The 576,716-nt window shown below is 43.9% G+C and overlaps 3 protein-coding genes and 1 long non-coding RNA gene across 6 annotated transcripts; 2 read left to right on the forward strand and 2 right to left on the reverse strand.

Annotated features, from left to right (window-relative positions):
- Nucleotides 1-47,089: 47,089 nt before the first annotated feature.
- Nucleotides 47,090-50,527, reverse strand: SP9 (Sp9 transcription factor). Its single transcript, XM_073646922.1, has 2 exons — nt 50,365-50,527; nt 47,090-49,132 (listed from the first exon to the last, which is right to left on the reverse strand). Exons 1-2 carry the CDS (start codon nt 50,383-50,385, stop codon nt 47,849-47,851), a joined length of 1,305 nt encoding a protein of 434 aa, XP_073503023.1. The 5' UTR covers nt 50,386-50,527; the 3' UTR covers nt 47,090-47,848.
- A 645-nt stretch (nt 50,528-51,172) lies between these two features.
- OLA1 (Obg like ATPase 1) lies at nt 51,173-338,742 on the forward strand. Of its 2 annotated transcripts, none has more exons than XM_073645663.1 (11): nt 51,173-51,311; nt 141,596-141,696; nt 148,968-149,111; nt 150,734-150,861; nt 245,365-245,540; nt 258,602-258,682; nt 265,604-265,701; nt 321,641-321,781; nt 322,298-322,394; nt 325,118-325,240; nt 338,211-338,742. In XM_073645663.1, exons 2-11 carry the CDS (start codon nt 141,596-141,598, stop codon nt 338,310-338,312), a joined length of 1,191 nt encoding a protein of 396 aa, XP_073501764.1. In that variant the 5' UTR covers nt 51,173-51,311; the 3' UTR covers nt 338,313-338,742. The 2 variants fall into 2 exon arrangements, with proteins under 2 accessions (XP_073501764.1, XP_073501763.1); XM_073645662.1 differs by lacking the exon at nt 51,173-51,311 and adding an exon at nt 137,280-137,434.
- Nucleotides 338,743-388,734: 49,992 nt separating this feature from the next.
- Nucleotides 388,735-433,207, reverse strand: LOC141161706 (uncharacterized). The gene is made up of 3 exons (XR_012250676.1): nt 433,043-433,207; nt 408,606-408,717; nt 388,735-388,852 (listed from the first exon to the last, which is right to left on the reverse strand). It is a non-coding gene; the product is annotated as an uncharacterized lncRNA (long non-coding RNA).
- On the forward strand, nt 432,316-494,487 carry SP3 (Sp3 transcription factor). 2 transcript variants are annotated; one of them, XM_073646924.1, is made up of 6 exons: nt 432,316-432,572; nt 432,782-432,906; nt 469,027-470,356; nt 490,672-490,864; nt 491,011-491,207; nt 492,572-494,487. In XM_073646924.1, the coding sequence occupies exons 1-6, from the start codon at nt 432,566-432,568 to the stop codon at nt 492,883-492,885; spliced, it is 2,166 nt and encodes a 721-aa protein (XP_073503025.1). In that variant the 5' UTR covers nt 432,316-432,565; the 3' UTR covers nt 492,886-494,487. The 2 variants fall into 2 exon arrangements, with proteins under 2 accessions (XP_073503025.1, XP_073503026.1); XM_073646925.1 differs by having other exon boundaries at nt 469,027-470,239.
- Nucleotides 494,488-576,716: the final 82,229 nt, after the last annotated feature.

The following is a 576,716-nucleotide window of genomic DNA, read 5'->3' on the forward strand; positions in this document are numbered from 1 at the left end:
GCTATGAGAGACAAAATGAGAAAACAATTCCTGAAAATCACATTGTCTGATTTGGAAAGAATTTTTTTTTCAAATTTTGGTGGAAAATAAGTATTTGGTCAATTACAAAAGTTCATCTCAATACTTTGTTATATATCCTTTGCTGGCAATGACAGAGGTCAAACGTTTTCTGTAAGTCTTCACAAGGTTGGCACCCACTGTTGCTGGTATGTTGGCCCATTCCTCCATGCAGATCTCCTCTAGAGCAGTGATGTTTTGGGGCTGTCGCTGGGTAACACGGACTTTCAACTCCCTCTGAAGGTTTTCTATAGGGTTTAGATCTGGAGACTGGCTAGGCCACTCCAGGACCTTGAAATGCTTCTTACGAAGCCACTCCTTCGTTGCCCTGGCGGTGTGCTTGGGATCATTGTCTTGCTAAAAGACCCAGCCAAGTTTCATCTTCAATGCCCTTGCTGATGGAAGGAGGTTTGCACTCAAAATCTACGATACATGGCCCCATTCATTCTTTCATGTACACGAATCAGTTGTCATGGTCCCTTGGCAGAGAAGCAACCCCAAAGCATGATGCTGCCACCCCCATGCTTCACAGTAGGTATGGTGTTCTTTGGATGCAACTCTGCATTCTTTCTCCTCCAAGCACGCCGAGTTGTGTTTCTACCAAACAGTTCTACTTTGGTTTCATTTGACCACATGACATTCTCCCAATACTCTTCTGGATCATTCAAATGCTCTCTAGCAAACTTCAGACTGGCCAGGACATGTAATGGCTTAAGCAGGGAGACATGTCTGGCATTGCAGGATCTGAGTCCCTGGCTGCGTAGTGTGTTACTGATGGTAGCCTGTGTAACATTGGTCCCAGTTCTCTGCAGGTCATTCACTAGCCACCCCCGCCCTCTTGTGGTTCTGGGATTTTTGCTCACCGTTCTTGAGATCATTTTGACCCCATGGGGTGAGATCTTGTGTGGAGCCCCAGATCGAGGGAGATTATCAGTGGTCTTGTATGTCTACCATTTTCTAATTATTGCTTCCACAGTTGATTTCTTCACACCAAGCTGCTTGCCTATTGCAGATTCAGTCTTCCCAGCCTGGTGCAGGGCTACAATTTTGTTTCTGGTGTCCTTAGACAGGTCTTTGGTCTTCACCATAGTGGAGTTTGGAGTTTGACTGTTTGAGGTTGCGGACAGGTGTCTTTTATACTGATAACAAGTTCAAACAGGTGCCAGTACTACAGGTAATGAGTGGAGGACAGAGGAGCCTCTTGAAGAAGTAGTTACAGGTCTGTGAGAGCCAGAAATCTTGCTTGTTTGTAACTGACCAAATACTTTTTCTTTCAAATTTTGGTGGAAAATATTTATTTCCAAATCAGACAATGTGATTTTCAGGATTTGTTTTCTCATTTTGTCTCTCATAGTTGAGGTCTACCTATGATGTCAATTACAGGCCCTCTCTCATCTTTTTAAGTGGGAGAACTTGCACAATTGGTGGCTGACTAAATACTTTCCCCACTGTATAGCCTGATTTCTCTGCCCTTCCTGAGACAGTACATGCTTTCTTCTCTGTCCAGTCTTGAGATCTGTGTACAACCCCCTTCCTGCTGCTATCTTTAGGCTGTGTGCCCACTATGCGTTTTTCAAGCGTTTTTGCTGCGGAATTTCCGCAGCGTAAACGCTTGCAAAACGCTTGGTAATCCGTGCCCCATGATCCCCAATGAAAATCTGCATGTTCCGTGCCCATGCTGCAGAATTTTCCTTGTGGAAAAATTTGCAGCATGTCCATTATTTGTGCGTTTCTGCATGCGGATTTGAGGTCCCAATGCATTTGAAAAACGCAAGTCAAATTCGCATGCAAAAACGCGTGCAAAATCCGCAAGCGTTTTTCACTGCCAAAACATGTAGAAACGCTGCAGAAATTTTCTGCTTCATTTCTGCATCGTGGGCACATACCCTTAGGCTACAGCCCCACTATCAGTATTTGGTCAGTATTTTTTCTCAGGAGTGGGAGCCAAAACCAGGAGTGGGTGATAAATGCCGAATTGGTGACTTGTTTCTATTATACCTTTTCTCTGATTGTGCCTCACCTGGTTTTGGCTTACAAATATTAATGGAAAAATAGCGACCAAATCCTGATAGTGTGGCCATAGCTGTACGGCCTCATTCAGACCACCATCATACCAGTTTTTTATAACCTTTTTTCGGATCAAATACACCCACTCAAATGAATAGATCCGTTAAAAAAAAAAAAACTGAATGCGGTCTGTTTTTTTATGGTTTAGAGATGCTTGGGGGATTTTTTTTTTTGCAAATAAAAACTACACCCCACAAACGTTTATATGAGGCCTAAGAGCTCATTCCCACGACAGTAATGTTTCTCGTATGCAAAAAAAAAAGGGCCGATTTCTCATCATTGTTTTGGATAAGATTTTCATCGTGTTTGTTGTTGTATGTGTCAGTTTCAGCAGTTTTTCTTGTATGAAAAAAAAAATTATGGAGGTTTGTCAGCGTCTATCAAATAGTCTGTAAAAAAAAAAAAAAAAAACGGACAGAACAAAGATGGTATCAGATTTCTTATTTTTATCACGAACCCATAGACTTAAATAGGCAAGATTGATAAATCATACATACCTCTGATTTTGTGCGGACTACTTAGTCATACACGGACATGTGAACAGCCCCTTCAGACTATATAAGGTACAAGTTCACAGATTAAACGCGTATGTGAAAAACTAACATCTGAGTGATTCCTTACATTGCGAGAAGGGATAGAAGAGCAGCGATCCGTCAGATCTAAAAGCAACAGCTCTGTTGGATTTGTGAAATTTTTGCAGATCACACAGCGACATAAATGGCTCATAAGGGCTCATTCACATGACTATTTTCACTCTGTATGCTGTCCGTGGAAAAAAAAACGGATTGCACTCGGACCAGTGTTACTCAATGGGGCAGTGCAGATGAGTGATTTTTTTTTTCCCCACCGGATCTGCATGTAAAAAAAAATATATATATTCTCTGCATGCTCTATTTTTTTTCCATAAATCGGATGAGACTCGCCCATTCATATCTCTAGGTGCACAAAAAAAAAAAAGTCGGATGCCGTACAGAGCCACAGTATAGGATCCAATTTGTACCGATACAATGAAATTCTGTAAATGATTAATAAGCTCCTGCTGGAAAAAAATGTACAAGGATGACAAGTAAGAAAAAAATCGACTGAGTTTTCTGGGCGAAACTCTTAATTTTTTTTAATACACTTGTGTGAACCTATCCTTACAAATACTCCGCAGCAGCAAACTGGTAGGAAACTTTTAATGAAGATTATTTAGAAAGTTGCTTAACTTTGCATTGACCAATATGCATTAAGCAAATGAGAGAAAAAATATATAATATATTTTTCTTCCTTAAAGCCTACTTATTTTTATTTTGGTGCTCCTTTACCATTTAATGCACGACACTATTAACCCCTTCTTGATATATGACATATATGTACGTCATATGTTGTGTCCCTGCCTTTGGGGCGAGCCCGCATCTTTCACAGCCTCTAACAGCCGCTGGTGGAGCGTTGCTCTGCCCATGGCTGATAAGTCTCGCTGTTAATCTCTGAGAGCGGCATTTAACATGCGCTGGCAGGTGGTCGCGTCGTTCCACGCTCCCATGATGTGATTGTGGAGCACCGCTGATTTGTCATGACAGCCGCTGCTGAAGACCCCCATTTCTGTCATTACAATCCTCCTGTGAAAGCCAGCGTTTAGCTGGCATTCACACGTGATCATGATTTTCACTATAGCTAGCACAAGTGATCAGACAATGGCAGGTTCAAGTCCCCTAAGGGGACTATTAAATACTACAGTAAAAAGTTTTTGAAAATATGAAACGAAAACACTAGTTCAAATCACCCCCCTCTCCCTTTTTTACCTCATTAAAAATAAAACAAGAAGTCACAAATATTTGGTATGGCTGTGTTCATAAAAGTCCAAAATATAAAATAAATTAATCTGATCAGTAAATGGTGAAACAAGAAAAAAATCAAAACATCAGAATCACGTTTTTTGGTCACTGCAACATTGCAATAATAAGCAATCAAAACATATCTGCCCCAAAATGGTATCAGTAAAAACATCAGCTCAGGGAGCAAAAGAAAATAAACCCTCACATAGCCCCATATTCCGAAAAATGTAAAAGTTACGGGTCTCGGAAAAAGATGACAAAAGCAAACTTTTTTTTTAATTATTATTTACAAATTTCAGATTTTTTTTTTTTCATTACTTGCCAAACATGTATAGTTTTTTGTTATCTGCGTACTCATACTGACTTGGGGAATATGGTAAATAAAAACCCCAAAAAATCAACTGTGGAATTGAACTTTCTTGAAATTCCAACACACATGGAATTTTTTCTCCTGTTTTCCTGTACACTAAGGCCTCTTTCACACGTCCGTGTTTCTAGTCTGTGTGGTGACAGTTTCCACACATCAGTACGTGACACTAACACACACAGACCCATTTATTTCTGCGCACATGTCAGTGTGTTTTCATGGACCTTGTGTCCGTGGGCAAAACACCCTGACATTTCCGTTTTTTTACACGCTGCAAGGGCCGCAAATGGTCCCACACTGAAGACCCCTACATCCGTGTGACATAAACCGGTGCCTGGGAATCAGCGGTACAGTTCGTACTGTTCCCAAGCGCCGGGTGCTGAACGTTGCCCTTATCATTGTTCCCTGCTGGCGCAACTAGCACCAGCAGGGACATTGATGAGAATAGTAGTGTCTGCTCCCGCAGTGTCCAACTGTAGGAATAAAGTAAAAAAAAAAAAACCTTAGGACAGGTAAGCATAAGTTTTTTTTGTGTTTTGTTTTTGTTTGTTTTTTTTATTCTTATTTTTACAGTTGGACACTGCGGGAGCAGGCACTACTACTCTCATCATTGTCCCTGCTGGTGCTGATCGCAGCACCGGCAGGGAATCATGATGAGGGCAGCGTTGAGCACCCGGCGCTTGGGAATAGCATGAACTGTACCACGGATACCCAGACTTCGGTACGTGTGATCATGATGCGGCACATGTGTACCACACACCAGTACCAGAGATGTCCGTGTGCCACATAGACACAGATATCTCCGGTACTGGTTTCTCCAGTACCGGAAATATCAGGACGTGTGAAAGAGCCCCAATTGGTAGTTTGAATTGTGTCATTCAAAAGTACAACTCGCCCTGCAAAAAAAAAAAAGCCCTGGTATGGCTATATTGACTGAACAATAAAAAAAAAAAGGTTATGGCTCTTGGAAGAAAGGGAGGAAAAAACAAAAACGAAAAATCACCTGGTGGTGAAGGGGTTAAAGTCAACGGGATTCAACAAGTAACAGACCGGGCACTACTTTTATTTTAGTTTTTTTCTTCCTCTAATTGAACAGAGGATGGAAATAACGACGCCGCTGCACAGTGGCAGCGAATATAAAACTTCCTACAGTAATGGTCTATAAATACCTATTTTAAATCCCTTTATTACAGCAGTCATCTTTTTTTCCCATACTTTCTCCTAAGCCAGTTTTCTTCTTTTTTTTTTTTTTTGATACGTTACTGTACATTTTTATGCTTTTTCTTGTTGATTTTTTTTTTTTTCCCCACAAAGCTGCGGCTTAGCATTGACATCTAGCACTGAAGTATCTGGACCTTGTAGAAGAACTTCACATTATAATCCGCGCGGCTGAAATCCACATTCTCCTAATATTCACCAGTGGCTTTACTGATCGGAGGAAAGCTGCGAACCTGTTCATTATGCTGTCATAGAGCCAATTAACACCAAGCAGAAATAGCAACATGTTTTAAAGCCTCAACCTTCTTTTTCTCAGTCTGGGAAACATATATAATTTTACAAATTGCCTTTTACTTTTTATCCTGATCACAAGCTTTGTTCAAAGCCCCTGGTTGTCACTTCTATTCTGCAGGAAAAAAAAAAACTAATATAAAATATTTTCAGGACTCATTAACAATGTAACTATTTGGTTTCCAACATCTATACAAAGGAGGGGGGTATTAAGTGAGAAGCGTTGGGATCTTTTCATTAAAAGCCACAGCAATATACCATTAACAATTGTTAACAATACAGTCATAATTTGCTCTGGTCTGAATAAACCACCTAATGTGCTGATTTTAATGTCAGATTCCTTAGTTTTAATGCGCGTGACATTCGGCGGACAGCATAGTCTCACATAATTTTTTTATTGTACGTATTGAGTCTTGCATTATAATTACAGACCATATGCACAGCCATTCTGGAAAAATACGGGTGTAACTACATTTATCCTACAGGCGCCATTGAAATAAAGTGAAATAAGCACAGTCCTGTTGCTTCTGCATTAAAAACTTTCATATATAGATGTATAAATGAGGCTTTGTTGTCATCATTCACAAAGATTATGCTGTTGGTGTAAGTATGGGGACAGGTTCGCTTGCCGGTGACCCGAAATGGCAGAAAAGATTATTGTGCCATTTTGCTAAATAAGAGCCGTCAGAAAAAATATGGGTGTAACTACATTTATCCTACAGACACCATTGAAATGAGCACAGCTCGGTGACTTCTGCATTAAAAGCTTTCATATATAGATGTATAAATTAAGCTTTGTTCTCAGCATTTACAAGGATTATGCTGCTGATGTAAGTATGGGGACAGGTCCGCTTGCCGGTGACCCAAAATGGCAGAAAAAATATTGTGCCATTTTGCTAAATAAGAGCCGTCAGAAAATACACCTATTCCATAGATGTGAGCCTGGAGAGGTGGGTAGACTGCTCCCCTTATGAATACTCGGGACTTATGTCTCTGGGGTCGGTGAATTCTCTGATCACTCTTGTTAACCAAATCCGACATCGAGCAGCATCGTACTAAAGTTTCTGAAAATAAAGTTTATTATTTGTGTGATGAAATATTATACAAGCTACCATTAATGGCTGTATAAAATTCTAATCGATTTCAAAATATCTCCTTCCCCTTAGGTCACATTCACACATTCAGTATCTGGTCAGTATTTTACATCAGTATTTGTAAGCCAAAACCAGGAGTGGAACAATCAGAGGAAAAGTATAATAGAAACACGTCACCACTTCTGTATTTATCACCCACTCCTGATTTTGGCTTCCAAATACTGATGTAAAATACTGACCAAATACTGAACATGTGAATGTGGCCTAAATCTCACAACTGGTTTTGGCATAGAAACACTGATGCAAAATACTGACGTGTGAATAAGGCCTAAGACTAAGGTCTCATTCACATGTCAGTTTTTTTTTATGGATCCTATGTGTTTTTCACGGATAGCACTTGTACCTATGGTAGTCATGGGGCTGTTCACATGTCCGTGATTTTTTTGTGAACTGACTGGTCCATGCAAAATCAGGGACATTTCTGATATGGATCTGAGTGTCAGATCAAAATCAGCCATGAAAGTCTATGGGAAGATGGAGAAACAATTTTTTTCTTATTAGAGAAAAACTGATGAAACACTGATCAAAATCACTGATGAAAAAACTCGGACCGATTTCCATTTGTGAGAATATCACTGAAGTGTGCATGCGCCCTAAGGGGGGAATTTAAAAAGAAAGTCTGATTCCAGAATGTTACTGAAAACAAAATCCAATGGCCTTGGTTCATGATTGCTGTTTCTCTAGTTTTTCTGGAGTAATTTGCCCCTTTTTAGTGGTTTTAGTATTTGTGTGTCTTATTTTCTATAAGTTTTGTGTCATTTTTTAAGTTGTCTTTTGATTTTAATTCTTTTCTTTTTACTTTTCTCTACTACTTTGCTTTATCCAGATGTTTTAGACACATTCATGAAATGTGACTTTTAGCAAATGGCACATTTTTTTGCACACATCTCCCTCCAGTCTCTCCCCCCCCCCCCCCCCCCCATCTACCTCTGGAGTAAAGTTTTGCAGGTCTTTTATTACTTTGATGTAGTTTGAGACCTAATAAGGATTATGCAATTTTTTTGCACAAATTTTTTTTTTTTTTTTTAAAAAGCGCATTGATTGCTTTTGGGTGATCGGGTCATCTTTTGTGAACCTTGTGCACTATTTTGATGAATTTAGCACAAAAACGTCAGCGAATACCGCACGTAAAAAAAAAAGGAAAAGTGATTTTTTAAAAAAAGCCTAAATTATGAATCAGGGCCCATTGTCTACCGTGGCATGTAAAAGTTTGGGCACCCCTGGTCAAAATGACTGTTATTGTGAACAGCTAAGGAAGCTGAAGATTAAATTATTTCTAAGAGGCCTAAAGTTAAAGAGGACATATTTCCTTTGTATTTTAAGCAAAAATATATATATATATTATTTTTTTTTAATCTTTTTTACATTTTCAAAGAAGACAAAAAGGAAAATAGCCCGATGCAAAAGTTTGGGCACCCTGCATGGTTAGTACCTAGTAGCACCCCCTTTTGTAAGTATCACAGCTTGTAAACGCTTTTTGTAGCCAGACAAGAGTCTTTCAATTCTTGTTTGAGGGGTTTTCATCCATTCTTCCTTGAAAATTCTTCCATTTCTGTGAGATTCCTGGGTTGTCTTGCATGCACTGCTATTTTGAGGTCTAGCCACAGATTTCCAATGATGATCAGATCAGGGGACTGTGAGGGCCATTGTAAAACCTTCAGCTTGCACCTTTTGAGGTAGTCTTTTGTGGACTTTGACGTGTGTTTAGGATCATCATCCATTTGTAGAAGCCATCCTCTTGTGTTATGTTTACATCAAGAATTTGTTGAAATTTCATTAAATCCATTCTTCCCTGTACCCATGAAATGTTCACTGTGCCATTGGCTGCAGCACAACCCCAAAGCATGATTGATCCACCCCCATGCTTAATAGTTGGCGAGATGTTCTTTTCGTGAAATTCTGTGCCCTTTTTTTCTCCACACATACCTTTGATCATTGTGGCCAAAAAGTTCTATTTTAACCTCATCGGTCCACAGGACTTTTTTTCCAAAATGCATCAGGCTTGTTTAGATGTTCTTTCGCATACTTCTGATGCTGAATATTCTGGAGAGGACGCAGGAGAGGTTTTCTTCTGATGACTCTTCCCTGAAGGCCATATTTGTGCTGCTGTCTCTGAACAGTAGAACAATGTACCACAACTCCAGAGTCTGCTAAATCCTTCTGAAGGTCTTTTGCACTCAAGCGGGGGTTCTGATTTGCCTCTCTAGCAATCCTATGAACAGCTCTCACTGACATTTTGCTTGGACTTCCTGATCTTATCTTGACCTTTACTGTTCCTGGAAACTGCCATTATCATAATTACATTTTGAACTGAGGAAAGGGCAACCTGAAAACACTTTGCCATCTTCTTATAGCCTTCTCCTGCTTTGTGGGCCTCCATCATTTTCATTTTCCGAGTGCTAGGCAGCTGCTTAGAAGAACCCATGGCTGATGTTTTTTGGCACAAGGTTAGAGGAGGCTGGGTTTTATGAAGCTGGGAAATTTGCATCACCTGGACTTTCCTAATGATGATAGTGAACAAGCCATAACCCTAACAGGGTAATCAAGGTCTGAAACCTTGGTCAAAGTTATCTGAGCCCACAAATCTCCAACTTTTGCATTGGCCCATGTTCCTTTTTGTAATTTTTAAAATGTAAAAGATGAAAATATATATATATATATTTTTGCCTAAAATACAATGGAAATGTGTCATCTTTAACTATAGCCCTTTTAGAGATCATTTCATCTTCAACTTGCTTAACTGCTCACAATAACAGTAATTTTGACCAGGGGTGCCCAAACTTTTACATGCCACTGTATAAGAGTGTAGCCGTTGTCGGATACTGCAGCTCAGCTCATTCACGTGAACAGTTTTGAGACTGGTCAAACCGCAGTACCAGGTTTAGCCGCACTGCTGTGACATTGCTGTGCTGCAGTGAAGAAGCTGCGTCGAATTAGCGAGCACAGTTGTTCCCTCCATTTGGTGAGACCCTTTGGTTTTTCCTAAGAAAAAAATAATGTCAGTTTAGAAATAAGTGCATTAAAATGTCACATTGCTGTTTTGGAGGGGAGGGGGGGGGATCAGCATGCAAAATCCCTAAGGAACCGCTGCACGCAGGGCAGATTTTTTCCTCTGGAAATTTGCAGCAAAATCCATATGCATAACTGCTGCAGATTCAGCAGGGATTTCACACATTCCATGTAGAAAGAGGTAAAACCCACAGAAGAAATTGACATGTTGTACATTTAAAAATCCGCACAGTTGGTCAGTTTCTAGGTGGAAAATGTAATATCCCATCTGAAAATCCATCTTGTTGTACCCACATTCATAATGTCGCAAATAAAAATCACGTAGATAGTTACTTCCACTACTACATTCTGCATCATTCACCTGCGGTGACTATGGACAATCACTTTATAATTAATGTGCAAGCTCCGAGCAGCATCATCCTTACGTAATCATCATGGCGACCTCTACTAACCCTAGTTATTGGGCAGCACGGACCCCACTGGGGGCGTTTTTTTTTTCAGCTTGTCTCAATGTCAGTAATAGCTAAAAGTGAAGACGTTTAGAAACAATTCCTCCTATGTTCCAGAAGGGGGTGCTGTTGCGTTACCAATACCCACGTATGATGCCACGGCTCTGCCATAAGTGACACATAATCAATAGTCAGTGGAGAAATCCTTTAACGGCATAACATAAATTCAATAAATCTCTTTTATGAAGGAATTCCTCCAGAAACGACATTATCGAGGCTGCGTAACATCATATTGGAGCCTATTACACATAGTTTATGATTCGAGCAGGTAACATGAAATAATAAGTCCCTTTTCTCCATATATATTGTTTTTACATTTGTTCTGTATAGAGTAAGTCCCTATAAGCCAATGTTATTCTGTAGCGTCATTTGCACCTTTATTTCTATATAGTCGTGTTTCTGGCTGCATTATATACTTTCCAATATGTCGCCTGCTCCATCAGATTCTGACCGGTGGACGTCTTCCTTCTACAAGTCACCAGATCTGCACTCTTATGTGTTATGTATACGGTATTTCTACATAGGACTTTCGGGCACCTTGTATAATATTGGAGGTGTGCAGCACAGGCCCGTACTAGGCTGTGGCTGCTGTTATGCCGCACTCATTTTTAAATTTTCACTATGGAAGTTGACATGTGAATTTCTAAATCAGATTGTAGTCACTCAAAGGTGGACACTTGTGTTTGCTATCCCATCTGAGAGCAGCATGATGTAGGATTAGATACCCTGATTCCAGTGATGTGTCACTCACTGGGCTGCTTGCTGCAGTTTTGTAAAAATCCCTGTTTTCTTTGCTGCAGATCTAGCAGTTCTCTGAATGCTGAGCTGTGTATAACCCCGCCCACACCACTGATTGGGTGCTTTCTGTGTACACTGTGCATAGGCGGAAAGCTGCCAATCAGTGGTGGGGCGGGGTCATACAGAGCTCATGAGTATGGAGGACTACATGGCAGCAAGTTTACTAGTCCACTAGTGATAATCTTCTGCTGATTAAACAGGGACATTATAAAAAAATATATAGCAAGCAGCCCAGTATGTGACACATCGCTGGAATCAGTGTCTGTGTCTCTACATGATGCTGCTTTCAGATTAGATGTCAAAAACCTGATGAGAGATTCCATTCAAAGTTAACCTGTCACATGAAAAAATGCTATTAACCTGCAGATATGGAGTTAAACTGCAGGTTGATAGTTTTCTGAACCTGCCTGGCACCGGTACTTAGACCCGCCGGGAGGAAATTAACATTATTCCCCCTGGCACCATTTGGGTTTCACTCACGAGGGCAGCACCAGTGTGGGTTCATTATCTACTCTGTGTATAGAGAGCGACAGCTGTAACCGCGCCCCCGGCACTGACTGACAGCAGCTCAGCATTATGGCCGGCTGTCAGTCTGTGCCAGGGGCTGTCAGTCAGTACTGACGCTGCTCTCTATACACAGAGCGGTAACTGAACCCGAGCCGGTGCCATCCCCGTGACTGAACGCTGCCGAGGGAATAAAGTTAGTTTCCTCCCGACAGTGGGGCTCTAAGTGCAGGCGCCGGGCAGGTTCAAAAGGGTTATGTGACAGGTTCCCTTTAAAGGGTTATTGACATGATCAGTCGTCAGAAGAAGACCACCGCTCCTCTGCTCCTGGCTTCCTCCTTGTTGGAGGGCAGTGCGCTCCTGATGATTGACAGTTTGGACCAGAGTCAATGTTGAACCTCTGGCCCAAACTGTGCGCTCTCCCACGCTGCAAGAAGACAGTGCTACCTCTGCAACATTGGAGGAGTGGAGGGACAACAAAGCTAGCCAGATACAGTGATTCAGACAGCTTCAGAGCAGTGCTTGCAAACTCTATAGCAAAGAACTTGCAAGCGCTGCATTCCTTGCTTAGGAAACCAACTACCTGTGATACATTTTGGTCGATAACCGAGGCAATGAGCAGAATTTAAAAAAAAAGTTGCTTATTTTTACCCATTTTATGCTGATGAGAAACCCCTTTATGTTCCTCCTCCTAATAGGGAAACCTCCTCCTCCCCCCCTCCCCTTCTTCATGGAGCCCCGTTGCAGCTTTAATAGACAATATAGTGCCAGATTACAAAGCAATAAAAATGAAAACCCGCACATTAATGTTTTACCTTTTACTATGCATTTAACATTTCTTCATAGAAACAAATCACATCCGCCATAGTTATGTTAGGATGAGGACGTCCACCTGATTACGAGCAAACACACACAGAATTGATGTCTTGATGATTTCTTAAATCTGATGCTACTTGGGATTGCAACAGGCACATTTTCCAGGAGAGTGGCTGCAGTAATTTAGGAATCAGCAATCTCATTATTTCTCCAGCCTGTAAGAACCAGACCTGAATACAACACAACCTGCAGGTGAGATCCTGGTGTGTGATGTGTATCCAGGGAACAGGAATCCAAAATTACCACAGACACTGATCCAAGGGCGTAACAGCAGGGGGTGCACTGGGCGAGACTGCAGCCCGGGGTGTCTTGAATCTGAAACTATTATTAAAGGGGTTTTCAAGGGCTAATTTTTGTCTACTATGGGCCTAAAAACTAACAGGCAGGTAGGTGCTAACAGGGGCAACTACTTGCTGCCGGTAATTCAGCTGCTCTACGTCAACAGAGCAGCTCTTCTTCTTCCGGGCTGCTCTGTCGAGAGGACGTCATGCTGATTGACAGCCGGCTCCCCGCAATTAGGCAGCAGGGAGCCAGCGGTCAATCAGTATGACATCAGCAGTCACGCCCCGTCAACAGAGCAGAGCAGAAGAGAAGCTGCTGCTCTTTCGATGTGGAAGCAGCTGAATTCCCGATAGGCTCTGTGCTGTCTGAGATCGGCCCAGGACAAGCAGGTTAGGTATAAACTAGTTAGTTCCTAGGTACTTGTGGTAATAAATAAGAAGTTATATTATGTCGTTCATGGAGCCTGTCCCTATTCTGCAATATACTGTCCTCTAGAACCCAACTTTTTAAGTCTTTTTAGGGGAATATACCGAAGTGCCACTTTCTATAATTTCATATAGAATCAGAGAGATGCACAAAAATTGCATCAACTGCATTGTGCAAACCGAGCCAAAGTGATTCTACATTCAGGAGGGAGATTTTTTGTTTGTTTGTTTGGTTTTGGTTTTTTTTCTTAAATGCCTCCGTAGGTTTTTATGTAGTTTTTCAAGCTAAAAGCAGAAATGAATTCATCAGGAATGACAATAGAAGAGCTTCCTTTATATTTCTCCTTTATATTTCTCATGCCTCTTTAATCCACTTCTGATTTTGGCTCCAAAAACTGCATTAAAAAATAAAATTTTTCTAAAATAAATTAAACTTCTAAAGTGACCATAGTGGTAGGTTTGGGTTGCACTCAGTATTTGCATGCGATGGATGGTGAAGATTTTCCAATATATAGAAATAAGAAATCCGAGCACTCATTAAATGTCTCTTTTTTCTTTATTCAGAAAACTCAATACACAAGTTCATGACATGTTGCAGCCCATCTACAAATTAACAAAGACTTGAGAATTAGTTCACCTGTGCACAGAGACAAGGGGGTCAATAATCCTCAAAAATCTGTTTCAGGGGAGACATAACTATTGTGGCCAGCAGGTGGCAGCATCAGAATTTGTATCTTGGGGTCATAGTAAGCTCCAGTGGTTGCAAGTCAGTGGAGGAGGAGTATGGAGAGGAGGAGGAGGAAGAGGAGAAGGAAGAGAAAGAGGTGCAGGCTCTGGATTTCCTTCCTATCAGGAGAAGCCTGCTGCGCTCAGTGACTCCTCCGCGGTGCGATGGCTGCTGATGCATCTATTCTGAAAGCTCCTGTCTCTATGGGTTTGCTCTATGTCACTGCAGTATGATCCCTTTTGGTGATATTGGCCTCTGTGAATTAAGAGGTATCCGCATAGGTCTAAAACTAGTAAAATAATTGTACAAAGGGTTATCCACTGTCTAGATAAGAATGTTATATGCTCTAACATGAAATCTTACATAACGTGCCCATGGGATGTTGTGCCTTGATGTAAAACATCAAGAAATTCCTTGTAAGTAGGGGGCGCTATGGAGGCATAGTCACATTATGTGGCCTCTACGTGCATTTAAACAGGTTTTCCACTACTATGGTATTGATGATCTATACTTGGGATAATCCAAGAACAAATGGTAGAGCCGCACTTGGGGAATAACATTTCTTAACTTTTTTTAAATCTTCACAAAATGTCATATTGGCAATTATAACAATATGAGCATAAACCACCAATGCGTTTGGGATACGTCATCAATACCAGATGGGTGGGAATGCGACTATAGGGATCTGCTCCAATCAGCTGTCGCCAGCTCCCGCAGCGGCTGGATGCAAAGCAGGTGATGAGAAGAACAGCACAGCGCTGCTTAGTGGCCACTCACGGGTACTGCAGATCAGTTTCTATTCAAATGAATAGTTCCAAATAGTTCACTTTACAAACCTTCTTATGGAAAGTGACCAAGTTTCACGTTGGATTGATGAATTGATGAGATGCACATCCATGCACATGTGCTATCTGTTTTTTTTATGGGTGCCACAAGTACCCATTATAATCTATGGTGCAGCACACATGTCCGTTTTTTACCAACAGCGCGGATGACAAGGGCCAATACAAGTCTGTGGGTGTGAGTAAAACACATACAGCACACGGATGGCATCCACATGCTGCTGAACACGTCTAACATTTCAAAGTATAGGAGAAGCTTTGGAATTGATTTTTCTTAAGCCATACTGAAAAAACACTGATGGCATACTGATTGTACACTGATTGTACACTGATTGCACAATGATGGCACACTGGTGACACATTGATGGCACACTGATGGCACACTGATAGCAGCACATTGCACACTGATAGCACACTGATGGCACATTGCACACTGATGACACATTGATTGCACACTGATGACACATTGCACACTGATGGCACATTGCACACTGATGGCACACTGATGACACATTGATTGCACACTGATGACACATTGATTGCACACTGATGACACATTGATTGCACACTGATGGCACATTGATTGCACACTGATGACACACTGATAGCACATTGATTGCACACTGATGGCACAGTAATTGCACACTGACGGCACACTGATGGAACAGTGATAGCACACTGACGGCACACTGATGACACACTGATGGCACAGTGATGACACACTGATGGCACACTAATGACACACTGATGGCACAATAATTGCACACTGATGGCACAGTGATGACACACTGATGGCATATTGATTGCACATTGCTGACACATTGCACACTGATGGCACAGTAATTGCACACTGACGGCACACTGATGACACACTCATGGCACAGTGATGACACACTGATGGTACACTGATGACACACTGATGGCACAATAATTGCACACTGATGACACACTGATGGCACAGTCATGGCACACTGATGGTACACTGATGACACACTGATAGCACACTAACCCAATACACTGATGACACCGATACCATTTTTTCCGGTACCGGTATTAAACGGACTTGTGAAAGGGACCTAGGTACAGCAGAGTATGAGAGATAGTAAGCATCTGACACAGCTTATTTCTAAGGAGAAAAAAAAGAGATTAAACAGGGAAAACCTCAACCTATCTAATTCCTAGGAGAGAGTTTCCACGTGTACTGGAGACACTGACATACATAGACCCATTCAAATCTATGGGTCTGCGTACGTCAGTGTGTTTCCACAGACCGTTTGTCCGTGGGCAAAACTCTCTGACATGTTCGTTTTTACCCGCTGCACGAGCTGCAAAACGTCCCACACTGATGACACATGGATGACATGATCTGTATGCCAACCGTGTGACACGTACCAGTGCCTGGAAATCAATGTACAGTTAGCGCTGTTCCCAAGCGCTGGGTGCTGAACGCTGCTCTCATCATTGTTCCCTGCTTGTACTGCGATCAGCATGTTGAGTGTTGTAGTCTGCTTCCGCTGTGTCCAACTGTAAGAATAAAATAAAAAAATCCATATATTCACCTGTCCTAAGTGTCCCACTTACACATGGTCCCTGGAAACACACTGACATGTGCACAGACCCATAGTTTTGAATGGATCTGCGTGTGTATGTGTCTCTGGTACAAAACTGTGTGTTGTTGCCACACGTGTGACACACTCAGACACACGGGACACGGATATCTCCGGTACTGGTTTTTACAGTACCGGAGATATGCGGACTTGTGAAACCGGCCTTATTAACATTGCATTGGGTAGTCTAAGCCAGTGCTGGCGAACCTATGGCACACGTGCCAGAGGGGGCACACAGAGCCCTCCCGGTGGGCATGCACGCCATCGCCGCAGCACTAGCGTTACAGGATCGGGCCCAGCGGGTGCAAACTCTGAGCCCGCCGAGTGTCGATGCCAGACCCGCTACTTCAGCTAGATGTGCGTTCTCGGATGCACATCTAGCTGAAGTGTATTGCAGCGCACAAAATTGCCAGGCCTGTGCGCTGCAATACACGCTGCTGGCCAATCAGAGGCCAGCAGCTGACGTCAGCGTACAAGTGACTGGGCGCATGGCAGTGGAGCATATATACATGGACTGGGGGAGGGAGAATATATACATGGACTGGGGGGAGGGAGCTTATATACATAGAGTGGGGGAGGGAGAATATATACATGGACTGGGGGGAGGGAGCATGTATTTATGGACTGGGGGAGGGAGAATATATACATGGACTGGGGGAGGGAGCTTATATACATAGAGTGGGGGAGGGAGAATATATACATGGACTGGGGGGAGGGAGCATGTATACATGGACTGGGGGAGGGAGAATATATACATGGACTGGGGGGAGGGAGCATATATACATGGACTAGGGGGGAACATATATACATGGACTGGGGGCAGCATATATACAAGGATGGGGGGCAGCATATATACAAGGATGGGGGGCAGCATATATACAAGGATGGGGCAGCATATATACAAGGATGAGGGGAGGGCAGCATATATACAAGGATGGGGGGAGGGCAGCATATATACGAGGATGGGGGAGAGCAGCATATATACGAGGATGGGGGGAGGGCAGCATATATACAAGGATGGGGGGAGGCCAGCATATATACAAGGATGGGGGGAGGCCAGCATATATACAAGGATGGGGGGAGGGCAACATATATACAAGGATGGGGGGAGTGCAGCATATATACAAGGATGGGGGGAGTGCAGCATATATACAAGGATGGGGGGAGGCCAGCATATTTTCAAGGATGGGGGGAGTGCAGCATATATACAAGGATGGGGGGAGTGCAGCATATATACAAGGATGGGGGGAGTGCAGCATATATACAAGGATGGGGGGAGGGCAGCATATATACAAGGATGGGGGGAGGCAGCATATATACAAGGATGGGGGGAGAGCAGCATATATACAAGGATGGGGGGAGGGCAGCATATATACAAGGATGGGGGAGAGCAGCATATATACGAGGATAGGGGGGAGGGCAACATATATACAAGGATGGGGGGAGGCCAGCATATATACAAGGATGGGGGGAGGCCAGCATATATACAAGGATGGGGGGAGGCCAGCATATATACAAGGATGGGGGGAGGGTAGCATATTTTCAAGGATGGGGGGAGGGCAGCATATATACAAGGATGGGGGGAGGGCAGCATATATACAAGGATGGGGGGGAGGCAGCATATATACAAGGATGGGGGGAGGCCAGCATATATACGAGGATGGGGGGGGAGGCAGCATATACACAAGGATGGGGGGAGGCCAGCATATATACAAGGATGGGGGGAGGCAGCATATATACAAGGATGGGGGGGAGGCAGCATATATACAAGGATGGGGGGAGGCCAGCATATATACGAGGATGGGGGGGAGGCAGCATATACACAAGGATGGGGGAGGCCAGCATATATACAAGGATGGGGGGAGGCCAGCATATATACAAGGATGGGGGGAGGCCAGCATATATACAAGGATGGGGGGAGGGTAGCATATTTTCAAGGATGGGGGGAGGGCAGCATATATACAAGGATGGGGGGAGGGCAGCATATATACAAGGATGGGGGGGGCAACATATATACAAGGATGGGGGGCAGCATATATACAAGGATGGGGGGGAGGCAGCATATACACAAGGATGGGGGGAGGCCAGCATACATACAAGGATGGGGGGAGGGCAGCATATATACAAGGATGGGGGGGGGAGGTAGCATATATACAAGGATGGGGGGGGGAGGTAGCATATATACAAGGATGGGGGGGGGAGGTAGCATATATACAAGGATGGGGGCATATAACAAGATTGGGGTGAGCACATTCTTTATTTCAGCGGTCTCATTCCCCTGCTCCTTCCTGTGGCTGCTCTATACTGCTCTCGCCTGCTCTTTGTATCAGTTGTTTTTTCTAAACTAAAACCTCAATATTTAGGTTAAATTGCCGTGTTGGCACTTGGCGATAAATAAGTGGGTTTTGGATTGCAGTTTGGGCACTCGGTCTCTATAAGGTTCGCCATCACTGATCTAAGCTGTGTGAGAAATTTGGTGCTTCTTCCTTTGGATCTCTCGTACCACCTATTGGAAGTAGCAATCCTAAAAGTCAATATCGACCCTTTAATGAGCCTTGCCACATGACTTAAAATAAAAACCAAACCAGAATCTCAATTTGCAGACACTGTATTTCGGGGCACTGTCCCTCATCAGTGCAAAGTGTGAGATCTGGTTTGTCTGGGTGAGAGGCGTCTGACCTGGATCCAAGGGGTAACGTTTCTTCTTGCGGAGAGTGACAAGCCAAGCCTGGCTTGCCAAGGTGAGGAGACTTTTAAGCTTTGCAATGCTCCTCTAGGAAATTAAATATGCAAATAGTCTCTTCAGATGGGAACATGACTAGAACTCTAGTGCCACCTATAGGAAGTAGAAATCCTAAAAGTCAATGTCGACCCTTTAACGAGCCTTGTCACATGAATTAGGATGCCTCTTGCTCAAAATGTTAGACACTTTGGGCCCTGATTCAATATTTGCATTTGCGCCATTTTTGGTCTTTTTCGACTGTTTTTCATTTGCACTTTATTCTTCTTTTAATTTTCATTTTTTTAGTCTGTTCTATATGTGTTCACTTGTTTTTTTTATGTTTGCCATTGTGGGGTTTGGGGTTTCCAGGGTTTTTTGCCTAATTCATCAATTATAATTTCTTATAAAGTTGTTAACTATGTCGCAGATGTACTTCCGTTTCCGCCTGGAGTAATTTGTTGTACACCAGATATTTTATGAAACGTGCAACTTTTGCGCAAAACCGTGTATATACCTTATATTACTTTGTGGCTAAACTTTAATGCAATTTTGATGTACAGAGGGCCTGATTTATTATTTCATTTGCGCCTATTTTTTGTCTAGTTTTACCTTTTTAAGGCTGTTTTTTTGCACTAAATTCTTCCTTTGAGACACACCAATTTTAAAGCCTTTTTTCTGTTTGCCATTGTGAACGTGGCTTTTGTTCAACAGATATTTTCAGCCAATACATTATTTGTGATTTTTTTTTAAAACAAGTTGCAAGATTTTTGCGCAAATGTGCTCTCATAGAGTGATTTTTTTTGTACGCAATAAACTTTTGCCCAAATTTTAGAGATGCGTACCACATTTTAAAAGATGGTGCAACTTTTTGTTGTAAAAAGGAGAAAAAAAGGTAAAAGATAAAAAGCATTTTTGATTTTGCACAAAATTCATAAAACGTGTGAGCCATTTTGAAGACTTTGCAGACCTCCCCACACGGCGGATGGCCTGAAAGGGTGGGCACACTGTTCTAACAGCCTATTTGCACCCCTGTGACGCCATTGTGGGGTGTTGACGGGCTGTCATGACAGCCGAGGGTTTGCTGAAACCCCGGTTTTTGTCATGACGATACTTCTGTGATTTTTGCTGTGCACAGCAGTACTGTCAGATTGTTGTATATAGCACAAGCGATCAGACAATCACAGGTTCTATTCTTCTAAAAAGACTACAAAGTACAGTAAAAAAATGTTTTTTAAAATATTAAAAAAATGGAAAAATATTAATATTTTCATCACCCCACTTTTACCCCATTAAAAATAAAGAAATAAAAAAAGTAAAAAAAATACCCAAATGTGGTATTGCTACATCCGTAAAGACAGATCTGTTAAAATCTAAAATTAATTGACCTAATCGGTAAACGGCGTAATGAGAAAAAAAATCAAAAAATTTGACTACAGCAAAACCTGAATAAAAATACAATAAAAAGCAATTAAAACATTGTATCTACCCCAAAATGGTATTAATAAAAACATCAGCTCAGGGCGCAGAAAAATGAGCCCTCACACAACCCCATGAATCAAAAATTGAAAATGTTATGGGTCTCAGATATTGGTGACACAATGCGACCTTTTCTTATAAATTTCCAATTTTTTTTTTCTCCACTTAAATTAAAAAGTTTGGTTTCACCATAATTGTACTGACCTGAAGAATCATATTGCCAGGTCACTTTTGCAGTATAATGACTGGTATAAATACAAACCCCAAAAAAACAATTACAGAATTGCTCTTTTTTCTTTTTGTCCCACTTTCCAATACATCTCATAATAAAATGGATTGTGTCATTCAAAAGTTCAACTCATCCTGCAAAAAAAACACAAGACCTCATACGTATAAGTGGCTGGAAAAAGAAAAAACTTTAAGGCTCTTGAATGAAAAGGAGGAAAAATCAAAGTGAAAAACAAAAATTGCCATGTCGAGAAGTGGGTTAAAGGGGGTTTTCCCATGAACGAAAGTACATTTTAATCAATAGATCTTGGAATAATAATAAGTTCCACAATTGGATGTGTTTAAATAAAATGTTCCTGTGCTGAGATAATCTTATAAATGTGCCCCTGCTGTGTACTGTGTAATGGCTGTGTCTGACCATACAGGAACATGGTCTGATCATACCACAGCTCCTGGAAGGAAAAGAGTATACGGACATTACAGCACGGGATCACAGGTGATTCTTTTTGTGAGATAAAGCATTTCTCTGCCTGTTTTTAAACAATGTTTTACCTCAAAGAAAGAATCAGCTGTGATCCCCTGCTGTAATGTCTGTATAGTCTTTTGTTTCCTCCCCTGCCCAGGAGATGTGGTATGATCAGACCATGTTCCTGCACGGTCACACACAGCCATTACACAGTACACAGCAGGGGCACATTTATAAGATTATCTCAGCACAGGAAGATTTTATTTAAACACATCCAATTGTGGAACTTATTATTATTCCAAGATCTATTGATTAAAATGAACTTTTGTTCATGGGAAAACCCCTTTAAGTCCTGTCAAACGTATAAGGAAGATGTATTCCAGCTAAAATTGTGGCACTTTTTGCTCAGTAAATCTCTCCCCAAAGTGTGCGCAGACCATGCCTCAGTGATTTGTATTCTTTACACCAACAATTATACAATATTCTGAAGTAGAAAAAAACTGCCCCAATACGTGAACTCAGATAGGCATGTGTCTGCTGGGCAGCTTGCTGACTGTTTCCAGCAGCTGCCTATAGGATAGGATCAGTACAATATAACTAATACAATATAATAACAAAATGAGCCGGCTAATTGGACAGACCGTGCTTAGTGGGTAATTTATGTTTTACAAACCTTACACAAATATTAGCTTTTATTAAAGTATATTAATATGATATATTGTCCTATTATATATCATATATGATATCCTTAAAGGGAACGTGTCATCGGGTTTTTGCCACCTAATCTGAAAGCAGCATGATGTAGAGAGAGAGAGACCCTGATTCCAGCGATGTGTCACTTATTGGGCGGCTTGCTGTAGTTTTTTATAAAATCATTGTTTTATCAGCAGGAGATTATTACTAGAGGACTAATAAACCTGCTGCCAGGTAGTCCAACTCCGCCCCCACCACTGATTGGCAGCTTTCTGCCTATGCACAGTGTACACAGAAAGCAGCCAATCAGTGGTGTGGGCGGGGTTATACAGAGCTCAGCATTCTGAGAACTGGTAGATCTGCAGCAGATAAAACAATTTTAAATCAAAACCACAGCAAGCAGCCCATTAAGTGACACATTGCTGGAATCATACGAGACCTTTATGCTAGGACAGAATCAGGCACTGTACACGGAGACTACAAATCCCAATTTTAAAAAAAAATGTCTGTTTTCTTGAATTTCCGTGACACCCCGTTTATGAAGTTAACCGCACTCATCATTCTGCTTCGTCTCCTCCATTGTGCACAGATGTGGATCACTTTGATTCATTAGGAACAATAATGGTTATAGATTTATATGCAGAACTGTTTTTGTTTAGTCTTTGATTGGCAACATTTACAGAATCCGAACCTTTCATTACATCCCAAAACCGTTAACTTCTACGTTTCTAGATAATGGGAAAAAATATAATTTCCAGAAATCTGCATCTTGTGTTTCAAATGACATTTTCGAAAAAAAAAATGAGTATTACACCCAAATGAAGTGGATGTTAATTGCCTTTAAATAATGTGCAGATCATCGTTCAATCCTTTTCCCTAATGAAGAAATATTGTAGATGTTCTTAATGTGATGCAGAATTTCTGACTTTTGTGAGGCAAAATCACTGAAAGCTATAACTGTACAGGCCAAGTGGAAGCGAGTTTGTCAGAATTTGCAGAGATAAGTGTCTATGCAATGTTATTTGTGGTTTTACATAGGACTGCAAAAAAACTGCTGCTTCACCTGTACTCTATACTTTTCCATAAGGTCTATTAAAGGGAACCTCGGAAAACACGATTTACCTGCAGACATAGAATTTATCTGCAGGTAAATAGCGTTAGCATGCTGAACGTGCCTTACTGAAAGTGCGGTTACCTGGAGAAAATGAACTTCTATCCTCCCAGAAGCCGCCGGCTTTCAGTCATAGAGGTGTGCATGGAGAGGCTAGATTCATCGGTAACAGTACTGTGAGCGGCGGCTATAAGCATGCCCCGGCTATGATAGACAGCTCACTGTGTACAAATGTGCTGCAGAGCCGACTGTCAATCAAAGTGGCTGGGAGTGCTTACAGCTACCACTTACAATATAGTTACCGGTGAATGTAGCTGCTCCATGCACACCTCTATGACTGAAAGCCAGCGGCTCCCGGGAGAATATAATATTTTTTCCCGGTGGCGGTGTCATGCAAGGTGTGTGAAAGACTTAGTGCAAGACAAAGGGAAGGGTGAAAGGGAGCCCAGACTCTAGGGAAAGGGGGGAGTGGAGACCTCCTAGGCTGAGCTGCTATCACCCTGTTTCCACTAACGTCCCTGTATTGGTTCCTCACCAATCGCCGCACGTGAACCTAAACCCTGTATTTCCCTAGTACTTGGCCCTGGGTAGGGAAGGGGGGAGCACTAGTCGATCCCCACTAAAAACTAAAAACAACAAGGGAGACAAACACGGGGAAAGTAGCTTAGCTTTAGCCTACTTCAAAGAGATAACTCCAAGCATCCTCCTAGCACCACAGAGGAAGATAGCAGTCTGAGAGCTCCAAGCATTCACAAGGAAACATGTGAGTATCACCGGCACCTTCCTGCTGCAAAGTGAAACTCTTTAAACACCCAGGCCAGAGTGTCAATTAGCAGGAAGGAGGTAGCCGCTGGGTCCTAGAGTGAAACAGCTAAGAAGGTGTCTGTAATGCCAAACGGAGAGATCTTCTGCAACCAACTGCAGAGCGACAGTCTGTCACATCTGACACACCCATGACAGGCGGACGGACAGCATTGTAACGCCATTAACCTGCAGATTAACCTTATATTTGTAGGTAAAGGGCATTTACCAAGGTGACAGGGTCTCTTTAAATGGGTTGTCCAGCATTGGTTCTTCAAGTCTGCAGTCACTCTATGTTACTGCAGACTTGTGAATCCTCACATCATGCACACTGTACACTGTCAGGTGCCCGGAGAGGACAGTCATGTGACTTCAATTATGCGATTGGCATACTCCCGGCCACATTCCAGCCTCGCTCAATAGACTTGTTATGAGTGAGACCGGACATATCTAGTCGGCACGTCACCACATGTATGCAAATCCCATACTTGGAGTGGCACGCCTGCCCACTCAAGGCGCTGGCACCGGAGAATTCTGACAGCACGCGTACTGCACACTGTGAGGATTTACAAGTCTGCAGTCACATAGAGAGACTACAGACTTGTACCCAAAGGCCGGATACCCCATTAAGGCATCTGGATATCATTTTGATCCTTCTATAAGCCAGTACAGATGCCTGCTAATAAAGGGACTGTAAGGCATGGACGGCCATTTATCTGCAATGCTACAAGTGTATCAGGTGCAACATCTTGCCCTTGCGAAATGAGCTGTTTGCTGGGGGACCTCAGGAACCAGAGGCTTTGTAAGAGGGTTCTCTGTAAAGCAACACTCCTCCGAGCGCGAGCGTTCCCGTGTATGGGGACAGCTATCCAATAAGTATGAGTGGCGTCAGGGCTTCAGTCTTAGACTTATATTTCTATGACACGCTGACAATACTGCACCAAAGAGGAGATATCTACCTTTTGGGACAATTTTTTTTTTTACTGACATGCATATATTAGGGGCTAAAACTATTTTTTGCAGTTGGATCCCAGTATAAATTTTGCAGCGTTTGGCTTTTACAGGCTCTTTGTGTCCCTGCACATTTAACTTTGATGTGGTCTGTGGTCATAAATCAGCCGAGAGGAGCTCAGAAAAACAAAACAGAAAAAAGGGTGACAAACTCTCCCATCATTCATACTGAGTGAGCTAGCTGATGGATGCTCAGTTGACTCATTCTGCAGCCAGCCATACACAGTCCAACACAAGGATTATAGAAAGCAAAAGGTGCAAATTTTTGAATGAAATCCAATTTCAAAAATAATTTTTAGCCCTAAATTCATACATTTCTGTAAAAAAAAAAAATGTTTCCAAAGGTGGACAAACCCTTTAAGATGTTGATAACATGTGGAGTTTGCATAAGTGGTTTCTTTTATTTACAAACTTCTGCAGATTTCATGGGGTAGTTCTTTCTGTCAATCTTACTATTATTTTTGCAAATATTATGGAGTTGCTGCTTGTGATTACCTGGTAGATAAACCTCCTATTGAAATGTATCCAGCATCCTCCGCCTCTCTTTAATGTGAGACTTTCAGAAGTTTGAAAAGCAACAATAAATGCAATTAAAATATGACAGGAGGCGACAAAGAACTAACAAAGAAGTAAAGTATGTAAGTCTGTGAGACCGAGCGATACTGGGAGAAAATACCTGGCATGCACAATATTCCCTGGTGGGAGTTTGACAAATGTATCTTTACTCACAAGTCAGAGTAACAGAGGAGGGTCCCTCATCAATAACTTCCATCAAGTTATCGATCATCAATGACTTCCATCAATAACCCGAGCTGACACTGCCTAGTAAGACAGTTTGTGTCTCTGGAGGACCTCGCTCATCCACTTATCACATAGCCACCGTGTAATGCTTTATTTCTCCAGCGGAGGCACTGTAGGGAAAGTGAACATTTGTTGCTGGTTTTCCCCACAGATCACAGTTGATTGTTGGGGCTCTCATCGGCGGACAACCCATGCTTAAAAGCTTGCAGCCTCATTACCTACCTGTGGCCTTATTTTGACCAGGGGTCTCACTTCCCCTTCATTTGCTGTACACTGTGCTCTAGTGGCAGAGCTATGAGGGTCGGTCTCCAATTGTCCGTTCACCACTAACAGGCATAACAGATGGGTGGGCATTCAGAGTGGGGTAATTGTATACGGCTGGTTGGTAGTAAGTACAGTTAGTGCTGGCAGAATTCCCAGCCTAGATACATGTCCGCTGCATTGGAGAAAACGGCAAGTAGCAGCGTTGCAGAAACGGAGCTCAAAGCAGAAAAGAAGAAAATGTAGCAACGCTAAAAACAATTTCTACCAACCGAATACCTTTACCCAAAGAAGTCTATACCTTTCTTTCCTTTTTGGCCAAAAACTGCTTTAAGTAATGTCATAGTTGTTAGGCGTTAAAGGGGTTTCCCATTTTTAAAAAAGGGATCCCCAAAATATCAGATACTGCAAAAAAACAAATTCACACAATACTCACTCTCCTCAGGTCCAGCACCAGCACCCATCTGTGTTTTATCTGTAGCAGTGATGTCACTTCAGCAGCTCACATCACCGCTGCAGCCAATCACTGAGCTTTGGCGGTTTGTGCCGTCTACATCAGCAGAGCTGCTGAGCTCAGTGACCGGCTGCAGCAGTGTTGTGCACTTTCCACGGAAGCAGTGAAATGTAGTTGGCACTGAACCTGGAGAGGGTGAGCACTATCTGTATTTGTTTTTTCACTTGGGGACCACTTTTCTAAAAGTGGAAAACCCCTTTAAATGTAGGAGGTGTGGACCAATTCCTTTGCGTTTTGCACTGGTCTATGTGCACGAGCCAACTAGTACATGTGCTCCGGATCGGGGACACTGGATGACGCCATTGTATGTAGTTGATGAATACGCATTAATGCCAGTAAAAAATCACTCCGCATTCATTTACAAATAAAAATAATAAAATTTGGCTTTTGTCACAAGAACAGTGAAGAAATTGGGAACGTGGTCAATTAGAAACACATTTATGTGGATGTCTTAAAAGCAATTTCACTATTTTACGTGAGACTTACTGGCCCAATTTCAGATTTTCCGTAAACACTTGAATCACATATTGTCCCTGAGCGTCAGAAACAGCAAGTAACCAGCAAGTTATACGTGGCTCTAATGGGAATTAGCAGAATTTCACCATAATCCAGACAGAACTCCAGACAGAAGTTATACAGTAACTGTCACTTTATAAAACTTTTTCGAGTCCTGAGACCCCACCAGTCGGTCAATACACTGCTCTGAAGTGCACAGCTCCTGCCTGTGCTGCGCGCACAGAGCGGTGTACGGGGTCAGCAGTAGGTCTGTGGTCTGTACATTCACTCTTAGGCTATGTTCACGCGCTGTGTTTTTGCTATGTTTTTTATGCAAATTAAAAGCTGTTTTTTACAGTACCAGCAAAGCCTATGAGATTTCAGAAATCTCATGCACACATTTGCATTTTTTTCCTGACTGAATTGGGAAACTGCTGCTTTTTTTTAAATCTGCAGCATGTCACTTCTTTCAGCATTTTTGCAGCGTTTTTTCACCATAGAAAGCAATGAGTAAGTGCAAAAAAAAACTGGAAAAATGCGACCATGCGTTTTTGCTGTGTTTTGTTGCATTTTTGGTGAATAAAACTACATTTGTTAAACATGTACTGTAGACAAATAATGCGTAATCTGCCCCAGAAAAAGTCAGCAAAAACAGCAGCAAAATGCACCATAATAACCTGTATTTTATAAGAAGCTTCTTTACTGCTAAGAGAGAAGTTTTTTTTTCTGCTGAAAAAAATGCAGCAAAAATACAACATGTGAACATGACATAACAGTACAGAGCAATATACGGACCCCTATACTTACTAGTGAGCCTGTACACTGCTCTGTGTATGCAGAACAGGCAGGAGCTGTGCACTTCAGAGCAGTGTTTAGACTGATCGTTGGGGGTCTCAGGAAACAGACCCCCACTAATCAGTACTATGTACTACATATATGTACGTATATGTACTACATATGTATATATTATATAATATATATACTGTATACTACATATTTATGTACTATATATGTATTATCACTCTGTACTATATAAAAAGTTTTATAAAGTGATAGTTATACTTTAAATTATTTTCTTTCTTCGTCCTCCAAGATGACTCTGATAATAAGAATTAACTAATGGAGCATAGTCCTGATATAACTTCTTTAGCTGCTGTCTTTAAAAACACCCGTCTGCTCTCCTGACCTGTCTATTTTAGCAAAAAAAAACAGTATTCTCCATAAAATAACTGTTCTAAATCTCTCCTTAGAGCTCTGTAATATGTTGTTCCTCTGTTAGTCCTCTTGGAAATTTACTAATACAGTTACATCTAGCTATTCTACCAGTTGGGGGCGTGACACTGTCCAATCACTACTGGGAATGTCAGGCTGTGCAGGGACACACCCGTTTGGACAATGGGAATGGTAACACCCAGTTATAAAATTATTCAGTAACTTTCAAAAGGTATTACAGAGGAACACAAAACACAGAACAGGGATTGCTATTTCATGCTTAATGCAAGTGACGCGCCCCCTGGGCCATATTCTTTAGGGGGAATATCCAGAGCCGGATCAGATGGGAGTTGTAGTCTTCCGAGTGGCTGTGACCCGGTCCGTGCCCAGGGTGTCAAACTCAGTTGTATGTGGCAGTCCTACAGATGTTATTAAGTTCTTTATTGTCGACTACGCCACCCGTTGTATTGCGGTCACTATGGCCGCCGCTGCAGCAGGGTCCGCTGAGGCTGATGGTGTAGGTGCAGCTTTTGGTGGTATAACCCCCAACGGGTGGGGTATAGCCTCAGGGGGTCAGGTGCAGAGGATGGGGGTTGTGGTGGTGCAGCATAGATGTTAAAGGAAGACAGAGTCGGGTTGTGCAGTTTAGGGTATTTACTCACTGCTGATGTTCCGGTCACTCCAGCTTCAAGTGACCTCCCGAGCCGTGCTGCATCCACCAGGTCCTGGATCCAGCCAACCCCCAAGCGAGTCCGGAGCGTGACTCTGAGCTCTCCTTCTGTCCTTTCTCTGGCCGTCCCCACTATTGATCCACCCAGGTCCAGCTCCCTCGGGCCTTCTGTTGGGAGACCCTTGGCCTTGGGTTCCCTGACCCTCCACGTGGTATGCCTTCGGGGTGGATGTGGTGGGTGGCCGTGGCAGACGCTGCCCACGGCCTCCGGTCTCTGGCTAGGGTGTGTTTTTGCCCCCACCAGCTTGGGTTCCGGTACCCTAATGCCAACTCTTCACCCGCTGATGGACTTTGGGTTCTCAGAGTTCCTTTCTTTGTCTCCTCTGGGTCTTTCTTCTCTGCTCCACTCTCTCTCTGCAGGCTCATCTGGACCTCTGCTTCTTACTCTGACAGACTGACCCTGTTCTTTGATGGTGCCCACCTTATATACACCCTCTATGTGTGAGCTCAGGTGACCAGCACCCAATGAGCTCCTATCTTTACCCAGGCTGCTCCCCCTATCTGCCCCTACACTACTTGGGATGTACCACCCCCCTCCCACTCCAGCCAGGAACAGACTCGGTCGTACCTGCACATTTCTAAGTGGGAGTACCGTCGGTCTGCTCCTCGGAAATGGGATGTGTGTAGTGCATGCAGCCTACCGAGCTCAGTTCCACACTCCATCCTTACCCGGGAGTGGAATATCACACCTCTGGTTTGAGGTGCAATACCCCTGTAGCAGCCGAATCCTCAGGGTGCTACATTCTCCCCTGGTAAATCACAGCACGTCCTCGGGCTGTAAGACATAACACCAAAAACATACAAATTTTTGCATAAACATATAAAACATATTAAACAACATATATTAGCAGCATAACTCTTCATATAAAACATTCTCGTCGCCTCTGGCTCCTCCTCCGGTCACTGTGCAACGTGTGACCGGGTAAAGTGCGACAGTCTCTCTAGAAAACTGGTTTTCCTATAAAACCGGTAGGGGGCGCTTTAGGACGCGCAACTATTTACAGGGGAAGTGGCCGCTCTCAGTCCTCGGCCAGGTATTAGGGAGGAATGACCGCTCTCAGTCCTCGGTCAGTGGGATTTAGGGAATTACGGATAACAGTTCACACATGCTGGTCCCAACGGGGACTACATTAGCAACAGTAACAGTTTCAGTTTCAGTCTCAGTTTACTGTGCCCCGATGGGCAACTATATACAGCTTCTGCTTCGCTGTACTTAGCGACGGCGTCCTCCTGCTCTTTCTTTATGGTTACCTCTAACTCTAGTTTCAGACTCGTTCGGGCACGTATGCTGGGCAAATAGATCTTCTCCCAGATGCGGCACTCTTGGTCTTATGGGCGCGGTGGTGTTAGCGCCCGGGTTGCCCGGGCCTTGCGGCCAGGCCTGGGGTATCTGGAAGGTAAAGGGCACCGTAAGGACGGCGGCGCCCTGGGCTACTTGGCCCTGCGCCCAGGCCGGGGGCTCCGCGGAGGTAGGGGGCGCTGTTGGTATTGCGGCGCCCGGGGGTACTAGGCCTTGCGACCAGGCTGGTGGTACTTCCTGCTTGGTCACGCTCGGGGTCGAGGCGTGTGACGTCACAGGGGTCGCGGCTCCCGTTTGAGGCCTAGTCTGCGGCGGTGACGTTGCAGCGACGGGCACGGCAGGATAGACTTCGGGCTCTGCGACGGGGAGCTGGGGCAGGTACGCGGTTTCCCGGTTTGGGGTATAGACGTCCCCTTTACCTGCCTCCACTCGTTCGGCTCCCTTCTCGGCGCCGTCTCCGGCCTTCAATCCTCCCGCGCCATCCTCAGAGGCGGTCTGTTTCCTCGTCTCGGGCGGCGTGCTCCGCTGACAGGTCTCGGTCTGCTGGGCCATCTCACGGCTCCACTCCGCCAACGTCTCTCGCTGCACCCGGGCCATCCTCCTTGCGAGGCCCTCCAGAGCGGTCTGTGCACACTCCCGGTCTCGGGGGAGCTGTGCTAGGACCTCCACTAGGCCTAGTGGGGTCGTTGTTTCCAGCAGGCTCCTGACCAACGGGTCGGTGCTGCTCTGCTCTCCTTCAGTTGTCTCCAGCAGGCTCCTGGCCAGCGGGCCGGTGCTGCTCTGCTCTCCCTCCTCTGTTTCTAGCAGGCTCCTGGCCAACGGGCCGGTGCTGCTCTGCTTTCTCGCCATCTCCGCGTAAGCTCCTCCGATATTCTTCTCCAGGCTTCTTGCCTCCGGGTGCGCTCGCTCCAGACTGCTCCAAGCGACACCCATCTTTGCTCTCTCCTTTCGTCTCCTCCTACCTCGAGGGCGGTCCCGGGGCCACTTGGTGATTGTCAGCTCCAGGGGCAGTTCTTTCACGCTGACAGACACCTCTAGCATCACAGTCTCTGTTGGTGGGGGCGGTTTCCACTTTTGGCGCCATTTTCGGTCCTGGCCCACGATGGGAGGCGGCCTCTTGCCATCCTCTGGCACGCCCATAATGGCGTCCGCTCTGACAAGGCGGGAAACCTTTGGAAATGGCGGGAATCGTCTCCCAGTGGCGGGAAACTCTGCAGATGGCGGGAAAAAGCTGTTAATGGCGGACAACCGGCGGGAATCGACCTGTGATGGAGTCCGATGGCGGGGACCCTCCGGAACCGGCAGGAGACTTCTTTTTGAGGTAAACTCGCACTTTTCTTCAGGCACGCAGTACCCGGTTGTTGTGGGCACGTAATCCTGCCGACTACGCCAAAGTTGACGCGCCCCCTGGGCCATATTCTTTAGGGGGAATATCCGGAGCTGGATCAGATGGGAGTTGTAGTCTTCCAAGTGGCTGTGACCCGGTCCGTGCCCAGGGTGTCAAACTCAGTTGTATGTGGCAGTCCTACAGATGTTATTAAGTTCTTTATTGTCGACTACGCCACCCGTTGTATTGCGGTCACTATGGCCGCCGCTGCAGCAGGGTCCGCTGAGGCTGATGGTGTAGGTGCAGCTTTTGGTGGTATAACCCCCAACGGGTGGGGTATAGCCTCAGGGGGTCAGGTGCAGAGGATGGGGGTTGTGGTGGTGCAGCATAGATGTTAAAGGAAGACAGAGTCGGGTTGTGCAGTTTAGGGTATTTACTCACTGCTGATGTTCCGGTCACTCCAGCTTCAAGTGACCTCCCGAGCCGTGCTGCATCCACCAGGTCCTGGATCCAGCCAACCCCCAAGCGAGTCCGGAGCGTGACCCTGAGCTCTCCTTCTGTCCTTTCTCTGGCCGTCCCCACTATTGATCCACCCAGGTCCAGCTCCCTCGGGCCTTCTGTTGGGAGACCCTTGGCCTTGGGTTCCCTGACCCTCCACGTGGTATGCCTTCGGGGTGGATGTGGTGGGTGGCCGTGGCAGACGCTGCCCACGGCCTCCGGTCTCTGGCTAGGGTGTGTTTTTGCCCCCACCAGCTTGGGTTCCGGTACCCTAATGCCAACTCTTCACCCGCTGATGGACTTTGGGTTCTCAGAGTTCCTTTCTTTGTCTCCTCTGGGTCTTTCTTCTCTGCTCCACTCTCTCTCTGCAGGCTCATCTGGACCTCTGCTTCTTACTCTGACAGACTGACCCTGTTCTTTGATGGTGCCCACCTTATATACACCCTCTATGTGTGAGCTCAGGTGACCAGCACCCAATGAGCTCCTATCTTTACCCAGGCTGCTCCCCCTATCTGCCCCTACACTACTTGGGATGTACCACCCCCCTCCCACTCCAGCCAGGAACAGACTCGGTCGTACCTGCACATTTCTAAGTGGGAGTACCGTCGGTCTGCTCCTCGGAAATGGGATGTGTGTAGTGCATGCAGCCTACCGAGCTCAGTTCCACACTCCATCCTTACCCGGGAGTGGAATATCACACCTCTGGTTTGAGGTGCAATACCCCTGTAGCAGCCGAATCCTCAGGGTGCTACACAAGTATTCACTAAAACAGATATGCTATGAGGGGTGACAGGTTCTCTTTAATTAAAGGGGTATTCCCATCTCCAGGATCCTATCCCAATATGTAGTAGGTGTAATAATAATAATATTAGCAAATACCTACAATTAGAAATGTAGTATAGTTTTTCTGAGTCGCTATGTCTCTTTCCTCAAGTGCAGGACCTTAGGTATCCATGGTTACGACCACTAGCAACTAGCTAACTAACTGTCACTATATCAGTGGTCGTAGACTTGTAACCATGGGCGCCTAAGGTCCTGCAATGCCTGCACAAGAGGAAAGAGACATAGCGAATCAGGAGAACTATACTACATTTCTAATTGGAGGTATTTGCTAATATTATTATTATTACACCTACTATATATTGGGATAGGAGCTTGGAGATGGGAATACCGCTTTAAGGCTTCCCGACAAGACATGATTAAAGGTATGATTCCCCAGTTTTCTCCATGGTTTGAATGCTTAATATTACTGATTTACGGGGCTCACTGTACCTAAAAAAAATCAAAAATACCCCCTTCACAATCGCAATACTTAAGCTATTTAGTACAGCTAAGAGGGGTCGCCTTATTTCCCACTCTGACTAATCGGGGAGCAGGGATCACTTTTCTGGCCACATGATCGGCAGATTGAATGATCGTTCATTGGGTTTCCTTAATTATAACAATGTTTAGATGTGACCTCTTATCTAACATCATTGAAAAATTAGCTAATAAATCATTGTCATAAATCCTTTGTCGTTTTATCTCAGGTGCTGGACCTACTTTACCTTTCTTTGATGCCATGTAGGACACTTAGCCAGAAGTCAGGACCTTGCAGGAGAGATCCTAATGTGGAGTTGTGGTAAGCCAGAAATAGTTCTCTTTTTATGTCTTTTATAACTATAAAACACCCACAAAAAGCTGACATTACCTACTACCATGCAGCTCACTCTTCAGCTTTGTTGTGTAGACTGGAACAGAGCAACAGAGTCGTTTTATTTTCATTTATTGACAAGTCTTGTGTACTGCTGGAGGCCTACGTGTGGCCGTATACATGCAAATAAGGTTATGTTTGGCTGTCTTACTTCTCTCTAGTCTCTGGCAGAGGACGACATCTCTTCTTGGAGATTGTAGTAGTCTATAATACTTTTCTGATCATTAAAGGGGTTGTCCATTGAATTTAATTAGTTAAAAAAAAACACATACACACCCACAAGGCCCCTGTCTCTACTCCATACTGCTGCTGGTGTACCCCACCAGTCTTCTGGCTCCCTCTTAGAGTGGGGGGCGTCCGACGACTACTGTGGCTAATCAGTGGCCACTGATTGGCTATAATTGTTCCGTCTACTGTTTCTTCCGACTAGGAACACAGTGGGCCTAAAGTAATAATGAAAAGAAAAATACTCACCTGTCAGAACCCTGCCGCTCTACTGGACCGCTACCGGTATTTCCTACCGGTCTCCTGGCTTACTCTTCTAATTTATATTGGGAAGGGGAGTATCAAGTGACCGCTGCCAACAGTCAGCATTGGTCGTAGCAGTTATGTTCCATCTGAGTTGAAAGAAACAATCTCTTAACTCTTTCTTCCTATGCAGGTGCAACATAACCACTGCAGCTAATCACCTGACCAGAAGAGCAACCCAGGAGACTGGCAGGGGAAATCAGCAGCAGTACGGAAGATCAGCGAGAATCCAGTAGGTTTTTTTAATTTGATATTTTGCTTTCATTTAAATTTTTTCCACATTTTTTACTTTTAAACAAATTAAATGTAATGGATAACCCCTTCATTACAGCAGCCATAAAAGACACACACCCTACAGCAGTCTCTATACAGATAATACATGGAAGACTGCACCTCCAGAAACTAATATTAAATATAATAGGTACGGAAAGTATTCAGACCCCTTTAAATTTTTCACTCTTTGTTTCATTGCAGCCATTTGGTAAATTCTAAAAATGTAATTTTTTCCTCATTAAAGTACACTCTGCACCCCATCTTGACTGAAAAAAACAGAAATGTAGAAATTTTTGCAAATTTATTAAAAAAGAAAAACAGAAGTATCACATGGTCATAAGTATTCAGACCCTTTGCTCAGACAATCATATTTAAGTCACATGCTGTCCATTTCCTTGTGATCCTCCTTGAGATGGTTCTACTCCTTCATTGGAGTTCAGCTGTGTTTAATTAAACTGATAGGACTTGTTTTGGAAAGGCACACATCTGTCTATATAAGACCTCACACCTCACAGTGCATGTCAGACCAAATGAGAATCATGAGCTTAAAGGAACTGCCCAAGGAGCTCAGAGACAGAATTGTGGCAAGGCACAGATCTGGCCAAGGTTACAAAAGAATTTCTGCATTACTCAAGGTTCTGAAGAGCACAGTGGCCTCCATAATCCTTAAATGGAAGAAGTTTGGGACCACCAGAAGTCTTCCTAGACCTGGCCGTCCAGCCAAACTGAGCAATCGTGGGAGAAAAGTCTTGGTGAGAGAGGTAAAGAAGAACCCCAAGAACACTGTGACTTAGCTCCAGAGATGCAGTAGGGAGATGAGAGAAAGTTCCACAAAGTCAACTATCACTGCAGCCCTCCACCAGTTGGGCCTTTATGGCAGAGTGGCCCGACGGAAACCTCTCCTAAGTGCAAAACATATGAAAGCCCGCATAGAGTTTACTCAAAAACACATGAAGGACTCCCAGACTATGAGAAATACGATTCTCTGGTCTGATGAGACGAAGATAGAACTTTTTGGTGATAATTCTAAGCAGTATGTGTGGCGAAAACCAGGCTCTGCTCATCACATGCCCAATACAATACCAACAGTGAAACATAGTGGTGGCAGCATCATGCTATGGGGGTGTTTTTCAGCTGCAGGGACAGGACGACTGGTTGCAATTGAAGGAAACATGAATGCGGCCAAGTACAGAGATATCCTGGATGAAAACCTCTTCCAGAGTGCTCTGGACCTCAGTCTTGGCTGAAGGTTCACCTTCCAACAGAACAATAACCCTAAGCACACAGCTAAAATAACAAAGGATTGGCTTCAGAACAACTCTGTGACCATTCTTGACTGGCCCAGCCAGAGCCCTGACCTAAACCCAAATGAGCATCTCTGGAGAGACCTGAAAATGGCTGTCCACGAACGTTCACCATCCAACCTGACGGAACTGGAGAGGATCTGCAAGGAAGAATGGCAGAGGATCCCCAAATCGGGGGTGTGAAAAATGTGTTGCATCATTCCCAAGAAGACTCATGGCTGTACTAGCTCAAAGGGGTGCTTCTACTCAATACTGAGCAAAGGGTCTGAATACTTATGACCATGTGATATTTCAGTTTTTCTTTTTTAATAAATTTGCAAAAATTTCTACATTTCTGTTTTTTTTCAGTCAAGATGGGGTGCAGAGTGTAATGTAATGAGAAAAAAATGAACTTTTTAGAATTTACCAAATGGCTGCAATGAAACAAAGAGTGAAAAATTTAAAGGGGTCTGAATACTTTCCGTACCCACTGTATATGATAGATGCACATTAAAGAGAATCTGTCAGCAGGTTTCTGCTATGTAATCAGAGGGCAGCATGAGGTAGGGGCTGAGACACTGATTTCAGTGATGTGTCATTTGTTAGGCTTTGTGCTGTTGTTTCAATACAATGACTGTTTAATCAGCAGGAGATTATCACTACAGGACTACAGCTCACATATATCCTGGTCTAGCCACACCCCCAGCACTGATTAGCAGCTCACTGTCAATAGACAATGTACACAGAAAGCCTGGTGTGGGCGGGGTTAGCTGTGGTGTGGGTGGGGTTAGCTTTCTCAACACTGCTGCATGCTGCATCTAAGAACTCTGACTGTGTGAGAATGGCTGTACACAGTAAACTAAGTGATACATCGTTGGATTCAGAGTCTCTTTGCCTACATTATGCTGCTCTCAGATGAGATAGCAAAAACCTGGTGACAGCTTCTCTTTAAAGATACTGTGCAGTAAGATATGAGAACATCACATATAGGAAGACGGGTGTGACTTCGGCTCTACAATGTGGGACACTTCTGACTCTTCATAGTAGAGATCATGGTGCAGCACCACTACTAGCAACTGTGCGGCTTACAGAAATGAATGATTGGGGGTCTGAATGATTATATATAAAATATTACTAGAAAATCCTTTGTTCCAACTATATTCTTGTTTTATAACAGTGTTCGTCTTCAGTTAGCAGCCTACAATCTACCGACAGATTCATAGGGTAAGCGCGGATAAGGATTATGGTCCTGCTGGCTTGTAATGTAATCACATTTATTAGTAGAATAACCAATTTCAATATTAGGGATATTTTAGGAATTGCTGTTTATGCAATTTTCCACCATCTTAGTGTAGCTGCACCTAACACAATGTAGTATTAATACAGAACAATGATTTGCACCCTGCTGGGAGTTGTAGTTCTGCAGCAGCTTTGGAGCCACATGTTGCCGACCGCTGATGTAGTAGATATCTGCTCTCTGATACCAGAAATTAATGAAAGCCGTAATGAAAATGTATTTGTGCTGCAGTCGGATGCACAGAATTTATAATAGGGATATGATTGCTGGAAACACATAGAAGATACTGTATGTTCTGATGAATACTCGGTATATGATGCTGAAGATTAGCCCCATGTTCAGGGGTGGGCAGTATGTACAGAGTTGCCATTTGCCCTAATAAGCTTCAATTTCTGCTCCATCCAAATATGTGTAGTCATGTAATGGAATCCCCAGCACCCGCTGCGACAAAGCCTAAACCCATCTAATAGTCTTCTATATCACCAGATCCCTGTATGATATTGTGTCTAAACCCAGATAATTGCCTTATCGCCACTACTTTGCCGCGTATCACCCCTTTACACCAGGCACTTAGCACACATCACACCGGCCGCCAACTATTCAGCTCCTTTTATTTTATCGGAATTTTTAAGATGATTATTTTGATTGATTTCTTCCCAAAATGTTTACTCCACTGGTGAATGTTCAGACCTTATCTTATTTGTAAGTCGGACCTGATAATTCTTTCATGGCTCAAGCCATTCTCACGTGGTTCAAGCCAAACTTCAAAGGAACGCTGAGACAGATATTTCTTAAAAAAATGCAAGAAAAAAAAAGACTGATATAAATACACAAGGTCAGAAGAGAAAGGTAGATATGAGTAGGATGAAGAGATAAGGAAAGAAAGAAAGAGAATAAGATAGAGAGAAGAAAGAATGAAAGAATTAAAGGTGAAGGAAAGAGAGAAAGATAGAGAAAGATAGAAAAAGAAGAAAGAAAGAGGAAGAAAGAATTAATTAAAGAAAGGAGGGAGACAGAGAGAAGAAAGAAAGATAGGGATAGAAAAGAAAGAAAAAGCTAAAGAAAGATAGGAGATTGAGAGGGTAGAGAGAAAGACAGATATTTGAGACAGAGAAAAAATAAAGTGATAGATAGATAGATAGATAGATAGATAGATAGACAGATAATAGATGACACCGAGATGGAGACATGAGAGAATGAGAAATATAATGGGAAGATGAAGAGAAAACGAAAGAAATAGAAAAAGAAAGATAAGAGAGAGATGGAGAAAAAAAAGACAATGAGAGAGAGATAGATACATCATGAAGAAAGAAATATAGAGAAAGATAGATAGGAGAGAGATTATTAAGTTTAGAGTCTCCCCAGAGAATGGTCCCCCTCTATGGTAGCTGGTGGACACACACAAATTGGCCAATTTGCGTCCTCAGCACCTTCATTTTATAAGTAGATTCTATATAGCAGTAATGCCCCCGGAAGAAGCGAGGCGAAACAGCATTGGGGTAGTGAAACATGGAGCCTGAGACCTCTTTGGTGGCACATTCATTATAGGTAATATACCCTTTATTTAATGTATTCACATATAAAGCTGCCTCATGGTAGCGTACATCTGAGATCACTATATGAGTAGCATGTGAGGTAGGGATAAGTTTACCCTTCTATATATCAAAAAGCACTGGCACTTTTGATATTAATACCCTTGGCTCTATCTTGTAAGTGGATCTCTATACTGTATTTCTTTAGCGCTGAAAGTATTTCTGTGTCCTTATTTTTGGAGGTTTATTTCCTGTCATTTTATTTAGTGCCCTATTTTATGTACTTGCTTAAAAATATATATTGTTAATCATTACTGCTGGAATCTCTATATCCTGGAATAAGTTTATATTATTCTCAGGTGTTTTGGTTGAATAATTATAAAGCATTATATTTTCTCTGAGACTATTGTGATTGACTTCATTTTATAAGTAGATTCTATATAGCAGTAATGCAGTTTAAATTCTGCATTTTCAATTTTTACACATGGTTTGTATATAGTGCAGTCGTAGCAGCTTACACCTTTTCACATTTGTTTCATTCTGTTAGGAGGATAGATAGATAGATAGATATTAGATAGATAGATAGATCGATATTAGATAGATAGATAGATAGATAGATAGATATTAGATAGATAGATAGATCGATATTAGATAGATAGATATTAGATAGATAGATAGATCGATATTAGATAGATAGATAGATATTAGACAGATAGATAGATAGATAGATATTAGATAGATCGATATTAGATAGATAGATAGATCGATATTAGATAGATAGATAGATAGATAGATATTAGATAGATAGATAGATAGATAGATAGATATGACATGAACCAATAAATAATACATTGATATATAAATAATAGATAGATAGATAGCTATGGATGGATAGATAGATAGATAGATATGGGATTAATAGATAGATAGATAGATAGATAGATAGATAACAGATAGATAGATGATAGATAGATATTAGATAGATAATAGATAGATAATAGAGTTTAGATAGATAGATATTAGATAGATAATAGATAGATATTAGATAGATAATAGATAGATATTAGATAGAGATTAGATAGATATTAGTTAGATATTAGATAGATAGATAGATAAGGATGGAGAGAAGAGAAGATATATAGATAGATAGATACAAGAGAGCGGGAGAATTTAGATTGCTATAGATCGACATACAATATCTTGTAGTCGAATTGACCAAATTTACCAATAAACCTGATCACGTGTAGGTTATAGCATGATAGGCTATAGGTAGATACACGATATCAGGAATAGATATCATGAAGATATGATACATTCTCTTGTATTAAATACAAGTCACATGCAGTCAAAAATTTCCAGCTAGACATCGCTTGCCTGACCCTCACATTACACAACCGCCTCCATCTAATATTTTATGCTTTGACATCTAATTACATAAGTTGCAATTTTCTATCTGGATTCCCTCCTATCTGACTTGTTCCGCGCCTTGATGAGTGCACATTACCAGGAAAGCTGTGATCATTTAATATTTGTTTATAGGAAATGAACGGGGGACTTTAAAAAACTTCCCATTCGTCTTGAGATGGCAGAAAATAAATATCTATTAAGGTCTTTATTTATGTTGTCATTGATTAATTCCTCACTAGCTCATTTGGTTCCGATTTAGAGCGATTTGATTCTAATTGAATTAGCATATAATTTGAATGTGCATAATTACTGTAATTATGACATTCAGGTAAGGCAGCTTTAGGCAGTAAGGCAATTTTACAGTTTCTAGTTAGCTTCTTCTTAGGAAAATGGACAAGGACTTTTTGCCCCTGATTTTCTGGCAATAATTATACCTCTGTCAGCCACACAGAAACTTCAGGGTTATGTTATTTTAAGGAAGAAGAAAAAAAAATCCAAATTTAATGCAAGACGTTAAGATGAATTGTGACTTCTCTACCTACATTTTTCCGCTTCTTTCTAATCTGAATTATTCTTTCTGTTATCCTTATATTAATATATTTCTTAGCAGTTTACAGTCCAGAAACTAATAAGCGACCACTCAATGGGTGACACAGTCAGGAATCAATCTGATCAATTTGCAGGAACCATAATAAAGGAATAATGAGAAATTCCACAGATACAGATGGAACGGAGCTGAAGGTGCCATCGAAATGCTCCAAGGTGAAAAATAAATGAGTTCAGATCAAATTTACCTTACAGCTCCATGTAAAATCTCAGATAAATGAATGATATTGGAGCAGGGTCTGAACGTCTCTCTCCCTATCTGTCTGTATCCATCTACACATACACACAGGAATGTAACAGATGGGAATGATGAATTTGTCGTTTGGCGCAGCTCACTAGGACGTCAATTAGATGTATTCCCTTTAGGAGGACTACAGAATCTCAACGCTGCCATGTCTGCAGATTGAGTGTTTATATATACAATCACAGATATATGGATAATATTGTAGTTCAGTATCTATCTATTATCTAATATCTATCTATTTATCTATCTATCCATTATCTATCTATTATCTATCTAATATCTATCTATCCCATATCTATCAAAAAATCATGGAGACAGCACACTTTTCAAGTGAAAAAATGGCAAGTTTAATGGCCCATGAGGCGACATTTCAATCCAACAATGGGGACCTTTCTCAAGCCAATATCTATCTATCTATCTATCTATCTATCTATCTATCTATCTATCTATCTATCTATCCTTTTCTTACTCTCTTTCTGCTCTGTCTTCCCTTTCATCTTTCTTTCCTTCCTTCGTTCTTTCTTCTATCTATCCATGTATCTATCTGTCCATCTATCCATCCAACTATCTAACTAGATCTAGACACACATTTGGCACAGCTCACTAAGACATCAATTGTGCTTTTATATATAAAATCTCAGATGTATGTATGATATTGCAGTTGGGTCTATATCTATCTAACCTCCTAACCAGAATGAAACAAATGTGAACATTTTTCGTTATCCTGTTTCTTTCTTTCTGCTGTCTCCCCTTTCATTTTTCCTTCCTTCCCTTCTCCATCTTTCTTCCTTCCTTTCTGTCTTCCTCTCTCTTTTCTATCTATCTATCTATCTATCTATCTATCTATCTATCTATCTATCTATCTATCCAATATCTATCTATCTATCTATCCTATATCTATCTATCTATCTATCTATCTATCTATCTATCTATCTATCTATCCAGCCACACATTTAGCACAACACATTAGGACATGTGACATTCATCTCTGCTATGTCAGCAGATTGTGTGTTTGTAATATTTATCTAATAAAGGTAGATGCTGTTTATAAATCATGTGTAATAAACGTCCTCCTGTATCGATTATACAGTCGCTGTCCATGGTTCTGAAAACGCACCTAGCACCAATACTGCATCTTATCAGCAAGTATTATAGTGAATGCATTTGGGTTGACCTATGTAAATTACAAGAGCTTCCCCTGTGCTAACAATGCTGCAATGTAAATGATATATATAAAAAAAAATGACTTATATCATACAAAGAATAAAAAATAGACTCATTTGTAAAGTAGCTGCATACTTTTATGGCATCATGAAGTGCTACATTGAAAATACAGCAAAATAACAAGATAGCTTGAGAGAAACGTAAGCAGTTCTCAAAATCGCCAAAAGGTGGCGCTAAAGGGTTAAAGTTCCCGCCGCTTCCCGTCAGGAGTAACATCTTCTGCTGTTGGACATTTTTTTTCCCCTCTTTAATTTATTTCTGCCATAAAAACATTTAGGATAAGTAACGACTTCCAAAGTTATTTACTAATGTGTGTATTAATGTGGGGGGTATACTTAGACCAGTGTTTCCCAATTAGAGTTCCCACAAAAACCCCGGGTTTCCTTGAGTCATAATCAGGTTTTCCCCATGTTAATCTTACCATACGGGCGAAAAACGGATTTTAGCCGACTCGGGTGCTTTGTAAAGCAGTAAACAAATCGGAGCCATATTATGGCGCTGGGCAAAAAATATAGAGAGCGTTACCCGCCCTGCGCAGCCCCGACCACCTCTACTGATAAGGCTGGGAATTACCTAAGATTGCAGCAAGGCTTTACTGTAAAGGTCTGTAATAAATCAGTTGTAGGTTTACTAAAAAGGATGAAGAAATTCAATCGAGAGACAGAAAGAAAGCGGTGATTTCAATATTTAGTCATTTAGGATTCAATTTATAGGATCCATGTGAACGACGTGCATCATTGCTAATCATACTAAATACAGATTGAATTGTATGTATATATATATATATATATATATGTGTGTATTGTATGTATATATATATATATATATATATATATATATATATATACACATGTATTTTATACAAACAATGTAGTATGTATATCTACATATATATTGGACATTTATTATTACCTAATCGAAAAGTAAAGGAAATTTTCTTCTTACTTTAGTTTTTCGATTAGACAAAGTTGTGCGATAATTTTATATTAATTGCACAATAATAATAAACTTTTTCCTATCACAAATAAACCGTCTGTAAGGTATTAGTGTTTCTGAACAATGCTTTATAGAGATAGTTACTGGTGATGATTGAAACCATTGATTGCTTGGCACGCCCAGGTCCCTTCCCTAATTCTGGGGGGGCCGCAGTTGATGGACATATGTTTGACCTAAGAGGGCACCAGCAATAGCCCCCACTGGTCCTTGATCATTGAGCTGAACACTGAACCCTAAGCCTGTAGTCACATACGGCGTCCCGGATTCATTTCCTCAGCATTTTTTCTGTGTAAGACATTGAAAAGCAAATGAGGATCCCGGCAAAAAGAGCGAGAGACATTCCTCACAAGTCAATGTGTCCATTGCTGGGACAATCACTGGTGTCATCCTGCAGAATATGCCTCCTGTTCCCCACACGTGTTCCTCCGATTACGGTCACATTGTCGCATGTGTATTTTTAATTTCTATATGACGGAGTTACATTATCGTCACCTACGCAAAAATGACAATGACGTGAGACGAAGTGACAACATTGTGTCCTGTTCTCATATTCAATTATTCTGAAACAAAGCTTAACTTATTGCAAGATGTCTAATCCTAAAAATATCACACCTAAGATCATAAATAATAGATTATGAAAATCCTAAAAATATATCATACATTGGATCATAAAAAAATAGAGTATAATAATCCCAAAAATATATCATTCATAGGATCATAAATAATATATTAAAAAAATCCTAAAAAGATATCATACATAGGATCATAAATAATATATTCTAAAAAGATATTATACATAGGATCATAAATAATATATTCTAAAAATATATCATAAATAGGGTCATAAATAATATATTATAAAAATATATCATACATAGGATGATAAATAATATAATATAAAAAATATATATAATATATTAAAATACAAAAAAATGCAAATAAAATAATAGCAAAAAATGTTACAATAATACATTTTCTAAACCATCATTTTAAATAAAATTCAGAAAAAAAAAGTTCACTTTAATAAGAAATTATTTTCATTCACTATTCTGTATCTCGCCACTTTTTTTTTTTTCCGCAAGACAAAGAGCAGTTAAAATAATTTTCATTTCAATAATTGCCTTCTGGTCAATTTAACTGGGCCTTATTTTGAAAGAAGCTGTCTAAATGAGATTCCTCTTGCAAGCGTGTTCCCAGGCCTGATCCTCTCCCCCCCCCCCTATACACCCCCAAGACTTTAATTATTCCTGACTTTTTTTCAGCGCATAAGACGCAGCACTGAGTAATCACAAAGAAAAGCAACACAGTATCCTTGAACCTTTTCAATAGCAAAGCCGGAGATATTCAAATACCCAGCAAGGCCCATTGCACTGCACGGACACATAAGCAGCGTTTGCAAAAAAAAAAAAATCCTCTATTTGCATTTATCAAAGAGGAGAAAGAAGCGGTTGGCACTGCTAACATTAAACAGAGCAGTTATCAAATCAAGTGCTGGTTGTGTGAGCGATCAAATCGTTTTCCATTTCATGTGCCCCTAACCCTTATACCGTTTGACATGCAAATTCTGTGCAGTTAATTTAGACAATTAAAAGGGATCTTCAAGGGAGCTTTTGTCCCACTGAATATTCTCACTTTTCCCCCTGGACTATCTGAGATAAAGTTGGCCAGAACAAATGATGTCTAGCAGATTAATTAGATATTTGATAAGACATGAATCCCTAATGAGGGAGTACAAGACACAGGGGGCTCCTGCCTGTTCTCAGTCAAAATTAATAACATTGAACACGATTTTCATTTAGGCACGAAATGTAGGATGTAGAGTATTTATTGTAGACGTTTAGTCACTGGGGACGATCTGTAAACCGAGATTGGAGGTAATTGATTTATATATATATATATGGATGGATGGATGGATCTATGGATGTATATGGAGTAATAGAAAGAGATATTAAGACATATATAAGGAGATAGATGAATAATGAAAAGAGAAATAGATGTGATAAATAGGAAATTATTAAAGATATATATGAGAAACATATGAAAGATAATAGAGATAGATAATATATAGATAATGTATAGATAGAAGATAGATAAAATATAGATAGATAATGCATAGATAGATCTTTAAGGATAGATAGCTAGATATTAGATAGATTAGATAGATATAGGATAGATAGATAGATAGATAGATAGATAGATAGATAGATAGATTAGATAGATGATAGATAAATGATAGATAGATAGATATTAGATAGATAATGTATAGATAGATAATATATGGATAGATAGTTATTAGATAGATAATGTATAGATAGATAGAATATATAGAATCATAGATAATAGATAATGTAGATAGATAGGTGATAGATAGATGATAGAGAGAGAAATAGATAGATACAGATGGAAGAATGGATGGATAGATAGATAGATACCTGATAAACATATAGATATTAATGACAGAGAGATTGTTATTCTTCAGCAAATAAATATTTTAAAATAACCTAAAAATAAATTATAGAAAATATTAATAAATACCTTTTTTTTGGGGGAAGGAGAAATTAGGACTCACATTTCTTTTAAGTCCTGTTATACATACGAACTGATAGATGTGAGATGAATAGATGAGATATTCACAGTCTACAGATAGATGGATGGATGAGTGCATAAAATAATATATAGAAGAATAGATAAATGAATAATAGCTGGATGATAGATGATAGATAGACAGATAGACAGATAGATAGATAGATAGATAGATAGATAGATACTGGATAAGATCACAAATATATAGATACGTAGATGACAACTGAATAACTGATAAAAATAGATAGATAGATAAATGATAGATAATACATATATGATAAACTGAAAAATAGATATGAGATCCATAGGTAGATCAGGTAAATAGGCGATTGATATACAATTATTATATTAAACTAAATAAAATAATTAACAAATAAAATAGCGCATAATTAGATAAGTTGTATGCATATAAATATATTTATTAATTAGAAATATCTGTATATGTATGAATTATCAATTTATCTTGTTTGAGAACAGATATTTATCTAATAAATATATTATAGATACACTATACATATATAAATAAATATATGTATATATAGACAGATATTTCGCTCTGTCCTCTCTCTCCATATTTCTATGTACATATATAGATGGAAAGACAGATATGTGAGAGAGATGACAGGTAAATGAGATAAACAGGTAATTATTAGACATCTGTATGAGAAATAGATAATTGATAGATATACAGATATTTATGACAGCTATTCTTAAATACTGTAAATGTCATAAAAATAAATGATCGAAAATGCTAGAAAAAAAAAAATTAAGTAAAAGAAACACATGAATTTATTCTCATGTTTGTTTTTATCGTGTTCTTGACATCTATTCCTCTGAGGAGCAGGACAGACAGAGAATACCAGGAATATGTTTGATCATAATTCTTTTAATAATAGGAAAAATCAAAATATGATCAAGGTAATTTTCTATATAATACAGATAAACGCATTTCATTTGTTTCATTGAATTTAATTTACGTGTCTGAGTGAAATGTTAAATCAACATATTAAATATCTTTTACATATATATATTGACTTTCACAAAGTGCATCAGAAATTAAAAGAAAAAAAAAAGAAAAAGAAAAAAAAACTCCTGAATTTCAGGAATTCACCAAATATAAACTATTAGGAGAACATTTACAGGGGTGATGGGAATGAACACAATCTTTATACAGCTTAAACAAGGACTGTCCCACGCGTTCCTGCCACTTCTCACCTTTGAGGATGGTTAATATTTTTCTTTTATAATAATAATAATAATAATTAAAAAAAAAAAAAAAACAACTCTGATTCGGATTAGATGTGATTGAGGGGACAGGATATAATCCAGCCAGGAATTCATGGTCTATGTTGTCTCCAGCAAAATCAGGACACAAAAATAAATGCCGATCTCAGTTTGTTTCACACTATCTTGTTATATTGCTCTGGTTGCTGAAAGTTTGCAGTAATTGGATGTGTTTGTGCGGCCTGGAGGGGTTTTATCTGCCGTCCCGAATGGGCGACTCTGCTGCACCCCACACTAGGAGTCACTGAGCCCTCATCACTCTCATTTATAATCAGTCATTCCATTGAGGTTGCACTTACTGGAAGGAGTCCTGCTGCACCCCAGATGTGACAGCTACTTCCAAGGAGAAGTCATTGCTGCACCCTAAAAGTATTTGCTTTTTTTTTCAAGGGAAAGTCACTACATCAGGAGTGTCTGAATAATGAAGAGTTTCTGCATTTCCAAATTGCTGCTACTGCTTTCAAGGTTGGGTCATTGCTTCAACCCAAGGAACCTCCTGCTTCTCAAGAGGAGTCCTCAGAGGCATCTCCTGCTTCCTAGAAGTGGTTGCACTAACAAATATTCAATGCTTCACCCTAGAAACGCCTGCTGTTCAAGAAGCCCCCTACACCCTAAAAGCTTCCAAGGAGTCCTGCACCCTAGAAGTATCTGCAGTTTTTAAGAAGAGGTCCCTTCTGCACCCCAAAAGTCTTTTGCTGCTCCCTAAGAGTCATTAGCAGATTCCTTCCCCGGTCTTACAGCTTCCAGGATAAGCTCTGGGGACTCTGACCTAGGTGTCTCCAGGTTGCTGGCATCTGTGTCGCTGTCGCTGCCCTTCTTCCCCCCTCCTACTCCTCCTCCATTGTGCGTCTTGATGTGTTTGCTGAGGTGGTCGCTGCGCATGAAGCGCTTGTTGCATACAGGGCAAGCAAATCTCTTCTCCCCGGTGTGAGTGCGGAGATGTCGCTGCAGTTCGTCACTGCGTGTGAACCTCTTGCCGCAGAAAAGCCAGTTGCAGACAAATGGTCGTTCACCGGTGTGCCAACGCAGGTGAGCTTTAAGGTGGGATGTTTTACCATAGACCTTACCACAGCCAGGGATATGGCAGCTGTGTAGCCCCTTTCTTCTAAGGCTGGCACCTGCAGGCCCCAGGCGCTCTGCTTCCTGACAATTGGGACAATCGCAGGTGGCTCTCCCAGAGTATCTGCGTGCCGAGCGTCCTGATGCGCCCGTTGCTCCTCCAGAAGCCCCAGAGAGCATGGAGGTGCCAGAGTCTGGGTAGGAAGGTAGGACTGGCTTGAAGCCTTCCTGGGTGAGCAGGTGTTGCCCAGTTGAGAGTAGATGGGAGGCAGCACTGGAGCCCAGCCCTGTGGAGCTGAAAGCTGAGTGCGTCAAAGAGCTAAAGTCTGGGCCATACCCGCTAAGCTGAGTATGGGGCCCCCCTGTGTGTAGGGCCCCCTGTAGAGCAGCCGCCGCAGCTGGAGGGTTTTGCACCTCTAACCAGGTGCTGGGGCTGGCAGCGTGTACGTCCCACCAGGCTGATGCCCCATTTGCCACCTCTGAGTGGAAGCCGGACTTATACCAGGACTCATAGGGATGAGCCATGCCTACCCGCGGGTACAACCCGTCTGCTGCGCCATGCACTTTGGATATAAAGGCAGATTGTCCTGCAGCATCCTGGGGGGACACTCCGGAGGAGTTGGTGAAGAGGCCGCTGTAGTCACTGCTGAAGGCTGATGATGTCGGGGATGTGGAGGCCAGACAGAAGGCGCTGTTGGCAGTTGCACTGCCCCCTGTCAGGGCGCTGGATGCCCGACTGGTGGCCACTGTGAAGCCCCCAAGGCTGGATCCCAGGCTGCAGCTGGAGGAGGATCTTTTCCAAGGGTGAAAACCTCCTTTTGCAAAAGCGCTGGACTCCGGGAGACTGCTCAGGGGGCTGGTGTTCCCAATCTTGTTGCAAGTGGCAGCCAACATGGCCAAGGGAGTAGTGCCAAATCTGGGTTCTTCCTAGAGGGGAGATATAAAACACCACAAAGTGAATACCTTTCTCTTCTGATTTCATGTATAGTAGCCTGGTCATAAGTCTGGGAGCCCAGGAGCCAAAAGACCAGTAATTAGAGCCACATTCTCAACATTGGTCAATCCCCTTTAAACCAATAATAAATTAATCCTTTACTGTGTAAATTCACTCATTTCATGTCGATATTTTTGCAGCTTTACTTTTTGCTCCGACCTTAATTTATTATGGAATCATAGGTGGTAAATAAATAATAATAATTATCACAAATAAAGTTATTGATTTTAGTTAACTATTACTACAATAAATATACATGACATAAAACATGGATATAAAGTATTATTTCACTATTTTTTCATGCTGCATCACTGTACAAAATTTTTGAAGAATATTTCAACGGAAATAACAGAATCTACAAATTTATTATTAACCGATAATTTAGTCGTTTCCGGAATAATAATGTCAATAATTAATCAATAAATAAGCCAATAAATTAGGCCAAAATATTTCTTGACATACATAGGTCTTTAATAGGTTTTATGGTTATTTATTATTCCTATTTTAGTTTATAAATATAAAAAAAGAAAATAATTAAATAATTATTTCGTAAAACACTTTTTCATCATTAATCATATTACTATGGAAAATTGCGTTGAGAAAAATTAACGGCGTTCATCAAGATCATACAAATGTAGCAACGCTGAATTGTTTCAGATGTGCCAAATAACAAGCTCAGCTCTGCTACATCTCTAGTTCTAGCACAAGGAATCAGCAGGAATATACACATTACTGACGAGAAACGTGAGATAATACAAAGCAGACAGGGTGCCGTGTCTTCTGATCAAGGAAAGGGAGGGTCCTGTATTTATTGCTGGGTCCTTAAGGATTGTAATGCCAGTGACTTTAAGAAGCCCAAGACAACTGTGGAGAGGAATAATACTTAAGTGCTGCCGCTGCTTGTGTTCATGGGGGTAATGGTTTGGGGATTAGGACAAATGAGATCGTTCAGGCTGCATTGATAGGAACGAACAAATGGATAAAAGAAACTTTCTTTCCGCCTGGCACCGAGGGGATGAGGGGCATATAAGCAGGTGGCACAATAAGGCGAGGGGCATAGGCGGTCAATAAATCGTGAGTTTATTCTACGATAATATTAACTTTAACCGTAACTTTGCAACAATAATGATACAAATAAGAAGAGAATGGAGAATCTTTTACTTACCCCAAGTATAGACGTAGCCATAGCCCGTCCCTGTCCCTGCTGTAGAGAAGCGATGAGTGCCCGGGGGTAGATGCTGCCAGCTCTGTGCCACCTTCTCCCTATACAAGTTGCACTGAGTGAGGCAGACTAGACTCAGGGTAAGTGCTGGCAGCCGCCTGCTTTGAAGTATCACTAGCAGCAGCCGTAGCCCAATCAGATCGCATGGGACGTCGACTCGTAGCCAATGAGAGAAGGAGGTTTGCAAAAAATCTGAGTTCTTACAAGCCCTGCCATTCAAAGCAGAGGGGAGGAATTGGAGGCTCCGTTGCTCTGGACCCCGTCTACAAAAAAAAATAATATATATATATTTATTTAACCCCTTCACATTCTATTCGGTTGCAACTGCTACGTAAGGGGTTAACAAATCCCTTTTTTTTTTCCCCAAAAGAATGTTGTTCCTAAAACTGCAAATTCCACTGTATTAGATTGTACGACTGATGCAAATAGCACCGTCTGCTTAATTACACCCCAAGAGTCGGTTCATTTAATGGCATTTATTTTCTGCCACCTTTAGGACATTTTCGGAATTTAGGAAAAAAAGGGAGGGGGGGGATTAAAATTGTACTGATATAACACATGTAGCAGGACACTTGGACTATATTATCTTTTACCCATAAGTGATTTGTACAGAAATGACGCCTATACCCCATTCTCTCCCTCGCTGTAGTATACGTTCTATCACTTGATACAATCATTGATTTATGATCAGCGCGGACCCCCCCGCACATACACCACCACCCTCTTAGGCTGATACAGGTTATTATTATATGATACTATTGACTTGATTGTCACACATGCAGGATGCACAAGGGGAGAGAGAGCTGGATCCTGGGGGCTTTGATGCAGAATTTGTCATCTGTGATCATCTGCGGAGGAGGAATATGCTGCAGCCCAGAAACATATGAGAGGTGAGTGATCTAACAGGTGAATGTGTACATATTAATGCCAAGTGCTAATAGAGGTGTCAGTGAGGCGTTCCTGGACATCCCATGGGGCAGCTCGAGCCTTCATTACCCCCCCCCTTTAACTGAATTGCAATGGTTTAATATGTTGCATTAAATCCAAGTGCATCCAAATTGCATCACTTATAAATAATGTCATTATGCTTGATATCAGCCCTTGCTGACGTAGATTTCATATAGATGGATAGATATTAGATAGATAATAGATATTAGATAGATAGATAGATAATAGATATTAGATAGATAATGGATGGATAGATATTAGATAGATAGATATTAGATAGAAAATAGATAGATAAATATAGATAGATATGAGATATATACAGTAGATAGATCATAGATAGATATTAGATAGATAGATATTAGTAAATATATATTAGATAGACAATAGATAGATATTAGATAGATAATAGATATTAGATAGATAGAGAGATAAATATAGATAGATATGAGATATATACAGTAGATAGATCATAGATAGATATTAGTAGATAGATATTAGATGAATAGATAGATATTAGATAGATAATAGATATTAGAGATAGATAGATAATAGATAGATATTAGAGATAGATAGAGTGTAGATAGATAGATGGATGGGATACATTCTATCTATCTAGTTAAGAATTAATTAAATAGATCCCAGATGTATTGCCTCCTGGATTTATTGTATTACAATACATACAGAATATATCCCCCCTTCCCAACCTCCAAATAACAAAGGACTGGAATTTAAAGAATCATCTTTTCCTAACAAAAAAAAAAAAAAGTTAAAAGCAATTTCCCAGAGAACAGCTTTCCATATTATTCAAACCGGCCAAATAATACTCCTATTATAGAGGCTGAATGCTAGCAGTCAGCCCAGTGTAATTGGTGCAGACTCTGAGCCTTAAACCACCACTTCTTTATCAAGAGGTGAATATAGAACAATTTCTTACCAGCGCAGACACAGAGCGCGCAAATTGCCTCCTTCTTCTGCAATCAGGCCAATTTAACTGCGCTGCAATTAGCACTATTAAACGACCGTTCTGCATAAACAAATTTTTAACTGAAGATGGAGGAAAGAAAAAAAAAAAAAAAAAAACCTGCTGAAGCCAGAATATTTATTTTCCCAATTTTTATTATTACTAATATTACTATTTAAATACATTTGACCATTATTATTATTGTGTTAAATAAAATTAATATTGTAATTGTTTGTCTAATTATTATGTTATTATTAGTGAAATTAGAAATATTATTACCGCTACCTATGCTTTAATAATAATAGTAATATTAATAATATTATCATAAATATTTATTATTGTACATGTATTATTAGGGTTATTATAATTATTTGTAATAGTATTAGTACCACTGAAAATATTGCCATTATTAGTTAATGATATTATAAGTGTTACTGCTGCTCATTAATCAATGAATATTCAGATTTATTCTAAGTATGAATTATTTTAATTATTATTATTTAAAGAAGTAATAGCAGTAGGATTGCAATTATTATTATTATTATTATTATTACTACTATTATTATTACCGGGACTAATAATAATCATATTTATAATTAACAACTCACACTCGAAATTTGACTACAAATATAACATTGACTATTAATATTATGAGATAAAATAATTAATAGCTCCATTTTTACTATTACTACAACTACAAATAATTTTATTTCCATTTTATAATAATTTATATGTTTTTTTTATGGATAGTATATGTATTTACTATTACGACCATTGATGACTTTATTCTCAATATTTAGTATAATTATTAATATTTTGGTATTACCACTCATTATACCTCTTATACTACCGCACTTATTATTAGTTGCGGTGGTAATAGTAGTGGTATTTCTATTATTATGAACACTTAATATAATCAGATTCATAATTAATAAGTCACAAATTGTATTTTACCATAGGTGTTACAGATACTGACATGTAAAGTGCCATGAATATGGATATATCAGTTATACTGTACAGCAGAAGACCCTAAAGCCCTCCATAATACTTGGCTATGGCTGTGTATAGGGCATATACATATATATTGGGGCGGCTTCCCCGGCTTTGCGTCTTCTGGTAATATCCTAGGTGCCTGATGTGTTTAATCAATAAACAGGTCCGGTAGGAAGATATGTAAAATATCTCCAATTACAGACAACCTGGTGAATAGAGAGAGAGAGGAACAAGTGTGCGAAAAATAATAGCATCCTGCCATTTGTCAGCAGCAGGGCATCTCCCACCAGTATATGGTATAATTATACTTTCATTTACATTTTATATAATCGACTTGTTATTATCAAATCAAGTGATGCTGATAAAATAACACCTTAGTGTTGGAGGAGCCTCAGCCCATGTGATGCACTTGCCTTCTCTCATTTGGGGAATGTCTGTGTTTTTAGCAGATGCAGGAAAGTTTGAGATGTAAAAGGAAGTAGTGGATACATCGTATCTGTCATACAGGACATTAATCACTGGCAATGAGGAAGAACCTGCCCAACATGTGATAAGTTACTATCATTAATATTCAATATCCAGCAACCTTACAATATTAATGGACTGAAAGCTGTTTTTATATATATATATATATATATATATATATATATATATAGGATCATTAGATTGAAATAAAGTTATACATTAGGTAATTTAGGTATCTAGAATCTGGTTACACATGTAGGCGAATACAACTATCTGTAGTAAGTACTGAACGTGCATATATGTGGGTGTATCCATGAGTAAATGTAGCATAGAAAGCTAGATATAAATGCACATAAGATAATTAGATACATAAGGAAAGATAGATAGATAGATAGAGTAGATAGATAGATAGATAGATAGATATTGGATGGATAGATGCTAGATAGAAAGATAGATGCTGTAGATAAATAGATAGATAGAGATAGATAGATATTGGATGGATAGATAGATAGATAGATAGATAGATAGATAGATAGATATTGGATGGATAGATAGATAGATATTGGATAGATAGATAGATAGATAGATAGATAGATAGATAGATAGATATGGGATAAAGATAGATAATAAATAGATAAAATAGATAGATATGAGATAGATAGATAGATAGATAGATAGATAGATAGATAGATAGATAGATAGATAGATATGGGATAAAGATAGATAATAAATAGATAAAATAGATAGATATGAGATAGATAGATAGATAGATAGATAGATAGATAGATAGATAATGTAGATAGATAATGTAGAAAAAATGGAGACAGCACTCCTTTTTAATATTTAATAGCCCATAGGGGCTTCAGCAACGTCCCACCCTTGAGAAAGGCTCACACTTGGAGCCCATATAGGCTATTATATCACAATTTATATTTTTTTCAAAAAGGAGTGCGGTCTTCATTTTTTCTACATTATATTGAGGATTGGTCTTTGCCTGGAAGGCTTGGCACCCGACTTTTATATACTGCTTGCTAGTGCTGCTTTTCATATTTCTTTTTTAGATAGATAGACAGACAGATATAGACATACACTACTTTTCCTATAGTGATTAAAACAGGTTAGACACAATATGTAACAGGTATTAGTGTTTCTGAACAATGCTTTATAGAGATAGTTACTGGCTTATGATTGAAACCATTGATTGCTTGGCACGCCCAGGTCCCTTCCCTAATTCTGGGGGGGCCGCAGTTGATGGACATGTGTTTGACCTAAGAGGGCACCAGCAATAGCCCCCACTGGTCCTTGATCATTGAGCTGAACACTGAACCCTAAGCCTGTAGTCACATACGGCGTCCCGGATTCATTTCCTCAGCATTTTTTCTGTGTAAGACATTGAAAAGCAAATGAGGATCCCGGCAAAAAGAGCGAGAGACATTCCTCACAAGTCAATGTGTCCATTGCTGGGACAATCACTGGTGTCATCCTGCAGAATATGCCTCCTGTTCCCCACACGTGTTCCTCCGATTACAGTCACATTGTCACATGTGTCTTTTTAAGCTGTATATGACGACATTACATTGTCACCCAGGCAAAATGACAATCACGTGAAACAAAGTGACAACATTGTGTTTCTATAAAATAAAGCTGAAATAATAAATGTACAAATATTACAATCCTAAAGCAAAAATAAATTTTCTCTTCCATCCCTCGATTGAACTTGATGGAGATGTGTCTTTTTTCCACAGCACTATGTAACAATGAAATATAGTAATTTGTAATAATAAAGAGTTAATCATGTTAGTATAAACCACAATTCTAGATAAAGTACAGAACAATTGGCTTATACTCAATCTAAACCCAGCATTCACTTTGTTTCACCGTTCTCTGCAACTTTTTTTTCTCTTGCAAGATGAAGAGCAGTTATAGGGGTTATCTGACAAAAAAAACAACAACAAAGGAATACCTGAAGTCCGTAGGTGTTGTCAGTATTCGGCTTTTGGTCCCTTTTTTTTTCTTAAAAGTTTGATATCCTGTGGTGTCTCACTTCTTGCATGCTGAGATTTTGCACTTCCTGATCTGGTGCTGGCAAACTAATTCTCATAAAACTACAATTCCCAACATCCCTTGCTGACAGAACTTCTCTTACAGCCTTGAGCCATCCTCAAACTTCATGCAAACCATCCTCCATGCCTCAAACCTCATGTCTCATACTATCCTCAATTAATGTCCTAGGAGCAACTGTGACCCAGGCAAGCCCATATCTGACGTGCAATGTGAGATATCAACTCTGAAAGGAGAACTAGTAGTACTTAGGCCATGTGCCCATGTAGTGTTTTTGCGGCGTTTTTACGCCTGCAAAAAACCTTGTAAAACCGTCTGCCATGCAAAGCAATGTGAATTCGGATGTGCTGTGCACATGATGCGCTAATTAGCGCACCGAATTTGCATTACGTTGCAAACTGCAGCATGACCATTTCTACCGCGATTACGCTGCAAATTCGCGTCCATTAAGGAACATTGAAACGCAGCAAACCCGCAGGTATATGTGGATTTGCTGCATTTCAATTAAATTCAATGGCTACGAATTTGCAACGTAATCGCGGTGCATGTGGTACTCGGGATGAAGAGGAGACTAAAACTCCTCTTCATCCCGGCTACCACGCGGTGAAAAAAAGAAATAAAAAAGTTAAAAATAAAAAAAACCTGTATACTCACCTCTCCAGTCTTCTCCCAGCCACTTCCTCTCTCTTCGGCGTCCCGCGGTGTACTGGCAGGACCTGCGTTGGCGTAATTTAGTCAGCTGATGGTCACGCGACCGCTGACGTCAGCGATCAGATGATGGTCGCGCGACCATCAGCTGACTAAATGACGTCACCGCAGTTCCTGCCAGTACACCGCGGGACGCCGAGGAGAGAGGACGCCGCCAGGAGGAGACTGGAGAAGTGAGTATATAGGGTTTTTTTATTTTTAACTTTTTAATTCTTTTTTTTTTTTTACTATAGATGCAGCATTTAAAGCATCTAAGTTGGTCACACAATATAAATCCATGCCGGTTGCATGGATTTATATTGTGTGACCAACTTGTCAAGAACTTTTCCAAGTGATGCTCAAAATCGCTTGGAAAAGGGCTTGAAAAAACGCATGCTAAAAACGCTGAAAAAATGCTTCTCTCTGGCAGAAAAAACGCTTGTAAATCTGCATGCGTTTTCTTCTGCCAGAGAGAGGCAAAAACGCTCTGCATCAAATCTGCTACGTGGACACAGCCTTATACTGCACAGAGGCTTCGTAAAAAGATCAACTACAAGACTTGAGTTATTTACTGTAGATATTTGATAAGACATGAATCCCTAACGAGGGAGTTCAAGACACAGGGGGCTCCTGCCTGTTCAAAGTCCAAATTAATAACATTGAACACGATTTTCAGTTCAGCAAGAAATGTACAATATTGAGTAATTTAGGCACTGGGGACTATCTATTACATAAGAATGGAGATAAATGTATATACAGGGGTGTGAAAAAGTGTTTGCCCCTTCCTGATTTCTTATTCTTTTGCATCTTTGTCACACTTAAATGTTTCAGATCCCAAAACAAATGTAAATATTAAACAAAGATAACACAAGTGAACACAAGATGCAGTTTTTAAATGAAGGTCTTTATTATTAAGGGAAAAAGAAATCCAAACTTACAAGGCCCTGTGTGGAAAATGATTGCCCCTAAACCTAATAACTGGTTGGGCTACTCTTAGCAGCAACAACTTCAAGCAGGCGTTTGCAATAACTGGCAATGACTCTTTACAAAGCTCTGGAGGAATTTTGGTCGCTCATCTTTGCAAAATTGTTGTAATTCAGCCACATTGGAGGGTTTCTGCGCATGAACCGCCTTTTTAAGGTCATGTCACAGCACCTCAATCGGATTAAGGTCAGGACTTTCACTAGGCCACTTCAAAGTCTTAATATTGTTTTTCTTAAGACATTTAGAGGTGAACTTGCTGGTGTGTTTTGGATCATTGTCCTGCTGCATAACCCAAGTGTACTTCATCTTGAGGTCACTAACAGATGGCTGGACATTCTCCTTCAGGATTGCTTGGTTGACAGCAGAATTCGTGGTTCCATTTACCACAGCAAGTCTTCCAGGTCCTGAAGCAGCAAAACATCCCCAGACCATCACACTACCACCACCATATTTTACTGTTGGTATGATGTTCCTTTTCTGAAATGCAGCACTACTTCTACGCTAGATTTAATGGGACATACAGTACACCTTCCAAAAAGTTCAACTTTAGTCTCGTCAGTCCACAGATTTTTCTCCCAAAAGTCTTGGTGATCATCAAGATGTTTTCTGGCAAGACTGAGACAAGCCTTTATGTTCTTTTTTCTCAGCAGTCGTTTTCATCTTTGAACTCTGCCATGCATGCCATTTTTGCCCAGTCTCTTTCTTATGGTGGAGTCATGAACACTGACCTTAACTAAGGTAAGTGAGGCCTGTAGTTCTTTGGATGTTGTGGAGTCTTTTGTGACCTCTTGGATGAGTTGTCGCTGCACTCTTGGGGTAATTTTGGTCGGCCGGCCACTCCTGGGAAGGTTTACCACTGTTCCATGTTTTCGCCATTTGCGGATAATGGCTCTCACTGTGGTTCTCGGGAGTCCCAAAGCTTTAGAAATGGTTTTATAACCTTTTCCAGACTGATATATCTCAATTATTTTTCTCATTTGTTCCTGAATGTTCCTGAATTTCTTTGGATGACAGCATGACGTCTAGCTTTGGAGGATTTTTTGGTCTACTTCACTTTGTCAGGCAGGTCCTATTTACAGTAAGTGATTTCTTGATTGATAAACGGTGTGGCAGTAATCAGTCCTGTGTGTGGCTAGAGAAATTGAACTCAGCTTCCCAAAGAATTTATGTTTTAAGGGAGGGGGCAATCACTTTTTCACACAGGGCCCTGTAGGTTTGGATTTGTTTTTCCCTTAATAATAAAGACCTTCATTTAAAAACTGCATTTTGTGTTTATTTGTGTTATTTTTGTCAAATTTTTAAATTTGTCTTGTGATCTGAAACATTTAAGTGTGACAAACATGCAAAAGAATAAGAAATCAGGAAGAGGGCAAACACTTTTTCACCTCACTTGTATGTACTATAAGATATATAATTACAATGGTAATAGATGTTAAGATCAAATAACTGTATTCTATCCATATTGTTAGAGCATTCTATATGTTTTGTATCCATTTTATTCATATTTTATACACAGACGATCGTCATAAGTAAATAAATGAGTTTTTCCAAAGACATCCTGATAGGAAATGTAGATTGTGAGCCGCAATGGGGACAGTATAAATAAAAAGATTATTATATTATAAAAGATTAATATTTTCACCACTTTGATATTGAGGATGTTTGTCTAGGATAGGTTTTCAATATCAGATTGGTTTTGGGTTGACACCCGATACCCAAATCAGTCAGCTGTTGGCAGCGCCAACATTGTCCAGGTTTAAACAGTATACAGTTATATGAAAAAGTTTGGGCACCCCTATTAATCTTAAACTTAATGTTTTATAAAAATTGGTGTTTTTGCAACAGCTATTTCAATTTGATATATGTAATAACTGTTGGACACAGTAATGTTTCTGCCTTGAAATGAGGTTTATTGTACTAACAGAAAATGTGCAATCTGCATTCAAACAAAATTTGACAGGTGCATAAGTATGGGCACCTCACCAGAAAAGTGACATTAATATTTAGTAGATCCTCCTTTTGCAAAAATAACAGCCTCTAGTCCCACAGATGTTCAATGATATTCAGGTCTGGGGACTGGGATGGCCATTCCAGAACATTGTAATTGTTCCTCTGCATGAATGCCTGAGTAGATTTGGAGTGGTGTTTTGGATCATTGTCTTGCTGAAAGATCCATCCCTTGCGTAACTTCAACTTTGTCACTGATTCTTGAACATTATTGTCAAGAATCTGCTGATACTGAGTGGAATCCATGTGTCCCTCAACTTTAACAAGATTCCCGGTGCCGGCATTGGCCACACAGCCCCAAAGCATGATGGAACCTCCACCAAATTTTACTGTGGGTAGCAAGTGTTTTTCTTGGAATTGCCGCCATGCATAACGCCTTTTTGTATGACCAAACAACTCAATCTTGGTTTCATCAGTCCACAGGACATTCTTCCAAAAAGAAATTGGCTTCTCCAAATGTGCTTTTGCATACCTCAGCCGACTCTGTTTGTGGCGTGCTTGCAGAAACGGCTTCTTTCGCATCACTCTCCCATACAGCTTCTCCTTGTGCAAAGTGCGTTGTATAGTTGACCGATGCACAGTGACACCATCTGCAGCAAGTTGATGCTGCAGCCCTCTGGAGGTGGTCTGAGGATTGTCCTTGACTGATCTCACCATTCTTCTTCTCTGCCTTTCTGATGTTTTTCTTGGCCTGCCACTTCTGGCCTTAACAAGAACTGTCCCTGTGTTCTTCCATTTCCTTACTATGTTCCTCACAGTGGAAACTGACAGGTTAAATCGCTAAGACAGCTTTTTGTATCCTTCTCCTGAACAACTATGTTGAATAATCTTTGTTTTCAGATCATTTGACAGTTGTTTTGAGGAGCCCATGATGCCACTCTTCAGAGGAGATTCAAACAGGAGAACAACTTGCAAGTGGCCACTTTAAGTAGCTTTTCTCATGATTGCATACACCTGGCTATGAAGTTCAAAGCTCAATGAGGTTACAAAACCAAAAAAAGTGCTTTAGTAAGTCAGTAAAAAGTAGGTAGGAGTATTTAAAACAAGAAAATGATAAGGGTGCCCATACTTATGCACCTGTCAAATTTTGTTTGAATGCAGATTGCACATTTTTTGTTAATACAATAAACCTCATTTCAAGGCAGAAACATTACTGTGTCCAACAGTTATTACATATATCACACTGTAATAGCTGTTGCAAAAACACCAATTTTTATAAAACATTAAGCTTAAGATTAATAGGGGTGCCCAAACTTTTTCATATAACTGTACATTGTCAAACAGCACTGCTCGGTCACACTGCTTAATGGCTTCCCCCGGGTACTGCAGATCAGCTCCTATCATAATTGGATCCCACCTACGGGGGGCGAATGAGATCGAAAGTTTGCTGGTAATATCTCAGTGGTTCCTCAAATTTTTGTATTCGCCTTGATCTTCGGTTGTATGTAGCTGACAGACTGTGGGACCCTACCTTCAGAGTAATAGACTGATAATTGATAGGTATAAAGAAATTTAGGAGAGATAGATATGATTGTCAAACTAATGAATGACATAAAAGATATATTATAGAAAGTAAAAAATAGAAATATTGTGAAAAATATATTTTTTATTATGTATTGTAGCTTTACAATATTTCCCAGGCACAAAACAGACTGAGAATACCTGGAATACATCGTATCAAACTCTTATAATAATTTTCTTTTATTAATACACAGTGGTCTAGGAAACACACAAAATTAATTACTATCAAGCTGGGAGTCAAGCCCGGCTCTCACAAGTCTTCTTGAAATATCAGGTGCGTCTGTGGATTGAAATAGAAGCCACGACTTGTCCCACTTCTTGATGGACCTTCTTATTTAGTCATCTCTTAGAAAAAGACCAGCAACTCTATGTCCTGCCCTCGCTAACGCTTTCAGTGGAATAAATTAAGAACCTTCTCGATTCAGTCCACGACTTTGTACCTGGTCTGACTCCTTCTTACTTTGCATGATAGATCAATAAAGGTTTTTTGAGGATAAGGAACTTTAATGATAAACTCAAAGGCAACTCATTACAGTTTTTTGGCAAAATAGCAAATTATGAACATTTCTACCATCAACAGATTTGTTTAAAAGTTGTAAAACTTATAACATTCACATTACAACTAGATTTTCATCCCAGTCTCAATGTGTCAGATTTGAAGTAAGACAATGAAGTTATATTTTTTTCTAAAATGATCTTTCTCTGTCTCTTGGCAAGTAAGCATATATGTGCAAATGGGAGACATATATATATACGTATGTGCAAATGGTCTGTCATGGGTTCACCTTGGAGGTGGATTCTCTAAGCTGGAGGCCTGGGTGAGGAGCACGGACCGGAGCCGATGGTGCAGCGGTGAGTGTCTTAATGGACGATGTGTGGATCACCAAGAATTAGCAAATAGGGTATGCATGATGGCAGACATGCAAGCGGAGTAGGTAGCGCAGATGAAGTAGAGCCAGGTGTTTGTATACACACGAGAACAGCAACTGTATTAGAAAGTTAGTATTACAACAACAGCCCACATAGTCAAGTATCACAGGGTAAAACACCTGATAGTATCAGGGTCCACCCAAGGAAGCCCACTCGTGTCAAAATGGCAAACAAAGGGATACATGGATGGAAATGGCTTAAAAAATACAAGTTTATTAGATCAAAATCGTAAAAATTTGCACATACATAAATAAATCAACACTACAATAATATTTGGGACAAAAAGTGTGAGGTACCAGGGTTTACGCCACAACACGACAGCGGGTCACATATGTAGGGATAACACAGGCCTTATAAAGTAACGAGTCCCCTGCACTCAGCAGGTAAGACCACAGTATATGCATGGCATTGCATAGGTAAAAAATATTTTAGGGGCAAAACGACTCCCGTGATAGCACAGCACATATCTAATGCAAAGAAGGGCAGAAGTGTGTAAAGCGCTTACTAAAGTGAAACCCACATGTTGGGAGGCTCCACACAGAGGATGGTGGGGGCGCGTTTCACTTATAAAGAAGCTTTATCAAGAGAAATGTGAGGGGATGAATAGATAGGACCTTTAAGTACGCCCTACATAAATCATGTGACACATCACGTGGTCCGCGTACGCGATGCGTCATGAGGATGGACCTACCACGGCGCATGTGCAGCAGATCCGAGGCCGCCCCTCCGCATGGGTCATGGCAGTCACTCCTCCGCACGCGTCAGCGGCCAAGTGTGAACAGAAGAACTGTTGTGAGGAGATGGAAACTTGCGTGCTGAAAGGTTGGTATGGACAACACCTAGTAAGTTTTGAGTCAGCTTGGAAATATCTCTGGTTGTAGTATGAAAGTCAGCAGTAGCAGGGGAGACATTAGACACCTTCCTGGAGCTCAACCAAGAGAAGTAAATAAAATCTCCTAACCAACTTGAGGCAACTGTGGACAATACTTAATAGCCGAGCACCTGACCTCTGCCAGAATCGGACTTAAAAGGCCTAAGGTGTTGATGTCAAAGGAGTTTGCTGCGTCTCTTGAGAAACCCCAGCTTGAACTACTGCAAAGAGAGTTGGCCATAGGAAAAGTGTACCAGGTCCAGCGATATTCCCGGGATAGGTAACATGTTCAAATATGTATGGAAAGTTTTACTGAAGTTGCACTTGGTTCATAATAGATTGTACCACATTTAAAGTGAAGCTTCTCAAATATGTTTCAGAAATGCAGAAATCATAGAGGTTCAATGTTTCATGTTTGATAGGAATTCCCTAATATACAAAGATTTTGGATTTGCATTTAACATATTGTGCTTTCTATGACTGGATCAGCCTTGCTACTTTCTAAAAGTTTCTGCTACTTCTTTTAAGAATTCACTCCACCACCTCTCTTGCACCCCAAAGACATCTCTTCCTTTCATGCAGTATCTGCTGAACCCTTGAGGTGGCTGCCAAATCTTCAGTCATTTGCTCCAGGATGTCCTGCTATTCAATAGCCCCTGAATCTCCAAGACAATCTGTGTGTGGAACTCCCTGATGCATAAGTTGTTCCGCCAAAGGCCCGAGATATCATGAAGATGCCGAAGTCTGGGTAGGACTGATTTGAAGATCTTCAGGTCAAACATGTGTTAGCCAATGGAGAGAATGTGAAAGGCGGTAACAGAATCTGCATCAAATAGCTGCCGGAACCCCCTAAATGTAGGGTTCACATTAGAGCAGCTGCCATAATCAGAGTGTTCAGTATCTCTAACCCTGTGTTGGGTCTGGGAGGATTGACAACTCACAACCAAATTTTATATACTTCCTAACAAGCCACTTTTTGTGGCTTGTTGATTTTTGAATATTCCTAAAATCAATTTTAGAAGTGGGCTTGTGATATGCTTATTAGTGGGTGACTAGTCTTTGAGGCGCTGATTTCCCCAGGCAAATCATCCTACTAATCATGTTATTACGGCCCTATGGGCATGAGTGATATGAAGTGCAAGAGCGGGTTACTGCCACCTTCTCCAAATCTTTGCCTCTCTGGCAATGCGCAGTGAAGCTGGGTTTACACTGCCTGCTGTGCATGACCAGGGAGGCACCAAAGACATAGGATGCAACCAGCTGCTAGATTTGCAAAGACTCAGCAGTAACAGCTGTCTGAGTCCTGCATCATTACCATCTCCCTGGTCATGCGCAGCGCACAGATGTAGCCAGGGAGCATACACATGACTTCACTGCACATTGTTAGGGAAGCAGAGATATGCAAAAAGCGGCGGTAACCTGCTCTTGTATATCATGTCACTCATGCCTACAGGGGAGTGATAACATGATTAGTGGGACGACTGGTCCGTAGAAAACAACAGCTCCATGACTAGTCACCAACTAATTAGCATATCACAAGCCCAGTTATAAAATTGATTTAGGAATATTCAAATATCAAAAAGCCAGAAAAAGAGACTTGTTAGGTCCATTTACACAGACTGACTGACGATACGATACGACCGCCGATCATTAATCATTTACCGATCGGCGATCCTTTGAACGCCTGTGTCACGGTTTACCGTGACAGAAAGGGGCCAGAAAACCATGGTCTCTGATTCATCCCACCCTTCACTGAGTAGAAGCACTTCACTTTCATATTAAACAGTGCAGGTTTCTTCTAACAGTGCAGGGGTTAATCTGTTCAGTTGAGAGCTCCTGGAAGCTTTCCTTGGTAATGCTCCCAGCAGTTCAGTGTTGGCCACTCATATATATCCTCACCTACTGTATCCTCACCCATCCCTTGTAGATTGTGAGCCCTCGCGGGCGGGGTCCTCGTTCCTCCTGTACCAGTCGCTGTCACATTGTGTTCAAGATTATTGTAATTGTTTTTGTATATATACCCCTTTTTCACATGTAAAGCGCCATGGAATAAATGGCACTATAATAATAAATAATAATAATAATATACTCGCCTCTGGCAAGCAGGCGTTCCCAGAGTTAGCTTCATGCTGCATGGTTCACGAGTTGGTGGAGAGTTTTTGTATGAGGAGGGTTTGGTGGATTTATTTAATGACTGTTGCTTGGTTTTGGTTGTGTACAAATCCTTTCCTTCTTCTACTTTGATTTCTTCCCATCCTTCACTCCACGGTTTTTCCCTCTGTTGTTTGCGAGAGCATATTTGTATGATTGGTATTTTCCTTTGTCCCTGTACATATTACCTTTTTAGTCTGGTGGGTGTATTGCCATACACTACTGCTCCCTTCTTCCATGGGTGGGGGGAGAGAAAAGACTGAGGGTGGATTCAGGAGCTCAGCAAGATACATGGCCCCGGCGTCTTCACCATTAGAAGTAATCCAGGGACCAGTGATAGCTAGGGTGCCCCTAGCGTTATGGACAGGGAAGGAGCCCCTGGTCCCAGGATAACCAACAACAGAGTCATGACAGCCTGTTTACAGAAGCAGAACAAAGTACACAATGTGCACTGAGTAAGGTATGCTTGATCACTAAGTGCTCATAGGCTGCCATAGTTCTTGGCAGTGCGAGCCCTGTATACACAAAACGATGTACCGCCAAAAACGATTTTCTTTTATGCTGCATAAAAGATAATTTCACCCAATGAACAAGCATTTTTTCATTCATCAAGTGATCGGCATTTTTAAAAATGTTTGTTCACAATTATCTTAAAGTTTAAAAGCCCCTTTAGGAAGTATATAAAGGGATCAGTAAATACATGGTGGCTGTGGGGGCCAGGTTCGATTTAACATGTCTATCGATCCTGTGATCTGCATAATTCCATGACCTTTCCTTGTTGGTGTTGCTATTCCAATATCGATACACACACATATATACACACACATACAGTCATGGCCAAAATTGTTGGCACACTTGAAATTGTTCCAGAAAATTAAGTATTTCTCCCAGAAAATTATCGCAATTACACATGGTTTGTTATATGCATGTTTATTTCCTTTGTGTGTATTTGAACACAAAAAAAACAGAGAAAAAAAAGGCAAATTTGACATAATATCACACAAAAGCCCAAAAATGGTCCAGACAAAATTGTTGGCACCTTTCCAAAATTGTGGGTAAACAACTTTGTTTCAAGCAAGTGATGCTCATTCAAACTCACCTGTGTCAAGTAATAACGTTGGCAATATAAGAATCACACAAGTATCCAGATCAATCTTTGCATTGTGTGTCTGTGAGTGCCACACTAAGCATGGAGAAAAGAAAGAAGAAAACTGTCTGAGGACTTGAGAACCAAAACTGTTGACAATCTCAAGGTTTCAAGTCCATCTGCAGAGATCTTGATGTTCCATTGTCCATGGTGCGTAACATAATCAAGAAGTTTACAACTCATGGCTCTGTAGCTAATCTCCCTGGATGTAGATGGCAGAGAAAAATTGATGAAAGATTGCAACACAGGATAGTACGGATGATGGATAAACAGCCCCAATCAACTTCCAAAGAAATTCAAGATGTTGACTCAGGGTGCATCAGTGTCACCGCGAACTATCCGTCGACATTTGAAATAAATGAAACTGTGTGGCAGGAGGACTCCAATGCTGACACAGAGACGTAAAAAAGCTAGAATGCAGTTTGCCAAAATGTACGTGAGTAAGCCAAAATCCTTCTGGGAAAGCTTCTTGTGGACAGATGAGACCAAGATAGAGCTTTTTGGTAAAAAAAACATCATCCTACTGTTTACCAAAAATGGAATGAGGACTACAAAGAAGAGAACACAGCACCTACAGTCAAATATGGTGGAGGTTCAAAGATGTTTTGGGGTTGTTTTGCTGCCTCTGGCACTGGGTGCCTTGACTGTGTGCAAAGCATCATGAAATCTGAAGACTACCAAAAGATTTGGGTTGCAATTTAGCGCCCAATGTCAGAAAGCTGGGTTTGTGTCCTAGGTCATGGGTCTTACAGCAGGACAATGACCCCAAACACACTTCAAGTAGAACCCAGAAATGGATGGAAAAAAAGCGCTGGAGAGTTCTGAAGGTAAGGGGGATGCGACCTTGGACGTACTCATATGTTCAAGGTCATTAAGGGGTTAAAATTGCTGTTGGGAGAAGGCATCCTTCGAATATTAGAGACCTGGAGCAGTTTGCAAAAGAAGAGTGATCAAAAATCCCAGTTGAGAAGTGTAAGAAGCTTGTTGATGGTTATAGGAAGAGATTGATTGCAATTATTGCAATTATTTATGCCAAAGCATGTGCTACCAAATATTAAGTTGAGGGTGCCATCAATTTTGTCCAGCCCATTTTTGGGCCTTTGTGTGAAATTATGTCCAATTTGCCTTTTTTTCATGCTTTTTTTTTGTGTTGTTCCAATAGACACAAAGGAAATAAACATGTGTATAACAAAACATATGTAATTGCAGTAATTTTCTGGTTGAAATACTTTATTTTCTGGAACAATTTCAATATATACAGTATATAAATAAGAGAATGAAGCAGCACAAAAAAGTGCCATAGATTACAACCCACCAACATATGGTACATAAAAAAAGCTAAGGAAATGGGCAGCACTCAGAGGAAAAATATTTTTTACAATGAGGGACACGTATAGTGGAATATATACTACCGCGCTGACATGCGCAAGGAACAATATGTGACTGGGAGTAGCCAGAACACCTATATAGTGATAGTCAATAAAGGTGAACATAGCTACCATCAACAGAGTGAACCAGCTAGCCTCGGGGGTACCCAGTCTACTGTAATGTCATAAGTAAATGAAAAAGGGCAACAAAGAATAGTTCAGACTCTATAGAAACGTCCTGCAACGACTACTGCAGAAGTCAACATGCATGAACATAAACACTGCAAGGGCCACAATGGAGAAGGTGGTCAAAAGGCTGAAATACCTGAGTAGTTCGTTATGACCTCCTATGATGTGCTTGAGTCCTGGAATCCACGTGCAATGCTTCTGCTCTGGAAGAGCCTAATGACGGGCCGCAAAGTCCAATGCGTATCGAAGGATTCACTGTCCTTCTTCTTCTACCCCCTGAAGAAGAAGGACAGTGAATCTGAGGCTAGTTGGTTCACTCTGTTGATGGTAGCTGGTTCACCTTTATTGACTATCACTATATAGGTGTTCTGGCTACTCCCAGTCACATATTGTTCTTTGTGCATGTCTATATATTCCACTATACGTGTCCCTCTTAGCAGGCAGATCACATGTCGCAGCGGCTAATCTTTCGCACTAGTAGAGCGCGAGTGGGTAGAGGTCTTTTACTCAGCATTTTTTTACAATGAATTTTCTATTGAGTGCTGCCCATTTTCTTTGTATATATACATGTATATATAGATATGTATATGTGCGTATAAATATATTCTGTATAGTATACAAAGAGGTAGATCATATACAGTACATCAAACACCCCTCTGCATAATATGTACCCAGTAGTTACAGTATATGTGATTTTTAATTCCACCCTGGTGTAATCTCCTGCCTCTATGCTCTGTCATTTAAAAGGTATATGATGCTCCTCCTGTCTCTGATGAATTTAATGACTGCAATTATTGGAAAGATTTTTTAACAACCTTGCTGCATAATTTACAAAAAGTTTGTTTGACATGTTTCCTTCACTTCTAGTTCTGTATTAACACCTTGAGAAATCCAACACTTCTACTACTAGGTGCAATTAAGAATGCGCTCAAATACACTGTGATTGACTCAATACCAGGGAGGTGCTGGAAGTAAATGTATTTTCCTTATTGATGTAAACATGTTTGCCACAAGCTTCTGTGATATTCTGCTTTTATCATGATTCAAAAGATCTATATAGATTGTAATTAAAATCTATCTATAAATGTATGCATGTAGTATACATAGAAATATGTCATCTAATCTATCTATCTACTCATCCATTTGTTCAGCATATCTATTGACATATCTTTATGATAACAATTTATATTTTAATATTATTATTTTTATTATTTTATTTACTTATTTCTATAGCACCATAATTTTCCTCTATTCTATAACTTATTACACTTTGGAGCACATTTCGCTCTACAATCCTCTGATAATCTGCTGATTTCATTTTTCCTGTAACATGTTCAAGGCCTCCAGTCCCAGAGGCATCAAAACGGCTCCACAACATTATGGATCCTCCACCATGTGTCTCTGTAGGTAGGCTGCACTTTTCTTAATAGGCTTTGTTTTGTCACCTCTAACCATAACACTGTTATGCATCACCAGAGAGCTCTAGTTTGGTTTTGTTTGTCCACAAATCATTTTCTTAGGATTTTGTTTTTTCTATGTAACTTTTGCCAAAGTTTGTAAAGCAGTGGTTTCCTCCTTGGCTATAACCCATCGAGCCCTGTTTTGCTCAGTGTTTGGTGAATGGTATGGGTTGAAAATATCCCTCTCAAAGCCTTTAGCTCAACCTAAAGTTCTTAGGATGTTGTATGTGGTTTCTTTGCCAAATTTTTAACGCAACTTTCTTGGGGGTTCTCTCATCAATCTTCCATTTTCTATCATGTTCTGGGAGGTTTTTGACTATTCCATTATTCCATCACTGAGAAGTGAAATAAAACTGGTCTTTTTGAAGCATCCAAACTTTAGTTCATAAGCTAATTAAAGACAGGTTGGTGTAATTTCTAATTAGTAACAGGTTAGTCTGATGATATCCTTTTGTTTCAAACTGAACAGTGGATGCCATTAATCGTGTCCTGGCATTGCTTTCAATCTGTATCCTTTTTATTTTATTTTGTTATGTTGACCACAATTGAAATGATAACATTATATGATGTTGTCCAGGGGGGCTAAATTGACATAATTCTACATTTTATCGAACTGAACTACATTAATTTAAAACACTGCATAAGATATAAATGTTCAGCGTACATCATATGATAGGGGTAACTCATTCAGTAAATCATAATCACATAATTTAGATAAAACACAGAAAACCGAATCCTGCACTTCTGACCAGAGCTGTTACTTTGTTTTATTGTCTGATTCAAATAAATAAAATAAATTTTGGTTACAGGACAATTTATGTGTCATTTTCTTAATACATATGTTTCTTTCTTTCTACATTTCCTTTTGTTTCCCATGTTTTGCAGGGAATATAAAGAAATTAAAATCAAAAGCTAACAATGCATTAGTGATGGTCACTGGAACTATATTTTTTTGGAGCCTCTCATTTAACACTTGACTTTTATCCGAGGGCCTCATATTACACTTTATGTAATATCTGCCATCTGGCAAGAGATTTTTATCAAAATGAAGAACAATTTATATGTCTCTTTTGTTTGTGGTGTCCAATTAATCAAAATCTGTACTGAAAGGACATCTGCCAGTAAGATCTACCCTCCTAAGCCTTCTTTATGGGAATGTAGGTCATAGAACCTTGAATAAAATGATACCTTGATATCTGAGATCTGATGTCTTATTCCAGAGAAATCCACGTTTTTTTTTAAATATGTAAATGAACTGTTAAGATCTCTGGGCTGGACATTGATCTCCCTGAGAATCTGTCTCCAGAGCTTATAATAAATGAAAGGGAGTTACTTGTGTGAGACATGTAATGACAGACAGTCTGCTCTCCTGATCTACACTGAGAATGATCCCTTTCATTAAAAATAATCTCTGAAGAAAGAGTCTCAGGGAGATCTATGTCCGGCCCATAGATATTAACAGCTCATTTAAATATTAAGAAAAATGTGAATTCTTACAAAGTTAGATTCTACTGACAGATTCCCTTTAAAGAGTAAGTGTCATTTTAATTTTTATTCCATTAGAACATGTTAAATAAGAAACTTTGTGTAACGGGCAGGTTGGTGGAACCACTGTGCCGTGGCCCGAGGAGAGCCAGGAGGGGCGTGACTAGGGATCTCACCAAGTTCGACCTCGGATGTACGGCGGCTTGACGACTCCACCATCCGAGGAGAAAAGAGGGAGGCGGGACCAGGTGCTATTCTGAAACTGACCATGGGTGGATGGCAGCTGTCCCCCAAGGGACAGGAGGCAGGCACGGCAAGGAACGGTAGATAAGCTGACATAGCTGATATAGTGTCACGCACAGTGAGGGAAAGACTAAGTGCAACACGAAGGAATGAGGGGAAGGAAGCCCACACACTAGGGAAAGGGGGTGTGGAGACCCTTAGGCTGATCTAATAACACCCTGCCTACCCTACCGTCCCTATATAGGTTCCACACCAATCGCCGAGCTGGAAACCTAAGCCCTGTATATCCCTAGAGGTAGGCCCTAGATAGGGAGGGGGGGTGGGCACTGGTCAGTCCCCACTAAACTAAGGACAACAAGGGAGACAAACAAAGGAGGAAAACTTAGCTTGAGCAGACACCAGAGAGATAACACCAAACATCCTCCAAAGGCACCAGAGAGGAAGTTAGCTGACTACAAAAGCCCCAAGCCTTCACAAGGGAAAATGTGAATATCACCAGGGACTCCCTGTAGCAGACTGAGAGTAACACCCAGACCAAGGTGTGTCAGTCAGAACAGGAGGGAGGTTGCCGATGGGTCCAAAAGTGAGGATTTAAGAAGACGTCTACAATGCCAAACGCAGTGACCTTCTGCAGCCAGATGCAGAGCGACTGTCTGTCACATCTGACGCCCCCATTGACATATAGTGACAGGTATCCCAGACACACGGGCAGACAAGTACAGGTGGGCATGACTAAAGTATAGGCAGGCTGGTGCAGGTGAACTGGCAGACTGGGACGGCAGAGACAGGCAGGCACGACTGATAGGCAGGCACGGCTGATAGGCAGGCATGGCTGATAGGCAGGCATACAAGCACTGGGACCTGAGAACTAACAAGAGTGTAATGAACAAACTTACAACGTTGCACAGGCACCTCCATTTTGGAGGAGGCACCTTAAATACTAAGTGATCTCTAGCAAATGGCTGGGGACACCTTAGAGCGTCGCGCGCGGCCCCTTTAAGAGACGGGGATCTGCGCGCCGTGTGCATACCCTGGGCAGCATGAGTAGAAGGAGGAGAAGCTGGACACTCCAGCCGGGGGCCGCGGGGGTGGGAGAGTCGGCGTCTCTGCCAGAGAGAGAGGCAGAAGGCAGAGACGCCAGCGTTACACTATGTAATATATTTTATTAGAAAAATTACAGTTACTCTTTAAAGCACATTCTACTTGCAGTTAGCCTTAAATGTAACAGAATTGAGATCTAGCACAATGTAGTTGCTGATAGATTTATTATTTTTAAGGAGATTTGACAACATAGTGATGTTAGATTTTAAGGCTTTTTAAACCTACACATAGTTTATTTATTTTTTTGGTGGAGAGGGAAGAAAGTATCTACAGTCTTAAAGAGGGCAGAGGAAACAGTTCATAGAGAAGGATGAAATCGGACTGCAGTCAGATGTCATCCGAGTGCAGTCCAATGATTTAAACAGACTCATTGACTTGCATGGCCTTGTTCGATCCGATCTGAATGTCAGATCAAACCCAGGCATGCAGCGGTTTTTTTCCCCGGACAAGCGATCCAATGCTTTGTTAGAGCACACTCGGACTGATAATATGGTGGTCTGCAGGAGCCCTTACAGTCAGGCTTTTGGCTGACTGCAAATTAAAAAAAAAAACTTACAATACAAAGCCTTTAGTAAGATATAAAGAAAACACCATTTGACACATATATATATATATATATATATATATATACATACACATATACATACACTGCCTTTCTTTCAATAATGGGATTGCACTAGTAAAAATGTTCTACAATGAAAACTGTTACCATCATGTGACCACATGACACTATTCATGTCTCTTACAAATGACATAGATGGGGCGTGATCACAATTCCACGGAATTAGGCTTAACGTAAGCACAAATTGGTGATTAGTCATCCACGTATCTTACAAAAAGAGTCAAGTGCGTCATGAAATCAAGACAATGTAACCCGAACTTCTAATTAGTTTAAACTTTCATTAAAATGTCTCAATAAAGTCCAGGGATTTCTGTAGAGAAAAAGCTATAGGGTACGTGCACATGTTGAGTATTTGCAGCAGAAGATTTTTCTTCACCAAAAACCAGAGTGTAGCAGGAAAAAATGCTGCATAAGAAAAAAAAATTGTTGTGGACGCTTTTTTTTTACTTGCAGTTTTTTTTTGCATTTTTTTGCCCATTCATTTGAAAAACGATAAAGGAATTGATATGCTACAGGTCTGATGGTTGAAAAAATAAACAAAAACATGGCAATAAAGCAGCGAGTGCCCTGAGCAAACGGGGGTGGGGGGGGTTCTCCTTCGCTCACGGGTCCCATAGCACGTCGGGGTGCCGGGTTCTGACGTCGGGCCTATAAAGCAGCCATCATCCTGAAGAATGAAGACAAAATTAACCCTTTGATTGGAGATGGTAGCTTGCAATAATTGCATCTAATTAACAAAATGTACAAACTGTTTTGTATTAAAGGTGTTGACCAGTCTTAAGCTACAAGTCTGCAGTCACTCTACAGGTGCATCTCACAAAATTAGAATATCATCAAAAAGTTAATTTATTTCAGTTCTTCAATACAAAAAGTGAAACTCATATATTATATAGAATCATTACAAACAGAGTGATCTATTTCAAGTGTTTATTTCTGTTAATGTTGATGATTATGGATTACAGCCAATAAAATGACTCTAATGACTCTATATAATAAATGAGTTTCGCTTTTTGGATTGAAGAACTGAAATAAATTAACTTTTTGCTGATATTCTAATTTTGTGAGATGCACCTGTATGTGACTGCAGACTTGTGAATCCTCACAATGTGTGCACTGTGAGGATTCTCTGGTGCTGAGAGCGGCAGGCACATGACCGCAAGTGTGCAATTTGCATTCATGCAGTCATGTGCCTACTAGACGTGTCCAGCCTCTTTCAATGGAAGTGTATTGAACGAGGCTGGACATGTCTAGTTGGAATGTGGCTGGGAGTTTGCAAATCACATACTTGCGTTCACAGCACTGGAGAATCCTCACAGTGCATAGCTTAAGACTGGACAACCCCTTTAAATTTGTTGCATTCAACTTTGTTTTACACCCAATTTTTTCATTTTGATAAATGAGGGTAAACATAGCTTTACAAATTGGCCATGACTACTTATTTTCTTGCCTGTTTTATTTTTTTTCTTTTGGTATGAGAAGTACAAACAAAGATTTTCCATGGAAAAGCACAGCAGTTTCCTTTTTCGGATTTAAGAGTAAAAAGAAATTATATGTAATAAAAGTCTAAAAGGAAGCAGAATGCAAAAAAAAAAATCAACATTGTACTCATGGATTTAGTATTTACTATATCTCCTATGTCACGGCAATAGGTAGCAAGTAAAATTCCATGTATTTGATTAAATTGGGTTCTCTGCACATGATGTGACTGGTAAAGAAATAAGTAATCATCTACCACTCCGCTTAGCAGGTCCAAGGGGTTGTCCTGACCTGCACCCTTAAACATCTGTACAGGGCTCTGGGCTTAAACAGGGGCTTCTGGACTCGGGCCATGGAATTGGTCAAGTAGCCGGGTCAGAACCAAGAGGGCAGGAAAAGTACAAAATCAGAATACGCAAGAATAGTCAGAAACATAAGCCGAGGTCAAAACAAAGAGCAGTGACACAAGGAGCAAAACAGACAGAACTGAACCAGAGAAGCAGAAGCCTATATCTGGCAGCTTCCAGCAGTAAGCTGGAAGGTTCAATAGGGTGTGGTGCTCTCCAATTGGCTGGAGCAGGGAGCTGATAACTCCAGCTGGACAGCGCACACACCCATACTGCCAGACTGGACAGTACTGCTGGTCCCAGCCACGCAAATCTAAATGGATGGACAGAGCCTGCGCCGTCCAGATCTTCTGGTTCCAATGTCTCTTCCATCACCACAGAATAAATACAGCGACACCTAGCGACAGAAGATGTCATTGCAGGAACAGTTTCTGGGGGAGATGTGAAAGTATATCTTATTAGGAAAAAAATGTCTCTTTTCCTCACTTAAAGGGGTTATCCGGTCAGAAACCGATAAGTCTGCAGTCACTCTGTGTGATTACAGACTTATGAATCCCCCTAGCACCTGCACTGTGCTCTGCGGGGATTCACCGGTTTCAGACCCGAGAACAAAGGGTATGTATGTGTTATACATACTCCCGGCCAGTGGCGCGGCCTCGCTCCATACACTTGTATTAAGCCAAAGATGCACCCCGACCAGTGACGCGGATGGTCAGTGGGCGTGGCCAACTAGAGGGTGTGGCCTCGCTCAATACAAGTGTATGGAGAGCAAGGCTGCGCCCACTGGCCTGGAGTATGTATAGCTCATACATACCCTTCAGTCCCAGATCTGAAACCGGCGAATGCCCGCAGCGCACAGTGCGTGCCTGGGGGGGATTCATAAGTCTGCAGTCACACAGAATGACTGCAGACTTATCGATTTTGACCGAACAAGTTCTTTAAGGCTATGTGCCCACGATGCAGAAATGAAGCAGAAAATTTCTGCAGCATTTCTGCATCTCCTTGGCAGAAAAAACGCATGCGGATTGTGCATGCGTTTTTCCTGCAGAATACATGCGGATCCACATACGGATTCACATGCGTTTCCGCATGCAGATTGACAAGCACTTTCCAGGCGATAGCATCACTTGGAAAGTGCTTGACAACTAGGTCACACTGTATAAATCCATGCAAACAGCAAACAGCATGGATTTATACAGTGTGAACCGTAAAAATGAAAACAAATAAAGCTATACTCACCCCCGATGCCCCGGCGTGGCTGCAGCACTCGTTCCTGTCTGGTTCCCGGCTGCCGGCATATCGCGAGACAGAGCGGTGAAGGGCCTGCGGTCACATGACTGTGACGTCACCGAAGGTCCTTCAGCGCTGCTGGCATTCAGAGAGAAGACGCAGGACAGGTGAATATAAACTTTATTTGTTATTTTATTCTTTTTTTACAGGTAGAATGGTACCTAGGTCTGGATGAGAGTCTTCTCTCCTCCAGAACTGGGTACCATCCGCACATAGAGACGCATAGAAGCCGCTTGTAAAAATGTACAGTCGCGGTTTCTATGCGTCTCAATGGAAGTCAATGGCGGGACTTCCGCTGCGCTTCCGCAAAATTAAATGACATGCTGCGGATTTTTGTACGCAGCATAAACGCTGCGGAAAAATCAGCAGCATGTGCATAGAACATGCGGAATCCCCTTGGGGACCATGGGGTGCGGATTACCTAGCGTTTCACAAGCGTTTCCGCTGCGGAAATTCCACAGCATAAACGCTTGAAAAACGCTACGTGGGCACCCAGCCTAATAGTCACTTTTTTGTTTACAGCAATGATCCTTCACTCTCAAAATAAAACTGCTTAATCTGTCTACAAATCAGTCTTCAGTGAAGATCTAGTTACACCTGATGCAAATGTAACTTTATGGAAAGAGGAGTTGGAAGAAGCTGTAGGGAAACAAAAGCATTAGGAGAAACCTAATTTACCCCTGCCACTGAAAGGACTTGCAATTAGGGCTCAGCTGACTAATAACTCTCAGACCAATCATGATTATTAATTGTTGATGGTCTTTTTAGTCCCATCACATTTACTTACATTTACTTTTTACATTTCAGATTCTTGGTTCTTATACTTATGTCCCAGCCATGCTATGAGTCTATAGTCTGCACTATACCGGCCCGGGTGTGCTGATCTTGATTGGTTATACATTGTGTGGTTGGTTTATGCAATCTTTTGCTTTTGAGCAGGTTTGTCAGAGTATTGTAGATGTAGAGCACTTGCAACCAACTAGTTTGCCTACCTGAGTTATAAAGTATATATCTAGTGAAGGAAATTCACATGTATAGTATCAGCAATGGACAGAAACTGACCTTATTTTTGTATTGAAGCATCTAATGAGCCTGTGAAAAGGTCATTGTGTAGGGAGGGGGAGGAGGTGAGCTGTGACATCACCTATTATGATTGATGGATCCTTTGCTATCAGCTGTGTCCAGAGCTGTTACCCATCATTGTAATCCCACCTCTGATGATAACGAGCCTGCTGAAAACTCTTCCTGAAAGGACAGAAAGTTAGATTCTAAAAAAGCCCCAGTGGCCACTGTAAAAATTGCAAGATTGCTAATTTTTTTTATTTTTTTTTAATAAAGATCATAATGTGAAATTTAAAAAAAAAAAAATTCCAGATTTTAAAAAAAAAAAATACATGTAACACAAAAACTTTTTTAAACAATAGTTTATTTTTTGAATGACACATTCCCTTTAAATCCACCATACTGTTCATGACAAACATATGTGAAGTTTCATACAGGTCTCGTTGCTGTGTAATGCCGTTCACTTCCAAGTACGTTTAAGTGCCACACATAATTTCACCATCTCCCCCCACCCTCAAGTGAATTTTACTAATCACAACACTTTATTGTGAAGGTAAATAGATGCTGCGTTTAATCAATACCGCCATCCATTCTGATCCACACTTAAGGTAACTCAAGTCAACTGTAAATAGTTCAGTATGTGGATAATTACAGAGAAGGCTGCAATTTACTCACAGCTAATTCCCTGACTTCTTTTTCTGCAGGAAAAAAAACTTAGAGGATCCGAGCTCAACTTCCTAAAAGCTTTCATGATTTAGGAAATAAAACATAATAATAATAAAAACACAGTCCCTTGAGGTTTGTCTTTTTTTTTCGCCCTACATCCGTACAGGTGCTGGGATCGCGAAAACGTAGAAATGGTTTACAAATGTTAGAATTAGACCTTATATACACGGAGGAGCCATGTGCACAGAGCACCAGGCATCAACTCGTAGAAGCATACAGAATTGTAGGCACTTGCAGGCTCGGACTGGCCCACGGGAGAACAAGAGAATCCGCCGGTGGGCCACTGTGAAGGAGTGCTAATGATTCACAATCTAATAATTTATTAAACAGACAAGGCCAAGTTAATATTATATAGAAGCAAAAGTAAATTTATGTACTAGGGTCAGGTTATGCATGTGGCTTAACAGTGGGCCCCAAGAATCCATGTTACTGGTGGGCCTTTGCCAACCCAGTCCAACACTGGGCACTTGGATTATTTATTTTCCCCTAAAAGTAACACTTCAAGGAAAAACAGCTCCATAATGCAGTGCCCAATAAAAATTGGCAACGTAAAAAAACCTGCATATCAGGGCACAGTCAGACGGCCATATAGCACGGGCGACAACCGGAAAGCAGTGCACGGACTGGCCGGTGGCTCTCGTGGCCCAAGTGCGACAGCTGCATAGAAATACATGCTGTCACGCTCGAGTCAGGAGAGCCGCTGGCCAGTCTGAGCATTGCGACGCGATTGTTGTCCATTTTATACAGCCGTCTGACTGTGCCCTAAAAAAATAACTGAGCCCCATAGAGGACTGTGTGCTGCATTTTAAGGTTTCATTCAACTCAGGGGTTGAACAAAGTCATAATATATCTGTGTATACAGATATACAAGATATGATGAAAGTGAGTTTAAAGAGCTGCAGATTATATATGTATCTGCATATGGGCAGAGTCAAATGGCCATATGAATCAGCCCGAGATCTGAACACAGAACACAAACTGGCCGGCGTCTCTTCCGAACCAAGAGTGACAACTGTATAGAAATCCATGAAGCTATGATGCTCAGCCGGCCAGTCCGTGCACTACGTTCTTAACTCAGTCCAATTTATATGGCCGCCTGACAGCGCTCGTATGTAGATAGTTGTACTAACAACTTTGCAAGATTCACAATACAAGTACATTAGGATTTTATAAGGCTGTCAAAAATACCTTCAAAAACTAAAAAAAAAGTTGACTCTTGAGAACTTTTTGTTTTTTATCGCATCTGCGAGAATCAGGTTGATTAAGCAAATCACACTCTGATCAAACTATGATCAGTGTGTGATCCGATTATCTCAGATGTGGAGAAAAACAAAAACTCGGATCGAATCGGTTCAAAGAAAAAAATTGGACCCATAAAAAAACATGGAGACGAATGCTATCGGTCAAAATGAGGGATAGCCCTTGTCCGATTATTACGGTTGTGTGCACGAGCCCTTAGGTTGATCACCCATCATGTAAATGCATGCCTTTGGAAAGTAGGGGGTTCCTAATATTGATTGTGGGGTCTTTACAGAGCATAAACAGATTAGGAAGACTAGGAAATTCTACAAACAAAAACATCCCCAAACTTTTTTTTTTTGCTTATTCATAATACTTTTGCAAGTCTTGTTACATAGGATTTATTTCTATAGATCTGTTCAGGATAATGTGCATTACACAAACAAAAGGACAATTGAGGGACATGTGAACAGCCCCAAGGATTATAAGGCTATGTGCGCACGCTGAGTATTTGCAGCAAAAAACAAAGTGTTGGCAGGAAAAACGCACTTTAAAATATGTGCAATTTTTATGTGTTTTTACTTGTATTTTTTTTTCCCATTAGTTTGAAAGCGTGAAAAACGCTGAAAAACTGCTGAAAATATTGACATGCTGCAGATTTTAAAATACGCTTTTGCTATGTGCACACATTGAGTATTTGCTGCAGATTTTTCTGGTGCAAAAATTGTTAGCAGGAAAAACGCAGCATAAAATATGTGTGTTTTGTATGCGCTTTTTCTCCATTCATTTGAAAAAAACAGATATATGCAGATATGAAAAAACTTTTGATGGTTCAACCCTACAGGGAAAAAAGTAAGCAGCGTGTGCATGGGATTTCACAAATCTCATTCATTTTGCTGATACTGAAAAAAACATGCATCTTATGGACAAGCCCTAATGGAGACTTGTTCTATGAAAAACAAGAAGAGAACACTGCGGGAAACACGGACAAGTGAATGGGCCCTAACAAATAGGAAAATAATCAATGCAAACTTGGAGCAATTCACTTTCTCCTTTTTTAGATTATAAAAAAAAAAAAAACATACCTGTATATTAGTGATCATTATCAAGGTCCCTTCACAACTTTTGGGAAGAAATAGATGTAAAACTAATAAAAATCTTATTAAAAAAATTTTAAAAATTGGGGTAAATTTTTGAACATATGAAAAAATGTCTGGGGGCCATATGGGTCTGAGAGGTAAGCTCCTCGCTCTATTTCTTTTTCACTATTTTAGATTTGTAAGACTTGTTCTTGTTTGTGTTATTTCCCGAATATAAGATTAGAACAATTTACATATATTTTAAAACATTCTGTAAAGCTGCTGAGCTCAGTCACTCGTGGCCATGTTGTAGAAGTTACAGCTGCAGACGGGCAACAGAGACTGGGGCAGTGGCGGAGAGCCGGTGCTGCATCGGGGGAGCGTAAGTAATATCCTGTTTGTTTTTTTAACAACTCAACATGTGGCATAAAATTTTCTAAAAGGAAACAACACAACCCCTTTAAGTAGTTTTAGCCACAATATTTTTACTTGGATAAAAATGTATCCATTTTTTTTATTATTTGCTTCAGCATTCACCTTATGGGATAATTTTTTTTACATGTCGCTTGCAGCAATATGAAATATGTTAATTTTGGGCTTTTTTTTTTTATTTTTGAGAAAAGTGGGCAATTTAAACTTAAGCATCGTATTGCGAGCGTGGTGCTGTTGCCCGTCAGAACTGATGGCCGCAATTATAAATCCCACTGTTCCTATTGACAGCAGCATTTAAGAGGTTAAACTGTTGTGATCAGATCAAGCGCCGAGCTAGCTGTCATCGGTTGCTCTCAGGTGCTCGTTGTGTAACACAGCCGGTACCTGCACTGTATGGAGCGGGCTTAGCTCCTGACTTTATATTCTGATCCACACGAAAGTGGTTGAAGGACAAAGACTATTTTTTTTTAACTATGTAGCAAACCTTAGGATAAACCATAATTATCAGATTTACGGGTGTTTGACCTCTAGGACCAACACTAATCAGTCGATTGAAGGGACCGTGGTAGGGACCCCTTCATTATTTACCATGCACAGGATGCAGAAACAGTTGAAAATAATGCTGAAGGAAGGAGCTGTCGGCTGTATTTAGGGGCTGAGGGGCCAACATACTGTGTGGGGTGGGCTGTGGGGGCATCATAATGTGTGAGAGGATTCTTTAGGGGCATCATACTGTGTTGGGAGCAGTATACTGTTCTTGGTACTGTGAGGAGCATTATACTGTGTTGGAGATCACTGTGGGGTCATCTTGCTGTGTTGGGTGCACTGTGGGGTCATCCTACTGTGTTGGGAGCTGTGGGGGATAATATACTGTTCTGAGTACTGTGAGTGGCATTATACTGTGTTGGAGGTCACTATGGGGTCATCTTACTGTGTTGGGTGCACTGTATGGTCATCCTACTGTGTTCGGAGCTGTGGGTGGTAATATATTGTTCTGGGTGCTGCATGATACTGTGTTGGAGGTCACTATGGGGTATACTTACTGTGTTGGAGGCATTGTGGGATCATCCTACTGTGTTGGGGGCCCTGTGGGATCATCATACCTTGTTGGGGTCACTGTGGAGTCCTCATACTGTGCATCAGGGATTTTGCAGGGGCAAATTGTGTGGGGGATTTTACTGTGGGGTATCATACTGTTTGTGGAGGGCATTTTTGGAGGCATCATACTCTATAGTGTTACATGTTACGGGTCTGGGTGGTGGAACCTCTGTGCTTTGATGCAAGGAGGGACCAGAGGGGCATAACTAAGTGCCTACTTGGACCGACCCAGGTCACACGGCGGCTTAGTCGACTCCATGAACCAAGGAGGGACCGGGCAGGTGAACCAGGTGCCACTCTGGGACTGACCTTGTGTGAGAGCAGGTGACTCCCACAGGTCAGATGACAGGAGCTGACCGGTACAGCAAATGAGCACGGAAGGTAGGCTGGCGGGTGATCCGGGTAGACAAGCAGGCGGGTACGGCAGATAGCCAGACAGGTACTCCGGGTAAAAGAGCAGGCGGGTATGGCAGGTAACTGGCAGGTGCTCCAGGTTGGCAGGCAGGCGAGCATGGAAGGTAACTAGCAGGTGCTCCGGGTAGGCAGACAGGCGGGCACGGCAGGTGACCTGGCAGGTGCTTCGGGTAGGCAGGATGGCGGGCACAGCGGGTAATCGGGCAGGTGCTCCGGGTAGGCAGACTGGCGGGCACAGCAGGTAACTTGGCAGGTGCTCCGGGTAGGCAGGCTAGCAGGCACAGCTGATAGACAGACTGGCAGGCAAGGAACCTGAGGGCTGAGGAGAGTGTTAGCACACAAACAACAACCTTGCATAGGCACCTCCATTTTGGAGGAGGTGCTTAATATAGGGGCAGTCCTCCGGCCATTGGCCAGGGACTCTTTAGGACGGCATGCAGCCCCTATAAGAGGGAGGGAGCGCACGCACACGCCCTAAGCATGGTGCCCGGGAAGCTGCACGCAGTGCACGCATTAGCAGCAGGAGAACAGGAAGACGCCGGATCGGGACCGCGGCGGTGAGGAGAACGGCGTCTCTGCCTCCTGCCCTCCTACAGTATGCCCCCCTTTACATCCCCGCTTCTTTAAGCCTGCGAGAAATTTTTCTAGAAGATGAGGGGCATGAATGTTCTCTCTGGGCTCCCAAGACCTCTCCTCAGGGCCAAACCCCTTTCAATCCACAAGAAAGAAAGTCTTTCCTCTTACCCTCTTGGTGGCCAAAATGTTTTCTACCTCAAAAACGTCCTCAGCGGAGACTGTATCTGGGGTGGTACCTGGGTCGTCAGAGAAAGAATTAAGGACAACCGGTTTGAGGAGAGACACATGAAAGGAGTTGGGAATCCGTAAGGAGGCCGGGAGTTTCAGCTTGTAAGCCACCGGATTAATTTGGTTCAGAACCTCGAACGGATCGATGATCCGCGGACCCAACTTGTAAGATGGTATCTTAAGACAAACATATTTGGAAGAAAGCCAGACCTTGTCTCCCGGATGGAATTGAGGCGGATCCAGACGTCTCTTATCAGCATGCTTCTTCATCCGCTCCTAGGACTGAAGAAGTGCAGATCTATTGTCTTCCCAAATTGCATAAAATTCGCTGACGAGAGACTTCGCGGCAGGATTATCCACTGAAGAGGAGGAGACGGGAAACGGAATCCGGGGGTGTTGACTGTAGCCCTCAAAAAACTGAGTTTTAGCAGAAGACTCGCTCTCATGGTTGTTATAGGAAAACTCGGCCCTGGGCAGGAGCTAAACCCAATCGCTATGGTGAGCGTTGACAAAGTGTCGAAGAAAACTGGTGAGGATTTGATTGATGCGTTCCACTTGGCCATTGGACTGAGGATGATAGGCCGAAGAAAAATCCAAGGAGACATCCAGCAGCTTGCACGTGGCTCTCCAGAAGCGTGAAGTGAATTGAACTCCGCGATCCGAGACAATGTGGAGAGGTAAGCTGTGAAGACGGAAGATGTGATGGATGAAGTCCTTAGCCAGCACCGGTGCAGACGGAAGACCAGGCTGGGGAATGAAGTGGGCCACCTTAGAAAAGCGGTCAGCGACCACCCAAATGACAGTACAACCGGCAGAAACAGGAAGATCCGTGATGAAGTCCATTGCGATATGTTTCCACGGAGCGGAAAGCACGGGAAGAGGAAGAAGACGACCAGCTGGAAGGTGCCTAGGTATCTTGTTACGGGCACAGAGGAACAAGCCGCGACAAATTCCGCAACATCCTTGCGCAGGGTGGGCCACCAATAATGTCGGACAATGAGAAGAAATGTTTTTTTCTGGCCTGCGTGACCAGCAAGTTTGGTCCTGAGCTGCTACAAAGGTCTTACCGGGAGCTAGATGAGACAGGTCAAATGAAGCAACAGTCATTATTTTGGAGGGATCAATGTTATGTAGAGGCTCCTCCTCCTGGTCGGTAGACAAAAATGAACGGGATAGTGCGTCGGCTTTAATGTTCTTGTCTGCCGGGCAGTAGTGAAGAGTAAAGCAGAATCGAGCGAAAAATAGTGACCATCTGGCCTGACGCAGGTTCAGTCTTTGGGCATTCTGCAAATAAGTGAGTTTTTTATGGTCAGTGTAGAAGACCACCGGGTGCAGAGCCCCTTCCAGCAAGTAGCGCCACTCCTCCAGCGCTAATTTGATGGCCAGCAGCTCCCGATCTCCTATAGAGTAGTTGCGTTCGGACGAGGAGAAGAGCTTGGAGAAGAAGCCGCAGGTTACCATACTCCCGGACAAGGATTTCTGGGTGAGCACTGCTCCAGCCCCGGAGGAGGAGGCATCAACCTCCAGGTAGAACTGCTTGTTGCAATCCGGACGGTGTAGCACTGGAGCAGAAGAGAAGGCTTGTTTTAGGGAGACAAAGGCTTTCTCTGCCTCGGAAGACCACTCCCTGGGATTTGCTCCTTTATGGGTGAGAGCAGAGATGTGAGCAGTCTGGGAGGAAAAATGAGGAATGAAGAGGCGGTAATAGTTTGCGAAACCCAGAAACCGTTGAATAGCCTTCAATCCCTCTGGTTGGGGCCACTTTAAGATGGCAGACACCTTCTCGGGATCCATGCGCAGACCGGTCTCATAAATTATGTAACCGAGAAATCGCAAAGAGGTCTGCTCAAAGAGGCATTTCTCGTGTCATACAGGCGATTCTTAAGGAGCCTCAGCAGAACCTGACGAACATCCCTCCGGTGTGAAGGTAGATCCGGGGAGAACACCAAGATGTCGTCCAGGTACACCAACACACAGGAATACAGGAGATCTCGGAAGATGTTGTTAACTAGCTCCTGGAAGACGGCTAGAACATTACAGAGACCAAAGGGCATCACGCGGTATTCGAAGTAACCGTCCCGGGTGTTGAATGCCATCTTCCACTCGTCTCCCTGGCGAATCCGGACCAGATTGTATGCCCCCTGAAGATCGAGCTTGGTGAAGATATTCGCGCCTTTTAGGCGGTCAATAAACTCTGAGATGAGAGGCAGGGGGTACTTATTCTTGACGGTAATCTGGTTTAGACCCCTATACTCAATACAAGGACAAAGCGAGCTGTCTTTCTTCTTGACGAAGAAGAATCCTGCTTCAGCCGGAGAGGTGGATTTCCGGATAAATCCCCTAGCAAGATTCTCCTCAATGTACTCAGACATAGCGCGGGTCTCGACCAACGATAAGGGATAGATTCCACCCATGAGGAGGTGAGGCACCAGGTATTAGGTCGATGGGGCAGTCATACGGCCTATGAGATGGTAGTGTCTCAGCCTACTTTTTGTCAAAGACGTCCACATTGGGCCAGTAGGGTGCCAGCAGGCCAGGTAGGTTAGCCGGCATGGACGGGGGTCCAGCAGGACGAACAGGAACCAGACAGGATTCATGGCATTCCTGACCCCAACGGAGCACTTCACCAGATCTCCATTTCAGGATGGGCTCATGTCTCTGTAACCAGGGCAGACCAAGCAAGAGGGGATGAGAGAGATCGGACAGCACATGAAAGGAGATCTTCTCCGAGTGCAGCATTCCCACCTGAAGAGTTACAGGCTCAGTGACCAGCAAGATGGTCTCCGGAAGAAGCTTCCCATCCACTGAGGAAACCGCCAAAGGTTCAGCCAGACGTATGGTAGGAATCTGATAACGCTCCACAACGGCCTGCTGAATGAGATTCCCAGCGGCTCCGGAATCCAGAAAGGCAATCTCGAAGAAGCGGGTCTCACCACTGGTGACGGAAATGGACAGAGTCAAGGACGGAGAGGAAGAACTTTTGCCTAGGACGACCTCCTAGACACTGGAGTTTCCCGGTCTCTCCGGGCAGGAACGGATCAGATGCTCTATACTGCCGCAGTAGAAGCAACTCCCCTCGGCTCGGCGTGTCTCCTGGTGAGACTTGACCATCTTGGCTTGGTCAATTTGAATTGGCTCTGGAGAAGACACCCGGGGGATTGCTGGTTGTGAGACAGGCCTTTGAAAGGTTGGAGCGAGACGCGGAGGTCTTCTCTCCCGGGTCGACTCCTTAGCACGTTCCAGAAAGCGGATGTTGATCCGGGTAGCTAAAGACACCAGGTCGTCCAGGGTGGGAGGTATGTCTCGGCCGGCTAGCTCATCCTTGATGCGTCCAGAAAGGCCCTCCCAAAAGGTGGACACCAGTGCCTCATTTTTCCAGGCCAGTTCAGATGCGAGGGTACGGAAACGCTCGGCATACCGTCCCACAGAAAGACTCCGTTGACAGAGTCGGAGAAGTGAGGAGGCAGTAAAAGATCTTCGACCAGGTTCATCAAACACCTTTCAGAAAGCCGCGAGGAAGGCCTGGAGATCGGACACCAGAGGATCCCCTCTCTCCCACAGAGGGTTAAGCCATGCCATCGCCTCTCCGGTGAGATGAGACATGATGAATGCCACCTTGGCCCGGTCGGAGATGAACAGGTGTGCCAGAAGTTCAAAGTGCAGCGTGCACTGATTTATGAAGCCCCGACATAGGACAGGGTCACCATCGAAACATGGAGGCGCAGAAAGCCGGGGTCCAAAGCCAGGTGTCACAGCGCCACAGGGTTGAGGTGCCGCTGGAGTGGGTACTGCCGGAGTGGGTGCCGCTTGATTAGAGATGGACACCATCAGAGTAGACAGCGTGTCCATGCGGGAGTTGACTGTCCGCAGATAGGACAGGATAGTCTCCTGTTGGGATCTCTGACGAGAGACCTTCTGGTACAAGTCAGAGAGCGAAGGAGCCTGGGAGCCATCGGATTCCATGGCCTGTGCAAACTGTTATGGGTCCGGGTGGTGGAACAGCTGTGCTTTGATTCAAGGAGGGACCAGAGGGGCTTAGTCGACTCCGTGAACCAAGGAGGGCCTGGGCAGGTGAACCAGGTGCCACTCTGGGACTGACCTTGTGTGAGAGCAGGTGACTTCCACGGGTCAGATGACAGGAGCTGACCGGTACAGCAGATGAGCACGGCAGGTAGGCTGGCGGGTGATCCGGGTAGACAATCATGCAGATACGGCGGATAGCCAGACAGGTACTCCGGGTAAACGAGCAGGCGGGTACGGCAGGTAACTGGCAGGTGCTCCGGGTAGGCAGACGGGCACGGCAGGTGACCTGGCAGGTGCTCTGGGCAGGCAGGCTGGCTGGCACAGTGAGTAATCTGGCAGGTGCTCCGGGTAGGCAGGCTGGTGGGCACAGCGGGTAACTGGCAGGTGATCTGGGTAGGCAGGCTGGCGGGCACGGCTGATAGACAGACTGGTGGGCAGGACTGTTAGACAGACTGGCGGACAAGGAACCTGAGGGCTGAGGAGAGTGTTAGCACACAAACAACAACCTTGCACAGGCACCTCCATTTTGGAGGAGGTGCTTAATATAGGGGCAGTCCTCCGGCCATTCGCCGGGGACTCTTTAGGACGGCATGCGGCCCCTTTAAGAGGGAGGGAGCGCGCACCCTAAGCACAGTGCCCGGGAAGCTGCGTGCAGTGTGCGCCTTAGCAGCAGGGGAACAGGAAGATGCTGGACCGGGACTGCGGCGGTGAGGGGAACGGCGTCTCTGCCCAGCAGGAGGCAGAGACGCCGATGCTACATATGGGGGCCATAAAAGGAGGATTTTTTTAGGGGGATGCAATTAAGACTTTTACTATGGGCCCCATGATTTCTATGTACACCTCTGGCTTTCAACTAAAAATATTTTTGGTATTTTACCTAAAAAAAAATTCCTTTAGGATAAAAATGGTCATAAATGTTATTTTTCCTAAGTATTGAGTTACACTATAAGATAAAAATTTACATTTAAAAGTACTAAAATGCTTTATTTTTGGAGAACATATTGTAACTATTCTTAGGGATCGTTAAAATGTGTATTTCAGTTCTTTAAACCTATCCACCTTGACAAAATAATAAACAACTTCGACTCACTGCATACCGACGGAAGAAAAACATTCCCAATGCACAATAGAATAATTTGAGCTACTTAATGATATGGCTTTTTTTGGTAGCTTAAATGAGTGCTCTGTATCTCCGCTCACCGCTGATCACAGGTAAAACTTATGAAAGAAAATTGAAATTACAGAGAGCATACGGAATGCAATCACAAGGATAACAAGGAACCAGTTATAAGCCGGCAGCTACTTAAGCACTTTAAAGAGAAATCTTCTTAGTATCCTCTGGCCCTGATTGACGCAACTTTCTTGAACCGTTTCTTCAATATACAAGAATCTGTTGAGAAAATACAAGATTTACATTTAATTATTTAACGTTGCAAAGAAGTTGGCAGATATAATTTGGTGGCAATTGCGGGGGAACCTATTTACAATGCAAATATTTAGGATCAGAAATGTACACTATCTGGCCAAAAGTATGTGACTATCATGCCGATATACCAACACTCTACAATGAATAGATACATAAATTACAATATTGCTATACATATAAAAAAAGAGATACTTTGTAAAAAAAACTTTTTACTTACATTTTATCTAGACCAGGGGTCTCAAACTCAGCTGGGCATATGGGCCGCACACGGAAAAACATATAATTTGGGTGGCCGCAATATTTGCATGACAAAGTGACATTTTTAGTGATACCATTTTATTTTCTATACTCCTTTTGAACTGATCCTCATCTTGCAGACATGGTCTCCCATTCAGATTCGCCATATTGCAGACATGGTCTCCCATCCAGGTCCCCCATATTGCAGACATGGTCTCCCATCCAGGTCCCCCATACTGCAGACACGGTCTCCCATTCAGGTCCCACATACTGTAGACATGGTCTCCCATCCAGGTCCCCCATATTGCAGACATGGTCTCCCATCCAGGTCCCCCATATTGCAGACATGGTCTCCCATCCAGGTCCCCCATATTGCAGACATGGTCTCCCATCCAGGTCCCCCATATTGCAGACATGGTCTCCCATCCAGGTCTCCCATATTGCAGACATGGTCTCCCATCCAGGTCTCCCATATTGCAGACATGGTCTCCCATCCAGGTCCCCCATATTGCAGACACGGTCTCCAATCCAGGTCCCCCATATTGCAGACACGGTCTCCCATCCAGGTCCCCCATATTGCAGACACGGTCTCCTATCCAGGTCCCCCATATTGCAGACACGGTCTCCCATCCAGGTCCCCCATATTGCAGACATGGTCTCCCATCCAGGTCCCCCATATTGCAGACATGGTCTCCCATCCAGGTCTCCCATATTGCAGACATGGTCTCCCATCCAGGTCCCCCATATTGCAGACATGGTCTTCCATCCAGGTCCCCCATATTGCAGACAGGGTCTCCCATTCAGGTCCCCCATATTGCAGACACGGTCTCCCATCCAGGTCCCCCATATTGCAGACACGGTATCCCATCCAGGTTCCCCATATTGCAGACACGGTCTCCCATTCAGGTCCCACATACTGTAGACATGGTCTCCCATCCAGGTCCCCCATATTGCAGACATGGTCTCCCATCCAGGTCCCCCATATTGCAGACATGGTCTCCCATCCAGGTCCCCCATATTGCAGACATGGTCTCCCATCCAGGTCCCCCATATTGCAGACATGGTCTCCCATCCAGGTCCCCCATATTGCAGACATGGTCTCCCATCCAGGTCTCCCATATTGCAGACATGGTCTCCCATCCAGGTCTCCCATATTGCAGACATGGTCTCCCATCCAGGTCCCCCATATTGCAGACACGGTCTCCAATCCAGGTCCCCCATATTGCAGACACGGTCTCCCATCCAGGTCCCCCATATTGCAGACACGGTCTCCTATCCAGGTCCCCCATATTGCAGACACGGTCTCCCATCCAGGTCCCCCATATTGCAGACATGGTCTCCCATCCAGGTCCCCCATATTGCAGACATGGTCTCCCATCCAGGTCTCCCATATTGCAGACATGGTCTCCCATCCAGGTCCCCCATATTGCAGACATGGTCTTCCATCCAGGTCCCCCATATTGCAGACAGGGTCTCCCATTCAGGTCCCCCATATTGCAGACACGGTCTCCCATCCAGGTCCCCCATATTGCAGACACGGTATCCCATCCAGGTCCCCCATATTGCAGACATGGTCTCCCATCCAGGTCCCCCATATTGCAGACACGGTCTCCCATCCAGGTCCCCCATATTGCAGACACGGTCTCCCATCCAGGTCCCCCATATTGCAGACACAGTCTCCCATCCAGGTCCCTCATATTGCAGACACGGTCCCCATATTGCAGACATGGTCCCCCATATTGCAGACATGGTCTCCATATTGCAGACATGGTCTCCCATCCAGGTCCCCCATATTGCAGACATGGTCCCCATATTGCAGACACGGTCCCCATATTGCAGACATGGTCCCCATATTGCAGACATGGTCTCCCATCCAGGTCCCCCATATTGCAGACACTGTCCCCATATTGCAGACATGGACCCCATATTGCAGACACGGTCTCCCATCCAGGTCCCCCATATTGCAGACACGGTCTCCCATCCAGGTCCCCCATATTGCAGACATGGTCTCCCATCCAGGTCCCCCATATTGCAGACACGGTCTCCCATCCAGGTCCCCCATATTGCAGACATGGTCTCCCATCCAGGTCCCCCATATTGCAGACACGGTCTCCCATCCAGGTCCCCCATATTGCAGACATGGTCTCCCATCCAGGTCCCCCATATTGCAGACACGGTCTCCCATCCAGGTCCCCCATATTGCAGACACGGTCCCCATATTGCAGACATGGTTCCCCATATTGCAGACATGGTCCCCATATTGCAGACATGGTCTCCCATCCAGGTCCCCCATATTGCAGACATGGTCCCCCTTATTGCAGACATGGTCCCCATATTGCAGACATGTCCCCCATCCAGGTCCCCTGTAGCAGACATGTCCCCCATCCAGGTCCCCCCCATACTGCACACAGGGTCCCCCCTCATACTGCACACAGGGTCCATCCCCCCCATACTGCACACAGGGTCCGCCCCCCCCCCATACCGCGCACAGGGTCCCCGTCCCCCCATACTGCGCACAGGGTCCCCGTCCCCCCATACTGCGCACAGGGTCCCCGTCCCCCCATACTGCGCACAGGGTCCCTGTCACCCCATACTGCGCACAGGGTCCCCGTCCCCCCATACTGCGCTCAGGGTCCCCGTCCCCCCATACTGCGCTCAGGGTCTCCATCCCCCATACTGCGCTCAGGGTCCCCGTCCCCCCATACTGCGCTTAGGATCCCCGTCCCCCCATACTGCACATAGTGCCCCCCCCCCCATACTGAGCGCTGTATTTCACATGACAAAAAATTCTCACCTGTCCTCCGTTCCCTCGGCATCCTTTCTGCACCTGTGGCCCGCAGGCACATAGACCCCATTACGATCGCGGCTCTCTCCAGCAGCCGCCGACATCAGCGCTCTAGTGCAGTGTATTGACGCGCAGAGACCGGCTCTCTGCACAGCAATACCAATGCCAGCCGCCGGCCTATCAGAAGCACTACAGCACTAATGTCAGCGGCTGCTGGAGAGAGCCGCGATCGTTGCGGGGTCTAAGTGCCTGCGGGCCGCAAGAAGCAGCCTGAGGGGCCTAGACTCCTATAAGCCTTCCACCAGTGACATGGTGACCTTGTTGGATGGACCCAAACTCTAGTGATTCACCTTTCAACCTAACCAGACCTCAGCTGAATTGGGAAGATAGAAGATCAGGCTTATTTCTAATTAAAACCTGTCTGGGAAAGATGGATGGAAAGGGGTGCATGGTCCAGGTGCCAACCCAATGCACAAAAATATAGGACACACTATCATGTATATGAGCATCTTGGATATACCATTTCAAAACCATGTTTGTCAAAGGGGATTTCTCAACTTTTATCATCAAAAGTGCACCACTCCTCTGCCTCCTGATTTCTTGCTTGCCAGCAAACAGTGCGCTCTTGATGAGTGACGGTGCGCTCGCCCAGGCAGAAGCAGCTTTGCCTGTGCAGCATTGGAGGAAAGCAGTTGCGATCCAGCTTGCTCCAGAAAAAGTTGTATAACAAAGAGCTTGTAAGAGCTGCGCTCATTGCATAGGAAACCGGACACTACTAAGGTGGCTGTTAAAACTAGGCGACAAAGAGTAAACTATAAAATTCTACCATTTTTGAGAACAAAGGGGACTTTTAATAAGAAGTCAATTGCAAAGTTGTTTGCTTTTACCTTTTGTTATAACAGCCTCCATCCTTGTCAGACGTCTTGGCACAAGATTTTGGAGAATGTCTGTAAGAACTTTGGTCCACTCAGTCAAAAGAACCTTTTTAAGGTCAGTAACTGATGCTGGACATGAAGGTCTGGCACAAAAATTTACATTCCAATTCATACCAAAGGTGTTGGATGGGATTGAGGTCAGGACTCTGTGCAGCTACTCAAGCTCCTCCACACCAAACTAATCAAACTATGTCTGTCTATATGGACCTCAGGAAAGGGCCTTCCCCAAACTTTAGTCACAAAGTTACAAGATTTGATTATGCCATAGTCCACAGAGATGCTCTTCACTTTTAGTTGGGAATATCTCTGACATATGGCATCACATCTTTCTTGTTGACTGTTCAGAAAGGCAGAATTGTGAATGCAAATTTTGTGCCACAGCAAGGGTATGTGCATGCTGAGTTTTTGGAGTGGAAACTGAGCAAAAACTCCTGGTTTTTGAACATTTTTGAAAATTTTTGAGGAGGATGTCGAGAGTTTCTACATCAAAAACTCCTAAAAAAAACTCATTGTGTGTAAAGTGGCCACGAGCTGTAGTCATGACTGAGTTGCTGCCCCGTTACGCTCTGGTGTCCCAGTCCCAGTGTATTGTCAGGTGTGGGGTGCATCACATTCACTTGTAGGCCGCAGGCCTCCGCTGTCTCCAGGCCTCCATCGTCAGGAGCCGCCGCACACAATTCAGGGGACACCGATGTCATTGCAACAAGCAAATGTACAGTGTCCATTTTAGGACATGATCAGATATCAAAATCAAACATCAGAATGATGTCAGTTTGAGGCTAAATACCCTGTCTGAGAACTGATTCTGACAAGTGATTTTGACGAGTGATTCTGACGAGTGATTCTGACGAGTGATTTTGACGAGTGATTCTGACGAGTGATTTTGACGAGTGATTCTGGCGAGTGATTTTGACGAGTGATTCTTATGAGTGATTCTGACGAATGATTTTGACGAGTGATTCTGACGAGTGATTTTGACAAGTGATTCTGACAAATGTGTAACATACCTGGCGGCGTCCTTGCATGGTGGTCCATCTCCCACTGTGCAAGAGCGCGCACTTGATCTCCAGTCCAGAATGTCTCTCTGGCTTCCCTCCATGCTGTCTGTTTGTGTCTGTTTCTGCTGCTTAAGGGCGGCGCCCGATCACTTCCTGCTTTTTGTACCTGCTGTGGGTCACACCCCTTGTGCGTCCTCAGCCTATTGCTGTCTGTCACCTGGTATATAACCCAGCTGCTCCCATCTATTCCTGCCTGAGCATAGTGTTTCATTCAGTGTGTGCTTGCACTCTGAAGGTGCCAGGTTCCGTTCTGTGTTCTCTTTTCTGCCTATCCTGGAGGCTGTATTTCCAGGCCTGTCTGAACACGCTCCTAGCCTGTTCCTCCTGCCTTCTAGGGGCCGATTACCTAGACCCGTTCCTGTATCTCGTCTGACCTGTCTGAACACGCTCCTAGCCTGTTCCTCCCGCCTTCTAGGGGCCGATTACCTAGACCCGCTCCTGTATCTTGTCTGTCCTGTCTGAACACGCTCCTTGCCTGTTCGTCCTGCCTCTCTGGGGGCCGTATTCCCAGACCCGCTCCTGTATTCCGCTGCAGTGTCGGTCTCCTCCGTACACTCAGTTCCAGTCTGAACTCTCTCCTATCCTTTACCTGTTTTGCCTCTATGTCCGTTCCCTTCCTTTTTCTGCAGAGTCTGAACTCGTACCTAACTCCTGCTTGTTGTCTCTGTACTCCCGTTTGTGAGTTTGTGGTCCACTCGCTACTTCTCTGCAAGTACCCTGTGGGTGTCTGGCTCTGCCTTTCCCTTCCTGTCTGTTCCGTGTGAACAGAGCCCTGTCCCCCCTACTCAGCCTTGCCTGCTCTGACTCCTTTGCTCACTGCTCCGGCGGTTCTAGCCTGCTCTGACTCCTTTGCTCACCGCTCCGGCGGTTCTAGCCTGCTCTGACTCCTTTGCTCACCGCTCCGGCGGTTCTAGTCTGCTCTGACTCCTTTGCTTACCGCTCCGGCGGTTCTAGCCTGCTCTGACTCCTTTGCTCACCGCTCCGGCGGTTCTAGCCTGCTCTGACTCCTTTGCTCACCGCTCCGGCGGTTCTAGTCTGCTCTGACTCCTTTGCTTACCGCTCCGGCGGTTCTAGCCTGCTCTGACTCCTTGCTCACTGCTCCGCAGCCTTGCTCCGCTCTGACCCTTTTGCTCACTGCTCCGGCAGTCCTGTCCTGCCCTGCTTCTGCCCGCTGCTCCGGCAGTCCTGTCCTGCCCTGCTTCTGCCCGCTGCTCCGGCAGTCCTGTCCTGCCCTGCTTCTGCCCGCTGCTCCGGCAGTCCTGTCCTGCCCTGCTTCTGCCCGCTGCTCCGGCAGTCCTGTCCTGCCCTGCTTGTGCTCGCTGCTCCTGCAGCCCCGTCCTGCTCTGTTCTTGCCCACCGCTTCGGGCGTTCCCTCTCTGCTGTGGTTGTCTACCGCATCTGCGGTTCTGTGGCCCAGTCTGTACTGGGTCTTAACCTTTCTGTGCTCCAGCCCGTCCTTTCGGCCAGTACCTCCCTGCCTGCATACTCGCCTGTATCCACCCATCTGCATACCTGCCGTGTTTGCTTACATCCACCAGTCTGTGCCAGCCTAACCTGCCTGTTCCAGTAATCCCAGTGTGGGTCAACCCCCGTGTCCGGAGTTTGACCTGGAGTAGCACCTGGTCCCTCTGCCCGGTTTCTCCCTGGTGCACTGGCGTCGTATGCCGTCGTGCCACCTTGGTCGGATCGGCCAGATACTTAGTCACGCCCCTCCAGGCACTCTCCGGTCCATGGTCCAGTGGAACCACAACACCCGCACACGCCAGTCAGTCCGGGCGTGTGCATAACAAAATGATTCTGACGAGTGATTCTGACGAGTGATTCTGACGAGTGATTCTGACGAGTGATTCTGACGAGTGATTCTGACGAATGATTTTGACGAATGATTTTGACAAATGATTCTGACGAATGATTTTGACAAATGCTTCTGACGAGTGATTCTGATGAGTGATTTTGACGAGTGAAATGTTTACTAGTCAGTCCAAGTTCATCAAGTGGTAACACCTGTTATAGGGCACAGGAATTCATATTCCTTACTTTCTTAGCACAACACATCTTCAGTGTAGCATCGGCGTCCCTGTATGCTTCCCATCCTCCTCTCCCCCAGCAGGGATGCCGACTCACCGTTGCTGCCCCCGTCCCGCACTTCCTCCTCCTGCATCTGACGTATCTACCCTCTGTCCCAGGCTGAGACCCGAGCCATGTCTGAATATATCAAAGACAACCTAGCCAGAAGATTTATCCGGAAATCTTCCTCCCCGGCTGGAGCAGGATTCTACTTTGTAAAGTAAAAGGACGACTCACTTTGTCTCAGTATTGACTATCGGGGTCTCAACCAAATAACGATCTAAAATAAATATCCTTTGCCCCTCATATCAGAGCTGTTTGATCGTCTCAAAGATTCCAGAGTCTTTACAAAACTTGACCTGCAGGAGGCGTATAACCTGATCTGAATACGCCAGGGGGACCAGTGGATGACTGCCTTTAACACCTGGGATGGTCATTATGAGTATCGCATAATGCCGTTTGGGCCCTTTAATGCCCCAGCAGTCTTCCAAGAACTGGTGAACGATATCTTCTGGGACCTTCTCTACTCGTGTGTGGTGGTTTACCTGGACGACATATTGGTGTTCTCTCCCGATCTGCACACACAGGAGGGATGTCTGCCAGGTTCTGCAGAGACTGAGGAAGAACCTTTTGTATGCCAAGTTTGAAAAGTGCGTCTTCGAGCAAACCTCTTTTCCATTCCTAGGGTACACCATCTCGGAGACTGGACTGAGCATGGATCCCGAGAAGGTGTTCGCCATCATGAAGTGGCCTCGTCCCAATGGTCTGAAAGCTATCCAGCGGTTTCTCGGATTCGCTAATTACTACAGCCAGTACATTCTGCATTTCTCCTCTCGGACCACCCCAATCACTGTCCTGACCCGCAAGGGAGCTAAGCCCTAGGGCGTGGACTCCGAAGGCTGAAAACGCCTTTGTCTCCTTTAAACAGGCCTTCTCCTCCTCTCCAGTGTTGCACCAACCCGAAAAAAAAATAAACAATTCTTTTTGGAGGTAGATGCTTCTTCCTCTGGGGCAGGAGCTGTCCTCACCCAGAAGTCTCCTTCCGGCAGTATGGTGACCTACGTTTTCTTTTCCAAAATTTTTTCGGCTCCAGAACACAACTACTCGATACGCAATCGAGAGCTGTTGGGAATTAAGCTAGCTCTAGAGGAGTAGCGCTTTCTGCTTGAAGGAGTGATTCATCCTATTTACACTGATCACAATGACTCAGCCTATCGACAGTCCTCACAGTGGCTGAATCCGCATCAAGCCAGGTGGTCTCTATTCTTCGCCCGTTTTGATTTTATTCTTCATTTACGGCCGGCGGACAAGAACATCAAGGTGGATGCACTTTCTAGGTCCTTTCTGTCTTCTGACCAGGAGGAAGAGCCTCAACACATCATTGAGTCCTCCAAAATGGTTACTGTTGCTCTGGTGGATCTGTTCCGGGTTCCATCGGAAAGACCTTTGTCACTGAACAAGACAGGAAGCGGGTCCTTCAGTGTAGTCACTCATCTAAATTGGCTGGTCATGCCGGACAGAAGAAGACGGCTTTTCTCATTTCACGGCATTATTGGTGGCCTTCCCTGCGCAAAGATATTGCGGATTTTGTTTCGGTCTGCCCAGAATAAGACTCTGAAACAGCTTCCGATTGGTCTGTTACTTCTTCCTGTACCATCAGCTCCCTGGCAGCACATCGCAACCTCTCAATATCAGCCGGATGTACCATCATTTGGGTAGTTGTGGATCGAGTCTCTAAGGCTATGTGCCCACGATGCAGAAATGCTCCAGATTTTTCCTGAGCGTTTCTGCATCTCCCTGGCAGAAAAAACGCATGCGGATTTTACATACGTTTTTCCTGCCAGGGACAAGCGTAAGTGAAGCTTTTTGATCATGCGATTTCGCATGCGGGTTGTCAAGCGCTTTCCAAGCGATTTTAGCATCACTTGGAACGTGCTTGAAAACTTGGTCACACTACACTGTGTTCCAAATTATTATGCAAATAATATTTTCTCAGATTTTTCCAAATTACCTATATGAATTGCAGTCATTGTAATTTTCCAGTCAAATAACTATTAGGCTATGTGCCCACGTTGCGGACCTGAAGCATATTTTTTACGCTTCTCCCTGGCGGGAAAATCGCATGCGGATATTACATGCGGTTTTCCCGCCAGGTAGAAGCGTTTGCGTCTTTGCATGCATTTCCGCATGCGGGTTATCAAGCACTTCTCCAAGCATCACTTGGAAAAGTGCTTGACAACTTGTTCAGAATGGTAAAAAATAAAAAAATAAACTTTATACTCACCTTCTGATGCATTCTCTGCCCCGTCCGGAGGCTTGAGCGGCTCACGCTGTTGTGTGCAGGACCTGCGGTGACGTCATTGAGTCATGTGGTGGGTCACATGACTCAATGACGTGGCAGGTCCTTCAGACAACAGCGCGACGGAGGGAAAACATCAGAAGATAAGTATAAACTTTATTTTATTCTTTTTTTTTACAGGTTCTTTGGTACCCAGGTCTGGATGAGAGTCTCCTCTCATCCAGACTTGGGTACCATCCGCACATTGATTCCGCTGCGCTTCCGCAAAATTAATGAACATGCTGCGGATTTTTGACTGCAGCATTTACGCTGCGGAAAAATCCGCAGCATGGGCATTGACATTGCGGAATGCCATTGGGGACCATGGGGTGCGGATCTACATGCGTTTTTCAAGCGTTTACGCTGCGGAAATTCCGCAGCATATACGCTTGAAAAACGCTACGTGGGCACACAGCCTTAGAGTACAATTGAAATGTTTTTGTACAAACTGCCTATGATAACAGTATATTTTTTTAAAAATAAAACACTCAAACTGCACTCAAAATGCATGTTCCAAATTATTATGCACAGCAGAGTTTTCAACCTTTTCATTTTAATAAAGAACAAAAAAATGGTCATTTTTGAAATTATAAGCATTAGCAGGTTATTACAAACTGAAATCAAACAGTTTTCAACTCAAAACTTTATTCTAGGTGATGTAACATTTGCACATAGGACCCCTTGTTCGAAAGGAGCTTCTGAACTCTCTCATTCATTGAATTTGTCAGGTTTTGGATGGTTTCTGCTTCAATTGTTTTGCATGAGGACAGAATACCCTCCCAGAGCTGTTGCTTAGATGTGAACTGCCTCCCGCCATCACAGACACTCCTTTTGATGATGCCCCAGAGGTTCTCAATGGGGTTGAGGTCAGGGGAGCATGGGGGCCACACCATAAGTTTGTCCCCTTTTATGCCCACAGCAGCCAGAGATGCAGATGTGTTATGTGCAGCATGAGACGGGGCATTCTGTTATCTGCTCACTGTATTCCCTAACCCAATTATTCATGTATTCTACACATTCAGAATAATGATTGGCTGCCATACCCGTCAATCTTGACGGAGTGTATAAATAGTTTGAAGAGGCGGCCGACTCCGCCCTTAGAAAAAGCCGGTACCCCCGGCGAAACGCGCGTCAGCGACGAACTGTACTGTGAACATATATGTGACAGCACAACTAGGCGCTCTGTGTCCTTCCCTCTGTGCCGCCAATGTCTCTGGCACGCCAGCTGACATGAATAGCGGAATGCGGTAGCGTCTCCCCGGAGCCTTGCTGTCTCCTGCCACACAGACCGCGTGCACACCACGTGCACGCGATCAGTCTGGGAGACCGCACTGCTCCTTGTTAGATGGCACTGTGTGGACGGATGACAATCCACCCAAGTGATCAGGCTAAATAACCTGACTTGTGCGACTATGGTGGCGAATTAGATCATCTCTCCGCACTATTGATATATATGATCGCACGCAATACTGGGGTGATCTTTATTTATGAAATGTCAACCTCTAACATATCGGCACAATAAATAGTGACTCCACATGTTAGCGATCCACGGGAAATCTGACCTGTCTAATAGGATTGCAGCGGGTGCTAAAGATATAGTTTCCTGCGATAAATAGGGTATATGTCACTAATTAGAGTATATATATACACTTGGGATAGGCACAATTTAAAATCCTAGTTTGATATACTACCCAACCATTTAATTCAAGGGACCCTGGTTGTGGAACTACATAACTCTAGTGCTGTCCTATACATTCCAGGACTTACTGGGTCACAGCTATTCAACCTATTACAATTAGCAGTGACCCTATATACATCCTCACAGGATGTATGGTTTTTGTCACATTTTAAGATAAATGAATAAAAGTTAATTTTTATTCACACATTCTTCTTTTTCCCCCTTTCCTTTTCCCAATTTTTGATTATGCAAAATAATTGGTAGTGCTGCGGATTTTTCCGCAATAATCTGCAGCGGAAATTTCCGCAGCATGTGCAAAGCACATGCAGATTATCATTGGGGAACATTGCAGACCTTCTCTTCAGCCTATCATCCGCAATCCAATAGCCAAGTATAGCGGGTCAATCAGATCCTAACCAACTTCCTATGTCATTTTGTCAGTGCTCACCACAGTAAATCGATCAGTCTCCTGCCTTGGGCCGAATTCTCATATAACAAGCATGTGAGTGAATCCTCAGCTAAATCTCCATTTTTCATTGTGTATAGCCAACACCCCAATATTCTGTTCCCTGTGTCTACTACCACCAACGTTCCTGCTGCTGAAACTCTCATCAAGGGTTTCTCTAAAATCTGGGAGGACACCAAGACCACATTAATGAAATCTTCAGAACGGATGAAGAGACACGCGGACAAGAGACGTCTTTGTGGCGCCCCTGAGGGTTCAGTCGCCACAGAGGTACTGCACCTCACCCAGAGGTGTGGTGTCTCCTTCTCTCAGGTAAGGAGGGAGTGCTGCCCAGAACCCCAACACCTGCATCCAACACTACACTGCTCCAGGCCCTGCTGGAAGGGCAAGATGCAATGTAGTTTTTGCAGCCCTGTCCCTGGCTGGAGTGTGGGGAACCAAAGAGAGGGGGAACCAGTAGTGGGTGAGGGTGGAGGATGTAGAGTAGGGACGCACCATAATAGGAGGTATATAAAGGGAAGCCATCTTAGGGTGGCAGGACAGAGAGTGAGAGCGGATTCAGTGAAAGGAGAGGAGGGGAGCAGAGTCTCTTCAGGAGCTCTGCTCCAGAAAGGGGCCTAGTAATAGAGGCCCAGGAGGGGAGCAGAGGAAAAAGGCTCCGTTACAGAAGGGATCCCAGGGGGTACGGTGAGTGTGGGATGGAACCCATACGCCCGAGTCTGCCAAGTGTCAGAGGGATCAGGCCGCAAGAAGGGAACCGATCCCTGGACCAGCCGTGTTATTCCAGGTCTCGGCTGGAAAACCGGAGGCTTCTGCACTTCCATGGTGCAGTTGCCACAGTCTCACCCTAGTCACCGTGAAGGGCATCAAGTAGGTCCGGGAACTCCAGGTTGCCCAGAGGGACTTCAGAGCACCCGATCGGGACTGTGTGTGGGAAAGCGCAGGGCAGGAGGGAGAAGACCCAGCGCAAGAAGTCGGTCTAGAAAGGAACATAAAGAAGGCGGGGTTCTGTCAAGCGCTCCTGATATACTTGAGAAAGTGCTGGACCCCTTATCTGGTAGACGCAGTGCGACGCGGGAGGCTGACACCCGTACAGTGTACCTGAGGAACTTGAACAGAACTGTGAGTTATCTCGGATGACTGCACTCCACTGCCTCTGTCAGTTATTTCCACTGCGCCATCTCTCCTGCACCACAAGCCCCAGAATCGCCATCATCTATACTACACTGCCCTGGGGCCCTCTCCACCTGTGGGGAGCCGTTCCAGCCCAGCTGCCCTACCAACCGCCCCAGAGGTCTGAAGCAGCGCTGGTACCTATTACCAGAAACCACAGGTGGCGTCACAAACACTTCCTAAGAACAACAAATCCCATATAAATATATTCTAACCCCCTTTTTGTTGACCGCCCTGGGCCACGGACCGGGCCGCCACCACTGTGACATATCCTTTCCCTAGCATCTATAGGCCCGGCACCGAGTACCCCACGGCCCTCGGGGTGCGTCATCTCTACCTGCCACTGTTTCTTCCTAGGGATAAGGTTTGTCTTTCTACAAAGTTTGTCCGTCTCAAGCTACCTTTGTATAAGTTGGGTCCTCACTTCATCGGTCCATTTGAGGTTCTCAAACAGATTAATGCTGTAGCCTACAAGCTCAAACTTCCGGCCTCTTCAAGGATCCCCAATTCATTCCACATGACTCGCCTCAAGCCCGTCGTCTTCAGCTCCTTCTTCAATGATCCGGGTACCACTCCTGCTCAGAGTCAGTTATGAAGATGTTTTCAAGGTAGAGGATATTCTGTCCACAAAAAGGGTAAGTGGAAAAACTGTTTTTCTTGTGGATTGGAGGGTTTCAGTCCTGAGTAGAGGCAGTGGAAGCCCAAGGAAAACATCCATGCCCCTCTCCTCCTGGAGATATTTCTTATGGGCTTGAAGAGAGGGCGTAGAGGGAAGGGGACCACTGTAGCGTCGGCATCCCCGCATGCTTCCCATCCTACACTTTCCGGCAGGGACACTGACTCACCGCTGCGGCCCCCGTCCCGCACTTCCTCCTCCTGCTGCTGCTCGGGGTCTGCGCACTGCTCAAAGATCCCCAGGCACTGTGCTTATGGTGTGCGCGCTCCCGATCTCTTAACAGGACAGTGAGCACCATCCTTAATTGTCCCCAGCCAATGGGAGACACTTATTATTTAAGGCACCTTCACCTGTTGAGAGATGCCTGAGCAATGTGTATAATCAGTTAGTCTGCACGCTTGCTAGTTCTTCGTTCCTCTGTCTGTTGGTACCTGCCAGTACCTACCAGTACACGCTTTTTCTTGCTCATATCTGCCTTTCCCTGCTTGTGCCTTTTAGTCGTACCTGCCTGCACCTGCCATGCCAGTCTGTATACCAACCGTACCTGCCGTGCCATTCTGTACACCAGCCGTACCTGTCCGCACTTGCCGTGCCAGTCTGTATACCAGCCGTACCTTCCTGCACCTGCCATGTCTGTCTGTCACCCATTCCTGGCCAACTACCTGCCCCTTTGGGGATCAGCTACCGTGTGTCCGAGGTCTGTCCTAGAGTAGCACCTGGCATCCATTTGGAGCCAAGTCTAACCCCACCATCAGGGGTTCTAGCGAAGAGTCAGGTGTTCACCTAGTTAAGCCCCTACAGGCTCTCCTCAGTCCACGGCACAGTGGTTCCACCACTATTCCCGTTACACTCAGCCCTGCCGTTCGTTCTTCCTTGAGCATCCCTTTGCCCACTGGCTCTATTAGCCCCAGGGATCTCCTTTCCCATTCGGCAGTGCATCCAGGATCCATTATCTTCCCTGTCCATCTTTCCCTGTAGGTCAAAAGACACAATGTGCCTGGCAGCACCTATGCCAATCCCTGGGCTCCAGGCGCGACAGGAGAGTCTGCTCGGGATTCTAATATGGCGTCCCACTTCCTCGAATGGCAGACACATGCTGACCCTAGCAGCCCACTGGACTTGTGCTTGGACTTGTTACTAATAATAACAATAATAATCTTTATTTTTATATAGCGCCAACATATTTCACAGCGCTTTACAGACATTATCATCACTGTCCCCAATGGGGCTCACAATCTAAATTCCCTATCAGTATGTCTTTGGCGTGTGGGAGGAAACCGGAGAACTCGGATGAAACCCACACAACACGAGGAGAACATACAAACTCCTCGCAGATGTTGTCCTTGGTGGGATTTGAACCCAGGACCCCAGCACTGCAAGGCTGCAGTGATAACCACTGAGCCACCATGCTGCCCTACTACACTTCTCTATCTCCTGTCACTACCAGGAAGTACCCACCTTTTATTAATACTAGTCCCCACCCACTGGGCTAGTTGTATCCAGTAACTATATCCTATCCGATAGACTAAACCTATTGTCCTTATCTTATGTCCTATGCCATTGCTAAACCACTTACTATATGAACAGTACTTATCTTATCCCTAGTCTAATCCTGTGCTTACCCTGAACTAAGAACTACTCATATTGTGCTTATACGCTGTATATTACCATCACACAATATAGAAGACGCACATCACTAAGTTTGCGAGCAGGGCCCTCACTCCTTTTGATTTGAGAAATGTTTATTCTGTATTGTTTTAATAAGTCCCCCCTAAAATTGTAAAGTGCTGCGGAATATGTTGGCGCTATAAAAATAAAAATTATTATTATTATTATCACTATTCACATTACACAGGGAAAACGCATAGCACTTGTACACATAACGCGAGTGTCTTCATTGGTAGGAATGAAGCAGAACAGTCCATCATTATTAAATGCGCACATACCCTATCAGAGCAATACAACTAATACACTGTGTTTAGAAAATTACTCAACGTAAAATATACAAATCATATTATGTATATATATATATATATATATATATATATATATATATATACACACACATATGTACACATACATACAGTGCCTTGAAAAAGTATTCATGCCCCGTGAACTTTTCTACATTTTTTCACGTTACACCCAAAAACAAATGTATTATATTGGGATTTCATGTGACATACCAACACAAAGTAGAAAGTATTTGTGAAGTGTAAAAGAAATGATACATGGTTTTATAATTATTTAAAAAATATAAATCTGAAAATTGTGATGTGCATTTGTATTCAGCCCCCTGAGTCTGATACTGCTAAATAAAATCTTGAGTGACCAATTGCCTCAAGATGTCACATAATTAGTAAATTTAGTCCACCTGTGTGTAAATTATTCTCAGTATAACTACAGCTGTTCTGCGAAGGCCTCAAAAGTTTTCTTGAGAACATTAGGGATCAAACAGCATCATGAAAACCAAGGAACACACAAGTCAGGGATAAAGTTGTGGAAAAGACTAAAGCAGGGTTAGGTTATAAAAAAAATAGAACAAGCTCTGAACTTTCAATGGAGCACTGTTCAATCTATCATCCAAAAATGGAAGCAGCCAAGAGGCTCATGGTCACTCTGGAGTAGCTGCAGAGATCCATAGCTCAGGTGAGAGAATCTGTCCACAGGACAACTATTAATTGTGTACTCTGCAAAACTGTCCTTTATGGAACTATGGCACGAAGAAAGCAATTTTTGAAAAGAAAGCCATAAAAAGTCCCGTTTGCAGTTTGCAAAAAGCCATGTAGGGGACACACCTAGCATGTGGAAAAAGTGCTGTGGTCAGATAAAACCAAAGTAGAACTTTTGGGGCTAAATGCAAAATGCTATGTGTGGATGGAAACTAATACTGCATATAAACGTGAAAACACCATCCCCACCGTCAAACATGGTGGTGTCAGCATCATGCTGTGGGGAGACTTTTCTTCAGCAAGGACAGGGAAGATGGTCAGAGTTTATGGGAAGATGGATAGAGCCAAATACAGGGCAATCCTGGAGTAAAACCTGTTAGAGGCTGCAAAGGACCTAAGACTGGGCATAGATTCACCTTCCAGCAGGACAACAACCCTAAACACACTGCCAAAGCCAGAATAGAATGATTTAGATCAATGCTTACTCATGTGTGTGAATTGCCTAGTCACACTGTGCATGCCAGTGACCACTGGACAAAAACAGAGCCATCTAGTTTAGTTGTCAGAGCCAGTTAGTTAAAAAATTGTAATCCAGAGCACTGCAAAGCAGAAGAAATCAGGTTGCCAGAGAGAAAACCAGAAACAGACAGGTGAGCCTTCCACAAAGGGATAAGATACAGAGAATGGTAAGGAATAGTTTGGTCCATATAGTGTATTTATTTAGAAGGTTAATGATAAAATCTGATTTCAGATGATAATCACTGGTGACAATAATAAGATGAATTACTGTTTTACTGAAACAGTGCCACGCTTGTCAAAGGCTATGTCTGGTATTGCACTTCATCCCCATTCAAGTGAAGACACTAAGCTGCAATACCTGACTTTTTCCAAGGAAAGGAGTGGCGCTATTTCTGGAAAATAAAGCCGACCCTTTTTTCTGACCTTTTCGTTAGCTGGTTCTGCCCTTCTGTCCTCTTGCACACGTGTTTCAAATTTTTTTTGTAGGCTGTTGTGTTTAGTGCATAAAGAATATCTCAGTTAACATATTTAACTTAGTAAATAAAAGCAGCTATTCCTTTTACAAACATTTATCGACACAGGAGCCATGAAGAGGTCATTCTTTCCTGTAAAGTCTGTGTCTAATATAAAGCTGAAAAGAATAACTATTGACCTCACTTTTAATATATACAAAGGGAACGACAAACATGAAAACATTTAACAGTAAATATGTCGTAAATGGCAGGATGATTAAATTAGGTGTTTTATGCAATAAGTGGCTTTATTAAAAGGCCAAATACAGCACTTGCATGTTCAAAGGTATATTCTTAAACTTTATAATTGCAAGCGGGATCCATTTATTTTTAGAAATCTATTAGGTGATAACGCCTTTAAAGTGAATTTATTATAAAGGATGCACAAAATTACAGCAGAGAGAGAGATTATTAAAGCCAGGACGTTATATGATACAGATGGACTGGTGTAATTGGAAGGATTACGTCTTTGACGCGCCCCTGGGCCTTCTGTGTCGTGCGGCATCGCGTGCACGGGGGCTTACCCGGAGCCGGATCAGATGGGGGTAGTAGTCTCGTGGCGGTGACCCGGTCCGTGCCCAGGGAGTCAAACTAAGTGGCAGTCTATGGCAGAAGATGTTAACTTGGATGTCGACTACGCCACCCGTTGAGTGCGGCTTTGCAGCCGCCGCTGCAGAACAGTCCGCTGAGGCCGGTGGTATGGGTGCAGCGATGATGTTATAACCCCCAACGGGAGGGGTATGGCCTCAGGGCAGCAGGTGAAGATGATGGGGGTTGTGACGGTGCAGTAAGAAGAGTCAGAGTCAGGAGATGCAGTTTCAGGGTTTTTACTCACGGGTGTTCTCTCAGTCACTCTGGCCTTGAGTGACCACCCGAGCCGTACTGCGTCCACCAGGTCCTGGACTCGGCTAACCCCCAGGCAGTTCCGGAGCGTGGTCCTGAGCTCCCTTCTCTCTCTCTGTCTCTGGCCGTTCCCACCAGGGATCCACCTTTGGCCGGCTCCCTCGGGTCTCTTGGTGGTCAAACCTCCTCTGGGCTCCCTGACCCTATGCTTGGTGTGCCTTTCTGGTGGATTTGGTGAGGGTCGTGGCAAATCTTGACCACGACCTCCGGTTCCTGGCTGAGGATAAGTGGCCTCCACCAGTTCGGGTTCCGGTACCCGTGTTCGCCAACCCTTCACCCTTTCTGGTCTGTTTCTGGGTTCTTGGGGTTCCCTCTGTCTTTCTCTCTGGGTCCTTCTTACGCCTCTCTCTGCAGGCCTTGCTCTGGAGCTGGGCCCAGCTGGAGCCACAGCTCCCTGTCAGCCCTCCTGGCTGAGCTCCTCTGCTCTGCTTCTCCTCAGGCTCTCTGACCAAAGACCCTGTCCTAAGATGGTGCCCACCTTATATACTCCCTCTATGTGTGAACCCAGGTGACCAGCACCCAATGGGCTCCTAGCTTTACCCAGACTACTCCCCCTATCTGCCCCTACACTACTGGGATGTTCCACCCCCCTCCCACTCCAGCCAGGGACAGACGCTGTCGTACCTGCACATATACTGGTGGGAGTACCGTTGTTCTGTCCCCCGGAAATGGGATGTGTGTAGTGCATGCAGCCTACTAAGCTCAGTTCCACACTCCATCCTTACCCGGGAGTGGAATACCACACCTCTGGCTTGAGGTGTAATACCCCTGTAGCAGCCGAATCCTCAGGGTGCTACATCTTTATAATGAGGAATGTTAGGGAATCACAAACTTCTATGCATTATCCAAACGTAATAAATGGACTTGTTCTGCAGATCGCATTGCTTGGAGAAATTGCGGACGTGGCTGGCTCCGTGAACAGCCTCGTGATTGCGGATGGGTGCTGGAGTTGGCTTTACATTGCATGCATTATTTTGCTTTGTGAAACAGATCAGAATAGTACAAGCTGTGACTTTTTTAAATGCTGACCAAAATTGGCCATGTACACTTGTAAATTAGCTATAAAGGGTCCATGTGCTCTCTGTATATAGACTGTGGCACACAGACCGAGCCCTTAAAGGGGTTGACCCCTTCTTGAACTAAATGTTTGGCCCTGATAAAATAAAAAAGCCTATACTCACCTCCCGTGCTGGTGCCGTTGCAGCAGTGTCGGCACTCGTGGTCCCGGAGCTCCCGTGCTGTTGTGACGCCGGCATCCAATCAGCGCTGGCGTCACTGTCTCTGCCTTCGGACAAATCGAACATGAAGAGGAAGTCCAGGCTGCAGCTGATCTCTGACTTCTTCTTCAAGTTCAATTCGACAGGAGGCGGGGACAGTGACGCTGATTGGGTGCCAGGGTCACAACAACAGCACGGGAGCCCCTGGGAGAGCGAGTGCCGACACCGCGGGAACGGCACCTGCACGGAAGGTGAGTATAAGCTTTTTTTATTTTAGCGAGGGGTATGAGAAGGAGTTGTCCAAGTAGTGGACAACTTCTTTAAGGTATGTTGCCAACTTTTTTTTTTTTCTGGACAACTTATCAAAAAAAAATCAAGGATAGACAATATATTTAAGGCCACATTGGAAAACCATGAAGATTTTAAGCGATACATGTCTACAGCCTTTTATTCTGATATGAAGATATCAGCTGTATTCACTGTAAAATGATAAAATAATGAGAATTACAGTCAAAATAATCTATATAAGTCTCTTCCGCTTAAAAAAAAAAATCAAGAACCCCTTCAATTTTTTTTACGCACAGAGCAAAAAAGTGCCTTATTTTTACAATTTCTGGATATTTGGCAACCCTGGAGCACACACAAGTTTTTTTAGGAGTTTTTGGAACAGAAACTGAGAAGCTCCATTTTTTTAGGGAGCATTTGGAGAGTTTCCGCTCTATTTTTGCTTAGAAAACTCTTGGAAAATCTCAGTGTCACATAGCCTACAGCTGCTAATAAAACTTGCATAGCTGCCTTGGCTGTCATTTGTGTGTTTTCATTGGGAGGAGAGGAGAATAAGCTATCACCAGACTACTCCAACTTGCGACATGCCCAATCCTGCATTCCTCCGGCAATAGCCATCAGGGGAAAGTTGGGTGTCTGCAGAATCCACAGTGGCCACTTGTCTGAGCAGTGGATACTGCAGACACCTCTTCAGTGCTGCCTGCTGCAGTGTAATCAACTCCCAGATGACTGATGAAGGTCTTACTGCCCGAAACATCTTGAATATTTAATTTCTATGAACAATAAAATATTTCAGTCTATGTGAAGAAGCGAGTGCCAAGTCTTTTTTACACAGTTGAAAAATATGACCATAAGAAGTTGAGCAGAGCAGAAAGGTGCATGTGCAATCAAGTATAATCAACTTCTGGCTGTGGTCTTGTAGCCAGGTGTGACGACTATTGAACCAATGCACGTAGAGCGGAGTCCACGGCTCTAAGGGATGCAGACATTTCCAGCACGGAGCACTGGTTCCGTTGATCTTATTGTTGTGTTTTTTTAGTGATTTGCTTGCTGTGTTTTATAAGTGAGTTGTTTGCTCGTCAGTTCAGTTTCAGGAATCAATGCTTCCATTCAGCAACAGTAAGCAGCGGAAAACATCTTGCATATATAATACCAGCCCCAAGATTGGTAATAAAGGAAAGCCATCACTCCTTTAATCTCGTTAGTATCTCAGGGACGTCAAGCTATTTTTCTAACAGCCACTAGTCACATTGTATGGATGGGGAAAGTAGACCCACCGGAGCCTTCACCACAGGGGGTCTCACATGTCTCAAAGATTTTTCATTCTTGCAGCTAAAAAGCAAATGTCTAAGGTATGTGCCCATGTAGCATTTTTCACGCGGATATGCTGCGGAATTTCCGCAGCGTAAACGCTTGTGAAACGCTATGTTATCCGCCCCCCATGGTCCCCAATGAGATTACGCAAGTTCAATGCCCATGCTGCGGATTTTTCCGCAGCGTTTTTGCTGCGGGGAAAAATCCGAAGCATGTTCATTAATTTTGCGTTTCTGCAAGCGGAATTGCCTTTGCAGTGCAATAGAAAACGCAAGGCAATTCCGCATGTGGAAATCGCGCGATAAACGAACGCGTTTATCCGGGAGAGGACATGCAGAAATGAAGCAGAAAATTTCTGCTTCATTTCCGCAGCGTGGGCACATAGCCTTAGGGGAAGGGTGTGAATACTTCTGCCCATGCAGGGGGCTGATCCCAGGGAGAGAGAAAAAAAGAAGCCACATGTTTAGTCACGGAGTTGATGGAATGACATCGAAGGGATAGGATCTAGGCTGAGGTCCTGAAGCAATGGATGGATGGCCTATGGAGTTTTCGAGATCATCTATCGGCTGGGCTGGATAAATGTGCTACAGTTGTGGGCTCTGTTGCCTGGATTTAAACTTTCTCAAAGGACTGTTGCTACTGGATACCTGTTCTTCTATAGTTTTATCTGTCGTCTGGAGGATCGTGGAATGTGAGTACAAACTATACTGGCTGGAGATAAGATATATGTGGGCCAACCAAAAGTTGGGAGACAGTGAGTATTGCCTGGTACAAAGGCAGTGGAACTACATTCCCGGAGAGGGGATCTTGTGGACTGAGGCAATTGTATTTTGGCCATTTAGCTGGAGTTGTTGTAAAACTTTGATGTAAGGAATAAAATATTGTTGCATCGTTAACCTGCCCAGGTGATTATTACAGCCCAAAACCTCAGATCTTCACACCAGAAGTGAACCAGGGAAAAAAAGTGGACACAAATTAGGCATTGGGGAGCTGGTGGTCAGTCAGCATGACGTCGGCAGTCATGTCCCGTCAGAGCAGAGCGGAAGAGAAGCCACTATACTGTCAATGTGAAGTCAGCAAAAGCTGCTAAACTGCCGGCAGCAGTGGCCAATTACCGCTCTGTGCCGGCAGAAATTGGCACTGGGCACAACAGGCATGTAGGTAGTTCTTAGACTTGTAGTAAAAAATGATATAGTCCTAAAAAACCCTTTAAACTGGGGCACCCATAGGCACAGACATCCAGCACTTAGGTACCAGAATTCCATGTTTTTTGTTTTCAGTAAATGCTACAATTCAAGCCAGACTCAGATTCATGTACACATATATAAGAAGTATAGACTAGTACTTGTTTTAACCAAAATTAATCTTTATTAAATAAAATAAATTACATTTACAACATTTATATTTAACGCGCGTTTCACCCTTTCTTCATCAGGGGGTCTGTTAAATGTAAGGTATTCATTAAGTTAACTGTATTGCAAGAGGTTACTCTATAATCTTGCTAGGTACTACACACAACACACTAGTGTGATTGGTATATTTGGCTGGTGTAATGATATGATATGATATATATTATATCCCGGCATTTAATAGCAGCACTTATTTTTAATGTTATTAATTTTATTTATTTCATTTAATAAAGATAAATTTTGGTTAAGGTATTCTGTGTTTTTGGGCTTCTTTGTGCCAACATACATGTCTCAATGTTGAATAATGTGTTATGATCTTGTAGCAAGTTGACTCCACATGGGATTTTTGTTAATGTCTAGTACTTGTTTTAACCCAAAATTCTGCACTTATGTAGCACACTTTTGGATATTATATACAGCTCATCATAAAAAAAAAATTTTTTTTGAGAAACTTCCTATAAATAAGGTCATTTCTAACAGAAAGATACAATATTTTGAGAGCTTTTTGGAGTCCTTGCATTCTAAAGACAGGAATGGAGCAAGTATATGCACCCAGCAAAAAGCAAATTACGAACGCATGAGCAAGACAGACAAACGAAATGTAAAATATTGCTTTCCAAACAGTGCTGAGCCCCTCTGAACGCTCATGGAACTGGGATACAAATTTCAGAAAACACTGATGAAACCATTACTCCTCCATCTATTTGTTCATAGCATATATCATTATTCAAGAAATTCAAGAACCATAATGACGGAAAATCACACAGAAAGGAAAGCAAAGAAAGAGACTGTCAGAGAGGACTGCATTTTTATTCAAGGAATTCAAGAGGTCCATAATGATGGAAAATCACAGTGAAAGGCAGAGACAAAACAGGGATTCCATCAATGGCATGACACTCAGGAGCCCTACAAGGGGGAGGACAGTCGGCCCAAGCACATAAAATAGGTGCTGAATTGGGTTATTTCATGCTTCACTTCTGTTTACTTTGCACCCCCTCAAAAAAAAATATATATGTTTTTTTTTACACAACACAATTACATTTTGATATAGAATTTGCATATATTGTCTATATTCTTTTGGTAGATGAAGCACTTTGTAACCAAACAAAAATTGCCCAATAAATGGCATACATAAAATCAGAATATAGGCAAAATTATGTACATAGGCATATACATAAGTATATGGGCCTGTGCACACGTTGCAGATTTGTCGCTTTTTTTCTGTGCAGATTTGTCACAAAACATGAAGTGTTTCCTGCTGCCAGCAAAGTGAATGAGAATCCTGATGTCTCATGTACACGTTGCTTATTTGTGACTTGCAGATTTGGTGCAGATTTAAATCTGGGGAAAAATCTGCAAAAATAAACGCATGTAAAAAACGCTTCAAAAACACGATAAAAACACATGCATTATATGCTGTGTTTTCCTACCAAGAGATGCAAAAATTGTGCACACATTTCTGCACCAAATACTTAATGTGTGCATATACCTTATATGTTAGGGTGTTGTCACTGGTGGAATAAAGCAACCAAACATAGCCCAAGTGTTCAAGAGGAAAGGAGATCAACAGTCTAAGCATCTAAAATATGGTGGATTTAAAGGGAATCTGTCAGCAGGATTTCACACGTCAAACTAGTAACCTGCGCATGTTTCTGTTCCCAGCAATACCTTTACATGGCCAGTCCGTTCCTCCATTACTGAGAAATCAACATTTGAATGAATATTCATAAATGGCTTTAGTAGATCTGAAGCCTCTGTCACTCCAGCTCTATTCTCCGGCCAGTGCCACCTCCTCCTGCTTCATTGTCACCTCCTTTGGCTGAAGTTACCCAGCAAAGAAGCTGCCAGTCAAGTAGGAAGAGGTGGTGCTGGGCAGAGAATAGAGCTGGAGTGACAGAGGCTTCAGATCTACTATAACCATTTGCTTAACAATTCAAATGTTAATTTCTCAGTAAATGGAGGAATGGATCATGTAAAGGTATTACTGGACTTCTCTTTGAAAGAGAAACATGCGCATATAAATAGTTTGGAATGTGAAATCCTGCTGACAGATTAACCCTTTTACGATCTATCACATATCTATACGTCATAGGTCGCCTCCCCCTCTTTGGTTCAGGCTCCGGCGCTAAGCCTGCATCTTTTCATGCACCCATGGCTATTAACATGTGCCGCTGTCAATCTCTGACAGCGGCATTTAACATGCCCGCTCCGGAAGCACGTCATTCGGGTTCGTGTTTGGGGTTCCGGCTTGTTTGCGCCAAAAAATCGGCTCCGCCCATGAACATCTCTGATTTGCCACACTGTCACGCAGATGTTATTTATTAAAAAAGAAAAACTGAAATATCACATGGTCATAAGTATTCAGACCCTTTGCTCAGACCCTCATATTTAAGTCACATGCTGTCCATTTCCTTGTGATCCTCCTTGAAATGGTTCTACTCCTTCATTGGAGTCCAGCTGTGTTTAATTAAACTGATAGGACTTGTTTTGGAAAGGCACACACCTGTCTATATAAGACCTCACAGCTCACAGTGCATGTCAGACCAAATGAGAATCATGAGCTCAAAGGAACTGCCCAAGGAGCTCAGAGACAGAATTGTGACAAGGCACAGATCTGGCCAAGGTTACAAAAGAATTTCTGCATTACGCAAGGATTCTAAGAGCATAGTGGCCTCCATAATCCTTAAATGGAAGAAGTTTGGGACCACCAGAAGTCTTCCTAGACTTGGCCGTCTAGCCAAACTAAGCAATCGTGGGAGAAGAGCCTTGGTGAGAGAGGTAAAGAAGAACCCAAGATCACTGTGACTGAGCTCCAGAGATGCAGTAGGGCGATGGGAGAAAGTTCCACAAAGTCAACTATCACTGCAGACCTCCACCAGTCAGTCGTTTATGGCAGAGTTGCCCGACGGAAGCCTCTCTTCAGTGCAAGACATTTGAAAGCCCGCATAGAGTTTGCTCAAAAACACATGACGGACTCCCAGACTATGAGAAATAAGATTCTCTGGTCTGATGAGACGAAGATAGAACTTTTTGGTGATAATTCTAAGCGGTATGTGTGGAGAATACCAGGCACTGCTCATCACCTGCCCAATACAATCCCAACAGTGAAACATGGTGGTGGCAGCATCATGCTATGGGGGTGTTTTTCAGCTGCAGGGACAGGATGACTGGTTGCAATTGAAGGAAACATGAATGTGGCCAAGTTCAGAGATATATTGGATGAAAACCTCTCCCAGAGTGCTCTGGACCTCAGACTTGGCCGAAGGTTCACCTTCCAACAAGACAATGACCCTAAGCACACAGCTAAAATAACAAAGGAGTGGCTTCAGAACAACTCTGTGACCATTCTTGACTAGCCCAGTCAGAGCCCTGACCTAAACCCAATTGAGCATCTCTGGAGAGACCTGAAAATGGCTGTCCACCAACGTACACCATCCAACCTGACGGAACTAGAGAGGATCTGCAAGGAAGAATGGCAGAGGATCCCCAAATCCAGGTGTGAAAAACTTGTTGCATCATTCCCAAGAAGACTCATGGCTGTACTAGCTCAAAAGGGTGCTTCTACTCAATACAGAGCAAAGGGTCTGAATACTTATGACCATGTAATATTTCAGTTTTTCTTTTTTAATAAATTTGCAAAAATTTCTACATTTCTGGTTTGTTTCAGTCAAGTTGGGGTGCAGAGTGTACTTTAATGAGAAAAAAAAATGAACTTATTAGAATTTACCAAACAGCAGCAATGAAACAAAGAGTGAAAAATTTAAAGGGGTCTGAATACTTTCCGTACCCACTGTACATTCGGATGTAGTGACTACCTCTATATTTGGTTGAGCACTCCTCTCAGCTGTCTAAGGGTCCGCTCACACCACGGTATTTTTGGGCCGAGTGCTGTCCATGGAAAAAACTGACATCACAAGGACAGCATTAGGACAAATGCTATTCAATAGGACTGTTTAGATGACTGTTTTATTATATGGACTGAATATCAGTGTGAAAAAAAATGCAGTGTGCACTATTGTCTTCCGTATTTCACCTATTAAATCTATGGGTGTGCAAAAATAATTGGATCCCATATGGATCTATCGTATAGCATAAAAATTGTATGGATACTTTGCAAAGATTAGCATAGGAAACTGTTTTAGGTCTCGTATTTAATGCTGGGAAAGAAAAAACAAATGCCATATGAATTGCTTACAGATGGCATACGGATGACAATACAGATGAAAAATCATCTGTTTATTCTGAATAAAAATCAAACAACTTTTTATACGCTCATGTGAACTTAGCCTAAGGCTGTTTTCATTCATTCTAAATCTTATCTGCCCTTTTAATCTGTAGTCCTTGGTCTAGGAGAGGTAACTATAAACCTGAGAGCGTAGTTTTCATCTATGGGATACGCCTTGTTGTGGCAGATTTGCACACGCCAATTGTTTCACTAAATTCTAGAAGCATTGTCTATATAGCAGTAATGCAGCCTAAACATAAACCAGAACATACTGCTAAGCAAAAATTATAGACAACGTTATCCTTCCTTACACGAAGCTTCTTAGCGGGATAAATATGAGTTAGGGGTTTCCTTGGAAGTGCCAAAATTCTTCAGAGCTTCCCATATGGTAATTGGTTTTGGAATCATTGACTTAATACATATTTTCTTTGCAATATTTTATTACAACTTATTTCCATAGTCGAATCCCTAAAATAATTTCCTCCCTGGAAATAAAACCTTAAAGGGTTTGTATCATCTGATTACTGGAGAGATGAGCGCTCCTGCTTGATCAGGAGCAATTGGGGCACTCCAGAATCCCAGCCAGCTTCAGAGAAGTGCTTACAAGCTCAATAGAAAAGAGCTTGTAAGCACTTCTCATATTAGGTGTAGCGTTGGCATCTCTGCCTCCTGCCCGACAGAGACGCCGATCTACTCACCACCACGACTCCAGTCTGGCGTTCCCCGCTCCTCCCCCTGGCCTCACCACAGCGTCCGCCCGGGGTGCGCACACCGCGCATAGATCCCCGGTCTCTGTGCTTAGGGCATGCGAGCGCGCTTCCTTCCTCTTAAAGGGGGCACGCGCCGTCCTAAAAATTCCCCAGCCAATGGCCGGAGGACTTCCCCTACTTAAGGCACCTCCTCTATAATGGAGGTGCCTGTGCAAAGTTGTTGTCTGTGTGATAACACTCTCTCCAGCCCTCAAGTTCCCGTGCCCGCCAGCCTGTCTATCAGCCGTGCCCACCAGCCTGTCTATCAGCTGTGCCCACAGCGAGTCTAACAGTCGTGCCCGCCAGCCTGTCTATCAGCCGTGCCCGCCAGCCTGTCTTTCTGTCATGCCCACCTGCCTGTCTGTCAGCCGTGCCCACCTGCCTATCTTTTTGCCATGCCCGCCTGCTTGTCTACCTGCAACACCTGCCTGTCTACCAGCCGTGCTCATCTGCTGTGCCTGTCGGCCTCGGCCATCAGTCTTGTGGGAGTCACCTGCTCTCACACAAGGTGGGTCCCAGAGTGGCACCTGGTTCACCTTCCCGGTCCCTTTTTGGTTCACGGCGTTGACTAAGCCGCCGTGTGGCCAGGGTCGGTCCGGGTAGGCACTTAGTTACGCCCCTCTGGTCCCTCCTTGTATCACAGCACAGAGGTTCCACCACCTGGATCCGTAACAGTTTGCACAGGCCATGGAATCCGGTGGCTCCCAGGCTCCTTCCCTCTCAGACCTGTACGAAGAGGTCTCTCGCCAGAGATCCCAACAGGATACTATCCTGTCCTATCTGCGGACAGTCAACTCCTGCTTAGACGCGCTGTCCACCCCGACTGTGTCCGCCTCTAACCAAGAAACACCCGCTTCGGCAGCACCTCAACCCAGTGGCGCTGTGGACCCGGCTTAGGACCCCGGCTATCTGCTCCTACACATTTTGGTGGTGATCTTGCCCTATGTCGGGGCTTCATTAATCAGTGCACGCTGCATTTTGAGCTCCTGGCGCACCAGTTCGCCTCTGACCGGGCCAAGGTGGCATTCATCATGTCTCACCTCACCGGAGAGGCGTTGGCGTGGCTTAACCCTCTGTGGGAGAGAGGGGATCCTCTGGTGTCCGACTTCCAGGCTTTCCTCACAGCTTTCTGGAAAATGTTCGATGAGCCCGGACGAAAATCTTCGACTGCCTCCTCACTTCTCTGTCTCCGCCAAGGGAGTCTCTCTGTGGGTCAGTATGCCGTGCGTTTCCGCACCCTCGCTTCTGAACTTGCCTGGAACAATGAGGCTCTGGTGTCCACTTTTTGGGAGGCCTTTCCAGACGGATGAAGGATGAGCTAGCCGGTCGTGACATACCTCCCTCTCTCGACAACCTGGTGTCATTAGTTACACGGATCGACATCCGTTTTCAGGAGCGTTCTAAGGAAGCGAACCGTGCGAGAAGATCCCTGCGCCTCGCACCAACTTTCCAGAGGCCAGTCTCGCAACCAACATCCCCTCCGGTTTCTTCTCGAGAGTCTATGCAAATAGACCAAGTTAAGATGGTCAAATCTCACCAGGAGGCCCGCTGCGCCGAGGGAAGTTGCTTCTACTGTGGCAGTATACAGCATCTAATCCGCTCCTGTCCGGTGAGACCAGGAAACTCCAGTGTCTAGAACCGCTCGGAGAGGTCGTCCTAGGCAAAAGTTCTTCCTCTCCACCCTTGACTCTGTCTTTGGTTATCAGTGACAAGACCCGCTTCTTCGAGACTGCCTATCTGGATTCCGGAGCCGCTGGGAACCTCATTCAACAGGCTGTTGTGGAGCGATATCAGATTCCTACCATATGTCTAGCTGATCCTTTAGCGGTTTCCTCCGTGGATGGAAAGCTTCTCTCTGAGACCATCTTGTTTGTCACTGAGCCTGTAACTCTTCAGGTGGGTATGCTACATTTGGAGAAGATCTCTTTCTACGTGCTGTCCGGTCTCTCTCATCCCCTCTTGCTTGGCCTGTCTTGGTTACAGAGACACGAGCCCATCCTGAATTAGAGCTCGGGTGAGGTGCTCCGTTGGGGTCAGGAATGTCATAAGTCCTCTCTGGTTCCTGTTTGTCCTACTCGACCTCCATCTACTCCAGCTAACCTACCTGGCCTGCCAGCACCCTACTGTTCATTTGCGGACGTCTTTGATAAAAAGGAGGTAGAGACACTACCACCTCATAGGCCGCATGAGACGAGTGGAAGATGGCGTTCAACACTCAGGATGGCCACTACGAGTACCGCGTGATGCCCTTCAGTCTCTGTAATGCTCCAGCCGTTTTCCAGGAATTAGTGAATGACATCTTCCGTTATCTCCTGTATTCCTGCGTGGTGGTGTACCTGGACAATATCTTGGTGTTCTCTCCTGATCTGCTCTCTCATCGGAGGGATGTTTCTCAGGTACTGCTGAGGCTCCGGAAGAATCGCCTGTATGCTAAGTACAAGAAATTCATCTTTGAGCAGACCTCTCTACCATTTTTGGGGTATATCATCTTTGAGACCGGACTGTGGATGGATCCCGAGAAGGTGTCTGCCATCTTAAAGTGGCCCCGACCTGAGGGGTTGAAGGCTATTCAGCGGTTTCTGGGATTCGCTAACTACTACCGCCTCTTCATTCCTCATTTCTCCTCCCAGACTGCTCCCATCTCTGCTCTCACCCGTAAAGGGGCAAAATCCCAGGGAATGGACTTCCGAGGCGGAAAGTGCCTTTGTCTCTCTTAAACAAGCCTTCTCCTCCGCTCCAGTGCTACATCGTCCAGATTGCAATAAACAGTTCTTCTTGGAGGTTGATGCCTCTTCCTCTGGGGCCGGAGCAGTGCTCACCCAGAAATCCTCGTCCGGGCGAATGGTGACCTGCGGCTTCTTCTCCAAACTCTTTTCTCCGTCCGAGCGCAATTACTCCATTGGAGATCGAGAACTGCTGGCCATCAAATTAGCGCTGTAGGAGTGGCGCTACTTGCTTGAAGGAGCCCTCCTTCGGTGGTCATCTACACTGACCATAAAAACCTCGCTTACTTGCAGACCGCCCAAAGGCTAAATCTGCGTCAGACCAGATGGTCTCTGTTCTTTGCTCGTTTCAGCTTTACTCTCCATTACCGCAAGGCAGACAAGAATATTAAAGCTGACTCTCTATCCTGCTCTTTCCTGTCTCCCGACCAAGAGGAGGAGCATCTACACATCATTGACCCCTCCAGAATAATGACTGTTGCTCCGTTTGACCTGTCTCATCTTCCTCCTGGTAAAACCTTTGTGGCGGTTAAGGATCGGAAGAAGGTCTTACTCTGGGGTCATTCGTCCAAACTGGCTGGTCATGCCGGCCAGAGGAAGACGCTTCTGCTTATTGCCCGACATTATTGGTGGCCCACCCTGCGCAAGGATGTTGCGGACTTTGACGCGGCTTGTTCCTCCTGTGCCCGTAACAAGATACCTAGGCACCTCCCAGCTGGTCGTCTTCTTCCTCTCCCCGTGCCTTCAGCTCCTTGGCAACACATTGCTATGGACTTCATCACTGATCTTCCGGTATCTGCCGGTTCTACCGTCATATGGGTGGTCGCTGACCGCTTCTCCAAGATGGGTCACTTCATTCCTTTGCCTGGTCTTCCATCCGCACTTGTGCTGGCCAAGGACTTCATCCGTCACATGTTGCGTCTCCATGGCTTACCCCTCCATTGTCTCGGACAGAGGAATTCAGTTCACTTCTCGCTTCTGGAAAGCCATGTGCAAGCTGCTGGATGTCCCTTTGGACTTTTCTTCGGCCTATCATCCTCAGTCCAATGGTCAGGTGGAACGTATAAATCAGATCCTCACCAGTTTTCTTCGTCACTTTGTCAACGCTCACCATAGCGATTGGGTAGAACTTCTGTCTTGGGCCAAGTTTTCTTATAACAACCATGTGAGTGAGTCCTCTGCTAAGTCTCCGTTTTTTGTGGTTTACGGTCAACATCCCCGAATTACGTTTCCCGTCTCTTCTTCAGTGGACAATCCTGCCGCAGAGTCTCTTGTCAGTGACTTTTCGGTGATTTGGGAAGACACTAGATCTGCGCTTCTACAGTCTTTTGAGCTGATGAAGAGACACGCTGATAAGAGACGTCTGGATCCGCCTCTTTTCCGTCCGGGAGACAAGGTCTGGTTTTCCTCTAAGTATGTTCACCTCAAGATGCCTTCTTACAAGTTAGGTCCTCGATTCCTTGGCCCGTTCGAGATTCTGAGCCAAATGAATCCGGTGGCGTACAAATTGCAACTTCCTGCCTCATTACGGATCCCCAACTCCTTTCATGTATCACTCCTCAAGCCTGTTGTCCTCAATCCTGTCTCTGATGATCCGGGTACCGCTCCAGTTCCAGTCAGCGCTGAGGACGTTTTTGAGGTAGAGAACATTCTGGCTACCAAGAGGGTAAGAGGAAAAATCTTTTTTCTTGTGGATTGGAAGGGGTTTGGTCCTGAGGAGAGGTCATGGGAGCCCAGGGAGAACATACATGCTCCTCTTCTTCTTGAAAAGTTTCTTGCGGGCTTGAAAAAGAGGGGGCGTAAGGGGGAAAGGGGGGGGGGTACTGTAGCTTCGGCGTCTCTGCCTCCTGCCCACAGAGACGCCTATCTACTCATCACCGTGGCTCTAGTCCGGCGTTCCTCGCTCCTCCCCCCGGCCTCATCGCAGCGTCTGTCCGGGGTGCTCGCAGCGCACGTAGATCCCCGGTCTCTGTGCTTAGCACACGTGCGCTCCCTTCCTCTTAAAGGGGACACGCGCGCCGTCCTAAAACGTCTCCGGCTAATGGCTGGAGGACTGCCCCTACTTAAAGCACCACCTCCATAATGAAGGTGCCTGTGCAAAGTTGTTGTTTGTGTGCTAACACTCTCTCCAGCCCTCAGGTTCCTGTGCCCGTCAGCCTGTCTATCAGCCGTGCCCGCCAGCCTGTCTATCAGCCGTGCCCGCAAGCCTGTCTATCAGCCATGCCCGGTTGCTTGTCTACCCACATCACCTGCCTGTCTACCAGCCGTGCTCATCTGCTGTGCCTGTCGGCCTTGGCCATCAGTCCCGTGGGAGTCACCTGCTCTCACACAAGGTCGGTCCCAGAGTGGCACCTGGTTCACCTTCCCGGTCCCTTTTTTGTTCACGGAGTCGACTAAGCCGCCGTGTGGCCAGGGTCGGTCCGGGTAGGCACTTAGTTACACCCCACTGGTCCCTCCTTGTATCACAGCACTGAGGTTCCACCACCCGGATCCGTAACATTAGGCCACCAATGCAGGACTTGGGAATGTGCTGTAAACAATAAAAAATACAATTATCATTATCGGGTGAGAGGGCTAAATTTCAATAAGTGAAATGCAAAGCTGCTTGTTTTTACAAGTGCTACCCAACTATACTTATTTGTGAAGCTGGGAATAACCTGTGGGCGCAACGGGCCCCCTAGAGTTGATGTGCAAGACCAGATTAGAGGTGTTGTGATGAACGAGCTAGGAGAATCAATACAGCACATACAGTATAGGGACCAGCAAAAGATCCTGCTTTAATGAAATGCGAACGGGGATTATATACACCCCTGGCAGAAAAGGATTTATGCGAAGAAGCAAGCTACTGTTTTGTTGGGATTTAGAGATAGATGTGTCTAGGTGTTTGGTTCGATCCAGTTTCATTCAGTTTCTTCAGTCACTTGGAATGTGAAAGTGGGTGTTTTTGAAAGTGCTACGTTATAGATTTAGAGAATAAAAGTGGGGACTGAGAAGACAAAATGGCTTTCCCACAAACCCTTTCAATATATTTCTTCTTTTAAGAGGGCCGGTATTCTAGAACTCTATGGGGCTGATTCATCAAAGCTTTTACGCTAGAAAAGTGGAGTAAAAGGTTTAAAAAGTTGACACATTTTTGCACAATGGGATGATGCACAACATTTTTGTGAATCAACTCCACCAAAACAGGCAAAGCCGGTCGAGACAAAGGCGTGACCACATCCGCCCATTAAATTCAATCATCAAAAGTGATGGCATTTTGTGTGCTACTCCAGCTGGAGTAGCATTTCTCGCTCTGCGGACGTAGGCGCAACCCACTCAGAAGAAGTGCCAAATTCATTAAGTGGTATGAGCTATGCCAGTATTAATGAATCGACCCCAAAATTTGTTGATTGCTTAGACCAGGGATATCAAACTCAAACACACAGAGGGCTAAAATGAAAAATTTGGACAAAGTCGCGGGCCAAACAGTATACAGTATAATGGGCCCCACATAGTCCTCCATACAATATAATGGGCTCCACATAGTCCTCCATACAGTATAATGGGCCCCACATAGATTTCCATACAGTATCATGGGCCCACATAGTCCTCCATACAGTATAATGAGCCCCACATAGTCCTCCATACAGAATAATGGGCCCCACATAGTCCTCCATACAGTATAATGGGCCCCACATAGATTTCCATACAGTATCATGGGCCCACATAGTCCTCCATACAGTATAATGGGCCCCACATAGTCCTCCATACAGTATAATGGGCCCACATTAGGGGTGGTGGTTCTGGTGTCGCAGGCCAAATATAATCACCCTGCGGGCCAGATCTGGTGTTCGGGCTGGAGTTTGACATGTGTGGCTTAGACTGTCTCTTTCCAAGCGTCTATGAACAAGCTGAAATAAATTAGCAATCATTATAACTCTTACTCGGTCTTTTGGGGAACGCTTGCAAGCTTCTGGGGAACCCCAGACTGGGAAACAATGTATTCCATAGTGGCTGGATTAAAAAAAAATGTTGGAATGTGCCCAAAAAAATTGTAAGCGCATAGGAAAGCATCTGTAGGGAACTAGCGATACGATGAGAAGTTTTAAAATATTTATGCATTGCTTCTGGATTCTTAGGATATTACATATCTCTTCTTGCCAGCAATTGTTCATATGGTAAACATTTATAATATATTATTGAATAAAAATCCACTTCCTATTTGTAATACCATAGGAATTTATCCAAGAATTCTGGAATAAATGTAACTTCAATACTACACTAAACATATCTATATTCACAGATATCTTCAAGTAGTCATTGGATTCACCATACTGCACTGTCCCATACATCATGTAACAATGGCAGGAAGAAGATAATGTCTATGTTATAATAAATATAACCATTTCAATAATTGAAATAATAAAACATTTCCAATTTAGTTGTCATTAATTAACTAAGTTTGAAAATTTAGAGTCATAGAGTGACTGGTCGGATACAGATCATGCACCAAATATAATTTTTTTTGACTGATAGATAAACCTTTTCTGCAAAGGTGACTTGAAGGAACAGTCAGGGGAAGCTTGGTGGATTAGGAAGGAAATAAAAGTTCCAAGGGTTCAGATAGGACACAGAAGAAGAGACGGTGAAAAGTCTTGGGAAGCACGCAGAAGAGAGCATGATATAATGAGGGACAAAGATGTAAGACGCCAAATAAGGGGAGGTGAATTATGTAGGTTGCTCTGAATTTAATGGGAAGCCAACAAAGGAACTGAAGCAGAAGGGAGGTAGAGTCTGAACTCTTAAAATGTGGTAATTCTAGCTGCACAGATGGCAAGGGAGAAAAAAAAATTGAAAAAAATTTAACTGGACAATTTAATTTTGGAAAACGATGTAACTTTTTACAGAAAATCTGCTGGTTAGGTTGCTTTGATTCTATATGGCAGGAAATACTGACTATTAAGTATATAAATTATGATGCGTTGTTACAGTTAATTATTAGTATCCTATAGAAAAAAGGATTACACAAGTGCAAAGCAAAAAGGTGGCACAGTCCTTATGGTTAACACTGTGACCACTACCAATTTTTCTTAGAAGCCTGTAAACACATTGGGGGCGATTCATCAAAGCTTTGAAAAGTTGCAATTTTTTGTGCAACATGCAACTCACCCCCTCATCAAAGCACGTCTACTCCAACTCACCCTCTCATCAAGGCACGTCTACTACAACTAACCCTCTCATCAAGGAACGTCTATTCCAATGTACCCTCTCATCAAGGCACGTCTACTCCAACTTACCCTCTCATCAAGGCACGTCTGTCTACTCCAACTTACCCTCTCATCAAGGAACGTCTAATCCAACGTACCCTCTCATCAAGGCACGTCTACTCCAACTTACCCTCTCATCAAGGAACGTCTACTCCAACTTACCCTCTCATCAAGGCATGTCTACTCCAAATCACCGTCTCACCAAGGCACGTCTATTCCAACTCACCCCCTCATCAAGGCACGTCTACTCCAACTCACTGTCTCATCAAGGCACGTCTACTCCAACTTACCCTCTCATCAAGGCATGTCTACTCCAACTCCCCGTCTCATCAAGGCACGTCTACTCCAACTCTCCCTCTCATCAAGGCACGTCTACTCCAAATCACCCTCTCACCAAGGCACGTCTACTCCAAGTCACCATCTCATCAAGGCATGTCTACTCCAACTAACCCTCATCAAGGCACGTCTACTCCAACTCACCCTCTCATCAAGGCATGTCTACTCCAACTAACCCTCATCAAGGAACGTCTACTCCAACTCACCCTCTCATCAAGGCACGTCTACTACAACTAACCCTCTCATCAAGGAACGTCTATTCCAATGTACCCTCTCATCAAGGCACGTCTACTCCAACTTACCCTCTCATCAAGGCACGTCTGTCTACTCCAACTTACCCTCTCATTAAGGAACGTCTAATCCAACGTACCCTCTCATCAAGGCACGTCTACTCCAACTTACCCTCTCATCAAGGAACGTCTACTCCAACTTACCCTCTCATCAAGGCATGTCTACTCCAAATCACCGTCTCACCAAGGCACGTCTATTCCAACTCACCCTCTCATCAAAGCACGTCTACTCCAACTCACCCTCTCATCAAGGAACGTCTATTCCAATGTACCCTCTCATCAAGGCACGTCTACTCCAACTTACCCTCTCATCAAGGCACGTCTGTCTACTCCAACTTACCCTCTCATCAAGGAACGTCTAATCCAACGTACCCTCTCATCAAGGCACGTCTACTCCAACTTACCCTCTCATCAAGGAACGTCTATTCCAATGTACCCTCTCATCAAGGCACGTCTACTCCAACTTACCCTCTCATCAAGGCACGTCTGTCTACTCCAACTTACCCTCTCATCAAGGAACGTCTAATCCAACGTACCCTCTCATCAAGGCACGTCTACTCCAACTTACCCTCTCATCAAGGAACGTCTACTCCAACTTACCCTCTCATCAAGGCACGTCTACTCCAAATCACCGTCTCACCAAGGCACGTCTATTCCAATTCACCCCCTCATCAAGGCACGTCTACTCCAACTCACTGTCTCATCAAGGCACGTCTACTCCAACTTACCCTCTCATCAAGGCATGTCTACTCCAACTCCCTGTCTCATCAAGGCATGTCTACTCCAACTAACCCTTATCAAGGCACGTCTACTCCAACTCACCCTCTCACCAAGGCACGTCTACTCCAAGTCACCATCTCATCAAGGCATGTCTACTCCAACTAACCCTTATCAAGGCACGTCTACTCCAACTCACCCTCTCACCAAGGCATGTCTACTCCAACTCAGCCTCTCATCAAAGGACATCTACTCCAACTCACGCTCTCATCAAGGCACATCTACCCCAATTAACCATCTCATCAAGGCACGTCTACTCCATCTCACCCTCTCATCAAGGCATGCCTACTCCAATTCACCGTCTCATCAAGGCACGTCTACTCCAATTCACCGTCTCATCAAGACCACAAAGAGAATCGCTGGGCTTCATGAATCGTCCCCACCAAAGTGAGTCTTTGCTCACTAACTTGGCCACCTTAAAGAGGTATTCTCAATTTAGGTGGAGATGGCATATCCATAGGACCGGGTCGTATTTGATCCCCCCCTTTCTGTCTGGTGTAGCAGCCGCTGTCAGTAGAGAGGTGGCCATGTATGCGTGTAGCTCTTCATTGATTACCATGAGATTGCACTACTTTTTTGCAAATTTTGTAGAAGGCAATGTATAGAGTTGCCCATCTATGGCCCCTTCTCTACTGATGGGAATTGGCATTTATGCTATATCCTCTGGACATGCTATAAATGTCTAAAGAGAATATCCCATTAAGCATGGCTTTAACATGTTTGCTCTTATAAAAATAAAATCAGACCATTGTGGAACCTTTAGCTCAACATTTCGTGCCTTCAGTCACTGCGTCCATCCCTGGGAGTCCTTCTCAACTATCATGAATGCAGGTAGACCGGGCCTATGCCTGTCATCAATATACAAACAGGCATAACACACTGCACTACCTAATTAGAGCAGTGTATTATTGAAGTGATCAAACAAGCACATATTCGAGTTCCATTTTTGGACTAATCGAGCAAATAATGTAAAATTCAAAAAATGTTCCTCATAAAAAAAATCAAAATAAAAAATATGCCTGTTCCCTTAAAAATGTTCAAAAAAATATAAAAAAGTTGATATTTGGAATGTGAGGTAAAAATAAAATAAGCAAATACCCTGTAGTAAGTAAATGAATAAATAGTAGATGTAAACAACATAGGGTGCTGCTCACCATTATTGGCACTCCTTCATTTTTTTCATAGACTGTACAATATCTTCAGAAATAAATGGAAATGTACCAAAGTTATATCCTCAGGATTTTTAAATTAGTGGTCCAAAGTCATACAACAATAAGGCTATGTGCCCACGATGCAGAAATGCTCAGGATTTTTTCCTGAGTGTTTCTGCATCTCCCTGGCAGAAAAAAAACGCATGTGGATTGTACATGCGGATTGTACATGCGAATTGTACATGCGTTTTTCCTGCCAGGGACATGCGGATGTGAAGTGTTCTTCACTTGCATTTCCGCATGCGGGTGTCAAACGCTTTCCAAGCGATTTTAGCATCACTTGGAAAGTGCTTGTCAACTTGGTCACACTATATAAATCCATGCAAACGGCATGGATTTATATAGTGTGACCCGAGAGAATGGTTAAAAATAAAAAAATAAATCTATACTTACCTTCTGATGGCCCCCGAGACTTGCTGCGCTCCTGTGCTGGCTGCCGGCAGATCGCGGTACACTGTACTGAAAGACCTGCCGTCACATGACTGTAACGTCAGCGCAGGACCTTCAGTCCTGCGCGATCTGCAGGCAAGCAAAGGGAAGGAGTCCGGGGGCCTTCGGAAGGTGAATATAATCTTTATTTTTTATTTTATTCTTTTTTACAGCTTTTAATGGTACCTGGGTGTGGAGGAGACTCTCCTCTCCTCCACACTCGGGTACCATCCGCACATTAGAAGGCGCAAATTACACAAGTACAGATGCAGTCTTGCGGAATTGGCGCGTTCTAATGCAAGTCAATGGCGGCGAAAACACAGCGCTTCTGCAAAATTAATGGACATACTGCGGATTTTTGAACGCAGCATAACGCTGCGGAAAAATACGCAGCATGGGCATTGAAAGTGCAGAATTGCATTGGAGACCATGGGGGAAGGTTTACCAAGCGTTTCCCAAGCGTTTACGCTGCGGAAATTCCGCAGCATAAACGCTTGAAAAACGCATCGTGGGCACACAGCCTGAAACATTCTTTTTCAACTTCCATGTTGCAATTTCAAAGAAGAAACAGAATAAACAGCATGTGCAGCATTAAAGGAAACCCTAATTAATACTTGGTTGCACACCCTTTGGCATTGCTGACAGCCTCCAAACGTTTCTTGTAGTCATCTATAAGCTTCTTGCACTTCTCAGCTGGAGTTTTCTCCCACTCTTCCTTTGCAGTTTGTTCAAGCTCTTGAATGTTTGCAGGGTTCTTTTTACCAATGGCAGATTTCAGCTCACTCCAAAGATTTTCAATGGGATTGAGGTCAGGACTCATTGCTGGCTATTTTAAAACAGTCCATTTTTTCTTTTTCAACCATGCCTGTGTACTTTTGGATGTGTGCTTTGGGTCATTGTCTTGCTGATCTTCAACTCAAACCAAGTTTTTTTACACTGGTTAGGACATTTCACTCTAAAATATCTTGGTAATTCTCTGATTTCATGATTCCTGTGATACGGTCAATGTCTCCAGTGCCAGATGCAACAAAGCAACCCCACAGCATTATGGATCCTCCACCATGCTTAACTGTTGATAAGGTTTTCTTTTCCTTATAAGCTTCATTGCGCCGTCTGTAAACAAACTGGTGATTTGCATTGTCAAAAAGCTCTATTTTTGTTTCATCTGTCCACAGAACATTTTCCCAGAATGATTGTGGTTTGTCAAAGTACTCCGGCAAAGATCAGTCGTTCCTTTTTATGTATTTTCTTCAGCGATGGTTTCTTCCTTGGCCTTTGCCCATAAAGCTCTGCTTGGTTTAGTGTGTGGCGTATCATATTTGTTGAAACCATGACCACAGACTGTTCCAGGTTGGCCTTCAGGTCTTTGGATGTTTGACGTGGTGTTTTTTCCATCATTTGCGCCAACCTTCGAAGACATCTCTTGTCAATTTTCCTTTCCCCCATATCCAGGAAGGGTCTTGACGGTTCCATGTTTGGAAAACTTCTTAATAATATTGAAAACTTTTGAAATTGGGATACCAAGGTCTTTGGAGATGGCCTCATACCCTTTGGAAGTCTTGTGTTTGCTAATAATAGCAGTTCTGATGTCCTCAGACAGCTCCTTAGTCTTCACCATTGTGACAAAGGAACAGTGCCTACCATGTGGCTTTTTAAAACAGTAAAGTCATCATTCATTGGCTAATTCATGTCACATGGGCACCGACAATTAATCACAGATTAATCTCTTTTGTGATTTACCACAGGCGAGTTAAAATGTGTTTCCATACTAAATTAATGTAAATGGTGCTAATACCAGTGAAACAGCAAGCTTTAGGTTTTGCTATTTTCCCTTCCATTGTTTTTTGTTTTAAATTATTGTTTATCATTTGCTCTTTTGTATTTAACTGTTTCACTTGATTCATTTTTTTCAGGAGATATTCCACATTATGTACTTAAACTTCATGGGTGCCAATAACAATGAGCAGGACTGTACTGCAACACACCACTTATTTTTTAAGAATTTGGAGTGTTAAACTTGTATTATAAGTTGTTTTATTCTAATTAAATAAAGCATTACTGTTTTTAGGGTTTTTTCTTTCGGTATTTGATAGACTGTGTACCACCAAGCTGGTTGCTTCACATAAGACTGTGTACCAAGCTTGTTGCCTCTTGTAAGACTGTGTACCACCAAGCTTGTTGCCTCATATAAGACTGTGTACCACTAAGCTCATAGCCTCATGTAAGGCTGTGTACCACCAAGCTCATTGCCTCATGTAAGGTTGTGTACCACCAAGCTCATTGCCTCTTGTAAGGCTGTTTACCACCAAGCTCATTGCCTTATGTAAGGCTGTGTACCACCAAGTTCATTGCCTCATGTAAGGCTGTGTACCATCAAGCTCATTGCCTCTTGTAAGGCTGTGTACCACCAAGCTCATTGCCTCATGCAACGCTGTGTATCACCAAGCTCATTGCCTCATGTAAGGCTGTGTACCACCAAGCTCATTGCCTCATGTAAGACTGTGTACCACCAAGCTCATTGCCTCATGGAAGGCTGTGTACCACTAAGCTCATTGCCTCATGGAAGGCTGTGTACCATCAAGCTCATTGCCTCATGGAAGGCTGTGTACCATCAAGCTCATTGTCTCATGGAAGGCTGTGTACCACCAAGCTCATTGCCTCTTGTAATACTGTGTACCACCAAGCTCATTGACTCATGCACGGCTGTGTACCATCAAGCTCATTGCCTCATGGAAGGCTGTGTACCACCAAGCTCATTGCCTCTTGTAATACTGTGTACCACCAAGCTCATTGCCTCATGGAATGCTGTGTACCACCAAGCTCGTTGTCTCTTGTAAGGCTGTGTACCACCAAGCTCATTGCCTCATGGGATGCTGTGTACCACCAAGCTCGTTGTGTACCTACCAAGGAGGAACCGAGCAGAGGGACCAGGTGCTACTCCAGGTCAGACCCCGGTCACAGCTGTTGACCCACACCGGGGAATGCAGGAACAGGCAGGTTAGACTGGCATACAGGCAGGTGGGTATTGGCAAGCACGGCTGGTATGCAGACAGGTGGATACAGGTAAGCACGGCTGGTATGCAGACTGGTGGGTACTGGCAAGCACAGCTGGTATGCAGACAGGTGGGTACTGGCAAGCACGGCTGGTATGCAGACAGGTGGGTACTGGCAAGCACGGCTGGAGTGCAGACAGGGAGATACTGGCAAGCACGGCTGGAGTGCAGACAGGGAGGTACTAGCAGGTTGGAGCGCAGGCTGGATAGGGTCCAATACAGACTGGGAGACAGGAACAGAGCCGCAGATGCGGTAGACAAGCAGAGCAAAGCGAAACCGCCGGAGCGGAGGACAAGGCAGAGCAGAGAGGAACCGCTAGTGTGGTGAGCAAGGCAGAGCAGAGCGAAACCGCAGGTGCGGTGGACAAGGCAGAGCAGAGCGAAGCCGCCGGAGCAGTGGACAAGGCAGAGCTGAGAGGAACCGCCGGAGCGGTGAGCAAGCAGAGCAGAGCGACACCGCAGGTGCGGTGGACAAGGCAGAGCAGAGAGGAACCGCCGGAGCGGTGGGCAAGGCAGAGCAGAGAGGAACCGCCGGAGCGGTGGGCAAGACAGAGCAGAGAGAAACCGCTGACGCGGTGAGCAAGCAGAGCGGAACGAAACCGCAGGTGCGGTGGACAAGGCAGAGCAGAGCAGGGCAGAAGGTGCAGGCAGAGAGGACAGGGCTCTGTTCACATGGAACAGACTGGAAAATGCAGGAAGATGGCTAGAACACAGGAGGTAGATATGGAGGAAGGGAAAAGGGACAAGCAGAAACAGATACACACAAGGTACTTACTATGAAGTAGAGAGTGGACACAAAACTCACAAACAGAAGTACAGAGACAACGAGTTGGAGTTAGGTGCAGGTTCAGATACTGCAGGAAAAGGGAAGGTACGGACATAGAGACAAACAGGTAACAGGCTAAGATACAGTTCAGACAGGAACTGCTACTGCAACGAGATACTTGAACGAGCCTGGGTATACAGCCCCCAGAGTGGCGGAAACAGAGTAGAAGTCACAGGTAACAGGCCTGGGTATACAGCCCCCAGAGTGGCAGAAACAGACTAGAAGTCAGAGATAACAGGCCTGGGTATGCAGCCCCCAGGGTGGCAGAAACTGACTAGAAGTCAGAGATAACAGGCCTGGGTATGCAGCCCCCAGGGTGGCAGAAGCAGACAAGATACAGGACAAGACCTGGCAACTCAGAGGCAAGGAGCACACTGATAGATAGTGTTGCTCAGGCACCTCCTTCTGGGTGTAGGGGGTTTAAATATCCAGTGACTCACAGCAATAGGCTGGTGATGCATTAGGAGTGCGCCCACAGCAGCTATAAGAATCAGGAAGTAACCGGGCCACCGCCCTAAGCAATCAGACAAGAGACATGCACACAGCATGAACTGGAGCAAGGTTTGCAGGCTGGACTGACAGGAAAGATTGCGGTCTTGCATAGTGGGAGGTGGTGCACTATGCAAGCACGCCGCCAGGGATGTTACAGTACCCCCCCTTTACGCCCCCTCTTCTTCAAGCCCGCAAGGGTCTTCTGCAGAGAATTTGGAGGCCAATCCTTCTCTTCAAGAGGATTACCTCTTCAGTCCATTAGATTAAATTAAACTGATCTCATCATCTTGGTGACTAGGATGCTTCCTTCTATCAAGCCATCCTCAGCAACAGATGAAGTGGGTGAAGTACCAGGAACAGCACACAGGAAAGTCTCTCTCCATTTGTTATCAGGTAGCACCCTGGTGGATTCAGGAGACAACTGGAGGTCCTCCGCCTAGTTGGAGGGGTGCAGAGACTAGGGGGTAACCACCGCCTTGACGTACACTTTGCCAAGCTTACTGGATGAAGTGGGCGGCGTACCAGGTACCGGGTGGAGGAAAGTCTCTCTCTGTTTATCAGGTAGCACCCCGGGAAATTCAGGAGACAACTGGAGGTCCTCCACCTGGTTGGAGGGGTGCAGAGACTCGGGGGTAATCACTGCTTCGAAGTACACTTTGCCAAGCTTACTGGATGAAGTGGGCGGCGTACCAGGTACCGGGTGTAGGAAAGTCTCTCTCCGTTTAACAGGTAGCACCCCGGGGAATTCAGGAGTCAACTGGAGGTCCTCCGCCTGGTTGGAGGGTTGCAGAGACTCGGGGGTAATCACTGCTTCGAAGTACACTTTGCCAAGCTTACTGGATGAAGTGGGCGAAGTACCAGGTACAGGGTGTAGGAAAGTCTCTCTCCATTTGTTATCAGGTAGCACCCCGGGGGATTCAGAAGACAACTGGAGGTCCTCCGCCTGGTTGGAAGGGTGCAGAGACTCGGGGGTAAACACCGCCTTGATGGACGTAAGACCAGATTTATTAGAGACGGAGGGTCCTTGCTTTGGGACCATCTTCAATCTGGTTTCAGAGATGACATGTCTGTAAGGCGGGACGGTACCTGAAGCCAGATCATTGGTACAATCGTTGAGACTGTGTGGGGACATCGCCTCCGCTTCTCTTCCTTCGGAGACTTCAGCGCACAGCGAGTCAGCGACTAGCAGATCTGGTGAAGAAGAAGAAGAAACTGCTGACTGTCCTGAAGATATGGGGACTGGACACCCCTTGTACCTTAGCAGTCCCACAGGATACACCATACAGGATCTCCAGACCTGAGCGGGCACTAGATCTCTCGGCTCAGGACGACCTGTGGGTAAGCCAGTCAGCAACTGGAATGTGAACTTCTTCATGTGTAATGCTCCAATCTGGAGATTAATTTGTACAGACATATTTTGACTGTTTCTGAGTAGGGCTCGTCCTTCTGCTGACAATGCCCAAACCGGCTTCTGGAGTTGTCGGACGGGAATCAGACACCGACTCTTCAAGGCTTTAAGCCCGAAACTTCCGGTTAATCTGAGGCCTTCACTTGCCACGGAGACAGTCATGGTCATCTGTGGAGAGGAAACACTAACGCCAAGGTCAGCCTCTCCTACAGGCTTAATGTCTTGGGATTCTTCAACCTTCGCTGGACAAAGACCGTCAGGGGGTCCCAAACCACCGCAGCGAGACCGCAATCCGATTTTGTTACTGAGTTCTGGCCTCAGCTTTGCCTGACGAACATAGTCATCCTTCATGGATTCTGTGCGGAAAGCTGCCTTGACAGGCTGGGGAACAGGAGGTCTTTGGGAGGACAGAACCTGGCGTGACGGTTTACCTCTACGCCTTGCACGTCTGGACTGCCTCTTGAGGTTGGGAAGAGAAGTATTCTGTGGAGCATAGTCATCCTGTGTGGATTCTGGGTGGGCAGCAGTCTCTTCTGGCTGGAGAACTGGTAGGCTACCTACACACATTACCCATCGGGGCTGCTCCGGGATATTGGGAAGGGAAGCTTAAGCAGAGGCTTCAGGATTAGGGTCATCGAAGACCATTAGAAAGGCCACCAGGAAGGCCTGCAGGTCAAAGATGATAGGATCCCATGCTTCCCATAGGGGGGTGATCCATTTCAAGGCATCACCCGCTAGGTAGGACATCCTGAATGCTATTTTAACCCGATCAGTAGGAAAATAGTGAGCATAGAACTTGAAATGCAGCATGCATTGCTCCACAAATGCACGGCTTAGTTTTGGATCCCCATAGTACTGTGGTGGATCCGCAGGAACGAGTGCTGATAGATTCATTTGGGCTGGTGCGTAAATTGCCTGGGCTATAGCTTGAGAAAAAATTTTTTCTTGGTGCACATATTCGCCAGACAAGGATTCAAAATGTCTCTGAGAGCGAAAGGCCGTGGGGCTCAACGGGAACCATGGCCTGAGCAAACTGTTACGCTCGCGCCCGGACTGGCGTGAGCGTGATTAGTGATCCCACTGTACCATGAACCGAGGAGTGCCTGGAGAGGCGTAACTAAGTATCAACCCGATCCGACCAAGGTCGCACGGCGGCTCAGTCGACTCTGTGAACAAAGTAGGAACCGAGCAGAGGGACCAGGTGCTACTCCAGGTCAGACCCCGGTCACAGCTGTTGACCCACACCAGGGAATGCAGGAACAGGCAGGTTAGACTGGCATACAGGCAGGTGGGTATTGGCAAGCACGGCTGGTATGCAGACAGGTGGATACAGATAAGCACGGCTGGTATGCAGACTGGTGGGTACTGGCAAGCACAGCTGGTATGCAGACAGGTGGGTACTGGCAAGCACGGCTTGTATGCAGACAGGTGGGTACTGGCAAGCACGGCTGGAGTGCAGACAGGGAGATACTGGCAAGCACGGCTGGAGTGCAGACAGGGAGGTACTAGCTGGTTGTAGAGCAGGCTGGATAGGGTCCAGTACAGACTGGGAGACAGGAACAGAGCCGCAGATGCAGTAGACAAGCAGAGCAAAGCGAAACCGCCGGAGCGGAGGACAAGGCAGAGCAGAGAGGAACCGCCGGTGCAGTGAACAAGGCAGAGCAGAGCGAAACCGCAGGTGCGGTGGACAAGGCAGAGATGAGCGAAACCGCCGGAGCGGTGGACAAGGCAGAGCTGAGAGAAACCGCCGGAGCGGTGAGCAAGCAGAGCAGAGCGAAACCTCAGGTGCGGTGGACAAGGCAGAGATGAGAGGAACCGCCGGAGCGGTGGGCAAGGCAGAGCAGAGAGAAACCGCCGGAGCGGTGGGCAAGACAGAGCACAGAGAAACCGCTGACGCGGTGAGCAAGCAGAGCGGAGTGAAACCGCAGGTGCGGTGGACAAGGCAGAGCAGAGAGGAACCGCCGGAGCAGTGGGCAAGGCAGAGCAGAGAGGAACCGCCGGAGCGGTGGGCAAGACAGAGCAGAGAAAGCGCTGACGCGGTGAGCAAGCAGAGCGGAGCGAAACCGCAGGTGCGGTGGACAAGGCAGAGCAGAACAGGGCAGAAGGTGCAGGCAGAGAGGACAGGGCTCTGTTCACATGGAACAGACTGGAAAATGCAGGAAGATGGCTAGAACACAGGAGGTAGATACGGAGGAAGGGAAAAGGGACAAGCAGAACCAGATACACACAAGGTATTTACTGTGAAGTAGCGAGTGGACACAAAACTCACAAACAGAAGTACAGAGACAACGAGTTGGAGTTAGGTGCAGGTTCAGATACTGCAGGAAAAGGGAAGGTATGGACATAGAGACAAACAGGTTACAGGCTAAGATACAGTTCAGACAGGAACTGCTACTGCAACGAGATACTTGAACAAGCCTGGGTATACAGCCCCCAGAGTGGCGGAAACAGAGTAGAAGTCACAGGTAACAGGCCTGGGTATACAGCCCCCAGAGTGGCAGAAACAGACTAGAAGTCAGAGATAACAGGCCTGGGTATGCAGCCCCCAGGGTGGCAGAAACAGACTAGAAGTCAAAGATAACAGGCCTGGGTATGCAGCCCCCAGGGTGGCTGAAGCAGACAAGATACAGGACAAGACCTGGCAACTCAGAGGCAAGGAGCACACTGATAGATAGTGTTGCTCAGGCTCCTCCTTCTGGGTGGAGGGGGTTTAAATATCCAGTGACTCACAGCAATAGGCTGGGGACGCATTAGGAGTGCGCCCACAGCAGCTATAAGAATCAGGAAGTAACCGGGCCGCCGCCCTAAGCAATCAGACAAGAGACATGCACACAGCATGAACTGGAGCAAGGTTTGCAGGCTGGACTGACAGGTAAGATTGCGGTCTTGCATAGTGGGAGGTGGTGCACTATGCAAGCACGCCGCCAGGGATGTTACAGTAAGGCTGTACCACCAAGCTCATTGCCTCATGGAAGGCCATGTACCACCAAGTTAATTGCCTCTTGTAAGACTGTGTACCACCAAGCTCAATGCTTCTTGTAAGACTGTGTACCACCAAGCTCATTCCCTCTTGTAAGGCTGTGTACCACCAAGTTCATTGCCTCTTGTAAGACTGTGTACCACCAAGCTCATTGCCTCATGGAAGGCTGTGTACCACTAAGCTCATTGCCTCATGGAAGGCTGTGTACCATCAAGCTCATTGCCTCACGGAAGGCTGTGTACCATCAAGCTCATTGCCTCATGGAAGGCTGTGTACCATCAAGCTCATTGCCTCATGGAATGCTGTGTACCACCAAGCTCGTTGTCTCTTGTAAGGCTGTGTACCACCAAGCTCGTTGTCTCTTGTAAGGCTGTGTACCACCAAGCTCATTGCCTCATGCAAGGCTGTGCACCACCAACCTTGTTGCCTCTTGTAAGACTGTGTACCACCAAGCTCATTGCCTCTTGTAAAGCTTTGTGCCACCAAGCTCGTTGCCTTTAGTAAGACTATGTACCCCCAAGCTCATTGCCTCATGTAACACTGTGTACCACCAAGCTCATTGCCTCTAGAAGGCTGTGTACCACCAACCTTATTGCCTCTTGTAATGCTCAGGGCTGTGGAGTCAGTAAGCCAAACCTTCGACTCCAACTCAATTTCCATGATTTCGACTCCACGACACCGACTCCCTCATACATGGCTCGTGTTTAAGTGATAAATTTACGGTAGGACACATTTTTCTCAGCTAAAAGTCAAGATCCTTAGATCAGGAATAGGACAGACATTTATAGGAAGTTTCATAACTTTTCCAAATTCTTCTGAAAAAATATTCCCCACAAACTGCATTGAACTACCACCAAGCTCATTGCCTCTTGTAAGACTGTGTACAACCAAGCTCATTGCCTCTTGTAAGGCTGTGTACCACCAAGCTCATTGCTTCTTGTAAGACTGTGTACAACCAAGCTCATTGCCTCTTGTAAGGCTGTGTACCACCAAGCTCATTGCTTCTTGTAAGACTGTGTACCACCAAGCTCATTGCCTCTTGTATGGCTGTGTACCACCAAGCTTATTGCCTCTTGTAAGGCTGTGTACCCCAAGCTCATTGCCTCTAGTAAGGCTTTGTTTTCATGTTTGGGAGTTCCATTCTTGGAACAGACATAATTTATGCCCAAAATGATTCTGTTCACTCACAGATGCAAAGGGAAGTAGAAGAGCCCCAATGATTATCTTATAAGGTCTGTCCGGATTCCCTTTATTTCTTGCGAACTGAAAAAAAAAAATGAATCGCAGAGAATCCCCTGTACCCCGTTTTAAAAAATTGACTTTAAATGGAAACCAGAAGGACCCCATAGTAATCAGCGGGGCCCCTCTACATCAGTTAGGGAACTGATCTGTGTTGGGCATGAATTCCTACAATGGATCAAACAGACGAACGTGTGATCGGACCCAAGGACTGTGCAGCACCAAGTGCACTGCCTCCTTGTAAGTGACCTGCCACCTGTGTATACCACCTGCATCCCTCCACCAGGGGCCACTACATCATACTAATGATTTAAAGGGAATCTGTCAGCAGATTCTTGCTGTATAATCTGAAGACAGCATGCTGTAGGGGTTAAAACACAGAATTCAGCGATGTTGCTCTTATCAAGCTCCTACTTGCAATGAATGTTTTTGCACCGTCATTGCTGGACACAGCAGCTGTGCCTCGTAGACTGACTCCGCCCCCTCCAGTCATAAGCAGTTTACGGACAATGGATGGGGGCGGGGTTAGCTTCATCAGCTCTGCTGCACTGCTAAATCTAAAAGCTCTGAATGTCAAAATGGCTGCACCCAGTAATCTAAGTGATACATCGTTGGAATCAGGGTCTCTTTCCCTACATCATGCTCCTATCACATGAGGTAGCAAAAACCTGCTGACAGATTCCCTTTAAAGGGGCCATAACTTATGCAGTGATCACCTCTCACATTCTCAGCAGACAAATGTGATAGCGGGAAATTAACGAGAAGAGCAGTAGTCAGGGGGCGGAGGACATAATCCCATGGAAAGAATAACCCTACAGTTTCGCTCAGACTGCGGCTGACAACAGAGAACACTAGACTGCTTTAAATAAACTAATAATACAACAGGGTCAGGAGTGGAGATGTGAGCAGCAGGAGGCCGGACAGCTCCGCTGTGTGTGTGTCAGCGGCAGAGTCAGCGCACACACTGCCAGTGCGAGTCAGGAAGCAGCATGTGCGGTCACCTGACCGCCAACCTTCCCTGACAACCAATAGGACGCAGGCGTTGTGTGTCGTCACTCGCGTCGCCCCGCCCCTTCCGTCTCTGGGACGCCGGCTGCTGCCGAACGTGACTGGGAGATCCGTCAGGCCCCGCGCCCGTTCCTCAGCGACACTTCCCCGGGACAGACACGTGTTGTGGAGGTGAGCTGCCGGTCTCGGCACCGAGCTGTCAGTGCTGGACTGCGGCAGTCATTGCACGTGTGTGCTGTGCAGGCAGCAGCCGCCCTTCATTCCATAGGAAATAAACCAGTGCTGCTATCCTTGTCTCCATTGCATTTCACAGTCCCAGCTGCTGCAGAACCTCTTAGTCCTATTGATGCCTTTCTAGCTTTGCCTCTCCCATGCACATACCCATACATACCCCTGTGCAGAGACCTGCATACAGTCGTGGCTCACGTGGCCATGTCATACAGCGATGGTGTTGCGTACATCCATGTGACCTCTGCAGCCAATCACTGTCCTCTGTACTGTACTGTACATGGCAGCATCGTGATTGGCTGCAGCAGTCATGGGGTTGCACGTGACATCAGCACTGTAGAGACTAAAGCTGCGCCACCTAAACCGTCCATCTCTTGAATAAGAGCGGATTTGCAGTGTCCACTACACGATGGGCAGAGCCGAGCGGTTCTGCTATGGAGCAGATAACAGATGATCGGTGGTGGCGCCGGACCCCCACCCATCTGGTATTGATGACCCACCCATAAGGTTGCATTCGCACATTGCAGTCACATAGCTGCTTTTTTAAAAAAAATATATAAAAATTATGGCAATAATGTTGCAGGTTTATCGTGATCACAACAAAAAACGCACCGTGTGAATGCAGACTCAAGCTGGTCGTACAGATTAGTAGTGGTCGGCCTGGCTCCCTCCTACACAGGAACGCTCGGCCTTGGTTCTATTGTTCTATGTGAGAGAGCCGCCGAACAAGAGTGAGGAGATGGCAGAGATATTGGATGAATGTCCGGAATCAGTAGCTCTGGCCAGCATAATTTGTATGGGGCCTTAGGACAGGTCATCAGTATCATACGCTTGGACAACCCCTTCTCTAGGACCTCGGTATAGCAGAATAGGGCACGTGCTCAGCGCATCCTCCAGACGCTGGATGATCGGTGTCTTCACTTTGCTGTCAATAGAGAGAAACCTGTCAATCATCCTCTGTAGGGTGAGGGTGGATGCACGTCTTTGGACTTTTTGCTGCCGTAATGGTCGCACGCTATAAGGTTGTAAGCCATATCATATCCTTTAAGGCCACGTTTACACGTTCAGGATTTGGTCAGTATTTCACATCAGTATTTGTAAGCTGAAACCAGGAGTGGGTGATAAATGCAGCAGTGGTGACGTATTTCTATTAGGCTATGTGCCCACGATGCAGAAATGCTCCGGAATTTTTCCTGAGCGCTTCTACATCTCCCTGGCAAAAAAAAACGCATGCGGATTGTACATGCATTTTTCCTGCCAGGGACATGCGGAAGTGAAGCGTTCTTCACATGCATTTCCGCATGCGGGTTGACAAGCGCTTTCCAAGTGATTTTAGCATCACTCAGAAAGTGCTTGACAACTTGGTCACACTATATAAATCCATGCAAACGGCATGGATTTATATAGTGTGACCGTAAAAAATAAAAAAATAAATCTATACTTACCTTCCGATGGCCCCCGCAGTCTTGCTTCGCTCCTTTCTCCCTTGTCGGCAGATCGCGGTGCCCTGAAGGATCTGCCGTCACATGACTAAATGACGTCAGCGCAGGTCCTTCAGTCCACCGCGATCTGCCGGCATGGGAGGACGAGCGCAGCGGGGGCCGTCTGAAGGTAAGTATAACATTTATTTTTTATTTTATACTTTTTTTCACAGGTTCTATGGTACCCGGTTCCGGAGGAGAGTCTCCTGTCTCCAAGACCCGGGTACCATCCACACATTGAAACGCGTGGAATGCGCATCTACATATACAGTGATGCGTAATCCATGCGTTTCAATGCAAGTCAATGGCGGCGAAAACGTAGCGCTTCCGCAAAATAATTGGTAGTGCTGCGTTTTTTTCCGCAATGATAATCCGCAGCGGAAATTTCCGCAGCATGTGCACAGCACATGCGGATTATCATTGGGGACCATGGCAGGCCTTCTACCTTGCGTTTTTTTAAGCGTTTCTGCTGCTTTTTTGCCGCTGCGGAAAGGCTTAAAAAACGCATCGTGGGCACACAGCCTTATACTTTTCCTCTGATTGTTCCACTCTCTATAAATCGGTTTCTTAGCTGTGAAAGGATGAATGGCAACTAGTGCGTCCATCAGAACATCTCCCCAACGCTCATGCCAGGTCCCAGTATGGGCGCCAATTCATTAACACAAAAAAGTACCCATTTTACGCCCTTTCTCACATTTTTGACTAATTACCCAGTAATGTATTGGTCTCGTCTTATCACTACTTCGGTTTGCAATTTTCTTTTTTTTTTTGTCTTGTGGTATTTAATTTTTTTTTTTTGCTCCAAATTCTTCAAAATGGTGCACATAGTTCATTAATTTTGCACAAAAAAACCAATTCTCTTTATTTACTTCCATTACGTTTTTTTTATGCCTTTTAGAGCAAAAAGTTGCATATTCCGCTAAAATGTATCATTTGTGCAAACATTTTTCTGTGTGCAGGAAATCACTCCATTGGGAGGGGGGTTGGTGTACATTTTTGCAAAAAAGTTTGCAACTTTTTAAAAAGTAACAATTGATGAATCGGCTGAAAACATCTGGAAATCTAAAATCATGTCCACAATCAAGAACGTTAAATAAACACACAAATAATAAAATAGAATGTAAAAAGGCAAAGCGACCGTAAAAGACATCGAAAAACACACTAAAGGAAAAACACCCAAAAGACACCGTGTGCACATACCCTAAAGGCATACACTTAAAATTAAACTAAAAAAGGCACAAAGTCGGGTCCCAAAAGTCTCATGAGTGCTCTCGCACTATAGTTGGACACACAAAATGTTCATCCTGATATAAAATTATTCAGTCATTCTAAAATATTTTTCTAAGTACCGTAAATACACCATTTTCATCCGGTCTAAGATATCTATTTAATAATATGTACAGATTGTTTTGGAAAATCTGGTGACTGATCCACCTTTAGATGCCTTGTCCATTATTGGTGACAGTTTTTTTTTTTATTCTACTTTTTTTCTTATATGCATGTATTTGGAGCCAAAAATAGTACTTTTGCACTTAGGTTTCGTGCAAAATGTTTGCAGTGATTGGCTTTTACAGGCCTTTTGTGTCCCTGCTCATAAAATGAATGATGAAACCCAACTGTAAAACTGATTTTTAGCCTCAATTACATGCATTTATGTAAGAAAAAAAAAATCTCCCCAAAGTTGGACAACCCCATTAAGCATTTAAATACTGTCATAATATGTTAATGTAGTGTGGCTGACAGATCAGTGGATGGTATGTGTGGCTTTCACCTAATAGCAGTATATTTAAAGGGGTTGTCTAGTATTAATATTGCCAGTGGCGGCAGGCGACCTGCCGTCCCCAGGGGCGGCGGCTGGATGTATACTGTTTAGTGGCCGTTCTCGGTACTGCAGCTCAGCTGCCTTTTGGCTATGCACACTGCGGACCTCCGGCCGCCATAGGGGTCTGCTAACAGCTGATCGGTGAGGATGCTGAGTGTCGATCTGATATTGATGACCTGTCCCGGGGATAAGTCAGCAAAGTCCAGGACAACCTTTAAAGGAGTAAATACATTTATCACGCAGGGATAAGTTATGATTGATGTGACCTCGAGACGCTTGTGCATGCTCACTGCTCCCGTCACTGTTATTGGACTGGTGATAATGGCCGCTGTTGCACACTGCATCCTATCTGTAACCATCTTTGCAAGTGGAGCAGTGAGCCGAGCTGAAGCTGCTCCTTGGCATGGCGGCAGGCGTCTCATTCATTGCTGTGGTTCTCCGGCTCGGGGCAGGGGTGACGCTGTCAGTTGCCCGTATTGATGGCGTCAGGTGTAATGCTTAGAAAGTGAGTGCTCAGCTGCTTGGCCGGGGTCCTCTCCGCTTCTCAGCTATTCTTAGCCTGTCGGCCGCCCGCCTGTTCTGCTCCTGGTCTGGAGTTAAAGCTTTTCACCATCTTTAAAGTGAGATTTGTATCATGTGCAAGAAACGCTCCCATCTCTAATCTTCACACCGTTCTTTGTCATCTCTTAAAGCGATGCGATAATGGCTCCAATAAAGGTACCTGCTAATTATTTCCATCTACTGGTAATAACTAATAGCCATAGAGAGTGATTAGGTGTCCCCTTTTTTTTAACACTTTAGATGCCTCCCAAGAAATCAGACGATGGACCAAAACAGCACCCAATTATCGGAAGATTTGGGACCTCTTTGAAGATTGGAATAGTAGGACTGCCAAATGTAGGGTATGTAAAGGAATGCACCCTTCTGTCGGGGAGATGAAGGGTGAACCTTGGGGAACTGGGATCACTCTCTATTAACCCTTTGGTTATGTTCCAGCTGTCTGATTGCATCTGTTCGATGACAGGTGCCTTTTAAAAAGCTCAGCCAAATGGAAGCACAGGACATAGAATGAATGAATTTCGAAAGGGCCTACGACTAACACTTCTGTCTATCAGATGGCGCTTCATATGAATACTTATCTAACTTTTATCCAGGGCTGCAGAGTTTGTAAGCCAATGTTCTGACTCCCCGTTTAATAAATAGGGGCCTTAGATTAAATAACATTAAATGTGTTAACATTTCTAAAATCTTCTCAATTCTTATGAAAAATAAATTATACAATTAATAACAACAAATACATATATACAGGTGCATCTCACAAAATTAGAATATCATCAAAAAGTTAATTTATTTCAGTTCTTCAATCCAAAAGGTGAAACTCGTATATTATATACAAACAGAGTGATCTATTTCAAGTGTTTATTTCTGTTAATGTTGATGATTATGGCTTACAGCCAATGAAAACACAAAAGTCATTATCTCAGTAAATTAGAATAATTAACAAAAACACCTGCAAAGGCTTCCTAAGTATTTAAAAAGGTCCCTTAGTCTGTTTCAGTAGGCTCCACAATCGTGCGGAAGACTACTGACTTGACAGATGTCCAGAAGGCAGTCATTGACACTCCACAAGGTACCAGAGTTCCAATTTTCATTTGGAAATCAAGGTCCCAGAGTATGGAGGAAGAGTGGAGAGGCCACAATCCAAGCGGCTTGAGGACTAGTGTGAAGTTTCCACAATCAGTGATGGTTTGGGGAGCCATGTCATCTGCTGGTGTAGGTCCACTGTGTTTTATCAAGACCAAAGTCAGCGCAGCCGTCTACCAGGAAATTTTAGAGCACTTCATGCTTCCCTCTGCCGACAAGCTCTTTGGAGATGGAAATGTCATTCTCCAGCAGGACTTGGCGCCTGTCCACACTGCCAAAAGTACCAATACCTGGTGTAAAAACAACAGTATCACTGTGCTTGATTGGCAGCAAACTCGCCTGACCTTAACCCCATAGAGAATCTATTATAGAGAATCTATGGGGTATTGTCAAGAGGAAGATGAGAGACACCAGACCCAACAATGGAGACGAGCTGAAGGCTACTATCAAAGCAACCTGGGCTTCCATAACACCTCAGCAGTGCCACAGGCTGATCGCCTCCATGCCACGCCGCATTGATGCAGTAATTGATGCAAAAGGAGCCCCGACCAAGTATTGAGGGCATTTACTGAACATACATTTCAGTAAGCCAACATTTCGGATTTTAAAAACATTTTTCAAGCCGTTGTTATAAAGTATTCTAATTTACTGAGATAATGGCTTTTGTGCTTTCATTGGCTGTAAGCCATAATCATCAACATTAACAGAAATAAGCACTTGAAATAGATCACTCTGTTTGTAATGACTCTATATAATATGAGTTTCACTTTTTGTATTGAAGAGCTGAAATAAATTAACTTTTTGATGATATTCTAATTTTGTGAGCTACACCTGTACATATATATTTTTTAAAGCTTTATTCGGATCATTTCTACTCCTGACTCCACCCAAAACTAGCAATGACTAAAGCTGGGGAGGTATTAGCAATCAAAGTGCTTGGCACCTAATGACTTAAAGGGGTTTTCTTACGAACAAAAGTTCATTTTAATCAATAGATCTTGGAATAATAATAACTTCCACAATTGAATGTGTTTAAATAAAATGTCCCTGTGCTGAGATAATCTTATAAATGTGCCCCGCTGTGTACTGTGTAATGACTGTGTCTGACCGTGCAGGAACATGGTCTGATCATATCACAGCTCCTGAGCGGGGGAGGAAGCAAAAGAGTATACAGACATTACAGCAGGGGATCACAGCTGATTCTTTATTTGAAGTAAAACATTGTTTAAAAACAGGCAGGGAAATGTTTTACCTCACAAAAAGAATCAGCTGTGATCCCGTGCTGTAATGTCTGTATACTCTTTTGCATCCCCCCCTGCCAAGGAAATATTGTATGATCAGACCATGTTCCTCTACGGTCAGACACAGCCATTACTCAGTACACAGCGGGGCACATTTATAAGATTATCTCAGCACAGGAACATTTTATTTAAACACATCCAATTGTGGAAGTTGTTATTATTCCAAGATCTATTGATTAAAATCAACTTTCGTTCGTGGGAAAAGCCTTTTAAGTTTTGTTAAAGCTCAAGCGGATGTTATTAGATATTTTTCACTGGGGGTGTGTACTTCTTCTCCCTGTATGACAATGACCATTCATAAGCAGGCAGCAATATAGAAGTGCAGAAGGAGGTGTTATGATGTCATCAGGGTCACATGACCTGAGTCCACAGGTTCTGCCAACCGGAGTTTGCAGCCTAAATAAGCACTGGGGATACATTACACAGCACAGAAGTTCTGGAAATATTAAAAAGAGTTATTTGCTCATAGGGTATTCTGGCTCCAGTCCACAGGTTAGCGTCGCCGATGACGTTACAGATACCTGCCAAGACACATGCACAATCACCAGTTATAGTTCACCTGTCCCACTTATTCCTTCATTAGGATAAAACAGGTGCACAATACTTGCGTTCCAGTAGGTATCTTTAGCCGTACGAGTGCCTGTGATGCAACGTCTACAGATAACTCCTGTGACATTTACACGGTTGGCTGATATTGTGAACCTATCCCATTCGTTCATTAGAACAGGACAAGGGCGCAGTAAATTCCGATGGCGCATGTGTCTGTAAATGTGATGTCCACTCCACTCGCCTCTCGCTTCACAAGTGTGTGACTCCAGAATAACCCTTCAGGATTGGATAATACACTACCGTTTCCCTGTCTGATGGATGACATCAGCGCCTCTGACCTATGAGCAAGTGAGATCCATACCTGCAAATGCCCTTTAAATATGGTTAAATGCTGCTGTTCCCATATCTCGTGGAGCAGGAATGGGGACCCCATTTCTTGCCATCAATGGAGGTTCAAGTCAGCCAAAATATTTTTTTTTCCCGACAAGTATAAAATAGAGAAAACATTATATAAATGTATTTATTTTACTCACTTATATAGCGCCGTTAATTCCACAGCGCTTTACAGATATTTTCGGCACTGTCCCCATTGGGGCTCACAATCTAGATCCCCTATCAGTATGTCTTTGGAGTGAGGGAGGAAACCCACACAAACACAGGGAGAACATACAAACTCCTTGCAGATGTTGTCCTTGGTGGGATTTGAACCCAGGACCCCAGCGCTTCACTGCTAACCACTGAGCCACCATATATATAACTCAATCTTAAAAAGAAAGAATGCTCCTCGCACCGTCCAGGGATCTTCCGCGGCTAAGTAACATATTTGTGAATTTAGCGCAAGGCTCTCAGCTCACATTTTGACTCTCCGCTTCACGGCGATCTCCTTTAATAGTTCTCCACCACACGATTGTTGCCCTTTTTGTGCAGATAAAAGCAGCATTACTATGAGTCTGTGTGATTACCGCTCAAACGTCTGTGATATTAATATTCCGGGCCTTTAGCCAAGGAGAATTTACATCACATTGTAGTTACATTGTTGGAGGTAATGAAGTGTGTGCAGATCAGATAGCTGTAAGCCTCACGTACCGTCAAGTGAGTCGGTGAACTGCTGCTTATTCCTTAGTCTACTGGTTTCCGGATTATCATAACTCTTTCCACAGCTGCGGTTTTATTGTTGACCTGTAAGCAGCTCATATTCAGAATATATTTAATATACACTGCTTAAAAAAATAAAGGGAACACTTAAACAACAGAATATAACTTCCAAGTAGATCAAACTTCTGTGAAATCAAACTATCCACTTAGGAAGCAACACTGATTGACAATCAATTTCACATGCTGTTGTGCAAATGGAATAGACAATAGATGGAAATTATTGGCAATTATCAAGACACCCTCAATAAAGGAGTGGTCTGCAGGTAGGGAAAAAAGACCACATCTCAGTACCAATGCTTTCTGACTGATGTTTTGGTCACTTTTGAATGTTGGTTGTGCTTTCACACTCTTGGTATCATGAGACGGACTGTACAACCCACAGAAGTTGCTCAGGTAGTGCAGCACATCCAGGATGGCACATCAATGCGAGCTGTGGCAAGAAGGTTTGCTGTGTCTGTCAGCGTAGTGTCCAGAGGCTGGAGGTGCTACCAGGAGACAGGCCAGTACACCAGGAGACGTGGAGGGGGCCGTAGGAAGGCAACAACCCAGCAGCAGGACCGCTACTTCCGCCTTTGTGCAAGGAGGAACAGGAGGAGCACTGCCAGAGCCCTGCAAAATGACCTCCAGCAGGCCACAAATGTGTATGTGTCTGCACAAACGGTTAGAAACCGACTCCATGAAGGTGGTATGAGGGCCCGGCGTCCACAGATAGAGGTTGTGCTCACAGCCTAACACCATGCAGGACGCTTGGCATTTGCCACAGAACATCAGGATTGGCAAAGTCGCCTCTGGCTCCCTGTGCTCTTCACAGATGAAAGCAGGTTCACACTGAGCACATGTGACAGACATGACAGAGTCTGGAGACGCCGTGGAGAGCGATCTGCTGCCTGCAACATCCTTCAGCATGACCGGTTTGGCAGTGGGTCAGTAATGGTGTTGGGTGGCATTTCTTTGGAGGGCCACACAGCCCTCCATGTGCTCGCCAGAGGTAGCCTGACTGCCATTAGGTACCGAGATGAGATCCTCAGACCCCTTGTGAGACCATATGCTGGTGCGGTTGGCCCTGGGTTCCTCCTAATGCAGGACAATGCCAGACCTCATGTGGCTGGAGTGTGTCAACAGTTCCTGCAAGATGAAGGCATTGAATCTATGGACTGGCCCGCCCGTTCCCCAGACCTGAATCCGATTGAGCACATCTGGGACATCATGTCTCGCTCCATCCACCAACTTCACGTTGCACCACAGACTGTCCAGGAGTTGGCGGATGCTTTAGTCCAGGTCTGGGAGGAGATCCCACAGGAGACCATCTGAACCTCATCAGGAGCATGCCCAGGCGTTGTAGGGAGGTCATACAGGCACGTGGAGGCCACACACAATACTGAGACTCATTTTGACTTGTTTTAAGGACATTACATCAAAGTTGGATCAGCCTGTAGTGTGTTTTTCCACTTTAATTTTGGGGGGTGACTCCAAATCCAGGCCTCCATTGGTTAATAAATTTGATTTCCATTGATGATTTTTGTGTGATTTTGTTGTCAGCACATTCAACTTTGTACAGAACAAAGTATTCAATGAGAATATTTCATTCATTCAGATCTAGGATGTGTTATTTCAGTGTTCCCTTTATTTTTTTGAGCAGTGTATATTATGATTAACCTTTGCTGGTGTTAAAATACACTATAAGTTGGGGGGGGTGCACAGACTGTACTACAGGTCTCAAGTGTAAATCCATAGTCTCTGTGTGTGCCGCCATATGGTGCCCATATAAGTACAGTACATTTAAGGTGCTGTGATTGTATCCGATTGGTCACATCTGCTATTGTACCCTCAGTAACCGGCTGCCACCATGTTTGATCGGGTCTGTTTAACCCGCAATATTCTGCCGTTAATACCAACTACAACATCAGATAATGAGCTATTGCTTTGATCAGGTTTTTATTAGTGATGAGCGAGTATGTTCTGTTAACCCTTTCGGCGAGTATGCTCGGGCCGTGCACTGAGTAGTTATAGCTGCTCGGTGATATGTTTGAATCACTCCCGTGTGCATGATTTGCGACTGTTTGACAGCTTTATTACATGTTAGGAATGTGTAAGAAATAGACATTCCTTACATGTACTAAAGCTGTCAAACAGTCGCAAATCATGCACACGGGAGTGATTCAAACATATCACCGAGCAGCTATAACTACTCAGTGCACGGCCCGAGCATACTCGCCGAAAGGGTTAACAGAATATACTCGCTCATCACTAGTTTTTATGTTACAGAGGACCATGTCAAAAGTGCCCAGTTTTTGTCCTTATGTTATTCCCACTACTCTCCTGAGTGTTACTCTTTTTGTTTTTAAATCCGCCATACTGTTCCAGAGATCTAGAGCTTTTTATTTTGTGCTAATTTTTATGGACTTTTACAAGAGGGCGTGGCTCACAGGGTAATTATGCAGAGCAGCTTAAAGACACGCCCCCCAAGGAGCCTCTTGAGAAAGACCATAAAACAAAAAGGCCAATATCTCTGGAACCGTAAGACGGATTAAAAAGCAGCAAAAAGCCTAATACTCGGAGAGCCTGAAAATAAGAGCAAAAACTGGGAACTTTTGACCTTATGAAATGTCCTCTGTAAATGCATTTTTTAAAAAATATATTTTTCTTAAAGGGATTTTCCACCTTAGGGCAAATCCTTCAGTAAGCAGTGCAACTTGCTGAATACTAACAGTGTGTAATATACTTGTGCTGACTAGCTTCTCATCTGCTTCTTTCAATGTTCTTTTAAGAAAAAGGTATGAGAAAGAAAATCTTTTACTTGCAATCATGTTATGACTGCTCAAACCAGCTAATATGGCCAAATCCTAGCAGTGTGCATGGTACACATTGGTAGTATATGACAAGCTGCACTTCTTGATGAAAGTTTGTCTTAGACTGGAAAACCCCCTTAATTTTTTTTTTGTTCCCACATCACCTTCTACATAAAATAAAATCTGAAATGTTAACATTAGCCGCTAGGTCTAGGTGTCCCAACAATCGGACCCCAATGATCACTAGATAGGGAAAATTTGATACTTTGGAAATAACCCTTTAATGGTAATGAGACTGCTGAAAAGTCATCTGTACCGAACAGAGAGTGTGAGTCTAGGATTAGACCAGTGTGAAAAATGCAATATTTTGGATTTTTTAAAAAGAAATAAATATAGTGATATGGAAAATTGGAGGAAAAAAACACATTATCAGAAAGTTATGTTTCTCCATATGCTCCCTGAAGACAAAAATGTATCGCAGTGTTCAAAGTAATGTAATCCACTTCATGCCACTTTCGCACTATTGTAAATATTGGGCTGAACTGCTACTTTTTGCGGTTTTATAATTTTGCAATGTCAGAAAAACTTTCTAATATTTTTGTGGTAGTAAATAAAAAAAAAAAATCTGCATGGTCATTTATATTTGCTGTTAATTCGTCTTATCATGAGATCACATATAGGGTTTCCCAGAATACCCATAAGATGAATTCCTCACGGCTTCTGTTTACATTACAGGAAATCAACTTTCTTTAATGTGTTGACGAAGAGCCAGGCGGCTGCGGAAAACTTTCCATTTTGCACCATTAATCCCAATGAGAGCAGGGTGCCCATCCCAGATGACAGATTTGATTTTCTATGTCAACATCACAAGCCGGCAAGGTAGGAGTATGTCCTCCCAAGCACACGGGTGGGATGATTGCTCGGAGGTGAGCTCTATCTCCGCGGGGGTTGCTTGTCTCATATAGTACTAATGTATTCCGCACTTTTTGCACAACAGACTATGAAAGAAGAGCTTAATTGTGACCACACTTGTTACTGTAAAGCCTAGTAAGAACTTTCAGTCCCAGGCTGTGTGAACGTACCAACGATCGGTCAATAAAGAAGTAAATCGCTTGCTCATTGGATGATCGGATTTTGTATGAGGGATTAAAAATCATTATGGTTGGCAGGACACAGTCCCGTGTAAACCGGCTGTGTGCTACCGATAACATGATGTACTGCTGATGACACGTCTGGGCTGCCGGCGACACTCATGATGTATGCAGACAGAGCCATTGTATTAACAATTGTTTTGTCTGTCCATATAAATTGGAATATAAATGAGCGGCAGTCGACTTGTATAAAGTTGGAACAGAAGTGGAAGGTGTACGGCACAACAATCCACAAAATGTTTATTGGAAATGTTAAAGGACAAATGGATGCATCAAAAACTTGCACATTTCTGGCAGTAAGTGCTAGAAATGCGTCATATCATTACCGTGTCCAGACATGATTGGTTCCCATGTATTCAAATGTTATTGGTTCCTATGTATTTAAAAAGAAGCTCTGGTTATTCTGCTTCATGCTATAACTAAGGGCACTTGCTGCCAGAAATGCATCAGTGTTCCTTGCATTCGATGGATCCATTTAAATGCTGTCCAGCCACCTTGCTAAAAGTATGGCTACCGAAACAAAATGAACTAATTTACTCCCAAGAGCCGCCGGCTTTCATTCATACCGCTCAGTACACAGTGAGTAGCGGCTGAATGCACGCCCCGGGACTTTGATTGACAGAGCTGTGTATAAACTTGCGATATAGTCATTGTAATCCTCTTTTTAAAGGGGTTGACCAAGCTTGGGGCTCAAGTCTGCAGTCACTCAATGTGACTGCAGACTTGTGAATCCTCACAATGTGCACAGTGTAGGCTGTCAGGATTCTCTGGCGCCGGGAGCTTACGTGTCATGTAACTGCAAGTATGCAATTTATGTACTTTCAGCCACATTCCCACTAGACGTGTCTGACCTTGCTCAATTCACTTGTATTGAGCGAAGCAGCACACGTCTAGTTGGCATGTGACCGCATGTATGCAAATTGCATACGTGCCGTCATGCGCCTGGCACCGGAGAATCCTGACAGCGCCCAGTGTGTGGATTCACAAGTCAAATAGTGTGACTTTAAACTTGAACCCCCAGCCTGGACAGCCCCTTTAATAATGACTGCAGAAAAGTCATCTATAGAGATTAGCAAGTATTCAGTCTAGTATAAGGCTTGATGATCAGTATGAAAATTGCAAGAATTTTTTTTTAAATAGAGAAAATGATATGAAAAATGTTTACATGTAACAAAAACAATAGATTATTTTCCGATGACACATTTTCTTTAAGGTCAGCTAAAATTATATTATATTGGACACATAGACAAATGTTGCATGTTTTTTGCCCATTATCAGAATTGCAGGGATCGGATGTTCCATTACTAGGACTGATGACTTTAATAACGATTGTGTTTATTTCCTCTGTAGCAAAGTTCCGGCTTTTCTGAACGTGGTGGACATCGCCGGCCTTGTGAAAGGGGCCAGTGCGGGCCAAGGCTTGGGGAATGCTTTTCTGTCTCACATCAGTGCCTGCGATGGAATATTTCATCTTATGCGTAAGTAACAGCTGCTCTATGAGGATGCAGAACACCAACCTTACAATGTATGATTGGAGGGGAACGTGTACATTGTCCATACCATTTTTTAACTCGAAATGTCAAACTTTTGTAATAAATTTCCCAATTTATCATTAAAAAATACAGACGATACAGCTTTGTATCCTCCTTATAATAAAAAGTAAAAACAGCTGGTAATATGTTAAAATAAAAAATAGAACAATACCCATTCTTTCTTTCTCTGGCCATCCGCCGTTGACAATTGGGTGGTGCTTCCTGGTCTTTGCGCACTGGTAGTCATTATGCACTGCGCCATGATGCCAGTAGTATTGCATGTGACCCCTGCAACCACTGATCGGCTGCAGTGGTCACCTGATGACTGCCGGTATACAAAGACTAGGATCACTGCCAAATCTTATGTGCTGGATTGCCAAGAAAAAGAAGAAATGAGTACCGTTTCTTTCATTTTTTTTTTTTTTTTTTTTTAAGTTGGATAACCCATTTATTGAAAATCCTCATCGTTCCCGGGGCATGTCCCCAGTCTTCCCCAACGCTTTTCAGTGTACCTAACTGCAATGATCACATTCCTTTATTATTTATTTATTATGCATTGCCTATATAGCACTATCATATTCTGCAGCACTTTACAGACATTATCATTGCTGTCCCCATTGGGGCTCACAATCTACATTCCCTATCAGTATGTCTTTGGAGTGTGGGAGGAAACCGGAGAACCCGGAGGAAACCCACGCAAACACGGGGAGAACATACAAACTCCTTGCAGATGTTGTCCCTGGTGGGATTTGAACCCAGGACCCCAGTGCTGCAAGACAACACTGCTAACCACTGAGCCACCGTGCTGCCCGTTAAGGTCACTTGATCACAACAACCAATCACTAGCCTCAGCTTTATCCGGTTTGAGAGGCCACAGTGATTGACTGCAATGATTTTGTGAGCTATACAAGATATCTTCCGCTCTAAAATTTGGGGGAGACTGTAGTCCATTGTGAACTAATTTCAAAAGGATAAACCAGCTCTGCTCACTTCTGCCTATTTTTATTCTAATTACTTGGACAGGTACATGAGCTGGCAGATACAGTGCCAGTCAAAAGTTTGGACACACTTATTCATGCAATGGTTTTCATTGTTCTAATTGCACATTGTATATTCAGCTTGAAGGCAGCAAAGCCATGAAGGAACACGTAAAACAAACCAGGATATGTTTTACATCTTAGATTCCTCAGAGTTATTCCCCTTTTACTCTGATGACCTCTTTATGTCCATTGGCATGCTTTCAAGCAGCTTCATTAGGTGTTCACCTGTAATAGCTCCCAATGAAGAGATATGCCACATGAAGAGATCATTTGTGGAATCCAGAAAGTGTGTTTTGCAGAGGGCGCTTTGATGCACAGGTCCATACTGTGCTGAGCCCTCTTCCACCACTATTCTAAGCCAGAATATGGCAAAAAAAAATACCCAGCTAAGTAAAGTGAAAAGACGGTTTATTATTACTGTAAGGCATGAAGGTCAGTCATTCTGAAAAAAATTGCTAGAACCTTGAAGGTATCCTTAAATGCACTTATGAGCACCATCAATCAATATCATGAAACTGGCTGTCATGAGGACCGCCCCAGGAAAAGAAAGACCAAGACGTATCCCTGCTGCAGAGGAGAAGTGCATCAGAGTTACCAGCCTCAGAAACCACAAATTGATACCACCTCCGATAACATCTGAGACATCTCAACATCAACTGTCTAGAGGAGACTGCGAGAAGCAGCCTTTATGGTCGAATTGCTGAAAAGAAGTCATTACTGAGAACCGCAGACAAGGAGAGACTTGTTTGGGCCAAGCAACACAAGGGCTGAACATTAGATAGTGGTCATCTGTCTTGTGTTCTGAGGAGTCAAAATTGGAAATTTTTAGTACAAAACACCATGTCTTTGTGAGATGCAGAAAAATTGGGGTGAATGGTTTCTATAGGTGTGCTGCCCACCATGAAGCATGCAAGGGGGGGAGAGATGGTGTTGGGGTTATTTTCTGGTGACACTGTTGGTGATTTATTCCAAATTCTAGGCTCACTTACCCATCATGACTTCCACAGCATTCTGCAATGAAATTACATCCCATCTGGTTTGCACCTAGTGGGACCTTCATTTATGTTGCAACAGAACCAAACTCATCTCCAGGCTATGTAATGGTTACCTCAACACCAATGAGTTGTTTTGGGGAGAGGTGGACACAGAGTGAAGACAAAGCAGCCAAAGTGCTCAGCACCTCTGAGAACACGTTCAAAGATTGTTGGACGCCATTCCAGGTACCACCTGATGAAGCTGTGAAGAGAATGCCAAGGAGGCGTAAAGCTGTCATCAGAATAACAGGGGGGAACTCTAAGGAATATGAGGTGTACCAAATACTCTGGTTTATTTCACTTGTGTTTTCTTTTTTATTTATTTTACACACTTACCGTATTTTTCGGACTATGACGCAAAATGGGGGGTGCGTCTTATAGTCCGAATGTTGGGGGGGTGTATATATATGTGGGGTGTGGGGGGAGCGGTAGCGGTGGAGGAGCGGGGCACAGGAGGCAGCAGCCGCCCGCTGCGGCCTACACTGTTCCCGCTGCTAAAGAAAACGAATATTCACTGCTCCCCACGCCCATGGGGCGTGGGGAGCACTGAATATTCATGCTCCTTAATAGCAGCACACAGTGTAGCTGCGCTGCGGCTCCTGCTGCTGCCGAAATCTCCTGTGCCAGCTATTAAAGGGTATGAATATTCAACCTCTCTCCATGCCGATGGGCGTGGGGAGGGGGTGAATATTCATGCCCTTTAATGAGCGAGCACACGAGACAGCCGGCAGCAGCAGAAGCTGCAGCGCAGCTCCGCTGTGTGCCGGCTATGAAGGAGAGTGAAGTCACTGCTCCCCGCGCACACAGTCCCGGCGTGGGGAGCAGTGACTTCCGGCAGCTGATCTCTCCTTGTGAGCCGCGCATGGCAGTGACGTCATGCGCGGCTCACAGTGAGAGATCTGTGCAGGCAGACAGGACGCAGCGCTGGAGGAGAGAAGAAAGGTGAGTAGGAGTGTTTATTTTTTTTTTATGTGCAGCATGATGGGGATTAGGGGGACCATACATACCAGGATAGGGATTAGGGGTGCCATGCATACCAGGATAGGGATGAGGGGTGCCATGCATACCAGGACAGGGATGAGGGGTGCCATGCATACCAGGACAGGGATTAGGGGTGCCATGCATACCAGGACAGGGATGAGGGGTGCCATGCATACCAGGACAGGGATGAGGGGTGCCATGCATACCAGGATAGGGATTAGGGGTGCCATGCATACCAGGATAGGGACGAGGGGTGCCATGCATACCAGGACAGGGATGAGGGGTGCCATGCATACCAGGATAGGGATTAGGGATGCCATGCATACCAGGATAGGGATGAAGGGGTGCCATGCGTACCAGGACAGGGATGAGGGGTGCCATGCATACCAGGACAGGGATGAAGGGGTGCCATGCATACCAGGACAGGGATGAAGGGGTTCCATGCATACCAGGATAGGGATGAGGGGTGCCATGCTTACCAGGACAGGGATGAGGGGTGCCATGCATACCAGGATAGGGATGAGGGGTGCCATGCATACCAGAATGGGGTTGGGGACCACGTATAAAAGGAAGTGGGGGGCATATGTACCAGGATGGGGGATATTGTCAGAATTGGGGGACATTGCCCCTATACCAGTGTCAGCAGAAGACCCCCTTAAAAGTGCATCATGACCACACTTTTTGCTTCAATTTTTTTTATTTTCCTCCTCTAAAACCTAGGTGCGTCTTATGGTCCGGTACGTCTTATAGTCCGAAAAATACGGTATATAGCATCATTAATTCCACAACTCTATACAGACATAATCATCAGCAGTGTCCCCACTGGGGCTGACAATCTAAATGTTTCTTTACTCCTTGTTTCCCTTTGTGTTGCTTCTTGATTTTGCTGCCTTCAGTCTGAATTCTACAATGTGCACATTCTAATCAGAACAAGAAAAACCATTGCATGAACTAGTGTGTCCAAACTTTTGAACCTGTAGACAATATATAATAAACTAGCTATTGAAACTGTTCTACTCCCAGGTGGCGAGCATTTTTATTGGTATATGGTCTCCCATGCTGGTATGTGCTGCCCCCATCCTGGCATTTGTGCTGTCCTCATCCTGTCCCCACCATCCTATCCTGGTATGCATGGCACCCCTCACCCCCAATCCTGGTATGTGTAGTACTCCTCATCCCTATCCTGGTATGCATGGTACCCCTCATCCCTATCGTGGTATGTATGGTATCCCTTATCCTAGTATGCATGGACCCCTCACCCACATCCTGGTATGCATGGCACCTCTCATCCCCATCCTGGTATGGATGGAACCTCTCAACCCCATCCTGGTATGCATGGCCCCTCATCCGAATCCCGGTATGCATGGCACCCCTCATCCCCAACCCGGTATGCATGGCACCCCTCAACCCCTAATCCTGGTATGTGTGGTACTCCTCATCCCTCATCCCTATCCTGGTATGTATGGTATCCCTCATCCTGGTATGCATGGGCTCCTCACCCACATCCTGGTATGCATGGCACCTCTCATCCCCATCCTGGTATGCATGGCACCTCTCATCCCCATCCTGGTATGCATGGCACCTCTCATCCCCATTCTGGTATGCATGGCCCCTCATCCAAATCCCGGTATGCATGCCCAATCCCGGTATGCATGGCACCCCTCATCACCCCAATCCCGGTATGCATGGCACCACTCGTCGCCCCAATCCCGGTATGCATGGCACCCCTCGTCGCCCCAATCCCGGTATGCATGGCACCCCTCGTCGCCCCAATCCCGGTATGCATGGCACCCCTCGCCGCCCCAATCCCGGTATGCATGGCACCCCTCGTCGCCCCAATCCGGTATGCATGGCACCCCTCCTCGCCCCAATCCCGGTATGCATGGCACCCCTCATCGCCCCAATCCCGGTATGCATGGCACCCCTCATTGCCCCAATCCCGGAATGCATGGCACCTCTCATTGCCCCAATCCTGGTATGCATGGCACCCCCCATGGCCCCAATTCTGGTATGCATGGCACCCCTCATCCCCCAATCTTGGTATGCCTGGGCCCCTCATCCTGGTATGCGTGGTCCCCTCACCCCGCAATCCTTGTATGCGTGGTCCCCTCACCCCGCAATCCTTGTTTTTCGTGGTCCCCTCATCCCCCAAACCTGGTATGCATGGTTCCCTCACCCCCCAATCCTGGTATGCGTGGTCCCCTCACCCCCCAATCCTGGTATGCGTGGTCCCCTCACCCCCCAATCCTGGTATGTGTGGCCCCCTCACCCCCCAATCCTGGTATGTGTGGCCCCCTCACCCCCCAATCCTGGTATGTGTGGCCCCCTCACCCCCCAATCCTGGTATGTGTGGCCCCCTCACCCCTTTCACACTGTACACACATACAAAAACATTAACACTTATACTCACCCTTCTTCTCTGTGCTCCAGCGCTGTTGCGTCCTGTTCTGCCGGAGGCCGGGGGAGGAGTGCGGCGCCGGAGCACCGCGCTGTCCGGCGCCATTTTGCTGAAGACACACTGTAAATGTGTCTTCAGTAAAATGGCACCGGATAGCGCAATGCGCATGCGCCGATCCGACGCCTCTCTCCTGCCACGGTCTCCGGCGAAGAGAGGCGCCGCGGCAACGCTCCTCCCGGTCAGATAAGTATGGCGCCAGAGATCGCGGTATGCGTTCAGTGTCGCGCCATACACTCCTCTTACCTGTAACTGCTGGATGCCTGCTTCTGTCTGAAGGCAGACTGCGTGTCACGCATGCGCAGTCTATAGAGGCTTCAGACAGAGGGATGCATCCCCCGTTATATTATAGATTGGGTACAGTAGTTCAATGCAGTTTGTGGGGAATATTTTTTCATAAGAATTTGGGATAGTTATGAAATGTCCCATAAATGTCTGTCCTATCCCTGATCTACGGGTCTAGACTTTTAGCTGAGATGAATCTGTGCTACAGTAAATTTATCACTTAATCATGAGCCGTGTATGAGGGAGTTGGAGTCGATGTCATGGAAATTGAGGAGTCGGAGGTTTGGCTTACTGACTCCACAGCCCTGGTTTTAGCGGCAGAGTGCGGTCGCTAACATGGGTTAGTTATTCACAACTAGCGATCTTTCACTCAAGAAATACAACTTGTGCTTGCTAGAGAAAGCAAGGAGGAAAGAAGTAGGTAAAAGACTTTAATGAACTAATGTGGGCAAATTCAAATGACATAATCATGGACCTTTTAGAAAGAGATAAGTGATAACATGGACAGACTCTTTTTTTCATTGAAATGTTATCATTGCAAGATGAAAAATAACTTTTATTTGCAGAAAGTGGAGTCCCCCTTCAATGTGAGGGTAACCGGATCGTATACTGTACAGTAGTTAACCTCTTTAACAGCATCTGTATTGCAGTATCCCAATTTTTGCCAAGCAGAATACTCTTCTTCATGGAGGGATGAGGATTGATATCTGTTGGTTATACTCTTCGTCCAGCCATCCTGTAGTGTCAGTGGTCAGTTTGAAGAGGTTGTCCATCTTTTTTTTTTTTTGCATGTATTTGGAGCAAAAAAGTAATTTTTGCGATTTTTTTTTTTTTTTTTTTTCTTTATAACGTTTTTGCTTTTACAGGTTCTTTATTTCCCTTTACTTTCAACTTTGATGTGGTCTGTGGCCATAAATCATCTGAGAGGGGCTCAGAAAAAGACAGATAGATGAGTTAAAAACTCACGTCCTATTGTTATAGCGGGCTCACTGACGGACTCTCGGATAACTCCTTCAGCAGCCAGCAATACACAGTGTAACACAGAGACTATAGAAGGCAAACGGTGCAAAATTTTTAATAAGATCCAATTGCAAATATTATTTTTAGCCCCAATTTATTGCATTTAAGTAAAAAAAATAAATAATATGTACCGAAAGATGGAAAACCCCTCGGTTTTCAGTATATGTTGCCTTACCTGATGCATCTGCACGGCATCATCCACGTAATCTGTGTTTATCCACTTATGTGTTTTCTGGTTTCCTGACCTTTAATCCTTTTGCTTCTTGCTCCCCATTGTCCCGGACAAGTCATTTACACCTCCGAGCCTCTAAGTAGGGCTGTCCCTAATAATTACACAGCTCATACAGTATGACGATCCCAGCTGGCATCCGAGCTGCTGATCCCGACCGCCGGCGATAGTGAACATGCTACTCTCAGGACGAACGTCTGTTCACGTTACATAATACGCACTATTATTAGCTAGATGGATCGGCCGGCATGGCTTGCGGAGTAACGCGACTTAATGTTCACCTTTTAAAGATCAGATTATGCAAAATGTCTTTTAGACATCCATGAATCTGTCATTTCTAGATAGAACAAGGTACTTAACAATCAGTTGCTAAATATATGGAGACATTCTGATTTTAGCTGTCAGAGGCCAAGTTTATCTGCTGCTTGGTGACAGGAGACCTCCCATCCAATAATTCTATAAACTCCATGCTGAGCCGCGATCATCATTGGCTCCACGCAGAAGGCATAAAGTAAGACACTTTATAAGTAGGTTTGCTTTACAGAAACATTAAGGCTATGTTCACATGCAGCATTTTTTTTCTGCTGCTGATTTTTATGCAAATTAAAAGCTGGTTTTAACAGTACCAGCAAAAGTGGAGATTTCAGAATTTTTGAGCACTGCAGCTTTCTTGTAATCTGCAGCACTTCAATTCTTTCAGCTTATTTTTGCAGTTTTTTTCGTTCACCCATGAGAAAGTGCTGCAAAAAAACAGCTAATAGGTTTTGCTATACTTTTGGTGAATGAATCAAACTTTATTAAACATGTACTGTAGAAAAATCACACAAGTAATCTGCTCAAAAAAAAATTGCTGCCAAGAGAGCAGGTTTTGGCGACAAAAAAACCCCCCAAAACGCTGCGAGTGAACATAGCCTAAAAATGTTAATTTTTAGACAAAAAAATGTAACAGCATGCCACGTTCTATTATGTCTTGTGGAACTCCGCAAACCAAGCAGTCTCTTCCAATGCATCAAAAGGGCATGTTTAACCCCTTAGCGACATGTGACATACATGTACAGTACAGACCAAAAGTTTGGACACACCTCCTCATTTAAAGATTTTTCTGTATTTTCATGACTATGAAAATTGTACATTCACACTGAAGGCATCAAAACTATGAATTAACACATGTGGAATTATATACTTAACAAAAAAGTGTGAAACAACTGAAAATAGGTCTTATATTCTAGGTTCTTCAAAGTAGCCACCTTTGGCTTTGATGACTGCTTTGCACACTCTTGGCATTCTCTTGATAAGCTTCAAGAGGTAGTCACCGGAAATGGTCTTCCAACAATCTTGAAGGGGTTTCCAGAGATGCTTAGCACTTGTTGGCCCTTTTGCCTTCACTCTGCGGTCCAGCTCACCCCAAACCATCTCGATTGGGTTCAGGTCTGGTGACTGTGGAGGCCAGGTCATCTGGCGTAGCACCCCATCACTCTCCTTCTTGGTCAAATAGCCCTTACACAGCCTGGAGGTGTGTTTGGGGTCATTGTCCTGTTGAAAAATAAATGATGGTCCAACTAAACGTAAACTGGATGGAATAGCATGCCGCTGCAAGATGCTGTGGTAGCCATGCTGGTTCAGTATGCCTTCAATTTTGAATAAATCCCCAACAGTGTCACCAGCAAAGCACCCCCACACCATCACACCTCCTCCTCTATGCTTCACGGTGGGAACCAGGCATGTAGAGTCCATCCGTTCACCTTTTCTGCGTCGCACAAAGACACGGTGGTTGGAACCAAAGATCTCAAATTTGGACTCATCAGACCAAAGCACAGATTTCCACTGGTCTAATGTCCATTCCTTGTGTTCTTTAGCCCAAACAAGTCTCTTCTGCTTGTTGCCTGTCTTTAGCAGTGGTTTCCTAGCAGCTATTTTACCATGAAGGCCTGCTGCACTAAGTCTCCTCTTAACAGTTGTTGTAGAGATGTGTCTGCTGCTAGAACTCTGTGTGGCATTGACCTGGTCTCTAATCTGAGCTGCTGTTAACCTGCGATTTCTGGGGCTGGTGACTCGGATAAACTTATCCTCAGAAGCAGAGGTGACTATTGGTCTTCCTTTCCTGGGGCGGTCCTCATGTGAGCCAGTTTCTTTGTGGGGCTTGATGGTTTTTGCAACTGCACTTGGGGAAACTTTCAAAGTTTTCCCAATTTTTCAGACTGACTGACCTTCATTTCTTAAAGTAATGATGGCCACTCGTTTTTCTTTACTCATCTGCTTTTTTCTTGCCATAATACAAATTCTAACAGTCTATTCAGTAGGACTATCAGCTGTGTATCCACCAGACTTCTGCACAACACAACTGATGGTCCCAACCCCATTTATAAGGCAAGAAATCCCACTTATTAAACCTGACAGGGCACACCTGTGAAGTGAAAACCATTTCCGGTGACTACCTCTTGAAGCTCATCAAGAGAATGCCAAGAGTGTGCAAAGCAGTCATCAAAGCAAAAGGAGGCTACTTTGAAGAACCTAGAATATAAGAAATATTTTCAGTTGTTTCACACTTTTTTGTTAAGTATATAATTCCACACGTGTTAATTCATAGTTTTGATGCCTTCAGTGTGAATGTACAATTTTCATAGTCATGAAAATACAGAAAAATCTTTAAATGAGAAGGTGTGTCCAAACTTTTGGTCTGTACTGTATGTCACATGTGTGCAACAAGTGTATGCCATGGGTTCCGCTGTTAGACTGCTTCTGACACCTGCCTCAACTGCCAGGGTCGGCAGTAGCGGCCTTGGCATCTAAGCGTTTAGACTGAGGGAGCGCTTTCCCTTCAGTGCTATAGCGAAGTGTCAATGGCTTGTTATGATAGTCGTGGTAAGCCTTGCCAAGGCAGGGCAACACACTGCAATATCGAAATATCACAGTGTATTATTCCAGCGGCTGATCACTTGGTTAAGTTCGTTAGTGGGACTAAAAACAAAATAAAAGTGAAAAAAAATAATTAATAAATATAAATGTTTAAGTACTTTACATAGTAAAATAAAAGTGGCAATAAAAATAATAATAAAAAGTAATTGTCTGTATATATGTTTCTTTATATAATATATATATATATATATATATATATATATATATATATTATATTGGGGAGAGGGGCTTTACTAACGTACTGGGAACGCTGCCCGCACTTCTAACACCAATTGTGTGTGTATATATATATATATATATACCTAAAAGGAAAAATACAGCTAACGCTTTTCAGACTACGCGTTCTGCAATCATGTGTTGCGCTCTCCCATCAGCCTCCTGCTCCTTGTATATTGATAGGAGATTGATAAATACATGACTGCAGGGTCTGACTACACAGGCCTTGTTTGCAGTCTGGAGCCATGGAGACCCATAGATCTGGCTGGGAGCTGTATAACCAAACTTAGGTTATGTTCACACACCGCCATTTCCATCTTGCATGATGAGATGAATAGTGCAGCATGCAGTGTTATTTCTCTTAAAACAGTAGGGTTTATCTGTTGCTCCTGGTGATGTATCTGGCACTCCGTCATAGTTTGATGGCTACAATAATACAGATGTGAATAGAGCTTTATAGGATATCTTTTTAGCAGTATTGTGTGTGAAGGGGTGAATTTGAGCAATAAAAATAGTAATTTGTAAGGTTAAAGTTTGGTGTCCTCTTCAGTTTTTGAGCGTAGAGCTCTGTATTATTAAAGGAAAAAATTTTTTTTTGGAAGACTTGTATTTTTCCTTTTTTTAATTGGCCTGACAGAAAATATTGACTGTCACTATGGTATTTATAAACTGTGATAGCCATTTGTTAAGCTACGGTCATCACTCATCTCCTGTGTATGGATTAGACCAGACCTGGTCAAAGTGCAGCCCCTGGGCTCTCCCTGTGTGGACCGAGGCAGCCAAAGGGCTGGAAAAAATGGCGTCCCGCGCCACACGGCCACTGTCTGCTCGACATCTCAATTTAACAAATATCTGTATCCTTAGGATGTAGATAATCAGAGAGTATAGTGATGGAACAGGGAGCCTTTGCTTCTAAGAGCTCAGCAGGCGCGATAACATCACTACATCGTGCTAGCTGTGCAGCGCTTCATTACACAGCACAGACCTGAGCAGCAAGGGAACTGGGTAAAGTGGTTAATAAAAAAAAATTATATATATTTATATAATTATATATATATATATATATATATATTTTTTTTTTTTATTAAATTGTCAGGACTTGTGGCAAGCTGTGAAGACATCATACTGTGTGGAGGGGCTTGTCCAGATATTATACTGCATAGGAAGCTGTGTGGGGCCATCATACTGCATGGGGGCAGCGGGTGCATCATACTACTTGGAGAGCTGTGTGTGACATACTGCATATTGGACTATGTGCGGACATCATATTGCGTGTGGGACTTTGTTGGGACATCATACTGCATGAGGGGCTATGTGGGACGTAATACTACGTGGGAGTATGAGTGGGGACGTCATATTGCTTTTTGGGCTTTGTGGGGGACAACGTACTGAGTGGAGGCTGTGTAGGGACATCATACTGTTTGGGAACATCATTCTGTATGAGAGTTTTTGCTGACATCAAACTGTGTGGGGGGCTGTGTGGGGACATCATACTGCATGAGGGGTTTTGTGGGGACATTATACTGCTTGGAAGGGTTTGAAAAGGCACCATATTGGGTGGGGAACTTTGTGGTAGCATCTTACTGCTTGGGGGCTGTGTGGGGAGATTATACTTTGTGAGGGAACATACTGCATTGGGGCATCATACTGAGTGGGGGGCTGTGTGATGACATCAAACTGCATGGAAGACATAATACTTGTGGTCACATAATGCGAGGGGGACTTTATGGGGACATCATATTGCTTGGGTGAATTTGTGGGCACATTGTTCTGCATGGAGGCTGAGTGGAGACATCATGCTGCGGGGATTCTGTGTGGAGACATACTGCGTGAGGGGCTATGTGAGGACATCATTCTGTGTGTGGGGACCTCATACTGCATAGGGGATATACTGTGTAAGGGACTATTTGGGGACTTCATGTGAGGGGACATACTACTTTGCTGGGAGCTTTGTGGGGACATCATACTGTTTGAGGTACTGTGGGGACATCATATTCTGTGGGGAGCTGTGTGGGGACGCTGACGTCACTGCTTTCTGGGTCTTCTATCCTTGGATTACGATATCGGAGAGAATGAGACACAGGACAGGATGTATGTGTCAAACAAGCTCTAACTTTATTACAAAGCATAGGGTTTATATACACCCTGAAGGCAGGAAACGGATTTACCATATATGGTCCGATTATACAATTTAGCACACAAAGACTGGTTTCTGTTCTCGTGATGTCTATGCTTGTGTTGAAACATTTAATCGGACACATTTAATTAGACACATTTAATCAGATACATTCTGATGACTAGCAAGGACACGTTAGTCTCTATTGATACAAGGAAGGAACATTTAGCTGTTGTTTTGACCTAAAGTAACTGTCAGACTTATATAGCATAGATGGGGCCTTTAAACCTGAGGGACCTCATCTTCTGCTATAACATTCCGTCCTTTTGTTCCTTCATTTATCAATATGAATTTCTATATTTTCTTTTAGTACAACGCTGAATACACATTAGAAAAAAACTTAAAAACCAAATAAACTGCAAGACACATTAGCAAAACCTGAAAAATAGCTTGCACTATACCAGCCAACCACCCACCGATACCTTTAAACCAATTAACGGGATTTAGAAAGGAAAAGGTGTTTGCCCACCAGGAATCCTGATTCTTGAGGTTGGCCTCATCATAAAGTCTCCTTAATTTTACCACGTCTTCTAACTTATGTTTCAGCGTCAATACACTAGAATTGTCTATATAATGGCATCATGTGGGCCCTATTATCTGGCACATTCCTCCTTGTGCCGCTGTTAAATAATCTAGTACAAGGGTATGTTGGTTCGTGACAATAATCAATTGATTCTGTACTGCAATAGATCCGTTTTTAAAATAGACATTATTCACCCAATTAGAAGTGTGTAGATATCTTTCCAACAGGGAAGGTTTAAAGGCATCACTGCTTCCTGAAGTGGCATTAAAACTTATTTTTAATCCTTGTTCAGGTATTTTCCCTAGATCAGTAATTTTTGTTTTGTTACGAGGTACCCACTCCCCTCCTTTAAATGCTATATACAACCTGGGAATTATTTGACCCGTCAGGTTCCTTTGCCACCAGGGAAATTTTGTCCACCCTACTACGGGAATCTCAACAGTGGTATTCCACAATCTCTGTGTGGCATTATTGGCCCAAGTATCTGAACAATTCACCCAAAAGTTTATCTCTTCCCATGAGACTGGAACAGCGAGAAAGGGTATGCTAGTGGATGTCACAGGGGCATGTGTACATATCCAACAATTAGCAATAGTCTGGTTTTGCTCCTTTAGTCCATCGATTAGAGCAAGATGGTGTTTAATGAATCTATTGTCGCCTCCATCTGTAGTGCCCAACGTAGTCTGTGCACCTGTGGTTGTAAGTATGCAGGTAAGTATAAACAATGTCATCATTCTTTGTCCGCTGGTTCTCCTAGTATCTTTTTGCAATGGGACGCGTGGATCCAGGCCTCTTTTCCCTCTAGCTTAAGAGCTGTGCTTGTAGTCAGCAGAACTTGAAAGGGTCCGTCAAACCGTGGATCTAGACTTTTCCTCACGTGTCTTTTTATAATCACCCAGTCTCCAGGTTGCAGCGTATGGCTGCTGGAGCCTTGATCTGGATCTGGAAGAGAACTGAAGACATTATCATGTACTTGCTTAATCCTTTTGTGTAAAGCCCTCACGTAGGAACTTAGCACATGGTTGTTCACTTCTAATGCTTGCGGATAGAAACACCCTAGGCTGGGTACGTTGCCAAACAATATCTCATATGGAGAGAGTCCAGTCTTTTTATTGGGCGTATATCTTTCTGAAAACAGAGCAAGCGGTAAACAATCCGGCCATGGTTTTCCTGTTTCAGCCATGGCTTTCTGAATTTTTAATTTCAATGTCCCATTCAGTCTTTCCACTTTACCACTACTTTGCGGGTGATATGGGGTGTGGAATGCTTGTTGAATTCCTAGAGCTGACATGACTTCATTCATTATTTCACCTGTGAAGTGTGTACCTCTGTCACTCTCAATTACCTCTGGTACCCCATACCTGCTGACCACCTCCGCGAGCAGTTTCTTTGCGGTTGCCGCAGCCGTGGCTTTGGCAATCGGGAAAGCCTCTGGCCATCCTGAGAACAAATCAATACAGACCAACACATATTCCCATGATCCTGACTTTGGCAGCTGAATATAATCAATTTGCTGTCTCTGGAATGGATAGAGGGGCCGGGGGGTGTGTTTGGGTGGTGTTTTAACTACTCTACCCTGATTATGTGTAGCACATATCATGCACCCTTTTATTAGTTGTTCAATACAGGTGGAGAATCCTGGTGCCACCCAATGTTTCTGCATCACACTCATCACAGCCGTTTTAGATTGGTGTGTCGGCCCATGTAGCATCTGGGCAGCCGCTGGGTACAGTGCCCTTGGAAGGCATCGTCGTGTCCCTTTCCCCCATACCCCATTTGCTTCATTCAGGCATGCACCTTCCTTTAACCACTTATCAACCTCCTCCTTTTGAGCCTGAGCCTGCATTTGGGATAAGATGTCCTCCGACACAAAGGGGTTTTTAGGGGCACTTAACTGACGTACTGTTGGCCCTTGTTGCGGCTTACAGGCTGCTGTTTTTGCTGCTGCATGTGCCATCGCGTTTCCTCTACTCACCTGGTCGGTGCGTCTGGTATGTGCTCTTACCTTTATGACAGCTACTTTTTTGGGTAGTTGTAGTGCATCAATTAACTGCTGGACCGCATCAGCATTCTTTATGGGGTGTCCTGCTGCCATCAGGAAACCTCTTGACTTCCATATGGGACCAAAATCATGCGCTATACCGAATGCGTACCTAGAATCTGTGTAAATGTTAACAATACTACCTTCTGCTAGTTTACAGGCCTCGGTTAGGGCCCTAAGTTCGGCCTCTTGAGCCGATTGGTGTGGAGCATTGGTTCTGCCTTGATTACTGCATTGAGGGAGACAACTGCATATCCAGTATGGAAAGTACCCGAATCGTCCTGATGACGGGATCAATCTACAAAAAATTCAAAATCTGCATTTTCTAATTCATGTTCAAATACAGTAGGTAAACCTGCCGTTTCTTGTGCCATCATTTGTACACAGTCATGAGGAACATCCTCTCTTGGATCTTCCTTAAATAGCACAGTACCTGACCCCTCCTTTAGATCCGAGAGAGGTAACAAAGTTGCTGGGTTCAAAGTAGTACACCTCTGTAAAGAAACATTGGGAGGCATTAACAGTGCACATTGTAACCTGAGATGACGTGCTGCTGAGAGGTGAGCGGGTTGCACTTGATTCCATATAGTGTAGACATCATGAGGTGTTAGAACGGTGAGCGGGTGGTCAAGAACTATGTCTGCGGATTTATGGAGTAATAGTCCAACAGCATGCAGAGCACGTACGCAGGATGGTGCACCTCTGGCTACCGCGTCTAATCTGCCACTAAAGTAGGCAACAGGTCTCTGATTATCACCGTGTGTTTGAGTTAAAACTCCTGCTGCATGTCCGGCTTGTTCATGAAGGTACAGAGTAAATGGGAGCTCATAATTAGGGGTACCCAAAGCTGGAGCGGCCAAAATACGTTTTTTAAGAGAATAAAAACAGTCTATTGCCTCTGATGTTAGTACAAAAGGTGTTGGGGTAAGACAGTCATAAAGGGGCTGCATCAAAATAGAGACAGCATGAATCCACTGTCTGCAATAGGAAACAAGTCCAAGAAAAGTTCTGAGGGCTGCAACATTGTTAGGGACTGTGAATGCCTGTACTGCTTGTTTGCGTGCATTTGTTAAAGGACGAGCTCCTGGTGTAATGCAATGTCCCAAAAAGGTGACTGAAGATTTACAAAACTGAAGCTTATCTTTCGATGCCTTGCAGCCAGCTTGATAGAGAAACAACATAAGCGATATAGTTGCACTATGACATTGTTTCCTAGAAGGGGCACAAATGAGCAGGTCATCGACATATTGCAAAACAACGATATGTGGTTCAGACCATCCCTCCAGTATTTCCTGCAGACTTGCAGTGTACATGGTGGGGGAGTTCTGGGCACTCTGTGGCAACACTGTCCATGTATATTGACTACCCTGGAACGTGAAAGCAAACAGGTACTGGCAGTCAGGATGTAATGGTACACTGAAAAATGCATTTGCCAAATCGACCACTGAAAGGCAAAGAGAGTTAGAAGGTATCTGTGACAGAAGAGTATGCGGGTTGGGCACAACTGGTGTTAGAAGTTCTGTGGCTTTGTTAACCAACCGGAGGTCATGGACCATTCTATATGCGGCTAGTTGTCCTGGCACGCTCTTTTTCTTTACTGGGAACAGGGCAGTGTTGCAAGGGGGCTGGGTTTTGACTAGGACTCCCCTGTGTAGTAATTTTTGGACTTGTTGGGCTATGGCATTCTCCTGAGCGGAGCTAAGGGGATATTGCCTCTGTTGAGGTAAGATTGCTCCTGGTTTTAATTTCACCATTACTGGTTGAACTCTTAACCTACCAACATGTGTTTTGTCTGAGGCCCAAAAGTCATGTGGCACAGCATGCTCCAATATCGGGGGAAACTCATTTTTCTCTTCTATTCCTTCAATATCTAGTGACATAATTTTGCAAAGGGTACTTGGTTTTAAACCTGGGGTCATGGTGACAGTGCCATCGGGATGATATTCAATATGTGCTTGTAATTGGGACAACACATAATTTCCCAAAAGGTTACATTGGCCTCGGGGCGATACCATAAGCTGGCTATGTACAGTAGCTCCTTGAATTTGCAGGGGAATTCTCTTGGTGACAGGGAGCAGGACAGACGGGGAATTGAAGGGGGTGGCAATGACATGATGTGAAAAATCAGTGTCAGTGTATGGCCAATCACCTTGCGTAATTACTGAATTGTCAGCCCCCGTATCTACTTGGAAATTGATTTCATGTCCCCCTGGTAGGTTCACCTGCACTATACAACTGGGAGTTGGGGGTAAGGAGATGAGGGGGTTCATGTGCAAGCTACCCTTATCCTATGGGGGTGTTGTTTGGTCGGCTGGAGGACCCGTACTCTGAGCATTTGGATACGGTTTGGTCCTACAGTCCTTTCTAAATTGTCCTGGCTTTTTACATCCGTAACATAGTCTCTGTCCCCCTCCTGCAGTCCGTCCTTTGTCTCTGTTGTTTCTAGGGGTAGTCTCTACTATGTGTACTCTGGCAGCTCTCTTTGCCTGTATTATGTCATGCTGTGCCCCCTGGGCTATTCTAGCCAAATCCTCTGCTTTCACTGATCTCCAGTCTGGTCTACTTGCTTTTACCTTCTTTGCAATCTCCTTCTTTAGTCCATTCATGAAAGCACTTGCTAATACCCTCTCAGTAGTCTTATTTTCGGGAATAAATCCCATTTCTGACCAAGTTCTCCTTAATGCCCAAAAGTAATCTTTGGGGTCTTCTTCCTTATCTTGAACCCGGTCTTCTAGTGTAACCTGCCTCTGTGCCTGTCTGTCTTTACATACCTTTACGAACGCTGCTGCGAATAGGACTCCAGCTGCTGCATCATTAGATTCTGCATCTACGGGTCCGGTCCTATTGGCATACTGTTTTTTTGTCTCATCTATTAACCTATCATAGCAGACTTCATCTGCCAATTTTCCCTTAATTACCCCTTGTAAATCCAACCTAGTTGCATTGTACGTATCCTGTATGGTTCTTATCATTCTGGCAAAACCCATCGGGGACTGGGACGGATCTGGCAACTGGGAAATCAACGCCAATTGTTCTGAGGGACTCCATGGTCTATACATTAACATTGTACGGGTTTCTTGACCTGGAACAACTCCGTCCCCTACTGCTGCTGCTCCCGGTGCTCCTGGCACAACTACCGTTCTTATTGGGAATAGACTAGCTGGGTGGGGTCTTGGTCCTCCACATGCCACACAGATGTCTACTGTCAAGGGGTTCTGCTGTCCACATCTGGGGCAAACCCAGCAATTGGGTTCCTGGGAATTCTGGTACTGGGGTGACGTCAGGGGCAGATAGGGAGAAAAATCTGTCATTCCGGTTTTTGTCAGTCTGTAACATCCGTCTCCTAGTTCTTCAATCTTTCCTTCAAAATGAGCGCATGCATTCATCCATACATCCACTGTCTTCAACAGACCCTTATCTTTCAGCCATCCATGATAGGAGTTAAAGAAGAATTTCCATTTCTCTCCGTTCATCTCTCCATTTTTATTCATTCCCGCCTTACACAATATTTTGTCAATTCCAATCAGTGCCTGTTTCCCTTCTCTGCGTACTACTAAGTCTTTGGCAGTAATGCCTTCTTTGGCATTTTGGTTCCCCATTCTTTCGGTTCTCCTCACTTAGAGTAGACGCCTCAGTCACTTAGACAATGGGCCACAAAGGTTTCTGAACCACACCACTACTAGCCTTCCAGGACTTATACGCCAGCCAGAAAAACAGACCAAAAACACCGATCCCGAGACACACCCACAACACAATCATCGGATCCATACTTTCATTCTTAAGTTTTTCCAAAGGATAGAAGGCATGACTGACAATTTATCTGAGGGGATTCTACTGGTTCAAAGGGACCTGAGCCAGACAACAATCTGTGAATTACCTGGGAGCCGACCGCTCGGGGTGAGGGAGTCTCTTCTAGGTAGTGATATACTTTAGGTAGAATATAACAGTTATTCTTACCTCAGCGCTGTATATATCACCAACAGAGAGCTTCGCTCGTCCCACGTCTCGGACCGGTCGAACACCCCTGGGTAGATTAACTCAGGTCCCTGTTCGGGCGCCAGCTGACGTCACTGCTTTCTGGGTCTTCTATCCTTAGATTACGATATCGGAGAGAATGAGACACAGGACAGGATGTATGTGTCAAACAAGCTCTAACTTTATTACAAAGCATAGGGTTTATATACACCCTGAAGGCAGGAAACGGATTTACCATATATGGTCCGATTATACAATTTAGCACTCAAAGACTGGTTTCTGTTCTCGTGATGTCTATGCTTGTGTTGAAACATTTAATCGGACACATTTAATTAGACACATTTAATCAGATACATTCTGATGACTAGCAAGGACACGTTAGTCTCTATTGATACAAGGAAGGAACATTTAGCTGTTGTTTTGACCTAAAGTAACTGTCAGACTTATATAGCATAGATGGGGCCTTTAAACTTGAGGGACCTCATCTTCTGCTATAACAACATCATACTGTAGGGGGCTTTGTAGGGACATCATACTGTGTAGGGGGACTGTGGGCACATCATACTGTTGGGAGCTGTTGTACAAGTGTACAAGGGCTGAATAACAGTACCTGTATGATTCACTGTTTTTCATAAACTTTATAAAAAGCAGTAAATTACATGGTTTTGATTAGCTGCTATAGGTAAGAATACACTTTACAATAAGCCCTGTTGTAACATGTATTAACAGCAGCGAGTCAACAGACTTAATTCTGCTCAATATTAATTGATAAAAATTAATATAAAACAATAATAATGAGCAGAATTACATTCGTCCGGTTGATGCGGCCCTCCACAACAGTCACGGTCTCTCATGTGGCCCCTTGGGATAATTAATAGCCCACCCCTGGATTATATTTCTCTAGAAGTTACAGTTTTGTAGTGCTGCCTCCGTCTGCGGTAAGGCGCTCAGCCTCTGAATGCTCCTCTCTTTCAGATGATTTCAATGCAATCTTTATTTAGTTTGTCGGGAAGAGATTTACAGTAGTGGCAGTTATGAAATGATTGTTGCTTTCTTTATATCCTATTTTCTCCCTAGGGGCTGCCATGCAGTGCGAGTTCCTTCACTATAATATAGTGTCTTACTTTATCAAAGCCTTTATATTAAGAATTGCGTGACTGTAAGCTGATGGTGGGGGTTTTCTATGTTTCATTTTTTTACGATTTTTTATTTTTTTTAAATCCATGTATGGAAAATAGATTTACTTTGTGATCTTGTTGTAGTGTCTTTTACTATATTTGTAAAAGCAATGGGTAAAAACAAGATAGGGGGTTTTCCACAATAGACATTTACCACCTAGCCACAGGATAGTTAATAAAATGTCTGAACTCTGGCACCCCCACCATTCACCAATTCACTCACCATTCACCTGAAATGTGGTGAAAAATCAGTATCTCTACTCAGTAGAGCTGATGGAAACAGCCAAACCTGTCTTCTTCAGTCCTTCTTCCTTGACCACTGCGTCATTCACCCTCCTTTCTGCGTTTGAGCTGTGAGAAGAAACTGGGGTCTCAGGACCCCCTATGCTAATGATTGTAGCAGTAGGACCACCAGCGATCACACATTTAATCTGTGGACAGAGGATAAATGACTATTGTCAGACAACTCTTCACAATGACATCCCCTGTCCATAGCCTCCAATAAGACATTTAGATGTAAGCCACCATACATTTTACATAACCGTCGGATGAACGATGGGTTGGCCGGTAAGCTTTAGTACCCTACACAAGAACGCTCTTGCTGTTAATTGCTAATTTTCCCTTAAACCAAAGGGGCATTTGCAGAAATTCTTCTTTGGAGGCTGTTACTTTTTCCCTTGTATGATGTTTACCAATCATGAGCAGGAGACATTATACAGGGGTAAAAACGAAATGCATCCAGAAAGAGAATGTCAGACCCGGCTTTCTCTGTGTGAGACGTGTAATGATACACAGCTCTCCCCTCCTCACTGAGCTCATTGCCAGCTTCTGTTGTGATTACAAGTGGATGGAGCAGGAGAGTAAAGCAGAGCTGTTTGCCATTACAAACATCTCTCTTCTCACAGCACTGTCAGTTCTACTTTACTCCTCCCACTTCCCCACACTGACAGTGCTTTGAGATGAGAGCTACAGATGCACTCCAATAACCTGCTTGTAATCACAGTAGATCAGTATATCCTCGGGAGAAGAGCAGAGCTGTGTGCCATTACATGTCTTTCGATATCACACACACAGCACCGGGCTGTGACATTCTCTCGGGGGTATTTTTTTTTCCATTGGATGACACCTCCTCCTGCTTATGATTGGCCAATGTCATGGGGGGGGGAAGCAAATTTCCATGATGAAGAAACTCTAACGCCTTTTTGGTTGAATGCGAAATGACAGTCTAAACTTGGCAAGTTCGTATCTTCACAACGGAGACTAGAAATAAGGGAAAATAAAAAATATGTTTTACTCCGCTCTGGAGCCACTATTCCATGATGTGGCCAGTTTAACATGCTCAAACTGGTGAAAGGTCCTTTTTTTTTTCCATACTACGACTGGCCTGCCACATTGCTTGTTGTCGGGGGAGAATTGAGTCACCATATACATTAGATTATACTTAAAGGGAACCTGTCTATGACGAGCCAATAACTCAATCTGTGCATGCGCCACCACCGGCTCCATTTCGCTGAAGACATTCGGATGTCAATTGGCACACGTGCTGCCAAAGGCACCATGTTGCTGAAGACATTCGGATGTCAATTGGCTCATGTGCTACTAAAGGCACCATGTTGCTGAAGACATTCGGATGTCAATTGGCTCATGTGCTACTAAAGGCACCATGTTGCTGAAGACATTCGAATGTCAATTGGCGCATGTGCTGCCAAAGGTACCATATTGCTGAAGACCACTGGGAGATGAGTGTGTGCAAGCGCCGCCATCTGTGAGGGCAGCACTAGCGCAAACTTTAACAAAGGAGGCTCATACAAACGCAGAGGGGCTGTGGCAGAGCCAAAAACCCTACCCACAGAACTGCCCCGATGCACGAAGATATTGCACCACTTCTTATAATGTGAATTAAATCAGAACCAGGATGTGGATTTCTTCTCTACAAGTATCTATTAAATCAGTATAAAAGTGGCATTATGGTCATACCTTTATTTTAACATAGTAAATCGTGATGACAGGTTCCCTTTAAAGAGAACCCATCACCAGGTCAAAATTGGCCAAGTTTTGATTTTCTTTTATTCATGCCGCTCCCGTAAGTAATCAGCAGGAGTAAAATAAAAGCAAGAATTGTCCACTTCTGACCCCTTGACCTTGTGATAGGTCCTTCTTAAGGTAACTGGCCTTTCTGAGAGCAGGTGTAGGTTGCATTTTTAGCTTATTAGTACTTTTCTGGACACAAAACATCTTTATCCATTTTGAGATGATCCTTGGGGTAGATTTTCTTGGAAGGACCCTAATGAAAACGACTTTTAATAGTCCCAAGTGCACTTATTAACACAAATCAATGTGTCCAAGTGTCTTCACACCAGGTCGTCTGGCCACACCTGCGTACATTACTTTTCTCCCCATCTTATGTCTTGATGTATGGGCTCGGCTCCAGTCATTGCACAATAGTGCAATAATTTGCATAATTTCTTCTTGATGGGATAGTTGACATTTATTAAGATACCAGTAGAACCTAAACGTTTTTTCAGAAATGGAGCTTTGTAAATGATTTAGTGCCCAAATGTTTAAACTCTCGCAGACCATTCTGCTTGTCATCAGAAATGTCTCAAAGGAGTCGCTGGTGTGACGGATCCATACTGCACAGGTCTGGCATTTCCTATACCAGTCAGGCTTTCAGATGCAAATATAGGACCGCTGAACCTAAAATCTCCAGATATGATCCACAGTTATGTTTGTTAATATTCATGACAGTCTTTGGAAGTAGAAATATGTAAGAAAAAACTGTGATCATGAGAGCAGACATATTTTTCTAGACTTCGTCATCTTCCGCTCATCTTAAAGTGGCTTCTTAAAAGCAAAAATAGATTATAATTATACCTAACTGCACAGCAAATGGAGGTCTAATATATACCTATAGGAGCATTCCTTTAATGATTGAAGGTATAGGGCTCATTCACAATTGTGTATTATGGATCTGTAGTACGGTAATTCCAATTTTTTTTCCAAATATTTAAAAAATGGGTACCAGTAGGTGTCAAATGGTTTTATTAACATTTTTTTTTGTTTACATGTGTTATATTTTTTTTAGAACCACCGCATGTTCCAACAAATATTTATTGCTACTGTTTACAGCCCACAGAAGATACTGGGCACTGTATAGTAAAGGGGCAGTTAAAACTAGGAGAGTCACTTATAGTGAAGGAGCCGGGTGTATTTGTAAATCACAGACTAAATACCAGCATGCAATGTCAATCAGCAGCTACTAAGGTCAGCAGGATAATGTCATGTATTATAAGAGGCATGGACTCGTGGGACACTACTTTATAAAGCGGTTCATAGAAGGGATACACTGGGGCTAGAAAAGGTGCAAAGAAACAGCCACAAAACTGATAATGGGCATGGAGGATCTAAATTAAAAGAATTCAATTTATTTTGTATTGTGAAAAGACGTCTAAGGGGGAACATGATTAACTTGTGTAAGTATATAAATTGCCCATAGAAAAAATATGTGCAAAAAGGTGTTTTATATAAAACCTCCTCAGAAGACAAGGGACATTCCCTCTCTCTGAAGTAAAAATAGGATTCAATCTCCAGAGGATACAGGAATTTTTTACCGTGAAAACTATTAATCTGTTTAATAACGAACTCAGGAGCCAGTCACAGCAAGAACAAACAATGGTTTGGTTTCCAAAAAGTCTCAGATGAGTTTTTTAGAAGAAAATAACATAAATACCTATGTAAATTTGTAAAATTCTTGTTCTGAATGAGAAACTTTACCCCTTAGACCTCACTCCAGAGCTTCTCACCTAGCCTAATCAGAGCTCATACTTTGCACTGATGAGGGCCCACAGCCCGAAACACCGTGACTGCAAACTGAGATTCTGATTTGGCTTTTATCCTAAGTCATATGGCAAGACTTGTTAAAGGGTCGATTGTGACTTGTAGGATGGCTGCTTTCAATAGGTGGCGCTATAGAGTTCAAATCCTCTTTCTCTCTGAAGAGGCAATTTGCAGATCCAGTTGATCGACACTCAGGATCAGGAGGGAAAGATTCATTAATTTAGTGCATTCTGATTCTGTATACTCGTCCCCTTTATCATCTACCGATTGAAATTGATTGACGTGTCTTTTTTTTCAACTGTACTGTGTACTATGTCATTTTGTTTTTTGCTGTAGTTTTGATACCACACTGTTCTATCTGCTGTATCTTTGCAAGTCCTTTAAATGATGAGCTCTGATTGTGTAGTCCTCAATATTCATGAGCTGCCCCCTCCATTGATTGGCAGCTTTCTGCATTTGCACAGTTTAGGCCGGAAGCTGTCAATCATTGGTGCAGCGGGTTAGACAGAGCCCATCATTGTAAGGACTAGCAGCTCTGCTGATGATTAAACCTACAGCAAGGAGCCCAGTAAGTGACACTGCACAGGAATCGTGGTCTCTGTCCCTATTTTATGCTTTTTAGATAGGGAAACATTAACCTGGTGTCAGTTTTCCTTTAAGAAGCTAGCAATGTCCTTAGCCATAGTTGAGGGCTATAGTTGTATAAGTTAAGAGCAGATACATACAGCTTTTAATGCCAGTTTTGTTCCAGCCAAATATGATTGGTAAAAAAGGAAAAATATAATTTTTTAAAATTTGAGATAAACTTAGCTTAAAAAAAAAAATGATGACCTTTATGTATTGTATTCTGCATGCCCCCAAATCCTTTAATGATTTCCTTTTCAGAAACTTTGCATGAATAACTCTTGTTGAAACCCGAATTCTTAAAGGAAAACCGATCGTTGTGCGTCGTGTTACTCCGCAAACATGAGACCATACTTCTGTCAGGAGCCTTGAATGTTTGCTTCACCTTTTATACCGTTAGGTGCATCTTTGAAACTGGGAATACAGGACTCTTGCTACGTTTAGTCATTTGAAGTGTTACATCGCACATCTCTTTGCCCTCACATTGATCTTTTTTTTTCCTCTTGGCTATTGACATTATTGTTTAAGTGATCTTTTCGGTGGTCTTGACGATGCTCTTTCTCAAAACTTCCTTTGTGTCTCTGCTTTTGTTTAAAGACTAGAAAGCGCCGTTCCTTCCTGTGACAGGTTTGATTTTTCCTACTAGTTTGTGCAGCCTAAGTGTCCCCTGAGTATTTGATTTTTTTTCTTTTTTTTTTTTTTTTTTTACCTTAAATTGCTAAAAGCCAACTTTGTACTCTTTCAATCTCATTGTTTCTTTGCCCTCCACATGCCAGCTCGGCTTTAATCACCGCAAAAGATGTTTCAAGTCCTCTCTTAGATTAAAGTTACATCTTGCAAAAACAAAACTTTTCCCACTATTCCATTGAAGATTTTGAACACTGCATTTCTTCTCAATCTTTCTTTAACGTAAGTTAGTAATTTTTTTTTGTTCTATTAAATCATCTTATTGCTCAAATTAATATTGTGTAACCAATTTCGGATAGAAGACAAACAATATCTTAGCTACTAATTTTATTTTTTGTCAGCAAGTATTTCTTCTGTTACTATTTTTCTCTTTTTCATTCTTTTTTATTTATGTCTTTCTCTTTCTGTCTCTTTTCTTTTGTTTGTTTCTTACTTTTCATCCTTCCTTTCTTTCCTTTTTCTTTTTTCCTTTCTTTGTTTCTGTTATTTATTTTCCTTTTTTTCCCTTATTTCCTTTTTCTTTCTTTTTTTTTCCCTTCTTTCCCTTTCCCTTCCATTTCTGTTTATCTTTCCTTTTCCTGCCAAAACCAGAAGTGGCTCCAAAACATAGAAGATGTTTGAGTCTTTCAATTATCTTCAGTTTTAGCTCTTTGGCTGATTTTTAGATCAGCATCTTGAGTGCTGAGCCTCGGTCTGTGACTAAGGTGTAACTGCAGTCTTTTAGGGAGTCTCAGGTCGCCTTCTTCATCTTTGGTTTAGGGTTCGCTCACATCTGCGTATAAAATCGACGAGTGCAGTGTGAGAAAAAAAATCACATTGCGCTCAACAATGTTCTTCAATGAGGCAGTGTTCATCTGCTAGTTTCTCCTCACCTGGAATTGGGGAGAGGAAAAAGTCTCAGTATGCTACATATGGCCACATCAAACGGCCAAGACTTACCAATGCAAGTCAATGGGTGCGAGAAAAAAAATCGCACTACTCGCAAGACCATGTCTGTGCCGTTTGAATTTTATCATCTCCAGGGAAACCCGACATTTCATCAGCCAATTCCCAGCATGACCCATCAGAATTGATAGAAAGATGTCCGTGAGATATATAATTAGTGCAGTGTATGTGTAGCTCACTGTACATGTATTTAGCTAATAAAAAAAAAAATGGGATCCCTTTTATTTTTAATACCCAGCTGAGGGAAAGCAGACAGCTAGGTGCTGGTATTATTACTCTGGAAAGAGGGCAATATCCATGAAGGTTCCCAGACTATTAATATCAGCTCACAACTGTCTGCGTAGCCTTTACTAGTTATTAAAAAGGGGGGACCAAAAAGAAATGTTGTGGGGTTCCCTCTATTTTTAATAACTAGCAAAGGCTAAACAGACAGCTGCAGACTAATATTAATAGGCTGTGAAGGGGCCATGGATATTGGCCTCCTCCCAGACTAATAACACCAGCCCTCAGCCGCCCCAGAAATGACTCAATTAGATGCGACAATTCTGGCGATTAGCCTTGGCTCTTCTCGATTGTCCTGGTGCGTTGGCAAGCGGGAAAAGGCTATGTTCACACATCATGTTTTTTTCAGTGTTTTTTTTATACAGATTTTTATGCAAATTTTCAGCTGCCTTTTGCAGTACCAGCAAAGTCTATGAGAAACCAGAATTCTGTGTTCACACATCGTGGGTTTTTTTTTGTTCAGGATTTTGTACCTTGCATGGTTTTTGGAAAATAAAGCATGTCACTTCTTTCAGCGTTTTTTCACCCATGGGAAGTAATGGGTGTTGGAAAAAAAAGCATCAAAATTTGTTTCAGCTTTTTTTTCAGCATTTTTTGATGCCAAAATAGAATTATTATTTTTTTCACAGAACTTTATGTACATGCATAAAAAGAGACAGAAGGACAGTGAAAAAAAACGCATCAAAAAAGCACCAAAACTGCAAGAAAAATCCTGACCAAAATGTCCTTGAAGATCCGGTTTTGCAGCAGATTTGTGATGCAACAAAAAAACATGATGTGTGAACATAGCCTAATAGTTTTGGAGTTGATGTCAGCTGTGTAATGTCCACTGACATCAAGCCCAGGGGTTATTAATGGAGAAGTGTCTATCAGACACCCCAATTACTAACCCCGTAGTCAAAAGAATTAAACACACACACAGAGAAAAGTCCTTTTATTGTGAAAAGCACTCCCAAACCCTCTTTTACCCATTTATTACCTTTAAAAAATAAAATAACCCAAAGGTGAATCTATAATCAGTACGTCCCATGTCGATCTCCAACTTTCCTACATCCGGATGCTGTGGTGAGCAGTGACATCAGTAATGTAACCGCTAAGCGCGACAGCTGGAACACACTGACTGTAGCATGTGAATACGGCTGCTGTGATGAGCGCTGATGTCAGTAAGGTTATCACAGTTCATGGCCGATAAACTGCGGTAACCTTACTGACCTCACCGCTCACAGGGTGAGACATGGTCCCCCTTTTTAATAACCAGTAAAGGCTACGCAGACAGCTGTGAGCTGATATTAATAGCCTGGGAAGCTTCATGGATATTGGCCCCTTCCCAGAATAATAACACCAGCCCCCAGCTGTCTGCTTTCCCTCAGCTGGGTTTTAAAAATAAGGGGGACCCAACATCATTTTTTTCTTTTATTTCTTTATTAGCTAAATACATGTACAGTAAGCTGCACATGCACTGCTCTAATTATATATCTCACTGACATATTTCTTACTATCCATCTATATATCTATATCTGTATATAAGATTGTTTCACTAGTTAGAAAACTAGACTCAATTAACAGAGAATTACTGTATGTAAAAGCTGATGTTAACGCATGACGGATGCTAGGTGAGGAAAAAACCGCATGATACTCCAACTTTTCAGGCTGAGAATCTGAGCTACTTTACATACGCAGATGTGAGCGAACCCTTAGTCTGCTGCTCTGGGAATTCACTATGAATATTGAAAGTGGATGACCATTGATGCAGGAATTTTTGCAACTTTGCTGCCTGCTCTAGTAGATCTTCATCTTGAGTTACTTTAATCACTGCCCTTTTAGCCATTAATGGGTTATTCTCATCTTTATAGATGGATATTGTCCGATAGTGCATGTAAAAAAAACAATCACTTGTGCAATTTTCTTCCTGTTAAAATTTGCAGCCTTTCTTGAGATATTAACACTTTTCTTTTGTTCATAGCTTGTTGCTTAGAAGACTTACCACCGCTGCTGTCTAGCTTGTAGGCACTGGCCGGGATTAGGAGGTAAAAATGCACGCCAGCTTCAAAACAGTGCTTACAAACTCAACAGAAAAGAGCTTGTAAGCACTCCATATACTGTCTATAAGCGGTGGTTGGTCTCCAAAGCAACGAGCTATAAATAAGTGTTAATATCTCAAGAACGGCTGAAAATTTTAATAAGCAGTAAATTGTAAAATTGCTTGTATTTTCCAGCACTATCTGACAGTGCCCATTTATGAAGATGGGAATAACCCTTTAATTTAAGAGGCTTGTACTTCCATCCCCTACAGAATTACTTGATATTATCCCAATTTGTCATGAACTTGGCAGACGGGAAGCGTCTCTTTTCACCAAACCGGCCTTTTCATCTGCTGTCTCTTGTGTGCCATCCTATTCATCACCATAGGGTGACAAAGCTTTGCCCCCTCCTGCCCATGTGTGCTTTTGTCAAGTGCTTTGTACACTTTAAACTGCTCAGGCGAAGTCATTACCATGTTTAGACAACCGTTCATTTATCTCTGCGAGTCATTTGCATTGGGTAATTCTTTTGGGTTCTGAGTGCCATCCGCAGCAAAGTCGTTTTATAAAGTTTCTAGTACACTTTTAACGAAGAGAGACTCTGTAATGGCGCTATAAATTAATGTGAAGATCTTCTATTCTTTTTCATTGGCATTTGAATCAAAGTGGTGAACAGGTTTTTTTTTTGTGTATTTTCTTTTTATTTTTTTCTTTTCTGTATGAAATGTTTTATGAGCCGCACGGAATGACAAGTCCGGAGAAACATCTCGGCGCAAAATTGATTTGTCAACTTTCTCTCTTTCCTATGTAAATTGCTTCTGTTTCAGCCCAAATAGAAATAACTCGGCCCATTTGCCTTTTAGGGCAGTTTATGAAAAATGTATTTACCGCGGATAATTTCAGATCTGTCTCTGTGGTCATTTCTCTTGTCTATATCAGGAAGAAAGATCTTCTCAATTTTACATGCATTTGTCAGAATCGTATTCAAAACCTTCATGAATTATTCCCCAGTTGTGTTGCCAGGAATGTTTGTATATGACGTTTTTTTTTTTTTTAAAACCTATAATTTAGTGTTGTTTTTTTTTATTTTTTATTCCTTTTACATTTTCACGGCTTATTATTTTGCATGGAAGCATAGTCAATTGCTTTGAAATGGTGTACAAAGCTTGTGTAGACACTGGACAAAGCAAATGGAATTGCTCTGTCTGTTACGTGGACCATTTAAGGATGCACAACGAATCTTGCAGCCATTAAAGAAGTAAGGAGTGATGAATAGAAAAACATTGAGACAGTAAATGGGGGTGCAGTTTTTATCTGAGCTAAAGTTTTCCATGTGCCAGGTAGCCCAATGCTCCGTTAAATAGTTCCTTGTCTGACTACCGTTTGGTCATGAATGGATATTCAACTCGAATTCCAAAAAGAATACAAGAATAATGTATGTCTTTGTACCATGTTAGCCAGTAGATATAAAAATATTAAAATATGAGAGTCCTCCTCAGTGGTTGATACCTTTTAATGCCTAACTGAAAAGATGGTAACAAATTGCAAGCTTTCGAGACTACTCAGGTCTCTTGATCAAGCATGGATGCCTGATGAAGAGACCTGAGTAGTCTCGAAAGCTTGCAATTTGTTACCTTTTATGGCTAACTGAAAAGATGGTGTCAACCACTGGAGGACTCTCAAAAAATGCAAGCATCTAGTATTTACCATCGGCCTTATCCCTTACATGTATTTCTCCAAAATCTTGAGTCTTTTAATGATAATATGTGCTGTAGATGGTGGAATATTCAATCTTTGGCAATCTTTGCAATTTTACGTTGAGAAACATTTTTCTGAAATTATTTCACGATTTTCAGACCGTTGTTCACGGATTAATGAACCTCTGACCATCTTTGTTTCTGGGAGACTCTGCCTCGCTAACATGCTCTTTTTTTTAAAAAATTTTATACACGATCATCTGACTTAGTTGAAACTTGACCCTCCCGCTAAGGTTCTTTAGTACCACTTACTTTTCCCACCTTTTGTTGACCGTCCCAACTTTTTTTTTATTAGATGTGTTGCCATCAATTTCTAAATGAGTTCATTTTTTGCATAAGAAATAGAAATATAACCAACGTCCACCTACTGATCTGTTTTCTATGTTCTGCTGTGAATAAAATATGGCGAGAAGAGATTTCCAAATCATTGCATTCATGGTTTCTTACCATTTTTACAGGTTCCAACTTTTTTGGAATTGGAGTTGTATATTGTTATTGTAGTTTCGGATTGAATATTATCCTTTTTTGCCATCGAACGCTCTTGGAGGGCATCTATAATCACTCTCTCATCGTTTCTTCATACAACTTGTAGCCGGTTTGGTTTGTGGAGAAATCGCAACACAAGTGATGAGTACGCTTAGGGATCTTCCATGTTGACTAGACGCAAATTGTGTGTGGTGGGGGTTTAGCGCTATATGCAGTGGAAAATGCCGTCTTGTTGGTTTTGAAAGTCATGTGGCTGATCACTTGATTATGGCGATGCGGGCGTGAGGTCACAGCTTCAGCTATAGTGGGAACAGTATAATATTCCACTAATATATGTGATGGACTGTAGCCTTTGGCTTCCGTTCACCCAATGAAAGTCAAGTGTCATTTTTGCCTCCGCTGGAGTCCATGCTACCGGCGCCCATTGATTTCTATAGTGTAAAACGAACATCCAGTGTCTATATTCACGAACATTTCCTTGCAAGTATGCAACATACAGGAACGTCTATTGGGAATAATATTACTGCTATATTACATCTCCTTTCCACTTGTGTCTTGTATGGAGCTATTATACCATTGTTTGTTGGCACCCTTGAAATTGTTCAAGAAAATGAAGTATTTCTCCCAGAAAATTATAACAATTACACATGTTTTGTAATGCACATGTCTATTTCCTTTGTGTTTATTGGAACAACACAAAAAAACTGCAAAAAAAAGGCAAATTGGACATAATTTCACACAAAGCCCCCCAGACTAAATTGTTGACACCTTTCCAAAATTGTGGGTAAACAACTTGGTTTCAAGCATGCGATGCTCGTTCAAACTCACCTGTAGCAAGTAACAGGTGTGGGCATTATGCAAATCACACCTGAAACCAGATCAAAGGGGGAGAAGTTGACTCAATTTTTGCATCTTGACTGTGTGCACGGCATCATGAAATCTGAACACTACCAACTTTGGGTCGCAATGTAGTGCCCAGTGTCAGAAAGCTGGGTTTGCATCCTAAGTCATGGGTCTTCCAGCAGGAGAATGACCCCAAACATACTTCATGAAGCACCCAGAAATGGATGGGAACAAAGCACTGGAGAGTTCTGACGCAGTCAGAAATGAGTCCAGATCTAAATCCCATTAACCCCTTTACCCCCGAGGGTGGTTTGCACGTTAATGATCAGGCCAATTTTTACAATTCTGACCAGTGTCACTTTGAGATAATAACTCTGGAACGCTTCAACGGATCCCTCTGATTCTGAGACTGTTTTTTCGTGACATATTGTACTTCATGATAGTGGTAAAATTTCTTCCATATCACTTGCGTTTATTTGTGATAAAAATCTGAAATTTGGCTCAAATTTTGAAAATTTCGCAATTTTCAAACTTTGAATTTTCATCCCCCTAAATCAGAGAGATATGGCACACAAAATAGTTAATAAATAACATTTCCCACATGTCTACTTTACACAGGCACAATTTTGGAACCAAAATTTTTTTTTTGTTAGGACGTTATAAGGGTTAAAATTGACCAGCGATTTCTAATTTTTCCAACAAAATTTACAAAACCATTTTTTTGGGACCACATCACATTTGAAGTGACTTTGAGGGGCCTTTATGACAGAAAATACCCAAAAGTTACACCATTCTAAAAACAGCACCCCTCAAGGTGCTCAAAACCACATTCAAGAAGTGTATTAACCCTTCAGGTGCTTCACAGGAATTTTTGGAATGTGGAAAAAAAAAATGAACAATTAACTTTTTCACAACCCCATGCAGACCCCATTTTTTTTTATTTTCGCAAGGGTATCAGGAAAAAAATGGACCCCAAAATTTGTTGTGCAATTCCTCCTGAGCACGCCGATACCCCATATGTGGAGGAAAACCACAGTTTGGGTGCACGGCAGGGTTCGGAAGGGAAGGAGCGCCATTAGACTTTTTGAATATAAAATTTGCTTAAATAATTAGCGGATGCCATGTTGCATTTGGGGAGCCCCTGATGTGCCTAAATAGTGGAACCCCCCCACAAGTGACTCCATTTTGGAAACTAGACCCCTCAAGGATTTTATCAAGGGGTATAGTGAACATTTTGAACCCAGAGGTACGACACAGAATTTGATAACATTAGGTCATCATATTGAATAAGTTGTCATTAGTCTTGAGCGCAAGTGCTTGCTACTTGAGTTTGCATCGGATACTCAGGTATGCACCATGTATCGCGGGTGCTCGAGTGACATGCTCGAGTCCCTGCCCCGCATGTTTCACGGTTATTAGACATCCAAATAAAAACATGCGGGGATCGCTCGTGCATGGGAGGCAAGCCCCGCAAGGTTTTTTTTGCTGTATAACAGCCAGGAAACATATGGGGCGGAGACTTGAGCATGTCACTCGAGCACCTGCTATACTTGGTGCATACCCGAGCACCTGATGCAAACTCAAGTAGCAAGCACTCGCGCTCAACACTAGTTGCCATATCGTCATCATTTTTTTACTTTTGAAAAAATCCCAGCGCAATCCTAACCCCAACCCTAACCCTAACCCTAGCACAACCCTAACCCTAGAGTTTATTTTTTACGCCGTTCCTCGTGCGGTATAAGTGATTAGACGACTTTATTCTTCGGGTCGGTGCGATTACAGCGATACCAGATTCATATCGGGTTTTTATGATTGACAGCTGTCACACACTAAAAAAACATTTGTTTTGTAAAGACTAGTTTTTGCATCGCCATATTTTGAGAGCTATAATTTTTCCATATTTTGGCCGACAGAGTCATGTGACTGCTTGTTCTTTGCAGGACAAGTTGAGGGTTTTTTGGTACCATTTTCGGGGACCCGACATTTTTTGATCGCTTTCTATTCCGATTTTTGGGAGGCAGAATAAACAAAAACCAACAATTCAGGAATCTTTTTTTTTTTGTTTGTTTGTTTTTTTAATGCCGTTCCGCGTGTGGTAAAATTGATAAGGCTATGTGCACACGATGCAGAAATGCTCAGGATTTTTTCCTGAGCTTTTCTGCATCTCCCTGGCAGGAAAAAACGCATGCGGATTGTACATGCGGTTTCCTGCCAGGGACATGCGGAAATGAAGCGGTCTTCACTTTCATTTCCGCATGCGGGTTGACAAGCGCTTTCCAAGCGATTTTAGCATCACTTGGAAAGTGCTTGTCAACTTTACACTATATAAATCCATGCAACCGGCATGGATTTATATAGTGTGTGAATGTCAAAAAATAAATATATACTTTACCCTCTGATGGCCCCCCGGTGTCCTGCTTCGCTCGGTCCCGGCTACCGGCAGTGAAGACTGAAGGACCTGCCGACGTCAGCGTCACGTGACCCGTCACATGACTCTGACGTCAGCGAAGGTCCTTCTTCATTCAACCGCGAAGTGCCGGGAACCAAGCAGGAGCGCTGAGCGGGCCGTCACAAGGTGAGAATATATATATTTTTTATTTTATTCTTTTTTTTTTTAATGGTACCTGGGTCTGGATGAGAGTCCTCTCCTCCACACCCGGGTACCATCCGCACATTAGACCGCATGAAAAGCGCATCAACATATACAGTGATGCGGATTCCATGCGGTCTAATGCAAGTCAATGGCGCCAAAAAAGCAGCGTTTCCGCAAAATTAATGGACATGCTGCGGATTTTTGAGCGCAGCGTTTACGCTGCGGAAAAATCCGCATCATGGGCACAGCACATGCGGATTTCAATTGGGGAACATTGCTGCCCTTCTACCATGCGTTTTTCATGCGTTTCCGCGGCGTTTACGCAACTGCAAAAACGCATTAAAAATGCATCGTGTGAACTCAGCCTAAGGCAGCTTTATTCTTCAGGTCAGTACGTTTACAGCGGTACCACATTTATATTATTTTATGTTTTGGCGCTTTTACACAATAAAAAGTATTTTATAAAAAAAATAATTTATTTTTGTATCACTTTATTCTGAGAGCTATAACTTTTTTATTTTTCTGCTGATGGAGCTGTATTGCGGCTTGTATTTTGCGGAACAAGATGACGTTTTCAGCAGTACCATTTTTATTTACATTCATCTTTTTGGTCGCGTGTTATTCCATATTTTGTTTGGCGGTATGGTGATAAAGCATAATTTTTTGCTTTTTTTTTTTTACCGTGTTCACTAAAGGGGTTAACTAGTGGGACAGTGTTATAGGTCAGGTCGTTCTGGACGCGGCAATACCAAATATGTGTACTTTTATTGTTGTTTATTTTTTTTCATAATATTTATTTATGGGTACAGTGTATGTTTATTTTTTTTGGATTCTTTTTTTTTCCCACTTTCTGACACTTTTCTTACTTTTACACATTGTCCCACTATGGGACTTTCACTTTTTGCCTTCTGATTGACTGTATAGCATAGGGATGCAGCAGTATCCCTGTGCTATACAGCCTGTCAGCACTTCACAGGGAGGAGTTACTTTGATCGCGCACTGCACATGATCAAAGTAACTTCCTCCTGTCTGGTGACCTGGATGTCGTCATGACGACATCCGGGTCACCATGACAACCATCGGGACCCAGCTCAGACAGCGCGGGACGCCGGAGAGGAGGTAAGTATCAGCACTTACCTCCCTTTTCTCCCGGAATGCCTCGATCAACTTCGAATGGAGGTCTGTGTGTCCTGTAGTGCCATTCATCATGTGTGTGGCTCTATCTTGGCCCTCGCTCTGAGTCTGTGTGTGTGGGGTCCCAGCCAAAAGCAGTGTCTCGTCTACAGAACCAAACTAAGGGAAGGAATTAACTCATCAAGTTATCAGTCTTCATTTACAGCTTTCTCCGTTATTGAGCCCTGGATGAGTTTTTGTTTTTGCCTCTTTTTTTTTTTAATTAAAAAAATGTTTATTTCCTTCCCGGAGAATGAAGCGCATTTTTCCTTTTCTTCTCCCTCACTTATTATATTTCACAAGAATGTTACAGAATCAAGAGAGTTTTCATTCCCGTTGTTCCCTCCGTTCGAGCCACCTGTTGCTCCTGATGCGCAAGGACATAAATTGAAACAAAATGCTCATCACTCGTCAGTCATCAGTAGAAGCATTAAAATTACTTTCAAGACTTTGCTTTACAAGAAATTCTTTTGTGCCCGTGACACTCGCTTTGTTTTATACAATTAAAGTATTACACGCTAGAATAATTTAAATTACAGTTGCAAAAGTCGTGATGGATGTTTTTTTCTTTCTTTTCATCTAAGACAAAAATGTGTTTACTGCACGATACTTTCTGCTGTTTAACGTGTCTTGTTCGTCCCCGGTTTTATTCCGCATATGTATGTAATTATAATATGTGTGTGTTTGATATATTTTCTATAACTATTTGATAGTATCTAGTTAAACAGGTTGTGTTACAACATTTTATCTCATAAAGAATAACCACCAATAAAACCTTCACTGATCAGAAGAACCAGGGACCGTGTCCCCCATTTCTATGGTCCTTCAAATGAACCGGAGCCCCAATCAAGCTGCGAGAATAATTGAGTTAGAGGTGTACGGTGCTTGACTATCTCCGTCAGTCTCAGCGATTTCTTTTTTAATGGATCAGCAGTGCACAAATTCAACCACCGCTCTATTTATAGAAGATCTGTCACTTGATAGAAATTTGTAATTTTTCCATGGCTTAAATGCCGCCGTTCTCCTGAATCTGGTGGTGTTTTTCTTTTTCTTTTGCGCCTTTCCATTCCTGAGTTATGGCCCTTTTGTTCCCTGTAGGTTAATCTGGTCTGTTTAGCCAAGTGGGCTTGGTCCTCCATTCTATTTTGTGGGCATGTACTTGAGGACCATGCCTATTTGTCTAAAAAGACTAGATTTGTATGCAGAGAAGAGGAGGCCGTATCTCAGGAATGGAGCGACTCAGAAACAAAAGAAAAACAACGCCGGAATCAGGAGAACAGAGGCATTTACACCAGGTAAAAAAATATGTATTTATGGCAAGTGACAAGTCCTCTTTTAACAAAGGACATGGTTCACCACCATTCTCATATCCCCAGCTGTTAGCAACTTATCACCTATTCTGAATCCTGCGGGAATAGGTAGGTGATGACGTATTGAACTAATTGATGAGGGGGTCCAACAGCTAGAACCCGCACTTATTGGCAGAACGGGGACATTTTTTCCCCAATTGAGCACTTTATTTCTCTGTTAGAATGAACCAACAGTTCACACGCTCGACCACCGAGGCTCCATTTATTCTCTGCTGTGTCAACCTGTGGATAGGTGGTAACTAGTTTTCATCGGTCAACCCCTTTAGCTACTTTACTGGACCACTACAGACTATGAATGTCCGGGCAGTCAACACTTTACTCTGCACTGTTGTTCTAAAACTTCACTACAGATTGTGCAGCTGCTGGGGGGCAGAGAGCCGGGTGTCAGACACAGCCAGACTCCCCACAGAGAAGGCAGACTTGATTTATTATTATTATTAGCCCCAGTTACAGGGGAACTCTGAAAATAAAAATAATGTAGTCATATGCCCCCAAAAGGTCTTTTAAGACTTTATAGGAGAGCAGAGTGTGTAAAATAAATAAATTAAAAATAGCAATTAAAAAAATAAATCTTAAGAAACACCACCTGTCCAAATCACTATTTAAAGACCTGCCTCCATATAAAAAAAAAAAAGTATATCCGATATATAAAAATAATTTATACGGAAAGTGGAACACAATTTAAATTGTTGGTTTTCTTTCGCGGTTCTTTGTGGTCGTAAAAAAAGAGTGAAAAATAGACACACATTTCCTATTTTTCTTTACATTTGCCCTGATATCAGCATCAAAAATAGGTACTGTATTTTTCGGGCTATAAGACGCACCGGACCATAAATGTAAGCAAAAAATGTGGTCACGATGCACTGTTAAGGGGGAACGGGTCTGCTGCTGACACTGGAATATGGGTAATGTCCCCCCATTCTGATAATATCCCCCATCCTGGTAGATATGCCCCTCCTTTCTATTATACGTGGCTCCCATCCCCATCCTGGTATGCATGGCACCCCTCATCCCTATCATGGTATGCATGGCACCCCTCATCCCTATCCTGGTATGCATGGCACCCCTCATCCCTATCCTGGTATGCATGGCACCCCTCATCCCTGTCCTGGTATGCATGGCACCCCTCATCCCTGTCCTGGTATGCCTGGCACCCCTCATCCCTATCCTGGTATGCCTGGCACCCCTCATCCCTATCCTGGTATGCATGGCACCCCTCATCCCTGTCCTGGTATGCATGGCACCCCTCATCCCTATCCTGGTATGCATGGCACCCCTCATCCCTGTCCTGGTATGCATGGCACCCCTCATCCCTGTCCTGGTATGCCTGGCACCCCTCATCCCTATCCTGGTATGCCTGGCACCCCTCATCCCTATCCTGGTATGCATGGTACCCCTAATCCCCATCAGGCTGCACATAAAAAAATAAACACTCCTACTCACCTTTCTTCTCTCTCCTCCAGCGCTGCGTCCTGTCTGCCTGCACTGATCTCTACATGTGAGCCGCGCATGACGTCACTGCCATGCTCTGCTCACAAGGAGAGATCATCTGCCGGAAGTCACTGCTCCCCATGTCGGGACTGTGTGCGCGGGGAGCAGTGAATTCATGCTCCTTAATAGCCGGCTCCTGCTGCTGCCGGGCGATCGTGTGTGCCCGCTGTTAAAGGGCATGAATATTCACCCACGCCCATGGGGGTGGATATTCATGCCCTTTAATAGCGGGCACACGCGATCGCCCGGCAGCAGCAGGAGCCGCGCTACTGATACACTGTATGCCGCTATTAAGGAGCATGAATATTCAGTGCCCCCCACGCCTATGGGCGTGGGGAGCAGTGAATATTCATTTTCATTAGCAGCGGGGATAGTGTAGGCTGCAGCAGGCGGCTGCTGCCTCCTGTGCCCCGCTCCTCTGCCGCAACCCCCAGCACAGTATAAATATATATATATATATCCCCCCCAGCAACATTCGGACTATAAGACGCACCCCCCATTTTCTTCCAAAATTTTGGAGGAAAAAAGTGCGTCTTATAGTCCTAAAAATACAGTATATAAAAATCACATAAAAATTAAGCCCCATATATCGTGAAAAAAAAGGCAAAAATTATCTAAATATCAGAGCAAGAAATTATTTTTTTAGAGCTGTTAAAAGCGTAGGTAGGATCAAACCTGAAAAATGTGCCTGGTCAGGAACGGGTTAAAATCAGTAGCTTATGCATAAAGCCAGAGACCAGGCAAAGGAGTAAGGCAATGTTCACACGGGGCGTTTGTGCTGCGTATTTTACCGAATGTATTTGGTAAGTAAAATAGAGGTTTACAGTATGAACGTGGTCATTGAGATTTGTGAAATCTCATGCCCACGCTGCTTTTTTTTTCTTCTCATGTGTTTTTTGAGACCTGCTGCATTTTTGCCAAGACGCAGCGTTGTCAATTCTTTAAGCTTTTTGTGCGGCGCTTTTCAACCATTTAAATGAATGGGTGTGAAATGCAAGTAAAAACACGCATATTGCACTTAGCATTTTTCCTGCCAACAATCTGTTAGTTTTTTTTTTTTGCAAAAAAAAAAAAACTATGCAAAAATGCCACCTGTGAGCATACGCTAACGGTAGCTTTTCCACAAAGCAGGAGACCATGCAAAGTGCAGGACCCCATTGATATTCTAGGTCATATTGCAATTCTGGAATATCTGCCAGGTTATCGAATGATGGACTATTTTGCTGCAGCAGTGCAGGCGCTGCATTCTTATATACTGATCTAATGTTAGACAGGACTTCATCAGGTACGGTGGTACCAAATCTTCGTCTGGCATGCAGGTTTTGGATGTTGGTACCAACCAGTATAGTGACCATTTCTTTTGCAAACATGACTGTTGCCAACCCTTCCCACACCCCTTGCATGACAAATAATAGATCGATACATTCCCCCGTACACAGTATCACAACGCACCAAGACAGGTTTCCATGTATATCGGCCATTTCTTCTGCGAACGGGACTTTCATCAAACCTTCCCAGACCCCTGCATGACACGTGACAAATAATAGATCGATACATTCCCCCGTATACAGTATCACAACACACCTAGACAGATTTGGATGGTGGTACCAACCAGTATAGTGGCCATTTCTTCTGCAAACGAGACTGTCCTCAAACCTTCCCAGACCCCTGCATGACAAGTGACAAATAATAGATCGATACATCCCCCCGTATACAGTATCACAACACACCTAGACAGATTTGTTTGTTTTGTATGTTGGTACCAACCAGTATAGCGGCCATTTCTTCTGCAAACAGGACTGTCATCAAACCTTCCCAGACCCCTGCATGACACATGACAAATAGATTGATACATCCCCCCCGTACACAGTATCACAACGCACATAGACAGACTTGTAAAATGGGCTTAGCTAAGGAACCATGGCGCAGTATTTGTAGCGGTGGTACTTTTTATTTTTGTTTTTTATGGTGTAAATGTGGCACCCCAGGGGTCTGGTTTCCACAGTAACAGCAATGTTATGTCTGAGAGCAGGAGGGAGGTCTCTTGGTCAGGAATCCTATGCATGCCACACCTCCTGCCCAGTCCTGGGAGGGGAAGGACTTCCCCTATATAAACCTGGGGCTGAGGCAGGGTTAGTGAGTAGAGAAGAAGTAGAGACAGAGAAAAGAAGCAAATATAGGAACAAAACATCAGGAGCTCTGTGGGAGCAGTGTTACAAGGAGTCAGGGGCTGGCAGCTGCAGAGCTCGCCCTGACTGAGAAGATTTCTTACCGGACCCGGAGTCCGAGGCTGTGGGGACTAACTCCTACCCAGCAGCAGAATCCGTCAGGCAGGGGATTCCAGGTCCTCTGGCCAAGAAACCCGAAGGTACGGTCACACGCATGGGACCAGCACCGCCGTCGTGGAGCGGAAGCTACTAGAAGGACCCGAGTCACCGGCCATACGGGTGAGCACCACACGGCACACTCAGGGACGTGGGCTACTTTTACCCGCCTCTAGCAAGGTAGCCAGAAGAGTACAGTTAGTTTGGGAGGCCTACAACTCCGCCTGGCCAGGGGAGATCCCATCTGCTCAAGGACTGACCAGGCCCCAATCGCTAGCCAGTACTCCGGGAGGGTCTATCTTTGTCACCAGTAAAGACCCTGAACTACACCGTACCGTCTCCGAGTGGTTCCTGCTACCCCCATCGTCCACGTCGGCTGCCCTGAGGCCATACCCCTCCCATTGGGGGTTATACTATCACGCTGCACAATCCTACCACCGGCCTCAGCGGTCTGCCCTGCAGCGGCAGCTCCATAGCTGCATTCAACGGGTGGCGTAGTCGTACAACATCTACCGCTAATCATCGCCGCTCAGTTTGACTCCCTGGGCACGGACCGGGTCACCGCCACGAGACTACAACCCTCAAGAGATCCGGCTCCGGGTAAGCTCCCGCGTGCGCAACGCAGCGCGACACAGGCCCAGGGGCGCGTCATAAATGTTCTTTGTTTCGCACGATATCCAGGAATGTCCATAATAAAAGAAACCAAACTGCACAACTTTATCCACGAAACTAGTGTGAATTTATGACTGATTGCGGTAACCTCCAGTAATCCACATTTGAGCCTAATTTTGAGCAGGAATGCTGTGTTCGTAGCTATTGAGAGTATTAATGGAACAAAATTGCTCTTTTTTATGCAAATATATCCCCATTTCTGACCCCAAGAAGCTTTTAAACTATCACCGTTGGGCTCTTAAAATGTAACAATAGCTAAAAGCTGAAGTACACTATCGAGCACATTTTAGAAAGCAGCCCCGCTTCCACGGCATATTAAATTCACCAAAGGTAAAGTATATAATTCGCAAAACTCTATAGGGATCCTGTACTTGAAAACATGAATTAAAACTGGAGCGCAAATAATAAAAAAAAAAAATTAAAAAAAAACTCCTGGCTGTATGGCTCCGGCGTTATTAGTGGTAAATTTCCATAAGCCCGTCCTGTCGATGTGTCCGCGCTGCTGCGTTTTGTGCCTGGCCTGTGGATGTGGGCTTCCTTTAAAACTTGGGTTTAAACTTTTTTTTTTTTTTTTTTTGTTCCCCTCCTCCTTTGTCCTGATCCCAGTGCCCAACATTTTCTGCCAATTATTCTCCCGTGTTGTGAAATTAGGTTAATTAACAGTCAAAATGTAACGTGTTTTTGATTTTTTTTCATTGCATGTTTTGCTTTGGAAAATGTGAGTGTCCAGGGGGAGTAATTTCCTAGGAAAGGAGCGTAGCGATTGTTTTTGTATTATTAGATGAGTACTATGGCTTTGCTAATATCTCACCTACTGTTAGACCAAACAGTGGAAAACCTTCATGTAGTAGGACGTAAGGAGGGAAAAGCTGGCCCTACAGTATTATTTTACCTGTTGCTGAAAGCTTTTTAATGAGAACGTTCACCTCCTGATTATCAGATAATAGGCGCTTACTATAGTGAGAAAAGTTGTGTGGAGTACTTTGGAAACATGTAATATTGTACTGATAATAGAGGCGCTTTGTCGTAAATGTACCGGTCACAGCCTACCCACCCCCAGTGCTGCTAAACCGAGTAATTATTAGCGCCGCGGTAATAGGATTTTAAGAGCAAACTCTGTTCCTAGTTTATTCTCTTAAGGCTGGGGCTACATGGTGACTCTGACCGCAACCGAGGTCACGTGGAATAAGGTCGCTTTACATTGCTGCTACATTGCAGCGTAATGTAGATGAAGGGGGTCTCACTGTGGCCCACAGGATACCACGACTGCAACGAGAAGGTCGGAACCAGTTGGATTTTGCTTGTCGCTTGGATTTTTGCCAGGCCGTAACGTGACCCCATTCACCTGTGTTAGGCTTCACGTAAAAAAATGATTTCTATCCCTGATTTTCACGGATAGAACTTGTATCTTTGAAAGTCCATAAACTGTTCACGTGTCCGATTTTTATGTTGGACTAAGCAAGACATGTCTATTATTGAGCCAAGCGTTGGATCAGAATCGGCAACGTAGGTCTATGGCTCCGTGAGAAAGTTGGACAGCACTCGGATGTCTGTTTTTTTCACACTGATTGAGAAGCTAGAGAAACTTTTTTATTTCTCATCTGAGAAAAACTGTTGAAACTTGGACTAATCTCTGATGACACTGCTGAAACTCGGCTCAAAACCACTGATGAAACTTCATTTTTCTCGTACGTGCAGAAAACGGAGGTCTAAATGAAGCCTAACACTGTGTTATAGCCGCGAAATACAGCGATCTTAAGACTTGTGACCTTTGTTGGGGCCAAAGTCATCATGCAGCCCCAGCATTCTGGTGGTCAGATGAAATCATGGTTTACCTGGTCTTTTATTCACAGTATCTTTATTCGACAGTAAGTCATGCTTCTCGTTCACATGTCCGATTTTTCCACATATGACAAAAACAGACTGATTATTCTGATCAGAGTTTGATCAGAGTGCCGTCCGTTTTACTCGTACGTGGAGAAATAAAAAAATTATTCACCTTCTCCATTCTGACAGTTTATTAAAATCGGATATCATCCGAGTGTGGTGTGTTTTTTTTTCTTCTCAGACCCATTCACAATCATTGCCGATGTTGATCTGACCCTCGGATTAAAATTGAACTTGTCCCCACAATTTTCCATGGACCTTCTAGTCTGCCAAAAATCCTGGTCATTTGAGAGGTCCCATAGACTATCACAGGTACGAGTACGATCCGTAAAAACAATGGATTGAACTTGTACGTGAAAATCGGACTTGTGAATGAGGCACAAGTCAGTTAGATCCATTACTAAACATGTCTTATTATTGATCATGGTTCCTGTAAAAATGGAAGCGTTAGGATATGCCTACAGATTTTCCAGAGGTTGATCACGCACACCTCTGCTCCATTCAAGGAGGGGCTCTGCAGAGTCCGGGTTCCAGAAACCCATTTTTGGAATCACTGACTTTCCCAGCGAGTCAGCCCAAAATGATCACCCAGTTATCTTTTGTCCTATGTATAGGGGATAATTAAATATTTTAACAGATACCTGTCTGCTGGTGTAAGCTGTAAACTGTGATTGAATCTGGCGATACGTTTTTGGTTCTCCTGCGGTGTCACCACCGGGAAAGCATTGTACCGCCCAACGTTATGCAATACTAATGTCTTGTAAGGCATGGATGTGCCAAATCCTCCAGAAAAAGAGACTCTTTGTCGCTCCTTTCTCTGTTAATAGTTTTGGTTGCTTCATAAAGGATCATTTAAAAAAAAATGTGAATAATTGCAAATCTAAAAACAGTCAGCCCCTTTAAAAGTTATAGATTTATGTGGTTTACAATTAGGCTCATTAACCGGTTTAGTATTCATATGACGCAGATTCTCGGGGCTTATATGCTGCTATATTTTCATACGGTATATTTGTATGATTCTTTGGAAAAGTTTCTTTTTTCGATGATCACTCTTCAAATTTCCATTTCCATTTTTGAAAGTTTTAAGAGACATTCCTTCATATTCAGATTTTTAACAAAAGTGTTAACATGCTCCAATTCTTCAAATATTGATAATTTCTGGTGATTTAAAAAGAAAAGAAAAATCACAAATATTGAGGTCGGAGCTCATTTACACTAATCATTGTTTTTTTTATGGTTTGGGATTTTTGTGACTCGTCATTATTTTTGAAGATTAAACCATTTAGAAGTGATACATTTTGTAAAATATATGTCCCAAATGGTGACAGTCACCCCCAAATGCCATGAGGATAGCGGAAATGATCTGTAATGTCGAAATCTTCCATACTGCGCTTACACATTTTATATGTGCTTTTCTATTTACGCTCACATGTATGCCCTTGATTATTGGAAAAGAAAATCCTGAAAGAATGTTAATTAACTTTGCATTAGGCAATCATGGTGTTGTACTCCTACATTAAATTATCCACAGATGTGTGTTCCTGAAAAATGAAATCTGTGGTCGGCCTTCGCTACATAGGTTGGAGCATTTATGGCCTTTCATCATTAAAAGTGCAATTTAGGGTCTCCTATTAGAGGAGCAGAAGATTAAGTCAGATTTGGGTGGAAAGCGGCTGCACGACGAAACGAAAATCCCTGAATGTTTGAAATAATGAAAGTTGGTTTAAAGTCTATGAAACTCTGCGCGCTTTGATTTATGAGACTGTTCTGCTGTTTACGGGGTCTGTAGTTACGGGGCGAAGACCGAGCCTCATCTCCTCATGAGATTGAAGCAGCAGACTAATAAGAACCTAGGCTTGGGATTCAGAGAGGGACACGAAACATAGAAGGAAGCTAGACACTAATTTGAGAAGCACAAACATCACGTCCAGAATTTAGGTGAAAGACCATTTTTTTTAGATTTGCTAATCGATTTGCAGGACCCTGGTCAAACGGCCACATCAGTAGTCTTTGTTCTCCAGGCAGGTGGTTTATGAACCACATCCTACCTGTGGAGATTAGCGAATCGATTCTCATAATTCTGGCTATTTTGGTAGTCCGTGACCCCCAGAACCTCCTCCTACCTTCCGGCATCCTCCGCTCCTATTCTAATTAGTAGGTCTGGTTCTACGGCATGCGTGCGTCATGTCGTGCCAAACCTACAAATCAGAAGAGACACCAAGAATTCATGCAGGTAAAAAGATGTTCATAGGGCTCCCATCCATGGACTACTTGACTTGGCTGATGGACCAAGGTCCTGCTAGTAGATTCCTTCGTGTCTGCCACTCTTACTTGTTGCTCCCCTTTTCTTTCCTCATTGTGAAGGTTTCAATAGTTTATAGACAAGAGCAACATGTTATCTTGAAGACTCCCCAATGACTTTACTTATGTGACCTTTTTAATAGTTACTGATATTCCCCATAAATGCTCAATCCTCTTTTCTTATAAGTCCCTTTGTTATTCCTCCTGAAAATGTCTAAATATATTAACAACTGGGCTTTTCTATTTGGTTTACCAAAGGGGCATGTTCCTACACCGTGAGATACTGGCAACACTGATTGGTCTGCACCCTTCACTGGTAATACTCAGTGGTAAATGTATTCCTATATTTTCAGGAACAGGTTCTCCAGGATTGTGAACTCATGGGGAATACAAGAATTTATTAAAAGCGACTTAACAGGTCCAATTTATTTATTTTACTTATATAGCACCATTAATTCCACGGTGCTTTACAGACATTATCATCACTGTCCCCATTGGGGCTCACAATCTAAATTCCCTATCAGTATGTCTTTGGAGTGTGGGAGGAAACCGGAGAACCCAGAAGAAACCCACGCAACCACTGGGAGAACATACAGACTCCTTGCAGATTGAAGGGAATGTAATACGTTCTAGGTAAAATATAGGGCTGTTACTATTTGTGCCTACATAATGTACAGTAAGAGACAGGGAAGTGGTACGATCTGTGCCTAGATAATTTACAGTAAGAGACATGGAGGTGGTACTATCTGTGCCTACAAAATTTACAGTAAAGAGACAGGGAGGTGGTACTACTATCTGTGCCTACATAATTTACAGTAAAGAGACAGGGAGGTCGTACTACTATCTGTGCCTACATAATTTACAGTAAAGAGACAGGGAGGTGGTACTACTATCTGTGCCCACATAATTTACAGTACGAGACAGGGAGGTGGTACTATCTGTGCCTACATCATTTACAGTAAGAGACAGGAAGGAGGTACTATCTGTGCCTACATAATTTACAGTACAAGACAGGGAGGTGGTACTATCTGTGCCTACATAATTTACAGTACAAGACAGGGAGGTGGTACTATCTGTGCCTACATAATTTACAGTAAGAGACGGAGGTGGTACTATCTGTGCCTACATAATTTACAGTAAAGAGACAGGGAGGTGGTACGATCTGTGCCTAGATAATTTACAGTAAGAGACAGGGAGGTGGTACTATCTGTGCCCACATAATTTACAGTAAAGAGACAGGGAGGTGGTACTACTATCTGTGCCCACATAATTTACAGTACGAGACAGGGAGGTGGTACTATCTGTGCCTACATCATTTACAGTAAGAGACAGGAAGGAGGTACTATCTGTGCCTACATAATTTACAGTACAAGACAGGGAGGTGGTACTATCTGTGCCTACATAATTTACAGTACGAGACAGGGAGGTGGTACTATCTGTACCTACATAATTTACAGTATGAGACAGGGAGGTGGTACTATCTGTGCCTACATAATTTACAGTATGAGACAGGGAGGTGGTGCTATCTGTGCCTACATAATGTACAGTAAGAGACAGGGAGGTGGTACGATCTGTGCCTAGATAATTTACAGTAAGAGACAGGGAGGTGGTACTATCTGTGCCTACATAATTTACAGTAAAGAGACAGGGAGGTGGTACTACTATCTGTGCCCACATAATTTACAGTACGAGACAGGGAGGTGGTACTATCTGTGCCTACATCATTTACAGTAAGAGACAGGAAGGAGGTACTATCTGTGCCTACATAATTTACAGTAAGAGACGGAGGTGGTACTATCTGTGCCTACATAATTTACAGTAAAGAGACAGGGAGGTGGTACGATCTGTGCCTAGATAATTTACAGTAAGAGACAGGGAGGTGGTACTATCTGTGCCCACATAATTTACAGTAAAGAGACAGGGAGGTGGTACTACTATCTGTGCCCACATAATTTACAGTACGAGACAGGGAGGTGGTACTATCTGTGCCTACATCATTTACAGTAAGAGACAGGAAGGAGGTACTATCTGTGCCTACATAATTTACAGTACAAGACAGGGAGGTGGTACTATCTGTGCCTACATAATTTACAGTACGAGACAGGGAGGTGGTACTATCTGTACCTACATAATTTACAGTATGAGACAGGGAGGTGGTACTATCTGTGCCTACATAATTTACAGTATGAGACAGGGAGGTGGTGCTATCTGTGCCTACATAATGTACAGTAAGAGACAGGGAGGTGGTACGATCTGTGCCTAGATAATTTACAGTAAGAGACAGGGAGGTGGTACTATCTGTGCCTACATAATTTACAGTAAAGAGACAGGGAGGTGGTACTACTATCTGTGCCCACATAATTTACAGTACGAGACAGGGAGGTGGTACTATCTGTGCCTACATCATTTACAGTAAGAGACAGGAAGGAGGTACTATCTGTGCCTACATAATTTACAGTACAAGACAGGGAGGTGGTACTATCTGTGCCTACATAATTTACAGTACAAGACAGGGAGGTGGTACTATCTGTGCCTACATAATTTACAGTAAGAGACGGAGGTGGTACTATCTGTGCCTACATAATTTACAGTAAAGAGACAGGGAGGTGGTACGATCTGTGCCTAGATAATTTACAGTAAGAGACAGGGAGGTGGTACTATCTGTGCCCACATAATTTACAGTAAAGAGACAGGGAGGTGGTACTACTATCTGTGCCCACATAATTTACAGTACGAGACAGGGAGGTGGTACTATCTGTGCCTACATCATTTACAGTAAGAGACAGGAAGGAGGTACTATCTGTGCCTACATAATTTACAGTACAAGACAGGGAGGTGGTACTATCTGTGCCTACATAATTTACAGTACGAGACAGGGAGGTGGTACTATCTGTACCTACATAATTTACAGTATGAGACAGGGAGGTGGTACTATCTGTGCCTACATAATTTACAGTATGAGACAGGGAGGTGGTACTATCTGTGCCTACATAATTTACAGTACGAGACAGGAAGGTGGTACTATCTGTGCCTATATCATTTCAGTAGAGACATGACCACCTCAGCCTACATAATGTTTTTAGGCAAAAAAAAGTGTTTCACATCTAGCAAGATGACTTCGCAATAACTAACTTTTAAAATGGTTTTCCATTTATAATTTTAAGTCCGCTTGTCCGATAGTCAGAAATTAAAGGGAATGTGTCATCAGAAAATGACCTATGGTTTTTATGTTAAAAAAAACCTTGTTGGGTCTAATTTTTTTTTATCACTATATAAAAAAAATGCAATTTTCGCTGACTGCCAAGCTTAATATTGGGCTCACAATGACTGTTCTGTGCAGATTATTTTTCTGTAGTCTTCACATTATCATCACAGGCAGGATTACAATGACCGGGAAAACCTATGAATAAATAATATAGCTCATGTCCCCCACCCACCCTGTGGCATGACCACAACACTCTCCCATAGAAGTCAATGAATCGTAACCCATCCATTGCTGGTCGTCCTTGAGTCTGCTCTTAAAGCATGTCTCAATGCTCAGAAGCTCAGGAAAGACTGCAGTCCTCATAAATATGGACAGAAGAGAGTATAAAACCATGTATAATCCTAAAATAAAAATGGATAAAAAGAGTTTTTCCATCTGGTATTAATTATTACAACATGCGGTAATATAGGTGATGCATATATAAAGAAAAGTTTTTTTTTAATCTCTGTACAGAAACTTACATATTTAAAAAAAAAAAAAAAAAGACTTCTAACTTTATCATGGCATCTTCTAGACAATCAAAGACGCCAGCCCTCGAAATTGCCCCCTCATTTACATTTTTGGAAGGGTTATTGGTAAGCACATAAAACTTCCAGAACAATAAGCTCTAAGCAGGCGTAAGCAATAAAGAACATGTGTCATATCTCTTTTAATCTTCTACTAAATTTACTCTTTCTGAAAACGGTTATACCCGTTGGGCCGGGAGCGTAATGACATGCTAGCGGAGGTGATGTGCAGCTTTTATTTCATGTTTGCCTTGTGTTACGCGCTTATCTCCTTGGACGACTCGCTGTGCATCTGATACTTGACTCATGGGAACTGTTCACAGATTTGACCGCTATATTGTATCTATTAAACGCATGCAATCTCTGGTTACATGTTGTGGTAAGGAGTACATACTTTTCTCTCCTTAGATCTCCCCCCCCCCCCCCGTATGTTTCATATAAAAAATCCAAAAAAAAACTGTTCAGGTCGTAAACTGCTGTTTTTCCAAAAGGGGCTGCTGATGCTCAGGGTTTCTCCACACGCCATGCGTTAACCTTTAACTTGTGCCAAGAAACTGGGGAATGTTACAGCCTTTTGTATGATCGGGAGGGAAGTTGAACCCAAGCCTATAGATCAACCTTTTACTGGTTGTGCCTAAATGATATGATTGTATCCTAAAAGGTAAAAAAAAAAAGCAAAATGATAAAAACAATAAATATCGAGGGGTTGGGGGAATGTTCAATGAATCTCTTAGAACAGCAAACTGCAGTGTCAGAGGATGATGGGAGTTGTACGGTAGTTCCACAGCAGCTGGAATGTCACAGGTTGCGATTCCTTATTATAACATTGCTTTAAAAAGTATTTCCCTCTTGTCATTACAGTGGCACCCTTCGTAATATTCAATACTGCAGCTAGGGAAGGTGATTTCTTGTCTACCTGTCAACAAATTAGAAGGCTGCTGATTCTGAAGGTCTGTCATCCAGCTATTCAGACCAAGGGCTTTTCCCATGTCATGTAAAACTGCTGATGGTGATAAGAGAGTATGGGAGATCTGCATAAATCCCTGTGTCAGTGTGATTTTTGATCAAAAACGTGATGCTTTTTTTATTTTTCAAAATCTTTAACTTTTTTATTTTGGATGCATTTAGGGTTTTATAAAAAAAAAAATGGGTTGCAAAGGCAGATGTGGCTATAAAGGGGACCTGTCAGCAGTTTTCACCATGCAGAACTTTCATACCTGTAAGTGGCAATGCAACTCTGGTATGGACCCACTGCCCACAGGCTGAGCTTACCTTGGAGGGGCGTAACTAAATGACTACTGGGTATACACTAGAGCCTCTGATGGTGAGGATAGGCTTTGCTGCCGGTAGTCACCAGACACCACTCCAGGGCAGTTCCCGGGTCTGTAACAGCTGACCAGAGGGTCAGAGGCGCGGGTATGAGCTGCAGAGGGTCGAGACAGAGGCGTAGTCAGACGGTTCAATGTTGGGGCAGGCAGCACAGGATCAGTAGACGTAGCCGAAGTCAGGAGCAGAGAGGTCAGACAGGACGGGTAAACAAGCCGGATCGTTAACTGGAAGCGGAATATAGAGGAATGCATAAACGGGTGCTATCAAGATAAAAGCCAACGTTCTGGCGAGTTGTGCTAGGAGGAGCTGCCTAATAAAGGCTCTAATCTCTACAGGACACAGTAGGGTTAAGTTCCTGCAGAGACCGGCCACACCCCCTTAAGGCTACATGAATGCCACAAGCAGATGCAGCAGTACTGCAAGAAGCAGACTCAGCAGGACGGCCTGACACTGGGAGAAACTGCACAGTGAGTAGAGGAGCGCTGAGGAGGCATGTGAGTTACCGCCATGACAGGCAGTATGTCTTTTGAAATACAGTTTTGCTCCAGCACCTGCCGTTCCTGCAGGGTTGCACTGGAGGCGGGTTCTAGTTTTAAATTGCACTCCAGTCTCTGTACTGAGCGCTCCACAATCGCTCCCGCTCTGCACTTGATTGATTTGCTAAAAAATAGGTACCACAGAGCAGTCCGCATTATAAATAACATTTCAGACCATAGTGGGCGGACAAAGGAGATAGTCAGTGGGAGGGTATCGTAGATTAGCATCAGAAAAGAAGAGAAAAAGAACATACGACATAAGACCCAGACTATGAAAGAATACAAAATGTTTATTAGGGATAATGCATTAAAATACATGGAGCTTACAGGCACTAAGTGCCTTGTGTACAATAAACAAAAGGACCCCACCAAGAACCATCACAACAGTGGAAACATAGTGAACCATGATAGGGATATAGGCCAATGAACCATGACAGGGGGGTATGAGCCAACAGGTAAGGATATAAATTCTTTAAGACACTGACCTCCAGGCCAATAAGAAGAGATATCAATATCATAGGAGGTAGACAGGGCTATTACAAAAACAGGCCAGACAAATAGGGAGATGTGCCTTAATACTAGAATAAACCACGTGGCAAAAGTTTCAGAGAGTGATGGCTTAATAGAGTATAATCATAGTCATAACATACCAGAGGGGAGGGGGGATCCACCCCTACGCACGTTTCGGACGCAGCCTTCTTCAGGGGGCATGTAAACAGTAAAAAAAAAAAAAAATTAGTGCCCTCTGATGAACTTCACAGACTTCCTTTGCAGGCCATCTAGAAGTTATGGGGCGAGACAATATTCAGGAATAGGTTTCAAACATACAGGTTAGATAATAAATGTATGATAGGTGAACATATGCTTGGTCCTGTTTTCTCTGTGTGAATGAAGTGCATGCACGGCCACCACTTAATTCATGGTCAGTGTGAGCTTAGAAGAGAATGGAGTGCAGTTTTGCATGTGCGCACTACCTGCCACGGGTGTGTCAGAAGTGACAGACAGTCTCCCTGCAGTTGGTTGCCGAAGATCTCTTCGTTTGGCATTACAGACACCTTCTTAGCTGTCTCACTCAAGGACCCAGCGGCTACCTACCTCCGGCTAATTGACACCCAGGCCTGGGTGTTTAAATACTTGCTGTTTGCTACAGGGAGGCACCGGTGATATTCATTTGTTCTCTGGTGAAGGCTTGGAACTGTTGCAAAATTAAAAGAGTTAAAAGTTTTAATTTTATATACAATAAAAGTTATATTTTAAGGAACTTTTTTGCTGTATCGATGCAAGATTGATTTAATACGCTTTTGGCCTAGGCTGATTTATATATTGGAACTGTTGCAGTCTGCTTGCTTCCTCTTTGGTGCTTGGAGGACGTTAGGAGTGATCTCTCTGAAGTCTGCTCAAGCTAAGTTACTTTTATGTGTTTGTCTCCTTTGTTGTCTTTAGTTGTTAGTGGGGACTGACTTATGCTCATCCCCCCTTCCCTATCCAGGGCCAAGCTCTAGGGGAATACAGGGTTTAGGTTCCTGTGTGGCGATAGGTGAGAAACCAATATAGGGAAGACAGTGGAGACAGGGTGATATCAGATCAGCCTGGCAGGTCTCCTCTCCCCCTTTCCCTAGAGTCTGGGCTCCCTTCCCTCTTCCCTTCGTGTTGCACTTAGTCTTTCCCACACCTTGCGTGACACTACCGCTCCATTCACAAAGAACTTTAAGATCTTTAAAGCTCCCAGTCTTAGGATCCCCGCAAATCATACATTTATTGAATATCAACAAATGTCATTAGTAGGATAACGCTTTAAACCCTTTAAAAGGTTTCGAGAATCTTATTTTTTTTGCAGTCCATTATGCAAGCTTCTGTATGGGAAACCTGATATTGTAATGGAAGGTCGGGGTTACACAATAAGATCTCACTTTCTTAAAACAATATATAACGCCAATCAGCCAAGAGCAGCGATAATTCAGTGCCATTACCAAACCATTTTTATACAACCTTTTCTGCTAAGTGCAGTTGTCATTTGTGATCACCTGTAGTACAGACATTTTTATATATAGCGCTACGAGGGATGGATTAGCGGGACAGGTACATTACATACTATGTTTCCTATACGGCATCTATAGATGCTCCATGAATCCAGGCATCACATTCATCAAACCAAACCTGTTATCAGCTCACCACTCTGCTCCCGTAGCCTAAATGTAAATTATGGGCATTAATGGGTATTTGTGGCCTATGTCGTAGACAGATAAATGTAATCCTCTCACCCATAAGAGAGAGAGAAAAAAATGGTCTAAATCATAAATAGTGTTTTCTTTAGGATTTTGTTGCCCGGTATAATAGCACATTATCTAACCACCCTTGTAAAAAGCAGGTATTTGATTTAAGAGCCCCACCTCTTATCGCTGTCCTGCTGGCAGAGGCGTGATGGAAGGGTGTGGGCGGCATTATTCTTCCTGACAAGCAGTTTAAAAGCGGGAAGGTGAAGAGGCCGCAACAATTGGTTAATAGAAATGTCAGTTGTTGTCACAATGTGTATAGCAGCAAAGTGCATTATGTGCAAGTTATTTACCAGAACATAGCAAAAAAGGGGAAAAAAATGCTGTTTGTAATAACGGATCATCTTTCCAAACAATTATACTGCAACGGAACCATTTTTTTTTTAAATAAATATTTACATTTTTTAAATTGATATTCAAATGATTGATAGAAAGTCTCATCTACTCAGGGTACGTCCACACAGGACTGATGAGCAGCAGATTTTCTGCTTCTGGAATTGTGTTTGGAAAATTTGCTGCATGTTACAGAACCTGCAAAGTGGAGGAGAGAAATTTTCTCCAGAGCGGAAATTGGCCTGGTTAGTGAATTTCAAACAGCCAGCGTGTCAAATAATCTTGTGGATTTTACCCTTTGAAATGCCAAACAAAAGGTGAAATCTATGGCAAATCTCCAGCATTTCAGCCAATCTATCCTACGTGGACTTTTCTTTACATAACTGCTGCTTTCAGGCCTATCAGGATAGATGATAAATGTAAGAACGCTGGGACCAATGATTAGGATGGGGGTCATAAGCACGACTGCAGTGCAGAGTTTAAGTGGACTATGGGTCACACATGCTCGTTGTCACTTTGTTTAATATCTGTGTGGGCCAACTGAATGGCTAAGCTCTGTCTAAGACAGGGATGTTAAACTCTTAACACACAGAGGGCCAAAATGAAAAACTTGGGCAAAGTCGCGGGCCAACCAGTATACAGAATAATGGGCCTCACATAGTCCTCCATACAGAATAATGGACCCCACATAATCCTCCATACAGAATTAGCCCCACATAGTCCTCCATACAGAATAATGGGCCCCACATAGTCCTCCATAGGGAACGATGGGCCCCACATAGTCCTCCATAGGGAACGATGGGCCCCACATAGTCCTCCATAGTGAACGATGGGCCCCACATAGTCCTCCATACGGAACGATGGGCCCCACATATTCCTCCATACGGAACGATGGGCCCCACATAGTCCTCCATACGGAATGATGGGCCCCACATAGTCCCACATAGTCCCCCATACGGAATGATGGGCCCCACATAGTCCCTCATACGGAATGATGGGCCCCGCATAGTCCCCCATACGGAGTGATGGGCCCCGCATAGTCCCCCATACGGAGTGATGGGCCCCGCATAGTCCCCCATACGGAGTGATGGGCCCCGCATAGTCCCCCATACGGAGTGATGGGCCCCGCATAGTCCCCCATACGGAATGATGGGCCCCGCATAGTCCTCAATACGGAATGATGGGCCCCACATAGGTGTAGCGGTTCTGGTGTCGTAGGCCAAATATAGTCACCCTGCGGGCCAGAGTTTGACAGGTATGGTCTAAGGTAATTGGGCCCATAGTGATCACATATTAATTGCCTTTCTTGGTGATAAATGTATTTTTTCAGCAGTTGACTTTAAAGAGAATCTTTCAGTAGGATGAACCCTCCTAAGCAGTCTTTATGGGACTAGGTCATAGAAAGTTGAATAAATTGACACCTTGATATCTGCTATCCGATGTCTTATTCTAGAGAAATCCACTTTTTTCTTAATATGTAAATGAGCTGTTAAGATCTATGAGCTGGACATAGATCTCCTTGAGAATCTGTCTTCGGAGCTTATTTTAAATGAAAGGGGGCGTTACCAGTGTGAGACATGTAGATCAGGAGAGCCGACTGTCAGTCATTACATGTCTCACACTGGTAACGTCCCTGTGACAAAACATCTTCTTATCTTAATCAGCCAGACGTTTAGATTTGTTAGGTAAAGAGAAATGCACTATTGTGTTTGCGTTAGTACTTGTGTGTGTTTCTTTGGTGGGTCAAGAAGTACACATCAGTATTTGTATAACCCTGAATGTTGTCTTTTCTTGGTCCTGAAACACTGGTGTTTGTTACTCTGCTAATTGCATATTGTACTAAAGCCAGCTAGATGTTTATTTATAAGAGCCCCCTGCTATACCAACTATGTAAATTGATTAAATGCTCAAACAATGAGACCTGAGCCCTTTGAATAATATCCTCCCTAACCTCTAACCTGTGAATGTGTACTTGAAAGGACAACTGTAACTATTTTAAGGGACATATGCCTCTGTAGCAGTGAGAATTGAAACAGACTTTACAAGGAGAATCAAAGCTCAGACTCTCTTCAGACCATCAGCTTGGTAGCATGGCTTTATCCAAAGAGACACAGATTTGGATTCTACATGATTCCAGCCTAAGGGTGTGTGGCCCTGACTGGAAAAATATGGAAAAATACGGATTTGCTCCATTGGAGAGACCAGGTTGGGACGATGAAGTCGCCTTGCCCTATGTATATGTTGTTTGGGGTTGCCAGGTTGGACCCTGCGGTCGCCTGGAACCCATGGAGACATTCGGAGAAGCCAGATTGGGACCCCATCTGGCCCCATGGAAACTCTCGGCAAGGGTCAGGGTGGGACCCTTGGGTCTCCTGGCCTTGTACCTCTATGGACTGTCAGCTTCCTAAGCTTGCTGCTACCTCCTCTCTGTGGGGGCCCGCCAGAAGCGGGGGGGGGGGGGGGGGGGCACTGGTTCAGGTAGTTGGCCCTGGAAGTCCCAAAGTCGCAGCTGGTTCTATTCTCAGCGGGCCAGCGTGAGGGTGAAACTGTGTAATGTTGCACCATCTTGGGAATTAGCTGGGACTGTTCTTTGTGTTTGTCAGTTAGGGGTTCAATAAAGTATTGTCACACTGTTTTACCCTCACTTTGTGTTGTCTGAGTAGTATTAAGCCCACGGAAGACCCCTTGTCTTCACAGTCACCCTTTTATTTAAAATAAGCTCTAGAGGCGGATCCTCATGGAGATCTATGTCCGGCCCATGGATCTTAACAGCTCATTTACATATTAAGAAAAACGTGGATTTCTCTGGAATAAGGCATCAGATCGCGGATATCAAGCTATTGTTTTATTTAGCTTCCTATGACCTACATGCCCATATAGACGGCTTAGGAGGGTTGATCCTACTGACAGATTCCCTTTAAGTAGCTGCTCTCTCAAAACTGCCATACTATCCTAGGATTGAAGAGAGACACCAATCTTGAGGATGTATACTTTTAGCGACATCTAGTGAGTTCATTATTATTTTTACTTATTGTACTAGAGATGTCCTGGTATAGAAGACCAGACAGAGCTGTTTTAAATGGAACCCATCTGATTCCTCATTTTCCCCGTTTAGGGTAATTGAACACTAACTGCTGTGAACATTACTATGCAGTAAAGACTTTCAAATTGTAGTTTGAAATAGTTTACTTACCAAGACCACCCCTAAAGGGATTCCGTCAACAGAAAATGACTGCTCAAACCAAGCACAGGCGCTCAGTTCACACTTGGTGTGGCCAAACAATTGAGTACACGTTTCCATCTACTTATTTTCTATTTCTGTTTCTTGATTGACTGCTTGGGCTTTAGAGGAGCCAATGAAGGGCTGAGATAGATGTAAAACAAGAAGGTGGGAAGGTGCACTGAACTGCTCAGCCACGAAAAGGATGCACCGAGTCCTTGTGCTTTGTTTGCCCAGTCATTTTCTGCTGATATATTCCATATAAATAGTTCTTTGTTTGTGTGGAGGGGGGATGTTGTGTATTGGTCATTAACGTGTGATCAATGAGGGTTTTACTGGGCAGCAGAGTAGAGAACCTCTCCAATTTATCCAGGCGCAGTGACTTCTCCATATGTGCTCCTCAAACCTGGTACAGCACCTTGACCTAGTTCAGGGGTCTCAAACTCAGCTGGGCATATGGGCCGCACACGGAATAACATTTAATTTGGGGGGCCGCATTATTTGCATGACAAAGTGACATTTTTAGTGATACCATTTTATTTTCTATACACCTTTTGAACTGGTCCTCATCTTGCAGACATGGTCTCCCCTCCAGGTCCCCCATATTGCAGACATGGTCTCCCCTCCAGGTCCCCCATATTGCAGACATGGTCTCCCCTCCAGGTCCCCCATATTGCAGACATGGTCTCCCTTCCAGGTCCCCCATATTGCATACATGGTCCCCCATCCAGGTCCCCCATATTGCAGACATGGTCCCCCATCCAGGTCCCCCATATTGCAGACATGGTCCCCCATCCAGGTCCCCCATATTGCAGACATGGTCCCCCATCCAGGTCCCCCATATTGCAGACATGGTCCCCCTTCCAGGTCCCCCATATTGCAGACATGGTCCCCCATATTGCAGACATGGTCTCCCATCCAGGTCCCCCATATTGCAGACATGGTCCCCCATATTGCAAACATGGTCCCCCATCCAGGTCCCCCATATTGCAGACTTGGTCTTCATATTGCAGACATGGTCCACCATCCAGGTCCCCCATATTGCAGACATGGTCCCCCATCCAGGTCCCCCATATTGCAGACATGGTCTTCATATTGCAGACATGGTCCCCCATCCAGGTCCCCCATATTGCAGAAATGGTCCCCCATCCAGGTCCCCCATATTGCAGACATGGTCCCCCATCCAGGTCCCCCATATTGCAGACATGGTCCCCCATCCAGGTCCCCCATATTGCAGACATGGTCCCCCATCCAGGTCCCCCATATTGCAGACATGGTCTCCCCTCCAGGTCCCCCATATTACAGACATGGTCTTCATATTGCAGACATGGTCCCCCATCCAGGTCCCCCATATTGCAGACATGGTCTCCCCTCCAGGTCCCCCATATTGCAGACATGGTCTCCCCTCCAGGTCCCCCATATTGCAGACATGGTCTCCCCTCCAGGTCCCCCATATTGCAGATATGGTCCCCCATATTGCAGACATTGTCTCCCCTCCAGGTCCCCCATATTGCAGACATGTCCCCATTCCAGGTCCCCATGTTGCAGACATGTCCCCCAGGTCGCCCCCCCCCCATACTGCGCACATGGTCCCTGTCCCCCCATACTGCGCACAGGGTCCCCGTCCCCCCCATACTGCGCTCAGGGTCCCCGTCCCCCCCATACTGCGCTCAGGGTCCCCCCCCCCATACTGTGCTCAGGGTCCCCCCCCCCATACTCTGCTCAGGGTCCCCGTCCCCCCATACTGCGCACAGTGCCCCCACCCCCTACACTGAGAACAGGTCCCCTGTGCTGTATTTCACATGACAGAGAAAAAAAAAAAAAGATTCTCACCTGTCCTCCATTCCCTCGGCGTCCTTTCTGCACCTGTGGCCCGCAGGCGCATAGACCCTGTAATGATCGCGGCTCTCTGCAGCAGCCGCCGACATCAGCGCTGTAATGCAGAGTATTGCCGCGCAGACACTGGCTCTCTGCACAGCAATATCAGTGCCAGCCGCCGGCCTATCAGAGGCCAGCCGCTGATGACGCGCCCCCTGGGCCATGTTCAAGGGACACCCGGAGCCGGATCTGGATAGGGGTAGTAGTCCTTGTGGCGGTGACCCGGTCCGTGCCCAGGGTGGTCAAACTAAGTGTGTGGCAGTCTTTTGTAGATGTTGTTTAAGTGTCGACTACGCCACCCGTTGATTGCGGCCAGGAGGCCGCCGCTGCAGAGCAGACCGCTGAGGCCGGTGGTAGGATTGTGCAGCAAGGATGGTATAACCCCCAACGGGAGGGGTATGGCCTCAGGGCAGCAGATGTGGAAGATGGTGGTTGTGATGGTGCAGCAAGGAAGCTCAGAGACATGCGATGCAGTTTCAGGGTTTTTACTCACTGGTGTTGTTCCGGTCACTCCGGCCTTGAGTGACCACCCGAGCCGTGCTGCGTCCACCAGGTGTGGGACTCGGCCAACTCCCAGGCAGTCCAGAGCGTGGTCCTGAGCTCCCCTCTCTTCCTTCCTACTGGCCGTTCCCACCAGGGATCCACCTTTGTCCGGCTCCCTCGGGCCTCTTGGTGGTAAAACCTTCTCTGGCTTTCCTGACCCTACTCGTGGTGTGCCTTCCTGGTGGATGTGGTGAGGGTCGCGCCAAAACTTGACCACGACCTCCGGTTCCTGGCTGAGGATCATTAGCCTCCACCAGTTTGGGTTCCGGTACCCTTTTCTGCCAACCCTTCACCCTTTTGGTTTACTTCTGGGATCTCAGGGTTCCCTCTTGTCTTGCATCTCTGGGCCTCTCTTCCTCCTCCTCTCCACTGCAGGCCTGGCCCTGGAGCTGGGCCCAGCCGGAGCCACAGCTCCCTGTCAGCCCTCCTGGCTGAACTCTCCCTCTGACTCTCTCAGCTCTGCTCTTCCTGTCTCTAGATGGTGCCCACCATATATACTCCCTCTATGTGTGAGCCCAGGTGACTAGCACCCAATGGGCTCCTACCTCTATGCCCAGAGTCCCTCCCCTATCTGCCCCTACACTACTGGGATGTTCCTCCCCCCCTCCCACTCCAGCCAGGGACAGACGCTGTCGTACCTGCACATCTATCTGGTGGGAGTACCGTTGTTCTGTCCCCCGGAAATGGGGTGAGTGTAGTGCATGCAGCTAGCTGAGCTCAGTCCCACACTCCATCCTTACCCGGGAGTGGAATACCACACCTCTGGATCGAGGTGCAATACCCCTGTAGCAGCCGAGTCCTCGGGGTGCTACATTCCCCCCTGGTAAATCACAGCACGTCCTCGGGCTGTAAAAGAATAAAACATACCAAAACATACAAACTTTTTTTAAAACATACTAACATATAAAACATTATAAAACATTATCAGAATATAATATGTCAGGTAACTTATATATTATTCTAACAATATAAACTTTTTCATATAAAACATTCTTGTTCCTCCGGTCACGGTGCAACTTATGACCGGGTAAAGTGCAACAGTCACTAGAAGAAAATCAGTTCTTCCTATAAAACCGATAGGGGGCGCTTTAGGAAGCGCAACTATTTACAGGGTATGGCCGCTCTCAGTCCTCGGCCAGTGGGGAAAAGGAATGGCTGCTCACAGTCCTCAGCCTGTGGGGAAGAGGGATGGCTGCTCACAGTCCTCAGCCTGTGGGGAAAAGGGATGGCTGCTCACAGTCCTCAGCCTGTTCAGGGATAGGGACACACAGCAAACAGTTCACACTAGTCCCAACGGGGACCACACTCTGATTTGCATCATATAAAGTACCCCTACGGGCAACTATATACAGTTTCAGTCTATGCTACTTCCCTTCAGCAGCGGTGTCCTCTCCTTATCTCCTCTTGAGGGTAATCTTCAAACCCGTCCGGGTCCTTTTGTTCCTCCTCATACCGCAGTTCTTCCTCCGTCAGCCGGTGCACATGAAGGGCGTATGGTCCTTTGGCACACTGATGCCGGGTGAAGGTTACCTCGTCACCCAGGTAAAGGTCACGTCCGCGGTGTCCCTCCGGCAGGTGAGATTCGACATCCCTGCGGGTGACAAAGACGTCGCCGGGGGTTTTGTGATCCCTGATAAAGCCCCAGCCGTGCTCCAGTTGGAACTTGATTACAGTCCCGGTGGCGCGGGGACCGTGGGCTGCACGGGGGTTTCTCCGGGTCCGGCTTTTCTGCTCCGCGCTCTGGACCTGCAGCCGCTCCTCGCGGATCCGCCTCTCTCGCCGTTCTTTGTTGAAGACCTCCAGTTGTTGTCGGCAGCACTCCGCACGCTGGGCTGCGGCCGCCCGGGTCTCTTGGGTGAACCCCATGAGGTTTTCACCGGTGGGGTCCCATGCGAACTGCGCCTCCTCCAACGGGAGTGGGGTGATCTTGGCGGGTGCCGGAGCCGGGATCAGGGGCTCACACAGGGGCCATTCCTTCCGGAATCGGGGATTGAGGTATTCCGGTGGCCACTCAAAGGGCTGCCCATCCGGGCAAGTATGTTGCACAAGTAGGTCTTCGCCTAGGGGCAGCACTGTGGAGGTCGAGGGCGCGGTGGTGGTAGCGGCGCCCGGATTCACCAGGCCTTGCGACCAGGCCGGTGGCACTTTAAAGGTGAAGGGCACTGTGGAGACGGCGGCGCCCGGGGGCACTCGGCCTTGCGACCAGGCCGGTGGCGTTTCCTGCTTGGCCGCGCTCAGAGTTAAGGCGCGTGACGTCACAGGGGGCGTGGCCGCGGCTCCTGCCGCTTGAGGCCTAGTTCGGAGCGGTGGCGGTGCAGCAACGGGCACGGTCGGTGGGATTTCGGGCTCTGCGACGGGGAGCTGGGGCAGGCTTACGGCTACTAGGCTTGGGGAAGTAACGTCCCCTTTACCTGCTTCCATCTCTTCAGCTCCTTCCACGGCGTCGTCTCCGGCCTTCGTCCCTCCTGCACCATCCTCAGAGGCAGACAGACTCCTCGTCCCGGGTGGCGTCCTTTGCTGGCGGGTTCCAGCCTGCAGGGCCATTTCTCTGCTCCACTCTGTCAGCACTTCTTGCTGCACTCGGGCCATCTTCCGGGCCAAGCTCTCCAGCGCGGTCTGTGCATGCTCCCGATCTTTGGGGAGCTGTGCCAGGAACTCCACCAGGCCTTCTGGGGTGGCGGCCTGCAACAGGCTCCTGACCAGAGGGTCGGTGCTGCCTGACTCTCCCTCCATCTCCGGGTGCGATCTTTCCAGACTCCTCCAGGCTGCACCCATCCTCTCACCTTTGTTCTTGATCCGCCCATCCTGAGGGCGGTCCTGGGGCAACTTGGTGATTGTCAGTTTCAGGGGCAGACCCCTCGCTCTGATGGACATCTCTATCATTGCAGTCTCTGCTGGTGGGGGCGGTCTCCGCTTTTGGCGCTCTTCTGGGACCAGGCCCACGATGGGAGGTGGTCTCTTGCCACCCTCTGGCACGCCCATAATGGCGTCCGCTCTGCCAGGACGGGAAATCGTCTCAGATGGCGGGAATCGTCTCCTAATGGCGGGAAACTCCGTGGATGGCGGGAAAAGGCTGCAAATGGCGGGAAACGACCCGAGATGGCGTCCGATGGCGGGGACCCTCCGGAACCGGCGGGAGACTTCTTCTTACGGTAAATATGAACTTTTCTTCAGGCACGCAGTACCCGGTGGTTGCGGGCACGTGATCCTGCCGACTACGCCAAAGTTGACGCGCCCCCTGGGCCATGTTCAAGGGACACCCGGAGCCGGATCTGGATAGGGGTAGTAGTCCTTGTGGCGGTGACCCGGTCCGTGCCCAGGGTGGTCAAACTAAGTGTGTGGCAGTCTTTTGTAGATGTTGTTTAAGTGTCGACTACGCCACCCGTTGATTGCGGCCAGGAGGCCGCCGCTGCAGAGCAGACCGCTGAGGCCGGTGGTAGGATTGTGCAGCAAGGATGGTATAACCCCCAACGGGAGGGGTATGGCCTCAGGGCAGCTGATGTGGAAGGTGGTGGTTGTGATGGTGCAGCAAGGAAGCTCAGAGACATGCGATGCAGTTTCAGGGTTTTTACTCACTGGTGTTGTTCCGGTCACTCCGGCCTTGAGTGACCACCCGAGCCGTGCTGCGTCCACCAGGTGTGGGACTCGGCCAACTCCCAGGCAGTCCAGAGCGTGGTCCTGAGCTCCCCTCTCTTCCTTCTTACTGGCCGTTCCCACCAGGGATCCACCTTTGTCCGGCTCCCTCGGGCCTCTTGGTGGTAAAACCTTCTCTGGCTTTCCTGACCCTACTCGTGGTGTGCCTTCCTGGTGGATGTGGTGAGGGTCGCGCCAAAACTTGACCACGACCTCCGGTTCCTGGCTGAGGATCATTAGCCTCCACCAGTTTGGGTTCCGGTACCCTTTTCTGCCAACCCTTCACCCTTTTGGTTTACTTCTGGGATCTCAGGGTTCCCTCTTGTCTTGCATCTCTGGGCCTCTCTTCCTCCTCCTCTCCACTGCAGGCCTGGCCCTGGAGCTGGGCCCAGCCGGAGCCACAGCTCCCTGTCAGCCCTCCTGGCTGAACTCTCCCTCTGACTCTCTCAGCTCTGCTCTTCCTGTCTCTAGATGGTGCCCACCATATATACTCCCTCTATGTGTGAGCCTAGGTGACTAGCACCCAATGGGCTCCTACCTCTATGCCCAGAGTCCCTCCCCTATCTGCCCCTACACTACTGGGATGTTCCTCCCCCCCTCCCACTCCAGCCAGGGACAGACGCTGTCGTACCTGCACATCTATCTGGTGGGAGTACCGTTGTTCTGTCCCCCGGAAATGGGGTGAGTGTAGTGCATGCAGCTAGCTGAGCTCAGTCCCACACTCCATCCTTACCCGGGAGTGGAATACCACACCTCTGGATCAAGGTGCAATACCCCTGTAGCAGCAGAGTCCTCGGGGTGCTACACTGACCTCTACGCAAAGCAGTGACGTCATACTCCGCTGTGCTGGGACGCAGAGGTCAGCTGCTGGCCTCTGATAGGCCGGCGGCTGACACTGGTATTGCTGTGCAGAGAGCCGGTCTCTGCGCAGCAATACACTGCACTACGGCACTGATGGCGGCGGCTGCTGGAGAGCGCCGTGATCTTTACGGGGTCTGTGCCTGCGGGCCGCAAGAAGCAGCCGGAGGGGCCGCATGCGGGTCGCGTATTTGAGACCCCTGACCTAGTTCATCTAACAGACTATCAATGTATGTTTCCTAGAAATTTCTCTAATAATTGCTATAAAAAAATAAGATTACCTATGGGGTGTATTAGCTACGTATTTTTTTTTCCCCAGATCTCATCTACACGATGTTGAGATTTTCAGAATGTCCATATTTAAAAATCCGCAGCATGACAATCGTTTCTGCATAGTGCACGGCGGATTTCATTCATATCAATGTAAAGAGGTGAAATCTTTCAAATCCGCCCTATGAGCAGCCATCCATTGTTAAGGCTGTGTGCGATAGTTGATATAAAAGATAAAAAATGTAAAGTTAAAAGCACAAGTATAGGCGTTTTGCACCTTTTCCTCAATATTTATGTATAGCAGAAAAAATTACCGCTGCCCTAAGGGCTACGGATAGTAGTTGTAGCTTTTCTTTTTAATATCATTGTTAAACAGGAGCAGGCAGCTTTTCTCCCCCTCCACATTTTCAATATAGTAATATTTTACCATATCAATATTAATTGAATCTTTTAAATGTGTAATCAAGGTCAAAACAAGGGCAGATTGTCTTAAAGGTGGAGTGTAAAGGAGCCTGGTGCTTTAATAGATTTCAGACTTGAGTCTTTCAAACAAAATGAAATAGAGCGATTAATCCCGCAGTCGTACGAAGAATTAACCGAAAAAAAAAAAAAAAGAAACAAAGAAAAGAATAATTTCAGTAACAAAAGCTTGGGTCCCATAGGGAATTAAATTGTGTGGAAGTAATCTGCAGAACCTTATGAGTTAAGAATTAAACGTATGACTTTTTTTTTTTTTTTTTTTTAAGTCTTTATTTTGCTTTTTTGTTTTTTGCTACAATGAAAAATTTAGCAATTTTTTTTTTTTTTTGCTCCGGGATAATTATTTAATTATTTGGCGAATAGGTTTCAAACAGGGAAGAGTTTTATACAGACCAGAATGGGTTAATCCCTCTTGGTAGTCTGGTAACATAGTAACAAGGGGAACTTCTCATTAAAGCAAGGCTCGCAACGTGAAGAAGAAAAAAAATTCCTTTTTCTGGCGCTGGAGATGGGGGTCTGCGTATATATGCAGAGTGGTAAACTGGAGATCACAATATGCCGAATTCATATTTTGTGCCTGGAAGACGGATGAAGCGATAAAACGGTACATGGTGTGTTTTCATTGCTTGTTGAAAGACTTTCATGCCGTTAAAATAAGCATTTTGATGATGGCTGAATTAAGAGTTTTTGTCAGTCTCTTCTCATCATGGATGATTAGACTAAAACGTCTGCTTGTCTTGACTTGAGATCGCCACAGCTTCAGATAACATGCTTTGTGATTGAAGGTCGAAATATTTTGAATTCTAATAGGCTGCCAGATGAATTGCTTGAAATAGACTGTAAAATTTCAAGGCTTCCTTTTCCATCTGCTGTGAAAAGAACCATTGGGAATGGTTGAGCTTGATGATCATAGAATTACTAGATGGTGATTCTAAAACCCTCAAAGGGATGTTGCTATGGAGATGGAGTTCCAAACTGTGAAATGACTCACCTTTGAAAGGCTTCGGGGTCTGAGATGCTGAACACATCATTGTTCAGGTGGTCATTGGTTAGGAAATTGCTAGTGCCTATGTAATCAGCACTCCTGTGGTAGTTAACGATCTAAAAAGGTTTGTTCTGAAAGATGTGGGACAACAGCGTTGTGCATAAGATGCTTCCTCTCAATCATGGCTTGCTTCGTCTGCTACTTTTAAAAAATAATAATTATATAGTAAAGCCCCCTATACCCATTAAAGTCATCCCAACCCAACAATATCGGGACAGGTTTATGTACGTGGGAGCCCCGACAATTATTAAGGGTCCCGCATGTCCGATTTCGGGTGGCCAATCCTTTTATTCTTCCTGAAATGAGACATCTCTCGGATAAGAGAACACAAGAATTCTCTTACGAATGAGCACTACTTTGTATGGGAGCGACAACCAAGGTGCCGGCCAAACGATTGGCTTATGTGTATGGCGGGCTCAAGTTACGCAACGTCATCAACAAAACAAAAAACACCGAAGGATTCAATTTTTTGTTTGTGATGGGTGGAACGTATGACCACATATCATGATTGAGGAACACTTGACAATGTTGCAGATATGACTTAGGCTGGGTTCAGTTAGCTGTATATAAAAAAAAAAAAATGGGACAGTCACATCCTCAAAATGTGGACGTTGTTGGTTCCTGGTGGTCGACCGTGCTGCCGATCCAGGCGCAGAAGCTGCCATCTATTAATTGCATGCAGTATTCTGGTCCGTAGAAAGGACCTGAATCATACTCAAAGCCATTCCATCTGGACCATTAGTCCGTGTGCAAAAACGCCTAAGTACACTAGCCCATTGGCTAAAATCGGCCCATGTGTGATCCGTTATTCACATAGACGTATGATGTCATGCATGTAGACCTGTCATGCATCTGGCATTCATGGTCCAATTTGCGAACCACATTGTCCATTTCGGTCTCTGGTCTCCTGACCTGAGCTCCTCAGCCTCATGTATGCCTACAAGGCTTTTGAGTTTTGCAGTAGGAGACCCACAGCCGGTTCAGACCTCATAGTCCATACTCAGATACTGAATGTCCGATGTGTGAAACTAGTTCTGTTCAACAAAACAATCAAATGGGATTCTCCTACAGAGGATGACGGGTATCTGAGTTGGGGACATCACGGTGACAACTACTAGCCACATTTATGTTTGTGGGACTTAATTGAAACCGGTCATTAGATTCATGTTACCCGAACCATGAAATCGGACGGGGACCGCATCAGACTACTCTGGTCTCTCCCTATTGTCCCCCGCCAGCTTTTCAAATTATGTTTTCTCTGAAACATCTCAGCATTTCTGAGTAGAACATATTTGGCTGCAATCGTGAAGACAGACTCGGAGTCATGCTGCCTGTGGTTCGCACAGCATGAATAAAATGACAAGTTCCCTTTAAGAAGTATCACCCTGAACCAGAAAAAGGGGCTTGATTGATCATATTCAGCTCCCGAGCTGCAAAATCTCTCATTTGTATTTTCTTGTCAGAGATTTCCCGCTACACATTTTCTCTCTGACATTTGTGTCGGTTCAGGGAATTGACGAGAGTCCAATGTACTGCTGCACTTTATCATTCGCTCTAGCAGATTTCAAAGAGAGATTTTGTGCACAGTTGACATTGCTGTCTACTGCTACATCTTACTACACAAACTCCTTGTATGTTATTATATGTACGAAACCCACCACAACAGAAATCATGTTAAGACCAGCACCACTGACGAAATCTGTAGTTTATAATCCTTCAACCTTTGCTGTAATGAATATCGGCCGTCTATGGACGAAGTCTGTAATGGACTTGTATTTATATACAGCAGCCAATCAGAAAAGGTAGAACTGCAGGGGGAGGGAGAGATCAGCAGCCTGAGCCAATGATTGGAGAGTAGGTGTGTCTCAGACTCCTCGCAGACAATGTAACCAGACTGTACACACAGATCACAACTCTGCTTTAATTCAGCTTAACAAAAAGCAGCCAAGCAGTAAACACTAAAAAAAATAAATAAAAAGCACAAAAATAATGTAAAGAGGTTGTCCAAGACTAAGGTATTGACCATCTGAGATCCACTGGAAGATGAGTATATGGACCCTGAAAACCACTGCTCATGCACTGTGGAGGAGCTGAAGATAGGTTTTCAGTATCTTGATTCTGGAAAGTCTGTATAGGAAAAACTATAATTGTTTATGTATTTTCTTGTAAAATACATTACATTTGTGTATATGTATGTGTGTGTATACTTATATATACATGCACAGTACTGTGCAAAACCTTAGAATAAATGTTGCAAAGTAAGAATGCAAAGATAAATGTGTTAATAGTTTATTTTTTATCAATTAATAAAATGCAAAGTGAATGAACAAAAGAGAAATCTATATCTAATCAATATTTTCTGTGACCACCCTTTGCCTTGAAAACTGCTTCAATTCCACAGTTTTGAAGGAACTTGCAGGGAGATTATTCCAAACATCTTAGAGAACCAACCACAGACCTTCCGTAGGTGTATGCTTGTACAATTTCTTGACCATCTCTATTGCTGCCATATCATCACATCCAGGACTCCTTGTTCTTCTTTTCTCTCTAGATAGTTCTTAATGACATTTTCTGTATGTTTGGGGTCATTGTTCTGATGCAGAATTAATTTGGAGCCAATCAGACGCCTCCCTGATGGTATTACATGATGGATTAGTATCTGCCTGTATTTCTCAGCATTGAGGACACCATTGATCTTGACCAAGTCCCACAACTCCATTTGCTGAAATGTAGTCCCAAACTTGCAAGGACCCTCCACAATGCTTCACTGCTGCCTGCAGAAACTCATTGTACCGCTTTCTAGCCATTCAGTTAACAAATTGCCTTCTTCTACAGCCAAATATTTCAAATTTTGACTTATCAGTCCAGAGCTCATACTGCTATTTTTCTGCACACCATTTCTTATGTTTTTGTTTATAGCTGAGTAACTTGGCCTCGTTTCAATGTCAAATTAATGTCATTTTGGCCTCAATTCTTCTATGAAGACCACTTCTGGCCAGACTTCTCTGAACAGAAGATGGGTGTAGCTGAGTATCACTGGTTGCTGCCAGTTCTGAGCTGATGGCACTGCTGCACATCTTCCAATTTACAGAGGAAGTAATCATGATGTGTCCTTCATTTGCTGCGCTGAGTTTCCTTGGCTGACCACTTTGTCCATGGTCCTCAACATTGCCCATTTCTTGGTGCTTTTTCAAAGGATCTTGAACAGCACGTCTTAAAACCCCTGTTTGTTTTGAAATCTTTGCCTGTTGAGAGACCTTGCTGATGCAGTATAACTAGCTTGTGTCTTGTTGATGTGCTCTCTCCACTTGCCATGATCTATGACTTGTGACATGAAACTGTCTTCCACAACCTCACTTTTGTAGCAGATTTTGGCTGTTCCTCATCCCATTTTAAGCCTTCTACACAGCTGTTTCTGTTTCAGTTAATTACTGTATTTCAACCTACTTATGATAATGCTAAACATTTTCACCTGTTTAGTACAATTGCTTACTCATCCACCTGATTATTATAATCCTACAAAATCCTTAACTTTGTGCAAGTGTATTTAGAAGAGTTCATGCTCTTTTGAAGGCAAAGGGCGGTCACACTAAATATTTATTTTTTTATTCCTTTTTTGTTCTTTCACTTTGCATTTTGTTAATCTTAATAGATAAAAACATTTCTAATTTTAAAACCATTCTTACTTTACACCATTGTTTTCACGTCTGCCTAAAACTTTTGCACAGTACTGTATGAGGTGGAGAGGTTGTTATTACAAATTTTAGGCATGTGTACATTCACATCCACACACATAATGTATATATACATATATATGTGCACACACATGAAATGACTATCTCTCATCTATCTATATAATTGTCTTATCCCGTCTGTCTGTCTTGTCTGTGTCTGTGTCTGTCTGTCTGTCCTGGAAATCCCGGGTCGCTGATTGGTCCGGCCGCTGCCAATCAGCGACTCGGCATTTCAGAAAAACATGGCGGCCATTAGCAGCTCATGTGTGGCACGGAGGTCAGCGGCGATGCAGCCGGGAGATGCAGCCGGCTGCTCGCAGCATAAGTCCCCCGACCTCAGGCGCCGCTGACCTACATGCTGCTATCGTCGGAAGATCAGCGGCCGCTTATCTCCCGAGGACAAGTGTGACGCCCCTCCCCTCCTTTCCCCTCCACTCCCCTCCTTTCCCCTCCACTCCCCTCCTTTCCCCTCCACTCCCCTCCTTTCCCCTCCACTCCCCTCCTTTCCCCTCCTCTCCCCTCCTTTCCCCTCCTTTCCCCTCCTCTCCCCTCCTCCCGTCCCTCCCCCCGCTCGATCAGGACCCCGGCACCCAGCGTCATACTTATCCCTCCTCTCCCCTCCTCCCGTCCCTCCCCCCGCTCGATCAGGACCCCGGCACCCAGCGTCATACTTACCCCACCTCTCCCCACCTCTCCCCTCCCCACCTCTCCCCTCCCCTCTCTCCTCCCCTCTCCTCCCGTCCCTCCCCCCCCGCTCGATCAGGACCCCGACACCCGGCGTCATACTTACCCCTCCCCATGCCTGCGCAGCAGCTCCTGTGTCTTCCGCTGCAGCTCTGTGACGTCTCGGGTCAGAGGGCGCGGTGACGTCTTTACATCGCGCTCTCTCCTGACCAGTCACAGCGCACAGCGGGAATATGCCGGCTACGCTGGAGTCCAGAGAAGCAGTGAAGTGAGTATTGGGTTTTTTTTTTTTGGTATGGTGCCATAGGGGACCTGCATGGGGCACTATGGGGGGATGGGACATCCTGCATGGGGTATTATATAGGGGGGATGTGACAGCCTGCATGGGGCATTATATGGGGGGAGAGGTGACATCCTGCATGGGTCATTATATGGGGGGAGAGGTGACATCCTACATGGGGCATTATATGGGGGAGAGGTGACATCCTGCATGGGGTATTATATAGGGGGGATGTGACATCCTGCATGGGGCACAATAGTGGGATGTGACTTCCTGCATGGGGCATTATATAGGGGGGATGTGACATCCTGCATGGGGTATTATATACGGGTGATGTGACTTCCTGCATGGGGCATTATAAAGGAGGGTCGGGAGACATATGCTAGAATACCCGATGCGTTAGAATCGGGCCACCATCTAGTCATTCATATATGTATATGTGTGCGCGTAAGTAATGTGTGTGTGTATATATATATATGTGTATAATATATTTACACATATATGAATGGCAAGAGGTCATCATTTCATGTGTGCATATATGTGTGTGTATGTACATACACACAATTTGTAGTAACGACCTCCCCACCTCTGTGTTATCTCAGTATATAGGCTCATCGTTGGTTTGTTATTACAATTTCTAGCTGAACACTTGTATCTGGTGAGGTCTACCGGCAGATAAGATGGCACTAGACAATCAGCACAGGGAAATTGTTGCACTTTGGTTCATATTGGACCCTGAAGAGATTGCACAATTACAAGAAATTGTTTGTGAGCAAGGCTAGCAAGTGCCCCATAGATTTCTCTCTTTATTGTGCGAGCTATGAGACTGTGCGTTCTTCATTCTCGACATTATCGGGATGGATTTCTGTCTATTTTACTTGTGTGAAAAGTGAATATCCAGGGAGGAAGAATAAGATTTATGTTTTTTTTTTTCATTGTGGTGTTCAGTTAACAAAGTTATTGTGAATCCTTGGAAACAGAAATCTGAAAGGGGCATTTAGTTGTTCAAGCAATTTTATATCTTAGAATGTGGAATATTTCCCTCTGAGATGTATCTATATGTCTATAGTGACATAGGGTGTCACAGGATGACACAGGATTTGTGTGTCAGTCCATCTATAACCTAAAAATAACATGTTTTATAAGATGGTGCACTTGCTGCAAGAAATGTATTGATCATGGGTTCTGCAACCTGCGGTGCACTGCAACCCAGTGTAGGTCACAGCAACTGCTGAGCGCTCACTTTTTTAGACACCAACCTATATATTATTTCACATATCTAGTTGGCTAGGTGATCCATGTCTTGTGCTAATATACTCTGTTTTGTCTGAAAACACGAGACATAAAGATCTGACATTTCTGATCATCATCATCATCAGACTAATGTTGACTGAACCCTCCAATACTGACGGTTTGGCTGACAGTCTGTGTACGGGTTTGCCGGCTGACTGATGGTCGGGGGGAGATGTCGATTGGATGTAACTGATTTTGGCCTGCCGATCGCTTGTTCTTCTGGCCGTGTTAGTCGGCTGCTTTCTCTTAGAGGACACGAGCGCTTGGACGAGCGAGCACTCATGGGAGAGTCGGCTGAGATGGCTGTTGGCCGAACGATCAACCAAAGCTTCTTTTGACTGACAGCCATCTAATGTGTTTAGCCGACTTTACTTCTCACATCAGGGCAGATCTTATCATCTATGGTTAAGTTACACTTTCTCATACAAACTTCTTATCATCCACCAATTTTACTCTTTAAAGGAAATACTTTATTTTTTGGATTATAAGACGCACTTTTCCCCTTCCAAATTTGGGGTGCGTCTTATAATGCGAAGGTACAGTATTTTAACTGGGGGGGGCATCGTCGGTGGAGCGGGGTCACAGATACAGGAGGTTGGCGGTGGCTGCGGCAGGAGTTCTGGCGATACTGCTCTGCCCGTTGTCTCAGAAGAATTTGGCAGTGAGCGTAGGTTCCCTCTCTCATACATAGCCTTCCCGTGGGCTTCGGAAAAATGGCCGCCGGAGCATGCGCAGATTGAGATCTTGAAAGACCAGATCATGGAAGGCTCCGGTGGCCATTTTCCCTAAGCCCACCGCAGTGCTGTGTACAGGAGAGGGAACCTAAGCTCACCGCCGACTTCTTCTGAGGATGGGGCGCACAGCATCGCCCCACTCCCTCTATCACAACTGCCCAAGTGATCCTGAATTAGCGACCCTTCTGAGAGGACGGGGCCCGCAGCATTGCCCGACTCCTGCCGCCGCCAACCTCCTGTATCTGTGAACCTGGCTCCTGTGACCCCTGCTCCACCACCGCCAGCCCCCTCAGGTAAAAAGAATTATAAGGCGCACCATTTTATTTAAAAAAAAAAAATGTTTTTCCTATTTTGCACCCCATGCGTCTTATAATCTGCAAAATTCGGTATATTATCATAAAATGACCTATTGTGTAAATGAGAGTTAAATGTATTTTCTAAACAATTTTGATAATGTTTTTTTCCCATATCACTATATGTATATAAAAAAATTAGAACTCTTGAATATTTTCCTATTGACATTTAGGCTTTCTACTAGACTCACACTTCCTATTCAGTCCAGAAGAATTTTCAGCAGTCTCATTATCACAGACAGGATTATTATAAAAGGTAACACCTCTAGATACAGTGGATAACACAGGCTCCAGCATTTATTTATTTTACTCACTTATATAGCGTCATTAATTCCACAGCGCTTTACATATATCATCATCATCACTGTCCCCATTGGGGCTCACAATCTACATTCCCTATCAGGATGTCTTTGAAGTGTGGAAGGAAACCGGAGAACCCGGAGGAAACCCACGCAAACATGGGGAGAACATACAAACTCCTTGCAGATGTTGTCCTTGGTGGGTTTCGAACCCAGGACCCCAGCGCTTCAAGGCTGCAGTGCTAACCACTGAGCCACCGTGCTGCCCATAGGCAATGTCACCTCTGACTCTGCTCCCTTTTGCACAGAGCATGCTCAGATGAGAAGCTTGGAAGGTGTGTATACAAACAAATGGGGTCCGAGTGAGTCTAGTGGCGCTAATTTCTATGTGCCTCATAGAATAAAAAGGCCATACTTGTCACAGCACCAGTATACTACAGGATGGAGACAAGCCCCAATGATATAAGTTGGAGGCAGCACCCGCGGAAAATACTTCGTACACCCACCATCCAATGAAGGGACTGCTTAATATTATAAATGCACACGGATAAGGCTTCTATATGGTGCAAGTCACACTGATATGTGTAGTGCACCGTGCTGGCTTACTGCCTATTGGTTATACCCATACTATTAGATCACACGGACTGCCCAGTACTATGTAAGTGCACCCGCTGAAGGACAAACCCCTATTTTTTCCCTCCAACATTACCGGCCTGGATGAATTCTACAGGATATTGGTAGTGTACAGTATAATGGTACTATGATATTAGTACTGTACAATATATTGGTACTGTGATATTGATACTGTACAATATATTGGTACTGTGATATTGATAGTGTGATATTGGTACTGTACAGTATTTTGGTACTGTGATATTGGTACTGTGATATTGGTAGTGTGATATTAGTATTGTACAGTATATTTGTACTGTGATATTGGTACTGTACTGTGATATTGGTACTGTTATATTGGTAGTTTGATATTGGTACAGTATATTGGTACTTTACAGTATATTGGTACTGTGATATTGGTACGGTACAGTATATTGGTACTGTGATATTGGTTCTCTACAGTATATTAGTACTGTGACCACTGACTTTTGGTAAGTATGTTTTCATTTTTTTCTGTGATGTAAAAACCATGTGCCCAACAGGATTACCAAGTTGTTAATCACGCCTATGTCGCAATTTTTAAATATGGTAGTAATAATCTTGAATAATACCGTAGATAATGATATGAAATATGATTTTTTAAAAAAATAAATATAAATCTGATTTAAACAATGGGCCATTTTCTGTTGACACATTCCCTTTACGGGCATATAAAGTGCATCTGCCTCTTTTTGGGGAAAAAAATTCTTAGTGGATACAACGACACACAAATAAAGACTTAAAAAAAAATGAAATAGACGTAAAATCAAAACCCGCGTGCCTTTTTATTAGATGTTTAAATGTGATGTTTGGACTCAATATGACCTGTTTGCTCCCATGAGTTTATTAAAGCTTTTCTACAACATTTCCTATACGTAGCCAATTGTGTGCAATAAACCTGGCAATTCAGTTTATTGGGGAGCGTGTAACTTTTCCCCTTTTGTTTGGCACTTGATAAGACAGTTCTTCAAGGAGAATTGCAAATCATTTGCGGTTTCTATATTCAGAATTCCACATCCAAGAGTAATTTGCTTTAATTTCACCCAATTTAACCTATACTTCACACCGTCTCCATTCAGCTTTAATAGCTGTGTTCTATGCATAAGAAAAGCAGATAAATCTCCACAATTAGCCCCTCAAATGATTGCAACTCACGAGGGCTCGCAGGAGACAAAACTTGAAAGACTGTAGCACCTAACAAAGACGTTAAGGAAGTGCCTCTGGTGCCGCGTACTCGAGGAAAGTCTATATTGTAAAGGGTAGAAGGAGCGCAGCTCTGAAGAGGGCGAGTGCTGAATGGAAACGTTTGGAGAAAAACAAAAGGAAGAAAGGCTCTTCAAATATGCAACAGTTGACACGGTGAACCCCAAAATTTGACAATTCCCAGCCCTAGTTTGCTATTCTGGTCTGAACAGCTCACAGAAGCCAAAGTACTTAATGATTTTGGCTTCTAAAATTTGAAGATCAAAAAAGATATTTTTGTTGCAATTTTTTTGTTACCTGTACATTATAATGGAGAAAGCAGTTGGGTTGTGTTCATACTATGTTTGTACACATTATACTGGATGTGGCATTCACTCATTATAAGTCAAGGGTATTTGTACACGTCATCTTGTTCTGACGGATTCCACCGAAAACGAGCACTATAAAAAAAGCATAAGAGATTCAACATATGCACTGCAATGTAAAAAAACAACTTGCTGTGTACATGTTCAGTCTTTTGTACCTTCTTTTAACTGCTTCAGGCATCGAAATCCATGAAGAAGTGGGCTGACCATTATTCAAGCGGCTTGGAAGCCGCCACTATTTTATACATAGCATTATTCTAAAAAAAAAAAATAAGAGAAGCTAGAGGCAAAAGCGCCGCAAAGGCAACTAAAGTGACTTCAGGAAAAACACCGCCTGGCTTTTTCGTGATGCACGTTCTGCTTCAAAAACTATAAGACGCTGTGTGAACATACCCTAATTGGAAAACATTCTAGTTCATGGTAGAGGTCAAAAGATTCGTTACGGTATATGTTTGACTTCGGCTAGCCAGACACATCAGATAGCCATCGGCCAAGCTATCGTTTGGCTTTTGACTCTCTCCTGATTCCCCCATACACAGTAACGCTCGCGTGAGAGTTCCTCTGTGAGAAAGCCGATGTATGACGACTTTTCTTCCCGCCAAACAAAAGGATCAGCTGATTGAATTCCAACCATGCATTTCTTATATCCCCTGATATAAACTAGTTTGGGGACCCCCATACACGTTAGATAGTTGTCCAACTTTTATCGAATGTATACGGGGGCCTTTTACCTTAGAAAATTGTGTGAATAAAACTTTTAATATTGTATATTTGTATTATATTGTATAATTCTGGACTGCAGAGATTCTGTGTGCCTTCATGCATCCTTCTGCACACTTCTTTCCTATGATCATGAGGTCTAGTAAGAATATTAACGGGGTTGTCCGGCGCTTCTTTCACAGTGGTGGTTGGTAAGACAGTAACTGCTGGTATGTATAAATTATTATTGGGTAAGTGTGGTTTCCATTGCACACACATACGGCAGACTAACCGACAAATATATAGATCTGAACGAGGCCTAACTATCTGGTTCTTAGCCCATTTCTTGCACAAGACCTATTAATTACTTCGCAGTTGGACAGCCGTATAAATCATGGCAAGATCGGAACGCAGTGCATGGACTGGCTGGCGGCTCTCCTGACCCGAATGTGACAGCTGCATAGGAATACATGAAGGCGTCACGGTCTGGACGGGAGAGCCGCCATCCAGTTCGTGCACTGTGTTCCGATCTTGCTATGATTTATACAGCTGTCTGACTTCGCCCTTAGAGTAAGACCCGTGCACGATTCTTGTGGGACACTTGCTTTACTATCCTGGATTAATCCACGTTGCACTACCTAACACAATCCATAGATAAGATTGGTCCTGTTTCTGATGGTGGAAAAAAGCGTATCTAGAATTGAGCAAAAAGACTCTGCCAGTCCGGCGGCTACACCGATTGTCTGTGGCCGCCCTTCGAACCTTCTCTGCCTACTGACATCCCGGCACCTTTTCTGATTACTAGGCCTGGCGTGACGCACCTATGATGATGACGTCCTACTGATCCTGCCAATCTTTTTGCTCAACTCTCCTTGGATCTAATTTCATACAATACTTAGATTTGTCTTACGTACCTGCTGTTTGTTCACAATTGTTTTTTTTTGTTGTTTTTTTTTTACACCCAACTGCTTATAATTATAATCCCCCCCTCCCCTCCCCCCCCAAAAAAAAAATATATCAGTTGGAGCAACGTATGGTGTAATATATTCCACTTTGTGTTGACTATTATTTCTTTGTGCCGGGCTAGATCCCTCACACCGGCATCTTCCGAAATGATATCTCGTCCAGCTCAAGACAAAGGCCATCTCCTATTTGTATCAGCTAGTCCTCCACGCAATATTATAAAACTTTCAGTCCAATCAGCACCTACATTTAAATGCCACAAATTACAGCAGCAAAACAATAATTCCGCTGATTAGCCCTTTTCCATTTCTTGTAAGTGAACTGTTTATGCTGTGGAGTACCTTTGAAAAAAAGCAAAAGCCAAAACAGCCTTGATTAGTCAAGGAGTAATTGGATGACTTGATTTCAAGCAAGAGAATGAATTGGTTGATGATAGCCTGCAACTAAGTGTAGTGGTTCTGTTCAGATGAATACATAACATACAGTCATAAGATCTTGACATGGATAGAACATGGAAGCCTCTCCGGAAGACAAGGCTTTTTTTTTATTTTATTTTTTTTCCAAGATTAACTTTTTAATAAATAAATTGTAAAGAGATTTTATAGGAAGAATCTAGATTCATCATAGAGCGGAACAATACAAATTAGTCTTTATTGTATGTTCGGTTGCGTGCATGTAAAATAATGATTATATCTATATATCTATCTATCTATCTATATATATAGATATATATATATATATATATATATATATATATATATAATTTACAGTATCATAATTTGTTATATTTTAGGAAATAATGATTTTTTTTCTATTGACATAAAGAGTAAAATGTCTAAGAATAGAATTCCATAAAGACATAACTTTAAAAAAATGGATATGTTTTTTTTTTTTTTTTTTTTTATAATATAACCAAGTTTCACCCCCATTAAAAAAGATCACACCGTGTTGCAAGTCATTTTTGATATTGCATTGATACAAACTATCCTGTTGCAGAAGGTGCTTTGGAATAGCAGTCTTAAAGGCGGTGTCCAGGCTTTTTTTTTTTTAAATATTCTACAGCAGGAAATGTGCACAAAATGACAACTAAGGCCTCATTCAGACGTCTGTTTTTTTCACGTACTAGATAAATGAGCCATTAATTGTGATCATTGTGGTCTGAGTGTCATCATTTTTTCTTCTCGTACGTTGATCTCTTGGTTGTCCAAGATTTCTTTCTGTTTCTTGACTAGTTAAAAAGTTTGTTAGACTTTGTTCACATTTGTGTCTTAATGACAGCAGCGCCGGATCGTTCTCATGAAGCACATCTATAGAGCCCTAACAGACACCATCGACATTATAGGGTCTGTCCAATTTTCTTCACAGTGTCCAGCCCTTTACTGGACAAATTTGCATTTTTTTTTTTAAATTTCTTTACACAATCTGCAATGGAGCTTCCAAACACAGATCAGAATGGGCTTAAACTTGTTCTTTACTTGAAAATAACTCTTTCCTTTTGAATATAGAATAAAGTGTTTTAACCCCTTTCTGACGTGTGATCTAATAGTACGTCATGGTGACCTGGGCCAATTGGACCAATGATATACTATTAGGTCATATGGCGATCGCGCCCGCACACAAACGGTGCGGGGCTATCGCTGCCGGGTGTCAGCTGATTGTCACAGCTGACACCCGGTACTTTGTGCAGGGAGCGGTCCCGCACCGCTCCCTGCACATTAACCCCCTAAGTGCTGCGATCGAAGTCGATCGCAGCATTGCGGTGGGCAAGGGGAAGTGATCGCAGATACTCACCTCTCCTGCCGGCTTCCAGCGCTGTCTGCCGCGGCTCCCGGATGTTGCCATGACGCTTCAATGTCGTCATGACAACATCCGGGTCACCAGACAGCAGGAAGATACTTTGGTCATGCGCAGTGCATGACCAAAGTATCTTCTCCCTCTGCAGCAGTGACAGCCTGTATAGTACAGGGAGCTGCTGCTGCTCTCTATGCTATACAGGCGATCTGAAAATAAAATGTGAAAGTCCCATAGTGGGACAAGGTGTAAAAGTGAAAAAATAAAAAATTGTAAAAATATAAAAAAGATAATCCAAAAAAATAAAAATATATTGTACCCATAAATAAATGTTATTGTGGGAAAAAAAAAACAATAAAAGTACACATATATGGTATCGCCGCATCCAGAACGACCTGTCCTATAAAACTGTCCCACTAGTTATCCCCTTGAGTAAACATGATAAAAAAAAAAACAAAAACAAGCTTTATCATCATACCGCCAAACAAAAATGCAATAAAACATGATCAAAAAGACGAATGCAAATAAAAATGGGACCGCTGAAAAAGTCATCTTGTCCCGCAAAAAACAAGCCACCATACAGCTCTATCTGCCGAAAAATAAAAGTTATAGCTCTCAAAATAAAGCGATCCAAAATTTTTTTTTTCTATAAAATAGTTTTTATTGTGTAAAAGCGCCAAAACATTAAAAAAACTATATAAATGTAGTACCGCTGTAATCATACTGACCTGAAGAATAAAGCTGCCTTATCAATTTTACCACACGTGGAACGGTATAAAAAAAAAAATTACTGAATTGTTGGTTTTTGTTTATTCTACCTCCCAAAAATTGGAATAGAAAGCGATCAAAAAATGTCACGTGCCCAAAAATGGTACCAATAAAAACGTCAACTTGTCCCGCAAAAAACAAGCCGTCACATGACTCTGTCGGCCAAAATACTGAAAAATTATAGCTCTCAAAATATGGCGATGCAAAAACTAGTCTTTGCAAAAAAAAAAGCGTCTTTTAGTGTGTGACAGCTGTCAATCATAAAAACCCAATATGAATCTGATATTGCTGTAATCGCACTGACCCGAAGAATAAAGCGGTCTAATCACTTATACCGCACGAGGACCGGCATATAAAATAAACTCTAGGGATAGGGTTGTGCTAGGGATAGGGTTCGGGTTGTGCTAGGGTTAGGATTGGGAATTTTTCAAAAGTAAAGAAAAAAAAACGCCGACGATATGGCGACTAGTGAACGCAAGTGCTCGCTACTTGAGTTTGCATCGGGTGCTCGGGTATGCACCGAGTATCACGGGTGCTGGAGTGACATGCTTGAGTCTCCTCCCCATATGTTTTGCAGCTGTTATACAGCCTAAAAAAATTAGCGGGGATTGCCTGCCATGCACGAGCGATCCCTGCATATTGTTTTTTTGGGGTGTCTAATAACTGTGAAACATGCGGACAGGGAGTCACTTGAGCACCCACGATACAGGGTGCATACCTGAGTACCTGATGCAAACTCAAGTAGAGAGCACTTGCGCTCAAGACTAATGACAGCTTATTCAATATGATGACCTAATGTTATCAAATTCTGTGTCGTACCTCTGGGTTCAAAAATGTTCATTATACCCCTTGATAAAATCCTTGAGTGGTCTCGTTTCCAAAATATGGTCACTTGTGGGGGATTTCCACTATTTAGACACATCAGGGGCTCTCCAAACCCAACATGGCGTCCACTAATTATTCAAGCAAATTTTACATTCAAAAAGTCAAATGGCGCTCCTTCCCTTCCGAGCCCTGCCGTGCGCCCAAGCAGTGGTTTTCTCCACATATATGGGGTATCTGCTTGCTCAGGAGGAATTGCACAACAAATTGCATGGTGCAATTTCTCCTGTTACCCTTATGAAAATGCAAAATTGGAGTCTGAAAAACATTTTTGTTGCAAAAATGTGAAAATTTTATTTTTACAGCTCAATATTCTAAACTTCTGTGAAGCACCTGGGAGTTCAAGGTCCTCACCACACCACACATATATATAAGTTTCCTGAGGGGTCTAGTTTCCAAAATGGTGTCACTTGTGGGGGTTTTCACTGGTTAGGCACATCAGGGGCTCTCCAAACCCAACATGGCACCCGTTAATTATTCAAGCAAATTTTACATTCAAAAAGTCAAATGGCGCTCCTTCCCTTCCGAGCACTGCCATGCGCCCAAACAGTGGTTTGCCCCCACATATGGGGCATTGGCGTGCTCGGGAGAAATTGCACAACAAATTTTGGTGTCCATTTTTTCCTGTTACCCCTGCAAAAATAAAAAAATTGGAGTCTAAATTAATATTTTTGTGAAAAAAGTTAAATGTTCATTTTTTTCTTCCACATTACAAAAATTCCTGTGAAGCACCTGAAGGGTTAATAAAGTTCTTGAATGTGGTTTTGAGCACCTTGAGGGTTGCAGTTTTTAGAATGATGTAATTTTCTGTCATAAAGGCCCCTCAAAGTTACTTCAAATGTGATGAGGTCCCTAAAAAAATGGTTTTGTAAATTTTGTTGGAAAATTTAGAAATCACTGGTCAACTTTTAACCCTTATAGCTCCCTATCAAAAAAAAAAATTTGGTTCCAAAATTGTGCTTATGTAAAGTAGACGTGGGAAATGTTAGTAACTATTTTGTGTGACATCTCTCTGATTTAAGGGCATAAAAATTCAAATTTTGAAAATTGGAAAATGTTCAGAATTTTCACCAATTTTCCGTTTTTTTGCACAAATAAACGCAAGAGTTATCGAAGAAATTTTACCACTATCATGAAGTACAATATGTCACGAAAAAAACAATCTCAGAATCAGGGGGATCCGTTGAAGCGTTCCGGAGTAATTATCTCATAAAGTGTAAAAATTGGCCCAGTCATTAAAGCACAAACCACCCTTGGGGGTAAAGGGGTTAAACAGGGATGTCCATCTCAAACACACCGAGGGCCAAAATGAAAAACTTGGACAAAGTCGCGGGCCAACCAGTATACAGTATAATAAGCCCCACATAGTCCTCCATACAGAATGATGGGCCCCACATAGTGCTCCATACAGAATAATGGGCCCCACATAGTCCTCCATACAGAATAATGGGCCCCACATAGTCCTCCATACAGAATAATGTCCCCACATAGTCCTCCATACAGAATAATGGGCCCCACATAGTCCTCCATACAGTATAATGGGCCCCACATAGTCCTCCATACAGAAAAATGGGCCCCACATAGTCCTCCATACAGAATAATGGGCCCCACTTAGCCCTCCATACAGAATAATTGGCCCCACATAGTCCTCCATACAGAATAATGGGCCCCACATAGTCCTCCATGCAGAATAATGGGCCCCACATAGTGCTCCATACAGTATAATGGGCCCACATAGTCCTCCATACAGAATAATGAGCCCCACATAGTCCTCCATACAGAATAATGGGCCCCACATAGTCCTCCATACAGAATAATGGGCCCCACATAGTCCTTCATACAGTATAATGGGCCCTACATAGTCCTTCATACAGTATAATAGCCCCACATAGTCCTCCATACAGTATAATGGGCCCCACATAGTCCTCCATACAGTATAATGGCCCCACATAGTCGTCCATACAGAATAATGGGCCCCACATAGTCCTCCATACAGAATTATGGGTCCCACATAGTCCTCCATACAGAATAATGGTTCCCACATAGTCCTCCATACAGAATAATGGTCCCACATAGTCTTCCATACAGTATAATGGCCCCACATAGTCCTCCATACAGAATAATGGCCTCACATAGTCCTCCATACAGAATAATGGCCCCTCATAGTCCTCCATACAGAATAATGGTTCCCACATAGTCCTCCATACAGAATAATGGTTCCCACATAGTCCTTCATACAGTATAATGGCCCCACATAGTCCTCCATACAGAATAATGGCCCCACATAGTCCTCCATACAGAATAATGGTTCCCACATAGTCCTCCATACAGTACAATGGTCCCACATGGTCCTCCATACAGAACAATGGGCACCACATAGTCCTCCATACAGTATAATGGGCCCACATAGTCTTCCCTACAGTATAATGGGCCCCACATACAGTACAGACCAAAAGTTTGGACACACCTTCTCATTTAAAGATTTTTCTGTATTATCATGACAATGAAAATTGTACATTCACACTGAAGGCATCAAAACTATGAATTAACACATGTGGAATTATATACATAGCAAAAAAGTGTGAAACAACTGAAAATATTTCTTATATTCTAGGTGCTTCAAAGTAGCCACCTTTTGCTTTGATGACTGCTTTGCACACTCTTGGCATTCTCTTGATGAGCTTCAAGAGGTAGTCACCGGAAATGGTTTTCACTTCACAGGTGTGCCCTGTCAGGTTTAATAAGTGGGATTTCTTGCCTTATAAATGGGGTTGGGACCATCAGTTGTGTTGTGCAGAAGTCAGTTGGATACACAGCTGATAGTCCTACTGAATAGACTGTTAGAATTTGTATTATGGCAAGAAAAAAGCAGCTAAGTAAAGAAAAATGAGTGGCCATCATTACTTTAAGAAATGAAGGTCAGTAAGTGCGAAAAATTGGGCAAACTTTGAAACTGTCCCCAAGTGCAGTTGCAAAAACCATCAAGCGCTACAAAGAAACTGGCTCAGATGAGGACCGCCCCAGGAAAGGAAGACCAAGAGTCACCTCTGCTTCTGAGGATAAGTTTATCCGAGTCACCAGCCTCAGAAATCGCAGGTTAACAGCAGCTCAGATTAGAAACCAGGTCAATGCCACACAGAGTTCTAGCAGCAGACACATCTCTACAACAACTGTTAAGAGGAGACTTTGTGCAGCAGGCCTTCATGGTAAAATATCTGCTAGGAAACCACTGCTAAGGACAGGCAACAAGCAGAAGAGACTTGTTTGGGCTAAAGAACACAAGGAATGGACATTAGACCAGTGGAAATCTGTGCTTTGGTCTGAGGAGTCCAAATTTGAGATCTTTGGTTCCAACCACCGTGTCTTTTTGCGACGCAGAAAAGGTGAACGGATGGACTCTACATGCCTGGTTCCCACCGTGAAGCATGGAGGAGGAGGTGTGATGGTGTGGGGGTGCTTTGCTTGTGACACTGTTGGAGATTTATTCAAAATTGAAGGCATACTGAACCAGCATGGCTACCACAGCATCTTGCAGCGGCATGCTATTCCATCCGGTTTGCGTTTAGTTGGACCATCATTTATTTTTCAACAGGACAATGACCCCAAACACTCCTCCAGGCTGTGTAAGGGCTATTTGACCAAGAAGGAGAGTGATGGGGTGCTATGCCAGATGACCTGGCCTCCCAGTCACCAGACCTGAACCCAATCGAGATGGTTTGGGGTGAGCTGGACCGCAGAGTGAAGGCAAAAGGGCCAACAAGTGCTAAGCATCTCTGGGAACTCCTTCAAGATTGTTGGAAGACCATTTCCGGTGACTACCTCTTGAAGCTCATCAAGAGATTGCCAAGAGTGTGCAAAGCAGTCATCAAAGCAAACGGTGGCTACTTTGAAGCACCTAGAATATAAGACATATTTTCAGTTGTTTCACACTTTTTTGTTAAGTATATAATTCCACATGTGTTAATTCATAGTTTTGATGCCTTCAGTTGAATGTACAATTTTCATAGTCATGAAAATACAGAAAAATCTTTAAATGAGGTGTGTCCAAACTTTTGGTCTGTACTGTAGTCCTCCATACAGTATAGTGAGCCCCACTTAGTCCTGCATACAGTACAATGAGCCCCACATAGTCTTCCATACAGAATAATGGGCCCCACATAGTCATCCATACAGAATAATAGGTCCGCACAGGGGTGGTGGTTCTGGTATCACGAGCCAAATAAAATCACCCTGAGGGCCAGAGTTTGTCTTGTATACTATAAAGCAAGCAATATTCACAGATAATGTCTTTAATTTCTGACTGGTTAGGCTCATTGCAAATCATGTTGTGCAGATCCGTTCTGCAGAACACTTTTCTATGGTCTAAATGATTGAATCTTAGCATAGGGGCGAGGGCAGTAGATAAGGACCTGATATCATCTCCTAAGGAAATATTATTGCAAGTTAATTCATTTTTTTCAACTTTTTTTATAGATGCCACTGTATTCTGCGGCATTAAAGGGGTTGTCTCAACTTATTAAATGTTTATAATTTGAAAGAATTATAAAAACAAGCAATTTAACAATTTGCCCGTTGTTCTCATTAACTGAGGGATTTTTTATAGTTTGCAGCTCATTGTCTAGGTTCCTTGCCATTTCTGAAATCCTGGCCAGTTTCCTAGGCATGGAGCTGGGGCTTACAAGCTGTTTGGTCTACAGCTTGTAAGCGCTGCTCTTCAGTATCCCTGTGCTCCTCTGATGCTACAGAGGATGGAGTTTAATATCTCATTCATAACGTTAATAGAGCAATACAGGGCTGATTTTTCAGCCTAAACTTACGGACGGAAAATGCATTGTGTACTCCGAAAGTGGTATAATCTACAAGACTGCATCTGCTTGCTGCATGGTAGAGCGCACACTTTAGGCAACCATGACGCTAGTCCAAACGGTCAATCTTCTGGAGCACACCTTCCCCCGGCAAGAAGGCAGAGGAACTGTGCACTCCTGAAGAAAGATAATTAGATGAAAGATGATTAGACAACCCCTTTAGTAACTGGAACCGACACAGGTGTCTCTTGGTCTTTTTTCCTAATGTCCAAGGCCACATTCTAGGATAATTGATACATTGTGGGGATAACTGGATAGCAAAAAAATAACTTAATCCTACTTCAGATATAACCACGTAGCAGCCTGTGAACTGCATTTACAAGAGTGCATTTCTGCCTATTGTAAGCGCCAATCAACGGTGAAGCAAGTCAATTTTTATTTCTTCTAAAGGTCCTTTTACATGGATCAATGCAAACTCTATGGGGTCACATAATCTTTAATACAAACCTTCATTTGCCATACAGTTTGCATATTGTCGGACTATCATTCCTCCAGGAGGATGTTCTGCTAACAACAATTATTTTTTTTTTAAGCAGCATAAAGAGGAACATGCTCGTTTGTCGGCTGAACACTGCCATGTTTGGAAAGACCAAATATCTAGAATGATAATTTGGGGATGATTAGAAGTAAGCAAACCAGAAATTTAAAATTCGGGGTTCTTACCGGACGAATATTGTCTGGTGCTGAACTCCGAACACTGACTTCTCCCGGAAGTACGTTTCAATGTTGAGGGAGAATGAATCAATTCATTTTCCAGATCCACATACATTTTAATAGGGTTCAAGTTCGGGTAAAGTACCCGAACCAAACTTTTAGTCCAAAGTTCAGTCGGGTACCGAAACTCAAACTCCCACGTGTCCTCTCATCCATAACCTGGATATGATGCAACTAGGTGTTTTTCTATCCCAGGAGTTTGGGATCCAAAATCATTATTTTTAATGCAATCTTAAAGGGTTTACCCACAAACAAAAGTTCTTTTTAATCAATAGATCCTGTAATAATAATGTTCCACAACTGGATGTGTTTAAATAAAATGTTCCTGAGCTGAGATAATCTTATAAATGTGCCCCTGCTGTGTACTGTGTAATGGCTGTGTCTGACCGTGCAGGAACATGGTCTGATCATACCACAGCTCTTGGGCAGAGGAGGAAGCAAAAGAGTATACAGACATTACAGCATGGGATCACAGCTGATTCTTTTTGTGAGATAAAACATTTCCCTGTCTATCTCACAAAAAGAATCAGCTGTGATCCCCTGCTGTAATGTCTGTATACTCTTTTGCTTCCTCCCTGCCCTGGAGATGTGGTATGATCAGACCATGTTCCTGTATGGTCAGACACAGTCATTACACTGTACACAGCAGGGGCACATTTATAAGATTATCTCAGCACAGGAACATTTTATTTAAACACATCCAATTGTGGAAATTATTATTATCCCAAGATCTATTGAATGAAATGAACTTTTGTTCTTGGGAAAACCCCTTTAAGTTTTTTTTTTTTGAATGAACAGTATAAATAAGCTAAGGATCAGTGCTAATTGTTATATTCTTTCTTGGAGGTAATACGTGTATTGAAATAATTATCTTTCCTATTCCTGCACATTTGCATAAATTCTAGTTAGCGTGTTGCCCCATCATGTCATGAAAAGTGCATGAAGTCAGCACGCGCACTCCAGTAATACCCGCCCGCTGCACCCTCGCGTTTCCAGTCGGCAATTTCAAATTATGGCTTCGGCTGCACTTTAAATTGCGTGTTAATAGCGTGTGCTCCTAACAAGGGCCAGCACCATTTTGATCGCATTGTGAGTGCTTGTCACTCATGGATGACAAATGTACCTTCTCCGGCTTCTCTGATGGCCCCCTCAAAATCCCATACCCTCAAATCAGGCCGATGAAATTAGCCGCTGTGTAAATTGTGTGTCTGAGTGGTTCATTATCTAATCACGGTCAAAACCACAGTGATAAAGTAGATTGAAGCTGGGGGAGAGGTCTGCCAGATGATTTCAGGCCAATCCCAGTTTCCCATGGAAACTCAGACCCTGCCGAAATGATCATATAATTTCTTGTAACTTTTGGTGCATAGTAAAGAGTCACTCGGAGCTGTATTTATTTAGTACTCGTCAATCTACTGATTAATGACAGGAAGCCATACATCTGGGAATCAGCAGCTTGTTTCCCCCCCCCTCTTTCCTCCTGATCGGAATCATGTTGTTGACGCTTGACACCTTTCCTGCAGCTGGTCTTCTGATATTCATTCATTCATTCCTACCAGCTGTAGATACAAAGTTACAGCTCCTAGTGTAATAGATCTTCCGGTCTTTTACAGTAGCCCCATAAAACCAGTAGTATCAGTAATTCCAGAGGCTCAAAACAGATCCACGGTCCAGAAAGTGACACTTTATCACTTCTAATCCAAATTAAAACCCTAAAAAAATTTCTTCTAAATCAGCTCAGCATTTTACTTCTCGCAGTGAATTGTTGCTTTCTGTGGATTTTCACAAAATCTGAACAGAAAAAATGAAATAATCAATTAATGGAGATGATTATTAGTGATATTTGGTTTTGGATGATGTTCCTTGTGGTCCAAAAAAATATTTACTGCAGAACTTGCGGCGAATCAGCAGCAAAAACTGTTTGTGTTGAGTGCAGATTTTGCTGCTGATTTACCCCTGCTACTGAGAGGTCGGATATACTGTGGATTCTACTGTGTTTTTTTTATTTTTTATTATTATTTATTGCAAATTTTATCTCCTGCATTGTAAAAGGTCTGCAAGAAAAATTGGCAGGCAGGGGATGTCAAATCCACAGCACAACTCAATTTACACTGTGGATTTTCTCCGCAACATGAGGATGGAGTATCTAATGTTTGTATGTCTAACTGATATACCCTGAAAGTGGTAAAATCTACGGCATTTCCACAGCGGAATGAACATGCTTGTTTTTCTGCATGGAACTTTGTAAAATCTCATCCACTTGCCAGCTACTGTAATCCTCTGTGGATTTGATCTGAACAAATCCACAGCAAATATAACCTGTGTGCATTCACTCTTAAGCCATGTTCCCACGTTGCATAAAAGCAACATTTTTTTGTGTGAAAAATCTGCTGCATTTAATAGTCCAAGCAAAGTGGATCTGATTTAATAAAAGCTCACACCCATTGTGTCATTAAAGATACTGTAGGCCGGTGCTTTTTTGGTGCATTTTTCCCTTTTTCTATGGTAGTCTGTTAAAGAGCACTTGTCACCAGGTCAAAAGTGGCCAGTTTTTGCTCTTATTTTATTCCCATTCCTCTCGTTTAGTATTTTTTTTATATTTTTTTTTTAAATAAAACCGCCATACGGTTCCAGATTTCTGGGCCTTTTTACTTAGTACAAATTTTTATGGTCTTTACAAAGGGGGGCGGTGCTCATAGGAATCTTTCTTTATTCTGCCTTGCATTATCGCCCTGTGAGTGCCTTCCCCTTGATAAAGACCATAAAAATTAGCACTAAATAAAAAGGCCCATATGTCTGGAATGGTATTGCAGATTTATAAAAAAAACAACAACTGAATACTCAGGGAGAGCAGCAGGAACAAAATAAGAGCAAAAATTGGCATCTTTTGAGTTGGTGACAGGGTCTCTTTAAAGGCAGCCTGTCAACATAAAATGACTGTTCAAACCAAGCACAGGTATTCAGTGCACCTATGTACCTACTTGCTTTCCTTCTATCTCTGCCCTTTTCTGGCTCCTGTAAAGCCAGAGAGCTGCCAATCAAGCTATAGCGGGCCAGAAATAAATGCAAAAGAAGTAGATGGGAAAGGGCACTTGTGCTTGGTTTGAACAGTCATTTTGTGCTGATAGACTCTCTTAAATCCAGTACATTCCTATTTAGGGCAAATGAAAGACATTTTGCTGTTGGGTATCATTAGACCCCCAGTCAGTCAAGGGTTTGCTTCTATAATACAGATACAAACACGGACCCTTATTACTCTGGTGTGAAACAGACTTATTTTTTTTTATTTATATATTGTGGGTAAAATCTCGTTTTTGTATCCACCTCCCTCATTTAAGATTGGATAGGGTTCAATTCGATTGAAAAAATGTGAAAAAATTGTCAAAGTAGCTGCAAAACATGTCAGAAAAGACATTTTCCGTCTTTTACAGAAAAAGCTCAGCAGGGACGCTGACGTCTAAAAGACGTTGTGTGCACATCCCCTTTAATGAAGCTGTTTCTGATGCACCCTTGATCATTACTGACACCAAGCACCACTTCAGGGAAACGTTAAAGAACGTGTCACTGAAAGAACATTATGAGCAGTCGCACCAAAGTGCTAGACACCTATTGGTAATTAAGTTTACAGTTAGCAAGTAATCAAGAACTGAGCAAAATGTAATAATTACGATGATAATAAAGAGCTTTTATATAGTGCGTAAAATTTTTATGCAAAGCAATACTCCGAATTGTGGCGGCACAGATTCCTTGCCCAACTGAGTTTACAATCTAATCTTCAGCCCTATCCAGGGATAAAAGTGACTTGTTCAAGGTCACAGGAATACAGCATTGGCCTTTGAAGAAGTTTGATCTTTCTTTTTTAGTGTTGGTGCTCTTTCTCACATGGTGCTGCTGCTCAGTATTAACCCCACTTTTCTGTGCTGCTACTTTGGCTGAACTTAAATTTTCACTGGCCCGTGACTTTATTTACTTTTTTTAAAAAATATTTTCACTGCCCCATGACTTTATTATTTACTTTATTATTTATTTTTACTACTATTTCTTCTGCCGCCTACAAAAAAAAAAAAGGGACATGTCCATCAAGTTCATCCAAGAGATGGGAGAGGGTGTGGGTAGACCTTAGCATGGCTTAGGCACCTATACACATTAGGAAATAAGAAACCGTTGAGTCCACAGTTCAGAATATTGACAAACAACCCAGAAAACATGAGAAATTACTGGATTTAGGATGGGGTTAGTTTTGTTACGCAAGCATTTTATATGCATCCCTTCCACTTTCTGTCCCTGTATAATAGAGGTCAAAGAGATAAGACCCTGGACATCTTCAGAAGGTGTTTCCCTGTCTGTTAAAGAAGCCCAGTCCAAAATGGTTTCACTTGTGGAGGGTTTCCACTGTTTAGGCACATCAGGGGCTCTCCAAACGCAACATGGCGTCCGTTAGTCAAACAAATTTTACTTTCAAAAAGTCAAATGGCGCTCCTTCCCTTCCGAACCCTGCCGTGCGCCCAAACAGTGGTTTTCCCCCACATATGGGGTATCTGCTTACTCAGGAGAAACTGAACAACAAATTGCGTGGTGCAATTTCTCCTGTTACCCTTATGATAATGCAAAATTGGGGGCTGAAAAACATTTTTGTGGTAAAAATGTGAAAATTTTATTTTTACGGCTCAATGTTATAAACTTCTGTGAAGCACCTGGGGGTTCAGGGTGCTCACCACAGATCTAGATAAGTTCCCTAAGGGGTCTAGTTTCCAAAATGGTGTCACTTGTGGGGGGTTTCCACTGTTTAGGCACATCAGGGGCTCCCCTAACGCAACATGGCGTCCGCTAACTATTCAAGCAAATTTTACATTCAAAAAGTCAAATGGGGCTCCTTCCCTTCCGAGCCCTGACGTGCACTTTAACAGTGTTTTTTCTCCACATATGGGATATGGGGTATCTGCTTGCTCAGGATAAATTGCACAAAAAATGTGGGGTCCATTTTTTCCTTTTACCGTTGCGAAAAAAAAAAAAAAGGGTCTAAAGTAACATTTTTGTAAAAAAAAAAAAAAAAAAAAAAAAAAAAGTTAATTTTGTTTCTTCCAAATTCTAAAAATTCCTGTGAAGGGTTAATAAACTTCTTGAATGTGGTTTTGAGCACCTTGAGGGGGTGCAGTTTTTAGATGGGTGTCACTTTTGTGTATTTTCTTTGGCCCCTCAAAGTCACTTCAAATGTGATGTGGTCCCTAAAAAAATGTTTTTGTAAATTTTGTTGGAAAAATGATAAATCGCTGGTCAAATTTTAACCCTTATAACTTAGAACAAAAAAATATCTTGGTTCCAAAATTGTGCTGATGTAAAGTAGACATGTGGGAAATGCTATTTATTAACTACTAGATGGTGGCCCGATTCTAACGCATCGGGTATTCTAGAATATGTATGCGGCCGACCGGGCGCAGTCACCAAAACGGTGTTTAAATTTGGCGGCAATATCGGTGATTGGTCACGGGTGGCGGCCGCGACCAATCAGCTAACTGTGTTAGTGAGGACCGGAGAGCTTGTTTAAATTTGGCGATAAAATCGACCAATCAGCGGAGCGTTGTTTAAATTTGGCGGCAATCTCGCTGATTGGTCTCGGCCGGCCGGCGGGCGCGACCAATCAGCACAGCGGTGTTTACATTTGGCGCCAATCAGCAGAGCGGTGTTTAAATTTAGCGCCAATCTCGCTGATTGGTCGCAGCCGGCCACCGCGACCAATGAGCAGAGCGGCGTTTAAATTTGCCGGCCATCTCGCTGATTGGTCGTGGTGGCCGGCCGCGACCAATGAGCAGAACGGCGTTTAAATTTGCCGCCCATCTCGCGGATTGGTCGCGGCCGGCCACCGCGACCAATCAGCAGAGCGGCCTTTAAATTTGCCGCCCATCTCGCTGATTGGTCGCGGCCGGCCACCGCGACCAATCAGCACAGCGGTATTTAAATTTTGCGCCAATCTCGCTCATTGGTCGCGGTCGGCCACCGCGACCAATCAGCAGAGCGGCGTTTAAATTTGCAGCCTATATCGCTGATTGGTCGTGGCCGGCGATCGCGACCAATCAGAGCGGCGTTTAAATTTGCCGCCCATCTCGCTGATTGGTCGGGATGGCCGGCCGCGATTAATCAGCAGAGTGACGTTAAAATTTCCCGCCCATCTCGCTGATTGGTCGCGGCCGGCCACCGTGACCAATCAGCACAGCGGCGTTTAAATTTGCCGCCCATCTCGCTCATTGGTCGCGGCCGGTCACCGCGACCAATCAGCAGAGCGGCGTTTAAATTTGCCGCCCATCTCGCTGATTGGTCACGGCCGGCCACCGCGACCAATCAGCACAGCGGTATTTACATTTTGCGCCAATCTCGCTGATTGGTCGCGGTCAGCCACCGCGACCAATGTCGCTGATTGGTCGCGGTGGCCGGCCGCGATTAATCAGCAGAGTGACGTTAAAATTTCCCGCCCATCTCGCTGATTGGTCGCGGCCGGCCACCGCGACCAATCAGCACAGCGGCGTTTAAATTTGCCGCCCATCTCGCTCATTGGTCGCGGCCGGTCACCGCGACCAATCAGCACAGCGGCGTTTAAATTTGCCGCCCATCTCGCTGATTGGTCACGGTCGGCCGGCCACCGCGACCAATCAGCAGAGCGGCGTTTAAATTTGCCGCCCATCTCGCTGATTGGTCGCGGCCGGCCACCGCGACCAATCAGCGTCGTATTAGTGTGGGCCCGGGAGCGGCCCTGCTTGTGCGGCTCCGTATTAGCGGGGAGCGGCGCTGCCTGTGCGGCTCCTTCTGCTGCGAGAAGCCGGGAGATGACTGGCTGCTCGCAGCAGAAGCATCCCGACTGGCGGCGCCGTTCCCCGGTCCTCCGTTCACACTTGCTGTCGGGAGATCAGCGGGCCAAGCCGAGGTTAGCCACATGGAGGTCAGCGGCGCCTGTCGGGGTAGTTGTGCTGCTAGCGCCGCTCCTCTCCCCGCTGCATCGCCGCTGACCTCCGTCCGGCAGATGAGCCGCTAACGGCCGCCATCTTTTTTCAGAAATCCCGCGGCGCTGATTGGCCACTGCCGGACCAATGAGCGACGCGGGATTTCCAGGACAGACAGACAGACAGACGGGATAAGACAATTATATATATAGATTTTGTGTGACATATATCTCTGATTTAATTGCATGAAAATTAGAATTTTGAAAATTGCAAAATTTTCAAAATTTTTGCCAAAGTTCCGATTTTTTCACAAATAAACGCAAGTCATGACAAAGAAATTTTACCACAATCATGAAGTACAATATGTGACAAAAAACAATCTCAGAATCAGGGGGATCCGTTGAAGTGTTCCCGTTATTACCTCATAAAGTGACAGTGGTCAGAATTGTAAAAATTGGCCCGGTCATTAACAAGCAAACAACCTTCGGGGGTAAAGGAGTTAAAGGAACCCATATATCTTAGATATCTGACACCCCTATATAAATGTACACTTGACTTTGCTGAGTTTGCATGTGTTCTGGAAGGGAATAAACTCCTGCCAGACACCTCTGAAGGCACCTCCTAAATCCAACATGCCCAATCCTTCTTTACATGGAAGCCTGCTATTGGTCATACACATTCTGGAACCACTTAGTTTAACATATTTCTAAGGCATATAGCTACTTTAGTAACTGGTCTTGTTGTAAGTGGTCTCAACACCAATTTTGGGGGCACCAATTATTATATGTATTATCAATTATTACATACATAGTGTAGGACACTTCCCATCGGTATGTGACCCAGTCTCATGGGTGACCGGCTGGATTGTTTTGAGCTTGTCATCTCCTATTTCAGCAATGTGAATTTCTGTCTGCGCTGAATACAAGTTTTAACCTTGAATTTAGAATGAAAGAGCAATCTGGGAGGAGAAAGAAGCAAATATCTCTGATAAGATATATAATAAAGTTAATTATTTTCATGTGTATTATTGATTTATGAAATAAAAAATTAAAACCATGGTTACTCTTCAACCCAGGTATCCGCCTTCTGCTCCAGCATTGATGCTCCGACTGTCTCAGCTGGACCGGAGGAGATGAAGGAATGAAGCCACCTGGGCCACAGAGTCAGATGACTGATGACGTGATGTGATCTCTTCCAGTCCGGCAGAGACAGTCAGAGTGGTAGTACTGGACCTGGAAATGCCCGCTAAGTGCAGTGGCCAAGCAGGGGCTTTTATATCTTATATTTTATCCTTTTGATCACATAAAAAGGAAAAGAAAGCTCCTTCTGCCAAAACTCACAAATTGTTGCACTTGAAAGAAATAAGTCTTGCGTGAGAAAGCGGTGAAATTTTTCCATAAAAAGCTACGATGAACTATTTTGAGAAATAGATACAACTGAGGTGGATCATAAAATTGGTGAATTATAGATAATAAACACTCAGTGTATAATGCATTTATAAAATCTTTCCAAAATAATCTTATTGATTTTAGTTTTGTGAAATTCTGCAAAAAAAAAAATATATATATTGTTGATGTTTCTCGAGAATGCAAATGTGCCATATGGATTTATGCACAAAAGTGGAGACGGATCGGAGGGATAACCTTGTACAATGCTTTGCCTATTTATTTTTGTGTGTTTAAAATCTGACTTTCTACTTTTTCCTTAGGCGCCTTTGATGACGATGACATCATCCATGTGGAAGGAAGCGTCAACCCAGTGCGGGACATTGAGATTATCCACGAGGAGCTCCGCCTAAAAGATGAAGAAGCCATTGCAGCCGCCATAGATAAGCTGGAGAAAGTAGCTGTGCGAGGAGGAGACAAAAAGCTAAAACCAGAATATGTAAGTAATACCGACTGCAAGAGTAAGGGGTTAATCATGATTTTTGTATGTAATTTTTTTTCACATCACAATTACTTTTGAAATTGCATATTTATATAGGCTGAGACATATTTGGGAGCCGAAAAGTTGCATGTCCATGGGGGGAATAAACCACTGTTGATATTTGTTTTGTTTTTTTATTTATTTATTCTTACTGACTTAATTTGGAAATCTGCTGTCTTTTTGGAAAATATATATTATAATGTATATATGTAAAACAAAAAAGAGATATACAAGTACATTTTTATGTTTATTCATGTGTAGTTATATACAGTGTGTGCATGTGTACTTATATTATCTTGAATTTGTGTATGTATATATAGAGAGAGAGAGAGAGAGAGAGAGAGAGAGAGAGAGATCTAGAGATATATAGATATACAAAAAGATGGCAAAGCTATATATTTACATATTTATGTACACATATCTATATATAAAGTGTGTGTGTATATATATACATATATATTAAAGAAAAAAAAAGACGCAGATAATGCATGTTGGCTCGTAAGCCTTATTATCCGTATGGAAAGCTATATATTTACGTACACATATTTATACTAAGTGTATAGATACATATACATTTATATACTAAAGCACAAAGAGACAGAAAATGCACATAGTACACACATGCATATATGTATGTGTGTGTGTGTGTGTATATATATATATATGCATATATAGAGATGTGTGTGCATATACAGTACAGACCAAAAGTTTGGACACACCTTCTCATTTAAAGATTTTTCTGTATTTTCATGACTATGAAAATTGTACATTCACACTGAAGGCATCAAAACTATGAATTAACACATGTGGAATTATATACTTAACAAAAAAGTGTGAAACAACTGAGAATATGTCTTATATTCTAGGTGCTTCAAAGTAGCCACCTTTTGCTTTGATGACTGCTTTGCACACTCTTGGCATTCTCTTGATAACTTCAAGAGGTAGTCACCAGAAATGGTCTTCCAACAATCTTGAAGGAGTTCCCAGAGATGCTTAGCACTTGTTGGCCCTTTTGCCTTCACTCTGCAGTTCAGCTCACCCCAAACCATCTCGATTGGGTTCAGGTCCACAAACAAACAGCAACTGAAAACCACCGCAGTGAAGGCCTGGCAGAGCATCAAAAAGGAGGAAACACAGCGTCTGGTGATGGCCATGAGTTCAAGACTTCAGGCAGTCATTGCCAACAAAGGGTTTTCAACAAAGTACTAGAAATGAACATTTTATTTACAATTATTTAATCTGTCCAATTACTTTCGGTCCCTTTAAAAACAGGGTGGCACATGTTAAGGAGCTGAAACTCCTAAACCCTTCATCCAATTTTAATGTGGATACCCTCAAATGAAAGCTGAAAGTCTGAACTTCAACTGCATCTGAATTGTTTTGTTTAAAATTCATTGTGGTAATGTCTGGAACCAAAATTAGAAAAATGTTGTCTCTGTCCAAATATATATGGACCTAACTGTATATACACACACACACACACGAACATATACAGCATATATTAAAGAAAAAAAAACAACAAATGCATATATATGTGTGTGTGTATATATATATACGTGTGTGTGTGTGTGTGTGTATATATATATATATATATGTGTGTGTGTATATATATATGTGTGTATATATATATATATGTGTGTGTGTATATATATATGTGTGTGTGTATATATATATATATATATATATATTATATATATATACACACGCGCGCACATATATATTTATATATTAAAGAAAAAAAAAACACAGAAAATGCATGTGGGCTCCGCACGCCTTTATATCCTTATGGAAGTTGAAATACAGAAGAAGTTCATTATTCTTTGTGTTTTAACATGATCGCTGGTCAAAGGCCACTTGTACTTAAAGTCATTAGAGAGAAGATGCTTTCTCTGCTTCCGACCTCAGGTCACGGTGATGAGCTAATGAAAGAGCTTCCACAAGTCCTCTCTCAATGTAATGTTCAGATCACTTTTTAAGGTTATCTTGTTGATGCCTCTGATTATTCAATGTCAACTAGGTGAATATTTATAGCCAGTGACATTTAATAGGCTGTAAAGTGTTTTTTTCTTCCTGTATTTTAAAAAAAAAAATGTTCCTTTTTTGTTGTTGTGACAGAATATTTTAGGGAATTTGTAAAGTTCCGTTTTTTAAAATTTGAAACAAAAAACCCAACACAGCGGTACTTTCTAGTTGTGTTTCCTGTCCATATGTGTGATCCCTCCCTGAGCTTTCAGTTGTCCATTGGATAGTGACATAATTATCTGGCATTTGAGCCCTAATCAGGGGAATGAGAGGTTTTTGTTAATCCTATGCTCATAGCTTAATAAAGAGAACCTGTCTTATTGTACATGCATGTCTATGGGCAGCAGATTAACATACAGGTGTGTGGGGAACAAATTTAATTTATTAAAATCCTTGCTTATTCTGGATTTAGGAGTCCAGTAGGCGGTCCTAATCAGTGATGCAAGCTTTCTCTATATGCACTCTTATATAGGGACTGCCTAATGGACTCCTTACCCCAGAATAAACAAGGATTTCAATGTGTAAGTTATACTGAATCTTTTTTTTCCCGAAACTATATATAGTAGCAATCTATGTAGCTGCTCCTGCTTTAAAAACACTTTTTAACATAGGTTAAACAGTATTTTTGAAGTGATTAGCTTTCTATAAAGGGGTTATCTCCTCTTCATTAATGGGTAAAATTACAAAGTACTTGTAAAAAAAACAACTTTTGGCCAAGTTCCACTTATTAAAAATCCTCTCCTTTTTCAAGAACTGAAGGATTTTAAATTTTTTGTGTATTGCTCATCGCCTAGATTACCAGCCATAGCACCGTCACTGCCTGCCCAGTTTCCTCTTGCAGACTGAAGCCTGCAAGTACAGCTCTGAAGCTGGCCAGATCCCAGGATCCGGCCAGGTTCAGTCCCTCTGTGCAGCACTGCCTCTGCTTGCAGCTTGGGAGAGAACACAGTTTAGACAGCACCATGACCATGCCTCTGGTCCAAACCGTCAATCTTCAGGAGCACACAGCTCCTCAGCAAACAGTTAGCCAGGAGGAAGGGGAGCGGTGTGCTCCTGAGGATAGAAGATGCAACAAATCCTGGCACCACTCATTTCCGAATCAGGTGGTGAGCTGCACTGATGACATAGAATGTGCTGGAACGTGCACAATCGACAATTATCGAGACCAACCTCGTATTAGGAGAAAAAAAGGTTTCATGTTTTTTTATACTTCAAATATAAAATGTTTTGCTGGGAGATTAAGTATTCAGATGTTCCAGATATAATGTTTTGGAAAAAAAAAGTTTTTGAAACCAGCTCACCGTGGCGGCTCAGGGCGTGTAGGAGCAGGGAGGTCCGTAATGACCAAATGTAGTATATCCAAAAAAGAGAGGGGTAAATTCCAGCTCCTTTAAAAAGCAAGACTTTATTGAAGAAAGATAATATTGGATTCCATGTGGCAGGATAAAATGGCAATATGTTTCGAACGCACTCCAGCAATCTTTGAGCTCAGACAAAAGAACGATGGAGTGCATTCGAAACGCGTTGCCATTTTATCCTGCCACGTGGAATCCAATTTTATCTTTCTTCAATAAAGTCTTCCTTTTTAGGGAGCTGGAATTTACCTTTCTCTTTTTGGATAATGTTTTCATGGCCACTTTGTATAATTTGTACATCAAATTAACAACACGTCAACGATACTCAAAGGGGACAGACCATTCACTGGTGTTTCATTAGTCTTGGTCAAAATAAGAAAAGTGCAGGGCGAGCTGGCATAAAAACACAAAACATAGAAAAAAAAATTGTGCTACATAGGGTTGCGCAAAAATGTGTGATTACTTTGTTTCCTTAAACATGTTGATGAACTACACTGAAGCAGTCTTGTACACTTTTAGTTGTTTTTTTTTTTTTATTAAATCTGTCCTAGATTAGTCCGTCTTTCTCCTTGCCTTAAGCTGTCCGTGCACATGAGATATCTACCAAATGTTTTGGCTGATGACTGCTATCTCTTTCAACTGTCCCATACACATGAACATTTGGCTCAACCCAGTGTCCATGAGTTTTCGAAAAAGATAAAGGAAAAAGCCGCTGCCAGATACTTCTGATATCAGCCTACTACCCCTGAAAATAAAAGGGATAAATCCCAACAGCCTGATCCTTCTCTTCCCCCGACAACATTGGTTGGGGATGAGTTAGGAGAACCCCACACTTATCAGATGGACGTTCGCTCCCACCAAATTTGGCTGGTTCTGCTAACCTTCATCTAATCTCTATGGGGACCATCACTCTTCTATGGACTGTGATTGATTGGTTATAAGTCACTGATAGAATAAGAATCTCCTCTTTCTTAGACTTCTTCATAACTGTCGTACTGGTAAGCCAATATTTTGTAGGACATGTCACGGTCCCAAATAAGAAATGGTGCATGTCCTTCCTAAATATGTTGCACATCGCTTACACCAGTATCACTTTTCGAGTACTTTTAATTTAATAAAGTGCCCCAAGGCCTCAGAAATGGGACTGGGATCAAGAGTGTTGGCTTTTTAGTTATCTTAGTTGGCACTTGGGAGGCTTGACATGTGCCCGCTCCTTAGAATGGTTTAGGGTATTGTAATGCTGACGGCCGATTCTTTTGTTAAGGACTATCCTAAGCTTGTTCCCCTCCTGGGTGCACTGATAAGTTGAGCGTGCCCAGCAGGGGTCAGACACCCATCTGGCACCCCCGCCCCACCGATCAGCTGTTCACTTGCGGAACTACCCTTCTTCTGGTACTGGCCGAGGCTTGGAATTACACATGCACCTTCTATTCAAATCAATAGGAGGCGGATGTGTAATACCCTGCGGCGGCCACTATCAGAAGACGGAGCAGCTCCGCAAGTGACTACTTCCGACCGGTGATAACAGCTGATTGGCGGGGCTGCCGGGTGTCAGATCCTGGCCGATCAGACATTAATGACCTATCCCAAGGATTGGTCATCAATGATAAAGTAGTGGATAACCTCTTTAATATCCTGAGAGGTTGTAGTGGACAACCTCTTCAATATCCTGACAAGTTGTAGTGGACAACCTCTTTAATATCCTGAGAGATTGGACCTTGTTTGCGCTGTGTCGTAGGCCCATAAGCTTCCGCACCCTGGCGCTATAAAGTCATGTAGCCACTCTTCATTGTATTTTTTTTTATGAAGGGTAAGCAGTAATGTGATATTATTGAAAGCAGAAAGGGTCTTTTAAATATCTGTGTCCTGGCCCCCCTGGTGTATAATTAGTGACCTGGGGATTGAGTTTTAGATTTATTTTTAACCAGTACTCTTATTGTTTTTGCTGACGACTGCAATGTGCAAAGCCTATAAATCAATGTATAATAGGCACGTTCCAACATTGATTCAAAGGAATAAAAAAAGACATGTGAGCAAAGAACTTTCCATCCTTTCTTTATCCCGGTGTATGTTTTCTGATTCCTCCCTATTACCCTATAACTCAGGCTACTATTTTCAGAAGTTTGTGTTCTACCATTTGCACCATGTGTGTTTTGTCTATAGTCCATGTTTAGTAAAGTTAATTTTACTCACCAAAAACTTTTCAGCTTTTGCAGCAATTTTTCACTTTCTCATTGCTTTTTACTGGTGAAAAATCTGCAAAAACCCTGAAAGAATTGCCGTGCTTCAGATTTCAAAATCGACGCAGTTCTCAATTTTTTTCTTCAGGGAAAAAACAAACGTGTTCATGAGGTCTCTGAAATCTCATAGCTGCTGCTGATACTGGAAAAAGCAGCTTTATAGGTGCATAAAAAAGCATAGCAAAACGACGCTGTATGTGAACATAGCCTTATACAGTTTTGATAAATCCGCCCGAATCCTTTGTCAGTTTTGCACAGTGTTCATTAAAGACGGTTTCCGCTTTAGATATTTGTGACTTATTAAAATACTGTCTCTGTTGAATTTTGTGGGATTTAGGGAACTGGGATCTTCTGACAGGTGCGGGTCTCGCTGCTTGGGCCCCACCCAACAGACATTTGTGGCAGAACATCCTTGTAATATACAGAAAAAAAAACATTGCTTGCTAGTTAAAGATAAAATGGATTTTCAGACTTTCAATGCAGCTACAACAAAATTTTTGCACATAATATTTTTCTGCAATTTTTTTTTCTCATAGGGTAACATTGAATTGATGACATGGTACAGTGATAATATCACCCATCCGTACTGTGTAGCCTTTGCTTAATTGTCTGAAGTAGAGGAAATCCTTTTAAGGGTTTTTCCATGCAGATGTCAGCTCCTATTCCTTACTCAAATTCACAAGATTTCTGCCCACAAACTGCCTCTTGTTGATTTCAATGGGAAATCCATATCTCTGCTCAAACTTTTTTTTACAAAAAGGTTTTTGCAAAAAAAAACTAGTGGTGTATGATATATTGAAGTTGTGCAGACACACGCAGCTTAAAGAGGTTGTCCACTACTATACATAATGCCCCCATCTATTTAAACAGTGGAAAGAAGTCTTTTTGTAAATACTTTCCATTGTCATTCTTACCTGTGAGCGGTGCTATCTCTGATTGTTCACTGTGCATTATGTGACCCCGGCTGCAGCCTCCTCTGACATCTGCTGATGTCACGTCAAGTTCTGGGAACCCAGAGGCGTGACCCAGTGACCCGCGCCCCCCTGATTGATGGGCTCTGGGCGGGGTTCCACCGCATGTCACAGCCCAGCATCCAACTTGCGCTTGCGGCCAATGAATGCAGAAGAGAGGGAAAACGCGCGCTGGATGCTGGGCTGTGATGTGCAGTGAAACCCCGCCCACAGTCCATCAATCAGGGGGGCGCGCGTCACTGGGTCACGACTCTGGGTTCCTGGAACTTGATGTGACATCAGCGGATGTCAGAGCCGGCTGCAGCCGGGGTCACGAGTTGCCTGGTGAGCTATAAGTCATAGCGCTGTTCAGTGGCAAAAATGACAATGGAAGGTATTTACAAAAATACTTCTTTCCACTGTTTAAATCGATGGGGGCATTATTTATCATAGTGGACAACCTCTCTTTATGGAATGGTAGCAATCTGCTTTCGGATCCGATGCATGTCAGCCTGCAAATCTGCAGCAGAATTCTGAGGGTCTGCCACAGACTTTGGCTGCAAATCCCATTGGAAATCTGCTTCAGATTTTTTCACAAATTAAAAATTTGTTTTCTGAACATACCCTTAAAGGGGTTGTCCAGTTAAAACAAGCTACCACTAGTGATGAGCACAAGTGTTTGTCACTTTAGTTTGCCCAGGGTGCTCGGGTATGCGCCGAGTATCGCGGGTGCTCGAGTGACATGTTAGAGTCCCTGCAGCCGCATGTTTAGACAGCCACAAAACATGCTGGGATGGCCCGTGTTTGTCAGGCTATCCCAAAACATGCGGCTGCGGGGGACTCGAACATCTCACTCTACCACCCATGATAATCTGTGCATACCCGAGTAACGACCACTCGCGCTCATCACTAGCTGTCATCTATCCGCAGGATGAGTTAGAACTTGTGGATTGTGAGGATCCAACCGCTGGGACCCGCACCGATCAGCAGATGGAGGAACTTTTATCCCCATTACAAAACTGAATGTCAGGTCAGACGCCTGACCACCATTCCCGTTCATTCCCTATGGGGAGCTGCCTTCAGCTTTTTCCCATTGGGAATGAAATGAATGAAGCAGCGGTTGAGCGTGCACGCTGTCCCTCCATTCTAGAGAAGGACAATCGTTGCGGGACCCAAACCTCCACCAATCAGCAAGTTGTCACCAATTCTGTGCATAGGTTATAGCTTGTTCTCAACCCAGACAACCCCCTTTAAACCAATTCTCACTTATCTAGTACACTTCAGTTAAACATAAAACATGATCTTTAGGTCACGTTGCGTTTTTTTTACCCCCACACTTAAGGAAAAACCACAGCGTTTTTTGACGCTATATTGTAAAAACAAGACATGATTGCCTTAAAAAAAAAAAAAAAGCCGCATTGCAGCTGCAACGTGTGAACGAGCCTTAATGAAGTTGTTAAATTAATTTACATGAAATGTATTTTAGGCAATTATGACTTAATTTTTAACTATCACATGGCAGTTTAATTCCAGTTTTGCTTTTCTAGTAGCAAACGAAGGAGTCGACTTATTTCCATGCATGTGACTTTTATATCTTATTTTATTGTTCCTTTTTTTTTTCCTTCGTATGTGAAGTCTTGTTGCATGTCTGCACATAAGCTGCTCCTGGCCACTCATCGCAGTAACCAGCTGGGCCATTTCACCTGCTGAAGCTATTAAAGAGGACTCTCTCCATAGATTAATCCCCTGCGACATTAGGGTTTTTTTTTTCCTTCCTAGCGCTGACAACCGGAGTAGGCATTCAGAGTTTGCAGGTGGCCAGTATGACGCACATAATTGCCTACAATTTTAGGCAATGAATAAAAATGGTCTACATTACTTGTCAAAGGTTGTATATGCAGTGCCAAGGGAGATCTATGGGAAGCCTTTTAGGGTTTAAAGAACATTTAATAGCAAGGCTGCACAGTGCTTTTTTAATCATAATGCATTTGTAATATAGCACTTTGATCTTCTCCTCGTAGGAAACGGTGTTACATTAGCCACTTTTAAAACATTTTTTTGCGAGTGAAAATTTGCAACGGCGAGAGTAAAAAGTGATTATTCTTTTAGGTAAGAACGTGTTGGATTTCATTAAAAAAGTTTTAGCAATCCCCTTTACTTGTTAAAATCCATGGGGAGCTCCATTCCCGGGGTGTAGCAAATTAGCTATGCTATTGGAATTTTTCTTTTTATTCTGTTTTTTGATGTGGCAGAAAGAGGCAAAATCTTCAATAAGAAAAAAAGAGTATTTACGGGATACACTTTTTTTTTTGTATATTTTAGAATAAATCCATAATTAAAAAAAAAATGTTGCTTTTTTTCCCCCCCAATATAGCAGAATATTTAGATTATGATTTATCCTTAAACAAAGCTCACCTCCGCTCTTAAAATAAACCTTTTTTTTTTCTTAAGGGGCAAGCTTGACCCGTCGGAGCAGACTTTTTGATTAACACCTGCTTGTACTGAGGACCTAACCACATGCCGCTTTGAGATATACAACGGCAAAACTGATCAGGGAAGGCTCGGAGGGATCACTTTGTGTCACTTGCTGTTTGCAGTTTCCATTTCACAGACGATTAATCTTTTTGTGAAGAAAGGCCACTGAAACAAAGCGCATTGGGCTTTTCCTGCAGTTACTACTCCTGAATGCACACTAGCCCGCCAGCTAGAAAGCCTTTAGGTTTCCTGCCGAGAAAGATGTTCCGAGCCTGAATGCAGCTGGTTAGGGGTCAGCAGAGCAAACCTCTTGCCATTGTGTAATGGAGGCATTGGCACGACTCAGGTTTTACAGCCGGGGTGGCGGAAGGAGGCAGGCAAATAATTTTTGGCAAAAAAAAAAAAGTAAAGGTGGGGGAACAGCTTATATAAAGGGATGCTTGGCACAGCAGCTATCATTTCCGAGCTCTCCCCTTGCCAACAATCATCTCTGTATCTTTTGCTTTGGCTTTTGATTGAAGGTCTCCCTTCATTGTCCCCATTCTCTGTGCTGTCTGTGTTAATAGGTGTTTGTTTATTGCTTGCAGGACTTTTTGAAGCATGCCACCTCGCCATTGCAGCCGCTTAGGGTTTTGTGTATCACTGCCCACCTTATTGTGCGCTGAAACTGTCCTCACCGGACATTTTTCTGATTCTGGTTTTCTATTTCTTGTAAGCTAATAATTAGGATGCAGGACAACCGTTTTCACATTTTGTTTTATTATGCTTTATTTATTTTTATTGCTTTTTTTTTCTTTTTCACAGTTTACTCCCACCCCACAAAAATTCACGTCATGTCCCCCAGACCTTCCTAGCCGCCACCGTTACATTACATAGCTCTATTCTTCCATTCTAGTAATGTCCTTGAGATCCCAGGTAAATATTCATACTTGGCTAAGACACCTTTTAATGCATCACTGGACATAGGCTAATTACCTGGGACTAGTCCTGCGGGACTTCACTTTACCTTTACGAGTTCGGCCTCATATATTGTAATCACACCTCTCTGGTGTGACTGATGTCCTCCCTGCTAGGGATGGGCGGATCGGTGGAAGTTCGGGTTCTGGTACCCGACCCTAACATTATTTCAAAAGTTCGGTTTGTGTACCAGAACAGTACCTAAACTTTAACCAGAACCCAAACACACACACTCTCTTTCTTTCTTTCTTTCTCTTCTCTCTCTTTCTTTTCTCTCTCTTTCTTTTCTCTCTCTTTCTCTCTCTCTTCCTCTCTTTCTCTCTCTCTTTCTCCATCTCTTTCTCTTTCCATCTCTTTCTCTTTCCATCTCTCTTTCTCTTTCCATCTCTCTTTCTCTTTCCATCTCTCTTTCTTTCCATCTCTCTCTTTCCATCTCTCTTTCTCTTTCCATCTCTCTTTCTCTTTCCATCTCTCTTTCTCTTTCCATCTCTCTTTCACTTTCCATCTCTCTTTCTCTTTCCATCTCTCTTTCTCTTTCCATCTCTCTTTCTCTTTCCATCTCTCTTTCTCTTTCCATCTCTTTCTCTTTCCATCTCTCTTTCTCTTTCCATCTCTCTTTCTCTTTCCATCTCTCTTTCTCTTTCCATCTCTCTTTCTCTTTCCATCTCTCTTTCTCTTTCCATCTCTCTTTCTCTTTCCATCTCTCTTTCTCTCTCTCTCTCTTTCTCCTGCTCTTTCTTTTTCTCTCTCACTCTTTCTCTAACTCTTTTCCTCTCTTTTTCTCTCTCCTCTCCCTCTCTCGCTTTTTCTCTCTCCCTCTCTCTCGTCACCACAGACTTACCCCGGACCTCCGAACACTATGACGGACTTCCAGACAAAGTCTGTGTTCCGGGTTCTGCCACAGACAATGAATGTCCGGTACAAACGCTGAACAATTCTGGTCAGGTTCGCCCATCTCTACTCCCTACTGCTGACATCATCTGAGGATTGCTGGAAATCTGGCGCATAAAGTTCTTCCTCCCTGAGCATACGCAGTGAATCTGGGTTTACTCTCCCCGGCTTCATCAGCATACGAAGGCATAGTGAGGCCATTCTGTCCTTCTGGACTAATCCTGTGTCATTAGAATATGACAAGCAATGCATTAAAACATTTTATGATACAGATGCAAACGTTTTTCTAGGACATCAAGGACTTTCAGAATGTAAGAATAGGGCTATGTAATGTAATGGTGGCAGTTTGGGAGGTCCTTCAGTTTCCCTTTAAGCTTAATTTACGCCTTGTTCTGGAGATCCATTCCTATCCACCCTTCCCATTTTTTATGGGAAAAATGTTCAAGAGAGTGAATACTGCTGATTGTAATAATAGTTAGGCAGATTTGCTAATCAGGATAGGTGTGTAAAAAGCCCTCTGAAAAGTTTCTTAAGAATGAAAACAATGGAGGCTCTGTTCCCTTTGTCTTCGGTTTGCATTTGCACCAAACTTAAAGGTCTTAAAACTTCAAGTTATTAAATTGCTTTAATTAGCATGAAAGTAAGCAAGTTTGCAAATGACATGCTTTTTCAGTCTGCTGTCATTCTTCCGCAATGACCGCTTTTTTTATTACACAGTGTACAGCTGATTTCCATGGAGCTTGGCCACTAGTGCCTGCCCAGACCCTGGCCAAGAGTACTCAGAAGTTACATTCCAGAAGAGGGGTTAACTCCTAACATCCCAGACACTTCTCTCTTCGCCATTTATTTCTGTACAGCAGTTAGCTGCTCTAGTCACCTCCCTTCCTCTCAGCTCCTGAAAGTCTACTGCTATAAATCTCTCAAAATCTCCACCCTCATCCGAGGAGACCAGGCACACTAAGTTTAGCATGGTCATCGACCACTCTGCAGCATCAACTTCTCCCAGATCAAGCTTCCGAATCACTGCTCTCACTTTCCTGAGCCATGTGCTTGATTAAATGCCATGTTATCTCTATTTTTAATAAAGTGATAACAGTGTAGGCTCCAGAAAAAAACACTGATAGCTGAATGTGTTACAGCGGAACTTGTGCTGAGCTGTATAGTTCTACTAATGCTACAGCTCTGCTACTCTCCAGAACTGTCAGTCAAGGAGGAGAGCCCGCCCCCAGAAACCAGGAAGTAAGGAGACTGCATGGCTCTGAGTTGCTAACTATATATCCCATGCAGTTACATACATTTACTACCATTATAAAGTAGACATTTATACGGTAAGCATTTTTAGGTCTATCATTGCCCATGGACACATCTGACACGTAGAACAGTATCCCGGCATATACACCAAACATAGTGTAAATATATATTCAGAAATAGCTGAAGAAAGAATGGGAAAAAATAAACGTTAAAATGAATGTACATTTTCCATACATTGAGATTAATTTAATTTCCATTTGTTGAGATTAATGTCCAATCTTTTTATTTAGTTTTTTTCTTATTTTTTTTTAACCTCATTTTCCATTATTTTTTTTTAAACCTTGTTTTTATTGAAAATAAAATTTTCATACATTAATTAATGCGAATATAACTTGAAATATACATGACTAGGTTGTTATAAGATGGTAAATGGCAGAATGTACATTCCAAGCATGGTTACATCAAGTCAAAAGACAAACCAAAAACAAGGAGGGGAGAAAGAGAATGCCCAAAACAGGTACTTTCCTTATATATAGATCACCCAGCAGGGGTGGTATAACCTTATACTCTTCTTGAAAGATGCATTTTCCATTATTTATATTGTTTTTAAATACCACAACTTTGATGCTTTTGGTTTATCCGGTCCTTTCAATTATATTGGATTGTAAGCTGAACGTTCACTGAAAATCTGAAAAGTTACAAGTTTTTGTTCCACAGAAGATCTGTAGTTGTTTTTCATTTCTATGGGCAGAGTAAATACTTGACCAAACAATAACTTTTTAAGACAAATGATTGTGTCTGTGGTTTCACGCTGAGATTCCAGCTTGTCATTCATTTTAATGATTTTGTTTTTCTGTTTCTCTCTTAATTTTCCTTAGGACATAATGTGTAAAGTCAAATCCTGGGTCGTAGAAGAAAAAAGTCATGTCCGCTACTACCATGAATGGAATGACAAGGAGGTACTGTATCCGTTTTTAGTATGGCTTTTATGTTTGCTATTATTGTGAGATGCGCTCATTTGACCACACAAATCATATTTTTACCATGTCAGCACCTTTTTAGACTTTAACCCCTTCATAACTGGGCAGGCGATTTTACGTTTTTTTTTGTGCTTTTTTTTTTCCCATAAATTTTTTATAATTCGAATTACAACAATACCAAACTTGTAAAGTTTTTTTTATTCATTTTTGAGTGGTGAAAAAAATATAGATTTTTGAAAATGTATTTTTCGATAAATCAGACATTTTAACTTAGATGATGATACCATATATATATTTTTTTACTAATTTATTTTAATACAAAGAAAAGAGGGAAGAGTCAAATTTTTATATCTTTTAAAATCATTCTTTTTTACTTTATTCGTCAGTGCCCGTAGGGAATTTAAAAATACCACAGTATTGCAGTACATAGCTAAAGTCAAAGACCCCTGCCTAGATTCACATGAGTACCAACATTGCATCCATGGGTGAATGTGAGGATGGGGAGGCGCTATGTCAGAGTTTGACATGCATTTAATGGGTTAACAGCAGTGAGCAGTGATCAGAGCTTAGCATAGCTCTGATGGATGCTGTCAGAGGCTGGTGCTGGCTGCGTGCCACAGCCAGTATCTCCCATGTATGGCGCAGGCTCAGCTCCTGAGCTCGATTCCATACACAGCCACCTGATGTAGCACGTTCTATGTCAGGAAAGGTTGAAATGCTAAACCTGGAAATAAATGATAAAAGTAAACAGGGATTTTCTTGCCCCCATATTTGTCAGTCTGCAGGTTTTTCTGCATTTTTCTGACACACGTTATCATGTAGGGAACACAGGGGTAATCTCATGCTGATCTGTCCATTTTCAGCCAGAGGAATGACTGAAGGGTGGGATTTGGCCAAGGGATGGGTTTTAATCATCTCTGCAGACAGTGCAGTGGGGGAGATGCTCCTGCTGCAGCCAGTTGTCTTAGGGCCAGGACAGAGAGCAAGAGGAGGTTTATGGCTGATCACTTGGAACACGCAGCACCACCCCCGGAGCAAATAACAACTGATCTGTGGGGATGGTTGGTGCTGGACCGCCATCGATCTGATATTTATGACCTACCCTGCCAATAGATCAACAACAGGCGGTGACTGGACAACCCCTTTAAGACAAACTGTCTCAGATACCTTGTTAGTGCACATAGTTGTAATACATGGGCTCCCCCATTCATGACTTGAAAGCAGCATTATTTGTAGATGACTGGTCTGCTATCTTTTCTTTTGTGTTTCAATACATGCATTCCCACCAAAATACCAATTCTTCTTTTAGAACTTTGTATTATGCCATCCCGCTATTGTTCCTCCTGGGAATATATGCATAAACTCATAGCTGGGTGTTACCATTCTTCTTTATTCCTACATTGCGTCATTATACACTCTCTCTGCCCTGATCAGAGACTCAATGTGGAAGGTATGTTCCCTTTTGACAAGAAAAATGGTGACACCCAGTTGTCGAATTATACATAACCAGGAGGAATAAGTTGAGCCAAGATAATAGTAAGATCCATCATGCAATAAAAAAGGTAAAATAGAATAGTAAATGTTAGCGATCTGATATCCTGGAGATTTACTACTGATATCTGATAATTCGACTCCGTTCTATTAATTTGTCTTATGAAGCAGTTTCAATGTTAAACGCTTTTTGAGCCTGAAAGGGCCTATGATCGGGGTGATTATGCTTAACATTGTTGATATCGTGTCGTGGTTTTCACTTATTATGGGATGTCACCACATCATACATATTCATTTATACCAATTACCATAAGTAAAAGCATGTACAATTACAATATACATTCACCACATGCTCGGGGCGAAAAAGCATTGTGGTAACATCACCTCCTGTCACTGAGGCAGAGTCGGCTCTGCTATATCGAAGGCTTACATAAATATTGGAGTGGATTGGGTATAAGTATAGCATCATTATGTTTACTGCTCACCACCACAGCTCGTTTGTCAGATAGGGCTAATCCTTTCACCAATTTGGCTTTTCATTTGATATGGTTGCATCCCTAGGAAGAGGAAAATCACATTTTTATTTGTATTTTTTATTTTTTTTGCATTTATATTTCATGAACTTTATTAGCATTTTTTATGCATCTTACTACTATTTTGCATCAGGTGTGGATATTGTGGAATGTATCACAGTTCCAAGTAATTCAAGATTTAAAGGGAATCTGTCAGCAGGTTTTTGCTCAACTGAGAGCAGCATGATGTGGGCAAAGAGAAGCTGAATCCAACGATGTATCACTTAGTTTACTGGGTGCAGCCGTTCTGACACAATCAGAGCTTTTAGATTTAGAATGAAGCAGAGCTGAGGAAGCTAGCCCCGCCCACGTCAGGCTCTCTGTGTACATTGTCTATAGACAGTGAGGTGCTTATCACAGGAGGGGGCGGTGGACTAGTCCAGCAATGTTAATCTCTTAGTGATATATCCTTCACAGTTAGTAAACAACAGCATGCACAATGGCAAGTGACACATCCCTGAATCCTGTGTTTCAGCATCTATCTCCTGCTGTCTTCAGATTACATAGCAAAAATTCCCTTTAAAGGGTTATTCCCAAAATATTAATTTGTCTCCCTATCCTATGGATTACAAGATCGATGGCTCTGAAACCCAGTCCTGAAAGGAGCTGAGATGCACACGATCAACCTTTGTTCTCTACAGGACAGATGGAGAATAACCATTTAATGGGAACTCGTAGATATCTATGATTTCACAATGTTGCCCTTGCTATGGATTTGTTATTTATGTTTTATGAGCAAAATTGTGTAAAAATACTGCCCTAAACCAGGACTTTTCCAGTGATGCCACATTTCCCACTACCTTCGTCCAGTCCTCTGTACACCCCTGTAGGCTCCCGTACACATTAGACATCTGTTAGTTAACTGGCATTTAACTCTTGACTCCTCCATACACAGGAGCCCTCTTTCAGATGTTGGAATTGGTACTTACTAACAGATGAGAGATCTGGGACATTGGTTGGCCAATGTCGCCATACGATCTACATACTCTACTAATGGTCTCCATTTTTTGTCAAATACAACTATGAACTGATCTTCGAAAGCAGAGAACAGACTGCAAATGCAACCCCATATATACTGTAGATTATAAACCTGAAAATGGCAATATCTACGATAACCACTCTTTTCCGGCCATGTGCTGCCTTCATGGGTCCCAAAAGGTTTTTTATTTTATTTTATCATGCTAAATGAATCCAAATGCTTTCATAATTTGCACCACAAATCTGTCTTTCATGACTTGCGCTATGGGCCCCGATTTGTCATTTCCACTTTTCTTTTTTTTGCATTGGTTGATGGTTTTCACATTTTTCAAAAGGATGTACGTAGTTCATGAATTTTGTGCAAAAAAAAAAAAAAAGCTCTTGATTTTTGTGGGAAAAAAGTCACTTTTCGCTAAAATGATTCAAAATGTGCGCAAAAAAAATCAGATGTACATAAAATCACATCAAGGACTGGAGTACATTCGTGCAAAACTTGTGTCACTTTTGAAATAGTCGCCATTGTGAATTGCTGAAAACATTTGGAAACCTAAAACCCACACACAATGACAAACATAAAAGAAACAACATATATAAAATCGACTTGGAAAAATGCGAGAATTAAAGGAATAAGGCGCGAAAAAAAGCACAAATGAAAAATACCAAAGACTAGACATAAAAAAAAGGCGCAAATGCAATAATGAATAGTTTTTTTATTGTTTTAAACATTTTCTATGCCTTGTCTGACAAGTGGTTTTTCTGAAGATGGTGTGGCCAAAAATGTATCATCGTGCGCTAAAAAGAACTGACTTTTGGTGCAAGTTTCTGACAGAAAGCAAGCCAGCTAAAGATGGTATAAACGTAGACTGAACAGTTTTAAATAAATCATATTCATCAAATAGCTTGAGTCACTGTGATCGTTTTAAATGGAATATGTCAGCAGGTTTTTGCTATGTAATCTGAGAGCAGCACGGTGTAAAGATGGAGACACTGATTCCAGTGATGTGTCACTTACTGGGCTATGTTTTAATGCAATCAGTGTTTTAACAGCAGGAGATTATCACTACAGGACTAGGTGTCTGGTGCCTCCTGGTCCAACCACACCCCCTCCACTGATAAGCAGCGTCATGTCAATATACAGTGTACAAAGAAAGCGGAGTTATACAGAGCTCAGCGTTTCGAGATCTGCACCAGAGAAAACTGTGATTCTATCACAACTGCTGCACCCAGTAAACTAAATGGCACGTTGCTGGAATCAGGGTCTCCGTCCCTACATCATGCTACTGTCTGTGATTACCTAGCAAAAACTTGCTTACACATTCCCTTTAAGATTGTCTAGTCTTAATTTGCACTGTCTAAGACTTTATTCACACATCAGTATTTTTTATCAGTATTTGTATGCCTAAACCAGGAGTGTCTCCAAAACACAAAACAGGTGTCATAATTATAGTTTTTCTCCCTAAGTTCCACTGCTGGTTTTGGCATACAAACACTAATGCAAAATACTGACCAAACACTGACAGTGTGACTACGCCCTAAGGATTAGACAGTAGTTATAAATATGCCCCTTTTTTTACCCCAGAGACAAGTGGCAAAGGTACATTGTTGCTGCTTATCTTCCTTGCTCTGTTGAAATAACAATGGAATTGGAGCTGATAATGTTTTATTTTTTAAAACTTTGTTTATTGAACTCACATCTTAAGGACAAAATACAACAAAACACAAGTAAACTTACAAAATGAGAACCTGTGCTTCGTAAAACAAACAGAATATTAGACATTTTCTTTCAGCTTTTTCAAATAAACACACCATCAGTGATACCAATTAATCAGTTATATGTCACAATATCCAGGACGTGTGATTAAACAGCAGAATACACAGGTGCAGGTCATAAATCCCACATCCTAGCGCCCTGTCTTGAGTTCAGACGAGACTGGAGGAACCCAGGAGGATAAGCAGCCAGAGATGAAGCTTGCCACGCTCCCTAACCTTAGAGATCTTCAGCTGGCAACCCTTATTTTAAAACACTATGGCCAGAAATCTTAGCTTAAAACACTTTGATAAGAGTTACAAAGTTTTTGTTCAACTCAAGTTTGTGCAAAAATGTTGTGACTTTTAGCCTTTTCACACCAGTTTTGCCTAAATTGGTGGAGCTGGGACGAGGACGTGATACCACGGCTTGTCTAATTGATGACGAGATGTGTCGTTCTGTGGAGGTTTCACCAATTTAAGAAACACTAGGTAACTGCTCTCCAAATTAAAGATGTCCGAGTGCACGCAGAGAAGCTAAGTAACCAAATCTGCTAATCTGGTTGAAAAACTTCACTTCGAGACTGAACCGCGCAAATGGCATACTTTATTACGTAGACATGGGGTTATATAGTATTCTCCTTCTAGGTGGGATTAGTAAAATTTATTGCTCTTTTCTGATAACTTGGCACACTGTAATTTGTTCATCCATGTATCTCTTGGTCTGAGTAACGCTTTAGGAATTCTGATGGGAGGGGTGAGTTCGTCTCTCAGCGCCATCTTTGCCAACTCGACATGAATCTCTCTGTTATCAGCCATGCACATGCATACGTCATTCCCAGGAAATCATTTAGTTGGTCGTGCCTACAATAAGAATAGAAACGGTTAGTTATATATTTATTAACTATTAACATAATCCATGTGCATATACACATTTGCATACATACATACACATACATTATTCCACCATCTCTATATTGATTCACACTGATTAGGTAATCTATTAAAATAAACTAATTGATTTTCTATAATATATATATTTTACCTTGACAGTTCCTTATGCCAAAAATCTTGACTTGACTTAAGATTTCTAGCGTGGCACACGCCACTTTTCCTATATGCTGGATTCATTAATGGGCATTGAATCAGGCGTGTCTGACTCCAGCGCACCCCGTCATCGAGACTAGTGGGAACAATGCCGGTCTTGATGAAGCGGGGCCTTAGTTTTCACACGCTGTGACTTCATTTAACGATTTTTCTTCCATAGGGTAAGAGATGGATGTTTATCTGCCATCCACCAATTTCTCTACGTACAAGGAATAAAGTTTCCCATCAGAAGTTGTGGTCATGGTGGGGTCTCACAGATTCATCTGAAGGGCCCAAAAAGTAGACCACCTGCCTATGTGGGATAGGAGTCTGTGAGACATCCTTCAAGATCCCCAACATTTTCTCCTAAAATGATTGGCTATAATAGCACCCCCACGCCATGTCCCAAACTTACATCGGTGACAATCTACCCATCTTCTGTAGTCGGAGCTCATAACTTTAGATCAAACTATTTCTTTGGGTCATCAGTTTCTATATTTGGTCCATCGTTCCACACTATTATAGACCTTTATCCTGACACCAAAGTAGTGAAGAAAAATGGCCATATATCCACAAAAAGTAAAACAATATCAAAATTGTATATATCCTTTACCAGTGTAATGTAAAAGACATATATAGAGATCATGCAAATAAGGGGCCACCATCAATATAGGCCCTACTGATATAGACAGAAGACTATGGTATAACTAAATGTATATACCAGTGCAAATATAACCCTGGGTAGATCAAGTAAAGTGAGTAATTCTAGATTAATGATAAGGAGTGATGACATATAGAAAGCGCATACAGAAGCGGTAAGGACAGATGTATACCCATGGCTTGTCCTCTCCTACTGGGATGACACCGGCCCATAGTAGATGATACATGATGGAGTAAAAAATTATGGAATATACAAGTCAGATCATTTATAAACTCCAGCAGCTTCTTCGCACATCTTAGAGTTTCTCTGATCTTTGATATCTTCACATATATACACTTATAGTTAAATCTCTTTTCGTTCTTCTAGATTGAAGTGCTAAATAAATACTTATTCCTGACTTCCAAGCCGATGATCTATCTAGTCAACCTCTCGGAAAAAGACTACATCCGCAAGAAAAACAAGTGGTGAGTTGTCAGCATTCCTGTATTATTCTGTAAAGCACAGAGACATGGTTTCACAAGCAGGTAACAGATGAAATACCTGCCTTATTAGTGTGTCTCTCCCAGCAACGTTTCACTGCTTTGTCAGGGGGTCTGTATTTGGGAGATGTTAAATGGTGACAATGATGGAAGCATCTGATGGCCGCTGTTCACCACTTATTGAGACACAATCAGTAGGATCGCAGAGCCACCAAACATAACTCACATTTAGGAAAGAATTCAGAGGAAAGGTATGAGGTGACTTTACATTATCGTTTATGGGTCTCTTTCCATGCCTGTTTTTGTTTGAGCGCTCTCCTTACACAGCGGTGGACACAGCTGCTCACCTTCATTGTGCTATTGAAGCTCTACTTTCTTACCCAGCGAACTGATAAAGGTCAAATTGTAGACCGAAACATCTCTTCGTTGTGTCTGGATAATACCTCTTATAAAATGTCACCATTATTTATCACATTCGAGTGCCAAGTCTTCGTATACCTTGATGGGATTGGATCCTACAAAAAAAAATTGGAGACATGTCCTAGTTTGGTCCAATTCACAGGCATGTACACTGTGTGCAGAATTATTATGCAAGTTGTATTTTAGAGGATTATTTTTATTATTGATCAACAACTATGTTCTCAATCAACCCAAAAGACTCATAAATATCCAAGCTTAATATTTTTGGAAGTTGGAGTGGGTTTTTTTTTTAGATTTGGCTATCTTAGGAGGATATATGTTTGTGCAGGTAACTATTTCTGTGCAGAATTACTAGGCAACTTAATAAAAACCAAATATAATCCCATCTCACTTGTTTATTTTCACCAGGTAAACCAATATCAGTGCACAAAATTTAGAAATAAACATTTCTGACATGCAAAAACAAAAAAAATGAGTGATCAATATAGCCACCTTTCTTTATGGTGACACTCAACAGCCTTCCATCCATAGATTCTGTCAGTTACTTGATCTGTTTTCGATCAACATTGCGTGCAGCAGCCACCACAGCCTCCCAGACACTGTTCCGAGAGGTGTACTGTTTTCCCTCCCTGTAGATCTCACATTTTATGATGGACCACAGGTTCTCTATGGAGTTCAGATCAGGTGAACAAGGGGGCCATGTCATTATTTTTTCTTCTTTTAGACCTTTACTGGCCAGCCATGCTGTGGAGTAGTTGGATGCATGTGATGGAGCATTGTCCTGCATGAAAATCATGTTTTTCTTGAACGATACCGACTTCTTCCTGTACCACTGCTTGAAGAAGTTGTCTTCCAGAATGGCAGTAGGTCTGGGAGTTGAGCTTCACTCCATCCTCAACCCGAAAAGGTCCCACAAGTTTCTTGTTCAAAGGTGGTGGTTTTTCAGCCTTCCTTACCTTGGCCATGTCCCTGAGTATCGCACACCTTGTGCTTTTTGATACTCCAGTAACGTTGCAGCTCTGAAATATGGCAAAACTGGTGGAGAATGGCATCTTGGCAGCTTCACGCTTGATTTTCTTCAATTCATGGGCAGTTATTTTGCGCCTTTTTTGGCCAACACGCTTCTTGCGACCCTGTTGTCTATTTGCCATGAAATGCTTGATTGTTCGGTGATCACGCTTCAAAACTTTGGAAATTTCAAGACTGCTGCATCCCTCTGCAAGACATCTCACAATTTTGGACTTTTCAGAGTCCGTCAAATCTCTCTTCTGACCCATTTTGCCAAAGGAAAGGAAGTTGCCTAATAATTAAGCACACCTTATATAGGGTGTTGATGTCATTAGTCAATACCCCTCCTCATTACAGAGATGCACTTCACCAGATTTACTTAATTGGTAGTTGGCTCTCAAGCCTATGCAGCTTGGAGTAGGACAACATGTATAAAAAGTATCAAAGTGATCAAAATACTCATTTGCCTAATAATTCTGCACACAGTGTATATGAATTGAAATAGAGCGGTGCTGTAGTGGTGGGCACATAGATGTCATCCGTGTGCTGTCCGTTAAAGAATACTCATTCAGCCTAAAGTCAGATCAGAGGGCCTTTGGAGGACTCAATGAGGATCTTGCTTTATGTGGATGCTCTTGTATTTTAATGGACACCGTGCAGTGGCGGCACATTTTACCAACAGTGGTCACTGTAAGAGAAATGTGTTGTGTCCACAGTTTTCCCCTATTGATGTTAGTGTATGAGACTATGAGAGAATTTCCAATAGTTTCTAGTTTAAAGGGGTTGTCCACTACTCGGGCTACTCTTCACAATTATCATATTACCCAGTGTAAAGTAAAAACAGCCTGTACTTACCTCTGGAGCCGGAGCCGTTCCAGCGATATCGGCGTCTGGGCTCTCGTGATGTTGGGTCACGTGAGCCCTGCAGACAATCAGTGGCCGCTAATTAGCGGCTTCACTGTCCTTTCCTTCAGACGTAACGGACATCCTGAAGTCAGAGAGCAGCAGCAGTTCTCACTTCTCCCGGATGTCAGTTACTTAAAAGAATGACGTCGCTGATAGGCTGCAGGACTCACGTGACAAAATAACGTCTTGGGAGACCCAACACCAACAGTGCTGGCATGACACTGGAGGGGAGTACAGGCTGGCTTTATTTTACATAGTGGATAGAGATGAGCGAACCCGAACTTTAAAAGTTTGGGGTTCGTACTGGACACTTAGTGTCTGATGCTAAACTCCGAACACCTACTTCTCCTTCTGGAAGTCCGTTTTAATGTTTGAAGTTCCGGAAAGAGTTCAGAGATTTTTTTCCTAGCTCAAGGATACTTGTACCCAGTGTTTTCAATGGGGTTGAAGTTCTGGTACCCGAACCTAACTTTGGACTAAAGTTCGATCGGATACCAGAATCTGAACTTCCACAGGTTCGCTCATCCCTAATAGTGGAATATACTAACTGAGACGTGGACAACCCCTTTAAGCTTTCTTTTTTCTTCACTGAAATCTACTCCCCCTTTTTCTTAGAAAAACAAAAGAAAAACAGAGCTCAAGTCATCAACCATTGGTTACCATATATTGTATTTGGTAATTCTTGTCACCTAACCATAGGATAGGTGATAAGTTATTGATCGGTAGGGGTCCGACTGCTGGAAGAACGGGGCACTGTTATTCCCGCTAGAATAGCGACAGTCTTCATGCTCGGCCACCGCGCCATTCATTCCCTAGGGGGCTGCGCTCAGCTTTTTATGGCAGCCCCGTAGAGAATGAATTGAGTGGCAGTCGGGTGTCCCAACTCCCCCAACACTTTTTGTTATAGGGGTAAAAAATCTCCTTTCTGTCAATTAATGCAGGCCTGGTCCCGGCAGTCAGACCCCCACCAATCGGCAAGTTCGCCCCTATCCTGTGGATAAATGATGGCTTGTTTTTATTGTGCAACCCCTTTCATTATGTAATTTTTTCCTGTATTATGCTCCAGAGCTGCGTTTACATCTCAGTAATCTTTAGAGCTGAAATCCTCCAGCATTCTTTTGTGGTTCAACGGCCGCACAAGTCTTGGTCTGGTAATTTGCGCTGTAGTCTTCGGTCACTGCACAGTCACCTACTAGAAGTAAAACTAACTAGTTCTAGTATCTGACAACAAGCATATTGACTGTTTCCAACAGTCTCCAATTAATTGGTGCAGCTATTCCCAGAATAAGGGGCCCCCCGACCACCATCCCACCTCACGGGTCGCAGTTCTGAAGAGTAATGGTCTAGGTATTATTAGGGACGATCTTGCACTTGGAGAGTTAAACCGGTGCTGTTTTTATGTAGTCGTTTGGCTACAAATGTCAAATTCCCTGCAGCAAATAAAACTGTATGTTTGTAGCCAAAAGTGTAATTATCTGTGCAGACAGGCCAGCAGGACTAATGATTTCTATTGAATCCATTCAGCCCCGTTAGATCTTATTGGCACTGCAGCGCTCAAGATGAAAAGGGAAATGTCCCTGCCTAGTTATGCGAGTGTGTATAAGTACAGGTTATCTGCAATGTGCATTTTACATACTCACATAAAACAGTTACCGGGATTGTAAAAAGGACAAAAATCTGGGTCAGCATTGGCATAGCTGGATATTGCTGTAATGTCTGTTTATGGGTATACGCAGTACGGGAGAGTTCACCTCCATGAATGGGGTCTTCATCTGGTACCCCATAATGCACAGTGTCCCTTCCTCCCAACATTTTGCAAGAATGATGGACCCTCATCCTGGAATTCTGCAAAAAAAAAAAAGACTTAATTTATGGCAATTGGCTCGATTCCTAATCCTAACAGAATGTAGGAAACTCTCCTGTCACTTTATGGATGCCAGAAATGCAGCATTAGCATCTGTTTACACCCACGCAGATTTGGTGCCGGAACTAAACTCCGATCGAGGATGTAGCAAGTCGATCGTCATTCGTTCAGCTCCGTTTACCAGTACAATTATCGGCGCTGCATCTGACCAGACAATGGTTAACGCAATCGCTCGTTTCATGCAGCTTCATTATTGTCAGCAGCACATCCCTGTTTACACGTGCTGCCAAGAAACACTGGCTTAAAGTGTTACTGTCAGTATAGTTTGTATTTATTATTTATGCCCTTAAAGGAGTTTTCTGGTTTTGAAAAATTTTTCTTTCTCTGCCTGCACTGTATTTAAGTAAAAAAAAACTAACTGCGCTTTACTCACTATCCCCAGGTCCATTGCTGAGTGTCCGCTGGTGCTTCCAGTTTTTGTAATTTTCTGCAGTGCTGACATCATGATGACAGCGCTGCAGCCAATCAGTGAGCTCAGCGGCTCTACAAGAGATGACGGCACAAGTCGTTGAGCTCACCGATTGTAATTTTCTGCAGTGCTGACTTCATGTTGACAGCGCTGCAGTCAATCGGTGAACTCAGCGGCTCTACACAAGATGACGGCACAAGTCGCCGAGCTTACTGATTGTGATTTTCTGCAGTGCTGACTTCATGTTGACAGTGCTGCAGCCAATCGGTGAGCTCAGCGGCTCTGCACAAGATGACGGCACGAGTCGCTGAGCTCACTGATTGGCTGCAGCGCTGTCATCATGACGTCAGCACTGCAGAAAATTACGATCAGTGAGCTCAGCGACTTGTGCCATCATCTTGTATAGAGCTGCTGAGCTCACTGATTAGCTGCAGTGCTTTCATCATGACGTCAGCACTGCAGAAAATTATAATCAGTGAGCTCAGCGACTCATGCTGTCATCTCTTGTAGGACCGCTGAGTATATTCATTATCTTCAGTGCTGTCAATGTGACATCAGCCCCGCAGACAATAATAAACACTGGGAGCAGTGGAGACTCGATCCTGGACCTGGGGAGGGTGAGTGAAGCATGGTTTGTTTATTTTTAAAAACAAACCGCAGCTAGAGGCCAGGTGTATTTCCAAATCCAGGAAACCTCTTTGAAGCGATTCTGCTTTCTATTTTCTAAGTAATTAGTGGGAAGACACCCTGCAGTCAATAATTGGCTGCAGCGGTCTGGTCCCTGGTGGTCATGATGACATCACACCTGGTCTAGCGGAGACCATCAGAGCTGGAGTCGGAAAAGATTAGGGGGAGATACTGTAACTATGTTTTTTTTCCCCACTGGAACCCCTTTAATATTTTACACCCAGCCGAGCGGTTGTCACAATTATTCCGGTATAGGCAGTTTGTTAGCATGAGCTCCTGATGAAGGTCATATTGCAGAACGCATAGTGTTACTAGACCTATAAAGATCTAGGGTTCCCGTAACGATTACCTGCTAACAAGTATACAAAGAAAAGAAAACAGTCTCCAGCTGTTTGTGGAGCTGCTATTACGTCCTGGATCGCTGCGTCCTATTCAGAGAACTTCATGTCTGTCATAAATCTATTGACAAATGGCTCCCAACAAAGTCTAATCCACCGGCTGATAACCAGGGCAACGAGCGCAGCGAGCAGAGTGAAACGCCGTGCAGCATTCGGCTTTATGTAACATTGATAATATGATGATTATTAAGCCATAATCTTCTACAGTATTTCTACCGTCAAAGGAAAAAATTTGCAGATGTAAAAAAAAAAAAAAAAAAAGACAAAATGTTGCACAAAATGACATCACAATCACGGAATTCAACCTATTTCCATTCAAGCTCCTTGCTAGCAGCCCCCCGGATCTCCGCTTCCTTCTGTCTTCCCAAGCAGATGGGAAGTGGAAAATTTTGCTCAACCGTCATTGATTATAATTTGTTTTAAAGGGGTTTGTCTCATCATTATAAATGGGTAAAATTTCAAAATACTTGTAAAAACAGGCAACTTTGCAATTTACCTAGTTGAAAAAACCTAAAATCTCCCTATTGTCAAGATTTTTCATTCTATAGTGTACTGCTCTATGCCTAGGTTTCCGGTCACCTCTGCAGCATATCCTAGGCAAGGAGCGCAGTGCTTACAAGCTGTTTGCTATAGAGCATGCGAGCGCTACTCTGAAGCTAGTTGAATGGCTCCAGTCCTCCTGCACCCACGGATGCTGCAGGGGCTTGCGGCATGTGGGAGGGCACAGTTCAGACCCTGCTGCGGGTTCGTTATGTCAATCATTAGAAGAAAACCGTCCCCCAGCAAACTGGGTGGCAGAGAAGCAGTGCACTCCTGAAAACACGCAATGAGACCACACTTTTAGGTTTTTAAGTGGAGGTACGACAAGACCATGGTTGGGTTTTGATATGAGCTTTGCAACAAAATCACTTGCAATTTAGTTCGGTAAAGCATAAAAAAAAATAAATTCATGTTTGTTACCTGTATTTGCCACGAATCTGTGAAAAGTATGGGCGAAACTTATGATTATTATGCGAAGGCCGGATGAAGCATAATTAGATGCGAAACAGCTGTAGCCCAATTGGCGGGACGGATCCTTTACATAATGGACCTCAACGACTATATTGGGTCGTCAGGTTTTCTTTAGGGTGTCATTATATTGGAAGGCTTCAATGCAAACGTGAATCCAGCCTAAGGGACAAGTTGACTTTTTGTTTTATTTTGTAAGCTGTCTTCACAAAAATATCTACAATTGATAAAGGGACAACAATCATTAAAAGACCATAAGATTCCTATAAAATTTCTTCGAACCTCCTTTCCACTTCAGCACTTAATTACCGAAATCAAGGCCAATCTTCGTCTAAATATCAGAATTGTGTCGAGACCCGTTTCAGTTTCCATCTCGCTGTAATTCGTTAACTCGAGTTATATGCACATGGTTTCAATTCTGCTGGGAGAAAAAATTATCAAAGAGCACGAGCGCTCTAAACTGCAAAATAAACATTTAGATATGGAAAGCCAAAACAATAATGAATATCACATGGCCCCCGTCTAATAAATAATTAGGGAGAGCTGTGTGATATACAGCCCAGTGATACTGGATCCCCTACAGCAGGGTTCCCCAACTCCAGTCCTCAAGGCCCACCAACAGGTCATGTTTTCAGGATTTCCTTAGTATTACACAGGTGATAATCCCATCACCTGCACAGGCAACAATCCCATCACCTGTGCAATACTAAGGAAATCCTGAAAACATGACCTGTTGGTGGGCCTTGAGGACTGGAGTTGGGGAACCCTGCCCTACAGAACCACAATGGCACTGGGTGGACAGCCCTCAGTGACCACTCCAAGCCTATATGAGGCACTAAAGTTAGAGTGGCTGTTCGCTTTGGAATACCCCTTTATTATGAGCAGCTCTCGTAGACTAAGGGCTTGTTCACACGTTGCATTTTTTGTGTGTGGGATAAAAAAGGCAGCATTTTACAGAAATGGCAAAATGAACAGGATTTCTAAAATATCATTCACAAGCTGCGTTTTTTTTTTTTCCTTGCGGTTTTTGACTTAAGATGCATCTTGGGAAAGAAATGCAGCATGACAATTCTCTTTGCATTTTTACTGCTTTTTTTTTTCCCATTGAGTTCATAACACACCATAAATATGCAGAATTTCCACTGCTGTTTTCTGGCTATAATCTAAGTTTATAATGCAGAAAAATTCAGAAAAAAAGTTTTTTTGTTTTTTTTTTTAAAAAAAAAAAAAGCTACTTGTGAACATAAGAACATAGCTTTAGACGGCGTTCACACGTGTTTAGATCCGCACTGGTTTTGGTAGTAAAGTGCATGGCCTAACCAGTGACTCCATACACCAAAAAAATGCGCCAACAGGTTGGTGTAAATTTTAAGCACACAATAAGCCAACAAATAGGTGATGGAAATCCACATGAAAAAAAAACCCCGTATTGAATACTCTTTAATTAAGCTGAAACATAGTGCACACAGTGGTGTTTTATCCACACTGAAAAAGAAGCAATGTGAAGGCGTTACTGCTTGAAAAATGTTCCAAATTTGACCTCTGATTTAACAGAAGCAGAAAAATGCACTCCATTTGCGACAAAAGTATTATAAAACATGCCAAAAAAACATTAGGTTTTTTTTAGGTGCTTTTTTTTTTACGTTTATTTTTCAGCCAGAAAAATTCACGTCAATAAACTCCTTGTGAACACACCCATAAAACATGGGAGATCTATCAAACATGATGAACCGTTATGATAAATCTGACAAGCCCCAGTGAGATGGATATATATATATATATATATCTATTTTTTTTTTTTTTTTTCTTCAAACTTACAAAATTATTGAAATCATTTATATTCAGTCTGAACTAAGATGCTGTATTTTTCAGTCTATAGGGCGCACCGTATGTTCAGACAGCAGCACTTTTCAAACATTTTTGAACTTTTTATGCTGCGATCCGTGAATGCATAAAAGTAGCTCCGATCCCACTCTTTACATGTGGCTGAGCTGTTGCACAAATTTCTGTGCATATATCGGATTTGGGTTTTTTGGAAAAATCACCTGCTGCGGAAACGGCCCTCGTCAGATCAATGTCCTGTAATGAAATTCTTGCAAAAAAAATAATTTTTGAACGCAGCCTAGAAAAACGCCGCTTACTCCTGGGTTAGTGTAGGAGAGCTCTATATAACCCTAACTGCGTGATAAATCCTCGTCCCCAGGCCTTTATGGACAGACGGTGGAGACGCCAGCCTGCCATTACCGGTCTCCAGTCTTCTCGTTTCATTCCTAGTCACTAATAATTTTTGCATTGTCTATAAGCCTATTGCCTCTGGAGCAAACCCTTACGTTAGTATCAGTAGTGCCTCAGTGTGTTTGTGCGCTGTTTTCCGCGTGTGTTCAATTACTTTTTCCAATTTAAAACATTTTTTTTTTTTAATCTGGACGTTTGTGTAATTGTAGTTGAAAGATCAAAGCCCGTGCAGTTGAGTGATGTGCGTAACCATTTTCGGCACAGTTTTGGCCACCTGCTGTTGCTATTTTTCCCTCCAGCTAGCCATTCAGCTCCCCCTGCGCATCTCTGCTCGTAAAACATGATTGAGGAAGTATTTCAGATCTGTTTATGAGCCCGGGAGCATTGCACGATGGGAAACGGCCATTGCCTGCACTTGGTCAGACGCGTTAACACTGGAATTCCATTGCACAGGCATAGAGCGCAGAATCGCCCCTCTGATATATGGCGTCATTCCAAAAAATGAATAATCACTTCTTCTTTTAGTGTAGGTTGCATATAGATAGGACAAATACACTGTATGCATACAGTTTAGAATGGAAGAATATTTATAAAAACTGATGCATTTTCCCATACTAACCAATCAAGTTGCAACTTTATTTTTTTTTATTATTATTTTTTTGTATTTTTTTAATTAAAACTTACAACCTGATGGCTCCAAAAAAGTATTGTCCTATATTCTGATACAAGCCCAAAAGCCATTGATGTCTGTTTCCATTACCTCCTTCATGCATCTGTATATAATACACGATATTTAATTCCGTATATCAGCACGGTGATTTACGTCTGCCACGTTCCCTTGCCTTTTCAGAAATAAAATAAGCATTGCACAAATTCTTGGGAGCTTGTGAAGACCCACTTCAAAGTCAGATCTAGATCTAATCATCTTCTACCACCCGCCAGTATGGGAGGAGTTGGAAGATCTAGGTAGAGACACCAATCTGTTCCTAGTGTCCTCTAATGCCTGGGTGGATGTGATATTTTAACCCTACTGCGATGAAGGATAGTGGTCGCTTACATTTTTAAAGGGGTTTTCCCACGAACAAAAGTTCATTTTATTCACTAGATCTTAGAATAAAAATAAGATCCACAATTGGATGTGATTTAAAATAATGTTCCTGTGCTGAGATAATCTTATAAATGTGCCCCTGCTGTGTCTGACCGTACAGGAACGTGGTCTGATCATACCACAGCTCCTGGGCAGGGGGGAAGCAAGAGAGTATACAGACAGGACAGCAGGGGAACACAGCTGATTCTTTCGGTCAGGTAAAACATTGCTTAAAACCGACAGGGAAATGCTTTATCTCACAAAAAGAATCAGCTGTCCTGTCTTTATACTCTTTTTGCTTCCTCCCCTGCCCAAGATTTTGAGTGTGTGAACAGGTTGTAGAGAAGAGTGACCTGTCAATCACTGACTGGAGGGCGGCGGCGGGTGGAGAAAGAGGATGAGAGCTTGGAGAGCTGCAAGTATAAGGCCAAAGCCCCGGTACCAGTGGCTTGTAGGCATGAAAATTTACCAATGGTTTCTACAAAACGGAGGCACGGACTTATAAACCAAAGGAATGGACGTGATCAACATTAGAGGGATTTTACATGGATGTCTTTAGTTTGGGGTCTAAAAACTTGCTGATAGGTCCCCTTTAAAGGCTAGGAAGTCCCCTCCAGTGCTATAGTAGGCGAAGCAATATTCATAGGAGGAGGAGATAAGGCAGGACTGGGATAAGACTGCAGGATGACTTTGCCGGCCCAAGATCACTCTGTGCCGCTGCTGCATTGCAGCACAGTGTAAGTGATTGGGGTCTCATTGCGACCTGCAAGCTACCACAAAAAGTCATGGCCACCAGGTTTTTGTCTCAAATTGAAACAAACTTCTGGGAGAGATTTAGTTAATATTTTTTTGTTTATTTCGAGATCTTGCATAAAATTTGGCTTCCAGTTCATTAGTAATAAGACATTTTCTCTTTTGCTATCATTTTACATTTATTTTATGGATGAATTGAAACCTCTGGTGGCACAGAAGCCTGATATCTGATGTCACTCTCCTCCAGGGCCGGCAACATGGAAGTTTTTTTTATTTTTTTGTTTTGTTAATAGCATTTATGTTTAGCAAACTGCACAAATGTTGCCTTTAGAGCGCAGCGTTTTTCTGTGAATTCAGGAGCAATAGAGAATGTCAATCATCCCTTGTAATGAAGTGTACGGGGCTGGAACTGTCAAATTGGTAGTTAATTAGAGGGTTGTGTTTCCGTCTCCTGCCCTGACTGCAGCTCTGTGTCCCACTGCATCTGTCGAAGAAATCCGAATCCCCCCTTCAACATCTTAAATTATATTGCCTGTAGCCATGTAGGTTTCTTTCATTATATTTAAGTGTTTTTTTTTTTTATTTTGTGGTATTTTTAATGTTAGATGCTACTTATATCTTTTACAGCACCAACCAAACTGAATTCTCTCTTTCTATGATTAGTTTAGTAAAATACAAAATACTGGGTAGATTTACATTCACTTGTTGTATATCTCTGCAAGTATATACTGATTTATAATATATATAATATACTGGGTATGTGTGTGTATGTGTATATATATATGTGTGTGTGTGTGTGTAATATACGTGTGTGTGTGTATATATATATATATATATATATATATATATATATATACACACACACACACATATATGACGTGTGTATGTATATGTATGTGTATGTGGTATATTGTGTGTATGTATACGGTATATTGTATGTGTGTACAGTACAGACCAAAAGTTTGGACACACCTCATTTAAAGATTTTTCAGTATTTTCATGACTATGAAAATTGTACATTCACACTGAAGGCATCAAAACTATGAATTAACACATGTGGAATTATATACTTAACAAAAAAGTGTGAAACAACTGAAAATATGTCTTATATTCTAGGTTCTTCAAAGTAGCCACCTTTTGCTTTGATGACTGCTTTGCACACTCTTGGCATTCTCTTGATGAGCTACAAGAGGTAGTCACCGGAAATGGTTTTCACTTCACAGGTGTGCCCGGTCAGGTTTAATAAGTGGGATTTCTTGCCTTATAAATGTGGTTGGGACCATCAGTTGTGTTGTGCAGAAGTCAGGTGGATACACAGCTAATAGTCCTACTGAATAGACTGTTAGAATTTGTATTATGGCAAGAAAAAAGCAGCTAAGTAAAGAAAAACGAGTGGCCATCATTACTTTAAGAAATGAAGGTCAGTCAGTCCGAAAAATTGGGAAAACTTTGAAAGTGTCCCCAAGTGCAGTTGCAAAAAACATCAAGCGCTACAAAGAAACTGACTCACATGAGGACCGCCCCAGGAAAGGAAGACCAAGAGTCACCTCTGCTTCTGAGAATAATTTTATCCGAGTCACCAGTCTCAGAAATCGCAGGTTAACAGCAGCTCAGATTAGAGACCAGGTCAATGCCAGACTGAGTTCTAGCAGCAGACACATCTCTTCAACAACTGTTAAGAGGAGACTTTGTGCAGCAGGCCTTCATGGTAAAATAGCTGCTAGGAAACCACTGCTAAGGACAGGCAACAAGCAGAAGAGACTTGTTTGGGCTAAAGAACACAAGGAATGGACATTAGACCAGTGGAAATCTGTGCTTTGGTCTGATGAGTCCAAATTTGAGATCTTTGGTTCCAACCACCGTGTCTTTGTGCGACGCAGAAAAGGTGAACGGATGGACTCTACATGCCTGGTTCCCACCGTGAAGCATGGAGGAGGAGGTGTGATGGTGTGGGGGTGCTTTGCTGGTGACACTGTTGGGGATTTATTCAAAATTGAAGGCATACTGAACCAGCATGGCTACCACAGCATCTTGCAGCGGCATGCTATTCCATCCGGTTTGCGTTTAGTTGGACCATCATTTAATTTTCAACAGGACAATGACCCCAAACACACCTCCAGGCTGTGTAAGGGCTATTTGACCAAGGAGGAGAGTGATGGGGTGCTACGCCAGATGACCTGGCCTCCACAGTCACCAGACCTGAACCCAATCGAGATGGTTTGGGGTGAGCTGGACCGCAGAGTGAAGGCAAAAGGGCCAACAAGTGCTAAGCATCTCTGGGAGCTCCTTCAAGATTGTTGGAAGACCATTTCCGGTGACTACCTCTTGAAGCTCATCAAGAGAATGCCAAGAGTGTGCTAAGCAGTCATCAAAGCAAAAGGTGGCTACTTTGAAGAACCTAGAATATAAGACATATTTTCAGTTGTTTCACACTTTTTTGTTAAGTATATAATTCCACATGTGTTAATTCATAGTTTTGATGCCTTCAGTGTGAATGTACAATCTTCATAGTCATGAAAATACAGAAAAATCTTTAAATGAGAAGTTGTGTCCAAACTTTTGGTCTGTACTGTATATATATGTCTATACACATATAAAGTGCCCAATTTCTTCCCTAAGTATCTCTATTTAATAAGTACATTCTATATAACAGAAATGCAGTTTAAATTTCAACTATTCAATGTTTGCATACATCTTAGCACATATTGTGCTTCTGTATTCTTTGATTTGTGTGTGTAATATATATATATATATATATATATATATATATATGTGTGTGTGTATATATACATGTGTATATATATTCATATATTCATTATAACTGTACTTTTTATTTTTTTATACTGTTTTTTAATATTTCCTTTCTGAATGGCTTTTGTATTGTATCTGGCAGTGAATTGGACATATATTACTAACAATGACCTGTTGCTATATAATACATGCTTTAGCCATACACGTATCTTTTTGTGCTGATGTATTTTTATATAAAGTTTCTTGCTGCATTTATAGCACAAAATATCACTGGAGGGCCATCATTAATAGACGTCAGGCTGAATTATTAGATTTTGTGTTGCTCTTGAACTTCCTAATATTCCCTATGTTAAAAGTGACGCCCCCCGTCCTGCTCCGTGGCATCACTGCCGCATAGGATTCTTCATTTATGTGCAACTTTTTCTTTTTTACGACAGTGTTTTCCGTTCAGGATCACCTGGTAAGGAATACAGCAGAACCCAGCAGCTGGAGCTGTCACATTCATGTGCTGGAGGCGCACTAATAACAGGGCCGACATCTCACATAGGATATAGTGTTGGGGGAGAATTGCACACTGCTTTGTGAGCCCCTGCTCCAAGCTTACTTAAGGTGGGAGTTAGGAGAAAGATTTGGAGAAAGTGGAAAGTAAAAATCAGTATAGAGTAGATTTTAATAAAATAATCGATAGTGGCTGCAATATAATTCAATAATTTATTTTTTTTAACCCATTTTCCATATATATATATATATATATATATATATATATATATATAATTTTTTTTTTAAATTATAGAACTTATTTATTTCCAAAAATGTAATCTAAAAGTTTTCTTTTTTCTACTGCCACTATATTTCTTTCCAAAATTTTAATTTTGTAATTATAACAAACTATGGTATTTCCCCTCAAAGTTTTTATCTTACAGAATGCATAAACTATTTTTTTTTTATGTTACAGAATACATAAACTATTTTTTATTGGAAACACTTAATAGGATCTTTTCTTTCAGTTCTTAAAATATTTTTGAATCCCCCACCACCCCCCCAAATTGTTCCCGTGCAGTTTCTGCATGTCCGCTCTAAGGTGTTAAATCCAGGCACTATGCAATGGACCTATACAAGCCTCCTGCATTTCTAGTGGTGAACTCAGTTTTTTTTCCTTTTTAAATGCATTATATAAATATAAAACGTGGGCATATTTGCCACATATGTTCCCTATTAGAGAATTTCAGATAAATAATTTTGGCTGCTCTACAAAGGATTATGTACTAAGCCTGTAAATATAGTTGTCATTATGCAAATTTAGGTTCAGGGAAAGAATTTTAATGCTCCCCTTTTATTTTGTCCATATATCTTTTTGCTATCTCTTTTGTAAATCCCGAGCATTGTATATCACGGTGTTTTCTATTATTACCATATAAAATGGCTCAGCTTGTAAGCAGCAGATCTGGAGTATAGATAAGTGACAGCTCAGGAGTGCGGCTTCTGCTGCCTCCAGGTGGCGCTGTTACACGACTATCATCGGCCCTTTCGTGACACTTTTAACCCTTTGCCTTTGTGACTTTTTATTTATAGCGTTCAGCACATTTATTTTCGTCCTTTTAGCTTGTAGCAGTGTTTTCAGTGATTACGATTAGTGACTTAGAGTGCACGAAGACATGCGAAAAAGCTGGGATTGCATCACTAGATATTAATTTTCTGGGGACATATTTCAAAATGCAGCATTTCATTGTAATAATAAATGTTAATTCCAATTTTATCAATGTTTTACACCATTTATTACTCCGTCCTATATACCTTCAATCTGTGCCTCTAACTATGTAATTAGAGGGAGTCTGTCGCCAGGTTTTTGCCACCTAATCTGAGAGCAGTATAATGTAGAGACAGAGACCCTGAATCCAGCGATGTATCACTTACTGGGCTGCTTGCTGTAGTTTTGATAAAATCACTGTTTTATCAGCAGGAGATAATCATTAGAGGACTAGTACACCGCCTGCCATGTAGTCCTCCATGTTCATGATGTCTATATAATCCTGCCCACACTACTGACTGGCAGCTTACTGCCTATGCACAGTGTTCGCAGAAAGCTGCCAATCAGTGGTGTGGGCGGGGTTATACACAGTTCAGCATTCGGAGAACTACTAGATCTGCAGCAGATAAAACAGGGATTTTATCAAAACTACAAGCCTAGAAAGAGACACATCACTGGAATCAGGGTCTCTGTCCCTACATCATGAGGTAGGGGAAAAAAAGCTGGTGATAGGTTCCCTTTAAAGCTGCATCCTTCAAGCCGTGTAGACAGTGCCAAGTAGGACACAGCTTTCCTACCCTGCATTATATTATTCTTCATCAAACCCAGACAAGGCAGAAGGGACAGCTCAGCGGCCTGAAGTCCCATAAAAGACAAAATCCTCAAAAAGAGTTCACTAGGGTTGTTCCTTTCCGCACAACTAAATAAAATAAGTTCAGCAGCGCAGCATTCTCTGCATAAATCCACGGGTGATATTGCACGTAAAGCACCGTCTATTTCCTAAGCTTTGCACTATGGAATGAGGTATGATCATACTATGGTATGATTTTTAATGTATGTTAGCTCAGATTCGAGTTTCTTTGTTTGTTTGTTTTTTTTACAAAGTTTTATGAGTACTTTTCATTTACCGGAAATCCAAGTCCTATGATTAGGGCAGTACGGTGGCTCAGTGGTTAGCACTGTTGCTTTGCAGCGCTGGGGTCCTGGGTTCAAATCTCACTAAAGACAACAGCTACAAGGAGTCTGTATGTTCTCCCCGTGTTTATGTGGGTTTCCTCCGGGTTCTCCAGTTTCCTCCCACAGTCCAAAGACATACTGATAGGGAATGTAGATTGTGAGCCCCAATGGGGTGGGGACAGCGATGATAATATCTGTAAAGCTCTGCGAAATATGTTGGCGCTATATAAAAATAAAGATTATTATTATGATGTGGTACTGGAATTTACAACCAGGGACCGCACAAGATTGGTGGTGTCTTTTATTTCCAAAAGACCTCTACGGACAATGAAACACTAAGCAAGGACTGATAAGGAACCACACTGTGACCTCAGCCTATTTCCCTTTATGGGAGCCACACGGGTATAAGGTATTAAAACCTGTATAGGCAAATTGGCTGTATAAACAGTGATTAAAAGGGGCTGCACACTACTAGACAACCCCTTATGAATATACCCAGAGTTCTGCAAGAAATCCCCTCCAAAATAGATATTTACCTCAAGAACCAGCATCGGTGGTGCAGGTTTACTAGTCCTCTAGTGATAATCTCCTGCTGATAAAACTATGATTTTACCAAAACTGCAATAAGCAACCCAGTAAGTGACACATCACTGGAATCAGGGTCTCGGCCCCTATATTATGCTGCCCTCAGATTAGGTGGCAAAAGCCTGGTGACAGATTCCCTTTAAAACTATTTATCTCTATTAAAGGGACTCTATCAGCACAGAATGACTGTTCACGCTAAGTCCCGCCGCTCGGTGCTTCATGGCGGCCAATCCTTTATATACACCTTCCACCTGCTTGTTTTCCCTCTATCTCCACCCCCTCTTCTTTGATTGACAGCTCTGACTTCATAGAGCCAGAGAAGGGAGGAGATAGTTGGAAAACAAGCAGGTGGGAAGGTGTATATAAATGATTGGCCCTGCCATGAAGCACCGAGCGCCAGGACTTAGTATGAACAATCATCCTGTGCTGACAGAGTCCCTTTAATACTAAAACTCTCAAGTCATACCAATAAAATTAAGTATATATAGCTCCGCTCATAAATTCAGCATTTCTTGCTCAAACCATCAACTTCCTAAGGTTCAGGTTGAACATGAGAAAGTGATGAGTTTGAGTCCATATTACTGGTATGTAGTTCTAGATTTGCAAAAAATAAACTTTTTTTTTTGTTTTGCACATACTATATACATTGATTGAGGAACTCTGTATTTTGGTTAGCACACACAATGCATTTCAGGATACATTTTCCGCATCTGAGAGGTGAGTTAAGAGTTACAACCATGGGCTACGATCAAAAGAAAACTCAACTGGGTGGCTCCTCTACCAAAATATTATGATTACTTTTTAATGGCATATGTGGGAGATCGGGTTTATTCCCAAACTCAGAGGGGAACCAAAAATAATTTGGTTTCCATGATACATGGAACTATAAACTCTACGATCATCGATCACATTCAGTCCTTTTATAGGATGAATCAGATGCGTGTACAGCCCCCATACACTTTAATTGGCGGTCAGCCGAACTCTCCATACGCGGGAGCACTCACTCTGCCGAGTGCTCCTGTGTTCTCTATTAGAGAGCCGCTGTCAGACATCTCTGGTGGCGGCTTTTCTCCGAGAGAAAAAAAGGATAGGCAGTCCTAAATCGAACATGCCGGATCCTTACAGTCCTCTCTTGGGTGGCCCCATACACATTAGGCTGTTGGCCGAACCCATCAGCCATCGATCATTATAGTAGAGTTTAATACTGGTTTCATTGTTTAACCGTCCAGCATTGGTTATTTTGCAGGTGCTTTAGTGTTTCTCAGTGATGGGCCAGGCAGGTTATACCCATAAGTGTCGGTACAGACCCCGAAGTGTTGATCCGCGGAGATGTCTCCTTGACAGAAGATAGAAAGTTATGACAAACATCCCCGCCACAGCGAGTGTCCAATTTTGAAATCATTTAAATAAATGCAAAACCACCATTATGGGGGAACACAAACAGCCTGAAAAGCGAGTTATCAGAATAATTGTCGAACTGTTATGAATGGAAGAGGATGTTGAAATAGGGCATGATTGGCTGATGTTACATATGTCCTTGATTACCTTCCCTTGTGCTTTTATCCTAATAAGTGACATTCTTTGTATTCCCTTGGAAGGCTAGACAGTCTGACACTGAAGAGGAATAAATATTGCGTGTGCTACACATTAAGCTGTCATCTAAGACAGCATTTAACACAAAAAAAGAAAATGGTGGGGGAAAAAGGTAACTGGAGAAATTCACAAGAAGATCTAGGAAGCGACACGTCTGTGGCTTCAGTGATAATTGCTTGAATTTTTGACATGTTTAGGTCCTGTGCGGTAATTCAGGTTTACTGTAGCCGACTACGTGCATAATTGGTTGTACTGTAGGTGCAGGGTTGCCTAGGATTGTTAATTTTCGTTGGGTTTTTCGGAAAGCTGGAGCTGCATTTAGACATTTTTATATCCTTGAGTATATCTGAAAAAAATGAAAAAATAACTGTTCAAAAGAAATCATAGCTTCAGAAAAGTCTTTCCTGAGTTGTGCCTTTACTCGTTCCTTATATCAGGCATTTTTGAGTATTTTTTTCCCAATTTACTTAATTTTTGTGGTCATAGAAGTGGTGACCATTCAGACCACAGCGATCTTTCCTTTTATTGTGGTGATTTGATGAAATAAACAATGAGTCTAGATAATGCATTGTACTTGTTCATGAACTTTTCCCAAAAACAGAACCCGTGTCCTTATGTTCTATTAGGCTCTGTGAACGTCATAGAGGAGGACCCAATTTTGTAAGGCTAGTCCTCTGGTGTGAATGACCACCAGCCCAGTACTTGCAATTATTTTGTTAGCTATGTCTGCTTCTCCCAAATTGGCTGCTTTTTGGCAGTGTTGGAAGCATGACCTGCTTTTTTAGCAGTGTTGGAAGCATGACCTGCAGTGCTTTTTGGCAGTGTTGGAAGCACGACCTGCAGTGCTTTTTGGCAGGGTTGGAAGCACGACCTGCAGTGCTTTTTGGCAGTGTTGGAAGCACGACCTGCAATGCTTTTTGGCAGTGTTGGAAGCACGACCTGCAGTGCTTTTTGGCAGTGTTGGAAGCATGACCTGCAGTGCTTTTTGGCAGTGTTGGAAGCATGACCTGCAGTGCTTTTTGGCAGTGTTGGAAGCATGACCTGCAGTGCTTTTTGGCAGGGTTGGAAGCACGACCTGCAGTGCTTTTTGGCAGTGTTGGAAGCACGACCTGCAATGCTTTTTGGCAGTGTTGGAAGCACGACCTGCAGTGCTTTTTGGCAGTGTTGGAAGCATGACCTGCAGTGCTTTTTGGCAGTGTTGGAAGCATGACCTGCAGTGCTTTTTGGCAGTGTTGGAAGCATGACCTGCTATGATCAATTGATCTATGTGGCAGCCTCCATTTGTAAGAGGTTGGTTTTGGTGGGACAACCCTATAGGAAATCACCCTTCTTTCAATATAGAAATGTATTCTGCTCTTAATTCTCATGTTCCTATGGAAATGTGGCTGTAGATTTGATATGAAATGAGCAGATGGATTTGCTGCAGATTTTTCCACTGTGTGTTGATGTTCCCTTATACATCATGCTTTAACAGATGCCAAAAGTCTTTTTTGAATAAAATTGGAGGCACAGAAGGATATCATAGCATATGTCTGTGTGGTCCATAATACATGCCAGATTCACTCATACGTGTGTCGCGGTTTGAGTACTTACCGAAATGCACAAACCGGCCAGGGGTCTCCTAACCCGAACTTGACTGCCCCATATATACCCATGAGGCCGTTGAGTATTGGACAGGAGACCTGTTGCTGGGCCATTAATCACATATTGTGACACATGGATGGGTGAATGCAGCATAAGGTCTTAAAATTATTTTGGTATTTTATGAAGTAATTTGGGTCAAAATTCTCCTTCACAAAGTTTCACCAAAGTCTGGAAAGTTAAGCACTTCACTCATCTAAGCATCTTGAATAAGTTCATTGGGCATAAACGTGTCTTTAGGGAAAGTTTACACACATGTTGGCCATTCTCTTAATTCTTTGTTACGGTTTATGGTCTTAGGCCCCACATCATCAAACCCTTTTTGACAGAATTCTGCGTCAAACTTTGATATTTTCACAAAATTTTTGTCCAACTTGTAGTTGTGCAAAAATTTTGTGACATTTGATGTTTTTAAGCCAGCCCCCCGCCAGATAGCTTATAACTATTTTGGAAAGTGGTTGGAGCTTAGCTAGGAGGAGGTGCCGATGACAAATTCATCATAATTTATAGCACAAAAGTGTCATAAATTACACCAGACCTGAACTCCAGTCCAATGACGTTTCTTGCAGTGCGGCTCAACAATTGAGATGCGCCTTTTAATCCAGACTGGCACACAAAAAGTCAATCTTAATAAATCAGGGGCTTAATGTTTGTCCCATAAACATTTCCCCCCCCCCCAAATCATTAAGCTCTATTTCTTCCAGCCTCTTCTGTCTTCTAAAACATGGATGAACCAAGTACATCAACGATCTTTGGGATACAGTTCACATCTGCTGCTCATCATGTAGCTCTAAGTTTCATAATGTTCCCTCTTCATTCTTAGAGACCTGGATTAGGCCTCGTTTGTCCGTTTTAGGGATCCTGGTTCTTTATTGTAATCTTTTTATGTGGGATATTTTGGTTTCAGATACATATTTTTTTCTATGATTTCTGAGATGTGTGCAAAAAAAAAAAAAAAAAGGATTAGATATGTATTAGCAAAAGTGAATATTTTGCATATTTAATATTTAAAGGGGTTTTGCCCAGTACTTTATTTTAATGGCCTATCCTTAGTATAGGTCATCGTTATCAGATCAGTGGAGGGTGGATTATCCTAGGGAAATTGGGTAATTTTTCCTTTTAAGGACACACGTCACACAATTCTTTTCATCTATTTTTTTTCTTTCTTAACAAATGTTTGCTTAACCCATTCACAACATATGACGTATAGTTATGTCATATGTCGTCTTCCTGACTTTGATCGAGGCTCTGACGCTGAGCCCACATCCTTCCCCGCACAGACCCCCGTCCTGTCATTACGATCCTCCTGTCAGCGCCAGCTCGTGGTCGGCATTCATAGGAGATCATGATTTCTGCTATACATAGCAATGCTGAAACACCGCTACGTATAGCACAGGCAATCGGACGATCACAACTTAAAGTCTCCTAAGGGGACTATTAAAGTAAAAAGTGGGGGGAAAAAAGTTTTTAAAAAATGTGAAACATCACCCCCCCCCCACAAAAGTTCAAATCACCCCCCTTTTTGCCCCATTAAAAATAAAAGTATTTAAAAAATAATTCACAAATTTGGTATCGCTGCATTCAGAAACACCCGATGTAGCAAAATATAAAATAAATTAATCCGATTGGTAAACTGCGTAACGAGAAAAAAATCAAAATGGCAGAATTAAGTTTTTTTGTTCATCGCAACATTGCAATAAAATGCAATAACCGGTGATCAAAACATCATATCTACACCAAAATGGTATCAATAAAAACATCAGCTCAGAGCGCAAAAAATAAGCCCTCAGCTAGCCCCAGATCCCGAAAAATTAGAACTTTGTGGGTTTTGGAAAATGGCGATAAACGCAAAAACTTTTTTCATATAAATTTCGGATTTTTCTTTCACCGCTTAAAAAAAAAATAAACAATACATACTTTGTATCTGTGTACTCATACTGACCTGGGGAATCATATTGCCAGGTCTGTTTTACCATATAGTGAACATGGTAAATAAAAAACCCAAAAAAAACAATGGTGGAATTTCACTTTTTTTTTGCAATTTCACCACACTTGTAATTTTTTTTCCCCCCGTTTTCCAGTACACTATATGGTAAAATCAATGGTATCATTCAAAAGTCCAACTTGTCCCGCAAAAAAAACAAGCCCTCATACGACCATATTGATTGAAAAATAAAGAGTTATGGCTCTTGTAAGAAGGGGAGGAAAAAAGGAAAATTATAAAACAGAAAATAGCCTGCGGTGAAGGGGTTAAAAAAAAGTGCCGTTTGTTTCAAGCGTTTTATCTACCCCCCATAGAGAAAGATCTCAAAAAAAATTCTATGTAGATCATGTACTTTAAAAAAAAAAAAAAAAAAAAGCCACAAAAAAAGGCGTGTCGGTAATTATTTAGTAATGCGCTATACCTATTTCTGTAAAGGACCACAATATGTCCATGTTACCATAAACCAGGGTTTTCACTGACTTTATCTAATATATCCTTTTTTTTTTTAAAAGGGATTATCCAGTATTACAAAACTTGGCTGTTTTTTTTATCATTATTTTTTTTACCCAAAACAGTGCCACATTTGCTCACAGGCTGTGCGTGGTATTGCAGCTTATCCCTAATTATTTCAATGGAACTGATCTGTAGTACCCGAGTGTGGCCACTAACCGTGTGACGGAGCTGTGGTGTTCAGCACCGTCACACTGTTTAGTCCAGCTGCTGCCGAAACTGCTTAGTCCAGCAGCTGATAGGTTGGGGTCCCGAGTGTTGACCCCCCCCCCCCCCCCCTCCCCTCGCAATGATCTGATATTGATTTCCTATCCTAAGGTCATCGCTTTTATTAAGCAATTCAGCTTACTGGTACATTCAACTTACCAATGTACTTTCAAACACATCCATCAGCACCAAGCCGAGGTCGTGCAGTTAGTGGCCCGGACTCCACCGCTTTCCAGCGTACGTACAGAGTATAGGACTCACTCTTTGTGTCCTCAGAGGATATGCAAGAAAGAGGACCAACTTGCCTTTGAGTTGGTGCCGTGACATTTTCTTTGAACGTATTCATACGCTTGTACTTTTTATTACTAGTTCTGCTTTGTTTCCCCGCACTGTTACGGAGCACCTCTTGGTTTAGCCAAGTCTTCTCCTCTGACTGTGCCACCACTCATGGCCAAAAGATGGCCACAGCCGTTAAGTCAGTAATCTCGCACAACTTCCATGGAAATCCTTTCCTGAAAACTAACGTATGTGACGAGTTTCCCTGAAGATTGTGCAAAATTACTGACCAACGGGTAGCCTCACATGACTGTCCATTGCAGCCATCTTATAGACCCCGATGGCCTTGCTTTCAGAGGAGAAGACTTAGCTGACCAAGGGCATGCCTTTAAAGTGGGAAGAAGTGCTAAACTGCTAATGACAGTGTGTTAGTTGTACATTGGATGCAGCCATCTTTCCACCTCATTAGTGAACATTATAGCTTCCAAATCCTTTATGGTGCCAATTCACATTATAGCAAAGCTGTCAGAACTTGCCGATTTCGGTAAGTCAAGCTGAATATCTTGCGTGAGTGTCTGACGTCCCACTCTTCTTGATAGATAATATAGGAGGGATAAAGAAGCCGCCGTGTTGAATTAAAACATCTGATGCTTTTGTTGCCAGCAGAAATCAACAGCTGCTACGGACAGGTGTCTTTCAGCGGCTTTCTCCCCCCCTACATATATATGCACACCCAATTATGTGAGGTTGAGCAAAAAGATTTGCAGAAACCTGATCCAACCGTCACATTGGTAGCTCATGGCTGCCGAATCAGAGTACTGCCAACCTTTTAGTAGTGACATCTCCAGCGCCTCTTTTGATGGGTTGGCCCAGTGATGTCATCATGTAGCGGAGCAACACACATGACATCACGGGCCCTACCAAACAGAAGAAAATGTATGGTTGTCCTGAGGAAGGAGTTGGTGGACTCTGAAACACGTAGACAATAAACCTTCATTTTTATCCTACTACTGGTTTGTCTTGACTCCAGAGAGCGCAGAACAACTTCCATTCCTGACATCTAAGACTAATCGGAAGAGGCGCGTTTTTTGCAGGCAGTAGGAGGATCGTAGGGTTCTGGTCCGGCAGCCATGGACAACCCACGTGGCCACTGTCCTGCAAATCTTTTTGCTCCACTTTAGTATGGGGGGGGGTTAGGAGATATTATTATTGTTGCCTGCTACCCTATATATTCCATGCAAACCTACAGTACGGCCTTGTTAGGAATCACCAATTTATTCCGCATAAAAGTTTTTATATACTATATAAATGTAAAAAAACCCAAACCCTTCATTATAAGAAGCATATAACATTCAGGGGCTCGTGTGATTGTGGATGCACTGTAGCTCCATACAAGGTGACAGTGGGGTAATTTTCTATACATGTATATATATAACATGCTCGGAATATCGTCCGCAGCGGTTAACTCTGCAGATCGCTACGGAGCATGTAATATTTGCCCAACTGGTAAATTGAACTGTAAGTCCCACAGAGGGAAATTGCTTTGCTGTGCTCCAAACAGCAGTCATCTTGGTAATAGTACATGAATTTTCTTTATTTATTTCCTTTGGTGTCTTGTTTTTTTGTATGTATGTTTTGGAGGATATAATACCTTGTCCAAATGATGCCATCTTTTTTTCGTTCCTGGAAACACAAATTTCTCAAGGGAAAATAGACACATTGTAGTCCCAGAGGACATCCGTTCTTTCCATCGTGTCTCCTACCCTTTCCAAAAAAAAAAAAAAAAAATATGCAATTTCTTTGTCCCCGGGTAAAACTAGCTGTAAGGTGTGTGGAATCTGGCACTTTATGTTGAAAACCGGAGCGCACAACAAGGAGCTTATCAGAACAAATTGCCTAGCCCATCCCCTTCCTCACTCAAAACCTAATGACCCTTTATCATCATGGTTTAGATTGCCGGACACAGATGTGAGAAAATACAAGTAATCGTCAGGTAACTACAGTAGCTCGACTGATGTTCTCCGAGAACTGACTGCTGGGAAGATAAAAAGCTACCTACTGAGCCTGTGACTTTCCAGCCGCAAAGCACATCATGATCTCATACCGCAAGTTTTATTTGCCTGAGAATCACAATAAGACATATTAGGATGTTCGGCAGCCGAAACCCGCTCAGATAACAGACTCGTCTTTTTCGCTTGTTAGGGTCCCGAAAATTAATCTGTATTTATCTTCTTTTCGACTCGAGATCATTACTTATTGAAATGCATTTTACTTTTTGCACTTACATTTTCTTACTAGTTTGTGTTTCAATTTTTTCTTTTTTTTTTAGCTTTTGTGGAATTGCACGAAACATGAAAGTACTTCGGGCTTCATTGAGAATAACAGGCAGGGATGTAACGAGAGCTTCATGAAGAAGGGCAGCGTAATCTATGCCCTCATCTATGTTGGCTTTTAATAGGCACTTTTAGGCACTTTATTAATTTGGATGCGCACTATTATTGTATTTAGAAATATACCATCTAAAATATAAAAGTTAAGCATTAATAACCACTTAATGGGGTATTTTCAAGTTATTAAATTACTGTAATTAGACAGCATGAAAATAAGCAAGCTAGCAGTTGACTTGGTTTATCTATCTTCTGTAATTCTTCTGCAATGACAGCTTATATCTTTCAAAGTGTACAAGCTGGTTTCCATGGAGCTCAACCACTAGTGCCAGCCCAGACCCTGGCCAAGAGTGCGGACTAGTTACATTACAGGAAAGGAGGTAACTCCTAACATCCCGGCCACCTCTATCCAGGCTATTAATTTAAATACAGCAGTTAGCTGCTCACATCTCTCCCCCCTCCCCCCCACCCTTCTCAGCTCCTGACAAGCCGCTTTTATAAGTCTTGCAAAATTACCACTGGCCAGTGTGAACATTGCAAATTTACTAAAAAAAAAATAAATAAATATTGTAACTCGAAAACCTGATTTAAAAAATAGGTGATAATTTGTGATCATGGGAAAATCACTTTGAGAATGTGATATTTTTTTTGTTTTCATCTCAACAAAGGCCATAACTTTTTGTTTTTTATATTTTTGTTGATATAGTCATTGGCGAAAGGCACGTCAAGTATGTGTTGGTAGATGATCCTCGCTCGTATCACTGTGTGAGATATATATATATATATATCTGTTTACTCATTCCTTCTTAGGTATTTTTTGTGCATTCTTTTATATTTTTGGCATCTCTGAGATATCGAACTCCTCTGTACATATTCTTAGCGGTTTTTGCCTTTGCACTTACGTGAAGTCTCTTATTCCCTTATTATATGAGAATCGTTTGCCTAGTTCACCCGCTTCTTGTTTTTTTTGTCTGTCTAGTTGTAATGGTTTTATTGATGTAGGCTATTTGGCAGAATAACATCGTGTGTGTGTGTATATAGACTGCTCAAAAAAATAAAGGGAACACTGAAATAACACATCCTAGATCTGAATGAATGAAATATTGTCATTGAATACTTTGTTCTGTACAAAGTTGAATGTGCTGACAACAAAATCACACAAAAATCATCAATGGAAATCAAATTTATTAACCAATGGAGGCCTGGATTTGGAGTCACCCCCAAAATTAAAGTGGAAAAACACACTACATGCTGATCCAACTTTGATGTAATGTCCTTAAAACAAATCAAAATGAGGCTCAGTATTGTGTGTGGCCTCCACGTGCCTGTATGACCTCCCTACAACGCCTGGGCATGCTCCTGATAAGGTTGCGGATGGTCTCCTGTGGGATCTCCTCCCAGTTCTGGACTAAAGCATCCGCCAACTCCTGGACAGTCTGTGGTGCAACGTGACGTTGGTGGATGGAGCGAAACATGATGTCCCAGATGTGCTCAATCGGATTCAGGTCTGGGGAACGGGCCGGCCAGTCCATAGCTTCAATGCCTTCATCTTGCAGGAACTACTGACACACTCCAGCCACATGAGGTCTGGCATTGTCCTGCATTAGGAGGAACCCAGGGCCAACCGCACCAGCATATGGTCTCACAAGGGGTCTGAGGATCTCATCTCGGTACCTAATGACAGTCAGGCTACCTCTGGTGAGCACATGGAGGGCTGTGCAGCCCTCCAAAGAAATGCCACCCACACCATTACTGACCCACTGCCAAACTGGTCATGCTGAAGGATGTTGCAGGCAGCAGATAGCTCTCCACGGCGTTTCCAGACTCTGTCACGTCTGTCACATGTGCTCAGCGTGAACCTGATTTCATCTGTGAAGAGCACAGGGCGCCAGTGGCGACTTTGCCAATCCTGGTGTTCTGTGGTTAATGCCAAGCGTCCTGCACGGTGTTGGGCTGTGAGCTCAACCCCCATCTGTGGACGTCGGGCCCTCATACCACCCTCATGGAGTCGGTTTCTAACCGTTTGCGCAGACACATGCACATTTGTGGCCTGCAGGAGGTCATTTTGCAGGGCTCTGGCAGTGCTCCTTCTGTTCCTCCTTGCACAAAGGCGGAGGTAGCAGTCCTGCTGCTGGGTTGTTGCCCTCCTACGACCCCTCCATGTCTCCTGGTGTACTGGCCTGTCTCCTGGTAGCGCCTCCAGCCTCTAGACACTACGCTGACAGACACAGCAAACCTTCTTGCCGCAGCTCACATTGATGTGCCATCCTGGATGAGCTGCACTACCTGAGCAACTTCTGTGGGTTGTAGAGTCCATCTCATGCTACCACGAGTGCGAAAGCACAACCAACATTTAAAAGTGACCAAAACATCAGCCAGAAAGCATTGGCACTGAGATGTGGTCTGTGGTCCCCACCTGCAGACCACTCTTTTATTGAGGGTGTCTTGATAATTGCCAATAATTTCCATCTATTGTCTATTACATTTGCGCAACAGCATGTGAAATTGATTGTCAATCAGTGTTGCTTCCTAAGTGGACAGTCTGATTTACTTGGAGTTATATTCTGTTGTTTAAGTGTTCCCTTTATTTTTTTGAGCAGTCTATATAATATATATATATATATATATATATATATATATATATATATATATATATATATATATATATATATATTATGTATGCTTGATTTCTAAAACTTAACATGGACAAAACAGAATTCATCATCTTTCCACCATCTCATTCACCCGCCCCCCACCTAACGTATATATCAATGTCAATGGCTGTTTACTCTCCCCAGTCCCGCAAGCTCACTGCCTTGGGGTAACCCTGGACTCTGATCTCTCCTTCAAACCACATATCCATGCCCTTTCTACGTCCTGCCGACTCCAACTCAGAAATATCTCCTGCATCCGCACATTCCTCAACCACGAATCTGCAAAAACCCTAGTGCACGCCCTCATCATCTCCCACCTCAACTACTGCAACCTCCTGCTCTGTGGCCTCCCTTTCAACACCCTCTTGCACCCCTCCAATCTATCCTAAACTCTGCTGCCCGACTAATCCACCTGTCCCTTCGGTATTCCCCGGCCTCTCCTTTCTGTCAATCCCTTCACTGACTCCCCATTGCCCAGAGACTCCAGTTCAAAACCCTAACCATGGCATACAAAGCCATCCACAACCGGTCTCCCCCATACATCTGTGACCTAGTCTCCCGATACATACCTGCACGCAACCTCCGATCCTCACAAGATCTCCTGATCTACTCCCCTCTTATCTCCTCTTCCCACAATCTCATACAAGTTTTCTCCCGTGCATTCACCCTACTCTGGAACTCTCTACCCCAACATATCAGACTCTCGCCTACCGTGGAAACCTTCAAAAGGAACCTGAAGACCCACCTCTTCCGACAAGCCTACAACCTACTGTAACCCTCGCTCCACCATACCACTGCACGACCAGCTCTACCCTCACCTACTGTATCCTCACCCATCCCTTGTAGACTGTGAGCCCTCGCGGGCAGGGTACTCTCTCCTCCTGTACCAGTCGCCGTCATGTTTTGTTCAAGATTATTGTAATTGTTCTTGAATATATACCCCCTATTTCACATGTAAAGCGCCATGGAATAAATTGCGCTATAATAATAAACAATAAGAATAATGTACAGTTAGGACCATATATATTTGGACAGAGACAACATTTTTCTAATTTTGGTTCTAGACATTACCACAATGAATTTTAAACAAAACAATTCAGATGCAGTTGAAGTTCAGACTTTCAGTTTTCATTTGAGGGTATCCACATTAAAATTGGATGAAGGGTTTAGGAGTTTCAGCTCCTTAACATGTGCCACCCTGTTTATAAAGGGACTAAAAGTAATTGGACAATTGACTCCAAGGCTATTTCATGGACAGGTGTGGCCAATCCCTTCATTATGTCATTCTCAATTAAGCAGATAAAAGGCCTGGAGTTGATTTGAGGTGTGGTGCTTGCATTTGGAAGGTTTTGCTGTGAAGTAAACATGCGGTCAAAGGAGCTCTCCATGCAGGTGAAACAAGCCATCTTTAAGCTGCAAAAACAGAAAAAACCCATCCGAGAAATTGCTACAATATTAGGAGTGGCAAAATCTACAGTTTGGTACATCCTGAGAAAGAAAGAAAGCACTGGTGTACTCATCAATGCAAAAAGACCTGGGCGCCCACGGAAGACAACAGTGGTGGATGATCGCAGAATAATCTCCATGGTGAAGAGAAACCCCTTCACAACAGCCAACCAAGTGAACAACACTCTCCAGGAGGTAGGCGTATCAATATCCAAATCTACCATAAAGAGAAGACTGCATGAAAGTAAATACAGAGGGTTCACTGCACGGTGCAAGCCACTCATAAGCATCAAGAATAAAAAGGCTAGACTGGACTTTGCTAAAAAAAACATCTAAAAAAGCCAGCACAGTTCTGGAAGAACATTCTTTGGATAGATGAAACGAAGGTCAACCTCTACCAGAATGATGGAAAGAGAAAAGTATGGCGAAGGCGTGGTACAGCTCCTGATCCAAAGCATACCACATCATCTGTAAAACACGGCGGAGGCAGTGTGATGGCTTGGGCATGCATGGCTGCCAGTGGCACTGGGTCACTAGTGTTTATTGATGATGTGACACAGGACAGAAGCAGCCGAATGAATTTTGATGTATTCAGAGCCATACTGTGTGCTCAGATCCACCCAAATGCAGCCAAACTGATTGGTCGTCGTTTCATACTACAGATGGACAATGACCCAAAACATAAAGCCAAAGCAACCCAGGAGTTTATTAAAGAAAAGAAGTGGAATATTCTTGAATGGCCAAGTCAGTCACCTGATCTCAACCCAATTGAGCATGCATTTCACTTGTTAAAGACTAAACTTCAGACAGAAAGGCCCACAAACAAACAGCAACTGAAAACCACCGCAGTGAAGGCCTGGCACAGCATCAAAAAGGAGGAAACACAGCGTCTGGTGATGTCCATGAGTTCAAGACTTCAGGCAGTCATTGCCAACAAAGGGTTTTCAACCAAGTACTAGAAATGAACATTTTATTTACAATTATTTAATCTGTCCAATTACTTTCGGTCCCTTTAAAAACAGGGTGGCACATGTTAAGGAGCTGAAACTCCTAAACCCTTCATCCAATTTTAATGTGGATACCCTCAAATGAAAGCTGAAAGTCAGAACTTCAACTGCATCTGAATTCTTTTGTTAAAAATTCATTGTGGTAATGTCTAGAACCAAAATTAGAAAAATGTTGTCTCTGTCCAAATATATATGGACCTAACTGTATGTGTATATATACATATACAGTTATATGAAAAAGTTTGGGCACCCCTATTAATCTTAAGCTTATTGTTTTATAAAAATTGGTGTTTTTGCAACAGCTATTTCAGTTTGATATATGTAATAACTGTTGGACACAGTAATGTTTCTGCCTTGAAATGAGGTTTATTGTACTAACAGAAAATGTGCAATCTGCATTCAAACAAAATTTGATAGGTGCATAAGTATGGGCACCTCACCAGAAAAGTGACATTAATATTTAGTAGATCCTCCTTTTGCAAAAATAACAGCCTCTACTCGCTTCCTGTAGCTTTTAATGAGTTCCTGGATGAAGGTATTTTTGACCATTCCTCTTTACAAAACAATTCCAGTTCAGTTAAGTTTGATGGTCGCCGAGCATGAACAACCCTCTTCAAATGATCCCACAGATGTTCAATGATATTCAGGTCTGGGGACTGGGATGGCCATTCCAGAACATTGTAATTGTTCCTCTGCATGAATGCCTGAGTAGATTTGGAGCGGTGTTTTGGATCATTGTCTTGCTGAAAGATCCATCCCCTGCTTAACTTCAACTTTGTCACTGATTCTTGAACATTATTGTCAAGAATCTGCTGATACTGAGTGGAATCCATGCGTCCCTCAACTTTAGCAAGATTCCCGGTGCCGGCATTGGCCACACAGCCCCAAAGCATGATGGAACCTCCACCAAATTGTACTGTGGGTAGCAAGTGTTTTTCTTGGAATGCTGTGTTTTTTTGCCGTCATGCATAACGCCTTTTTGTATGACCAAACAACTCAATCTTGGTTTCATCAGTCCACAGGACCTTCTTCCAAAAAGAAATTGGCTTCCCCAAATGTGCTTTTGCATACCTCAGCCGACTGTTTGTGGCGTGCTTGCAGAAACGGCTTCTTTCGCATCCCTCTCCCATACAGCTTCTCCTTGTGCAAAGTGCGTTGTATAGTTGACCGATGCACAGTGACACCATCTGCAGCAAGTTGATGCTGCAGCTCTCTGGAGGTCGTCTGAGGATTGTCCTTGATTGATCTCACCATTCTTCTTCTCTGCCTTTCTGATGTTTTTCTTGGCCTGCCACTTCTGGCCTTAACAAGAACTGTCCCTGTGTTCTTCCATTTCCTTACTATGTTCCTCACAGTGGAAACTGACAGGTTAAATCTCTGAGACAGCTTTTTGTATCCTTCCCCTGAACAACTATGTTGAATAATCTTTGTTTTCAGATCATTTGACAGGTGTTTTGAGGAGCCCATGATGCCACTCTTCAGAGGAGATTCAAACAGGAGAACAACTTGCAAATGGCCACTTTAAGTAGCTTTTCTCATGATTGCATACACCTGGCTATGAAGTTCAAAGCTCAATGAGGTTACAAAACCAAAAAAAGTGCTTTAGCAAGTCAGTAAAAAATAGGTAGGAATATTTAAAACAAGAAAATGATAAGGGTGCCCATACTTATGCACAGGTCAAATTTTGTTAGAATGCAGATTGCACATTTTCTGTTAGTACAATAAACCTCATTTCAAGGCAGAAACATTACTGTGTCCAACAGTTATTACATATATCAAACTGAAATAGCTGTTGCAAAAACACCAATTTTTATAAAACATTAAGCTTAAGATTAATAGGGGTGCCCAAACTTTTTCATATAACTATGTAATATATATATATATATATATTTGTGTAAAAAAACTAATTCAGTTGTATTATACATGTATATATATTACAATTTAATTATTTGTTTTACACAAACATGGGTGCATGTTCACTTTACAACAATAAAAAACAGTTTAAATAAATATTGGGAGAGGATTTTGTGTTACCACATTAAAGGCTGTAGTGTGGAGTCAGAGTCCATAGTAGACATTTACCAAATCCTACTCTGGCTTGAAAATCAAAATAACAGATATTAATAATATTGAGTTTATTAAATGTGAAACTTTTTGCATATTTATTTTCAAAGAAATGTAGAAACTGTACTCATATACATGTTATAGTCAGTCTGATGCCCCTATTTACCATTTACTTCACTTTTTATTCTGCTTTTTTTAGAGATGGCATGGACAAAGAGCAATTTTAGCATTGTTTTTTTTTTATAGTTCTGAACTTTCTGATAAATGGGCTTTTGACCATTGGGGTACTTGTGTATGTAAAAAGTCAAAGTCCTACAGCTGATAAGTCCACTACTTTAACTTGCTATTAGGGTAGATTCACAAGACCGATGTCTCTCCGTTCGAGATAAACTGCCTGATTATTCTGATCAGACTTTGATCAATTTTTCTCAGATGTGGAGAAAAAAGAAAAAAAGTTTCTCCACCTTCTCCATTCTGTCAATCCATGAAAATCGGAACGCACTCTGATGCCATCCGAGTGCAGTCCAATTTTTTCACGGACCCATAAACTTGTATTGCCGATTTTGATCCGACACTCGGATCGAAATCAGATATGTCTCTGATTTTTTTCCATGGACCTTATGGTCTGAAATAAACTTCGGACGTGTGCACCGCCCCATAGAATATCATAGGTGAAAACCACGGATAGCACTCGTACGAGAAAATCTGTCGTGTGCACAAGTCCTTACTGGAAGAAAACAAATTAAAAGAGTTGCCCAAAATTATACTAACATGCCAGATTTCTTCCAAACACAGTGTATTTCTTGTCCGAAGGTTTTTTTGTGTTGCAGCTTCACCCCATTGATTAATTCATGCCAAGCTGTAATCCAAGACCCAAGCCACAGAAAATGTGTTGCACTGTTTTTGTATTCTAGTTTTTTTTTTTTTATCTTATGAAACCCCTATAATTGTGGCAATTTATTCTGACATTTCTTGGGTCTTCAGTTATTCCTGTCTGGCCAATCTAGTTACATTGGTTGTTGACGGTATGACATGTGACAACTTGCAAAATCGGGATATCCTGTCCTGCCATAGCATCCTTCATTGCTAGCCTTCTCCGAAGTGACCTCCTATATTCATCTGACTGATCCAAGGTGGGGGTGAGGATACCTCTCTAGTGGTTTACACAAGAATGGGGCAAAATGATTTGCATGTCTCTGGTCTAGCCGCCAAATCTGTAGTCCATTGCTGCCGGACCGGAACCGTGCAAACCTCTTCCTAACTTCCGGCATCTCTGGTGCCTCTTCTGATAGTTAGGTCTGACGATACATCACACTGCAACGATGACTACGCATTGAGCTGACTAATCAGAAGTGGTAGCCTTGGACTAGTGACATGGCCGCTGGTCCAGGGTCCTGCAAATCTTTTTTTCTCAACTCTAGTTTACACGTGTTATACGAGCCTACGAGAGTGTAGACATTCAGTAAATAATTGCATGTGTGGAGTAATCAGACCCTTCGCATCTTAAAGCACCTTTCCATTGATTTCATTAAAACCCATTGAACACACTGTTTAGATGAATCTGTTGAATAGGGGGTGGCGGGGGTGCTCCAGTTTACCTCCACGGGACCTTTAAAAACAGCACATGATATCATATCTTTGCTACAAGCAAGGTCATCGGTGCAAGCCTTGATTATCTCATTTACTGCTATTCATCTGTGATGAAATTTACCTTGGAATTGCGCTCAGAATCCATAATTAATTTCATTTATTAAAGGGCGCTTCCATTACACAACCAAGTAATTAAAACATTGTACAATCCCAAGTTTTATATTGAGTTTAGTGGTGGAGAAATAAAAATGTTTTCTGCATTAAAGTTTCCTTGACAGATGCCCATCTCCTGTCCGCCATTTACCAAATCTTTATAACGCTCCAACTTCTGATAACATCAAAATTGGGAACGAAACATTTGTTTTTCCTGCTTAAATATGCATAAACTTCAGTAGTACTGTTGAATATTTTAAGTGAAAGACTCCCTGGGGCATTAATAAGAGCCAGCGTTCTGTGTATTTTTTTCTAATAAGATTAACCATAACAACCATAACCAGCTACAGCTGCAGATCTAAAAATATATGTATGTGCTTATGCCGCGATGCTAAATCTTTTATTGTGTGTTTTTACGGCCCCGAAACATCTAAAATGCGGCCAGAATGAACCTTTCCAATCTACTTGACTTTTAAAACTTTTTATTTTTATTCTCTGTTAATATACAATATATATTTGTGTGTATATTCATATGTATGTATGCGTGTGTGTGTGTGTGTGTGTATATATATATATATATATATATACAGTACAGTCCAAAAGTTTGGACACACCTTCTCATTTAAAGATTTTTCTGTATTTTCATGACTATAAAAATTGTACATTCACACTGAAGGCATCAAAACTATGAATTAACACATGTGGAATTATATACTTAACAAAAAAGTGTGAAACAACTGAAAATATGTCTTATATTCTAGGTTCTTCAAAGTAGCCACCTTTTGCTTTGATGACTGCTTTGCACACTCTTGGCATTCTCTTGAGCTTCAAGAGGTAGTCACCGGAAATGGTCTTCACTTCACAGGTGTGCCCGGTCAGGTTTAATAAGTGGGATTTCTTGCCTTATAAATGGGGTTGGGATCATCAGTTGTCTTTTGCAGAAGTCAGGTGGATACACAGCTGATAGTCCTACTGAATAGACTGTTAGAATTTGTATTATGGCAAGAAAAAAGCACATGTGTTAATTCATCGTTTTGATGCCTTCAGTGTGAATGTACAATTGTCATAGTCATGAAAATACAGAAAAATCTTTTATATATATATATATATATATATATATATATATATATATATATTTCACACACACCGTCATGGCCGAAAGTATTGGCACCTTTGAAATTGTTCCAGAAAATGAAGTGTTTGAATTGAAACAGCACAAAGAGAGTGTTGATATTGTTCTTGAGTCCTCAGATAGTCCTCTTCTCTTTCTGTTCTCCATGCTTAGTGCAGCACACACAATGCAAAGATTGAGTCAACTTCTTCCCTTTTTATCTGGTTTCAGGTGTGATTTCCATATTGCCCACACCTGTTACTTGCCACAGGTGAGTTTGAACGAGCATCACATGCTTGAAACAAAGTTGTTTACTCACAATTTTGGAAAGGTGCCAACAATTTTATCTGGCTCTTTTTTGGGGTTTTGTGTGATATTATGTCCAATTTACCTTTTTTCTCTGTTTTTTTGTGTTGTTCCAAAATACACAAAAGAAATAAATGTGTAACAAAAAGTGTAATTGCAATAATTTTCTGGGAGAAATACTTCATTTTATGGAATAATTTCAAGAGTGCCAGCACTTTCAGCCATGACTATATATCTAGATATCAAGATATATTTATATCTAGATATATATAGATATAATTTTTTACAACTATTTACCGTATATTTTTTCTTCTTTTTTGTTCCCTGTTTGTCACCGTTTTCTATGAATGCTGCAATCACGCATTCGGCAAAGTTTTGTTTGAGCCTTTTACTCTGAGTGATTAGCTGAAATAATGACCCTGTCAGCCTTAATCACATTAAAATGTGGTTAACATCATTTAATTTTTTCCACTTAATATGCAAAAATTTCCAGTAGATTTGCACTGAAGGCCATTGAAATTCCATTAGAAGGAGAATAAAAATTTCAGGCATCATTTAGTCAGAGAAGGAATAAAGGTCTCAATTGGAAACTGCTGAATCTTTTTTATTAGGGGGCATATGAATCATCCTCTCACACCAGACAGTGCAGGGCATGAATTATATTTTTGTGTGCTCGGTGCAGACCACGTTTGTCTCCATTCCTTTTAGCGAAGATACACAGGAACTGAGTACTTGACGGGAAGAAATAAATGACCTGCTGGTCCATGTAGTACTCTTTATTTATAGATTTTTGACAGATGATTGACATCTAAAGATGTGTATTGAATTAGTAAGCTAGTTATGGACCGCTGTATCAGGAAACTCCAGCAATGTTTAGTAAAGGAGATCTGTTGCCAGATTTCGCAGTATACATGCATTATTAAACAGATAGCTTAGACCTGATGAGGCTGGTGTACTTACTGTGAATAGCCATACCAGAATGGGTGTATTTTAAAGTTGCTATTTGAAAGTTTTCCTGCCTGCTATTTAAATGAGGTGAGCTCATAAAATGCTAGATTGCATAGCCATTTTGATCTAGATTTTCAAAGTAAGTACACCAGATGTTTAATTAAATATGAAGCATGCATTATGAAATTTGATGACAGATCCCCTTTAGAAGAAATTGCAAGACATATATACATGGAGAGTCCACCAATTGAAGACATCATATAGTCCTATAGTGGCATATATGTCACTCATAACCTTTAATTCCCATGTACCTAATTTAAAGGGAACCTGTCACCTGATTCACATTGCCCAAACCACAGGCTGCATTAATCAGAGCCTTTGCTGATCCGCTATATTTTTCTCGGAAACGCTCCAGTGTTTTAGAGAAAGATATACTGCAAAGATCTGGCCAGGAACCAAAGCCGCGGGCAAGACTAACCCGGTGCTGCCCCTAGCCGGCTACTCCAAGCTCTACTCCAGGTGATCGACAGGTCTTTCCTTATGTACACGTATGGGAGAGACCTTTCCGTCTCCTAAAGCGGCGCTGGGAATAGCCGGCCTGGGCACTTCCGATCTAGTCTTGTCTCATCTATGGTCCTCTTATGATCTCAGGCTGGATCTTTACAGTATATTTTCTCTAAAACACCAGAGCGTTTCAGAAAAACATCTACTTGGTTGACGTAGAAGGGAGGAGGGGAGAGGAAATATAGAAAGCTTACCACGTTGTCGATTTCAAAACCATATGTCAGCCGGAATCCATCCTGAGGGTGCCGCACCCATTGGTGATCACAAGCGAATGAAAAAGAAAAGGGAAATCCACCGGCACATCCAACAGGAAATAATTAAAAATTGTTCTTTATTGAAGAAAAAACTAAAACTTGCTAAAATGAAACCTCAGAAACCTGACGCGTTTCTGGTGTATACAACACCCTTATTCATAGGATGACTGAGGCAACATGTAACAGACCAGACTTTATACCAAACTTGCAATAAATGAGCAAAAACAATAGGTAGAGCTCAAATCAGTGCTGCAGAGGAAGTTGCAAACAATACAGGTGATGAGCATAAAATAGTAAATGTAATGCAATAAATAATAAATAATTCATAAAGCATAGCCAACGTGGCAATAATATTCTGAATGGACAAATATAATTGCAATAACAATTCACATAATGGCAACTAATGGAAGCCACAATTCGGCAGTCAGTGTCACACAGGATGAAATCAGATACGCAGCCAGTAACGCAAAGAATGGAATCAGGTGCAAAAATCGACAAACGGCATTACACAGCCTAGCAATCCGTGTCTCAACATCACTATTAAACAAGCAGCATCAAAAATAAATAAATAAATGAATAAAAAAAAAATAATCACAATCACTAATAAATAAAAAATAGGTCATTTTTGAAATTCATGCCCCGGGGATAGTTAGTGTCCAAGGTCAATATCCAGTAGGCTTCTCTTATAGCTAATTGTTTCTGCCAGCCGCCCCCCCCCCCCACCCGAATGGAATGATCAACTTTTTCAATCCCAAAAAAAGACAAACAGGAAAGGTCTCCTCTATGCAATGTGCTAAAATGTTTAGCTTCCCCAGAATAACCAGAGTTACCACTGCTGATGTTACCAATGTGCTCAGCTATCCTTTTTTTGAGTTTACGTGTGGTGTAACCTACATATTGTAAATTGCAGATTTTGCAATGTATGCAGTAAATAACATGACTGGTTTCACAATTAATGAATGTTTTGATGGAATATAACACACCCTCAGAGGAACTGAAAGTGTGTTTCTTATTATCCACATGCTGACATACATTGCATCTGCTCAATGCACATTTGTAAAAACCTGTAGCTGAAAGCCAAGATGAGGGGGATTTTACATTGTGTGTCAGGCTGGGCGATAGCATATCACCGAGTCTGGTCTGTTACATGTTGCCTCAGTCGTCCTATGAATAAGGGTGTTGTATACACCAGAAACGCGTCAGGTTTCTGAGGTTTCATTTTAGCATGTTTGTTTTTTCTTCAATAAAGAACAATTTTTAATTATTTCCTGTTGGATGTGCCGGTGGATTTCCCTTTTCTTTTTCATCTACTTGGTTGAATTTGTGCAGGATCTGATTCATGTTGCCTACAGTTGGGACAGCGTGAATAAGATGACTGGTTTGATCTAAGCAAAAAGCCCCTATTCTCAGTGCCAGCCCAACTTTGAAGTCAGGGATTGACCAGGTTTAGAAGATGCCTCATCTGTCCTTTTGGGATTTAAGTGGTGGTACATTTATTGCAATACCGAACCCATGCGACGGACGGAAGTGGTTGCCGTATTTGGATTAAAAATAGTAGACTCTTCTTTAGTAATTCTGGCCAGATCAGACAGCCTGATTGCTTAGGCTAATATTCACATCCATATGTGGCAAGGTCCCAGTGGTTAGGCCACCACAATCATACATTGATGGCCTATCCATAAAACTAGTATTCAGCTGAAAATCTAGGAAACACATTGTATAGGAAGTTGTAATTTATAGGCTGATTAATCATGAAAAATGCAAGTACTTTTTGTTTAATTGGCTTAAAGTGGTACTCTGGTCTCAGTGACTGGAATACTGTGTCCAGTTCTGGGCACCACCGTTTAAAAAAGATATTGAAAAACTGGAGCAAGTTCAGAGAAGAGCTACCAGGATAGTGAGCAGACTGCAAACTATGTCCTACGAGGAATGGTCAAAGGATCTGGGAATGTTTAGCTTGAAAAAGAGAAGACTGAGAGGAGACTTAATAGCTGTCTACAAATATCGGAAGGGATGTCACAGTGTAGAGGGATCATCCTTATTCTCATTTGCACATGGAAACACGGGAAGTAATGGAATGAAATTGAAAAGTACAGATTAGATATTAGAAAAAAGCTTTTTGACAGTGAGGGTGATCAATGAGTGGAACAGGCGGCCGCGAGAGGTGGTGAGTTCTCCTTCAATGGAAGTCTTCAAAGAGAGGCTGGACAGAGACAGACATCTGTCTGAGATGGTTTAGTGACTCCTGCATTGAGCAGGAGGTTGGACACGAGGACCCCAGAGGTCCCTTCCAACTCTAACATTCTTTGATTCTATGTAATAACTGTTGATCTGTGTGGGTCTGAGCGATTGCCAGAATGAGGGATTTGTGTATTTTTTTTTGCCCAGGGTTGCCAACTTGACTTTTTATTTTTTACCAACAAATCATGGACGAACAATGTTTTTTACAGATATATTATAAAACCACAATAAATCATTATGATTATAAGTGATACATGTTTGACAGCCCATAATTCTGATATCAAGACATCAGCTGTATTCACTGTAAAATGATGACAATTACAGTGATAATAATTTGTGTAAGTTTCTTCAGCTTCAAAAAAATCATAGACGCCTTCAATTTTTTTTTTTATGGACAAGGCAAAAAATGACATATTTTTAAGGACTGTCCGAGAATTTCTGGTCGGTTGGCAACCCTGATTTTCGCATGATCCCAAGACCACAGCCAAGAGCACTTGATTGGAGTGGCAGGTCTATAGCAATAGGGATATGAAGAATAGCCAAGCATAGCACCACACTAGGTTATTTTTGTCAGTGCCATAGTAATGGAACCCACACTGATCTAGAATTGCCTATCCAGTGAATAGGCAATAACTTACTTAGACTGTATACCCCTTTAAAGGGTTGCTCTACTACTTTTACATTGGATGACCTATACTTTGGATAAGTGTGGAATATCTGATCGTAGGGGTCTGACACCTGCCACCTCCACTGATCATCTGTTCCCAGGTTCGGCGGTGGCCAAATTGATCTGTGGGGTCTGACACCCGGCAGCTCCACTGATCAGCTGTTCCCAGTTTCAGCAGTGGCCAGATTGATCCATGGGGGTCTGGCACCCGGCACCTCCACTGATCAGTTGCTCCCAGTTTCGGCGTTGGTCTGATGGATCGGTGTGGTCTGACACCCAGCACCTCCACCGATCAGCTGTTCTCCGTTTCAGCGGTGGCCTGATGGATCGGTGTGGTCTGACACCCAGCACCTCCACCGATCAGCTGTTCTCAGTTTCAGCGGTGGCCAGATCGATCGGATCGGTCTGACACCCGGCATCTCCACCGATCAGCTGTTCTCCGTTTCAGCGGTGGCCAGATGGATCGGTTTGGTCTGACACCCGGCACTTCCACTGATCAGCTTTTCTCAGTTTCAACGGTGGCCGGATGGATCGGTGCGGTCTGACACCCGGAACCTCCACTGATCAGCTGTTCTCAGTTTCAGCGGTGGCCATATCGATCGATTCGGTCTGACACCTGGCATCTCCACTGATCAGCTGTTCTCAGTTTCAGCTGCGGCTAGATCGATCGGATCGGTCTGACACCCGGCATCTCCACTGATCAGCTGTTCCCAGTTTCCGCGGTAGTCTGATGGATCGGTTCGGCCTGACACCCGGCACCTCCACTGATCAGCTGTTCTCTGTTTCGGCGGTGGCCGGATGGATCGGTTCGGCCTGACACCCGGCACCTCCACTGATCAGCTGTTCTCAGTTTCAGCGGTGGCCGGATGGATCGGTTCGGTCTGACACCCGGCACCTCCACTGATCAGCTGTTCTCAGTTTCAGCGGTGGCCGGATGGATCGGTTCGGTCTGACACCCGGCACCTCCACTGATCAGCTGTTCTCTGTTTCGGCGGTAGTCTGATGTTAGCAGTTGAGGATCTGAACAACAGAACTCCAACTGTGTAGTGGCCGTGGCCGGGTACTGCAGATCCACTCCTATTAAAATAGCAAAAACATTGCTTCAAACCTGGGATAAGGTTCCAAAATTAAATGTCTTCACTGTTTTATATCAGCTCTATGCCAGACACTGTATAAAGTCTTACCAACTCTGCAAGCCATCTAGTTCTTAGCACCCACTAGTTTAACCCCAGGATAATGTGCCCGCGCTTTTATTGTGCCGTTATCTGCTATAAAGAGTATTTATAAAGAGCAATTTAAAACAATGTTTTCACAAGCTCACACTGTGATCAGACGTACTTGTGGGAACCCACATTAAACGCCAGAAACCTCAGTATTTTTACTGCCCGTGTGTTCTATATATATATATGAATTTTCCATTTTACCGCACTTATTTTATTCCTTTTGTAGACGGCAGAGTAATAAGATTAAACTTCAGGCAACATTAAAAGAGTCAGTTGTGGCGCACTATAAATACATTGATAGTATAGTAAATGCCCGCTCCCCGTCACTCAGGACCGCATCTTCCCATTTCTGTGAGTCGTGGATGTCGAGGTGATGTATTATTATAGTAACTTGTGCTATACTTTTACGTCTGTTCATAAATGTATTCTTTGTCTGTGTGAGAAAAAAAAAACGTGTTGCAGCTGAAATAAAAGTAAAAAATGAATGGCATGTTAGGCTATGTTTGTTTTAGATGTTTAGCAACAAAAACTCTGATAGATAAAAATTATTGAAAGAAAAACAAAACAAAACTTTAAAAAGTTTGGAATCTAGATACATTGGCCGCCTGGATCCTAAATAATTGTATACTTGACGTGGTCAGTTGGTTACCTGCCCAATATGGGAGTCAAACGTAGCAGTACTGTCATCTTTATTGTCTTTTTAAGGGGTTGCAGATGTAGAAATAATAAACAGCTATGCTTTCCCTCTCCACGATCAGCCTTGCCTCTCTACCGCTGCTTCAGTCTTTGTTGACAGGCTGCAGCAGTGACCTCACAACTTCAGCGCACGTGTCTGCTACAGCCAATCACATGGCCCAGTGGTCCGTGCCGTCAGCAGCATTGCTGAGCCCAGTGATTGGCTGCATTGGTCACGTGCACTAAGGTTGTGAGGTCACCACCGCTGTAGCCTGTCAACAAACACAATCTCTTGACCTAGCAAGGATGAGTATAGCCGAGTTTGTCTTCTACTGCAGACCTATGCTGAAATAGAAATCAATCCCAGACAACCCCATTAAGGTTATTTGTTACATTTTTGTTTTGCGCTTTGTTGGCACTGGTAACGAAGATTTGTAGCAGTTTCATTGCTCTTGTGTTCAGGCAGCTGTGGTCATGTACACTGCTGAAAAAAATAAAGGGAACACTTAACAGAATATAACTCCCAAGTAAATCAAACTTCTGTGAAATCAAACTGTCCACTTAGGAAGCAACACTGATTGACAATCAATTTCACATGCTGTTGTGCAAATGGAATAGACAAAAGATGGAAAATATTTGCAATTATCAAAACACCCTCAATAAAGGAGTGGTTCTGCAGGTGGGGACCACAGACCACATCTCAGTACCAATGCTTTCTGGCTGATGTTTTGGTCACTTTTGAATGTTGGTTGTGCTTTTTCACTCTTGGTAGCATGAGATGGACTCTACAACCCACAGAAGTTGCTCAGGTAGTGCAGCTCATCCAGGATGGCACATCAATGCGAGCTGTGGCAAGAAGGTTTGCTGTGTCTGTCAGCGTAGTGTCCAGAGGCTGGGGGCGCTACCAGGAGACAGGCCAGTACACCAGGAGACATGGAGGGGGCTGTAGGAGGGCAATAGCCCAGCAGCAGGACCGCTACCTTTGCCTTTGTGCAAGGAGGAACAGGAGGAGCACTGCCAGAGTCCTGCAAAATGACCTCCAGCAGGCCACAAATGTGCATGTGTCTGTACAAACCGTTAGAAACCGACTCCATGAGGGTGGTATGAGGGCCCGACGTCCACAGATAGGGGTTGTTCTCATAGCCCAACACCGTGCAGGACGCTTGGCATTTCCCACAGAACACCAGGATTGGCAAAGTCGCCACTGGTGCCCTGTGCTCTTCACAGATGAAAGCAGGTTCACACTGAGCACATGTGACAGACGTGACAGAGTCTGGAGACTCCGTGGAGAGCGATCTGCTGCCTGCAACATCCTTCAGCATGACCGGTTTGGCAGTGGGTCAGTAATGGTGTGGGGTGGCATTTCTTTGGAGGGCCGTACAGCCCTCCATGTGCTCACCAGAGGTAGCCTGACTGCCATTAGGTACCGAGATGAGATCCTCAGACCCCTTGTGAGACCATATGCTGGTGCGTTTGGCCCTGGGTTCCTCCTAATGCAGGACAATGCCAGACCTCATGTGGCTGGAGTGTGTCAGCAGTTCCTGCAAGATGAAGGCATTGAAGCTATGGACTGGCCCGCCCGTTCCCCAGACCTGAATCCGATTGAGCACATCTGGGACATCATGTCTCGCTCCATCCACCAACGTCACGTTGCAGCACAGACTGTCCAGGAGTTGGTGGATGCTTTAGTCCAGGTCTGGGAGGAGATCCCACAGGAGACCATCCGCAACCTCATCAGGAGCATGCCCAGGCGTTGTAGGGAGGTCATACAGGCACGTGGAGGCCACACACAATACTCAGCCTCATCAGGAGCATGCCCAGGCGTTGTAGGGAGGTCATACAGACACGTGGAGGCCACACACAATACTGAGCCTCATTTTGACTTGTTTTAAGGACATTACATCAAAGTTGGATCAGCCTGTAGTGTGTTTTTCCACTTTAATTTTGGGGGTGACTGCAAATCCAGGCCTCCATTGGTTAATAAATTTGATTTCCATTGATGATTTTTGTGTGATTTTGTTGTCAGCACATTCAACTTTGTACAGAACAAAGTATTCAATGAGAATATTTCATTCATTCAGATCTAGGATGTGTTATTTGAGTGTTCCCTTTATTTTTTTGAGCAGTGTATATACTGTTGAACATTGAATTAGTAGAGACTTTTGTATGTATACAGATATACATTTCTTCTTCTAGGCTGAGATTGTTTGCTTTAGGACTGCTGGGAAATGTAAAATTACCTTTTTATCTTCCTCGTCTTGGAGAATAAAGAACTCAAGTGGTCTTTAAAAACACTTGAGTGAAGCATTAATTGGTCATTCGATAGATCTGCCCAATTATTTTTTTAATGGTTGTTAACCTCTCCTTAATAGAAATAAAACAGATATCTGGATATGCCAACATTACATGTCACATCTCTAGTACTGGTCGAAACTGATCATCATATGACATCTACAAAAAAAAATAGTACTGATAATGTCGCTGATCGGAAAATCACAATTGTTGTGGTGGAGGTTGAATGTTGGAGATTCCTATTAGATCATCACCATCTAGAGTTTTTTTTAGTTCCTATTCTAAACAAAAGTTTTCCATAAACTATTATTTCACCACCTTACTGCATTAATAAAACCGAAAATGTGGGCTTGCACACTTTTTGGTATAAGTCCAATGTGTAGGTGCATATTCACACTGGCCTCCAATAGACCAACACAACTTAGAATAAAAATAATGAATAGATACCCTGCAGTAAGTAAATAGTAATAATACATGTAATAAACACATGGTACTTAGTTGACACTCTTTTGATCAAAAAAAGCGTAAAAGCCATCCCACCGCAACAAGGTGCTCCCAACCAGGATGGTCCGTAATGCTCGTATCTCACCTCGTTATGTGGGCAGAGCAGGACCTGACCATTTTAGACCTGTCTGTGGAAAGCAATATAGGCAAAGCGCACAGCCCGAAGGAAGGTCTGCACCAAGCCATACACTAGTGAATATTTTGGATACGCTAATACTTGTGCTCCTTTGCCAGCTATGTACTAGAGACGAACGGATCGGATTCACGGTACTCCGGTCCAGGTCACTAGTACTTGACGGCTGTATGGGAGTCCCAGGAATCTCTTACCTTCTGGCGTTGGGTATAATTTTCAGGGATAGCCTGACATCATCTGTGTGACTTGACACACAGATGACGTTGCGCCAGCCCTGGCTAATCTAAAGCCACTTTGGTATGTAAAAGATTCGCTGGACTCCCATTTAGCCGCCATATACCACTGACCTGTATATAAGTCCCATGAATTAATCCGCTCATCTCTACTATGTACACCTTTGCATAGAATATTTTTTTTATGGTTCATTTTCTCCAGAGTGGAAAGTTTAAGCAACTTTCTAAATAACACTTTGCTAAAATGTTTCTACCATTTTGCTGCTGCGGAGTGTTTAGAAGTCCTTTAGCTGAGTGACCTGCAAAACAAATCATGGAGCTCCTGCTCCCCTCGCCCTTATCTCAGGGTTAGTTTCCTCTTTCTCCACTACAGATCTTTGTGCAACCGGTTCCCTTCTTCTATCTCTGTCTAAAGGCAGGCAAGGAAATGAGTCTATAGAAAAGGAAGAAGAGGAATTGAGTGCAGGGTAGAAGCTGTGCTGACATGAGCTAATGAAGACAGCTGCACCCTAAATACACACAGCTTTCACATTCAGCCTGTATTACCGGAAGAGATACTCCCACGAGAGAAAAATCTGAAACTTGAACCAGGCTGTAAACTGAATATTGAGGTTAAAAATGGAGATTGCATACTAAAACTCAGTGGTAATCTGAAGTTAATAAAATCTCTTTAACATGTAAAAATTATTTTTTCCATGTTTAAGCTGCCGTCCAATTTGCCAATTAGAGCTGTGCTTTACCCCCTTCTGCCTTTCAGCAAAGTCAAGAGAAAGCGCATGACCCCAATAAATGTGTTTGCGCATATATATGTGTGTATATATATAACATTTTTATATGTCTATATGTATATACAAACGTGCACATATACAGTACTGTGTAAAAGTTTCTTTAAAAATGGAAGTATTCAGATTATTTTTATCACAAAAGGGTGTGACCACACTTTGCTTTTAAAACAGTATCAATTCTTCTAGATATACTTGCACACTGTTTTTAAAGGCTTTCGGCAGGGAGATTTTTCCTAACATCTTGGAAAACTAACTGTGAATGTCGTTTGTGCAAATACTTCTGTCTCTTCATGTAATCCAAGACAGACTAGATAATGTTGAGATCAGGACTCTGTGGTGCCATATCGTCACTTCCAGGACTCCTTGTTGTTCTTTACGCTGAAGATCGTTCTTAATGACATTGACTGTATGTTAGGGGTTGTTTTCCTCCTGCAGAATTGATGGATAAGTATCTGCTTGTATTTCTCAGCATTTTGGACACTATTAATCTTGATCAAATTAGCAACTCAATTTGCTGAAATGCAGCCATAAACTTGTAAGGAACCTCCACCATGCTTTACTGTTGCGTGCAGACACTCATCGTTGAGTCACTTGACCTTGTTTCCATTTCAAAAGTATAGTTTTTGTCCACAACTCTTCCTTGAAGACCACTTCTGGACAGCCTTCTCTATACAGTAAGTGGGTGTTGCTGAGTCCCACTGGTTGCTTCCAGTTCTGAGCTGATGTCACTGCTGGACATGTTCGGATTTCTTTGGGAAGTAAGCATGATGTGTTTTTCATTTGTTGCACTAAGTTTCTTTGGCTCACCACTACTTCTGCAGTCCTCAACGTTGCCCATTTTTTGGTTGCCTCAGTGCTGAGAAATACAGACTAGTGATGATCGAGTATACTCAGGCGAGCACCAAGTATTTACAGCTGCTCGGTGATATGTTTGAATCACTCCCGTGTGCATGATTTGTGACTGTTTGACAGCTTTAATACATGTGAGGAATATTTATTTCTTACACATTTCCTTCGGTGACCCAATTACATTATAGTAAAAAGTGTGGGGGGGTTACTCTATGTAAGAATGCTTTCGGATGAGATTTTTTTTACCCCATATTGTTGACTCTACACCTGGTCCTTCCATGATTCGTCAGAAACCATTATTATTCCAACACTATTATAGTCAGTACAGGTGTAAATAAAGCACCTTAATACATTCACCTGAAAGTGGCCTAAGGATGAAGAACTGCAGTTCTTCACACTGTTTCTTGTTATTTTAGACTTTGAATGATCAGCTTGAGACCTCATGCACATGGCAGTGATTCCATACAATGGAGCTATCGGTACTCCTTCTGCCACAGCATGGTGATCTATACCTTGCCTTATTTCTTCCCTGGAAGTAATACATTTAAGGGAAATTTCCTTTTGTGTCTGGGGAAAAAACAATCCTTAGTGTATGTAATGAGACATACAAAAATGAGGCTTCATAGTTATTATTTATTATTATTATAGCGCCATTTATTCCCTGGCGCTTGACATGTAAAAAGGGGTGTACTTAGCAAACAACAAGTGTAGTAATCTTAGACATTAGAGGACCCTGCCCGCGAGGGCTCACAGTCTACAAGGGATGGGTGAGGATACAGTAGGTGATGATAGAGCTGGTCGTGCAGCGGTGTGGTGGAGCGAGGGTTACTGCAAGTTGTAGGCTTGTTGGAAGAGGTGGGTCTTCAGGTTCCTTTTGAAGGTTTCCGTGGTAGGCGAGAGTCTGATGTGTTGGGGTAGAGAGTTCCAGACTTGGGGGGATGAGCGGGAGAAATCTTGTATGCGATTGTGGGAAGAGGAGATAAGAGAGGAGTAGAGAAGGAGATCTTGTGAGGATCGGAGGTTGCGTGCAGGTATGTACCAGGAGACTAGGTCACAGATGTATGGAGGAGACAGGTTGTGGATGGCTTTGTATGCCATGGTTAGGGTTTTGAACTGGAGTCTCTGTGCAATGCGGAGCCAGTGAAGGGATTGACAGAGGGGAGAGGCCGGTGAATAGCCGGGGGACAGGTGGATTAGTTGGGCAGCAGAGTTTAGGTGACCATGCGCATGAGACCTCTTAGATCTTGTTTACACGCTGCGTTTTTTCCATGCCTTTTTTTTTTTTAATAAGGGTAAAAAAAACGCAACTTTTTACAGTACCAGCAAAGTGAATGACATTTCTGAAATGCAAGCGCTGCTCATTTTTTCCTTGCAGGTTTGAACTAACAAAACGTTTTTTTAAATATTCAGTTGGTCAATTCTTTCAGTGTTTTTTTTTTTTTCTTAAATCTGCAGCATGCCAGTTCTTTCAATGCATTTCACCAATTCATAGGAGGAAAAAAACACAATAACGAGTTTAAAAAAAACACACATTTTACACATTGTTTTTTTTTCCTGCCAACATTCTGGTTTTTGGTGCAGAAAAATCTGCTGCAAAATACTCAACATGTGAACGTAGCCTTATGGCTCCTTCTCCATCTAGGTGTTGATATCATCAACACAGATAATTTGTCAGTCATAAAGTTCATTACTCACAACCAACAGTGCATAAAGGGAATAAATATTTTTAAACTTCATCCACCCTGTGATGTATCCATCAGGACAGCTTTGTCCCTCCACCAGTTTCTCGGGGGGGAGGGGGTTTTGCCATGCACCCGCATATCGCCTTTATGGTGCACTCGGTGGTGACATTGCCCCCCACTTTTTGTTTGTTACGCGGCTTGTTCCGTCTTATTCGTTTAGGTCTCGTGTTGTACACGGAATAGGAAGAACAAGTCACCGGTATTACAGCAGACAGATCTTTCCTACCATATTCCGTCTGAGAAGAAATAGCTGGTCCGATGTCAGTCACTTCAGAAACCTTTACACCTCTGCGCTCATTTACTGCCAGAATGTAGCAGCTTTGCTTCCTCATTGTGAAGATCATCTGTCAACACTTTAAGATATTCTCCTTTGTTATTAAGCTTGTGCTTCTCTACACTGTCAGGTTTTTGCCTGTCTTGCCAATTATAGTTAAGGTACAATAGAGCATTCACCGGCTCTCAGTCTCTCAGTGACGGCACAAAAATGATTTGTAAGTCTTTATTCATCTGAATTTCACAATAGAGGTCCCGAGGAATGCAAATAATCTCTCCAAGGACTGAGCAGAAATCCTGTTAAAATGGCAGCGCACTGCTTGCTGTCTGCGGCGTGGAAGTGTAACCCTTTCCTTGACTGGAAAGCAAGAATTTAGTAGGAAAGTAATCCCATTCGGACACATCTGAACCAAATCTAATACATGTTTCGGCTTGTGTCATGAAGTTGCACGGTAAGTATGTGGTGCTCATATCCTATTGGAGGTATCTTGAGAAATGCATTAAGGCCCGATACACCAGCCATTGTTATTTTAAGAGCGTTTGTATTCAGTAGAACATGAAATCAATTTAACACTTGGGATTTATACGCCAATTTTTGCAAAAAAAACTGCAACTTTTTTGTCGATAATTATACATCTCAAAATCCGCCTAGATTTCTTGTGTCATACCAGCCACGGGTCCATGACTACCAGATAATCTCCAAAGAGTCTCAGGAGACGTTTTTCAACACTACAACACCAGGCCACATGTTGCTCGTGCTACTATGAGCAGCCTGCGTGGCCTAAACGAACTACCATGGTTTGTAGCGTCTCCGGTCTTGTCTCCCATCAAGCACATCTGGGATGTCATTAGTCAGCAATTGCGAAGGGAGCTGCCAGCAGCAGATCTATCATTGATCGGCATTTGCAAAGGAAGCTGCCAGAAGCAGATCTTGATGATTTGCCCAAATGCATTCAGCACTGCAGAACATTCCTCAGACAACCATTAATAACCTCATTGATATCAGCCAAGGCTGTAAGTGAAGGGATTTCGGCATGTGGCATACTCCATACTAAATAAATCAAGATGTTTTGAAAATTTTGTTTTCATTTTTTTATCATTTGCATATAAGTAACATGTCAATTCATCCTGTGATTTCCATATATCCTCAACCTTTCCTTCTTGCTGTTGAAATTTTAATGTTGAGGAGAGTATTTTAACCTGCCATTAGTTATTTTTTGGTTCATAATTTGTAGACCGTTAGCACTGTTAGAAAATCCGCCGCACTACTAATTATTTTGCGTAATCGCGGCATTTTCGCCGCCATTGACTTGCATAGAGTCGCTTAATATCCACATGACTACATGTGCACATGCGGATATTGAGCGATTCAATGTGCGGATAGTAACCGGGTCTGAAGAAGAGGAGACTCTCCTCCAGACCCGGGTACCATAGTACCTGTTAAAAAAAAAAAAAAAAAAGAATTAAAATAAAAAATATACATTATACTCACCTTCTGGTGGCCCCCGGTCTCCTCAGAGATGCGTCCTGGCTCCCCGGCAGCTCGCGATGGTCTAAAAGGACCTGCCATGACGTCATTTAGTCATGTGACGGGTCATGCGACCTCTGACGTCGGCGGTCACGTGACCTGTCACATAACTAAATTACGTCATGGAAGGTCCTTTTACACCACCACGAGACACCGGGAAGCCCGGACTTATCGGAGAAGGAGACCGGGGGCCATTGGAAGGTAAGTATAATATTTATTTTTTATTTTTTGACATTCTCTCGGGTCACACTATATAAATCCATGCCGTTTGCATGGATTTATATAGTGTGAACAAGTTGACAAGCACTTTCCAAGTGATGCTAAAATCGCTTGGAAAGCGCTTGACAACCCGCATGCGGAAATGCATGTGAAGAACGCTTCACATCCGCATGTCCCTGGCAGGAAAAATGCATGTACAATCCGCATGTACAATCCGCATGTGCAATCCGCATGCGTTTTTTTTGCCAGGGAGATGCAGAAACGCTCAGGAAAAATCCGGAGCATTTCTGCATCGTGGGCACATAGCCTAATAATATATTTTACACGTCATCTAATATAATCGTATAACGTTTATTCAGCAACAATACACCCACTGCCCAGCGTTAAATCATTGAAATAGGTAGACTCAGTAAAATAAACATCACCTCTTTGATAGGTAAAATATTATATTATCTTGCAGTAAAGAATATTGACATCTTTGCAGCATGTGAGAACTCTCACTTGGTCAATAATCAGCTTAGATGGCCGTTTAGGTGACAAAACATAAGGTTTACAGACCCTGCTATTAGATGAGCTCACTGACAGAGTCACTGTTAACTTATTCTGCAGTCTATGTACTGTGATAATTGTGGTTTGGATGATGAAAAGGTATGATCACCTCGAAACGCGTTAACAAATAAAACCACATCTGGTCTCCTCTTCTATATTGGATCCTCGGCAGCGCGGGTATTATATCCACTTTCATCTCCAAGTTTGCATGTATTGTGATAAAAAGACACTGCAGAATCTAAAACAAAACATCTTTAATAGAAAAGTAACTTTTTTTTATTACTAAATCGGTAAAATCTGTTACTTCTGAATTTTCCAATGTCTGAAATTAGCACTTTGTTTTCTTGTAGAGAAATTTCCATATAAAATTCACAGCCTCTTCAGCTGTTGTTGTTGTTTTTTTTTGTTGTTGTTGTTGTTTTTTTTGGGGGGGTAGGGACTTCTGTCCTTAGATTGATGCAGTTTTATTAATTGTGTTAAAAAAAAGACTGTTGCCCCTTTTGCAGATTTATGGTTAAAATGGGCACACAACTTGTAAAATATCAAATATAATTTTAAGTATAAGTAATTATACTCGTTTATATAGCGTCATTAATTCTGCAGCGCTTTACAATGATGTCAATTGGCCTATACTGCATGTTTTTTTTTTGCCTTCCCCTGGATCAACGCTGCGGAATAGCTGCAGTGCACAAGAAATAGGCTGAACTGGATGGACGCTTGTCTTTTTTCGGCCTTATAAACTATGTAACTAACTATGTAACTACAGACATTATCATCACTGTGCCCATTGGGGCTCACAATCTAGATTCCCTATCATTATGTCTTTCGAGTGAGTGAGGGAGGAAACCGGAGAACCCGGAGGAAACCCACGCAAACACAAGGAGAACATACAAACTCCTTGCAGATGTTGTTCTTAATGGGATTTGAGCCCAGGACCTCAGCACTGCAAGACTACAGTGCTAACCACTGAGCCACCGTGCTGCCCATAAGGAGAAATTGGAAGGCCTGCATTCTTAAAGCCTCTTTTAATGTCCCAATGCCTACTCCAAGTAGGTACTCTCCACAAGGAGAAACTCTACAAAGGCCTCTCACTGAGCCAAACAAGTTCTATTGTTTTGCACCGATGAGGGGCAAACATCTCAAAGCACATGTTTGAAAATAGAGTTTCTATTTTGGCTTCTTTTCCTACCTCTTGTGCGAAAGCCCTTTAAAGGGTAGATATTGACTTTTTGGATTGCTACCTCCAATAGGTGGTGCTAGAGTTCAAGGCCCCTTACTCTTTGAATATTTAAATTCCCAGGGAGCATCGCATGGCCTTTAAGTCTTCTTAAACCAACTTGGCTCTCTCCATAAGGAGAACCCCAGGTTAATTATGGTAATTTATTGTTTTTCATGTCATTGCTTTTTTACAACATTTCCGATTATAGTGAGATTTTAGGTATGTTGTCTGGTTATAAGTGATACAACTAATATACTGTAAATGTGGAATGCTATGCAAAGTTAAAGGGAACCTCTCAGCTGTTCCATTTTGCCCTAGTTCGGGTAGTATAAATCTGCTGACCCATTCCGTTGAATATTACAGTTTAATAAAATACAAGACCATTAGGGAACAGGAATTAAAGGGGTTGTCCAGGCACCAGATATTTCTGACTTATCTAGGTCATCAAAATCAGATCAATGGGGTTCAACACAAGACACCCCCACAATCAGCTGATATAGGCTCTGGAGGTGGCTGGATATAAACACAGTATAGCTCCGCTCAATGTGCAGTGTGGAAATTTAAGACCCACCTCTAGGACCACCCAAGGCTTCCCACTTTTGGGCGAGGCTTGTTTTAACACCATCCCTTTTGCTCTTTGGTTAGCAGGACTGTCCTGGAGAAATTGGGACTGTTAGCAAGTATTTGTATATGATACCTATGAGTATATAGTGTCCGCACAGTATAACACTGGTTTATTACTCGTGTCGATCAGAAATACTCATTGCTAGTCGCTGATGACATGTGGATTCATGTGACCAGAAATGTAAATTGTGTGGTGTGTAAACAGTGACATAACTGCAGCTTTGAAACCTTGTTCTGCAATTATCATTACAAATGATATATATATAAAGCGAGATTCCGTTTGAGATAATGTATGCAAATTTCTGTTTTCTTTAGCAGAAATTTGAGCTTTTGCGAAGCCCAAGTTATATATTATTTCATTAACCTCCAGTAGCTGCAGCAGCTTAGCTTGCGATCAAACCCCAGTTATTGTATTGTTCAAAATGAGACGTTTAGTGGCGCCGCTTCTGTCATTTCTAAATTCTATTGTTTCTTTTATATATGCGTGAGATGAAATATGTATGTATCTGCGAAATACACATCTGTACGAGACTTGTAGTGGGCGTAAACTCAGATGGTCTCTGCCTAATAATGGAGACTGTAGTGTTATAGGATTACTTTTGTAGTAGTATTCATTTTTTTAGTCTTTTTTTTTTTTGTATCATTTTATAGTATTTTATATTTTCGAATAGCAACTAAGTAATTTACTAGAGGTAAATCTTTTGAGGTTGAGCCATATAATTCATAAAAAAAGCTGTTTTCCAGAACAAACTCTTCTCCTGTCCATGATCTGCGTCTGGAATTACAGTTAAAGGGGTTTTCCGTTTTTGGAAAACCCCTGTTACCTGGCTGCAGTTTTTATTTAAAAACAATAAACTTTGAGTTACTCACCCTCCCCTGGTCCAGTGCAGAGTCTGCGCCGCTCCACCTTTGGTCTATTATTGTCTGCAGCGCTCACGTAGATGGCGCTGCAAGCAATCATTGAGCTGAGCAGCTCTTCCCGTCTACTCGTTCAGAGCCGGTGAGCACAGTTACTGGCTGCAGTGCTGTCATCGTGACATCAGCGCAGAACGGGGCGAAGACTTGCCACGGGACCAGGGAAGGGTGAGTAAAGGATAATTAGTTGTTTTTTTTAAAAAAAACAAACTGCCCCAAGGAGAGCGTTTTTCTGAAACCAGAAAATCCCTTTAAAGACCGTTCAATTTTATGGGATTAGGCTGCAATTAAAGATATAGTCCACATACAAGATTGGTTCTGAAACTGGAAAGAAACACTTATTTTCTTCTAATTCTGGACATTAGAAACACTAACCGTTGTCCATGAAGATGTGATGTTAAATGAATTCAATGTTTGGGCTGAACAGTTTTCTGAATGTAGGTGGTCAGGTTGTTTTGAGATTCCAAATCAAAAGCCGCTATTGTTCCCCTCAATGTGAGGCATCATCTCTACCGTTGAACCCCTCTAAAGATGGCCTACATTGGCCCAGTCACTTTTTATCTGCAATTGAATATTCCAGTTTATGTGACATACTAAACCACAGCAGATTGTTTACTATGTGGTTTTGTGAGGCCCATACATGTCTATGGGGATACATATCTTCAAAAGGGTCAATCGTTTACTGCCTTTTTAACTAGAATACCCATATAAAAATGTGCAAGGCTCAAAATCAATAAAAAATATATTCTTTATTGGATAAAATAATCTAAAGCATAAAAATAGACATACAAAAGTCAGACATATAAAATACTAGAGGTAGTTAAGTGATAATTAGCAAAAATCCCTTGTGTGAATATGAGAAATCACTACATAGTTATTTTGTGCACAATCACAGTATAAACAGGGACAAAGTGATATCACATGAAAGTTCATGCAAAGATAATACACAGTGGTGTGGAGTACACTTTATCAAAGAAAACACACCTGACGCGCGTTTCGCATAAAGCTTCATCAGGGGATCTACCTTTTTAACTACTAAAACTATTAGGCTGGTTTGAAACTTCCAACATTCACTGTCCAAGTACGAACCACAAGGTATGAACTCACTGTGGGCGTCCTGACCCTCACATGTGCCTCTGAGGTCGTTAAGTCCTGGTCAGGAGACCCGTGGCCAGTCCAGAAATTGCGGTCCATATTCAGACTCTAAATGTTGGAATTGTCAAACTGGCTTAAGACTGTGTTCACACCACCATTGTGGCTACCCTTTATAACAGAAGTGGCAATCCTGACAGACCCATTGCACTACAAATATTATTTGTGCCATTGGCTTACAATGGGTATACGGCAGTCCTTCATGGTTGTCTATTTTTCCAGTCTTTGGGGGGGGGGGGGGGCGCGGGTGAACAAAGCCCAACTTTTTTTTTTTTTTATAATTTTTTTCCATCTTCCGAAATTAATACTTCACTCATATAAAAAAAGGTCCAACGTAAAGGCAGGTAAGAGTGAAATATTAATGGAGTACACCTGAAGCAAAATGTCTTGACCTTGGAAAGCAATACACAAGAAGGTGGCATCATAAAGCCGCGTGATTCTTATGAATATGTATGTGCTACTTGATAATAATGAATGTGGCACCGTCATGCATGCACTACAAGATAATGTTGTGCCCTCTTTTGTCTACAGGTTGATAAAAATTAAGGAGTGGGTGGACAAGCATGACCCAGGGGCCTTGGTCATTCCTTTTAGTGGGGCCTTGGAACTGAATCTGCAAGACATGAGTGATGAGGAGAAGCAGAAGTATCTGGAAGAGAAAGTGACACAAAGGTTAATTAGCATTCATTTTCCCTACACTTTATTATCAACTATTTCCTTGCTGTAATTTAATTGCTTGCACTGATAGAATAATAAATGACAGAGTAATTACCATTATAAAGAGGGAATCTTCTCCTTTCTTTATCATGCGACAGAGTTGAAAAGATTTATTTTAAATTAAGTTTTTAACTGTCATCTGTCATCTGAGTGCAGGGTTTTTAATTATAGCATAGGACATGGGGGTAGGGGGAGCAAATGCGTGTGTGTAGGGGGGGGGTACATCTAGAGGGCGACAATCAACCCGAAATTCTTTCGTCATATGTTAGCAGGACCGGGGGAGCTTATGCGAAGAAATAAAACAGTGAAGTGTATTTTTGCCTTTTTTATGTAAATAACCGCCTGGTGATGTAAGCGAAAGAAATAGTTTGGTTTTTTTTAGGGATTTTTTTTTTTTTAACACAAGGGGTTAATTTAACATTGAGTCTTGAGTCGCGCTGGTATAACTCATAGCTTTCTTTCTTGTTTCAGTGCCTTGTCTAAGATTATTAAAACTGGATACGCGGCACTACAGCTCGAATACTTTTTCACCGCAGGCCCCGATGAAGTGCGCGCTTGGACCGTAAGGGTAAGGCTGGGACTTTATTCATCTAGTTTCTCCCCCGCTAGTGAATTGAGATTGATATCAGATACTTTGTAGTCTGTCATGGCGGAGGTTAGCTAGTCATTACACGAGAGCCCTCTTTTTTTTTTTTTTTTTCTGTATGTGTGTCCGGGATAACGTTAATTATTTGAGAGCCGCTGAACGGTGAAAGTGGAGCGGCATTGATTGAGGCAGGTAAGAATTGATTCTGCCTATTACGTAGTCTGCATTTCTTCATCCTGTAGAATCGGGCTACCCCCCTCCTGCGGGCAGAGATAAGAAACGCCAGCATTGTACTTGGTTAATCTGTGTGACCGAGCTTCTTCTCCAGTTAAATTGATGCTGCTCTTCATTCTGCATTCACTAACTTTGTTTGGTTTGTAGGTGTTTCCGTCCTCCCTTTTTTTTCCCTCCTTCTTCTTCTTCTTCTTCTTCTTCTTCCCCGGGTTGTATTTTCAACTGTGAAAGCAATATAACATCATTACACTCCTCGCAGATACACAGCTGGTATCCAAAACGTAAAGCCAGTGTGTAATAATTCATCCCTTTAAGTGGTTTATAATTTAAGAGGTAGACTTTGTTCTGATAATGCTATACATTCCGTCCTGACACTAATAAAAACCCCGATGATATGGGTTTAAAATATTGATATTCGCTGATTGTGCCCGTGGCGACTGACTAATTTGCTCCCACAGGACAATGAGGAGGGAAACGTTTTTTTTTTGCTTTTAAATGGAAATACCCTGTGTGAGGGCTCCTATTATTCCCGTGTACGGCGGAGCGGACGTAGCTACAAATTATGTATTACAAAATATGTAATTATTACAAGAACGTACAAAGACTGCAGCATTCCTTTGATTCTCGATCAAAGTAATACTATTTCTAGAGAGAAGCTCGAGAGATTTAATTCTCTCTCTATCCCCTGCTACAGGGACTTACAAATGTATGCAGAGCCTCTTAGCTGTGACGGGGTCAAAGGTAGCTCTAAAAATACTCTATGATACAGGGTTGTCAATCTGTCCACACAAAATTCAAGGATCGGTCACTTCTCTATTGGTTTATATCTCGCAGTGCAAAGGAGATATGTACGTACTCATATCACCCAATTATTTATATATTATAGAAAAATATAAATGTGTACATACATACGTGTGTATATACTATATGTATACATATATATGTGTGTATATGCATATATAATGTGTGTGTATATACATATATATGTGTATTTTATATATATATATATATATATATATATATTTTATTGGATGTGTGTGCATATATGTAGATTAGTGTGTGTGTGTATACATATATACATGTGTGTGTGTGTATGTATATATATATATATATATGTGTATCTATATGTAAATAATAAATATATAATTTATATATGTGTAAAGGTGTGTGTGTGTGTATGTGTATGTATATGTATATGTATATATATATATATATATATATATATATATATATACATACACACATATACATGTTATTACTGCCTCTGTGTTATACTACTGAGTACTATACATCTACATGTATGAGGAAAATAAATTAGACAACAGTTAACAAAAAGTAAGAACATATCTATACATATTTTTTGCAGCTGTGTAGGTAAGTACTCGTAATATCCAGTTTTTTGGCGACGGAGTGTAATATTTCATGTTCTGTGACCGGGTCAGGAATACTTATAAAGTCCTTGATATCCAAAGAACTTTGTAGAACTTTTGACACTTTCCAGTAAGATACAGAATTCCTGAAAAGTGTCAAACATTTGGGATACATTTTAGAAAATAAATGTTTACTTTGCACATTTTTCAAAAACCTCCTGATATTTTGTTTCTTTGCTTAGCTGTTTTTCTTTGTCTGCACTAGTACTTAAAGTAAGACAGATGAGTGATAAACGTCCACTTTGCCCCTAGCGAGGGACATAACTAAGGAATAATGAAGGGTGGTTTTTATAGCAAGAATGATTACATCCGCTCTGTATCTAATGTGCACAGATATTTAGTAAGGTAAGCATCAGTGAGTAGCCATATTAGCCCAATACATCTTGCATTGTAAAAACTGTGCTTTACCATGTCAGGATCCTAAGCAGCTTCACACGCGTTATTAGGCAGCCGTAAGTTACTGTTATTTCTCATACGTGGGTGGTGGACTCGGGACTTGTATGTCCGGGAGTGTCATGCAAGACTGATAGCTTTTAATACTGAATCAAAGGCCTTGAAAAGCTATGTATTTTCAATCTTCTTTTTTTTCAATAGAGAACAATTACAAAACTAAATTTGTCTTTCATATTCTACTTTGTTCATCCATATTTAGCTGTGCGATGTAACCTATGAAGACTCATTGTACAGGAGAAAAACTGATTGACCTAGCGGAGGTTATTGTTTCAACTGTAACTGAAGATATTGGCTAAATGTGCATTCAAATTAAAAGAATACAAAATATATATATTTTCAGAATTGCAGTTTTTTCCCCCCAAAATGTGTTAATTTGCCATCAAGCAGAAATATAGAAGCTCAATATTGACTTCATTGGCATAGGCTTAGTAGGCCAATAGTTTTGCATTACCCATAAAGAACATTTTAAGGTCCTAGCAGGAAGCCCTTATACATAAGTCTATGTCCAGATCAACAAATGTAACCCCTCCTGTAATCCATCTTCCTCAAAAATTGTGTTGTTTTTTTTTGTTTCTCTGCTTTTAACAGAAAGGGACAAAGGCTCCTCAAGCTGCAGGGAAGATTCACACGGATTTCGAGAAAGGTTTCATTATGGCAGAAGTAATGAAATATGATGACTTTAAAGAAGAAGGCTCCGAAGGAGCTGTCAAGGTGAGTTCTCACTGCTCCATGTTAGAGGACAACTCCTCGTGGAGAGGACCCGGTGTGGGGATGGAGGAATCTGGCCTCCTGTAGGCTAAAATCTTGCTTCTCGTTCCCAGGAGCTCTCCTCACAATCTTGCAGCTTTTGTTTTTGTTTTACTTGTAAAATTTCACTTTGCTGAAAATCGAACAGTCGTTATTATACAAAAAATGGAAACACAAAATTAGATGGAAAACATATACAATACATGTATATATGACAAACAAGTATAACACTTTATTAAAAAAAGAACTAGCCTCATAATACATACTGTGAACATCTAGTATGTGGGGCGGTTTAATTATATACACATGATGGATTTTAAGGGTTCGAGCAGCCTCCCAAAAAACTTTCTTTCCCAAAAGCTTGCAATTAGTGATGAGCGCAAGTGCTCGTTACTTCAGTTTGCCGAGGGTGCTCGGGCATGCACAGAGTATCACGGGGGTTCAAGTGACTGTTCAAGTCCCCGCATCCGCATGTTTCGCGGATGTTAGACAGCCACAAAACATGTGGGGATTGCCAGTGTTTGTCCTGCAGCCGCGGAGACAGAACATGTCACTCGAGCACCCGCAATACTCTGTGAATACCCGAGCACCATAGGCAAACTCGAGTATTGAGCACTTGCGCTCATCACTACTTACTATGTTATAAAACTGCCTTTGTAATCCCCCACCACCACTTTCCGGGACCCTCTGGTCACTTCTCACCAGGATTCAAAGGTGACATGAAATGTAACTGCTGCAGACAATCACTGGCTGTCATATGGCTGCCACAGGGACTCCAGAGGTCACATCTGGTCAACATCGCATTGCTGTAACCCGGCAAGCAGAGACTGTCGGGAGACCTTGAAAGTATCACCACTGGAGCCGTGGGTGATTGCTAAGTATTGAACATTTCTCAATTTATTTTATAGAATTGTAGAATTTTAGTAAAAATAATAAAATTCCAAGACGCCCAGACCACCATTTATTTCTGTTAGCTATAACCACAAAGTTTTGGCTTTGTAAACAACTAATAGTGGCCTTTAAACTTCCGATAGAGAGGAGCAAAACTTACATTTTATTTTGTGTTTTTTTTAAGAGTTGGGAATTGTTTTGATCATGCAAACCCTTTATAGGACTCGCACACACGACAGGCTTATCTAATGAACGAAGGCTTGATGACCATCGCTGATTGACCTGTGGCCATGCTCTGCCCAACATTACCAGACATACTGTGATCACTACAGCAAGTGCATGGCTCATATGCTAAGTGGGAATTGTATTTCCTCAGAACAACTCTATAGTCTATTTTGTTAATATGTACATATCCAAATTATAAAGTAGAGACCCGGAGGTGTAGATGTTGCCTGTCCCCTTGTGTACGGTCATTTAAACTTCACAAGCACATCATCAATGTTCCAGCTGCTCTAAATAACTACCGAGTCGTGCTGCAAAACTCTGAATGTAAATCACTGGCGATCGCTCATACGTGGAAACAAACGTACGAACAATGAATTCTCGCCTTCAATTAATAAATTGTACATATGTTCCTCCGAAATGTCCAGCCAGCATAGAAGATTAAAAATATTATATTGCTGCTATTTTTTCTATAAACGGCACCACTCTTGCTCGTGGGCTGTGGCTGGTATTGCAGCCTGCACCCTTTGCTTATGGGATTTGTCTGATATTTCAGCTCATTTGTGTGAATGGGGCGAATCTGCAGTGTCAGATACAGCCCGTCGATAAGAGTGGAACTATTTCGGGAGAGAAGCAGTCGTATTTTTCTAATCTGATCCAACCCCTTTAAGTAATGTAAGTCTCTCTATTGAGTGTCAAAAAAATAGTAAATGTATACTGGTATATTATATACTTTACATATTTTTGTAGATAGATATGTATATATTAGAGATGAGGAGATCAGACAAACTTCAAATTTATCTGTTCACTAGTTTTTTTCCCAGGAAATTCGATTCGCGAAGAAGTTATTCTCCACAAATTTAATGTCTCTTATTATGCTCTGGGGTATAAAGAGATGTAATATATAAAAAATGAAAAGAAAAAAAAAATCCTTATTCTTACCTTACCGCTCACCTCTTCGGCTCCTCATCGTCACTCATCCGGTCCTAGTGGCATCTTCTGATCCCCGCTGCTTGCGTGGAAATCCCCAGGCCTCTCACACTGAGCCGGGTTCTGCACAAGAGCGAAAGATCATGACGTCATGTCATACATCATTACCCTGCACGGGCATGAAAAGTCCTGGCTCCAGCGTCAGAGGTCCGAGAATTTCAGAGCGAATGGCGGGGATCAGAAGATGCCACGAGGATCGGACGGCTGACGGTGAGGAGCGGAGGGGCCAGAGATGTGTGAGTGGTAAGGATTTTTATTTTTTTTAACCTTTTGATGACCCTTTACGGTTGAAAAAAATGGCAGACAGCGGCCACCATTTCTCTGAATCAGTGTGGAAAAGAATTACAAAAAATCCACATTTTGGCAAATGCAATTTTTTGTAAAATTCATTTCCACTTAAATTTATTTGCTCATCTCTAGTATGTGTGTATGTATGTGTATATGTGTGTGTGTGTGTGTGTGTGTGTATATATATATATATATATTATATACATATATAATATACTAGATGGTGGCCCGATTCAAACGCATCAGGTATTCTAGAATATGTATGCGGTACACCGGGCGCAATCAGCAGAGCGGTGTTTAAATTTGGCGCCATATCGCTGATTGGTGGCGGCCGCGACCAATCAGAACAGCGGTGTTTAAATTTGGTGCCAATATCGCTGATTGGTCGCGGCCGGCGGCCATGGAGGTCAGCGGCGCCGCCGGTCGGGGTACTTCAGCTGCATCGCCGCTGACCTCTGTGCAGAGCGGTGTTTAAACTTGGCGCCAATATTGCTGATTGGTCGCGGCCGGGAGATGACCGGCTGCTCGCAGCAGAAGCATCCCGACCGGCGGCGCCGCTCCCCAATCCTCCCTTCACACTTACCGTCGGGAGATCAGCGGTCCTAGCCGCTGATCTCCTGACGGTAGCCGCATGGAGGTCAGCGGCGCCGCCGGTCGGGGTAGTCATCTCCTGGCTGCATCGCCGCTGATCTCCATGCGGCAGATGAGCCGCTAACGGCCGCCATCTTTTTTCTGAAATCCCGCGTCGCTGATTGGCCGCGGCCGGACCAATCAGCGACGCGGTATTTCCTGGACAGAAGGAGAGACGGGATAAGACAATTATATATATTAGATATATAAAAGGAGCAATCAGCTTTCCTGTCCAGGTGCACAGCAAAATACTCCAGTAATAACAACAGTCCAAACGATAGCTGGCACTCACATCTTCTTAAAAGAATTACTTTATTGATCTGGTAGTATAAAAGGCACAAAAAAAATTGTTGAACACAAAAATTAAAAAGTCAGAAAAGAAATATCCACTGCGCTCCCAGGCAACATGTTTCAGACCTACATGATCCTTTGTCGAGCCAAAAGACCATGTAGGTATGAAACATGTTGCCTGGGAGCGCAGCTTATATTTCTTTCCTGACTTTTCAATTTTTGTGTTCAACCATCTTTTCGTGCTTTTTATACTACTGGATCAATAAAGCAATTATTTTAAAAATATGTTAGTGCTGGATTGTGTGTGTGTCTATGTATGTATGTGTGTATGTATGTATACATATATATATATATATATATATATATATATATGTGTGTGTACACTCTATATGGGCAGGAAGAAAGGTTACTGTAATCAGCTGCGGACTCCAATGGCTTCTAGTGTCTAGTGCCCCTGTACTCTATAATGTACACCAATGATAGCTGAACTAATTGAAAAAACTAGATATGTTTATTTATATATATAATATAGTTTTTTCAATTAGTTCAGCTATCATTGGTGTACATTATAGAGTACAGGGGCACTAGACACTAGAAGCCATTGGAGTCCGCAGCTGATTGCAGTAACCTTTCTTCCTGCCCATATAGTACAAGCTAAGAGCAGTATATCCTATGTTGAGGCACATGGGTAGACCTGTTTTATAGGCGACATAATTGACAAAGCTGTTTACTTGTAGCTTCCGGGGCATACTGAACCTCACTTCTGGTTTGTAACTTATAATAATGATTTAAAGGAATTTTCACATGCACCAAGTCATTTTTTCCATAACTGAATTCATATTAAAATCTGCTTGACTTGCATGTGGATTTCATTGTTGGTTTTTTGTACAAGTTGAACAATGGATTTCACTTATTGCATTGCAATGGATGTAATCCGTGGTGACGTTCCCTGGCACTCCTGCAACAGGTAAGGAATTTTGCGGATTTGAAAATCTGCAGCATTTCGACAATCCATGCAACATTTATTAACCTCGTATTGTCATGTAGTTTTCAGCCACCCTGTGCCTGTAATAAGCTCATCTGAAACTGCGTTCACACATGAGTGCGGGATATTCGCTGATATTCTGTAATCGGGTACAACACAATGTTTTATCAATCCTCATTCACTCACAGCATAAACAATCCACAACAGCGTACGTTTTCAGCACATGAAGAACATGGGAATTCTCCTGAACGCATCCTCCTTGTGGACACTAGAGGGCGGATGTCGATTGGCTCTACCTGAAGACACTGAATCCCGGATAGCGTTCCTGCTATTAATGTGACGTCACGGCTGTGTATGATATTACCATAATTATTGGATTTGCATGACGTGACATAATTAAGTAGAATTTCACCTAATGATCACGTTAAGAACGGAAACAAAGGCTGTTTAATTTCAGTTTTGACATAGATCACCTATTTGGAAAAATCATTATGGTAATAACCGATATTACCAGTAGCAGCGGTACATTAGCATAGCGTCGTATCTAACCCTGGGTTCTATAGAGGGGAAAATACGGTTATATGTAGAAAAAAAATCCAGCTAAGCTATTCATCAGTTATATGGCTTTTTTTGCTATTTTTTTTAACCTTTTAAGGGTTGGCTTGTTTTGGACCGTTTCTTATTTTCTGCGCTGTTTGATGGCTTTTATTTTGCATTTTTATTGCCACCAATAGGGTGGAGGAGAAAATGCACTCCTATGATTGTTTCTTCTTTATGTATTTTTTTATGCCATGTGCCATGCAGTATAAGTGTTATTCTATGGTTTAACGATTACGGCAATACCAAATTTAGGGTATGTGCACAAGGCATAGTCAAACGCGGAAAAAGCCGGCAGCCTTTTTTTCCAAATCTGTTTAGCTGACTGTTTCGCCATCGGTTTTGCTGCAGCTCCGCCACCGGCATCTTTCCTCTCTATTTTCAAGTATATAGAGCGGACTTCTTCGTTTTGAGAATGACCGTCTTACTACTTTTAACCGTTTCAAGGTTTCTGAAGCCCATAAAAGAAGTGACAAAAGATGGAACATGGGCACAGAAAAGTCATTTTTACATTGGGCTGCACTATCATTTGATGCAGCGCTTTTTCAGGTGTATATCAAGCGGTATCTGTCTGAAAAAAAGTTGTATGCACATACCCTTATAAGATTTTTCGATGTTACAGCATTTTTGCTAAATACAAATGTTTTAATTTATAAAAAAAAAACATTCTCATCCCATTCTATTCCCAGACCTGCGACTTTCACTCACTTGAGCAGAAAGAATACAGATCTATTCTTTTAACTATTTTTTTTTTTTTTTTAAAAGTGATGAAAAAATGTTTGGGGGTGTTTGTCAGGTACCCGGCTATCATACTCACACATCCGTACCTTACTATAGCATCAGACCAATGCGGTGCATCTGCCTCTGTCAAACTTTTTAAATGTTGTGCTCACAATTGATGACTCTGATCCCAGCCCTTGATGTTGGCTGTACATTACAGCTGGCACCTACTTCTGATGGCATGCTGCTGTCCACTGCATAATACCATTATATATCCTATTGCAGTAAAAACTCCACAGTTGGGACATAATACATGACATAATGACATTGCTGTCTCTATTAATCAGAGTAGGCGGCGAGGATGCTGCAAAGTAGTTGGAGGTTCTCAGGCTTATGGTCCAATGGCCACGGACTACCGATGTGGCTGCTAAACTAGAATCTTAGGGGCAGCACGGTGGCTCAGTGGTTAGCACTGCAGCCTTGCAGCGCTGGGGTCCTGGGTTCAAATCCCACCAAGGACAAAATCTGCAAGGAGTTTGTATGTTCTCCCCGTGTTTGTGTGGGTTTCCTCCAGGTTCTCTGGTTTCCTCCCACACTACAAAGACATACTGATAGGGAATGTAGATTGTGAGCCCCAATGGGGACAGCGATGATAATGTCTGTAGAGCGCTGTGGAATTATTGGTGCTGTATAAGTCAGTAAAATAATAAACTAATCAACTACTTATTTTACCTAACCCGTCTTCTAATTGCCTTTTTCTTTCAAGCTGACCATGTAGGAGTCATGGAAAACTGGGTGGCAGAAAATAATTTTAATTCTTGATATAAAAGAGTAATATCATAGTGAGGACTGGAAGTTCTTATAGGACTTCATCACCCTATAACTTCTGGGGGTGCAACAGATACATTGTGAGGGGGCTTATAGCGTCCCTAGTATTGGACGTAACAGAGGAGCGATGATAAAATTGTATGTGAATATTTCACTTTCAAAGATCCAATACTGTGTAATTTCAGAAAGTAAAGGGATATATGAAAGATAGGAATATCTACATGTATTTATTTTTATTATTTTTTTTTTAAAGGAACACGCAAGTATAACAATATATTCACATGTTCGCCATAAAAAGCGATTATTTTTCATGGTGGCGATCAGCACATCGATGACTTCCAATCCATAGCAGATGACTGTGAATTCTATAAAATCAGATTATTTTTAATGGGCACAAATCTCCCTAATAAGAGCCCATAGCACACCAAATCCACAGAATAAAAGGAAGCTGCGTGCTCTCCAGCAGTCTGTGAGTAACATGGGCGATTATCCAGCGGCATGTAACTTATTTGATTGGTTCCACTATTGTTAGTTACGGAGCGTGTGACACTGTTACATGTAGGTGGCACTTAATGTAAAAAAACATTACTGTCACTTCTCGGTGTCACTGCAAAAGAAAAAAAAAAAGGGATTAATTGAAGTGTTTTAAAATACATTTGACAATGGGATAAAAGCCCCCGCTTGTTTGTTTTTCTAGGTCTCTTCTAGCTTTGTACGGAGCGGAGTTCTCCATGTTGCCGTCAGGGCGTCTGCTCCGTGCTATCAGGTTGATCACTTCAAGTTTCATTCTTCTTTGCCTGAAACACCAGCGCGGCATAACTAATTTAATGCCAGCGCTGTGAACTATACACTGAATAGCTCTGTGTGGGCTTTGTAGTCTACAGGGATATTTCATTATTAGCAATCATATCTGCTTAGGCAAAGCTGGCTTCTACAGATGGCGGCTTTCAAGTGCAAATGAACTGGTTAGACGTGTCTTGTTTAATACATACTCAAGATTCACAAATGGGTATTGATTTTTCTACCAGTTGTTTCGGTTAGCAAAGGAAATGGATTAAATGGTCTCCTGAGCATTTAAAGGGACACTATTACATTTAATTAATTGTAAATCAAATCCCGTATAAAGACGGGGCAAAGGAAAAGAAAAGTGTGACTGCAATTCTGTGTCAGGTGGCCGGGAAGCGAGTGCGCCTCATGGTAACAGCTGACGTCTTTAGGTGGTAAATCTTATTTTTAAGAATGAGCAAATCTGCCAGAATTCAGATGATTTGTTCAAAATTCGAAGAGGAAATGTGAATTTATTCCTGGAGAATCAAATGGGCCTTAGGGCACAAACCCCAGAGAATGATTAACGTAAGGTTTTAAAAATAAAAAAAATTCTATATTCACCTTTGCCCGGAGCTCCCTACAGCTCTGATCCGGTCTTCTCTGCACAGGTCTACAGTCTTCATTTTGACAATCTCGGTACTGTCTTTATGCGTGCAATGGCATCATGACATCATGGGGCGACGTATGTCATGTCAGCACCGGAGGCACCAAAAACGGACTGGAACTGCGATAATAAAGACTCCTGAAGAGAAGATCAGAGCTGTTAGGGTGTGTGCGTATGTGTGTGTGCCCAATTTTTCGGACTGACTGACCTTCATTTCTTAAAGTAATGATGGCCACTCGTTTTTCTTTCCTTAGCTGCTTTTTTCTTGCCATAATACAAATTCTAACAGTCTATTCAGTAGGACTATCAGCTGTGTATCCACCAGACTTCTGCACAACACAAATGATGGTCCCAACCCCATTTCTAAGGCAAGAAATCCCACTTATTAAACCTGACAGGGCACACCTGTGAAGTGAAGACCATTTCCGGTGACTACCTCTTGAAGCTCATCAAGAGAATGCCAAGAGTGTGCAAAGCAGTCATCAAAGCAAAAGGTGGCTACTTTGAAGCACCTAGAATATAAGACATATTTTCAGTTGCTTCACACTTTTTTGTTAAGTATATAATTCCACATGTGTTAATTCATAGTTTTGATGCCTTCAGTGTGAATGTACAATTTTCATAGTCATGAAAATACAGAAAAATCTTTAAATGAGAAGGTGTATCCAAACTTTTGGTCTGTACTGTATATTTTATATATATATATATATCTGTATGTGTGTGTGTGTATATATATATATATATATATATATATACACATGTGTGTGTATAACTCATATGCAGTATGGAGGACTATGTGGGGCCCATTACACTGTATACTGATTGACCCACGACTTTGTCCAAGTTTTTCATTTTGTCCCTCTGTGTATTTGACACCCCTGACATAAACTCACTGTGTATCACTACGTTGTGTGCACTGAGGTAGTTTATTACCATTTTGATTGTAAGAGCCCCATAATTCCAACCACACTGACGGCGATTACTATTATCTCTGCCGTAGTTATTGGATCTAATCTGACAGGTTAAAAAAAATTTATGTGACAAAGCCAAACTGTGGCCGTCGCTCCATGTAAACGAACTTTCTATTTGGACTGCACCTTACAAAATGTTTGCATCCGATTACAAAATCACTTTTGTATACCCAGACTGAAAGTGGTTTATTAGGTATACAAAAAAAAAAAGTGGGAAATTTAAAATAAAAATCTTTTTGTTGCCCATAGCAACCAATCACTGTGCGGCTTTCATTTCCCCACAGCTGTTTAAGAAATGAAAGCTGCTCTGTGATTGGTCGCTATGGGCAACAGACAAGTTTTTCTTTCATACAGTTCTTAAAAACGAGGCCTAGTAAAATTTCAACCTGACATCAATCCAACCAATAGGATTATCAGAAATACTAGATTCTTACATACCGTGCACTCTAGTGTCCATACAAAAATATGGATAGAAATTTATTTACAGCAACCTCACCACCTGTAGATGGCAGGTTGGACATGAGGCTTTACTGATCTATATTAAAGGGAACCTGACATGTTATACATGCTACCCGTGGATCGGGCAGCACGTATCAGGCACTGGCTGTACGATCTCAGCCAGGTATGTTTGACTCTGAAACACTGAGGTTTATCAGAGAAAAACACCCAATAATAGTTGGACAGGCGGGTGCTTTGCGGTTTCTACCCGCCCGCCGCCAATGACTTACAAGTCTCTCCCCTGTGTGTGCGTATAGGTGGAGACCTGTCAATCCAGGGCAGCGGGCGGGGAGAAGCCGCCGGGGACCCGACTGTCCAACTAGTCTTCAGCGCAGCATAGTTGCAAAATGCAAAAAAAAAATTATCTAATTTATACAATGTGATTTTTTTGATTTTTTGGGGGGATTATTCTGTCTCCCAATGTTAAAATTAACCTACCCTTAAAATTATAGACTGTTCATGTCTTTGTCAGTGGGCAAACTTACAAAAACAGCAAGGGATCAAATAATTATTTCCCCCACTGTAAGTAATTCCAGCTACTTACTATTTCTCTATATAGTCCTATTATTGGTGGTGTCTTAAGCACATATGTGCCGCCATTAGTGGGACGTGCTAAAACATCTTCTGTCCCAGAGAGACTTTGTCCATATTTCAATGTTACGTTGAAATAAAAAGGTCCCGTTGCTCAAACTGAATATATTTCCAGGCCTTAATGCACCCAGGACAGTGCAAAAACTAGTTTTTGCTTATTCCCGCTGCTCCGATGAGTATTCCATTTTTTTTTCCCTTTTTAAATCCGCTATATGGTTTTAGTGATTCAGGCTATTTTATTAATTAGTTCTAATTTTTATGGTCTTAATCAAGGGGGCATGGCTGACAGGGAAATAATACAGAGAAGCCTAAAGAGAATTCTGTGAGCTACACTTCCTTGTAAAGACCATAAAAATCATCACTACATAAAAAGGCCCATATCTCTGGAACAGTATGGAGGATTTACATAAGAAAAAATAACGGAATACTCAGGTGGACAGCGGGAATAAAATATGAGCAAATACAGGTCACTTTTGACTTGGTGACAGGTCGTCCTTCGGAGTGTCCTTTTTGTATACGCTGGGATGATATGTGTCTGTGCAGGAAAGCATAGTTTGCTACACTATCCTGTACAGAAAGGCATCGTAAAATATTGTGCATGGTATATGTATCTTTAAAGTCATTTTTCTGTCTTGTATTTGAATTTACTGGTGGATTTTGAACCAAATTAATCGTAATGATGCACAATGGGGCTTATTTATGAAGCAAAACGTGCCAAAAAGCAGCCATTAATGACTTGCACCAAATTTGTGTTTAAGGCTGTGTGCCCACGATGCTTTTTTTTAACGCTGCAGAAACGCTTAAAAAGCGCATGGTAGAAGGCCTGCCATGTTCCCCAATGATAATCCGCATGTGCTGTGCACATGCTGCGGAAATTTCCGCTGCGGATTATCATTGCGGAAAGACGCAGCACTACCAATTATTTTGCGGAAGTGCTGCGTTTTCGCCACCATTGACTTGCATTGGAACGCATGGATTCCGCATCACTGTATATGTAGATGCACATTCCATGCATTCCAATGTGCGGATGGTACCCGGGTGTGGAGGACAGGAGACTCTCATCCGGACCCGGGTACCATAGTACCTGTTAAAAAAAGAATAAAATAAAAAAATAAATGTTATATTTACCTTCTGACGGCCCCCGCTGCACTCGTCCTTTCATGCCGGCAGATCGTAATGGACTGAAGGACCTGCGCTGACGTCATAGACATGTGACGGGTCACGTGATGCTGACGTCGGCAGATCCTTCAGTGTACCGCGTTGTGCCGGCAGCCAGGACGGAGGGAAGCAAGACTCCAGGGGCCATCGGAAGGTAAGTATAGATTTATTTTTTACCATTCTTTTACTGTCGCACTATATAAATCCATGCAGTTTGCATGGATTTATATAGTGTGACCAAGTTGTCAAGCACTTTCCAGGTGATGCTAAAATCGCTTGTCAACCCGCATGCGGAAATACATGTGAAGAATGCTTCACATCCGCATGTCACTGGCAGGAAAAATGCACGTACAATCCGCACGTACAATCCGCACGTACAATCCGCATGCGTTTTTTCTGGCAGGGGAGATGCAGAAACGCTCAGGAAAAATCCGGAGCATTTCTGTATCGTGGGCACATAGCCTTAGACATTTTTTTTATGATTTGACAGACAAGGGGTCGTGACCTCACTGAAAGAAACATGCCGCACAATGTGCTAAAAAATAGGTGGCATAAACTGAGACTAGACCGTCTTAACATACACCAAATTTATCAAATAGTATGAATTACCTTGATTAATCAAGCACATTTTAAGGCTTTCTGGTCTAAGTTTACACTTGCTAAGTATTTGACAGTTTTGATAAATGTGCCCCAATGTGTGATGAGTTTGGCAAAAACTACAAGATGCCTAATTTTTTCTTTTTTTTTTTTTTTTTTTTACACTAAAATGTTGCACAATCTTTTCAATAAGTTGTAAAATGCCACAAGTTAGTCTCCACTAACCTGCAAAAAAATATATATACTGTAGTATTGGGAAAAACTTTTTTTGCAATACTTCAAAAAGTTGAAATGATGACTTGGCTGAAAAAGTCGCTATATCTATTTAAAGAGCAGAAAACAATGTACAACGCTTTTTGTTTTTTTACACCAAGGCCACGTTCACACTGTCAGTATTTGGTCAGTATTTTACATCAGTATTTGTAAGCCAAAACCAGGAGTGGGTGATAAATACAGAAGTGGTGATGTGTTTCTATTATACTTTTCCTCTGATTGCTCCTCTCCTGGTTTTGGCTTACAAATACTGATCTATAATACTGACCAAATACTGAACGTGGCCCAAGATGGGAATTTTTTCTTGTCTTTGTCTGCTTTGTATTTTTTTTCCTCTTAAAACAGCGCCAATCTTGTCCATGGTTGTTTGTGATATTGCAGTTTAGTCAAATTCCGCTGGGCTGCAATACCAGAAACCACCTTTGGTTACAAATCCCGCTGTTTTTGGTTTCTTAGAACATAGGGGTTAAATGTATATATTTAAGGCTAAAAGACATTTTTGCTATTGGGTTTCATTAAAAATTTTGCACCATTTGACATTTACAGGCTCTTTGTTTCCCTGGCACATTCATCTTTGATGTGGTCTATGGTCATAAATCAACCAAGAGGAGCTCAGAAGGAGACTGATAAGAGTGACTAACTCTCCCATTGGACCATCAGAATGAGCTCACTGACAGATTCTCAGTTAACCCATTCTGCGGCCAGCAATAGACAATGCAACACAGATGGTATAGAAGGCAAACGGTGTAAAATTATTAATGTAACCCAATTACAAAAATTATTAAAAAATACTGGCATTTAAGTAAGAAAAAAAAATGTCCCAAAAGGAGGACGATCCCTTTACACAAATAACAATTTGACTTTTGTATTCATGTAGTTCATATAGAACGTGTGTCAGCAACCTGATATTTCCTGTGTATGTTTCTAGCAAGTATAATCATTTTTAATCCTGTCTTTTTTTTTCTCTTACAGGCGGCAGGAAAATACAGGCAACAAGGAAGAAATTACACAGTAGAAGATGGAGACATTATTTTCTTTAAATTCAATACACCTCAACAGCCTAAGAAAAAATAGTTTTGTTTTGCCTTTTTTTTTTTTCTTTTTTTAAAAACATCAAGAGATTTTTTTATTTAAGCAGAAAATTCTGTTATTAAATAAAATACCAAACCAGGAACCATCTTGTCACCCCCCCCCACCCCCCCACATCCCTCCCCTCCTCGAACCAAATAAATGCTGTTTGTTTGGAAATGATATGTGTCACCTCACTGTGAAAATACAAGTTCAGTAAATGTGCTTTCCAAATGATTAAGATCCTACTTGAAATCGTAGATGCTTTTCAGGACTCACACTAGTCTCATGATACTTCATTAATCTCCATCATGTATGCCAAGCCTGACACATTTGACAGTGAGGACAATGTGGCTGGCTCTTTTTTTGAATCTACAGATAATGCATGTTTTACAGTACTCCAGATGTCTACACTCAATAAAACATTTGACAAAAACCAGCCTCTGTGTGTTTGGGGATGTCTGTATTGAGTGGATGTGGTGTGCTGAATGCGATACAGCACCTGCTGGCTGCTGATTACAGAATTTAAGACATGTGTATGATACAGTAACTGCCAGTGTGGGGCAGCTGTCATTGTATCTGAAAAGTGACTCTTTCATGGGAATCACAAGATTAGCTTGCCAACAATTGTGCGTGTATGTCCCTGCAAATGGATAGAGGATATCTACTCTTGGACGCCAAGAAAAAAAAATGTTTTTTTTTTTTTCTAACCTTTATTTACTGATATGGGGGAAGATACATAGAAAGGAAAAGGAATGTTATGTATCTTCTCTTAAAGGGGTTCTCTAGTAATTGGAAAAAAAACGGGACACATAACTAAAATGCTATCTAAATATTTTCCTAAATATCTTTTAATCAGCAAATCACACTTGTTTTGTTTTATCATCTTAGAACATGAAAATGGCCTCTATACTGACAGAAACCTGTCCTAGAATATGTAAAGATGTGCATGTAGGAAGCTCAGCTGTTGTGATCTGAAGATAACCTATACCTCATACTGTGATGGACAGCAGTGTGAGCAGCCTCTCCTTACCTCAGCACCCCTACTATCTCCAGTATTAGATTGGGTAGACAGGGTGGACTGCAGTGTGAGCAACATCTTATTTCAGCACTCCTGGTATCTCCAGTTTTAGATCAGATAGGCAGGGTGGACATCAGTGTGACTGGCCTCTTCTTACCTGAGAACCCTAGGGTTCTTCAGTATTAGATGAGACGACATGGTGGAAAGCAGTGTGAGTAACCTCTTGTTACCTCAGCACCCCTGGTATCTCCAGTACTATATCACATAGACAGGGTGGACAGCAGTGTGAGCTGCCTTTTCTTACCTCAGAGACCTTGGTATCTCCAATATTAGATCAGATAGACAGGTGTGGACACCAGTGTGATCAGCCTCTTCTAATACTGGAGATACCAGAGGTTCTGAGGTAAGATCAGATAGACAAGTTGGACAGCAATGTGAGCAGCCTCTTACCTTTGCACTCCTGGTATCTAGTATTACATCATATAGGGTGGAAAGCAGTGTAGGTAGCCTATTCTTACCTCAGGACCCCTGGTCTCTCCAGTATTAAATCAGACGACACGGTGGACAGCTGTGTGAGCAGCTGCTTCTTACCTGAGAACCCCTGGTATCTCCAGTATTAGATCAAACCGACAGGATGGACAGCAGTGGGAGCAGCTTCTTCTTACCTCAGAACCCCTGTTTTCTCCAGTATTAGATCAGACGACCTAGTGGAAAGCAGTGTGAGTGACCTCTCATTACTGGGATGGTGCTCCATCCCTATGCTATGCAGGCGATCAGAATAAAAAAAGTGAAAGCCTCATAGTGGAAAAAAGTAAAAAAACTCTCAAAGTGAAAAAAAAAAAAAAAATTAAAAATAAATAATATTAAAAAAATAAAAATATAATGTACCCATCAATAAATATTATTATGAAAAAAAAAAAAAAACAATAAAAGTACACATATTTGGTATCGCCGCGTCCGGAACGACCTGACCTATAAAACTGTCCCACTAGTTAACCCCTTCAGTGAACACGGTAAAAAAAAAAACGAAGCAAAAAATGCTTTATAATCATACCGCCAAACAAAAAATGGAATAACACGCGATCAAAAAGACGAATATAAATAAAAATGGTACCGCTGAAAACGTAATCTTGTCCCGCAAAAAAACAAGCCGCCATACAGCTCCATCATCCGAAAAATCAAAAAGTTATAACTCTCAGAATAAAGCGATGCAAAAAATATTTTTTTCTATAAAATAGCTTTTATTGTGTAAAAGCGCCAAAACATAGAAAAACGATATAAATGTGGTACCGCTGTAAATGTACTGACCCGAAGAATAAAGCTGCCTTATCAATTTTACCACACGCGGAGTAGAATAAAAAAATAAACAATTCCTGAATTGTTGGTTTTTGTTTATTCTGCCTCCCAAAAGCTGGAATAGAAAGCGATCAAAAAATGTCACATGCCTGAAAATGGCACCAATAAAAACGTCAACTCATACCACAAAAAACAAGCTGTCACATGACTCTGTCGGCCAAAATATGGAAAAATTATAGCTCTCAAAATATGGCGATGCAAAAACTAGATTTTACAAAATATGTGTCTGTGTGACAGCTGTCAATCATAAAAACCCGATATCGTTCTGGTATCTCTGTAGTCGCACCGACCCGAAGAATATGGTCGTCTAATCACTTATACCGCATGAGGAACGGCGTAAAAAATAAACGCTGGGGTTGGGGTTAGGGTTGTGCTAATGTTAGGGTTGGGGTCAGGGTAGGGTTAGGGTTGTTGTTTTTTTCAAAAGTAAAAAAAAAAAGATGACGATATGGCAACTAGTGTTGAACGCAAGTGCTCGCTACTTGAGTTTGCATCGGGTGCTCGGGTATGCATTGAGTATCGCGGGTGCTCGAGTCTCCACCCCATATGCTTCGCGGCAAAAAAAACCTTGCGGGGATTGCCTGCCATGCACGAGCGATCCCTGCATGTTTTTTTGGGGGTGTCTAATAACCGTGAAACATGCGGGCGGGGACTCGAGCATTTCACTTGAGCACCCGTGATACATGGTGCATACCTGCGTATCCGATGCAAACTCAAGTAGCGAGCACTTGCGCTCAAGACTAATGACAACTTATTCAATATGATGACCTAATGTCATCAAATTCTGTGTCGTACCTCTGGGTTCAAAATGTTCACTATACCCCTTGATAAAATCCTTGAGGGGTGTAGTTTCCAAAATGGGGTCACTTGTGAGGGGGTTTCAACTATTTAGGCACATCAGGGGCTCTCAAAACGCGATATGGCGTCCGCTCTCGATTCCAGCCGATTTTGCGTTCAAAAAGTCACACAGTGCTCCTTCCCTTCTGAACTCTGCTGTGCGCCCAAACACTATATTTTCCCCACATATGGGGTATTGGCGTACTCAGGAGAAATTGCACAAAAGTTTTTGGGGTCCATTTTCTCCTCTTACCCTTGTGAAAATAAAAAATTGGGGCTAAAACATAATTTTTGTGGAAAAAGTTTGATTTTTTTATTTTCACGGCTCCATGTTATAAACTTCTGTAAAGGACTTGGGGGTTCAAGGTGCTCACCACACATCTAGATAAGTTCCCTGAGGGGTCTAGTTTCCAAAATGGTGTCACTTGTGGGGGGTTTCCACTGTTTAGGCACATCAGGGGCTCCCCAAATGCAACATGACGTCCGCTAATTATTCAAGCAAATTTTACATTCAAAAAGTCAAATGGCGCTCCTTCCCTCCCGAACCCTGCCGTGCGCCCAAACAGTAGTTTTCCCCCACATATGGGGTATCTGCTTACTCAGGAGAAATTGCACAACAAACTGCATGGTGCAATTTCTCCTGTTACCCTTATGAAAATGCAAAAATGGGGGCTGAAAAACATTTTTGTGGGAAAAATGTGAAAATTTTATTTTTACGGCTCAATGTTATAAACGTCTGTGAAGCAACTGGGGGTTCAAGGTGCTCACCACACATCTAGATAAGTTCCCAGAGGAGTCTAGTTTCCAAAATGGTGTCACTTGTGGGGGGTTTCCACTGTTTAGGCACATCAGGGGCTCCCCAAATGCAACATGGCGTCCGCTAATTATTCAAGCAAATTTTACATTCAAAAAGTCAAATGGCGCTCCTTCCCTTCCGAACCCTGCCGTGCACCCAAACAGTGGTTTTTCCTCACATATGGGGTATCTGCTTACTCAGGAGAAAATGCACAACAAATTTTGGGGTCCATTTTTTCCTGTTACCCCTGCGAAAATAAAAAAAATTGGGTCTAAAGTAAACATTTTTGTGAAAAAAGTTAAATGTTAATTTTTTTCTTCCACATTCCAAAAATTCCTGTGAAGCACCTGAAGGGTTAATAAAGTTCTTGAATGTGGTTTTGAGCACCTTGAGGGGTGCAGTTTTTAGAATGGTATCACTTTTGGGTATTTTCTGTCATAAAGACACCTCAAAGTGACTTTAAATATGATGTGGTCCTTAAAAAAATGGTTTTGTAAATTTTGTTGGAAAAAAGAGAAATCGCTGGTCAATTTTAACCCTTGGGCTGCGTGCACACGATGCGTTTTGCCATGCGTTTATGCTGCGGAATTTCCGCAGCGGAAACGCATCAAAAACGCATGGTAATCCGCACCCCATGGTCCCCAATGGCATTCCGCAATGTCAATGCACATGCTGCGGATTTTTCCGCCGCGTTTCTGCAGCGCTCATAAATCCGCAGCATGTTCATAAATTTTTCAGAAGCGCTGCCATTGACTTGCATTGAGACGCATAGAATGCGCGTCTGTACATTCCTGATTCATTAAGAGGAGCGCAAATTTTAATAAATCTGTCAAGTTAAGTGTGTCTTATCACAAATCTTACCTGAGCCTCTGAGTAAGATTTGTGTCTTAAAGGGAACCTGTCACATCCTGGCTGCCCTCTAGACTGCCCCCATAGGGTTGTAAGTGATGCAATCTGCATCACTAACAAGCTGTTTTCATGAAAATTGGTGCAGCTATAATGATTTTATAACATTTAATATACAGGGTGGACCATTTATATGGATACACCTAAATTAAATGGGAATGGGTTGGTGATATCAACTTCCTGTTTGTGGCACATTAGTATATGGGAGGGAGAAAACTTTTCCAGATGGGTGGTGACCATGGGGGCCATTTTGAAGGCAGACATTTTGGATCCAACTTTATTTTTTTCAATGGGAAGAGGGTCATGTGGCACATCAAACTTATTGAGAATTTCATAAGAAAAACAATGGTGTGCCTGGTTTTAACATAACTTTATTCTTTCATGAGTTTTTTACAAGTTTATGACCACTTATAAAATGTGTTCAAAGTGCTGCCCATTGTGTTGGATTGTCAATGCAACCCTCTTCTCTCACTCTTGACACACTGATAGCAACACCACAGAAGAAATGCTAGCACAGGCTTCCAGTATACGTTGTTTCAGATCCTGCACATCTCGTATCTTCACAGCATAGACAAATGCCTTCAGATGACCCCAAAGATAAAAGTCTAAGGGGGTCAGATCGTGAAACCTTGGTGGCCATTCAACTGGCCCACGACGACCAATCCAGGAAATTGTTCATGTAGGAATGCTCGGACCTGACACCCATAATGTGGTGGTGCACCATCTTGTTGGAAAAACTCAGGAAATGTGCCAACTTCAGTGCATAAAGAGGGCAACACATCATCATGTAGCAATTTCAGATATCCAGTGGCATTGAGGTTTCCATTGATGAAGAATGGCCCCACTATCTTTGTACTCCATATACCACACCATACCATCAAGATATGAGATGTGCAGCATCTGAAACAACGGATACTGGAAGCCTGTGCTAGCATTTCTTCTGCAGTGTTGCTATCAGTGTGTCAAGAGTGGGAGAAGAGGGTTGCATTGACAATCTAACACAATGGGCAGCACATTTTATAAGTGGTCATAAACTTGTAAAAAACTCATGAAAGAATAAAGTTACGTTAAAACCAAGCACACCATTGTTTTTCTTATGAAATTCTCAATAAGTTTGATGTGTCACATGACCCTCTTCCCATTGACAAAAATAAAGTTGGATCCAAAATGGCCGACTTCAAAATGATTCCCATCGTCACCACCCATCTGGAAAAGTTTTCCACCTCCCATATACACTGCTCAAAAAAATAAAGGGAAACCTTAAACAACAGAATATAACTCCAAGTAAATCAAACATCTGTGAAATTAAACTGTCCACTTAGGAAGCAACACTGATTGACAATCAATTTCACATGCTGTTGTGCAAATGGAATAGACAATAGATGGAAATTATTGGCAATTATCAAGACACTCTCCATAAAGGAGTGGTTCTGCAGGTGGGGACCACAGACCACATCTCAGTACCAATGCTTTCTGGCTGATGTTTTGGTCACTTTTGAATGCTGGTTGTGCTTTCACACTTGTGGTAGCATGAGACGGACTCTACAACCCACAGAAGTTGCTCAGGTAGTGCAGCTCATCCAGGCTGGCACATCAATGCGAGCTGTGGCAAGAAGTTTTGCTGTGTCTGTCAGCGTAGTGTCCAGAGGATGGAGGCGCTACCAGGAGCCGTAGGAGGGCAACAACCCAGAAGCAGGACCGCTAGCTCCGCCTTTGTGCAAGGAGGAACAGGAGGAGCACTGCCAGAGCCCTGCAAAATTACCTCCAGCAGGCCACAAATATGCATGTGTCTGCACAAACGGTTAGAAACCGACTCCATGAGGGTGGCATGAGGGCACGACGTCCACAGATGGGGGTTGTGCTCACAGCCCAACACCGTGCAGGACGCTTTGCATTTTCCACAGAACACCAGGAGTGGCAAAGTCGCCACTGGCGCCCTGTGCTCTTCACAGACGAAAGCAGGTTCACACTGAGCACATGTGACAGACGTGGCAGAGTCTGGAGATGCCGTGGAGAGCGATCTGCTGCCTGCAACATCCTTCAGCATGACCGGTTTGGCAGTGGGTCAGTAATGTTGTGGGGTGGCATTTCTTTGGAGGGCCGCACAGCCCTCCATGTGCTCGCCAGAAGTAGCCTGACTTCCATTAGGTACCGAGATGAGATCCTCAGACCCCTTGTGAGACCATATGCTGGTGCGGTTGGCCCTGGGTTCCTCCTAATGCAGGACAATGCCAGACCTCATGTGGCTGGAGTGTCAGCAGTTCCTGCAAGATGAAGGCATTGAAGCTATAGACTGGCCCGCCCGTTCCCCAGACCTGAATCCGATTGAGCACATCTGGGACATCATGTCTCGCTCCATCCACCAACGTCACGTTGCACCACAGACTGTCCAGGAGTTGGCGGATGCTTTAGTCCAGGTCTGGGAGGAGATCCCATAGGAGACCATCCGCAACCTCATCAGGAGCATGCCCAGGCGTTGTAGGGAGGTCATACAGGCACGTGGAGGCCACACACAATGCGGAGACTCATTTTGACTTGTTTTAAGGACATTACATAAAAGTTGGATCAGCCTGTAGTGTGTTTTTCCACTTTAATTTTGGGGGTGACTCCAAATCCAGGCCTCCATTGGTTAATAAATTTGATTTCCATTGATGATTTTTGTGTGATTTTGTTGTCAGCACATTCAACTTTGTACAGAACAAAGTATTCAATGAGAATATTTCATTCATTCAGATCTAGGATGTGTTATTTGAGTGTTCCCTTTATTTTTTTGAGCAGTGTACTAATGTGCCACAAACAGGAAGTTGATATCACCAACCATTCCCATATAATTTAGGTGTATCCATATAAATGGCCCACCCTGTGTGTGTGTGTGTATATATATATATATATATATATATATATATATATATATTTAATAGATAAATATACAGATAGATACATACATAGATATAAATATGTGAGTGAGATATATATTCAGTGCCTGCTTTGCTTGTGTTGCTTACTGTACATGTCATTTATTATTAAATAAAGAATTTTGTAAAAAAAATGGCATGGGGTCCCCTGTAATTTTATTAACCAGCAGAGGGAAAGCGAACAGCTGGGGGCAGATGTTTATAGCCTGGGAAGGGGGTAATACCCATGGAGGTTCCCAGACTATTAATATCAGCTCTCAGCTGTATACTTAGCCTTTACTGGTTATTAAAATGGGAGACCCCCCCCAAAAAAAATTACATGGGGTCCCCCAATTTTAACAACCAGCAAAGGCTAGGCAGACAGCTGGGGGCTGATATTAATAGCCTAGGAAGGGGCCATGAATATTCATGGCCCCCTCCCAGACTACAAACATCAGCTCTCAGCTGCCCCAGAAAAGGCGCATTCATAAGATGCGTCAATTCTGGCGCTTAGCCTCCACTCTTCCCACTTACCCTGGTGCGGTGGCAAATAGAGTAATAGGGTTAGGGTTGATGTCAGCTTTGTATTGGCAGCTGACATCAAGCCAAGGGGTTAGTAATGAAGAGGCGTCTATAAGATGCCCTCATTACTAACCCCATAGTCAAATAGTGAAATAAAACACCAACATCCAGAATAAAATAATTTATTTAAAATAAACACACAAACTCCTTTAATAAATCTAACTTTAACCAAAGCCTTATACTTACCATTAAGGCCCATTCCATTGAAGCCCATGTCACCTGCAATAAAAATAAAATAAAGCAACCTCATCCTCACCTCTGTGACATGAAGAAAATAATCCATCTGTCTCGCAACGGGTCTAGCTCTGCTACATCTAGATGGCAGGCTACATTGTTGCATGATGCAACTATACAGCCTGCCATCCTGCAGAAACACTGCGCTGCGCTTGCTTGCACACCTCAGTGACTCGCAGCGGCGTGATAAAGTTGAGCGGGATTTATATAGAATGAACGTCGTTCACCTCACTGACGTCACTGCGACACTGAAAAAGTTCGCACGCTCGCGGTGACGGCAGAAAGGTCTTCGGAGTTCATATCCAATGAACTCCGATCATCTCAATGACGTGAGTGCTTGTGCGGTGAGAACTTTTTTCAGGGCTGGGTGTGGGGAAAGGTGGTGGAGCAAGGACGGGATTGGACATATAGGGGGTTCCACACAGTGGTGGAGTAAAATGAGGGAACAATCCAGGGTCCGGAGTGGCAGGTTGAGGTTGATGATCATCATTCCAACCATTAAGATTATAATGTTGTGTGGTTGATGTTGCTGATGTGGGTTGGATGTGAACCATATTTTGTTCAGGATGAGATTCTGGGGCCTGTACAGAATGTGAAACCGGTATTGGAGGTGGATGGGCCTGTACAGAATGTGAAACCGGTATTGGAGGTGGATGGGCCAGTAAAGAATGTGAAACCAGTATTGGAGGCGGATGGGCCTGTACAGAATGTGAAACCAGTGGTGGATGGCCCTGTAGAGTATGGCACACACTAGGAAGAGGCTGAAGTAGGGCGGGTTGCTGGGTTGACTGCCTTGTCTTGGGTCCAATGGTTGGTTTTGATTTCCATTAGAAAGCCGCCACCTTACTAGGAAATCAAATACAACCATTGCACTGTTTGGGGGAGGGAGGGGTGGCGGTACTGATTACTATTTGAATAGCTGCCCTGGACCTCAGCCTCAATTCAAATGGTGCCTTTTTAAAATATTGTGCCAGACTCCTATAGAAGCCCTCCTCACCTTCCTCAGCCACAAACACCTCGCTGTATGCTCTTGTTTTTTTGGTCTTGGGCGCCCTCTTTCGCCGGGTTTGTTGCAGAAGGCTGATGAGTTGCTGTGGGGAGCTGTCCATGGAAAGACTTGGACTTGTGGTCGCAAGTGGCTCTTCCTCAACCTCCTCATGAGTTTCGGCATTCTGTTCGGAAGGTCCACTTGTGTCCACAACCTCAGAAGAGGAACTTCCCTTTTTAGATCTGAAAAAAAGAGAAAAATGTAAAAAAAAATAAAAAAAAAAAGGTACACAACATCATTAGTGAAAGAACAATATTATACACTTACAGTCGCAGATTAATGACTGGGACCAAAAATTGAAGGCAGTCATAATATATATATTCACATTTTTTAACGCCAACACAACCGCTCTTTGCCTTCAGCTGCCTCTCCTGGCGAAACTGGTCTTGGAAACTTTGCCATCTTTTTATCACTGTAAAATAAATAAAATATTAAGGTGATTGTTGATTAGAAAAACAAACAATAAAAATGTACGGTGACATTTGTGCCCATACTTACTTATTGCATCCTGTTCTTTTTTGGAGCTGTGGGGATAATGCAGAAAAAGTTCCCCACAAATCTGGCACCACGATGCATGCCGCTTGCTCACATCCACACATCCCGCATCCCATATGAGTTTGGATACATATGTGCGTTTTTTCCTGACAAAAATCGGACAGCTCTTGCATGGTCCAAGTGCCGTGCGATTTTTTTCTTGCACCCTTTGACTTGCATTGGAGAGTCTTGTCCGAAATATGAGCCAAAATGCAGCACGCTGCGATTTTTTTTCTCAGTCCGATTTCAGCTGAGAAAAAAATTGAAGATGAGCTGTAACCCATTGAATAGCATTGGTAAGAGTGCAATCCGATTTTTTTAACGAATTGCACTCGTTCATTTTTCTTGCATATGAGTATGAGCCCTTAGGCCTTCTTCTGACGTCCATTTTTTTTGCTTATGAGAAAAACTGATTTTTATCAGTTTTAATCTGTTTTTCATCTGTGTCCTGTTACCATCAGTGGTTGCACCTGTTTTTCTCATCTATGAATTTTTTTCCCCATGTTTCACCCTCTAAACAGTAAAAAAAAAAAAAAAAAACGGAACGCAACGAGTTTTTCGTAGACCCATGAACTTGAATGTGTAATTTTTGATCTACAGTGTATGATTCAGATGAAAATTAGTTTTGTCTTCATTCTTATTTTTTTTGTAGACATTTAATTTGCTAAAAAACCATGGACATGTGAACAGTTCAGATGCTAATGGGTGCGTGTCTTATCCGTGAATCATGGGCGTCTCAAAGAGTTTAAAGGGTACGTTCACACAGACTTTCTTGGACGTGAATTTTGGAGTGAATTCAGCTCTAAAATTCACATCAAACACATCTTTAAATAATTGAATACACTTCCTATTGATTTCAATAGAAAAAAAAAACAAATTGCTGTCATACAGAAAAGTTTTTCCCAAGTTTCTAAAAACCACACCTCGAAAACAGAGAAGTGACATGTCACTTCTTTGATGTGGTTTCCTTGGGAAATCTGAACCATACTTGACACTGAAGTCAAAAGGCAACAAAAAAATACATGGAAAAAAAACCTCTCAAACTGAAAACCTCATCAAAAGCCAAATACATTTTTCTTGAATACTACACGGAATATTTCTGCCTCAAAAGAACGCTGTGTGAATATACCCTTGAAATCTTTTAAAATAATTGGATTCTGCTTTAAAATCTACTTAAAAAACTCTTATAATATGCCCCCTATTGAATCCCACCGGAAAACTACACTGCTGTTCATACAGCGTTTTTGTTCCTGAACTAGTTTTAATAATCGGGTCACTTCTTTGTTGTAGATTCATCATGGAATTTTCACCAAAATTTAAACTGAAGTCAAAGTGCTGAAAAAGACACGTGGAAAATAACGCTTCAAAAATTGCATCAAGATTAAAACCCATATTTTTAAAAAAAAAAATTTGAATTGTGGCGTAGATTTCTCTTGAATACCATTTTGGATTTTTTCACCTAAAAAAAAACAAAAAAAACTTGGTGTAAACATATCCTTAAGCTATGTGCACACAGTGTTCTTTGGATGCCGGCACAGCCGCCGAGTTTTTCAAAGCAAAGCCAGTAGTTTTGCTGTCGTTCTTGCAGAGGCAGTGCCGCTAGCATCTTTCACTCTATTCTGTGAAGAGTACAGAGATGGTGTCATCCCAGGAGAAGCTGCCAGAAGTCTTTTAACCGCTTTAGGCCATGTTCACACTTTCAGTATTTGGTCAGTATTTTACATCAGTATTTGTAAGCCAAAATCAGGCGTGGAACAATCAGTAAAAAAAAAAGAAGCACGTCACCACTTTCTCATTTATCACCCACTCCTGATTTTGGCTTATGTAAAGCAGGTGCCGGAATGCAACGCACGGAGACATAAGGCGAGAACAGTAAGAGTTGAATATAAACAGTTTATATATATATATTTAACAGGTACGCTGAACAAGGAATTGCAACAAGGGTAATAAACAGTAATTTGAAGTATTAGCAAAATGTGAAGTCTCTCAAGGTAATGTGGTGCCCTAGATCATGGGAGACACCACGTGAGTTCCTTAACTGTGCATATGGCTCTAGCGGGGGTCACCGGTTATTCCCGCTAGGCCGTGAGTCTTTTTCCGGATAAATTCAATTAGGTCACGTTGAGCTTCTTTAGCCCCAACCGTTCCCCTCCCAACCTGAGTACCTAAACCCAATTGTCCCCGGTACCGTGAGTGAACAGTAGAAGTGACGGCCCTGTTCACGTATGCAGCTCCTCTGCTTTCGCTGGCATGACTTTCCTGGGGCAACCGTCAATCAAGTCCTCTCTGCTTGGCCGTTGGAGGCAATCTCTCGAGCCTTGGGTAGGGGGGTCCAGACCTCGTCTGTCGGCGGGCGGCGTCGGGTTCCGCGAACTCACTCAGCACCGCAAGCAGGTTCCGAGTCTCCTCAGCAGGAACAGCACTCGGGTCACATCTGTGAGGGATCTGGAGCTCTTCTACTGGTTCCCGGCTGTGGCACCTCACAGGCCTCTGGCTTAGGCCTGTCACGCGGGGTTTCTCAGGACGCAGGGAGCACGTCTGCTCTTTTCTGCTGCTTGGCGCCAAAGACCCCTCAGGTTTGGCGCGCTGGCCTCTTATGTCCTGGAACTCCTTCCTGGAAGTCACCTGATCGGGTCCAGCGTCTAAATCTGCTCTCCCTTCAACTTCCCTTGCATATCTTGGTTCCGCTTGACTGTATCTGGCCAGCAGATGGCAGCCTCTCTCCATCTTTGAAACATCATGTAGGAATTCCCTTACAAGCTCTCTCGCCTTTGCTACACTTACAAATACTGATGTAAAATACTGAGCAAATACTGAAAGTGTGAACATGGCCTAAAGCAGTTAAAAGACTTCTGGCAGCTTCTCGTGTGAACATGGCCTTAAGGTTCCTGAACTGTTAATCGGTTAAAAAAGTGACATAAGACACAACATGCTCACAATGTCGTTTTGACTTTATGGGACGCCCTTGCAGCGCTTTTTCAGGAGGGTTCCAGGCAAAATCCACTTGAAAAAGACGTTGTGTGCACATACTTTTAGACTTCTCCTATTTGAAACCATTTCTCACAAATATGATGCACAAGAGCCCTAATTTTTGTTCTTGTATCACATTGGGGCTCGCTCACACGAGCGTATAAATTGGACAAGTGCAATGCGAGAAAAAAAAGGGATTGCACTTGGACCATTGTTATTCAATGAGGCGGTGCAGATCTGCATATTTTTTTCTCAGCTGTATTTGGTAGGCACAAACACAAAAAGGATGCATAGCCTAAATAGTCATATAGGGGGCATCATCGTGTACCTACAAAAGCAATTACAAAAGCAGAGAAAAAGAGATACACAAGTGATGCACACTTATATATACTGTAGATTTCCATAAAAACAGTTAATTTTTATAATTTTATATATAGCTGCACCACAGCGATACGCGTGTAGTGTCTAAGATAACCTGAACTATGGTCTCTTATGGGTAGTATGGTTTATCGTTAGCTCAACATGGTGACCCGTGATGGATCGACTAGGACGGTGTTTCTATGGATACTTTATCAATGTATAGCTATATTGGTATTTTTAAATATTTGTGTACGCAGTAGTGACTGTATATCCACTTAATCAGAAATCTTTTTTCTATTCCACATATTTTTTTCATCCCTTAATTTAGGCATTATCAGCCTCTGATATATAGTATACCTGTTGATATTAGTATACCTTTCAATAATAGCAGTATGTGGCCTTAGCCATTCTATACTTTTCTTTTATATCTTTTGGTATAAAGACATCTGCTTGTGACATATGATATACTGATCCATTATAATAGGATATATTCTCTTACGCTATATAGTATACTAATTCAATATAGGATTTATTTGGTATCATTTGTGTCCTTAATGGTATATATACACTGCCTTTAGTACGTCCATCTAATAGTATTAGGAGCTGAAGTATAAACATACTTATATCTTACAGGTCAATATAGACAATCATTGTGTTCTATGTATGCACTTTATTGTATGAAGTTCGGGTTTTTGTCGCATGTGTTTTTTTTATGATTTTAATCATGTTGTATCAATAAAATTAACTGTTTTTATGGAAAGCTGTATTTGGTATGAGAAAAAGTGCCCTCCTCTTTGACATCTAAAAGACTAATAAGGCATAAGGACAAGGGTTGGCCTTATGATAAAACCTGATTTAACCCAGTAGGAAAAACATTTGGCCCAAACAATCAAAAAATAATAGAGATGCGTGAATCTTGAGATTCACATTTGCCAGTTTCACCAATTTTTTTTTTTTTAAAGTTTGATTTTTGATGAATCAATTATCTGCAGATCAAAAGTATAATTGGAAAGCCTCTAATTTCCCAGAAAAAAACATGTAGGACTATCTGAGGAAAAGGGTGGTAACCAGTAACACTCCTATATTTCCCTATCATTTAAATCTGCATTATTCTCTGTTTCTCACACACTAATCATCACTGCTCTGCTGTCACACACTATCTGCACAGTTTCTTCAGTGTGTTATTGCTTTCTCTCCGCATCACTATGGCTAAGATGTGAGCTATGATGTCCTCTCGCTATCAAGATTCGTGGAAAAATGGCTGCTGCATTCCCTGCTTCTGCTTTTATACAGGTTATGATAGTCCCTCCTGATTGGTTGTGCTGTACCATGTGATGCAATAGCTGCAAGCATTATGTGCAAGGCTGCCCAGCCACGTCAGAGGTCCAGGTGACCCTTCTTTGGCTGATGCGATCTCCTGCAATGTGTAAAATGGCAGCAGTTTTTTTTAGGCGATTTGCACAAAAGCAAATTATTTGAATTCAGCAGACTTAATATTTTTTAAAAGCAGAATAATACTGTTTCTTCCACAATTTCAACCCACTTATCGAAGATACCTTGTAGCTGCAAAGAACTGCTGATTTTGTCTTCCATTTTTGGTTCCTGAATGTGGCTGCAAATCAAGAAGTAAATGCTTCAAGAACAAAAAAAAAGTGCAAAATCATCCATGTCTGGAATATTGCCAATCTTCTTGGTTTGCGTGTTCCTATCCTGGAGGAAGTTTGCAAAATTTCCATGTGTGTAAACATCTGAATTGTAGAACAACATGTTAATAGGACAGTAACATTCTTTTTGGCTCGCTCACACATATCGCTGTAAATCCAAGAATTTCCTGTTGCATTTGTTGAGGCGGGTTCACATATTTTTGCAGTATATTTTTTTAATTTCCAACTGATCAAAAGTGGTCAAAAAGAAATTCTAATTTCAGTAAAATAAAATCATCATCATGCTTTTATGATATTTTTATATATTTTTTACTGTTATGCCCCTGATTTAAAAAAAAAAGAAATACGTTCTAATGTGGCCAGTTTAGTAACTGCATGAACATAGTGGCTTCTAGATTTTAGGCAATTTTCCCCAGGACTTTTTTTCTCTGTCGTTTTCTTCCTGGCTATTTAATCCACATTACGCACGATTCCTTTACGAGCACCTTGCTTATTGAAACGTGCTAAATGTGCCAGATGACGGCTGTCCTTCACAAGCACTTTTTATTCCCTCTTTGGGGCCGTTAATGCTATTGTTCTCTGTTGTTCCTATCAAGTGGCCTTGTAAAAAGGGATCATTTTTTACACACTGAAGGCGATAATTGTTTTCCTCTGAAATGTGCGAAAAGATAAAGGCTTTGGAAATGAAAACGCATTGCCTGATACGACACATGTAAGGCTGGTAGGCTTGAGCCATCGCTGGGAAGAGATAAGTTGTCTGAAATTTGTCATCTATTGCTGAATAGTAAAATATTTTTAATGTCAACTTTTGATATTTCCAAGCATTTATACTGATATATATATATATAAATTGGCAGGGCATATAGGGGAGAAAATTTGTGCAGAGTACAACATGCACCGCTTTATATTAACCAGTTCAGGTCAGAAGTCATAATGCAGTGGATACATCACACAATGGTCACCAAGGCCACTTCCCAACAGGCCCCATTAAAGGGGTTTTCTGGGACTTTAACGTGGCTTATCCCCAGGATATGTCATCAATGTCTGCTCAGTAGGGGTCAAAACCCAGAATCCCCACTAATCAGCTGTTCTCAATGTCGGCTAGAACTGCCAGGTATTGCACATCCGCCCCATATTCAAATCAATTGGGATTGGATGTACAGTACCCGGCCGCTGCCACTATTCCATCAATGAAGCTGCACTGTGCAACTTCGTAACTGAGCAATTCTGGCTGCCAAAAACACCGGAAACATCTGATTGACGGAAGAGCCGGGTGTCGCACAGACATTAATGTCCTATCCTAAGATAGGCCATCGATGTTAAACTCCTGGACAACCTCTTTAACTTATAAAAGGGTCCATCAGGGGTTATCGCATGGTATCTGGCGCTTTGATGGGAAGAGTAATACTACAAGCTGTGCTATTCTTTACATGAAAACTGAACACTGCCATAACGCTTCTGATTGCAAGATAAGTATAACTTTATTTCGTTAATATTAATAACTTCCATGTGGGGACGTGAACGTTCTTTATTTAGCGCCATCATATGCCACAAACATTATCATCACTGTCCCCACTGGAGCTCACAATCTAGATTCCCTATCAGGATGTCTTTGGAGTGTGGGAGGAAACCGGAGAACCCGGAGGAAACCCATACAAACAAGGGGAGAACATACAAACTCCTTGCAGATGTTGTTCTTGGTGGGATTTGAACCCAGGACCCCAGCGCTTCAAAGCAACAGTGCTAACCATTGAGCCACCATGCAGTACTCAGGTTCATAAGCACAGCTCTAGGGACTACTCATACTGTTATCATGCTGTGTTTTTAATAGGAAGCACGGTATGTGACCACAGATTTGGGCATTATGGTGGCCCTCTTGGTGTGAGGGCATACAGATTAGTGTCCTGAAACGGTGGTCTATTTACAAAAAAAAAAACATTAGGGATTTGTGAGTTAACAGAGAAGAGTCGGAAATTCAGGATCCAGATCGGAGAGCGGCTACAAACTGAATGAATGTGCACACAAGTAATTGCAGCCGAATTTTCTGCACCAAAAACCAGAATGTTGGTAGGAAAAACACTGCCTTCAATATGTGCGGTTTTTATGCTTTTTTAACATGAATTTTTGCTGATTTTTTACTTGCATTCGGTTCCCATTTATTTGAATGTGTGAAAAATGCTGCAAAAATGCTAAAAAAAATTAACATGCTGCAAATTTGAAAAAACTTAGAAATGGCTAAAATCTGCAAAGATAAAATAAGCAGCATGTGCATGAGATTTCAGAAATCAAATTCATTTTGTTGGTACTGCATTTCTTACCTTTGAAAAACATGCAGAAAAAATGCAGAAGAAATGCAACATGTGAACAAGCCCTTACGGTGTTAGGAAGTGATATATATGAAGCTGAAGCTCCTCGTAAAATGCCTGTCTTATTTAGATTTAAAGGGATCCTGTCACGTCCAGGAATGCTATTTACCTGTAGCTATAGGGTTAATCTGCAGGTAAAGGGCGTTTAAACCCTGTGAAGCCGGCTTACAGGAGCAGCAGCTAAAGGGAGAAAATAAACTTATATCCTACCAGCAGCCACTAGCTTTTAGTCATTGGGGTTGTACAAGCAGTTGTTAAAATTTGAGATCACAAGAGGGTTTCGTTCATGAAACTTACTGTGACATTATAAGGAGGTTTCAGTGAAGTAAGCTATAAAGATGTGACGTAGTTAGTAGTAATGCATGTGCAACTTGTGTCATCAAAAAAATGTTTTCTCAACAATTGAAGTAATGTAAAGTATTAATGTTTTAATGATATATATATATATATATATATATATATATAGTGGTAGATCGGCTCACTTGATTGCACATAGAGGTACATAGGAACACTGTCTCTTTAAATTCTCCCCAGATTTATTAGGAAGCATAAATCGTGGGGAAGTAAATCAAACACGGCCCTTTGGGCAAAAACAGGAAAGCAAAACAAAGTGGTGATAGCAAACACAGTCCTTGTGGTAGCGGGGATCACAGCAAACACAGGGTTCAGATTAGCACAGCACACACGTCTCCTCTCTGGAGTATGCCTTTCCAGACACTGAACACTGAACCCCAGACCACACCCTGAGGTGGAGATATGGTGAATGACCTCTTGCCCTTCACAATGGTCACTCACAAAATACACTCCCTTTTAAAATGGAGGTTTAACCCTCTCAGCAAATAATATGCTGGAGCAAACTTCATGGTTTCAATTAACGGAAGCTAAAAGCCTCCGTGAAACATATCTTCCCTCTATCACCTTACCAGTGATTTTGTCACAATACATATATACAGTGGGTACGGAAAGCATTCAAACCCCTTTAAATTTTTCACTCTTTGTTTCAGTGCAGCCATTTGGTAAATTCTAAAAGGTTCGTTTTTTTTCTCATTAAAGTACACTCTGCACCCCATCTTGACTGAAAAGAAACAGAAATGTAGAAATTTTTGCAAATTTATTAAAAAAGAAAAACTGAAATATCACATAGTCATAAGTATTCAGACCCTTTGCTCAGACACTCATATTTAAGTCACATGCTGTCCATTTCCTTGTGATCCTCCTTGAGATGGTTCTACTTTTTCAATGGAGTCCAAATGTGTTTAACTAATCTGATAGGACTTGATTTGGAAAGGCACACACCTGTCTATATAAGACCTCACAGTGCATGTCAGACCAAATGAGAATCATGAGCTCAATACAGTACAGACCAAAAGTTTGGACACACCTTCTCATTTAAAGATTTTTCTGTATTTTCATGACTATGAAAATTGTACATTCACACTGAAGGCATCAAAACTATGAATTAACACATGTGGAATTATATACTTAACAAAAAAGTGTGAAACAAATGAAAATATGTCTTATATTCTAGGTTCTTCAAAGTAGCCACCTTTTGCTTTGATGACTGCTTTGCTTACTCTTGGCATTCTCTTGATGAGCTTCAAGAGGTAGTCACCGGAAATGGTTTTCATTTCACAGGTGTGCCCTGTCAGGTTTAATAAGTGGGATTTCTTGCCTTATAAATGGGGTTGGGACCATCAGTTGTGTTGTGCAGAAGTCTGGTGGATATACAGCTGATAGTCCTACTGAATAGACTGTTAGAATTTGTATTATGGCAAGAAAAAAGCAGCTAAGTAAAGAAAAATGAGTGGCCATCGTTACTTTAAGAAATGAAGGTCAGTCAGTGTGAAAACTTGGGAAAACTTTAAAAGTGTCCCCAAGTGCAGGAAAGAATGGGAAAAGCTGTCCCTACAGTAAGACTAAGCTGAATCCCTACGATGTAGCGGGCAGCCTGTTCCTAGTGAACAGACCCGCCTTCGTCCTCGGCTAGTCTGAACGGAGACCTATAGAATAAAGGGAGGGGTCCCTAAAAGAACTAAGGACTGGGGCAAAAATGGGACACCTCCTAAAAGAAGTTGTTGCAGAGCAAAAAGACAAACTGACAAAAAGTACTAGAGGTCCCAGAGGACCAAGCAAACTAGACAGAGATGGGCACTGAAGCACCTGGCTAGAGAGACAGGCAAAAAACACTGAAGTCCAGCAAAGCCAGAAGGGCAGAGCTGGAATATATAGGCAGCTGGTCACGTGACCGCAAAACACAAGATAGCAAAAACTAACAGGAGGGTTCTAACACTTTCCTTTTTATATCCCTATCCGGGCTCCCTCTGCTGGTCTGAGGTGGAAGGTGGAGGTGTGTGTATGCTATGAGGGCCTCTTGTGGAAGAATCCGTCCATGCACCCCTCTAGGATCTGTGGCACCAATGCGCAGCAGGGCGCCACATTCCCCCCTAGCAAAACTCAGTACTCCTGGACTGAAGTACTTTTTATAACAGCAATACAATAACTCTTCCCTTTATGGGAGGCACTTTGCATGAACGTTACATATGAAACATTATAAATAATAAATAGATATGTACAATTCGATAAGCAACCCCAGAATTCAAGTCTCTTCCGGTGAGGTTCCCCAACAGGATGTCCATCTCACAGGTTAGAGTACTTGGTAGCTTGAGGGACCAGCCCAAAACCCTCAACGTAGGCCCTGGGGTGGCTGCAGGGCATGGAGATCCTGAGTTGGACCTCCGTTAGTGCCACACCAGACAGGTTTTTCTTCTGAGGTCACCTAAAGGGGCACTCCAGGGAGTGCAATTATTTACAAGAAGCAGTTTTTGGGCGGCACACAGTCCTCAGCCACAAAGTTCTTTATGTACCCTACGGGTAACTAGAGGCAACAAGGGAAGTGCAAAACACAAGTTAATAAATACATATTTGAAAATACACAATATAATACCCCAGGGTCAACTATTTACACTGTGTCGATCTGCGTAGTACGGGAGTGTGGATAGTATCTGTGTCTGCACCGTCTGCTACCCTGTCAGTTCTATGTGTGGGTAGATTGTAAAACTGACTTAACCGCTCTATAGGACTGGCAAGTGTTCCATTGGCTGGGCCTTCTTGCTCTGATCCAACCGGGGATCCTTCTTCCCCGGATTCTTCTTGAGCAGGCTCTTCTGAAGCACTTACAGGCTCTACTTGCTGTGGAGGATCTTCTGGCTGTTGAAAGAAGTGGATCACAGGGATTATTACTGCTCCTCTTAATTGAGGCCAATCTGCCGGGAAATCTCCTAAATCAGTATGGAGTACTGCTTCTTTAGGCTCCTCCGGTATGGTGAGAGGCACTTCTTCTTGGGGCTTTAGCAGGTCTGGACACAACTTCAGATGGTCTCTAGATACCGCTGCAGTCGTTCTTCCTCCGTCTTTGCTGATCAAACAGGTCTTTTTGTTATCAAATCTTGAGTTTAACACAGTGTAGGGTTCTCTCTCCCACTGGTCATCAAGTTTGTGGTTTCTCCTCTTCCTTTTTAACACCACTTCTCCTGGTGTAAAGGGATCTGCGGGAACACTTTTATTGTAATGGGCTTCCTGCTTGTCCCTCACCCGAGTGAGACTGTCTTCGACACAGGCCTGTACTCTTCTGTACTGCTCCTGTCTGGTCATGTCCCAGTCCTCAGTGGACATATCTGCTTCTGGTTCTACTACACGAAGCTCCAGGTCCATGGGCAACTTCCCGGGTCTGGCTCGCATGAGTTATGCTGGAGTACAATTGGTGGAACTCACAGGTATGTGGTTGTACAGATCTACCAGGTCAGGTTGTAGGTCTGGCCACTGATTTCTCTCCTCTAGTGGTAAGGTCTTCAGCAGGTCGATGACGATGCTATTCATCTTTTCACAGAGACCGTTGGTTTGGGCATGGTACAGTGTAGTCCTGATCTTTTTACACCCGTACAAATGGCAGAACTCCTTGAACAATTTGGCTTCAAAGGCTGAGCCTTGATCTGTCAGCACCTGCTCCGAGTATCCATGGGGCCTGCAGAAGTAAGCCTGGAACGTCTTCGCCGCAGTTTCTGCCGTCAGGTCCTTGATGGGGGCAACCACCAGGAAACGGGAGTAGTGATCCACCATGGTCAGGGCATAGGAATATCCTGACCTGCTGGGTGACAGCTTGACATGATCCAGGGCCACGATCTCCAACGGTCGAGTTGTCTTGATGGGTTGCAGGGGTGCCTTCTGGCGGCTGTAGTCTTTTCTTCTGAGGCTACAGGGTCCACAATTCCGGCACCACCTCTCAATGGAACTGCGCATTCCTACCCAGTAAAACCGACACTTCAGCAGGGTTTCTAGCTTCTTCCAGCCAAAGTGCCCCGCCTGATCATGGTAGGCCTCCAACACCATCTGGATGTCGGTCTTGGGCACCACTATCTGCCATACCATCTCATGGGTTTTGGGGTTGACGTACCTCCGGCACAGCTTCTCTCTATAGATGAACAGCCGGATCTTCTCATTCCACAGCTGCTTGGCTTGTAGAGATGCTTCCTTATCCAGGAAGGAACCTTCCTGGGTTATCAGCTCTTTGATACGGCTGACAACCGGGTCGCTGTCCTGGGTCTCCTTCCATCTGTGGTGAGGCAGGGGGTTTAACGTTTTACCGCGAGGCCTCCTGGAGGCTCGTTGCTCGTGGACCATCCCATTCCGATGAAAGACAGGTAGTTCAATCTCCTCCAGGTCATCCACTTCTTCTTCAGTGTCTGACTGGTGAGGCATCCTGGACAGGGCATCGGCGTTGGCGTTCTTGCGGCCCGCCCGGTACTTAATAGTGAATTGGTAGTTTGACAGCCGAGCCATCCATCGTTGCTCCATGGCTCCTAGCTTGGCTGTTTCTAGATAAGTCAAGGGGTTGTTATCAGTGAAGGCAGTGAACTTACTGGAGGCTAGATAGTGCTTGAACCGCTCGGTGATGGCCCAGACCAGGGCCAGGAACTCCAACTTGAAGCTGCTATAGTTCTCTGGGTTCCTCTCGGTCGGCCGGAGCTTCCTGCTTGCATAGGCGATCACCTTCTCTTGGCCATTCTGCTTCTGACTCAGTACTGCTCCTAATCCTTCGTTGCTGGCATCAGTGTACAGCAGGAACGGTTGGCTGTAGTCAGGGTAGGCTAGGATCTCTTCGCCGGTCAGGATCTCCTTCATCACCTTAAAGGATTCAGCTTCCTCCTTACCCCTCTGGAACGGGGGATTTCTGCCTCTGGGGGACTGTCCTACCAGGAGATCTTGCAAAGGCGCCGCTTTCTTGGTATACTCCTTCACAAACCTCCGGTAATACCCAACTAGTCCCAGGAACTGACGTACCTCCTTGACGCTCTTCGCCTCCGGCCATTTCTGGATGGCAGTGACCTTCTCTGGATCCGGTGCTATTCCCTCTGGACTAACGATGTGCCCCAGGTACTGTACCTTTCGTTTGAGCAGGTGGCACTTTGAGGGCTTCAGCTTCATCCCATACCGGGACAGCGACTCAAATACCTCCGCCAGGTGCTTCAAGTGGTCCTCATACGTTTTGGAGTACACTATCACGTTGTCCAGGTATAGTAGTACAGTCTCGAAGTTGCGGCGTCCCAGGCAGCACTCCATCAATCTCTGGAATGTTCCGGGGGCGTTGCAGAGTCCAAACGGCATACTATTGAACTCGCAGAGTCCCATGGGGTGGTGAAGGCCGTCTTCTCCCGATCCTCCTCAGCAACAGCTACTTGCCAGTACCCACTAGTGAGGTCAAGGGTGGAGAAGTAATTTGCAGACTTTAAGGCAGCCAGGGATTCCTCTATACGGGGTAAAGGGTATGCATCTTTATGTGTAATGCGATTTACTTGTCTGTAATCTACACACATTTTCATGCTTCCGTCCTTTTTCCTGACTAGAACTAGGGGAGCTGCCCAGGGACTACAACTATCCCTTACTACCCCTGCCTTGTTCATGTCGTGCAACATCTCCTTCGCCTTTTAGTAGTGTGCCAGTGGTATAGGCCTGTAACGTTCTTTGATGGGTGGATGGTCACCTGTGGGGATATGGTGTTGAACCCCCTTAATCCTCCCAAAGTCAAGTGGGTGTTTACTGAATACCTGCTCGTATTCCTTAACCACCCGGTGTACACCCTGCTTCTGATGGGCAGGAGTGGTGTCTGTCCCAACATGGAGCTGTTGACACCAATCCTCCACCTGGGTTCCCGGGTCATTATCCTCCACTTCGTCTGGTGAGGTTAAGGACTCCACCGTGTGTATGGAGTTGTTATTTATTGTGTACAGTTTGGCAATAGTGGCGTAGCGTGGTAATCTAACCTCATCCTCCCCATAGTTTAGGAGGCGTACAGGCACCCTCCCATTGCGTACATCCACTACCCCTCTGGCAGTCAAGAGTGTAGGCCTATGTTCCGAGCTAAGGGGCTCTACTACCGCCTGGTAGCTCCATCCTTTGAGACCTATTGCTGCTCTACACCAAATCAGAATTTCACTTATTGGGGGAATCACACTGGGTACCGGGTCTGTCACTCGTACATTACCAATTTCACCGCCTGTTAGCTTTACCTGTTGCTGGTACATAAGGACTCGGATCTCTTTCTGCAGCGCCCGTCTCTGCCCTGGTCTGGCAGTGTCAGCTATCTGTTGGAGCAAGAACAACACTTCTCCCAAACAGTTACTAACAACATTTGTGCCAAGTACCATATATAAGTCTGTATCATCAGGATTAGTCTCTACTACAATTAGTCCCTGGTCCTTCAGTTCCACTCTTCCCACCTTTACTGCCACATCCTTAACCTCGACTAGGTTAAGGGGTAGGCCGTTTGAGGCATAGACGGAAAGATTTGGATCTGGTGGGTGAAGTTCGTCTATGGACCAGAACCTTTTGTAGAGGACATCAGGCATAATGGTTACCTGAGATCCTGTGTCCAGCAGAGCGGGTGTTGCGATGCCGTCCAGCACAATGGACAGGAAAGGTCTTCCTCCCACGAACCTGCGGTACCAGTTTGATGGGCCTGGGGGGTCTACTCCTGGGTGTCGGCCCTCGGCCCCAGGGTTTTCTCGTTTAAAGGACAGCTCTGGACGGCGTGACCTGACTTGTGGCAGCGGTGGCAGACAGGGTCGCTCGGCGAGTGGCGTTGGTCGCTGTTAGAACTCTCCTGTTAGTTTTTTTCTAGTTTGCTGGTCACATGACCATTTTTGCCTATTTAATCCGGCTCCGCCCTCCAGGCCTTGCTGGACTTCATTGTATTTTCTACTCTTGAGCTAGCTTGGTACTCTGTTACCTTTCTCTGTTAGTTTTGCTAGGTCTTCTGACCTCTATGTTCTATGTTGTGTGTTTGTCTTTTACTGCTACAATTTCTGCTTGGAGGTGTCCAACTTTATCCCAGTCCCTAGTTCTTGTAGGGATCCCTCCCTTGCATCTATAGGTCTTCGTACAGACTAGCCGAGGACTTTAGTGGGTCTGATCGCAGGATCAGGTTCCCCGTTACATCTTAGGGATCCAGTTTAGTTCTATTGCAGGGACAGATCTCCTGTCTTTCCTTAGTGCTTGTAGCAGAACATAACAGTAAGTCCAGCCTAAAAAATTTCTCTAAGGAAAGACCCCCAGTTTCCATCATGGTCTCGGTTCAGGATTTGGCTCAACGCTTGCAGGGACTCTCCCTGGAGGTGGTCAAGCTCCAACAACACGTGAGTAGCTGCCCTGGAGCACATTTTGTGGAGCCAAAGGTACGTCTGCCTGATCTATTTTTTGGAGAACAACAAGATTTTTTTTCTTTTAAAAATGCTTGTTTATTGTATTTTCGTTTAAGATCCGGATCCTCTGGTGATGAATCACAGCACATAGGGTTCATAATGTCACTTTTGCGCAAGGATCCTCAGGGATGGGCTTTTTCTCTCCAACCTAGTGATCCGTGCTTTAGATCAGTGGATAGTTTTTTTTCTGCTTTGGGTTTGTTGTACGATGATCCTGATCGTGTCTCATCTGCTGAGTCTGAATTGAGACGTTTGAGGCAGGGATCAGGTAATGTGGAAAAATATTGTTCTCACTTCCGTCGGTGGTCTGCCCAGGTGGGGTGGAACGATTCAGCTTTGAAAAGTTTGTTTCTTGCGGGGCTAGGTGAAAGGGTTAAAGATTTGCTGATTGCTTATCCCACACCTGGAAACTTGCAGGAGGCTATGCAATTAGCTATACGGGTGGACAGGAGACTGCGTGCAAGGGTTAATGAGAGCAAATCCTCTGCTATGTCAGCTCCGAGTCTTGAGAGGGTCTGTGCTGACAAAGGAGAGCCGATGGAGATTGGGGCGATGACACCCCGCTCTCAGGAAAAAGACCGCAGGCTTTCTGAAGGTTTGTGCTTCTATTGCGGAAATTCTGGTCATTTTATTAAGAACTGTGTGCTTCGTATGAACAAAGAAAAAAAAATGGTCAGTTATGCACGTATTGCCTGTTTAAATACTAAGGGAGTATTCCTATCTGCTACTACCGCAGCTCAGGAAGAATTAATTGAATTTCGGGTATTTGTGGATTGTGGTTCTACTCCGAATGTGATTGATGGGGGATTTTTGGAAAAACTTACATTAAAACCTAAACCTTTGTCATCCCCTATTGCTGTGGTTTCTGTTGATGGCTCTCCCTTGAAGAGTGTTACTCACAAGGTCTGTGAGTTTCCCCTCACTATTAATGGTGTTCATCAAGAGAATTTGGATTTGGTAGTATTGAATAATTTGCCTTCTCCAGTAATATTGGGGTTGCCCTGGTTAAAATGGCATAATCCTGTACTGGATTGGTCTACCAATGAAATTAAGTCCTGGAGCCCTAAGTGTTATGACAAGTGTTGTAACGGACGTATTGCTGCGGTGGAAAAAGGGGAATTACCTGTACCTATTCAGGATTTTTGGAGAGTTTTTTCTGAGGAGGAGTCACAAATTTTGCCTCCCCATAGAGACTATGATTGTACCATTGAATTTGTCCCTGGAGCGACTCTTCCTAAAAGTCGTTTATTTAATCTTACTATTCCTGAGAGAAAGGCTTTGGAGGAATACATACAGACAAGCTTGGCCGCCGGTCACATTAGGCCTTCCAAGTCTCCTGTGGCTGTTGGATTTTTTTTTGTTAAAAAAAAAGATGGCGGTTTACGTCCTTGTCTGGACTTTCGTGAGATTAATAAAATTACTGTACGCAATCCTTACCCACTGCCATTGATTCCTGATTTGTTTAACCAGTTAGTGGGGGCCAAGTGGTTCTCTAAAATTGATCTCCGGGGGGCATACAATTTGTTGCGCATGAAGGAGGGTGATGAATGGAAGACTGCTTTTAACACTCCTGTGGGTCATTTTGAGAATCTGGTTATGCCTTTTGGTCTCACCAATGCTCCAGCATTTTTTCAGAATCTTATTAATGACATCCTTTTACCTTTGATCGGCAAAAATGTGGTTGTGTATTTGGATGACATTCTGATTTATTCGCCTGATCTGGAGTCTCATTGGCGGAGCGTACGTGAGGTATTACAGTTATTAATGGACAATTCGCTTTTTGCTAAGCTAGAGAAATGTGAGTTCGCTGTGCAGAGAATTAGTTTTTTGGGTTACATTATCTCCAGTGAAGGTTTTGAGATGGACCCGGTTAAAGTTCAAGCTGTGCAGGAATGGCCTAGGCCTATTGGTTTGAAATCGATACAGAGGTTTTTGGGTTTTGCCAATTATTACAGAAAATTCATAAAAAATATTTCTATTATTGTCAAACCGCTGACCGATCTCACTAGGAAAGGTGCTGATGCGGTTCAGTGGACTTCTGAGGCCATTGAAGCTTTTGTGTTTCTAAAGGAGAGGTTCACCTCTGCTCCCATCCTTATGCAGCCTGATGTGACTAAGCCGTTCTTGGTTGAGGTTGATGCTTCTTCTGTGGGGGTCGGTGCGGTGTTGTCTCAGGAAAGCAAGGATGGAGTACATCCCTGTGCCTTTTTTTCAAAAAAAATTTCTGAGACTGAACTTAATTACGATATTGGTAATTGGGAATTGCTGGCGATTAAACTCGCATTTGAACACTGGCGTCATCTCTTGGAAGGTGCTGAATTTCCCATTCAGGTTTTCACTGATCATAAAAATCTGATCTATCTTGATGCTGCCAAGCGCTTGAATGCCCGTCAGGCTAGGTGGGCACTTTTTTTCTCGCGGTTTAATTTTTCCGTTACTTACATCCCGGGTACCAAGAATGTTAAAGCTGATGCTTTGTCTCGCAGCTTTTCTCTCATGGTCGGTGCTGAGGAGGAGGAGAGCATTTTACAAGAAGGTGTTGTGATTGCTGCTTTGGATTCTGTTTTGGAGGATGAGATTCTTAAAGCACAGGAGAATGTCCCATCTAACACTCCCCATGGGAGGTTGTTTGTGCCTAGTACCTTTAGGAGAGATTTGTTTGTTGAGTGTCATGAGTCTCGGTTGGCAGGTCATCCAGGAATTTCTGAGACCAAGAGACTTGTGGGTCGCAGTTTTTGGTGGCCTGGATGGCAGAAGGAAGTCATTAAGTTGGTGCGTCAATGTACTGTGTGTGCTAGATCTAAGTCTTCGCATGCTCCTGCAGCGGGGTTGCTTTGCCCTCTGGAGGTTCCTAGTGCACCTTGGACACATCTGGCTATGGACTTTATTACTGACCTTCCCCCCTCTGAAGGTTTCACGGTCATCTGGGTGGTCGTGGACCGTTTTAGCAAGATGTGTCACTTGGTTCCCTTCATCAAACTGCCTTGCGCTAAGACACTTGCTAAGGCCTTTGTCAAGGAAATTGTCAGACTACATGGCGTTCCTACTGACCTTGTGTCTGATAGGGGACCTCAGTTCGTGGCTCGTTTTTGGCGTGCCTTTTGTGACAGGTTGGGAGTTCATTTGTCGCTTTCATCCGGATATCATCCTGAATCTAATGGCCAGACAGAAAGAAAGAACCAGGATGTTGAGCAGTTCTTGCGTTGCTTTGTGGCAGACAATCAAGAGGGGCGGTCTGAGTTTTTGCCACTTGCTGAATTTGCTCTTAACAACCATACATCCTCTTCTGCTGGGTGTTCGCCTTTTTTTTGTTGTTCTGGGAGACATCCGTCTTTTGGGTCATTCTCCAAATTGGTATCGGCTGTGCCTGAGGAGGAGAGTTTTTCCGGTGACTTGGAGAGAGTTTGGACGGATGTGCGTGGTAATCTTCAGGAGGCTAACAAAATATCTAAGAGGTACTTTGATAGGAAACGGCAAGAGGTTTCGTTTGATATTGGTGACATGGTTTGGTTGTCCTCTAAGAATCTGCGATTGAGGATTCCTTCGAAAAAATTGGGTCCCAAGTTTGTAGGGCCCTTTAAGGTGCTTCAGATAGTTAACGAATCTGCTGTTAGGTTGGAGGTTCCTACCTCCTGGAAGATTAATCCGGTGTTTCATGTTTCTCTGTTGAAAAAAGCTGATGTGTCGGTTGGTGACGCCTCTGCCACTGTTCCTCCGGTGGTGGAGGACGGGGAATATGAAATTTCCCGCATCCTAAATTCTAGACGGTATAGAGGGAGTTTGCAGTATCTCGTCGCTTGGAAGGGTTTCGGACCCAAGGATAACTCATGGGTGAGGGCGGATGATGTTTCTGCTTCCAGACTTGTCAGAGCGTTTCACAGGAGGTTTCCTGATAAGCCCGGTCCTAGGGTATCCGGAGGATTCTCTTAGAAGAGGGGGTACTGTTAGAACTCTCCTGTTAGGTTTTTTCTAGTTTGCTGGTCACATGACCATTTTTGCCTATTTAATCCGGCTCCGCCCTCCTGGCCTTGCTGGACTTCATTGTATTTTCTACTCTTGAGCTAGCTTGGTACTCTGTTACCTTTCTCTGTTAGTTTTGCTAGGTCTTCTGACCTCTATGTTCTATGTTGTGTGTTTGTCTTTTACTGCTACAATTTCTGCTAGGAGGTGTCCAACTTTATCCCAGTCCCTAGTTCTTGTAGGGATCACTCCCTTGCATCTATAGGTCTTCGTACAGACTAGCCGAGGACTTTAGCGGGTCTGATCGCAGGATCAGGTTCCCCGTTACATCGTAGGGATCCAGTTTAGTTCTATTGTAGGGACAGATCTCCTGTCTTTCCTTAGTGCTTGTAGCAGAACATAACAGTCGCTGGTCCTCCCAGGGGGTGGCGTTGTCCTCTTCCTCCTTCTCATCCAGGGGACATCCTCAGGGCTGTCGGCTAGCAGGATCCTCCCTTCCTCTTCGGGCTCCGTCCGCAGCTGCAGGGCACTCAGTACAGTGGTCAGGGTTTTGTTCAACTGACGCACTTCAGAGCGCAGGCTGTCCAGCTCACTAGGGGATGTTGCTTGCACCTTGGCTTCAGCAGCCACCGGGGAAAAGGTGGATGCCGTGGGCACTGGGGTGGCCCCACCCTGGTAACATTGGATAGCAGTTGTTTCCAGGGGCTGCAGTCCCTTTATAGCCATGTCCTTAAGGGTGTCAAAGGTGGCATCTGGATGATCCAGGGACCACCAACGCACAGTCCTGCTCTCCTCTTGAAACCTCAGTCCTCGGATAAACTGTTCCTTCAGCATTTTATTTTCATTATCGATGCTGGTTGGACTAAGCTGTTTCAGAGCTCGCAGGGCCCCTTGTAAAAGCGAGGCATAGTCCCGAACACTGTCCTCCGGTTGCTGAGAGCAGTTGTAAAACCTCATCCGGAGGTCTGTCTCAGTACGATTCTCAAAGACAGTCTGTAATTTTTTAAAGATTGCGGACACTGACTCCTGGTCTGCGGCCGACCAGGTTTCTACTTCTCGCTCCGCAGCACCAGTCAATTGTCCTAATACAACAGCGGCTCTTTGCTTGCCTGTCATAGAGTACATGTCCAGTATACCGCATATTTTCCTTTTGAATCCAGAAAGGGTATCTGGTTTACCGCTGTACTGGGGGAGCCACTTCGCTCCAGGGATGTACGGTAGGGCCATGGGTATGACAGGGGTTACAAGCCCTGCTGGTGGAGCGGTTGGTCCAGCGTTGTGCTGTTCTTCGGACATTCTGGCGCCCCCCTAGCGAACCGTGGCCTACCTTCTTTTCTTTTCTTCCGGTAGGCCGCAGCTCCGCAGGTGACGGTCTTCTTCAGGATCTTGCGTCGCTTGCGTCCTACGTCAGAGGGCTCACCGGGGCTCCTTCCAGGACCTGGCGCTTCCTTGTTTGACGTTGAGGCGTGGGGCGTGTCCGGGGCTTCGCGCGCTTCAGCAGGTACGCCTCTCAGTTTCCCGTGGTGACGCCCTTCTTCCTGCTCGATGGCACAACAATGGCAGCAATCTTCGCCACAGTTAAATACACAGTTTTTGATTAAAGGCGCACAGTACCCGGTGGCAACGGGCACAACACTCCGTCGTTGCAGCGGGCATGGAATTCTGTTTGTGACGCCAGGAAGAGATGACGCGCCCAAGGGATGGGGACTCGGCGCCCGGACCTTGCTGTTTAGTTTTGGGGGATGCCGCGGTGGCCGGCTCCCGGGGCCATATCCTGGGGTCACTCTTAAAAGCAAGGAATAATGGGGGGAAAGGTGTATGGGAAAGGGGAAAGTTCGTGACGCCACCCGTGGTGTCTGGTGAGGATCACCAGCGCTGCTACAGTCCTCTGAGGCTGATGGTCAGGCAGCTTGGTTGGTGTGGCTCCCCACAGGTGGAGAGGGGCCTCAGGGCAGCGTAGGAGAGGGGATGCCGGACAGAGGGGACCCAGCCGGGTCAGGAGAAGAATAGGCACACTCACAACAGTTCGCTTCAGTACCTTTACTGGTGGTGTTTCAGGCACGATCCAGGGCATTGTAGGGTGAAGGGTGCATATCGGGACTCTCCCCAGTGAGTGGGTGTGGGGCCTCCTGTTTCTTGCTTTTTCCTGATAAGTTTATGACCTGCCTGGAGCTAGGCCTAACTTGGTCTCAGTCTTGCACCGGCTGACCTGGTAGTAGGGCCTTCTGTTTGAGATCACACTCCCTGGTTTCTTGGGCCTCAGTGACTCCTGACCCTGGTATCTCAGTCAGCTTTTGGTGTTCCTGGGACATGTAGTTCGCCAGGGGTTCCAGTTGTTTCTGCTGGTCCTAGAGATCCTTGCAGACACGGACCCTGTGTCCGGTAAATGGTTGTGGGGTGAGAAGGTTAAGCTCCTCTGCCCCCTATGTAGCTTGCTTACTCCACTTGCCTTCGGCCTCGCTCGGGGCCCTCACTAGGCTTCACACTGGCAGTAGGCCTCGCTACTCTTCTCTGCTCTTATGGCGTCGGCACGCCTTAGGCTCACTAACCTGAGCTCCCTGAGTCTAGGCTGGACTGGCAACTTCTCTGGCTGCAGAATACTGACCTCCTCACAGACTAGACTGAACTGCCTAGCTCCACCTTCCCTTTTTATATCCCTATCCGGGCTCCCTCTGCTGGTCTGAGGTGGAAGGTGGAGGTGTGTGTATGCTATGAGGGCCTCTTGTGGAGGAATCCGTCCATGCACCCCTCTAGGATCTGTGACACCAATGCGCAGCAGGGCGCCACACATACAGGTGAATGAAATGTAAATCTATACCTATCTGTATGTCCCATATTAGCGGTCTGATTGCAGAGAAATGTCTTTTTATAAAATCCGTTTTCATATGCTTCGCGCCCGGGGGATGCCAAGAAATCCCCACCTATCCGCTTAATTTCCATATTCCTCCCCTCCTCTGCACGTCAAAGGTCCCTGTGACGTGCACTCTTCTCATTCACATCCCGCGCATGCGCAAAGCGCCTCTAACGTCAGGCGCGCTTTTTTTTGCTCCCGGCCCCATTTTTCCTTGCAATGGTCTAGTGCGCAGCTGCCGGGGAGTCACTTTTAGTATTTTAGGCAAAAAATATATATATTTTCATCTTTTACATTTTAAAAATTACAAAAGGAAAATAGCTGATGTAAAAGTTTGGGCGCCTTGGAGATGCGTGTGCTCAGATAACTTTGACCAAGGTTTCTGACATTAATTAGCCTGTTGCGTTTATGGCTTGTTCACTATTATCATTAGGAAAGTCCAGGTGATGCACATTTCCCAGCTTTATAAAAACCCAGCCTCCTCTAACCTTGTGCCAAAAAACATCAGCCATGGGTTCTTCTAAGCAGCTGCCTAGCACTCTGAAAATTAAAATGGTGGAGGTCCACAAAGCAGGAAAAGGCTATAAGAAAATAGCAAAGTGTTTTCAAGTTGCCCTTTCCTCAGTTGAAAATGTAATTAAGAAATGGCAGTTAACAGAAACAGTGGCGGTCAAGATATTGTCTGGAAGACCAAACAAAATTTGAGTGAGAGTTGCTTGTAGGATTGCTAGAGACGCAAATTCAGAACCCCCGCTTGACTGCAAAAGACCTTCAGAAAGATTTAGCAGACTCTGGAGTTGTGGTACATTGTTCTACTGTTCAGAGACAGCAGCACAAATATGGCCTTCATGGAAGAGTCATCAGAAGAAAACCTCTCCTGTGTCCTCACCATAAAATTCTGCATCAGAAGTACGTAAAAGAACGTCTAAACAAGCCTGATGCATTTTGGAAACAAGTCCTGTGGACAGATGAGGTTAAAATAGAGCTCTTTGGCCACAATAATCAAAGGTATGTGTGGAGAAAAAAAGGACACATAATTTCAGGAAAAGAACATCTCGCCAACCATTAATCATGGGGGTGGATCATGCTTGGGGTTGTGCTGCAGCCAATAGCACAGGAACATTTCAATGGTAAAGGGAAGAATGGATTCAATGAAATTTCAACAAATTATTGATGTAAAAATAGCACCATTGGTAAAAAAGCTGAAGTTGAAAAGAGGATGGTTTCTACAAATGGATAATGAATGATCTTAAACACACATCAAAATCCACAATAGGCTACCTCAAAAGGCGCAAGCTGAAGGTTTTACAATGGCCCTCACTGTCCCCTGATTTGAACATCATTAAAAATCTGTGGCTAGACCTCAAAATAGCAGTGCATGCAAGACAACCCAGGAATCTCACAGAACTCGAAGAATTTTCCAAGGAAGAATGAATGAAAATCCCTCAAACAAGAATTGAAAGACTCTTGTCTGGGTACAAAAAGCGTTTACAAGATGTGATACTTACAAAAGGGGGTGCTACTTGCAGGGTGCCAAAACTTATGCATCGGCCCATTTTCCTTTTTGTAATTTTTAAAATGTAAAAGATAAAATATATATATATATATACATATATATATATATATATATATATAATGTGACAGAGTCACTGGTATTATATGCGAGGGGAGGCATGTGTCATGCAGGTTGCTGGCCTGTGTGAATTGAAACCAATAGATTTTCTGCCAGCATATTACATGCTGGAAATGACCTCTTTAAAAGGGTGTGGTTTTATGGGAATGATGTAGAGATGGGAGGGAAGTCATTCCCCATATCTCCTCTCAGGGTGTGGCTGAAGAGGGTATAAGTGTTCAATCAGTTTGTTTCCTGGGTGGAGTGTGTGGTCTGGAGATTGAGGTCTCTAGGCTGTGTGTGGCTGACACCAGAGAGCAACAACGGAGGACTGGTTTTGCGGACACTTCACAGGACTACCTGCAGCTGACAAAGGCCTTGCTGGCAAAGAGGACTCTGTTATATTTTCATCTTTAATTTCCCCGCTAACCCCAAGAGGGACTGTTTATTTTATTGGGACGCTGCTGGAGTTTATGCCGCACAATAAACCCGCAGGAAGTTTACCCAAACCGTGTGTCCTGTGTCTGCCTCCGGAGAGCTGAGGGAGTCGTCTCGCCACAATTGGTGGAGAATGCGGACAGCATGGAGGAGCTTATTAAGCTCCTGGTGCAGAACCAATAACAGATGCACCAGCAGCACTTGCATAGTCAGCAATAGCACCAGGAGACGACGAAACTGTTGCTTCAGCAGCTTCAGTTGCAGCAAAAGGCGCAGTAGCAGCACCAGCAGGAGGCGCAACAGCAGAAACAGCTTCTGGAGGATGCCATCCAAGGCAGGGCTACTGCCCCACCTCCAGGGCCGACTGATGATTCCCACGTCAGGAAGGCAGTAATACAGGCCATACAGAAAATGACCCCCGGGGATGATGTAGAAGCATTTTTGACTGTCTTTGAGTGGGTGGCTGATCGGGAGAGACTTCCACCAGAACAGTGGGCAGAGGTTCTGGCGCCATATTTGTCTGGTGAACCTCAAAAGGCATATTACGACTTGGTACTGCAGGATGCCAAGCAATATGCCAAACTAAAGACAGAGATCTTAGCCTGCCAGGGATTGAATATGGCGGTGAGAGCCCAACGAGTCCATCACTGGTCATATGCCAGCGACAAAGCCCCTCGCTCGCAGATGTTTGGCCTACTGCATCTCGTTCAGAAGTGGTTGCAATCAGAGTCCTCTACTCTGGCCCAGATGGTTGAGTGGGTGGTGATTGACAGATTTGTGCATTCCCTTCCCAAACCAGTACAGACCTGGGTTGCCAGGGCGATTCCCAGAACGCAGATGACTTCATCGGCCTGGTAGAGAGGTACCAGGTGGTTGAGAAATCCCTCGGGAAACCTGATATAGTCACTTCTCTGTACTGGGATACCCAAAAGGGGGCGGGTTCACCACAGAAGGGGTCTAGAGCCACCACTGGGGGGCGTCCCACTCCCACTGAAGGTGCCATAAGGACTGGGGTTAAGGACATAGTCTGTTGGCGGTGTCACAACCCTGGACACGTAGCCGCCAGGTGTCCTATGTCCCCTGAGCCCATGGACTGCAGCCTAGGCAGACAGGTCTCCTAGTATGCTTACTCAGCCTGCAGTGTGGACTGTCAACCTGGCGAGGGGCCGCAGGCATGAACCCCAACAAAGTCTCAGGTGGATGAGTTCCCACTGTGCATCCTTGCCGGCGATGAGGGCGAAGCAGTGACTGAGGAGGCCGACCTCCCTGAGTTAGATATGTCCGGAGAAAACTTTGGGACTGCTCAAATTCGAGACCTGACCTTAAAGGGGGCGTTTGACCTGATTACTGTATGTAATGGGGTTACCCAAGAGCTGGGGGCCGACACCAGGTTCCCCCACTTTGCAGTGCAGGGGGAGTTGCTATATCGGGTGGCCAAACAAAGGGGCGGTGAGATAGTGGAACAGCTGTTAGTGACGGGGCCATACAGACGGAGGGTACTAGATATGGCCCATTCACATGTTCTTGGGGGACACCTAGGGGTCAAAAAAACTCAGGAGAGGATACTGAAAAGGTTTTATTGGCCAGGGTGTTACTGAGAAATTCAGAACTATTGTAGGTCCTGCCCCACCTGCCAAATAACTGCTCCCTCTTCCCACTTTCGTAGCCCCTTAGTTCCACTACCTGTGATAGAGGTTCCCTTTGAGAGGATTGCCATGGACCTCATGGGTCCCTTAGTTAAATCAGCTCGGGGCCACCAATATATCCTGGTGGTCATGGACTATGCGACCTGATACCCCGAAGCGGTACCCCTTAAGAACTCGTCCAGTAAAAGTATAGCCTGAAAGCTGGTCCATATTTTTTCTCAAACAGAAATGCCAAAAGAGATTCTGAAAGACCAAGGAACCCCCTTCATGAGCAAGGTGATGAAGGAGCTTTGCAGAGTCCTTCAGATAGCTCAGATTCGGGCCTCGGTTTATCATCCGCAGACGGACGGCCTAGTGGAAAGCTTCAACAAGACCTTAAAGGTGATGCTCAGGAAGGTCGTTGAAAAGGATGGGCGAGACTGGGACTACCTGCTCCCATTTCTACTTTTCTCCGTCAGAGAAGTTCCTCAAGCCTCCACTGGCTTCTCTCCGTTTGAGCTCCTATATGGGCGACATCCGAGAGGTCTCCTAGACATCTCCAAGGAAACCTGGGAGGCCAAGGTCACGCCACACCGGAGTATCATTGAACATGTCACAGGAGAGAATGTCAAAGTTGATGCCCATCGTGAAGGAACATCTCCTCCAGGCGCAGGTATACAGTGGGTACGGAAAGTATTCAGACCCCTTTAAATTTTTCACTCTTTGTTTCATTGCAGGCATTTGGTAAATTCTAAAAAGTTCATTTTTTTCTCATTAAAGTACATTCTGCACCCCATCTTGACTGAAAAAATCTGAAATGTAGACATTTTTGCAAATTTATTAAAAAAGAAAAACTGAAATATCAGATGGTCATAAGTATTCAGACCCTTTGCTCAGACACTCATATTTAAGTCCATGCAGAATACTGGTTCCCATATAACGCTCCATACAGGATACTGGTCCCCATATAACACCCCATACAGGATACTGGTCACCATGTAACGCTCCATACAGGATACTGGTCCCCATATAACGCTCCATAGAGGATACTGGTCCCCATATAATGCTCCATACAGGATACTGGCCCCCGTATAACGCTTCATAGAGAATACTGGTCCTCATATAACACCCCATACAGCATACTGGTCCCTATATAACGCCCCATACAGGATACTGGCCACCATATAACGCTCCATACAGGATACTGGTCCCCATATAATGCTCCATACAGGATACTGGCCCCCATATAACGCTCCATAGAGTATACTGGTCCCGATATAACGCCCCATACAGGATACTGGTCACCATATAACGCTCCATACAGAATACTGGCCCCCACATAATGCCCCATGCAGGATGTCACCTCCCTTATAATGCTGCATGCAGGATGTCACCTCTCAACCATATAATGCCCCATGCAGGATGTCACCTCTCCCCCCATATATTGCCCCATGCAGGATGTCACCTCTCCCCCATATAATGCCCCATGCAGGATGTCACCTCTCCCCCCATATATTGCCCTATGGAGGATGTCACCTCTCCCCCTATATAATGCCCTATGCAGGATTGCACCTCTCCCCCCATATAATGCCCCATGCAGGATGTCACCTCTCCCCACCATATAATGCCCCATGCAGGATGTCACCCTCCCCCATATAATGCCCCATGCAGGATGTCACCTGTTCCCCCCCCCACTACCATATAATGCCCCATGCCTCCATAAATATAAAAAAAAATCAAATACTCACCTCACTTATCACCTGCTGCCGCTGCTCTGGACCCCTCACCCGCGCCGGCGTCTTCCAGCTCTGTGCTGCCTCTGACAGCTCAGGAGAGAGCGCGGTGTAAAGACGTCACCGCGCCCTCTGACCAGAGACGTCACAGTGCAGTAGCCGCGGAAGAGACCAGAGCTGCTGCGGAGGCACGAAGAGAGGTAAGTATTGTGCCGGGGCCCTGAGCAAGCGGGGGGAAAGGGCGCTGACACCGCCACCGTTCACGGGTCCCATAGCGCGCCGGGGTGCCCGACGGTGAGTTGGCCCCCCCCGCCTGCTCAGGACCCCAGCAGTTGACCGGGTGCGCCAGGTGCTGACGCCGGCCCTGTAGGGGAACCTCAGCAGATTACAGGGCTGTTACTGAAAATAAATCTACACAAAAGACCAACACTAATATTACTGGAAATGGTGAAATATAGTGGTAGATACCAGTGCTGCAGACTATATAAGAGACTACAGCACAGCTATACAACCCCTGGCAAAAATTATGGAATCTCCGGGCTTGGAGGATGTTCATCCAGTTGTTTAATGTTGTTGAAAAAAAGCAGATCACAGACATGGCACATAACTAAACTCATTTCAAATGGCAACTTTAGGGCTTTAAGAAACACTAAAAGAAATCAAGATTAAAAATGTGGTACTCAGTAAGGGTAATTTTTTTCAGACCAAGCAGAGGGAAAAAATTATGGAATCACTCAATTCTGAGGAAAAAATTATGGAATCACTCTGTAAATTTTCATTTCCAAAACTAACACCTGCATCAAATTAGATCTGCTCGTTAGTCTGCATCTAAAAAGGAGTGATCACACCTTGGAGAGCTGTTACATCAAGTGGACTGACATGAATCATGGCTCCAACATGAGAGATTTCAATTGAAACAAACAAGAGGATTATCAAACTCTTAAAAGAAGGTAAATCATCATGCAATGTTGCAAAAGATGTTGGTTGTTCACAGTCAGCTGTGTCTAAAATCTGGACCAAATACAAACAACATGGGAAGGTTGTTAAAGGCAAACATACCGGTAGACCAAGGAAGACATCAAAGCGTCAAGACCGGAAACTTAAAGCAATATGTCTCCAAAACAGGAAATGCACAAAACAAATGAGGAACAAATGGGAGGAAACTGGACTCAATGTCTGTGACCGAACTGTAAGAAACCACCTAAAGGAAATGGGATTTACATACAAAAAAGCTAAACATAAGCCATCACTAACACCTAAACAGAAAAATACAAGGCTACAATGGGCTAAGGAAAAGCAATCGTGGACTGTGGATGACTGGATGAAAGTCATATTCAGTGATGAATCGCGAATCTGCATTGGGCAAGGTGATGATGCTGGAACTTTTGTTTGGTGCCGTTCCAATGAGATTTATAAAGATGACTGCATGAAGAGAACATGCAAATTTCCACAGTCATTGATGATATGGGGCTGCATGTCAGGTAAAGGCACTGAGGAGATGGCTGTCATTACATCTTCAATAAATGCCAAAGTTTTGGACAGCTTTCTTATCCCATCAATTGAAAGGATGTTTGGGGATGATGACATAATTTTTCAAGGTGATAATGCATCCTGCCATAGAGCAAAACTGTGAAAACATTCCTTGAAAGAAGACACATAAGGCCAATGTCATGGCCTGCAAATAGTCCGAATCTCAATCCAATTGAAAATCTTTGGTGGAAGTTGAAGAAAATGGTCCATGACAAGGCTCCAACCTGCAAAGCTGATCTGGCAACAGCAATCAGAGAAAGTTGGAGCCAGATTGATGAAGAGTACCGTTTGTCACTCATTAAGTCCATGCCTCAGAGACTGCAAGCTGTTATTAAAGCCAGAGGTGGTGCAACAAAATACTAGTGATGTATTGGAGTGTTCTTTTGTGTGTTTGTTTTTCATGATTCCATAATTTTTTCCTCAGAATTGAGTGATTCCATAATTTTTTCCCTCTGCTTAGTCTGAAAAAAAATTACCTTTACTGAGTACCACATTTTTTATCTTGATTTCTTTTAGTGTTTTTTAAAGCCCTAAAGTTGACATTTGAAATGACTTTAGTTTTGTGCCATATCTGTGATCTGCTTTTTCTCAACAACATTAAACAACTGAATGAACATCCTCCGAGCCCAGTGATTCCATAATTTTTGCCAGGGGTTGTATATAGTGACTTACAGCTGACGATCTTTCTGATGGAGTCACTCATTTTTCCCATCTTTTCCATCTGGCCCAGATCGACATGACGACTTCTTCCATCCACAACTTGTCTGCAGAGATTACAACAAAGATACATTTGCCTTCTCAGATTTACGGCATCTTCCCCATCTATCCCCAACCTGCACAAACTCCTCATCCTGCTGATACCCCAATGCTGAGCCATTGCTGCTGTACGTGTCCCTATTACTGCACCTGCTGTGTGGCAAAATAACAATGTTTTTCGCAGTGCCCCACATAGTAATGCCCACCACTGTGCTTCTTACATATTAATAATGGCTCCTTTGTGCCCTCTAGATAGTAAAATTGCTCCATAAAAAAGATTAATGCCCTATGCAAGTGCCCTAGAAAACATTGCCCACATCTTACCCCTAGAAAGTAAAAATGACCCCTGTGCACCTTTGACAGTCACTGTACTCTGAGTGCCCCAATAACAATAATGCTTCATAAGTGCCCAGTTAACATTTATTAACGTCCCGAGTCCCCCAATGTACTGCTCCTCAACTGTATATACTGTATGATGGGCCCACAGCTCCTTTATACACAGTACAATGCCCCCACTGTTCGCCTATACACAGTGGGGTGGGCCCACAGCTCCCTATATATAGCATGATACCCCACAGCTCCCCTATACACAGTATGGATGGTCCACAGCTCCCCTACACATTGTATGATATACATAATGCTCCCCCAAAACACAGTATAATGACACTCACAGTCGAACCCACACTGTATAATGGTCTCCACACTGTATAATGGCCTCCACAGTAGTCCCCACACTTTACGATGGTCCCATAGTAGTCCTCAAACTGTATAGTGGCCCCTGCATCAGTTATGAACTGTATAATAGCCCCCACAGTAAGCCCCAAACTGTATAATGGCTTCCACAGTATCACCCATGTTGTGTATTGGCCACCACACTTTATGAGAAACCCAAATACAGATGTTTCAACAATGTATGAGAGGCCCACAAACAGTAAGAGAGCCCACAACACAGTATGAGGGTCCCCTACACTGTATGTGGGCCTCCACAGTAGTCCCCAAACTGTAGAATGGCCCACATTAACTCTGACACTGTATAATGGCCCCACATTAGCTGGCACACTGTATATTAGCTCTTACACTGTATAGTGGGCCTCACATTAATCTCCAAACTGTATAAAAGCTCCCACATTAGCCCCAAAATGTATAATTTCCCCCATTTTAGTCCCTAAACTGTATAATGGCTCCTACATTAGACCCCAAAATGTATAATGGCCCCCACACTCTGAGCGAGGCACCCTGGGCAACCGCCCCCTCTGCCCCCAGGTAGCTACGCTTCTGGGTTAAAGGGAATTTGTCATCAGGTTCTTGCTACCCTATCTCAAACAGCATAATATAGGAATAGAGACCCTGATTTCAGTGATGTCTCACTTACTGGGCTGCTTGATGTCATTTTGATGTAATTACTGATCAAAATGTTTAAACACACAAAAAAAACGCATCAAAACCTTGCATAAAGTCCACTGCGGTGTGCTGGCCATAGTTCATCAAAACCACTAACTTACAATAATTAACAAAAAGCACCTGTAAAGGCTTCCTAAGCATTTAAAAAGGTCCATTAGTCTGTTTCAGTAGGCTCCACAATCATGGGGAAGACTGCTGACTTGACAGATGTCCAGAAGGCAGTCATTGACACACTCCACAAGGTCCCAGAGTTCCAATTTTCATTTGGAAATCAAGGTCCCAGAGTCTAGAGGAAGAGTGGAGAGGCCACAATCCAAGCTGTTTGAGGTCTAGTGTGAAGTTTCCACAATCAGTGATGGTTTGGGGAGCCATGTCATCTGCTGGTGTAGGTCCACTGTGTTTTATCAAGACCAAAGTCAGCGCAGCCGTCTACCAGGAAATTTTAGAGCACTTCATGCTTCCCTCTGCCGACAAGCTTTTTGGAGATGGAAATTTCATTCTCCAGCAGGACTTGGCACCTGTCCACACTGCCAAAAGTACCAATACCTGGTTTACAAACAACAGTATCACTGTGCTTGATTGCCCAGCAAACTCGCCTGACCTTAACCCCATAGAGAATCCATAGGGTATTGTCAAGAGGAAGATGAGATACACCAGACCCAACAATGCAGACGAGCTGAAGGCTGTTATCAAAGCAACCTGGGCTTCCATAGCACCTCAGCAGTGCCACAGGCTGATCGCCTCCATGCCACGTCGCATTGATATGGGTGATAAATACAGAATTGGTGACTTGTTTCTATTATACCTTTTCTCTGATTGTTCCTCACCCGGTTTTGGCTCCCACTCCTGAGAAAAAATACTGACCGAATACTGATCAAATACTGTTAGTGGGGCCTTAGGAAAAAAAATGTCATCCTTGTTACATTCTCAACTGTATACACTGTGGATGGCAGTAGACTGAATGAAAACTTGGCTCGGTCAACATGCCTAATATTTCTTTACTCTGACATTTGCTGTTGAGGGAAAGTCAAAAGAACCCTGGTGGATGGTGATGCCAAGTAAGTAAAATGCTATCTGGCTTTCTGTTTTCGCTCATAAATGGTGCCCCTCTCTATATGACATTTATACACCTAGTAGAGCATCTATAAATATCTTGGCCAAGGCTCTTACATAGTCAAGAATGAACCTTTAAACACTGAATAGTCTTGGACGACCTGGAGGTGAGGGCTAGGTAAATTTAGAAGAAGATTCATTCAATTTGCTGATTCTGAATTGTTGAAGGAACATTACATTCTAAGCTGTAACACTGACTACAAAAAAATAAGTGGTTTCTAAAAAGACTTCTAATTCCGGGACTAAGGTACCAAAGGAGTGAGAACACAGACCTTTGGCCCAAACATAAAAAAGAATACTGCTCGTATGTTATATTTTAGCTCGTACTCCGATAGGGTAAGCGGCTTATTAATATGGGTTCCAATGTCCTTGTTATCTTGACATCTGAGATACACCCACTATCACAAATTCAATGAAGGATCAACCATTGCCTTTCAACCAACCCATCCCAAAGACACCTAATTTATATAAGACAGATTGTAAAAGCCATGACCTTTAGTTGAGAAAGGAGTGTTTCACCATATGTAACACTTAATCAAAACAGACTTTCTTTAACAAACTGTTAACCTCTTGCCCAGATACTGTCGGCCAAAGGACCATTTACCTTGACAGTTGCATCGGCTTTGATTAAAACCGTACATACATATCATTTCAGGAAACTAAATCCATATTTTATTTCTGTAGGTGTCAAATTAAGGTAAGGTAAAAGCCAAATGGTGACAAATTCTCTATGCTCAACATTCAATTGGAACGCTAATTTTAAGAAATCCTCTGTAATAATGATCTCTAAACCTTCCCACCTCCTTCTACGGACCAGAAAAAAAAAATAGAAACCTGATTTTCAACTAAGATGTAAGACTTGATTGCTGCTATTTTTATGTGAAGGGTTTTTTTTTACATTTATACAATTTTTGTTCCATTTAAAATACTAAATTTTGTTCACCTCTAGCCAAGACACAATATTTCTTATGAGCTCATCCTAAGCTCTACCTACAAGGTTTGCACTACTAAGATAACAATTTTGTACAAGTGGATATCAGGAGGGCTGTTCTTTAGGTAGCTAACGCCAGGGTTCAACAAGGATGTTTTATAATGTTTTACACGGTTTAAGAATTTAAGATCTCAATTTTGACTAAACCTTTATTACGATGGTCAACTGGTTCCAAAGACCTAGATCTGAAGAAATGGCTTAGTCTGCACTATTAGAGACCCCTCACAGACATTAGGATCACTTCATATCAAGTAAATAGAATCTAAAAAGGATTACACAGGTCTGCTGGAGTACAGGAAGACATTGGACCCAAGTTCTAACTGATGAATAAGTCTCAAAGGTCCAGTGGGAAATAACTGTCATGGGTGTATCAAGTGTGACAGATAGTCGCTCTGGATCCGGCTGTAGAAGGTCACTGCGCTTGGCATTGCAGACGCCTTCTTGATCCTCTTATCTCTGTAGTGTAGTGATATCCTTCTTCCTTTAGGACCCAGCAGCAACCTCCACCTTCTGCTGCTAATTGACACACCCTTGCTTGGTAGTTATAAACTCTCAGTGTCTCCAGAGAGTCGCCGGTGATAGTTCTATGTTCCTCTGTCCATGCCAGGAGTACTAGTAGTCGGCTAGTTTCTTCTTGGACTTCCCTTGGAGGACAGATAGCGTTATCTCTCTGGTGTCTTCTCAAGCTAAGTGTATCCCATTTGTTTGTTTACCTTGCAATCTTTAGTTACAGTGGGGCCTGACTAGTGTTTACCCCGTCCCCTCCCTACCTAGGGCCTAGCTCTAGGGACATTCAGGGATTAGGTTTCCTGCTCGGCGATAGGTGTCAAACCCATTTAGGGATGATAGGGTAGTCAGGGTGATATTAGATCTGCCTAGGGGTCTCCACTCCCCCTTTCCCTAGTTGTTGGCCTCCCTTCCCCCTCTTCCCGTCGTTGTACACTATTTGAGATTCCAATCGCTTCCCACTGGAATTACATTTATTAGTGGCTAATCCTCAAATAACCTTTTAGCTCCTATTATGTAATTTGTAACAGCAAAGTCTACAATTCTTTCAGGAGCGGATGAGTGCGCATATTCTGTATAGAAGTAGGGTGGGCCCTCAAAATAATTTCCTTAGTAGGACCAAGAAAGCTCAGTTGAATACTGAATAATTTAATATATTGGGGTATCTTCATTGAATATAATGATACCTTTGTGCATTTGTCATGATCAGTCTCCTCACCTCTCGCATGCTTAATTATGGGCAGCTTTAAAGGGGACTGCATTTTTTAATTTGAACTGAACTGAACTGAACCAATGATTGTTTTTCTGCTGTGTCTAACATTATGTCCTCCCTCTGTCTAAAACTGAATCTGTCAAAAAATGAACTACTCATATTTCCTCCCTCCACTAACCTACCTGTGCCCGATATTGCCATTTCCGTTTGTGGCTCAACCATTACTCCCCAGCAACAAGCCCGCTGTCTTGGGGTCATTTTTGACTCAGATCTTTCCTTCACTCCTCACATCAAATGACTCGCTCGTTCATGTCATCTACACCTCAAAAACATCTCAAGAATCCGGACTTTTCTCACCTTTGACTCGGGAAAAAACTCTTACTGTAGCTCTTATTCATTCCCGTCTGGACTACTGCAACTCTCTACTTACCGGGCACCCTCTTACTAAACTCTCCCCTCTCCAATCCGTCCTTAACGCAGCAGCCAGGATCATACTCCTCGCCAACCGCTACACCGATGCCTCTTCCCTGTGCCAGTCATTGCATTGGTTACCCATCCAATATAGAGTTCAATTTAAACTTATCACACTTACCCACAAAGCGCTCCATGCTTCAGTACCCCCCTACATCTCCTCCTTTGTCTCAGTCTACCACCCTACACGTGCCCTCCGTTCTGCCAGTGACTTAAAACTAAAATCCTCTATAATCCGAACTTCCCACTCCCGTCTCCAAGATTTCTCGCGTGCTGCGCCAATTCTTTGGAATGCACTACCCAGGACAGTTTGATTAATTCCCAATACCCACAGTTTCAAGCGGACCCTAAAAACCCATTTCTTTAGACTGGCGTATCGCCTCCACACACTATCTGTCCGTCCCTGTTTTCCCCCATATTAAAATCTTCTTCAGTTTCAGGTTCATACCAACCATGCACATAATAGCCTCGGTCAGGACTGTATACATACTGGCTGGCGACCAGTCCATGTATTATTTATCCTATTTAGTATATCAAGGCTGCATTCGTACAATATAGGTTCATTCTACCTTTTGTGTCTCCCCCATTTCCTCATAGACTGTAAGCTTGCGAGCAGGGCCCTCACTCCTTTCGATATGAAATATGCTTATTCTGTATTGTCTGTATAAGCCCCCCCTAAAATTTGTAAAGTGCTGCGGAATATGTTGGCGCTATAAAAATAAAAAAAATTATTATTATATTATTATCCTCTAATGGCGGCTGCTCCACTGATTCTGGAACAGTTTTTCTTTTTTTGTTCTGTGCCCCTTCGTTCCAAAGTTATGCCCCCAGGTAATAATGGTGTAAATGTTCCCTTCAAGCAACTAAGCAATATACCACAGAACTTTTCTGTTTTAATTGGCCATCTTCAGAAAAGAAGATGCAAAGGCCTACAGAGAAGTTCTGTGGAATACGACCAATTGGATGAAGTTAAAAATTGCACCAATATTTCAGGGGAAATTAAAATTGAAACGGAGGGGCTCAGAAGAAAAAGAAAAACTGTGCCAGAATCAGTGGATCAGTGGTAATTGGAGATACTCAGCTTAAATTAAAAAAAAATCTAGTGAAAGGTCCTCTTTAAGGAACCAGGAAGATCCACTAGACCACTATGGGTTAGGGCTCATTCAGATGTCTGTTTTTTTCCACGTATGAGAAAACGTACCGACTTTTCATCAGTGATTCTGTTCAGAATTTCATTAGCGTTTTATGAGAGTTTGGTCCGAGTGTCATTAGTCTATATCTATCTTTCTCTACTTACTCCTATTTAACAGTCCATGAAAATTGGACGGCATCTGAGTGCTATCCGATTTTTTCACGGACCCATAGAGTTACATTGCCGATTTTGATCCAACACTTGGATCAAAATGAGACATGTCTCTGCGATTTTGCATGGACCACTCTGTGTGCGAAAAATCTCGGACATGTGAATGACCTCATTCACTATTATAGGTACAAGTGCTATCCGTGAAAAACACAAATAGCACTCGTACACAAAAAACGGATGTTTAGATGAGCCCCTAGACTTTGTTGGAATTACTACTCTAGCAACCAAAAGAAAAACAGACAAAACCTAAGATAAAAACAAAATGAGCAAATACCCTGCGGTAAATAAATAGCAATAGTGCATGACAATAACATAGGGTTTTTACTTAACATAATTTCGATTAAAAAAAACGTGAAAAGCCATCCCACCACGTCAAGATGACTCTATTCGGGACTGTCCTATCCTTAAGTGTTACAACCTTACCATATGTCAAATGATGTAAATGTGAATAAGGGCCGAGGAGGACTGAGACCCTGACTAATTGACATCCAGACATGGGGAGCTATATAAACGTAATGTCCAGTTCAAAGAAACCGTCCAGAATAGGGTCACCTTGTCACGGTGGGTTGGCTTTTACTTTTTTCTATCAAAATTATGTTAACTAAATACCTTATTTTATTTTCATACACTATTGCTATTTATTCATTTACTGCAGGGTATTTGCTAATTCTGTTTTTATCTTAGGTTTTGTCTGTTTAGTGGCCAGTGTGAACATGCACCTACATGTTGCATGCATACCAACTATATTTCAGTTCATCTCTTTAGGTTTTTACTCTAGTAACCTGCATAGCTATGCGCCCAAACCTATCAATGGGGAGATAGTAAATGAACATCTGGTCTGCATTTTTTAGGAAATCAAATAAATAACTACCTTGTTGGGGGTAAATATGTTGATTTCCTTACTCTAACTATCTTTTATTTTATAGACTAATTTCATGGCTTAATTAATTGCATATTTATTAAACGCATTTATTATGTGAGGTTTGAGCGATTTTAAATGTTATGATATGGAATTACATTATCGTCTTATTGAAACTGCTCCACTTACAAAGTGCCAGTGAGCCCTCACTAATATGCCTGCACATTGAATTTCCAGCTATTGGCAGGTAAGTTGTGTAATCACAATACTGATGATAATTTTTATGGTCTTTATAATGGGGAGGGGCTCCCGGGATTTACTGGGAGCAAGTATTTAGTCTGCTCTGTATTACTACACTGTAAGCAACACCACCCTTGGTTAAGACCATAAAAACTAGCAAGAAGTAAAAAGGCCCTCTGGAGCTGTATGGTGGAATAAAAAAAACCCTGAATACTCAGAGGAGCGTTGAGAGTAAAATAAGGAAAGAGTGCCCACTTTTAACATGCTGACAAGTCCTCTTTAACCCCTTGAGGGCAAAGCAAATTTTTGTTTTTTGCACTGTTTTTTTTCTCTTCTCCTTCCAAGAGCCATAACTTTTATTTTTCCATTGAAATAGCCATATGAGGGCTTGTTTTTTTGGCGAGTTGTAGTTTTGTATGATACCATTTATTTTATCAAAAAATGCATTAAAAATGTGAAAAAAAATTCCAAGTTAGCTGAAATATTTATCTATCACAATAAATGACATCACGGTTCCCCCTGAACCTGAAGTCCGCTGCCTCAGAGTAACCCTCAACTCTGCCCCTTGTCCTTCAAATCACACATCCAAGCCCTCATCACCTCCTGCCACCTTCAATTGAAAAATATTTCCAGAATCTGTCCCTTCCTCAATCTACTAAAATACTAGTGCAAGCCCCATCACCTCCCGCCTCGACTACTGCAATATCCTCCTCTGTGGCCTTACTGCTAACGCTCCCGCCCCTCTCCAGTCTGTCCTTACCTTAACTCTTCTGCCCAATTAATCCACCTCTCTCCTCGCTATTCCTCCCCTTCTCCCCTCTGCAAATCCCTTCATTGTCTCCCAATTCCCCAACATATCCACTTCAAGCTACTAACCCTGACCTACAAAGCTGTACATAATGTCTCCTCCGTATATCTCTCAACTAATCTTCCAACATCTCCCACCACATAATCTCCGGTCCTCCCAAGACCTGCTTCTCTACACCACACTCGTACCTTCCTCACCCAATCGCCTGCAAGACTTCTCCCGAGTATCCCCCATCCTCTAAAATTCTGTGCCTCAACACATCCTCTAAATTTAGAAATTTGAAAACCCATCTCTTCAGAACAGCTTACAGCCTGCAATGACCACCAAAGCTGCCACCTCACCAACACTGGAGCGGCTGAGTCTCCGGAACCTATTTCCTTCCCCATTATCCAGTAGATTGTAAGCCCACAAGGGCAGGGTCCTTTCCCCTCTGTACCAGTCTGTCACTGTTAGGTTGCTCATTGTCATTTCTATTTGTTTATTGTATGTTATCCCTTCTCATGTACAGCACCATAGAATCAATGGTGCTCCAAAAAGAAATAATAATAACAATGATAACAAAATAGTGAAAAATCTGGAATTCTATCATTGTTTTTACGGCATTCATTGTATGGTAAAAATTACCGGTCAACATGATACTCCAGGTCAGTGTGAATATGGCGATACCAAAGTTGCATAGTTTTTATTTTTTATTTATGTGGCAACAAAAAATGTAGAAGTTTGTAAAAAAAACTATTTTTGATTTATGTTTTCCAAGACTCATATTGTGTTTATTTTTTCCATGGATGGAGCTGTGTGAGGGCTTGTTTTTTCTGCATGGCGAGCTGACGTTTTCACTGATACCATTTTGGGATCCATATGATGTTTTGATCACTTTTTAATTTTTTAAGATGGTGTAATGACTGAAAAACCACATTTCTGATGTTTCGAGTTTATTCTTCTCTTTACTGAGTTTACTGTATGGATTAATTAACTTTACTTTATATGTGGATATACCAGCCATTTTTTTTTACTTTATTTTTGTAGTCCCCTTAGCGGACTTTAACATGTAATCGTCCAGTTGCTTATACTATAAACTTCAATAGCATAGTATTGCAGTATATAGTGTGGTAAGACAACTCACTCGGCTGCTTCCAGAAGCAAACATAGGAACGTTTTTGTCTGCAGGCTTATTTAAAACGGCATAAAGCACTGCAGGTTCCACAAAATAAACATGGCCTTGCTGGCATAATGGTAAAATAAAATATAAACGATAGCACATAGTATGCAGGATTCGCCTGCTTAAGTTGCAGCACACTTCAGCTCCTTCTGAGCGGAAGTTCCACACAGTCTGGAGACTTCCTTCTCCAAACTCAAAACTGAAAAAAACCCTCAATGCTAGAGATTTAACTCCTCCAGCCACACCCTTGAGGTGGAGATATGGTGAATGACCTCCCACCCTTCACAATGGTCATTCGAAAAAAAACAACTCCCTTTTAAAATAGTGGTTTAACCCCCAACACATAACATGCTGAAGAAAACTTGCAGGTTCAGTTCACTGAAGCTAGTAGCCGCAATGAAACATATCTCCCCTCACATGGTGGGGATATCTGAGACATGGCTGGACGAGAGCCATGATTGGGCAGTTAATTTACAGGGCTATAGTTTGTTCAGAAATGACCGTGCAAACAAGCGAGGGGGGGTGTGTGTTTATATGTAAAATCATCCTTAAAACCCATCTTGTGTGAGAATATATGTGAATCTAATGAAAATGTAGAGTCCCTGTTGGTGGAGATAAGGGGAGGGGGAAAAAATAATAAATTACTGATAGGGGTTTGTTATAAGTCTCGAAAAATAATGGAAGCAGCGGATAATATCCTCATAAAGCAAATAGATGAAGCAGTGACTCAAGGAGAAGTCATTATGGGGGACTTCAACTACCCTGAAATACATTGGGGAACAGAAACCTGTAGTTCCAGCAAAGGGAATAGGTTTTTGACAACTATAAGAGACAATTACCTTTCACAACTGATTCAGGACCCAACAAGAAGGAGGGCACTGCTAGACCTAATATTAACCAACAGGCCAGACCGCATATCAAATATACGAGTTGGGGGTCACTTGGGTAATAGTGATCACAAAATAATAAGCTTTCATGTATCCTTTAATAAGATGTGTAGTAGAGGGGTTACAAGGACACTAAACTTCAGGAAGTCAAATTTCCAACGGTTGAGAGATGATCTTAGTGCAATAAACTGGGACGATATCCTGAGACCTAAAGCGACACAAAGCAAATGGGAGACATTTATTAACATCCTGAATAGGACCTGTGCACAATATATACCCTATGGGAATAAGCATGCTAGAAATAGGAGGAAACCACTATGGCTAAATAGAGCTGTAAGGGGCGCAATAAGTGACAAAAAGAAAGCATTTAGAGAACTAAAACAAGTAGGTAGTGATGAGCATTAAATAAATACAGAAAATTAAATGAATTCTGTAAAAACCAAATCAAGGCAGCAAAGATTGAGACAGAGAGACTCATTGCCAGAGAAAGTAAAAATAATCCCAAAATATTCTTTAACTACATAAATTGTAAGAAACTAAAAAATGATAGCGTTGGCCCCCTTAAAAATAGTCTGGGTGAAATGGTGGATGAGGATGAGGAAAAAGCCAATATGCTAAATGATTTTTTTTCAACAGTATTTACACAAGAAAATCGCATGACAGAAAACATGATCAGTGATAACAAAAATTCTACATTAAATGTCACTTGTTTTACCCAGCAGAAAGTACGGCGGCGTCTAAAAATCACTAAAGTTGACAAATCCCCGGGCCCGGATGGGATACACCCGCGAGTACTGCAGGAATTAAGTAACGTCATAGATAGACCATTATTTTTAATCTTTAAAGATTCCATAATAACAGGGTCTGTACCACAGGACTGGCGTATAGCAAATGTGGTGCCAATATTCAAAAAGGGGACAAAACCGAACTTGGAAATTATAGGCCGGTAAGCTTAACCTCTACTGTGGGTAAAATCCTGGAGGGTTTCCTAAGAGATGCTATACTAGAGTATCTGAAGAAGAAGTACCTCATGACCCAATATCAACATGGGTTTACGAGGGACCGTTCCTGTCAAACTAATCTGATCAGCTTTTATGAGGAGACAAGTTCCGGACTGGACCAAGGAAATGCAGTGGATGTTGTGTATATGGACTTTTCAAAAGCTTTTGATATGGTTCCACACAAAAGGTTGATACATAAAATGAGAACAATGGGGATAGGGGAAAATATATGTAAGTAGGTTAAGAACTGGCTCAGTGATAGGAAACAAAGGGTGGTTATAAATGGAAAACACTCAGACTGGGTCACAGTTAACAGTGGGGTACCACAGGGGTCAGTATTGGGCCCACTTCTTTTTAACATATTTATTAATGACCTTGTAGGGGGCATAGAGAGTAGTATTTCAATATTTGCAGATGACACTAAACTCTGCAGGGTAATCAATACAGAGGAGGACAATTTTATATTACAGGAGGATCTATGTAAACTAGAAGCTTGGGCTGATAAATGGCAAATGAGCTTTAATGGGGATAAATGTAAGGTAATGCACTTGGGTAGAGGAAATAAAATGTATAATTATATGCTTAATTGTAAAACACTGGGCAAAACTGTAACTGAAAAAGACCTGGGTGTATTGGTGGAAGACAAGCTCACGTTTGGTGGCCAGTGTCAGGCAGCTGCTGCAAAGGCAAATAAAATAATGGGATGCATTAAAAGAGGCATAGATGCTCATGAGGAGAATATAATTTTACCTCTATACAAGTCACTAGTGCGACTACACTTAGAATACTGTGTACAGTTCTGGTCTCCGGTGTATAAGAAAGACATAGCTGAACTAGAGAGGGTGCAGAGAAGAGCGACCAAGGTTATTAGAGGACTGGGGGGTCTGCAATACCAAGACAGGTTATTACACTTGGGGTTATTTAGTTTGGAAAAATGAAGACTTAGGGGTGATCTTATTACTATGTACAAGTATATGAGGGGACAGTACAAAGACCTTTCTACTGATCTTTTTACTCTGAGGCCAGAGACGGGGACAGGGGGGCATCTTCTATGTCTGGAGGAAAGAAGGTTTAATCATAATCACAGACGGGGATTCTTTACTGTAAGAGCAGTGAGACTATGGAACTCTCTGCCGCATGATGGTGTAATGAGTGATTCACTGCTAAAATTTAAGAAGGGCCTGGATGCCTTTTTTGAAAAGTATAATATTATAGGTTATATATACTAGATTCCTTGATAGGGCGTTGATCCAGGGAACTAGTCTGATTGTCGTATGGAGTCAGGAAGGAATTTTTTTCCCCAATGTGGAGCTTAGTGTTTGCCACATGTTTTTGTTTTTGCCTTCCTCTGGATCAACATGTTAGGCTATGGGTTGAACTAGATTGACTTAGTCTTCCTTCAACCAAAAAAACTATGTTACTATGTTACATATATCACCAGTGACTCTGTCATAATAGTATAAAATACAGTCTCCTGTGTAGCTCAGCTCTGGCTGAGCTACAAGGAGTACCAAGATAGCAGCTGGGGACCTTCAGGAGGCTTACAGCTACCATAGTAACTAGAGATGAGCGGTGTTCGACTAGAACTGTTCGCCAATCTGAAATTTGAGCTGAATTCTCTCACGCTCACCGCAAGCGCAGGAGAATTCTCCCACGCTGTCAGTGACGTGCATGAGGTGAGCTGAGTTCATTGGACATGAACTCGGCTCATCTGGATGCTGTCACAGCGAGACACTGAGGAGCGCAAGCATGCCTGCGCTTCTCAGTGTCTGCAGCATGGCAACCTGGATGGCAATTTCTGCTGCGATCCAGCCTGTCATGTCAATGTAGCAGAGGTGAAGCTGTCCTGGGAACCATGGAAAGGTAAGGATGAGGTTGGTTTATTATTTTACTTTTATTGCAGGAGATCATTGGCTTCAGCTGGAATAGGCGTGATGGTAAGTATGGTTTAATTTAGAACATTAAAGAATTGTGTGTTTATTTCAATTAAATGACTTTATTCTGGGTGTTTGTGTTTTTTTAACTTTGACTATGGGGTTAGTAATGGGGGTGTCTTATAGACGCCTCTCCATTACTAACCTGGGCTTGATGTCAGCTGGCATTATAAGCTGACATCAACCCCAGCCCTATTACCCCACTGCCACCGCTACAGGGCAGTGGGAAGAGCGAGGCTAAGTGCCAGAATTGGCGCATCCTATGGATGTGCCATTTCTGGGGCGGCTGAGGGCTGGTGTTTCTAGCCTGGGAGGGGGCCAATATTCATGGCACCCTTCCTGGGCTATTAATATCAGCCCCCAGCTCTCTGCCTAGCCTTTGCTAGCTATTAAAATAAGTGGGACCCCACGTCATTTTTTTTGGGGTCCCCCATTTTAATAGCTAGTAAAGGCTAGGTATTCAGCTGGGGGCTCATATTAGTAGCCTGGGAAGCTCCGTGGGTATTACCCCCTTCCCAGGCTTCAAACATCTGCCCCAGCCGTCTGCTTAACCTCCGCTAGAGACTAAAACTACGGGGAACTGTCACGGGTGTGTTGCCACGAAGATCGTCACGAGTACACAGCCTGACTTCTCGCAGCTGACTTGTTGGTGCTTTGTGTCTCTCGGCAGTGAGGGAGTTAATTCTCTCTCTCTCTGGGCTAGATGAGGTCCAGCCTCGCCCAGCTGCAATCAATACTTCTGTAGTGAGACTCCTTCATTTACCTGCTGGTCTGTTTGGGAGGTGTCGGTGAAAGCTTTTCATTCAGACTGACAGAGCGGATCGTGGTGTTTGGAGTTGCTGAGATAAGTGTATTTGGAAGTGTTTTTCCCTTTCCTCGCTTTATCATTTATCTCCTTTCCCGTTGGTTTTCCCTCTGTTGTAGTTGAGTAGTTGTTTGTATGCAAGGTGGTTTTGGTTTGTCCCTTGTACTGTCTCGTTCGTCTAAGTATTGTGTTTGGGCATATTATGTCTTGTTCCCTTTGGTTGTGATCGGGGTCCTTCTCAGGACTAGATTACTGTGGTGCAGGGATCTTCAGGAGGTAGGGGTTACGCTGGCGGCCTGGACCTCTGTACCTTTAACAGTACCTCCAGGTTGAGGGATTAGTCAGGGCCCCAGCTTAGGGTCAGCTTAGGCCCCCTACCTCCAGTATACGGAGACAGCGTGACATTTTCACCGACCAAACTTAGTTTTTCTCCAGCTACCATGGATCCAGTAGCCGGTCTAGCTCGGCAATTGCAGAGTTTGTCCATGGAGCTGGCGGACGTTAGGTCCAAGGTTCGGCATCCTCAGGAGCAAGCCGGACCAGAACCTAAAGTAGCTCTCCCTGATAGGTTCACTGGGGGGCGGGACAAGTTTTTTGTTTTCCGGGAGGCATGCAAATTGTACTTTCGGCTGCGGCCTCGGTCATCGGGGAGTGAAGAACAAAGGGTGGGAATTGTCATCTCGCTCCTACAAGGGGACCCACAATCCTGGGCGTTCTCTCTTCCCCCGGGTTCCCCGGCTCTCCAGTCAGTGGATAGGTTTTTCGCTGCTCTGGGACTCGTATATGATGACCCAGATCGGATCTCCCTTGCTGAGTCTAAGTTACGTAGGATCCAGCAGGGAGATCGTCCGGCGGAGGAATTCTGTTCGGAGTTCCGTAGGTGGGCCACGGACACCCAGTGGAATGACCCGGCTCTTAGGAGCCAGTTTTGTCATGGTTTATCCGACAAATTATAGGATGTGTTGGCACAGTATGACTCTCCCGTGTCACTGGAAGCCGCTATGGCCCTTGCTATTCGCGTGGACAGACGGCTTCGGGAGAGGTGCGGGATAATTCTACCCCCTGTGATGACTCCACCTCCTACAAGGTCCCCTCATATGGTGGTTCCCCTGGTCAGTCCAGAGGAGCCTATGCAATTAGGAGGGACATCATTTCGGGGGAGGGGACCGGTGGTACGCCATAAGGCAGGAAGGTGTTTCTTCTGCGGGAGAAAGGGACATTTTATTGGGGGGTGTCCATCCCGCCCCTTGCAGAGTGAAGAGTCGTCGGAAAACTGTTAATCCCAGGTTGTGTGGTGGACGGCAATCTGGGAGTAGGTATTTCGTCCCTAGGTTCGTCTCAGTTTCTCGTACCGGCGGAGGTGGTGGTGGGTACGAGAACTGAGAGGATATCTGTTCTTCTGGATAGTGGGGCCGGGGCTAATCTGGTTGATGCTCGGTTTGCCCGGGTCCAAGGTATGCGGTTGAGTGAGTTGGCTAAACCCATCCCCATATTCTCGATCGATGCCAGGCCTCTCGGTCAGGGAAGTTTTTTGCAAGCTGTGCATGACGTAAAACTTCAAGTGGGGGCAATACATAAAGAACTGTTGTCTTGCTATGTGTTGGAGGGACTTCCCACTCCTATTGTGTTGGGCCTTCCTTGGTTAGCTAAGCATAACCCGGTTATTAATTGGCAAACCAGGGAGATAAGCCAATGGAGTAAATTCTGTAATAAAAACTGCATGAACACGGTCATTGGTGCGGTTACTCCTTGGGTCTTACCTCCATTTCTGGCGGACTTTGAGGATGTATTCTCGGAGAAAGGGTGTCAGGAACTACCTCCTCATCGCGTGTATGACTGTTCTGTAAAACTGCTCCCTGAGGCCAAGTTACCTAAAGCTAGGTTGTATAACCTTTCTGGTCCTGAGAGGCAGGCCATGAAGGATTATATCTCAGAAAGTCTGGCTAAGGGGCATATTAGACCTTCATCTTCACCGGTGGCTGCGGGGTTCTTCTTTGTTAAGAAGAAAGATGGAGGCCTACGCCCTTGCCTGGATTTCCGTGAACTTAATCGGATTACGGTCCGAGATCCGTATCCGCTCCCACTTATTCCCGATCTCTTTAATCAGATCGTGGGCGCCAAATGGTTCTCTAAGTTGGATCTCAGGGGGGCGTACAATCTGATTAGGATGAAAGAGGGGGATGAGTGGAAGACGGCGTTTAACACTCCGGAGGGGCATTATGAGAACCTTGTCATGCCATTCGGTCTGACTAATGCCCCGGCGGTGTTTCAACACTTTGTTAATGACATCTTTCGCCGCCTGGTGGGACAGTTTGTTGTCATATATCTGGATGATATCTTAATTTACTCGCCGGATCTGGTGTCTCATCAGGAGCACGTTAGGCAGGTGTTACAGATCTTGCGGGATAATAAACTGTATGCCAAGTGGGAAAAGTGTGTGTTCGCCGTACAGGAACTCCAGTTTTTAGGCTTCCTGGTTTCAGCGTCCGGTTTTCGTATGGACCCTGGGAAAGTGCGGGCAGTTCTTGAGTGGGATCGGCCAGAGAACCTTAAGGCACTACAACGTTTCCTGGGGTTTGCTAATTATTACCGGAAGTTCATTCGTAATTTCTCGTCCATGGTTAAGCCTCTCACAGACATGACTAAAAAGGGGACGGATTTTTCTAAGTGGTCTGACAAGGCTTGTCAAGCATTCTCCTCTTTGAAAAAATGTTTTGCCTCGGCGCCCATACTCATTCAACCTGATGCGTCTCAGCCATTCATTGTAGAGGTAGATGCTTCCGAGGTAGGGGTGGGAGCAGTATTGTCACAGGGTTCGTCCCCTGGTAAGTGGCATCCGTGCGCCTTTTTCTCTAAAAAATTGTCGTCCGCTGAGAGGAATTACGATGTCGGCAATAGGGAACTCTTGGCCATTAAGTTAGCTTTTGAGGAGTGGCGCCATTTTTTGGAGGGGGCAGTTCATCCGGTCACCGTCATCACCGATCACAAGAACCTGCTATATCTGGAGTCCGCGAAACGTCTGAATCCCAGACAAGCTAGGTGGTCATTGTTTTTTACCAGGTTTAATTTTGTCGTTACATATCGTCCTGGGTCAAAAAATGTAAAGGCGGATGCCTTATCTCGTAGTTTCCCGGGGGCCGGGAATACGGACGACCCGATTCCTATCCTTCAGGAGGGGGTGGTGGTTTCGGCAGTATGCTCTGAGCTGGAGGAGGAGGTATTGGAGGCTCAGGGGGACGCCCCTGTTGGACCTCCAGGGAGACTGTTTGTTCCAGATCAGTTGCGACAAAAGGTGATCGAGGCACACCATAACTCTGTTTTTGCAGGACACCCGGGGAGTAAAGCAACTGTGGATCTCCTCTCGCGTCGGTTTTGGTGGCCTAACTTACATAAGGAGGTGGTAACTTTTGTCGCGTCCTGTGGGGTTTGTGCGCGCTCTAAGACCTCACATACCCGTCCGTCTGGGGCCCTCTTACCTTTGGAGATCCCGGAGCGTCCTTGGACTCATCTGTCTATGGACTTTATTACGGACCTCCCTCCGTCTTCGGGTAAAACGGTCATACTCGTTGTAGTGGACAGGTTCAGCAAGATGGCACATTTTATCGCTCTTCCGGCTCTCCCTAATGCTAAAACTCTTGCGCAAGTGTTCATTGGGGAGATTGTGAGGCTTCACGGGGTACCCTCCGAGGTGGTGTCTGATCGGGGGTCTCAGTTTGTGTCTAAGTTCTGGAAGGCGTTTTGTGCACGGCGGGGGATGCAGTTGTCATTCTCTTCGGCTTTTCATCCTCAGACCAATGGTCAGACGGAACGTATGAACCAGAGCTTGGAGACATATCTCCGGTGTTTTGTGTCAGAGAACCAGGAGGACTGGGCTTCTTTCTTACCTCTGGCAGAGTTTGCTCTTAATAATAGGCGGAGCGAGTCCACTGGTAAGTCCCCGTTTTTTGGGGCATATGGTTTTCACCCCCAGTTTTGTACTTTCAGTAGGGGGGGCTCTTCGGGGGTTCCTGAGGAGGAACGATTTTCCTCATCACTCGCTTCAGTATGGAGAGGGGTGCTGAAGAATCTGAATACTATGGGGAACCGATACAAACGTATGGCTGATAGGAGGAGAGTGTCTGGTCCGGACCTAAGTGTGAACGATCGGGTATGGTTGTCTACCAGGAATATTAAACTTAAGGTTCCCTCCTGGAAATTGGGTCCCAGGTTCATCGGGCCGTACAGAATCAGTTCTATTATTAATCCGGTGGCATTCCGTCTTGATCTTCCCCCTACGTTTAAAATTCACAACGTGTTTCACAGATCATTGCTTAAGAGGTATGTGGCGCCGGTGGTACCGTCACCTTTACCTCCCCCTCCAGTGGTTGTCAATGGTAACTTGGAGTTCCAGGTATCGAGGGTCATTGATTCACGCTTTAATCGCCGGTCCCTTCAGTACCTGGTTCATTGGAAGGGGTATGGTCCTGAGGAGAGGATGTGGGTTCCTGCGTCGGATATTAACGCAGACCGATTAGTTCGGGCCTTCCACACGACTCACCCGGATAAACCTGGCCCTGAGGGTCCGGAGGCCCCTCGTAGAAGGGGGGGTACTGTCACGGGTGTGTTGCCACGAAGATCGTCACGAGTACACAGCCTGACTTCTCGCAGCTGACTTGTTGGTGCTTTGTGTCTCTCGGCAGTGAGGGAGTTAATTCTCTCTCTCTCTGGGCTAGATGAGGTCCAGCCTCGCCCAGCTGCAATCAATACTTCTGTAGTGAGACTCCTTCATTTACCTGCTGGTCTGTTTGGGAGGTGTCGGTGAAAGCTTTTCATTCAGACTGACAGAGCGGATCGTGGTGTTTGGAGTTGCTGAGATAAGTGTATTTGGAAGTGTTTTTCCCTTTCCTCGCTTTATCATTTATCTCCTTTCCCGTTGGTTTTCCCTCTGTTGTAGTTGAGTAGTTGTTTGTATGCAAGGTGGTTTTGGTTTGTCCCTTGTACTGTCTCGTTCGTCTAAGTATTGTGTTTGGGCATATTATGTCTTGTTCCCTTTGGTTGTGATCGGGGTCCTTCTCAGGACTAGATTACTGTGGTGCAGGGATCTTCAGGAGGTAGGGGTTACGCTGGCGGCCTGGACCTCTGTACCTTTAACAGTACCTCCAGGTTGAGGGATTAGTCAGGGCCCCAGCTTAGGGTCAGCTTAGGCCCCCTACCTCCAGTATACGGAGACAGCGTGACAGGAACCCCACGCCAATTTTTTTTTTAATAAATCCTTTATTTTAACACTAAATGACAAGTACAGTAACCAACACTGTCACTGTACTTCTTATATATGTGACTGACATGTTTCTATCTATCTAATCTATGTGTGATGCTCTATTCTTTCTGTTCTAAATTGTCGGGTACCGATGCTGAATTGCCGGCCGGCTTTTTAAAAGAGAATGTCTTCTGAGCAGTTTGTCAGCTTTTGGACACCTTTGAAGGTGTTTTCTATGTGTTTTTGTTTGCCTGTTATTGGTTTTAACGGTGTTTGACGGTGTTCGACAGTGTTCTAAGGTGTTCGGCGAACAGTTCCACGAACATCCCGGTGTTCGATGAACCGAACCGAACCCGAACACTACGGGGGTGGCTCAACACTAATAGTAACTCATCTGTGCATTACAGTATCTTTCTCTGCCCTCGGCAAGGCATAGAGAAGTATGACTGGGGACACTGTGTGGATGACATAGGACTTGTCATCCACATGAAGCAAGAAGGAGGACGTCCGTTGCGGGGAGAGAAGAGGCACTGAAGCCAGACCAGTAACACCCATCAGACCGGGCCGTATGGGGGATAATAAAAGATACTTTTTGGGCTATGCAGTGGACATATGGGATTTATATACAGCTTGCTAGAAAGCTGTAAAAGAAGCAATAAATGTGCTGGCCATAGTTTATATTGGGAAAACTTGGTGACCGGTTCCCTTTAAATCTAAAATAAATCTGAAATTGCAAAAATCATTAAAAGTGGCAATTTGTTTTAAAGAAACCACTCGTTATATTGGTTATGTTGAGCTATTAAAATTGTTATTGGTTTACTGCAAACAGCCGAAAGTTTGCATATTTTATCAATAAACTAAATTTGCAATGTGGATTAAATAATTTTAATTTCTACTGTACCAAACGGCAGCATGTTTTACTTTTCTGTATGGTTGAGCACTGGAGAAAAAATATATTTGGCAGTTTACAGTAGCCTTAGGATGATAAATGCGGCCACGTACCATTTAATACTAAATATTTAATGCATCTGTTGGAGGATTACGTCAGACGTATTTCCTGAGATACAGATCAAACAGATGCCGCTAACGTGTTGTGAAGAGAGACTTGTGTTTGATTACATCAATATTTCTTCTGGTCAGATCCAAATATACAGTATTCTGCAGGCCTGAAAACTGTGATTATATATCAGTTATGTGCTGAACAAAGTCCTTCCAACCTTACCTGGAATGGAGTGTACTATGTACAGAGAGGGTGTGGTGTAAGAAACTGCCCCGAAGGAGGAAGTACAACATTAATCTTTCTCTTACTAGACCGTCACTCCACTGTCATAGTAAACTTTAACGTAACCTGAAAATGTCCACCAAGTATGTTATTAGTAAGAGTATTTTGTTGTCTATAATAGATATAATATCTAAATAAATAGAATTATTTTGTATTTAAAGTGCTTGACCATTATTGAGCAAACTGTTTTTTTTTTTTTTTTTGAGCGGGGAGTTAAGATTCTCTTTTAATAACTTCTTCTGTGGTGACAATGTAATATCCATCTCCCATGTACTTGAATTGCACAGGAGAGGGACACAGATCGGTGGTCAAGATGGCTGGGAAAAAAGTTACAGCCTGAACTTTAAGTGCATGTGTGTGTGTCTGTAAGTGACCATGTGTGCAGCTCAGTGACAGCCAGAAGGTACAACATATTATTATATTACTTGAACAACCCATTGATTTCAACTTGACATTTAGGTGCAGCTTCATTAACCCCTTTATGGTGCGGGCTCTGGCGCTGAGCCCGCACCTTTTCAAGCACATGACAGCTGATTTGGTCATCTGTTACGTGCCCCTAACAGCCGTGGGTGAAATAGCGATCCACCCGCAGCTGCTAACATGTTAAATACTGCTGTCAATCTCTGACAGCAGCATTTAACGTGCACACACCGGAAGCACGTCACAAACCACGCCTATCAGAGCCCCTGTCACACATCGGATAACCCCTTTAGAATTCTCCGGTGGGCCCCGGGGCCTTGGCGGGCCCCCAAGCAGAACGCAGAGGGGGCCCGCTGTTTCAAGTGAATGTGCGTCCAAAGACGTACATTCAGTTAAAATGTATTGCCCTATCGCCCTCGCAATAGACCGCCAACCTAGTAGAGACCGACAGCTGACTTGTGTGTGCCTGTCGCAGGCGGTGCATGACAGTGACGTCACCGGCGTATGACGTCACTGTCATGCGGCGCCTGTGACGGGTGCACTCACGTCAGGCACTCTGCTAGGTTAGTGGCCATTTTAACATGAGCACACCTGATCTCTAAGAAGAAGACACGGCGCGGCTCTGGGAACGCAGGCAGGTAACAAGGATCTTTTTTTTTTTCTTCTGTCACTGTGGATACGGCATGATGCTGGGGCCAGGCCAAGGGACATAGACGGCACAGCCACGGCCAAGGGACCTAGGCCCCCTGGCCCTGGCTAGGCCCCCTGACCCTGGCTATGCCCCTTTACCCTGGCTATGCCCCCTTACCCTGGCTAGGCCCCTGAGCCTGGCTAAGGTCCCCTCAGCCTGGCTAGATCCCCCTGACCCTGGTTATGCCCCTGACCCTGGCTAGGGCCCCCTCATGCTGGCTATGCCTCCTCACCCTGGCTAGGGCCCCCTGACCTTGGCTAGGCCCCCTGGCCCTGGCTAGACCCCTGGCTAAGACTGCCAGCTGTGTCCCCTAGGTCCCCTGCCCCCTAGGTCCTCTGGCCTCTAGGTCCCCTGGCTATGTCCCTAGGTCCCCTGGCCCCTAAGTTTCCTGGCCATGCCCCCTAGGTCACCTGGCCCCTATGTCTCTCGGTCCTGGCTGTGCCCCCTATCATAGGTGCAAGGGACCTAGGGGGCACAGCCAGGGCCAAGTGACAGGAGGCCAGGATGGGGAACATTATTAAAGAAAGGGAGCCAGGATGAGGGACTTAAAGTGAACCTGTCATTTCCCCCATGTCCTCCAACCCAGCAGCATTCACTTATTTATGAGTAAATTCCCTGGCTAACTAGCCCTCTATAACGTTTTTCTGTAAAAATGAGGTTTAAAAGAAGCATTTATATTGTAAGTTTCCTATGCTAATGAGGGCTTTGACTAGTCGATGGGGCGTTGCCCCAGACTAGTCAGCCCTCTTTCCATGTTATCACGGGGTTCAGAGGCGCACTGCGCATGATCAGAAGTTCAGAAGATGGCTTCCGGTCATGCGCAGTGCGCCTCTGAAGCCGGGAAGCGTACACCCATCTGCAGAGGTGAAATCAGGCTGCAGAAATATGCGGCGGGTGTGCGCAAGATTTCCAGAGGCTGGTGATGAGGCTCGCTCCTACAAATTGTTATCACACCCACAAGGGCGTGATAACAAAGAAAGAGGGCTGACTAGTCTTGGACAACCAACGCCCCATCGACTAGTCAAAGTCCTCATTATTATAGGAAACGGGGCCAATAAATGCTTTTTTTAAACCTAATTTTTACAGAAAAATATTATACAGGGTTGGTTAGGCAGGGCGTTTACTCATAAATAAGTGAATGCTGTCGGGTTGGAGGACATGGGGGACCTGACAGGTTCCCTTTAATTACTGTATGGGGGCCAGAATGAGGAACATACATTATTAGTTTATGGTGGCAAGAGGGTAGGCACATTATTACTGCTGTAATATAATTTACTTTTTTAGAGACGGTTTTCCATGGGGGGGACAAAAGGGTGGGTCCTGTTACTGTGCAGGGCGGCACTATGTCGCTTTTTTTCTTCATCTGGCATAGTGTAGAAGTCGGGGAAAAAAAGGAGAATGTGCTCTAGAAGAGATCAGCTATAAATGACTGTTATTTTCTGCAGAGACAAGTCCCGGCAGGAAGAAGTGATGGCAGTCTGTGCCAAACGAAGAAGAAAAGTGAAGATGAAGGACTTCACCTAGGGACGTCACTGATGAGTCACTGTATCACATGTGCACGCATACTTTACACTATATACAGAGCTCCTGTGTATAATGTCACTGGTGATCACTGTATTACCTGTACACTATATACAGAGCTCCCGTGTATAATGTCACTGGTGATCACTGTATTACCTGTACACTATATACAGAGCTCCCGTGTATAATGTCACTGGTGATCACTGTATTACCTGTACACTATATACTATATAGAGCTCCTGTGCATAATGTCACTGGTGATCACTGTATTACCTGTACACTATACACTATATATAAAGCTCCTGTGAATAATGTCACTGGTGATCACTGTAATACCTGTACCACATATACAGAGCTCCTGTGTATAAGGTCACTGGTGGTCACTGTATTAACTGTACACTGACACTATATACAGAGCTCCTGTGTATAATCTCACTGGTGATCCCTGTATTACCTGTACACTGACACTATATACAGGGCTCCTGTGTACAGTACAGACCAAAAGTTTGGACACACCTTCTCATTTAAAGATTTTTCTGTATTTTCATGACTTTGAAAATTGTACATTCACACTGAAGGCATCAAAACTATGAATTAACACATGTGGAATTATATACTTAACAAAAAAGTGTGAAACAACTGAAAATAGGTCTTACATTCTAGGTTCTTCAAAGTAGCCACCTTTTGCTTTGATGACTGCTTTGCACACTCTTGGCATTCTCTTGATGAGCTTCAAGAGGTAGTCACCGAAAATGGTTTTCACTTCACAGGTGTGCCCTGTCAGGTTTAATAAGTGGGATTTCTTGCCTTATAAATCGGGTTGGGACCATCAGTTGTGTTGTGCAGAAGTCTGGTGGATACACAGCTGATAGTCCTACTGAATAGACTGTTAGAATTTGTATAATGACAAGAAAAAAGCAGCTAAGTAAGGAAAAACGAGTGACCATCATTACTTTAAGAAATGAAGGTCAGTCAGTGTGAAAAATTGGGCAAACTTTGAATGTGTCCCCAAGTGCAGTTGCAAAAACCATCAAGCACTACAAAGAAACTGGCTCACATGAGGACCGCCCCAGGAAAGGAAGACCAAGAGTCACCTCTGCTTCTGAGGATAAGTTTATCCGAGTCACCAGCCTCAGAAATGCAGGTTAACAGCAGCTCAGATTAGAGACCAGGACAATGCCACACAGAGGTCTAGCAGCAGACACATCTTTACAACAACTGTTAGGAGGAGACTTTGTGCATCAGGCCTTCATAGTAAAATAGCTGCTAGGAAACCACTGCTAAGGACAGGCAACAAGCAGAAGAGACTTGTTTGGGCTAAAGAACACAAGGAATGGACATTAGACCAGTGGAAATCTGTGCTTTGGTCTGATGAGTCCAAATTTGAGATCTTTGGTTCCAACCACCGTGTCTTTGTGCGATGCAGAAAAGGTGAACGGATGGACTCTACATGCCTGGTTTCCACCGTGAAGCATGGAGGAGGGGGTGTGATGGTGCTTTGCTGGTGACGCTGTTGGAGATTTATTCAAAATTGAAGGCATACTGAACCAGCATGGCTACCACAGCATCTTGCAGCGGCATGCTATTCCATCCAGTTTGCGTTTAGTTGGACCATCATTTATTTTTCAACAGGACAATGACCCCAAACACACCTCCAGGCTGTGTAAGGTCTATTTGACCAAGAAGGAGAGTGATGGGGTGCTACGCTAGATGACCTGGCCTCCACAGTCACCAGACCTGAACCCAATCGAGATGGTTTGGGGTGAGCTGGACCGCAGAGTGAAGGCAAAATGGCCACCAAGTGCTAAGCATCTCTGGGAACTCCTTCAAGATTGTTGGAAGACCATTTCCGGTGACTACCTCTTGAAGCTCATCAAGAGAATGCCAAAAGTGTGCAAAGCAGTCATCAAAGCAAAAGGTGGCTACTTTGAAGAACCTAGAATATAAGACATATTTTCAGTTGTTTCACACTTTTTTGTTAAGTATATAATTCCATATGTGTTAATTCATAGTTTTGATGCCTTCAGTGTGAATGTACAATTTTCAAAGTCATGAAAATACAGAAAAATCTTTAAATGAGGTGTATCCAAACTATTGGCCTGTACTGTATGTCACTGGTGATCACTGTATTACCTGTACACTGACACTATATTGTACACTATAGACTCCTTTGTATAATGTCACTGGTCATAGTGTTGTTAGTACTGTGGTTTTTATTCATGATCAGTATTGTAGTTCGGTCGCTATGTGGTGGTAATATGTGGTCTGGTCATGGTCTTGCGGTATTTGTTCCTTGTATGTGGCATTATTTGGTGACTATGTGGTGGTAATATGTGGTCTGGTCACGGTGTGGCAGCATTTGTCCTGTTATGTGGTATTATTCGGTCACTATGTGGTAGTAATATGTGGTCTGGTCACGGTGTGGCTGTATTTTTCCCTTGTATGTGTTATTATTTGGTCAGTATGTGGCGGAATATGTAGTCCAATCATGGTGTAGCGGTATTTCTTCCTTGTATGTGGTAATATTATAACTTATTTTAACTAAAGAAGCCCTTTAATACAACCTACTGTAATTGTACATCCCAGTTATGGTGGCGCATAGTAGATGTGCAGGAGCCGTCTGTGTTTTACAGTCGATCCAGAAAGGCTACTCTAGTCAGGCACTGGAATAGTATTTCTGCTATACAAAAGGCCATCATTTTTAGTGAATTGGACATCCCTAGCTCTACCCATTTTGGCAGAACTGCTTCAGACTGGCATGTAAAAGCCAAAATTCGCACAATTTTGCCCCAATTTGACATCTGCGCAAAAAGGTTGCAACTTTCAAAGCTTTTACATTCGTTTTCTGGCATAAAAGCTTTGATCAATTGGCCCCTTACAGATACATGATCCTGAGTCCCAGCAGTGGCATACTCTATGATAAGCTTATCGTTAAATTACTCTTCTAACAAAAGAGCATAGTCCACATAGGACAACACCTTTGAATGTATTTATTTATAGTACTGTGCAAAAGCTTTAGGCAGGTGTGAAAAAAATGCTGCAAAGTCAGAAAGCTTTAAAAAATAGAAGAGTTAATAGTTTTTTATTAATTAACAAATGCAAAGTGAATGAAGGAAAAAGAAATCTAAATCAAATCAATATTTGGTGTGACCGCCTTGTGCTTTCAAAACAGCATCAATTCTTCCTGGTACATTGTCACGCAAGGTGTGGGAAAGACTTAGTGTAACACAGAGGGAAGAGGGAAAGGGAGGCCAGACACTAGGGAAAGGGGGGGAGTGGAGACCTCCAGTCTGGTCTAGTGTCACCCTTTCTCAACTATATTGGCTCTTCACAAATCGCCGCACGCGTACCTCGCCCTGACTTTCCCTGGCATATGGCTAAGGCTAGGGAAGGAAGGAGATGAGCACTAGTCGATCTCCATTAAACTCTAGACAACAAGGGTAGACAAACAGGGGAGGATTGCTTAGCTTTAAACGACTCCAAACAAATGCGCACATGGCCTCAAGCTCCAGAGAGGACGAAGTACTGCTCTTGCTAAGTCTCACAAGTAGTAATGAACATCGCCGGTACCTCCCTCTCAGACACACCAGGCATTTATACACCCAGGCCAGGGAGCTAATCAGCCAGAAGGAGGTAGCCGCTGAGTCCTAGAAACAGCCAGCCTCTAAGAAGATGTCTGTAATGCCAAACGTAGAGATCTACTGCAACCAACTGCAGGGCGACTGTATGTCACCTCTGATACACCCGTGACATACATTTGCACATAGTTTTTGAAGAACCTCGGTAGGAAGGTTGTTGTAAACATCTTGGAGAACTAACCACAGATCTTCTGTGGATGTCGTTTGTGTAAATCCTTCTGTCTCTTCATGGAATCCCAGACAGACTTGAGTATGTTGGGATCAGGGCTCTGTGGGGCCATATTATCACTTCCAGGACTTTGTGTTCTTTATTTCAAAAGGAAAGTAAGTATTATGTGCCTTTAATCTGCTGTAGGAAATTTACTTGACCGACCACTGTGTCTATAGTCAACAACATTGTCCAATTCTTGGTGCTTCTTCAAAAGAATCTGAACAGTAAATCTTGAAACACCAGCTTGCTTTGAAATCTTTGCCTTGGAGAGACCTTGCTGATGCGGTATAACTACTTTGTGTCTTGTTGCTATGCTCAGTCTTGCCATGTTGTATGACCTGTGACATAAAACTATTTTCCATAACTTCACCTATGTGGCAGTTTGGCTGTTCCTCACCGAGTGTCAAGCCTCCAGCAAGGTTGATCTGGTAATGATTGGGTTTCAACCTACATATGAAAATGATGATCATTATCACCTATTTGGTATAATTGGTTACTCATCCACCTGACTATAATCCTACAAAATCCTTGACTTTGAGCAAGTGTACCTAGAAGCATTGATGCTGTTTTAAAGCAAAGGGTGAGCACACCAAATATTGATTTGATTTCTCTTTTTTTTACATTCACATTGAATGTTATTAATAAAAATAAACTATGAACGATTCTGTTTTTTAGAGTATTCTTACTTAGCGTTTTTTTCCACACCTGCCTAATGCTTTTGCACAGTAGGGTATATTCTTATCCCCTTTTACAGACGCAGCCTATTTGGGGACTTATAGGGGTATTCCCATCTCCTATCCCAATATGTAGTAGGTGTAATAATAATATTAGCAAATACCTCTAATTAGAAATGTAGTATAGTTTTTCTGATTCGTTATGTCTCTTTCCTCATGTGCAGGGCATTGCAGGACCTTAGGTATCCATGGCTACGACCACTGATATAGTGACAGTTAGTTAGCTAGTTGCTAGTGGTCGTAACCACGGATACCTAAGCTACTGCAAATTATTATTATTACGTCAACTACATATTGGGATAGGATCTTGGAGATGGGAATACCCCTTTAACTCCCACAAAATGATGTAACTGTATGTCAACAGTTTGATTGACTTCACACAATTCTAAGTGCAGTTAAATCTCAAGGATGGCACAAGAACTGTGACTGCACCATCTAGCTGACTGTCAGTTGTTCGATAGAGCTGATATCCTGCTGAAATAGTCAAGATTGGAGCTTTCTCTGACCTGGATCAGACCTAGCTCTGATCCTGATTATTTAATCCCTTAGATCAAACAGTCCGAAGCAGCTGGGACAGCTAAGGGGTTAAACAGAGGAAATAAGCTGCAATAACAGATTTTTTTTTTCATTTTTAGTCCCTCTATGAGACTTTACCCTGTGCTCCTATATACCATTTTTTACCATGCTGCACTTTCCTATACAGAAAGGTATAAAAAATAATACATACCGTGTGATATATATTTTTTTTATAATCCAAGGGGTAACGTTTCTCCTTGTGGCGAGTGACATGTCAAAAGAGACTTTTAAGCCTTGCAATGCTCCTCTGGGAAATATGCAAACTGTCTCTTTAGCGAGGAAGAGGGCTAGAACTCTCATACCACCTATTGGAAGTAGCAATCCTAAAAGTCAATATCGACCCTTTAATGAACCTTGCCACATGACTTAGGATAAAAGCCAAATCAGAATCTCAATTTGCAGACACTGTATTTTGGGGTACTGCCCCTCATCAGTGCAAAGTGTGAGATCTGGTTTGGCTGAATGAGGCGTCTGACCGGGATCCAAGGGGTAACGTTTCTCCTTGCGGAGAGTAACAAGCCAAGCCTGGCTTGCCAAGGTGAGGAGACTTTTAAGCTTTGCAATGCTCCTCTAGGAAATTGGGGCAAAATTGTGCGAATTTTGGCTTTTACATGCCAGTCTGAAGCAGTTCTGCCAAAATGGGTAGAGCTAGGGATGTCCAATTCACTAAAAATGATGGCCTTTTGTATAGCAGAAATACTATTCCAGTGCCTGACTAGAGTAGCCTTTCTGGATCGACTGTAAAACACAGACGGCTCCTGCACATCTACTATGCGCCACCATAACTGGGATGTACAATTACAGTAGGTTGTATTAAAGGGCTTCTTTAGTTAAAATAAGTTATAATATTACCACATACAAGGAAGAAATACCGCTACACCATGATTGGACTACATATTCCGCCACATAGTGACCAAATAATAACACATACAAGGGAAAAATACAGCCACACCGTGACCAGACCACATATTACTACCACATAGTGACCGAATAATACCACATAACAGGACAAATGCTGCCACACATTTCTTCTCACTTAATATCATTTTTTTAATTTTTTTATATTGTTTTGCTTTTTTTTTCTGCCCTTTAACCCAAAAAAACAAAAGGAAGACAATGGATTTGCATCTTATTCATAGAATATCAGTCCTTACCATTTGAACTAGAATAACATTTGACAAAGAAATATCCACTCTATTGCAAAACCGAGAGGATGTGAATGTCTTTTTTTCTTTCTTGACTGTAAAGATAGGCTAGAAACCCATTTACTAAATATGTCTTTAATATTCTTTTAAAGTATAGTCCATTTTCATGATTTTTGAAAAAAAAAAATCAATAAAAACATTTGAGGTAGCGCATCTTTGCTTTTCTGGGTGCCAGAAAATTTAATCCACAACAATTTTAGAAAATTCATATTATGGTAAATTTGTCATATGGTCGTTGGCCACACCTCTTATTGCAAAGCCCCACCCACTTTTGAGAAAAGCGAAAAAGGCAAAGTGGGAAAATGTTTGCGCAAACTCGTCATCTCAGTCGGTGCCTATGCAGAGTGCAAAAGTAGAGATGAGTTTGTCAGAAGCTGCTGCGCTTCGCATAGGCAAAGACCAAAATGAAAAGGCAGCGCTGGCTAATTGCTCAGTGCAGTGGAGATTCACCAGTGTTGATCCTCCTGGATCATTTAATAGTGGAGGAAGAGGGGATAAATTTTAGGACCCAAAAGAATTTGGCAACCATGTAACTACCCCTGTGATCCTCCACCCTGCACTGCGTTAATGGGAGCTTGGAATACAGTTGAGCAAATGTGATAGCGACATCCATCCCTGAATCCAGAGTGTTCCCCACTGAGAGAAGAGGAGGAGGAGCAATTGAATCTCCAAAAAAAAGATTCTAAAGGTTGAAGGTGACAACTCACTCATTGTCATCTGTAATTGATCCCAGTGCTCATGACCCTCGCATCAAAGGCTGCATATCTTGCTCCAGGAAGCAATTTCCCCTTCTCCATTCACGTTCCCTCGAGTAACCACCTTCCAGAAAAGACAAAATGTTGGATCAGACAATGCAATATCCCATAATACTAAAGTTTAAAGCGTACCTGCACTTTTTCAGTTACCTGAGAAATAACTATTTCTATTTCTACCATCATAGGATTTGTATTTTACAATTTTATTTTTTTTTAGCAACAGTAGGCGATAATTTTATTTTAGGTCCATGATAGAGTCATGAGAGAAAAGTGGGGAAAAATCCAGCAACCGCAGAAAAAAGTGAAAAAAATATTAAAACTTCGCATTTATTTGGTCCATTATAACTAGGGATATGAATAAAAACACATAAAAAAGACAACGGGTCTACGCGTTTCGAGCTGCTAGATCGAAAAGACTGAGAGGACTGAGATAGCCCAGTGGTGATCGTTAAATGACCGTGGTCGGCAAGTGAAAATGAGCGTTTACACTCTAGTCACAAAATCAAACTAGATAACAAAGTTCATGTTCACTTTCCCATATTACCGTACATTTTGCCACTTTTACTCCAGTACCTTCACTTAAAGGGGATGTCCACTAATGGACAGCATAATATAAATGGCCTCAGGATGCTGCATTAAGTAAAATAAATCCTATACTAATCTCCTGAAGGGTGACCATAAACATTAGATAACTGTCGGCTGATTGATCATTCGACAGCCATCTCAGCCAACTCTCCCATACACAGGAGCTCTCGTTCGGCCAAGCGCTCCTGTGTTCTCTATGAGAAAGCTGCCGACTGACACATCGTCCGTTGGCTTATCTCCAAGAGAACAATGCGATCGGCAATCCGAAATCGGACCTGCATGATCAACATCTCTCCCAATCATCAGTCGGTAGGTGCCTTCTTACATATTGGACATTTGGCCGAACCAATCAATATCGGTGGGTTCAGGTGACATTAGTCTACAGTTTATGGGGGTCTTATATCACCTTTGTAAGGAGCAATTGGAAAGATAGAATTATATGTTTCATTTAGGGCTCGCAGAGATGATTTAATGCTGAAGAATAATAAAATAATATAACATTACAGATTAGAGCTCTTACTAAAAGCTCAAAACATACTAAACAAGAACCAAAGAAGAAGTTAGTTGAAAAAATTGCTAAAGGGCTTAAAGCCAGGAGAGGTCAATATGCCTCAAGAGGGGTTGAAAAGGAATCCATTAGCATGAATGAACATGCAATTGTACAGGATGGAATTAAAATACCCAATGCCACGCTAGCCATTAGTTCTGAAATACCGGTTTTCTTAGGTAGTTATCTCATCCATCAATCGGTGTTCTTTCTAGTTAGTTACCCCTCCCTATTGCCAGTGGCATCCAACGTAAAGTAGGATATTCATGTACTAGATATGTTTTGTAGTCATTGAAAGGATCTGTATTTAATGTGTATGCCATTGCTATACCAGTATGTATCGTAGATTTTATATATATATATATATATATATATATACATAAGAAATATTCAAAATCTCTCATTGTCTCTTTTTTATTGTATATCACACTAACCAATGGATACATTGGGGCTGATTTACTAACTATCCACAACTTAACGTAAACTTAGACTAGATAAGGGATGTCAAACTCAAACACACAGAGGGCCAAAATGAAAGACTTGGACAAAGTCACGGGTCAACCAGTATACAGTATAATGGGTCCCAAAAAGTCCTCCATACAGAATAATGGGCCCCACATAGTCCTCCATACAGTATTATGGGCCCCACAAAGTCCTCCATACAGAATAATGGGCCCCACATAGTCCTCCATACAGTATTATTGGCACCACATAGTCCTCCATACAGTATTATGGGCCCCACATAGTCCTCCATACAGTATTATGGGCCCCACATAGTCCTCCATACAGTATAATGGGCTCCACATAGTCCTCCATACAGAATAATGGCCCCACATAGTCCTGCATACAGAATAATGGGCCCCACATAGTCCTCCATACAGTATAATGGGCCCCGCATAGTCCTCCATACAGTATTATGGGCCCCACATAGTCCTTCATACAGTATAATGGCCCCACATAGTCCTCCATACAGTATAATGGCCCCACATAGTCCTCTATACAGTATAATGGCCCCACATAGGAGTGGTGGTTCTGGTGTTGCGGGCCAAATAAAACCACCCTGCAGACTAGATTTGGCACACGGGCCAGAGTTTTGGCATGTATGTACTAGTTAGTCTGAAAATGTGCCAAATTTATCACAGTGGCTCATGCCGGATTATACAATTTTTGGACACCTCTGTCTAACTTTACACCAGCAAAATTTAGTAGCATCTTTAACCATGCCACCTCTCCAGTCAAATGTACACTAAAGTGTCAAAAACTATTAATATGGCGCATGCTCAACAATTCTGCCATATTTTGAATAGTAAATCTACCCCATTGTTTATGTTCAGTCCCAATTTTGTATTTAGCACATGATTAGATTAAATCTCATTCTCTGGAATGTGATGAATGATGTCTAAATATATGTTAATACCTTTGTGACTTCACCCACAAACGTACGGTGGGTGTGCACACTTACTGTATGGAACAGGCTCAGGAGCTGAGCGAGCTCCATATATTGCATGTGCGACTGAGTTATACGGCTGGCACCAGAGTGCAACTGCTAAGACTGCAGATAGATTTGATTGTAACATTTTAGATGCTGCTGCCAATTGTTACAGCAGCACTTTAAGTGGTTAGTAAAGGAGGGTGTGTGTCCTCCGACACTCATCGCCCCTCCTTTCCAGTGACGCGATCTGTGGGGTATATATGGATTGTAAGGCTACGTTCCCATGACGAGCTTTTGGTGAGTTTTTTTACCCATTATGTAAAAAAGGTTACTTGCATTTTTGCGAAAATATGCAGCGTAAAATACTCACCAAAAACTCATTGTGGGAACGTAGACTAACGTAGTAGGGGGCCTTTTGAAGCCTCTTGTGTCTAGCATGTTAGTACACCTATGAAGTCCAACCTTTCGCCTTGCATTGTATTGCTGATCAAGCGATTGCATGTTCAGGTTCCCTAAAGAGACTAATAAAAAAAAATCTTACATCTGTTATCGCTACGTGCACAATTGGAAAAAAAGTTCCTTGTCTACACAGGTCTACGTGGCACCAAGGTCTTATATAGCGATATATGTCTATATACCTGTTCTGTAAACTGAAGCACGCTGACAGGTCTATGTGGCTATTCACACAAACGTTTACTTCACTGCTTTATGTGTTCAATGAGAAAAAAACAAACCCTCACAATGTGATGATAATGAGTTTAAGGCTGTGTCCAGACAGCTGTTTTGGAAATGCACCATTTACGTCCGCACATTGAAGATGTGACTGGCTTTGTGGACGAGTGCTGGAGATGCCTTTACATTTAATGCCTTATTCTGGTCCGTCAAACAGGTAAAGTGGTGCATGATGTGTTTTTTTTTTTCAATGAACACCATTGGTCCGCATGGAAAAATCGGTCATGTGCAGGCTCTGACTGGCCCACTGGAGTACAGGTGAACTTCCCGGTGGGCCCCGGTGAAGTATATTAATCCAGTATATTATTATATAGAAGCAAAGATAAATTAGTGAATGAGGGTAATGTAATATTTGCATTAGGTAGAACAGTGGGCCCTCAAAGTTAATGCTAATGGTGGGCCCTTGGCACCCCAGTTCGACACTGGTCATGTGCACTGATTATAAATGGATCCATGGCATCTAAACAAGCACTTAGGCCTAATACTAACCCTAATAATTTACTGGCTACTATAAAAATTGCAAGGTATTAGAAATTTTTGGTTGTAATATACTAAAACTAAAAAAATACATTTAACATGAATACTGAATTTAAATGGACCACTAAATCCCATGACTGTCCCCAACTGCTACAATAGCGGTATGGGTGCTGATTTCTCTAATCTGCATAATGGTCCTAGCATAACGAGTGTTGTATGTCACCTGTCAATCACACCCTGGAAGGCATGATTACAAAATCCAAGGCAAGACTAGACTGGGGAAAGAGGCTCCCCACTGGACAAGTCCAGCCTCATTAGTAAATGCAACACTGCAGGATAAAACTACAGTCTTCAAAGATTGTAGTATTAGTAAACCCTCCCATACATATGTGATAGCTGTCTCTCCAAACTCTGCATACACAGGAACGCTCCTATGTTCTCCATGAGAGAGCCAGTGCCAGACATCTCTGGCAGCAGCTTATCTCTAGAGAACAAAAGGTTCAACAATCCAAAATCCGACATGCCAGATTCTTCTCCGTGCCGCCATACATATTAGACTGTAGGCTGAATCTGTCAATATCAGTGGGTTTGGTAAACATTAGTCTAATGTGTACGGGGGGCTGTAAGACCCATGAAACTCCTTTTCAGATTAAAGAAATCAGGACCCACACCATAGTGGTGGGGGACAATCAGGGGACCTGACAGGTTCTCTTTAACACCTTAACAACCACCGAAATGCCTTTTAATGGCGGCAGTTAAGGGACCTTATTCCTCAGCGTTGCTTTTTAACGGCACTGAGAAATAGGTCAAGGTGCTCCCCAGCGTCGGAAAATCTCCGGGGTTTCAACTGAGACCCTGGAGAACATGATCAGGGCCCGTTTTTCCAATCCTCTGTCATGAAATCGCGTTATTCACCGAATAACAGGGATCACGTTAAAAAAAGTAAAGTCCGATTTAAAAATCATTTCTCTCTCCTCTGACATGATCTAACATTCTGAAGCAAAATGCCGGCACCCAGCAACAGAAGGGATTTTTGCTATTGATCACTGACTTTTGATCACTGTGATAGATCCTATCACAGTGATCAAAAGCCCAATATTTGTCATCCCCTAGTCAGATAAAAATAAATATTTTTTTTATTTTAGAATTTTTTTTTCGTTCTTTGCCTTTAGCTAGGGTTAGGGTTTAAGGCTGGGCTTAGAGTTGGGCTTTAGGATTAGGGTTTGTTCAAAAGTTTAAAAAATTCTAAAAAAATAAAATGAAAAATTACTACTGTTACGCTAGCTTTACTAGTGTTAGATTTGGTTTACTGGTGTTAGATTAGGTTAGTTTTTTTGTTTGTTAGGCATTTGTATAAAATAAAACAATAGCCCCCAGAACATTTACCGCGGAACAAGCGTACAACCTGCTTTGCTCCAGCAGTGAAAACGAATCTGCTTCTGCAGCAGAAGATTTTTCAGACAGTGATGACTCCTCTTCCTCCATGGGATCCCAGAACCTGATGGTAGTGGAGTCAGTCGTCACTGCTGAAGCTTCAGAGGCAGGGCCACGTTCTGCAGTCCCCCCTCCATTGTGGTGTCCCGACATTGCATTTTCCCCTCAAATTCCTCCTTTTTCAGCGACCCCTGGAATAAAATTAGATATCACCAATTTTAGACCCTTTGAATTTTTCCACATTTTTGTGACCCCAGAAGTCCTACAATTAATTGCCCACCAAACCACTTGATATGCCCGACAATATATTTACCAAAAACCCACATCCTTTCATTCCTATTCCTGGATCCCCATGAATGTCCCTGAAATAAAACACTTTTTGACCCTCACCCTCAATATGGGTTTAGTAAAAAATACTCTGTTCCTACTGGGCAACAGAATCTGTCCACAGCACCGCTGTATTTTCAGCTGTCAAGTCCCGAGCCCGTTATGAAGCCCTAATGAGATTCCTTCATTTTACTAATAATTCCCAAGCCTCCCCAAGAACTGACCCCAACTACGATTGCCTTAACAAATTAAGACCCCTAATTTTCCTCCTAAAAGATTAATTTCCAAATTCCTATTCCCCAGAGCAAAATGTTGCAGTCGACGAGTCCCTCATGAGTTTTAAGGGCCATCAATTCACCAATTTATCCCCTCCAAGTGAGCCAAATACGGTGTAAAATTTTACAAAATGTGTTAGAGTACAACAGGGTACACGTGCATCTTTCCAAAATATGACGGTAGAGACCGCCAGATTAACCCATCAAACTGCCCCCAGACAATTAACATCCTGGGTAGAATTGTCTGGGAAGTAATGACGCTAATTCTTCATCAAGGGTACCACGTGAACACCAACAATTTATACAAAAACTCAGAACGTACAAAAAAGATTAATGAAAGTGACAGTGAAAAAAATACAAATTGTGATTTTTCAAACTTGTGTTGAATCAAGGGCATAAAAATGGTGGCATCAAACTACTCACTACTTCCTTAGATACAGTATCTCACAAAAGTAAGTACACCCCTCACATTTTTGTAAATATTTTATTATATCTGTTCATGGAACAACACCGACGATAAGACACTTTGATACAATCTACAGTAGTCAGTGTACAGCTTGTATATCAGTGTAAATTTGATATGCCCTCTAAATAACGCACAGCCATTAATGTCTAAACCGCTGGCAACAAAAATGAGAACACCCCTAAGTGAAAATGGCCAAATTGTGCCCAAACTGTTAATATTTTGTATGGCCACCATTATTTTCATTCATTTCTTAACTCTCTTGGGCATGGAGTTCACTAGAGCTTCACAGGTTGCCACTGGAATCCCCTTCCACTCCTCCATGACGACACCAAGGAGCTGGTGGATGTTAGAGACCTTGCGCTCCTTCACCTTCTGTTTGAGGATGCCCCACAGATGCTGTGAAGACCCGGGGTCTTCCGTGAGAGTAACACTACTCAGACAACACAGGGTGATGGTAAAACAGTGTGGCAATACTTTATTGAACCACAAAGCGGACAATAAACACATAGAACAGTCCCAGCAAATACCCAAGATGGTACAACATTACACAGTCTCACCCTTCCTTCTCCGCCCGCCTGGGATAGAACAGCTGCGACTTTGGAGACTTCCAGGGCCGACTACCTCAACCAGTGGCCCCCCACTTCTGGAGGACCCCCACAGAGAGGAGGTAGCGGCAAGCTTAGGAAGCTAGCAGTCCATCGAGGTACAAGGCCAGGAGACCCAAGGGTCCCACCCTAGCCTCTCTGAGAGTATCCATGGGACAAGGCGACCGGTGGATGTCATGGCAACTCCAAATGTCTCCACAGGTGCTAGGCGACCGGTGGGTCCCTCCTAGCAACCCCAAAACAACATATCCATAGGGCCAGGTTACTTCTTCGTCCTCTCCTGGACTCCCCAAAATGTATCCATGGTCTCTCTGATGGTTAATGGAGCAGATCCGAATCTTTCCAGTCAGGGCCGATACTCTTAGACTAGAATCATGTAGAATTCAAATCTCTGTCTCTTTGAATGTCATGCAATCCATCTACTTTCTTGAAGGATGTCTGTCAAACTCCTTCTAAGGTCTTTCTGATGTTCCTTGATTCTCTGTCCCAAGTCTCATTCTGTCTCTAGCACTAAGAGGTAAAGGTGCAGGGCTCAGTTATTATTGAGTTAATCTATTTACATAGTTGGTATCACAGAGGCTGTTGTAAATAGTTGGCTTTTAGTACAATTAGCATATTAGCAAACAACATTGTTTCCAAGAGTAGACCACAATTAGTGTTAAGCTATGTGCCCACGTAGCGTTTTTGTGGCGTTTTTACGGCCACGAAAATGCTTGTAAAACCGTCTGCAATGCAAAGCAATGTGAATTCGGATGTGCTGCGCACATGATGCGCTAATTAGCGCGCCAAATTCGCATTGCGTTGCAAAACGCAGCATGACCATTTCTACCGCGATTATGCTGCAAATTCGCGGCCATTGAGGAACATTGAAACGCAGCAAACCCGCATGTATATGTGGATTTGCTGCGTTTCAAATAAATTCAATGGCTGCGAATTTGCAGCGTAATCGCGGTGCGTGTGGTACCCGGGATGAAGAGGAGACTACAACTCCTCTTCATCCCGGCTACCACGTGGTGAAAAAAAGAAATAAAAAAGTTAAAAATAAAAAAAACCTGTATACTCACCTCTCCGGTCTCCTCCCGGCGGCGTACTCTCTCCTCGGCATCCAGCGGTGTACTTGCAGGACCTGCGGTGACGTCATTTAGTCAGCTGATGGTCACGCGACCGCTGACGTCAGCGGTCAGGTGATGGTCGCGTGACCATCAGCTGACTAAATGATGTCACTGCAGGTCCTGCAAGTACACCGCGGGACGCCGAGGAGAGAGGACGCTGCCGGGAGGAGACCGGAGAGGTTAGTATACAGGTTTTTTTTATTTTTAACTTTTTAATTCTTTTTTTTTTTTACTATAGATGCTGCATTTAAAGCATCTAAGTTGGTCACACAATATAAATCCATGCCGGTTGCATGGATTTATATTGTGTGACCAACTTGTCAAGCACTTTTCCAAGTGATGCTCAAAATCGCTTGGAAAAGTGCTTGAAAAACGCATGCTAAAAACGCTGAAAAAATGCTCTCTGGCAGAAAAAACGCATGTAAATCTGCATGCGTTTTTTTCTGCCAAAGAGAGGCAAAAACGCTCTGCATCAAATCTGCTACGTGGGTACATAGCCTTGAGGCTATGTGCCCACGTTGCGGACCTGAAGCATATGTTTTACACTTCTCCCTGGCGGGAAAATCGCATGCGGATATTACATGCGGTTTTCCCGCCAGGTAGAAGCGTTTGTGAGGCGTCTTTGCATGCATTTCCGCATGCGGGTTATCAAGCACTTCTCCAAGCATCACTTGGAAAAGTGCTTGACAACTTGTTCAGAATGGTAAAAAATAAAAAAATAAACTTTATACTCACCTTCTGATGCATTCTCTGCCCCGTCCGGAGTCTTGAGCGGCTCACGCTGTTGTGTGCAGGACCTGCGGTGACGTCATTGAGTCATGTGATGGGTCACATGACTCAATGACGTGGCAGGTCCTTCAGACAACAGCGCGACGGAGGGAAAACATCAGAAGATAAGTATAAACTTTATTTTATTCTTTTTTTTACAGGTTCTTTGGTACCCAGGTCTGGATGAGAGTCTCCTCTCATCCAGACTTGGGTACCATCCGCACATTGATTCCGCAGCGCTTCCGCAAAATTAATGAACATGCTGCGGATTTTTGACCGCAGCATATTCGCTGCGGAAAAATCCGCAGCATGGGCATTGACATTGCGGAATGCCATTGGGGACCATGGGGTGCGGATATACATGCGTTTTTCAAGCGTTTACGCTGCGGAAATTCCGCAGCATATACGCTTGAAAAACGCTACGTGGGCACACAGCCTTAAGCAGAAATTTTCTGAGCGTTTTTTCCTCTCCCTGGCAGAAAAAACGCATGCAGATTTTACATGCATTTTTTCTACCAGGGAGAAGCGTTTTTACATGCGTTTTTTCAAGCAGTTTTCCAAGCGATTTTGAGCATCACTTGGAAAAGGGCTTGACAAGTTGGTCACACAATATAAATCCATGCAACTGGCATGGATTTATATTGTGTGACCGATATTTCTGCTTAAAATACTGCACCTATAGTAAAAAAAAAAAAGAATTATAAAGTAAAAAATAAAAAAAAAATATTCATAATCACCTCTCTGGTGGCCCCCGTCTGCTCCCAGCGGCGTCCTCTCTCATCGGCGGCCCGCGGTGTTCTGCCAGGACCTGCGGTGACGTCATTTAGTCAGCTGATGGTCACGGGACCATCACCTGATAGCTGATGTCAGTGGTCGCGTGATCATCAGCTGACTAAATTACATCACCGCAGGTTCTGGCAGAACACCGAGGGTCGCCGAGGAGAGAGGATGCCGACGAGAGCAGACCGGGGGCCGCCAGAGAGGTGATTATGAATTTTTTTTTATTTTTTACTTTATAATTCTTTTTTATTTTTTTTAACTTGCAGGTACCATGGTACCCAGGTCGGATGAGAGTCTTCTCTTTTCCAGACCCAGGTACCATCCGCGCATAGAACCACATAACATCCGCATATACACATGCGGATTTTATGCGGTTCAATGCAAGTCAATGGCGGCGATTTCGCCGCGAAATCGAACAATAAATGGTTGTGCTGCGGATTTTCCGTAATGATAATCCGCAGCGGAAATTTCCGCAGCATGTGCACAGCACATGCGGATTATCATTGGGAAACATGGCAGACATCTTAAGAGATTTTAATACGTTTCCACGGCGGAAACGCATTAAATCTGCATCATGGGCACACAGCCTTAGACAAATACTGGTCTGACCTTTAGAAGTACACAAACATGTACAAGACAATTTAAACACAATAATGTAATTTAAACATAATGGTGTATTCTCTTGAAATCTAAACGTTTGCCTTATTAAGATTTTACTCTGTATCGTAACAGATGCTCAATAGGTTTTAGGTCTGGAGACATGTTGGCCAGTCCAGCACATTTACCCTCAGCATCTTTAGCAGGGCAGTGGTCATCTTGGAGACGTGTTTGGGGTCGTTATCATGTTGGAATGCTGATCAGCTGCCCAGTTTCTGAAGGAGAGGGAATATGATTTTCTTCAGTATGTCACAGTACATGATGGTATTCATGGTTCCCTAAATGAACTGTAGCTCTCCACTGCCAGCAGCACTCATGCAGCCCCATACCATAACACTCTCGCCACCATGCTTGACTGTAGGCAAGACACACTTGTCTTTGTACTCCTCACCTGCTTGCCACCACACACACTTGAAACCATCTGAACTAAATAAGTTTATCTTTGTCTCATCAGACATCAGGACATGGTTCCAGTAATCCATGTCCTTAGTCTGCTTGTCTTCAGACAAACTGTTTGCGGGCTTTCTTGTGCATCATCTTCAGAAGAGGCTTCCGTCTGGGACAACAGCCATGCATACCAATTTGATGCAGTGTGGTCTGAACACTGACAGGCTGACCCCTCAGCCCTTTAACCTTTGCAGCAATGCTGGCACCACTCGTATGTCTATTCTGAAAAGACGACCTCTGGATATGACGCTGAGCACGTGCATTCAACTTGTTTGGTCGACCATGGTGAGGCCTGTTCTGAGTGGAACCTGTCTTGTTAAACCGCTGTATGGTCTCTGCCACCATGCAGCAGCTCAGTTTCAGGGTGTTGGCAATCTTCTTTTAGCCCAGGCCATCTTTATGTACAGCAACTATTCTTTTTTTCAGATCCTCAGAGAGTTTTTTTGCTATGAGGTGCCATGTTGAATTTCCAATGACCAGTATGAGAGTGTGAGAGCCATAATACCAAATGTAACACACCTGCTCCCCATTCACACTTGAGACCTTGTAACACTAATGAGACACATGACACCGGGGAGGGAAAATGGCTAATTCGGTACAATTTGTCTATTTTCACTTAGGGGTGCTCTCACTTTTGTTGCCAGCGATTTAGAAATTAATGGCAGTGTGTTGAATTATTTTGAGGGTACATCAAATTTACACTGTTAGGCAAGCTGTACACTGACTACTTTACATTGTATCAAAGTGTCAGATCTTCAGTGTTGTCCCAGGAAAAGGTATAGTAAAATATTTACAAAAGTGTGAGGGGTGTATTCAGTTTTGTGAGATACTGTAAATACATTAGAGAGTATAGCTTACTACAAAGACATTTATGGGGGTTTTCTGTTGCTCTTGAACCGTAGAGGCTCTATTCCAAATACAGCCAAATTTGTGTTTCAAAAATCAAATTATTCCCCTGCTGTTCCGAGCTCTGCCGTTTGTCCAAACAGAACTTTTTGACTACATGTGGGGTATCGCAGCGCTCGTAAGAACGTGGGTAACAAACTGTGGGGTCCACTTGTTGGTGTTACCTCTTGCAAAAGAGAGAGATTTGGGGCTAAAGAAAGATTTTAGAGGTAAAATTTAAAGTTTTTTTCATTCCACTTTGCATTAATTCCCGTGTAGCACCTGAAGGTTTACAATTTTTCCCAACAACAGTTTTGAAGTATTTAAGGGGTGCGTTTTTTAAAATGGTTTCACTTTTGGGGAGTTTCCAATATATAGGACCCTTGAAGTCCATTTAAACCAGAATGGGTCCATAAAGAAACAGGTTTTGTAAATTTTTTAAAAAAAATGAGAAATTCCTGCTAAGGTTTTAACCCCTCTAACATCCTAATAAAAAAAAGTTATGTTTCAAAATTGATGCAGATGTAAAGTAGACATATGGGAAATTGTATTTATTAATTATTATGAGGGGTATAACTATCTGATTTAAGGGCATAAAAAAATTGAAGTTTGAAAATTGAAAAATGTTCTATTTTTTTGTAAAATTTTCGATATTTTCATATGCAAATTACCTCTTCAGAGAAAAAGAGGACTTGTACTCTATAGCGCCACCTATTGGAAGCAGCAATCCTACAAGTCACAATCAACCCTTTAACGAGTCGTGCTGTTAATTTATCCACAAGCCGTTCCCACAATGCCCTACACCTGATATAGTTTAATGTGGCCTATATATTTAGACTCTCTGTAAGGGGTGCACGCGTCTTCTTGTGCAAAGTGGCTTCGGAGAGAAGTGGCAGTTATTTCAGAGGCAGTTAGTCAGGGCAGGAGTCAGGTAACAAACACTTTGACCACTTACTCTCCTTTAACTATGTTTCTGTTAGCTCTCACTTTTTCCTCTATAGTCCTCCACTTTCTAATAACCCCTCAAATCCCTACACCAAGTAAGAAACTCATCATCTCTCCCTCTATCCTCCCCATTCATCTCACCTCCTCCTCCAAATTATTCCTCAACATTCAATCCTGGATCTCCAAACACAGACAGCCACCTCATGCTCTCTCTTACTCCCACCTGCTAACACTTTCTCTGCTCCTCCTCACTGCTGGAGATATCTCTCCAAATCCTGGTCCTCCTCGCCATATCCCCACAGTCACTTCTACCTCCTATCCACAACCTTCCTCAAACTGTCGCAACCCTTCTAACCTCATACCCATCCAACTAATACCCACCTCCTCAGCTATACTAACAGGAGCTCTATGGAACGCTCGCTCTGTCTGCAACAAACTTTCCTTCATCCACGATCTTTTCATTACAAACAAACTCTCCTTCCTCGCCATCACCGAAACCTGGCTCACCCCCTCTGACACAGCCTCCCCAGCTGCCCTTTCATATGGCGGATTCCACCTTTCCCACACCCCCCGCCCCAATGGCAAACATGGTGGAGGCGTAGGTTTCCTCCTATCAGAACTCTGCGCTTTCACCAAAATCCCACTGCCACCCTCCGTTACACTCCCCTCTTTTGAGGTGCACTGTGTGCGCATCTATTCCCCCTCCAACCTCCAACTGGCCGTCGTTTACCGACCCCCAGGGCAAGCCACCACCTTCTTAGACCATTTCACTACCTGGCTGCTTCACTTCCTTTCCACTGACATCCCCACTATCATAATGGGTGACTTCAACATCCCCATTGACACTCCCCACTCGTCTGTCTCTAAGCTCCTATCCCTCACTTCCTCCTTTGGACTCACTCAATGGTCTTCCACACCCACCCACAAAGATGGCCACACACTGGACCTCATCTTCACCCGCCTCTGTTCCCTATCTAACCTCTCTAACTCACCACTCCCTCTCTCTGACCATAACCTCCTCACATTCTCTACCCTCTCCTCTCCGGGTGCACAATCCCCACTCCACAAACTCACACACCCTCGCAGAAATCTCAAACACCTTGACCTACACTCTCTCTCTGAATCCCTCCTTCCTCTCACAGACATAAATTCCTTGCACGATGCAGACGTTGCTGCTGCTTCATATAACACCACAATAGCTGCAGCTCTAGACTCGATCGCCCCTCTCACACACACCACACCTCGCACATTCAACAGGCAACCCTGGCACACTAAACTTACCAAAGAACTGCGCCGGGCCTCCAGGGTTGCGGAGCGGAGATGGAAAAGGTCTCACTCCATCGAGCACCTCATCGCATTCAAGCAATCCCTCACTAATTTCAAGTCCGCACTCACTACAGCAAAACAAACCTACTTCTCATCTCTCATATCCTCCCTATCTCACAACCCTAAACAGCTATTTAACACTTTCAACTCTCTCCTTCGTCCCCCAGCACCTCCTCCCTCTTCTCTCATCTCAGCCGACGACTTTGCCTCATTCTTCAAACAGAAGATTGACACCATCAGACAAAACTTTGGCCTAAAGTCCACACAACCCCTCCTCATATCTACTCAACCCTCCTCCTCCAAACCCCACTTCTCCACCATTACAGAAGGTCAAGTCTCCTCTTTACTCTCCAAATCACACCTCACCACCTGCGAACTTGACCCAATCCCATCCCACCTCATCACTAACCTCACCTCAGTCTTCATCCCAACCCTAACCCACCTCTTCAATCTATCACTAACAACCGGAGTCTTCCCCTCATGTTTCAAACATGCCGCAATCACACCCATCCTCAAAAAGCCCTCCCTTGACCCTTCCTCTCTGACCAGCTACCGCCCCATATCACTTCTCCCCTTTGCCTCAAAACTTCTAGAACAACATGTCCACCTTGAACTGTCCTCCCACCTCTCCTCCTGCTCCCTCTTCGACCGTCTACAATCTGGCTTCCGACCGCATCACTCGACTGAAACTGCCCTGACCAAAGTCACCAACGACCTACTAAATGCCAAATCCAAGCGACACTACTCCATCCTCCTCCTTCTGGACCTGTCATCTGCCTTTGACACAGTGGACCATTCCCTCTTACTCCAGATTCTCTCATCTCTTGGCATCACGGACTTGGCTCTATCTTGGATCTCCTCATACTTAACAGACAGGACATTCAGCGTCTCCCACTCACGCACCACCTCCTCATCTCGCCCCCTATCTGTCGGTGTCCCCCAAGGTTCAGTTCTAGGACCCCTGCTCTTCTCCATCTACACCTTTGGCCTGGGACAGCTCATAGAGTCTCACGGCTTTCAGTATCACCTCTATGCTGACGACACACAGATCTACCTCTCTGGACCCGATATCTCCTCCCTACTAACCAGAATCCCACAATGTCTGACCGCCATCTCATCCTTCTTCTCCGACAGGTTTCTAAAACTCAACATGGATAAAACAGAGTTCATCATCTTTCCACCCTCTCATTCACATCCCCCATCCGACCTATCCATCAACGTCAATGGCTGTTCACTCTCCCCAGTCCCACAAGCTCGCTGCCTTGGGGTAACCCTGGACTCTGATCTCTCCTTCAAGCCACATATTCAAGCCCTTTCCACCTCCTGCCGACTCCAACTCAAAAACATCTCCCGGATCCGTGCATTCCTCAGCAAAGACTCTGCAAAAACACTAGTGCATGCCCTCATCATATCCCGCCTCGACTACTGCAACCTCCTGCTCCGTGGCATCCCTTCCAACACTCTTGCACCTCTCCAATCTATCCTAAACTCTGCTGCTCGACTAATCCACCTGTCCCCCCGCTATTCCCCGGCCTCTCCTCTCTGTCAATCCCTTCACTGGCTCCCTATTGCCCAGAGAATTCAGTTCAAAACTCTAACCATGGCATACAAAGCCATCCACAACCTGTCTCCCCCATACATCTGTGACCTAGTCTCCCGGTACTTACCTGCACGCAACCTCCGATCCTCACAAGATCTCCTGCTCTACTCCCCTCTTATCTCCTCCTCCCACAATCGTATACAAGATTTCTCCCGTGCTTCCCCCCTACTCTGGAACTCTCTACCCCAACATATCAGACTCTCGCCGACCGTGGAAACCTTCAAAAGGAACCTGAAGACCCACCTCTTCCGACAAGCCTACAACCTGCAGTAAACACCACTGCACGACCAGCTCTACCCTCACCTACTGTATCCTCACCCATCCCTCGTAGACTGTGAGCCCTCGCGGGCAGGGTCCTCGCTCCTCCTGTACCAGTCGCTGACTCGTTTTGTTAAGATTATGTAAATGCTTTTGTTATGTATATCCCTATCACATGTAAAGCGCCATGGAATAAATGGCGCTATAATAATAATAAATAATAATATGACTTAGGATAAAAGCCAAATCAGAATCTCAATTTGCAGACACGGTGTTTCGGGCTGTTGGCCCTCGTCAGTGTTTTCAGAAATATACGTAAATTATAATGACCAAAATATACCACTAACATGATGTACAATATGTCATGAGAAATAACAATCTCAGAATCAGTGGGATCCGTTGCAGCGTTCCAGAGTTATTACCTCATAAAGTGACAGTGGTCAGAATTGTAAAATTTGGTCTGGTCATTAAAGCACCACTCTAGCTTTCTTTTTTATTGCATTGCTAGAGTGGTGCTTTAAATGTAAGTCCTCTGCCACCTGTCATATACTCACCGTCCGCCACCTTCATCTGTTTTCGTCGTCACTCCAGTCTGTCTCCTTTGACCTGTCGTCAGCGCCAGTGTTTCATGGAGTTGTGCGGAGGTCACTTTTCAGTACAAGTTTATGAGAGCCTCGTTCTGGTTCTCATAGACTTGCATTGAGAGTTTGTGAGCAGAGCTTCTGACTTCCGGCTGTCAGAAGCTGAGCTCACAAGATGGCACCGCAGGACCGGAGAGGTGCTGAAAACCAGGGAAGATGGGTGAGTATATGACCGGGGGTTTACATTGTGTGTCCAGTACGAGTGGTGACAGTTTCCACACGTACTGGAGACATTGACACATGCAGATCCATTCAAATCTATGGGTATGCGCACATGTGAGTGTGTTTCCACGGACCGTGTGCTCCACACGCTGACATATCCATTTTTTATACGCGGCACGGTCCTCATAATGTCCCACACTGAACACACAGATGACATCCTTGTGTCATCAGTGTGACACGTACCGGAGCCTGGGAATCAGTGTACAGTTCGCACTGCTCCCAAGCGCCGGGTGCTGAACACTGCCCTCATTATTGTCCCTTGCTCGCGCTGTGAGCAAGGGACAATGTTGGGAGTAGTAGTCTGCTCCCGCAGTGTCCATGTGTAAGAATAAAATCCTTATACTCACCTGTCCGGAGATGTCCCCCGCTGTAATCCTGACTGCTGACGCCGAGGAGCCAGGAAAAATGAGCCACTCCAGCAAGTGGGCCCCAGAGCCACGCTGAGCTCAGGAGCTGTGTCCTGTCTCTCAGTGAGCTCTACTCAGTGCAGGACCAAGCTTCAGCTGGAGTGGCTCAGTATCCCCGACTCCTCGGCATCAGCAGTCAGAGGATTTCAGCAGGAGACATCTCCGGACAGGTGAGTATAAGGATTTTATTATTTTATTTTTACACATAGACACTGCAGAAGCAGACTACTACTCCCAACATTGTCCCTTGCTCGTGCTGATCACAGCGCAAGCAAGGGACAATGATGAGGGCAGAGTTCAGCATCAGGCGCTTGGGAACAGAGCTAACTGTACACGGGTTCCCAGGCGCCGGTATGTGTGCTCCTGATGAGGCACACAGGCGGCACATGGTTGCCACATGTGTGCCACACACGGACACAGATATCTCCGCTACGGGTTTTTCCGGTATCAGAAAAATCAGAAAGTGTGAAACCGGCCTTAGACAAAGTTGTGAACAATATTTGAAAGAAAAAGGCCTTTTGTGTACATAGAAAAAGTCTTAGATCTTTGAGTTCTGCTCTTGAAAAATGAGAGCAAAAACAAAAGTGTTGCATTTATATTTTTGTTCAATGTAGTTTTTTTATGTTAAATTATTTTTTTTTAGTTATGCCTCATTTGCACATACAACCCCATAGGATAAAATGTCATTGTTTAAAGATGGCAGCGTTAGTAATCACATACAATACCTTCTTAGAATAAAGGATTTGACCTTGACACCGCTACAGTAGCGAGTGAGAACACTCAGGTGAACTGACAGGTTCCCTTAAACAATAGTTCATTTTCGGATGACACAATTCCTTAAAGCACAATTTTTTTAACTAATTATTTTCTTACTTCCCCATTAACCTGTGATGTGAAAACTTCACATTTAGGAGGGACAAGTGATAATTGTTAAGACAGGTGGTGTTCCAGCTGCCATGACTGTTTCCGTACCTCCCACAGAATTGTAGATTGTCGGTATATATTCTGCACGTACAGATGGGAAGGGACGCCCGGCCAACTTGCTGTGCAGGGGAACTGCAGCACAGCACTTTGGAAATGAATTTGGCCACAGAAAGACCACCATTGTGCTCGGAAAACAGTGCAGGGGACACAGCGGTGAATAATCACTGCAGCCCCTTTATGTTCAGGATATGTTGTCACTTGTTATGTAGAAGATAGAAATACCACCACAGTTGTGTTGGGGTTTCAGTTTTATATCCTTTACGACCACCACTCCCTCCAGATGCTAATGACTAATTTGCAATTTTCCTTCAGACATCCGAGGATCACCCGAAGTGTTAGCCAAGTAACCCATCAGTGACCACTAATTGGCAGCAGCGCCCACGTGGCATAACAATGCCATGTGAGCCTTGATGTAGACATCGCTGGAACGGCACCGATGCAGTATGTTATTTTCATTTTACATTAGGGGATACAATTTTTAAGAAGGCCCTCGGTAGTGGACAACCCCTTTAAGTCAGGGCAGTCTGCGTTTGACTCTGCAATGACATTTTAGAACAAGGGGGTAGCTGGTTTCCAGACACAGCTGGACTCCCAATAGAGAGGGCAGAGATGGTTTATTACCATCTCTGCATCCCTGATCGCTGTATACATAGAGCTGAATAAGCGATGTGTATACAGAAATAGGAAGCACCATGCTTCATCCTCAGCGGTCATGTGATGGCTGGGCCCTTGGAGGGAGCAGTAGCTGCTGGGTCCTAACAGACTTGGTCAGCTCTCCTGTATAGCCAGTAGGCTGAATTCTCCCTGTAACTGGGTTTAATATGTTAGCCCAAGTTACAGGGAAAAATCAGCAATATAAAAATGTATTTAAATGTTGAAATACCCTGAAAGGGTCTTTTATGATCTCATGTGTGGTCACAGCGCGTGAAATAAGTAAATAAATAAAGAAAAGTCACCGCCAGTCCAAATTGTTGTTTTTAGCCCCGCCATTGTTACACATATATAATAGTCCATGAAAAAAATTGGGAGTTTAGCGCACCCATGAATAACTGGTCACTTGGCAGCTTACTAGGCAGAACAACAACACAGGAGGAAGTTAACATTATCCAGTTTTATTTCTTCATATAATAAACATATTAATCGTGATTCCACAGAGAATAACGTCCTACTCTCGCGTTTCACTTCTGTCCCTGTTTACGACGCGCACTGAACGATGTGTAATAGATCGCTCAGTGCACGTAAGTTGCCATAGTTCTCGGCAGCATGAGTCACGATACGTCGCCAAAAACGATCTTTTATGCTGCACAAAAGATCATTTCACCTGACAAGTTTTCCTCGCTCATCAGCAGACATTTACACTGAAAGATCATCGAGAATGAGCCGTTCTTGCTCGCTCTTAATTATCTGTCAGTGTAGATTAGGAATGGGGAATCTTTTTTCTGCCAAGGGCCATTTGGATATTTATACCATCCATCAGGGTTCGGACAAATCGTGCGCCAACTCAGCCCACAAAGTACGTCCTGATGTTGACACTGGTGTCAGGACGTAATCTTTCATTGCACGCGCCTCAGCACTCGGTAGTGAACACTGAGTGCGCGTGCTCACACTGCAACAAAAAATTAATGGGCCGATGGCCTTTAAAATACAGCTGCCGCCCAAGCACTGCGGTCCCCAAGAATCTGCCCGGGGGCCGGATAAAAGGTAATTGATGGCTGTAAATGGCCCGCGGGCCTGAGGTTCCCCACCTCTGGTGTAAATGATGCAGCTTTAACCATAGCAAAGGCCAGGATTGCCTGAAACGCGTGGTCGTCTCTCTTATCTGTGGAATCACGACTGAGTGCTGTAAAGGTTCTCACAGCGCCAGGGTTGGGAATGGCGGTCACATGATCACAACTATACTATATGCACACTCCCGGCCAGAATCAGACGAAACTGGTTTCCGGCCTCACTCAATGCAAGTGTACTGTGCAAGAGGGAAACAGACAACTCTGATTGTGGTCGGGAACGTGCACATCGCATAGTTGTGGTCGTGACCGCCGTTCCTGGCACCGGAAAATCTTCACAGTGAGCAGTGCCTAATGCGTGAGTAGTCAGGATTAAAAGTGACTGCAGACTTGTCGTTTTAGACTGGACATATAAAAATTAACAAAAAAATATTAGAAGAAATACATTCATACATACACTGCTCAAAAAAAAAAAAGGGAACTCAAATAACATATCCTAGATCTGAATGAATGAAATATTCTCATTGAATACTTTGTTCTGTACAAAGTTGAATGTGCTGACAACAAAATCACACAAAAATCATCAATGGAAATCAAATTTATTAACCAATGGAGGCCTGGATTTGGAGTCACCCCCAAAATTAAAGTGGAAAAACACACTACAGGCTGATCCAACTTTGATGTAATGTCCTTAAAACAAGTCAAAATGAGGCTCAGTATTGTGTGTGGCCTCCACGTGCCTGTATGACACAGATGGGCCAGTCCATAGCCTCAATGCCTTCATCTTGCAGGAACTGCTGACACACTCCAGCCACATGAGGTCTGGCATTGTCCTGCATTAGGAGGAACCCAGGGCCAACCGCACCAGCATATGGTCTCACAAGGGGTCTGAGGATCTCATCTCAGTACCTAATGGCAGTCAGGCTACCTCTGGCGGTCACATGGAGGGCTGTGCGGCCCTCCAAAGAAATGCCACCCCACACCATTACTGACCCACTGCCAAACCGGTCATGCTGAAGGATGTTGCAGGCAGATCACTCTCCAGACTCTGTAACATGTGCTCAGTGTGAACCTGCTTTCATCTGTGAAGAGCACAGGACGCCAGTGGCGACTTTGCCAATCCTGGTGTTCTATGGCAAATGCCAAGTGTCCAGCACGGTGTTGGGCTGTGAGCACAACCCCCATCTGTGGACGTCGGGCCCTCATACCACCCTCATGGAGTCGGTTTCTAACATTTGTGGCCTGCTGGAGGTCATTTTGCAGGGCTCTGGCAGTGCTCCTCCTTGCACAAAGGCGGAGGTAGCGGTCCTGCTGCTGGGTTGTTGCCCTCCTACGGCCCCTTCCACGTCTCCTGGTGTACTGGCCTGTCTCCTGGTAGCGCCTCCAGCCTCTGCTGACAGACACTGCAAACTTTCTTGCCACAGCTCGCATTGATGTGCCATCCTGGATGAGCTGCACTACCTGATCAACTTCTGTGGGTTGTAGTGTCCGTCTCATGCTATCACGAGTGTGAAAGCACAAGCAACATTCAAAAGTGACCAAAACATCAGCTAGAAAGCATTGGTACTGAGATGTGGTCCCCACATGCAGAACCATTGAGTGTGTCTTGATAATTGCCAATAATTTCCATCTATTGTCTATTCCATTTGCACAACAGCATGTGAAATTGATTGTCAATCAGTGTTGCTTCCTAAGTGGACAGTTTGATTTCACAGAAGTTTGATCTACTTGGAGTTATACTCTGTTGTTTAAGTGTTCCCTTTATTTTTTGAGCAGTGTATATATACACACACATATATATATATATATATATATATACACACACACACACACACATATACATATATATATACATACAGTGGGGAAAAAAGTATTTAGTCAGCCACCAATTGTGCAAGTTCTCCTACTTAAAAAGATGAGAGAGGCCTGTAATTGACATCATAGGTAGACCTCAACTATGAGAGACAAAATGAGAAAACAAATCCTGAAAATCACATTGTCTGATTTGGAAAGAATTTTTTTTTCAAATTTTGGTGGAAAATAAGTATTTGGTCAATTACAAACAAACAAGATTTCTAGCTCTCACACTCCTGTAACTTCTACTGTAAGTGGCTCCTCTGTCCTCCACTCATTACCTGTAGTACTGGCACCTGTGCGAACTTGTTATCAGTATAAAAGACACCTGTCCGCAGCCTCAAACAGTCACACTCCAAACTCCACTATGGTGAAGACCAAAGACCTGTCTAAGGACACCAGAAACAAAATTGTAGCCCTGCACCAGGCTGGGAAGACTGAATCTGCAATAGGCAAGCAGCTTGGTGTGAAGAAATCAACTGTGGGAGCAATAATTAGAAAATGGAAGACATACAAGACCACTGATAATCTCCCTCGATCTGGGGCTCCACACAAGATCTCACCCCGTGTGGTCAAAATGATCTCAAGAATGGTGAGCAAAAATCCCAGAACCACACGGGGGGACCTAGTGAATGACCTGGGAGCTGGGACCAATGTTACACAGGCTACCATCAGCAACACACTACGCCACGAAGGACTCAGATCCTGCAGTGTCAGACATGTCACCCTGCTTAAACCATTACATGTAGGGGACCCGTGTGAACTTTGCTAGAGAGCATTTGGATGATCCAGAAGAGTATTGGGAGAATGTCATATGGTCAGATGAAACCAAAGTAGAACTGTTTGGTAGAAACACAACTTATCGTGTTTGGAAGAGAAAGAATGCTGAGTTGCATCCAAAGAACACCATACCTACTGTGAAGCATGGGGGTGGCAGCATCATGCTTTGGGGCTGTTTCTCTGCCAAGGGACCATGACGACTGATCCATGTACATGAAAGAATGAATGGGGCCATGTATTGTGAGATTTTGAGTGCAAACCTCCTTCCATCAGCAAGGGCATTGAAGATGAAACTTGGCTGGGTCTTTCAGCATGACAATGATCCCAAGCACACCGCCAGGGTATCGAAGGAGGGGCTTCGTAAGAAGCACTTCCAGGTCCTGGAGTGGCCTAGCCAGTCTCCAGATCTAAACCCCATAAAAAACCTTTGGAGGGAGTAGAAAGTCCGTGTTGCCCAGCGACAGCCCCAAAACGTCACTGCTCTAGAGATCTGCATGGAGGAATGGGCCAACATACCAGCAACAGTGTGTGCCAACCTTGTGAAGACTTACAGAAAATGTTTGACCTCTGTCATTGCTAACAAAGGATATACAAAAAAGTATTAAGATGAACTTTTGTAATTGACCAAATACTTATTTTCCACCAAAATTTAAAAAGAAATTCTTTCCGAATCAGACAATGTGATTTTCAGGATTTGTTTTCTCATTTTGTCTCTCATAGTTGAGGTCGACCTATGATGTCAATTACAGGCCGACCTCATCTTTTTAAGTGGGAGAACTTGCACAATTGGTGGCTGACACTCCTCCTCCCCCCCCCAACTGTATGAAGGTATGTATGGCTTTATATATATTCAAAAATGAGGTCCCACTTGTCACGAAAAAAGTGGTAAATGGGGAAAAAAAACACACAAAAGCAGCTCTATCCGAATAATACCCCCCCCCCCCCAATGGTCTGGTCATGAACTGGTTAAATCTGTAATAGCTGTCCTCGGTGACACGGTGAGTACGTGGCGTCCATTTTGTGAGGCAAGGTCACACTATATATTTATTCACAGAAAATAAACAGAGGCAAAGGTGAGGCGCTTCCTGCAGGCCTAGGCCCCGAGAACAGGCGGGCGGGCCGGCGGGAGAGAGCACGCAGGCGGCCCCAGAGAGCCGCGTACACTGTACAGCCAGCAGGGCGCGTGCCCGCACGCCGCTCTCATTGTCTGCGATAGTAAACACAGGGGGCGCGCACGTCACGCAAGCTTCACAGGAAGCCGGCGTCGTCTCAAGGAAGAAAAAAAAATCCCCTGAAATAAACTGACAATCACTTCCACCAATAAGCGTCGAGCACCCACCTCTCCTCCACCAATGACGTTTAGGAAGAGAGGCGGGTCTTCCGTACGTCTGACGTCACACGTCCCCCGTACTGGCTGCAAGCCCCACCTTTTGTGTTTCCCGCACCGTCAATCAAAATAGGAAAAAAAAAAAACGCGCCTGGTTCTCTCCGTCCGCAGCGCGCCTGTGATTATATACTCTAATCATGTTACGCGTCTAATAAAGCGACCGCGGCCTGCGCAGCCCTGCCCGCCCGGGCCTGCTGGCTTTCATCTTGTGGATTGTACAGTTTTTTCCTCTTCTAATATCCTGCCACAAACACAATGACCGGTACGTAACCAAAAAAATCAGCCGCCCGCACGTCTTTTTTTTTCTTTTTTTGAGGCGATGGGGAAAAAAAAAAGAGCGCGAAGATTGTCTAGCGCGCACTGGGGAGGGAGTGTGAGGGAGGGAAGCGACGGAGACAGAGGGAGGAGGAGGAGGGGAACCCCGCGGGCTGCAGTCATGGCGCTTGATTCGGCCGTTTTGTGTCTCCTCAGCTCCGGAACAGCCCGTTAAGAGGGAAGAAATGGCCGCCATGGAGGTGGACGGGCAGAGCGAGTATCTGCAGCACGGCAACAGCAGTGACGAGAGCGACCAAGGCGGCGGCGGTGGTGGCGGCCAGGTAAGGACTAGGCCCCGTAGGCCTCAGAGCGCGGTGGCGGCCCCCGGCCTCGCCGTGCGTCTCCCCCTCCCGCGGGCACGGTACCCGGGCACAGGACACTAAAAGGCACCAAAATAAAGGGCACAAGAAGCGTTACTTCCTGTGTCTGCTCCGGAGGAACGGCCACCCTCTTCTCAGTGCAGGTGCCGCCCATTGTGGGTAGGACGCTCCGCCGTCAGCTCGTCGTGCCGCCTGGCTGCGGGCTCGGTGCTGGAGGACGGCGCCGGAGCGGTAAGTAATGAGCCGCGGCTGGAGCATAGACAACCCCCCGAGGGGGAGGGAGGCAGGGCAGATGTCCTCCTGAACCCCCCACCCCCTCTACCTCCCCGGCTCAGCCTCCCACCGCTCCTCCTCCCTGGTGGCCGGCTCCGGAGGGGGTCCCCCAGCCATCGGTCCGGTAATCGGGGTGATGGCGGAGAGGAGCACCTGTCTGCGGGATGGGGGAGGGGAGGGCTGACACCTTGTGTTCTGGCCGCACATGGTGGGGATGGCTTGTACCATGGCCAGGATGTGTGCCCCCTGCACGGAGGGGATGGTGACCTTGTCATTGGGGCACAATGTCACCTCTACTGCTGCAGATTGCCTACTGTTCCCTGGTATCAGCCAGGGTGGCTGGACTGGTCTGGGGCTTCCTACCATCCCGCAGAAGTCATGCTGAGACTTGTAGTGTCACAGTCCGTTAGACCAACGTTGCATCAATAACTTTCTAATATGGGGGCATTGTCACCCTTCACCTAACGACTTTCCATTGTTTGCTGTTATTAGCCCAAACTGCCTAGAGTGGTCATGGGCTTCCTCATTCCAGAATATACAATTACTATCATCCTGCAAAACTCATGATGAGACTTGTAGTGTTACAGTCACTAAGAACAATGTTGGGCATATAACAGACTTGTGCAACTCTCCAATATAGACAATGTTACCCCCTCTCCTGTCTGCTGACGACTGTCTATTGTTCCCTGGTATCAGCCCAGGAGGCCTGGCGTGGTCATGGGCTTCCTACAAGTGTCTGCTTACTATGATCCTGCAGAAGTACTACTGAGACTTGTAGTGTCACAGTCAGTTAGAGCAACGTTGCATCAATAACTTTCTAATATGGGTATTGTTGCCCCTCACCTCTGTCTGCTGACGACTGTCGATTGTTCGCTGTTGTCAGCCCAAGCTTCCTGTACTGGTCGTGGGATTTGTTGTTCTGCTCACCTCTCGTTATACACAGTTATGGTGTCTGCTTATTATGGACCTGCAGAAATCATTCTGAGACTTGTAGTGTCACAGTCCCTTAGACTAATGTTCTACAACTTTCTGATTTGTTGACTTTTAATTTCTTGTTTTCATTGAATGGAAACATTATTGTTGAGTTCCAGTACAGACTTGTTTTATTTTTATTTTGATGCACATGAGTCCTTTCAGTTTGCTTCTTAGATGAACATTTTGTGTATCTTTAAGGCTTTATTCACACATCTGTATTTGTATGCCAAAAGCAGGAGTCTCCAAGTACAGTACAGATGTCAATTTTTCAATTAGTTTTCCTCTGTTTCACTTCTGGTTTTGGCTTACAAATAATGACGTATGACTGAGGTGTAAGACTGAGACTACACAATGGCTTTGGCTGCGTCACCGGTCACCCTGTGAAAGATCGGTCTGTGCCGCTGCTACATCGCTGTGTAATGCAACCAATTAGGCATTGCTGCCCACAAGGTACAAGCAAGTCTGAAACTGGTTGGATTGTTTTTTTGCGACTTGCTTGTTGCCGTACCTTGCTGTTTGTAATGCAACAGCGATCATCAGCCCCGTCACAGTGCTGACAAAGGGGCAATGATTGGCCTACCTGGAACATTTTTATATAATATAGTGTCATTTATTCCATGGTGCTTTACTTGTGAAAAGGGTATACATAATAAAAAAAAAAAGTACAATAATCACAAACAATACAAATCCAAGTCACCGACTGGTGTAGGAGGAGAAGAGGACCTTGCCTGTAAGGTTTCACAATTTACAAGGGATGGGTAAGGGTAGAGCTGGTCGTGCAGCGGTGTGGTGGAACGAGGGTTACTGCCGGTTGTAGGCTTGTCAGAAGAGGTGGTTCCTCTTTGAAGGTTTCCACTTTAGCTGAGAGTCTGATATGTTAGGGTAGGGGTGATGCACCGGAGAAACCTTGTATGCGATTGTGGGGAGTAGAGGAGATTTTGTGAGGATCGAAGGTTGCGTGCAGGTAAGTACCGAGGAGACAGGTTGTGGATGGCTTTGTATGCCATGGATAGGATGTTTAACTGGAGTCTCTGGGCAATGGGGAGCCAGTGAAGGAATTGATAGAGAGGAAAGGCCGGGGAATAGCGGGGGGACAAGTGGTTTAGTCGGGCAGCAGAGTTAAGGCTATATTAGAGGGGTGCGAGAGTGTTAGGGTACGGTGCACACTGGCCGGAGCCGCCTGCGGCCCCGACACAGCGGAATAGCTGCCAGCATAAAATGAGCTGCACCATTTTTTTTTTCACCTGCGGACTTTCCTCATAGAGGTTAGGTCCATGGGGAAAGCCCGCATGCGGACCCACCGAAGAAACTGACATGCTGCGGTCTGGAAAAATGCGTCACATGTCAGTTTCTGCGGGTGAGCCGCAGACGCATAGTGGGCATGGGATTTCTAGAAATCCCATCCACTATGCTGTAACATCTGGATGCTGTGGGCTTGTCGCTGCATAGACACACAGCTTCAAACCCGCAGCGTCTCCTGACTGTGTGCACATACCATTAAAAGGGAGGCCACAGAGCAGGAGGTTGCAGTAGTTGAGGCGGGAGATGATGAGGGCGTGCACTAGGGTTCTTGAAGATTCTTGATTAAGGAATGTACGGATGTGGGAAATATTTTTGAGTTGGAAGATGATTGCTGACAGTAATCCTCACAAATGTCTGCAACCTGCACTCCAGCTGTTGTCAAACTACAACTAGCATACCTTGACAGCCACAGGTTGTCCATTTTTATGACATCTTTGCATTGGATGCAAAAACTGCTTCAGGCTGTTTATTACATGCAGCAATTTGGTGCATTTTTATGGTTTTTATTAATTTTTTTTTATCAGAATTCATTTGAATGTTACTTTAAAATCTTTTTTAAAAAATTAAGTGTTTTTGTTTGACATTTTTGGGGTCAGACTTTTAATTTCAAAATGCAATATACACATTTTGGTAGTATTTTCCTCCTAAGATGCTTGAATTTTTTTCCCCCAACTGTTTAGAAATGTAAAAGGAGTGAAGGAGGCTGTAAATAGATTTCCTCTACGAATTGTTCAGTTGTTTTTTTTTTAAAGTGCCATCATGCAAATAATAAGTCATTCACTTTACATATTTCCCCACCTTGCCTGAGTCTTCGCTGGTCTCTTTTTCTTCAAGTGGGGCAGGCATGTGACCACTGCAGCCAATCTCTAGCTGCAGGGGTGACATTCCTTTTTCCACTTGAACAGTGTTTGTCATGGGACTATCCTTTTTTCAGTGAGCTGTTCAGAGCTAGAAGAGACGCAGAGTGGCAATATTTTTGGAAGACGTGCAGAGCATTTGTTGAAAACAGGGTTAAGTGGCCTCCAGGCACCTTGAAATCTGCTTTCTATGAAGGAAGCAGTCAAATATGTTTCGTTGTAATTCAAGCCCTTTCCTTTATTCTCTTTCACTAATTAGTGTTTTCCAGATGTTTTAATTTTGTTATACTGGATTTGAAGTGAAAACAAAAACATATTTGCATAAAGTGGCTAAAAGGGGCTTGCATTGAATAGGAGGGATTGCTGATAGCAGATTGAGTGTCCCACACTCGGCTGCGTAACTGCATTCAAGGTATTTACATCTGTTTACAATAGATTTAATGCTATTGATGACCTATGCTGTAGATAGGTCATCAAATACTCATGCCATTACAACCCCTTGGTGAAGTACTTTCTGGGTGACCCATCAGTCTGACTTTTTTGCTAACATTAGGCTGGTTTCACACTTCTGTGAAACATAGACTGTACTCGAATGTGAATACCCGGCCTGACCGCCGGGTCTTCTAACCTGAGCATATTGCCTCATTGACGTATGTGAGGCAGTTAGTTTAGGTTGGGTGACCCAAAAGGCTCTGTATTCTAATCTGAGGATGTTTTGTGGGCATGAGAAAACAGCCTTAAATTTACTAACAATTAACATTTACAGTATGCATGTATGTATTGGCAAAGCTACCAATAGTGGCCAGCTGTGCTGATTGATCATCCTGCATGCCCAGGTTGTTTCAACAAGAGTCCTGCATCTTGTACTGTAAAACTATATTGTTAACTCCAGACACACATCCAACTTTAAGCATATACAATAGAAATGAGCGAATTGATTTGCTTGTTCCATGGCCAACAAACTGGAGCACTGCGAACCGCCTATGACCTCCAGAATCCCCAGCGCTGCTTTTGATGAGATGCTTGCATTAGACCGAAATAAGGTCAGGCCTACAAATTAAAGAGTCGCAGGGGATTCCGGTAGGTAGCAAGCAGTTCACAGGGCTTTCTTCTGGTGGCTACGGACCTCTGATGTGGCTGCTGAACCAGTTTCCTGTGAATCATCATTTCGCTCATCTCAAATATATAATAATCTTAAAGGAATTGTCCACTACTTTCACATTGATGCCCTATACGTAGGATAGGGCATCAATGTATGATCGGCCAGGGTACCGCACGCGGCACTCCTGCTGATTTTAGCTGTTTTCAGTGTCGGCAGCAATGGCCACCAGCAGGAAGTCCTTAGCTGTGGTGCTTGGTCGTCAAGTTGTAGTGGCCGGCGCTTGTTACTGCACATCTGCCTCCCATTCAATTGCCAAGCACCGCAGCTAAGGACTTCCTGCCAGCCAATGGCACCGATAACAGCTGATTGGCAGGGGTGCGGCGTGCGGGACCCCGGTCGATCATACATGGATGCCCTATCCTATGGAACCAGCAACAAAATAAATATTAAACCACTATCAATGTTCCATAATTGTAGACTGAATCAATAACGATATATACTTTTATCATGTGACAATATTAAAGATACCAAAGTATGTCTCAATGCATCTTGATACATTTAACATCACATCACATGATAACAAAATAGTCATAGGAAATCTATATCCAAACCTAAATGTCCTAAATACAAGATGTCAATATGATATTGGAGGTTCCCTTTTGTCCTGTTTTTTAATACTGATGTTTACCTTGTTTCAATAAACTTCATATTTTTTAGCTTGAGCTGGAGTCGCATTAGCCTGAAGCCTGTGTTGTCTTGCAGGGATCTAAGTGTCTAGCGCCCTTACTCTGTTGTCGTTGGACATATGTGATTACTTGTTATCGTTGGTACACTTCAACTGTGAAAGACGAAATCTAAAAATAAAAACTGGAAAATCGCATTGTATGATTTTTACATAATAGTTTGCATTTTATTGCATGAAATAAGTATTTGATACAATAGAAAAACAGAACTTAATATTTGGTACAGAAACCTTTGTTTGCAATTACAGAGGTCAGACGTCTCCTGTAGTTCTTGACCAAGTTTGCACACACAGCAGCAGGGATTTTGGCCCACTCCTCCATACAGATCTTTCAGGTTTTGGGGCTGTCGCTGGGCAATATTGAGTTTCATCTCCCTCCAAAGATTTTCTATTGGGTTCAGGTCTGGAGACTGGCTAGGCCACTCCAGGACCTTAAAAAGCTTCTTGCGGAGCCACTCCTTAGTTGCCCTGTCTGTGTGTTTTGGGCCATTATCATGCTGGAAGACCCAGCCACGACCCATCTTCAATGCTCTTACTGCGAGAAGGAGGTTATTGGCCAAAATCTCGCGATACATGACCTCATCCGTCCTCCCTTCAATGTGGTGCAGTTGTCCTGTCCCCTTTGCAGAAAAGCACCCCCAAAGTATAATGTTTCCCCCACCATTCTTCACAGTTGGGGCGGTGTTCGTGGGGTTGTATTCATCCTTCTTCCTCCAAACACGGCGAGTCTAGTTGATCTGACCTCATCACCTTCTCCCATGCCTCTGGATCATCCAGATTGTCATTGGCGAACTTGAAACGGATCTGGACATATGCTGGTGTGAACAGGGAGGACCTTGCATGCTCTGCTGGATTTTAATCCATGACGGTGCAGTGTGTCAAACGGTAATGTTTGAGACTGTGGTCCCAGCTCTCTTCAGGTCACTAACCAAGTCCTCCTGTGAAGTTTTGGGCTGATTCCTGACCTTTCTCAGAATCATCCTTGTGCCACGAGGTGAGATCATGCACGGAGCCCCAGACCGAGGAAGATTGACAATCATCTTGTGTTTCTTCCATTTTCTAATAATTGTGCCAACAGTCGTTGCCTTCTCACCAAGCTGCTTGCCTGTTGTCCTATAGCCTTGTACAGGTCTACAATTTTGTCCCTGGTGTCCTTAGACAGCCCTTTGGTCTTGGCCATGGTGGAGAGGTTGCAGTGTGGTTGATTGTGTGGACAGGTGTCTTCTATACAAGTAATGAGTTGAAACAGGTGCAATTATTACAGGTAATGAGTGCAGAGTATGAGGGTATGTGCCCACGACGAGGAGCTGCTGCGGCAGATCTGAAAGATGCGCCGCATGTCAGTTTCCGTGGGTGATCCGCAGGTGCACAGAGACGCATAGTGGACATGGGAAATCCTATCCACTATGCTGTAACATCTGGCCGCTGCAGCTATGACACTTCTTAGATACGCAATATCAAAACAGCAGCAAATCCTGAACGTGGGCACATACTTTTCTTAAAGAAAATCCAACAGGTCTATGAGAGCCAGAATGGTTGGTAGGTGATCACATACTTTATTTCATGCAATAAAATGACATTTAATTATTTAAAAGATTATACAATGTGATTTTCTGTTTATTTTTAGATTGTCTCTCACAGTTGAAGTATAAAAAATTACAGACCTCTCCATTCTCTGTAGGCGGGAAAACGTGCAAAATCGGCAGTGTATCAAATGCTTAATTTCCCCACTGTAGATCATTAAAAATTATAAGTAGTATCCTCATCCCTATGTAACAGCAGTGATGTCAGACCATGCCCACTCCAGCCCTCTGCAGTGAGAGGTGATTGGTTAGTAATAGCATTACATCATCTATAGGAAATGACCTGGATTCATTTACAGCAGAAGAAAGCACAGGGATAGGCAGACTTGTAGTGGTCACCCAAAGCATGTTTGCTGTTATGCAATGAACCAGGCTTATGCTGCCAAATATTTAATTCTTCAGAAGTCTACAAGAAACATCAGTGACGTCATTGAAACAAAGTCTAATTTTCCTCCTTTTTATAAGTTCCTCTCAGAACGAAGGACTGTAAACCTACATATGAAATAAGTTAACAGAAGAAAGCATTGCCCCCAATTTCACGCTAGAACATTTTCTACATGGCTAGCTTTCAAGCCATTAGTAACCAACTTGGAAACGCTGAATGTTTGGGTATCCACTTGGCAAATGTTGCGTATAGACAAAGATCAGGTTATACTAGTAGATCATAGGCTTAGAAACAGCATGCAATGTCATTTGGCTGCTTCTGAGGCCAGCGGGGTATTGTCATGTATTGAAGCATGAAGTTACAGGACAGAGATAAAATATCAGTTTGCAAATCATTAGCGAGGTCTCATCTGGTATGTGCAGTTCAGTTCTGGGCTTTGAATCCTACAAAGAATGCCCTGGAGATGGAGGAACGTAAAGAAAAGCAACTGAACTGATTTGGGCAATGTAGACTCTTAGCTATGAGGAAAGATTAACCCCTTCCCAATATCCGCCATGCTTGTACTCTCCATGTCAGGTCTCATGTATGAGACTGGGTAAGGTGCTGAGCCTCCACCGTACCTGAATGTGTTACACAGCTGGCATCTGCCTGTAACAGGAGCGATGGGAGCTGTGCTCGGATCCCTCCCATTAAATGCTGCTGTCAATATCTGTAAGCAGCATTTAAGGTACTAGATTCGAGGAGTGCTCTATTCTGAGGGCCCTTGCCCCACCTATATTTTCACAACGCAATCGAGGTTTGTTAACAGGTTACCATGTCAGCTGGGGCCTTGCTTAAAGGGGCTTTCCCACGAACAAAGTTCATTTTAATTAATAGATATTGGAATAAAAATAAGTTCCACAACTGGATGTGATTTAAAAAAAAAAAAAAAAAAAAAATTCCTGTGCTGAGATAAATATAAATGTGCCCCTGCTGTGTACTGTGTAATGACTGTGTCTGACCGTGCAGGAATATGGTCTGACCATGGCTGTAGCTGCGCCCCCGGGGCGCGGTTACAGCCGCGACTCTGTGTTCTCAGCGGTGACTGAAATAAGAATAAAGTTAATGTTCTCCCCACAGTGTTTTGGTCAAGTGCAGGCGCCGGCAGGTTAGGAACGCTATTAACCTGCAGGCTAATAGCTTTTTTGCTTGTGACAGGTTCCCTTTAAAGAGAAGCCATCATCAGAAAGTGACCTATTGTTTAAATCTTCCAGCAATGTGTCACTTACAGGACTACTTAGTGTAGTTTTTATAAAAATCATTGTTTCATCAGCAGATTATCACTAGAGGACTAGAAATCCTCCAGCCAGGCATCCATCCTTGCTCCCACTACTGATAGGAAGCTTTCTGCCTATGCACAGTGTACACACAAAGTTGCCAATCGGTGTTGTGGGTGGGGTTACACAGGGAACTGCTAGATCTCCAGAAGGTAAAACCGTTTTTAATCAATTCCCTTCATGCCCAATATCTGTTTTTGCTTTTTTATTTCCTCCCCTTCAAGGAACCCTAACTTTTTTTTTTTATTTTTCTGTCCACACAGATGCATGAGGGCTAGTATTTTGCTGAGCGAGTTGTACCTTTGAATGACTCCTTTCTTTTTACCACATAGTGTTACGGAAAAAAAATTCCAAGCTTGGTGAAATTGCTGTAAAAACCTGCAATTCTGACATTGTTTATTGGAACTTCTCTTTACGGCATACATTGTGTGGTAAAAATGACTTGGTAATATCATTCTCCTCATTAGTGCGATTACGGCAATGCCAAACTTGTACAGTTTTTGTTTTTGCTTTCTTACTATTTTAGTGGTGAAACATAAAAATCAGAAATGTGTTTAAAAAAAAAAAAAAATGTTATTGTCTCCATTTTCCCAGACCCTTAACTTTTCATTTTTCGGTCAATGGAGCTGTGTGACGACTTTTTTTTTTTTTTTTTTTGCGGTGCAAGATAATGTTTTTAATGATACCATTTTGGGTAGATGTACAGTGGATGTCGCCAAGTCAAAACTGCAGCTAGCAGCCTAGTAAGTGATAACATTGCTGGAATTGGGGTCTCGGCCCCTACATAATGCTGCTTTCAGATGGGGGTGACTAAATGAGATTCCCTTAAATACAAAAATTAGTGATCTTGCGATTTTCACATTGGCCACTGAAACTTTTTTAGACTAACTTCCTATTGTTTCAGGAAACAACACATGTACATAGCTACAATTGGTCAGACCCCGAACCTGTTTGTATTGAAGCAGCTAAGTGTATGTGCGCACGATCAGTATTTGCTTGCAGAAATTTCTGCAAGGTTCTGCACCTTTTGGCAGCAAAAAACGCTGCGGAAATTCCGCAGTGTTTTTCATGCTAGTTTTGCCTGTGGATTTGCCATGCGTTTTTTCCAATGCATTGTATAGGAAAAACGCACAAAGAATGGACATGCTGCTTATTTTAAACACACATGAAATTCTGTCAGGAAAATTCCTGATCATGAGCGCAGATCTTGCAAATTCTCATAGAAAATGCTGGGATAAGGTTTGCAATGCGTTTTTGGGGCCAATTTACGGCATAAAAAATGCACTGTGTGCACATGCCCTAAAGGTCATTATGAAGAGAGGGGAAGCAGGGTTAGCTGTGACCTCACTAGTGTATTTTCAGTCTCAAGTGCTGTCCATGAAAAGACGGACAGCGCACGGACCAATGTTATTCAAAGGGTCAGTGCAGATGAGCGATATTATTTATTTTTTTCCACTTGACCTAATCTGCATGTGAAGAAAATCGCAGCATTCTCTAGTTTCTACCTTGTGTCGGATGAGACTCACCCATTCAAGTCTGTTTAGCCCCAAAAAAAAATCTGCCATACGAAGCCACCATATAGCATCGGATTTCTTACGGATACATTGCAGTTCTTTAACATAGGAAACAGTAAGTCTATGTTCCAACGATCAGTGTTTGTTGACTTTTTGACATTGCAACATTGCACCTTTAGTTTACTTTCTTTATTTTTTCATTATGTTTTTGTGTGTTTTTGACGCTGCGTTTTTTTTTGTCTATTTTGTGTGTCATGCTTTAAAGTTGCTTTGTTTTTGAAACTTCCTGGTATTGACATTACTAGGTGGGAATTGCACGTGGTTTTGATTCGTTTACTCTGCGTAAATGCATTAAAAACATATATGCGTTTTTTTTACCTGCGGATTTTCCACATTTAATGTAAGTCTATGGGGAAATTCCGAACAGAAAACTCGGCGTACCCACAAGAGAAATTGACATGCTGCGAATTGGAAAAATGCACCGCAGGTGAGTTTACGCAGTGTAAAAAAAGTACAGTGGACCTGAGATTTCTGTAAATCCTATTCACTTTGCTGGTACTATAAAACGCTGCGTTTTTTGCCGCAGAGTTAAAAGCTCATCATGGGAACGTAGCCTAAATGGAAAATGGATTGCACATGGATGACAAGTGAGAAAAAAAATCATCTGAATTTTCTGGATGAAGCTCTGATAACTTTTTATTTTATATGCTTATGTGAATTTGGCCTAAAGAACTCCCCTGTTTTCGGTCATATATTCGCACTCCGGCTTCTTCACTGTTTTGCAGCGCTGCTCCAGTCCTCCGGCGCCAACTTGTGAGTGCAACTTCTGACTGGCCAGAAGTTACATCACAAACTCAACGCAAGTCTGAGAGCCAGAGCGAGGCTGTCACAGACTTACATTGATTAGTGACTTCCGCGCCACTCCATGAAACACTGGAGCAGCCGGCGGGTCACAAACTGCAGGAGACGGAGTGGAGCGGTGGTGAAAATGGATGAAAACGCCAGAAGGTGAGTGTCAGAGGGATTTTCGGCACCACTCCAGTGGTGAAATACAAAGAAAACGCTGGAGTGCTGCTTTAAAGCACCACTCTGGCATATGTTGTTTTTTTTTTTTTTCCTTCCTTTTTATTTCTCTGCCGGCGTGGTATTACTATTGCATGTTGCAAGAAAGAAGAAAAAAAGATTAGCTCACCGTTCCATTGCGTTTTGGTGGTCATGAGATATTCAGTAAGTTTGGTGCATGGAATTGTGGTAGAGTCCTACAAGCAGCAATAAACGGGTAATCCAGCTCCAGAAGCTAGATGATGGATAAAATTGCATTTTATCTCGTGTAAAATCACTTGGTGAATAAAAAAAATTAATAAGAATGACACCGAAACACATGGCTTAGACACCTCAATACTAGTGTTGAGCGATACCTTCCGATATCGGGAAACATCGGATCGGATTGGATCGGACCGATACCCAAAAAATATTGGATATCGCCGATTCCGATACCGGAAACCAATGCAAGTCAATGGGACACTAATATCGGAATGAAATCCCAGCTTGAGAGAATTCTCCTGATTGTTTAAAAGCCGGCGGGCGGTAAAAAGCCGCCGGGTTTTAAACAATCACACAGCCCCATACTGCTTCCCCGCAGCCTCCCATCCCGATCTGCCGCTCCCCCCGCCACCTCCCATCCCAATCGTAAGTTAGGACAGGGCGGGGAGCGCAGCACCAAGGAGTGGGGAGCGAAGGACCCGGGCGGGGAAGCCGGCAGTGAAAAGACTTCACCGCGGGCTTTCCCGTTCTGTGCTGCGCTCTCCCGCCGGTTATTTTAAATGATCAGCTGTTCATTTGAAGTAGCCGCAGTGCCAACAGAGGGTTCATGTGAGTTCATGCTTGACTGCATGAACTCACATGAACTTTCCCACGGCCGCACAGGTCAGCCACACCTCCCAGACCATCCCATCAATCCAGGAAGACTAGAATCCCATACCATTCCCATCTTCCTGGATCATGGCTGAGCACCTGGTGTGGTACAAGAGGATGGGCCTGAATGGTCCCGGTCATGATTGGTGTGTGCGCGGTGTTTGCGGGTATCTGCGTGCAGGCAGACATAGGCCGATGTGACACTACTACTCCCATCGGCCTATGTCTGTCCCCCGTCCACTCTTGCCAGCAGGATCAGCTCGATGGGAGCAGTAGTTCCCATCAGCCTGATCCTGCTATTTAAACTGCCCCATATGTTATTTTTGCCCCTATACACATGTTTTATTCTTTTAGGCCCCCATATTTTTTTTTTTTTTTGCTCCTCAATAAATTTTAAATACATTTCATTGGTGGCCAGTGGTTACCTAAAATAAATTAGTTTATACATTACCTGTCCCCGCCGATCGCCACCTAAAATAAAGTAAAAAATACACCTATACTCACCTAGACACCTAATTCCCCAAAGCCATCGATCTCCTGTAATAAAATATAAAATAATAAACCACAACCTTATCCTTACCCCTCCGTAGTAGTCCACGAGTGTCCCACGATCTCCAGTTTAGAGCAGCCACATAAAATGTGACCTCTCTAAACCGCTGCCGCCGCTAGAATGACGGGGCCGTAAAGCAGCCCCGTCATTGCATAAGCGGGTTCGCCGGAGTTCAGGCAGCGCTGCTCCGGTTAGCTCCTTTACGGCCCTGCTGTACCGTGAGAAATTCCCACGGTACAGCAGGGCCATAAAGGAGGTCACCGGAGCAGCGCTGACTGAATGCACTCCGGTGACCTCAGTCAGGGCTCACGCTGCCGGGAGCGGACGTGCTCCCGGCAGTGTGAGCTTACAGCAGCCATGCACAGCTGTCACCATCTCCAGATGTGACAGCTGTGCATGGGAGATCAGCGCAGGAACGTGGACAGGTAACTATTTTTTCTTTTAGTAAACTAAGAATTAAATAAAATGGTGTGTTTTATTTCAAATAAATTATTTTTTTCTGGGTGTAGTGTGTGTTTTTTCTTTTTAACACTTTGTAGGTTAGTAATGGGGGTGTCTTCTAGATGCCCATCATTACTAACCTGGGCTTCATGGCAGCTGGCGCTGACATGAACCCCACCACTATTACCCCCTGCCACCGTACCAGGGCATTGTGGAAGAGCGAGGCTAAGTGCCAGAATTGGCGCATCCTACGGATGCGCCATTTCTGGGGCGGCTGAGGGCTGGTGTTTCTAGCCTGGGAGGGGGCCAATATTCATGGCACCCTTCCTGGGCTATTAATATCAGCCAAAAGCTCTCTGCCTAGCCTTTGCTAGCTATTAAAATAGGGGGAGCCCACGTCATTTTTTTTTAGGGGGCAGCCGTCTGCTTAACCTCCGCTAGAGACTAAAATTATGGGGGATCCCACGCCAATTTTTTTTTTTTTAATAAATCCTTTATTTTAACACTAAATGACACTTGAGGGGTTAATAAAGTCCCTAAATTATTATTTATTTTTTAATTAACTTTTCCCAAAAATTTTGACGCGGGCTTCGCCATATTTTTGTATGCCAGCCGGGTACAGCATCCAGGAACGGGCTGCCCCCAACTCCCAGCTGCCTATTTGTACCTGGCCGGACACAACAATATAGGGAAGACCCTTTTTTTTTTTTTCATTTCTAATATTGGCGTGACCCCATGAATTTCTGGCTTAGGGCCAGTGGATAATACAAAGCTGGCCCTAACCCCTTTATTACCCAGTGAGCCACCGCACCAGGGCCCTGGATGAGCTGGATACAGCGCCAGAAGATGGCGCTACTATGAACGTGACATTTTCTGGGGTGGCTGCGGACTGCAGTTTGCAGCAGGGGGGGCCCATAAAGCTTGGGCAACCCTGCGCTGTGGATTCCAGCCCCCAGCTGCTTAGTTGTACCTGGCTGGACACAAAAATAGGGCGAAGCCCCACGTATTTATTTATTTTTTTAATTTATTTCATGAAATTCATGAAATAATAATAAAAAAAAGGGCTTCCCTATATTGTTGTGTCCGGCCAGGTACAAATAGGCAGCTGGGAGTTGGGGGCAGCTCGTTCCTGGATGCTGTACCTGGCTGGCATACAAAAATATGGCGTATCCCGCGTCAAAATTTTTGGGAAAAATTAATTAAAAAATAATAATTTAGGGACTGCATCTTTATTAACCCCTCAAGTGTCATTTAGTGTTAAAATAAAGGATGTATTAAAAAAAAATTTGGCGTGGGATCCCCCATAATTTTAGTCTCTAGCGGAGGTTAAGCAGACAGCTGGGGCAGATGTTTGAAGCCTGGGAAGGGGATAATACCCACGGAGCTTCCCAGGTACTAATATCAGCCCCCAGCTGAATACCTAGCCTTTACTAGCTATTAAAATGGGAGACCCCCCCCCCCCCCTAAAAAAAGACGTTGGGTCCCCCCTATTTTAATAGCTAGCAAAGGCTAGGCAGACAGCTGGCGGCTGATATTAATAGCCCAGGAAGGGTACCATGAATATTGCCCCCCTCCCAGGCTAGAAACCGCAGCCCTCAGCCGCCCCAGATTTGGCGCATTCATAGGATGCGCCAATTCTGGCACTTAGCCTCTCTCTTCCACGCTGCCCTGGTGCGGTGGCAGGGGTAATAGTGGTGGGGTTCATGTCAGCGCCAGCTGCCATGAAGCCCAGGTTAGTAATGATGGGCGTCTAGAAGACACCCCCATTACTAACCTACAAAGTGTTAAAAAGAAAAAACACACACTACACCCAGAAAAAAATAATTTATTTGAAGTAAAACACACCATTTTATTTAATTCTTAGTTTACTAAAAGAAAAAATAGTTACCTGTCCACGTTCCTGCGCTGATCTCCCATGCACAGCTGTCACATCTGGAGATGGTGACAGCTGTGCATGGCTGCTGTAAGCTCACACTGCCGGGAGCACGTCCGCTCCCGGCAGCGTGAGCCCTGACTGAGGTCACCGGAGTGCATTCAGTCAGCGCTGCTCCGGTGACCTCCTTTATGGCCCTGCTGTACCGTGGGAATTTCTCACGGTACAGCAGGGCCGTAAAGGAGCTAACCGGAGCAGCGCTGCCTGAACTCCGGCGAACCCGCTTATGCAATGACGGTGCTGCTTTACGGCCCCGTCATTCTAGCGGCGGCAGCGGTTTAGAGAGGTCACATTTTATGTGGCTGCTCTAAACTGGAGATCGTGGGACAATCGTGGACTACTACGGAGGGGTAAGGATAAGGTTGTGGTTTATTATTTTATATTTTATTACAGGAGATCGATGGCTTCGGGGAATTAGGTGTCTAGGTGAGTATAGGTGTATTTTTTACTTTATTTTAGGTGGCGATTGGCGGGGACAGGTAATGTATAAACTAATTTATTTTAAGTAACCACTGGCCACCAATGAAATGTATTTAAAATTTATTGGGGACCAAAAACAAACCAAAAAAAAAAATATGGGGGCCTAAAAGAATAAAACATGTGTATAGGGGCAAAAATAACATATGGGGCAGTTTAAATAGCAGGATCAGGCTGATGGGAACTACTGCTCCCATCGAGCTGATCCTGCTGGCACGAGTGGACGGGGGACAGACATAGGCCGATGGGAGTAGTAGTGTCACATCGGCCTATGTCTGCCTGCACGCAAACACCCACAGACACCGCGCACACACCAATCATGGCCGGGACATTCAGGTCCATCCTCTTGTACCACCCCAGGTGCTCAGCCATGATCAGGGAAGACGGGAATGGTATGGGATTCTCGTCTTCCTGGATTGGTGGGATGGTCTGGGAGGTGTAGCTGACCTGTGTGGCCGTGGGAAAGTTCATGTGAGTTCATGCAGTCAAGCATGAACCCTCTGTTGGCACTGCGGCTACTTCAAATGAACAGCTGATCAGCATCAGCTAATACCTCAGCTGTTCATTTGAAATAACCGACGGGAGAGCGCAGCACAGAACGGGAAAGCCCGCGGTGAAGTCTTTTCACTGCCGGCTTCCTCGCCCGGGTCCTTCGCTCCCCACTCCTTGGTGCTGCGCTCCCCGCCCGGTCCTAACTTACGATTGGGATGGGAGGTGGCGGGGGGAGCGGCGGATCGGGATGGGAGGCTGCGGGGAAGCAGTATGGGGCTGTGTGATTGTTTAAAAGCCGGCGGCTTATTACCGCCCGCCGGCTTTTAAACAATCAGGAGAATTCTCTCACGCTGGGATGGCATTCTGATGACAGGCTGGATCGCAGCTGAGCGCTGCCATCCAGCTTGTCATCCTTCAGAAACACTGCAGAGCGCAGGCATTATGGGAACTTCCGATTCCGGTATTCGATACTTTTAGAATATCGGAACTCAGTATCGGAACTCCGATACCGCGAATATCGGTCGATACCCGATATTACAGTATCGGAATGCTCAACACTACTCAATACCCAATAGGTTCTTAACCACTTCCCGATTGCCCACTGTATATAAACGTCGGCGCTGCCTGGGCTCTGTGCAGCGCCGACGTTTATAAACGGTCGGTGGTCCCGCCCTGCAGGTGCTGCGGTTGTGGTTCAGATCAGTAGCAGTGACAGGGGACATCATCAGGACCTGATTGGATCAGGTCCCAATGATTTTAACCCTTTGCTATCTTCTGTATGCCGCGATCTATAGTGAGAGGAGAGGGGGTCGTCCACTTACCTCTCCGACACCCCCCTGATGTCTGAGAGGACCTGGCGTTGTCATGGCATCCGGAGGTCACATGACCGCCTCTGGGTCTGCCATGTACGGTGTGCTGCTGAGCTCAGCCTGCTGCTGAGCTCAGCAGGATATAATGACATTTTTACACTGTCAGCAGAGCTCTCATGCAATGGAATACATGTCTATTGCATTGCATGAGAACAGTGATTAGAAAAATAAAAATTAATGTCCCATAAAGGGACTAAGTAAAAATGTAAAAAAAAACTCTAAAAAATGTTTTCAAACTGTTTAAAAAAAATATTCACAAAATAAATAAATAAAATATTAAACCTATAAATCCGTATATTTATGCAAAAACATGCACATATTTGGTATCGCCGCGTCCGGAACATCCCTATCTATAAAACTGTCGCACTAATTAACCCCTTCTGTGCACATCGTAAAAAAATGGAGCAAAGAAATATGCTTTTTCATCATATCGCCAAACAAAAAGTGGAATAAAATGCGATCCAAAAGCCAAATGGAAATAAAAATGGTACCGCTGAAAACGTCATCTTGTCCCGCAAATAAAAAGCCGCCATACAGCTCCATCAGCCGAAGAATAAAAAGTTATAGCTCTCAGAATAAAGCAATGCAAAAAAAATATTTTTTCTATAAAATAGTTTTATTGTGTAAAAGAGCCAAAACATAAAAAAACGATATAACTGTAGTATCGCTGTAAATGTACTGACCCGAAGAATAACGTTGCCTTATCACTTTTACCACACGCAGAATGGCATAAAAAAAAACAACTCAAAAAACAATTCCTGAATTGTTGATTTTTGTTCATTTTACCTCCCAAAAAAACGGAATAGAAAGCGATCAAAAAATGTCACGTACCTAAAAAATGGTACCATTAAAAACGTTAACTCTTCCAGCAAAAAACAAGCCCTCACATGACTGTCGGCCGAAATATGGATAAATTATAGCTCTCGAGATATGGCGATGCAAAAACTAGATTAGGCCAAAATAAAGTGTCTTTTGATGTGTGACAGCTGTCAGTCATAAAAACCCGATATGAATCTGGTATCGCTGTAATCGCACCAACCCGAAGAATAAAGTCGTTTAATCACTTATACCGCACGAGGAATGGCGTAGAAAATAAATAAAACCAACTCTTCACCTGCTGCTGATTTTTTATTATGTCTCCCAAAGATCGCAGTAAGGCTCTGCTCACATTTATCTGCCTTTCTACACTGAGCTTCAACTCAATCCACAAAAAAAGCTAGTCCCCACTCAGATCCGTTATCTGTTAAAAATATAAGGGACTTCCAAGTTACTGGTAGCAGAAAGGCTCTGGAAAAGCGAAGTGGCCCTTGCCCCCCAAGAGAAATTCAGAAAATTTTGGGCTCCCAAATCCAAATGCCTCCCTCCCTTCTGAGCCCCACAATGTGCCTAAACTACATTTAGGGTTCACGTTTGGCATTCCTGTAGCGATGAGAGCTTGCCTAATTTATAGGTGCATGTCTCCGGAAGCACGAGCTGAGCACAAAGTACTGGTCACTTCAACGGCAGTTTGACATTTTCACTCAGCAACATCCACTGCTGCTTGTTTCTGGAAAAGACCCATGGAGTCAAAATCGTTACTACACCTGTAGGTAAATTCCCAAAGGGGTATAATTTCCAAAATGGGGTCACTTTAGGGGGGGATTCTGCTCTTCTAGCACTTAGAGGCTGTGTATATGGAGTCCGCAAATTATTCTACAATAATTTGTTCTCCAAGAGTTAAATAGCGCTCCGTCCCTCCTGGATCTCGCCGTATGGCTGAGCGGTACGATACAGCCACATATGGGGTATTGCTACGTTTAGAAGAAATTGTGTGACACATTTCTGCACCATTTTTACCTATTGCCCTGTGTGAAAATGTAAAATCTGAGGCTAAAACATTTTTTGTGGTAAAAATATAATTGTTTCCTTCACTGCCCAGTGGTATAAATTTAAAAATTAAAAAATACTCACTACTTCCCTAGATGAATTCCTTGAGGTGTAGTTTACAAAATGGGGTCACTTGTGGGGGTTTCTGCTGTTTCGGCATGTCAGCGACTCTTCAAATGTTACATGGTGTCTGCAACCTATCCCAGCCAACATAGCGCTCCTTTCTCTTCCGAACCCTGCAGTACACCAAAGCAGTGGTTTTCCCCCACATATGGGGTATCGGCGTACTCAGGAGAAATTGCACAACAAATTTCATGGTGCAATTTCTCCTGTTATCCTTATGATAATTCAAAATTAGGGAATGAAAAACATTTTTGTGGGAAAAATGTGAAAATTTTATTTTTACGGCTCAATATTATAAAACTTCTGTGAAGCACCTGGGGGTGCAAGGTGCTCACCACACATCTAGATAAGTTTCCTAAGGGGTCTAGTTTCCAAAATGGTGTCACTTGTGGGGGTTTCCACTGTTTAGGCACATCAGGGGCTCCCCAAATGCGACATGGCGTCCGTTAATTTAAACAAATTTTACATTCAAAAAGTCAAATGGCGCTTCTTCCTTTCCGAACCCTGCCGTGCGCCCAAACAGTGGTTTTCCCTCACATATGGGGTATTGGTGTGCTCAGGAGAAATTGCACTGCAAATTGTGTAGTCCATTTTTTCCTGATACCCTTGTGAAAATAAAAAAATTGGGTCTAAGGTAACTTTTTTGTGAAAAAAAGTTAAATGTTCATTGTTTTCTTCCACATTCCAAAAATTCCCGTGAAGCACCTGAAGGGTTAACAAAGTTCTTGAATGTGGTTTTGAGCACCTTGAGGGATGAAGTTTTTAGAATGGTGTCACTTTTGGGTATTTTCTGTCATAAAGGCCCCTCAAAGTCACTTCAAATAAGATGTGGTCCCTAAAAAAAAAAAAAAAGAAAAAAAAAAGGTTTTGTAAATGTTGTTGGAAAAATGAGAAATCGCTGGTCAATTTTTAACCCTTAGAACTTCCTAACAAAAAAAAATTTTGGTTCCAAAATTGTGCTGATGTAAAGTAGACATGTGGGAAATGTTATTTATTAACTATTTTGTGTGACATATCTCTCTGATTTAAGGGCATGAAAATTCAAAGTCTGAAAATTGCAACATTTTCAAAATTTTCGCCAAATTTCCGATTTTTTTCACAAATAAACGCAAGTCATATCGAAGAAATTTTACCACAATCATGAAGTACAATATGTCACGAAAAAACAATCTCAGAATCAGGGGGATCCGTTGAAGAGTTCCAGAGCTATTACCTCATAAAGTGACAGTGGTCAGAATTGTAAAAATTGGCCTGGTCACGAAGGCAAAAACAGGCTCTGGCGCGAAAGGGTTAAACATGTTCCTTCCGCCTAGTATTATTCCTACCAGTCAGTCTTCTGCTCTTCCCGGTGCCGCTCCGGCCTCGATCTGCCATCTTGTGACGCCATCAGCTCCTGACGGACTGGAATCTCTGTGTAAGTCTGAAAACCTTGTCCTGGCTCGCATAGACTTGCATTGAGAAGTGACTTGCAGCTCTCCCAACAAACAATGGAGCCATCCGGCAGGTCACAAACAGCAGAAAATGGCCTGAGCTGCGCTGAGAACAGTAGAAGGCGAAAGGCGGCAGCTGGTAAGTGTTTTACTATAGGCAGGGAACCTGCATTAGTGGTACCACTCCAGTGGTTTTTTTTGCTTTTAACTATTTCCCTGCCTAGTGTTACTTTTTTGATATCACAATGTTCAATAAAGCAAGTTTAAAAAAAAAAAAAAAAACACAAACAAAAGTAAAAAATGTCACACACAAACCGGATTTTTCACTTATTCAAATGAGTGGGGAAAAAACATAAAAAAAAGCTTGTATTTTACACAGTTGTTTTTCCCGCCAACACACCAGTATTTGCAGCAAACCTGCTGCAAATATTGTGTGTGCATATAGAATTCATTTTTTTGGGTGGCTTCCTTTTAAGTAAATTGTAAAGGCCATGTAGAGAATCACTTGATTTAATAGGGGGTCCCTGCAGTATGAATGTTATAGTGTCAGGATATGCAAATTGTCTCTTCAGAGAAAAAGAGGACTTGTACTCTATGGATTTGTAGCCTAAACCAGAGTTGTGGAGTCTGGATCGGAGTCTGTATAAAATGGACCGACTCTAGCTCCTAAAATATATAATAAATTGGATTCAGTAATTCAATGCAGCTTGTGGGGAATATTTTTTTTAAGAATTTGGAAAGTTAGGAAATGTCCTGATCTAAGGGTCTAGACTTTTAGCTGAGATGAATCTGTGCTACAGTAAATTTATCACTTAAACATGAGCCATGTATGAGGGAGTTGGAGTCGGTGTCATGGAAATTGAGGAGTGGGAGGTTTGGCTTACCTACTCCACAGCCCTGGCCTAAACTAGAGGTTACTTTTGCAGCTCTTTGCAATTAAATAGAGTAAACAGTCCTGATAGTGAGTAATAGCGCTGAGTATTGTATTGTATTGTATTCATAAAATTAAACTTGCTGTGGCCACTTCTTGCCTGCTAGCTGATTGGTTTTTAGGCTTGGGCCCTACAGTATTGTGCAAACATGGCAGTAAATTGGCAGCACTAGTGTAACATTACAAGCCACCCTTCAACCAATGAAGTCGGGCTATGTCAAAATTTTTGCTATCTTCTGCAAACTGACTTGCAGCTTATTTTTCCAAAAGTAAATAATGATATTTGGGAGGAAGTCATGTCCTAGTCCTATGCCATAGTCTTACCATTAACCCTATTATTGAGGAATGATCAATGGTAGTATGTGTTCGCCTGGTTTTCCTCAGTTTTGACATTTCCATTATCCATGTAAAGCAGAGGTGGGGAATCTTTTTTTTTTGCCAATGGCCATTTGGATATTTATACCATTCTTCGGGGCCGTACAAATCGTGCACTAACTCTGCCCACAAACTATGTCCTGACACTGGTGTCAGGAGATAATCTTTCATTGCATGCGCTTCAGGGTTCAATAGTGTACACTGCGTGCCACTAATGGGCTGACAATGTACAGCTGTTGGCCCAAGAACCTGCTGTCCCCGAGAATCTGCCAGGGGTCCGGATAAAAGGTCACCAAAGGCCATAAACTGCCCCCAGGCCTGATGTAAAGACTTATATGATTGTATTGAAAATAATAGTTTGATTTCTGTTCATCTACAGTTTATGCTGGAAACCTTGAGCTGCACGAGCCAGATGTTCATAGAAGTCACCTGCTGAATGTTAATTGGGGAGAAAGGGCATGTGAATGTAGTGATCTGTGTGCATGTGTAATACTGGCTGATTATGCATCTAAGCAAGGGAAGAGGATTATGTATGAACAGAGGTGAATGGGTGAACAGCTGTTTAGCCTAAATGGGAAGGTGTTGCCAAAACAGTGAAATGGAACTTGCAACAACATAATCTATGATCGATCCAATTTGGTTGATAAATATTTTACATCTGACTATTTTATGTAATAATCAGTGCAGCACATTGTTAAATACTGTAAATTCTGCTACCTTATTGGTGGCAAGTTGGTTATCCAGAATTAGCCTAAAAATCTATGTGCCCACGATGCAGAAATGCTGCATATTTGTTCCTCTTCTCCCTGGCAGGAAAACGCATGCGGATTTTACATGCGTTTTTCCCGCCTGGTAGAAGCGTTTGTCAAGCGTTTTTGCATGCATTTATGCATGCGGGTTATCAAGCGCTTTTCCAATCGATTTTAGCATCACTTGGAAAACTGCTCGACAACTTGTTCACACTATATAAATCCATGCAACCGGCATGGATTTATAGTAGTGTGACCAAGTTAGTTAAAAAAAAAAATTATAAGAATGGCAAGAAAAAAAAAAAAAAAAAAAATGATTATGCTTACCTTCCTATGTCCTCCCGGTGTCTTGGGCGGCTTGCGGTGTTGTGAAAGACCTGCGGTGACGTCATTGGGTCATGTAATATAGGTCACATGACTCAATGACTGCATGGCAGGTCCTTCACAACACCGCGACCCATACAGCAGACCAGACGGAGGGGAGAAAACACCGGGAGGACATCGGAAGGTAATTATAATGGTTATTTTTTATTTTAAATTTTTTTTTTTTACAGTTTCTATGGTACCCGCGTCTGGATGAGAGTATCCTCTTCTCCAGACATGGGTACCATCCGCACATTGAACCGTGTGATATCCGCTTGTGCAGATGCAGTGATGCGGATGTCACGCGGTCCAATGCAAGTCAATGGCGGCGATTACGCTGCGTGTCCGCAAAATTAATGGACATGCTGCGTATTTTTCTGCAATGATAATCCGCAGCGGAAATTTCCGCAGCATGTGCACAGCACATGCGGATTATCATTGGGGAACATGGGGCATGTATTGCCAAGCGTTTTTTAAGCGTTTTCGCTGCGGAAATTCCGCTGCAAAAACGCTTGAAAAACGCTTAGTGGGCACGCAGCCTTAGTGTAAAGCCACGGTCCCACTATCAGTATTCGGTCAGTATTTTTTCTCAGGAGTGAGAGGCAAAACCAGGTGAGAAACAATCTGAGAAAAGTTATAATAGAAACAAGTCACCAATTCTGCATTTATCACCCTCTCCTGGTTTTGGCTCCCACTCCTGACAGAAAATACTGACCATAGTAGAGCTGTAGCCTGATGCCAAGATCTGGCAGAAAATAGAGCATGGTGTTGGGCGTCCACCCAGCAGACATTGGAAATAAAAAATAACTTTTCCCATAGCTGACAGGGCTGAAGAAATCGAAGAAGCCTAGTAACCACTGTTCAACATTTGCTAGCCCATTAGAATAAACAATATTTTATCCTCTGGTCATGCTGCTGTAAGGCATAGTTCTTATAAATGTATAAGTCGCCTGATGCCATGGCTTATGGTTATAACAGAGCAAAATAGACTAGTGCACGATCTAGTGGAAGAAGGGTTTTAGTTGCCTTTACCGTAACGTTCACATTTCAGTATCCTTTTGATATTTATATTAAAGGGGTTCTCCACTACTGGACAACCCCTTACTAATGGGCTCTGGGAGATGAGAAAAGAATGATATTCAGCTACCAAACCAATGATGATCCTCTGTACTCAGTATTGTGTCCTCCACCCATCTCCTGGGACTGGCCTTCTGCAGGGCTGCCATGTGAGAGCTGCAACAAAGGCTGCGGAGTCGGTAAGTTAAGCCACAGACTCCTCAATTTCCCAGACTTCCAACTCCACAGCGCTGCCTCACTACTGAGCATGTACATAAAGTGCAGCACAGATTCATCTCACTACCTCACTACTGAGCATGTACATAAAGTGTAGCACAGATTCATCTCAACTAAAAGCCGAGATCCTTAGATCAGGAATAGGACAGACCTTTATCGGATGTTTCATAACTTTCCCAAATTCTTATGAAAACATTTACAGCACATCCTGCACTGAACTACTGAACCCAATTTATTATATCGGTCAATTTTATACCGACTCATAGTCCACTAAAATGGACACAGACTCCACGAATCCGACTCCACAGCCCTGGCTTCAACGTACACAATTTCATCTGATTGGAAGAAACGCTCTTTCGCCTGCACTGCGTTAAGTACAGAGGAGCATCACCGGTACGGGAGGAGATCCTTTTCTTTTTCTTTTTTCCTTCTTGTTTTCTCGACACCTCTGGGCTAAACCCTTGTCCAATATCTACAGATCAGTTGTATGAAGCAGGCTCAGGAGTTCAACTTGCACCATACCCGTCAGCCTTTGGCTGTGTTACCTAGCCAGCGTCTGTGTATATCAGGAGCGATCAGGACTGACATCAGACTGCTCTTATTAACCTTTTAAATGCTGCTTTCAATATCTAGGGCATGCCAACATTTTATGATCGTGGTGGTCTGACCTTTTGGATTTCCACTAATCCAGAGACTGACGGCAGAGTGCTACACTAGCAAAAATAATTTGCAGACAGGTTGCAAGAAAACCGAAATTGCTTGTGCCTGACACTAATTTGGAAATGGGTCAAACATGCCCTTCGCTGGTACTGCAGCAATAAAAACTACATGTCTCAAGGTGGCTCTACTCAGCTTGTTCCTATAGCATTTTTCAGTAAACCATATGTAAAATAAAGTTTCTCTAATATGTCTAATGCTTCAAAAGGAATTGTTTGTTCAGCTTACCTGGAAGGGGTTTTCCAAAGTTTGACATTTACCATCTATGCAGTGTCTGATCGCTAGGCCCGGCTCAGAGCACAAGAAAGGATGGGGACCCGGTGTCCCTCGTTCAGCCTCACCACAGCTGCTTTATTCAAAGTCCATGACTAACTAAGATGTCTGCGCACTGTACCTGACAGTCCCTCATATCAGTCCCGTAGACTGGAGCATCAAGCTCTGTTCATTGTCTATTTTTCATATATAAAAAGAAAAAAATTTGCCATTTTTCGGTCATCACACCTGCTACAAAAATGCGCTGCACAGTGATCAAAACATTGTATGTAACTCAAAATGTTATCAATGAAAACCACAGCACATAGAAAATAGGCCCTTGCACAGCTCTTATTAGCTGAAAACCAAAAAAGATTACAGATCTTGCCAAATGGTTATACAAGAACTATAATTTAAAAAAAAAAAAAAAAAAACCTTATGCAATTTTGGTATCATAGCAATCTGACTGCACTAAAGAATCATGTTGTCTAGACTGTAAATTGGCAGCACTAGTGTAACATTACAAGCCACCCTTCAACCAATGAAGTCGGGCTATGTCAAAATTTTTGCTATCTTCTGCAAACTGACTTGCAGCTTATTTTTCCAAAAGTAAATAATGATATTTGGGAGGAAGTCATGTCCTAGTCCTATGCCATAGTCTTACCATTAACCCTATTATTGAGGAATGATCAATGGTAGTATGTGTTCGCCTGGTTTTCCTCAGTTTTGACATTTCCATTATCCATGTAAAGCAGAGGTGGGGAATCTTTTTTTTTTGCCAATGGCCATTTGGATATTTATACCATTCTTCGGGGCCGTACAAATCGTGCACTAACTCTGCCCACAAACTATGTCCTGACACTGGTGTCAGGAGATAATCTTTCATTGCATGCGCTTCAGGGTTCAATAGTGTACACTGCGTGCCACTAATGGGCTGACAATGTACAGCTGTTGGCCCAAGAACCTGCTGTCCCCGAGAATCTGCCAGGGGTCCGGATAAAAGGTCACCAAAGGCCATAAACTGCCCCCAGGCCTGATGTAAAGACTTATATGATTGTATTGAAAATAATAGTTTGATTTCTGTTCATCTACAGTTTATGCTGGAAACCTTGAGCTGCACGAGCCAGATGTTCATAGAAGTCACCTGCTGAATGTTAATTGGGGAGAAAGGGCATGTGAATGTAGTGATCTGTGTGCATGTGTAATACTGGCTGATTATGCATCTAAGCAAGGGAAGAGGATTATGTATGAACAGAGGTGAATGGGTGAACAGCTGTTTAGCCTAAATGGGAAGGTGTTGCCAAAACAGTGAAATGGAACTTGCAACAACATAATCTATGATCGATCCAATTTGGTTGATAAATATTTTACATCTGACTATTTTATGTAATAATCAGTGCAGCACATTGTTAAATACTGTAAATTCTGCTACCTTATTGGTGGCAAGTTGGTTATCCAGAATTAGCCTAAAAATCTATGTGCCCACGATGCAGAAATGCTGCATATTTGTTCCTCTTCTCCCTGGCAGGAAAACGCATGCGGATTTTACATGCGTTTTTCCCGCCTGGTAGAAGCGTTTGTCAAGCGTTTTTGCATGCATTTATGCATGCGGGTTATCAAGCGCTTTTCCAATCGATTTTAGCATCACTTGGAAAACTGCTCGACAACTTGTTCACACTATATAAATCCATGCAACCGGCATGGATTTATAGTAGTGTGACCAAGTTAGTTAAAAAAAAAAATTATAAGAATGGCAAGAAAAAAAAAAAAAAAAAAAATGATTATGCTTACCTTCCTATGTCCTCCCGGTGTCTTGGGCGGCTTGCGGTGTTGTGAAAGACCTGCGGTGACGTCATTGGGTCATGTAATATAGGTCACATGACTCAATGACTGCATGGCAGGTCCTTCACAACACCGCGACCCATACAGCAGACCAGACGGAGGGGAGAAAACACCGGGAGGACATCGGAAGGTAATTATAATGGTTATTTTTTATTTTAAATTTTTTTTTTTTACAGTTTCTATGGTACCCGCGTCTGGATGAGAGTATCCTCTTCTCCAGACATGGGTACCATCCGCACATTGAACCGTGTGATATCCGCTTGTGCAGATGCAGTGATGCGGATGTCACGCGGTCCAATGCAAGTCAATGGCGGCGATTACGCTGCGTGTCCGCAAAATTAATGGACATGCTGCGTATTTTTCTGCAATGATAATCCGCAGCGGAAATTTCCGCAGCATGTGCACAGCACATGCGGATTATCATTGGGGAACATGGGGCATGTATTGCCAAGCGTTTTTTAAGCGTTTTCGCTGCGGAAATTCCGCTGCAAAAACGCTTGAAAAACGCTTAGTGGGCACGCAGCCTTAGTGTAAAGCCACGGTCCCACTATCAGTATTCGGTCAGTATTTTTTCTCAGGAGTGAGAGGCAAAACCAGGTGAGAAACAATCTGAGAAAAGTTATAATAGAAACAAGTCACCAATTCTGCATTTATCACCCTCTCCTGGTTTTGGCTCCCACTCCTGACAGAAAATACTGACCATAGTAGAGCTGTAGCCTGATGCCAAGATCTGGCAGAAAATAGAGCATGGTGTTGGGCGTCCACCCAGCAGACATTGGAAATAAAAAATAACTTTTCCCATAGCTGACAGGGCTGAAGAAATCGAAGAAGCCTAGTAACCACTGTTCAACATTTGCTAGCCCATTAGAATAAACAATATTTTATCCTCTGGTCATGCTGCTGTAAGGCATAGTTCTTATAAATGTATAAGTCGCCTGATGCCATGGCTTATGGTTATAACAGAGCAAAATAGACTAGTGCACGATCTAGTGGAAGAAGGGTTTTAGTTGCCTTTACCGTAACGTTCACATTTCAGTATCCTTTTGATATTTATATTAAAGGGGTTCTCCACTACTGGACAACCCCTTACTAATGGGCTCTGGGAGATGAGAAAAGAATGATATTCAGCTACCAAACCAATGATGATCCTCTGTACTCAGTATTGTGTCCTCCACCCATCTCCTGGGACTGGCCTTCTGCAGGGCTGCCATGTGAGAGCTGCAACAAAGGCTGCGGAGTCGGTAAGTTAAGCCACAGACTCCTCAATTTCCCAGACTTCCAACTCCACAGCGCTGCCTCACTACTGAGCATGTACATAAAGTGCAGCACAGATTCATCTCACTACCTCACTACTGAGCATGTACATAAAGTGTAGCACAGATTCATCTCAACTAAAAGCCGAGATCCTTAGATCAGGAATAGGACAGACCTTTATCGGATGTTTCATAACTTTCCCAAATTCTTATGAAAACATTTACAGCACATCCTGCACTGAACTACTGAACCCAATTTATTATATCGGTCAATTTTATACCGACTCATAGTCCACTAAAATGGACACAGACTCCACGAATCCGACTCCACAGCCCTGGCTTCAACGTACACAATTTCATCTGATTGGAAGAAACGCTCTTTCGCCTGCACTGCGTTAAGTACAGAGGAGCATCACCGGTACGGGAGGAGATCCTTTTCTTTTTCTTTTTTCCTTCTTGTTTTCTCGACACCTCTGGGCTAAACCCTTGTCCAATATCTACAGATCAGTTGTATGAAGCAGGCTCAGGAGTTCAACTTGCACCATACCCGTCAGCCTTTGGCTGTGTTACCTAGCCAGCGTCTGTGTATATCAGGAGCGATCAGGACTGACATCAGACTGCTCTTATTAACCTTTTAAATGCTGCTTTCAATATCTAGGGCATGCCAACATTTTATGATCGTGGTGGTCTGACCTTTTGGATTTCCACTAATCCAGAGACTGACGGCAGAGTGCTACACTAGCAAAAATAATTTGCAGACAGGTTGCAAGAAAACCGAAATTGCTTGTGCCTGACACTAATTTGGAAATGGGTCAAACATGCCCTTCGCTGGTACTGCAGCAATAAAAACTACATGTCTCAAGGTGGCTCTACTCAGCTTGTTCCTATAGCATTTTTCAGTAAACCATATGTAAAATAAAGTTTCTCTAATATGTCTAATGCTTCAAAAGGAATTGTTTGTTCAGCTTACCTGGAAGGGGTTTTCCAAAGTTTGACATTTACCATCTATGCAGTGTCTGATCGCTAGGCCCGGCTCAGAGCACAAGAAAGGATGGGGACCCGGTGTCCCTCGTTCAGCCTCACCACAGCTGCTTTATTCAAAGTCCATGACTAACTAAGATGTCTGCGCACTGTACCTGACAGTCCCTCATATCAGTCCCGTAGACTGGAGCATCAAGCTCTGTTCATTGTCTATTTTTCATATATAAAAAGAAAAAAATTTGCCATTTTTCGGTCATCACACCTGCTACAAAAATGCGCTGCACAGTGATCAAAACATTGTATGTAACTCAAAATGTTATCAATGAAAACCACAGCACATAGAAAATAGGCCCTTGCACAGCTCTTATTAGCTGAAAACCAAAAAAGATTACAGATCTTGCCAAATGGTTATACAAGAACTATAATTTAAAAAAAAAAAAAAAAAAACCTTATGCAATTTTGGTATCATAGCAATCTGACTGCACTAAAGAATCATGTTGTCTAGACTGCTTGTTTTTTTCCATACAATGAATGCCCAAAAGTAGTAGAACTGCAGTTTTTAAAGATGTTTTTTAAGCTCAAGAGAAAGTTGCTCTGTGATTGCAGATAGATCTGTGAGTGAAGCAGATGAGACTAGTCGGCACGTTATTGCAAGCACCACACTCGCTCTGGATATAGATGCAAATCCTGATACAGCCTGCTGTTACGATTCGGCAATGCAGAAATTTCTCGAGTCCTGAAAAACTCTTGTTCAGACAAGCGTGTTCTATGTACGCGCGATGGACAGCACATGCAACTGTTAAAGCCAGTGCAAATGAGTGATCTCCCACACAAACCAAAGGTCTACGTGGAAAATATTTGCAGCGTGCACTATTCTAGTCCGATTTACGGATCAGACTAGTGGATGCGAATAGGGCAGCTCCTGCACTCGTCTGCGATGTAAATATGACTGGTCCAAGTTTTAGTACGGCGATCTGCTCTTGGCCTTTTAAAGAGGTTTTCCAGGCAAAATTAAAATTGTACTGGTGGTTTAACATATTAACAAATAACAAAAGAAGCAATACTCTCCTGCCAGGACATACCTGGGTACAGCGCAGGCTGCCCCTTGGGTCTGCTTTTACAGTGCAGTGACTGTACATCACCACGTTCTAGTAGCTGCAGGAACACTGTGGCCTGTGATTTTCTGCAGCGGTTGGGTGACTTCAGCAGCGTCTCATTGCTGATATAATTTTTCATTTATTTTTTTAATATAACAAGTCACCAGTAAAATTTTTATTTTTTTTTCTGGAAAACACCTTTTAATGTCGCAGCCAATCTGTATTATGTTTTGGGGGTCTGCTTTCAGCACCCCCACTCATCAATTACTTGAAGAGCAGCGTATCATCATTTTTGTTTACATTGCTCCATTTACCTGCATATTGTGATGTGACTATGCTAGATTACCCAGAATATCCTCAATGGAGGTCAGAAAGGATGAGGCATTTAGAGAGGATTTTTTTTTTATGCTGGAGCCATTAATAATTAAACTGTGAAAGGCTGTGTGCCCACGATGTGTTTTTTAAGCGTTTCTGCAATGGCAAAAACGCTGTAGAAACGATTAAGCGCATGGTAGAAGGTCTGCCATGGTCCCCAATGATAATCCGCATGTGCTGTGCACATGCTGCGGAAATTTCCGCTGCGGATTATCATTGCGGGAAAAAAACGCAGCACTACCAATTATTTTGCGGAAGTGCTGCGTTTTCGCCGCCATTGACTTGCATTGAAACGCATGGATTACGCATCACTACATATGTAGATGCACATTCCACGCGTTTCAATGTGCGGATGGTACCCAGGTGTGGAGGACAGGAGACTCTCTTCCGGAGCCGGGTACCATACAACCTGTGAAAAAAAGAATAAAATAAAAATAAATATTATATTTACCTTCTGATGGCCCCCGCTGCGCTCGTCCTCCCTTGCCGGCAGATTGCGGTGGACTGAAGGACCTGCGCTGACGTCATAGTCATGTGACGGTAGATCCTTCAGTGTACTGCGAGCTGCCGACAAGGGAGAACGGAGCGAAGCAAGACTCCGGGGGCCATCAGAAGGTAAGTATAGATTTATTTTTTATTTTTAACCATTCTTTACGATCACACTATATAAATCTATGCAAACGGCATAGATTTATATAGTGTGACCAAGTTGACAAGCACTTTCTAAGTGATGCTAAAATCGCTTGGAAAGCGCTTGTCAACTCGCATGCGAAAATGCATGTGAAGAACGCTTCACATCCACATGTCCCTGGCAGGAAAAACGCATGTACAATCCGCATGTACAATCCGCATGCATTTTTTTCTGCCAGGGAGATGCAGAAATGCTCAGGAAAAATCTGGAGCATTTCTGCATCGCGGGCACATAGAGAAACCATCCTAAACGAGAGACTTCTTATACCCACAGAGAAATGTGCTACTTGTAACTTTGTGAAAACTTCATGTAACATTTTTACCCATGCTGTTGCTCCTTGGACAGCTTTGTGTTTTCTTATATTTACTTTTTTTTTTTTTTAAGTTGTGTTGGCGTTGTTTCCGTGACGAGCTGGTGTTTTTTTTAGATATAATTTTGGGATAAATAGTGCTTTGATGCCTCTTTTTATGGCATTTATCGTACGGGCTAATTTTATATCCCGACAGATGAGATTTTCATGGACCAAAAATCCTTTTTTTTTTTTTTTTTTTTTTTTTTAAACTGCTAAAAGAAAACCGTTTAACTTGGTAGCAGATGCGCACCCGCAGCAATAATTGCTATTGGAATGTTGCTGTCAGTGATTGTTATAGGCATTTAAATGGTTAAACAGCAGTGATCAGCGCAAGCTCCGGTTGCTGCTGCTAGGAAAGATGCTGGCTGTCGTTCAGCTCCTCACCCCGCTCCAAACTTAGGAACCTGATAAGTGACATACACATGTCTGAAGGGGTTAATGTGTTGGGGACATGCTTTTGTGGTACTTGCTATTATATAAATGTTAGGGGTTTTCTTCATGCACCTATTTTATAGAGGAGCATGTGACCAGACGGCCTGAAAAGCACAGAAAATGTGAAAGCTGTTTTGAATTGGAGGAGACTGATGGGCTGGTCTCGTTGCATGCTCATCCCAGCTGTCCAGTCTGTGAGGAAGTGTCACAATATCATGTTCACTACACAATTGTTGCAATAACGATAAAGTGGACACCCCCTTAAAGGGAATCTGTCACCACTTTGGAGTTTTCAGACTTCTACTATGGCCATACAGGGTATAGAAAAGTGAATCTATACATACCTTTATGTCCCATAGTAGAGGTTTGATTGCAGAGAAAAACGCTTTAATCAGTTCTAGCTTGTTCAGGCTTGGTGTCCAGGGGATGCCAAGCAATCCCTGCTTATCTGCTTATTATTCCCCCAAATCTCCACCTATATGCTTAATTATCATATTCCCCCTTCCCCTGCATGTCACAGGGCCCTTTGCTTCATCTCGGCCCTGTCTACCTGTGCACTGCGCTGCAGGTTTCTGTTGCGCAGGTGCCGGAAAGTGACAGTGACTCCCCGGCGCCTGCGCAATAGAACCCTGTGGCGCAGTGCACAGTTAGACGGGGCCGGGATGAAGCAAAGCGCACTCTGTGAGCGGCACTTTGTGCATGCCCGGGAAGTCAGAGCCCTGTGACGTACAGGGGAGGGGGGGGATATGATAAATACACACACAGGGTATGTGCACACACGTTGTTTGTTCTGCACCAAAATCTGCTGATAACTTTTTTCCTCTGGCAGGAAAACAGCTGCTTAAAAAAAAAAAAGCGCGTATTTGCTGCGTATTTTTGACCACCCATTACTTCCTATGGGGGAAAAACACAGCAAAATACGCACGTTTCCGCTGAAAAAACACTGAAAGAAGTGACATGCTTTTTTTAATCACTGAAAATACGCAGCAAACAAAAAAGCAACATGTGGGAACAGTGAATTCTGTTTTTTCATACACTTTTTCTGGTACTGCCAGGCGCAGCTGAAAATTTACATAAAAATGTGCTGCAAATACGCTGCAAAACACAACGTGTGTGCACTTACCCATAGGTGGGGATTTGGGGGAATAATAAGCACATAGGAGGGGATTGCTTGACTTCCCCCGGACGCCAAGCCTGTACAAAATAGAATTGATTAAAGCACTTTTCTCTGCAATCAAACCTCTACTATGAGCCACACTGGTATGTATAGATTCACTTTTCTAGACCCTGTATGACCATAGTAGATGTCTGATAACTCCAAAGTGGTGACAGATTCTCTTTAATGTGCAACAAAACTACTTTTCAGTAACAGCCATAGCTCTGTGAACATTTCTGACTGTCTTATGTAGCTGCATACCACTCTCTGGATCGCACATCCTCTCTACACGGCCTGGGACTCAGAGCCAACCTTCAACACTGCATCTGGCTGTGGGTTGAGCCTCCCTGACTTTGGTCTCTTCCAAGCACCATATTATACTGTGGTCACTGAGACCAGATGTGAGCGATGGGTGCAGACAGGAGGATATTTAGAGCAGGGCATCACATAGACACACTAATCTAATGTAATGTTAGAGGACATCACCAGTACAGCATCAGTCTGTCTGTACTACCCTTCACTTGTGGAATCTCCATTTAAAAAGGTTGTCTGCTTTCTGCACAATTTTCAGAACTGCCACATATTAGGGTTTAATGTCTTAAGAAATGTTAAAACACATCAGGTTTTCAGTGAAACCTCTCTACTCCTGTGTTTAAGGATAAGACACAATTGAAGAAAACAGCAGCACTATCAGAAAGGTGCTCGAGTAGGGTCCAAACCCAAATATAGTATGAGAAAACCTCGGCACTCAGTATAGCTCTTTTGAAATTAATATTTTAATATAAAGTGCAGTCCAGGAAAATAACAAAGTTTCGGCCCACATGGCCTTCATCAGTGCAATCCGACCGCTGTGAAGTTCAGGGAAGGCAGTGTCCACTGCTGGTTCATGTGTCCTCCATGCAGAACAATTGGGCCCCACATAGGCCGCCATGCAGAACAATTGGGCCCCACATAGGCCGCCATGCAGAACAATTGGGCCCCACATAGGCCGCCATGCAGAACAATTGGGCCCCACATAGGCCGCCATGCAGAACAATTGGGCCCCACATAGGCCGCCATGCAGAACAATTGGGCCCCACATAGGCCGCCATGCAGAACAATTGGGCCCCACATAGGCCGCCATGCAGAACAATTGGGCCCCACATAGGCCGCCATGCAGAACAATTGGGCCCCACATAGGCCGCCATGCAGAACAATTGGGCCCCACATAGGCCGCCATGCAGAACAATTGGGCCCCACATAGGCCGCCATGCAGAACAATTGGGCCCCACATAGGCCGCCATGCAGAACAATTGGGCCCCACATAGGCCGCCATGCAGAACAATTGGGCCCCACATAGGCCGCCATGCAGAACAATTGGGCCCCACATAGGCCGCCATGCAGAACAATTGGGCCCCACATAGGCCGCCATGCAGAACAATTGGGCCCCACATAGGCCGCCATGCAGAACAATTGGGCCCCACATAGGCCGCCATGCAGAACAATTGGGCCCCACATAGGCCGCCATGCAGAACAATTGGGCCCCACATAGGCCGCCATGCAGAACAATTGGGCCCCACATAGGCCGCCATGCAGAACAATTGGGCCCCACATAGGCCGCCATGCAGAACAATTGGGCCCCACATAGGCCGCCATGCAGAACAATTGGGCCCCACATAGGCCGCCATGCAGAACAATTGGGCCCCACATAGGCCGCCATGCAGAACAATTGGGCCCCACATAGGCCGCCATGCAGAACAATTGGGCCCCACATAGGCCGCCATGCAGAACAATTGGGCCCCACATAGGCCGCCATGCAGAACAATTGGGCCCCACATAGGGGTGGTGATTCTGGTGTCGCAGGCCAAATATAACCACCCAGATTTGGCCCATGGGCTAGAGTTAGAAGTGTATGGTCTACAACTTCCCAAGATAACAATGTCTGCGCCGTCTACTGCACAGATGTTGAAAGCATTCAGCACATGCACAAAAGATTCTCCAGCTTGTAACTGCACCTGGGCTGCACTTCTCTGAATTTTTTGCAGAATGCAGACAACTGCTTTAAGCAGGCGTATCCTCACTGCAGAACTTGAGGGGATGTCCAGGATAGTTAAACATACCTGCAGTGCCTTTCTCTTGCTGCAGACTGCATTAACATGACAGTGTGTAATATGCTCACTGTTGGGATTCCCCTCTGTTACTTGCTCCAGTGGTCACATATTGCACACTGTTAATGCAATATTGAGCCTAATTTTTTGCGACTTGCTGGTCACGGTTGTGTAGCTGCTGCAATGTGGCCTCATTCATTTCTATAGCGTCACAATTTAGCTGCGGAACAAAGTGAACTTCGGTTATGCAGTGACTTGCGGCCAAAATCGCCATGAAGCCCTGGTCACAGACAGGTTGATGAACAGTGTAGGAGATGGAACAATCGGTAATATGAGTGATCTGTCCTCAAACAGCATTAAGTCCATGTCGTTTTGTTTTTTTTTCTTTACACTACATTAAAAATAAGCGCTGCAAAGCAACTATGCTAACCACTGAGCCACCATGCTAATGTTTGTGCAAGTGTAATCTAAATATGAGGGACATTAATGTTGCTCCATGTGCGGGTCATTTTCCACACGGACATCAGATGGATCAAATACATGTTTGTAATAACTTGGTCTTATTGAAATTTTTGTTTCTCACTGAAGAGGAAGAGCAGCTGCCAGGAAGTGACATTCCCGTGTCTGCTGCCACGACGATGCGATCAGTAGGTAATGGCCACGGTTTACCAAGGAGGAGTCTAATTCACCTTAGTGATGTAGTAATGTCTCCTGTCCTGATGCCCTCACATCACTCCTAGATATGAGAAATACAGAGTGACTGCACTTGAAATTGCTTGATGCCTTCTTGTGACATTTACCATCTTGGCTTGATCTTATTGTGATTGTTTATGAACAGGTCTGAAAAAAAAAGTTTATATACTAAATATTCTAATTGGAATGAAAGGGAAAAAATAACCTTGTGACTAAAAGTAGTGTTTAAATTTAGGTAGATTTTGTTAGTCTGTTGTAAATTACTGATGTCCGTTATTGTTATCCTTTTTCCGCACAGACCGAGGATTTGACATCAGTGCAACTGACAGGAGGCCCTAACAGATGGGAAGTCTTGACTCCGGCCCAAGCTGCTTTGAAAGATGAAGCTGGAAACATAGTTCAGCTTCCGGGTGGTGCTACGGTAACATCCAGTGGACAGTATGTGCTGCCTATTCAGACTCTTCAGAATCAGCATCTCTTTTCTGTAGCGCAAGGAACTGACACTGCCAACGGCACGCTTTCCAATGTGCAGTATCAAGTGATACCACAGCTTCAGACATCCGATGGGCAACAGGTCCAGCTTGGCTTTGCCACATCTGCTGATAATGGGGGTTTAGATCAAGAATCTGGTCAAATTCAGATTATTCCTGGAAATTCTAGTCTTTTGTCATCCAATCCAAATATATTAACACAAGCTGGTCAACTTCAGCAGATTCAAGGAGTTACAATCGGCGGCTCAACATATGGAGGACAGACCCAAGTTGTTGCTAATGTCCCACTTGGTCTTCCTGGGAACATCACTTTTGTCCCTATAAATAGTGTTGACCTAGATTCACTCGGTCTGTCTGGTAGCACAGAAGCCATGACGGGCATTACTGCAGATGGACACTTGATAAGTGCAGGGCAAGCCATAGATGGCTCTGATACTTCTGAAAGGACTGCAGAGCAAGAGCATGTTTCTCCTGAAGTCGGTGAAACAAACTCGGAGACAGATTTGTTTGTGCCAACATCTTCATCTCAGCTTCCTGTTACTATAGACAGTACAGGAATGCTTCAGCAGGGTGGAAACAGTTTGGCCAACAGTCCATCTGGGCACATGCATACAGATCTTCAGGGAAACTACATCCAGACTTCAATTTCTGACGAGTCGCACAACATTCAGGTCACCACATCACAACCAATGGTACAGCAAATCCAGCTTCAAGATAGTCAGCAGCAAGCCAGTCAAGCCCAACTTGTGCAAAGCATTGCTCAACAGGCAATCCAGGCTGTTCAGGCTGGAGGACAAGGAATATCGTCACAAGCTTTGCAAAACCTTCAGTTGCAGCTGAACCCTGGAACGTTCTTGATTCAAGCCCAAACAGTGACTCCTTCTGGCCAAATTGCCTGGCAAACATTTCAAGTTCAAGGCGTGCAGAACTTGCAAAACCTGCAGATTCAGAATTCGTCTCCTCAGCAGATAACATTGACACCTGTGCAGACACTCACGCTTGGCCAGGTGGCCGGAGGAGGTACGCCAGTTAGTCTAAGTGCGGGTCAGTTGCCAAATCTGCAAACTGTTACAGTAAACTCTGTGGATGCTGCAGGTATCCATTTGCAGCACGGAGAGCACTCTGATAGCCCTACAGGTATGTTTGTTTTCCTTCCCATCATAATTGAGGAAGTAAAGGAAGGCAAATCTGAACCAGCTAGGCAACAAGCCTAAAAATATGTTACTAGTGTCAGGTTTTTTTTTTTCCTTTTATAATTTTCTATTAATATCTAGGCGAGAGTAATACAGGTGCATCTCACTAAATTAGAATATCCTCAAACAGTTAATTTATTTCAGTTCTTCTATACAAAAAGTCAAACTCATATATTATATAGTCATTAGAAACAGTGATCTATTTCAAGTGTTTATTTCTGTTGATGTTGATGACTATGGCTTACAGATAATGAAAACACAAAAGTCATTATCTCAGTACATTAGAATACTTTATAACAGCTTGAAAAATGATTTTAAAATCTGAATTGTTGGCCTACTGAAATGCATGTCCAGTCAGGCTGTGTGCCCACGAAGCATTTTCCAAGTGTTTATGCTGCGGAATTTCCGCAGCGTAAACGCTTGGTAATCCGCCCCCCATGGTCCCCAATGACAAGCCGCACTGTCAATGCCCATGCTGCGGATTTTTCTGCAGCACTTATGCTGCGCTCAAAAATCCGCAGCATGTCCATTAATTTTGCGGACACGCAGCGTAATCGCTGCCATTGACTTGCATTGGACCGCGTGACATCCGCATCACTACATGTTGATAAGTGGATATCACACAGTTCAATGTGCGTATGGTACCCAGGCCTGGAGGAGAGGAGACTCTCCTCCAGACCTGGGTACCATAGAAACTGTAAAAAAAGAACTTAAAATAAAAAATAAAGATTATACTCACCTTCCAATGTCTTCCCGGTGTTTTGTCCGGTCTCTTGCATTGCTCGCGCTGCTGTGAAGGACCTGTCATGACGTCATTGAGTCATGTGACCTGTCACATGATTGAATGACGTCACCGCAGGTGCCCTCACACGACTGCAAGCAATGCAAGAGACCGAACGGAGTGGACAAAACACCGAGAGGACATCGGAAGGTGAGTATAATCTTCTTTTTTTTTTTTTTTTTTTTAACTATTACTTTGTCACACTACTATAAATCCATGCCGGTTGCTTATATAGTGTGAACAAGTTGTCAAGCACTTTTCCAAGTGATGCTAAAATCTCTTGGAAAAGCGCTTGATAACCCGCATGCAGAAATGCATGCAAAAACGCTTGACAAACGCTTCTACCTGGCGGGAAAAACGCATGTAAAAACCACATGCGTTTTTCCTGCCAGGGAGAAGTAAAAAATATGCAGCATTTCTGCATCGTGGGCACATAGCCTAAATGCACTCAATACTTGGTCAGGGCTCCTTTTGCATCAATTACTGCATCAATGCGGCAATGTGGCATGGAGGCGATCAGCCTGTGGCACTGCTGAGGTGTTATGGAAGCCCAGGTTGCTTTGATAGTAGCCTTCAGCTCATCTGCATTGTTGGGTCTGGTGTCTCATCTTCCTCTTGACAATACTCTCTAATCTTTCTACTCTCTCTTTAATCTCGCTCTCTACTCTCTAATTAGAGAATCTAATAGATTCTCTATGGGGTTAAGGGCAGGCGAGTTTGCTGGCCAATCAAGCACAGTGATACTGTTGTGTGTAAACCAGGTATTGGTACTTTTGGCAGTGTGGACAGGTGCCAAGTCCTGCTGGAGAATGAAATTTCCATCTCCAAAAAGCTTGTCGGCAGAGGGAAGCATGAAGTGCTCTAACATTTCCTGTATGACGGCTGCGCTGACTTTGGTGTTGATAAAACACAGTGGACCTACACCAGCAGATGACATGGCTCCCCAAACCATCACTGATTGTGGAAACTTCACACTAGACCTCCAGCAGCTTGGATTGTGGCCTCTCCACTCTTCCTCCAGACTCTGGGACCTTGATTTCCAAATGAAAAGTGGAACTCTGGGACCTTGTGGAGTGTGTCAATGACTGCCTTCTGGACATCTGTCAAGTTGGCAGTCTTCCCCCATGATTGTGGAGCCTACTGAAACAGACTAAGGGACCTTTTTAAAAGCCTAGGAAGCCTTTGCAGGTGTTTTTTGTTTATTATTCTAATTTACTGAGATAATGACTTTTGTGTTTTCATTGACTGTTGGCCATAATCATCAACTTTAACAGAAATAAACACAAACAGAGTGATCTATTTCAAGTAATTACTCTATATAATGAGTTTCACTTTTTGTATTGAAGAACTGAAATTAACTTTTTGATGATATTCTAATTTAGGGAGATGCACCTGCATGTAGTATAATATACATTAATAGGTACTTTATAGAGTTGAGCAAAAAAATATTTTCCGGACACCAGTCCAGTAGCTACATCAGTAGTTTGTAATTGCCAGACAAGCTGTGCAAACCTCCTACTAAATATGGCATCCCCAGCTCCTCCTGATTTCTAGGTCACTGTGAGATCATGTGTGCGTCGCAGAGTAATGATGTCACAATGGTCTTTAAAGAACAGTCACTGGGTATGCTGCAGGTAATAGTTGGTTTTCAGGCCTCCAGTCCGGCTGCCATGGAATATCGATTTTGCCTCTCAACCAGCACTCCAGATCCTGCAAATTATGTTTTTTTTTTTTTGTTAGGGTTTCGCAATAATAGTGATATTCTCATCTTTCACCAGGGATGGCAAGCTCAAATACACAGAGGGCCAAAATGAAAAGCTTGGATAAAGTCGGGGGGCCAGCCTTCATATTTATTTAAAAAAAAAAAAAAAAAAAGTCTACAATTGAGGAAGCTTTTCCTGATCAAATATAACAATGAACTTTTTCATATGGAAACAAACTTTAAGCAGTTGTCTCATGAACAAAGTACATTATATTTAACCCATTCCCAACATTTGCTGTATATATATATATATATATATATATATATATATATATATATATATATATATATATATATATATATATATAATATGCATCATTATCGGGAAGGACTTCCTGACCAATGCAGTATATGTAGATCATGGTGATCGCCCGCGCACAGGGGGCTGTGTGCGGGCGATTGCTGCCGGGTATCGGCTGACTGACAGCTGACACCCGGGACTCAGTGCCAAGAGCGGTGCCCCCACCGCACCCGTCACTTTAGCCCACTAAGTGCTGCAATCGCAGCATTTAGCATGCAGGCAGAGGGAAATATATTTATGTGGGGTGTGGGGGGAGTGGTATCGGTGGAGGAGCGAGGCACAGGAGGCAGCAGCCGCCTACTGCAGCCTACACTGTCCTCGCTGCTAAAGAAAATTAATATTCAGTGCTCCTTAATAGCGGTATACAGTGTAGCCGCGCTGCGGCTCCTGCTGCTGCCGGCTATCACCTGTGCCCGCTGTTTAAAGGGCATGAATATTCAACCTCTCTCCACTCCCATGGGCGTGGGTGAATATTCATGCCCTTTAATGAGCGGGCACACGAGATAGCCGGCAGCAGCAAGAGCCGCAGCGCGGCTCCGCTGTGTGCCGGCTATGAAGGAGAGTGAAGTCACTGCTCCCCGCGCACACAGTCCCGGCGTGGGGAGCAGTGACTTCTGGCAGCTGATCTCTCCTTGTGAGCCGCGCATGGCAGTGACGTCATGCGCGGCTCACATGGAGAGATCAGTGCAGGCAGACAGGACGCAGCGCTGGAGGAGAGAAGAAAGGTGAGTAGGAGTGTTTATTTTTTTTTTTTAATGTGCAGCATGATGGGGATTAGGGGTGCCATGCATACCAGGACAGGGATTAGGGGTGCCGTGCATACCAGGACAGGGATTAGGGGTGCCGTGCATACCAGGACAGGGATTAGGGGTGCCGTGCATACCAGGACAGGGATTAGGGGTGCCGTGCATACCAGGACAGGGATTAGGGGTGCCGTGCATACCAGGACAGGGATTAGGGGTGCCGTGCATACCAGGACAGGGATGAGGGGTGCCGTGCATACCAGGACAGGGATGAGGGGTGCCGTGCATACCAGGACAGGGATGAGGGGTGCCGTGCATACCAGGACAGGGATGAGGGGTGCCGTGCATACCAGGACAGGGATGAGGGGTGCCGTGCATACCAGGACAGGGATGAGGGGTGCCGTGCATACCAGGACAGGGATGAGGGGTGCCGTGCATACCAGGACAGGGATGAGGGGTGCCGTGCATACCAGGACAGGGATGAGGGGTGCCGTGCATACCAGGACAGGGATGAGGGGTGCCGTGCATACCAGGACAGGGATGAGGGGTGCCGTGCATACCAGGACAGGGATGAGGGGTGCCGTGCATACCAGGACAGGGATGAGGGGTGCCGTGCATACCAGGACAGGGATGAGGGGTGCCGTGCATACCAGGACAGGGATGAGGGGTGCCGTGCATACCAGGACAGGGATGAGGGGTGCCGTGCATACCAGGACAGGGATGAGGGGTGCCGTGCATACCAGGACAGGGATGAGGGGTGCCGTGCATACCAGGACAGGGATGAGGGGTGCCGTGCATACCAGGACAGGGATGAGGGGTGCCGTGCATACCAGGACAGGGATGAGGGGTGCCGTGCATACCAGGACAGGGATGAGGGGTGCCGTGCATACCAGGACAGGGATGAGGGGTGCCGTGCATACCAGGACAGGGATGAGGGGTGCCGTGCATACCAGGATAAGGATGAGGGGTGCCGTGCATACCAGGATAAGGATGAGGGGTGCCATGGATGCCTGGCATACAAAGATGGGGATGGGGACTACGTATAAAAGGAAGGAGGGGGCGCTTATATACCAGGATGGGGGATATTGTCAGAATTGGGGGACATTACCCCTATACCAGTGTCAGCAGAAGACCCCCTCCCCCTTAAAAGTGCATCATTACCACATTTTTTGCTTAAATTTTTATTTTTTTATTTTCCTCCTCTAAAACCTAGGTGCGTCTTATGGTCCGGTGCGTCTTATAGTCTGAAAATTACGGTAATTATTTTTGCATTGCTTTATTCTGAGAGCTGTAACTTTTTTATTTTTCCGCTGATGGAGCTGTATGGTGGCTTGTTTTTTGCCGGACATTTTTATTAACGGTATTTTCGTATTTACAGTGTTTCAACTATAAGATGCACCTAGGGTTTTAGAGGAGGAAAATAGAAAAAAAAAATGTATACAAAAAATGTGGTTATGATGCCCTGTTAAGGGGGAGGGGGTCTGCTGCTGACACTGTTATAGGGGTAATGTCCCCAAATTCTGTTAATATCCCCCATCCTGGTATATATGGCCCCCTCCTTGTTATACATAGCCCGCATCCCCATCCTGATATGCATGGCACCCCAATCTACCATCCTGGTATGCATGGCCCCCCTCATCCCTCTTCCTGGTATGTATACACCCCCCCCCCTCATTCCTCTTCCTGGTATGTATGGTCCCCCCTCATTCCTCATCCTGGTAAGTATGCCCCTCTTCATCCTTGTATACATGCCCGCCCTCATCCTTGTATGCATGGCACCCCAATCTACCATCCCGGTATGCATGGCACCTTCATTCCTCTTCCTGGTATGCGTGCCCCCCTCATCCTGGTATGCATGGCCCCATCCCCCCCCTCATCCTGGTATGCATGGCCCCATTCCACCCCCCCCTCTCATCCTGGCATGCATGGCCCCACCCCCACCCCCTCATCCTGGCATGCATGGCCCCACCCCACCCCCACCCCCCTCATCCTGGCATGCATGGCCCCATTCCCCCCCCCCCCCCCTCATCCTGGCATGCATGGCCCCATTCCCCCCCTTCCTCATCCTGGTATGCATGGCCCCATCCCCCCCCCCCCCCCCCATCCTGGCATGCATGGCCCCATCCCCCCCCCCTCATCCTGACATGCATGACCCTATCCTCCCCCCCCCCCCCCCTCATCCCCATCACGCTGCACAGAGAAAAAAAAATAAGCAATCATACACTCACCTCCTCTCTCCCCCAGCGCTGTGTCCAGCTCTGTTGCCGACAGGGATCTCACTGTGTGAGCCGCGCATGGCGTAACTGCCATGCGCCCTCACACAGCGAGATGTTCTGCCGGAATAGTCACTGCTCCCCACGCCGGGACTGTGTGCGTGGGGGAGCAGTGATCATTCATTCTCCTTAATAGCACCCACACTGTACCTGCAGCGCGGCTCCTGCTGCACTCGCCGGTCAGCGTGTCTGCTATTAAAGTCCATGAATATTCACCACACCCATGTACTGTATTTTTCAGACTATAAGAAGCACTTTTTTCCTCCAAAATTTTGGTGGAAAGTGGGGTGTGTGGGTGGTAGCGACAGCGGCAGAGTAGCGGGTCACAGGAGGCTGCAGCCTACACTGTGCCCGCTACTAAAGAAAATTAATATTCACTGCTCCCCACGCCCATGGGTATGGGGAGCAGTGAATATTAATTTTCCTTAATAGCCGGGACACTGTGCTTGCAGCACGGCTCCTGGTATGTATGGCACCCTTCATCCCGGTATTTATGGCTACCCTTCATCCCTGTATGTATGGCCCCCTTCATCCTGGTATGCTTGGCACCCCCTGATCCCCGTCACGCTTCACAGAAAAAAAATAAACAATTATACTCGCCTCCTCTCTCCTCCAGCACTGTCCTGCTCTGTGCCGGAATAGTCACTGCTCCCCACGCCGGGACTGTGTGCGTGGGGGAGCGGTGATCATTCATTCTCCCTAATAGCGTGCACACTGTACCTGCAGTGCGGCTCCTGCTTCGCTCGACTGTTAGTGTGCCCGCTATTAAAGTCCATGAATATTCACCACTCCCATGAGTGTGGTGAATATTCATGGACTTTAATAGCGGACACGCTGACCGGCGAGCGCAGCAGGAGCCGCGCTGCAGGTACAGTGTGCACGCTATTAGAATGAATGATCACTGCTCCCCCACGCACACAGTCCCGGCGTGGGGAGCAGTGACTATTCCGGCACAAAATCTCGCTGTGTGAGGGCGCATGGCAGTTACGCCATGCACGGCTCACACAGTGAGATTCCTGTCGGCGACAGAGCTGGACACAGCGCTGGGGGAGAGAGGAGGTGAGTATGATTGTTTATTTTTTTTCTCTGTGCAGCGTGATGGGGATGGGGCCATGCATACCAGGACGAGGGGGGGGGGATGGGGCCATGCATACCAGGATGACGGGGGGGGGGGGCATGCATACCAGGATGACGAGGGGGGTATGGGGCCATGCATACCAGGATGACGAGGGGGGTATGGGGCCATGCATACCAGGATGACGAGGGGGGTATGGGGCCATGCATACCAGGATGACGAGGGGGGTATGGGGCCATGCATACCAGGATGACGAGGGGGGTATGGGGCCATGCATACCAGGATGACGAGGGGGGTATGGGGCCATGCATACCAGGATGACGAGGGGGGTATGGGGCCATGCATACCAGGATGACGAGGGGGGTATGGGGCCATGCATACCAGGATGACGAGGGGGGTATGGGGCCATGCATACCAGGATGACGAGGGGGGTATGGGGCCATGCATACCAGGATGAGGGGGGGGATGGGGCCATGCATACCAGGATGAGGGGGGGGGGATGGGGCCATGCATACCAGGATGAGGGGGGGGGTGGGGCCATGCATACCACGATGTGGGGTGGGGGATGGGGCCATGCATACCAGGATGTGGGGTGGGGGGATAGGGCCATGCATACCAGGATGAGTGGGGGGTGGGGGCATGCATACCAGGATGAGGGGGGGCGGGATGGGGCCATGCATACCAGGATGAGGGGGGGATGGGGCCATGCATACCAGGATGAGGGGGGGGATGGGGCCATGCATACCAGGATGAGGGGGGGGGATGGGGCCATGCATACCAGGATGAGGGGGGGGATGGGGCCATGCATACCAGGATGAGGGGGGGGTGGGGCCATGCATACCAGGATGTGCGGTGGGGGGATGGGGCCATGCATACCAGGATGTGCGGTGGGGGGATGGGGCCATGCATACCAGGATGTGGGGTGGGGGGATGGGGCCATGCATACCAGGATGTGGGGTGGGGGGATGGGGCCATGCATACCAGGATGTGGGGTGGGGGGATGGGGCCATGCATACCAGGATGTGGGGTGGGGGGATGGGGCCATGCATACCAGGATGTGGGGTGGGGGGATGGGGCCATGCATACCAGGATGTGGGGTGGGGGGATGGGGCCATGCATACCAGGATGTGGGGTGGGGGGATGGGGCCATGCATACCAGGATGTGGGGTGGGGGGATGGGGCCATGCATACTAGGATGAGTGGGGGGGGGATGGGGCCATGCATACCAGGATGAGTGGGGGGGGGCATGCATACCAGGATGAGTGGGGGGGCATGCATACCAGGATGAGGGGGGGGATGGATGGGGCCATGCATACCAGGATGTGGGGTGGGGGGATGGGACCATGCATACCAGGATGTGGGGTGGGGGGATGGGGCCATGCATACTAGGATGAGTGGGGGGGGATGGGGCCATGCATACCAGGATGAGGGGGGGGGCATGCATACCAGGATGAGGGGGGGGCCATGCATACCAGGATGAGGGGGGGGGCGGATGGGGCCATGCATACCAGGATGAGGGGGGGATGGATGGGGCCATGCATACCAGGATGTGGGGTAGGGGGATGGATGGGGCCATGCATACCAGGATGTGGGGTAGGGGGATGGGGCCATGCATACCAGGATGTGGGGTGGGGGGATGGGGCCATGCATACCAGGATGTGGGGTGGGGGGATGGGGCCATGCATACCAGGATGTGGGGTGGGGGGATGGGGCCATGCATACCAGGATGGGGGGGGGTGGGGCCATGCATACCAGAATGAGGTGGGGGGGGTGGGGCCATGCATACCAGGATGAGGTGGGGGGGATGGGGCCATGCATACCAGGATGAGGTGGGGGGGATGGGGCCATGCATACCAGGATGAGGGGGGAGGGGATGGGGCCATGCATACCAGGATGAGGGGGGAGGGGATGGGGCCATGCATACCAGGATGAGGGGGGGGCAATGGGGCCATGCATACCAGGATGAGGGGGGGGGCATGCATACCAGGATATGTGTGTGTGGGGGCGGTGGGGCCCGCATACCAGGATATGGGGGGGTGGGGCCATGCATACCAGGATGAGGGGGGAGGGAATGGGGCCATGCATACCAGGATGAGGGGGGAGGGAATGGGGCCATGCATACCAGGATGAGGGGGGAGGGAATGGGGCCATGCATACCAGGATGAGGGGGGGGGCATGCATACCAGGATGAGGGGGGGGGCCATGCATACCAGGATGAGGGGGGGATGGATGGGGCCATGCATACCAGGATGAGGGGGGAGGGGATGGGGCCATGCATACCAGGATGAGGGGGGAGGGGATGGGGCCATGCATACCAGGATGAGGGGGGGGGCAATGGGGCCATGCATACCAGGATGAGGGGGGGGGGCATGCATACCAGGATATGTGTGTGTGGGGGCGGTGGGGCCCGCATACCAGGATATGGGGGGGTGGGGCCATGCATACCAGGATGAGGGGGGAGGGAATGGGGCCATGCATACCAGGATGAGGGGGGAGGGAATGGGGCCATGCATACCAGGATGAGGGGGGAGGGAATGGGGCCATGCATACCAGGATGAGGGGGGAGGGAATGGGGCCATGCATACCAGGATGAGGGGGGAGGCAATGGGGCCATGCATACCAGGATGAGGGGGGCGCCATGCATACCAGGATGAGGTGGGGGGGATGGGGCCATGCATACCAGGATGAGGTGGGGGGGGTGGGGCCATGCATACCAGGATGGGGGGGAGGGAATGTGACCATGCATACCAGGATTGGGGGGAGGGAATGGGGCCATGCATACCAGGATGAGGGGGGGGGCGCCATGCATACCAGGATGAGGGGGGGCATGCATACCAGGATATGAGTGGGTGGGGTCGGTGGGGCCACGCATACCAGGATATGGGGGGGTGGGGCCACGCATACCAGGATATGAGGGGATGGGGGGGCACGCATACCAGGATATGGGGGTGTGGGGCCATGCATACCAGGATATGGGGGGAGGGGCCATGCATACCAGGATATGGGGGGGGGCATGCATGCCAGGATAGGGGGGGGGGCCATGCATACCAGGATATGAGCGGTGGGGTCATGCATACCAGGAAGAGGAATGAAGGTGCCATGCATACCAGGTTGGTAGATTGGGGTGCCATGCATACAAGGATGAGGGGGACCATACATACCAGGAAGAGGAATGAGGGGGACCATACATACCAGGAAGAGGAATGAGGGGGGTGCATACATACCAGGGTGGTAGATTGGGGTGCCATGTATATCAGGATGGGGATGCGGGCTATGTATAACAAGGAGGGGGCCATATATACCAGGATGGGGGATAGTAATAGAATTTGGGGACATTACCCCTATAACAGTGTCAGCAGCAGACCCCCTCCCCCTTAACAGGGCATCATAACCACATTTTTTGTTTACATTATTTTTTTTTTCTATTTTCCTCCTCTAAAACCCTAGGTGCGTCTTATAGTTGAAACACGGTAAATACGAAAATACCGTTAATAAAAATGGGACCACTGAAAACGTCACTTTGTCCGGCAAAAAACAAGCCACCATACAGCTCCATCAGCGGAAAAATAAGAAAGTTACAGCTCTCAGAATAAAGCAATGCAAAAATAATTACCGTAATTTTCAGACTATAAGACGCACCGGACCATAAGACGCACCTAGGTTTTAGAGGAGGAAAATAAAAAAATAAAAATTTAAGCAAAAAATGTGGTAATGATGCACTTTTAAGGGGGAGGGGGTCTTCTGCTGACACTGGTATAGGGGTAATGTCCCCCAATTCTGACAATATCCCCCATCCTGGTATATAAGCGCCCCCCCCCCCTTCCTTTTATGCGTGGTCCCCATCCCCATCCTTGTATGCCTGGCATCCCTCCATCCTGGTATCCATGGCACCCCTCATCCCTATCCTGATATGCATGGCACCCCTCATCCCTGTCCTGGTATGCATGGCACCCCTCATCCCTGTCCTGGTATGCATGGCACCCCTCATCCCTGTCCTGGTATGCATGGCACCCCTCATCCCTGTCCTGGTATGCATGGCACCCCTCATCCCTGTCCTGGTATGCATGGCACCCCTCATCCCTGTCCTGGTATGCATGGCACCCCTCATCCCTGTCCTGGTATGCATGGCACCCCTCATCCCTGTCCTGGTATGCATGGCACCCCTCATCCCTGTCCTGGTATGCATGGCACCCCTCATCCCTGTCCTGGTATGCATGGCACCCCTCATCCCTGTCCTGGTATGCATGGCACCCCTAATCCCTGTCCTGGTATGCATGGTCCCCCCTAATCCCCATCATGCTGCACATTAAAAATAAAAAATAAACACTCCTACTCACCTTTCTTCTCTCCTCCAGCGCTGCGTCCTGTCTGCCTGCACTGATCTCTCCACAAGCGGAACGGCATAAAAAAAAAAAACAATTCCTGAATTGATGGTTTTTGTTCATTCTGCCTCCCAAAAATCAGAATAGAAAGCGATCAAAAAAGTCACGTGCCTGAAAATGGTGCAAATAAAAACGTCAACTCGTACCACAAAAAACAAGCACTCACATGACTGTCTGCCGAAATATGGAAATATTATAGCTCTCAAAATATGGCAATGCAAAAAAAAACTAGTTTTTGCAATAAAAAGCATCTTTTAGTGTGTGACAGCAGCCAAGCATAAAAACCTTATTGTAAATCTGGTATCGCTGTAATCGCATCGACCCGAAGAATGAAGTCGCCTAATCACTTATACTGCACAAGGAACGGCTTAAAATATAAATAAAACCAATTCTTCACCTGCTACTGATCTGTTCATTCTGCTTCCCAAAACAGCGCAGTAAGGCTCAGCTCACATTTATCCTGCACACTACGCTGAGCGCTTACACCGGGGTTTCCGTGTAAATCTCTGAAACACGTGATTCAGACGGAACCTCCGGCAGAAGATTCCTTATAATGAGGCAGATGGAGGCACTGTGGACGCGTCTGACCTGTGATCCGTCGGTGTCCGTCTATTTAGGCGTGCATAGAAGTGCCGTCGGCCACAGTTTTGTGCACTTCTGAAAAGGACAACGCTGAACAGAGGCCAGACGGAGTCCAGGGTAACTCTGCTGCCTCATTATTTTGAATGGATCCCTTGGGGGTTTCATCTGAATCACGTCACTTGGAGTTTTAGATGGAAACCCTGATATGTGATCAGTGTAGAGTGCCGGATAAATGTGATGTAAAATGTTCCCAACAAAAGCTTCAACTCAGTCCACAAAAAAAAAGCCAGTCTCCACTCAGGTCCATCATCTGTCAATGGAAATATAGGGGGCTTTCATATTACCGCTAGCAAAAGGCTGTGGAAAAGCACTATGGCTCCCCCTCCCCCCCCCCCCCCCCAAAAAAAAAGAAATTCAGCAAATTCTGCACTCCTAAATCCAAATGGTCCTTTCCCTTCTGAGCTCTGTGTGCCTAAACCGCAGTTAGCATCCGCATGTTTGGCATTTCTGTAGTGATGAGAGCCCGTCTATTTTACAGATGTGTGTCTCCAGAAGCATGAGCTGAGCAATAACGTACTGGTCACTACAATGGCAGTTTGCAATTATCAATCAGCAACATCCACTGCTGCTTGTTTCTGGAAAACACCCATGGAGTTAAAATAGTCACTACATCTGTAGATACCCAAAGGGGTATAATTTCCAAAATGGGGTCACTTGAGGGGGGATTCTGCTATTCTAGCACTTGGGGGCTCTGTATATGGAGTCTAGAAAAATCTGGGCTCCAGGAGGCAAATAGCGCTCTGTCCCTCCCGAGTCTCGCCGTATGGCTAAGCAGTACTGTACAGCCACATATGGGGTATTTCTACGTTCAGCAGAGATTGTGGGAAACATTTTGGTACCATTTTGTACCCATTTCCCAATGTGAAAATGTAAAATCTGGGGCTAAAACAAAATTTTGGTGGTAAAAATTAAATTATTTTTTTCTTCTCTGTCCAATGGTATAAAATTCTGTGACCCACCTGTTGTCAATATGATCACTGCACCCCTAGATGGATTCATTGAAAGGTGTAGTTTATAAAATGGGGTCTCTTATGGGGGATGGGTCTGCTGTTCTGGCACCTCAGGGGCTATGCTAATGTGACATGGCACCCTCCAATCAGTCCAGCAAAATCTGAACTCCAATATGACGCTTTTTCCCTTCTGAGCTTTGCACTGTGCCTCAAAAGTAGTTTTCGACCACATATGGGATATCTGCGTACACAGGAAAAATTGCTCAACAAATTTTGGGGTCCATTTTCTCCTGCTAGCCTTGTGAAAATGAAAAAAATTGGGGCTAAAGCAACATTTTTGTGGGGAAAAATATGTATTTTTTTCATTTTTACAGATCCACTTTGTAAAATTATGTGAAGCATCTGTGAGTTCAAGGTGCTCACCACACATTAAATAAATTCCTTGAGGGGTCTAGTTTCCAAAATGGGGTCACTTGTGAGGGTTTTCTACTGTTTAGGCACATCAGGGGCTCTCCAAACACGATATAAAACGCGCAGACCATTCCATCATCCAAGCTTGACATGTGTCTTTGACGTTTAAAGGGGTTTTCCGACCAACAAAAGTTCATTTTAATCAATAGATCTTGGACTAATAATAACTTTCACAATTGGATGTGTTTAAAGGGGTCATCCGGTCAAAAGTGATAAGTCTGCAGTCACTCTGTGTGGCTGCAGACTTGTGAATCCCCCCAGCGCAGGGTATTCGCCGGTATGAGACTCTGGGCCGGAGGGTATGTATGCATTATACATACCCCTGGCCAGTGGGCACGGCCTCACTCTCCATACACTTGTATTGAGCGAGGCCGCGCCTTCTAGTCGGACACGCTCCCTGGCCGTCTGCGTTGCTAGACAGGGAGTGGCCTCACTCAATACAAGTTTATGGAGCGAGGCGGCGCTGAATGGCTGGGGGTATGTATAATGTTTACATAGCCTCCAGTCCCGGGTCTCATACCGGCGAATCCCCGCAGCACATAGGTCTGCAGTCACACAGAGTAACTGCAGACTTATCACTTTTGACTCCTTATTCCTGTGCTGAGATTTTATAAATGGGCCCCCGCTGTGTTAATGGCTGTGTCTGACCGTACAGGGACATGGTCTGATCATACCACATCTCCTGAGCAGAGGAGGGAGCAAAAGAGTATACGGACATTACAGCACGGGATCACAGCTGATTCTTTTTGTGAGATAAAGCATTTCCCTGCCTGTTTTTAAACAATGTTTTACTTCAAAGAAAGAATCAGCTGTGATCCCCTGCTGTAATGTCTGTATACTCTTTTGCTTCCTCCCTTGCTCAGGAGCTGTGGTATGATCAGACCATGTCCCTGTACGGTCAGACACAGCCATTACACAGTACACAGCAGGGGCACATTTATAAGATTATCTCAGCACAGGAACATTTTATTTAAACACATCTAATTATGGAAGTTATTATTCCAAGATCTATTGATTAAAATTAAAGCGGTATTCCCATCTCCAAGATCCTATCCCAATATGTAGTAGGTGTAATAATAATAATATTAGCAAATACCTACAATTAGAAATGTAGTATAGTATTTTTGATTCGCTATGTCTCTTTACTCATTTGCAGGACCTTAGGTATTCATGGTTACGTCCACTGATAGTGACAGCTAGCTGCTAGTGGTCGTAACCATGGATACCTAAAGTTCTGCATTGCCTGAACATGAGGTAAGTGGCATAGCGAATCTAAAATACTATACTACATTTCTAATTCTAGGTATTTAATAATAATATTATTATTACACCTACTACATATTGGGATACGATTTTGGAGATGGGAATACCCCTTTAACTTTTGTTCATGGGACAACCCCTTTAAGGTATGTCCACAAGTGTGCTTGTTGTCTCCTTAACTGCCACAGAAATGAATGGAGAGAGCTGTTCTTGTATGCTGCTACCTTTCAATTCATTCCCTGTGTAGAAGCAATGGCTGCCTAACCTGACAGGAGTAGAGGTCAGGGAATCACTATTTTGGTGTTTGATCCAGTGTGTGTCTGAGAGGGAGACTCACATCTGACTTTTTACGGCACATGCTGTGGCTATACATTAAATGTCTTAGCATTATACAGGTGCATATCACAAAATTAGAATATCAAGAAAAAGTAAATTTATTTCAGTTCTTCAATACAAAAAGTGAAACTCGTATATTATATAGAGTCATTACAAACAGAGTGATCTATTTCAACTGTTTATTTCTGTTAATGTTGATGATTATGGCTTACAGCCAGTGAAAACACAAACGTCATTATCTCAGTACATTAGAATACTTTATAACAGCTTGAAAAATTATTTTAAAATTTGAATTGTTGGCCTACTGAAATGTATGTTCAGTCAGGCTGTGTGCCCACGAAGCATTTTCCAAGCGTTTATTCTGCGGAATTTCTGCAGCGTAAACGCTTGGGAAACGCTTTGTAATCCACCCCCCATGGTCCCCAATGACAAGCCGCAATGTCAATGCCCATGCTGCGCTCAAAAATCCGCAGCATGTCCATTAATTTTGCGGACACGCAGCGTAATCGCCACCATTGACTTGCATTGGACCTCGTGATATCCGCATCACTACATGTGGATAAGCGGATATCACACGGTTCAATGTGCGGATGGTACCCAGGCCTGGAGGAGAGGAGACTGGGTACCATAGAAACTGTAAAAAAAAAAGAATTTAAAATATAAAAAAAAGATTATACTCGCCTTCCGATGTCCTCTCGGTGTTTTGTTCGCTCCGTCCGGTCTCTTGCATTGCTCGCGCTGTTGTGAAGGACCTGCCATGACGTCATTGAGTCATGTGACCTGTCACATGACTGAATGACATCACCGCAGGTCCTTCACACCACGGCGAGCAATGCAAGAGACCGGACGGAGCGGACAAAACACCGAGAGGACATCGGAAGGCGAGTATAATCTTTTTTTTATATTTTAAATTCTTTTTTTTTTTTTTTTCACCATTCTTATTTATTTATTTATTTATTTATTTTAACTATTACTTTGTCACACTACTCTAAATCCATGCCTGTTGCATGGATTTACATAGTGTGAACAAGTTGTCAAGCACTTTTCCAAGTGATGCTAAAATCGCTTGGAAAAGCGCTTGATAACCCGCATGCAGAAATGCATGCAAAAACGCTTGACAAACGCTTCTACCTGGCGGGAAAAACGCATGTAAAATCCGCATGTGTTTTTCCTGCCAGGGAGAAGCGGAAAAAATATGCAGCATTTCTGCATCTTGGGCACAAAGCCTAAATGCACTCAATACTTGGTCAGGGCTCCTTTTGCATCAATTACTGCATCAATGTGGCGTGGCATGGAGGCGATCAGCCTGTGGCACTGCTGAGGTGTTATGGAAGCCCAGGTTGCTTTGATAGTAGCCTTCAGCTCATCTGCATTGTTGGGTCTGGTGTCTCTCATCTTCCTCTTGACAATACTCTCTAATCTTTCTACTCTCTTTAATCTCTCTCTACTCTCTAATTAGAGAATCTAATAGATTCTCTATGGGGTTAAGGTCAGGCGAGTTTGCTGGCCAATCAAGCACAGTGATACTGTTGTTTGTAAACCAGGTATTGGTACTTTTGGCAGTGTGGACAGGTGCCAAGTCCTGCTGGAGAATGACATTTCCATCTCCAAAAAGTTTGTCGGCAGAGGGAAGCATGAAGTGCTCTAAAATTTCCTGGTAGACGGCTGCGCTGACTTTGGTGTTGATAAAACACAGTGGACCTCCACCAGCAGATGACATGGCTCCCCAAACCATCACTGATTGTGGAAACTTCACACTAGACCTCAAGCAGCTTGGATTGTGGCCTCTCCACTCTTCCTCCAGACTCTGGGACCTTGATTTCTAAATGAAATGCAAAACTTACTTTGCATTTACTTAGTGTCAATAACTGCCTTATGGACATCTGTCAAGTTGGCAGTCTTCCACATGATTGTGGAGCCTACTGAAACAGACTAAGGGACTTTTTAAATGCTTTGCAGGTGTTTTCTAGTAATTATTCTAGTTTACTGAGATAATGACTTTTGTGTTTTCATTGGCTGTAAGCCATAATCATCAACATTAACAGAAATAAACACTTGAAATAGATCACTCTGTTTGTAATTACTCTATATGAGTTTCACTTTTTGTATTGAACTGAAATAAATTAACTTTTTGATATTCTAATTTTGTGAGATGCTCCTGTATGTGCTGCTGAGAACATAGGAATTGGAGGTTACTAGTGATGAGCTAGCGTGCACGCCACTCGAGTGACATTTGGGTGCTCGGGTACGCAGCGACTCGAGGCCTCGCATGTTTTGCGGCCGTTAGCCAATAAACATGCGGGGATTGCTTGACATACACAATAATGCTGTAGCCATTTTGGCTACGGCATTACAGAGTATGGAGGCAGTGCCCGAGGACTCCACCATGGTGCTCGAGCACCCACTATATTCGATGCGTACCTGAGCACCCCGATGTCACTCAAATGGCGAGCATGCTCACTTATCACTAGAGTTTACATGTGAGGGATGGCAGGCTACTAGCCTGTACCAAATTGTACTACCAGAGGTGAAGGAAGCTTTTGTATGAGATGCATTCTGGCTGATATTGGAGAGAGTAGCCATTTGTTTCTCACATACCAGAGTGCAGTCTCGCTAGCTTAGGCTTTCTCTGTTGAGCACACATTATGGCCAGCACTGTAATACACACTAAAGATATTGCAGCTGTCCCTTTCTCTTTTTTTACTTTTTGTTACTTTTCTCTTTTTAAAAAGTAGTTCTGCAGGAGCAGAGATGTGTTTTTGTTAATAATGTACACCCTAAAATCATTTAGAAGACTCTCTAAAGGGGTTGTCCACTACTAGGACAACCCCTTCTTGAACTAAATGTTTGACCCCAATAAAATATAAAAATCTGTACTCTCCGCCAGTGCTGGCGCCATTCCAGCAGTGACAGCACTTGCAGTCCCAAGGCTGTGACGCGGTGGAATGGTACGTTGTGCCTGACACCCAATCCGCTGGTGTCACTGTCTCCGCCTTCGGACAAATCGAACATGGAAGTCCAGGCTGCAGTTGATCGTGGTGGACTTCATGTTCAATTGTACAGGAGGCGGGGACAGTGACGCCAGCGCTGATTGGGCGCCGGGCACAACGTGCCATTCCACCGCGTCACAGCCCCGGGACCGCGAGTGCGGACACCGCTGGAACGGCGTCAGCACTGGAGGTGAGTATAGGCTTTTTTTATTTTACTGGGACCAAAGTTTAGTTCAAGATGGGGTTGTTCTAGTAGTGAACATCCCCTTTAAGGCTTGGCGACTCGCATTAAAACACTTGGCCATTAATTATCAAATATGTTGTAAGATGTTGGCAATTTTTATTAGCCTGGGTACATGTGGCTCCCTATTTGACAAACCCTTTGCATGTTCCCTGGTAGTTTCACAAAGGGGTAGTCCACTGTTTAGGTTACCAGATTGACTTTGGTTGTTTAAAAATGATTAGTCTTTATGGTTGAAATAATCCAGAAAGCCCCTTTTAAAAATGTCCCTAACATTTACAACTAGAAACTGTTATATAATAAGCCAGAAGGGGGAAAAAAATCCCGTTCCCAGCTATTGCTCAGCTGGCATCAGAACTTCGGCTTTACCCATATGTGTATACAGCTACTACGCATATATGTATGTCATGGTGGGTACCTAAATCGGACAAGCCTGTGTTACTCCTTTCCATCGGAGTCCTCTTTCTTGCCAAGCACAGACAGACGGAAGGGTGTGGCAGATAACTGCAGGATCAGAATACACATTTGTCTACACTGTTACCATGGAGACAACTGCAAAGGAGCTGTGTACACAAAACTAGATGATATTTTTAGTAAAATATTTTTCTGCAAAGTGTTTTTCTAAGTTGCGATAGAGTAGAAAAATGAACTATTTTTCTTGACAACTGGGTGATAGTCACATTAAAAAAAAATAGTTTTACTGTTGAAAACCATCAAGCTGCGAACACCAATACACAATGGATCTTTCAGCATTGTTTATGCCAATGACAAAATAACTGTAACCTGTTTAGTTAAAGCCAGTAAACTAGTACAGGGATGTCAAACTCAAACACACAGCGGGCCAAAATTAAAAACTTGAATATCACTGGCCAACCAGTATACAGTATAATGGGTCCCACATAGTCCTCCATGCACAATGGTGGGCCCCACATAGTCCTCCATACAGAATGCCCACATGCTGAATACATTGGGCAACTTAAAAGAAAAAGTACCGGACAACCCCTTTTAAGATGTTGCGGGCCAACATGTATGAACTAGTAAGAAGTTGTTCATCATGTAGCTATAAATGTTTGTTAGATGCGGGTCTCGCCTGTGGGATTCCCTTCTGTCTCAAGAATGGGGCCCAGTCTATCGTCACTGAATACAGAGCAGGCTGTCTCCATTCATTTCTATCGGAGGTTAGAAAATAGCCGAGCAAGCGTGCATTCCTATATAATAGATGTATGCCTGAGATAGGAATACACAAAAAATTTGGATTTTACGCAGTTGTAGATATTGAAACCCAATAAGGTCTCCCCTCTGCAAGCTGCCTTAAAACTGAATTTTTACATTCACTTGATTGGCATCCTTTGTATTGTTGCAGTTAAGATCTATGATACCAACGTTATGAGAATTTGAAGATTTGCAGCAACCCCTAAAATCAATTCAGATTTTTTTTTTCTTTCCCCTCTAATGTTTGTAGTATTTTGTGCTGTCATTTGTTGCAGATTTTTGTTGTCCTTGTTCTTAGTTGTTGGCTGTAGATGGAGACTGCACTTAGGGCTGAATTACTGTTTATTACTCTGTGGTACAGATCTGTAATCGGTCACCCATTTCTTGCTATGATCATGTACTTGACCTCTGTATGAATCTGATTTATGCAGAGGGGGGGTCACATGGTGGTTTGCCTTTTTTTTTTTTTTAATAACTATTTCCCCTTCTCCCCACAAATTCTGTAAGAATCCACATAAATATATTCAAGCATGCTTCACCTCATGCCTCACTAGAGGTATGCTCCCCTACAAGTAATGCTTCACTAGTATGGAGAATACGTACTGAAGATTACATGGAGACTTTTTCTTGGTGCATTTCGGGAGACTTATCAGTCGCATTTGCTTACACTACAAAAAGTCTCCTTACTGGAAATTAATTAGCTGGTGTGCTGCAAAGAGGGAGTTCTTTAGTATTCCAGAAAGCTCCTATTTGTATTAAGTGCTTTTATTACTGTATTCAGTACGTAAAAACTTTCATGTTTTCTCTCATTTCTTATTTATCCTGTTTCTTTCTCCATAGGTATACGAATTAAGGAAGAGGAACCTGATCCCGAGGAGTGGCAACTTACTGGTGATTCGACAGTCAATACCAATGATTTAACCCACCTGAGGGTCCAGGTTGTTGATGATGAACTGGACCAACCAAATCAAGAAGGAAAGCGACTTAGAAGAGTGGCTTGTACTTGTCCCAACTGTAAAGATGGAGCCGGAAGGTTTGTACCAGAATCTCTCACCAACAGGTTTTATTTCACAGTAAATGAAGTTGCACTTAATTTATCATGCAGAGAGAATATGTGAAAATTATAGTACACCCCTTAGCAGAATGTATGATGTCCTTAATTTCTTTTCACTTTTTCAGGGGTACCAACCTGGGAAAGAAAAAGCAACACATCTGTCATATCCCAGGGTGTGGTAAAGTGTATGGTAAAACTTCACATCTGAGAGCTCATTTGCGTTGGCATTCTGGAGAACGTCCGTTTGTCTGTACTTGGATGTTCTGTGGTAAAAGGTTTACACGAAGTGATGAACTACAGCGACACAGAAGGACACATACTGGTAAGATCTTGCTGACACTGTTATAGGGGTAATGTCCCCCAATTCTGTACATAAATATGTCCCCATCCCTGGTATACATGGGCCCCCCGCATCCCTGGTATTCATGGGAGGGGTATACATGTAAACATATAATAAAATAAGGGAGTTGAGAGCAGTGAATATTCATTCTCTTTAATAGCGGGCACACAGCAGCTGCAGGGCCATTACGTGTGCCCACTACTAAAGGGAATTGAATATTCATTACTCTCCACTCCCATATTCCTGGCCACCTCTCGGCACTAGCTTCAGTGCATAGAGGTGGGTGGGACTACGGGTGTGGAGAGCAGTGAATATTCATTTATTTCAACAGCGGGCACACATGATGGCTGCAGCCGCCATCTCATGCCTCCTGTGACCCGCTGCTGCCGCCCTGCCAGACTATAAGGTACACTTGGACTATAAGACACACCCTTTATTTCTTTATTAAGCCTCACTTATTTTAAGGGTGGAGAGGGAGATAATTTATATGAATAAGCATACTTATATCAGGAGAAATAGGGGAGGGGGGAGAGTTTCACTTTCTATTTATTTTTTGGGGACGACCACAAGGGACCACTAAAATACATTGGAATTTGTGTTCCCCTTTCTGTAGCAATTATTTTTATGTATTGGCCTCCCCACCCCACTCTGTCTGTGGCTGTGCTGGTTGCTTTTTCTCTTTCTGCTTTTTATTTTATTTTTTTATTAATGTTAGACCTTGTGTCTCCCTTATGGTTGTAATGGGGTAACTGGGGCTGGCATAGGGAAACTGTCTGCTGTACAGTGCTGATCTGGAGCTTGCGATCACTAGGATTGCTGAATGGAGCACGGTTGGCTTTTCCTAAACTGTATACGCGGTGCTTGTTCATACAGCAATTAGGAAGGCTGAGATGGTAAGAAACTACGCGGTGCTTGTTCATACAGCAATTAGGAAGGCTGAGATGGTAAACCATCTGTCTTCTGTATAGGGATGTCCAGCTATCTTACAGCAGGTTCCTCGCTCCTGCAGCTGCACGATCTCTGTGAAGCTGCTTGACTATGATCTAATAGTGTCATTGCAGAGTCATGTATAGTAGCCGGACGTGTTAAGATTTGTGCTGCTCGTAAGCAGTCAATGAGAATTTTGTTCAAAATGTAGATTAGTCATGTATAATCTATCCCAGTCGGTGACAATGCTCAGAAGCAATGCTTTCAGGCCGCTGAATTGAGGTTAGCTGCTCAGAACTGTAAGTACGTGGAAATTAAAACCACACTATAGCCACTCTTGCATTCTGGGGACTTCAGCATCAGCGCCCCATTTTATTGTGTGACCATTATATTTGAAATTTCACTCTTTCCATCAACAGGTGAAAAGAAGTTTGTCTGCCCAGAGTGCTCCAAACGATTTATGAGAAGTGATCACCTTGCCAAACACATTAAAACGCATCAAAACAAGAAAGGCATTCACGCCAGCAGCGCTGTATTGGCATCCATAGAAGCTAAGCCTGAGGATACATTGATAACTGCCGAAGGTACCACCCTTATCCTTGCAAACATTCAACAGGGGTCTGTATCCGGCATAGGGACTATAAATACAGGCATCGGCGGTCAAGATCTCCTCTCCAATTCAGAGATTCCCCTACAGCTTGTCACAGTTTCTGGAAATGAGACAATTGAGTAAATATCACACGACACCTGTTAATTGTGGTTATTTTTATACAGTAGTGAGGGGGAAAAAAAAAAAAACCTTGTTCTTGAGTTCTTAGATATCTTTTTATTGATGTGCAAACTTTTTTGGATTGACAGTAACTTGGTTATACATGACACTGAAATGCCTTACTTTGTATGCTATTCCATAAGTATGAAGAATTGGTAAAATTGCATGGCTTTTGTAGGTACTTTTGGAATCTAGAATTGATGAAATTTTACCATGACACGAGTATAAAGAATATTGACTTAGATGAATATGGTAGTCTAACCAGATGCATCAATCCTGTGTGGTTTAATGTAAAAAAGAAAAAAAAATCAAAAACAAGAAAAAATTAAGAACATGTTGGTATTTATCTATTGTAAGATAACAAAGTTGATGGGTAACAGAAATTATGTTATGGTATGAAATTTTGTAATTTTCTCAATGACTGGAATTTTTATTATGCATAACTGACAAATCACGTTTCCCAGCACACACAACCTGGCTTGGATTTCTCCACGGCTCACCAACTTACCAAATTAACAACCGATTTGTTTTAACTAGGAGAACCTATGTACACAGTTTTAAAAAAAAATGAATAAATAAAAATAAAGTTTCTCTTGTAAAAAATGTACAACAAGGTTTTTAACCTGACAGCCGCCACTGTCTGGATTGTCTAAAAGAAAGAAAAAAAAAAGCCATGCGCAAGCGTTAATTTGCCAAACCAAATCTTGTTAAAGTTGTTGAAGTCATGGAGGCAATATAACCAATGTAGAAAGACTGCAGGCTGACGCAATTTTTTTATTTTTTTTTGAATGGTTATTTTTTTTTGATTAAGCACCCATGTTATCGAAAATACCGGTGGACCAAAAAATAGCGAACTGTCATTCAGCAGCACATCTATCAATTCTGAGTACTCGGACATCAAAACGTTGTAAATGAAGTAGTCTAGCATATGCAAACCTGATTGGAGTCCTTTTCCATAGTGACAATATGAGGCATACAAATACTAGTCATGGTTTAAAGGGGAAATATATGGGTGGGTTTTCTTTTTTTTTTTTTTTGTTTTTTTTAATTATATATATATATATATATATATATTTTTTTTTTACTTAGTTGGTGAATCAGCATTTAAACAACCTATTTGCTTCTACCCATTAAAATTGTATGTATCTAATACATGTACCTGATAAATATGTATATGTTTTTTTTTTTTGTTTGTTTTTTTTGCTGTATTTTTGTTTTATTTTTTAATAACTGTTTATATTTTCAACTATAGAACATGTACAAATACAAAGTTACATTGCAGGTATGTATGGTCTATACCATTTTTTTCTAAAGACGTAGTGTAATGAAAAGACAAAAAAAAAGAAAAGAATAAAAAACTGCAGCACCTACAACAGTTCACCTATTTCCCGGCTTCATTTTGGGTCTATTTCTTATTGTTCTGACCACCTCAGATTTAAAAGGAAAAAAAAAAGAAAAAAAAAAAAAAAAAAAAGCTACCTTTAAAAAATAAAAATAAAAGTGTATGTTTAAAAGTGTATTATATCAGTGTGGTAGTTTAATAAAACACTATTTTCTTTCTTTTGACTTTGCTGTTTTCATACTCATTGAATATATTTGTCCGTTCCAAATATATAATCTAGCATTATAGTCTATTCTCACGTTGGCTTCAGCACAGTTGGCGGAGTTAAACTGCCTTTAAATCACTGAATGTATGTATAATAAGAACAAATAATAGATCACACATTTAGATTTGCTTTACATTTTATGGTAAGGTTTTTTTTCCCCTTTTTATATTCTCCAATCCCCCCCCCCCCAACTGAAATATGCTCAAACTTTCCAATCCCTCTGGCCCTAAAACAATTCTTGTAAAGTAGACGGTTCAGAAATACTAAATTCACTTTTTAGTTAAAAAGGATTTACAGTACGGCTTGTATTATTTGTCATAAAAGACAAATGAGTATGGATGGGTCATAAGGAGACTCCATTGATCTGACTGGGCGGCTGGACTGACTTTTTATTGATGATCTCCTCTATATGCCAGAATACATGTTAGCAAACCCCATAAGTGTTCACATCTCAAACTAGGGGTAATCATTAGGTAAACTGCTAAGCAACTCGATTTTTAGTTAATTGTTACGTAAAATGTTATCATGTTAAAGGGAACCTGATAAAAGATTCATAGTTCCCCAACCAAAGGTAACATGATTCAGACACTGGCTTTGGTATTTTTTATCCCATGTTTTAGTCTGAAATGGTGCTTAAGAGACTGCATACTTTGAAAAGCTGGCTGGGAACCAATGGTCTCTGACTTGTCTAAGAGACCGATTCTGGCTGATCCACCTTGCTTTCCTAGACTTTATGGGTCCCTATGTATGTGTTCGTGTAAAACCTGTCACTCATCAGTAGCTGGGCAGCCAGAAACCACAAGGGACTGGCTTCTGGCTAGTCAACTAAAGCATGGTCGCCCCAATTCGTCAAGACCAGCTTTGTTCATGCCAGTCAGGATGAAGGGACAGGCATCTGATTCATTCAAAGAATGGAGTAACATTTGTGGGATAAGGTATACCACAACTCGTCTTGATTTATGCGAGAAGGCATCGCCATGCCCCAGTACTGCACCAACTTTGCCCATTTTGGAGGACCTGCTTGAAACTGTCCTTAAAGGGAACCTGTCACCCTGAAAGTGTCATCCAACCTGCAGGCATCATGTTATAGAGTAGGGAGGGGAAGATGAGCAGATTGATATATAATTCTGTGAGAAAAGATTCAGTATAACCTGTGTTTTCATCATTTAAACCTCTGTTCTTTTTTAGATTTTGGGTCAAGTGGGCGGTCTGATCAGTGACTGACAGCTTTCTTTTGTATAAGTGTGCAGAGATGGCTGTTAGTCATGGATGAAGCTGCCAACTGGTCCGAAATCCCAGAAAGATCAGAGGTTTAAATGATGAAAACACAGGTTATACTGAATCTTTTCTCACAAAATTCTATATCAATCCCACCCCCCACCCCTTCACTCTGTAACATGGTGCCTAAAGATTGGACGGCATTTTCTTGGTGATGGGATCTCTTTAAAACACCCAAAAAAAGGCAATTTTTTTTAAAATGCCTTATACCAGATTGACATAAACATCTTGAAAAACCAACCAGAGACAATAGACCCGATTCATCAAAGTATGCTTTCTCTTAAACGATATGGCGTAAGACTGGCGTGTCGGCAATTCTCAGACAAGTCATGCGACAAAAAAACATCTGTGCAACTTGTCTGTGATTATTTTAAAGCTGTGATCTTGCTGTAAATAAACCAAGAAATGGCCAAACTGCAGGTAAGTCGCATTTATATGCGACTTGCAATGAAGCCTACGGTAAGTGAGTCGCATGCGTCTTATGATCAACAGCAGAATATCCAACACATTTGGAAGTCTATGTGACTTGGTGCAATAGGTCGCAATGCTATAGGAAGTCATTATATGCAATGCGGAACTGTAATTTCAACAACACTTGTCACCCTGTAGCCATAGCCTTAAACATAAATTGCTCCAATACCGCAGCCAGTGTCTGAGTCAGGCTGTGTTTGGATCAGGCAGCATGAATCCCCAGTCAGGTTCCCTTTAAAGAACTGTGATTGCGACCTTATGTTTGGCCCAATCGTCATAATGAATTGAGTTCTGCCTGGCTGTCTTTATTGTGACCATGTACATATAATCTAAAAAAATATACATTCAAACTCATGCAAAATGATACAAGATTTTTTTTTTGTTAAAATAAGGAAGAAAACCAAAAGCCTCTTCGGTATTTCGAGATGGTGGCCTGTGATCTGTTGTAGCTGTTTGTGGCCTGCTTCTGAAACTAAACATTCCCCTAGTGTTCTTTCCGCTCCAGCTTAATTTTACTATTTCTTTACATTAATGTTTTAAATTCTACTGCAATCCCCAGATGAAGTCCACCCTTATACAGTGTTTTTTGTTTTGTTTTTTTCATTAATTTGATTTTCACCTTTTTAACATTGAACTGTGAACTGTCATATTTTTCTTTTTTGTCAGCACTTTTTTGCAATCAGATACTCTCACCCAATTAAGCTGTAACGACCTTTCATGAAGTTGTAAATGATGTTAAATTGTGTCTTGTACACTCAGAATCTGGCGACTTTTTTTTTTTTTTTTTTCCCCTCAACTTTTTTTTTGTTTTCTTCCTTTTTTTATTTCCATGTTTCTTTCTAGTTTTGAAATTATACTCCCATGACTTTTTTTTTTTGTCTTCTGCCATTAAATAGTTTAAGATTTATGTCTTTGTTTAAAACATAATGCATTTTTATACTTGCTCCTATGTGTTTCGTTATGGTATATTTCTGTAATATGCATGTAGGTGGAATTTTGCTGCATAGGTAGATTTAAAGAAAAAAAAATAAAGTACAAATCTGTAAATCTGTAAACGTTTTACTTTATATCAGCCTTTGAGTTTTTATTAAATTTATGGTGTCTTTTCTGATTTTCAGCATTACATGTTTTGGGGGGTTGAGAAGTTACTTAATGCATTGAATATAGACCCTCCACAACCCAGAGAAAAATCATCAAATGTTCCTGTTTGTCTTTTCCACTCTGTTCACTCCTGTATAAAGTGAAAAATCGTGTATTCAAGTGCATCGTTCACTTGTATTGCAAATACAAGGGGTGTATAAGGTTATTGGGTATATGCCCAAAAAAATTCTGTTAACTTTTCGCCTGATTTATTTATTTTAAAATAGTATTTTCTAGGAGATGCTGTTTTCTCCTTTTGGCTGCAGTCTTATGGAGACTTCTCCACCAGTCATTGCTCTCAGCAAAAGGTATAGCAAATTCCCTCATCTCCAAGAAGAAGCAAGCTGGCTTTCTAGTGTCATGTGTTTGGCATGTAGAAAGTTACCCCTTAGAACAGATCTGGGCAACGTGCGGCCCGCGGGCCACATCTGGCCCTCTGGCTGTTCCAGTCCGGCCCGCAGACCGAGACAGCCGAAGGGCTGATAACAGTGGCCCGCACGCCGTCACTGCCCGCCTGCACACAGTCACCGCTGTCTCAATCCGTGGTCTCAATCCGCGGTGAATGCATTGGTGGAGGAGGGGCCGCCACTTCCCTCTTCCACCAATCAGCGTTAGAAACAGCTGACACAATGGCATCAGCCTGCACACTGTGGAGAGTCAGTGCATCAGAGACAGGAGCGCAGGGAAACGGGGAGTGAAGTAAGTATATGCTGGACACAGGGGGGGCTTTAATGCTGGACACAGGGACGGCTTTGCTTTGATGCTGGACACAGGGGGGCTTTAATGCTGGACACAAGAGATGCTTTAATGCTGGACACAGGGGGGGCTCTCATGCTGGACACAGGGGGGCTCTCATGCTGTACATAGTGGTGCTCTCATGCTGGACATAGTGGGGGGCTCTCATGCTGGACACAGGGAGGGCTGTCATGCTGGACACAGAGGGGTCTCATGCTGGACACGGGGGGCTCTCATGCTGGACACGGGGGGATCTCATGCTGGACACAGGGGGGCTCTCATGCTGGACACAGGGGGGGCTCTCATGCTGGACACGGGGGGCTCTCATGCTGGACACGGGGGGCGGCTCTCATGCTGGACACGGGGGGCGGCTCTCATGCTGGACACGGGGGGCGGCTCTCATGCTGGACACGGGGGGCGGCTCTCATGCTGGACACGGGGGGCGGCTCTCATGCTGGACACGGGGGGCGGCTCTCATGCTGGACACGGGGGGCGGCTCTCATGCTGGACATGGGGGGCGGCTCTCATGCTGGACACGGGGGGCGGCTCTCATGCTGGACACGGGGGGCGGCTCTCATGCTGGACACGGGGGGCGGCTCTCATGCTGGACACGGGGGGCGGCTCTCATGCTGGACACGGGGGGCGGCTCTCATGCTGGACACGGGGGGGGGCTCTCATGCTGGACACGAGGGGGGGCTCTCATGCTGGACACTTGGAAGGGCTGTCATGCTGGACACTTGGAAGGGCTGTCATGCTGGACATGAGGAGGCTCTCGAGCTCTCATACTGGACATGGGGGGGTGGGTGGTGCACATGCTGGACTTGGGAGGGCTGTGTGGGGCTCATGCTGGACATGGGGGGCTGTGTATGGCTCATGCTGGACACGGGAGGGCTGTGTGTGGCTCATGCTGGACATAGGGGGCTGTGTGGTGCTCATGCTGGACACGGGAGGACTCTGTGGGGCACATACTGGACATGGGAGGGCTGTGTGGGGCTCATGCTGGACATGGGAGGCTGTGTGGGGCTGATGCTAGACATGGGGGGCTGTGTATGGCTCATGCTGGACACCGGAGGGCTGTGTGGGGCTCATGGTGGACACGGGAGAGCTGTGTGGTGCTCATGCTGGACACGGGAGGACTGTGTGTGGCTCATACTGGACATGGGGGGGGCTGTGTGGTGCTCATGCTGGACACGGGAGGACTGTGTGTGGCTCATGCTGGACATGGGGGGGGCTGTGTGGGGCTCATGCTGGACATGGGAGGCTGTGTGGGGCTGATGCTAGACATGGGGGGCTGTGTATGGCTCATGCTGGACACCGGAGGGCTGTGTGGGGCTCATGCTGGACATGGGGGGGGGGGGGCTGTGTGGGGCTCATGCTGGACATGGGGGGGGCTGTGTGGGGCTCATGCTGGACTTGGGGGCTGTGTGGGGCTCATGCTGGACATGGGGGGCTTTGTGGGGCTCATGCTGGACATGGGGAGGCTGTGTGGGGCTCATGCTGGACATGGGGGGCTTTGTGGGGCTCATGCTGGACATGGGGAGGCTGTGTGGGGCTCATGCTCATGTTAATATTAATATTGAGCAGAATTAATTTCAGCCTATTGGTTCGGCCCTCCCCAACAGTCACGGTCTCTCATGTGGCCCCTCGGGAAAATTAATTGCCCACCCCTGCCTTAGAACATCCTCAAAGGCCCCAAACCTGCCCAGTATCTTGTGGCCCATTATTCTGTTCACATAGTCTTGTGGTCTCCTTGTTTAAATATTTCAGTAGACCACTGCGGTTGGCAGATCTAAACGCAGCATTACTGTGCGAGCACCGTGAAATAGATGAAGGTCTTTGGCTAAGTAACACATGCTAATGGTTATAGGGATGCACGCTGGTTAACTTAAGTAGGTACCACTAGAGACCCAGCTTTCTTGGAGGAGAGTTAATCTGCATGGAAAAAGTAATTGGTAGTAATAGTAACCAGATTTGAAAGCATACCAGAAGATTAAAAAGTAAATGGTGAGAGGGGAGTGAATCACCGACAGATACCGTACAGTGGTTTATCTTCACTTAAGACAAATGGATCTGTCATGTGGAAGTTCAACAAGATGGTTGGAACACACAGTGGCTGACGTTCATCAAATGTCAGCATGAAGACTGCCTTTTCAAACAGAAAACACACAAGTGATGTAGGTTCCCTAAGTCCCAAGTATTTTCTAAAGGCTATATGGAAGTAACGTAACTTCTCTGCTCTTTGCCGTTTCCAAACATAGACCTCTAATGGTCAGAGCTGGACTAAGTTAGGCTATTGTGGCTCGGATTGGAATGAGCTGGGAAGAACCAATTAACTTGGCCTTTCGTAGTTATAAAAAAATAAAAAACTTAGTGCTCTTAACATATAACTACAATACTTGACAACAGAAAGACATTGGAAAGCCTCCAAGAAAGGTAAGAAGAAAAATTGTAATAACATGAAATATCTCCAAATGACCCTCTTGTATATCCTTCTTGAGCAAGGTAGTTGCCATGAAACTACAACTGACAATCTCAATTGGTGTTTTTTTTTTTTTTTTTTTTTTTTTTTTTAGTCTGCTTGTGTTTTTGACTAAAAATCAATTATTTAATTTTTACACCACTTGCCTGCTAAAGACTGAGGACCTGATTAATCAAGGCTGGAATTATTCATGTCGGCTTTGATGAGGGGGCCTGCTGGAGTCAGATTCTCCCGATTCATGATGGGTTCCATGCTTCTTCATGAATCAGTAGCATCTGCCAAGTGGCATACGCCATTCCAGAAATGTTACTCCAGTCAGGGACTGGAGTGAGTTTTCTGGCATAAGGAACGCCACAGTTTGCCATGACTTAAACGAGCTATGGCGTCCCGCTCTGCCCATTCAGGCAGAGCTTGGAGAAACTAGCTTGAAAATGCCAAAAGTTGAAAAATTTTGGTACAACTAGGAGTTGCTCCAAAATTTGGCAACTTTTCAAATCTTTTACCCCAGAATTCCGGCAGTGAAAGAGCAGAAAGAGAATCAGTGAGCTTGTTCTGAAGGGAGAATTTATAATTTTTATGTCCAATTAATGACCACAAAGTTCTGCTTCTCTTTCATGTGGTCATAAAACAACTGCAAGGAGAGCAGAAGAGGGAAGATAAGAGTCATAAAATCTCCCCGCAGAATGAGCTCACTGACAGATTCTCGGTTAAATCATAATGAAAAATTTTTAATGAAAACAAATCGCAAGTGATTTTAAAGGGTAACCATTGTTTGTTTTATTTTTTTTTTATAAATCAATAGTATAGATGAAAATAAGCAACTTTGTAATATATCTTATCAGAAATCTGTTTTTCCTTCACCAGAACTGATAATTTATTCCAAGAATTCTAAATTCACAGGTAAAATATATATTCAGTGAAAACAGTTTATTCAGAGAGGAGATGACAGTTGCTGCTGCTGCTGCTGCTGCTGCTAAGATTCTATGTAGAGGGGAGGAACTAGAGGCAGAGCTCCTCCCTCCAGGCCTCTCCTCTTGTCACTAACTCCTCCCTCTTCACCTCCTCCCCTCTACATAGAATCTTATAAGCAACAACTGTCATCTATTCCAGTAATATAACATTCTGTCTTCACTGAATGTAGATTTTACCTGTGAATTGTGGATGTTTATAATAATCAGTTTCTCTGATAAGATATATTACAAAGTTGCTTATTTTTACGTGTACCATACAAGAAAAAAAGTAAAACTGCTGTTAATCTTCAAGTCAAAAATAAAAATATTGCTCCTGAAATTGTCGCATGTCCTTAAAGAAAACTTTCAATATTTGTGATTAACATATGCATGTTTTTGAGATGTTTAACAAGATGGTCCATAGCATTTGCCTTCTGACATCTTGATGCATACTTTTGGGGATTGAGTAGGACTTTTTTTTTTTTTTCTGCTTTTCTCCCTTATGCTTTTAGGTGAAAGGGTTAATGTATGCACTGTCTTCAGTCAGACATCTCAAAATACCCTAATATACGAGTGGTCTATAGTGACAGGTCTTCTTTAAACATATCACCAGCTTTGTTAAAAAGCCTCTTCTGATCTGCTCACCTTTTGATAATGTTAGAGAGTAAAGGAAGAGGTTGTACAGTTTTCTATGAAGCCTGAAAGGGTTGTCCTGCAACAACCTGTTCTGTACTTTTATGGATTGTCAATCAGGTTATAAAAGTAAGAACAGAGGAGATCTGACCTCTGGAACCCCAACTGCTGCCCAGATTGACAGGTTATAAAGGTAAAAAAAAGTCATGAGACCACCTCCCTTTAAATTAAATGTTCTAAATAGGTCAGAAATTTTGTAGTACTAATTTGATAACCTGACTTTTAGGCTATGTGCCCACGTAGCAGATTTGATGCAGAGCGTTTTTGCCTCTCTGGCAGAAGAAAACGCATGCAGATTTACATGTGTTTTTTCAGCGTTTTTAACATGTGTTTTTTCAAGCACTTTTCCAAGCGATTTTGAGCATCACTTGGAAAGTGCTTGACAAGTTGGTCACACAATATAAATCCATGCAACCGGCATGGATTTATATTGTGTGACCAACTTAGATGCTTTAAATGCTGCATCTATAGTAAAAAAATAAAAATAAAAAAAACCTGTATACTCGCCTCTCCGGCGGCCCCCGTCTGCTCCCGGCTTCATCCTCTTTCCTCGGCATCCCGCGGTGTACTGGCAGGACCTGCGGTGACTTCATTTAGTCAACTGATGGTCACGCGACCATCACCTGACTGCTGAAGTCAGCGGTCGTGTGACCATCAGCTGACTACATGACGTCACAGCAGGTCCTGACAGTACACCGCGGGACGCAGAGGAGAGAGGATGCCGCCGGGAGCAGACTGGGGGCTGCCGGAGAGGTGAGTATACAGGTTTTTTTTTTTATTTTTAACTTTATTTCTTTTTTTCACTGTGTGGTAGCAGGGATGAAGAAGAGTTGTAGTCTCCTCTTCATCCCGGGTATCACACGCACCACGATTACGCTGAAAATTCACGACCATTGAATTTAATTGAAATGCAGCAAATCCACATATACCTGCGGGTTTGCTTTGTTTCAATGTTACTCAATGGCCGTTTATTTGCAGAGTAATCGCGGTAGAAATGGTCATGCTGTGTTTTGCAACGCAATGCAAATTCGGCGCGCTAATTAGCGCATCATGTGCACAGCACATCCGAATTCACATTGCTTTGCATGGCAGACGGTTTTACAAGCGTTTTCGCGGCCGTAAAAACGCTACGTGGGCACATGGCCTAAGTGTACAGTAGATCTCTTGCTCCTTTTATTGGAAGCTGCAGTAAGCCACAAATGTATAAACTAACCCCTTCAATCCATAAAAATGAAGAAAATCATTTATGTAGATAGCGATAGAGATATCTCTGAGAATAACGAAGTAGAATATGTTAAACTTTGTGTTACCGGTAGACAATTCCTTTTTCTTTTTTTTTTAAGTTCTATCAAAAAAATGTAAGAATGTAAAAACATCTTACATGTACTTGTATTTACAAGCGTGTCCAAATCTTCAGTTCCAGCTTGTTCTCAACAGTCAAAACCTAACTTAAAAACAAAATGAGGAAATACCGTGCAGTAAATAAATGGCAATAGTAAATGAAAATAACGTTGGGTAGTTAAACGTAATTTTGATAAAAAAAAATGTAAAAGCCATCCCATCGCGTCAAGGTGACCCATTCGGGACTACGTTAACCTCTAGTATTAAAACCTTACCGTATGTCAAGTGATGTAAATGTGAATAAGAGCTGAGCAGGACCGGGACCCTGACTAATGGACACCCAGCTATGGGGCCCTTATTCACATTTACGTCATTTGACATGTAGTAATGTTTTAATACTAGAGGTTAGGACTGTCCCACATAGGGTCACTTTGATGCGGTGGGATGGCCTTTACTGTTTTTGTTTTTTTTTAGTTAATACAATTTTGACAAAGTACCCTATGTTATTTTTATGCACTATTGCTATTTAGTTACTGCAGGGGTTTGCTCATTTTGTTATCTTAGGTTTTGTCTGTTTAGTGGCCAGTGTGAACATGCACTTACTTAATGCATGCATACCAACTTACATGTTCATTGTTCATCTCTTTAGGTTTTTGTTCTCAACAGTGTAGTGTGCATGAAAAAGGTTGTCTGTCTTCTCTGTAAATATGTCAGCCCCCTTTTGTGTTGGTCAATAAGGAGGAACTGACTAATCTATTGAAATTCAGCCATCCAGCCCTCTTGCAATCCAACACTTATACATTTGCATGTCCCATTCCATCAGCCAGGACAGTGTTCTTGAGCTGCTGAAATGGGAGAGGGAGCACCGCCTCTTGCCTCACGGCGTTCTTGGCTCTTTTGATTAGCCAGCCTGGTGCAATGTTATTGGTGCGGTGTGACATTGCGCCAGGACAGCTAGTTTAAGAAAAAAGAGGCACTTGTGGCCAATGGAATAGGACATGCAACTTTAATAACCTGCCAATACAGGAAACAAAGTGGAGCTCCCTAAATTGATGGAAAAATAAAGTTGAGACTTTTTTTTTTTACCTTCACTATTTTACCCCACTTACATTGTTTCCTATTTATTCAGTACATTCTATGGTAAAGTATTTGCTCATTCTGCAAAAAAAACAAGCCCTCACATGGCTTTGTTGAAGGGGGTGGGAGGTGGAGTACGGAGGAAAAAAAAAAGTAAAGGTCAGAAATTAAAATTGACCTGGATAGGAAGAGGCTAACTTACTTCTGTTGTCCTAAGGCATTGGCACTTTATGGATGTCAATTAGCATGTAATGTCTGTGCTCTGACAACTCTTATGAAATATACTTGTGTGTGGTGTTTAAAAGGTTTGAAAAACATTCCTGAATATTTTTCCAGAAACATGTACAGGATTTTCTACTGGTTCTGTGGTATTACTGCTCAGCCCCACTTGAGAACTGATGTGCAAACCCAGACAGAAGCTGTGGAAAGATGAAAGAAACCAGTCATGTTTAAATCCTGTAACAACTAAATGTCTTTATAAAGAAATACATTTAATTTGTCTAGGGAGGTAATTGCTATAGAATAATAGGACAGGGGTCTGTGAACATGTGCAGTAGGAAGCTTCTCTGCTGTGACCTGGAAGTAACCTGTACCATATATGTTGAGGCTTTTTCCAGGTCACAGCAGTTGCTCTGCACTTAGAAAGACATGGTGGACAGCAGTGTGAGCAGCTTCTTGCCTCAGCACCCCTGGTATCTCCAGTATTAATTTGGATAGACAGGTGGACAGAAGTGTGAGCAGCCTCTTCTTACCTCAGCAGCTCTGGTATCTCAAGTATAAGATCAGATAGACAGGGAGGACAGCACTGTGAGCAGCCTCTTCTTACCTCAGCGCCCCTGGTATCTCCAGTATTTGATCAGGTAGAGACAGGGTGGACTGCAGTGTGAGCAGCCTCTTCTTACCTTAGCTCCCCTGGTATCTCCAGCATTAGATCACAGACAGGAGAGTGAGCAGCCTCTTCTTACCTCATCACTATTGGTATCTGCTGTAGTAGAGCAGGACAGTTTTTTTCAGTACAAGACTGGCCATATTAAGTTCTATACGGATTATTTTTCCCTAAGCAAAACCTGCATGCTTTGCTAATTAAAGGTATCAAGGAATTCAGAATTATATTTTCTTTTCTATTTCTGAAGATTTTGCCAGACTTATATACTGCGCTAGGTACTGCAATACTTTTGTATTGCAGTATATAGTATAAGCAATCGAACAATCACAGGTTTAACCTCTTCACGCCGTGATCAATTTCCGTTTGTTTTTGCTTTTTTCCTTCCTTCTTCCCAGAGCCATAACTCTTTATTTCTGTCCACATAATAATATGAGGGCTTGTTTTTTGTGAGACGAGTTGTACTTTTGAATGACACCATTCATTTTACCGCATAGTGTACTGGAAAATGAAGGGACAAAAATCCAAGTGGGGAGAAATTGTGGAAAAAAAAAACTCATTTCTGTCTGTTTTTGGGAATTTGTTTTTACGGTGCATATTTTTGGGGTAAAAGTGACATTGCAATATAATTCTTCTCATCAATATGATTTCGTAGATACCCAACAAGTCCAGTTGTTTTTATTTTATTTTAGTGGTGAAAAAAAATGTGCAGAAATTTTTTTTGGGTGGTTGTCGCCATTTTCCAAGATCTGTAACATATATTTTAATTTTTCGGTCGATGGAGCTGTGTATGATGGCTTATTTTTTCAGGGCGAGATGACGTTTTTATTAATACCATTTTGGGATAGATGTGACTTTGCTTGTTACAGCATTTTTTGTGGAATTGCGGCCACCAAAAATATTTAATTTTGGCGGTTTTGAAATTTTTTCACTTATGATGTTTACCAATCTGGGTGATTGTTTTTATATTTTCATAGATTGGACTTTTGTGAACACGGCAATACCACGTGTTTTTTTTTTTTTTTATAAAAGAAATATCTTTATTTTCAATTGGGGAAAAGGGGTGATTTTAAACTTTTTTTTTTCATATTTTTTAAAACTTTTTATTTTTTTTACTTTTCACTGTATTTGTTAGCACCCTTAGGGGGACCTAAAGATCGTTCGATCACTTGTGCTATATACAACTATACCATGGCATCACTGCGTATAGCAGAAATCATGGTCTCTTTGAAGCCGGCCACAAGCAGGGTTTGAAAGATGCTCCATAATGACAGGCATGGGGGTCATCAGCTGGCCACCAGCTGTCATGACAACCCATCGGCGACCCGCAATCACGTCACAGGTGCGCCGATGGGAAGAGAATGACGCTCACGTATTTTTGTGTGTCAAATGCCGCTGTCAGATTGTTAAATGCTGCTGTCAATCGCAGGTGGAGTACCACTCCACCTGCGATTGTTAGAGACAGGTACTGGCTGTAATACACAGCCATCACCTGCCAGGTATGAGGTGAACTCACTGCGTAAGCCTGTTGCATACGCCCGTTTCAGATTTGCGCCGTACATGTACGGCGGATGTCGTGACAGGGTTAAAGAGGACCTGTCCCTTCCTTAAAAAAAAAAAAAAATACTAATAATGGAATCGACACCTTGTAAAAATCCCTGAGCTCCTCCGATTCTGCCCCCTTATCCGCTTTGCGCTGTGCCACTCCATTTTAGATATATTCTTTTTTGTTTCTTCTGGCGCGCAGTGTGAAAAATCTCTTGCTTTTAGCCAACTGGGTGTTTCTTCAGTCTTCTAGAAAAGTGCACTTTAACCTCTCCATCAGCAGGGTCTGTGACTGCTGGAATGCTTCAACCACTGAGCTGTGATCGACAGTCTCTGGAATGCAGGCGTGAAAGCGAATAACCCCATTTAAGAGTGAGAAGAAATGTCCAGTTGGACAGCAAAGTAGAGATTTCACATACTGCGATCCAGAAGTAGCAAATGGGAATATTTCTGCAGTGCAGCGCAAAATGAAAAAGAGCGGCACAATCAGAGGAACACAAGGATTTTACCAAGTATTTAACTCATTTTCAGCAGCAGAAGGGAAGGAAGGGAGACACAGATTCTCTACTTCGTGGGTAGGCGGAGCCCCATAGGATAGTCACCTCAGATTGGAAAAAGACGACCGGCCCCTCCAGTATATAGGCTCCTCCTACTCCCATGTTCATCAGTCTTTTTATCTGAGGTCTCAGAGGATAGTCGCTGCTTCGGCAGCTCCTCAGAAGAGTTATTTTATATCCAGCGAGTCCTGGACCCCCCGTGGTCTAGAGGTCTCTGGGGGTCTTGGCGCTGCTGAGACCCCTGACCCTCCCCTGGCAGCTCTGTGTACCCCTTGAGGAGGTTCCCACTTATGCCTGCCGGCCCCGGGGGATACAGGGCGCTCCCTGGCGGAGGCGCACACCACACATCTGAGAGGGTCCCTGCGTGCTCCGCCATAGGGGGGAGCAAAGGGCCATGGCGCCACACATCCCTGAGGATCCCTGTGGCGTTCAGCCGGGTAAGTGCTCTTTGGTCTAAAGAGTATCTTTGACGGCTACGGCAAGTGTATTGCCTGTGTGTTTCTTGTCTATTTCAGACGCTGCCTTGACTGGGGAGCAGAGACGGAGGCCAGTAATTTTAATTTTTATTTTTTATTTGCGCATGCTTTTTCGTTTTTGCTTCCTGCCTTCATTGAGGCAGGAAGCTCCCTGTATTGGCGCGCGTTTTCTTGCTTTTATTGACTTGCTTCCTGCCTTCATAGAGGTAGGAAGTTTTCTGCCCTCATTTTTGTTGTTTGAATAAGGCGGGGGGGGAGTGATCTAGTGGGGGCGTGGCTTAGCATCTCCTGGCTTCCTGCCGTCATTACTTAGGCAGGAAGCGCTTGGTTGAGCGTGCGCTGGCGGTCCCTGCTTCTCCCTCCGGCGTCCAGCGGCGCCTCCTGCTCTCTGCTCCCGGTCCGTCCACACACTTAGGAGGAGCTTTCGCCGCAATACCGGTGAGTCCCCTCTGCCTCTGGCAGGGGTTCTTTGTCAGTGCTGTCTCTCCAGGCTACCTATTAGGAGTCCTCGTGAGCACTGCCGCTTTCTCTCCTAAAGCTATTTACTTCACTGACCTTTTAGGCTGTGTAGTATTATAGTTGCTGTGATGTTAACCCCTTCTGAAAAAGTGGAACTTTAGGGGAAACACATGGTGTTTAAGGGAGCTTCCCCCTATTGATTTTTTGCTCGGCATTTCTGGGGTAGCTCTTTTCTAAGGGTGAGCTTTAACCCTTCAGAGCCTGTCGCATATATATAAAAAAAAAAAAAAGTGAGTTTTGAAAACAGGCTGTGCAGCTTTCACACTTTTTTGCCATCCTTGTTGTACATCCTGGCATCTGGTGTGGGTGGCATGTCGGATCAGGGGCCTGGGAGTGCGGATCGGTCTCCTGATCCGTTTAAGGTTCAGTCGCATGCCTCTGATACACTCAGGCCTTCTACTACATCAGGTTCAACGCTCAGTGATGTTAAGGTGGAGGCGCTCACTCGCTCCATTGATAGTCTCTCTAGTCTCCTGGGACAGTGGGTGACAGCTAGATCACACCCAATGCCACGAGGTAAAAAGCGCCGCAAGACTATGGTGGCTTTGTCTCCCTCGCAGAGCGCATCAGAGGCTTCGGATTCACCAACAGATTCGGTTGATGAAATTTTTGAGTCCAAAGAGGAGGATCAACAGGATCGCTCTGTTTCTCTTTCTGGTCGCGTAGATGGGCTTATTAAGGACATGCGGGAAGTATTAGAGCTGTCTGAAGAGCCGACAAGACCGTCTAGGTCGGGTCGTCTGTATCAGAAGACGCGCCGTGTTCGTTCTACATTACCTGCGCATGAGGAACTTAACGAAGCGGTGGAGAAGGAGGGTCAGTGTCCGGATAAACGCTTCCGAGGAACGCGTTTTTTTGATGCCCTATATCCCTGTGCCAAGGAGATGGTTACTAATTGGGTTCCCTCTCCTGAGGTGGATATATCTCTGTGTCAGCTGACCAAGTCTTCCCTGCTTCCTGTTAAAGGGAGAGCCAATCTTCAGGATCCTTTGGACAGAAGATCGGAGTCAGCGGCGGAATCCATCTATGAAGCCGCGGGTCATGGTTGCCGAGCGGCCTTGGGGGGCCATGTGGGCCGGTGAGGCTTCTCTGCGGTGGTTGGATCAGCTGCCTGCGGTGTGGCAGGATGGGACTTCGCGCTCAGAAGTGGGAAAGCTTTTTCAGCGAATGGAAGAAGCTATGTGTTATGGCAGAGATGCAGTACTGGACACTGCTTCAATTCTGTCCAGGGCTCAGGCTTCGGCAGTCACTATTAGAAGAGCTCTGTGACTTAAACAGTGGACCGGGGATGCAGTATCCAAACAGGGATTGCTTAGTCTGGCATATAATGGCGGTCAGCTCTTTGGTTCAGATCTTTCGGAACTAATTGCCAAAGCTAAAGCTAAGGATGTTACTCTGCCTGGGAAAAAGGCAGTGGCATCCACAGCCAGCAGGACAGGGCCCGGCAGAGGTCTTCGGTCCTTTCGGGCCAGGGGACGATTCAGTCAGCCTTCTTGGAGATTGGGTCGTCCCTCATTCTCCGGCAGATCCGCCCAGAAATCTTGTACTCCTTGGAAGCAACGGTCCCGTCAGGACAGACGGGAGGTTGATAAAAAGTCCGCTAAGGCTGACTGACGCCAGGGATCCCCCCGAGGGCTCTCGGGTGGGAGGTCGTCTGCTACAATTCGGGTCGATCTGGGCATCCCACATAGCAGACGCCTGGGTGACACGGGTTATGTCGGCAGGCTATTTCATAGAGTTTCATTCGCTGCCTCCAGACAGGTTTCGTCTGACGGGCATTCCGTCCGTGCCAAGACTGGCTGCCGCATTGTTTCAGGAGGTCGACTCTCTCCTACAGCAGGGTGTGGTGGTTCAGGTTCCTCCGGAAGACCAGGGAAAGGGTTTTTATTCCAACCTTTTTGTGGTCCCCAAAAAGGAGGACAAGTTTCGTCCGGTGCTGGATCTCAGGGATTTGAATATTTACGTCCGGACACGAAAGTTCCGCATGGAGTCTCTCCGATCGGTGATAGCGACCCTGTCGCAGTACGATTTCTTGGTGTCCATAGACATCCACGACGCCTATTTGCATATCCCTATCGGCAGGGCTCACCAGCGTTTCTTGCATTTCGCTATAGGTCAAACCCATTACCAGTTTGTGGCCCTGCCTTTCGGGTTGGCCTCAGCTCCCAGGGTTTTTACAAAAATTCTGGCTCCTCTCATGGCGCTTCTTCGAAGACAGGAGGTTACGATCCTCCCCTACCTGGACGACCTGTTCATAGTGTCACCCACAGCGGAGGAGGCAATAGCGGCTCGCGATCTCTCCCTTCAGTACCTGATGGACTTCGGGTGGCTGATCAATTGGAAGAAATCGTCATTGGAGCCAGCACAGTCCATTCTTTTCCTTGGGTTGCAGTTCGATACTGTTCGGGCAGTTGTGTCCCTGCCTCCTGTCAAACAGTCGAACCTTCGTCTTCTGGTCCAGGCTATGAGGTCGGCGCTGTCAATGTCCCTTCGGGAATGCATGCGCCTTCTGGGTCAAATGGTGGCAACTATGGAAGCAGTACCATTTGCACAATTTCATTCCCGGGATCTCCAGAGCCTTATTCTGACCCATTGGGATCGATCGCTAACTTCTCTGGATCGCTCGGTCATTATCTCCCGCAGGGTGCGAGAATCTCTTGGATGGTGGTTACGTCCGGAGACTCTATCCGTGGGGAAATCCTTCCTTCCTCCGAGATGGTCGGTGGTGACAACCGATGCCAGCCGGACAGGCTGGGGGGGGAGTTTGGAACGACCTCTGGATTCAGGGAGTCTGGTCGCCAAAGGAGTCGTCTCTCCCGATCAACATTTTGGAGTTGAGAGCAATATTTCTCTGCCTCCAACATTGGACGGTCTTATTGAGCGGTCTACCGGTCCGGATCCAGTCGGACAACGCTACGGCTGTCGCGTACATCAACCACCAAGGCGGGACGAGGAGTTCCAGTCTCATGTCGGAGGTCTCTCGGATCCTGGTCTGGGCCGAGTCCAAAGTTCCAGCAATCTCTGCAATTCACATTCCAGGGGTGTTGAATATCTCGGCGGACTTCCTCAGTCGCGAGCAAGTGGACCCTGGGGAATGGAGTCTCCATCCAGAAGTGTTTTCTCTGCTGTGTTCCCGTTGGGGGACTCCTCAGGTGGACTTGATGGCATCCAGGCTGAACGCCAGGGTTCCGACGCTCATGTCCAGGTACAGGGACCCGGAGGCGGTGGCGGTGGATGCTCTAGTGGCCCCGTGGGGTCAGTTCAAGCTGATCTATGCGTCTCCGCCGATATCCTTACTACCTCTGGTGATCCGACGGATCAAACTCGAAAGGGTATCAATAATTCTGATAGCACCAGACTGGCCGCGGAGGACATGGTATTCGACGCTTGTGTCTCTTCAGGCGGCACCTCCGTTTCCGCTGCCCCTTCGCCCGGACTTGCTCACTCAGGGGCCCATTCGTCATCCGGACCTGAGGTCCCTTTTTTTGACGGCGTGGCTCTTGAGACCGAGATCTTGACCCGTCGCGGTTTTTCGCCCGAGGTCATTGCTACCTTGCGGGCGGCCCGAAGTCCAGCTACGTCTAGGATTTATCACAGAACTTGGGAGTCTTTCTATTCATGGTGTTCTGGATCCTCAAGAAACCCGAGGGTTTTTTCCATCTCCAACTTCTTGGCCTTTCTGCAATCTAGTCTGGCCAGGGGTTTGGCAGTTAGTACGGTGCGGGGACAGGTATCTGCTCTTTCCGCACTTTTTAGGAAGGCTATTGCCTCTCGCAGGGATGTGCGCTCTTTTTTTCACGGAGTCGCACGTCAGTTTCCGCCACGGAGGGCAGTTGTGGCTCCATGGCGGCTTAATCTAGTCCTGGAAGCCCTTCAGCATAGGCCTTTTGAGCCTATGGATTCTGCTAAACTTTCACTACTTTCTTGGAAGGTGGCCTTCTTGGTGGCAGTCACCTCTTTGAGAAGGGTATCGGAATTGGCAGCACTTTCTTGCTCACCTCCTTTTCTGGAATTTTTTCCGGATCGCGTGATGCTTAGTACTCGTGAAGATTTTTTACCTAAGGTAGTGTCACAATTCCACATTAATCAGGACATTGTGTTGCCTTCTCTTTGTCCAGGACCTAAGAATCCAAGGGAGCGGGCCTTGCACTCGTTGGACTTAGTGCGGGCATTGAAGTTCTATCTTACGATCACCCAAGGTTTTCGGAAGTCGGACTCTCTTTTTATAATTCCGGCAGGTCGTCGGCGTGGTCAACGTGCTTCCAAAGACACGATAGCTCGGTGGATCCGTTCAGCTATCCTGGAAGCGTACCGGCTCAAGGGCGAGCCTTATCCGGTTAAAGTTAAAGCTCATTCCACGAGAGCCATTGGCTCATCGTGGGCTTTTCGTCAGGGGGCCTCGGCAGCGCAGCTCTGCCTTGCGGCCACCTGGCGCTCCGTTCACACCTTTACTAAGTTTTATAAGGTGGACGTAAGTTCTTCAGCCGATGCGGCCCTGGGACGCAGGGTCCTGCAGGCGGCGGTAATTTAAGTTATCCCTTTACTTAGTTTTCCGTTATTTAGCGCGGTTTGCGCTCTTGCCTAAGTTTTGGGGTATGGAAGCTTCTGCCTCTATTTCCCACCCTTAAGAAGGTACTGCTTTAGGACGTCCCACGAAGTAGAGAATCTGTGTCTCCCTTCCTTCCCTTCTGCTGCTGAAAGCCGGATTTTGGTAAGAACTTACCTGTAAAATCCTTTTCAGTGAAGGAAGGAAGGGAGACACAGCACCCTCCCAGGCAGAAGTGTTTTTTTGTGTTTCTAGATGCAGCGCGTCTCCTTCCTGATGTCGATCTTCTGGACTGGGTTTAGCGCTCTACGGCTCTCCTTCCAGTTTCGCCAGCTCTACACAGTTGTCAGGTCCAATGGGGTATGCCTAAGACTGTGTGTTTCTACATAACCTGTTTTCTCTCATTTCTGAAATTTCAGAAGGGGATATGTTGTTCTGCTGGTTGGTCTGCTCTTCCTTAGCTTGTGTACGGACTGATGAACATGGGAGTAGGAGGAGCCTATATACTGGAGGGGCCGGTCGTCTTTTTCCAATCTGAGGTGACTATCCTAGGGGGCTCCGCCTACCCACGAAGTAGAGAATCTGTGTCTCCCTTCCTTCCTTCGCTGAAAAGGATTTTACAGGTAAGTTCTTACCAAAATCCGGCTTTTTGAGCAAGTGACAGGTCCTAAATAAAAATAAGTTTTAAATATACACTGCTCAAAAAAATAAAGGGAACACTCAAATAACACATCCTAGATGTGAATGAATGAAATATTCTCATTGAATACTTTGTTCTGTACAAAGTTGAATGTGCTGACAACAAAATCACACAAAAATCATCAATGGAAATCAAATTTATTAACCAATGGAGGCCTGGATTTGGAGACACCACCAAAATTAAAGTGGAAAAACCCACTACAGGCTGATCCAACTTTGATGTAATGTCCTTAAAACAAGTCAAAATGAGGCTCCGTATTGTGTGTGGCCTCCACGTGCCTGTATGACCTCCCTACAACACCTGGGCCTGCTCCTGATGAGGTTTCGGATGGTCTCCTGTGGGATCTCCTCCCAGACCTGGACTAAAGCATCCGCCAACTCCTGGACAGTCTGTGGTGCAACGTGACGTTGGAGGATGGAGAGAGACATGATGTCCCAGATGTGCTCAATCGGATTCAGGTTTGGGGAACGGGCGGGCCAGACCATAGCTTCAATGCCTTCATCTTGCAGGAACTGCTGACACACTCCAGCCACATGAGGTCTGGCATTGTCCTGCTTTAGGAGGAACCCAGGGCCAACCACACCAGCATATGGTCTCACAAGGGGTCTGAGGATCTCATCTCGGTACCTAATGGCAGTCAGGCTACCTCTGGCGAGCACATGGAGGGCTGTGTGGCCCTTCAAAGAAATGCCACCCCACACCATTACTGACCCACTGCCAAACCGGTCATGCTGAAGGATGTTGCAGGCAACAGATTGCGCTCCACGGCGTCTCCAGACTCTGTCACGTCCAGCACATGTGCTCAGTGTGAACCTGCTTTCATCTGTGTAGAGCACAGGGCGCCAGTGGCGACTTTGCTAATCCTGGTGTTCTTTGGCAAATGCCAAGCGTCCTGCACGGTGTTGGGCTGTGAGCACAACCCCCATCTGTGGACATGGGGCCCTCATACCACCCTCATGGAGTTGGTTTCTAACCGTTTGTGCTGACACATGCACATTTGTGGCCTGCTGGAGGTAATTTTGCAGGGCTCTGGCAGTGCTCCTATTGTTTCTCCTTGCACAAAGGAGGAGGTAACGGTCCTGCTGCTGGGTTGTTGTCTTCCTATGGCTCCCTCCACATCTCCTGGTATCTGCTCCATGCTCTGGACACTGTGCTAACAGACACAGCTACCCTTCTTGCCACAGCTCGCACTGATTTGCCATCCTGGATGAACTGCACTACCTGAGCAACTTCTGTGGGTTGTACTGTAGACACCGCCTCATGCTGCTGTACCTCTAGGGGTGAGAGCAATGGCAAAATGAAAAAGTGACCAAAGCAACAGCCAAAAAAAGATGAGAACAGAGAAATGGTCTGTGGTCACCACCTGCAGAACCACTCCTTTATAGGGGGTATCTTGCTAATTGCCAATCATTTCTACCAGTTGTCTGTTCCATTTGTACAACAGCAGGAGAAACTGATTCACAATCAGTGTTGCTTCATAACTGGGCAGGTAGATTTCACAGAAGTGTTACTGACTTGGAGTTACATTGTGTTGTTTAAGTATTCCCTTTATTTTTTTGAGCTGTGTATAAAAATTGGGATCACTCACTTTTCTCCTCATTAAAGATGAAGAAAAAAATACACATATTTTGGTATCTCTATGTTGCTAAAAGTCCAATCTATCAAAATATAAAATTCATTAACCTAATTTGGTAAACTATGTAACAAAAAAAAAAAAAGAATCTAAAAACTAGAATTGTTTTTATGGTTTCCACAACTCACATAAAAGTGCAGTGAAAAATGTATGTAACACAAAATGCTATCAAAAAGTGTCAATTCACCACGCAAAAAACAAGCACACAGTTCCGTCGACCAAAACCTTAGGGGTCTCAAAGTGGCGACATCAGCTCTTTACGAATTTTTGATTTTTTATCGCCTCGTAAAAGTTTGGAATCACTGTAATCATACTGACCTGGAGAGCGATGTTGACAAGTCATTTTTACCATATAATAAATATCGTAAAAACAAGTTTGACAATTTCACCCCCCCTTTATTTTTATTTCTTAACGTTTTCCAGTACATTTATTTGAGTGTTATAATGAATGATGTCATTCAAAATTACCACTCGTCCTGCAAAAAACGAGTCCTCACATTGTTTTATTGACAGAAAATTAAAAAAAATAGTTATGGGTCTTGGAAAAAGAGGAAAAAAACAAAAGCACTGCCCTGGTTATATAATGCAGTGCCATGATATAAATGTTGCTTTATCTGGCTTGTGTTCTGCAGCAGTGGGTTAGCTGCAGATAGGGTTAATTATTGGAGCTGGTCAAGGATGGGAGGAGCTACGAGGGCACAAAGGAACTCCATTCCTGTTGATAGACATATATGAAAGAGTATTGCAAAGTAGAAGAACCTGTGATCCTAACATAACTGACCTGCATTGAAATGGGTGTTTGTGTTCGAAGAGGGGAAACCGTATATTGGATAGCCCTTGTTTCCTTCAGAACATGCTAAATGGCAGAAAGATTCCTTAGCTCAGGTCTTAAGCAAACGATTTTCTATACTAGACAATAAATTAGAGGCCTAAGGGTCAGAGAGGAGAAGATGGCCAGGCTGGGACCCAAGTTCTATAGGGAACTGAAGATACATTGGCACAGCAAAGGAGTGTGTGGCTCTTATCGAATGGACTTTCAGAATCGTAGTGAGGAGTCGTACTACGTACCTAAGCCAGTGAGGTCCTCACAAATCAACTAGGAGTTGAGACTAGTTGTGATGTTCTGTAGTGACACACCTCGGCCCGTGTGGTACTCACAGAAGAATATGGAGTTTCCTATAATGGTTTGTTGGACTGATATAACATTCAATGGAAGTAATGTATCGTGACATGTAACTATAAAGTTCCTGGCTCTGAATTGTGCAGAAAAGGTTTATTTTCCCATCCCTATGACAATACCATAGAGAGAGCGGATCTGCCCCCAAAGACAGGAAACCTATGGATTTAAAAAGCAGAGCCTCTCCCTGCTTCAGTGGTTTCCTGTCCTTGGAGGGAGACTTGCAGTCCCTGGTAATGCCAGGAATATTTGGGACATACTTTTCTCCTTGGTGGGGGGTTGAATGCCAGAGGCTGGAGCAGTCACGGGGGTTCTTGAACAGCCAACTGAAACTATGCGGCTTGCAAGTCGCCGGCTGCAGTGACAGTGTCCAGTGATTCCCTGGCCCAGGAAGATGTCTTGAAGTCTCCCTTTCAGCTCCCGACTGCCGCGGTAATGGTCTCCCGGGTAACTTGTGTGCTCATGCGTGGATGGGAGTAGTCAGTGACTCGGTGCCAGAGCGTCTGACGTCACTTCCAGGGAACGCGGCTTAGTGGGCACGGCCGTCCCAGTGGTGGGTGATTTGAAAAGCACACCTCCGGTGTTATAAGAGTTGAAGTCCCTATACCATTCCTCGTCTGCAGAATGGAGGAAGCATTCCCTTCGTCCATGGTAGTTCCTGCTACTTAAGTGGGTGAGTCAAATACTCTTCTGACTTCAGGGCAAATGCTGTCTCCCCTTGAATACGTTTTGTTGTAGGACAGATCTGGGAAAGCACAGAATAAATAAAATAATAAACCACTTTGTAGAACCAAATTATTGCCGTCATATGATAAAAGGTTGTGTCAACAGTGTATTCAAAAAAACATTGGCAGAGGAATCCTCATGCCTTATGAAGAACCTGAAAGCAATAGTTAAAACAGAGGTCAGGAATTCACTAGTGATGAGTGAGCTTGCTCGGATATCATATTAGTCGAGCATGGTCAGGTGTTATCCGCGTATCTTGGGCGTGCTCGAGTAATATGTTCGAGTCCCCACCGCTGCATGTTTCGCGGCTATTAGACAACCGCAACACATGTGAGGATTGCCTAACAGCCACGAAACATGCAGCCTCGGGGACTCAAACATATTACTCGAGCACACCCAAGATATTCGGATAACACCTGAGCATGCTTGGAAAACACTATGTCCGAGAATGCTCCCTCATCACTAGAATTCACTTAAGGGACTGAAGAATAGGTCCCCTTATGTTCCTACTAAGAAGCTGGATACACGCTCCGACGAGGACTTGGAAGATGGGGAAATAGAAGGATTCTATTCAGATAGAATCATCCTCCTCCTCAGATGATAATGAAGGCTGTCCTTGTTGTCCAGCAGAAGATGCAGATAAATTGGTTAAGGCTGTTAGGGCCACAATGAAAATTGAGGACGTTAAGGAGCTCAAAGCCATACAGGTTGTCCTGTTTGGAGGTGAGAAAGAAATGCTTTCCAGTGCATAAAAACGTGTCCTCTCTGATTAAAGAAGTAGAAGAAGCCTGATAAAAGAGGCCTCATTCCAAAAGGGGTTAAAACAAAATACCCCTTTGAATCTGATATTTGTGAGTGTTGGAAAATTTCCCCAAAAATCGATGCCGCCATTTCACTGTGGCTTTGCCCTTTGATGACACCGGCTTCCTGAAAGATACCTTGGATTAAAAGGCAGAAAGTTTCCTCAAAAGGGCCTGGGTGCTGGGGGCAGGAGCATTTAAGCCAAACATTGCAGCAAGATCAATAACTGGTCACACCAGCTGCAATCTCAGATTATAAATAAATGTCCGCTGGATCAGATTTTAGCCAGTTTTCCAACCATTCAAAAAGCCGCTGACTTTTTAGCAGACGCCTCAGCTGATGCAGTAAGGCTCACGGCCCGCTCGTGCTCTTTAACTCCGCTCGCCGGGCTCTTTGGTTGAAGAATTGGTCAGGTGATCTTCAATTCAAAAGTAGGCTGGGTGGCACTCCTTGTCAGGGAGAATTCCTTTTCAGACCAGCCCTGGATAAGATCTTGGAAAAACAGTGGATACAAGGAAAGAGTTCCCCACTAATTTCAGAGGAAATCCTTTTGTCCATCTGGAAGGAAACAAGTTTGTGTCCATAAGGACCAGAGATCCAAGATGGTAGGGTAAAACCCTTTCCTGCGGATCCCCCAAAAAGATCCGGAAGAAAATGAAGTCAGGCCCCACGTAGGTGAAAGGTTTCTTCCTGCCTGGTTAGAAATTTCAAGAAGCAAATGGATTTTAAATACCATAGGTCAGGGGTTGAAGCTAAAATTCAGCTCCTGGACGCCAGAAAGATTCTTAGTTACAGAAATCCAGTCCTTGAAAGCAGGGCAGCAGGCCTTAGAACAGGATGTCTTGTCCTTGGTGCAGATCTCTGCTTCCTTATTCAGGTTCCAGAAACAGAAAAAGGAGAGGATTTTTCAGTACTTTTTTTTTATGGAAAAAAAAACCAAACCTTTACTTGAGAACTGTAGCGTCGGCGTCCCTGCCTCCTGCTAGGCAGGGACGCCGTTCCCCTCACCTCTCCGCTCCGTGCCCGGCGTCTTCCTCCCGCTCTGCTGGCAGCGCGTGCTGCTTCCCGGCCTCTGTGCTTAGGGCGCGCGCGCGCTCCCCCTCTCTTAAAGGGGCCGCGCGCGCCGTCCTAAGGAGTCCCCGGCCAATGGCCGGAGGACCTCACCATATATAAGGCACCTCCTCCAAAATGGAGGTGCCCGAGCAATGTTGTTGCAAAGCCTTTCAACTCTGCTTCAGCCCTCAGGTCCCGTTACCAGTTACCTGCCAGATTCCTGCTTGATACCTGCCTGATACCTGCCTGATATCTGCTTACCTGCTTGCAATCCTGTGGTCCGACAGTCTGCCTACCAGCACCTGCCAGTCTGTCTATGGATCAGTCCGCCTGCGGACCAGGAAGTACCTGCCAGATACCTGCCTGATACTTGCCTGCCTGTCCAGAGACTCTTGCCCGCTCACCTGGGAGCGCTCACCTGCTACCTGCCTGCTAGCCTACCTGGAGGCTCCGCCGTCACTTGCTGTGACCACCTGCCTGTCCAGAGACTCTTGCCCGCTCACCTGCTACCTACCTGCTAGCCTACCTGGAGGCTTAGCCGTCACTTGCTGTGACCACCTGCCAGTCCAGAGACTCTTACTCGCTCACCTGGGAGCACTCACCTGCTACCTACCTGCTAGCCTACCTGGAGGCTTAGCCGTCACTTGCTGTGACCACCTGCCTGTCCAGAGACTCTTGCCCGCTCACCTGGGAGCGTTCACCTGCTACCTGCCTGCTAGCCTACCTGGAGGCTCTGCCATCACTTGCCGTGACCACCTGCCTGTCCAGAGACTCTTGCCCGCTCACCTGGGAGCGCTCACCTGCTACCTGCCTGCTAGCCTATCCTGAGACTCTTTCCCTGCTGTCACTTGCCGTGACCACCTGCCCGTCTAGAGACTGTCCCCGTCACTTGCCGTGACCTCCTGCCCTTCTACCCAGAGACTGTCCCTGTTACTTGCCGTGACTACCTGCCCGCCTTCTCTGGGAGCCACCCGCTTCCTTACAAGGACTGCCCCTTTGTATAGTTGCTCAGAGGTTCCACCTCCCAGACCCGTTTACAAGAACTATTGTGAACCTAAAAGATTGAAATCACTGTTTAAAGGTCAAACATTTCAAAATGGAAACGATAGGAATGACTGTAGAACTTCATTTCCCGAAATGCTACATGGTGATATTAGATCTACAGGATGTATATTACCACGTACCTATCCTTCAGAAGCATCAGAAATGTCTAAGGGTGGCAGTAAATAACCAGGGAAGCTGGCAGCATTTTCAGTTCAGGCTCTTCCCTTCAGTTTGTCCATTGCCCCGAGAGTGTTCACAAAGATAATTGCGGAGATGTCCGCCCATAACAGAGAAAGAGACATAATATTCATCCCATATTTAGACAATTTCCTGATGGTTGGAAAGACAAGGTTAGATTGCGGTCAGGCGGTAAAACACGTATACAGTGTCCTAGCTTCCCAAGAATGGCTGGTAAATGTGAAAAAAAATCAAAGGTGATTCCGGAGCAGTGACAAGTTTTTCTGGAAATCCTTCTGGATTTCAAAAACAACTTATGGAAGCTAGGAAATGCTACTGCATAAGTGTGGGTGGCGGGGGCCATATTGCTGCAGGCAATTTCCTTCAGCAAAATGACGCACATGCGCAGTATTATCTATCGCTTGCTGAGAGATCCTACTGCGCGTGCGGCGCCATATTTCTGCAGGCAAATTCTTCCTCCAGCAAAATGGCGCCCGCGTGTGCACAGTAGCATCTCTCGGCAACCAAGAGATGCTACTGTGCATGCGGGGGCCATTTTGGTGTAGGCAAATTTCATGTGTGGCACACAAATTACACAGGCAGTATGTAAAATAGTAGGCAGGTCACTGAAAGCACAGTGACCTGTCAGAAGGCGGAAATATGAATACATAAGCAGACCACCATTTAAAGCCCCTCCCCAAAGGCCCGCCCCGAAGCACGAGCATCTCATTATGTCAGAAATTAAAATAAAGATTATAAAAAAAACAGCATGGATTTCATCAACAAAGGTATCATTTTACTCAGCGTAACAGCGCCCACCTGGCAGTGTATGTGGTTTACTGAGCACAATCCTGCAGGTGCGCCTTAAAGAAGATTTGGTCAAACCAAGCCAAAGTAATTTTGATAGCACCCTTTTGGCCCAAAAGAACATGGTTTACTTGGTTAAGATTAATGGCATGGGGGATGTAAGGGCTCTTCCAGAAATCCCAGACCTCCTTTCTCAGGGTCTAGTCTTATGCCCGGGGTAAGGAATTTCTATCTGACAGCGTGGCGTTTGAGAAGCAGCTCATTGAATTAAAGGGATTTTTCAACAATGTACTTTCTACCTTGATTGTGTGTAGGAAGAAGGTAACAACAAAAAATTATGCAAGGGTCTTTAAGAGTTTTTTTTTAATTTCTCCAATATAAATCCCTTTGTGAGTGACCCAGTACTATGGACAAGGATTTTGGAATTCTTACAGAAAGATGTGGAATTAGGGCTCTCCGTTAACACCCTTAAGGTACAGATATCAGCCTTGGGCGTTTTTGTTTTTACCAGAAAATTGCCAACCACTCATGGGTAGGGAGATTTATACAGTCGGTGGTCAGGTCTAGACTTATGGTTCCACCATGGGACCTCAATTTGGTCTTAGCCGTTAGCTGAAATACAGCTTAAAGTTCTAACCTTTAAAACTATCCTATTATTGGCCCTTAACTCAGAGCCTGTAATTCTCCTATCCTTCCAGCTATCAGTAAACCAAATATTTACCAATATTCTCCCTGACAGAGTGGTCATTAGACCAGCCCCAGCTTTTCTCCCTAAGTTGTCCTCAATCTTTCATAGGTCTCAAGAGATCATATTACCCTCTTTTTGTAATGATCCCAAGAATGAGGAGGCTAGATTCCATTCTTTAGATGTCAGGAGGTGTTAAATTCAGTATTTATAAAATATGTCTGGGTGTATGAAAACTACCTTTCTTTTTGTTCTTTTTAAGGGTCCAAACAAAGGAAAGACAGCGTATAAAGGGACCGTGGCTAGATGGGTTAGATCAGCAATTTCATTAGTCTATTCTTCAGGCAGACAACCCGCCCCTGAAAATTTTAAATCTCACTCTACAAGAGCGGTATCTACCTCATGGGCTGAAAGGGCCAATGCCTCTCATGAATAAATTTGTAGGGCGGCAACTTGGTCTTCACAATCTACCTTTTTATTTAAACACTACCGGTTGGATTTGGGTGCTTCTGATCTTTCCTTCACGCGGTGGTCCCTCCCTAAGGATTTCTTTATCTCTCTATGGTGCTGTTGTTTGGATGGGAAAAATGATAATTGTTAACTTGATTTTCCAGAACCCACGACAGCACCGTTACTTATTTCCTCAGCTATAGGTTTTGGGGTTTTCCTTAACTCTTCCCACTTTGGGGACACTTTCAAAGTTTTCCCAATTTTTCACACTGACTGACCTTCATTTCTTAAAGGAATGATGGCCACTCGTTTTTCTTTACTTAGCTGCTTTTTTCTTGCCATAATACAAATTCTAACAGTCTATTCAGTAGGACTATCAGCTGTGTATCCACCTGACTTCTGCACAACACAACTGATGGTCCCAACCCCATTTATAAGGCAAGAAATCCCACTTATTAAGCCTGACAGGGCACACCTGTGAAGTGAAAACCATTTCCGGTGACTACCTCTTGAAGCTCATCAAGAGAATGCCAAGAGTGTGCAAAGCAGTCATCAAAGCAAAAGGTGGCTACTTTGAAGAACCTAGAATATAAGACATATTTTCAGTTGTTTCACACTTTTTTGTTAAGTATATAATTCCACATGTGTTAATTCATAGTTTTGATGCCTTCAGTGTGAATGTACAATTTTGATAGTCATGAAAATACAGAAAAATCTTTAAATGAGGTGTGTCCAAACTTTTGGTCTGTACTGTACATCATTAAAAGTAATAAAAAAATAAATAATACTTACCCCAAAGACTGCACAACCTCTCCCGTAGTGAATGAGTAATACAGTAACGACCAATAGTTTTGCTTTTTTTCTTTTAAATTGTGACTTACTTCTGTCTGGTTGTTGTGATGAAATGAAAGTGCATGAAGTTGTCATTATGCACCTTAATTTTAACCAAAATGCTTTTGAATATAAGTACGGTTATTTAATTAAATAAAACTTTTTTTAAAAAATGCAAGACTTTTTGTCGCTACTGTATTCCTGAAATTGGATGCTCCTCTTGGGTGCCATGCAATCAGAGTGACGCGACAGTGAACTGTGGCAGATGTGGAATGGTGGAAGGCAGAAAGGGAGCTGGAGAGAGCTAGTGCCCAAGGAAGGAGAGCCACTGAAGGAAGCCAAGTTGGGGAGCTGGGCCAACAAATGGCTGTAAGGTACCGAAATTCTCCGCTTGGGACTAATCCAGTTGGTGATGCATCTGTGGCGCAGGAGACAGGCCTAGGCCTATATCTATATGTTAGGGACCATCTCATCACTAGAGTCCGGACGGCTCCCAGACCTACCCTAGAGTGAACAGGGCTCTGAGGGGAGGCAGAGATCATCTTCTGGGCCTTCAATGGAAAAGGATGGAGGAGGACTGAAGAACGCCTGACCGATAATCTCAGTGAGCTGGAAGCGAGAAGCTACAAAGTTGTGCCTGTTGCACCCCCCAGTTGAAAGGGAGTAGTTCAAGACTCCCCAATTAGCCACTACCAGAGGACAAGTCGGGTCCAAGCTCCTGGGTTACGGTAAGAGAGAACTTTCCAGACTAAGGCTAACCAACCCTCTTGTCGATGTAGAATGACTGGCATGCCCTGAAATAGGTCAAACACAGCCTCTATCTAGAGCAACTGGATGGCTGAAATCCTATGTTGATTTTGTTGCATTAGTTGCTCCCTGCTCTGCTGGATTCAGGGCGCCTAACTGGCTGAGGGGTCCTACACCCTCAGCTATGGACTGATCCTTATCTAGGACTATTGTTGCACTTCATGAACTGTGCTTCTGGTCCACGATTTTTACCAAGAAGGACTGGTTCTGTTTAAATGACTGTTGCACATAAAAGGAGAAGACGTTACAGATCTTCTCAAGTTTAATAATGCATTATATTGTTTTATGGTCTGGTTGCTTTTATTGTCTTGCAGGTCCTGGATGGCCAAGGACGGTCATTGGTAAAGGAGGGGTAAATGTAAAGGAAGGGAGAAGCTGCCCACACACCCCCTTGGAGATCTTATGGTTATATAGTGCATATCCATGGTTTAAATGTTGTTTTATCTGGTTTGTGGTAAACAGTGGGTTAGCTGCAGATGGGGTTAACTATTTGGGCCAGTTCAGGATTGGAGGAGTTACGGGGGCACAAAGGAACTCAGTTCCTGTTAGGCAGATATGGAAGAGTATTGCAAAGTAGAAGGATCTATGGTCCTAATGTAGTAGGCCAGTATTGAATCGGGCGTTTGTGTGCGAAGAAGGGAGACCATATATCGGATAGCACGTTCTAAAGGAAACAAAGACTAAGTGGCAGAAGGATTCCTTATCTCAGGCAAGCGGGTCTTAAGCAAAGGATTATCTATACTAGATAAGAAGCTAAAAGATGGGGTGTACGCTGCGCAGTGGGCTACTAACACACAGGTATGTCATTGTACATCCAGAGATACTATCTGGTATTAACCCCTTCCTTCTCCTCCTCCTTTCGCTTTATGGACTGTTTTTCCAGCACAGACGAATTTAGGGTTACATGGTTATGCACACACTTGTGAGGCACTTTTTGAGTATACATACATTGGATCACAGAGTTAGATATTTTACTTAGAGGTTACATTGAAATCCCTAGCAATGTGTGGTGCATTAACTTGTCCCCTGTTCTCCCTGTGTCCGGTGACACGAGTCCGGACTCATGTAATGCATAAATATCCATTTTTTCATACATTCACCTATATACTATGGAGGAGTGGAGGGATAATTAGGCATTTTAGGATAGGATAGATTGCTATATATATTTTGCCTGTTTTCCTGTGCTATCAAAATGTTAATTATGTATTATTTATAATTGTAGTACATGTCACGTGCTGCGCACTTACTTCTCTTTTTTTGTATGGTGTACCATTGTTTCTATATTTAATAAAGGTATTTTACTATTATCTTTAGCTACTATTCAATTGCTTTCTACTGACCTAGGAACCGTGTATTCGGTTGTTCTCCTTTTTCATAGATAAGAAGCTAGAGTGTAGCCAGGCCTGAGGGTCATAGAGGAGAAGATGGCCAGGATGGGACATGAGTTTTCCTATGGGGAACTGAAGATGCAATGGCATAGCAAGGAGTGTGTCGCCATCATCGAATGGACTTTCAGAATAGTGAGGAGTTGTAGCGACGTACCTCAGCCAGTGCGGTTCACCCAAATCAACTGAGAGTTGAGACTAACTGTATTCTTGGGTTGTGCTTGCTATCTGATGTATATACTTCTCATCAAGTTGTTCAGTAAAGGAAAGATTATTTTTGGACTTTAGTCTCCCTTATTCACCTCTATTCATCTGGTCCTGGCCTGCCATGTTAAGCGGCAGTATGCAGTCTGCAGAGGCATATTGCCAAGGTAAGGTAACAGCAGCACACACACCCAGCCAGGATCCCCATGTTCTTGGAGCGTGGTGGGGCGTGGATGCGAACCTCGCCTGCGGCTGCTGACTCGTCCGTTATACGTGCACATGGATGTTGTAAGACACTAAAATCATTAAGATGCATGCACATGAAACTCTAGCTGTGCCTTCATTAAGACTAGGGTCTAAGGGGTAATGTCTGTCCTTGTGGAGAGTGACGTGCATGACATTTCAGTGTATTGAGACTTCTAGGCCATGCAATGCTCCTGTGGGAAATTAAATATGCAAATTGTCCCTTCAAACAGGAAGAGGACTTGAACGCTAATGCCACCTATTAGAAGTAGCAATCCTAAAATTCAATATCGACCCTTTAACGAGCCTTGCCACGTGACTTAAGATAAAAGCCAAACCAGAATCTCAATTTGCAGACGTGTTTTGGAGTGTGTCTCCTCCTTAGTGCAAAGCATGAGATTTGATTTGGCTGTATGAGAAGCCTCTGACAGGTATCTAAGGGGTAATGTCTCTCCTTGTGGCATTTTGCATATTTAATTTTCCAAAAGATGGCGTATAAGTCTCCAGTCACAGGCCTCTCATAAAGCCAAATCATGTTTTATGCTTTGCACTAAAGAGGAGCAACACCCCAAAACACGTGTCCGTAAATTGAGATTCTGGTTTGGCTTTTAACCTAAGTCATGTGGCAAGGCTTGTTAAAGGGTCAATATTGACTTTTAGGATTACTGCTTCCAATAGGTGGCGTTACAGTTCAAGTCCTTTTCCGTTATGAAGAGTCAATTTGATTTGTTAAGACTGGCATACACAATGGCAATCTTAATGAATATGGCTCATACTCTTCTAGCTATGTTTGCTTTCTGCTATGCTCTCTGGAATGACTCCCAATCACCCTTTTTCTTCTCTCCCTCTGCTCTTTATTCCCTTACAACTCGTTATATGTATTCTGCTCTGCATACATCGGGAAAAAAACACTCGAAAGGTATGTGCACACAACGTCTACAGTATATCAGGTGGATTCCACTCAAAATCCCCCTGAAAAAGCACCTCTTAAAATGAACATAGTGCCCAGCAATGTCAAAATATGCATGTGTTCCATCTTATGTTACTTCTTTTAACTGCTTAGGGCTCAGAAACCCTGGAGCAGAGAAAAGAAATGACATGCTTATCATCCCTGCCTTATAGAGCGAAACATGCCAGTTAGTGAGGCCATTTCACGCAAATGACCTCCGACGTTTTCCTGAAGCTGCTTCGCCTAGGAAAGGTGTGCTGGCATTTAACAGACACCGTGTGTACATAGCCTTAAGGGTATGTTCATACTATGTTTTTGAGGACTTTTGGAGCAGAAACTCTCCAAAATCCTTCTCCAAATCTCCTCTGAAATTTAGAGTTACCGCTCAGTTTCCACTCCAAAAACATGGCATAGAAACACACCCCAAAACAGTTTTAGGAAACTCTCCAGAAACACTCTTCCAAAAAAGGAGAGTTTTTTTTAAGCGGTTTCTCCTTTAAAAACTCAGTCTCTGAAATCCACAAAAAGCTCCATGTGCACATAGCCTTAGGGAAACAGCTTGTTTTCCATGCAAGATTAAGTGATTCGTGCAGGAAAACAGTAAAAAGGCAATAGTGGAACAGGACAGTTGTGTTTAAATCCACAGCATGACCTCTGCTTGTGAATATAGCCTTAAAGAGGGGTTGGTGTGCTGTACAGCACTGCAGAATACTTTGATTCTGTATAGGAAATATATATACACTACAGACCAAAAGTTTGGACAAACCTTCTCATTTAAAGATTTTTCTGTATTTTCATGACTATGAAAATTGTGCATTCACACTGAAGGCATCAAAACTATGAATTACCACATGTGGAATTATATACTTAACAAAAAAAGTGTGAAACAACTGAAAATATGTCTTATATTCTACGTTCTTCAAAGTAGCCACCTTTTGCTTTGATGACTGCTTTGCACACTCCTGGCATTCTCTTGATGAGCTTCAAGTGGTAGTCACCGGAAATGGTCTTCCAACAATCTTGAAGGAGTTCCCAGAGATGCTTAGCACTTGTTGGCCCTTTTGCCTTCACTCTGAGGTCCAGCTCACCCCAAACCATCTCGATTGGGTTCAGGTCTGGTGACTGTGGAGGCCAGGTCATCTGGCGAAGCACCCCATCACTCTCCTTCTTGGTCAAATAGCCCTTACACAGCCTGGAGGTGTGTTTGCGGCCATTGTCCTGTTGAAAAATAAATGATGGTCCAACTAAACGCAAACCGGATGGAATAGCATGCCGCTGCAAGATGCTGTGGTAGCCATGCTGGTTCAGTATGCCTTCAATTTTGAATAAATCCCCAACAGTGTCACCAGCAAAGTACCTCCACACCAACACACCTCCTCCTCCATGCTTCACGGTGGGAACCAGGCATGTAGAGTCCATCCGTTCACCTTTTCTGCGTCGCACAAAGACACGGTGGTTGGAACCAAAGATCTCAAATTTGGACTCATCAGACCAAAGCACAGATTTCCACTGGTCTAATGTCCATTCCTTGAGTTCTTTAGCCCAAGCAAGTCTCTTCTGCTTGTTGCCTGTCCTTAGCAGTGCTTTCCTAGCAGCTATTTTACCATGAAGGCCTGCTGCACAAAGTCTCCTCTTAACAGTTGTTGTAGAGATGTGTCTGCTGCTAGAACTCTGTGTGGCATTGACCTGGTCTCTAATCTGAGCTGCTGTTAACCTGTGATTTCTGAGGCTGGTGACTCGGATAAACTTATCCTCAGAAGCAGAGGTGACTCTTGGTCTTTCTTTCCTGGGGCGGTCCTCATGTGAGCCAGTTTCTTTGTAGCGCTTGATGGTTTTTGCTACTGCATTTGCGGACACTTTCAAAGTTTTCCCAATTTTTTGGACTGACTGACCTTCATTTCTTAAAGTAATGATGGCCACTCATTTTTCTTTACTTAGCTGCTTTTTTCTTGCCATAATACAAATTCTAACAGTCTATTCAGTAGGACTATCAGCTGTGTATCCACCAGACTTCTGCACAACACAAATGATGGTCCCAACCCCATTTATAAGGCAAGAAATCCCACTTATTAAACCTGCCAGGGCACACCTGTGAAGTGAAAACCATTTCCGGTGACTACCTCTTGAAGCTCATCAAGAGAATGCCAAGAGTGTGCAAAGCAGTCATCAAAGCAAAAGGTGGCTACTTTGAAGAACCTAGAATATAAGACATATTTTCAGTTGTTTCACACTTTTTTGTTAAGTATATAATTCCACATGTCTTAATTCATAGTTTTGATGCCTTCAGTGTGAATGTACAATTTTCATAGTCATGAAAATACAGAAAAATCTTTAAATGAGAAGGTGTGTCCAAACTTTTAGTATGTAGTGTATGTTTGGGCCTTATATTTATTAACCTATGCCTTCATGTTAATAGTATTTATTTTCTAAAACAATTGTATAGTAAAAACACAATTCCTCAGCCTTTGCATCTTTGCACATATTCTACATTAGCCAGTGTACCTAAATTAGAAATATGAGCTTCCGTTATGTACAAAAAGTATCTGGTGTCTTCTAGCAGATGTGACCCGACAATCACTAAGTGATGATGACTTACAAAAAGGTATTGTATTTCCACCACTAAAGAATACCATGTCTCTGCCTTTCTGCAGCTTATATTGCAATCAACTACTTGTACTTCAGACTTATCCTAAATTGACTGATTTGTTGACAAAATGTGAAAAATGGGATCCTTCACAGAATAAGAACCTTACACCAAATTAAAATTCACTTAATTTACTTTACTTGGTGGTATATAGCAGACAACAGTGTAGAAAAGTAGTATATAGGTTCATAATGATTCACACGCAGATGTCATTCAAACCAATCTCACCCATCTGTATTCAACGATCAGCAAGAACATGAATGAAAAAGAGAAAAAAGACCAGGGCGGTCACCTAGTGTATTGCTAATGGTAAACAGAACAGTGAAAATAGGTGTAGTATTGTTCTCACCTTATAGGGAACCTATCATCAAAAAATGACCAATTGTTAAAATCAGGTTTTTGTGTTACATGTAATGTATTTTTTTAAATGTTGTCAATGTTTTTTGTTCATATTAAAATCATTTTTATGTAAAAAAAAAAATGGTATTCTTGCAAATTTCATATTGGCAACTAGAGATTTTTTACACTCATACTTCCTATCCTTTCAAGAATAGTTTTCAGCAGGCTCATTATCATCAGAGGCAGAATTAGAATGATAGGTCACACCTCTGTTATGTAGCTCTGTAAGTGGTTGCCTGACAGGCTTGGCTCTAGCCACGCCACTCCATTTACCAGATCCCAAGGGTTGTCCTAACCTTCAACCTATAAAGGAACTCAGTCAGCATAGAATGACTGTTCAAACTAAGGCCGGTTTCACACTTCTGTATATTTCCGGTACCGGAGATATCCCGTGTGTGTGTCACACGTGTGCCAACTTTGTGCCGCATTCCGGTGCCTGGGAATCAGCACTACAGTTAGCGCTATTCCCAAGCGCCGGGTGCTGAACGCTGCCCTCATCATGGTTTCCTGCCGGCGCTGTGATCAGCACCAGCAGTGACAATGATGAGAGTAGTACTGTCTGCTTCCGCAGTGTCCCTGTGTAAAAATAAGAATAAAATCCATATACTCACCTGTCCTAAGTGTCCCCCGCTGTAATCCTCTGACTTCGAGAAGAATGAGCCACTCTAGCGAGTGGCTCCGGAGCTGCCATCAGTGAGTCACAGGACACCGCTCCTGAGCTCAGCGCAGCTCCGGGTCCCGAGATAGAGGGAAACCAAGAAGGACAGAGATAGAGGGAAACCAAGCAGGTGGCAGAAGGTGTATGTAAATGATTGGCCCCGCCATGAAGCACAGAGCACCTGTACTTGGTTTGAACAGTCATTATGTGCTGACAGAGTCCCTTTAACTCATGTACAGGCATCTGGATTTACACAGGAGTCCCTGGGCTAGGGCCACAGAGTCAGCTGCTGGCAAATTGTGCAGCTGGCAGGAATGGTCAGGTAGTCAAATCAGAACAAAGAGGACAAAGAAGATACAAGACCAGCAAATGGAAAAGTAGTCAATAAACAGGCCAAGGTCAAAACGGGAAACTTGAGGAAGCAGACCCTTGTATTGTGTGGGAGGCACATAAGTACGTGATCAGGGGGTTCTTATTCAGCATGGAGCCCAAATAAATTGTGAACCCACTCAATAAAGTTGCATCTCTGCTTGAGGAAATTGGTGACCTAGAAAAAGCACATAAGTGTTCTTCATCCGATGACATGTCGAAATCCTTGATAGTCAAGCGCGAGTCACTACGTTCCTTACTCTTACACAAAGCGAAGGCAGATCTCTCTAAGTGCTGTCGCCATTATTATGAACATGGCAATAAACGTGGTAAATCTTTGGCTAGAGCCCTAAGAATGCTAAGAGCAAATACTTAAGTCCCTTCAATTATGGACCACTCGCAATAAAATAGGCAAATCTTACCTGACATTGCTGATGCGTTTAAACATTTTTATTATCTGCTTCTATGAAGCCGGATATAAATTGCAATCTTGAAGGTATAGACTCCCTACTTGATTACATTCGATCTTTCCAGAAGCAAGCCCCATGTGTTGGAGATGTGGGGAGGAGGAAGGTGACCTGATATACATTTTTGGTCATGTAGGCTACTCTCACCTTTTTGGAAAAAAGTACAAGTGATATGTAAAATCACAGACCTCATTTCGCAACTGGACCAGGCTCTCGTCCTTCTCCATCATTGTGACATACCATTAAAAATATACAGAAACTTAATCCCCAGACACTTAATCACAACTGCCACAGCGTGTATTCTTCTATGGAAAAAAGATACCACCCCAACAATCTCCCTCTGGTTTGCCAAGATGAATGAAGTGATGCTTATGGAGAAACTCACCTCTATGATCAATAATTCCTAAGAACGCTTCTAAAGAACTTGGTTTTACTGGCTGGAATTTAGATCCTCTGCTGATTACCTGGCTCTAAATGGAGATAACTGATCTGCACAAATATTCCCCCTTCCCTTTCCTTCCCGCCCTCCCACCTTCCCTCTTTCTTTTCTCTTTATAACTCATCTGCTTTTCTCTCTCTTCTCACTTTCTTTCCTCTTCTCTTGAACTTACTTATATGTTGCTGTTAGACCACTTTGACTATGAGACTATGTTTAGGGAATCAATATTCTGCCTTCAATATACGTTCTATGTTAAGATTCTAGACTATGTGCAGGATCCTTGGAATTGATAACACTACTATGTTTATTACTCTCATGGTGATTGTCTTTTATTCTGGCACAGTTAGTGCCTTCTGATTGTACCACTTGTTTCTTTTATAAATCAATAAATAAAGATAAATAAAAAAATAAAACAGGAAACTTCACACAAAACAATCCAAACACACGGAACTAAATCAGAAGAACACAAGGCTATACCTGCTAGATTCCAGCAATTTGCTGGGAGCTTAAGTAGGATGTGGTGCTTTCCAATAGGCTGAAGCAGGGAGCTGATTACTCCAGCTGGACAGCACACACACCCGTACAATAGACCGGACGGTACTACAATTCCCAGCCATCCCAATCTCAATGTCTGGACAAAGCCTGCACCGTCCCCTCCATGACCAGCATCACTCGCCGAATGAATACATCGGCGCCTGGAGACAGAAGTAGACGTCGCAGAAGCAGGTTCCGGAGAAGATGTGACAACATCTATACTCAGCTGATTAAAATAGATCTAACATTAACAATTGATGATGTCAAGACAACCTCCCATCATAATGACCTCTGCACATGCTTATTAGACACTTGTGATTACGCACATGTATTGTTTCCTTAAACAACAGAAGGTTTGAGTCTAAAAAAGCCCCAGTGGCCAATGTGAAAATTGCAAGTTTTCTATTTTTTATTTTTAATACGGTTTGGGATGTGTAATAGCATGCTATGATTAAGGGCGTCTAGGATGTCGGAAAAGCGTCAGTTTTTTATCTTTGTATGTCGGGTTTTATGGTATAAAGAAATAAAAAATAGTGCTTTTATTTTACCTGTGGAAGTGCCTGCACTTTTCCATACTATGTGTGGTTTAACTGTTAGGGCATAACTATGTATGTGGGTAGCTGTGTGGTCGTTATACTGTGAGGGGATCATACTTGCCTGGAAGACACTGGTGGCATAATTTTGTATGTGGAGGCATTGTACTGTGTGGTCAATGTACTGTGTGAGGGCTTTATACTCCATGTGAGGAACACTGAAGGCATCATACTGTGTATGGGCATCATACTGTGTGTGGAGTGGACTGTGGGGGGCATCATACTGTGTGTGGTGGGACTGCCGGGGCATAATATGTGGATTGGTGAGTGGGTATCATATGGCATGGTAGACACTGGAGGCGATCATTTTGTGTGTGGGGACATCATACTGTGGGGTCAGTGTACTGGGAAGGATAGAATACTGTACGGGGACATTATATTCTATGTGGGGAACACTGATGACATTATACTGTATATAGGCATTATACTGTGAGTATGGATGGGCTCTGTGAGGGGCAACATACTGTGTGTAGAGAAATCTGCTGGGCATTATGCTGTATGGGAGGCACTGTGGTATATCATACTGTGCTTCGGGGACACTGTAGGGGCCACCACAAAAAGAGAAAGATCGAGTCCAGCTCACCCGTTTGCACTGTTTGAAGATCCGGAGCAGAGGAAGTGTCCATGCCTTGGACAGGAATCATTGAAAAGAAAGAAAGATCCAGCTGCATGAAAATCCCAAAACTCTTCTTTATTGGTGTGAATAGAAAACACTTCAGTCGGTGAATTTAAAATGTCATGGTAGAAGATAAAACAACTAGTTTCAGGTAGTGAAACCCTTAATCATGTGATTAAGCACCATCTTATGTGGGAATATTAATGGGCTTCATCAGAAGCTATATGTTTGTGTGGGCATGCATAAAGGTTTGGTCGAGGTTAGGGTACTGGCTTAACATAAAATAAAAATTGCCGCTTTGCAGTATGAGTCCTTTCTTATCTTTCGAGTTAAGAGGTATGGTGGAACTGTGTCATCACCTATTGTCAGTGGTGGATCATTGCAATCCTTTCTGTGGTGATAATGAGACTGTTGAAAAGTCGTATGCACAGATCAAGAAGTGTGAATCTAATATATGACCTATTGGGCAGTGTGAAAATTGCAAGATTTCAGGGTTTTTTTAACGTTTTTTTCAGTACCAAGCACCCCATCGATCAGCTAGTGTGGATCAGCTTTAATTGAAAATAATGTATGTGGAGCTGCGGTTTACTTTTCCTTTGGACGTGATAACAGCTAATTTGTGGGGGTGCCCTTTGTCAGACAACCACCGATCTTATATTAATGACCTACAGTCATGGCCGAAAGTGTTGACGCCCTAGAAATTGTTCCAGAAAATGAAGTATTTCTCCTAAAAAATTATCGCAATTACACATGTTTTGTTATACACATGTTTATTTCCTTTGTGTGAATTGAAGAAACACAAAAAACAGAGAAAAAAAGGCAAATTGAACATAATTTCACACAAAACCCCGAAAATGGGCCGGACAAAATTGTTGGCACTCTCAACTTAATATTTGGTTGCACACCCTTTGGAATAAATAACTGCAATCAATCGCTTCATGTAACCATCAACAAGCTTCTTACACCTCTAAATTGGAATGTTGGACCAATCTTCTTTTGAAAACTGCTCCAGGTCTGCCTGGTGTCTTCTCCCAACAGCAATCTTAAGATCTCTCCATGGGTGTTCAATGGGATTTAGAAACTGACTCATTGCTGGCCACTTCAAAACTCTCAAGTGCTTTCTTTCCTTCCACTTCTGGGGGCTTCCTGAAGAATGTTTGGGGTCATTATCCTGCTGGAAGTCATATGATCTAGAACGCAAACCCAGCTTTCTGACACTGAGCACTACATTGCAACCCAAAATCCTTTGGTAATCCTTAGATTTCATGATGCCTTGCACACCGTCAAGGCACCCAGTGCCAGAGGCAGCAAAACAACCCCAAAACATCTTTGAACCTCCACCATATTTGACTGTAGGTACTGTGTTCTTTTCTTTGTAGGCCTCATTCCGTTTTCGGTAAACAGTAGAATAATGTGCTTTACCAAAAAGCTCTGTCTTGGTTTCATCTGTCCAGAAGACGCTTTCCCAGAAGTATTTTGGCTTACTCACGTACATTTTGGCGAACTGCCGCCTAGCTTTTTTATGTCTCTGTGTCAGCAGTGGGGTCCTCCTGGGTTTCCTGCCATAGAGTTTCATTTCATTCAAATGTCGCTGTACAGTGTGTATAAAAATATGTGTACACACACACACCGAATAAAGAGCTCTAATGGGGTAGAGAGCAGGAGACCTGGATTATCAACATGCTATGGCATCATGACCAAATGTCGCCTGCTGAGCGAGCCGAGTAAGCCATAACTAAAAGATGGAGGAAGCATTTCTGGAGGGAAGAATTTGAAGGGAACACCAGGTCAGGTGGTACCTGTGGAGTAGTTATCAAATATAAAAGGCCGGAGTGGTAAGGCAGGAAAACAGTTGGCACCAGCATGCGAGAAAGAGAGGACATGTGAGTGATTGGAGAGTGGCTGGAAACCGGGGCAGGGGGGACGTCTTTGCTCAAGTACCGAGGCTCAAACTTCGCCAGTCTAGACCCGAAGCTCAGACTCTTTTGGTCAAGACCCGAAGCCCAGTCTTCATCAGTCAAGACCTGACATCTGGATGCCGCAAGTCAAGCACCGAAGGTCAAACGCTGATCATTGTATGAGGCCAAACGTCTGCCGTGGTGACAAGCAGACCCAAGTGAACTGGGCCGTTACTTCCAGTGTAGACGTACAGTACAGGGTGTGGGCTGTGGCCACGCTTCAGAAAGGAACTAGGGCATCCAGGGTGACGAACACAGAGGGAACTAAGGGGCTAGCATATGAGGGATTTACGGCCTAGCAGGAAGTACCGTGACTCCCGTAAGTGCCAGTTTAACAATCAAGGGCACTTGAAGAGCATATTACGGCGACGGGCCTATTGTTGAGAGCGGCACCCATTAAGCTAGGACAGAAAAGACATTGACAGTCGTTTAACTGAGAAATAGCAAGTTAGAATAAAATATAACTGCAGACATCAATTACCTGCTCTAATTTTTATCACACAAAAAAATTAACTTAAAACCTAGACCATTGTGAACTGGCCAACTGTGCTTATTAATCCAACATGAGTGTAAATTCCAATAGAGTCTTTTCACAATCATTTCATGCTTTTGCTGATGATTTATATAACACTAAAACATTAATGACTTTGTGACAACCAATTTTCCATCTGAATTTGATTTGTCCCAAAATTTACGGAACAGTACAAACTTCTATACATTGGTAAATAAATCTTAGACCTGATGAGGCTCGGCTACTTACTATGAAAAAATCCATGTCAAAATGACTGTTTAATCTCTTTACAAGTTTTCCCATTTGATATAAAAAAAAGGCTAAACTCAAAATCCGACCAACTAACCTAATTGACAATTTCCTTAGTGTCTCTCCTCCCTGCTGATGTTGAGATCTCACACTGCTCAGTACAAGCTGCAGCTTTCACACTGGTTTGGCTTATTATCACTTATTATCTCACAAGATAGTCAAAAATTCACACAAGATAGTCACAAGACTAGAGGTTCTATTGAGCAAATGTTCATCACTAATGGGTTCACTAGCGATCTCAGTTCAGCAGGCCCATGGAGAGGTCCTGTGGATGTTAAAATGTGGCCATCTTATGCCTTAGAATAAATATGAAAATACTGTATGTTTAATCCTATAGGTTAAATAAGTATTTTTTTTTTCATGATTCAATTTTAAAGTTAATTTTCAGGCTCTTCTTAGAACAAGAATGTTCCTGAATTGTGCGAAAAATTATCATAATGGCTCTAAAACAAACAAATTTTTATATATATATATATATATATATATATATATATATATATATATATATGTGTGTGTGTACTAGACTGTGATACATACCAGCGTAAAAGAATATAACATTCACCATGCTTGACTAGGGCTTACAGGGCGGCCGGGGTTATTCGGTTTCAGTAACAAGGCTATGACAAGCATGGGAGAAGAATGGAATAAAGTTACCTCCGGAGCTGGTCGGCAGCTGATCATTCTATAATTCATCTGTACTTACACCGCTTGTTACTCGCAGAGCTGGAAGAACGGCACAGGGACAGCCACGGCTGATATACGGGGATCATGTTGTCTAGGCTATCTCAACACAGGGAGAGGTAAGTAAAAAATAAAGGGCTGCAATAAAAATATTACTTTGTTGTGCAGTGTTTTCTCTAAGCTGCGCATAGGAATCTAAAGAGTTAATAGAATCCTACTGAGGTTTCTACTCCGAAATGCTGCATTTTCCAGGATTTTACATTTTTTAACACTTTAATTTTCAAGCTGCAACTCTATTATGTTCTTTTTTTTTTTTTTTTTTTAAAGCCCAGGGAGTGAAGATGGAGCAGATTCCCCCGTTGTCCTGGAGACCGAGTCACCACTCAGCAACCTGGTTGGGGATGAGCGCATAGAGTTTATTAAAGAACTTGCCTTTAAGTGTCTCAAACTCAAAGCTGAAAAGTGGAACCGGTTTGTATCCTCGGAGGACAACCAATGGCTTCTGCTGAATTTTCTGGAGTCTGCAGAGCAGCAGAAGATTCTGTTTTTTACCGGGCTGGGAGGTACACTGCATGCTACTGACCAGCTGGTGAGTGGATCCCTTCATCATTACTACTCTGTATGTGAAGAGAATAGTAATCATGACTGTGTTCTTCATCTAGACATTTACATATTTTTGGATATGCTTTTCATCTGTTTCCAGCTCTATTAATTTTACTACTTTTTCATACTGACCGCCTAATTTTCCCCTATATATTATTAAGCAGAGCTAATCTTTCCATGAAAATAAGATGCACTAAAACTTTTGAGAAAGTGACTGACAAATGCTCATCTTTTAAACCTTTCAATTGCATAATATTAAGTTTCCAGAATTTTGTACTCATAGCCTTTTCTATATTATTGTGAACAAACTTCTCTACCATATAAGTGAATAATAATATTGGGTGGGCAGTGATTTAGGTTATCTCATAATATATATATTTATGTATATATATATATATATATATATATATATATATATATATATATATATACAGTACAGACCAAAAGTTTGGACACACCTTCTCATTTAAAGATTTTTCTGTATTTTCATGACTATGAAAATTGTACATTCACACTGAAGGCATCAAAACTATGAATTAACACACGTGGAATTATATACTTAACAAAAAAGTGTGAAACAACTGAAAATATGTCTTATATTCTAGGTTCTTCAAAGTAGCCACCTTTTGCTTTGATGACTGCTTTGCACACTCTTGGCATTCTCTTGATGAGCTTCAAGAGGTAGTCACCGGAAATGGTTTTCACTTCACAGGTGTGCCCTGTCAGGTTTAATAAGTGGGATTTCTTGCCTTATAAATGGGGTTGGGACCATCAGTTGTGTTGTGCAGAAGTCTGGTGGATACACAGCTGATAGTCCTACTGAATAGACTGTTAGAATTTGTATTATGGCAAGAAAAAAGCAGCTAAGTAAAGAAAAACGAGTGGCCATCATTACTTTAAGAAATGAAGGTCAGTCAGTGCGAAAAATTGGGAAAACTTTGAAAGTGTCCCCAAGTGCAGTTGCAAAAACCATCAAGCGCTACAAAGAAACTGGCTCACATGAAGACCGCCCCAGGAAAGGAAGACCTAGAGTCACCTCTGCTTCTGAGGATAAGTTTATCTGAGTCACCAGCCCCAGAAATCGCAGGTTAACAGCAGCTCATATTAGAGACCAGGTCAATGCCACACAGAGTTCTAGCAGCAGGCACATCTCTTCAACAACTGTTAAGAGGAGACTTTGTGCAGCAGGCCTTCATGGTAAAATAGCTGCTAGGAAACCGCTGCTAAGGACAGGCAACAAGCAGAAGAGACTTGTGTGGGCTAATTAGCACAAGGAATTGACATTAGACCAGTGGAAATCTGTGCTTTGGTCTGATGAGTCCAAATTTGAGATCTTTGGTTCCAACCACCGTGTCTTTGTGCGACGCAGAAAAGGTGAACGGATGGACTCTACATGCCTGGTTCCCACCGTGAAGCATGAAGGAGGAGGTGTGATGGTGTGGGGGTGCTTTGCTGGTGACACTGTTGGGGATTTATTCAAAATTGAAGGCATACTGAACCAGCATGGCTACCACATCATCTTGCAGCAGAATGCTATTCCATCCGGTTTGCGTTAAGTTGGACCATCATTTATTTTTCAACAGGACAATGACCCAAACACACCTCCAGGCTGTGTAAGGGCTATTTGACCAAGAAGGAGAGTGATGGGGTGCTACGCCAGATGACCTGGCCTCCACAGTCACCAGACCTGAACCCAATCGAGATGGTTTGGGGTGAGCTGGACCGCAGAGTGAAGGCAAAAGGAACAACAAGTGCTAAGCATCTCTGGGAACTCCTTCAAGATTGTTGGAAGACCATTTCCGGTGACTACCTCTTGAAACTTATCAAGAGAATGCCAAGAGTGTGCAAAGAAGTCATCAAAGCAAAAGGTGACTACTTTGAAGAACCTAGAATATAAGACATATTTTCAGTTGTTTCACGCTTTTTTGCTAAGTATATAATTCCACATGTGTTAATTCATAGTTTTGATGCCTTCAGTGTGAATGTACAATTTTCATAGTCATGAAAATACAGAAAAATCTTTAAATGAGAAGGTGTGTCCAAACTTTTGGTCTGTACTGTATGTATTGTGACAAAGTCACTGGCAGTGTGTTGGAAGGGAGATATGTTTCACTGAGGCTGTTAGCCTCAGTGATGTGAAACATAGAAGTTTCTCCTGCATATTAGGTTAATGGACCACGTTTACAAGGGCATGACGAAGTGCAGGGCGGGACATCATCCACCATATCTCCAATCCAGGGATTTAAATACTCATCCATGACACTCAGGTGTGTTCAGTGTGCGGAAGCCAGCTCCTGAGAGAGAGGAGTTTCTGTTGCTGCTAAACTGAACCATGTGCTCTTTGCTAACCCTGAGTGGTCGGACCTCGGCCGAAGTAAGGACTGTTTGTACCTTTGTTTTTTTTTCCTTTGGTTTTTCCTGTTATGCCAGAAAGGCTATTGCTTATGTTTTCCAATTGGCCGTGGTTTATGCTGGCTTGTATAATAAACCACGTCATTTAAGGAGACAGTGATAATATGGCAATATAGTGAGATTGCTTTATGACAGCCACCTACAAACAGGAACCTCAGGGGTGTGGTGTTCTCAAGTAAGATACCAAGTATTCACCATACATGGCTTGCATATGCATACAGTAATCATGTCTGAATTAGAGGACTGTCTTTTGGCTTCACTGTATATGTGGGCAAATAAAATCCTAGACATTTGGATGGTCACCTAGGTATAATGGATTTGGACTTTTTAACTCGATCATGACAACCCCTGATGCCACCGGTATTGTTTTGAAATGGGAAAGGAAACAAGTCTAGTTCAAATATATTACCCAAACTTAAAATTTAAGACAGCATTCTGGGGTAATATATTCATGGCAAATCAATAGTACAAGCACAGTAAAGTCAAATATATGTATTTATTAGCATATATCTTGTTTTATCTCTCACACTCCTGGACCAAATTAAAAAAAACAACAAAGCAATAAAAACATTTTCACACAGTCAAAAAACAAAAACTACAAAATATTCAAGAACCAAACAATATTTCTAAAAACAATAAAAAAAAAAATCTAAATTTGGATAGTCACAAAATCCATCTAACTTCCATGTTAGCTTGATTACCTCTCTAAGAAATTGCAAAAACAGTCATTATTTTAAAGTCATTACTAGTGTTGAGCGAACATGCTCGTCACTGCTCGGTACTCGCCCGAGGATCACGCTACTCGGGATGTTCGGCGAGCACCGAGCATTTTCGGGTTACTCGGGCGGGAGCTCGGGTCTCCGCCCTGCATGTTTGGTGCTCTTTACAGAGCCAATGAACATGCAGGGATTGCCAGCCAGTCACTGTAATGCCGCAGCCATGTTGGTTGTGGGCATTACATTGATTGGCTGGCCCCACAGCGTCACCTTAAAAGCGGGCGCCGCCATCTTGGACACAGACGGCTGGGATCAGACAGTGTAGGGACAGCGCTGCTGATTTAGGGAGAGATATATACTGCGAAATAGTTAGTGTAGGGTCTGTAAAGGCTGCTAGATCAAACAAACAGTCCTTCTCAGGACTAATATCCATCCCAGATATCAGGCAGGCAGGCTGTATAGGAGACGCAGTGGTTATACCAGCAAACGCTGCATTACAGTCCTGTGTGCTCCTGTTGCTGAAATTGCTGGACTTAGCTCCAGGTCTCGGGGGGCCAGGAAAAATCCTTTTTTTTTCATCTAAATCCTCTTTTTTTTTCCTCCTTCACACTGTACAAATACCCGTCTTAATAACCTTTTGGTGTCCACGTCCACCCCCCAAAAAAAAAGTGTGTCTGTGACAGTTCAGACACAAATATATCTGTTTAAAATAGTCTGGTGTAGGCCAGAGAAACAGAAGTGTGGTGTTGCAGTTACACGGTTCAAACCTCTGTATTATCCACTTTTGGGCCATTTGTATCTAAAAAAAAAACAGTTTGAGTGTGTCGCTCACTGTTCAGCCGCAAATAGATATATTTAAAAAAGTCTGGTATACACCAGTAAATTATAACTGTGGTTTTGCTGTTCCACGGTAAAAAATCTCTATTATCCTGCTTTTGGCATTTTTTGCCGTAAAAAAAAAACTGTAATAGTGTCTCCCTGATTGTTCAGACACAAATATATCTGTTGAAAATAGTCTGATGTAGGCCAGAGAAACAGAAGTGTGGTTTTGCAGTTCCACGGTTCAAACCTCTGTATTATCCACTTTTGGGCCATTTGTATCTAAAAAAAAAACAGTTTGAGTGTGTCGCTCACTGTTCAGCCGCAAATATATATATTTAAAAAAGTCTGGTATACACCAGTAAATTATAACTGTGGTTTTGCTGTTCCACGGTAAAAAATCTCTGTATTATCTTGCTTTTGGCATTTTTAGCCATAAAGAAAAACAGTAATAGTGTCTCCTGATTGTTCAGACACAAATATATCTGTTGAAAATAGTCTGGTGTAGGCCCGAGAAATAGAACTGTGGTTTTGTAGTTCCACGGGTCAAATCTCTGTATTATCCTGCTTTTGCCATTTTTTGCCGTAAAGAAAAACAGTAATAGTGTCTCCTGATTGTTCAGACACAAATATATCTGTTGGAAATAGTCTTGTGAAGGCCAGAGAAATAGAAGTGTGGTTTTGTAGTTCCACGGTTCAAACCTCTGTATTATCCACTTTTGGGCCATTTTTACAAAAAAAAAAACAGTTTGAGTGTGTCGCTCACTGTTCAGCCGCAAATATATCTATTTAAAATTGTCTGGTATACCCCAGTAAACAATAACTGTGGTTTTGCCATTCCACGGTAAAAAATCTCTATTATTCAGGTTTTGGTATTTTTTCCGTAAAGAAAAACAGTAATAGTTTCTCCCTGATTGTTCAGATTGTTTAAAAGAGTCGGGTGTAGGCCAGAGAAATAGAACTGTGGTTTTCCTCTTCCACGGTTCTAATCTACTTTTTATTACCCTTTTTCCATTGATAGTGCGAGTGTAAGCTATTTTACTTCCTTTACAATGGGCAAGGCGCGTGGCAAGGGACGTGGAACTGGACGTTCTGGTGATGGTGAGTGCAGAGGACGGGGCCGTGGCCAAGGTGAAAATGTGCCACAACCAACAGCCACATCTTCTCGCTCCCACTTCTTGACCAAATTACTAGGGAAGCACACAACAACACCAGTATTGCGAACTGATCAGTGTGAACAGGTTATTAATTGGATAGCAGATAATACTTCCAGTTACCGGGGCACCACCACCTCCGGTCTGTCTTCCACACGGTCATATCTTAGTAGCCGTGAGTCTCGACCGCATACTCCTCCTCACCCTGATGCTTCTTCCTCCCACCATGCCGAGTGTCGTCAGACAGCAACTGATCCCACACTTGGACACTCTAAAGAGCTGTTCACAGGTCCATTTCCAGATTTGTGCCCCTTGCCTGCTCCGCTTGAAGTGGTGGAAGAGGAGATCCCATGTAGCGATGCCCAAATATTTGAACAGCCACGGCTACAGGAAGTCGATGCTGGCAATTTGTCACAAGGGGTGGACGATGACGAGACACAATTGCCAGGAAGTGAGGAGGAGGATCGTGGTGCGCAAGTGGAAGAGGAGGAGGTGGTGGATGATCTAGTAACTGACCCAACGTGGCAGGAGGACATGCAGAGCGAGGCCAGCAGCACACAGGGTGAGGGAGGCAGAGTACCCCAACAGGCAGGAAGAAGCAGTGTGGTGGCCGCACACAGAAGACAGGCAACAGTTCCCCGTAACACCAACATGAGGGGCGTTGCCAGTACAACCTGTAGGTCTTCCAGAGTCTGGAATTTTTTTAAAGACTCTGCTGATAACCCCAAAAAGGCCATTTGTACCACCTGCCATGCCAGCATGAGCAGTGGTGACAAAACTACCAGCCTGACCACCACCAGCATGATCAGGCACATGGCAGCAAAGCACCCGACTTTGTGGGCGAACCCCAGGGTCCACGACCAGTGTCAGCGGGTGTCACCACTGCTTCTTCCGCTGTTGTGCGTGCAATAGAACCCCCTGTTGTGTGTGCAAGGCAATCCCCTGTCCATACTGCATGCAAAGATGCCCCCTCCTCTCAGTCTTCACTTGTTATGGCAGTTTCTCAAGAAACAGCATCAACGTCCACGTCCACGTCCACGTCCCACCGCTGCGTTCAATTGTCCATATCCCAGACCTTTGAACGAAAGCGGAAATTCGCAGCTAACGCCCCACAGACCACAGTCCTAAATTCGCACATTTCACGACTGCTTGCATTGGAAATGCTGCCTTTAGGATGGTGGAGACGGAATCCTTCCGCAACCATATGGCGGTGGCCGTCCCTCGGTACTCGGTCCCCAGCCGACACTATTTTGCCCGGTGTGCCATCCCCGCACTACACAAGCACGTGTCCCAAAACATCTGCTGTGCCCTCAACAACGCAGTTACTGGAAGAGTCCACCTGACAACGGACATGTGGACAAGTGCTTGTGGCCAGGGACGGTACATCTCCCTGACGACACACTGGGTAAACATAGTGGAAGCCGGGACCCAGTCGGACCTTGGGACAGAACACATCCTCCCCACACCGAGGATTGCGGGCCCTATGTCAGTCAGAGTTGCCCCCACAGTGTATAGCTCCTGCGCATCATCCTCCTCCTCCTCCTCATGTTCAGCCTCCATCTCAGATATCACCACATCAGTTACAAGCTGGAAGCACTGCAGTACTGCCTCTGCCAAGCAGCAACAGGCTGTGCTGAAACTCATAAGCTTAGGTGAGAAACCTCACACTGCTTGTGAGTTATGGACAGCTGTGAAAGAGCAGGCAGATCTGTGGCTGAGACCGCTGTACCTACATCCAGGCATGGTCGTGTGTGACAATGGCCGTAACCTGGTGGCGGCTCTGAGGCGAGGCGAGATCACACACGTACCATGCCTGGCTCATGTGCTTAACCTCGTGGTTCAGCGGTTTCTTAAATCGTACCCCGAGTTGCCAGATCTGCTCGTCAAACTACGCCGCCTGTCAGCTCATTTTCACCAGTCGGCTACAGCTTCCGCCGCCCTTGCTGTGTTGCGGCAGCGTTTGCAGCTTCCATCACACCGACTGGTGTTTGATGTCCCCACACGTTGGAACTCTACCTTCCACATGTTGCAAAGGATTTGTGAGCAGAAGAGAGCAGTTGTGGAGTATCAGCTGCAACAAGGCCGTCGATATTCAGGTCAAACTCCACACATAAGACCTCAGGAGTGGACCTGGATGTCTGACATATGTACCATCTTGAAAAACTTTGAGGAGCCCACCAAGATGGTGAGTGGCGATGACACCATCATTAGCGTCAGCATTCCACTTGTCTGTCTTTTGCAACGCTCTCTGCAGAGAATTAAAGAGGAGGCATTGCAGCCAGAGTATGATGAGATGGATCAAGAAGCTGTAGCGGTCGATTACATACAGCCCAGCCTCATCTCATCCCAATGTGCACTGGGGGACAATGAGGGAGAGGAGGAGGAGGAAGAACAGGAGCTTGTATCATGCGCTGTAGACGGTAGTACCTGTACAACTGTCATACCGTCGGTTCAGCGTGGGTGGCCTGAGGACAGGGGGGAGGAGGAGGAGGAGGAGGAGAGCATGGTCAGTCGTCATCTTGGTGAGGACACGAAAGTCTTGCCCGTTACCAGTCTGGCACGCATGGCTGACTTTATGTTACGCTGCCTTAACCGTGACCCTCGCGTTGTCAAAATGTTGGGTGACAGTCATTACTGGTTGGTGACACTTTTAGACCCCCGCTACAAGGAGAACTTTCACTCTCTTATTCCTGAGGTGGAGAGGTCTGCAAAAATGGGGCAGTACCAGAAGGCCCTTGCTGCAGAACTGTTAAAAAAATTCCCATCTGAACACGTTAGCGGCAGAGGTCACAGTTCGTTGCCCAACCAAGGCGTACATGCGAGAGAGACGCAACTCCAATCCAGCAGAGGCAGGGGAACACTGTCAACGTTCTGGGACAGTTTTCTCAGACCCTCCCTTCGGACAGACCCTGAGGCGCGGGGTACTCTCACAAGGAGTGGAAAGTTTCAAAAGATGGTGAGGGAGTACCTTGCCGACCGTACCAGCATCCTCCGTGATTCCTCTGTGCCTCTTAATTATTGGGTATCCAAGCTGGACACTTGGAATGAACTCGCTCTGTACGGCTTGGAGGTCCTGGCCTGCCCTGCCGCTAGCGTGTTATCGGAGCATGTTTTTAGTGCCGCTGGGGGAATTATAACTGATAAGCGCACTCGCCTGTCAACTGACAATGCTGACAAGCTGACACTTATCAAAATGAACAAGGGCTGGATTGGGCCAGACTTCTCATCACCACCAAATGACAGCAGAGTAACATAAAGTCAAATCCACTGTGTTATTTTGGGAGGTGTATTCACATGCACCGCTTCACACCCACACATGGGTATACGCTTCCTCATTTCGGCTGTTTTATGTTTTTCTCCTTATCCTCAGCCTCCACCACCACTATACCACCAGGGTGACCGTGGTCCGTGTTGCCATTATTGAAAGTTCCTCCATCCTTATTTTTGTCTGCTTTTGCTTGGAAGGCATAAGCAAAGACTGTGGGAGACACACTCCCCAATAATGGGAATAATATTTTTAAGATGCTGTACTGTATGGCTCTTGTAAGGGGCATTAAAACCGTCTTGTTAAGCTACTGCGACCTCCACCACTTTTCCAAGGGGCATTAAAACCGTCTTGTTAAGCTACTGTGACCTCCACCACTTTTCCAAGGGGCATTAAAACCGTCTTGTTAAGCTACTGGGACCTCCACGTCTCTTCCGAGGGGCATTAAAACCGTCTTGTTAAGCTACTGTGACCTCCACCACTTTTCCAAGGGGCATTAAAACCGTCTTGTTAAGTTCCTGTGACCTCCACCACTTTTCCAAGGGGCATTAAAACCGTCTTGTTAAGCTACTGTGACCTCCACCACTTTTCCAAGGGGCATTAAAACCGTCTTGTTAAGCTACTGGGACCTCCACGTCTCTTCCGAGGGGCATTAAAACCGTCTTGTTAAGCTACTGTGACCTCCACCACTTTTCCAAGGGGCATTAAAACTGTCTTGTTAAGCTACTGTGACCTCCACCACTTTTCCAAGGGGCATTAAAACCATTCTGTTAAGCTACTGTGACCTCCACCACTTTTCCAAGGGGCATTAAAACCATCTTGTTAAGCTACTGTGACCTCCACCACTTTTCCAAGGGGCACTAAAACCGTCTTGTTAAGCTACTGCGACCTCCACGTCTCTTCCGAGGGGCATTAAAACCATCTTGTTAAGCTACTGGGACCTCCACGTCTCTTCCGAGGGGCATTATAAGCGTCTTGTTAAACCACTTTGAACTCCTCAGCTCTTCCAAGGGGCATTGAAATGTTGTTTTTAATTAACTTTAACCTCCACGACTCTTCGAACGGGCATTGCATTACCTCCTAATTTTTGGCAGCTTTTGCTTGGAAGGCATAGGCAAAGACTATGAGAGACCCACTCCCCAATAATGGAAATAATGTTTGTAATATGCTGTACTGCATGGCTCTTGTAAGGGGCATTGCAAGTTCCTCCGTCCTAATTTTTGGCAGCTTTTGCTTGGAAGGCATAAGCAAAGACTATGGGAGACCCACTCCCCAATAATGGGAATAATGTTTTTTGTAAGGGGCATTAAAACCATCTTGTTAAGCTACTGTGACCTCCACGTCTCTTCCAAGGGGCATTAAAACTGTCTTGTTAAGCTACTGTGACCTCCACGTCTCTTCCAAGGGGCATTGATATTGTCTTTTTATTCCACTGGGACCCCACCACTATTCCAAGGGGCATTTATATTGTCTTTTTATTCCACTGCGACCTCCACCACTCTTTCAAGGGGCATTAAAACCATCTTGTTAAGCTACTGAGACCTCCACATCTCTTCCAGGGGGCATTGATATTGTCTTTTTATTCCACTGCAGCCTCCACCACTCTTCCAAGGGGCATTAAAACCATCTTGTTAAGCTGCTGTGACCTCAACCACTCTTCCAAGGGGCATTGATATTGTCTTTTTATTCCACTGCGACCTCCACTACTCTTCCAAGGGACATTAAACCACTCTGAACTCCACAGCTCTTCCAAGGGGCATTAAAACCGTCTTGTTAAGCTACTGTGACCTCCACGTCTCTTTCAAGGGGCATTAAAACTGTCTTGTTAAGCTACTGTGACCTCCACGTCTCTTCCAAGGGGCATGGATTTGTCTTTTTATTCCACTGGGACCCCCACCACTCTTCCAAGGGGCATTTATATTGTCTTTTTATTCCACTGCGACCTCTACCACTCTTCCAAGGGGCATTAAAACCATCTTGTTAAGCTACTGTGACCTCCACATCTCTTCCAGGGGGCATTGATATTGTCTTTTTATTCCACTGCAACCTCCACCACTCTTCCAAGGGGCATTAAAACCATCTTGTTAAGCTACTGTGACCTCCACCACTCTTCCAAGGGGCATTGATATTGTCTTTTTATTCCACTGCGACCTCCACTACTCTTCCAAGGGGCATTAAACCACTCTGAACTCCACAGCTTTTCCAAGGGGCATTAAAACCGTCTTGTTAAGCTACTGTGACCTCCACGTCTCTTTCAAGGGGCATTGATATTGTCTTTTTATTCCACTGCGACCTCCACCACTCTTTCAAGGGGCATTAAAACTGTCTTGTTAAGCTACTGTGACCTCCACGTCTCTTCCAAGGGGCATTAAAACCGTCTTGTTAAGCTACTGTGACCTTCACGTCTCTTTCAAGGGGCATTGATATTGTCTTTTTATTCCACTGCGACCTCCACCACTCTTCCAAGGGGCATTTATATTGTCTTTTTATTCCACTGCAACCTCCACCACTCTTCCAAGGGGCATTAAAACCATCTTGTTAAGCTACTGTGACCTCCACGTCTCTTCCAGGGGGCATTGATATTGTCTTTTTATTCCACTGCGACCTCCACTATTCTTCCAAGGGGCATTAAAACCGTCTTGTTAAACCTCTCTGAACTCCACAGCTCTTCCAAGGGGCATTAAAACCGTCTTGTTAAGCTACTGTGACCTCCACGTCTCTTCCAAGGGGCATTAAAACCGTCTTGTTAAGCTACTGTGACCTCCACGTCTCTTTCAAGGGGCATTGATATTGTCTTTTTATTCCACTGCGACCTCCACCACTCTTCCAAGGGGCATTGATATTGTCTTTTTATTCCATTGGGATCTCCACCACTCTTCCAAGGGGCATTTATATTGTCTTTTTATTCCACTGCGACCTCCACCACTCTTCCAAGGGGCATTAAAACCGTCTTGTTAAGCTACTGTGACCTCCACGTCTCTTCCAGGGGGCATTGATATTGTCTTTTTATTCCACTGCAACCTCCACCATTCTTCCAAGGGGCATTAAAACCGTCTTGTTAAGCTACTGTGACCTCCACCACTCTTCCAAGGGGCATTGATATTGTCTTTTTATTCCACTGCGACCTCCACTACTCTTCCAAGGGGCATTAAAACCGTCTTGTTAAGCTACTGTGACCTCCACGTCTCTTCCAAGGGGCATTAAAACCGTCTTGTTAAACCACTCTGAACTCCACAGCTCTTCCAAGGGGCATTCAAATGTTGTTTTTAATTACCTCTAACCTCCACGATTCTTCCAACGGGCATTGCATTTCCTCCTAATTTTAGGCAGCTTTTGCTTTTCAATGCATAGGCGAAAACTAAGGGAGACCCACTCCCCAATAATGGGTAGAAGGTTTTTAGTACACTGTATTCCATGTCTGTTTCAAGGGGAATTGCAGTTCCTCATAATTTTTGGAAAGCCTTCCATTTACTGCTTAGGCCAACAGTGTACAGGAGACCCAGTTGCTATAAATGGAAAATACGGTTTAGTTAAGGCCCTCTGACCTCCATGTCACTTCCAAGGGGCATTGGAGTGCCTCAAAATTTTTGGTAGGCATTGCACTCACTGTATGCCCTATAACTGTGTTGCCGAACCGCTCCTTTTGGTACAGAAACATATCCTACAAGACATGTGTTGTTGACTAGCCTGATATTGATGTGAATGGTCCCTGTTCCTCCTGCTCTTTCTCCTTTGCCACCACCTCATCCATCATTTATCACCTGAACCTTTGTTTTAACGGGAGTCATAGAACTGGGATAGTAGCAGGAAAACATCCAGCAATCCTCGGAGGAGGTAGGATATGCGCCAAAACGCTGACCTCCTCAGGCCTAGCCGCTACTACATACATGCGCTTGCATTCCAAGAAAACAAAACTGATGCTAATTTCTATCATCATCATGCTCCTCACCTTGGCACTCTCAACTCCCCTGATGGAGAAGCCAGGGCCCACTGGAGGAGTCTTGTTCACTGGTGGGCTCGTCCAATGCTGCCCTAAAGCAGGCCAGGCTAAGAAAAGTGTGTGGGAAGGTAACAGGAGAAATAGGGGCGGCTGGGGACCGAGCGTGGTCACCCGGCCGCCGGGCGGCTGGGGACTGAGTATGGATACCTCGCTGCTGAAGCAGCCATGAGGTAGTGGCCAGCTTCGGCCTCCTCCAAACTAAAAGGCCCCATTTCAAGTGCATGCTAGTGTAGCACCCTGAGGATTCGGCTGCTACAGGGGTATTGCACCTCAACCCAGAGGTGTGATATTCCACTCCCGGGTAAGGATGGAGTGTGGACCTGAGCTCGGTAGGCTGCATGCACTACATACATCCCATTTCCGAGGAACAGGCCGACGGTACTTCCACTTAGAAATGTGCAGGTACGACCGAGTCTGTTCCTGGCTGGAGTGGGAGGGGGGTGGTACATCCCAAGTAGTGTAGGGGCAGATAGGGGGAGCAGCCTGGGTAAAGATAGGAGCTCATTGGGTGCTGGTCACCTGAGCTCACACATAGAGGGTGTATATAAGGTGGGCACCAACTAAGATCAGGGTCAGATGCAGAGAACAAGACAGCTGCAGAGGAGCAGACAGCAAGACAGCTGCAGAGGAGCAGACAGCAAGCAGAGAGGAAGTCAGCCTGCAGCAAGAGAGAGACCCTGAGTGAGAGAGGAGCAAAGAAGGAGTACCCAGAGGGGAAAACAGAGAGGACCCAAGAACCCAAAATTAAAGCACTGGGTGAGGAGTCGGCACAGGGTACCGGATCCCAAGCTGGTGGGGGCAGAAAACACACCCCAGCCAGAGACCGGAGACCGTGGGCAGCGTTTGTCACGGTCACCCATCACATCCACCCCGAAGGCATACCACGTGGAGGGTCAGGGAACCCAAGGCCAAGGGTCTCCCAACAGAAGGCCCGAGGGAGCTGGACCTAGGTGGATCACTGGTGGGGACGGCCAGAGAACGGGACAGAAGGAGAGCTCAGGGCCACGCTCCGGACTTGTTTGGGGGTTGGCTGGATCCAGGACCTGGTGGACGCAGCACGGCTCGGGTGGTCACTAGCAGCTGGAGTGACCAGTACAACATCTGCAGTAAGTAAACACCCTTAACTGCACAACCCGACTCTGTCTTCATTGCCGTCTGCACTGCACCACCACAACCCCCATCCTCTGCACCTGTCCCCCCTGAGGCTATACCCCTCCCGTTGGGGGTTATTTCATCAAGCTGCGCACCCACCATCAGCCTCAGCGGACCCTGCTGCAGCGGCGGCCACAGTGACCGCAACACAACGGGTGGCGTAGTCGACATTAAGAACTTAATAACATCTGTAGGACTGCCACATAACACTGAGCTTGACGCCCTGGGCACGGGGCCGGGTCACAGCCGCTCGGAGACTACAACCCCCCATCTGATCCGGTGCCGGGTATTCCCCTCAAAAAGGAATATGTCCCAGGGGGCGCGTCAACTTTGGCGTAGTCGGCAGGATTACGTGCCCGCAACAACCGGGTACTGCGTGCCTGAAGAAAAGTGCAAGTTTACCTCAGAAAGAAGTCTCCCGCCGGTTCCGGAGGGTCCACGCCATCGGACTCCATCACCAGTCGTTTCCCGCCGATTGTCCGCCATTTCCAACTTGTTCCCGCCATCTGCAGAGTTTCCCGCCACTGGGCGACGCTTCCCGCCAAAACCGCAGATTTCCCGCCTTGGAAGAGCAGCGGACGCCATTATGGGCGTGCCAAAGGAGGGCAAGAAGCCACCTCCCATCGTGGGCCGGGACAGAAAATGGCGCCAAAAGTGGAAACCGCCCCCACCAACAGAGACTGTGATGCTGGAGGTGTCTGTCAGCGTGAAAGAACTACCCCTGGAGCTGACAGTCACCGAGTTGCCCCGGGACCGCCCTCGAAGTGGGAGGAGACGAAAGAAAAGAACGAAGATGGGTGCCGCCTGGAGCAGTCTGGAGCGAGCGCACCCGGAGACAAGACGTCTAACGAAGAGTAGCAGAGAAGCTCACCCGGAGATGTCCAGAGAGCAGAGCAGCACCGGCCCGCTGGCCAGGAGCCTGCTGGAAGAAGAGCAGAGCAGCACCGACCCGTTGGTCAGGAGCCTGCTGGACACCACGACCCCACTAGGCCTAGTGGAGGTCCTTGCACAGCTCCCCCGAGACCGGGAGTGTGCGCAGACTGCCCTGGAGGGCCTCGCACGGAGGATGGCCCGGGTACAGCGCGAGATATTGGCGGAATGGAGCCGGGAGATGGCCCAGCAAGCTGAAACCAAGACGCAAGCTGAAGCCAAGACCCGGAGCACGCCAGCCGAGATGAGGAAGGAGACCGCCTCTGAGGATGGCGCGGGAGGACCCAAGGCCGGAGACGGCGCCGAGGAGGGAGCCGAACGCATGGAGGCAGGTAAAGGGGACGCCTATACCCCAAGCCGTGACACCGCTTACCTGCCCCAGCTCCCCGTCGCAGAGCCCGAAAGTCCCCCTGCTGTGCCCGAAAACGCCATGTCACCGACGCAGACTAGGCCCCAACCGGAAGCCGCCGCCGCGACCCCTGTGACGTCACACGCCTCGACCCCGAGCGTGACCAAGCAGGAAGTACCACCAGCTTGGTCGCAAGGCCTAGTACCCCCGGGCGCCGCAATACCAACAGCGCCCCCTACCTCCGCGGAGCCACCGGCCTGGTCGCAGGGCCAAGTAGCCCAGGGCGCCGCCGTCCTTACGGTGCCCTTCACCTTCCAGATACCCCAGGCCTGGCCGCAAGGCCCGGGCAACCCGGGCGCTAACACCACCGCGCCCATAAAACCAAGAGTGCCGCATCTGGGAGAAGATCTATTCGCCCAGCATACGTGCCCGGACGGGTCTGAAGTAACAACCAGCTGTAAGCAAAGAGCAGGAGGACGACGCCGTTGAGTGCGGCAGAGCAAGTGATGTAAATAGTTACCCGACCGGGTACCAAAGAAACTGTTGATACATATATATATAGTCCCCGTTGGGACCAGCTGAGTGAACTGTTTACCCGTTAACCCCTTAATCCCACAGGCTGAGGACTGTGAGCAGCCATTCCCTTCCCTCTACCTGGCCGAGGACTGAGAGCGGCCATATCCCTGTAAATAGTTGCGCTTCCTAAAGCGCCCCCTACCGGTTTTATAGGAAAACCAGTTTTTCTAAGAGACTGTCGTACTTTTCCCGGACACACGTTGCACAGTGTCCGGAGGAGGAACCTGAAACAAGAAACGACTACGAGAATGTTTATATGAAAAGTTTTATATGATGTTTTATATGTTTATGTTTAAAAAAAAAATGTATGTTTGGTGTTTTATGTCTTACAGCCCGAGGACGTGCTGTGATTTACCAGGGGGGAATGTAGCACCCTGAGGATTCGGCTGCTACAGGGGTATTGCACCTCAACCCAGAGGTGTGATATTCCACTCCCGGGTAAGGATGGAGTGTGGACCTGAGCTCGGTAGGCTGCATGCACTACATACATCCCATTTCCGAGGAACAGGCCGACGGTACTTCCACTTAGAAATGTGCAGGTACGACCGAGTCTGTTCCTGGCTGGAGTGGGAGGGGGGTGGTACATCCCAAGTAGTGTAGGGGCAGATAGGGGGAGCAGCCTGGGTAAAGATAGGAGCTCATTGGGTGCTGGTCACCTGAGCTCACACATAGAGGGTGTATATAAGGTGGGCACCAACTAAGATCAGGGTCAGATGCAGAGAACAAGACAGCTGCAGAGGAGCAGACAGCAAGACAGCTGCAGAGGAGCAGACAGCAAGCAGAGAGGAAGTCAGCCTGCAGCAAGAGAGAGACCCTGAGTGAGAGAGGAGCAAAGAAGGAGTACCCAGAGGGGAAAACAGAGAGGACCCAAGAACCCAAATTAAAGCACTGGGTGAGGAGTCGGCACAGGGTACCGGATCCCAAGCTGGTGGGGGCAGAAAACACACCCCAGCCAGAGACCGGAGACCGTGGGCAGCGTTTGTCACGGTCACCCATCACATCCACCCCGAAGGCATACCACGTGGAGGGTCAGGGAACCCAAGGCCAAGGGTCTCCCAACAGAAGGCCCGAGGGAGCTGGACCTAGGTGGATCACTGGTGGGGACGGCCAGAGAACGGGACAGAAGGAGAGCTCAGGGCCACGCTCCGGACTTGTTTGGGGGTTGGCTGGATCCAGGACCTGGTGGACGCAGCACGGCTCGGGTGGTCACTAGCAGCTGGAGTGACCAGTACAACATCTGCAGTAAGTAAACACCCTTAACTGCACAACCCGACTCTGTCTTCATTGCCGTCTGCACTGCACCACCACAACCCCCATCCTCTGCACCTGTCCCCCCTGAGGCTATACCCCTCCCGTTGGGGGTTATTTCATCAAGCTGCGCACCCACCATCAGCCTCAGCGGACCCTGCTGCAGCGGCGGCCACAGTGACCGCAACACAACGGGTGGCGTAGTCGACATTAAGAACTTAATAACATCTGTAGGACTGCCACATAACACTGAGCTTGACGCCCTGGGCACGGGGCCGGGTCACAGCCGCTCGGAGACTACAACCCCCCATCTGATCCGGTGCCGGGTATTCCCCTCAAAAAGGAATATGTCCCAGGGGGCGCGTCACTAGCAGTATGGTATTGAAGCCTGCGGGTGGGTGGTTGGTTGGCTGCATATTTGCGCTTGCATTGCAAGGAATGAGGGAGGTACAATTGAACACTGCCTTGAGACAAGGACTTGCACGGGGATAGTTGCAAGTCTGCATCTTCTGATGTGGCAAGGATCACTTCTGATGGGCACACTTTTAGGCAGTGACCTGGGAGTCAGAGATGCTTCCAGGGGTCTTCCCCATGCTGTTCCCATGTCTTTTCAGCACTGTATGCATGTGTCTGATGATGTGTCACACAGCACATGGCCAGATAAGATTGTAAAATGTTAAAATGACATTTCCCGGTGAATGCATTTGTCACGGTTGAAAGCAATACAAAAGTGCAAAAACGCATAAAAAATGCTACTTGTGAACATAGCCCAAGGTGTGGAGGAGTATTTTTTGGGGGGTTATTTATTTTACCTTATACACAAGTCTTTACCCTGGAAAGGAACATCTTTAACATATTTCACAGGAAAGCAGTTTCAGTTTCGTTTTTGAACGTTTTATTGTGAGCCCGTAAAAGTGGCTTAATACCTCTGACCAGGGGCGGACACAGACTGTAGTGGGCCCCTGTGCAAGAAATTTTTGGGGCCCCCCCCCTGCCCTTCATAAGGCAACAAAGTTATGTAAACATAACCCCCCCAAGTGCATCTCTCACCCCCCCATGTGCATCTCTCACCCCCCCATGTGCATCTCTCACCCCCCCATGTGCATCTCTCACCCCCCCATGTGCATCTCTCACCCCCCCATGTGCATCTCTCATCCCCCCCATGTGCATCTCTCATCCCCCCCCATGTGCATCTCTCATCCCCCCCATGTGCATCTCTCATCCCCCCCCATGTGCATCTCTCATCCCCCCATGTGCATCTCATCCCCCCCGTGCATCTCATCCCCCCGTGCATCTCTGATTCCCCCCACTCCTAGTTAATTAATTGTATTTAAAAAAAATAAAACTTGTTATACTTACCCCCATGCGATCCCTGCAGAATCCTGGTGCTCGTCCACGTCGCTGCCACCAGGTTCTCCTGACGTTCGGCCATGTGACGGCGCCACATACATAGCCAGCAGCTTTTGTTTTGGCCAAAAGATTTTTAAAGCCGCCACCACGATAAGGTAGACTCTTCTGGCCGGGCCCTACTCTAACCTATTAAAATTTTCTTAAAATATCCAATACTCTTTTTAGATATATTTTTATTTCGTTTTCTTTAAGGGAATGTATCATATACATTTTTTTTTAAATGACCAATAATACCACATACAGGGAATACCGCCACACCATGACCAGACCACATATTACCACAACATAGTGACCGAATAATACCACACAGAAGGAAGAAAAACTGCCACACCATGACCAGACCACATATTACCACCACATTACTAATATTACCACCACATTACTAATATTACCATAAGTGTCATTATACACGGGAGCTCTATACATGGTATGTATAATTTAAGTGTCCAGGTAATCTAGTGATCACCAGTGACATTATACACAGGAGCTCTGTATATAGTGTCAGTGTACAGGTAATACAGTGATCACCAGTGACATTATACACAGGAGCCCGGTACATAGTATATAGTGTAAGTGTACATGTAATACACTGACTCACTGGTGACGTCTCTAGGTGAAGTCCTTCAGCTACGCTTTTCTCCTTCATCCAGCACAGACCGCCATCACGTCTTCCAGCCAGGACTCATCTCTGCATAAAATAACACAGTTATCTAGAGCACATTCCCCAACTTCTACATTACGCAGCTGAATACAGACGTGCACCCACCATTAATATATAGTTATTATGCAACCCACCATTCCAAATATAAATTGTAATCCACCACGGTGCCCCCATTAACTGTAAATAGGCACTTAATATATAATTTAATTAGAACCTCTACTCTTTCCACCAATTTGTTACCAGTTACACTCCTGCATCCGCAACGCCCCCTACTCTATACTTCCTGCTCCCCGCATTCATTATTTACATGCACCCCCTGCCCCAATTCATTATATCATGTCCGTGCTCTCCCCACCCCATCATCATTTACTCTCCCCCACCCCACATTCATTATGTGCAGCTCATTATCCCCCTACTCCCAATTCCCCCATGTGCAGCTCATTTTCTCCCAATTCCCCCATGTGCAGCTCTCATCCCCCCATGTGCACATCTCTCATCCCCCTCCCCCACATGTGCCCCTCTCTCATCCCACCCCATGTGCATCTCTCATCCCCCCACATGTGCACCTCTCTCATCCCCCTCCCCCACATGTGTACCTCTCTCATCCCCCTCCCCCACATGTGCACCTCTCATCCCCCTCCCCCACATGTGCACCTCTCTCATCCCCCTCCCCCCCATGTGCATCTCCCATTCCCCCCCATGTGCACCTCTCTCATCCCCCTCCCCCCCATGTGCATCTCCCATTCCCCCCCATGTGCATCTCCCATTCCCCCCCATGTGCATCCCCCATTCCCCCCCATGTGCATCTCCCATTCCCCCCATGTGCATCTCCCACCCCCCCCCATGTGCATCCCCCATTCCCCCCCATGTGCATCCCCCATTCCCCCCCCATGTGCATCCCCCATTCCCCCCCATGTGCATCCCCCATTCCCCCCCATGTGCATCTCCCATTCCCCCCATGTGCATCTCCCATTCCCCCCCATGTGCATCCCCCACCCCCCCCCATGTGCATCCCCCATTCCCCCCCATGTGCATCCCCCATTCCCCCCCCATGTGCATCCCCCATTCCCCCCCATCTGCATCTCCCATTCCCCCCCCATGTGCATCTCCCATTTCCCCCCCATGTGCATCCCCCATTCCCCCCCATGTGCATCTTCCATTCCCCCCCATGTGCATCTCCCATCCCCCCCCCCTGTGCATCCCCCATTCCCCACCCCGATGTGCATCTCCCATTCCCCCCCCCATGTGCATCTCCCATTCCCCTCCCCCCCATGTGCATCTCCCATTTCCCCCCACTCCTAGTTAATTGTATTTAAAAAAAAATAAAACTTGTTATACTTACCCCCATGCGATCCCTGCAGAATCCTGGCGCTCGTCCAAATCGCTGACACCAGGTTCTCCTGACTTCCGGTCATGTGACGGCGCGGTCACATGACCGGAAGTCAGGGGAATCATAAAGGCGCTGCCGCAGCAGAGCAGCGCAGCGCTGAGATGTCCCGGACCTGGCGCTTAGCATGGGGCCGGGGGCCCCATGAGGAGAGAGACGCACAAGAGGGGGGGCTCCGAGGGGGCCCCTACCGGCCGGGCCCCATACTGGAGTCAGGGCAGTCATGCCCTGATGGCGGCCCTGCTGGAGGCTGGAGGGGCCCCCTCTCCCTCGGGGCCCCCGTTCAATGAACCGGCTGCACGGGCGGTAGTTCCGCCCCTGCCTCTGACCACGTTGTTGACAGCAGTGACCTGGGGGTCAGAAATGCTTCCTGGGGCGATCCCCATGCTGTCCCCATGTCATTTGAGCACTGTCACTATCGTTTTGGGCACTTGTTAGGCTTTTAAAAGACTGCCGGGGGTGCCACCGCAAAAATGCTCGGGTCTCCCATAGACTAACATTGGGCTCGTTGCTCGGGTCGAGCACCCGAGTATCACGGTGAGCTCGGCCCGAGCTTCGAGCACCCGAGCATTTTAGTGCTTGCTCAACACTAGTCATTACCTAATTGCACACAATTTGCTAAAAAAAAACAACTGTTCTCCTATCCCTCCTCTCATTTACGTTCTATCTTATACTCTTTTCTTAGCTCTCTCCCTGTCCCATTAGCCCATGTACAACACACTGATGAGTGCACCACTAAATTAAAAACTTTCTTAGAATGAAAGAAAACCCCAAAATCACTTTACCAATAAATAGCTGAAATGGTACAGACCTACCTCCTCCCCCAAACTCCTTAACACAAGCCTAAGGTTCATGAAAATGTATCTATACCAACCAGTAAAAAAATCTAACCTCTGATACTGAACAGTGAAAGAAAAATAAAAAAGGAAAAAGTGAGAGTATTATCACACCCCATCATAGCCAACATTTGGAAATATTAGAAAATTTCTTCCCTTGGTTGTTACTAGAGAACATAAGTTTTGTTTTCAAATTCCATCGTTTTCTTCACCAGGATAGGTTGAGGGTCCTTTATTTAAATGTTATTTCTTACTTTTTATTGTATCCCTTTACATGTTCTCCTGAAATATTTTATGAGGTCTAATAGATTTGTCTGTGTATGGGCAGGTCTAGCAGGTGGCGCTTTTTAGGTTTGACCAGATACATTAACTCTTGCTCATCATTATATGATGTCACAAAATAGAGAAAGTGGCTAAAATAATATTCTATGAGAGCCAGACGAGGACGGATCTCCTTATTGAATGTTAATGACTAGCCAATTTGTTTGAGAAACTTATAACATTTGTAAAAAAAAAATAACAAAGAACAATATTGGTAACAGATGCCAATTAAAAGGGTATTCTAAACAAACGCATTTATTATCCACTCGATAGGTGAAAAATGTTAGCGTTTACAACCCACGCAATTCCCACCACTTGCCAAAATATTCCCCCCTAAGCCACATGATGGCCGATCAATTCAAAATCCTCTTTGCTGCTTTCGGGCGGCTGGATGGAGCGTAGCACCAGGGTTCTTTATTCTAGCTGTTGGTGATGATCCCACTGGTCGGACCTCTACCCCTTTTTCATTTATCTTCTACCCAGTAGATAGTTGTTCTGTTTTTTTTTTTTTTTTTTTAAATAAACTTTCAATTCTGTCCTAATTTATATATTTTTATGATTCTTACTCAATATAACTTTTACCATACAGTTATCAGTTACATGGAAAACAAAGATTTTCTGCTTGTTGAAGAAAACTCCTAAGAAGATTTTAGTAGGCGATTTTAAAAATGATATTGTCATGAGTGAAGTGTCATCCTTGGTTCTTGAACAAGTCTCTGCCCTCATAAGTGAGGTATGTTTGCTCTATAAAAAGAAGATTTGGTTCTCTTCTAGTGATCCTGAAATGACTTTATATGTACCGTATATTTGCTAATGCTACAATGATGACTATAGCTCAAACAACAGAGTATTAAAGGGGATGTCCAGGCTTGGGGTTCAAGTCTGCTGTCATTTTATGTGATTGCAGACTTGTGAATCCTCACAGCATGCACAGGATTCACCAGTGCTGGGGGCGGGCAGGCACGTGACTGAGTATGCGATATGCATACATGTGGCCACATACCGACTAGCAGGGTCGGACTGGGGTGCCTAGGGCCCACCAGGGGAACTGACTCTAGGGGCCCACACTACAGCCCACCATAAACGGTTTTATTACTTGCTATGTTTTTCTATAATGTACTATAATTACATGATTGGAGGCGCTGTGGAGCACCAAGCGGCAGGACTTTCTTCGAACAGTCATTCCGTACTGCCAGAGTCCCTTTAATGGTAACTTGTCACCTTGAAAAATGCTATTTATCTGCAGATATAGGGATAATCTGCAGGTAAATAGGGTGTAAAGCCTGGTTAGACGGCTTATTGGAAAAGCATTGGCTACACAGAGAAAATTACATTTTATTCTCCCTGCCGCCACTCGCTTCCTGTCATAGGGTCGGTGAGGGTGCTGCAATAACATCCGGCACCTTGATTGTGACATCTTCCATGGAGGCCAACCTCAGGCTGAGCTTCATTGAATGACTAACATGGCAGCAGCACCTGGCAACTAGTGCTGAGCGAACGTGGTTGGATAAGGTGTGATCCCAGCATGCTCAGGTGTTATCTGAGTATCTTGTAGTGCTCTGCTAGTATGCTCGAGTCCCCGGGGTAGCATGTTTTACGGAGGTAGACAGACGCAACACATACAGGAATTGCCGGTTTGTTAGGTAATCCCTGCATGTGTTGCTTCTGTCTATCACCGCAAAACATGCTACCCCGGGGACTCGAGCATATTAGCAGAGCACTACAAGATACTCGGATAACACCCGAGCATGCTGGGAGAACACCTTATCCGACCAAACTCACTTAGCACTAGTTGCCAGGTGCAGCTACCATGTTAGTCATTCAGTGAAGCTCAGCCTGAGGTTGGGCTCCATGGAAGTGTCACAATCAATGTGCCGGACGTTATTGCAGCACGCTCACTTTGTAGTTCGCGGTGACTGTAATGTCTCTTATCCGACCACGCTCACTCAGCACTACTGGCAACCCATCAGCAACCTGCAACTGCGTCACAGGGGGCTGCATGCACCGGCCATTGTGCTATCTAAATGCCGCTGTCAGTGATTGACAAGGGCACTTAAATACTCAAAACAGCAGCAATCAAGGTGAGCTCTGATCACTGCTGTTACAGGCAGACGCCGGCTATGTAACACAGCCGACATCTGCCCGGTATGGAGCAGGCTCAGCTCCTGAACCCGCTCCATACAAGCACATCCCAATGGTGACAGTTATGACAAGGTTAGCAAATTTCACTTGTCTGTTCCTAAATGTGGAAAGACAAATGGAATTCCCTAACACATGTGAAAGAGACCTAATAGATTTAGTAAAGGTGCCCCAAGCATATGAATGTTATTACACACCACAATGCACAGTTACATACACGCATCTTACAAAATACATATTATTCCAGTTACGCAGACGCGCACAAACACGCAGACGCGAACAAACTCATCAGTACATGAATACATCATCTGAACCACCATCATTTGTAATATCAGGTCAGCCCCATATATCTTTGTATCGCATAAACCTACAACTCCCAGTATGTAATTAACAATAGAGATACTGGGAGTTATCAGTCATCATCAGACTGCGGACCATACAGGAAGCACAGTTCTGATGAGACACAGACAGGATCACAAATGAACATTTACATCCAGGTATCTTACCTGAGACGTCTTCTCTGATTAGAGTTGTTCTCTTTCTTTTCTTCCTCTTGTCCAGACCCCTTGAGGACTTTTCTCATCCACAGCTCGTCTCTGCAGACTTCCATCTTCTCCGGTCTTCTGCAGCTCATCCCCACACGATGCCCTTAAAGATAGCAGAGTCATTATAATGCTCCTGAATAAAAATATCTACACTGAGCCCCTGAATAAACCTAACTCTTACAATGCTCCCTGCACAAAACATGACATACACTCTACCCCTCTTATGGTACCTGCTCTCCACACTGTCCTCTCCTTACCATACTGGGCCCCCTGTTCACATTGTCCTCTCACACTGTGTCCCCCCTATACTGCTCAGTCTCTATACTGTGCCCCTTCATCACACTCCCCCTCCTCAGCATACTGTTCCCCCCATTCTGTGCCCTCATACTGTTTCCCCCATACTGCCGCATCTCCATATGACGCGCCCCCTGGGCCAGTGCTGTAGTGCGGCGCACGTGTGCGCGGGGGAATACCCGGAGCCGGATCCGATGGAGGTAGTAGTCTCCGAGTGGCGGGGACCCGGTCCGTGCCCAGGGTGGTCAAACTAAGTGTGTGGCAGTCTTTGTAGATGTTGTTTAAGTGTCGACTACGCCACCCGTTGATTTGCGGTCGCAAGGCCTCCGCTGCAGAACAGTCCGCTGAGGCCGGTGGTATGTGTGCAGCAATGGTGGTATAACCCCCAACGGGAGAGGTATGGCCTCAGGGCAGCTGGTGCGGGTGAAGGGAGTGATAGAAAGGGCGTCCCGGTACCTTTAGTGCTGGTAGTGCGATGGAACACAGAGACTGATTGCAGTTTTCAATGCTTTACTCACAGATGTTATCAGTGTCAGTCCTGCAGGTGATGATGACCCGAGCCGTGCTGCGTCCACCAGGTACGGGGCTCGACCAACCCCCAGGCAGTTCCAGAGTGTGACCTTGAACTCCTTTCTCCGTTCCTTTCTCTGGCCGTCCCCACTAGGGACCCACCCATGTCCAGCTTCCTCGGGCCTTCTGGTGGCGAAACCTATCTCCGGTTTCCCTGACCCTATGTGGCGTGCCTTCATGGTGAGTGTAGTGAGTGGTCGCGCCAAGACGTGGCCACGACCTCCGGTTCCTGGCTGAGGATAAGTGGCCTCCACCAGTTCGGGATCCGGTACCCTGATCTGCCAACCCTTCACCCGCTGACTCCTAGCGTGTTCGGGTTCCCTCTTCCTTCATGTCTCTGGGCCTTTCTCCAGGTTCCATTCCTTCCTTGTTCCTTGTTCCTTTCCTCTTGTCTTTCTCTCTCTTGCTCCCTTCAGGAGCAGCACCCAGACAGGGCTGCTGCTCCCTGTCACTACTCTTCTCCTCTTCTTCTGTCTGACTGAACTCCTAAGATGGTGCCCACCTTTTATACTCCCTCTGACACCCGAGCCCAGGTGACTAGCCACCAATGGGCTCCTTCCTATGCCCAGAGTCTCTCCCCTCTATCTGCCCCTACACTACTGGGATGTTCCACCCCCCTCCCACTCCAGCCAGGGACAGACACTTTCGTACCTGCACATATACTGGTGGGAGTACCGTCGGTCTGTCCCCCGGAAATGGGATGTATGTAGTGTATGCAGCTATCTGAGCTCAGTCCCACACTCCATCCTTACCCGGGAGTGGAATACCACACCTCTGGCTTGAGGTGTAATACCCCTGTAGCAGCCGAGTCCTCAGGGTGCTACACATACCTTCCCCCACACTACCTAGTCTCTGTGCTGTGTCACCTCACACTTTTCTCCCTCCATACTGTCTCCTCACACTATTCCCCCACTCTCCATACTGTTTCCTCACACATCCCCCTTCCCCATTCTGTTCCCGCAACCATTACCACACCTCCCCTTGTTATTTCACACATCTCCCCATTCTGTCTCCTAAAATTTCTCTCCCATCTCTCCCCAAATATAATAAATCTTCGGAAGAGCACACAGACATGCAGAAGCGCGCTTACACACACGAAAACAAGCGCACACAGACACATACTAAGGGCTCTTTCACACGTCAGTACATGCGATGACAGTTTCCACACGTACCAGAGACATTGGTACACGCAGACCCATTCAAATGAATGTTTTTACCTGCTGCACCTCCTGCAAAACGTCCCGCACACTGATGACAGCGCTCTTCCCAAGCACCGGGTGCTGAACGCTGCTCTCATCATAGATCCCTGCCGGCGCTGCGATCAGCAACAGCAGGGTCAATGATGAGAGTAGTAGTCTACTCCCGCCGTGTCCAACTGTAAAAATAGTAATAAAATAAAAAACTCCTTATACTCACCTCTCCTAAGTGTCACCCGCTGTAATCCGTGCGAGCGCTCACGCCGAGGAGAATGACTTCTGCAGCGAGCGGGCCCCGGAGCTGCGCTCAACAAGGGGTGCCCTGTCAATCACTGAGCACAGCTCCGGGGCCCGCTCACTGCAGGAGTTGTTCTCCTCGGCGTGAGCGCTCGCACGGATTACAGTGGGTGACACTTAGGAGAGGTGAGTATAAGGATTTTTTAATTTTATTCCTATTTTTACAGTTGGACACGGCGGAGTAGACTACTACTCTCATCATTGACCCTGCTGCTGCTGATCGCAGCACCGGCAGGGATCTATGATGAGGGCAGCACCCAGCTATTGGGAACAGCGTTAACTGTACATTGATTCCCAAGCGCTGGTATGTGTCACACGGATGACACACAGGTGGACACGGATATCTCCAGTCCCGTAAATATCAGGACATGTGAAAGAGCCCTAATATACACAAGCAGATACACATACAGAAATGGGGACACGTACACACGCAGGCAAGCACTCACAGAAATGCACACGCAGTCATGCACAGACACACTCAGACAATCACACACAAAAATGCAGACATGCAGGGAAGCATGCACACACGTGTGAAGACACATATACACATGTAGACATGCAGGCACTCAAATACATACACACACACGCATGCAGGCATATACACACACAAGCAGGCAGGCATATACACACACACTGTACACACATGCATATACACACAGGCAGGCATATACACACACACGCAAGCATATATACACACGCATCGCAGGCATATACACACACACTGTACACACACAGGCATTTACACACACACTGTACACACACACACGCAGGCATATACACACACACACGCAGGCATATACACGCACGCACCGCTGGCATATACACACACACACACACACACACAGGCATATGACTCACCCATATACGTTATTGAATATTTGGCACGGTGCTCTTGATAGGAAATTGAAGCAGTGGCAGTTGTAGGCCTGCAGCCTTGTTTCCAATTCCAGGCCTGGTTGGAGAGTTGAACTGTAGAGTGCTGCAGGTCACCGTCCACATATCCAGCCCCGGAACCGGTATAAAAAAGCCCAGAGTCAGAGCAGGAGAGAAGGGGGCGGTGCCACCACCCGGGAGCCGGTATTACTACAGGGGAGCAGGCCAGGGCAGATATGGAGCCGGGATAGGACGTATCAGAAGCCCGGGAGCAGGGAGAGCAGAGCGAGACGTTGGGTTCGGTGGCGCCGGCGTCTCAGAGGCCGGCCCCGGAGCAGAGAGAAAGCACTGCAGAGCGCGGCCGCGGCATATCAGAGGCCAGAAGAGAGCGGCGTCAGCGTCAGCTGACACCACACCACAGTCTGCCAGCCAGCGGGAAAGCAGAGCGCAGTGCGTGTCACCGCCCAGAAAGAATCCGTCCTCTCAGTGGCAGAGACTCACGTGGTAAGTATGCTGCATGCACGTCACTGCAGGCCCGCTGTCACCAATGAATGTGCCGTGCGCGCGATGCTACATTTGCTTCAGCCGCGCTTTTAAAGGGCCCCCGCCACCAATTTTCTCACTCTCATATCGGGGCCCACCGGGAAATTTCCCGATTTCCCGCCAGGCCAGACCGACCCTGCCGACTAGACATGCGCAGCTTCGCTTGATACAAGTGAATTGAGCAAAGCCAGACACGTCCAGTTGTAATGTAGCTGGAAGTTTGCAAATTGCATACTTGCAGTCACTTGACCACCATTCCCGGCGCCGGCATCGGAGTGTCCTGACAGCGCGCAGTGTGCGCTGTGAGTATAAACAAGTCTGCAGTTACATAGACTGACTGCAGACTTGAGCCCTAAGCCTGGACAACCCTTTTAAACTTCTTTTAAAGTGGATCTGCCACCATATTTCACAATTTCAAACTTCATATGTTATTAAAAAGAACCTTTAGACCTGATGAGGCTGGTGTATTTAGCTTGAAAATCTGTGTGATAATGGCTGTATAATACTTTTTGAAATTTTTCCCACTTGATAATGAAATGAGCACTTTATGAGTACAGCTCATTTTAATATCTGGCAGAAAAGCTTCCAAAAAAGGCAATACACAGCCATTATGACATGGATTTTCAAAGCAAACACAGCAGGCTCATCCTGTCTAAAATATCTTTTTAATAATGTATCCTTTTTCTATTGAGAAATCTGGTGGCAGAACCGCTCTAATTTTGGAGTATACTTTTACAATTCAGTTCATTAAAGTTGAGAAGGGGCACTGCTTGTTCTCATATCCTTCAAAAATATAGGCAAATTTCATTACAATAATAAATATTATGTCTTATTTACTAATGTCCTATTTTATTTACTATTTTATAATTATAAAATAGTAAAAAAGGAAGACATAAGTAAATAAGACATAATAATTATAAAATAGTAAAAAAAAAAGAAGACATAAGTAAACAATGACAACCACATTTCCATAGTCCTATTCCTCTAGTACCTGAATCTTTGCAGGATTAGCATAGAGTATATTTGAAAATTGCAGCATTTCTAGTTCTAGGTATTAAAGCTATATTTATATATTTCCAGAGAACTCCTTTACATGTGCAAAAATAATTTTAAGAAGAACCATTATCCCGGTTTGATGCCCTTCAGTGCTGCGCTCACCCCACTGTGCATAGATGGTTCAAAAATCACTGACAGATTATAGGATTATGGCACAATCCCTGGATCAATCACTCCATTATGACCATTAACCAAGCCCGAGAACATTTTATGTACACAAATTGCAATAAATTGTTTCATCCGCAAAAAAAAAAATACATTTTTCCATTGAGTAAGGCTGAATTTTTGGAATGAATTTTAGGAATAATTCACAATGCTTGTGATTCTCTGTAAATAATGTAATTTGGTAAACACCAGTTAGGTAAATTAGGTTGTCCATGATAAAGGTTTGCAATATTTTGATGTCTTTCTTACCTCGATTTGTGATGTGATTACCAGGTGCTACTTACGATTCTTTCCAATCCACTGGTGTATAAAGACTGGCCAAAGGATTACCTCCGAGATGTAAAAGGCCATATAGATAAGCTGAAATGTAAAATGCTTAACTTGCAAGGACTTATATCGGGAAGAACCTTCTTAACACTGCCCACATGTCCGGAGAGTGACCATGTCAGCATGTGAGTGATTGGCGTAATATTCTTCATTTGTGAGCAATTATGAGCATTTCCACTTAAAATGTATTTATATAATAATGGAACCCTATCAAATCAGCAAACAACTGAAAGCGATCTTCTGCCATATGTTTTGACCCCGATTCATCAAGGGTGGAGTGCGAGGTGCCTGCTTCATTAAGAGGCGCAAGATGTGGTGCAAAGTGACATACACCCCCATGTACGCCTCAGAGACTGGAGTAAGATTTGTTGCATAAGGAAAATGCCAATGTTTGCCATGAATTTGACGAGCAGGGATCGTAACGCCTTTGTCCCTCCCCAGCTCTGCCCACTTTGTCGTAGCGTGAAAACGCTAAGGCTATGTGCACACTGTGCGTTTTTGGTGCATTTTAGCAGCGTTTTTTTCCGCTCGGAAATGAGCCAAAAACGCTAGGGAATCCTTGTGCCAGCTAATGCAATCACAATCCTGAAGTGCTGTGCACATGATCAGGAATTTTAATGTCAGGATTGTCATTGCGTTTAAATCTACAGCATGTCAATTCTTTGTGCGTTTTTGCAGCGTTTTTCCCCCATTGACTTCAATTAAGTCAGTCAAATCTGCAGCAAAAACGCTGGTATAAAAATATTTGTGGATTTGCTGTGGATTTTTCTGCGCATTTGACTGACTCAATTTAAGTAAATGAGTCAAAAACGCAGCAAAAACTCACAAAGAATTGCCCGCGGGAGACTACCCCTCCCATCATCCTACAGCCGCTCCCACTGATAACAGTGGGAACAGGTGCGGCTGAGGGGAGAAGTAGTCTCTTCAGCCGGCGTCTGTGCTCCGTGTAAAAAAAAAAAGTTAAAATAAATTGCTATTAAAATAAAAAACACTTCATACTCACCTACCTCTGTCATCACGAGTGTCCCACGGCAATCTGATCATCCGGCAGCACGCTATACACTGACAGGAGCGTGATCGCTCCCGGCAGTGTATAGCGCTGAGCTGCCGGGACGGAGGTCAGTGGAGTTCAATCAGCTGATGAGCTCCGGTGACCTCACTTACGGCACGGCTGTGTGAGAATTTTCTCACGCAACACTGGTGCAGTAAGTGAGGTCACCGGAGCTTATTGGCTGATTATCAGCTAATTGAACTCTAGTGACCTTACTCCCGGCAGCTCAGCACTATACACTAATAGGAGTGATAACACTCAAATTTCTATTGCGGTGACTAGCGACTCTGCAAGAGAAATTGACATGCTGCGGTCCTGAAAGACGCGACACATGTCAGTGTCCGCGGGTGATCCGCAGCCTCAGATGCATGCAGAGTGGACATGGGATTTCTAGAAATCCCATCCACTATGCTGTAACAGCTGGCCGCTGCGGGTTTGATGGTGCATAAATATCGTTAAACCCGCAGCACTTCCTGATCATGGGCATGTACCCAAACTCACCCGCAGCATGTCAATTTCTGTAGCAGAGACGCTAATCTCTACTGCAGATTTTGACTGATTTAAATGTCATTACATGTGATGGATCCACATGTACTGATTACACAAGTGTGGCATTAGGAGTAATGGGATAAGGCTTAATGGGATTAGGTGTCGCTGACACCTAACCCTGGCTTTAGTAATGAAGAGGTGTCAGCCAGACACCCTCATTACTAAACCTGTAAGTAAAGAGTTAAATAAACACTGAGAATAAAACACTTTATTTTAAATAAAACAGTGTGGTAAAGTGACTTGCTCGGCTCTCCAGAGGCAGACACAGGACACACAATTCGGGTAAACTTCCTGCGGGTTTATTGTGCTGCATAAACTCCAACAGCGTCCCATAAAAAATAAACAGTCCCTCTTGGGGTTAACGGGAAAACAAAAGATAAAGTATAACAGAGTCCTTTAGCTAGTGAGGCTCTGCCCGCTGCAGGTAGCACAGTGAAGTCTCAGCAACACCAGTCCTCCGGTGTTGCTCTCTGGCTTCAGCCCAACACAGCCTGGAGACTTCCCTCCCCAGACCACACACTACAGCCAGGAAACAAAAATGACTGAGCATTCAAACCTTGCTCCGCCACACCCTGAGGGGAGGTAGGGGGAATGGCTTCCCGCCCTCTTTGCAATTCCCATAAAACCACACCCTTTAAGAGAGTTAACCCCCAGCAGAAATTTAGTAGGTTTCAGTTCACACAGGAGAGCAACCTGAGTGACACATACCTCCCCTCGTATTTCACACCTGTGACTCTGTCACAACAGACACATTCTTTAATCATTTAAATTAACCAATATACTTAACCCCAGGACCGATGGTAATCCAAGGGTTAAAGCGATGTCCCATGTTTCTTTTTTCAAATATCTTTATTTAGCTCTAAAAAGCATTCATTGCTGTACAAAAATGCATAAAAAACTCATTAAAAAATGCATAAAAAATGCACCAAAATCGCGGCAAAACATGCATTTTTGCCACAGCGTGTCACTTACCCCGCCCATCGGTGACCCCGTCACGTGATCGCGGGTCCCTGATGTGTGGGCATGACAACCCTGGGTCTGCAGCAGACCCCAGTGGTTGTCATTAGTGTTGAGCGATACCTTCCGATATCGGGAAATATCGGATCGGATTGGATCGGACCGATACCGAAAAAGTATCGGATATCGCCGATTCCGATACCGGAAACCAATGCAAGTCAATGGGACAGAAATATCGGAATGAAAATAAACCCTTTCTTTCCTTGTAGGTTAATTCTACATGAAGGAAAACAACTAAGAATAATGTAGAATGTATTGGGGGAGGTGGGGGAGACAATAGAGGCATAGAGGTTTAGCCCAATCAAATGGAATAGCAGGAATTAATATTTTTTTTAAGACGTTCTGAGTTACGGAAATATTGACTATGTTAAGTATTTTTATATTTTGTCAGATATTTATGTTTCACTACTTCCATGCTCTTCACCTTCTTTTTTACTTCTCCCACACTTTCTCCTTCATCATCCTCAGCATCTTTTTCATCCACTTCTTCTTCACCTTCTTCATCTTCTTCTTCTTCACCTTCTTCGTATTATTCTTTTTTTTACATTCTTCATATTCTACTTCTTCATCTTCTTCATATTCTTCTTCTTCCTCATATTCTTATTTGTGACAGGCATTCCTGTAGTTGTTATCTATAAAAGGTTGGACATTACACCTTTCGTTCTGCCCGTCACAAAAGATTTACAACAGGATTTGTCCGCGTTCAGTTTGGCCTGCAGCAGCAGGTCTTTTCCAGGGGCACCACGAGGAGGAATGGACTCACCCCCATACACTACTTAGTCATCTTCTGCTTATAATTTGGATATTATCTTTTGCTCTGATTTTTAGTCTTATGCTTAATGTTCTTTCGCTTTTTGTTCTGCAGCTTCTTGTATTTCTGCTTCTTGGTTTTCTGTCTCTTGTTCTTCTGTATCTTGGTGCTTGTCTTCTCTTCTTTGTCCTCTTGGTCAACTTCTTCAGGGTCATCTTCTTGGTCTTCTTCGGGGTGGTCTTCAGGGAAGTCGTCTTCGGGGGTCCTCGTCTTCGGGGTCCTCGTCTTCTTCGGGTTGGTCTTCTGGGTCCTCGTCTTCTTCGGGGTGGTCTTCAGGGTCCTCGTCTTCAGGGTCGTCGTCTTCGGGGTCCTCGTCTTCTTAGGGTTGGTCTTCAGGGTCCTCGTCTTCAGGGTCCTCGTCAGGGAGATCCAGAGTGATTACCAAGAGCCATTTCAAAAAGCTTGAACTTGGAAATGTAGCAGAAGGTACAAGAGCAAATGGAACTACCGAGGACCAGCTGACGGTACTGGAAGCCGGATGGGTAGCAGAAGGTACAAGAGCCAATGGAACTGCCGAAGACCAGCTGACGGTACTGGAACTCGGTTACTAAGCTGGAGGTACCTGTGCCAGAAAGCACTACCAAGGACCAGCAGACGTTGGTGGAACTTGGATACCGAGAAGGAGGCACCTAATCCAAAGGCACTGCCGAGAACCAGCTGACGGTACTGGAACCCGGATGGGTAGCAGAAGGTACCCATGTAAAAAAAAGTTCAAGGCCGCGAGCCGGCTGCAGTTACCAAAACCCACAGTCCTACAGGGGGTGCTTGTCCTATTGGCACTATGGAACCAGCCTTCATTGCCAGATCCCGCAGCCCACATAGGAGTCAACTAAACTGCAGGCACCATAGAGTCGGCTAACCCGACTGCAACACGACAGGACAACGCATTGGAGGCAAAGTGACTTTGACACTACCCGAAAACAGCTGGCGTGCTGGAACCAGGCTGGGCTGGAGGGAGTACCCGTGCCAAAGTCACTGCCGAGAACCAGCTGACGGTACTGGAACCCGGATGGGTAGTAGAAGGTACAAGAGCAAATGGAACTACCGAGGACCAGCTGACGGTACTGGAACCCGGATGGGTAGCAGAAGGTACAAGAGCCAATGGAACTGCCGAAGACCAGCTGACGGTACTGGAACTCGGTTACTAAGCAGGAGGTACCTGTGCCAGAAAGCACTACCAAGGACCAGCAGACATTGGTGGAACTTGGATACCGAGAAGGAGGCACCTAATCCAAAGGCACTGCCGAGAACCAGCTGACGGTACTGGAACCCGGATGGGTAGCAGAAGGTACCCATGTAAAAAAAAGTTCAAGGCCGCGAGCCGGCCACAGTTACCAAAACCCACAGTCCTACAGGGGGTGCTTGTCCTATTGGCACTATGGAACCAGCCTTCATTGCCAGATCCCGCAGCCCACATAGGAGTCACCTAAACTGCAGGCACCATAGAGTCGGCTAACCCGACCGCAACACGACAGGACAACGCATTGGAGGCAAAGTGACGTTGACACTACCCGGAAACAGCTGGCGTGCTGGAACCAGGCTGGGCAGGAGGGAGTACCCGTGCCAAAGTCACTGCCGAGAACCAGCTGACGGTACTGGAACCCGGATGGGTAGTAGAAGGTACAAGAGCAAATGGAACTACCGAGGACCAGATGACGGTACTGGAACCCGGATGGGTAGCAGAAGGTACAAGAGCCAATGGAACTGCCGAAGACCAGCTGACGGTACTGGAACTCGGTTACTAAGCAGGAGGTACCTGTGCCAGAAAGCACTACCAAGGACCAGCAGACGTTGGTGGAACTTGGATACCGAGAAGGAGGCACCTAATCCAAAGGCACTGCCGAGAACCAGCTGACGGTACTGGAACCCGGATGGGTAGCAGAAGGTACCCATGTAAAAAAAAGTTCAAGGCCGCGAGCCGGCCGCAGTTACCAAAACCCACAGTCCTACAGAGGGTGCTTGTCCTATTGGCACTATGGAACCAGCCTTCATTGCCAGATCCCGCAGCCCACATAGGAGTCACCTAAACTGCAGGCACCATAGAGTCGGCTAACCCGACCGCAACACGACAGGACAACGCATTGGAGGCAAAGTGACGTTGACACTACCCGGAAACAGCTGGTGTGCTGGAACCAGGCTGGGCAGGAGGGAGTACCCGTGCCAAAGTCACTGCCGAGAACCAGCTGACGGTACTGGAACCCGGATGGGTAGTAGAAGGTACAAGAGCAAATGGAACTACCGAGGACCAGCTGACGGTACTGGAACCCGGATGGGTAGCAGAAGGTACAAGAGCCAATGGAACTGCCGAAGACCAGCTGACGGTACTGGAACTCGGTTACTAAGCAGGAGGTACCTGTGCCAGAAAGCACTACCAAAGACCAGCAGACGTTGGTGGAACTTGGATACCGAGAAGGAGGCACCTAATCCAAAGAAACTGCCGAGAACCAGCTGACGGTACTGGAACCCGGATGGGTAGCAGAAGGTACCCATGTAAAAAAAAGTTCAAGGCCGCGAGCCGGCCGCAGTTACCAAAACCCACAGTCCTACAGGGGGTGCTTGTCCTATTGGCACTATGGAACCAGCCTTCATTGCCAGATCCCGCAGCCCACATAGAAGTCACCTAAACTGCAGGCACCATAGAGTCGGCTAACCCGACCGCAACACGACAGGACAACGCATTGGAGGCAAAGTGACGTTGACACTACCCGGAAACAGCTGGCGTGCTGGAACCAGGCTGGGCAGGAGGGAGTACCCGTGCCAAAGTCACTGCCGAGAACCAGCTGACGGTACTGGAACCCGGATGGGTAGTAGAAGGTACAAGAGCCAATGGAACTGCTGAAGACCAGCTGACGGTACTGGAACTCGGTTACTAAGCAGGAGGTACCTGTGCCAGAAAGCACTACCAAGGACCAGCAGACGTTGGTGGAACTTGGATACCGAGAAGGAGGCACCTAATCCAAAGGCACTGCCGAGAACCAGCTGACGGTACTGGAACCCGGATGGGTAGCAGAAGGTACCCATGTAAAAAAAAGTTCAAGGCCGCGAGCCGGCCGCAGTTACCAAAACCCACAGTCCTACAGGGGGTGCTTGTCCTATTGGCACTATGGAACCAGCCCTCATTGCCAGATCCCGCAGCCCACATAGGAGTCACCTAAACTGCAGGCACCATAGAGTCGGCTAACCCGACCGCAACACGACAGGACAACGCATTGGAGGCAAAGTGACGTTGACACTACCCGGAAACAGCTGGCGTGCTGGAACCAGGCTGGGCAGGAGGGAGTACCCGTGCCAAAGTCACTGCCGAGAACCAGCTGACGGTACTGGAACCCGGATGGGTAGTAGAAGGTACAAGAGCAAATGGAACTACCGAGGACCAGCTGACGGTACTGGAACCCGGATGGGTAGCAGAAGGTACATGAGCCAATGGAACTGCCGAAGACCAGCTGACGGTACTGGAACTCGGTTACTAAGCAGGAGGTACATGTGCCAGAAAGCACTACCAAGGACCAGCAGACGTTGGTGGAACTTGGATACCGAGAAGGAGGCACCTAATCCAAAGGCACTGCCGAGAACCAGCTGACGGTACTGGAACCCGGATGGGTAGCAGAAGGTACCCATGTAAAAAAAAGTTCAAGGCCGCGAGCCGGCCGCAGTTACCAAAACCCACAGTCCTACAGGGGGGTGCTTGTCCTATTGGCACTATGGAACCAGCCTTCATTGCCAGATCCCGCAGCCCACATAGGAGTCACCTAAACTGCAGGCACCATAGAGTCGGCTAACCCGACCGCAACACGACAGGACAACGCATTGGAGGCAAAGTGACGTTGACACTACCCGGAAACAGCTGGCGTGCTGGAACCAGGCTGGGCAGGAGGGAGTACCCGTGCCAAAGTCACTGCCGAGAACCAGCTGACGGTACTGGAACCTGGATGGGTAGTAGAAGGTACAAGAGCAAATGGAACTACCGAGGACCAGCTGACAGTACTGGAACCCGGATGGGTAGCAGAAGGTACAAGAGCCAATGGAACTGCCGAAGACCAGCTGACGGTACTGGAACTCGGTTACTAAGCAGGAGGTACCTGTGCCAGAAAGCACTACCAAGGACCAGCAGACGTTGGTGGAACTTGGATACCGAGAAGGAGGCACCTAATCCAAAGGCACTGCCGAGAACCAGCTGACGGTACTGGAACCCGGATGGGTAGCAGAAGGTACCCATGTAAAAAAAAGTTCAAGGCCGCGATTCGGCCGCAGTTACCAAAACCCACAGTCCTACAGGGGGTGCTTGTCCTATTGGCACTATGGAACCAGCCTTCATTGCCAGATCCCGCAGCCCACATAGGAGTCACCTAAACTGCAGGCACCATAGAGTCGGCTAACCCGACCGCAACACGACAGGACAACGCATTGGAGGCAAAGTGACGTTGACACTACCCGGAAACAGCTGGCGTGCTGGAACCAGGCTGGGCAGGAGGGAGTACCCATGCCAAAGTCACTGCCGAGAACCAGCTGACGGTACTGGAACCCGGATGGGTAGTAGAAGGTACAAGAGCCAATGGAACTGCTGAAGACCAGCTGACGGTACTGGAACTCGGTTACTAAGCAGAAGGTACCTGTGCCAGAAAGCACTACCAAGGACCAGCAGACGTTGGTGGAACTTGGATACCGAGAAGGAGGCACCTAATCCAAAGGCACTGCCGAGAACCAGCTGACGGTACTGGAACCCGGATGGGTAGCAGAAGGTACCCATGTAAAAAAAAGTTCAAGGCCGTGAGCCGGCCGCAGTTACCAAAACCCAGTCCTACAGGGGGTGCTTGTCCTATTGGCACTATAGAACCAGCCCTCATTGCCAGATCCCGCAGCCCACATAGGAGTCACCTAAACTGCAGGCACCATAGAGTCGGCTAACCCGACCGCAACACGACAGGACAACGCATTGGAGGCAAAGTGACGTTGACACTACCCGGAAACAGCTGGCGTGCTGGAACCAGGCTGGGCAGGAGGGAGTTCCCGTGCCAAAGACACTGCCGAGAACCAGCTGACGGTACTGGAACCCGGATGGGTAGTAGAAGGTACAAGAGCCAATGGAACTGCCGAAGACCAGCTGACGGTACTGGAACTCGGTTACTAAGCAGGAGGTACCTGTGCCAGAAAGCACTACCAAGAACCAGCAGACGTTGGTGGAACTTGGATACCGAGAAGGAGGCACCTAATCCAAAGGCACTGCTGAGAACCAGCTGACGGTACTGGAACCCGGATGGGTAGTAGAAGGTACAAGAGCCAATGGAACTGCTGAAGACCAGCTGACGGTACTGGAACTCGGTTACTAAGCAGGAGGTACCTGTGCCAGAAAGCACTACCAAGGACCAGCAGACGTTGGTGGAACTTGGATACCGAGAAGGAGGCACCTAATCCAAAGGCACTGCCGAGAACCAGCTGACGGTACTGGAACCCGGATGGGTAGCAGAAGGTACCCATGTAAAAAAAAGTTCAAGGCCGCGAGCCGGCCGCAGTTACCAAAACCCACAGTCCTACAGGGGGGTGCTTGTCCTATTGGCACTATGGAACCAGCCTTCATTGCCAGATCCCGCAGCCCACATAGGAGTCACCTAAACTGCAGGCACCATAGAGTCGGCTAACCCGACCGCAACACGACAGGACAACGCATTGGAGGCAAAGTGACGTTGACACTACCCGGAAACAGCTGGCGTGCTGGAACCAGGCTGGGCAGGAGGGAGTACCCGTGCCAAAGTCACTGCCGAGAACCAGCTGACGGTACTGGAACCCGGATGGGTAGTAGAAGGTACAAGAGCAAATGGAACTACCGAGGACCAGCTGACGGTACTGGAACCCGGATGGGTAGCAGAAGGTACATGAGCCAATGGAACTGCCGAAGACCAGCTGACGGTACTGGAACTCGGTTACTAAGCAGGAGGTACATGTGCCAGAAAGCACTACCAAGGACCAGCAGACGTTGGTGGAACTTGGATACCGAGAAGGAGGCACCTAATCCAAAGGCACTGCCGAGAACCAGCTGACGGTACTGGAACCCGGATGGGTAGCAGAAGGTACCCATGTAAAAAAAAGTTCAAGGCCGCGAGCCGGCCGCAGTTACCAAAACCCACAGTCCTACAGGGGGGTGCTTGTCCTATTGGCACTATGGAACCAGCCTTCATTGCCAGATCCCGCAGCCCACATAGGAGTCACCTAAACTGCAGGCACCATAGAGTCGGCTAACCCGACCGCAACACGACAGGACAACGCATTGGAGGCAAAGTGACGTTGACACTACCCGGAAACAGCTGGCGTGCTGGAACCAGGCTGGGCAGGAGGGAGTACCCGTGCCAAAGTCACTGCCGAGAACCAGCTGACGGTACTG

This window comes from Phyllobates terribilis, unplaced genomic scaffold (assembly GCF_046119375.1).
Source record: "Phyllobates terribilis strain yellow unplaced genomic scaffold, ASM4611937v1 Scaffold_9__5_contigs__length_417890890, whole genome shotgun sequence".
NCBI classification, from domain to species: Eukaryota; Metazoa; Chordata; class Amphibia; order Anura; family Dendrobatidae; genus Phyllobates; species Phyllobates terribilis.

Bases quoted from the DNA above. Each gene is read 5' to 3' on its own strand.
- SP9 (XM_073646922.1), bottom strand. From the start codon at position 50,385: ATGGCTACGTCTATACTTGGG. The intron at 49,133-50,364 runs GTAAGTAAAAGA...TCTCCCCTCTAG, and splicing joins TGGCTACGTCTATACTTGGG to GAAGAACCCAGATTTGGCAC.
- OLA1 (XM_073645663.1), top strand. From the start codon at position 141,596: ATGCCTCCCAAGAAATCAGACGATGGACCAAAACAGCACCCAATTATC. The intron at 321,782-322,297 runs GTTAATTAGCAT...TTCTTGTTTCAG, and splicing joins GAAGAGAAAGTGACACAAAG to TGCCTTGTCTAAGATTATTA. The intron at 325,241-338,210 runs GTGAGTTCTCAC...TTTCTCTTACAG, and splicing joins GCTCCGAAGGAGCTGTCAAG to GCGGCAGGAAAATACAGGCA.
- SP3 (XM_073646924.1), top strand. The intron at 470,357-490,671 runs GTATGTTTGTTT...CTTTCTCCATAG, and splicing joins GCACTCTGATAGCCCTACAG to GTATACGAATTAAGGAAGAG. The intron at 491,208-492,571 runs GTAAGATCTTGC...TTCCATCAACAG, and splicing joins ACACAGAAGGACACATACTG to GTGAAAAGAAGTTTGTCTGC.